Consider the following 576,716-nt stretch of genomic DNA (forward strand, 5'->3'; position numbering starts at 1 on the left):
AAACTCAGTTATAATATTTCTCTACATCCTTTGAGGTTTTCTACATAAAGAATCATAATCAGTGAATAAAAATGGTTTCATCCCTTATTGCACAAACTGAATGCTTTTAATTTCTTTTTCGTGCCTCATTGCACTGGCTAGGATATTGAACAGAAGTAATGAAAAAGGATATCTTTACCTTATTTATGATACTAGGGAGAAAGTATTCAGTCTTTCATCATGAAATATCATGTTAAATATAGGGGTTTGGCAGATGTTCTTTAGCAGATTAAGCAAGTTTCCTTCTGTTCTTAATTTGCTGAGTTTTTATAATCAATGGATGTTGAATTTTAGCAATGCTTCTTCTTTATCTATTGAGCTGAACATGTAGTTTTTCTTTAGAATGATGATATAATGAATTCTTTTGGGTGAACTTTGAATATTAAACAGTCTAATAGTCCCAGGATAAAATCCACTTGATTAGGAGACATCATTCTTTTTATATTTTGATGGATTAAATTTGCTAATATTATGTTAAGGATTTTCTTTTGCATTTATGTTCATAAAGTATCTTAAATTTCATTCTTCTTTTACTGGTTTTGTTTCATAAAATGCATTTTAAAGTGTTTCTAATTTCTTGAAGAGTTGGTATAAAATTGGTATTATTTTTTAATGGTTTGGTAGAATTCATCAGTTGAACAATCTAAGTTTTGAGATTGCTTGGAATTTAATTCCTTTGGTTGATATAGGACTATATAGACGATTTATTTCTTCTTGAATAAGCTTTAGTATAGGTTGTCTCTGTCAAGGGATTTGTATATTTCATTAAGTTGTTGAATTTATGAACAAAAATTGATGATAATACTGTCTTAATATCCTTTTAATATCTTTCAGAGTCATAAAACTCCTTTTATTCCTCATATTGGTATTTTGTGTCTTCTTTCTCTCGTGTGACTTTTTCTTGATCAGTGTGTCAAGTTTATCAATTTTATTAATCTCTACAAAGATTCAACTTCTGGTTTCCTTGATGTTTTTCCTCTTTTTTTGATTTACAATTTCATTGATTATTGTTCTTTATTTTCTTTTCTGCTTGTTTAGAGTTTAATTTGCTCTTCTGTTTTTAGATCCTTAAGGTCAAAACTTAATTTATTTGAGACATTTTTCTTTTTCAAATATAAGCACTTAACGCTATAAATTTTAAACACTGTTTTAGCTTCATCTTATCACTTTCAATGCTCTGTGTTTTCATTTTCTTTCGGTTGAAAATGTTTTCCAGTTTCACTTGACTTCCTCTTTAACCTGTGGCTTAATGGTTTGTTAATCATCTCTAGTTTAATTGCATTATAATCATAGAACACAAATTCTATGAGTTAAATTCTTTGAAAAACCTTATAGCTTCTTGTAAGGAGGAAACAATTTTCCCTATATTTATTTTCTTTTTTTTAAATTTTATTTTTGGCTGTGTTGGGTCTTTGTTGCTGTGTGCGGGCTTTCTCTAATTGCAGCAAGCGGGAGCTACTCTTCGTTTCAGTGCACAGGCTTCTCATTGCAGTGCACAGGCTTCTCATTGCAGTGGATTCTCTTATTGCCAATCATGGGCTCGAGGTGTGCTGGCTTCAGTAGTTACAGCATGGGGGCTCAGTAGTTGCGGTATGCGGGCCCTAGAGCGCACGGGATTCAGTAGTTGGGGCGTTTGGGCTCAGTAGTTATGGCTCGTGGGCTCTAGAGTGCACTCTCAGTAGTTGTGGTGCACAGGCTTAGTTTCTCCGCAGCATGTGGGATCTTCCTGGACCAGGGATCAAACCCGTGTCCCCTGCATTGGCAGGTGGATTCTTAACCACTGTGCCACCAGGGAAGGTCCTTTATTTCTTACATTCCTGCAAAGTTCAAGCCTCTGAGTAAAGGGCATTTTTGAACAAGAAACATGCCATGGAAACTAAAGATAGTGTCTCCCTAAAGACAGAGGACTCTGGAGATATCTCAGGATTAATATAGCTTTGATCTTACCCTCCCTAGAGACATGTGTACATAAAAGTAATGTGTGTTCTATTATTTGATGAATTGTTTTACAAATGGCACTTACATGAAATTGGCTGGTATTATTCTGCATGCCTTATATATCCTTAGTGACTTGCTCTCGTTTTGTCAGTTACTGAGAGGAGTATTGAAATCTCTAGCTACAGTTGTGAATTTCTCTATTTGCCTTTTCAATTCTTTAAGTTTTTGTTTCATGTATTTTTAAAAAATTTTTATTGGAGTATAGTTGTTTCATCTATTTTGAAACTCTTTTGTTAGATGTGTACATTTTTAGGATTGCTATGAATTTTTGGTGAATGAATCCTTTTGTCACTATGTAATGTACCTCTTTATCCTTGGTAATATTCCTTGTTCTAAAAGCTACATTCTTTGATATAAATATAACCAATCCAGTTGTCTTTTGATTAGTGTTCGCACAATATTTATTTTCCACCGTCTTTTACTGTATTTTTGTATACTTCGTGGGCATTTCTTACAGAAAGCATGTATATATTTGAGTCATTTAAAGATCTAATCCAGGGATCTGTCTTCTAATTGATGTATTTGAACCATTTACATTTAATGTAATTTTTTTTTTTTTTTTGTGGTACACGAGCCTTTCACTGTTGTGGCCTCTCTCATTGCGGAGCACAGGCTCCGGACACGCAGGCTCAGTGACCATGGCTCACAAGCCCAGCTGCTCCGCGGCATGTGGGATCTTCCCAGACCAGGGCTCGAACCCATGTCCCCTGCATTGGCAGGCAGATTCTCAACCACTGCGCCACCAGGGAAGCCCTACTCCACCATCTTGATGGATCTCCTCCCAATGATGTTGAATTAACATTTAGTTTGGTGGGGTTGTCATCATAAACTCAAGGGTTTTTAATATATTCAGTGTGTATTCAGTAGCATGCATTATTCATTAGATGCTCAAATTTTTCCTTGCTTAACAGAAGCCCCTGTGAGTTCATTTCTGTGTCATTTTAAAATCACTGATTAGGCTTTGTTATTTTTCTTGCTTTCCAATATTTCCTATTTCTTGTTTTACCCATTTGACTTATCTATATTTATTTACTCTTCACTATGAAAAATGAAGATATTGGGAAGATTATACTCTCCATATGTGAACAGGAAGTAATGCCTTTCATTGGGGATATTCTACTCCCCCACAATACTGATGACTTCAATCCAAACCCCAAGAATTGCTCTGCTTGTGTTTTACATATATTTGGTTTTGGGTGATGGTTAATTACAGTCGTGCCAGTTTTGGAAACTTTTATGAAGCCCACAGGGGAGGTTTCCAGCCCCAGACACTGATGGTTCTTTTTAGAATAAGTGATGCTTAGGACCTGTGTTTTCACCTGTGACCCAATTGTCAACTCTGGGGCAATAGAAATCCCATCTAACTTCCTGTCACAATGTTTGCAAAACTTCTAGGCTTGTGGGCTGAGTTTTCAGTCCCTGTACTACAGATAACATAACACCTGGTGATAAACACTTTTATGAAGGTGGATCAGTTCCAGCCACATTTCCCACACTGGCATGAGGCCCAATTTCCTTTAAGTTCACAGCAGGTATCCCAGTATTCCTATGAACAATGTTGTGTTAGTTCCAATTACCTTTCTGACTTTGAATTCCCTCTTTATTTCTGACACCTAGATATTTTCTTGGTTTCAAGCTTGGTGTGGCATTAAATTTCATTTTTAACAATAAACTGTCTGTAATCTATGTGTCTTTGTATGGCATTCCATTCAGTCGGCCATAATGACAAGAAGTTATGACACCTTAACAAGAGATGAAAATTAAACATTTAAAAGACTTCTAAGTTTTTTTCTGGTAGAGGAAGGTGAAAAAGTTGATAAAAGCTTTTTTTCCTCCACTGAATATTTCAAAAATTTGTGAATTCCATCAAGAAAAAAGAATCAGACTTATAAATTATTTTAGTAAACACATAGTGAAATACTTCCAGTTGAACATGGTAAAGTTAAGGTGTTTCTAGTTTACTCCATTTCTAACACTTATTAAAATGATGCAAAAAACAAAAGTCTGCATCTTCAATGACACTAGTAGACAGCCAACACCCAATCTACTAATTGTAAACGGTAGTAGCCTAGCAGTGTAAAATTTTGACCAAATGAAGTAACATGCTGAGAACCCTGTATATTTTGATGTATCTTGGACACAATGACGTTCAGGATTTGAAGGACCTAGTCAGGAGACCCTTACCTGGAACATGGAAATCTGGGGACATGAATAGGCCATGAAATTGTTCCATAGTAGATATTGTCATACATTGTATGTAATTTTATACCTTGATTAGAGATGGATACTTCCTTAATTTGGTAGAAATTGCATCTCTGATCAAATTCCAATATCATGCTCAAGGCTGAACTATTTGAAACTTTTCCATCAAAGTGCCTTTTACTTTTAGTATTTTGTAATATTATTGTGGACATATCAGTAAATGATATTCAAAAATTTTACAAAGTTTTAAAGGCTGTAAAGTTGAGGGAAAAATATTTTCATAGAAAATGTGATTGTATTCTTGGAAAACTCAATAATAAACTAAAAATAGTACTGGAACTAAAAAGGAAATTTGTAGTAATCAGCCTGGTTACAAAATCAATCACTTCCTTATTAATTATAGCTAGTTAGAAACTATATTAGATAAAACCTCCCATTCACAACAGCAATAGAAAAGTAAAATACTGAGAGAAATTTAGCAATATGAGTTAACAGGGCTTACTTAATTGAAAATTTTAAAACATAGAATGAGATTTGAATAAATAGAATGAGTTCATTACTCTTAGTAAATTGGTGTTCTAGAGACTGCAATGTTCTAATTCATGTAAGCTTGGTACTGTGACAATAAAAATAAGACTTTTTTTGTAACTTAAACTGATTAGAAAACTCAGAAATAAGCACTTAAGTAAAAATGAAGAAAACTTTAGGAGTATTGAAATCTAGTAGCCTTGCAAGATTTATAATATTTCATAGTTTCACTATATGACAGTTTTGTTGCACTTTATGAGAATATAGATAGATCAATGTATAGAACAGACAAACTATAAAGTAAACCAACACAGATATGGAAACAATGTATTAAACAGACTATAAAGTAAACCAACACAGATATGGAAATTTAGTATATGGTGATGGTGGGAAACATGGGTAGTTATTTGGGAAAAGAAAGCTAGAATTCTATTCAGTACAACAATTCTATTGTACTGGACACACAATACACACACACTCCATCTCCTATTAGATCACAAACTGAACAGTTAAAAAAACAAAACTGTGTCTTGGAAGATATGGGCAACTTCTTCTATAATAATAGTGTAGGGAAGGTCCAAACACAAAGTTCATACTCCATAAAGAAAAAAAAATGATACATTTGACCACATGAAAATGTAAATGTTCTCACTGATCAAAATAGTAGTCAAAGTGCCCAGCTGAGAAAAGGAATTTACAACTCCTACTGCAGAGTCTTGTATTATTACTGAGGATTTTGTTAACTGTAATCCACATCTTCCTGATGTTTCAGTATCTTTAGAGTGGCAGTGTTGGGAAGCTTCCTAAAATGGCATCACTGTAAAAAACAGATGGCTGTGAGAGGGAGGGGAGGGAGGGTATCAGACTAGTTAGCAGCATTCCTGCAGTTGGAGTCTAGAGCAGGCTAGCTTTACTTAATGGCAGTGTCAGTTTCAGAGCCCAGGCCTGGTGGCTTTTAGATCTTGTAGGGACTGCTTTTAAGAAATGCCTCAATACCAGTTCTCTTGACTGCACAGAAGGCACTCTTGTGAAGAAAACCATGGACATGGAGGACTCAGGGCTGCAAATTGATTCTGAAGAGTCAGGCATTGAATTGGAGAAATATATTTTGCTTTATTTCCTGTCTATGTTTGCTAGAGTGAAACATGACCAAAATATCTGTCTACTTAAGTGTAAAAGGATTATTTTAATATGTTTAAATTAAAAATTATAAGTGGTAAGAAAGCACTGTTTCTTAGTGTAATGAGCAGGGATTTTTTTGCCTTGTTACAAATAATGGTGTCTTAGATTTGATGAAATATGGAATATAATGGTATCGACTTAAAAAAAAAAAGCACAACGTGAGAGTTGCGAGTTGAGTTTTATTTGGGGCAAAATGAGGACTGCAGCCTGGGAGACAGCATTTCAGATAGCTCTGAGAAACTGCTCCAAAGAGGTAGGAGGGAAGGCCAGTATATATGTGATTTTGGTGAAGGGGGAGTACATTACAATCAAGCACATATTTTTTTGCAGAAGATTTCTGCTAGTCACGAGGAGTAGTCTTCACCGTGAAGGATTTTAGTGCTTTTCTAGATATGAGGAGATTGGCTCCTGAAAATATCTATCTGAAGACCTGTTCTGCCAGTTTTCCCAGAGCACAGAGTGCCTCATTTCTGCTCTCCACCCTGAAATCCTTTCAGGGGTGTTGAAAATCAGTCGCTGCAGCAGCACATGATTTGATCCTTGCAGAGGTAGCTAGCAAGTGCCAATGGCAAGTGCCAATTTGTTGTTGACAATGGGTTTCAACGAATCAGTGAAAGATAAAACTTCAAATTCACATTTAAAGAAATACAAATGGCTGTTAAAAATATAAATGGATGTTAATATTATTCATAGTTTTGAAAATAAAAATTAAAAAATGAAATGCCATTTTACTATTAGATTCACCAAAGATCAAATATAGTGTGGATGACAATGAGAATAAACAAAATATCCTTATACAGTTTTGGTAGTGGATTAAACTCGTTTCAAAGGACAAAATGATGTATTTGTAAAGAATGAAATAGTTCAGTGTTAATGGCAAGTTGAATAAATGAAGGGACATCCAATCAACATATTATCTTGTCCCTTAAAAGTGAAGCAGATGTTTATGTGCTACCAAAGAAATAGCTCAAATATAGTTTAACCAAAAAGAGACCAGGTTCAGAATACAACCTATGTATATATAAAGTATGCTTTCATTTGTGGAGAAAACAAAAAATGAAACAAAACAAATATAGACATACACATGCAATGCAAAATTTTATAAGTATAAATTTTATATATGCCAGTAAGTATATATTACTTAGAAGTATAACATGTTATACATATATCTATATATCTATACCTGTCTATGTATCTATATCTACCTATCTATATAAAAAACATTATATTTCAATCAAAACACTTGTTTAAAAAAAGAGTAGACAAAGGTCATTCCTGAGACTTTTTGCACTTTTGGGTAAGTAACCTCAGGCAGCTTTTGGTATGTGTACACACTGAGTCATACCTGTAAGATTAAGCTGACATCCATCTATTTACCTTGAAACTGTTTAACATCTTTTGTTTCCTTGTTGCTTCCATCAGGGGAAGAGCAGACCTGTCTCACCCCCCTGCCCTTGCAATTCCTTTCTCTAGTTCAGCCAAAGGTGACTGCCATGCTCAGTGCTCATGTATTTTATAGGTATCTCAGGGATCTCTCTGTTGAAAGACACAGTTCTGGTGTTGTGGTTTTGGTTTGTTTTTCTCTATGCATGAGCTGTTCTTTTTGATTATTCTTTGGGAATATGTCAGAGTTCTGCCCCTTAAGATGGATATTTCTATTCTTTGTCCTGCCTATGCTCCCAAACATGCTGCTGTTAGAGATTACAGGGAAAAACAATGTTGTCACTGTGGCTGGAATGTGTTCTTTCTTTCTGGTGATTGTTAGGACAAGCACTATTATTTTTGCTGTTGCCTGAGTTGAATGATTTATGAGTGAACTATTTAATTTTTGGAGCACTTGACATTTTTGACCTCTAATCCATCAACCCTTTGGAATTACTTTGCTTGGTAGATTGAAATACTGCTTCATTCCTCTGTGGATATTTTCAATTTTCCTTGTCATAGGAATTACTGCCCTGGGTTTACCCAGGGGAGTTATCTGAGAGGTAAGCAGATGGCTTTCAGAGACAGCACTGTCAGGACACTGCAAAGAAGGTCTGTGAAGAACAGTGCCCCTGTTTAAGTGCTTTACTGGCGTTAAATTCTTACAGAGTAACTTTTCTTTTTCTTATACATTTCACTTTTGTTATGATGATAAAACTAACCAAAAATATTAGCATTATCTTCCTTACAAAATAATCAAGTTGTATTAAAAATAAATTTCCCTGTTGTCATAAATATGTCCATTAATACAGGTAGCTTTGTGAGACACTAATAGAAATTCTTGCTTTTATTTCAGCTATTTAGCTAAAAGCATTTCAAAATCTCTCAATGGAAAAAATTTTGTTTTTTATTCTAACTCTCTAGAATAGATTACTCTTTCCTTCACAGCATTGATGGTGAAGGCAAGATGGTTAAACCTTGGCAACTTCTGAAACTTTCTAAGAGCAAAAGTGGTAAAAGAATCAGATATTGTCAATACTTAAGGATAATAAAAAATCTTGGTTATCCAGCATGTAATGAATGAGACAGTGCCTTTTGTGTCTATGTTTGTTCTATTTAACTCTAAAGTTAGGGGCTAATTAGACTGTGATTTGGCACCTGGACACGTTTATTGCTTTTCTCATAATATTGTCAGGATTGTATCTCTGGCCTTGACGCTTAACTCAGAAAGAGGATATGACACACTGGAAGAGGTCATCATTATGAGTAGATGCTGGAGTGAAAACAACTGTCCTCTTTATACTGACAGAGCAAGAGGTCTGGCTTTGTGATTGGGCCCATTCTGAGATGTTCTCCCTGGTGTCCAGAAATAGGTGCTGAATTAATCATCTTGTCCTAAGGAAAAACTCTTGGGATAACATTCAAAAAACAAAATTGACAGCTTATTATTGTTCAAGAGTTTTCTAAAATGAGGAGATGGAACTGATACCTGGCCACCAGGAAAAGATGATTATTTTCCTGTTATATAATTTATAATTGTCCCTAATATAAGACATACTCAGGAATTAACATAGTGTTCTCTTCACCTCTTTGTATCCTTCTTAATGGCAAAAATCTCTTCCATATTAGGATACTTAAGAAAACTCACATCTCTAAAGTTTGAGTCAGTAGCGCCCTAGAAGTTATTCCTGTCCCCAGTCCTACTCTTTGAAGGATATACATGAATTGCCCTAAGAATCTTGAGGACATACATTTATTCATTCACCAAATATCTGTTGTGTCCCTGCTTTGTGTCAGGCACTAAATGAGACAAAGTCACTGTTTTCAGGAAGCTTATACCATAGAATTAATTATAGTCTTTCATATGCTCAGGAACTAAGACCCTTTACCTACTTGAGGTTTCTGAAATAAATGATAGTATATCATTTAAAAATAAGTTCTCAAAGAGACTTCCTTGGTGGTGCAGTGGTTAAGAATCAGCCTGCCAATGCAGGGGACATGGGTTTGAGCCCTTGTCCGGCAAGATCCCATATGCCACGGAGCAACTAAACCTGTGCACCACAACTACTGAGCCTGCGCTCTAGAGCCTGCAAGCCACAACTACTGAGCCCATGTGCCACAGCTACTGAAGCCCACGCACCCTGAGACCATGCTCCGCAACAAGAGAAGCCACCACAATAAGTCCACACACCGCAATGAAGAGTAGCCCCCTGCTCACCATGACTAAACTAGAGAAAGCACGCATGCAGCAACGAAGACCCAAAGCAACAAAAAATAAATAAATATATTTTTTAAAAAGTTCTCAAGAGCACACTCTTACACATTCACATCATACTTTATGATCTCTTTTTTTTTTTTTTTTTTTTTTTTTACATTACGCGGGCCTCTCACCGTTGTGGCCTCTCCTGTTGCGGAGCACAGGCTCCGGACGTGCAGGCTCAGCGGCCGTGGCTCATGCTCCGCGGCATGTGGGATCTTCCCAGACCGGGGCACGAACCCGTGTCCCCTGCATCGGCAGGCGGACTCTCAACCACTGCGCCACCAGGGAAGTCCCTTTGTGATCTCTTAATACTTATTTTTTGGGGAAAAAAAATCTCCCTAAGTCTAAACAACTTTCATTTATTCTTAAGAAGTGGAGAATTTGTTGTTTCATGACCTCTATAAAAATGATTATTTAGCTGGAAAACTTATTAAAATATAGATTAGATTCAGTGCATCTGGGGTGGGGCCCGAGAGTATTCTCCATTCTCCAGGCTTCCAGGTAATGCTAATGCTCCTGGTCCGTAGACCACTCTGAGTAGCAAGGCTCTATACTAGAGCATTACGGACTAAATGTATGTATTTCATCCTACTCCTCAATTATAAAATTCTTTATACTTTATTTTATTCTTCATAATAAAAATTGGCAAACATGACTCTCCAAGTTGAGTAGTGGTTATTTATAATGTTCCCATCACAAAACAGAGACTATAAAATATTTATGGTAAAGATTATGATCAATCTATCATTCAATACTGTACATTTATGGTATAGCAAATAGGGGATTATATAACACAGTGGTTAACAGTTTGGGATTTAAGATCAGAAAATCCCTACTAACTATGTAACATCAAGCAAGTTACTTAATCTCCTAAACCTGTTTCTTCATTTGTAAAGTGGGGATGAACAGTACTACTTGCCATATAGCGATAGTATAAGATTAAATGAGAAAATGCATATAAAAACCTCACATAATTTCTGGCACATATTGTGTGGTCAATAAATGCTAGTTGTTCCATTATTATGTGCAAGGGCTGTAGAGGGTAAAAAGTAAGGAAGGTTATTACCCTGTCCTCAAAGAAGACACACTTTGGCATGGAGGTATAATGTATATGTTAATAACTAACTGGACTTGGAAAGATTGGTAAAGAAGAGCAAAAAGTGCAACTGGAGTCTGAAGAAGCAGTGATGAATTCCACTTGGGGAACATGCCAGCTGACCCTTATTGAGGACTCAACTCTGCATCACTCAGTCAGCATTCAAGTGCTCTTTATTAATTCGCTTGATCCTCACAATAACCCTGTGGTAGGTTAAAGCTTTAATCTGCATTTAGTAGAGGAGGGAATTGCACTGGAGGAAGGTTGACTTGCCCACAACTAGGAGGTATTTGATCTAGGTGCCAAACTGAATGTGACATTTGGGTCTACCTATTAACCACTGTACTATTCTCATCTAAAAAGAAACAAAGCTGAGGGTAATCTCTGAGCTCGCTTTTAGCAATCAGGCAGTCTCAATTCCCAGGGTGGGAAAAGATGATTGAGGACAGGGATTACAGGAACTGAGAAGGGCATGGACAAAGGCAGCCTGGAAAACGGAAGCAAGTAGGGAAAAATGGGAGTATTTGGAATTACTGGGGCACATATTAACAGGAGAACTGAATGAATGGGCCAAATAACTTATGTTCTCCGAGATTTTACTGACATGACATTAATCTCCAAGGAGTAGAGATTGTCTTGGGACTTGGATTCCCATGCATGGTGTGCTTTTGAAAAGACAACCTCAATGGAAAAGACCACAATAGCCTAGCTGCTGACATATAATTAGGAGAAATGTTTTCCCTATGGATATGAAAAACCAGCATCTTTTTTTGTTACATTTGGGTGAAAGGTGTGCTGTTTTCCTTTCCAGGTCTTAAGAATGGTTTATTCATCCATATATACTTTCATACCATCTAATGCTGTTTTAAGAGGAATAAATAATATTTGCCAAACTTTAGCAGCTATTTTCTTTCTTTTACCATAGGGATTACTTTGTTTCCTCATCCAGTAGCTAAAAATTTGCTTGAATAGGCTCTGTCCAATTGGTCTAGTTTATTATCTTGTAACAACAGCTGTGATTCATATATAGTCTCTGGCCTATTGCTTCCCTGCTTTCCCACTCCTAAAACTAACTCTCTCTCTCTCTCTCATTTTCCTCTGTCATTCCCTCCCTCTCACACAATGGCCACACAGACATGATTCAAGAGATTTAGATATGTTTCTACCTCCACCATTCAATATCTAAACAATATTGGATGAGTAGTTTATATTCTCTGGGGTCCATTGCAATGCAGGGATGCTGACTTTAAACCAAACCAAGATATTTGAGGGTAACATTTGAGAAGTACTTTCCATTTCTCAGGAGAACATTTTTTTCTGGTCTCAGGTGTTATTTCCAATACTCATGATCTTTTTTATTCCTTTATAGATGTTATGTCCTAGGAAAAACAGCAGATAAATACCCTAGGTTAACATTAGTTTATAGAGGAAAGTCAAGCCTCTAAGCATTTATCATTGAAACATTTTGTCTTAGAAGACTTGAATCTGGAGAAGGTTTATGTCCCACCTGTGCTGTTTTTGCAATTGTATCTAGTGATATATATAGCAATCTTAGTTAGAAGTAAATATGATGTCTTTCTTGGAACTCAAAAGCGGAAGAGTGAATTAAGTTTTATCTACCCCTCCTTTTCCCATCTTCCATTTTAGCTATTTTCTGCTTTGGAAGAAAATCACAAATGTTGAGAGATCAGCTGCTTTTTCATATGTCATTGTGGTAGGCTGAATAATGGCCCCCAAATATGTCTATATCCTAATCCTCATTCAAAGTTCTTGATACTAAGCTGCTTTCTAATAAGATATAACCCATAAATAGCATGACTGTGGATCTTCGTTTTCCCAAGTCAGGCCTGTTAACACCTGTTGTCCCACCATAATTATTAGTAGTTACCTCTTTCAGTCTCTCAAATTTGGATGAAAAATTATCTAGTCCCCTTATCCATAAGCAATCTGGACAACTTGAATAAAACTGGAACTTGGTTCTAGAATTCAGTACTTCAAAAAAATGTAATTGCTTTGTGTAGAAAATATATCTTCACTGGTGTAGAACTTTAATAAGAGAATAACTTGTCAGAGATAATCTCTTTTCTCTTGGCTAGGTTCATGAATTATTTTTCCAGATGAACTGCTTTTTTAATTTCTTAAGACTCCATACACACCACACCAACTCTCCCCTCAACCCAAGATTGGCACTCATATTTATATTACATTGTATTTTTATCTTAATTTGGAAAGAATCGGCTTCCTTATGGTCTTCTCATTTTGGAATCTTCATTTGCTTACATAGGCTTTGTTTTATGTCTTATAGTAAAGCTTTATACATTTTGTAAATGGATCTAATTTATTTCATGTTGACTTTATTCCTAGGAAGTTTACAATTTTTGCTGTACTGCGAATGGAATTCCACCCCCCCGCCACCCTGTACGTTTTCTAAGTAGTTATTGCTAGTGCAAAGAAAAGCTATTGATTTTTTTGTCATTGAGTACATAGTTTGTCACTGACCATCTTTCGGAACTCAGTTTCCCAGTGGGAGTCTTCAGATTTTCAAGCTTTATAGTCAAATGATTGGCAAATAATGATAATTTTGTTTCTTTTCTTCTAATTGTTGTTGTTGCTTTTTCTTTCTTCACTGTAGTGATTAGAACCTCCAAATAATCTTTAATGACGGTGATGAATTTTGGATATTTCTATCCTTTGCTGAATCCTTTAAATATGTCAAGAGACTCTTCAACCCAGGAAAATTCCTTTTTTTTCTTTGACTATTATTTCTCCTCTAGTCTTTCCTTTCTCTCTTTATGGAACTCTTATTCATATACTACATCTCCTAGCCTTCCATCTTCCTCTATTTTCTTTATATTTCTTTACTTCCTTCTTAAGTTTTAGGTTTGATTCCCTGGAAGTAGAGCTTGAGACAGGGACTCTTGTACAGGCACTTCCTGAGGTAGTGTTCTCAAGGGAAATCTGTGAAAGAGTGAGCAAAGCTGAATAAGACAGGGAAAGAAGCTGGGCAAAAGATAGGGGTTCAGCTGAAGCCTGGCCTTGGCCTAAGACCGTGAGTAGCTCTGACATATAAATGGTACCACAGGGTTATCCTCTCTGAAAACCAGGCCCAGCTTATGTACCTCCTTATCAGGTGGTTCCTCACTGGGAACCCTAACTGAGGCTGAGGGTGTGATTGCTCAAGTCATAGGGGAAGAATGCAGCTGTGAATTGTTAAAAGCCAACAGTTAATAATAGCAGTTGGAGAATGGGTGCATCAGCCCAACACATCTTCATGAGTCACCAAAAGCATCTACTAAATATTCTACATTTATATGCAATATAAATTTATAAAATATGTAAATATTCTATATTAAGAAATCCTCAACAACAAAAAATAAGCATAATAACAGCAACCACAACAACAAAATTTTCAGCTTCCAAGCAATGTTACAAACAAGTAGTATTTGAAAAAAGTTTCTATATTTTTTTGAAAAACATAAGCCTTCAAGCTCTTCTTTTCTGTGCAGAATTTCCTTTGGTTTCTTCGAGTGTGTAAAGAACACGAGAACAGACCTTTAGAAAGAGATTCATTTCTTTCACATTTATGTTCTCTAGTTGTGCTCCACTTTCATCATAAGAATATTTTTCTATTCTCAAAGATTTTTTCTTAATAAATTTGTTGTAGTTCTGAACCACAAAAGTAGGAGCTTTATTTTGTCATCCTGAGCATCAGTTAATGCTTCAGTCATAGTGGAAACCTGCTGATCTTAAAATGGTCTGAACCTCATAAGCCTCTGAGCAATGTCCACAAGGCTAGTCATTTTTAATCATAGAATTTCTAGGGACCAAACTGCTTAATGAGGTCCATTTAGTCTTCTTATATTAGGGGGACAGTTGTTTTAGAACTCCCCAGTGCCTATTATAAAATTACTGCTTATTAGAAAACTAATGCTCAATGAAGCTTCTTTGCTAATAGTAAAAATATGAAATGAATGTGAAAACAACAAAAATATTGTATCATTGGTATGAACATATACATATACATGTAAAATGTAATGTTTTGCTTAGGATGGTAAAACCAGCCAAAGGGTTATTTCATCCAAATATTCAAAGTTAAGTCTACCATCTCCCACTTTTGCCTGGGGTCCAGCAGTAACCTTCCAAAAAGAGAAAGGGTCTCATCTTTTCAGTGTTCAAGGAATTGGAGACATTTTAGTACTGAGCAACCTGGGTGAGAAAGGCTCTGTGTAGTAGAAGATGAAATGAGTTTCAAAGCTTTCCTCTCCTTCAGAAGAAGCTGCTTTCCTCCTCTGATGCGGTTAATAGGTGATTGTGTTGTTCAATGGAGTGGTTAAAATAAGTTTTTAAAAGTCCATCAATATATTTAGATTACAAAATGCCATTGGAATTAGATAAATATCTTCCTGTACCACATTTCTTTTGGGTGAAGATATATTTCTATGATCCATACATACTTGTCTTTGGAAAGAATTTGGTTACACTGGTGAGATCTTCAGATAATATTTGACTAGGTCATTTTCTTTATGTGAGAGTTATTTATATCTTGTGGAATGTTAAACATATGTTATTGAATATGATATGTGAATGTATACATATAATTATGTGAATAATATACATAAATGTGAATTAAAGGATTAGATTACCTTTAACAGTTAAGTTTTGAAGTTTCAAAGCCTTGTAGATAAAATACGTGAGCTCAACTTTAAATGTGTAAGGACATTGGAAACCTGAATAAGCCACAAACTTGTTTTACATACTGAGGTAACTCTATTCTAGTATTAGATGTTTGGAGAGAAGAAGGGAAAATAGTCTCATAAAAATTGGAAAATTTATAGGTCTCACAATATTGATTTGTTAAGATTTAATAAGAGCAATATTTGTTTCCTATTGCTGCTATAACAAACTACCACAAAATTTGTGACTTAAAATAACACAAATTTATTATCTTAAACTTTTTTAGGTCAGAAGTCTGTGAGTCTCACTGGGCTAAAATCAAAGTGTACACAGAGCTGTGCTTCTTTTGGAGGCTCTAGGAAAGGATCCGTTTTCTTGTTTTTCCAACTTCTAGAGACGCCTACCTTGCTTGGCTTATGGTCTCCTCCTCATCTTCAAAGCCAGCAATATTACATTTCTCTGACCCTTATTCCATCTTCATCTTCCTCTCTCAGACCATAGCCAAGAAAGGGTCTCGGATTTTAAGAACTCATGTAATTAAATTGAGCCCACAGAGATAATTCAGGATAATCTCCCTATTTCAAATTCCTTGATTTTAATCACATCTGCAAAATCCTTTTTGCCATGTAAGGTAACATATTCACAGATCCCAAGAATTAGAATGTTGACATCCTGGGTGGGGGAAGCATTGTTCTGCCTACCACACAGCAGATCATTTCTAGGTGGAGTAAGAGAGATGAGCCTTTACCACAAAAGTGTGTATTTCTCCTAATACAGTCAACCTTCATAGCATATTTCTAACAATCACATCACTGTAGTATCTCACATAAAGTTTGTAATCAACTGAAATTGCAAGATAGTTTTCTATCATTATTCAGTGCTAACTCCTGAGTAGACAATATTTATTCCAATAAGTTTTTTTAAAGAACTCTATTTTTCAATCAATGGAATGAAAATGAAAATTATGATTGATTATTCAGTGTAGCTGATATTCAATGAGGCTTCAAGGTTAGTACTCACAATCAAAGGAGGAATAACTTCTCAGTCTTGAAACAAACACTTACCTTGGGTTCTTAGAAGTGAATTTTAATGGAACATAATTTACTTTTATTTAAGAAAGTTTGCCAGGCTCTTAAAAACCAAGGCATTCTCATGGCTTACAATAAAGGTAAATAAAATCATGCTGCTTTCAGTGTTTACCAAATCCAGCTGGTTAGAGACATTTGCAAATCCACTGTCTATTTTTTCAGTTCTGCAAACAGTTCTTTGATTTCCTCATTTGCACCTCCACCCTCTGTTTTTTCTTTAGTCTGGAGCCATCAGTTCTTGCAGACTTCTAGCCATGCTTTGCTGTCAGGCTGAAGCTGTGGGGAGACAGCTCACCACTCCCGCAGCACCACACATCTTTTGCTGGGCTTCCCTCCAGGCAGAAGGAAGCGGATGTAGGTCCAAGACCCAGGCAGGCAAACTGATGTTCTTCGAAGCAGGGTTTGGTAGATTTCAGCAATGACAACCACCTCTGTTAATGGAAATGGTAAAATTTAGCCTTCATGGACCTTTTTAAGTTTAATGAAAAACAGTGACCTAGAGAAAAATCTGCAGTGAAACCAGACTGGAGAATAGGACTAGACATTAATATGCACCACTCTATGAGTAAAACCTGCAGTTAACAATGGCAGACAGGAAAACTGACTCATTCCATGACATCTTTAGGCAACTTTCTTAACTAACAAGTAAACCAGAAGAGACAGGAAAATATACAGCAAATGTGTATATATCAGTTATGGATCGTACTCCTGTAGAGAAAAGCGGGATAAATCTGCTGAAAATCCTCTCTTTTGTTCAAAGATTTTTGTGCAGTTTTTTAGCTACAGTGTTTCTTGCATGCAGCCAGATTGGGTTGAGTGAAGACCACAATCAGGTAACCCAAATCCCCTCTAGGCATTTAAATTTCATCTGCCAGACTATTTTTCTTTAATAAACTCTCCATCCCCATTTAGGCAGGGCTATAATCACATGACCCCATCTTGTAGGGTGACCAACAGTCCCACTTTTACACTGGGCTTTCAGTTTGAAAACTGAGACTGTCCTGGACATACCATTTTGATTTGAATGGGTTCCCGGGATGCAGGACTTTTCATGCTAAAACCAGGAAATTCCTGAGCCAGTTGGTACAAGTTGTTTACACTAACAAGTCTCTTGCCTTGGACTACACTTTAGGACTACTGTTGAAGCTTTGGGAAAGAGCTGCCCTTTGCTTACTACAAGGGTCAGTAAAAGTCTTGCCACCTGGGAAAGACCATGTCTGCAGAATGACATGTGAAAGACTTTTCACACTGTGAAAGACTCCACTGAAAGGGCGTATTCAAGGGAGAAGCTGAATTTAATACTGGTTGCATCCCTAAATTCTGGATATATTCCCTGGATTTTCCATTTCTGTTAGACAGTACATTCCTTTTTTTTTTTTTTTTTTCACTTAATGGTTTGATTGGGCATGATTATAGGCCATGTCCATTTTATATTTTCTCACATAGTGCCAAATTACATTTCAAAGAGGGTATTAGATCAATTATTTTTTTACCATCAGGTAGATGACTATTTTAACCGATATTTGATGTTAGGCTTTATCTTTTGCCATTAGTGTTAAATGCTGATTGATTGTTGATATAGTTTGAATTTCCTTGAATAATAGTGATGTTAAACATTATTTCAACTTCTTATTTTTTTTTTCAGAGATCCTAAATTGAGACTAGTGTTCTAAATCCTTTGACCAGTTTGGTGTTGGTTGTTTGCCTTTTCCTAAGTGATTAGTTGGGTTTGATTTTATATATTTATAGTTTGTTACCCGTCTTTTAACATTGATTATGATATCTTTAGACATATATAAGTGTTATATATTGATATAGTGAAATTTACTGATCTCTTTTTATAGATTTTTTTGGTGTGTGTTGTTTGAAAAACCTACCCTATTCCTAGTCAGAGATATTTTTTATATTTTTTCCTAAAATTTTTGTTGTTTCTCATATGTAGGTCTTAATTACATCAGAATTTTGTTTGTGAGCTTGGTATCTAAATTTATCCATTTGGAAAGTCAGTGTCATTTATTCCATCCCCAAATGGCATAAAATAACATCTCTTTTTTTAACTGAATACACAATGTATGCTTAGGTCTATTTTTGAGGCCTTTAGTCTGTTCCACAGGAAGAAGTTTAAGTTCATTGTATAAAATCTTTTTAATATTTTGGTCAGAACTGCAACTGTTTTGTGGATTTATTTAGGGAAAATTGGTACCTTTAGGATAGTGCTTCAGGTCTTCTTTTATGTCTTTATATAGTTTTATAATTTTCTCCATTAAAACCTTTTCTAACTTTTGTTATATTATTTCTAGGTGAATCCCCAAATGTCCTAACACTTCAGCTCTATTTTCTTATTTCTGGTAGATTGGAAGAATATTTCTTTATGTATTAGTTTTAGGTTCTGTGTCTAGCATCGACTCCAAGTTTTTTCATGCAGCCTATTGAAGTTTTTTGTGCTCATATCATTTGTAAGTAAAGTCAGTGATCTTTACTTTGTATGTGTATATGTGTATATATATATAACATTTTATTTATTGGCAAAGATCATCAAAATAGTATTGAATAATAGTGATTATAGTGAGCATTCTAACCTTATCCTATTCACTACTGTGTTTGATGTTAATGAAGATTTTTGATCCATGAAGATAGAATATATTTCCATTTATTTAGATCTTTTATTTCTTCCAAAAATGTTTCATAGTTTTCAGTGTAAAAGTCTTACTGTTCTTTTAATAAATTTGTTACTAAATATTTTATTTTTATGGTAATGTGATCGGCATACATCCTGAGTCAAATTTCTTGGACTTAATCCATAAATAGTACTCCCATCCCATTTACCTGTCCACATACTGCATAAGAAATTCACAAGTAACATAAATCAAATGTGTGTCTCTCTCTGAAGACAGTAGGAGGATAGGATTCCAAATTTTAGTCTTTTATCTTTTCGTATTTAGTCTTCCTTCCTGGATTCTCTTCCAGTTAATCTTTCGGGTTAAATTTTGGTGGTTTTCAGAGTTTTCTCCTTGGTCCTAGTCTAATCCAGATCTGTAAACCTTCTCTTGGTGATTGGCCTAATGTCTGGGACTTCTCTTATGACCGGAATTCTCAAATGTAACTCTGGCTCTGAATGCTCTTGTAATCCTGACCCATATTCCCTATCTCCTATTAGAAATTTTCATTTCAATATACATCAGACCCTCAACCACAACGCATTCAAAGATGAACTCCTTATCCTCTACTCAAAATGCTTGTTTCGTTGTCTTGGTTAATACTGTCACTCACTTTGCAGATTTTTTTTAATGGGCTAAACTTAGTGGTTTGCAAAAATCCTATTTGCAAAAATTTAATTCTCATCTTCATAATTCAGGAGAATTAAATACTCTAGTGACAAGAAAAAGAAAGAGTTTAAAAATCAAGGCCTATTTATTGGGAATTTTGGAAATATAATTATTTTGGGATCCATACCCCCAAATGACAATAGGATTCTGGTACCCAAACAACAAAAAGCATCAGCCATCTCTTTTTCCATAACCTCTTCAGACTTCTCCTTCCTATTCCTGGAAAATATCTTGGCTGTAGGATTAACTAGTACTTCAGAAACCCCAGGCTGTGATCAGAGCTTAGATTTTTAAAATGTTCTCTCACCAAGTTCTTGTCCTCACACACTGAACTGGCTGCTCGTTTATTGCTTCCTTTAAAGTATTTTATTAGTCTTTGGGAAGGAGTCAGGTTTGATCTCTCATTAACGAATTTCCTCCCAAGACTCAGCTAGTGAAGCAAACTACTATCAATCGCTATGTCTTCTTTAGAGAGGAAATATTAATAAATTAGAACATAATCCTGTCTGGGTCATGTTGACTAGGAAAATATTATTGTTTATTCATCTGCATTTGGGGACAGATATTTCTATTACCTAAACTTTAAGTATTATTATGGTCCTTGCTTTCATTTTCTGAAGGAGAAAAAATTAAAACTCCCTAACTCTCCTTCTCTTCTTTTTGGTTCTAATCTCAAACTTAGATAATTGCCAAATGAACTTTAAAAAATGACCACTAGATTAACCTTCATTCCTTAAAGTGGAATCTTTGTTGTCATTCTCAGCTTCCACTTTTCCTTCCTCTCTATATCCAGTTGTTTTTAAAACCTGTTGAATCAAAAAAAAAATACTCTTGCTTCTGGTTGGTGTGATATACTCCATAACTTGGCATATTAGGTCTTTCAGAAGATCCATCTCCCAATTCTTCTCCCTGTGTCCTACATTGGTGCCTCACTGTTCTCCAGAAAGGACGTTCTCATTGACTACTGATTGTATCCACTGATTACTCATCCTGAAAAGCCATCTTCACCATCTCTACCTGCCTTCAAAAACTCACTCTACAGTACTGAGCTTAAATGGGGCAGGTAAAGAGGAAAAATATACCATTGGTCACTATATGATAATTTTTCATAAAAGTTCCAAAAGAGTAGTAATCATGTCTGTGTAATCTTTGATTCTCTTTCATCTTTCATATTTAAAAGAGTAAATGGCCAGCAGTAAACAAGTGTAATTTGAAATTCAAAACACTATACCATTTACAGTAGGACCCCCCAAATTAAATAGTTAGGTATAAATCTAACACAATATGTACGTGATCTATATGAGGAAAATTATAAAACTCTGTTGAACAAAATCAAAGAAATTTAAAAAATAAATGGAGAGAGATTCCATTTTTATGGATAAGGCTCAGTATTGTTAAGATGTCAGTTCTTCCCAGCTTGATATATGGATTCAATATAATCCCAATCAAAATCCCAGCAAGTTATATTGTGGATATCAACAAAGTGGCTCTAAAGTTTATATGCAGAGGCAAAAGACCCATAAAAACCAACATAATATTGATGAAGAAGAACAAACTTGAAGGACTGACACTACCCAACTCCAAAAACATACTGTAAAGCTACAGTAATCAAGACAGTGAGGTATTGGTGAAAGAGTAGTCCATTGGGAACAGACTGAAGAGCCCAGAAATAGACCCATGTAAATATAATCAATGGATTCTTGGACAAAGTAATGGCAATACAATGGAGCACAGATAGTCTTTTCAACAAATAATGCTGCAACAACTAGACAGCCACATGCAAAGAAATGAACCCAGATACAGACCTTATACCTTTAGCAAAAATTAACTCAAAATGGATCATGGACCTAAGTGTAAATGAAACTATAAAATTCCTTGGAGATAACACAGGAGAAAACATAGATGACCTTAGGTATAGAGAAAACTTTTTAGATAAAATACCAAAGGCATGATCCATGAAAGGAAATAATTGGTAAAATGGACTTCATTGAAACTAAAGCCTTCTGCTCTGCCAAAGATAATGTGAAGAGAATGATAAGACAAGCCACAGACTGGAAGAAAATATTTGCAAAAGACACTTATAAAGGGCTGTTATCTAAATTATACAAAGAATCCTCAAAACTCAACAATGAGAAGATGAGCAACCTGATTTAAAAATGAGGCAAAGACCTTAACAGATACCTCTGTTAAGATACACAGATGGCAAATAAGCATAGGAAAAGAAGTTTGACATATATCATTAAGGAATTATAAATTTAAAAAACAAGAAGATATCCCTACATACCTATTAGAATGCCCCAAATCCAGAACACTGACAATATCAAATATTGGTGAGAGTGTGGAGCAACAGGGACTCTCATTGCTAGTGGGAATGCAAAATGGTGCAGTCCCTTTGGAAGGTAGTTTGGAAGTTTGTAAAAAATAAAAATACTCTTATCATATGATGTAATGATCTCACTCCTTGGTATTTGTCAAAAGAGGTTGAAAAATTATTTCCACCCTAAAACCTGCACACAGATGTTTATAGCAGCTTTATTCATAATTGCTGAAGCTTGGAAGCATCCAAGGTGTCTTTCAGTAGGTGAATGTATAAACAAACTGTGGTACATCCTAACAGTGGAACATTATTTAGCGCTAAAAGGAAATGAGCTATCAAGCTGTGAGAAGACATTGAGAAAACTTACATGCCTATTACTAAATGAGAGAAGCCAATCTGAAAAGGCTACAGACTATACAATTTCAGTTTCGTGACATTCTCGAAAAGGCAAAACTATAGAGACAGTGAAAAACATCAGTGTTTGCTAGGGGTTTGGGGGAGGGAGGGATGAATAGGCAAAGCACAGAGGATTTGTAGGACAGTGAAGCTATGGATACATACCATTATAAATTGTCAAAACACATAGAACGTACAATACTTAGAGTGATGCCTAATGTAAACTACAGTTTAGGGGTAATGATGATGTGTCAAAGTAGGTTCATTGGTTGTAAAAAATTGTACCACTGTCCATGTGAGGAGACAGGGAGTATATGAGAACTTTCCATACTTCCCACTCAGTTTTGCTGTGAATCTAAATCTGCCCTAAAAAATAAAGCTTATTAATTTAAAAAATTAAGCTTTAGCCCAGGGATTAGGAAAGGAAAACATAACTTAAAGTATCACTGAATTTGTGATAAATTTCTAAATTTTAATTTTAAACTTTTTATTACTTCTAACCTTTCTTGGCCTGGACTCAAACGCAGGCTGAAATCAGGAACTGTGTACTGGGTGTGGACAGAAAAAGCTCCAGGAGAATTCCTCCATTTCTGATCTGAGTAGGCTTCTACGGGTGAGAGAGAGTGAGTTAAATCTTCTGTTTCTGCTTTATTTCATTCTCTCCTATGGCAGTGATCATAGAAGTGGTCATACAGGCCACTAAACTCAGAGGAATGGAAACCCTTCTCTCTGACCAGAGGAATATGTTCTCAAGAGCATGTGAGAAAAATCTCCATTGCTTTTTTATTTCTCTATATCTTCATGTTGGTAGGTCCCAGAGGCAGATGCAGTCAGGGAAATCTGTGACAGAGAGGAAAATTAAAGCCTTGGCTCTCTAGTCAAAGATGAGGAAAGGAGTCCCTGGGATATGGAAAGTGTCAAGGAAAAAGCAGAAAGGAAGGAGTTTAAGAAAGTGATTCCATAAAGTTGTATGTGTATTTCTGAGCTACAGATGTATGGATCTGACCTAACCAGCATACCACAGGCTTTGAGAATTGAACTACTTGGGTAGATCACTGTGCATGTCCTAGAATGGCAACTGTGTGGCACACATGCAGGACAGATCTAAGTAGCACTGCAAAAGCTTTGATAAATGGACTGAAGGTGGAGCCACAGCCCAGGAGGACAAATAGGAACTTATGGTCCTAACCAAATCAAGCCAATTGCCTGTTAAAATAACAGGAACAACAGCAAATGAACATTCTGCACAAAATTTAAATTAGACCAATAGTTTCCTAATTTTCAAAATGCCCAGTATATAACCAAAATTGCTAAACATATGAAGGACCAGAAAAATAGCAACAATTCACAAGGGAAAAGAAAATCAACAGACTCCAACCAGAGATACCTTTGATGTTGTAATTATCAAATAAAGACTTTAAAACAACTATTATAACTGAGCTCTATGAAGTATGGGTGGCCATTCTAGAAATGAATTGATGTATAGAAAATCACAGCAGAGAAATAGAAGCTATAATAAAAACCCAATGGATATTTCATTATTAAAAATACGATAACTAAAATTAAAACATTCACTGGATGAGCTCAACAGTAGAATGGAGACGACAGAAGAGTCAGTACACTTGAACACAAGTCAATAGGAATAACATACTCTTATGTTACGCCTTAAAATTTAAAACAAAAAAGAGTACAGGACACATTTCTTTGCAAACAACAATGTAAAAAACAAGAAATCAGCGAAGTAGAAACCAGATGCCAATGTGCCCTATATATAAAATTTCTTTTTATAAATCATCTTTGTTTGAAAAAGAAATCAGTGCTGAAATTGAAGAATATCAAGAAAATAATGAACCATGGATAAGCTACAGATAAAACTTACATATATGGCTAAATATATTTATGGTAAAATTTACTTCTTTGATTCCTTATATCTCTAAAAGTGAAGGAAGTAATTTAAATGCAATTAGCACTCACCTTGCAATTGCATGAGGAATCACAAAATGCAGTGTAAAATTAGCAGTAAGTAAATATTTAAAGACAGAAATTAATGAAACATAACTGAAAATGCAGTTTGTAAAGGGAGAATACTTATTTGGAAAACTATAAATTAGATAACACATTATGTAGCCTAATGTTAAAAAAAGAGTCATAATTTCATAAGAAATGAAATGAAGATGAAAAGTAAAACACAGGTATACAATCAAAAGAAGCATTAGAGAATAATATGTTAAACAAAATTCAAATAAATTTAAATTTTCAAATTTGATTTGAGAAAGATGTTAAATCTATACTGGTTAGTACAGATGGAATAAAATTTAAAGATTATCCAAAATTCCACTTCAAAATCAAATCCATGTGGGAATTTGTGATTTTGCTATTATGTTATCTTAATATCTTAATAATATGTTATCTTAATTTCTTAATTTTACTATTATGTTATCTTAATATGTAGAATTAGGAGATAAATCTTTAAAGAACAGAAAAATCATAAAAACATTAGCTCTTCTCTGCTCCATAGCCCCAACTAAATAAATAAGTAAATACACAAAGAGTAGCAGGCTAAGCACATCCAACAACTTCAAAGATGCTGTATTTCAGAAACAAAAATTCCAGTGTTAGACAAGGTATTTGAGTTTATAAATGTAAAGCTCCTTTGCTTTTTATATTCATTCCAACATACATAGCAAAATTTAACCAAAAGATCACCAAAAGAAAACTATATACAGATTGCATTTATGAATTTTAATAAGAAACAATCTTAAATAACATGTAATAATAAGCATAATTTTAAAATCAATTTAAAATAATATGACATGACCAAATGGGGCTTATTTTTAGAAATACCACATGTTAAAATATAAGGAATTAATTAATATACTTCATGTTTTTTTAAAGTGAAGGGTAAAAAAATTATGCAGTCACTTCATTGACAGCTGAAGATGCATTTTATTAAATTATTTACCAATTTAACATAAAACTTATTAAAATAGAAATAGATATTATTTCCTTGATTTTTATAACTATCAAAGCCAAAAGTACACAGAGTAAGTATTGAAAAACAAGAATAATTAGACAAAAATACCCACTAATACTATCGTTATTTAAATTTACTCTGGAGATATATATTGTGGTTAGGAAAAAGGCAAAAGGGCATAAAATTGAAAAGGAACAGACATTTTCATTATTAACAGGTGATTGAATAGTTGGTAAATTTAAGAGAATAGCCTGAGCACTGTTAGGAATACAGAAACAGTAAGAAAGTTCATTAAGATGTCTTATTCAAAATTAGTATTCAAACCTTAACATTTCTTTCATACAAGAAGTTTTAAAGTAAAACAGATGAGAAGATATTAATCACAAGTTAACATAAACATATAAAATGCAAATAACCTCACATGAAGTGTGTAGAATCTATATAAAGAAAGTTATAAAGCTCTAGTAAGAGCTATAAGTATAGTCTCCAGTTACTGAAAAGACATCCCCTGTTTCCGAATAGAAAGACCCGATATTTTACAGATGTCAATTACACCAAACCTAATCTGTAAATTTAATGTGATACTAATACATATTATACCTGCAGAAATTTTTGAAAGTAGTCAAGCTGATTCTAAAGTTAAGTAAACACATAAGAATAGGCAGCAAAATTATGTAAAATAATAATGTGATGAGTGAGTACTTTTATCATGTATAAGACAGATTATAAAGCTACACTGGTTCAAAACATTTAGCCCTGGCTCATTAAGAAACAAGCAAATCATTGGAACTCAATAGAGAATAAAGATAAAGTAAATACATATGGAGGCTTAGTATAAGATTGTAGAATTTTTAAGCTTTAGTGAAAAAATAATTATATAATAAATGCTGTTGTGACAATTGACTATTTAGAAAAGAATAAAACTGGATTCCTACTTCTTGAAACAAAGTACATTACAGATTAACTAAAATATTATAGTATTTTGAGATATTAACTCCAGCAAATATTTATTTCATTCTGGCTCCCCAACTTTTCCCATCATGGAAGGGACAGCTATTATTCCACACTAAAATAAACACATTCTAAATTTGAATTTATATGTCTTCCTCATCATGCTTCAACAGAACCATTATCCATGAACATATAAAACTGTTTCTGAGCAATTAACTCAATTTACATGTATCATGTGGGCTGACGTTCATAGAATTTACTGATTTTTCTCTGTACTCTAACACCAAAATACAGCTACCACGATAATCATTTGGACATTTGAAATGACAAATTGAAGACGGTTTTGTAAACTTGGTATCAGACCTCATCTTGACAGATCGAGGCCTCTCAAGGGGATATATTAAATATATACTCTAAGCCGTTGACCAGCACATGACCACAATACATACAGAACTGCAACTGAAAATGAGAAAATGCGGTGGCACCACTCACAATTGTGTCTACTGACCCACTTTCAAAATTTGTCCTGTGACTTGGGCTCTGCTCGTTTAGAGGTCTTATTGCCTAAAGAAAAGAATGCTTCCACCAGGGGAGCCCAAGCTATGTCCCCTGGATTAGAAGCTGATATTGCCATTTGCCCATTTCAGGCTCTACGACACCAGAGGAATAGATAAAAGGGGATATCTATTGTTGACTGAGGTGAGTAACCCTGACAATTCAAGAGCAATTGTGTTCTGGTTGCAAGGGAAAGTGTAGATGAAACAAAAGAAGGGCTAACCTGAGGTCTCTGGGTCCAGTGGTAAATGTTAATGGAGACTGTGGCGACCACAGGCAGAACCGACAAGTGCTCAGATCTCTCAGGCTGCACGGTACCAGATATAGAACCCCAGTCAACCGAGGGAGCCACTGAAGTAAAATATCATATAATAAGTGGTAGAGGAGGGAAATCATAAACACACAAACAGGTCTCTATAACAGTTGAAGATACTTGCATTTTCTTCCTTGCTATATAATTATATATATATATGTATTTTTTTTCTTTTAGATTATGATGGCAGTGGTGAACTTATATCACTTGCTCTCTATATTAAAGAATACTCATATGGAAATGTGATGGCACCATAGGAGGAATGTGTGTCTCCCAAGAGATCCTGGATGTAGATCTGGAGGCAATAGCTGATGATATTTGAATTTATGCCTTTTAGAGAGTGGTTACTTGCATTTGTTGTTGTCGTTGTATGAGGACTACTTGAGCTTGACAGGATTGAGTTTGTTTTGCTTAGAAGCACAAATAAGCATACTTACTTTGGACGGCCAAAGGTGAGGGAATGTAGTGTACATCTATCGTTTTGTGGGGTACCAATCATATAAATCTCCATCCTGCATTTGGCAATCCCTCCCTTTATATGTCATAGATGACTGTACCCTGTAAAAGCTGAAAATGCCAAACACTTTCCTTGGCAGTTTCCTTTCCATTGATGGCCTGTGACTTTGATCACCAAAAAAATAGGCTTTTATTCAATTACTTGTGACATAAAGAGGCAAGTCAATGAATAGATTTTCATTATGGTCAACTACATGGTAGTAGTGTGGTAGTGATTTCTATTTTTCAACAATAGCGATGACACAGAAGGTGTAGTGGTGATGTTCAGTGGCCAGTGATGTGGCAGGTAAGCTGTGGAATCGGGACTTGGTGGAGGCAGTGGTGATATTTATGGTGCTCTAGTACCTTGGCTTGATTTTAGACACTGTTTTTGTTTGTTTTTATAAATTTCTTCCTTCCTTCCTTGTTTCCTTCCTTCCTTGACTGTGTTGGGTTTTCGTTGCTGTGCGCAGGCTTTCTCTAGTTGGAGCACCTGGGAGCTACTCTTCATTGTGGTGCACGGGCTTCTCCTTGTGGTCGTTTCTCTTGTTGTGGAGCACAGGCTCTAGGTGCACAGGCTTCAGCAGCTGTGGCGTGCAGGCTCAGTAGTTTTGGCGCATGGGCTTAGTTGCTCTGCGGCATGTGGGATCTTCTCAGACCAAGGCTCAAACCCGTGTCCCCTGAATTGGCAGGCAGATTCTTAACCACTGCTCCACCAGGGAAGCCCCAATTTTAGACACTGCTGAATTTCCCTTCTAGGTCCTCTAGCTTTCCTGAAGATTGGGAGTTACCTAATATCCTTTTAATGAATTATTTTTCTGCTTTATGTAGCTAGAGTTAATTTCTGTTGCTTTACAACTAAACATTCATCTCTGTTTTCTTCTCTTCTACTTGTGTTTCCTCCTTTCCTATTGCCCCATTTAAGTATTTAGTCAATCTTCCTGTTCATTGCATAAGGGATGGAGCTGGGTCAAGCAGAAATTCTGGCTTTGTTTGTGAAAAACTTAAGCTTTGGAATGGGATTGATAAAATGTCTGGGACAGAATCAGGGGTTAGTGGAGGTCATCACAAACTAGAGAGAAATTCTAGAGGACTGAGAGAAGGAGAGCCATGGAAAGAGACATGGGACAGATGGCTGTGCAGGCTTTCCTAACATGCCCTGAGCCAGGCAGCAGGACCCCAAGGAGGAAATGCCTGGGGAGTGCATCTAGCTACATGAGGTCATGGGTAGTTTTCTAACAAAAGATTTCTGTGTCTTAAGCAGGGCATTTTTTAAGCTGTGAGTTCTGAATTGCTGTGTTGATGGGAGGCACCTTGTTTGGCCAAATGAATCGATGATATGGGCTGTTTTCCCAAATTTGGCATTGTCACAGTCCCTAGAACCTTTCACAGTCTCAAGGAGACTAAAGAGAAACAAAAAGACTGACATGAGGCTTCCTACCAACCGAGCGGGATAGGGATTCAACTTAAAAACTGAGTCAAGAAAAAGTAAAATTATATTTTTGACGTTCCTGAATTTGCAAACTGAAATTTACATCTATTATGAAATTTTTAAAAATGCAAGAGTATTAACATTCCAGAATAAAATAAGGGCTTTTAAAAAATAGTAATCTTGGGAATTCCCTGGCAGTCCAGTGGTTAGGACTTGGCACTTTCACTGCTGTGGCCTGGGTTCAATCTCTGGTCAGGGAACTAAGATCTCACAAGCTGCACAGCAGCAGCCAAAAATAAATAAATAAAGAAATAAAAATAAAGAAATAAACATAAAGAAAATAAAGAAATAAAAATAAAAAAATAGTAATCTTAAATCAATGAAGCCATTCTAAGTATGACATCAAATCCAGAAATGTAGCAATCAAAATACTAGTACATTTAAAGATTTTAAATATTTAAATTTCTACATGGTAAATGATGTCATATAAAAGATAACTTTTTAAATGTATAGAGTGCTTTTACAAAGTATTCAGAGAAGACCACTAGGTAGTAGAAAGATGAGCTAAGGTATAAAGCAGTTGCTTGCAGCAAAAGAAATTCAAACGTTTTTAAACTTATAAACATATTCAGTATTGGTAAAATTATTAAAGTAGAAATTAAAACATTGAGAAATTATTTTTTCTTTTGTTCAAGTAATATCAATGATAGCAATATAGTAGGAGTAGTAGTAATAATAGTAAATAACAATAATAAATGTTTACTGAGCATTTACTATGTGTCAGACGCTGTTCTAAGTTCTTTACATGAATCAATTTATTTAACCTTCCACAAACCCTAAGGGGTAGTTATTTATTATTCCTCTCTAGAGTTTAACCTTCATGGACACAGGTATATTTGTCTATTTTGTTCACTGTTGGATCCTCAGTACATAGAACAGTGCCCAGCTCACAATATGTCCTCTATAAATGTTTATTCATTGAATAAACTTTTGTTTTACAAAAGAAGAAACTGAGGCACAGAGAAGTTAAGTATCTTGCCCAAAGATACATAGCTGATTAAGTGGCTGAATTCATTTTGCACCCAATCAGTCACCAGATTTTGTACTCTAAATAACTATACTAAACTACTTCATACAGAAAAACATTTGGGAATATACGACATCTGGAAGATATATGGAAAGACATTATCAAAACTGTTCTGACTTCTTTGCAGAGCAATATATACCAAAGTGAAAAATATACCCTTTAACTCAACAATTCTGCTACAGACACATTCACTCATGTACACAAAGATGTACTTAGAATTCATTTTAGTGATGCATTATCTGTGATGACAAAAGACTTTAAAGAACCTAAATGTTCATCAGTAAGGTTGGATAAATTGATACCACTCTGCTATGCAGTAGTTAAAAATAATGTCATTTTCTCTATGCTGATTTGGAAAGATTGTCATTAAGGAAAAAATGCAAGGTCCAAAACAATTAATATAATATATTCTGCTCCTCGTTGCCTAAATTAACCCAGTATAGTCTCTCTCTCTTCCTATCACTATGTCGGTATCTGCACACCTCTCTTATACACACATAACACATATATCCATGTACAGTTTCACATGTATAAGCTTACAGTTTTTCTTGGAGAGGGACTTGGAGTCTGTTTATGGAAAGAGGCCTATGTTTGTGTATGCTTTTGTAGTCTTTGAATTTTGCCATGTGTAAGCATTACTTTTCAATAAAAAAGCTAAAGCATAAACTACATATCTGTATATATCCAAATGTATTTATGTAAATCTATGAAAATTTTCTCCCTGGAAAAATGAGAACAGTAGGAGGGCAGTAGATTGGAGGCAAGGATGCAGGGAGAGGAAACTTTCTCTTTATTGATGTTGTTTCATTTTTTATAATGGAAATATGTAATTTGAATTCCATTTTAGAATAAACTTACAGCTTTTCCTTTTAATCTGGAAATGCATAGTAACATGTATAATAAGTTAAACTCTAAAAACTAAAATTTTAAAGTACTAGTTTGAGACTGGAAAAGTTGACTTGTTTTTAAGGATATAGATAAGATTTTTCAAATGTGGAAAATATTTACTCTACTAGCCATTCATTTAAATCTGGATGATATTAAGAAATTTGTGGAAACTATGATTATTGTATACTCAAATTCTAGGTAAGGTTGGTGGTGTTTACTTAAGATATTATGGTTTATTAAGTTGGGATCTAGTATTACTGTATTGTGATTAACAGTGTGAGACCTAGGATAATATTATAGAAAAGTTTAAACTTAACACAGATTTTGTTGGTGCTTTTTTTTTCCTGTAGGACTTTTTAAATTGTGACTTTTCCATAAAGTCAAAGAAAAAAAGGTAAATAAGTGTTCAGATTTTACCTATTTCTTTCACTCTGTGGACTTTATTTCTTATGCTGTAGTAAAGAAAAGAAACAAAGACAAAAAATTTTTAAAAATCCAAATGGCGTCAACTCCTTCCTGTACTTTAGAGGAAAGGATCCAAGTGAATTACTTAATTCTTTATGACAGACTGAAAGGTAAAATGCAGATATACAAGAAAATGCCTCCAATTAATATTGATCACTTATTTAATCATGCATTCATCCATTCATGCATAGAGCCATCAGGCCACCAGTATACTCAAGAAGGATTTTCAGAGGCTGACAACCTGATACAACTCATTTAAGCAGGAATAAAGAGGATAACAGAGTATGTACCCTCACTCCCGTAAGCTTAAATTCAAATTTAGGAGATAATATAAAGATAACAGATGTAAAAGTGTAAAAATGGAGTAATAAGGTAGTCTTATAATTTTTAAATTATAAGAGCAAAGAGAAAATATGAAATAGAGGGTAATTATCATGATTAGAATTGTCAGGGAAGACTCACCTGTTTGTAGAAAATTTAAGTAGTCAGAGGCAGAATTTGTAATTCAATTCAATCAAGATGTAAGGTGTTTTATAGCAAAATATATATATATATATATATATATATATATATATTCTTAAGTACTAGGGATATAAATGTGAGAATATCGTTCATTTCTCAAAATAACTTTAATCTTAGGATTAAAAATGCTATAATTGGAAGGTGTTTTAGAGATTGAAATAGTTGACTTTATAGATACAGTAAAAGAGTGTGGCCATTCATGGGGATGAAAACATTCCAAGCAAACAGAGAAGCTGGAGAAATCAAGGGTGAGATGATGAGGGGCTGGCTTCACAGATGATGAGCTGTGCTGAGTCAATGTAGAAATGAGATTGGATGGTTACAGGGCAACCTGTAAGATTTTTCACCTGGAGTGCTGGACTAGTTCTTTAAAATTTGATCCAAAAGACAGTAGTGACTCATTATTGCTCTGGAGCAGAATAGAATTATGAAAGGGACATTTTGAGGAGGATAAGTTAATGTGGCTAGAAAGACTAAGTTAAAGTCAATTAGGATTGTTTTACAATACACAAAAAACAGTATGTTAGAAGCTAGAACAGTGTGCTGGCTCTAAACTTAGAAAATTCAAAGTTCAGGTGCATTTTGGAGAAGGAATTGGGCTAATCTCCAATCACAGACACACTGTCTATTATGTAATTTGTTTACTTTTATGGTGAATCTCTTCAAACTGCCTATCTTCTTTGGTACTTATCAAAAAATGGATGAGGGAAGGGGATATAACACAAGAGATGTGAATAAAAGTATAAGAGAGAGATGGGGAGGCAAAAGAGAGGGAGAGATACACAGAGAAAAATAAGAAGACAGAAGTAAAGAAATAGGTGTAGAGAGACAGAGGCAAAAAAAGGCAAAGAAGCAGATGGAGAGGAGAAGAGGTTTTCTGACCTTTCCTTCTCCCTTCCACCGCACCCCACCTTTTCAGATCCCAAGGATCTCTGTACAACTCTTGGTTCCTTTTGTAACTCCATTTGTATCTGGTACATACAGATCATATATACCATTCTAGCAAATACTGGTACAGCATGGGATGGAAGGAAAATTTCTGAGATGGCCATCACACTCTGGATCTTCCTCATTTCCAGAGATAGTCTTTGAGATATTATTTACTCTTGGAGGATGTTCTTGTCTTACTAACATCTGGCACCAGGGGGCAAACTTCAAGGTTTTCCCTATAAACTCGGAAAATTGTGTCTTCTGATGATAGATGTAGAAATTTGAGCCACTGTATCCCTCAAGGGCTGAGGCAGGGATAAGACCAGTTTAATCTTGATATACCAGGCTCTGGTGCTGTTTACCAGGCTTTAAAGATTCCAGAGGGCTTTCAAATATATCTGTGGGGCTTCCCTGGTGGCGCAGTGGTTGAGAGTCTGCCTGCCGATGCAGGGGACACGGGTTCGTGCCCTGTCTGGGAGGATGCCACGTGCCGTGGAGCAGCTGGGCCCGTGAGCCGTGGCTGCTGGGCCTGCGCGTCTGGAGCCTGTGCTCCGCGGCAGGAGAGGCCACAGCAGTGAGAGGCCCGTGTACTGCAAAAAAAAATATATATATATATATATATTTATTTAATATATTTAATAATATATTAATAATATATTTAATTTATATATTAATATATATTTATATATATATATCTGTGGGTTCAGTTGACATAATCTTCCACATGGTAGCCAGTTAGGGGCTTTATAAATCTACCTCATCCCACTGAGGAAACCGTAGCATAAACATATTAAATACTTTGCTCCGAAAGACAGAAAAAACTACATAGACAGTAAGGTGTGGAGTTAGAACTAGAATTCTGCCAATCTGATTCGAATCAAGAGTGCCTTAAGTAGGATGTGCATGAGTATGATTATACATTGGGTAAAGAAGTAACAATGAAATGAAGCAAAATAATCATCTTGCCATAATCATATGAACTATTTAGAGGTCTTGTAAGAATTTGTTTTCAAATTAGAAGTAAAAAAAAAATTGCCTAAGTGAAAAGGTAGCATTTTCCTTGTTAAATGTCTTATCTTCATTGTTTATTGGGAGTCAATATAAACCACTTAAAAATCACTCAGTTACTTTTTTACATTGTTATTCAGTGTTCATTATGAACCAATCTGTAAACTAAATTTCTTTTAGAAATTTGTTCCCTTTTGAGAAACATTTCCTTAAGATTTGATTTCATTTTTGTATGAAGCTATCATGAGATATACAGTAAATACCATGTTCTCTTTGGTAAAAATAACTAATATCTATTAAGCACTTACAGTATGCCATGAAGGCATAGCACTGTGCTAAATGTTAAATAGGCGTGTGAATGTATTTGTGTGTGGTGTATACATTGCATATATTAGCCTCACTTAGTTATTATAATTTAATGAAGTAAGCGCTATATGCTATTTATTTTACATATGAGAAAAATGAGGCACAGAGGTGTTATGAACCCAGGTCACAAAGATAGTAAGTCATAGAGCTACGATTAAAACCTAACCAGTCTGACTCCAGAGGCAATGATCTTAGTTAATACTGATTTTCTAGATAAAATTTTGTCTTTTCTTTTTTTTTAAATGTTAGTAGAATACCTGGCATTGTGATTTCTGGAACAAAAGAAAAGTCCTGCTAAAATTCTATTTCTAAGTAACTGGATAATATCTGAAATTCCACGTATGAGAGCTTGATTTGCTTTATCTAGGATTTCTTTAAAATACCGGTGACATTGTGGAGCACTTCAATTTTTTTCACTCATTTCTTAGCTGATACAGATGAATTTTGGGAACTTTTATGACAGCTCCTTTTTATGGGAAAGAAAGAGGGAAAGCATTGTGACCATGCTGAGTGTTTACAGTATCTCATGGGCAGGAGGAGAGAGAGAATGGAAACAGTTTTCCTTATATCGGGCCCTAACCTTCTGTCTTGGGCTCTCTTAAAAACTCATTGTAATACCTTGTAATTAGGCCACCAATATGCTTAGGTTGACTCATTACTTCAGATTCTCAGTGGCCTAACATATTTGCCTTCTCCAAAGCTTTCCAAGTGTTCCATAAGATCATTATATTGCAGAATTCCAGGAGTCATCAAAAAGTGTTTAAAAGTTACTATGTGTTAAGAATAATTTGGTTTTTAACTGGGTTTTAGTGGTTAACTTAAAAAATACTTTGCTAAAACTGAAAGGTAAAATTTAGATACATAGAAATTGAATGCAGCAAAGAAAGAGTAAAACAAAACATCTTATTACAACCTGAACTCAATCTTCAAATATCAGTAAAAGTAAGAAACAAAGAAGAAATTAAAAAATATAAACACAGAAGTAAAAATAAATCAAACATATCAGTTATTAGAAAATAATTTAATGAATGAAATATCTTCATTAGTGAAAGAGACCTTTGGGTTTCATCTTTAAAAGGCCATCTATATGCTGCTTCTAAGAGAAACGTTCAAAACAAAAATGAGCATTAGTAGTTATACACATATAAAGCAAGGAATGGCGAACATTAATTAGCAAAAGTGGAAATTTTACTGCAAAAACATTCATTGAGACAAGGCAAAACTACCAAAAAGATATGTGTCAGAAATACTTTTACACCTAAAATAGCTTTGAAATTTATAAACCGACTAGAACTAGAGAAATCAACAATCATTGTTGGAATGTTAACATCCTTCTTTTAGAAAAGACCATGTAGACAATAAATAACTGAGGATTCAGAGGTTTTGAAAAACATAGTTAAGTAGTTTAATACAAAGACAAAACCAAAAATTGGAAAAAGTGCTGATCAGCAAAAGATACCATCTGTCAGATTTAGAAAATGCACTTGAAGAAAATACTTGCAGTATGAATAATAAAGGGTTAATAGCTGTGATATTTAAGATCTAGAAATAAACAACATATCAGTGAAATATAAAACAAAATTAAACAGCACTAAGATAAAACTATTATCTGATTAAAATGATTAAAACTGTTTATAAATTCTGGTATTATTAAGACTGTGGAGAACCAGATACTTATAGACATGCTAGTACAAACGTAAAATTGTAAAGTACTTGCATATCTCGTTTTATTGCACTTTGCTTTATTATGCTTTGCAGATATTGCATTTTTTTTTTTTACAAATTGAAGGGTTGTGACAAACCTGAGTTGTCAGATGATTAACATTTTTTAGCAATAAAGCATTCCTAAGGTATGTACATTGTTTTTTACATGCTATTTATTCAGCAGTGCTATCACACACTTAATAAACTGCAGTATAGTGTAAACATAATGTGTATATACACTGAGAAACCCCAAAATTTGTGACTCATTTTTTTTCTCAAGCAGACAGCATTTTGGGGGATCACAGAATTGCATTTCAGGGCACACAGACTCAGGTAGCAACCCAAATATTGTCCCACTAGGGAGTATAAGTCAGGGGCATTCATTCATTCATTCATTCATTCATTTATAATGATGATGATTAACATTTTTATTAGTGTCATTTTATTATTTTTTATTATTTATTTTATTATTTATTTATATAGAATATATAATATCCTCTAGATCCATCCACATTGTTGGAAATGGCAAATTTTTATTCTTTTTTATGACTGAGTAGTAATCCTTTGTATATATACACCATATCTTCTTTATTCATTCACCTGTTGATGGACACTTAGGTTGCTTCCATATCTTGGCTGTTGTAAATAATGCACTATGAATATTGGGGTGCATGTACTTTTTTAAACTAGTGTTTTCAGTTTTTTCAGATATATACCAGGAGTGGAAATGCTGGATCATATGATAGTTCTATCTTAAGCTTTTTAAGGAAACTCAATACTCTTTTTCTTAGGGGCTGCACCAATTTACATTCCCACCAGTCATGTATAAGGATTCTCCACATCCTTGTCAATACTTGTTATTTGTTATGTTTTTTTTTTTTTTTTTTTTTTTTTTTTGCTGTATGTGGGCCTCTCACTGTTGTGGCCTCTCCCGTTGTGGAGCACAGGCTCCGGACGCACAGGCTCAAAGGCCATGGCTCACGGGACCAGCCCCTCCACGGCATGTGGGATCTTCCCGGACCGGGGCACGAACCCGTGTCCCCTGCATCGGCAGACGGACTCTCAACCACTGCACCACCAGGGAAGCCCAAGTTATGTTTTTGATGATAGCTATTCCTACAAGCATGGGGTGATATCTCATTGTGGTTTTGATTTACATTTCTCTGATGATTAATGATGTTGAGCATCTTTTCATGTGCCTGTTAGCCATCTGTATGTCTTCTTTGGAAAAATGTCTGTTCAGGTCTTCTGCCCATTTTTTAATTGGGTTGTTTGTTTGTTCTGATAATGAGCTGTATGAGCTGTTTATATATTTTGGCTATTAACCCCTTATCAGTTGTATCATCTGCAAATATTTTCTCCCATTCAGTAGATTGTCTTTTCATTTTGGTGATGGTTTCCTTTGCTGTACAAAAGATTTTAAGTTTAATTAGGTCCCATTTGTTTATTTTCACTTTTGTTTTCTTTACCTTAGGAGACAGATCTCCCAAAATAGTGCTATGATTTATGTCAAAGAATGTTCTGCCTGTTTTTCTTCTAGGAGTTTTATGGTTTCTGGTCTTACATTTAGGTCTTTAATCCATTTTGAGTTTTTTTTTTTTTTTTTTTTTTTTGCGGTACGCGGGCCTCTCACTATTGTGGCCTCTCCCGTGGTGGAGCACAGGCTCCGGATGTGCAGGCTCAGCAGCCATGGCTCATGGGCCTAGCCACTCCGCAGCATGTGGGATCCTCCCGGACTGGGGCACAAACCCGTGTCCCCTGCATCGGCAGGCAGACTCTCAACCACTGTGCCACCTGGGAAGCCCTTGAGTTTATTTTTGTATATTGTATTAGAGAATATTCTAATGTCATTCTTTTACATGTAGCTGTCCAGGTTTCTGAGCACCACTTATTGAAGAGACTGTCTTTTCCCCATTGTATATTCTTGCCTCCTTTGTCATAGAGTAATTGACCATAGGTGTGTGGGTTTGTTTCTGAGCTCTCTATTCTGCACCCTTGATCAGTGTCTATTTTTGTGCCAGTACCATACTGTATTGATTACTGTAGCTTTGTAGTATATTCTGAAGTCTGAGTGTGTGACACCTCCAGCCCTGTCCTTCTTAAGAGTGTTTTGACTACTTGAAGTCCTTTGTGTTTCCATACAAAATTTTAAATGATTTGTTTAAGTATTGTGAAAAGTGCCCTGTATTTTGACAGGGATTGCATTGAATCTATAGATTGCTTGGGTAATGTGGTCATTTTAATACTATTTCTTCTTCCAATCCATGAACACAGTATATCTTTCTATTGGTCTGTATCATCTTCAATTCCTTTCACCATTGCCTTATAATTTTTGAACTACATGTCTTTTACCTCCTCAGCTAGGGTTATTCCTAGGTATTTTATTCTTTTTGATGTGATTGTAAATGGGATTATTGCCTACTTTCTCTTTCTGTTAGTTCATTGTTAATGTGTAGAAATGAAACAGATTTCTGTATTTAATTTTGTATCCTGCAACTTTACAGGATTCATTGATGAGCTCTAGTAGTTTTTTGGTGGCAGCGTTAGGATTTTCTGTGTATGATATCATGTCATCTGCAAACAATGACAGTTTTACTTCTTCCTTTCCAATTTGAATTCCTTTTATTTCTTTTTCTTATCTGATTGCAGTGTCTAGGACTTCTAATACTATGCTGAATAAAAGTGGCAAGAGTAGGCATCCTTGTCTTTTTCTAATATTAGAAGGAAATGTTTCAGCTTTTCACCATTGAGTATGATGTTATCTGTGGGCTTATCATATATGGCCTTTATTATGTTAAGGTATATTCCCTCTATACCCACTTTGTGGAGAGTTTTTATTATAAATGGATGTTGAATTTTTTCAAAAGCTTGCTCTGCATCTGTTGTGATAATCATATAATTTTTATTCTTCAATCTGTTAGTGTTGTGTATCACACGGATTGATTTGCAGCTATTGAACTATCCTTGCTTCTCTGGGATAAATCCAACTTGATCATGGTGTACAATTCTTTTAATGTGTTGTTGGATTTGGTTCACTAATATTTTGCTAATGATTTTTGCATCTGTTTTTGTCAGTGATATTGACCTGTAGTGTGTGAGCGTGTGTGTGTGAGTATGTGTGTGTGTGTTTGAGATATCTTTGTCTGGTTTCGGTATCAGGGTGATGCTGTCTTATAGAATGAGTTCCTTCCTCTGCAATTTTTTGTAATAGTTTGAGAAGGATAGATGTTAACTATTCTTTAAATATTTGGTAGAATTCACCTGTGAATCCGTCTGGTCCTGTACTTTGTTTGTTGAGATTTTTTTAAATTACTGATTCAATTTCACTGTTGGTAATTGGTCTGTTCAAATTTTCTATTTCTACCTGATTCAGTCTTGGGAGATTGCACACTTCTAGGAATTTGTCCACTTTTCCAGGGTGTCCATTTTATTAACATATAGTTGTTTGTAGTAATCTCTTATGATCTTCGGTATTTCTGTGGTGTCAGTTGTAACTTCTTTTTCATTTCTGATTTTATCAGTTTGAGCCCTCTCTTTTTTTCTTGATGAATCTGGCTAAAGGTTTATCAATTTGTTTATCTTTTCTAAGAACCAGCTCTTAGTTTCATTGATCTTTTCTATTTTATTTATTTATTTATTTTGTCTCTGTTCTATTTGTTTCTGCTCTGCTCTTTGAATTCTTTCCTTCTACTAACTTTGGGTTTTGTTTGTTCTTTTTCTAGTTCCTTTAGGTGTAAGGTGAGGTTATTTATTTGAGATTTTTCTTATTTCCTGTGGTACATTTGTATTGTTATAATCTTTCCTCTTAGAACTGCTTTTCCTGCTTCCTATAGATTTTTGATCATTGTGTTTTCATTTTCATTTGTTTTCAGGTATTAAATTTCTTCTTTGATTTCTTCAGTGAAGCATTGGTTGCTTAGTAGCATGTGTTTGTGTTTTTTGCAGTTTTTTTCTTGTAGTTGATTTCTAGTATCATAGGGTTGTAGTCAGAAAAGTTGCTTGATATGATTTCAGTTTTCTTAAATATACCAAACTTGTTTTGTGGCCTAGTATGTGATCTATCCTGGAGAATGTTCCATGTGCACTTGAAAAGAATGTGCATTCTGCTGCTTTCAGATGGAAAGTTCTACGTATATTTATTAAGTTCATCTGTTCTAATGTGTCACTTAAGGCCAGTGTTCTTTATTGTTTTTCTCTCTTGATGATCTGTCCATTAATGTAAGTAGGGTGTTAAAGTTCCCTAGTGTTATTGTGTTACAGTAAATTTCTCCCTTTATGTCTGTCAATACTTCCTTTACATTTAGGTCCTCCTATGTTGGGTGCACATATGTTTGCAATTATTATATCTTCTTCTTGGATTGATCCCTTGATCATTACATAGTGTTTTTGTCTTTTGTAACATTCTTTGTTTTAAAGTTTATTTTATCTGATAGAAGTATTGTTACCCCCGCTTTCTTTCTTTCTTTTTTTTTTTTTTTTTTTTTTGTGGTACACGGGCCTCTCACTGCTGTGGCCTCTCCCATTGCAGAGCACAGGCTCCGGACACGCAGGCTCAGCGGCCATGGCTCACAGGCCCAGCCGCTCCGTGGCATGTGGGATCTTCCCAGACCGGGGCACGAACCCGTGTCCCCTGCATTGGCAGGCGGACTCTCAACCACTGCGCCACCAGGGAAGCCCACCCCTGCTTTCTTTTGATTTCCATTTACATGGAATCCCTTTTCCGTAGTCTCACTTTCATTCTGCGTCTCTTTACATCTGAAGTGAATCTCTTGTAGGCAGCATATATGTGGGGTTTGTTTTTGTATCCATTTAGCCACTCCATGTCTTTTGATTATTGTATTTAGTCCATTTACGTTTAAGGTAATTACTGATAGATATCTACTTATTGCCAATTTGTTAATTGTTTTAGGGTTTTTGTACTGTTCTTATTCCTTTCCTTTCCTTTTGTTCTCTTCCCTTGTGATATTATGACTATATGTTCAGTGTTATGTTTGGATTCCTTTCTCTTTTTTCTGTGTGTATCTGTTATAGATTTTTGGTTTGTGGTTACGATGAGGTTTATGTATAGCAATTTCTCTCTGTATATATATAATTATTTTAGGGTTTCTGAGCTCTTAATTTCCTGCATTTTCCTCTCCTTCCTTCACAATTTCTGTTTTTGACATAATATTTTGCATATATTTGTTTCATTTATCCTTTAACTGCTTATTGTGGATATGGATAATTTTACTCGTTTTGTCTTTTAACCTTCCTACAAGCTTTGTATGTGGTTGATTTACTACGCTTACTGTATATTTGCCTTTACCAATAGGATTTCTCCTTTCATAGTGTTCATGTTTCTAGTTGTGGCCTTTTCTTCTTTGCTTAGAGAATTTCCTTGAACATTTCTTGTAAAGCTGGTTTGGTGGTGCTGAACTCTTTAGCTTTTGCTTGTCTGCAAACCTTTTGACTTCTCTATCAAACCTGAATGGAAGCCATACTGGGTGGAGTATTCTTGGTTGTAGGTTTTTCCCTTTTATCACTTAAAATATATCATGCCAATTCCTTTTGGTCTGCAGAGTTTCTGCTGAAAAGTCAGCTTATAGACATATGGGAGTTCGCTTGTGTGTAATCTTTGCTTTCCCTTGCTGCTTTTAATATTCTCTCTTTATCTTTAATTTTTGCAATTTTAATTACCATGTGTCTTGGTGTGGTTCTCTTTGGGTTTAGTTACTCTGTTGTAATATTTGCTTTATTGCAATGGTTTGGAACCCATTCTTCAATATTTCTGAGGTATGCTTGTATCTTAGCAAATATTTTGACAGGATTCATATTTTTAAAATTCTGTCCCATAGATACGGTCCAACATTTGTCAAATGGTTATTGTCCAAAGACATTTCTTCCAACTTTACACAAAATGTAAACATATGGAAATAAAATATATAAATTGATAGGGGAATTACTAAAAAAAATAGTACCACCATACTAAATGTGGTAAAGAATAGATCTGAACTGATATGGAAAATGCTCTATATTAATTATTAAGACAAAAGAGCAAGATTCAGAAAAAAAAGTTATAGAATTAATGTTTACCTAAAGTGTGTGTATGTCAGTGTGTACACACATAGAAAAAGACATAAACATATAGATGCACACAAGGAAAGAGACCCACAGAGATATATTCACATTTAAGACTGTTTTCCTGTTGACAGGGAAGTAGGAATATAAAGAGGACTTTTACTGATACTTACTTTGGAACTTCTATTTTATGTTAACTTTACAATTATATGTGAATTCTGTAAATAATAATCAAAAAAAGAACTCAGCTGTGTTTTGTGAACACTGAACTTTCAAAAAGCCATCCAGAAGTCCCTCTTTTCATTTTGACCTTTTAAATTTTTCTCTTATTAAAGGGAATTTTATAAATAGAGATAGTCTGTATGTACATAGTAAAAAAAAAAGAATATCTGGTTCATCTTCTTTTTGGACTAATAACTACGTCATATATCTTAACCATTTTGTTATCTACTTCCCAGAAAATTTGGACTAGTTCTTAACACACTGTATAAACAGGAGCTGTAATTTTCTAGAAGACTTCTTGGACTTTTCATATACTCATACCAAGTAGCTTCTTATAACTGATAAACAAAAGCAACAAAAACTCTTGAAGTTCCTTCTTACGTTGAGTGTCTTTTGAATTGTGTCTCTCCATACTTGCCTGTGAGGTCATGTTGTCTTGGAGTCTCTCCTTAAATTTATATATGTAAGATCACACCTATAGAGATCCATTTGTAATCTACAAGGAAAATTTGCAATTTAATCTATTTGCATGATTGACATTATCTTTTCATGTACATTTTATGTACATTGTTTTTCCTGTTCAATTGGAGAATGTATTTTGTATATAATACATACATATATGTAAGATAAATTGTTTTAATTCGGATAGTGAACAGCACAGTGCAACTGTGGAACATATAATTAAAGACTTTTTAAAAGGATTTTCAGCCATCCATCCATTCATTCAAAACAATGAGAACTTGCACTTCTTGAGATGATGGAGTAGTTTACTGGAGACCAACACACATACATCCATATGTGTATATGTAGTCTGTTTGCATTTTAAACAGTCAGAACTGCCCGGTGACTAGAACTTGAGGGGCCTGTCTCCCCCAAAGTTGCTAACCACAGAGAGCTACTTTACCGCCAGATACTTTTGTGCATTATATTTACTCAGAGCAAGAGGCTGAGAATAAAACCCTGGCTGAGAGGCAGAGGAGACAGAAAAGCTTCAGGCAGTTCCTGGTGTTGGAAAGCTGACGCACAAAGTTTGGATCTGTCAAACAAATTCCCCATGGCCAGAGGGCCAAATATCATGGAAAGAAGTGTAGAACAGAAAATTGTACACTTCAATCTTGACTGTCCCCTTAGTGGACTGGCCAAATTCTTAAACCATACGAGACAAGAAGCTTAGATATTAAACAGAAAACCTCTGAAAAGCAGAGTGGGGGTGTTCAATATTCTTATATAGTACTGAGGAGAGAAAACTGGAGTTTAGGATTAGCCAAGGGAGAGAGGTACTATTAAATACTGTGTTCTCTTAGTCTGGAACCCTGAAGAACAACATTCCTAGAAGCAAGTAAACAGAAATTTACAGTAGTAAGATCTAGCCCAAATCAGCCTGGTCTCTGATTGGATTAAGGTGATCTGCCCTCACAGGATAAAATTGCCCATAATACTTCAAACGAAAGCAGACCAAGAGGGGGAAAAAGGTAGGAGAAAACAGTCAGATGAGCCAATTTAAGATTATCTCTGTCATAGGATGAGGAGGTTCCTATCACACCAACCACCCATGCATCAGGTCTGTCCATTGGAAACACAACACCATCCATGTGCACATACACATTCTCTTTGAGTGCCACCAGTGAGTGGGGCTGTATTGTAGTTCCAATGCGTGTTTGAGCAGCACCAAAATATAGAGTTGACCCACCTTTCATTCAACTCTGTGTTTTCTCCTCCTGTGTTTAACTAGCCATTAGGGACCTCCTAATGCCAGCCCTCATGAAATCATTGGTAGAAGACAGTAGAGAGTCATTCGTAAAACAGAGGTAGATGACATGGTAAAAGGACGTCTGTGATAACTCTTCCTGTAATTTACTTGTGTCTTCAGGGCAATCTAAGGCCTAATCCCAAATGTACTATTCCTATCATGCAATGGATAGCTGCTGTGCCTGCCTAAGATGATAAACTTTGTAGATTTGACAGCTCACAGCTCACAATTGGTGCTACGTGCATAGGCATTTGGTGTCTCAGGAACAAACGCTCAGTCTCTATGGGGGCCAGGTAGCATGCCAGGAACTGTTTTCTGAAGGCATAACCTTGCTTATAAATCCTAGAGGTCTGTGTAAAAGTCCCATGGTAGCATGCCAGAGACTCCATATTGCATTTTTTTCATCTGTCCCACATATGTCCAGCATCATGGGAACTGCTAGGTTATATGGCCCTAAGAAGACTCATACTTGTACGGCATAGCCTTCCATTACTCTGTGCCCTTCTCAAAACTTATAGTAAAAATAGATAGGAGTAGTATTTTCAGAAAGTACATACTACCTACAAACCTGAACCAGACTGCCAAACTCTGTGCCTCTTTCTTAGCAATAGGCAGTGCCTTGAAGGGGACATCACAGTATAGCCAAGACCTTGAAGTCATAGTGTGCAACTATCTCTGTTTTACCCAGACTATTGTGTTGTTATGATTAACTATCTATATCAGTGGTGATTTTTTTGAGGCTTCCACTTGGAACATCCTACCATGACAGCTCTTACTCTGCAAGACAAGGAGCCAGTGTAGGGGTTTGGCCAGCTCCTAAGTACATCCATTCTGATTATGCATTCAGATGATGACCAACAGGTGGAATTTTGGATCCAATGGCCTCACTATGAGATGTATATGAGCCAGAACTTTATTACCTGACCTCCATATGTCCTTAAACAACAGAAGGCTCTAACAGTGTTTGGGGCCCTTTAGTATCAGTGATAGCTCAGATCCTGCATACACAAGTGTTGGAAAGATCTAGACATTTTTCCAGTATTCAGTTACTTGGTAAATGGCCATAGATGCCCTTTTACAACTGTGTACACTTTCTTTAGTATTACAGAGTCTGTCCTTAAGCTTTAATCCTCTCCTTCAATCAGTGGGCACTGACTCTGAGAAATCGCTCAAGAATGGAAACTGAGCAAATAAGGAATTGTAATTATTTCTATTGGGAGAATATCAGTGTATATAAAGCAAGGACCTGCTTAGTTTCCCATCGTGCTTGCCTCTGTGTTTATTAGCCATTAAGGTCCCGTGGTTAGCAATCTAGCCTTGTTGACAGCTATACCAATTTCATCAAACTTGAATCCTGTGATTAAGCACTACTACATCACCTCTCCAGTTCCAGAATCCTATTGTGTCAATTGTCAGTAGAGATCCCAGTTCTGTAACATCATCCCTACCATCAGTCCTATCCAACAAAGGGCAGCCATCATGGAGCTTCTCAATGTTGCTGTGACCTCTTCAGTAGCACATTTGTTTATGTATTAATGAAGGGCATGTTCTACTTGTCCTCCTGGTGAACACAGGCATGTGATATGTTCTTGTGTCTTATGTAATAGATCCGTTCCAGCACGTTGCATCTGTGAGCCTTTCATTCTCTTTGCCAACAACACCAAGGTAGTTCTAGCACCTTAATCTCATTAAGACTCCCCCCTTTAGGAGTTATTGCAAGTGCATTGTTTGTAAGTCAGGGGAGAATATCCCCAATCAGAAACCCCTCCATTTTTCAGCTATACTACTCTGGTTTAGTCCCCTCAGGTCCCATTACCAGACACATTCTCTCAGTTCCGACTGGAACTGATTTGCCAGGTCCTACAGATCCTTATGTGAATAATACTTTTGTTTTTTGGTAGAGTCAGTGCTTGTCCAGTTGGGCTATGCTGAAGTTTTGATCCTAGTTACTGGTATATTAGTTAGGAGGAGAGGTGGGGTGGATTTTGGAGAGGGCACGTGTTTTCTTGAAAGGCATGTGCTTGAACTGAGGCTTATGTATGCACTCTAGGTTGCGTGTGTGTGTTTGTGTGTGTGTGTGTGTGTGTATGTGTAGGAGGAGAGCTGCTCTCCTCCGGCTTGTTAATTTCATTTGTCAGTCCACATTTTCTCCTTAGTTAAAATTCTTGAAAAATAATATCTGCTTGGACCAACCTCACTCATAGAACACTCTAAGTAAGGTGTGATCAGGAAGGCACTAACCTGACACATGGGCTTATCAGGTCACCAGAGAATGTATGAAAGCTCAATTCTACAGAATTGGGTTTGGGCTTGGCTAACACCCTGAAACACGTCTATGGCAACAGTAAAGACTGAGACCATTTCCCAGTGCAGAAACATGTAGGAGCTCCTTTATTTTAACTGTCATACTAAGGTAAAAGGTACAAAGTAGGTGATGTTTGACATTTGTTCTCTTCCCGAGATATGAGCACTTGGGAACTGTGTAGGTTGTGAACTTTGTTTCGTATTCTAAATCTTGCCTGCTATTTCTATTCTGTATTAACACTAACAAAATGAAAAGCCAGTGAAAAAGGCTTTGAAGTAACTTCCAACTAGGTTTTATAATGCTTGAATGATCATAAAACAAAGGTGATTTAAAAATATATATATTTAAAATAGCAATTAGAGGTCAAATAATTTTTCTTAATTCCTAAGTCTTTTTATATTGACCCATTATTTTTAGTTGTGACCCACTTTTAGCAGCTTCTCAGTACATCTGGTACCAGGAAGTAACTTTTAAAGTGGTAAAGAATAAGAATATAAATAAGAATATAAACAAAGAATAAGAAGCTGGGTTTTATAAGTTCTTGATCTGTGCTTAGCCTCTGAGGATCTAGGATAAAATAATGGGTAGGTCTTATAGTCAAGGAGAGAAGTGCTTTCTAAGTAAATAACAGGAAACCTTTCAGTACACATAGAAGCCTATGGAATAGAAATACCAGAAATCAGCTTTACAGATGAATTTTAGTTTATTGATACACTGCTACAGCATTTTTTCCTTTCCTTTCCTTCCTTCCTTATTTTTAAGGTGGCTAGAATATAGGGAATACAAAAGAAATTTAACACTAAAAAGCTAATTTTTTTCACTATTAAACTATAATTGGACAGTCAGTACTGAGTGGTTGTTTGTTCTCAAACTTCATAACAAGTGACAGCCTCATAGTTTCTCGGTAGTTGCCTATTTTAGCTCATTCTGGATAGAAAACAAATATCTTCAAAAATTAGATTTCTTTGGTTTATGTTTTCATTTTCTTCTCTCATAAATTGGTCCTTAGGCCAACTATCATTTGTAACGTATGTTTATTATAGAGATCATGTAATATATATCCATAGAAATGCCTCAAATCTTATATAGTATACTATAAGAATGGTTAGTTTAAATATAAAGCTATGTACAATATATAGATACATAGATATCTCCGAGGGAAAGAAAATCTCAACTTTGGAGACAGCTGAGAATAAAAATCCAAATTCTAGGCTAAAGGGAAACTACACTGCTAATCTTCTCCTTAGAAAGCTTTGTGTGGTTTTGGTATCAGGGTGATGGAGGCCTCACAGAATGAGTTCAGGAGTGTTCCTTCCTCTGCAGTTTTTTGAACACCTATCTTTTTCAACCTTTTTTAGAAGGGTAGGTTTAACATTCTCTATTTGGTAGAGTTCGCCTCTGAAACCATCTGGTCCTCAACTTTCGTTTGTTGGGAAGTTTTAAATCACAGCTTCATTGTGACCGCCTGGAGGGGTGGGATGGGGAGGGTGGGAGGGAGGGAGATGCATGAGAGAAGGGATGTGGGAACAGATGTATATGTATGACTGATTCACTTTGTTATAAAGCAGAAACTAATAAAAAATAATAATATTTACGAAATAAATAAATAAATAAATAAATAAATCACAGCTTCAGTTTCAGTACTTGTAATTGATTTGTTCATATTTTCTATTTCTTCCTGGTTCAGTCTTGTGAGATTGTACCTTTCTAAGAATTTGTCCATTTCCTCTAGGTTGCCCATTTTATTGGCATAGAGCTGCTTATAGTAGTCTCTTATGGTCCTTTGTATTTCTGTGGTGTCCATTGTAACTTTTCCTTCTTCATTTCTAATTTTATTGATTTGAGCCCTCTCCCCTTTTTTCTTGATGAGTCTGGCTAAGAGTTTATCAATTTTGTTTATCTTTTCAAAAAACCAGCTTTTAGTTTCATTGATCTTTTCTACTGTTTTCTCAGTCTCTATTACATTTATTTCTGCTCTGATCTTTATGATTTCTTTCCTTCTACTAACTTTCAGTTTTGTTTGTTCTTCTTTCTCTAGTTGCTTTAGGTGTTCAAGTGGCTGTCCATTGTTTTGGTCTCAGGACCTCTTTACACTCTTAAAAATTAATAAAGACACCAAAGAGCTTTATAAAGTCTTAGAAAACACAAGGATCGATAAGCACATACTCCTTTAGCTGTGAGAAGGATGATTGCAATACATGTTACCTAGCCTCTGAAAAATTTCACTATACACTTAGAATGAAAGTACAAAAGGCAAATAACATCTCAGCTGTTATTTTAAAATAGTTTTGACCTTCTGGATCTCTAGGGGTTCCCAAACTACTCTCTGGGAACCACTGATTTGAAAAACACTTCTTAGTACCTTGTCTGGAAAATGAAGTTTGAACAAAATGAAATTGACTTTGCTGAATTTAACAATATGGTTTATTATCTTCATTGTGAAAATACTATGTTTCGTTTATGGAAAAACATGTTACATTCACATGGGAAGTTTGTGTGTGTGTAACAACACAACAAACCTCTTTTGAGAAGACGAAGAAAGCATATCTTTACTTCACAGAAGTGGGTACTCTTGAGCAGACCAGACTTTGGGTCCCCTGAGGATAGGATGCTCTGTCCTAACTGTAGTCTCCTGCTGATACACCCTGAGGTATTATTATTCTATACTCAGGAACTCAATTTGGGGGAATGGATAAAGTACAGGGCTTGAGGAAAGGACCAGGTTCCCAGGCCAGAAGTTCCTCTGAAGGTAAAAAACTAGAACCTCTTGAAGAGGGGTAGAGATTTTCACAAGGGAGAAAGCAAAATTTACTTGTGTCAGAGTGGAGGATAGACCCTCAGACAAAAAGGTAAAAGCTAGAAGAGGGGAGTTTACCATAGGAGTTCCTCTGTGAAAAGCTAACTCTCTTTTCTTGGACTCCCCGAAGAATCATACTTAGCATACACTTGTGAAGGTACCTCATCCCTCCTACATGCGTCTTTGTTATAATACTTTCTAGATATTCCCAGTCTTTCATTAGAGTGGAGGGTTTCAATATGTGGAGAATGAAGTTCAGAGGTTGTGAGAGAAATGGCGCCAGGTTCGCATCCCCTTACACTGAGGTCGGCACAGCAGAAGCAGCGTGGTGTCAAGGAGAGCCACATGGGAGTTGACCGTGAAGTCTATCATCGAAATGTGCAGTGATCATGGACCACAGAGATGGAAGCAGTGGGGGTCAGTGGAGAGCTCTAATGGGAATAACTGAAGAGTGTCTGTGAGACAAACCCTTCTTTACAAATACTGCACCAAACACGATGACCCCTGACAGCAGGAAAGGGGAGCAGCAAAGAAAATATTCTGGCTGGTGCTTAAAATTTTTTTCAGTCATTCCCCTTAAAAAATGACTTCCTTAGTTGCATCTTGGTACTTGCAAATCATTGTCATCTTTTGACCTTTAATTTATGCAGATATACAACCTACAGTCTTTTAATTAACAATATGAAAATCTAGCATGCTGGTTTTGAATGGATATCTTCTGTATCTAACTTTGAATTGATTGTCCTTTTTCACCTGTCTGTAGAAACACTCTCATCTCTCTGTTGTAGACTTATGTAAATGGAAGATTAATTGGTTTAGTATCTGTGCTGATAAGAGAAAATAGCAGGGCTACAGATCAAAGAATATTAAAAATTCTCTAATCTGTGAGCTGTTTCTCTTTATCCTTTCCTAGGAATTGTCCTCTATCTCTGGCTAGTGGCAGTGTGATAGAAATCAAATATTACAGTAAAAAATCATATATATATATCTACCTATCTCCTTTTTATATAAAGACAGATATCCTAATATTTAATTATGTTTATTTTATCTTAATATAGAGCTCTACCTTTAATTTATAAAACAGATAATAAAATGCATTATATATTGAATATATTTATATATTCTTTTTAATTAGAAGAGAGAGATAAGTAGCATTGAATGTCAGGAAATAATACATACCACATTCAGTGCAGCCATTCAGGTCTGTAGTCTCTCCAAAAATGTAATTACAAATCCAGCTGGCATTTGGAGCAGGTATTGTAGCCACATCTGTCTAATGCATTTTGTTGCATCTATTAATCTTTTATGCAGGTTGCTTAAACATTTGCTAAAAATAAAGCATTCTTTACATGTAACTAGAGTATAATTCATTTATTTTGATACTTCTGGGGGCATAAAATTTGAATTCTCCTCTATAGAGAGTTCCAGTGTTAATTAAAAAATACTTTTCCAGGTTACTCTTAGAACTATTTTCTTTTCACAGCCTCGCTTTAATGGTGCAGTCCTATATTTCTACTATAATATGGCATATGAATAAGTGGGAATAAGTCTCTTTTTTTCTTCTTTCTAGCGTTGCATATCAGGAGTTAATCATAAAACAATGGACTCAATATTGCAAAATACTTTAATGAGTCAAGACCATTCAAAACCTCAAATCCTTTTTGAATTGAAGTATAGTTAAATGAAAACTGCTCAGAATATATTAGGTGGCAGTATCATGAAACATAATGAAACCATTATTATATGATAGTATCATATTCATCACCCATTATTAAAATTCTTCATCAATTCGCAGTGCTTAGTGATGACATTCAGTACTTCCCTGTTTTCACCATATTATGTACAAAGCTTTCCCTGTGAGGTTTTAATTAAGTGATTAGGAGACTAAGCTAAAAGCTGTTTACTTTCCCCTAGAAGCGGAAATATTGTTATTAATAAAGTCTTAAATTGTCAAAGATGAAAAACTTACTCTTCACGGAATCCTCTCAAGTGGTTTAAATAAATTTTCCTCCTATAGAGACTAAAATATCACAGAATATTTAAAGTTCTTTCACTGTTCTTTGAGAGAGAAGTGGAAAGCAGAAAGGAAAAGAAAAATATTAGCAGAGCAACTAGAATTTGTATTAATACCAATGTGTTAATGCTTTATTAAGATATTATTGTAATTGGAGACAAATCCTGCATTTGTTGTTCTTCTTTTACTTTTTAAAAATATGGGTATTATTTGCCGATAAGAGAAAATGTCTTCCCATAATCTTCCACCCTATTATATTGTGTCATGTTCACCATGGAGAGGGTACAAGTAGGTGATGTTTCTCCTTTCTCATTTTGACAAGCATTGCGTGCACAGTTACTGGTTGCTAAGCACTCTGTAGGTCCTCTTTCTAGGCTCTCATATGGTAGATTGATTGCATTACTGCCCTCAATTCTTCACATTTCCCTGAAGCCACTCTTTGGCATATGCATTCCTAGCTCCTCTAAATAAAGAGGTGCAATCTAATTCCCTATCCCTTGAATCTGGGTTTTCCTTTGGCTGGCTTTGGCCAATAGTATGAGCTGGAAATGACAGTATGTCAGTTCCAAGCCTAGCTCAAGAGGCATTGCATGTTTTCCTCTGACTCACATACTCTGCCATTACCATGAGAACATGCCTGGGTTAGCTGCCTGGAGAACGAAATAGCAAAACCAAGTCAGCTCAGTTATCCCAAAGGGGGCCAACCTAGACTAGCCAACAAGACACTGATCCCTATACATGTGAGTAAGCTTATCTTTTTGTGGACTGATGTTATTCCGTTTTGTTACATAAACGCCTCCTATATGTGTCAACTTTTTAGAATTTTATGTTTACTTTGTTGTAGCTTATTACTGGGTAAATTTTTTATCAATATCCAATGTGTGTTTTAAATGAGAGTGTATTCCCTATTGCATGCAGAGCTATCTTTATATCAGATAAATCTTAAGTATATTATTTTAATTTTCTTTATACTTGCTTAATTTGGATCTATTTGATTTATAATTTCTTGATATGATTTATATAACATTTTCTCAATATAATTTCTCAGTTTCTTCCAGTAGACCCTCAGTTTTAGCTTTATGTATTTCAAATCTTTTATGTTAAGTGCATAAAGTTGTATGACTGATAATTTTCCCAATTAAATAATAGTTTTCTGATGATCATTTTCATGGTTTTCATTTTGTAGCCTTTTTATGTTATTAATATTGTTTTACTCTTTGAGTTAAGCATATGCTGGAGATTTAGCTATCTTAATCATTTCAACCAACCTTTTGTTTTATAAAAATACTGGAGGATTTACAATAAAAGATTTGAAAAACATTAATTTTGTCTCCTTTACGAAGGAAACTGTTGGTAATTTTTAGAAGATTAATACAAATAGACAGACTTTATTGAGAAAGGTTGAGGTTGAGAAAGAAATAAGATAAAATTCAAAATGAAAAGGAATAGCTACAGAGATAGCAAAAATTACAAATTATAAAAGAATAGTATAAGCAACCATACAATAATAATTAAAATCCTGGGTGAAACATTTTAAGGGAGGAAAATATGAAATGCCAGAGTGGCACAAGAAGAAAACACAAATAGAGCAAGAGTTCTTGAAAATCTTGGATTAGTAATAGAAAGACTTTCCAAGACAGAACCAGGCAGACAGATTACAGCTGAGTTTTAGCAGATGTTAAATTTACAGGTAACACTTTTAAAAGTTTTTCTGGATACAGGATATCTAATATTTCTATGATACTAGTGAATATTTGAAAACTAAACTGAATTACAAGAACTAAAATCATAATCCATTTCATAAATAACCATGGTAAAAAAATTCTACACAAATTACAGTATATTTTCAATAACTAGTATACCAAGGGTTTAATCCCGGTAATGTAAGGATATTACAAAATCATAAAATTGTATCAGTATAACTCACCATACCAACAGAGTAGTTAGCACTTTTGAGTGTTCTCTTTTTATGTATAATGTATCATTTATATGAGTTTGGAATCCGTTAAGCTTATTACAGAATCTTCTTACTATATCACTTAAAAAGAAGTTGCATTAATCAATTTTCTAATGTTGAATAATCCCTGCCTTCCTGGGAAAAAATTTGGCCATTATCATTTTTTAAATATATTGTAGGATTTAGTGTGATGTTTTATATAGAATTTTTCTATTTCTGTTCTTTAAAAAGATGTACTTATAATTTTGTACTTCCTTATTACCTTGTCCACTTTGGATATCAAAGGAAATTATATCTCTAAAAACTGTTAGACTTCAAATTTAATAGTATTTTCACCTAGATTCTATGGAAGATGAAAAAAAATATATTAGCCTCATTAATTCTGTGTTCCTTAACTTTACATTTTGTAGAAGAGCTTATATTTTAGGATTATTTATTCCTTGAATAAGTGTAGAAACTCACCTCTAAAATTATTTGGGCTCACGTTTTCTTTTGGGAGGGAGGAGAAATAGTGCACGTTTTGAACTATTTTCCTTAATATTTATGGGATACTTTTTGCTATATCGTTTTGAGCCAGTTTTAATAGATTGTATCATTCTAAGATAATTTTAGATTTCAAATTTATTTGTACTCATTTTAATGTTTATTACCTATGTTTATTATTCCATTAATTTAAAAAATATCCATGTATCTTTAGTAAAGTATTTTTATTTGTAATATTATTTGCCTTCTCTTTTTTGTTTATTTCTTACTGAATCGTGCCAAAGATTCGTCTCTTATATTAGTCTTTCCTAGGATGATATTAAAAAATATTTAAAATTCACATATCATAGACACCAATTAATTTTTTAAAAAAGGTACTTCTTTGACTGACGTGTTATTTAGAACTGTATTTTAAAATTTCCTCAAAATGGAATATTTTGAGTGTTGCTTTTATATTGATATCTAATGTAATTTTGCTGTGGGTAGAGTTTAACAATTGTTGAGACTTGCTTGAGTTATAGTACATGGGCAATATTTGCCAGTGTTCCATTTGTGCTTGGAAAAAATACACTCTCTCCAGTTATTATGTTTGGTGTTGTATTTATGGCCTTTAAGATCAAGCTTATTGACTGGTGTGTATGTCCACGTTCTAGTAATTACTGGGTATTATATTAAAATATGTGTTTGTCAGTGTTTCCCTGTATTTCTGTCGACTTTTATTTTATATTTTTGAGGCTGTGTTATTAAGTATATACAATTTTAGGAGTTTTTTAATCTTCCAAATGATTTGAATTGCTTTTACTATGTATTAACCCCCTTTATCTGCCAGAATCCTTTTGCTTTAAAGTTGGATTTTACATTAATAGTCATATCAGTCTTCATTTTGTTAATATTTGCTTATTATCTCTTTTTCTATTATTTGATATTCACCCTTCCTGTTGCCTTTATGATTTATCTTTGTCTATTGTGAGCAACATATAGCTAGATACAAAGATTATCAGATATGGGGGAAATGTTTAGTAGTTGGTCATGCTAACCCATATTGACTGAATGTCAACCTTAATATTCCAAATAACATTTCTTATATAGGGTTCAATATATAAAAGTTTTATGTCTCTTGCATTATATTTCATTTTCTGAATGAAAATACAGACTTTTCCACGATATATCACTTTTTAAATAGAAAAGAATTAATAGAATTTAATAGTAGAACTAAAGCTAGCTAAGCTTTGAGGTACTAGAAAAAATTAGCAAAAATTAATGTTAATTTCCCCTTCTCCTCTGGATATTTTACATTAGTATTCAAGCATGCTGTAAAACGTATCGCCTTATTAGAAACTCTTTGCCATCTTCCACCCCCACACTCCCCAGTATCTGCTCTATTTCTCTGCTCTGCTTTACAGTAAAACCCCTTGAAAAAGTTTGCATAATAGTTATTTCCATTTCCCTCTCTCATTTTCTCTTGAACCCTTTTCACATCCACTATCCCACCAAAATTATTCTTTCCAAGATCATCATGGTTAATTTTCCATCTTCGTCTTACTGACTTAACAGACTTTTTTTTTTTTTTTTTTTTTTTGCGGTACGCGGGCCTCTCACTGTTGTGGCGTCTCCCGTTGCGGAGCACAGGCTCCGGACGCGCAGGCTCAGCGGCCATGGCTCATGGGCGCAGCTGCTCCGCGGCATGTGGGATCTTCCTGGACCGGGGCACGAACCTGTGTCCCCTGGATCGGCAGGTGGACTCTCAACCACTGCGCTACCAGGGAAGCCCAACAGACCTTTACATAATTGATCATTTTGTTTTCCTTGAAGCACTTTTTTACTAAGCTTCTGGGATACCCCACTGATTTTCTTTCTACTGACTGCTACTTCTTAGTCTCATTTGTTGATTTTTCTTTTTCATCCTAAATTGTAAGCATCAGAATACCATAAGACCTAATTTCTAGAATTCTTTACTCTTGTATATATACTCCCTCTGTGAGCTTATCCATTTTACAAGCTTGAATTCCCAAATTTATATCTCTATTCCAAAACTCTCTTCTGATCTAGTGAACATCTCTACTTGACTGTCAAATAAACATCTTAAACTTAATATGCTCACAAGTGAACTCCTCATATCCCCCCTCCCCCACCCTCCACTTTTAACAAACAAGCTCCACCAGTAATTTTTCCCAGTAAGGTTAATGGAACATGATCCTTCTAGTTAATCTGACCAAGAAGCTTTGGAGACACTGTTTGCAGAGACAGCTAACTATCCCCCATTTTCAATTCTTTCATTTACTTGTAGACTCTTCTCTACCCAAATTTTGTTGAGCTGTATATATTCCCAGCTAGAGACTACATTTCAGATTTTTTTGTAGCTGTATGTAGCCATATGGCTAGGTTTCCACCAATGAGATATGAATGAAAGTGAAGCGTGCCATTTCTACTTCATGTTATTAAAATTATTGTTGTTTGATCTCCATATTTTTCCCTCCCTTTCTACAGGTTGAAAATTGCTTTAGTTCTTATGAGCTACCTAGTAGATTAGAGATATTTAGGATGGCAGAGCCCCCCTCCAAGCTGGTCTCTCGGTGACCCTGTTGAACAGTGCTCACCAACACACTCTGGATTATTTGTTTTATTTGTGCAACTCTATGTTTTATCTCATGGTAACAAAAGTTAACTATCCTTCAGTTAACACATCATACTTGACTCAACTCTTTCCTGTCTTTTTGGCTTTGCTTATGAAATACATCTAGAATATATATTCTAAACCAGGATCAACTTCCCACCCCTGGAAATGTTGGGAGACATTTTTGGTTGTCACAAATCAGGTGACAGTTTGTTACTGGCATCTCATTTGTAGAGATCAGAGATGCTGCTAACCACGCTACAATGCACAGGACAATCCTCACAAAATAAAATTATCTGGCCCCAAATATCACTAGTACCAAGGTTGAGAAACCTTGCTCTAGAATGGGATCACTTCTCATCACCTCTTTTACTACTTCCTGCTGCCATCTTTTCTCACCCCAATTGTTGCTGTGTTGCTACTGAGAGTCCCTATTTCCACTCTCACTCCTTATAATCTATTCATCACACAGCAGCCAGAGTGGTCTTCTAAAAATTATAATGTCACTTACATATTTATAATCTTCCAATGGTCATCCATCTTATTCAGAGTAAAAGACAGAGTCTTTTTTTCTTTTTGGCCACACCATGTGGCTTGAGGGATCTTAGTTCCCCAACCAGGGATTGAACCCAGGCTCTCGGCAGTGAAAGCGCAGAGTCCTAACCACTGGACCACCAGGGAATTCCCAAAAGACAAAGTAGCCTACAAGGCTCTGTATCACTTGAACCCCACTCTCTCACCTACTTTTTACTCCATTCCAGCCACATTGGTTTCCTTGTTCTTCCTCAAACAAGCTACACAATTCTTGGATCAGGATTTCACCTCTGCTATTCTCTCTGTCTGGACCACTCTTCCCACAGAAGTCTACATCGGCTACTTACCCCCATTAGGTCAATGAAAACTTTCTTGATCCTACCCCCTTTTCATAACACTTCTTATCAGCCTTAACTTGCTTTGTTTCTTCCATTGCACTTACCATCATCTAACACACTGTATAATTTACTTTTTGTTGTTTATTTTCTATCCCCCACCACTAAAATATAATTGCATGAGGACAATGATCTTTGTTATTTTTCATCACTGATATATCCTCAGGGTCTAGAATAGTACCAGGCACATAGTAGGCACTCATTAAGTAAATATTTGCTGAATGAATGAATGGGCAAAATTATCTTAGCTCTTAGTACCATACATGAAATAGTGTGGTATTTGTTCAAGAATGTTTACGTAATATACCCTTGTCTCTAGCTGTAGGTGATTTACATTTTGTTGCTTAGACTTTATTTCTAGCTTGCAAGGTTTTGGTTTTGTTTCAATAACAGCTTTTTAAAAGATATTCAGAAGTTAAGTGTTTTAGAATAGACTTTCCTTCTAACTTTATTATGGGCTCAAATTGGTTTTATGATGTGGCTCTTCAGCTCCCTGAGGCAGTTTGAGTTAAGGCTTTCCTTGCATATCTTGCCATCATGTCCCTTTCTCTCTAGGACCACCCAGGTCTTGCTGTTGTGTTTTTGTGCTTGCATGCCACGGCCACATGAGCATCATCAGTTTTATGCATTTATTGCTTAAGCACTTCAATAGGCGAGTGAAGTTACTTAAGAAGTTCTCCTAAACATTGAACCATTTATACTTTTTGCTTTCATTTGTCTTCTCAATTAGGACCCCCTGGTCTGCCCCAGTTTTATGTGAAAAGAAAAAAGGAGGACATGACAGGATGTATTATCTCACAGTGTTTGAACAAGGTTGCTTTGGTGTTGTACACAGCTATTTCATCTACAGATGGTCTTAAAGGCACAGCCAGAACAATTGGACACAATTGATGTTAATTTCTGTTTTTTCCCTAAACTGTCTGCACTAGCCCATGAAAATCCGTTTACCTAAATGCCCCCATGAAAATCTAATGTTGCCTGTTATAAATTGTCTTAAAAATGCTAAATGTAGGAAGATTCTGTTTGACTGCCCTGAACCCCATCCAGGAATAATTACTTTGTAATGAAGTCCTCTGTGCCCCTAGTATACCAGTGCCCTTATCTTATTTCCATTTAAGATAACGCAAATATACCTTTTGTAGATATGCCTTCAAAAGTTATCAGGAGAAGATCATAAAAATAGGAACCTTAGTTGGTTTTTCAGGCTCGGGGCATAATATCAATGAAATCCAATTAAATTTCTTCAAATTTCAGACTGTACTGAAACAAAATTTTATGTTTGATGCACGTAGTTCATGCAAGATTTGATTTAGAAAGATAAAATAGAACCTATATGTATAATTTGAGAAACATCTGGCTTAAATTACAGAGGGGCAACATAAAGTAGTAGCTTTTATTCTGGAATATAGGCATTTGGATTTTATAAAGTAATTTTATAGTTTTGATGTAACAAGAAAGTAAAGGTCTTTTTTTTAGATGACATGATTAAAAGGACTCTGTGATCTGTTATTCATCAGTGCATGACTGCTGGCTTTTTATTTGTTTTCGACATTATGAGAAACATGATACTCTTCTATTGTTTAATGAAAAGAACCATTCATCTTGAATTACTGTGCTTTGAGGTGAAATTCAAAATCCATGAGGGCTTAAATGAATATGAGATAGAAATTCATATCAAATTGTATGTCTTCATAATTATAATGAATATAAAAAAGCATCCTTTAGTCTCTCTATATCTTGTCTGTTTGAGGAGCGGGGTTAACTAGAAATAGGAAGGCTAAAAACGTAGTTTGGCAAGGGAAATGAATTATTTCCTAGAGGGATGGTACAATTTTGTTTCATGTGATCACACTGCATAAGTTCATAAGAAATGTATTTATTGAGTAACCCTGTAAGTTATTTTAGGTTTTCATATGGCCCTCATATTTAATATCTTGCCCTTTTAAAAATTTTTAGTGAATAGTCATTGCAATTTGTTCTAAATTTTCTTAATAGTTGGATGTGTTATTAACAATAAAGCAAATCTCTCAATTTTGCAATTTCACCTTTCCAAATCACATCACTGACCAAAACTAATAGCCCCTCTTGCAACCAACCACTACTTACTAAAGATTAGGACAAAATCATAGTTGCTATTTTTTTCTTATAAAATTTCTGTAGTAGATTCTCTTTGGTAGGTGGGTTGCTTTTAGTAATTAATGGAAAAGACAACCCCTGCTCTTTTACTGAAGTGCTTGATGACCTAAAGGAAGGCCCACCATTGCATTTGTAACTTTTGAAAGTAGGGTTTGATCAGTTATTATCAACTGACAAGGAAAAGAACAGTTGGAACAACTGAAAGATTTTCAGAAACACTACTTCATCCTGCAGTTACCAACCTTCAAAATCCAGTAGGGCTATGAAAGTGTCAATCTTTTTGCCATATTTTGTCAAAATACTACAGATAATATTTTGTTTTTGTTGTAATAAAGCAAAAATAAAGAGACTATGCTCAAGTTTTGATTTCCCGAATGACCTTTGAATCACATTTACATTTTAAACCATAACCTTTGAGTGATATAAGTACAGTGTTTAACAATAACTCAAAGTGTAGTATAAACAAAGGATATTTCAAAGGAATTTCTCCTTAGAGAAGAACAGTCCAAGAGAGATATTAGGAAAAATTAGATGGGCAGATGGTAAATAGCAAGAGAGAAATCCTGGAGAAGCTGAGGAAAACTCTAAGAACATTTAATTGATGCTACACTTCACTGTCTTGTCCAACACAACATGGGAGTGGAAGAGACAGGGCAGATGGCAGTGTCTAATAAATATGGGCTTGAGATACAGCCCTAATGTCCACAACCTACCAATAGTGCGCCAGGTCCAGGAATTCCCATGTGTCTATTGTGGAGACATGGCAGTGCTAAGAAAATCAGTGGAACAATTGAAGTTTGTATCCAGTATAAGAAAACCATCAGAGATAAAAATTTTGTGTGCTACAAACTTCATCATGAGTGCTGGTATGACAATCCAAAAGACCAGATGGATGAGCCACATACTGGTAGATCTCACTCATGATACCCAGGAATTGTACATGTCTTAGAGCACTGGAGATCACCAAGAAAGTGCAACACATGTACCAGGGTTCCTTCCCCAACCACACATAAGCTTCCCAACATTCAATCTTGGGTGGAAGGAGGGGGAAAGTGGGCCCTTTGAGAGCACAGAGGATCAAAAGGCAAAGTAGTGCATCTTTAATAGTAGATATTTAATTAGAAATAAAATAGGCAGTAAAATGCCATCTTTGTGGAACAGGAGCTCTCCTAATGGCCCCAAAGATTACATCTTGCTAACCTTAAATTAAAAGATAACCTATTAATTTTCTTTGTATCACTAACTGATTTACAAGTGACTGCACTCAGGTTCTTCGGTGCCAATAAACTTCCGAAGATGAGTGTTGGAAGCACGGAGTTTCCTTGTTGCAGCACAGGCTGACCTAGAAACATTTTTGGAGACCAGCCTGGCCTCCTAAGGGAGGGTGTGAGTAACAGCCACAAACACTCACACACACAGCATTTTGGGCCCTCCTACTCAAGTAGTTCCTCTGCAGTTGCTGCCTCTGAACTTAGTTGAATCAACTGTTTTCCATTACTTAGGGAGACAAAATTTAGTAATACAAGCCACCAAAGTATTTGGCCACCTGGTACTCCATAGTTCAATATTACATCTAATTTGTTTATTCGATAAAGTACATTCTTAATACAAGTGTATTTAGTATGGTTTTCAAACTCTTTTCTCAACATGAAATAATCAAAATAATATTCTTCTAAAAAACTCTCCATGTACCTAGTCACATAGTTAACATAATCACACAGGTAACTCATGAAAACATGTTTATACACATGTATGCTCATCTACAATTAGATAAAAGTCCCAGTTACTATTAACATACTAAATATGCTTCTTTACTAAATAAACATATTTTTTTAACTCATAAGTAATTATTTGAAATAGTCAAAATTTAAATCCCACAAGCCTGTATTAGTGCACACACACACAAATAACTCCAGATTTCATGGACATTACTACTGAATAATTCCAGGATTGTCAATTCTTTTTTTTTGGTCTCAAAACAGGCATAATGAGTAAAATGTTTCCTAGTTATGCTTTGTATATATGTGACTTAGTTAAATAAATGATTCTGTTTTTGTGATGAAATGCCCTGTGCCTTAAGTTAGAGTCTCTGCAGGACTGACACTCCACAAAAGCTGACCCAAGGCAGGGATGACGGTACATGAAGTTTATGTGGGAGGTGTACCCGTAGGAAATTGGAGACATAAAACAAAAGAAAAAATCTTTTAAAGATTTGTTATTAAACAGGTTAGCACTTGGGCAACTAGGGCTGAATCTTTCTAGGAATGCTGAGAGATGGTGTGCAATACTCCTTATTCCAACTGAGGGTGGAGGATGTTGGGGTGAGTTGTCCAACTCCCATCAGTCGCTGGTTGAAGGCTGTTCCTGGAATAAAGAGAGAAAGCATTCATTTCTCAGGGCGAAAAGCCCAAGACTTGTGACCTGTCTCTTGCATGGGCTTTGATGGCCAGAGAATATCTTCAGGCAAGAATTACTAGTCAAAAAATAGTAAAAAGTCTCAAGACATATGGCAGGATGTGGTATTTTAAGTCAGTCTGATAAAGATGTTGAAAAAGAGTGTGCCATGCAGAAGGAAACGTATGAAATAAGGACAATAGGGGGAAAGTGTTGGGTACTTAAGAACTGAAAGAACATCAGCTTGGTGGATTCTGGCAGGCTACTGGGAGCATATTATAAAATGAGGATGGAAAGATTATTAAGGACAGATTCTGTAAGACTTTGTTGACCATGTGGAGGATCTAGATCATAACCTAAGTGCAACAGGGGACTATAAAAGAATTTCCAGCAGGGAAGATCATTAAGTTTTGAGAAGGTCACCCTTGCTATTATGTGGAAATGGGCTGGAGGGGGGCAAGAGTACTTAGAAGAGGAAAGATGGCAAAGGAGACTATTGCACAGTCCAGGATGTAGGTGACAGAGATTTGAAGTAGAGTGGAGATTGGGAAAAGTGAATGATTTTGAAGTACATCTTGGAAGTAAATTGAACATTTTTATGATGGTGATGGTAAGGAGAGAGCACAATTTTCTAACTGTGCTAGTGGATCAATGGAGATGCCATTTAATTAGATGGAGAAGTCTAAAAAGAGAAAAGGTTTGGGGGTAAAAATCTAGAGATCAGATTTGGAAAACTTAAATCTGAAATGTCCCAGAGACATATAAGAGAGAATGTGAAATAAGTAGTGAGGTACATGAATACTCTGGGTTGAGAGTGTAATTCTAGAAATTAGGGAGTACTTTTCTGTAAATCATGAGGGGTGTCAGAAATTACTATTCTAAACTACTATTCATTCTCTGATGTAGAAAATTGAACAAAAGAAAGGGAGTCAAATATTTTGAACAGGAAACCAAAAGAAAAAAGAAAAGTTTACATTTATGTATGTTATTTATACATATTTATCTATGTCAATATAATGTGTGTGTGTGTGTGTGTGTGTGTGTTATTTAGTAGGTAGAAAGCTCACTGTGTTGAAATATGTTCCCAAAACTCGATGCCTTAACATTTGTCTTGGCTTTGTAGTGACAATAATTACCAAATTCTCTTCACAAGCTTTGATTTAACATGTATTGCTTTATAGCACATGGTATAGCAGTAAAAGATGGTGGTTTTGAATTTTTCTGTAATTGAGTAGAATCTTGTTCTTCAGGAATTATCTTGTTGTAATGTACAAAAGTAACTCCTCAACTATACACACATCCCCCTAACCCCCACCCTTCATGTAGTAGGCTGATTTAGAGAATCCCTGGGGCTATTAGAGTGGGTGGGAGAAATTATAATCTAAGACAATAATCCCTTGGATCTGACACTGAACAAATACTGGAGGGTTAATACCAAACCCACAAACCAGAAAAATAGCCTCAGGTCAGAAACCTAGAGAGTCAGGAACAAGTATGGATGTAAGGCAGGCAGTTGAGAAATAAAACACAAATAGAGCTGGCTTGTCAGAAACTGGCTTGTGCTTATTGGTCTTGTGTAAGACGGAGGAAGGCCTGATAACTCCCAGGGGCAGTAGCTGACCTGCTGGACACACCGGAGTGGAGTTTCTGGGCTTAATGCATTGTGACCTTTTGGTGATAGTATGTTTCACAATCTTCTCATCTTTTAAATACCTCATGGTAGCCCTTAACTCCATAAGGTTCAATCTTGAAGTGGTGTCACATTCAGAAGAAATGTATCCAGATCCAGGAGTTTTGAAAACACAGACCTGTATTTTGGGGTCCTTTCTGAGGGGTAGCTAGAGTAGTTTATGTTGCATGTCACATGGAAAGCTTCTTTAAGAACCTTATTTGGATACCTCTCCCTTTCCAACACAGTAGCTGCTCAAACCTTTACTCCATTTCTCCCCTTATTCTGATCTCTGCTCTCACTTTCTTGTGTGGTTAGGCCCTATACCTGCATACTTTACAACAAAGGGATTCCAGAAATAAAACCAATACACAAAACCACATATTCACTGTGGAGAGAAAAGACAGGGAAAACTCATACAATGGGGGTAATTTTTGATCCCATTAATTTTCATTAATTTTACACATTACAAATATTTACTTTAACCCACATTTCTGATGGCTCTCCCACCCAAATGTAATACATACTGTTATGAACATCAGAAATTCCGTGTTCCCATCTTATTTCTTAACATTCAGCAAGTCACTATATTTTTGAGGCTTTGTTTCCTAATTCAGCATTTTAGGAATACTTCCCCATCCTGAATAAAAACTTTTTTAAAACAGTTTTCAAAAGTGTAATATCTTACTGTTTTTTAAAAAAATAATAGTGTATGGAATTATATGAATCCATACTAGGAGAGTATATTTAGTTTACGTACAGCATTCAGTATAAAATCTGGCACAGAACTGGCCTGTACGAAATGTTTATGAATGAATAGAAATCCTAAAATAAAAAGCAAGAAGTTAATAATTTTATGCCCTTATAAAAATACCATTAACTCATTTTCAGTTAATACTAATAGAATGTTTTATTTTATTTTTAAGATAAGGCATCACACTTGAAGCTCATGATATCAAGCTGAATAATATATACATACACATACATATATATGTGTATATACATATATGTACACAGATGTGTATATACACACACATAATATATATGTGTGTGTACATATATGTACACAGATGTGTATATACACACACACACATACTATCTTTGGAGAAGCCCCAATAGGCAAATGGAGGAACAATAATACCACAAATAAGTGATTTAATTGCCTTTAAAAGTTTCATTGTCATTAGAGACTTTTAAGAAAAGTCTCTGTTTCTCCTCTTACCTCTATTTCTTAGCAGCTGACAGTCAATTACAAAGATCCTGGTCACTCTCAGAATATCTATCTTCCAGGAGCCTCTCTGTAAATTTAGACTGTAAATGAAATTATGTCTGCCTTTGTTATGTTTCTTTTTCTGTCGGTATGATTACACAGTACCCCCAAGTGGCTTGTTTAACTTAGAATTCAAACGTAAGAGTTTACTTACAATGCTTCAGTAAAGATGAAGCTGAACTCAAAAAGAAAAAGACCCTAGACCAGGAAAAACTTCAAAGCACACTCTATAAACAAGATTGCAGCACAGTAACTGTCTCAGAGATGGGGAATGACTCTTTCGGTTTAACTGGAAAGTAGAAGGCACCACCAGTCAGTATTTTTTTTTTTTTTAATCTCTTATCAATGGTCTGTGGGTTTTGGCTCCTGTGTATCTGTTAAGTGGTAATTCTAATCTTTGAAAGTCCATTTTCTTCCCTCTCTAAGAACGCTTGCTGTGATCTGAAGCCAAGAAGGGCTGGACAGAACTCAAGGTTGTTATCACATTTATTGTATAGCACATAGAGCGGCAGGACAGATTCTAGACTGATTTAAATGTTATGGGGATGGAAAGAGGTTGGAAGGGATGGGGCTGAGAGAGGAACTGAGAAAGAAAAAAGAGATACTGCAGTGAGGCTGTTTTCTGCCCAGGAAACAAAAAAGCCTTTTACCTCATATTAAATGTAATCACAGAATACCCCTGCTCAAGTAAATGAAGTAACATCCAGTTCAACCCTCTTTGGATTTATCAGTATCACACAACCAGTACTACTATCCTAATGAATTCTCAGCCAAGTCTCAGAAAACTGTTATCTGCGTCAGCCTGTGAGCAAATTTAAAGGAGGTAGTTACAGGAGACCTGGGCAGAAACAGAACTGAGGAACTAAAAACTTAGGCAGCCAGTCACTTAAAGATGCTACATATGTACTTATATACATAGTCAGCTAAGTGTACAGCTAGAATTTTGTATCAAAGGCCTTTGATGTCTTCTGATTCAACTACTGAATTATAATGCCAACTAAAATAGTGATTAGGCACTTGCTAAAACAAAACACTGATTCACATAATTCTAATCGGAGGTTTATGAAAAAGCTCATCTCTTGTGTTAATACTGGTTTGAAAGATGCAAAATCAAAGCCAAAAGGGGAATGGGTACAAGCAGCAACGCAGATGGTGACATGCCATTGGAATAATATTTTCTAATCATAAACTTGTGTGTTTGTAAATTTTTGAAGTATAGATTTAAAATAAACTGTTTTCTTCAGAGTGAGTTGTTTACTCCAGAACACTCGAATTTTTAAAGAGTTTTCAAATAAGGGTCAGGTTCACTAACACTCTAATTGCCACAGTTGCATGAAATTGCACGTGAGGCCAAAGCTTGTGTGGCTTTCTCAAGCTCCCACAGTATAGAAGATATCTAATATCATGTGTTAGTAAGAATGCTCTAAGTTTCAAATAACAGAAGTCAGATTACACAAGTAGAAACAAAGAACTTTTTAATTTTGCCTTTTGTAAATAAATACCCACAGATAGAACAGGTTGCAGATGAAGCTAATTAAGTGGTACCATCTTGCTATCTAAGACCTGGTTTATTTCCATCTCTGTGCTCCAACTTCCATGATTTAGCGATATACTTTGGCTGACTACTTCTGGGGATCCGAGATGGCTTTCAGCAGCTCTGTGTGCTATTTGACTGTGCACATTAACAAAAGAGTCAATAATAGCTTTCCCAGCATTCACAGCAGATCATTGGTATTCTTTCAATTTGGACTGTCTTAGGTCACATGCTCAACTTTCATCCAGTTACTGTGATATGAGAGTTGCTGATTGGCTTAAATTAGGTAATGAACTATGTGGAGTCAACCTTACCAGAAATTACCTGAAGAGTCTCCAAAGAGGAATTAAAGACTGTTGCAAAGGAAGAAGAGGTGAAGGAGAAAATGAATGCTGAGAAAGTAAGAAAAAAGGCCTGTCACAAGAGTCTTAACTTTGGCAACAATTATTGATATTTAGGGTTCTTATTGTCAAACAATGCTGTGATTAAATTTTAAAACAAGGAAGACTCCTTTATCAATCAGAAGATGGAGGAACTTTGTATTAGGCCTGTACAATTTGTATAAACTATTGCTTTAGGAAACCGAATGCTATAGATGATAATAAAATGATACTATGTTGAAAGTGACATTTTTAGTGATGACTTTTAATTGTGCATATTTATATAAATGTCACTAAATAAATGAATGCAAAAAAAAGTTGAAGGTTATTGATAAAGAACCATCAATTACATTTCCTGTGAGATTATCTGGATTTAGTTTGCTTGAATTGTGGTAAAGTTCAAACAGAAACCATGTTCTTATTTTTGTAGAATGAGCTAAACTAATTTTTTCTTCTGAGTTTGATGTTATTGTTAAGCTCTATCAGTTGTAATTCTGAATGCTTACTCAGAGACCATTAGCCAATGTTCATACTATCATTTGAAGAGATTTCATACTCAGCTTAATCACCAACTCCTTTATCTTCAAAACTATGTATAAATTACCTGTCTAGTTCAGGATTTTCTTTCTCATTAGGGGTAAAGAGCTTTATTTATCCAAGTTTTATATCTAAGTGATATATTATTATTTTTAAAAACTGTAGGAAAAATTACTGAATCTTACAGCCAACAGAATGTAAGAAGCACCAACTTTCATAATTCTTCCAAAATTAAAAAAAGATAACCTCCTCATAGCCATTCATAGCTACATATATTCTTACTATTTTAACTTTGGCATTTAAAGGTCTCTAGATTAGTTTCCAAAAGGACTCCAGATAATACAAACAGAAATATATGGGCTCTACTGACAATCACATACTGAGAATAATTTGGGAATGCTGAATAATAACAAGATATATTTGTAGCCACTAAGCACTGGACTCTTCATAAAGTAGTTATTAGTATAATTACCATTTTACATATAAGGAAATGAAGCCCATAAATGTAAGATAACATTTCTCAAGAAAGTAAATGGTAGAGAAGGACTCAAGCTCGGAGAGTGTGACTTTAGGGATAGAATCCTTTCTTTCTTTTTTTTTTTTTTTTTTTTTTTGCTCATTTTTTGTAAAAAATTTCATGCATAAAACTGCAAACATTGTATAATAAATGACTGTTTTCTCACCACCTGTTATATTTTACAATATTTATTTTATTTATATGTCCATATATCTATGCATTTAAAACTCTCTAAGCATTTCAAATTATGGACAACATGACATTTCATTCCTACATACTTCAGCATGCATTTCCTAAGAATGGCACTCTTTTACACGTCCAAAATAAAATTACCCACCTAAGAAAATTAATAATTCCTTATTATTATGTCCAGCCCATGCTCAAATTTCTACCCTTTTCCTCTAAGTGTATTTCACATCTGGTTTGTTGGAATCAGGATTTCATTACAGTTAATACCCTGTGTGTGGCTATGATGGGAAACTGTGCTCTACACCACTACATAAAACAGTCTTGTGGGTTTCTCACATTGTTAGTAGGAGAATTCACAGAACTGCATGTCTAGCATATCTCTACAAGTACAGAACTCTGCTGGAATAAAACAGATTTGGTTATTAATCACAATTAAACAGTTACTACTAGATTCATGACCTTGGGCTAGTTGTTTGATCTCTCAAAGCCATATATATATAATTTTTCATTTCATCTGGTAGTTGTGAGGATTAAAGAAGATATTGTAGGCTCTGTGCTTAGTATGTAATGGCTGAGTATGTGTAGATTCAGATTAGGCGGGCATAACCTTGATTAAAAATACAAGTACGTGGGAGGAAATTTTTAGTCAGCATTTGGTAACCTTAATCATCACAGATTAGCCATGAAGATGGTACTAGTAGACAATCAGTTCAAGTACAGGAAAGAATTAGGAGGAAAACAATCCTTTAAATTCACAACTGTGGCACAGATAGAGTCACGATGGGTGGAAAATTGTTTCCAGTGCTGCCAGGCTGGGCTTATGTTTTTAATATACATGAATTCTAATCACAAAAGACTTCATCATTAGAGTAAAGTTTCACCACCTGTTGAGTCAAGGAAGTAGGCAGCTCCTTGAATTAGAGTCAGCAAAGGATCTTGATTGGCATTTCATTAAGCAATAACATTTTTTCCTCTGTCCAAGTAGTAATCAAAAGACAAATTTCTTTAATCTTTAGAAAAATGTAGTAAATAGATCACAATAGCATGAGAAAGAGAAGCCTATCAGAGTAATGAATTAGCTAGTCACATAGAAAATAGGTTTAATTTTTTCTTTTGTATTGTTGAGTATTTCAACAATGTTGTTCATCTTTTTAGCCTGTGTGTGGTACCGTGTTGCACAATAGTTGTGGGCAGTAAGCATATGAGAATCACACGGATATTCTGCATCCACTTAAAACATGTATACTGATGGCTTAATATGCCAATGAAAATACAGTTTTTATTTGGCTGGCAGACAGTGAATAAATTGTTTATTAAAAACTCATGGTAGAAGCAGAATTTTAGGCTACCATAAAATAAGGTCAACTTATTCTATAACCCAATTGTACCTGATATTTCAGCATGGCCCCTCATTCAAAGTTAGTTCCTATAGAGATAAAGATGAAATATGTTAATTTCAAAGCCAGGCAAATATAATCTGCATAATTGTACTGCCTCCATTAGAAGAAATGAATCACCCTGTGATATAAGCTTCTAAAATTCTTCCACCTAAAACAATGTAAAACATAAGACACCAACTATTTAAAATGTGTAGTTTGTGCAAATAAAGCATTAAAATAAAAACTTATCTGGTTTCACTTGAACACTATTCAAGGACTGTAGTTGCTCATTTTTCGGAGACCCCCACTATATCATCAGACTGTTACATCTGGCCTCGTCATAGACACTGTCAAGCTGTTTCCCCAGACTGTTGGACACAATTCCAAAATTCTTATTCTCCTACTAGCTGTTCCTGCCAAGTCAGGGGAATATTTCACAATCAAGGCAGTGCAAAAAACCTTTTTCTACTTTGGGGGAAAAAAGTCAATATAGCTCTTATAGTGATGGAGGAGAGATGCTGCAAATTCCAGAGGGGGCTGAATGGATATGGTTATACCACTGGCTCACTTATACCTTTGTCTTGAAATGTTGTCTTTTAGAACTTTGTTATGCAGCCACTGTTGTGTTTTTATGTATTTCTTCTTGAAAAGGCTGTACAAGCACAATGAGTGGTGTAGTTGGGTTTTTTGAGTGTTTGTTTTGCTTTTTATTAATTAGGTGAATGCTGGTCAAAATGTTTAGTTAGGCTCCATTAGTTTTATCACTGTTATTTTTTCTATGTTTAACTTAAATTAGCCACTTAATTCTGGTGTAACTCTGAAAAGGAAAATCAATTATACAATTGGGAATGAATTCCTGACAAATAAAACATAGAGTAGCACAAAAATCTGAAGATGTCTTAAAATCTTTCAGGTTTTAATGAATAATTTAAAGAGAGGAGTAATAATCATAAAAACAATAAAAATTATAAACAGGGAAAATATGAAACAACAGACACATCATTAGAAATCATCAGAATGAATACATCCACATGGACACATATTTATGGTTTTTGAAAATAAAAATCAGTACATGGAAGGAACCCTATACTGGTCACAAAGATTTATGATTTTGAAGATAGTGCTGAAGAATTCACAAGAAACACAGTAGAAAGCTTCATAGGAAATACAGTAGAAGGACCTTAAGAGATGAAACACATAAAAGAACAAGTTAACAAACAGGAAAGCTAGATTGAAAGATCCCAAATGTTCATATATGAGGTAGAGTATATGCAGAAAGGCAGAGAATATATTTTTAGAGATTGAAATTATTAGAAGAAAATACAAGATCTCTGTATGACCTTGATATAGGGAAGAATTTCTAATAGGATCAAAATCTAGACACCAATAATAAGACAACCCCCCAAAATGGATTTTTAAATGTTTTTGCTGCTTATGATATTTTCATTGGCACTGTTCACTTTTAGTTAATGTAGGTCATTGAAATTTTATTAAACTTGTTTTGTTTTTCTCTTCAAGACTTACCAGCATTGTATTTTTATATGGAATTTTGATGAGCTTTAGTGGCACCTTTTTTTTTTTTTTTTTTTTCGGTATGCGGGCCTCTCACTGTTGTGGCCTCTCCCGTTGTGGAGCACAGGCTCCGGACGCGCAGGCTCAGCGGCCATGGCTCACGGGCCCAGCCGCTCCGCGACATGTGGGATCTTCCCGGACCGGGGCATGAACCGTGTCCCCTGCATTGGCAGGCGGACTCTCAACCACTGCACCACCAGGGAAGCCCTAGTGGAACTTTTGACACTGTGGTTTTTATTCATAGGTTATGGTACATTGATATATGCTTTCATTTTCTTTTAGTTAAACATATTTTATCATTTCCTTAGTGATATTTTGACCCATGGATTATTTAGAAACACATTCTTTAGTTTCCAGTCTAATCCCATTTGCGCCAGTATACATACTTTGTACGATTTAAGTCCTCTTAAAGTCATTGAAAGTTGTTTTATGGACCATCAAGTTGTTTCCTTCTAAACTTTTTGTGTGTACTTCAAATGATTATGTGTTCCATTGTCGGGTGTAGGATTTTATGTGTCAATTAGGAAAACTTGGTAGATTGTATTATTCAGATCTTCTATAGCCTTACTAATCTTCAGTCTTCTTATACTGTCTGTTACTGAGAGTTGTGTACAGGAAGCCGAGGTATAATTGTAGATTCATCACTTTTTAAATTCTGTCAGTATTTTGAATTCCTGTTAGTAAGTGCATAACCTTTCAGGATCTTTATTTCTTCTTACCCATATATCATTATGAAATGTTCCTTTCTATTCCTTCTATTACTTCTCCGTAGCTTAAGCCTATTAGCTGCAAAGGATTTATTTATTTGCCTTTTTTCAATTTTTTAATTTTTTATATCTTTATTGGAGTATAATTGCTTTACAGTGGTGTGTTAGGTTCTGCTGTACAACAAAGTGAATCAGCCATATGCATACATATGTCGCCATATCCCCTCCCTCTTGAGCCTCCCTCCCATAGGATTTATTTTTGACATCTTCTTGTTTTAAGTGTTTGGCTTGCCCTTCTGTATTATATTTTCATAGAGTCTAGAATGGAGCATATACAAATTACTCAGAGTTATTCTAATCCTACTTTTCTGATTACTTGAAATTAATGGTAAAATGATCCTTTTCTTGTAAAGAGACATTAAATCATACAACTGCTAAGAATATACTTTTCCAAATTAAGCAACTATGAGTTTGGAAAATGGACTCTTCTGATATGAAGCTATAACTTATCAGAAGAAAACTGCTGAATTAAAGTATCATAACTATACCTGGAAATTTAGTACTAACTACAACCTAATTGTAGTTTAATTTTTTTGGTTCATTTTTAAGAAGCAAAGTTCTCTCAACGTAAAACAGAGTACCTGTGTGGAACAACTATTTTTCACTAGAACTTCTCTAGATCTTAATTTTTTTTTTAAACCACACTCTCGGTCTCTTGCATGCCCATATCCCCCATGTGTATATTTTCAAAAGATTTGAAAAAGGATCCACCATGGCCTTTACATTTAATGCAATCTATCTTTCTATCTAAACTTTATTTATTCATTAAATGTGTTGTTTGTATAAAAGGCTAAGGCGGATTTTTTTCCGAGCTTTTATTTCAAAACCTATTACTACACTACAGCATTAGAATACTATACTGTTAGTTTCCTAAGTGTGCTATGGGTTAGGTTTCACCCTTTACAAATATTATATTTGTAAGACATTTTAATTCCTGTTGTATCTGCAAGTAGTGATCGGAGTCATTATGAGACTTTGCTAAAACTAGATGAATTTGTTGTTTGTTCCAAAACTAGTATTAAGATACCTGGTTTAGATGAATCCTGTTTTATGCCATGATGGCTCTGATATTACATATATATCCTTTTTTCTTTTTTGCTAGTTGTTAGAAACAGTATATATTAAATGGCTATACAGAAGTAGAAAAAAGACATAGAACGATTTTGTTAGTTGTATTATATCAACTAAAATTTATACCCACAAGAAACTTATGCTACAAAAAATAGAATAGTTCAAAGAATCATATGATAAGAGAAAGAGTCAGTAAGGGGGTCGGGGCGGGGGAGAGAGAGAAGAGGAAAAAACAGAAAACAGGGATGAATTCCAGCCTGAAATATTGCAGAAAATTTCGAGAAACATGCTCTAGTAAATCAGAAAAATAAAAGTTTTTCAAGAGGAGGAAGATAAACAGAATATTTTCAAAATACAAAAATAGGCATAGGGCTTCCCTGGTGGTGCAGTGGTTGAGAGTCCGCCTGCCGATGCAGGGGACACGGGTTCATGCCCTGGTCCGGGAAGATCCCACGTGCCGCGGAGTGGCTGGGCCAGTGAGCCTGGCCATTGAGCCTGCGCGTCCGGAGCCTGTGCTCCGCAACGAGAGAGGCCACAACAGTGAAAGGCCCGCGTACCGCAAAAAAGAAAAAAACAAAAAAAAAAAAAGGCATAAAGTTTTGATTAGCTGATTTACAATCTTAAAATGGATTCACATAAAATCTTCCAAAATTGTGTGTTGATTATGTCCCCTGGATCCTGCAGATCTATGTTGAAGTCACCCTGACCTGGGAGAGTTGCGTTATTTTTGTGTGTATATCAGCTATATTTTGACAGTATTATGCTTATTTTTTGCCACTTCTTCTTCCTCATTATCTCCTTTTCCTGTTGTTATTGCCACTCCATTTACATCCTTGCAGTTCCTTCTTCAAAATAAACACACAAATGCAAACATTTTAGTTCCAAATGTACAAAAAAGTGTATGTACATTCCACCCATTCAAGTTTTTATACTTTTACTAAAAAGGTGCATGTCCATAAACACCACTTAATATTTTTTTGGTATATTTGAATGTTTATTTGTTTTCTAAAAGAAAAAAAATCACACTTTGTATTTCCTTTGCAACAACTTTTCCACTCTCCTTTTTAGATTTATCTATGTCTACATGTACATTCATTTCATTTATTTTAACTGTACAACCATAAATATGAGTCAAATGTTGGCAAATTTATATCGTTCAGTCTAATATGTTGTCTGACCATGTCACCATGTATGTGTAAGAGTTTTCTAGGTTATATACCTAGATGGAGAACTGCCAGATCAGAGGTTACATCCATTCTCAACATTTAAATCAGCCACATTGTTCCTGAATTTGATATTGACAAGGGTTGGGAAGAAACCAAACTTACAGACATTCGGGACTCAGAATGCATATATCATAGTTCCTATTGGTCCAGTGGTTCACTTAGACCTCCAGAAACATAATGATTTTCAGTATATACATTGCAGTGTCTTCTTGCTTGAATTTTCTTTTAGCAATAGTGGTCTTGCATTTGGATTGAAAATCACACTCATAGAACACATATTCATACAGCACAGAGTTCTCTCAGCTCTAAGAAAGACTATAGAACAAAATGCAGCAACAACACAGTTGAGTCTAATGACTCCTGGGCATAGTGTCTCATGCCCTTTCATACTTGGGGTACCTGCGGTTAAACATATGAGGCTGAGTGGAGCTGGACAGTCTCTGTTGAGGAAAGCCATCAGCTCTAGGGCTGCTTCAGCTTTTGTATAATGCTAGTCACATGCCATCCTCAAGTGAACATGATTCCTGCCTGCCCAGTCTCTAATTGTAGCTGAATCTTATCAATACTGATTATTCATTACTTGAAAAACAATGTCAGTTATGAGGCACTGATGCTTAGTTTGGTACATTATCCTCAATCAGATTCTGATTTATCTGGGATTAAATATAGGTATACGCCTATTAATTCTATAAGCTAGTGTTACAAGGAAGACTCAGCCAATGGTTAAGTACTCAGGTTTCCCTGAAGCTAGAAGAAAGGCCACAGAATCACCTGTTAACCCTTACTTCCAGTTTCTTCCCAACCCTTCTCAATATTTTTGTTACATTTCCTCCATCTTTATCTTATAATTCTATTTTGTGTGTGTGGTACGTGGGCCTCTCACTGTTGTGGCCTTTCCCGTTGCAGAGCACAGGCTCCGGACGCGCAGGCTCAGTGGCCATGGCTCATGGGCCCAGCCGCTCCACGGCATGTGGGATCTTCCCAGACCAGGGCACGAACCCGTGTCCCCTGCATCGGCAGGCGGACTCTCAACCACTGCGCCACCAGGGAAACCCCTACGTTATAATTCTTAATACAGCACTTCTACAGTATTTGTTGCATAAAAATAAACATACTTACATATCAAAACATCAACAACTACTGGGACCTCTATTATCTAATGAACAGTTGGGGGAAAAAAACACATTGACTTTGATTATACAAATTTCTGGTATTTCTTTACCAACTGGACTATGCTTTTACCCCATTTAGCCATAATTATTTGTAGCTTTTTAAAGGTTTGGAAAGAGGTGTTCACCTGCATGTACAACTTTTTCAAAGCTAAGTTTCTGTCTTGATTCAGTCCCATGATTTAATACACTGGTTCCCCAAACCCCAACTTCCTCTTGGTATGTTGGGGCCAGTGTTGAGGGAAATGCCAAAAAGTGTTTGCTTCTGAGTACTTATGGCCTGGGTGCAACTCAGGTGTATTGTGGAGGACTTCTAGTTTCTGATCCAGCGTGTAAGGAGCTTATAAGCTCCAACCTAACAACAGTAAAAGGGCAAGCAAGCTGGAAAATCAACAACTCTTCTCATATATGTTAGAGAGGTGAGGTCACTGTCATGACCGTTGCAGAGACAGATGGCTAGATATGGAGAATCACAACTTCCCAGGGTAGAAATCCATAAGTAGAAACCTCTGTGGAAACCAGTACCAGAGTAGGAAAGCCTGAAATGTAATTGATGAATTGCTGGAGGCTCAATGTAGACATCTCAGACTTTCAAACTCCAAGGGAACTCCCATACTTGTGAGTTTTACCTTGTAGAGCTCTACCAGGTTCTCACAGTGAATATCAGGGAAAAATCTGTGTTTTCAGTCAGGAAAGGGCAAAAATAATCACTTTGGACTATGTCAGGATAGTCTGTTCTTAACAAGGCCTGCCCTCAGGAGAAACTGTCTTGCTTGAGCCTAACCAATTAGAGTTTTATCACAGTGTAACCAACCTGGGGGAAGGGAAATATCCAACTCTAGCTCCTGGACAGAGAAGCACTTGAGAAATTCACAGCTTAGGGGCATAGGCCCACTAAAAAACTGAGACATAATCATAGGACTATAGAACACTCCCCGAACCCCACAGCCCACCATTATATCACTGAAGGTCTACTTACCAGAGTTTCTTTCACCCAATATATTACGCCCAGCTTTCAGTGAAAAATTACAAGGCATAGTAATAGGCAATAAACACAGTCTGAAGAGGGCAAACATCAGAACAAGAATCAGATATGGCAGAGATGTTGGAATTATCAGACCATGAATTTAGAGGAAGTATGCTTAATGGCTCTAATGGAAAAGTAGAAAACATGCAAGAACAGATGGGAATGTAAGCAGATAAAGGGAAATTCTAAGAAAGTACCAAGTGTATTGTGTATCCCCCAAAATATTAAGTGCCCCATGAGATTATCAGTAAAGCTTATTCTACTTCTAGTTACTGTAAAGTTTGAGAGTGTCATAAGGCTTCCAAAATTGCCTATTACATGCACTAGGGCAAATCACCAGTGATGCGTGACTGCTATATCATGGCGATAGTCACCATTTTGCATATCTAATTCTTTAAATTCCCTTTTGGGTAGCATCCCATATACATTCACACATAGTAAAACTTTAAAAAAAATGTACAAAGCAGGTGCTAACACATGTTGCCCTTCAGATTCTAGGTAGTTACCTTAACAAGCAACATCCTGATTCACAGCAACACAGGACATCAGCTACCAGCTGCCAGGAGCAATATGCCTATTTTAGTGCAAAGGTAGGAAAACCAAACACAACACAACGCAAACACAAAACACACAATCCAAATGGTAATTCGAAACTACTATTACTCAGGTTGGTCTTCAGCTAGCATCATCAAGGGATGCTGATTGGTATCTTTCCTCTAAACCACCCAAAGAAACTTCTTTGGGTAAATCTTATAGTCATCTTCATTCAAATACCCTTCCCAGCAGAAAACAAATCCAGGGATTTCTTCCAGCAGTGGCCATGAAATGGCACTACATCTAAAAGAAACAACTAAGAAAATTATTCTTCTGACCTGAGATGTTCTCTTTCTTTAAGACATCATCACCAATTTAAATGGTGACTCTCTTCTGCCAGAATTAACTTTTGTTTTGTTTTGCCTTTTAAAATTTCATTTGTTACCTGTCTTAATCCAGGCTCAGCCACCTTGGGTAAGATCTCTGAGTCAGTTACCCACTGACCAACAGGACAGATAAAGCTTCCTTAGAGGTTCCTTTTTGTCCAGACACAGCTTAAAGGAATGGAATGGGGCAATTTTAATAACTAGACAATGGGGATGCACTTATAGTCAATCCCCATTCAACCACACAAAATGAAGACACTATCCTGCCATTGTTCCATTAAGAATTTACACAAATTCAGAGGAATTAAATTACTTTAGCACGTGCAGTCACAGGCACAGTATACCTGACACTGACAAGACAAGGAAAAGAATATGTAAGGTGAGAAAGATAGTTTGTGGTTGCATTAAGCCCCACCTCATTCCCACTTCCACACCACAGAAAGCTTGACAAAGCTGCTCCCTTTGCTACTACTACTGTCTTCGGATGTCCTGTACCTTTACCCAATCAAGTCACCCAGCCCTTCACATCCCTACTACCCCCATTTTTTTATTAATCTTATTTTTAATTACCCATTCTAGTTCTCAGTCAAACTTTTATTTTCAGTATGAGAAGGGACCTAAGTCTATGTGATGTTATGCATTTTAGTGAAATGTATACCTCGGTTGAATGAAATGTAGCCTGGGTCAAAACTGATAAATATTCTTTTTGAAAAATTTTAGGGGCATCTCAGCTACTGCTTCCTTTACAGGATAAGTGAAGCCCCCAAAAGGATTCATGTCTATTCCAGTCAGATCCATTTGAAGCCACTACATCTAAGATTCAAATAAAGGCATCAGCTTTTGCACTCCAGTCTTTTCTGAACTAGTAGTTGAATTTTTCTGTTGAGTAACTACATGGTCTCAATGTAATTCTTTCTTGGAATTCCTTTATTTATTCCTTTATTTCCATAAGTGCATTCCCCATACAGATATATTCTTAATTATACAATCACCTAGGATGTACTTGCCTGACCACACAGCAAGGCAATTGGACATTACTCACAAGTCCATACAAATAAAAATTTTTCATAGGTAAGAGCTCAATTATTTTTGAACTGCCAGACACACTGCCCTCAATTCTGCCCAATGTATAGTCTTACACTTGCCCCCATCAACTAAGGTTTTTATCAATGCAAGGAAAATATTGGCAGATTTCCAAACTGTATTCCTAAATTCATGAATGTCCATCGCACACCAGAAAGTTTGGTATACTTTCACAGGAGAAAAATCTTAGGGTTTATGAGCTGACAATTCTGGGGATTCTGTCATTAGTCCCCAAAGAAGGGCTGCAACCTGGTAATGGATACTATGATCTCCCTAACCAACCCTCCTCCCGTCCCACCCACACATGCCAGAGCCCCAGTCAGGAGCATGTTCCTATGTATACCACTTCCATTTTATCTATAAATTCTGCGGAATGGCCCCAGTCTTATGGGAATGTCTTTCCGACATTATCTATAACATAATAGTTATTTCAGTTCTCAGAATAATTTGTTGTCCCTCCGTGGTGGGGATGTATCACCACCAAAGCCCAGAAATGGGCCATCAGTTATCCTCAAAGGGACATATCTAGCTGCAGTGTCAGGTACTTTCTGGATCTTTTATTCCAGTGGTCACTGCTAGGGGACAGTTGTGAGACTTTTCTAGAGACATCAGTCTCCATGCGTTCACAAAGCTGAGACTGACTCACCTTCACAAATTACCATGATAGAAACTTAAGACTGTTAACACCAAGGATGGAAGGACCATATTGAATATAGGTAGTTGGGGAAAGCCATATTTTTAGATTATACTTGAAAAGGGTGAGAAATATTGGGGAAATTTATGGTGATGTAGTATGAAAGTAATGACATTGTAGACAGGCGAAACATTTTAATGCAGGTTAGTCATTCCTATACAGCTTTCTATATGTATCTAACGTATAAAACAACAAATTTATGCTTCCACTCAATATGAAGCAACAACCACCCCTCTTACAAAGATCTACTCAAAAAGGAGAGAGACAAAAATCTCAATAGTTCTTGTATCCATCTTCTGATAGCTGTCCTGACACCTATCCCCAGCATTAATTCCTCCTCAGTTTAGTCAAAATCTTACCTCAGTGCTCTCTAATGCAAACACCAAATTATGATGTTAATTACCACCACTTTGTTACATAAAATAGTAAGAGGAAAGGGAGAATTAATTAGTTACAGTAGTTTATATATGAGTATGTATAATATTCAGGTTGCGTGTTAGGCAGTTTTGCCCAGAGACTTTTAATTAGGGAAAATCCATAGTTTCTTTTTCCTTTCCACTTTTCTTTTTATTTCACAAAAAAGATTTCACAAGTCCTGGCCATCTTTATGCTTATGTCACATCCACCAGAAGTTTAATGACCTGCATGTTCTGTTCTTTCCTCTCCTACTAGGGAAAAGATATTGGCTTTATTTCCTATACATGATGTAGTTTATCATTTCTAAAATAGTTTTTCCATTCCTACATATTTGAGTGATAATAACTTTATCATTAAATGATAATAATGATTGTCACCAACAGCAAACCTAGATTTCTAAAGACAAGGCATAGGAAAAAATACTTGCAAGCATGTGAATTGTGTACAGTTGGCTGTCCTAAGAAAGAGAATGATGGGTTATTAAACTTTTTTAAAATTTCTCTTAATGATCTATCAAAGATTTTCTTTCAAAATGAACTCTGGGTGATGTTGTTGATAGCTGCCGCAGGCTGGGAACGAGACTATTTCAAAAATATTTGTGTTCTGACCACAGATTTTGGAGGAACTCCACAATTTCCTTTTAAAACTTTAAAAATGCCTGCATGGGAATAAAAGAGAATATGGTCATCTGGGAAAAATCAGAGCTGGCCAAACCCAGGAGAGGGATGCCTAAAAGTAGGTCACTTGACTAATAGCTTGAGGGGAAACCTGTATTATTTTCTCTTCTTTTAAAGTGAGAAGGAATGAGGAATCACAACCAAAAATGTACTTAATAAATAAAACAAATGGAATTTGTCTCTCTAGCTCTTAAATTCATCTGATCTTTATCATGTGGGAAAATACAAACACTTACTGATACTGTTGCCATCCTTTTCCCATCTTGATCTAAGTGCACAGTGTATAATTGAAGGAGATAGAAGCAGTGTTAGTTTGTTAAATCACTTGGGCTACCACAATGTCCTAGGTACTATATATAAGAAATTATTTAGGGGTTTCTTTAGGTGGATTATACAGAACCATTAACAGATCAAGAGACTAACTGGAATTTTCTAAGTTCCAAAACCCAATATGAAAACATGCAAATCTCAAGAATAATTTTTATGCTAATATTATTTAAATATTTTATTTTCCTCATACTTTTGTGTGGTAAGATCATATCATCTGTGTAGGGGCTGATTGGTTCTTTAAAAGGAAAACATTTGCTCGATTAAAACCATCATTCTACTCAGTGCGTCCTTAGGGAAATTGTTTGCCAACAAAATTCTAGAAAACGCACTAGGAAATCAGTTCAAAGTTTACATTCAAGTTAATTTACCTAAAAAAAAAAATGCATACGATTACCAGCTTGTGAGTTCTTTTCAAAGAACAGAATGAGATTTAGGACTTGTTATTTCTCAACTCCAAGAGACTGCTTCATATTTAAGATCAAAATAGTCTCTTAAGTTAGATCATTGATTTATTAAAAGCAATCTCTTCTCCCTCTTTCCTTTTTTTTTCTTAAGACTCAAACTTAGCCCACCTTGGAGAGAATAAAAGTCACATGTTAGCAAAAAAAAGAAACTCTGGCAAGATGATTCCTGGGTACTTAAACTGGTCAACTTACTTCAAAACATCCACAGCTGCTGTTTCAGTTATAATTGAGGGCTTTGATTTCTGAAATCTGGACAGAGAATCAAACATTGTCTTTGTAATTTTATTTCACTACAGCTCAGCCATGCCTTACTATAATGATTAATATTGCTTTTAATTTCATGAAAATCAAATAGTAGATAAAAAAAGACAATAATGCATGACATATTTAATACTCTTATTTATTGTTATTTCTTATACTGAACCATTAATGGATAAAAAGGCTGATTTTAAATCATTTATTGTTTTACATGGCAAATGTAAGCTCCAAGTATGAGCAAGAGCTATATTTTTTAGTAGTTTTGTAAAGAGTTGATTGTGGAGAGAACTTTAGATGTATTTAAAAATTTTTTTAATATCAGACAGGATTTCAGATTTAGTAGTAACTGATTCACAGTAATGTTTTTAATAATTAATTTTGAAACACTTCTTGAGCATGAAGTGTCTATTACATGATGTGCTGGGATTGGAGATACAAAGGTGAATAAGACATTGTCCAAACACCCAAGGAGTCAAATTCACTACTTTCTATAATAAAAATATGAAGGAAAGTACACTGTAAATAAAGGCACTCATCTTGTACCAAATGCCCCAAACCTGCCACCCGCCTTCTATTCCCTACCTATTATATATTCCACTCACATATCTTGTAATTTTTTTTCCCATCTAATCTCCTGTTACTTAATCTTTAAGACTTAGAACTTATAGATGTGTTTGCATACTGTATGTTGTTTCTGTGCATTTTTATCCATGTGTTTAAATATATGTACATAAGAGCAGGGGGTTATAGATATGCATGTAGTTTAAAATTTTAAAAATACCAACATGTTTTAGGATAATTAAAATTACAAAAATTATGATATTCATCAGTGTTATGATCAAAACTGATAGAAATTGGATAGAGTTAGATAAAGGAGAGGCAGGATGGCATCTCTGTCCTACATCTTACATGTACTCTTCATCTTACATATGTATAGCAATGCACAAAAGCACACACACAATAACCTTTTAAATGTCTTTACATATACTACAGCGTTCTTCATCAACCACTGGAATTAACTGAATGAATTAACTGAAAATTAACTGAATTTTATAATTCTATTATAAAATATCAAAATTAAAGTTTTTTTGTAAAGTTTTTACACCATTTTAGATTGTAAAGTCATTACGTAAGACAAAAAGTTATCTTAGAGTCAAAAGTATTTTCATAAATAATACTAAACTTGGTGGGATGTACATAACTTTGAGTATAAATGTGTATTGCATACTTATATAGCATAGAGTAAAGGTTATATTTGTACAATATTATAGTGTTTTTAATTACATAAAATGAAGCTTATACTTTAATTCATGTTAAGACATACATTATGACTATGCTGCACAATTTTCATAAAAACTGTGTTTATGTTGTCTCTCTTTGTTCTAAATATCAATTCTTTATCCTTCTGTTCAAAGGCTCTCTACCATTCTTATTCACAACAACTAAAATGCGTGCCTTATAAGCAAAATAGCTTATATGTGCCATTTCTATAAAGAGACCTGTATTTAAATGTTGGAAGTATAACCTTTTGAGAGGATGTGTATACATTCTGTGCTCCAAGTGGGGGTAATAGCCATTTTCAGAAACACTCACTGAAACCATAATCAGTATGTCTGTCTGTAAGGGCTGAAGCCAGAGAATGGCTATTCTTCCAGTTATAGAAGTCTCAAGTCAATGCTACCCACTTACTGAGTTTTAATGGTACATTTAAAACGTGACTTCTAGCTTAATCAAAGAAATTCCAATTTGTTACCTTATTTATAAACAAAAATAATTGTATGTTTTTTGTACCTGGATTAGAAGAATTTGATAAAGTTTCACATTTGATGAGTTGAGTTTTAAAATATGTTATTAGGTGTGTTACGTTGATACTTTTATATATTGTAATATGATTCCCATGTAGCAATATTTATCACATTACATAGTTATAATACAGTACTATTGTCTATATTCATTATATTGTGCATTCAATCTCTGTGGCTTATTTACTACTCATTCTTAACTCACTTCTCACAGAATCCTTCTCCCTCTTAGAGGTGAACCTGCTCATAGGGAATGAGGGTTCTTCATTGCCTGTTCATGTATAAGTTGTTCAGGGATCTACTCCATTAGTAGAAGCTGACCCTGGTCTAATAATAAATGTGACCAGGTGAATCCATTTGCCTGATGCTAAGGTCCAACATGAGGAAGACCACTTGACTAATAGATCTTGGACTTTGTCAGTAATAAGTATGGTATTTTACTTGCTAAACAATGTAACACTGTTTTTATAACCCAACTTGTGAAGAGGAATGTTATTTATTAGGACTCCTCAGAGATTCTCAACAGTTTATTTTGGTATGGCACAAACAGTGTGGGAGATGTTAGTAGAAAAGGCATTGGGGTGATTCTACAGATAGGTAAAAAGGAGTTCAATAGGAGATGGCAGTGAATGATATACCAGAAGAGAGCTTCTTAGAATTTTGGGAAGTTTGACAAAAGCTGAAGTGCTTATGGATCACTTAAATTTTATCAGTGGATCTTCCTGAAGAAAGATATAGGTATAGGAATGAAGAGAAGGAAAACACAAACCATGTTTGGATGACAATGAGTAAATAAATGAGTTAGAAAGAGAGTTAGTTATGAGTAGGGAATAAGGGGGAGAGTAGGATATAGATTGAAAATGAGGGAACTTGATGCCAAATGAATGTTTTGGGGTTTATTCTTTACAACATAAGAACTCATTCAAAGTTTTCAAACAAGTACAAAACATGGTCAAAGTAGATGATTTCATGCAACTGAAAATAACATTAAAATCCACGTATACTTGAGAAGTATAAACTTCCCTAGAGCAAGAAATGGTCCTTTTAAGTAATGTAATCTTGAAAACTTTCTTCTGCATGGAGACAATAATTAAGCAGCACAGTGGAGAGAGAACAGTGAAGCAGATATATAGAAGCCTAAACATTTGCTCCATTTTTGAAAGTAGCTAATGAGGTCATCTTGGATAAGTCACTCCAATCCTGGAAGCTTTTCTTCAGCTTTAATAATTCTATGATTCTGTTTTTCACCATTGAGCTTGTACTATTAATTGAGAATTTGTCATATAAGGTCTTTAATATGTTGAGGTATTTTCCTTCTCTACCCAGTTTGTTGAGAGTTGTTATCATGAGAGAATGTTGTATTTTGTCAAATGCTTTTTCTGCATCTATTGAGATGATCATGTACTTTGAATATTTCATTCTATTATTGTGGTATATCATATTTATTAATTTGCATATGTTAAACCATCTTTGCAATCTAGGGATGAATTCCACTTGGTCCTGGTGTACAATCCCTCTAATGTGTTCTTGAATTTAGTTTGCTAACATTTTGTTGAGAATTTTCTCATCTATTTTCATCAGAGATATTGGTTTATAACTCTCTTTTTTCATAGTTTCCTTATCTGGCTTTGGTATCAGGATAATGCTGGCCTCATAGAATGAGTTTGAAACTGTTGTCTACTCTGCAGTCTTCTGGAGGAGTTTGAGAGGGTTGGTATCAATTCTTCTTTAAATGTTTGGTAGAATTTGCCATTGAAGCCATCTGCTGCTATGGGTTTCTGTGTCAGGAGGTTTTTGATTATACATTAAATCTCTATTCATTATTGGTCTGTTCAGATTTTCTATTTTTTTTTGTCTGATTCAGCCTTAGTAGGTTGTGTTTCTAGGAATTTATTCATTTCTTCTAGGTTATCTAATTTATTGGCAGGTAATGTTTCATAGTAGTCTCTTATAATCTTTTGTATTTCTGTAGTATAATTTGTAATGTCTCTTTAATTTCTAACTTTATTTGATTCTTCTCTTTTTTCTTAGTCTAGCTTAAGTTTTGTCAATTTTGTCTTTTCAAAAAATCAGTTCTTAGTTTCATTGATGCTTTCTATTTTTCCCTAGTCTCTACTGCATTTATTTTTGCTCTGATCTTTATTATTTCCTTCTTTCTGCTAACTTTGGGCTTAATTTGTCCTTTGTTTTCTAGTTCATTGAGATATATGATCAGGTTGTTTGGGATCTTTCTAATTTCTTAATATTTGCATCTGTTACTATAAACTTTCCTCTCAGAACTACTTTACAGTATCCCATGGGTTTTTGGTATACTGTATTTCCATTTTCATTTATTTTGAATTTTTTAACTTCCCTTTTGATTTCTTATTTCACCCATTGGTTGTCCAAAAGTATGTTGTTCAGTTTCCACATATTTGTAGATTTTCCATCTTTCCTTTTTTTGTTGATTTCTGTTTTCATACCACTGTGGTCAGAAAAGACATTTGATGTGATTTCAATCATCTTAAATTTTCTAAGACTTGTTTTATGTCCTGTCATATGATTTATCCTGGAAAATGCTCTGTGTACACTTGAGCAGAATGTGTATTCTGCTGGTGTTATATGGGATGTTGTATATATATATCTGTTAAGTCCGTTTTGTCTAAAGTATGGTTCAATTCCAATATTTCCTTGTTGATTTTTCTGCCTCTAAGATCGGGAGCAAGACAAGGATGCTCACTCTCACCACTCTTACTCTTACACCACTCTTACTTACACCACTCTTATGTTGTTTCAATATAGTACTGGAAGTCCTAGCTAGAGGAATTAGGCAAGGCATTCAGATCAGAAAGGAAGAAGTAAAATTGTCATTATTTGCAGATGTTATTATTTTGATTTGTTTGTGCAATTAGGTAAATAAGGACCCAATTTTTTTATAGTTTTCTGGTCTGCCTATCTTTGTATATTAGTGATGATAACATTCTTGCATGATAGCATCTCAATCAGGAAGGAGAGAACTTAGATGTTCTCTTGACTTCACTCTGACCTTTTATCTTTCCCAGAAATCCTTCTCCCGGAGACTTCCCCTTATATTTCACTAACAAGGAATGGGTTTAAGTTCTGTCCTACTGCCAGTGATGCCACCAAAATTGTCTTGGACACTGGGGCTAGGCACATTGTTGTTCTGTTGTCTGGAAAGAAAAGAGAATGGCTGCAGAGAAGATAAAAAGAGTATTTGGCAATTTTGACAATCAGTAAATCTAATTTTATTCAGATCCACAATAATATATTAAATCTCCTTTGTTCCAGAGGCTTGGATATTAAAATGAGACAAACCATTGTCCCTGTTCTTAAGGAGCTCACAATATTTTACTAAACTTCTCCTCTTTGCCAACTTTATAAATATATATTGAATAAATTAGTTGAGTGGAAAATAATTATCACATAGATATGCCATCTGGAGAGCTGAGATAATTAATAAATCTTGGTTTAGAACTCATGACTCTAGACCCAGAGCCAGTATACCTTTCATTAGGTATAAATTCATATGCTTGAAAAATCACATTGTAAAATTTTGTTTAATTGCCTAACCATAAACCCATCCTCCTTTTTAAAAAGCGTGGACATTCTGCTTTACATATAAACATTTTTGACAGAATTAATCTTTTGGGTTGGGTCAGATCAAATTGGAGCTCATCTTATTGGCTTTTGGTCACATCCAGTAAATCCACCAACCAAATATAATACTACTGCTCTTAATTTCCCATTGGGATAATTAAAGGACGCTGGGCTTTTACAGGGATGGGACTTCATTCAATTCATATAAAGGAAGAAACACACATAGTCATAAAATAAAATGATCTTGAAGTTTTCTGCAGTTTATTTCAAAAATATCCTGTTGAAGGGCTACTTTAAAAGTGAAGAAAATGTTATGTTAATTGGAAAAGCTATTTTGAAATGCCAGTTACATCAACACAGTATGTTTATTCTTAGTGTATAATATTCACCAGACCTTCTAAATCCCACAGAAAAGTTCTGAAACAGGAGAAAAGGTCCAATCCTAATTAGAAGCGGGTTGATCAGAGGAATTTATTTAAGGGGGATTAACTATCCATTCTGAAACAAAGGGCCAAATTCTTATTCCTTCTTAGCTTTAAAAGGAGCTCCAAGCAAGTAACACAAGTGGTGTGAAGAGAAGGGAAATGGAACCTGGCTCCATTTCTCATCTTTCTGAAGGTGCAGAGGGATAAGTGATGGCCTCAAGCTAGATAATTAGAAGCCTGAGTTGCAAACATGAAGCAGTAACATTGGATATTACACTTTTAGCTTATCTTAAAAGTTTAAATTAAAATGTTGCTTGGGAGCAAAACCTTCAAAACAGCCAACACTTTTAATGCTTTTTTCAAGTCATTGACTTAACATATGTATTCTTTGTCCTGGTCTAGAATTCCCAGAATATATTTGATATTACAGTATAATATTATATTGCGCTGCTGTGTACTAACTTGGAAGATGGTGCCTACTAATCATTATATGCTTGACATTCTAGTGTAGGTGTTTCAAACTACTAAAAAACGTATCGCTGTTGTTAAATTAACATATTTGAAATGTGTTTTCACTTATAAAATTAAACTTTTTCTGCAGTAGGAAAGCTACTAAGCAAAAATAGTAAAAAGGTTTTAGAAGTATTGATTTCAAGTGTTAGGTTGAATTAATTTACAAGAATGTTCTTTTCACAGAAGAAATAATAACTATGGCTATTTTTGATAAAAATATAGATAATTATTTTTAAAGCTGCTGTGATTATTTGTGTCTATTACACAAATAAAAATCAATAAAGTTCTGAATAAATTAATCGTCAACTCAAAGACCAGGGGAAAACGTTCTATTAAGCTCTTTCCTGTGCTTTCAGAAGATCTCAGATCTTCCTTTGGAGAGAGAGAATACTAAATTTCAGATTTCTGACCAGTGAGAGAGAATGTATTTCAAATTAGTTTTTCACTTAAGAAGAATTATTCCGTTGAAGAAATTCTTACATGGAATGTCATAATTGTTACTGTAAACCCCTTCACTACTTTCATGCTACCGTGTAAATACAGAATAGTAAATTTACTTTCAAAATTGCATTGGCTTGAGATTAAACCCGTTAAACTTGCTGTGGCTGAAAAGAGGTAAAGAAGTGTTACTTCAAAATTACAAAAGAAAATTGAATTCTTTAAAAAATAAAATACCATTTTCCCATTTAATATGACAGATGGTTTTCATTCTTTTAAAAAATACTTAGAAGTAATAACTGTCTTTTGTGAAAAAATGTTAACAGTACAAGTACATATTACATAAATATTACAAATTCTCTTTCCCAATCTCAAACTGCTCACCTAGGAGTATGTTTTCTTCTGCATCCCTCCAGAACTGTAAATAGAACCACACTATAAATAATGTTTAGGAACTCTCTCTTTTTACCTGACATAACTTGTAAATCTTGTCATAGCTAAGACATTTATTTTAATGACTATATAAGTATAAAATGGTGTAGAGATAATATGATTTATCTAACTAATCCTGTTTCCAGGCTACTTCCTTTCCAGAGGTGCTGCAAATAACTTCTATGAATTGTTAGGCTATTTGTATGGAAAATTTGTAGAAATGAAATTCCTTGGGGGCTGAAACAACAACAATAAAAGCTCCTTCGCTTATATTGTAGAAAAAATGTTTCCCAGTTGGTCCTCTGTCTTTTTCAATTTATTTCTGGTAGATTTTTCTAAATGAGTTAGTATTAAAATTTTAATTTTTATGTAATGAAATGCACCTTGTGTATAACTTCTAAGTTTCTATCATGCTTGTGAAGGATATACTTTGCTTTTAGATTAAAACGACATTACCTCTTCTTTTATTTTTTTAAAAGAACCTATACAGTTCATTGTTTTTATAAATTAATATTAAGAAAGGCAATAGTTTAGAACCTCAGAAAATTAGCATTGAGAAATCTCAGGGTTTGCTGAGCTTGGAACACAGACATCCTTGAATTCAGCTTTCTTTAATTAGCCCAGTAATATTCTTCAGAAAGCAGTGTCATAGATTAAAATTGCTTTAAGATTTCTTTTGAGGCTCTTCTTGTTTAATTTGCCTTCAACTTTGACTTAATAATGCCCTGTAAGAGAAATCAGTAACTACATTCCTAAATATATGAAATCTATCAAAAATTTTATTCACACATATAGTTTCTGTCTTTTTGCCTTTTCATGAAATAAAGTAGTCAGTCTAATAACAAATATTTATTGAGTGCTTACGAAGGGCCAGGTACTGTGGGAAGCAATGAGAAGAGGTATACTTAGCAAAACAAGCACAAGAACTGCGTTTCTAGGGCTTGCAGCTCTTGGTTCTTATCCACAGAACTATGTCTTTCAATTCACTTAAAAATATTATCTTTTGGGGCTTCCCTGGTGGCGCAGTGGTTGAGAGTCCACCTGCCGATGCAGGGGACACGGGTTCGTGCCCCGGTTTGGGAAGATCCCACATGCCGCGGAGCGGCTAGGCCTGTGAGCCATGGCCGCTGAGCCTGCGCGTCTGGAGCCTGTGCTCCGCAATGCGAGAGGCCACAACAGTGAGAGGCCCACGTACCGCAAAAAAAAAAAAAAAAAAAAAAAAAAATTATCTTTCCCTTGACATTCCCCCTTGGAACAACTGTCTATGCTTTCAAATGGAAAACTAAATGATCACTTCAAAAGTAATATCTAAATAATAATAAAATATTAACAACCCTTTAACTATTTATTGATATGTGTAAGTGCCTGTACTTTGCATATCACTTTTGATACTGTACACAACCTTATATGGTCAGAACTGGGTTCCTATTTTAGAGATGTTACACTTAGAAAGACTAACTATTTTACCCAAAGATACAAAACTAAAGGAAGATGAGATGAAAATTAAGTCCAAGCCAGTACAATTAATTCCTGCATGTTGTCAACAACAGACAGACCACAATTCTTTATTTTTTCTTTTTTTTTTTTTCTGGAGTTGTGCAATTTTAATGCTGACTTTTTTTTTTTTTTTTTTTTTTTTTTTTTCCGGTACGCAGGCCTCTCACTGTTGTGGCCTCTCCCGTTGTGGAGCACAGGTTCCAGACGCACAGGTTCAGTGGCCATGGCTCACGGGCCTAGCCGCTCCGCGGCATGTGGGATCTTCCCGGACTGGGGCACGAACCCGTGTCCCCTGCATCGGCAGGCAGACTCTCAACCACTGCGCCACAAGGGAAGCCCTAATGCTGACTTTTAAAAATTGGTTTATTATCTATTTCCATCTCAGTTTTGTTTAGCTGGGCATCCTTGGACAAAATACTTAATCTCTTTTGGTTGACCTTCTATAAAATAAGAACAACAGTTCCACTTTCACAGGCTTGTTAGCAACATTATGCCATTTCATGACTTTAACTGACCTGACATATGATGTCAACCTGAAAACTAGACAAAAGTTTTGTATATTTTAAATCTTTATGATAGTTGAGAAAATATAAGACATCAAGGATGTTTATAAATACATGTATATTTCTGGGAATGGTTGTATATTTCACTTATTATTTCTGTAATGCATATATTTGTTATGTTGTAGTAAACTTTACATAAAAGTTTGAAAAGTGGTTTCATAACCCACTAATTTTCAATAGATTGCTGATATTGGAAATTTTTTACCAGTTTTGGTGATGTTTTCTGAGTTGGATGGCTATAATAGTGGTTTATTTTCTTTGGGGAAGATATGAGGAAAAATACTCTCCTCATTTGAAATAAACATTTTTATTCAAGTAATGTATAATTCTAATGCTTTAATATTTCTAAGTATATACTGTTAAATGCTTCACTTATTTTTTGGTCAGTTTTTTTAGTTCCCTGAAACTCAATTTCTTTTCTGTAAAAAGAGAATAGCACTTGTCACATAGCCTGCCATAAAACTGAAATAAAATATCTACTTAAATATATGCAATGCCTTATATTTACATACTCAATGAATGGAAGTGGCCATTCTCCTTCACAGGGACAAGTCATATATACTAAATGTAAAATAGAAAAATGATGGAGAAAAAATGTCATTAACTGTTTATTCTGGACAGAGAGTCAATGGACTAGGTTTCAATATTACAATTCCTTAGATTCGTAAAGTAAAATTACCAAATTTTTTTTACCAAATTTTTCCTCTGAAGTACTGTTGACAAAAGAGAAAAATTGATAAAAATTCCTGACATTTGGACGAATACATTAAAATTATCAAGTGTTGATTTTTAAATTGATGCTAATTTTATATTTAACTCCATAATAAGAAAAGGATCCAATAAAAGGTGGTGATTAAACCATAGGCTTTGGAGCAGAGCAGATAGGAATTTAAATCTAGGATATGACCCATCTAGTAAAACTGACAGAGACATATATCACATTTATCTTGGCAAGCTGCTAATGGACAATGACAGTATTTTCATAAAAATTTTAATATCTTGATGTTATGATTTTAGATTTTCTCCATATGCATTGGAAATGAGAAGATTTGATATGGAGCTGGATGATTGCACAAATGTTACCAATACATGTAAAAATATTTGTTTTTGTAGATTATTTAGTCTGCGACCTACAGAACTGATTTTACTGCTGTAACAGATTGAGTAAACAAGAACTTAAGAAGTAGACATTTCTTTCTCTCTTGTATAAAATTACAGGAGTTGGTCCAGGACTGTAGGGAGGTATCACAGTTATTAGAAACCCAGAATGTTTCCACTGTGTTGCTCTGCCATGTATAAGAATCTTCCATCTAGCAGTCAGTAAAAGTTGCCCAAGTTCTTGCTATTACGTTTCATTCTAGGTAGTGAAATGGGGCAAATAGAGGGGAGGGCTTGATCCTTTTAGGACATACTGTGAAAGTTGCACACCTACCTTTGGGTCACTTGTCCCTGGCCCCTCCTTTCTACTATGGCAGGTGGAAATTATAGTCTTTAATTTAGTAGCTATGCACATAGATAGCAAGTGAGAGTCCTATAATTAATGGAAGAAGGGGAGCATAGATAATAGAGGAACTCTCCAGTGTCAGTTACAGTCCCATTTATGTTCCTGCCAGGCAAGAAGAATCCAGAAGGAAGGGGTCAACATTAGTCTGGATTACACTCTGCTTTCATTTCTACTGCCTGTTCCCACCAGTTTCCTGGATCTCTCAGGGACAAACAAACAGATGGGCACTGCTGCCTTGACACGTGGCTCTTCTCCATACCGACATTTTCAAAACAGCATGGACCTAAGTCTTAACCTTAACAAATTGGAATATACTCTAAAGAGCTAATTGAAGAAAGAATTTCAGTAAAACCAAGCAAAACAATGAAAGCATTAAGAGGGTTGAAAATGAAGTGTATCAAGTAACAACAAGCAAAGGAAAGGTTGATTGGATAAATATTCCTTAATTGGCCTTGATGTTTAGATAAAGACATAAACCCGAGTTCAGAGTACACAGTGTTCAAGTCTACTAGAAACATCATTCCATCTGAGAAACTGTGAATTTTCTTAGTTAAATCTTGTGCAAATCCACCATATTTCTGTCCTTACGTTTCTGGGACCTCTGGCCACATCTTCACTCTTTTGCTGATTTTTTAATCTTATGAAGCCTGTCCTTGTCTCTGGGTCCCCTGAAAATATTTTTCTATACATTAGTTTAACCTGCACCTTTGTTAACCTTAATTCCTTCTTTTTTGTTTCTTGGAGATCTTCTGGTCTTTGTCTTCTGAAAACTTACCCTGAACCCTTACCTATGACACTCGGTCATATTATGGCCTCTGAAATCGCCGATTATCCAGTTTTGAGGGCTGGTTCTCTTGTCGGTGAAATGATGTTCTTTAACTCTCCTTCACAGCAGCAGGACTACTTACTTCTCCTTGACAGACGTCATCAGTTTCTAGAGCTGACCAATGTGGTCTGAATGTTTGTGGCCCCTCCAAATTCATATCTTAAAATCCTAACCCCCCGGGCCTCCCTGGTGGCGCAGTGGTTGAGAGTCCGCCTGCGGATGCAGGGGATACGGGTTCGTGCCCCGGTCTGGGAGGATCCCATGTGCCGCGGAGCGGCTGGGCCCGTGAGCCATGGCCACTGGGCCTGCGCGTCCGGAGCCTGTGCTCCGCAACGGGAGAGGCCACGACAGTGAGAGGCCCGCATACCGCAAAAAGAAAAAAAAAAAAAAAAAAAAAATCCTAACCCCCATAGATGTCAGTATCAGGAAATGGGGCCTTTGGGCAGTGCCTAGATCATGCAGGCAGAGCCCTTATGAATGGGATTAGTGACTTAGAAAGAGGTTCCAGAGGGATACTGGTCCCTCCCACCGTGGGAAGACACAGGAAGAAGGTGCCATCTGTGAACTAGAAAGAGGGGGCCTCACCAGAACACAATCATGCTGGCACCTTGATCTTTAAATTCCCAGCCTCCAGGACTATGATCAGTAAATTTCTGTTTTTTATAAAGCTACCTAGTCAGTGGTATTTTGTTATAGCAGCCAGAATGGACTAAGATGCTGACCATTCTGAATTAGGTCTACCAGGAAACCAGAGACTGACTCTCATCTCTTCCTATTTCAAAGCCTATGGTAGCTTTTTAGAATGTCAGTTATCTTTATCTCTGAGATGCTTCAAACTCTAAAATAATTTGAAAGGATTTAACTTCAGATTACCAGACTTGCTCAATCACCCATCATTTGAATATTCTCTTAAGAAAAGGAGAAAGTTTTCTAAGATTGCACAGTTGTCAATAATTCATTTATTTCCTACTACTAGATTATGAATAAACTGTTTTATTAATTTATGTAATTGATCTTCATCTTGTGCTGTCCTCTGGATCATTATTGGTCTCTGTGGCAGTTTCCTCTCTGCTACATCACTGGACACCCTAATGACACTTCCTGTTGATGTGTACTGCTGATAAACTCAAGACCAGTTCACATGCTTTGGTTGGGTTTCACTGGTCCTTCATGAACACCTTGCCCCAGCTTTGTTCTTTCTCTTAAAACAGACCACCCCTAAGGATTACCCATAATTTTCAGGGGCAACTGAAATAGAATGCCCTTATCCCTCATCCTGGCAGCCTTATGGCAGAACTGCTGGCCCAGTCCTCAGCTGTCTTTTACCTTCCTACTGAAAACACATGAAAACTTCTGAGAAATCGGTAGGCAACCCCTCTCTCAGCCACTTGTAGCTCACTATCTGGTAGCACATGTTGTATACAGACTTCATTAAAAAGATTTTTAAATTTTCCATTCTGTACTTAAGCAAGCCAAAAATAAGACTCACTGCTTGGGACTGTCTTAAGTTTATTTGTTTTTTCCCAACCATTACCCACTCTGAAACCAGATTTTCAGTCTGGAGTAATAAAAGTCCAGCTGACCATTTGCTCCTCACATTTCTCTCTCTGGACAGCTCTCTTTTATTGCCCTTGGAAATATCTCCATCTACTCCCTTCTTAGGTGGGAATTTCCTGCTTGATATAGTGAGTTTTCTTTGCCCGTGACTGGAGTTAAACACAATATTTTCAAATTATACTTATTACATCTGTATTTTCTGCTAATATAGATATTTCATAATTCACAGAAAATTTTAAAAATATTAGATATAATAGATGTAATTCTCTTTTCTTTATACAAAACATAATTCTCTCTTCCTAGATAGTTGTGATAGCCATTTAATAATTCTCCTTTCCTACTTTTTCCTCTCTTCAAGTTGTTTTACAGCCAATAGCATAAGTGATCATTTCAAAACATGAAACAGACTGTGTCATTCATCTCTCTAAGGTTAAGTTTTCTACTTGGCCCTCCAATGGTCCAAAGATGATATTTGTTTCTTTAACCAGGATTTATAGATCTATGAATCAATGTCTTGAAGATTTACCTCTGCATTAGTTGTTCAGAGTAGCTAATAAATTTCTTTCAAAAGTGTTCAAAGGCTGTTTTCATCTTGATGTCTATTCCAAAACACCAAGTCTCCAGGTTTTGGATCATGCAAGAGTTGATTAGTTGGACATTGAGGAAAAGTCACCCATATCTTTTGATAAGACTGTGTGTACTGTATGAGTTCCCTGCACTATTTGACCATGTCATCTTGCAACAAAGTAGAGCCAGAGATCATAAGTGATATCATTGGATTTATGAGTTAACCTTTTCTAACTTCTAGAGAGCCAACTAACTGCCAAATGAGTTGATGTCTTTGGAACTATAGCTATGGACATTACATTGGGCCAAGGAAGTTCAATTGTTTTGGAAAGTTTGGCTCAGTTTAACATGAGAATTCCTTCCATTTGCCTGCAGATGGAGAATGGTCAGACTTGGGATCAACAAACATTTTTTATAAAGTGTCAGATAATAAATAATTTAGGTTTGTGGACCCTTTGGTAACTAGGTTAACTACTCAACTCTGCTGCTTATCATGTAAGTGGTAATAGACAATATGAAATGAATTTATGTTCCAATAAAACTTTATTTTTAAAAACAGAAGACTGGATTTTTCCCATGAGCCATTGTTTGCCAACACGTGGCAAAGACAATGGTGTATTTGATTAAGTGGTAGTGCTTTGTAGAATTTATTAATGACAATAATTCTAAAGGTAGTTTAGGATTTCCCAAGCAAGAAACATGAAACGGAGTTGAATTTTTGGTGTTCTCAGAATTGTAGCTCTTCAAGACAGAAAGGACTCATCCCATCCTGAAAATAAGCAGACAACAATGAGAGCACATTCGTATTCCATTGCAGTGGGTACTAGTATGGAGTCCATTTTAAGGTATTTACATGGGTCCTGAAGTTTGACTTCTGTCCATGTCCCACCTTGACAATTTTGCTAGAATTGTGCTGTTGGCAGGTGAGGCATGGACAAAAGACATACTCCATGATTTTTTAAAAAATTTGCCTACGGTGTTGCTTTAGAACAGTGGCCAATTTTTTCCTGCTGTGGTGGAAAGAGCTCATGGTAAGATCTGAGCAAGGTTTCACATGACCTCCTCTGCCTCAACCAGGTTACCATCCTAAGGATGTCAGGTAGTCTTTTAATGTAGTTTATAACCCAGTCATTTACAGTATTTCTTATCTGATGTTGAGGCTGAATTGTGGCATTCTATAATGGTATGTTTGAACTCAACTGAAGACTTGGTTTGGAGATATGTCACAAGTCTCTTTGCAAGGATGGCCTGGACAGTATAACAGTGAGCCAGGGCGGTCCCTTAACGCTTAAATCAGCCAGTTTTTAATGACTCTTTTAAGTACCTTTATAATAGAAACTTCCTTTGCACCATTAGGGTGTCTATAAAAGTTCCTTGGCTTGTCCACTGTTTTAGGGTTCCTTCTGAGATTAGGAAGACTCACTATTTTCAAGACATCTCAATGTCATGGACACCCAGAGATATATCTACAGTGTGTTTATAAATCAACTTTTTTTTTTTCTCTAGCTAGTTGGAAACTTCTAGTGAAGGCAATCGGTTTTGTCATTTGAACTGATTTACCTCTCATTATGGGATTATATTCTGAGGATGAAGTAAAATCTATAACAGAATAGACAGACTAATAATTTCTCATTTCTGTATGTGATCCGTCAATAAAGAGTCAAGTCTAGATTTTCCTAAGGAGTTTCTTATAAGTGTACTTGGGGCATGGACAATTCTGAGACAGATACTAAATACTTACTTGTTTCTCTTTCTTTTGATAAAAGGAGCAGAGAGTTTGACGTTTACGTGTTACTATGATGAGTAGTAATATATAAAGGAGAATATAATAATATTCATGAAATGTAAGCCAGCTTGTGATGAAATAAGTATTTTTCAGTAAGTTTCAAAGTTTATTCAGTTAGAGGAACATTGGACTCATGAAAGATCTAAAAAATTATGTCAACAGAAGCCTTCCTGTGTTGTACAGCAGCTTCTACAGCTTGAGGAAAGATGGGATAGCCTTTGTTAATGGATCAAGAGAAAGACTGTAATTGGCTATAAACCTGACCAGATGATGTACAAATGCACAGAGAGAACCGTTTGTGGAGTTAGGCAAACCTGAAGTAAGGAGTTGTTAGAGCTAACTTCAGTTTGCAAAATGCAGTCTCTTGTTGGGAACCTAACGGGAGAAAATGATTTCAGAGAAACTGGGAACCCAGTGTCTGAAAAAGTTCGTGAGAACTAAAATTCTCCTGAGTGGTCTCTTCATTACCTGCTTAGGGGTGCTTTCAATGACTTAAGGTCAATTAGAGGTAAGAGGCTTACCTCCTGAGGCATGTTATGCCTCAGTCAGGCAGCAAATTATAGTTGTTGTTTTTTTCTTGATACTTCATGTTCTTTTTGTGGAAGATGAGTTTTGGAATTTTTTTTATCTTAAGTTTTGCCAAAGATAATCCACATTTTTGGATGAGGGTGGAATTATGGTGAATTCGAGATCTTTCAGAGCCTGTGAAGAGACAAAGCTCATTAAATCTTGGTGGCATGACAGTCCATGTGTACTAGTTGATTCTCCCAAGTAAAAGTGAACAAGTGTTGACTACCTAAATGTAAATGGATTTGAAAGAAAGCAGAACTTCAATCCATAACTGTAAAATATATTTCAGGTGGAGTTGAAGGAAAAATAATACTTACAAGGGCTACTGCAAGGATGAGTCCTTTGTCTGTTAGTCCTTCAAGAAAGGTCTTATTCCTTCTTTTTCTTCTGGTTTCAGATGGTGTTGTACAAGTTTGGGGAAATGTTTGGATGTGTCAATATGTACTTGGTGGGTTTAGCTTCAATGATCTTATCAATACAGGTAGAATTTTTGGCCCATAAGGAGTCGGGTATCTTGTAGAGATCTTAAGGCTATGTCTAAGTGCAAAGTAAGTCTGTGTCCAAATTAACTGTGACTGTACTGGAAGTAGGGAAGACCTCCTAAATTTAAAACATACTTTCTGAGGATCTCACAGTTTGGCATTTCTACTTACATAATAAATCTCTTCAGATTAAAATTGTTTGATATGGTATTATAGAGGAGAAAAACATTTTTAAGGCAAAAGACAGCAGATATTCAACCAAAAATTAATAAATGTTTCAGTATTTTAAACCAATAGATTCCAGCTGAATAGTCCTGGATATACTTTGTGTATCCCTAAAAATCATAGACTCAGAGAATTTAAAGCTATAAGAGATCTTTAAAGTACATCTATTTTAACCCTTTTTACTTACAATGAGGACCCTAAGAATGTTGAAGCAAGAATAACATTTTACTTCTCTTTATATCTCTTTCCAACTTTTTTTTTTTTAATTTTTGGCTGTGTTGTGTCTTTGTTGCTGCGCGCGGTCTTCTTCTAGTTGCGGTGAGTGGGGGCTATCCTTTGTTGCAGTGCGCGGGCTTCCCATTGCGGTGGCTTCTCTTGTTGTGGAGCACGGGCTCTAGGCACGTGGGCTTCAGTCGTTGTGGCTCCCAGGCTCCATAGTTGTGGCTCGCAGGCTCTAGAGCTCTGTCTCAGTAGTTGTGGCGCACGGGCTTAGTTGCTCCGCAGCACGTGGGATCTTCCTGGACCAGGGCTCGAACCTGTGTCCCCTGCATTGGCAGGAGGATTCTTAACTACTGTGCCACCAGGGAAGCCCATCTTTCCAACATTTTTATAGACAGTTTTTGACTCTGGTAAAGTGTCTTATATAGAGTTTAAACACTCAGCAATTATTATAAATATAATGAAACCTAGATCTTACAGGATGATCAAGTTTCTGCTGAAGTTACTCTCCTAGAATAAAGCCAATTGTGTCATTCTCTAGTTTAAAATTATCTTCTACTTTTTGCTTTGCTTCCAGAATAATTTTCAAACCACATAGTTTGTGTTACATTGTCATTTACAATATGGCACCCAACTACTTCTTTAGTCACTACACCCCAAGTGTCCTACACTACTACTATTATCACAATGAAAATCTCATCTTTCATCCAACAAGCCCTACTATGTTGAATATATATTCATAAGGTGAGTTAATGAAGGAAATTTTCCAAATTCTCTTAGCAGTTGTTCTTGTTAACAGCATCTATACTTAAGAATTTTCTACATATTTATATTTTAAATGTATCTTGTTATATTATACCTATTTTGTTCTCTTCACTGAAGATTAAAATATATGGTCCAAACCTACAATTTTATAATGTACTTGACGGTATGCAATTAGGTAGTCTTGGAACTTTTCTTCTTAAAAATAAATATTTCAATCTTCTATCATCTATCTACCTTTTTTAGCCCTTTGAGTTACTATTGTATTTTCCTCTATACTCTTTCCAAGTTCCTTTCACATAGAAAATGTGATGTATCACATAAAATTGTTTATAGTATTTGTCAAGCATTCATTATAAGACTTAGTCTAACAAAGTGATGATGCAATCTACCCTCCTGTTTATGCATGAATATGTATTATGTTTTCATTTTAACAGTGGCAGTTCATGACTGAGTCATAGCCACTGATGAGTCATTTTCTTGATTAATTATGTTAGGCCTGTTTTGAGCTGTACAACAAAACTATGGGATATGCATAACTGGATTCTATAGTTTAAGACAGGAGCAGATATTCAGAGCTTGTATTCAACCTATTAAAAGAGGGAACCAAATAATAAGTCCTCTATGATGTCTTTTTAGAGCAGTTTAGCAACAAGTATTGCCTTTTAAAAGTTGAACTTCAGCTTCACTGAAGAATGTTGCTGTTTTACCTACATTCACATTGGAAAATGAATGACAACAGCTGTCTTTTATAATCAGTTTAGTTAAATTCCAATCATGTTTTCCAACAAATGAAATTTTGACTCTAAAAAGCTCTCTTTCCAGAGACTTCCATTTTACATAATGAAAGTGTGATCCAGGTCATAATATTGTTCTGGTTACTTCCTGTTTGAGTAGTTGTTACCCCGTCTGCCAATGATACCCCATATCTATACTCCCCACATATGTATTCCAAATGATCATTGACAGTAAAAGAGTCATATGACTCAAGTAGGTGTAACCTGCCTCTTCCACAGCTCCAGGCCTGTCAGCAGAGTGGGCTCAATGATCCCTTAATTAATGAGCCTTAGCTTTTATGATGTTGTTTTGGTTCCTTAGTGCCCATGAATTCAGATACTTGACTGTCTTGAGTTTCCTTTTCTGAGAGAGAATGACCTAGATTTTTTTCTGCCTCTTGTAAGAATTGTGGAGTTGGAAGATGATCTATATTGAAGAGACATCTAGACTATGAATGTTTTTGATGGTGTTATGCAAGTTATATGATCATTCTAGGGTGAATTGTTTTCCTTATCAGTGGCAGTGATAAGAATACCTATCCATCTCACAGAATTGTTGTAATACGCTCTTTTAAAATAATATGCATGAGAAGTTTTTCTTTGTTTTTAGTTTATGTAAAGTTTTTCTTTGTTTTTAGCTTTTTAGTTTAGTTTACATTTACATCTTATGTAAATGTAAAATGGCATTGTGATTTCACTTCCTCTTCAATCAGTACCCTCTACTGGTTGTTCTTTTCTAGAAACCACATGCAGAGATCTACATCAAGGTCTAGAAGAATGGTAGGCTGAAAAGCAGATGAGCTGTTAGCAATTACATAGCCTCCCTCACGTTGAGCTGCTAGGGCTTCTTCACATATTAAGAACCTACATACTATTATCAGATTAAAATAAAATAATCCTGAGACCTCACCCTTACGTATAACAGATTAAATGTTTACATGTTTTCCATTATAATATTTATACAATTTACAGTTAGCCTCAATGCTTGGGTGGACAGAGTTTTATGTGAGTTCATGACCATCAAGAATCTATTATGGATGATGACACTGAAAGAATATTAGCACTCGCCATTTCTAACCCTTGAAAAAAGTCAAGTTTTCCCTCATATAGCCTATATGTTGACTTAATATCTACTCTCTACTTCTTGATTATTTTCAGAATCTCTCTATTATTGGGAGCACCTATGTGCCTATCCAAAAAATTATATTTTCTGGCCTCCCTTGTTTATGGGGGTGGCTACTAATATGTGAGCAGAACCTACTGAGTGAGCTTGGGGAAGATTCTTTAAGAGCTCTGGAACTAGCAGGGGATCTTTTGCTTTTCTCTTTTCCTTTATCTTCCTATCTGCAATGCAGTCATGATTATGGGTGCACAATAAACCATCTTGTGTGCATATAATGAATTTGAGGATAGAAGATACACATTAAGGATCGTGGAGCAAAAGCATATGAGGAACCTGGGCCCTGACAAGTTTATGAAGTCAGGAACTTCTTTGGTGGTCCACTGGTCAAGACTTGGCACTTCCACTGCAGGGAGTGCAGGTTCGATCACTGGTTGGGGAAATAAGATCCTGCATGCCTCACGGGGACGCAAAAAGTTTATGAAGTCAGCATCCTAGCTCACATTATGTGAGAGCAGAAGACATTCTGAAATTAAGTATAAGCCACTGTTACATTTCAAGTCTCTGCTATAGGCAACTCAGTATAATTCCTAGCGTTTATTGCCCTTCATAAAATAGGCATATTTATTTTTCTTTCTTTTCACATAATCACAAAACAAAACAAACAATGGTAACAAAAAAGACATACCACTATATGTATGTTTCTGCTAGTACACATGTAAGCAAATGGATCCATGATAGAATATGAAGAAGTTGGATAATCTATATATTAATATTTTCACTATGACTTATATTCAGGCATTCACAGGTGTTGATTACAACCGTTGCTATAAAATGTTTGTTTCAAATTTGAAATGGATTCACTTTAAATGCAAAGAAAAAAATGAATCTTTAAACAAAACTTTCTCCTCTGGAGACTGATGCTGGGAAATGTCAAAACAATGGGCAAAGTATGACTGAGGGGCCTCCAGTGACTGCCAGGTCCCAAGCTTAGCACTGTCATAAGCTTAATTATGGTGGATGGTGATTAGGCATTATCTTTGGCTGTTTTCTCTGGCTTTCTTTTTCTGACAGGTCTCTCATAATTAAACCCAAATTGGAATGAAAAAATAAGAAAATGTGCCATTTTAACCTACTTCTTAAAAAAGAAGTCAGCCAAAATCACACATCAGTTCATATTTATTCAGCTTGAACAAGGAAAGCAATGCCATTGGAAATTAATCAAGTTTCAAAAAACAGAAACAAAAAGAAACTGCGTACCTTTCAGATTTATGTTTAAGCAGAAGCCATTGTTCTCTTTCAGGGACTAAGAAAGATTTAGACATGAAGATATGCAAAACCATAAGCCTTTGGGAAGAAACAGAGGTATGGGGTAGGCGAGGGAGGCTTGTCAACATACATATATGCATATAAAATATGTAATATAAAACTATTTGGAAGAAAAGGTAGCATAATGGTCAAAATACAGAGCGGTTATTTGCTGTTATCAAAATAAGAGCGTATATCACTTTCTTATTCATATTTTCTTATACTTTCTAATATGAACATGAATCTTTTATATTAATAAAACTATTGAAGAAATATATTGACTAGAAATGGTGTTATCTGCCACTTTTTGATGTATAATTCTTACTCTGTAATAACCATATCCTCATTTTTATTCTCAGCAAAAAGTGGTATCAAGTCCTCATTCTTTATCATAGTCCTTCATATACATTGTGGTGCTTTTAAAACTCTACCCATAAATACTTTAATACTCCTTTATTCAAGAGGTAATGTTTCATTCTTCTACCTGTGAGCATGTGCTAGACTTAGCAACTTGCCTCTAAGAAAAAGAATATGCCAGAAATGTGTTGCTTCTGTGTTCAGATTAAAAAGATAGTGCCTCTTTTTTTCTCTGATCACTCCCAATGGGGAAAACCATCTGTCATGTTGTTAGCAGCCCTAGGAAGAGACCCATATGACAAGGAATTAAGGCCCTCAGTGCAACAACCCATGAGCCACTGAGGCCTGGCAACAAGCAGGGGATAAGCTTGGAAGTAGATCCTTTAACCCCATACAAGTCTTGAGATGATACTGTCCTGGCCAACATCGTGACAACAACCTGATGAGACACTCTGAACCAGAACCACTCAGCTAAGCTGTAGCCTGATCCCTGACCTCAGATATTGTGAGATTAATGTTTGCTGTCTTGAGCTTCTAAATCTTGGGATTATTTGTTACACAGCAATAGATAACTAATACACACATACATGAGGGTTATCCAAAAACATTCTTGGAATTCTTGGATAAAATGAAATTCCCCAATCTCTAGCATCTCCAAAAACTAAAAATACGTATTATCCAAAATATGGGTAAATACCAGCAAGCTAAGCCAAACAAAACAGCTATAAAATGGAGGAAGGGGTTCAACAACAATCCGTATTGGCCATCAGAAATAGATAGAATTCAGAAATCGCACACAACATTTACTCCTGGTTTTCTGTTCTTCTCAAATCAACAGGTTGGAAGTATAGGGAGAAAGTGACTGGACATGATGCTGAGAAAAATTCTCTAACACCTGCCCTTTGAATATGAACCATAGGTTTCATCCCAGACTAGGAGGAATGAGAAACAGTGAATGGCTTTCAAGAGAATTTTTTGAAGGCCTATGGCATATACTCTTATATTTGAATTTATATTGTCTATCATGTTTTCTGCTTTCTAGTTGTTTTGCCTCATCCACATTTTTCTCTCACTTCTTACATTTTTAAAAATTATTTTCTCTTCATTTTCTTCCCTCTTCTAGTTTGGAAATTGCAAAATATATTCCTATTCTTCAATTGGTTTGGTTACATTAATAATTTCTGCAAGTATGCTTTACTTGAAATCTACAGTTATGTCTACAGTTAAATCTACAATATCTCTACTCTTTTGCAGACTTCAGTGACTCTTGAATTTAAGGTCCATATGAGATACTCCAGGACCTTGTTAAAATGCAGCTTCTAACTGAGTAGGTCTAGGGTGGGCCTGAGAGCCCGCATTCTCATCAGCTCCTGGGTGAGTGAGATGCTCTTGCTTCATGAGACACACTGTAAGAAGCTAGGCCTTAGGCCCACATAGCTCCTGCATTCCTCTTTAGAATATATAGTCTCAACTTATTATTATTATATTTAAGCCTATGTGATTTTTCCTTTTTTTAAGTACTATAGATATTACTCATTATTTTATGTGAAGGCTTATTTATAGTTTTCCATTTTCTCTGGTCTTCACTCCTTGTGTCTTATACCTGTCCTTTGGAGTCATTTTTTTCCTGTTTGATATAATTACCTACTAATAACAACTTTTCAATTTAAATGTGTCAGAAAACATCTTTATTTTGCCTTTATTTTTATTTATTTATTTTATAAATTTATTTATTTTATTTTTTCATTTTTGGCTGCGTTGGGTCTTCATTGCAGCGCACGGGCTTTATCTAGTTGCTGAGAGCAGGGGCTACTCTTCATTGCGGTGCACAGGCTTCTCATTGTGGTGGCTTCTCTTGTTGCAGAGCACGGGCTCTAGGTATGCGGGCTTCAGTGATTGTGACACGCGGGCTCAGTAGTTGTGGTGCACGGGCTTAGTTGCTCTGTGACATGTGGGATCTTGCCGGACCAGGGCTCGAACCCGTGTCCCATGCATTGGCAGGCAGATTCTTAACCACTATGCCACCAGGGAAGCCCTTGCCTTTATTTTTAAACTTTGGTATGCATCTTAAAAAATAAGAGTATTTTCCTTCATAGCCAGAATATCATCTCATTGAAAGTAATACTTCCTTATTTATAAGAAATCTTAATTATAAGATAATATAGAGGCTATATTGTTATTTCTTATTCAAACTTTCCCAATTGTCCCAAAATGTCTGAAACAAGAGAAACCCAACACCATGGCTTTAATTTGCTTCTGTGTCTTTTCAGTAAGGGCCATTGTACAGTTGGATTTTTCCCCATGCAAGAAAAAAGTAATCTCTAGATTATGACTTTTCTGCCATACAGATAGATGTCCAGTTTCCCATCATCCATTCATCTTATGGTTTCAACACCAATTGATAATTGTTGCCAGATTTTTATTGCCATCAAGATCTGCAATAATCAATCATTCCTCCTAATTCTTTCACAGAATTTTCTAGCTTTCCCTTATTAAATGGGGCTATTTAGTACCCTAAACTCCATTTGCTATCTAAATGAGGAATAAATTTTTAATTATTTCTCTTTAGTAGCCAAATTTCAAAGAAAAGAGTCTATTAGTAGTTTCTTTGAATAGACACTTGAGATTTTTTTTTATTAAGTATCATCATAGGCCCAAGCATTTTCATAGATTGTGTTGCAGTCATTTACAATAATTATTCTTTATTGAAGCCCAACCCAAACCATCACAAATTTGACTAGTGGGAGGCCCTTTAACTTTGCACCTCTCCCAGCCCAAAGTGAATTTAATTCCATGTCTATCCTCAAGCAATAGATGAAGCACAAACCAAATTATACCTGGTGCTCAAAATGAATCTCTTAGAGGAAGATAACAGGTCTGAAATAAGCTGCAAGAGAATTTAAAGATACATCTAAAATGTGTAATAAAGAGAAAAGTATGAGGTTCTGAGTACTATTATTCAGGTCCTCTGACTTTTGTTGAGAGGATTTTTATTTATTTTTCATTCATTCATTTAATGAGAATTTATTAAGTTCTCGCTGTATTCCAGCAATTCTGCAACTTGTTGAGGTTAAACTGAAGTCAAAACATGTATACTCTCTGTCCTCTTCGAGATTTGCTGCAGTGGTGAAGGGTCATTAATGAAAATACTTTATTAATAAATTTTAAATGATCACTCTGATGGGTACTGTGAAGGAAAGAGTAACAGTTTGGGGAACCAACTGACTTGGTCTGAGACTGCAACAAAAGTTTCCTTGAGAATGTGATACTCCATCTGAGAATAGATAAGTAGGACTTGCATAGGTGGAGTTAAAAAGACTAACTCTAGGTAATGGAAGATGTGAATATTCAAATAAATAAAGTTCAACAATCAACCTCATTGAGAAGTTAAGTGAACTGATACTGAAACCTCGTGAAAGCTATTTGGATGCAGGGTAAATGCACTTATTTGTATACAAATTAAAATATCTGAAAGCATATCTCATAATTCTTAATGGAAGTTTACAGTAGAAAATTATGCTGGGAATTGATAAAGAGCAAAAGGGAATTGTTTGTTTTTAATTTTAAAATTTTCCCATGTTGGAATTATTTTCATGCACCAGTATTATTTTTCAAATTCAAAAAAAGGAATTTGCATACAACTCATAGGATTAAATTCTCAAATCTATTTTTGTTAGTTAAAAAAAAAACTGTAAGACAAAGTAAATGTATAGTCTAACATTTTCATAATGCCATGATGGTATCCATGTATACAGAAAAATATAGATGATCACTGTGCAGGCAAACTAAGATAACTCAAGTAAATATAAATAATTTTTTTAAATAAAGACTCCTCTATACACCTAGAATAGGTACTCTGTACTGCTGGGTCTTGGAATTTTGTTTTTGTCACTGGAACTTTCCTTCTTAAAAGGCATTTTGGCAGGTATTAGACTATTACACTTTTATTGCACCCAGTCTTTATTTTGTTGTGTTGAAGTGTCCTGTAATTCAACTGAGAAGCTCTGATTCTCTATCTGCAATTTTTTAGAAAGAGAACTAAACACTGGATTCTCAAATGAAAGTTGTAAGCATAAAGAATTTAGTCTTTTCTCCTAAATGTATTCGCTTCATTAGTTTTCGGAAGAAAGTACCCTAAATGGAGAAAGAGGAGAGAGACTTGATCATTCATTAATTTCAACCGTAATAGAAAGTAATGGAAACGTGATCTGAATGGGTACCTGAAAATTGAGTAATAACTTAAAACTCCATTGAAGTTGTTCATCAGATATAGAGTCCAGCTTGTCCCTTGTATTGTAAATGTTTAAATGTTGTGGATATTTCTGACAAAATTAAAACTTTTTTCCCAAAGGAATAGTGGTGATATAATGTGAGTATGTTAAAATCACTTCACCTTCTAATGGGTGGCATAAGTTGTTTGTTTTTTTTTTTTTTTTTTTTTCTGTACGCGGGCCTCTCACTGCTGTGGCCTCTCCCGTTGCGGAGCACAGGCTCCCGACGAACAGGCTCCGCGGCCATGGCTCGCGGGCCCAGCCGCTCCACGGCATGTGGGATCTTCCAGGATCGGGGCATGAACCCGTGTCCCCTGCATCGGCAGGCGGACTCTCAATCACTGCACCACCAGGGAAGCCCTGGCATAAGTTTTTATAAATCATTTAAAATAAGACCAAGTGTATTCACAAATATGTGTCTTTATTTAGAATATATGGAAACCTACTCCATCAGAAAGTTTATTCTTATTAAAAGTATTTTTTCAGGGAATAAAATAACATTAAAGCTGGAAGTCTCTGGCACAGATGGCAGATTTTCTTTTAGGTGTTCCCAATTGTCTACTGTCCACCCTCAATCTCAGTAAATTTTGTTTTCAGATTTTCTTAATTTTGTACATATACCATTTACTCCTAGTTTATATGCTTGTATTTATAGCATTTTATAACTACTGGAATAAGTTCTGTGCCTGTCCAACTTCTTTTTTAAAAAACAAGTCTAGAAATATGTTTTAATTGAAAAGCCTAAGTCTTTAATTGAAAAGACTAAGAATTAACTTATGATCCTAAGAAAAAGAAAGAAGTAAAATCCTATAAAATTCTCAAGGTATTTACCCTGTAAGTCTTTGAAAATTAATCTCTTGGCCTTTTTAGTGATTGGTATATTGATATTTAGTAAGGAATTATTATTCCAAAAATATATTGTGATTTTGTAAGAAAAAAACTCTCTCTCAATGGCTTTGGAAGAGCTTTGTTACTGGAAAGAAAAGAGAGAGGGAGAGAGAAGGAAATAAAAGAACTGATGTTACATAATGTCTTCGAGACAAGATGAGGTTACTGTCATGTTTTCAGATAAATAAATTATGTACAGTTTAATCCATGAAATAAGATGAAGACCAAAAAGGTCACAAAGATCCTGAGTTCTGCACTCTGAAGCAGCTGTTCCCAAACTGATTTTTAACATGGAAACAATTTAAAATCCATTGTTTTTAGCACTTTCCTGGTCTTCTTTGAGAATAATTACATGGCTATATTTTTCTAATGTGACATATTTTAAATATATATCATTAAAATTCTAATTCATCTTAAGCATGAGAATAAAGTTTAAAAGCTATAATTAATCATTTTTATCTAAAATATTTAGAAGAAAAATATATCAACATTTCAGTCAATATCATTTAAAATATATAGGTATGATATTACATATATATGCATATTTGTGTGTGAGATATAGATACATATGTGTGTATATATAAGCATGTATACTGTTCTAAATTTATAATACATGGAAGAAAAATAAGATTTATATTCATGCCTTTTTATGAGCTTACTGTAGTGAATTCTTCTTCAATTGTCTAGAATTCTGCCTTCTTCCTGAAGACCAAAGAATCATCACCTTCCTTTGTCCACATTTTTTAAAAAGTAAAGTGATAAAAATCAACTTAAATTTCTATCCCTAAACAAATATTAAATTGATGCCTTATTAGAGTTGAATCTATTAGATATAAATTAATCCTAGAGGGCTGAAAGAAGTAAATACAAGAGCAAAGATGTGTGTTTATGTTAAGAAACCTCTTCCCTAATTAATTTTTCTGTATTTTGAATTGACAAAGTGCTTAGCAGAGTATGTGCACCATATGTAAACCCACTGTAGTCACCATCAGTAGCTCCAACCCAATGCCATGACCCAGGATCAAACAAGTGTCTCAGTGTCCAATACGATCATCTTACATATCCAGGGCACTCCAGAGTGTTCTTTGAGTCAGCTCACTTTTTTTTTTTTTTTTTTTGCGGTATGCGGGCCTCTCACTGTTGTGGCCTCTCCCTCTGCGGAGTACACGCTCTGGATGCGCAGGCTCAGCGGCCATGGCTCACGGGCCCAGCCGCTCCGCGGCATATGGGATCCTCCTGGACCGGGGCACGAACCCGTATCCCCTGCATCGGCAGGCGGACTCTCAACCACTGCGCCACCAGGGAGGCCCGAGTCAGCTCACTTTTTAATCAGCATTTTAAGATTTCCCAAGCATTGTCCTGGCTCAAGATTTTACTGTAGGTCTTTTTATCTTAATTTTTTAATATATCCTCACCACCCCTATCACTCCTAAGGTCTAACATTTCCCCTCCCTTGGTGTGAAGCTGGTTGTTATCCCTCGACCACCACAAAATTAGAGTGTCTCATTTTAATTGCTGTAACTTTAATTTTTACACAAAAATACCCTATCCATGCCCAGAACTTTTATCAAGAAGGGACGGGTACAAGACGGGAAAGGGTATTTTTCTGAAACATACAGAGACCCATTATAACCCATGTTGGCACATGTAGCCCCTTGGTGAGCAGTGTACTTATCCAAGTGGCCATTACGCTTATGGTCTAAGATCATGTCAGTCCAACAAAAAATCCAGATAGGCGAATCAGAATCAAGTTTGAATTCCTTGGATCCCCCTTTGGCCAGGCTGTCATTTGGAGAATGTACCAGTCAGGCTGGCCTGAAGTTGCCATTACTAGAAAGAAAGGAACGTCATGTCCAGAAACGGTCCTGGCAGAATCCTGAATTTTCCAAATGTGTATGTAACCCTCTACTCTTTTTGGTCTGATCATTACCCAGGAAGTGGCCAGAAGGAGATGATCCCTTGCTGGGGTGACCAAACTGCTTTATGACATTTGAGGGCCAGTAGGCAATTAGGGAGGTAGAGTCAGAAATCTTTGAGGGTTGATTTTGAAAGACGCTGTTCCAACACTCAAAAATACCAGCTGCCTGTGGGTGGTAGTGAGAATGGGAAATCCATTGAATAACTTGACTGTCAGTACATTGTTGAACAGCTTTTGCAATAAACTGTGAATCATTTTCAGACTGCAAATGATCAAGAAAGCCAAAAATATGACACAGACTAGTTTCAAGTGCCACAGTGATATGTCCAGAGTTGGCTGATTAGACTAGAACAGCAACATTAACCTAAAATGGTGTCATCACTGGTTAAGACACCACGGAAAATCTCAACCCAACCAGGATTCTAAAGATTTATCTGGTTTCAGACAGTGGTGGTTGTGAATTTACTTCCTTTCTCACTCAGCATAGCCATGCATTTTTGTAACTGTTGGCTCCTGATTCTTATCCATGTCAATCACAAGAGAAGACAATATTCATTTATTTATTCTTTCTTCATGTTGTTATGACACCTTTGACATAATTTGATGTTTTAAACAAAAGGATATTTATTAGAATTTTAAGTGGGGCAGAAATTCTCCATATTTGAGCTCCTATCGTACTGTCAAATCACAAATTTGCAACCATTACTACATGAGGCTAATCACAATGGAGGATGTTGCTGTCTTTGCTGCTTTATCGGATGAGTACAAGCAATTATATCAGGGTTGGTCATAATAATAATAGATTTGCTGAACTTTTGTACAATACTTCACGTTTTATGAAACAACTTCCACATTATGATTTCATCTACTCAAACACCCTTAAGGAAGGTAAGAATCTCTTTTTAAAAATAATAAGTATGTGACTTACCCATTATCATGCAATCTTGAAGCAACAAAACTAACACAGAAACTGGGGTCTTTGATATTGAAAATCTGGTGCTTGTCCAGAGCTGTCATTAAAGCTTTCCTCTGAGAAGGAAAGTAGACTGAGGTCTTTTGTTTTGCATCTGTAGAGATCTTGCTATGTAACTTGTAAATGTTCGGAAAAGCTTGGCGATTTTTGATACTTAATTACGAGATTGGGTCAACTAATATAATGCCATGGATTCTCAAGTTCTCATTAGATACTTTTGATGTTGGAGGTTATTGTGTGCACCAGTGGATGCAGAAGGTCGATTTGGCCCAGGCTGTCATTCTCCCCGCCCCCTCCCCCCAATTACCTGCATGATGTATTGGTAGGGTGGGCAGTGCTACTGAAGAGTTCTTTCATCTGAGAGTGAAGATGAAAAAAACCAGTGAGTTCTCCCCTCATTGTTCACTAGGTCTTTGTTTTATCTTCCAAAGGTTTGATGTTTGATAATGAATAAATTAGGATAAAATATGAATGCACCCTCTGTAAGGACCCAGCGGGAAGCATTGGCTGTTGAGCCAGATCTCAATCAGTGAAAGAAAAGGGTTCATTTTGGCATCAAGACCAGGCCTGTGAAGTCTGCTTATTCAGAAGAAAACTCAAGATGAAAAAGGAAGTATGTGTGCATGGTGTCTATGTGTGTGCAAGACAGAAAATAAGTAGGCTTAGAAAAGTTTCAGTTTTATGGAAACACCACAGATTTTATAATATATATAATTTAATTTCTTTTTCATATAATTTAGTCTTTAAAATATTTATTAAGTTACTAATTATTTCCCTATTATTTAAATTGGCATAAAAATGTTTACTAATGCCTCTTGGAGGCTGAACATCTTTTGAAGCTCATGCACATTTATAAAATATCTGTGTTGCTCACACAGACTGTTGCTCACCCTCACAGAGACAGCTGGAGCCATTTGTAAAAAACAAAAAAAGTATTGTATGGAAACTGGCTTTATGTGGAATTTTGTGAACAGTGTCATAGACTTGGTGTTAATACATCTCTTCCCTTATTGTCAAATTTAGATCTGGTCTAAATTTAGATCTGGCTTTCCTGGTCTCCTACACATACAATACTTCTTTTAAAGGTTTCTACATATTGTTATTCTGGGGACAGTGCCATAGTCACGGGTCCCCAACCCCTGGGCCATGGACCAGTACTGGTCCGCAGCCTGTTACGAACCCGGCCACACAGCAGGAGGTGAGCGGCGGGCAAGCAAGCAAAGCTTCATCTGCCACTCCCCATCGCTCCCCATCACTTGCATTACCGCCTGAACCATCACTTGCTTTACCGCCTGAACCATCCCTCGACACCACCCCCTCACCCCGGCCCGTGGAAAAATTGTCTTCCATGAAACTGGTCCCTGGTGCCAAAAAGGTTGGGGACTGCTGTCATAAGTGACTCAATCATATTAATTTAAAGCCAGGATCTGGGGCTAAGAGCACACCTATCTAAGATGCCATGTGGTCCCATGCTGTTACTATTCTCCTCACATCTGCCCTACCACAAAAAGCTGTCACAGGAAATTAGCAACTCCCCACTCTTTCTGTCACTCAGCTTATAGATAGAGGTTGGCTTTTGTCTGTAGCCCTCCCTTCATCTAGGACCTGCCTGAAAGTAAGACATGGAAGCTCTGGCGTGGGCTTCAGTTCTAAATTATGCAAGAGGGATGAAGTTTGCTCAAAAATGTCAGGTGGGCAAAATGTTTTTCTGTCATCTGCTTTTGTGCATTTTCCCCCTCTGTACTGTATCCTTCTTTCAACCCAATTTCAGACTCCAGGAGGGCTATGAAATGAGACTTGAGGAGAGATTGTGGTACAAGTGGAGAAGTATTCATCCCATTTCGTACATGAACAAAATGAACCTACTTCTTCCAGACTCATTTACATTAGCCTCTCTTTTTTAACTGTATAGCTCAAAACTTAATTTTTTAATTGAAATACAGTTGACATACAATATTATCTTAGTTTCAGGTATACTATATAATGATTTGACATTTGCACACATTATGAAGTGATCACTATGGAAAGTCTAATAATTATCCTAATACAAAGTTATTACAGTATTATTGAACATATTTTTAATGCTGGATATTATATCCCTATGACTTATTTATTATATAACTGGAGATTTATACCTCTAAATTCCTTATATTTCATTCACTAATGAGCCCCCTCCCTTCTGGCAACTATGCCTTCATATCTGAGTCTCTTTGTGTTGTGGTTTGTTTGTTTGTTTTTGTGGTACACGGGCCTCTCACTGTTGCGGCCTCTCCCATTGTGGAGCACAGGCTCCAGACGCGCAGGCCCAGCGGCCATGGCTCACGGGCCCAGCTGCTCCGCGGCATGTGGGATCCTCTCAGACCAGGGCATGAACCCGTGTCCCCTGCATTGGCAGGTGGACTCTCAACCACTGCGCCACCAGGGAAGCCCTTGTTTGTTTGTTTTGCTTTTTAGATTCCACATATAAGTGAGATAATGTGTTACTTAACTTTCTCTGTCTGACTTATTTCACTTAGCATAGTACACTCTAGGTCCATACATGTTTGTCCAAATGGAAAGTTTTTTATGGCTGAGTAATATTTCATTGTGTGTATGTATCTATGTGTATGTATGTGTATATGTATGTATGTATTTGTGTGTATGTATATGTACATATATGTATATATATGTGTGTATGTGTGTATATGTAAATATATGTATGTATGTGTGTGTATATATATGTATATATATACTTATGATATTTTAAGTATTTAATATACTTTTAATACTGAAAATATTTTAAGTTTTCCTTATCCATTCTCCTATTGATGGACACTTAGATTGCTTCCATATCTTGGCTATTGTAAGTAATGCTGCAGTGAACTTTGGGATGCCTATATCTTTTTGAATTAGATTTTTGTTTTCTTCAGGTAAATACCCTGAAGTGAAATTGCTGGATCATATGGCAGTTCTATTTTAGATATTTTGATGAAACTCCATATTGTTTTCCATGGTGGCTTCACCAATTTACATTCCCACCAACAGTGCATGAGTGTTTTGTTTTCTTCACATCCTCTCCAACACTTGTTATTTGTTGTCTTCTTTTTTTTTTTTTTTTTGCAGTACGCGGGCCTCTCACCGCTGCAGCCCCTCCCATTGCGGAGCATAGGCCCCGGGCGCACAGGCTCATCAGCCATGCCTCAAGGGCCCAGCTGCTCCGCGGCAGGTGGTATCTTCACAGACCGGGGCATGAACCCATGTCCCCTGCATCGGCAGGTGGACTCCCAACCACTGCGCCACCAGGGAAGCCCCTGTTGCCTTCTTGATGATAGTCATTCTTACAGGTGTGAGGTGTCATCTCATTGTTGTTTTGGCTTGAATTTCCCTGATGATTAGTGATGCTGAGCATATTTTCACGTGTCTGTTGGCTATCTGTATGTCTTCTTTGGAAAAATGTCTTTTCAGGTCCTCTGTCCTTGGTTTAATTGGGTTGTTTGGGTTTTCGATGTCGAGTTGTATGAGTTCTTTGTATGTTTTGTGTATTACCCCTTATCAGATATATCATTTACAAATATCTTCCCTGATTCAGGAGGCTGCTTTTTTGTTTTCCTGATAGTTTCTTTCACTGTGAAAAAGCTTTTTAGTTTTATTGGGTCCCACTTGTTTATTTTTGCTTTTGTTTCCCTTGCCTGAGGAGATATATCCCCCCAAAATACTGCTAAGACCAATGTCAAAGAATGTACATTTTCCTCTAGAAGTTTTATGGTTTCAGGTCTTACATTTAACTCTTTAATCCATTTTGGATTTATTTTTGTATATGATGTGAGAAAGTAGTTCAGTTTGATTCTTTTGTAAGTAAATGTCCAGTTTTTCCAACACCATTTATTGAAGAGGCTGTCTTTTCCCCATTATATATCGTTGCCTCTTTTGTCATAGATTAAGCCCATATAAGTGTGGGTTTGATTCTGGTCCATTGATTTATATGTCTGTTTTTGTGCCAGTACCATACTGTTTTGATTACTATAGCTTTGTATTAGAGCTTGAAATCAGGAAGCATGATACCTCCAACTTTGTTCTTTTTTCAAGATTGTTTTGGCTATTCAGGGTCTTGTGTGTTTCCATACAAATTTTATCATTATTTGCTCTAGTTATATGAAAAATGCCATTGGTATTTTGATAGGGATTGCATTGAACCTTTGGATTGGCTTGGGTAGTATAGTGATTTTAACAATATTCATTCTTGCAATTCATGGACACAATATATCTTTCTATCTGTTTGGGTCATCTTCAGTTTCTTTCATCAGTGTCTTATAGTTTTCCAAGTACAAGTCTTTTACCTCCTTGGTTAGATTTATTCCTAGGTATTTTATTCTTTTTGATGCAACTGTAAATGGGATTGTTTCCTTAATTTCTCTTCCTGATAGTTCATTGTTAGTGTTCAAAATGCAACAGATTTCCAAAGATTAATTTTGTATCCTGCAACTTTACTGAATCCATTTCTTAGTTCTAATAGTTTTTTGGTAGCATCTTTAGCATTTTCTATATGTAGTATCATGTCATCTGCAAAGAGTGACAGTTTTACTTCTTCCTTTCCATTTTGGATTCCTTTTATTTCATGATTGATTGCTGTGGCTAGGACTTCCATACTATGTTGAATAAAAGTGATAAGAGTGGACATCCTTGTCTTGTTCCTAATTTTAGAGGAAAAGCTTTTAGTTTTTCACCATTAAATATGATGTTGACTGTAGTTTTCATATACAGCCTTTATTATGTTAAGATATGTTCCTGCTATTCCTACTTGGTTGGTAGTTTTCATAAATGAGTGTTTGATTTTTGTCACAAGCTTTTTCTGCATCTATTGGGATAATCATATGATTTTTATTCAATTTATTAACATGTATCACATTGATTGATTTGTTGATATTGAACCATCTCATCCCTGAGATAAATTCCACTTGATCAGTGTGAATGATCCTTTTAGTGTATTGTTGAAATTGATTTACTAATATTTTATTGAGGATTTTTTTAACTATGTTCATCAGTAATTTTGGCCTGTAATTTTCTTTTTTTGTGTGGTGTCTTTGTCTAGTTTTGATATCAAGGTGATGCTGGCCTCATAGAATGAGTTGGGAAGCATTATTTTCTCTTCAATATTTTGGAATACTTTGAGAAGGATAGGTGTTACCTCTTATTTAAACATTTGGTAGAATTCATCTATGAAGATGTTTCGTCTTGGAATCAGATTTCTTGGGAGTTTTTAAAATTATTGGTTCAATTTCATTACTGGTAATAATTTATATATACTTTCTATATCTTCCTGTTTCAAACTTGGGAGATTGTACTTTTCTAGGAAGATGTCTATTTCTTCTGCTTTTCTAAGAATTCATCTATTTTATTTTCATATATTTGTTCATAGTAATATCTTATGGTATTTTGTGTTTTTGTGGTGTCAGTTGTAACTTCTCTTTCATTTCCAGTTTTACCCATTCTTTGCCTTGATGAGTGTGGCTAAAGGTTTATCAATTTTGTTTATCTTTTCAAAGAACCTGCTCTTAGTTTAATTAATTTTTTAAAGTCTCTATGATTTACTTCTGCTCTGTCCTTTATGTTTTCTTTCCTTCTACTAACTTTGGGTTTTTTTCATTATTCATTTTTCTAGTTCTTTTAGATGTAAATTTAGGTTGTTTATTTGAGATTTTTCTTGTATTGCTATAAAATTCCCTCTTAGAACTACTTTTGCTGTATCCCACAGATTTTGAATCATTGTTTTTTCATTTTCATTTGTCTCCAGATATTTTAAAATTTCTTCTTTGATTTCTTCAGTGACCCATTGGTTGTTTAGTAGTATATTGTTTAGCTTCTATATGTTTTGTTTTTTTGCAATTTTTTTCTTGCAGTTGATTTCTAGTTTCACAGCATTATAGTTGGAAAAGATGTTGGAAATGCTTTCAATTTTTCATAAAGTCACGGAGACTTGTTTTTTGTCCTAGCACATGATCTATCATGGAGAATGTTCCATGAGCACTTTAAAAGAATGTGTATTCGACTGCTTTGGATAAAATATTAAGTCCATCTGGTCTAATGTGTCATAAGGCCAGTGTTTCCTTATTGACTTCCTGTCTGGATAATCTGTCCATTGATTTTAGTGCGGTGTTAATGTTGCCTACTATTATGGTGTTACTGTCAATTTTTCCCTTTGTGATAGTTAATATTTATGTATATAGAAGCTCCTGTGTTGGGTGCATATATTTGTATTGTTCTCTCTTCTTGCTGGATCAATCCATTTATCATTATGTACTATTTTTCTTTGTCTCTCGTTACAGTCTTTGTTTTCAAGTCAATTTTAAAAGTATTGCTACCCCAGCTTTCTTTTCATTTCTACATGAATAGAATGCCTTTTTTCATCCCCTCACTTTCAAACTGTGTCTCATTACATCTGGAGTGTCTTGTAGGCAGCATACATATGATATTTAAAATGCATTTAGCTACTCTATGTTTTTTGATTGGAGCATTTAGAGTGATTATGATAGGTATGTACTTATTGCCATGAGTATATACCTATCTATTAACTGCTTTCTGGTTATCTTTCTAGTTCTTTTTTGTGCTCTCTTTTTTTTTTTTTTTTTTTTTTTTGTTCTCTTCCTCTGTGATTTGATGGTTATCCTTGGTGTTATTTGGATTTCTCTCCCTAGAACTATAATAGTGTATTCAGAAAAGTATAGAATCTGTCCTTTTTCCCTCCAGTACCCTATAGATAACAATATTCTTTTTTCTTTTTAACATCTTTATTGGAGTATAATTGCTTTACAATGGTGTGTTACTTTCTGCTTTATAACAAAATGAATGGGCGATACATATACATATATCCCCATATCTCTTCCCTCTTGGTTCTGCCTCCCTCCCACCCTCCCTATACCACCTCTCTAGGTGGTCACAAAGCACCGAGCTGATCTCCCTATGCTTTGCAGCTACTTCCCACTAGCTATCGGTTTTATATTTGGTAATGTATGTATGTCCATGCCACTCTCTCACTTTCTCCCAGCTTACCCTTCCCCCTCCCTGTGTCCTCAAGTCCATATTCTAGTAGGTCTGTGTCTTTACTCCCGTCTTGCCCCTAGGTTCTTCATAAATTTTTTTTTTTTAGATTCCCTGTATATGTGTTAGCATACAGTATTCGTTTTCCTCTTTCTGACTTACTTCACTCTGTATGACAGACTCTAGGTCCATCCACCTCTCTGCAAATTACTCAGTTTTCTTTCTTTTTATGGCTGAGTAATTTTCCATTGTATATATGTGCCACATCTTCTTTATCCATTCATCTGTCAGTGGACACTTAGGTTGCTTCCATGTTCTGGTTATTGTAAATAGAGCTGCAATGAACATTGTGGTACATGACTCTTTTTGAATTATGGATTTATCCATGTATATGCCCAGTAGTGGAATTGCTGGGTCATATGGTAGTTTTATTTTTAGTTTTTTAAGGAACGTCCATACTGTTCTCCATAGTGACTGTATCAATTTACATTCCCACCAACAGTGCAAAAGTGTTCCTTTTCTCCACACCCTCTCCAGCATTTATTATTTGTAGATTTTTTTTTTTTTCTGTACATGGGCCTCTCACTGTTGTGGCCTCTCCCATTGTGGAGCACGGGCTCTGGACACGCAGGCTCAGCAACCATGGCTCACGGGCCTAGCCGCTCCGCGGCATGTGAGATCTTCCTGGACCAAGGCACGAACCCATGTCCCCTGCATCAGCAGGCAGACTCTCAACCACTGCACCACCAGGGAAGCCCTATTTGTAGATTTTTTGATGATTGCCATTCTGATTGGTGTGAGGTGATATTTCATTGTAGTTTTGATTTGCATTTCTCTAATGATTAATGACATTGAGCATTCTTTCATGTGTTTGTTGGCAATCTGTATATCTTCTTGGGAGAAATGTCTCTTTAGGTCTTCTGCCCATTTTTGGATAGGGTTGTTTGTTTTTTTGATATTGACCTGCATGAACTGCTTGTAAATTTTGGAGATTAATCCTTTGTCACTTGCTTCATTTGCAAATATTTTCTCCCATTCTGAGGGTTGTCTTTTTGTCTTGTTGATGGTTTCCTTTGCTGTGCAAAAGGTTTTGAGTCTCATTAGGTCCCATTTGTTTATTTTTCTTTTTATTTCCATTTCTCTAAGAGGTGGGTCAAAAAGGATGTTGTTGTGATTTATGTCATATAGTTTTCTGCCTATGTTTTCCTCTAAGAGTTTTATAGTGTCTGGCCTTATGTTTAGGTCTTTAATCAATTTTGAGTTTATTTTTGTGTATGGTGTTAGGGAGTGTTCTAATTTCATCCTTTTACATGTAGCTGTCCACTTTTCCCAGCACCACTTATTGAAGAGGCTATCTTTTCTCCACTGTATATTCTTCCCTCCTTTATCAGAAATAAGGTGACCACATGTGCATGGGTGTATCTCTGGGCTTTCTATCCTGTTCCATTGATCTATATTTCTGTTTTTGTGCCAGTACCATAATGTCTTGATTACTGTAACTTTGTAGTATAGTCTGAAGTCAAGGAGCCTGATTCCTCCAACTCCATTTTTCTTTCTCAAGATTGCATTCCCTATTTAGGGTCTTTTGTGTTTCCATACAAATTTAGAATTTTTTTTTTCTAGTTCTGTGAAAAATGTCATTGGTAGTTTGATAGGGATTATACTGAATCTGTAGATTGCTTTGGGTATTATAGTCATTTTCACTATGTTGATTCTTCCAATCCAAGAACTTGGTATATCTCTCCATCTGTTTGTATGATCTTTAATTTCTTTCATCTGTTTCTTATAGTTTTCTGCATACAGGTCTTTTGTCTCCTTTGGTAGGTTTATTCCTAGGTATTTTATTCTTTTTGTTGCAATGGTAAATCGCAGTGTTTCCTTAATTAAACTTTCAGATTTTTCATCATTAGTGTATAGGGATGCAAGAGATTTCTGTGCATTAATTTTATATCCTGCTACTTTACCAAATTCATTGATTAGCTCTAGTAGTTTTCTGATGGCGTCTTTAAGATTTTCTATGTATAGTATCATGTCATCTGCAAACAGTGACAGTTTTACTTCTTCTTTCTTTCTTTTTCTTCTCTGATTGCTGTGGCTAAAACTTCCAAAACAATTTTGAATAATAGTGGTGAGAGTGGGCAAACTTGTCTTCTTCCTGATCTTAGTGGAAATGGTTTCAATTTTTCACCATTTGGGACGATGTTGGCTGTGGGTTTGTCATATATGGCCTTTATTATGTTGTGGTAATTTCCCTCTATGCCTACTTTCTGGAGGGTTTTTATCATAAGTGGGTGTTGAATTTTGTCAAAAGCTTTTTCTGCATCTGCTGAGATGATCATATGGTTTTTATTCTTCAATTGGTCAATATGATGTATCACATTGATTGATTTGCATATATTGAAGACTCTTTGCATTCCTGGGATAAACCCCACTTGATCATGGTGTATGATCCTTTTAATTTGTAGGATTTTGTTTGGTAGTATTTTGTTGAGGATTTTTGCATCTATGTTCATCAGTGATATTGGCCTGTAGTTTTCTTTCTTTGTGACATCTTTGTTGCTTTTGGTATCAGGGTGATGGTGACCTCGTAGAATGAGTTTGGGAGTGTTCCTCCCTATGCTATATTTTGGAATAGTTAGAGAAGGATAAGTGTTAGCTCTTCTCTAAATGTTTGATAGAATTCACCTGTGAAGGCATCTGGTCCTGGGCTTTGTTTGTTGGAAGATTTTTAATCACAGTTTCAATTTCAGTGCTTGTGATTGGTCTGTTTATATTTTCTATTTCTGCCTGGTTCAGTCTCGGAGGGTTGTGCTTTTCTAGGTATGTGACCATTTCTTCCAGGTTGTCCATTTTATTGGCATAAAGTTGCTTGTAGTAATGTCACATGATCCTTTGTATTTCTGCAATGTTAGTTGTTATTTCTTTTTCATTTCTAATTCTATTGATTTGAGTTTTCTCCCTTTTTTTCTTGATGAGTCTGGCTACTGGTTTATCAATTTTGTTTATCTTCTCAAAGAACCAGGTTTTATTTTTATTGATTTTTGTTATTGGTTCCTTCATTTCTTTTTCATTTATTTCTCTTCTGAATTTTATGATTTCTTTCCTTCTGCTAACTTTGGGGGTTTTTTGTTCTTCTTTCTCTAATTGCTTTAGGTGTAAGGTTAGGTTGTTTATTTGAGATGTTTCTTTTTTCTTAAGGTAGAATTGTATTGCTAAAAACTTCCCTCTTATAACTGCTCTTGCTGCATCCGATAGCTTTTGGGTCACTGTGTTTTCATTGTCATTTGTTTCTAGGTATTTTTTGATTTCCTCTTTGATTTCTTCAGTGATTTCTTGGTTATTAAGTAGTGTATTTTCTAGCCTCCATGTGTTTGTATTTTTTACAGATTTTTTCCTGTAATTGATATTTACTCTCATAGCATTGTGGTCAGAAAAGATACTTGATACGATTTCAATTTTCTTAAATTTACCAAGGCTTGATTTGTGACCCAAGATATGATCTATCCTGGAGAATGTTCCTTGAGCACTTGAGAAGAATGTGTATTCCATTGTTTTGGGATGAAATGTCCTATAAATGTCAATTAAGTCCATCTTGTTTAATGTAGCATTTAAAGCTTATTTTTCCTTATTTATTTTCATTTTGGATGATCTGTCCATTGGTAAAAGTGGGGTGTTAAAGTCACCTACTATTATTGAGCTACTGTTGATTTCTCCTTTTATGGCTGTTAGCATTTGCCTTATGTATTGAGGTACTCCTATGTTGGGAGCATAAATATTTACAATTGTCATATCTTCTTCTTGGATTGATCTCTTGATCATCATGTAGTGTCCTCCTTTGTCTCTTGCAGTAGTCTTTATTTTAAAGTCTATTTTGTCAGAGTATTGCTACTCCAGCTTTCTTTTGATTTCCCTTTGCATGTAATAACTTTTTCCATCCCCTCACTTTCTCTCTGTATGTGTCCCTAGGTCTGAAGTGGGTCTCTTGTAGACAGTATATATATGGGTCTTGTTTATGTATCCATTCAGCCAGTCTATGTCTTTTGGTTGGAGCATTTAATCCATTTACATTTAAGGTTATTATTGATATGTATGTTCCCATTACCATTTTCTTAATTGTTTTGGGTTTGTTATTGTAGGTCTTTTCCTTCCCTTGTGTTTCCTGCCTAGAGAAGTTCCTTTAGCATTTGTTGTAAAGCTGGTTTGGTGGTGCTGGATTCTCTTAGCTTTTGCTTGTCTCTAAAGTTTTTAATTTCTCCATCAAATCTGAATGAGATCCTTACTGGGTAGAGTAATCTTGGTTGTAGGTTTTTCCCTTTCATCACTTTAAATATGTCCAGCCATTCCCTTCTGGCTTGCAGAGTTTCTGCTGAAAGTTCAGCTGTTAACCTTATGGGGATTCCCTGGTATGTTATTTGTTGTTTTTCCCTTGCTTCTTTTAATACTTTTTCTTTGTATTTAATGTTTGATAGTTTGATTAATATGTATCTTGGTGTGTTTCTCCTTGGTTTTATCCTGTATGGGACTCTCTGTGCTTCCTGGACTTGATCAACTATTTCCTTTCCCATATTAGGGAAGTTTTCAACTATAATCTCTTCAAATATTTTCTCAGTACCTTTCTTTTTCTCTTCTTCCTCCGGGACCCCTATAATTCGAATGTTAGTGTGTTTAATGTTGTCCCAGAGGTTTCTGAGTCTGTCCTCAAATCTTTTCATTCTTTTTTCTTTATTCTGCTCTGCAGTAGTTATTTCCACTATTTTATCCTCCAGGTCACTTATCCCTTCTTCTGCCTCAGTTATTCTGCTATTGATATCTTGTAGAGTGTTTTTAATTGCATTTATTGTGTTGTTCATCATTGTTTGTTTGCTCTTTAGTTCTTCTAGGTCCTCGTTAAATGTTTCTTGTATTTTCTCTATTCTATTTCTAAGATTTTGGGTCATCTTTACTATTATTTTTTTGAAATCTTTTACGGGTAGACTGCCTATTTCCTCTTTATTTGTTGGGTCTGATGGGTTTTTACCCTGTTCCTTCTTCTGCTGTGTGTTTCTCTGTCTTCTCATTTTGCTTAACTTACAGTGTTTGGGATCTCCTTTTCGCAGGCTGCATGTTCATAGTTCCTGTTGTTTTTGGTGTCTGCCCCCAGTGGGTAAGGTTGTTTCAGTGGGTTGTGTAGGCTTCCTGGTGGAAGACACTGGTGCCTGTGTTCTGGTGGATGAAGCTGGATCTTGTCTTTCTGGTGGGTAGGTCTGCCTCCAGTGGTGTGTTTGGGAGTGTCTGTGACCTTATTATGATTTTAGGCAGCCTCTGTGCTAATGGGTTGAGTTGTGTTCACGTCTTGCTAGTTATTTTGCCTAGGGTGTCAAGCACTGTAGCTTTCTGGTTGTTGAGTGGAGCTGGTTTTGGCGTTGAGATGGAGATCTCTTGGAGATTTTCGCCATTTGATTTTATGTGGAACCGGGAGGTCTCTGGTGGACCAGTGTCTGGGAATTGGCTCTCCCACCTCAGAGGCACAGGCCTGATGCCTGGCCTGAACACCAAGACCCTGTCAGCCACATGGCTCAGAAGAAAAGGGACAATAAAAGAAAGAAAAACCAATAATGAAATAAAATAACATTATTAAAATAATGAAAATTATTAAAAATTAAAAAAATTTTTAAATAATAAAAAAGAAGGAAAGAAAGAAGAGAGCAACCAAACCAAAGAACAAATCCACCAATGATAACAAGCGCTAAAAACTATACTAAAAAAAAAAGCCAAAAAACAAAAATGGACACAGAACTCTAGGACAAATGGTAAAAGCAAAGCTATACAGACAGAATCACACAGAGAAGCATACACATACACACTTACAAAAAGAGAAAAAGGAAATATATATATGTATATATCTCTGCTCCCAAAGCCCACCTCCTCAATTTGGGATGATTCATTGTCTATTCAGGTATTCCACAGTTGCAGGGTACATCAAGTTGATTGTGGAGATTTAATCCGCTGCTTCTGAGACTGTTGGGAGAGATTTCCTTTTCTCTTTTTTGTTCACACAGCTCCTGAGGTCCAGCTCTGGATTTGGACCCGCCTCTGCATGTAGGTCACCTGAGGGTGTCTGTTTTTAGCTCAGACAAGACGGGGTTAAAGGAGCAGCTGATTAGAAGGCTCTGGCTCAGTCAGGCCGGGGGGAGGGAAGGGTACTGAATGCGGGGAAAGCCTGCGGCGACAGAGGCTGGCATAACATTGCACCACCCTGAGCCGCGCCCTGTGTTCTCCCGGGGAAGTTGTCACTGGATCATGGGACCCTGGCAGTGGCAGGCTGCACAAGCTCCCGGGAGGGGAGGTGTGGATAGTGACCTGTGCTTGCACACAGGCTTCTTGGTGGCTGCAGCAGCAGACAGTGGCTCATGCCCGTCTCTGGGGTCCGCACTGATAGCCAGGCTCGTGCCCGTCTCTGGAGCTAATTTAGGTGGCACTCTTAATCCCCTCTCCACTGCACCGTGAAGCAAGGAGGCAAGAAAAAGTCCCTTGTCTCTTAGGCAGTTCCAGACTTTTTCCCGGACTCCCTCCCAGCTAGCTGTGGCACACTAGGCTCCTTCAGGCTGTGTTCAGGCAGCCAACCCCAGTCCTCTCTCTGGGATCCAACCTCCAAAGCCTGAGCCTCAGCTCCCAGCCCCCGCCCACCCCAGCAGGTTGAGCAGACAAACCTCTCAGGCTGGTGAGTGCTGGTCGGCACTGATCCTCTGTGCGGGAATCTCTCCTCTTTGCCCTCCGCACCCCTGTTGCTGTGCTCTCCTCCATGGCTCCGAAGCTTCCCCCCTCTGCCACCCGCAGTCTCTGCCTGCGAAGGGGCTTCTAGTGTGTGGAAATCTTTCCTCCTTCACAGCTCCCTCCCTGAGGTGCAGGTCCCATCCCTATTCTTTTGTCTGTTTTTTCTTTTGCCCTACCCAGGTACTTGGGGATTTTCTTGCCTTTTGGGAGGACTGAGGTCTTCTGCCAGTGTTCAGTAGCTGTTCTGTCAGAGTTGTTCCACATGTAGATGTATATCTGATGTATTTGTGGGGAGGAAGGTGATCTCCACTTCTTACTCTTCTGCCATCTTGAAGGTCTCTCTCTTTCTCTTTTTTGTGTGTGAACTTATTATAGGTTTTTGGTTTGTGGTTACCATGAGGTTCATATATAATAACCTGTATATTTAGTCATTATTTTTAAGTTGATGATCTCTTAAGTTTGAACACATTTTAGCAAAACTGCATTATGTTTTTTGACATCATATTGCTTTGCATATACCTTTACTACTTATTGTGAATATAGACGATTTTACTACTTTTGTCTTATAACCTTCCTACAAGTTTTACGAATGCTTGATATATTACCTTTACCAATGAGATTTTTCCTCTCCTAATTTTCATTTTTCTCATTGTGGTCTTTTCCTTTCTGCTTACAGAAGTCCCTTTAACAACTCTTGTAAAGCATATTTAGTAGTATTGAACTCTTAGCCTTTGCTTGTCTATAAAACTCTTTATCTCTTGCTCAAATATGAATGATTGTTAGACCAAGTGGAGTATTCTTGGTTGTAGGGTTTTTTTCCTTTCATTACCTTAAATATATCATACCATTCTCTTCTGGCCTGGAAATTCCTGCTGGAAAGTCAGCTGAGAGTCCTATGGGAATACATAGCTAATTTCTCTTCTCTTTCTACTTTTAAGATTCTCTCTTTAGGTTTATTTTTTTCTATTTTAATTACACTGTCTTAATGTGAGCCTCTTTTGGTATCTCTGTTGGTCCTGGACTTACTCATCTGTTTCCTTTCCTATGTTAGGGCAGTTTTCAGCTACTATTACTTCAAATAATTTCTCTGCCCCTGTTTTTCTCTCTTCTCCTTTTGGGACCTCTGTAATGTAAGTGTTAGTATGTATGATGTTTTTCCAGAGGTTTCTTAAACTTTCCTAATTTTGTGGAATCCTTTTTTCTTTTTTCTATTCAGCTTGGGTGATTTTCTACTACTCTGTCTTCCAGATCACTGATCCGTTCCTCTGTATCATCTACCAAATGTTGATTCCTTCTAGTGTATTTTTTATTTCATTTATTGTATTCTTTAGCTCTGTTTGGTTCTTCTTTTATTATCTAACTCTTTGTTAAAACTCTCACTGTATTCATCCATTCTTCTCCTGAGTTCATTGAGCATCTTTATGATCACTACCTTGAACTCTTTATTGGGTCGATTGCTTATCTCTACTTCATTAGTTCTACTTCTGAGGTTCTGTCTTGTTCCTTCATTTGGAACATATTCCTCTGTCTCCTCATTTTGCCTAACTTTCTATATTTATTTCTATGTACTAGGTAGGTTGGTTATGTTTCCCAATCTTGAAGAAGTGGCCTTATGTAGGAGATGTCCTATGGGGCCAAGTAGCACACTCCTCTCTAGTCACCAGAGCTATATGCTCTAGTGGTGCCCCTATGTGGACGATGTGGGTCCTTCTCTTGTGGCATGGCCAACCCCTGTGTGTGTGCTGGTAATGGGGGCTTGCCCTTGGCCGGTTTGGTTGCCAGGCCCTGCCTTGTGTGGTGGCTGGGAGGCCCAGGGCCAGTGCCAGCCCACTAGTGGGTTGGGCTGAATCCTGGGGCAGCTGGCTGTGGGGCTGATTGGGCCCAGAGCTGGCACCAGCCTGCTGATGGGTGGGGCTGAGTCCCTACATGGCTGACTGTGTAACCTGGAGGTTCCCAGGACTAGTGTCAACATCTGGTTGGCCGGTAAGCCCTAGTCCTAATAGGCTAGAGGAAGGACCCCAAAATGGCACTTGCCAGCACTTCTGTCCTCATCATAGAATGTGCTCCCCCAAATGGCTGCCATCAGTGTCTGTGTCCCTTTGGGGAGCCCCAGTTGCCTCCTGCCTGTCTGAGAGGCTGTCCAAGATGGTAGGTGGATCTGGCCAGGAAATTTTCAAGTTATTGCCTCTGCTCTGGAGCTTGCAGCAGGTGAGATTTCACACATGCCCTTAACAGTGGAGTCTCTGCATCCTATTGCCCTCTGGCTCTCTCATATGCAAGCCTGACTGATCTTCAAAGCCAGATGTTCTGGGGCCTTATCTCCCCAGTGCAGGACCGCTAGGCTGGGGAGTTTGATGTAAAGTGCAGAGCCCTCACTCCTTGGGGAGAGCCTCTGCAACTGTGATTACCCTCCCATTTGTGGGTCACCTACTCAGGGACATGGGTCTTAACTATACCTCATCTCCGCCCCTCCTACTTATCTCACTGTGGTTTCTTCTTTATGCCTTTAGCTATGGAAAATCTTATCTGCTAGTCTGCAGGTCATTCTCATGGATAGTTGCTCTGTAAATAGTTGTCATTTTGGTGTGCCTGTGGGAAGAGGTGAGGTCAGGGTCTTCCTGCTCCACCATCTGGGCCTCACTTCTCCCAAAATTTAATTTCTAAATTAAAAAATCTGGAAGTCTATAAAGCAGAAACTAATTAATAAATTAAAAAAAAAAATCTGGAAGTCTAGCTAGCATGTTGTAGAGATATTTTGGGTACTTCCCCAAATAACCTGTCACTGGTAGTTTCTAATGTTACATTTATGTGTAACATGCCATGAAGACAGTGCTCTTTTAGAAAGCACTTCAGTAATGATGCAGACAAGAGAACGGGCTTGAGGACACAGGGAGGGGGAAGGGTAAGCTGGGACGAAGTGAGAGAATGGCATGGGCATATATACACTACCAAATGTAAAATAGATAGCTAGTGGGAAGCAGCATTACAGCACAGGGAGATCAGCTCGGTGCTTTGTGACCACCTAGAGGGGTGGGTTAGGGAGGGTGGGAGGGAGACACAAGAGGGAGGGGGTATATGTATATGTATAGCTGATTCACTTTGTTATACAGCAGAAACTAACACATCATTGTAAAGCAATTATATTCCAATAAAGATGTAAAAAATGATAATAAAAAATAATCAAATTCATAGAAACGGAAAGTAGAATGGTGGTTGCCAGGGTCTGGAAGGTTGAGGAAAGGGAAGCTATTGTTCAGTGGATATAGTGTTTTGGATTTGCAAGATGAAAAATATCCAGAGCTCTGTTTCATAGCATATTAAGTTATGTTAATTTTGTTAACATAATAAAACATATTATTAAATTTTAAAAAAAAGAAAGCACTTCAAGATTCTGTGCCCTGTGGTCACTATCATAGTCAGTTCAATCACTGAACACACAACAGTAATTCTTGTCCTTACTTATTTTGTATAATATGATAATGACATGGCTCGGTGTAAAATAAACTTATTTTTAAGTAGAGTCAACATGGAATATGTGAAAAAATATGTAGCAGGTCCATTACTTTATTTCATGGACATTGCAATTACAGCATTTTTTCCCCTCTCAATCTGTAATCAGATATATTGTTTTTTTTTTAATTAAGAGATAGGAAAATATAAATAAGACAGCTAATTTCTGAAACTGTGACTGAATGACATTAAAAAAAATAAATTAAGGCTTTTCTATTCCTTGGAGAGAAATTTTAGACTTAAGAATGTTTTCATAATTAGCATTTCTTGAAGGTACAGGAAGATAACACAAGATGTATAACTATAGGTTGTTATACATGCAGTAAGATTAAAATACGTTAATTTAAAAGTGATTTCCTTTTGTATTTTATCTAACTAATTGGTGTTCAATATATTTATTTAAATATTTCTCTTGATCTTTTTTCTTCTCACTTCCTTTTTTCTTTGTATAACTATGAAAGCAGAGATTTTTATCTATTAATTAGTAGCACAAACTATGTTGGAGTTGCCTGAAGCAAACATGCATCAGTGGTTATGTACTACATTGCTACCTTATAATTAACTGCCTTTCAAAGTGTAAGAAAGAGGGGAAGGAAAGGAAGAGGGAGATGAGGGGTGACAGGGAGAGACAGGAAGAGGAAGAGAGAGAGAGAGAGAGAGAGAGAGAGAGAGAGATGAAAAAGAAAAGCATAAAGTTGTTGAGGGAAAAATGTCCACTGTAGGAAAATGTATTTTATTAATAAACAATAACTTGCAGTTCTTTGTGATATCACTAGATGGCATGTGACCGACTTGAACGAAAATGAGATTAGAGAGGAGCCAGGAAAGTTATGATTTTAAACAGCTATGTCTGGAAATTTTCTGTATTTATTGTCTTACTTATTTCCACATTTCACAATTAAGATAGCTCAAATTTATATTGGGGATCAAATGATAGTAACACGTGTAAAAGTGCTGTTGCTCCCTGGTGTACTATTAGCCCTCAATATATGTAAAGTTATTTTCATGAGATTAGTCAAAGAAGACAGTATTTTTTTTTTTTGCTGTTTATGTTGCTATAAATATATATCCTTATTAATGAGGGAGATCATGAATTTCTGTAACTAGTAATGTGTTCCCAAATTGTTCATTGAATTGTTGAAAATACAAAAATATAAATTGCCAGAAAGTAAATATATACATTTTGTTGAAATTCTTCTAATTACTTCTAAACTTTAGGTAAATTTTTTTTTGCAAAGACTTACTACCATCCGACTTCCACAAAGGATTCTTAAATGTGATGAACATGATTCCCCACCATGTTCTGAATTCAAATTCCTAAAATGTACAAACATATGTATCACTCACATGCTTTTGTGACTTGTAGTTTATTTCCCCATATTTGTTTAAAAAATGATGAATTACCAAACTCTATTCCCCCTTTCTTCTATGAAAAATACACTTCAGTACAATAATAGAGAATCTGCAAACAAAGTTGGCTTTCATATATAGTTTATATGTAGTAGATCAGAAGAGAGAACAGTGGGAAATTGTAACAGCACTTTATGGTGTTGCTGATATTGGTAAACCCTGAGAGGAGGAAACACAGCTAGTGAATAAATGTCCACATCATTTGTTTTCACTTTTCAAAGTTAAAAATAATGAGAGCATTAGCTTGACACCAGGTCCCAAAATGTCCCTGTAAATTTTCTCCTGTAATGGGTTATTTAGATAGATGACAAGTTGAATATTTGAGATGACTCCTCAAATAAAAGTTTGAGTCACTTCCTTTGATAATGAAAAATATGGACAAGTACTTAAAAAGGGAAAAAATAGCCATTTTCCCTTCTTAGATAAAGAAGAGAGAAACTTTAATTTACTGAGTATTTACTTTGTGACAAACACTGTAAGTATATCATTTAAATCCTAACAATAACCCATTAAAAGAAGTCACATGATCACATTATATATGAGGAAAATGAAATATGTATAAGTAAAATCTTGCCCAAAGTCACTCATCTTGTGAGTGGAAAAACTTGGATAAAAGTTAATGGACATTCACATCAGGTTGCTTCTGATGAACTCTTCTAATTTACAAATTTTCTGGATAGTCAATTAGAAATCGAACCAATTTTCATAAAAATGCACTCACTATTTATTGATCACAGCTTTACAAATGAAGACATTTTATGGGTTGTATGTGATAATGCCTCTCACTGACATTGAAATTTGTTTTATAATACAAATTTAAAGTGGATCAAAGTTCAGGTGTTTGAAGTAGGGAGATTACAAATGATATTTAAGTAATAGAAGAATAATTTAAAATATTATTGGAAGTGCTTCTTAGTCTAGGAGATTAGATAATTTGGACCAAATCCATCATGAGAATAACTAGAAAACCTGTGGGACAGATCACATGATAAGAAAATACTGGAGAGTGGAAAAGAGAATTAAAATTGATCCCACCAAAATTTGGGAAAGGATAGAGCCCCACTGAAGTAAGTCTAGGATTCTGGGTTTTTTTCCTCTCCAATTATTTACCACTCAGGTCAAGAGAACCAAAATACTCAGAGGTGAAGTAGCCACTTTGACACTCTGGAGTAGACAAGGAGATGGGAATTAGAGTCCAGGAACCTCCAAAAGAGGAGAAGTTGGAGGACCTCTCTCACATTACGTTGGGACTGCAAAGGGTCCCACCCTAAGGTGAGAGTGATCTCTATGTAGAAAAGCCCCTCCAGAGACTACAGTGCAGGTACAACTACCCTCAATACCTCAGACTGGACTGAGGTAATCCCAAATTTCTCGTGACCCCATGCAGCAAGCAGAGGCAAAATGAAAAGACTGTGGAACAAGGTAACAGGTTAGGTCTCAAATTATTTCTCCAATTGACTTTTCAAACAGATATCCAAACAAACATGACCAGGCAAATGAAGAGGTAAGACAGCATGACTAAAAGCCACCAGCAAAAACAAAACACAGTGCTGTTGTCTAAGTGTTCATGTCCTCCTGAAAATCATATGATGAAACATAATCCCCAATGGTGATGGTATCAGTAGGTGGGGATTTTGGGAGGTGATTAGGCCATGAGGGTGGAGCCCTCATGAATGGAATTAGTGACCTTATATAAGGGACTCCACAGAGCTCCCTTACCTCTTCCACCATGTGAAGGTACAAGGAGAAATCTGCAGCCTGGCAGATGACCCTTGCCCAACCATGCAGGCACTCTGATCTTGGACTTCCAGTCTCCAAAACTGTGAGAAATAAATTTCTGTTGTTTCTAAGCCACCCAGTCTGTGGTATTTTATTACAGCAGCCTGAACAGAACAAGATATATAGAAGCAGAACTATAGCAGCTGCAAATACCAAACAAATTTTGAAATAATTATGCTATTTTAGGGTGATATTAGCCAGAATTGAAACTTTCAGGAGAAAATTGCAAATTATATATTTTTAAAAATAGAAATTCTAGAAGTCAAAAATAAAATAGCTAATGAGAAACTCAATGGATGGTTTGAGAACAATTTAAAAGCAGCTGAGAAATAATTTTTTTAGTGGAAGAGCTAAGAGAAGATATCTTGAATAATGCACAAAGAGACAAAAATAAGGGGAAAATAAAACATAAGAAACATGGAAGGTAGCGTAAGAATGCTTAACATAATTGTAGTTGGAATCCTAAAGGACAGAAGAAAAATGAAGCAGAAACAATTTGAAGAGATAATGGATACAATCTTTGTAAAACAGACAAAGGACAGAAAACCATTTTTCAAAAAGCCTATGAACAACAAGCAAGGTAAATACAAAAGAAAATCCACACCTAATCATGTCAATAACTACTGAAGACTAAAAACAAAAGAAAAATTTTAAAGCAATTGGAAGAAGAAAACTTGAAGGATTATATTCTAATGTGTGACAGTTAAAACCTAACTTCTTCTCTACAACTCCAATGGAAAATAGGAGATAGCTGAATAATATTTTCAAAATGCCAAAGAAAATAACTGCCAACCAGAATTCCATACACAGCAAAAATGCCTTTAGAAAATAAAAGTGAAAAATTTATATTTTCAGGCAAACCAATGCTGAAATAATTATTACAAGTAGAGCTTACTATTGGGAAGAAAAACATCTCTTTAAAAGGAATATACAGGATTTCAAATGGAAGATCTGCAATGCCAGATGGCAGGAAGAGAAACAAAAGTGATTAAAATGAGAGTAAACCTAAGTAAATTTGGATAGTATAAAATGATAATAATGTATTAATGGTTTATGTTTCATATATTTACTTATGTATGATTTAATATATGATTATAATGTATTTTTATATATTTATTTACAATGGTTAAGAAAAAGAAATCACATAAATTGGAAGGTGGGTGTATTGTGTTATAAGGAACTATCTGATGGAGAGAGAGAGAGAGAGAGAGAGAGAGAGAGAAAGAAAGAGAATCTATGTACAGAAACTGTTAAAATTAGTAAGACATTTTCTCCCTTCCCCTGCCCTCCTCTTTATTTCCCATTACTGTTTTAAACAATTCAGTTTAAAGCCATCCAATGGAGATAAGCAAATCTCTGCCATGGCCCAGAGTAAGTATCAGAGTTATAAGAAAAGGCGATCATACTATAAGAAAAAGGGACTTACTAAAATATGTATTTCTGTTTGGAATTCTGTGGGGAATTATTCCAAAAGTATACAGAAGCTGATGAGCAGTAAAAATATCCAGCTCCTCACAATATAAACCCAATGTCTCCTAGTTACCAGAATTACAATTATAGAAAACTTAGAGCCCATTATGACAAAGCCTCTATGGGATTTGGTATGGATATGATTAATACACTGACTGAAATGTGCACACATTTTATTAACATGGTCTGTAAGTCTTAAGGTAACAGGAATCTTAAGTTTAGTATATTTACACATAAGGAAGAAGGCAGCATCCCTCAGGTGTGAAAATCATGCCATCTTTCATGACCCAGGATATAAATGGGCACAGTAATCAATTTTTTAAGTGCACACTCAGGAATACCTTTCTACTAGGAAGTAACTTCAAAAGAACTCTTATTTTAGAAACACATGCCACAGAATAGAATATGCTTTTTATGACAGCTTACAGGACATCTTTTGTCAAAGCAGCCAACCACATGTGGCTTAATGAGGGATGTCTATTTTGTGGCACTAGTCAGAAAACCTTCAATTCAAAGATCTTTATGACACTATGATTCATCTACATGAATGGCATGGAGATGAAGATGAATTCTCAATGTTTTCTTCTCTGATGATGGGTATATTTAATAGATATTTAAAATCAAGTTATGTTTGGTTATGCTTTTTGTTTTTAAAATATTATTCTAAATTATTAAACATGTTCTAGGAATAAAATTCATTATAGTTTTCTCAGTATGCTGACAGACACGCATTTCAAAGCAGGAAATTCAAAAGAAAAATCATATAATCACAATACTGCTCAGCAAAGGGGACAAGTTTGGGCTACAGTATAGCATGAACTCTGCTTCCAGGTTGTGTCCTGCTGTGGATTTTTTCTAATCCACACTATGTCGCTATACAGATGAGTCTTGGCTCTGAATTGTCCCCCAAGTATGTGTTTGTACTGATCTACCTTGCATTACTGTGGGTGGTCCACTGACATCTGAGCATTTGTTATTCTAATCACTCCTAGAAACTGTCCAGTCCATCTCCTTCTGATGTGCATCTCCATGGCAGGGAGACACTATGCAGGTCCACTCGTTCAAACTTTCTGCCCATTTGGGACACACAGCACTTTTTAAATGCCCTCAAATTCCACTGTAGGTATATGAGAAACTTAGGGTGTTTTCTCCAGAACTGTTTTGCCTGGGCTCACCTTGCCTCTCTAAATAATTTTCTCTCTCCATTTTAGCAGAATCCCCCAAAGGTCAAAAACAAAACAAAATTTAGCAACTATCTGCACACTTCAAAACCAAGTACCTCCTTATTTCAGGCTCATAGAAGAAGTAAACAAATTGCCACTTTTGTAATGATATCCAGAACGAACATATGAAAGAACTGAGGTTGAAGAAGCTTAGAGAGAGAGATAATGTCTTAGCAGAGGTGTGTTAGAGTGCTACAGAATTTCTACTCCTGGCTCCATCAGAGAAGGATGTACACACTTCCCTCTTACCTCAAACCCCATGATAGAGGCTTCAAGGAGACCATTCAGAGAATACTTCCCTGAAATCTGGGGATTTGGCATCTTTTCAGATCCCATGTGACTGACCATCCCTCATCACCACATGACCCCTTGTATCATCATTGAAATAAAGGTGGCCCCTAGAAGAGAGGAAAGTAGCATGATACTTGACCTTGCCAATAATAGCGTCCGTTGTGATAAATATTCTAATAAAGGCTCAAAGTTTTAAGGCAGTTAAAGAGAAAGAAATGATGAGTCCTGCCTAGAGGAATGTATCTGATGAGAAGCATGAAGGTTCGGAAGGGATGACAGAAGGTGAATTGAAATTATCCAGCAAACTGGAGAAAATCGGGCAGAAACAAGAGGGGGTGCACCTTCTGATGAAAAGGAGAGTAGGCTTGCTTGGTTAATGGCAGGAGGGTGAATGTTGCTGAGGTATGGGGAGCAAGGATGCCAAAGAACACAATCAAGGACGGGCTGGAGAAGCAGATAGGGGAGAATTTGGTGGCTCCTTAAGTTGTCCAAATATCCCAGAAAATTCTGAACTGAGACTGTGTGAGTGGAGTTGTTTTTTCTGTGTGATTCAGAGGTGAAATGGTCACTAAATCTGATGATGACAATATTTGACAATTAACGGTAAAATGTACGTTGTAATTTAAACACTCTGTGACTTAACAACAAGCTCTTGTTAGAAAAGTCAGTAGGAATACTGCTCTGCATCTGAAATAACCCCTGGGAGAACCACTAAGTTTTGTTTTTTTCTCAATACCAGAAATTTCCACTGAAGGACCAGTGGTCTGCTCTAGGTGTGAGATTGAGCCATATCTTTTATACTTTTATTGAAAGGCATTTTTACCTAATATCTCTGGGGAAACGTATTGGAGAAATACAGAAATGTTTGATTTCCTCTGGAGCTGATTGTCTGTATAGTATTAAAATGCCATAAAATGTAGAGTTTTTTCCCCTAATACTTTAATTCACTAGACGCTAGGTCAAAGCTTTCAGGTATGAGATTTTTTTAATTTGCGATACACTTAGAGATTGTACTGCTTCATACAAGAGGAAATTGAAGATGGAATATATGATGTTTCTCACTGTATTTCCTTACAATTATAAAAAAATAATCAAACTTCCCTAAAGTTACAGGAAAATGCTTTAAATTCTTTCTAGAGATCCAAATTCATGGTCACTTAACTTTGTTTAAATAATCTTTCCCTGTAATTTTAAGTGTTAGAGTTGACTTTGTTGGAATTTGCCCTTGAGGCTACTCTCTAAAATAACCACTTCCACAAACATTCTTTTCAAATTGTCACATCTAAAGACCCTTCAGCCCTTTCATTTATAGTCAGGTGCCTCCCTTCTCAGTGTGAGCTTAAGTGAGAGCATAGGGCACACCAGGAAAGCTTCTAGCTGAGCTGAATACTGATGGAGTGATAACTTCAAAGACAATGTCGTTGGTTCACCACAGCAGGTTGGCAGCTGCAAGACAGCAAACTCAAGTGGTATGTCCTCAATGATTCATATCCTTTGTGATTGTGGAATAGACTTACACGGTGATTTCTCAGTTATGCCATCTGTCTCCTGGTACCGCTACTAATCTGAGAGTTAGTAGAGATGTGTAAGGAATGGTGGCATCTTATATCAGGACGCAACTGACTTATATAACTCTGTTGACATTTTACAACTTTTGTGATGTTAAGACTTGTCACTTTGTTTTTCAGGCATCCTTTTATTCAGCTACACATAATGTCTTTCAATAATGCAGAGTCTGAGTGATGGATACGTTGTCACTTGCCTTTGGTAAAACTCCTGAGTCAGAAAAAAATGGGAGGGCTGGTTTCCCAAGATCTTTCCCACTCACCTTTCTTGGCCCTACTGTTTCTCCCAATAAATATAATTCCCAGTCTTCTCACTGTGCATCCAAGTTAGCAGGTAAATTCATGGCTCATGACACATGAGCGTATCTGTCACTCCTCTAAAACATGAATATACATCAAAACAATTAATTATAGTCATATTTTAGTAATTAAAGATTCATGTAATTCACAGTCAGTGACATAAACATATCACAGCAATGAAAGTGCATTATTTGGAACAAAATAATCTCTGACACAAAAGCAGTAACTCAAAGCATACGTTCTGCAGAAAGTACATCAGAAGATAAGCTACAAGTAGAAGAGAGATATATTTCAGTAAAACCCTAAAATCTTTCAATATATTCTTGCTGTGATTTTGTATAAGAGTTGGTAATGCATATTTAATATAAATATATATAATACATAGTTTGAATATGCATTATATTCATTCATTCATAAAATTTTAGTGACAGCCAAGGCTGCTTTCTAACACTGCTTATTAACATTACATTTTCAGAGTTCTAAGAAAGCCATCTCATTCACTTTCATGAAAGCAAATTTGGTTGAACAGTTTTTCAAAGTGATATTGGTAGTTAATGGGGATTAGTGCTTCTCTTTTCAACTCATATTCCTATAAGCTAAGTCAAAATACACAGACTAAGGGGTTATTCCTAGAAAGCCAAGTCTATTAAATCCAGCACAATGAATACTACTTAACATTTAGCTTCAACAAGAACATTATCACATGCTAAGTGTAATAAGCTGAAAAATTAGTTCACATACAAATCTATGAAAAATCTTATCTTGCTTATCTACACTTCCCTCCCCATATTATGACTCTATGAAATATTTACTTAATATTTGGTCTCCTTAATACTCAGATAAACTCAAACAAATGAAATATTTTCTCTAGAGTCCTAACCAGAAAGTTCTCTAAAAGACTCAAATGTCATACTCCCTTATTTCCTCAGCTTACTTCCCTTGGGGTAAAGGTTCAAATTTAATTAGCATGTTATTAAATGCCTATTATGTACCAGGCACTTGTTTACACACTTTCACACATGTAATCTCATTCAATTTTTAACTGACTTAAAACAAAAAAACAACATTCAGTGGCATCAATAAAAGGGGAATTTGTTGGGATTTTGAAACCACTAAAGCCCTGGTTTGGGTTACACAAAATGTAAGTAAATATACTTTCATAGACTGTGTTCTTGGAAAGATTTTGGCTTGATTATTTGAGTAGGTATAGTTGCCATGCTTCCTGAAACAAAGTGAATTTGTGTCACATGTGCTCTCTGTCCACAGTACTTTACATTATCTTGATATAATGGACATTTGTTTTGCTCACACTCTGCCTGTAGCCTTTAAGTCTGCTTAGTATTGCTTCACGTTTATTCTAGATGCTTCTGCGATTCTCCATGAACAGTAAAAAAAAAAAAAAAAAGGTATGCACATTATTAGCAGTACTGTTTCTACTTTGATCTTTATCACTACACTTCTGCTGAGCCTTAGACACGTTCACATTCTCACAACTGCAAGTTGTAGACATCGCCTCAACTATGAGCATTGAGGAAGCTTCCCTAATTCTTACATGAAGGACTTTAGGGAGAAGCTATGGAGGAATTAGCAAATTTCCGGAGTTGAAAATCCTGTCCTACTCCTATTTCTACACAGCAGAGCTTTTGGAGTATATCCTAACAACAGTTGAACTCCTTCTCCTTTAGAACTTTGCTCATTGCTGTCACCTGTCATTCATAATTCATTGCTCTCTCCTGCACCAATCACTGCTGGAGAAAAATTACCTCTATCAACACACATCTTACAAAAACAAAAGTCCCCTTCACCCACTTCCCCTTCCATTAGAGTTTCATTTTTTCCTTTCCTTTTTGTAAATAAATTGAATGGAAACTGTATGACTGTGTCCTGCCTCTATTTCCTCACTACCTGTCCAAGCCTCAGTTCTTTCCAGTGTGGCTTCTGCCTGTAGCTCAACTGCAAAATGGTTCTAATCAGTGACCTGCACTTTTCCAAATCCCATTACATTTTTTTTGAAGTATAGTAGATTTAAAATGTGTTAGTGTCTGGTGCACAGCAGAGTGATATATATATATATATATATACACACACACACACACACACACACACACACACACACACACACATATGTGTGTATATATATATATATACACACATATATATGTGCTTTTTCATATTCTTTTCCATTATAGGTTATTACAAGATATTAAATATACTTCCCTGTGCTATACAGTAGATCCTTGTTGGTTATCTATTTTATATATAGTATTGTGTATCTGTTAATCCCGAACTCCTAATTTATCTCTCCCTACCTTTCTCGTTTGGTAACCATCAGTTTGTTTTCAAAGTCTGTGAGTCTGTTTCTGTTTTGTAAATAAGTTCATTGTATCATATTTTAGATTCCACATATAAGTGATATCGTACGGTATTTGTCTTTCTCTATCTGACTTACTTCACTTACTATAGTAATCTCTAGGTCCATCCATGTTGCTGCAAATGGCAGTATTTCATTCCTTTTTAAGGATGGGTAGTATTCCATTGTTTATATACATCGCATCTTCTTTATCCATTCATCTGTTGATGTTTCTCAGCAGCATTTGATACAGTTACACTATCAGTTTTTCTCAAAATATCCTTCTCTGCTAGCTTCCATGAGCCTTTCTACCTTGGCACCTCTTCCTTTGATGCATTTCTTGCTTTTCCTTATTTATCTGCCCTGTAAAATTTGGAAGTTCCGAGGGCCAGATCCTACACTTTCTCTTACCTCTGTACATTCTCACTTTGGTTATTTTTCCTGTTCTGCTGGCTTTAAATATCATCTGTATAGTTAAGGCCACTCTCCCATCCAAAAGAGAAGTATTACTTCTTGCTTAGCAGAAAGCTAGAATTAGAAAGTATCATTCAGGAACTTTTCCCTCCATCTCATTTTGCACTGCCCAAAAATTCAATAGAGAAATTTTATTCTATTTTGTTTTACTATTAAGTGTTTGAAATTTCCTATTATTAATTCCCTCTTCTCTTCCTGTGTTGTTGTTCTCTAACTTCTCTCAGTGTTCAGTAAGTTACTCTAATACTACAGCATGCAGTATGAACACTACACACAGCACAGCTCTGTGTTTGGTGATGCATAATTACTTACCTACCAGAGATATAAGAAACACACACATAAAATACTTATATGTCAGGACAGACAAAATACTCTATATGTTTATAAATATACATGTAACAATTGATATGACATTCAGTGGGGAAAGATGAGAAATATCAGCTGGAGTAATCTAAGAAACTAGACCTAGAAGGCACTTTCCATCCCAAAATTGTTATTTTAATAATTCAAAGGAGCTTCTGAATTAACCTGTCCTAGATTAACAATAGCCTTAAATATGATCAACTCTTTGTCCCAACAATTCCAGTTAGGAGAAATTTCCTAAAGAAATAATCAAAGTTAGGCCTATAATTTAATCTATAAAAATGTTTTTCAGAATGTTGTTCATAATAAGATATTAGTTGTATACATCCACTATTGAATAATCAGGTATATTAGGTTTGCTAAACTGTTAGGATACTAAGCACATTGAAGAACAGTATATATACCAATTCTGTAAAATAAGACTATTTGTAAAAATAATAGCTGGAAATATATACTATGCGGAGTAAAATATTAAGAGCATTAATCTCTGGATAGTTGATTTTTTTTGGTAATGATTGATTGTATGTGATCTATAATAAACATTTAAAAATAATTATGTATTATATTAGTGATTAGAAAATTTAAGTACATAGTGAAAGTCTTGTCTAATCCCTCCAAGAAGATTTCCTTTGCTAAAGAAAATGGTGGTGGTGATTCCTCCCATGAAGATGCTTCTATTAACAGTACCTTCATTCACACTAGTCCTTCTTGCTTGCCTATAGAATAGAACCTTGACTTATTGGTGTAGCATATGTGCCAAATATTTGTAATTATTTATCTTATTATTTCCTAGAAAGTAGAATTTAAGCCTGATATCTTTGCATTATTTCACATCCACAGGCAAACATGTCATTAGTAATGATTTTTATTTTTTATTTTAATTTTTGTTTTGTTTTTTTCTTGAATATTTTTATGTGATATATAGTCAAGATAAAATTGAGTAAAATGAATCATTTCATTTAAAAAATAATAAATTTAAACTATATGTATTAATTGCTTACATTACAAAATATTTCTTTTGAATTCCAGTGGGTAGCTTTCCTGAGAACCCTAATGGATAACCACCAATGTTCACGCATGTTCATCTTTATTGGAATTGCCAAGAAAAAAAAAAGAAAGAAACCATGTAACTGTATCAGTTACATTCCCACTAGTGGTAGAATGAAACTTCTAGTTATTTCATACCCTTATACATTTAGTATTGGTAGATTTTAATTTAATTTTAGTTATTAAATTGCTGAATATAAAATTTTATATTATTATGGATTTAAAGTTATTTTCTCTGATATTCATCATTGAGCTTCTTTACATAGGTTTAGACTTATTTGCATTTATTCTTCTGTGATGACATTTTTCAAACACTTATCTGTTTGGTAACTGTTTTTATTGATCAATAGAGGTTGTTTATATATTCTGAATAAAAATCCTGTGTTGGTTATAGGCATTATTCTGGCAGTTTTGTGACCTATATTTTTCCTCTATGATCTAGCAAACCCACTTCTGGGTGTTTATCCAAAAGAATTAAAATGAGGATGCAAAAGAAATACCAGCACTCCCATATACATTGCAGCACTACTCCAAATAGCCAGGATGTGGAACCAACCTAAATGTCCATTGCCAGATGAATGGATAAAGAATGTGTGGTATATAAAATGGCATACTATTCAGCTTAAAAAAGAAGGAAACCTTGCCATATGTAAAAACATGGATGAACCTTGAGGACATTATGCCAAGTGACATAAGCCAGACAGAGAAAGACAGATACTGCATGATTCACTTACATGAGGTATCTAAAATTTGACTACGTTAAATAAAAATGCATAGAATTAAAGAGTAGAACTGTGGTTACCAAGGTTTGGGGGGAAAGGGCAATGGGGAGTTATTGATTAAAGGACATAAAGTGTCAGCCAAGCAAGATGAATAAGCTCTAGTGATTTGTTGTACACCATTGTACCCATAATTAACAATAATGTATTGTACATTAAAAAATTTGTTAAGAGGGTATATCCCATGTTAAGTGCTCCTGCCACAAAAAAATAAAGTAATACAAAATAAAAGTAATGATTTTTATGATGATAAGTGTACAAATATATTATTAGCATTCATGATATTTTATATTTGGCTTTTTCATGAAAGATCCATTGGTTCCTGACTTTGATGATGATGATGATGAGATGGTGATGATGATGATGATGATGATGATGATGATGATGATGATGGTGGTGGTAATATAAATATTTGAGCATGTCCTATGCATCAAGCTCAGTGCTAGGCTCCTGCAATGTACTTTCCACTAATGTGATACTGTGATATGGCTGCTAATATTATTCCAAGAAGAGATTGAGGTTTAGAATTATAAGGTAATTCTCCCAAGGGCATGAAGGTAGTAAAGTGGTTTAACTGGAATTCAAACCCAGATCTGTGTGATTCCAAAGTCCATCAATGCTATTAGTCTCAAGACTACCTTAAACAGATTGGTTCAGATTTGGAGGCTCTCCAACAGAAGGCCTCCTCCTTTCCATGGCCAGTTCTTTGCTTTCTTTTGTCAGTCTCTGAACACACCTTTTTGTTCTACAGACTCATTCAAAAAATTATGTTGATAGTGGTCACAAAATGGCGAAAGCCATCAGCATCAATGAGAATAAAAATAAATCTTTGCAAAAAATGAGAGCGAAGCTAAACTTAGAGAGCAACACTGCACTTTTAAATTTACAACAATTTGGCTTTGTAAGAAGATGAAGTGTGACTGTGATGGAAACATTGCCTCTGGAAACTCATTATTTCTCATCCTTTCCACTTAAAAGTTTGGATAGTTAGTTTGCCATTTAATATTCCTAGGTGAAAAACTGAGATGTCTCAGAGTAACAAGGGAAGATTCATTAGGACTTAGTTCCAATCTTCTTTTTTTTTAATATCTTTATTGGAGGATTATTGCTTTACAATGTTGTGTTAGTTTCTGCTGTATAAAAAAGTGAATCAGCTATACATACACATATATTCCCATATCCCCTTCCTCTTGTGTCTCCCTCCCACCCTCTCTATCCCACCCCTCTAGGTGGTCACAAAGCACTGAGCTGTTCTCCCTGCTCTATGAAGCTGCTTCCCACTAGCTATCTATTTTGTATCTGGTAGTGTATATAAGTCAATGCTACTCTCTCACTTCATCCCAGCTTACGCTGCTCCCTCCCTGTGTCCTCAAGTCCATTCTTTACATCTGCGTCTTTATTCCTCTCCTGCCCCTAGGTTCATCAGAACCTTTTTTTTTTTTTTTTTTTTTTTTAGATTCCATATACATGTGTTAGCATACGGTATTTATTTTTCTCTTTCTAACTTACTTCACTCTGTATGACAGATTCTAGGTCTATCACATCTCTACAAACAGTTTAATTTCATTTCTTTTTATAGCTGAGTAATATTTCATTGTATATATGTGCCACATCTTCTTTATCCATTCATCTGTTGATGGACACTTAGGTAGCTTCCATGTCCTGGCTGCTGCAATGAACATTGAGGTACATGTTTCTTTTTGATTTATGGTTTTCTCAGGGTATAAGCCCAGTAGTGGGATTGCTGGGTCATATGGTAGTTCTATCCTTAGTTTTTTAAGGAACCTCCATACTGTTCTCCATAGTGGCTGTTTCAATTTACATTCGCACCAACAGTGCAAGAGGGTTCCCTTTTCTCCACCCCCTCTCCAGCATTTATTGTTTGTAGATTTTTGATGATGGCCATTCTGACCAGTGTGAGGTGATACCTCATTGTAGTTTTGATTTGCATTTCTCTAATGGTTACTGATGCTGAGCATCCTTTCATGTATTTGTTGGCAATCTGTATATCTTCTTTGGAGAAATGTCTATTTAGGTCTTCTGCCCATTTTTGGATTGGGTTGTTTGTTTTCTGATATTGACCTACATGAGCTTCTTGTATGTTTTGGAGATTAATCCTTTGTCAGTTGCTTCATTTGCAAATATTTTCTCCCATTCTGAGGGTTGTCTTTTCGTCTTGTTTATGGTTTCTTTGCTGTGCAAAAGCATTTAAGTTTCATTAGGTCCCATTTGTTTATTTTTGTTTTTATTTCCATTTCTCTAGGAGGTGGGTCAAAAAGGATCTTGTTGTGATTTATGTAGTGGAGTGTTCTGCCTATGTTTTCCTCTAAAAGTTTTATAGTGTCTGGCCTTATATTTAGGTCTTTAATCCATTATGAGTTTATTTTTGTGTATGGTGTTGGGAGTGTTCTAATTTCATTCATTTAAATGTAGCTGTCCACTTTTCCCAGCACCACTTATTGAAGAGGCTGTCTTTTCTCCATTGTGTATTCTTGCCTCCTTTATCAAAAATAAGGTGACCATATGTGCGTGGGTTTATCTCTGGGCTTCCTACCCTGTTCTATTGATCTATATTTCTGTTTTTGTGCCAGTACCATACTGTCTTGATTACTGTAGCTTTGTAGTATAGTCTTAAGCCAGGGAGCCTGATTCCTTCAGCTCCATTTTTCTTTCTCAAGATTGCATTCCCTATTCAGGGTCTTTTGTGTTTCCATACAAATTGTGAAATTTTTTGTTCTAGTTCTGTGAAAAATGCCATTGGTAGTTTGATAGGAATTGCATTGAATCTGTAGATTGCTTTGGGTATTATAGTCACTTTCACAATGTTGATTCTTCCAATCCAAGAGCATGGTATGTCTCTCCATCTGTTTGTATCATCTTTAATTTCTTTCATTAGTGTCTTATAGTTTTCTAGCTTGCAGAGTTTCTGCTGAAGGATCAGCTATTAACCTTATGGGGATTCCCTTATATGTTATTTTTTGCTTTTCCTTTACTGCTTTTAATATTTTTTCTTTGCATTTAATTTTTGATAGTTTGATTAATATGTGTCTTGGCGTGTTTCTCCTTGGATTTTCTTGTATGGGAGTCTTTGCGCTTCCTGGGCTTTATTGACTATTTCCTTTCCCATGTTAGTGAGTTTTCAAATATAATCTCTTCAAATATTTTCTCAGTCCCTTTCTTTTTCTCTTCTTCTTCTGAGACCCTTATAATTTGAATGTTGGTGCATTTACTGTTGTCCCAGAAGTCTCTGAGACCGTCCTCAATTCTTCTCAATTTTTTATCTTTATTCTGCTCTGCAGTAGTTATTTCCACTATTTTGTCTTCCAGGTCACTTATCCGTTCTTCTGCCTCAGTTATTGTGCTATTGATTCCTTCTAGAGTATTTTTAATTTCATTTATTGTGTTGTTCATCATTGTTTGTTTGCTCTTTAGTTCTTCTAGGTCCTTGTTAAAAGTTTCTTATATTTTCTCCATTCTAGTTCCAAGATTTGGGATCATCTTTACTATCATTACTCTGAATTCTTTTTCAGGTAGACTGCCTATTACCTTTTCATTTGTTTGGTCTGGTGGGTTTTTACCTTGCTCCTTCATCTGCTGCATATTTCTCTGTCTTCTCATTTTGCTTAACTTACTGTGTTTGGGGTCTCTTTTTCGCAGGCTGCAGGTTCATAGCTCTGGTTGTTTTTGGTGTCTGCCCCCAGTGGGTGAGGTTGTTTCAGTGACTTGTGTAGGCTTCCTGGTGGAGGGGACTGGTGCCTGTGTTCTGGTGGGTGGGGCTGGATCTTGTCTTTCTGGTAGGCAGGGCCACGTCCAGTGGTGTGTTTTGGGGCATCTGTGAACTTACTGTGATTTTAGGCAGCCTCTCTGCTAATGAGTGGTGTTGTGTTCCTGTCTTGCTAGTTGTTTCGCATAGGGCATCCAGCACTGGAGCTTGCTGGCTGTTGGGTGAAGCTGGGTCTTAGTGTTGAGACAGAGATTGCGTACCGATTGATATTACATGGGACTGGGAGGTCTCTGGTGGTCCAATGTCCTGAACTTGGCTCTCCCACCTTGGAGGCTCAGGCCTGACACCAGGCCCGAGCACCAAGACCCTGTCAGCTACACAGCCAGGTATGTGGGGATTTTCTTGCTTTTTGGGATGTCTGAGGTCTTCTGCCAGCATTCAGTAGGTATTCTGTAGGAGTTGTTTCACATGTAGTTGTATTTTTGATGTGTTTGTGGGGAGGAAGGTGATCTCTACATCTTACTCCTCCGCCGTCTTGAAGGTCCCCCTGCAGTAGGAGACTCCACTGAAGACCCAACCTCTGCAAGAGCTAGAGGTACAGAGGCATTTTTCTCAGAGGGTTTGCAGCTTGCTTTTTTTTTTCTTTTCCTTTGTATTTTGTCTAGTTTCACTTGTTCACAGGGTGACTCATGCAGAGGCCTCATACCCGACAGTTCAGATCTGAGTGTCTAGTGAGAAATGGCTGTGCTGACACCTCAGCTCAGTGGGTCAGGCCGTGTGTGGAAGCGCTGCCCCTGACACTGCAACTCAAGATCTAGATTCCAATCTTCTAATGCTGACATTTTGACGCTCTGAGGCCTACGAAATGATTTAGCTGCATAAATTGTAGAATTGTACTGGTTTTTGTTGGTAACTTCTAACTCATTTTCAGAATGAAAGAGTGATAGAGTTTTTAAGCTGCAGATGGACCATTGGAATAATGTAGTTCTATTCCCTTGTTTCAACAATGGAAAATTATATTAATGAATTCCAAAACAGTAAAATTGCTTGTTCAAGCTTTCACTTCTAGCTAGACTAGATTAGACCAGAAGCCAGTGTAGTTCTCTTTTCAGTAAAATTGAGTTACGAATAGAAACATTGATATTGATTTGTTAGTATAATGTATAAATAGTGCTTTTGTGTAAACTTTTATTAGTCCTAGAAAATAATCCTAAAATTACTGGCTCAAAATTTCACAGCTAACTAGACTGTATCAAACATTTTATCATGAATTTCAATCTGTTTGCATTCATACATTATGTAGTACTTACACAAAAATTCGTTTGTATTGTGGGCTTGTTTTATTGTTATGGAAATTAGTAGTCCTAGGACATAATTCTAAAATAATAAAATCAGCTTATGTGTGTATATTTGAAAGAAAATATTGAAAATAAAACAGTGCTTCAATTATCTAACTAGAGAATCAGAGCTTACTTTACTTTAGAAATGCATGAAAAATAATACAAAAGTCTGGCCATCTGTGTATGTGAGGTCAGCAAGAAGACTCAGCTACTCAAACTAGGCTATGTGATGTGCCATAGAGATGTGTCAAGAGGCCAGCATATTTCCTGAAAACTTATCTTGCAAAATGTTTCCCTGTTTACAGTATTTCTCTGCATTCTAAGATATTGCTCTGGCACAGTCAATGTGAACAAAGAGTCTGTTGTTAATACATAAAGTCCCCCCTCCCCTTTTCATGATATTTGATACTTCATGGCCACAAGAGATCTAAAGACGTCTGGGTGCTGAAGGAAAGAAGTGGAATGAAGCTGTTAGGACTTTTGTACTCAGATTCTTGGGTGGGAAAGTTAGTAAGCTCTGTTTGGTTTTTTTTGCAGCTTTATATAGATAACAATCTGTGGTGTGTTCATTTTACCTTGGCCCCATTCCCACATCCTAATCCAAATCTTGCCATTAGGTATAGGTATGCTTTTCCTTCTTTCCTGATGCTTGCACTTGGGTGGGAGCTCATTTGTGGATCTTAAATACAGAGTCTTTGTTTTTGTTTTATGTCAGTGGGAGCTGTGGAGCATCATGTTAATCCTGGAGCTTCTTGGACTAAATTAAGAAAGGGATACTTAAAGATACTCACATGGCACAAAGGAAGGACACATGGAGTAATTTTCTACAAAGAGAGTCCCGGACAATTTCTCTTATCCCTGTTCACACATGCTGCTCGTTCCATCAAGCAGTGAGGTGAATGTCTCACCCTTTAAACCTAGACTAGCCTAGTGATTTGCTTTGATCAGTAGTATGAGGGTGAAGGGAGATTCTGGGATTTCTGAGCCCAGACTTTGAGAGACCTTGTAGGCTTCCCTTTTGCTATCTCAAAAACTGGCTGCCATTTAGAGAAGTCTGACTGTTCCTGGAAGATGAGAGATTCCAAAGGGAGAGAAAGACGTCCAGATGGCCCCCAGCCATTTCAGCCAGCTCCGTTGAGGCAATAGACATGTGAGTGAGGTCATCTTGGGCTTTCCAGCAGATTCCATGTAGAGCAAAAGAACTGCCCGATTGAACTCAGTCACTCCTCAGAATCATGAAAAACAGTGAATTGTGGTTGTTTTAAGCTCCTAATTGGAGGTTAATTTGTTATGCAGCAATTAATAAGTAAAACAGGATCCTTCTACAGTTGGCACAGCAGATACTCTCACTTCAGCCTATTACCCTAAATAAATCTGTTTTGATTTTCTTGTGTGTGTGTGTGTGTGACTCTCCAGTGCATTTGATTCTTCTGATCGTGCCTTTTCCAAACTTTGGTTTCTGAGTCACCACTCTCTCCTGATTCTCTTCTAATCTTAATTCTTTTTCATCTCCATTATCAAGGGCCTTCCTTATCTCACCATTAAATATGGATGGTTCCAAGGTTTGAATCTTGTCTCCCTTCCCTCTTTGTGTTTGTGGTATATATTCTCTTTCATGCCTCCCTCTATAACTCATGACTCCCTTAACCATCTATTTTCTAAGTCTCCAAAATTTCTAACTCAAACCAGATTCCTTTTCTGTCATTTAGATTCTCACCTTCAACTATGTGCTAGAAAACTCTGCCTAAATATCTAAGAATTTCAAACTTGGTCCTAAACTAAGCTCCTAAATCCTTACCCTAAAATTATGTGGATGTGGTTTTTTCAATTATTACTTAATCTACTTATTTGCTTTGGTCTCTAACTATTCTTCTGAGTCACACATCTGAGCTGATCTTCCTATTGCTCCTCTCTCATAGCTAATCAGCCACTATGTTTTTACAACTCTAACTGGAATGTGTCTCTCAGATCTATCCCTTCCTTTTTTCTGGTTTAAACTAGGCTGTCAATATTTATTACCTGAACTAAATCAATTATCTCCTAAATTGTTTCCTTGTCTTTATTCCTTTAGTTAAGTGGATTTTTCCAAAATGCAGATGTAATCATGTAACTTCCTGCCTTAAGTCATTAAAAGGCTCCCTCCGGTGTAGCAGAACTTTCTGTCTGGTGTCTGGGCACAATTATATGTGTGCACAGTAGTGAGTCTGTAAATGTTTGACAACCTGCTCTCCATGAGGAAAAAAAAGTATGCATGTGAATAATGTACACACAGACATATACCTACGTGTGTGCATGTATACATATATACATAAATTTGTTATATTTTACTGAGGCACAGCATACAGTCTACAAATAATTTTTTAAATGCAATACTGTACCTTGTAAATTCAGTATAGCTGACTGATTCTCATAGGCTGCTTCTGTTGATTTTTGCTGAACTGCTGTGTCTGGATCCATGCTATGGTGGCAGTTGATAAACAACTATAGCTCTGATGTGAATGTTAATGATATTTCCATTTACATTAATGATTAAGATGAACACAAACAGTAATGTCATGTTGGAACTTCACTCGATAGTCAATAACAGCAACTTCTTTGCTGAATCACGTAAGTTTTCTAATACTGGAAGTATACGACCTCAATTTTGGGGTGCTAGTCACAGTGAAACAGAACTATGACATACTTTAAGTATAATCTGCACTATTAACATTTTATCCATCTCCAACTTTCTTAAGCTCAATCAACAAAACAATAAATAAAAACGTGATCTGTAGCATTTGCTGATTTTTCCTGGCATCCGTTCTCCCACCATGGCCAATTTCAAGCTACCAACATGATGTCACTACATGAGGATTTGGAAGGAAATGCACAGGAGCACACAATTATTTAGTATTTCTACTTTTCAGGTGCAGGAGACATTACCTCAAAAGCACACCTAAGAGTAAGGTGTAGTAAAATAATTGGGAAGTAATAAGGTTTGAATATTATGTTTGTTTTTAGTATAATTTCTTTGATTGTAAGTTTATATAATGTGCTATTTAGTAATGGCTATGTTTATCAGTCAGCTTGCAAAATTCTTCAGATTTGAACAGTTGGCTCTCTTTAACCTGTAATGTTAGCTGTATCCAGCACACAACTTGGTGTGCCCAAGGTCTTCATCTTCTCCTAGAGGAAGCTTTTGGGGTGTAGGCCTCAGTGATGCCTGAGTTCTTGACCCTCATCCAAGAGCTCCTGCTAATTTTTCACATCCCGTATGAAGCTTTGATGAAACTACCCCTTGCCCAGGCAAATGGAGATGACTTCTTCCATAGTTATGCCCCGTGCTTACCACTTACCTTCCTCTACCTCCTGTGACATTTATCATCTATATTGTTAGTCCTTCTCATTTTCCTACTACACTAATAGTCTTAAGAATCTATAACAAAGAACTGTGATGCTATTATTGGGTACTCAATTTATTGTCTAGGAATAAATGTATGAAAGGTGAATGCGCTGTTAGGACTGACAGGGAATAGGAAATTGAAAATTGTCCCAGAATGCAGGGCTCTCTCTACCATCCTGGCCAACCGACTTTCAGTGACATCATCTAACAGATAAAAACCAGTGACTCACTTTGATCGGGGTTAGTGAGATAGCACTGAAGAATAATAGAGAGGTGTCTGTCACCACTCTCCTTACTAAAGGATCAGTAAGCTCCTTAGAAGAGCAAAAAGACTTCAAAAGATTATATTTCAGAGAATCTGGCAAGATACTACATTATAAACTTTGTCAGAAAATTTTAAGTAATAAGAGCTGTCAGAAATAACAAAATTCTTAGCCTTATAGGAGCCTTACCTTGTATGCTTTTGACTAGTATTTTCTTACCATATGCAGCATCTGAAGATCAACTAGCAATATCACCACTTCCAAAAAAGAAAGTAAAACCCCTATAGGAAACAACTGCAGAGCATTTGTGACACCCCAGTCACTACTCATAATGTGCTTTGAGTTTAAAAGTAAAGCAGTAAGGCTGAATCCTGTCTGTATTGCACTCTTCCAATCTACTGTGTGGCTTGTGTTTGAACATGTTCTGGGGCACACACTACCTCTCTCACTTCTTATGCTGTATTTGGCAAAACATGAAAACCAGTGAGGCTGATAATAGAGGTCTGAAACCAAGCCAGTCTCTTATCATCATGGCTGCATTACCTTCAAACCCACTCTGCTGGGCTTGATGAAGTTTGGCAAAAGATAATAGCACTGCCAAGGTCCTCCATGTCCACGGGGAGTCCTTGCCAACAGAACAAAAGAAACTCCATAAAGACTAATTTAAATACCTGAATGCAGGGCTCTCTGAAGCCAGATGATCACAGAATGACCAGCTTGGCATGATCACTTTTCATTCATAGAATGTGAATCTTTTAGGTTGCCACAGATTAGTAATAAGAAAAATAAAGACTTTTGTCAAATACCAACTGTATTCAATGCTGAGTATCACTAACTTTGTAACACTATTAAAGCTAACTGCCAGCAGTAAATGAAGAGATTCACCAACAGACTGTATATTTTCATATTGTGTCAGGAACTTAGAGAAAATCTTATACCTTATATCTATATTTGATATAAGGTATAAAATCCAGATATAAGGTTGATAAAATACAGACTACTGGAGGTGCATTTACTCACCCAAGATCACAAAGTTTGAAAGTGGCAAAGGCAAATTTGAACACAGGCCTGTGTAACTCCAAAGTTATATTCTTTGCACTATACAAGTAAATAAAGATACGTTTTATACATTAGACATTAAAGTTCTAGTTATCACTGTCAATAACCTTAGTCATAATGTGACAGCGCCATTTTTAAGTACAGAGGTTAGTGTTATGAATGTACTTCATTTCACTGTGGGCTAAAATATAAACATCTGAAACATTTGGATATGTATTCCTGTCTACAAATACTCAGACTTTAGCTGAAATGCAGAAATTTATGGACTTCCTCTCTTCTTGCCGTGCACACTCTTTACTGATATAATGTCATTTTTTTCATTCAGCAAACACCATTGACCAAGGATCAGGAAATGTGTTAAGCATTGCTCGTACCCAGTGAATAAGACAATCAGGATTCCTGCCACCTAAAGAACTAATAGTTTAGTTGAAGAAGGCAGATCATAAACACACAAAAAAGTAAACACATAAATATCTATGATCATTACAGACTGTGAAACTTGTTATGAAGGAAATATGCAATATGACATGGCAGAGAATAATTAGAAGGCAACTACTAAAAGTCAAATAATGTGTTACTGCTACTGAAGAAAATAGCAGTAGCTCAAAAGGGAGTATATCCGAGCCTTTCTAGGAAGGAAAAAAAAACACATTCGTAGATGTTGACATCAACCTCTCTGCACAATATGCATGGTTTGAAAAGGAATCAGTTCTTCCATTCAAAATTATGCATTGTCTGATATTTATTGCAGGTGCTATGAAAAAAGGAAGAATTTAACAAGTGATAACCTTTACTTGAAACCTTAGTATCTGTCAGTAATTTTTTGTTCTTTATAGGGAGTTAATGAATGATTTTTTGTTTCTGTTTTGGAAAAGTAAACCCTCTTTTCTGCCACGGAGACAGGATTGCAGCTACAGACAGTTTGCATCAGTGGGTTCCCAGGAATCATTAGGAAAAGTGACATGACAGAGTTGAAAGAGCCAAGCACCCTGGCCAATCTTGGATCCCCAGTCACTATGATGTGTTCTTCCACAGGTCATAACCGTTTCTTTACAATGTCTAAAATAAGAGTATTGCATCATTCACCAAATGATGACTGAGATTCATTCCAACTCTAACAATCTCTGATTTTGTGTTTGAATTCAAATAAACTATATATAAATATGTAAATTATCTATCTATTGAGACAGAGAGGAAATTTGTTAAAGTGGCGTAAAGAACTCTCTGTTTTGGGACTTCCGTGGTGGTGCAATGGTTAAGAATCCGCCTGCCAATGCAGGGGACACGGGTTCGATCCCTGGTCCACGAAGATACCACATGCAGCAGAGAAACTAAGCCCATACACACCCCCCATGCACCACAACTACTGAGCTTGCGTGCCACAACTACTGAAGCCCCAGCACCTTGCTCCGCAATGAGAAGCCACCTCCCCGCAACAAAGAGTAGCCCCCCCCCGCCCCGGCCTGTTCACTGTAACTAAAGAAAGCCTGCACACAGCAACGAAGACCCAACGCAGCCAAAAATAAATAAAATTAAATCTTTAAAAAAAAAAAAAGAACTCTCTGTTTAGATCTGTTAATATTCTGGAAATTGGTTCAGAAAAACCTTACTCTAAAGTTTTTGATATGAATAGCACATGACTAGTTAACAATTTTCTAGTCTAGTGCCCTCATTTTGAAGAGGTAACTGCAGCCCAGAGGCATGAAGGACTTAGCCACTGTGCTAGTGGCAATGGCCAAACCGACACCAGGGCTCCAGACCTAAACCAGTCCTTTGTCTCTCAGATTAACTATGGTTTATGTCCTGTCACATATTAATTTTTAAATCTGAATCTGCCATGTTCTGTTTCTGAACTTATTTCTGTTTTTTGTTGTTCATTATAAAGTTATTAATAATTTGGAGATAGAATTCAACCAATATCATGATAACCTTGTTTCTTACTCCAGGCCCTATTTCCAAGTCAGTGCCCATGAAAAAAGGGTAGGAGAATACGTAATTTAATTTACCTGCTTTGTTCTTTCTTGTTCTTTTTGAACTCTCTTATTTTCTTTTAATGATAAAAACAAATCCCTGCACTATCATTGAGACACTGATGGTTTTTCGTCTACATAGATCCTCAGATTTTATATTTGACGTCTAAGTCTAGCCACATACAAAAAGGAGTCAAATTTCACAGTGCTATTTTATGAAATTGTTATTTATACCATTTGCAACAAATAGAGAAGCAAAATAGGAGTTACAATCATGAACTCTCTCTTAAAATTCTCTGAATAATCTAGCTACCCAAAAGACATAAAAACATATATCCAAACAAAAACTTGTACACTAATATTCATAGCAGCATTATTTATAATAGAGTGGACACAACACAGATTGTCCATTAAAGGATGAATGGATAAACACATGAGGTATATCCAGACACGACATATTATTTGGCAATGCAATGGAATGAAGTATTGATATATGATGCAATATAGATGAATTTCGACAAATTACGCTAAGTGAAGAAATGAGAATATGACTGTATGATTTCTTTATAAGAGAAGTCCAGAATGTGCAAGTCTATAGAGACAAAAAGTAGATTAGCAGTTACCTGGGGCTGGGAGTGAAATGGAAGTGACTGCTATTGCATATAGAGTTTCTTTCAGAGCTGATGAAAATGTTCTAATTTTAGATAGTGGTAATATTTGCATAATTCTGTGAATATACTAAAACCCCTAAATTTTATACTTTACATGGGTGAATTTTATGGTATATAAATTATATCTCAGTAAAGTTGCTTTAAAAATCATCTGTCTACCAAGAAGTTGGGCTTACCTTTCTCATGCACCAACTTAATCTTTAGCAACTGTGAGAAACTGAAAGTATTTTCATAGATATGAATTAAAGTTTCATAGAGCTGGAAGGAATATTTGAATTCATAGTATAATAGTCAAAGTCTTATGCTCTGATGCCAGATTGCTTAGGTGTGAACCTGGCTCTGTTAGTTACAAGTTGTGTTATCTTGGACAAAAGGTATTTATTTTCTTTAATCCTCAGATTTCTAATCTATAGAAAAGGATAATAATAGTACCCAGCTCATAGGTAAATTAATTGCTATTTTGTGAAGTTTGGGCTAACATGATATAGTTCAAATAATTGAATCATTGATAGTCATATGATGCAGTTCAATTACCTCATTTTACAAATGTGGTACTACTGTTGGTATTAGGTTTTAAAGAAGTTATGTCAAGTTGCACAAAATCATGTAGTAAAATAAAACAACTATAAGCTATCAAATGCCTTTGCATTGTTTTTAAGAAATAAAATTTGGATTTTAATTTTTTTCCCCTTAAAGAACTACTTTGTTTCATTGTTGGGCTAAAATGTGTCTCACTTTGAAATAATTTAATGAATTTAGTCTTTATAGGTTTATTTGTTTCTTGTAAAAAGGGCAATTGGATGAAAGCTAAAGACTACACACTGGGTTCATATAATGATTATCTGGACTGACGGAAACTAAAAATACATTTTGTATTTAATTCAGTTGAAATTCTCTAGATCATCCTCAAAGGAATGTTCACGAACTTTGAAGACACATGATAGGTGACTTGCAGTTTTAAGGAAATTTATTAAATTAACCATTTTTATCCAGTTATCTTTAATGGGAATGATATTAAAGAATTGTAACATAGAGCTGAAATACTAGATTTCCAAGTATAATATGATTTAGAAATATACCACCATAAGTATAAAATAGTTCAGTAGTTAAATGAAATAATTTCTGCTAGGTTTTTGTTTCATGCTTTTGATTCCTAGGTAAGATTTAAATTGATTCAGGAAAGTAGTCACAAAATTGTGTTTACTTGCTGAACTGGGAGACAGAGAGCAAGAAGGTAAGAAACAAAGAATCAGGAGACAGGAAGAAAATGACAAAAACATAGCAATTACACTCATTAGCAGTTTTGAAAAGAGTAACATTATTTGATCTTGTTGTAACTCTATGCTTGTGTCATAAAGCAGATATATAAAAATGGTCTCTGGACTGGAATGCAAAGTTCTATAGCTTTAAAGCAATTAATCTAACTAGTCTTTAAAATTCTAAAGTCATTTAGAAATGTAAACTAAAAAGCTTTTTAAACAGCATTTTTCCTCTATGGAAATAAGAGGGATGAGAGCAAAATACAAACTTTGAGATTTGACTGCATTTATAATCCTGACACATTTGGTAAACATTTTGATAATGTTGAGTTCAAGTTTAAACAAATGACAAAGATATGTATAAAACTTAAGTTTCTTAACTTAAACTTTATCTGTATATCTGATTAGTTACATCCCTCACTTTTACATCACATCCCAAAAAGAAAATATTTGATGAACGCTAGTGTCAATAGTTGCAATTACCAGAGTTCTAAAATTTGTAGCTTAAATAAAGAACAAGTAAGGGAGAATTAAACTAAGTAAATAATTGAAGCACTTATTTTATTTATTCATCTTTGTCTTTTGTGTGTGCTTAATGTATTTTGAGGAGCATTCTACCAGCTCTTCTTTTTGTTTTCCTAATGAAACCTTTACTAAAGCAAACAATTCTGGAGATGGAAGGGTAAGAGGATGTGGAGCTCACCTCCCCCCACGAGTACATCACAAAAACATCTACAATGTGGAACAATTCTCACTGAAAACTAACTGGAATCTGACAGAAGGATTCCTGTACAACTAAGGGTATAAGAAAGATACACATGTAATCAGGTAAGAAGGGAAGAAGAGCAGTCAGGTTGAGACCTGTGCCCCCAGCAGGGAGAATATACAGGCAGATACCAACCCTGGGCAGTGAAAGCTGAGAGCCACAGTTTGAGAGCCACAGTCCTGAGTCCTACACATGGGAGACAAACCTCCTTGGCTGGTTGGAGGACCTCTGGCAATAACAAGAGGGCTGTGCTAAGGCTGGACTCTGCTGGTGAGGAGTACACATATGCTGGCTTCCCCCAAGGCAGGGAGGAAAGAGCAGCTGCCAGGTTTCCTGTGACCCACTTGGCACATGCTCCCACTCAAGCCTAGTGGATGTTTGGCCTTGCTCACTCCATGTCACAGCAAGGCATGTGGAACATTCTCCAGAATAGATCACATGCTAGGCCACAAAGCAAGTCTCACCAAATTTAAGAGGATAGAAATTATATCAAGCTTTTTTTTCTGACCACAAGATTATGAAACTCGAAATCAATCGTAGAAAGAAAAATGGGAAAAGAACGAACACGTGGAGACTAAGCAACATGCTACTAAAATACCAATCAGCCAATAAAGAAATCAAAGAGGGAATCAGAAAATATCTTAAGGCAAATGAAAATGAGAACACAGTTTTCCAAATTCTATGGGAGGCAGTAAGATAAGTTCTAAGAGGGGAGTTTATAGCAATACAGGCCTTCCTCAAGAAACAAGAATCTCAAACAACCTAACCTACCACCTAAAGGAATTAGAAAAAGGAGAATAAACAAAGCCCAATGTCAGCAGAAGGAAGGAAACAATAAAGATCAGATAGGAGATAAAATAGATATAAAAATAGATAAGATCAATGAAACTAAGAGATGTCTTTTTGAAAAGATAAATGAAATTTATAAACCTTTAGCCAGGCTCACTAAGAAGAAAAGAGAGAGGACCTAAATAGAGAAAATAAGGAATGAAAGAGGAGAAAAAACAGCCAATAACCACAGAGATATAAAAAATCATGAGAATATTATGAACAGTTATACACAAACAAATTGGGCAACCTAGAAGAAATGGACAAATTTCTAGAAACATACAGCCTGCCAAGACTGAGTCAAGAAGAAACAGAAAACCTTAACAGATGATCACTAGTAGTGAAATTGAATTTGTAATTTAAAAATTACAGAAATCGGGCTTCCCTGGTGGTGCAGTGGTTGAGAGTCTGCCTGCCGATGCAGGGGACACGGGTTCGTGCCCCAGTCCGGGAAGATCCCACATGCCGCGGAGCAGCTGGGCCCGTGGGCCATGGCTGCTGAGCCTGCGCATCCGGAGCCTGTGCTCCACAACAGGAGAGGCCACAACAGTGAGGGGCCTGCGTACCACAAAAAAAAAAAAAAAAAAAAAAAAATTAATTACATAAATCAAGTCTTGGACCAGATGACTTCACAAGGGAATTCTACCAAATATATAAAGAAGAGCTAATACCTATCCTTCTCAAACTATTCCAAAAAATTGAAGAGGACAGAACACTCCCAAATTCACTCTGTGAGGCCATATTTACCCTGATACTAAAACTAGATAGGCACTACAAAAAATGAAAATGACAGGCTCAGGTCTTTTATGAATATAGATGCAAATATCTTCAACAAAATGTTAGCAATTAGAATCCTACAATATATAAAAAGGATCGTGTACCATGATCAAGTGAGATTTATTGCAGTGACCCAAGGATGGTTCAGTATTGCCAAATTAATCAATGTACTGTACCACATTAACAAAAGGATGTATAAAAAAATCACATGATCTTCTCAATAGATGCAGAAAAAGCATTTGACAAAATTCAACATCCATTCATGAAAAATTCTCATCAAATTTAGTATATAGGGACCATATCTCAACATAATAAAGGCTATTTATGACAGACCCACAGCTTAACATACTCAATGGTGAAAAGTGAAAGCCTTTTCTCTAAAGTCAGGAATAGAAAGGAATGCCCACTTTCACCATTTCTATTTAACGCAGTAATAGAAATCCTAGCCACAGCAATCAGAAAAGAAATAAAAGGCATCCAGATTGGAAAGGAAGAAGTAGAACTGTCACTATTTGAAGATGACATGATACTTTATATAGAAAACTCTAAAGTCTCCACCAAAAAACATTAGAATAAATGAATTCAACAGTCACAGGATACAAGATTTATATATAGAAATCTGTATATTAATCTGTTGCTTTTCTATACACACTAATAATGAACTATCAGAAAGAGAGAGTAAAAAAAAATCACATCAAAAAGAATAAAATACCTGGAAATAAATTTAACCAAGGAGATGAAAGACCTATGCACTGAAAACTATAAAACATTGATGAAGGAAATTGAAGCTGATACAAAGAAATGGAAAGATATCCCATGCTTTTGGATTGGTAGAATCAGTATTGTTAGAATAGCCATACTACCCAAAACAATCTGCAGATTTAATGCAATCTCTATCAAAATACCTACAATATTTTTCACAGAAGTAGAACAAATAATATTAAAGTTCATATGGAATCACAAAAGACCCCAAATTGTCAAGGCATTCTGGGGAAAAAAGAGCAAAGCTGGACTTTCCCAGACTTCACACTATACTACAAAGCTACAAAGCTACAGTAATTAAAACAGCATGGTACGGGGGACAAAAAAAGATACCTAGATTGATGGAACAGGTTAGAGAGCCCAGAAATAAACCCACACATCTATGGTCAGTTAATCTACGGCAAAGAAGGCAAGAATATACAACAGAGGAAAGATGGTCTCTTCAGTAAATGGTGCTGAGAAACCTGGACAGCTACATGTAAAAGAATGAGATTAGAAAATTTCCTCACACTATATGCAAAAATAAAAGGGATTAAAAACCTAAAAGTCAGACTGGAAACCATAAAACTCCCAGAAGAGAATATAGGCACTCTTTGACAAAAATTGTAGCAATATTTTTGAGGTTTCTGTCCCCTAAGGCAAAAGAATTAAAGGAAAAATAAACAAATGAGACCTAATTAAACTTAGATGCTTTTGCACAGCAAAGGAAACCATCAACAACACTAAAAGACAACCTATGGAATGAGAAAAAATATTTTCAAATGATATGACCAATAAGGAGTTAATATCCAAAATATACAAACAATTCATACAGCTCAATATCAAAAAAACAATCTAATCAAAAAATGGGCAGAAGACCTGAATAGACATTTTTTCCAAAGAAGCCATACAGATGGCTAACGGGGACATGAAATGATTATCAAAATTGCTAATTATTAAAGAAAATGCAAATCAAAACCACGATGAGATATCACCTCACACCTGTCAGAATGGCTATCATCAATAAGTTTACAAACAACAAATGTTGGTGAGGATGTGGAGAAAAAGGGAACTTTTGTGCACAGTTGGTGGGAATGTAAATTGGTGCAGCCACTATGGAAAGCAGTATGGAGGTTACTAAAAAACTAAAAATAGAACTACCATTTGATCCAGCAATTCCACTCCTAGGTATACATAGGAAAAAACCAAAAACACTAATTTGAAAAGATGTGTGCACCCCACTGTTCATAGCAGCACTATTTACAATAGTCAAGGTATGGAAGCAACCCAAGTGTCTATCAACAGATGAATGGATAAAGAAATTTCGTGCATATATGCAATGCAATATTGCTCACCCAATAAAAAAGAATGAAATTCTGCCCTTTGCTGCAACACAGATGGACCTAGAGAATATTATGCTTAGTGAAATAAGTTAGAGAAAGACAAATACTTTATGATAGCACTTATATGTGGAATCTAAAAAATAAACAAACAAATGTAAATAGCAAAGAGAAACAGATTCACAGATACAGAAAGCAAACTAGTGGTTACCAGAGGGAGGAGCGAAGAGTGGAGGGGCAAGATAGGGGCATGGGCTTAAGAGATACAAACTATTGTGTATAGAATAAATAAGCAACAAGGATGCATTGTACAGCACAGGGAATTACAACCATTATCTTGTAATAACTTTTAATGGAGTATAATCTTTAAAAGTACTGAATCACTATGCTGTAAACCTGAAACTAATATATCATAAATCAACTATACTTCCATAAAAAATAATAAAGCAAACAATTGTAACCTGTTATTTCAGTTCCACCTGCATTATTACTTTTTTAAAATAAATTTATTTATTTAATTTATTTTTGGCTGCATTGGGTCTTCATTGCTGCATGCAGGCTTTCTCTAGTTGTGGCGACCAGGGGTTACTCTTTGTTGTGGTATGCGGGCTCCTCATTGCGGTGGCTTCTCTTGTTGTGGAGCACGGGCACTTCAGTAGTTGTGGCATGTGGGCTCTAGAGCGCAGGTTCAGTAGTTGTGGCACACGAGCTTCGTTGCTCCGCAGCATGTGGGATCTTCCCGGACCAGGGCTCGAACCCATGTCCCCTGCATTGGCAGGTGGATTCTTAACCACTGCGCCAGAGGGAAGCCCCCACCTGCATTATTAAAATGTACAGTATTAGAGCCATGGTAGATAAAAGAATTTTTAAAAATATGGTCACTACTGTGTAGTAGCCCAACTCAGGGGAATTTACACACACTTAACGAGTAATGGATTTAAGCTCTCTATGACAAATGCCAAAACAAAGTTATCTGAAGATCACTATGAAAATATCTGGGAAGGCGAAGTAGTTATTCCTAAGGGAATTGTGTCAGACTCCTTCTAAGCGTTAGCAGCTAGTCTGGCTTTTAACAGAAGTGTAGGTAGGGTTAGACAAGTAACTGTGTGGCATTAAGAAAGACTGCAACAGGAAGTAATAACTTAAGGCAGGGCATATCCTGAGAACAAAAAGTAAATTGTTATGGGACTCTTTATTCTACAATTCATTTTATCTTCCCCTTTTGGATATCATAATTCAGCAAACTGAAGCGGCCATACAACATTTTGACACAACACTTTCTGTGCTCATGGCTCACAGAGAGGTTATCTAGGGTTTGTATGCATCTGAAGCCCCTGGCATTTTGCCCATTTTTCCAGCAGGACTGTAAGGACCTGTGCTTTCATGGTCCATTGACATGTCACTCCTTGATGTGTTCAACTTTCTCTGGTACCGCAGTTTGGGTGCTGGATTCTTGGCCTCTAAAGAACAGCTTGAAGACATGGCTCATGTGTGTGACATAGCACATGTTCTCACAACTTATGTGGTCTTATAGAACCTGTTCTGCAAGCTTCCACATCTCCGTTTTATGAATAAATGCATTTGAAAAACATAAATCAATTTTATAACATTTGTTACTTTAAATCTGCCAAGAATAATGAAACTTTCTCAGTTCTAGAGGAGAAGCAGAGCAAGGAAGATATTCATCACACAATTTGAATGAAAGATGACTGGTAGGTTAATTTCCTTTCTCTGAGAAATTTGGTCTTTGTTGCTAGAATGTTCTATTTGGAACACGAATCACACAAATCACTGAACCATTGATTTGACTATTAAAGTTTTAAAATAAATTTTCATTTTTCACATTGTTGGTTCAATATTTGTTAGGAACAGTAGTAAATTATATAATTCATCACTTGCACTGTGGAGATTGTATAAAAAGAAAGACGTACACATCAAAGGTACCCATGTAATGTTTAAAAAACACTCTACAAATTCACTTCTATTCTGTGAAAAAATATCAAATTAAAGGATTCCTTTCAGTCAAATCCACCTACAAGCATAAATTTTAAGTATTAATAGATATAAGGATCATGTTAAATTTGAGATAAATGCATATATTTATCGCATGTCCACCTACATCTCTGGATCATGCTCAGTTTTTCCATAAGCAACTTTAATAAATTAACAGAATGCATTAGTGAATAGAGTAGTTCATAGCCAATAATTTTAGTTCTTCTATCCCTGAAGAAATGCTAAAGTACCAGATTCATTAACTTAATGAGGTTACATTAAACACTTGGATAAAATAGCCAGCACTAAAGGCAACAGTCCAAAGGAGGAAGTAGCACGCTGATGTCAAATAGGTTTAATTGTGAGGGCTGGCTTAGTTCTGTTGGTGGTGAGACCTAAAATACAATGCCATGAATATTTTAAAATATGAAGTTATCTGGATTTAGGGAGAAACAAAACTCTGATTAAGTAATTGTATCAACAATACGATTGGGAGAAGGGAGTGATGGTACAGTTGCCATTTGTTTGCTGATCCTTTCCAAAACTAATCCTTCGCTAAGCTCTAATTTTATCATTTAAATCAACTTCCTAAAATTACCACCATATGCTAGATGTATTGAAGAATGCAAGAAAGTATGGTGGTAGCTTTATTCATCTTGATGTATAAATTAACCTTGAAAAAAATAGAAAGTCTGTATGCTAAATGTTATTGCTTGATTCCTTTAAAAAATTTATGCAGGAATTATTTTCCATATTACAGTAATACTCTAAGCCAACCTAAAGTTGAGAGATTTCTTTGAGAAAATATTCAGCTCTTTATATGGATATCTCTTGAAAAAATTAAGTCCATTTTTATAGTGAATGCACAAAACTAGTCAACAGGAATGTTAATCACTGGGCTGTATCTCATGTGAATGTCAAAAAAGGTTCCAGGGCTTCCCTGGTGGCGCAGTGGTTGAGAGTCCGCCTGCCGATGCAGGGGACACGGGTTCGTGCCCCGGTCTGGGAAGATCCCACATGCCGCAGAGCAGCTAGGCCCGTGAGCCATGGCTGCTGAGCCTGCGCGTCCGGAGCCTGTGCTCTGCAAGGGGAGAGGCCACAACAGTGAGAGGCCCGCCTACCGCAAAAAAAAAAAAAAAAAAGGTTCCAAACAAGATATAATGAAAATGACCAGAGTCACATCGACTGAAAAAAAAACAACAACAACCAAAAAACACAACCTAAAGTTGAGAGTTATGTTTTATTCAGTGGACAAAACTGAGAACTTAAGCCTGGGACACAGCATCTGAGATAACTCTGAGAGACTGCTCCGAAGAGGCAAGGGAGGGGAGCCAGGCTATAGAGGCGTTTTGGCAACAAGGACAAGGTACGAAGTACATGGTTGGGCGGGGTGGGGGGGGGCGGCCCAGGGAGAGTGGCTACAGTGTCTGATGGTTTGATGACGGGCATTGTTTCCATTCTGAGTTCCCTCAAGGCACACCATCAGGGCAGCTGTAGTGGCTGATGGCTGCAACATCCTTTGTTTACTGATACAGCGAGAGGCATTCTTAGTTCACAGTCATAATAATCATACCTCAGAAAATTGGGGGATTGCCCAGTTTTTTAAGATTCAGAGTCACCCTACCAGCTGTCTTCTCAGACTTAGAAGCCTACCAATCTCTATTCTGCTAATATTTATTAGCTACTTTCCTGTCTCTTCACCCTGTATGTCTTCACCTTAGGTTTATGTTCCCCCTACCAAACTAAGAACTCACTCTTTCCTATGAAGGTCTTTTTGGCTTGTGATTACATATGGATTCTGTTTACTCCTGTCCACTACTACTTTTTGCTCTCTTTTTCCTCTCTTTCACTTTCTGTTCCACCAGGCAAATGACCTCTGACTATTTCCAGTTCAGATTATCAACAGAAAGGAAGCCTCTAATTGCTGAGCAGCTTTTTCCAAGCTATTGATTGACACTCTTGAGTTATAGGCCAATTGTTATAATATAATCATGTTTAACCAGAAGGATGGCACCCTTACAACACTGTCATGTCAACTTACACAAAAAGAAATTCTGGCTTTCGGTGTAAAGTACATTTATTTCTCAGAATATTGAATTCTCTTATGAAATGTGCAGACGTCTGCAGTTTATAAAACACAGATGAAAAAATGTTCACACGTTTAGAGTATAAATAAGTAACTAGTAAGCACAAACGTTGTTAGAGGTAAGCTGATTCATAGGATGTATTCGATAAAGATAAACACTTAGCATATTACTCTTAAACACAGTAAGGAGTGGACAGTATTCCATTGTATGAATATATCACATTTTCTTTATCCACTCATCTGTTGATGGACAGTTGGGTTGTTTCAGTATCTTGGCTATTGTGAGTAAAGTGGCAGTGAACAATGGCAGTGTTAATCTTTCCTGGGGATCCTGATTTTAATGCCTTTGGATAAATACCCAGAAGTGGGATTACTTCTGGGTATTTTAATTTTAATTTTTGAGGAAATTTTATACTATTTTCCACAGTGGCTACTCCATTTTACATTCCTACTAACAGTGGACAAGGGGTCCAATTTCTCCATATCCTCACAAACACTTTTTTATCCATTTGCAACAACATGGATGAACCTGAAGGAAATTATACTAAGTGAAATAAGTGAGGCTCAGAAGGACAAACACTCCATGACTCTACCATGATAAGGTATCTAAAACAGGCAAACTCATATAAGAAGAAGTCAAACTTGTAGAAGCAGAGAACAGGATGGTAGTTGCCAGGGTCTGAGGGGAGCGGGAAATGGGGAGCTGTTGTTCAGTGGGCATAAAATTTCAGTTATGCAGGATGAATAAGTTCTAGAGACCTGCTATACCACATCGTGTCTGTAGTTAAAAATACTGTATTGTACATTTAAATAGTTAAGAAGGTACATCTCATTTTGTGTTCTTATAACAGAAAAAGAAGTACAAGGAAACTTTTAGAGGTGATGGGTATGTCTGTTACCTCAATTGTGGTAATGGTTTCACAGGTGTGTGCATATGTACAAATTCATCAAATTTCAAGCCCAACCCAACATTTGACTAGATTAACACAAATCCTTTCTGTACGCTAAAGGTGCAGAAGAAGGAAAGGTATGCTCATCTCCAAGCATAAGATAAACTTGCCTCAGAATCTGCTGTGCTTTAACATGTCTAGCTTCCAAAGAAAATTACAAGACATTGGAAAAGTCAAGAATAAATGAAGTCTGAAGATACAAAGTAATTATCAGAACCAGCCTTGGAGATGACCGAGGTGCTAGAACTCACAAGGAATTTAAAATAACTATGAATAATATGTTTTAAAAAAGCTCTAATGAAAAAGTTAGACAACATGCAAGAACAGATGGGTAATTTAAGCATAGAGTTGGAAACCAGGAAAGAGTCAAATGGAAATACTAGAAATCAAAAACACAGCAACAGAGATGATGAAGTTTTCTATTTACTTCATTTTTCAGATCTCTGAAAATAAAATTTATTTGTTATTTAGCTCCTTACTTTACACTTGTACCAATACAAGAATTCAGACAGAATTGACCTGTCAAGTGTTTTAAACTTATCTTTACTTCTACTGGATTGCTTGAGTAAAAAAAAAAAAGAATAGAAACAAGCAAATCCAATAGAAAGTTATTTTACGGGCTCAACTATGTTTAAGGGTGTGTGTGTAAATGTATCTTTAAACTGATTTTATCAAATTTAATCAAAACAGCTGAATTAATTTCTGCATAAAGCCACTAATTTTAAATAGATGGGTTTGAGTGTAAAGATGGGAAAGGGGTTTGTGCCTGAAACTAAGAGCACTAATTATTCTAGAAATTTCTGCACATCAGACAAGCATGCAAACTTTCAGGCAGTAACAATTTTCTGTTTCAGGTTAGACTAAATTTCCCAGGGAATTCCATTAAATTGGATTGTTCTGTGGGAACACAACACTGTGTGATATTAAACAGCCCCCACCAATTTACTAAATTGCTTTTTCATCAAGCTGTATTTTTTTAAAGTATAAATGATCAGTTTAAGCATTTCTCCTCAGCATAATACACATAAGGCAAGATCGAGAAAATCTTGAGTGGCAATCCAATCAGTGTTCTGTTGAATAGTGCTATTTCAAAAATAATAATCATACAAATTCTACCCACAGGTACTGCTGTGAATAATGATATTTATTATTTGTTCAGTGCTGACAGTGGGCAGACACAGCCCCTGACCTGGGAGTTTATAATATTGAAGAGAACCTAGACAGCCAAGGAAATCTGAATAAACTATGCCAGTGAGTGAGAGGCTTTGCGACTTACGCACATCTATAAATTTCTCTTCCTTTTCTCTTAATTTCTCCCCCTTTATTCTTGTAACACACTGTATATCAAGTAAATACATTATGGAAATTTTTTTCAGATTTCTTACTGATAGTTTACATTAAGCAAATCACATCTTAATTTGTAATATATAAAGTTCTTTAACATAATTTAAGCAGAGATCGCTGACAGGTCTTCACAGGGAGTTTGAGATTAAATCTGTAAATATTTGTATTTTAATAAAAATATATTAAGTCCTACAATTTTTTTCCTCATTTTTGGAGAAAGGAGGTTATCTTGGTTGGATAACAAAAAGAATAAGGAAGGAAGATCCATTAATTACACACTACTTATTCATAGATACTTGGTGTATTGTTTTAGCTAACAGTTTTTCAGTACCATATTTGAGCCTTTACTAGTGGATTTTGTTCTAAAGCAAGGTTTGCTTGAGAACTTTTTAAAAAAAGCTTTCGAAGTAATATATTATATTTGAAGTAATGTACACACATAGATTTAAATAAATCTTTTATTTAAGTACATATAGTATAGAATTACACATTGAACATTTGGAAATCATGAGTTTAATGTGATATAAATTAACTGTTTAGATCAACAGAAATATATTGTTGCCTTCATAAAGAGAACACCATTTCTCACAAAGCACTTTAAAACAAAAATCAAGATCTAGCACATATATGTATGCTTCTGAGATGGAAGACCAGTTTATAATCATCTTGAATTTTTATAAGAGTTTATTTATCCTGTGATAATATTTGAAAGGCTTTCCAGAAACAGGAAGACATAAGTTTCTGGTTCTAATTTAAATAGTCATATGATATGTGACCTTAATGTAGTAAGAGGTATTCTGGCCAGGGTAGTTTCTTCTGTGGATCAAGTGTATTTTTGTTAAATTGTAAAAATTTAAAACAAATGTCTCCCAAGCTGGAAAAAAAAAACCTCAAGGGCATCATCAGTCATAGGTTTAAAACACATGCCCAAATAATTAACAGCTAAATCATAGAAGAAAAAAAAAATAAGAACTTTTCCTGAACAATTTGTGGTATTATTTAAAGTCTTCTCTTAGAAGGCAATTGTTCTAGAGTGACTGATTTTCTCTTTGCACTTTCACTCAATAAACATTAATGAGTCAATTATGTAAAAGTAGAAATAAAGCAAGACAGAGAAGCATTGAGCACTTTGAATTGTGTTTTTTTCTTTTAAACAGTCTTTAGTGGAATTTTTTTAAATTGCAGAGAATTAAATGACACAATAGAAAATATGAAAAGTTTCTCTCTCTGTAGCTCTCCCTATTACACCTAACATAAATTCTCATTCCTTTGATGTATTTCAATATTTTGTTGTATACTCTGCCATTCCTTTCTGCATATTCATGCAACTATATACACCCAATATATATCAGAGGAAATGCATTACACTATGACTTTTAAAAAACTTTATAATATAGTGTATACCTTTTTCCATATCAGTAGAAAAGGTCAATGCTTTTTGAAAGATGAGCTGTAAATTGTTCCATCATTTGCCTAATGATGAACATGGAGACTATCTCCCAGTTTAGTGCCACTGTAAACGGTGGTGCCATAAACATCCTTATCCAATATCCTTAGGTTTCTGGGCTTCTCTCTCTCTCCAACATAGATTTCCTCAAGTGGGATTGCACGACCAATGGAATATGTCATTCTAAACTTTGCTGAAGATGGCCAGTTCCATTTGCAAAGAGGGCTTAGCACCCACTCTCAGAAGCAAGGTAAGACTGTTCCCACCTCACACACTTCACCTTCACTTTTATCACTCTCTTTTTTTAGGGCATTAAAAAAAAATCAAAACAGGATCTTTTATAATAATCTGCATTACTCTCCCTAGTGGTGAAATTAAGCAACTTTTCATACAATTGTTTTCCATTTGTATTTCCTCTTTTTTCAATGATTTATTCTATCCTTTACCCATTTTTCTTTCTGACTGCTCATCTTCTTCTCAGTTAATTTATAGGAACTCTTTTTGCATTAGGGATATTGACCTTTTGTCTGTCCTGTGTGTTTTTTTATTTTTTCTAAATTATGTTTTTAATACCTTAAAAAAATGAAGTCAAATGTTTTTTTCTTTATGACTTTTTAGCCTTTCTATACTGTTTCAAAAGCCTCCCCCCAATCAAAGATTATTCAAATATTCCCCTACAATGTAATAATATTTTTCTGATGGCATATTACGGAATCAGCAGTAGTAGAGGCCAGATAAACTTTAGTGAGGGAAGTAGATGCTGTAAGTTAAGGAATAGCTTCCATACATGCCCCCAGTGCTTTTCAGTTATTCTCTCCCTGATCAATGATGGATATGCAGAAAGAGGCTGGCTGATGTCATCAGTGAGGGCTTTTTTGTATAATCCTGGACTAAGCCTCTCTTTCACAGAGCGGGGCTTTTGAGGAGCATTCACATGGGATAAAAATGTCTTCCATTCTGGGAAGTTCTTGAACTTCCACTTCAAGAAATTCATACACATAATTCTTATACAGGCTTTTTTCTCACTGATCCTTTAATCAGATTCCTTCCTAGTTTCTTGCAACCTCGGAAAACTATTAACCACCATTCATTAATCAGTATAAAAACTTACTTCATGCCATGCCTCTTTCCAGCTGGGTGGACAAAAAAGATATACTGCTTGAAATTCAGCCCACTGTCCTTCAGGACAGCTCCAGAGTTGGGGTGTAACATTGCAATTGTCCACTTGCGGTTGGTGCCAGCAAATTGCACAGAGAAACCAATGAACCAGGGCTGAATTTATTGCTCTTTAATTTTCAGCTGATCTTAGAGACCTTCCCATGGAACAATAGATAAGGTTTGTGGGAGAGACTTCAGTGAGATAAGCGTGCTCATATTTTGAGAGAACAGTATGAGAAATGTGGCCGTCAGGACCTGCCTAGACTTAATCCTGTATATGCAAGTTCTGTTTGGTGAGAGAGTGTTTCTGGACAAGTTTAGCTAGATTCCTCCCTCTGGCCCTTCCTTTCTTCCTTCCGTCCTTCCTTTTTCCTTTCCTCCATCTAACAGAAAATATTTTCTAGGCAATTATTATATACCAGGTATCATTCCAGAATCTGGGGAATAGTGGTGAGCAAGACAGGTCCATCCCTTCCTTCATTAACCTTCATGTATTAATACCCTGGTAGAACACAACAGTACTTGATTCATGATGAGTGGCTCAGTTTACTTGGTCATCTGCTATTCCACAGTCAGGTACTCTGTCTCAATCATGGTCTAGTAGAAAGCTAAAAGCTTTTTTAAAGAATGGAACAGTTATTTACAGAAGGGGACGTGGCAAGGCTTCAGCATTTTTAGGGCCTCTGTTTTGATTTTCTAATCATGTCTCACCGCTGCTCCAAACAGGGATGAGATTATACACACACATTCCTAATGCCCCTCTTAATTTCCTGGGTCTATAGGGTACATAGGCAGAGCTATTTGCACCCCAACAAGACCGATAGGAGAAAATTTTGTTGCTCTGAACCATGCTCATAGTGTGCCATTCTTTGGATCAACTAGAAAATAGGTTGAAAAGGCTAACTCAAGTAAGTATATATTTTCTCCAAAATCCAAAGAACCCATAAAATGTTTTTCTTACTGGTGGAGGTACAAGATACGGCAAAATATTTCTTTACTTTGAAAGTGAGATCCTGACTTGTCCCAAATCACTAGACTCCCAGAAACTTCACTGAAGTGGTAGGCCCTTAATCTCTCAATCTTCAATATATGTGCTTTCCATCAAGAATGGCTACATCATGCTCTCTGTCTACTATCAGCATTATTATTAATCTAATGAAGAAGCATTATGTCCCTTGGGGGAGTATAAACTTTAATGTCCCTGTGGACTAACTTACAGAAAGCATTAGAAAGTAGTCATATTCTAGGAGAAATTTGTACTTTGATCTCTTTCAGGTAAAACAAATATCTTCCATTGCTTTATATTATAGAGATAAAGGCAGTGATATTACCAAATCATTAACTGCCTGTTAACTGTTGGAGGCTATATGTAGTTGTCCAAAAAAAAAGGCCATATCTAGAAAAGCAGCTAACATTGATTAAATATACAGCAATCATTTATTATTCACCAGGGCCTGTCATCTGCACAGGTGAGTTAAATAGGAATAGGGAAAAAAATCAGCACTTTTGCATTTTCTAAGTCTTTGATAGAGGCACCAATTTCCACAGTTTCACAGTAATTCAGGGTTACTTTGATTTATAATTTTGGTTTAGAGGGGGAGTTCAAGTGGCTTCCATTTGGTGTATTTTCCCTTTAGCCCCTTACCCTATGTGTTGGGAAACCCATGTGAGAGGTCTGCCAGTTCATAGTATTTCTATTCTTAGTACATATTCAGCAAGTAGAGAAAAAGCACAGCATTGTGACAGAGATTGCTAGATTTTCCCTAAAATCTACTTCCTCTTTTCCCTCTGTAAAATGTTAGGCTAGGGCTTCCCTGGTGGCGCAGTGGTTGAGAGTCCGCCTGCCGATGCAGGGGACACGAGTTCGTGCCCCGGTCTGGGAAGATCCCACATGCCACGGAGCAGCTGGGCCTGTGAGCCATGGCTGCTGAGCCTGCGCGTCCGGAGCCTGTGCTCCGCAATGGGAGAGGCCACAACAGTGAGAGGCCTGTGTACCGCAAAAAAAAGAAAAAAGAAATGTTACGCTATATTTCCTGCCATCCCTGTATATAGGGATGATCCCATAGTCAGAGTTTGCCAAAAGACTGTGAACAGGTGAGATGTATACCATTCTAAGGTTTTTTAGAAACACGTCTGCCTCTTCATGTGCCTTCCCCTTCCATAGACTGGGTGCAGCTAACAAGGTTACGGGACATGGAAGAGCCCTGAGAAGGAGGGAACCTGGGCCCTAAGGCATAAGGAGCACCTGCCTGGACTGTCACCTAAGTGAGAAATATATTTCTATTGTGATTCAGCCATTATATATTCGGGAATATATATTTGTTACCATAGTCTTATGAATAGTGTAGATTCAGGATTTCATTGGGCCTATCATAAGCTGACTCAGATCAAAATTCATTTATGATTTTCAGAAGCGCCCACTCTTAACATGTAAATTGCAATGCATGTTGGGTCCTCAGGGATTCATGTTTTCTCAGAGCTTATGTCCAACCATAAAACTCAAAAGATCTGGGCATATTCTATTTCCCAAAGCAAAATAATCTTAGTAAAGTGTTACAGGTTCTTTTCTGGCAGGCAAGAAGGAAGATTGGCTTAAACATGATGTTATCTTCAGGACTTCTCAGGGGTGTCCAGGTTTTCCTTCATTCAAGGGACTGAAGGCACTGTACTGAGTCAGGTCCAGGAATTTGTTAAGGAGACCATGATCCTATTTTAATGGATCGTCAGGCATAGAGGATATTTTTATTTGTTTGCTTGTTCTATTTTTTTTTATAGTTTGAAACATAGGTCAAATAGGATTTAGTAAGCACCTATCCATTTCACTCCTAATAATCCTATGATATATTAGCAACCAGTAAAATCTCTGTGGGTCAGGCTATTTAGATTACATTGCCAGTAACCAGAGTGTTACCCCTGAGGTTAAGTACCACTATGTCACCCAGGGTCCTAATCCCCCATTAGAGGCAGGGAGACCATTTCAACTGTGTCCCATAACAGCATTCACAGCTTCAAAGTACAGCCACTAATGTATTTTTAAAGATGACCCTAGGCCTCTCATTAATTTATTTTTCAAGGCCTTGGAGAAAGGAACTGTTTCTAAGCCTTCTAGGAGTCATACATTTCACTTGATCAATTCCCTCCAGGATTCTATTCTCCTAACTTTGGATATCTTCTTTCCAATAAACCAAGGAAGTTCTGGAAGTAACAGAAGGTAGGTATTGTTTTAGTCCACTCATAAAAATCCCAGGAATTTCAGTACATGGCTTAAACTGAGAATTTTGGAATTTGGGGCTCTCATTGGCCTTATGTAGGACCATTAGAAGCAGGTACCCCACCCTGTATGGAAAATTCTGCTCTCAGTACTCATTTAATTTCACTAGACCAGAGAAAATATTTTAAAGAGAAATTTTGTCACTGTATGTCAGGGACTGACAGATTCCTTCTCATGAATACCAACAAAATGTTCATTGCCTTCAACGTCAAGTATGCACAACTCCCTAGGCTTTTCTGCGTTCCTTTTGACTGCAACCTGCTTCCTGACAACAGTTTGTTTAAGTCATAAGTCTTGCTTATAGCAACAGAATTGGATTCTGGTTAGTTTTAATAGAAAATAATTTAATAAAATTATGTCATTGTGTGGCTTAAAGAATTGATGGGAAAGCTGGAAAACCAAGCTCTGAAAGCAGACTGAAACCCCAGGAAGCCGGGCAGCTGTCGTTACAGCCAAGCCCCAACCACTGGAATAGCTGGTTAGGATGCTTGTGCAGCTGGCTTAGGACACTGAACAAACTACTGGCATTATTGGCATCGCAGCTACTGGCCACTACTGTCGAAAGGAATTCTAAATTGCTCTTCTTTCCTTTGTGCTACTTGTTCTAGATCTGCAAGCTATGAACATTCAGTTAGCTAAGCCTAGGTCGTGAGTCTGCACCCTGGTGGATAAGGAGAATGATAACCTGGACTTTTGGGCTATGTTGGTGGGAATCAATGCCCTTCTGCCCCAGCATGTTTCTCAACTGGGAGATTCTCATAACATACAAAGGGAGGTCAAATGATGAGCAGTTAAAACCTCAACAGAGCAAAGGTCCGTAACACCCCACTAATATGAAATTCTACTTCCATTCCATGCTAGTGGTTAATTTCCCATCAATAGTCAACGTATAAAGGGAGTATTTTTCAAACTTTTTTTTTCCAGTGCTGTACTTTTTGTTTCAAAATTATTCTGAAAACATTTTTTAGTACTTCTCTCTGTCTTTGTCTCTCTCTGTCTCACTGTCTCTCTCTCTCTCACACACACACATACACATATTTTGAGTACTTATAATAATCATAGAACTATAGACATAAAAGGCATATCTTTGTCTCATCTGAGTCCTTCTCCCACCTCTGGCAGGATCACATGTAGATGACACTATCTTATTCCATTCATTCAGTTATTCAATAAACATTTATTGAGTGTTTAGTAGGTTAGGGCATTTCTTCTAAGATGCAACACTTCAAATTGTGTTGGAATTAAGCATACTGCTAACTGGAAAAAAGATACTAAATTATATAACACAAGATGCTTAAGGCTTTGTGTTAGGTACAGTGGTTCTAGTCTTCAGATAATGATCATTACAATGATGATCATTGCTACTTAGTAGGACACTGCTCAAAGGGACACAATGGAAAATTCCAAGAAGGGAGCTGTTGGCTCTAGATCAGTATTTCTTAATCTTGGAATTGGAGTCCCAACAGGTATGTGTAAATAATCAGTAAATGTTCAGTGGCAAAGAAACTTCATATATAAGATACAAATGGTAAATAAAAAAGCCTGAATTATGGTCTTTTCTTGTTCATGAAGCTGAAGAACTTTATTATGACATACTTTACTGATTTGAGGATTGAAGACCCTCATTTTTAGATTTTAATCCTGGCTTCTTTTACTATTGAAAGACCTTAAAACACCTCTTTAGGTAGAACACAATTCCTGTACAGTAGTGATTATTATAGGTAATCCAAACAAAACTGAGACACTTCAGGCCCTGTGTTGCACTCAGAAATAAGATGCAAGTTCCATATTCCCCACCCCTTCTTTTATTGATAAAAGAATAGCAGGGCTTCCCTGGTGGCGCAGTGGTTGAGAGTCCGCCTGCCGATGCAGGGGACACGGGTTCGTGCCCCGGTCCGGGAAGATCCCACATGCCGCAGAGTGGCTTGGCCCGTGAGCCATGGCCGCTGAGCCTGCGCGTCTGGAGCCTGTGCTCCACAACGGGAGAGGCCACAGCAGTGAGAGGCCCGCATACCACAAAAAAAAAAAAAAAAAAAATAGCAATAAAATGTCTATACGCTTTCAAATGCTGAAAAGTTTATGTAACACATAACAAAACTTTGTAATAATCTTTTTTCTTTTATAAATCTTTTCAAAGTCCATTCATCACAGCATAGAAATTGCCACTACAACATTTTGTCTCACTTTTTTCAAAAGTTTGATGAAACTCAGTTTTCACAGGATCTTTTCTTTCTCATTACTTCTTCCTTCCTTCTCAGATATGCTTTTTCTTCTAACGGTTCTTTGCACGACTTGGATTTGAAAAATAATAATAAACTTCCATCTTATTAACCAATTGCTTGGCCCATGTGCTGAGCAGGGGGAATTTAGCACATCTTAGATGGCAAGAGAGAAGGAAGGCTATGTATATTTATATTTTTAAATTTTGTCTGTCATATAGTATTATGCTGACACTTGTCAATATGCTTTTGTTTTATGATAGTCTGGAAGGAACAAAACTAACAGTGATTATTCTGAGGGAACAGAATTGTGGGATAGTTGGAAGGATTTGGGCAAAGACAGATATTGAACAGACAATTACAAATAACAACTAGATCACAGAACACTCTGAGTAGAAAACCAGGTACAATTTTGGCATAGAGCAATGAGACCTAACCTGCTACTTAGTATGCCTGAGGAAGGGGAGAAGAGAGGCATGTATCAAGAATAAGTAGAAGTTACCTAAGCTAATGTGCAGAATGGGAGAGGACATGTTTCAGGCAGAGGGAACAGCATGTGTAGTCCTGAGGCTAAATAAATCACAATATGTTTTAAGAATTGAGAGAGGTCCGAAAGGGAAGAGCAGAATGTGATGGGACTGAAGACATGAAACAACTCAGATTACACAGGGCCTTTAGGTTATGTTAAGGAGATCGAATTTTGTTCTTTGAACACTAGGAAGCCACTGAAGGATTTTAATCAGAAGATATTATTTTCATTTGAAATGACCACTCTGTCTACAGAGTGAAAATTGGATTGTAGTGGAGACAAAGTGAACATAAGAGACAGGTGACTTGGCATTATAGTGTTTCCAATGAGAGACGATTGCAATAGGTTATGGCTAGAAGTGTTGGGTAGAGTAAATGAATCTAGGAGCTATTTAGAAGGGAAAAAATGCTATGTCTTAAAGTCTGATTACATGTTGGTGATAAAAAAGATGAATGAGTCAAGGATGACTTCCTGGGCTCATAGTTTGAGCACCTGGGCAGACATAGCTCTAATTTACCTGGGGAATCCTGAAGGAGGATCCCTATTCCCTGTACATATACTCATTGATGCCTAAGATGGAAGCATTGGGGATGTCACATATTTATCTTAAATCTTTCTTTAAATAGGTTTATTGATATATAATCTACATACAATAAATTTCACCAATGTTAAGTGTATAATTTGAATGAGTTTTGAAAAACACAGTCATATCAGTGGTATCATAATCATGATACGGAACATTTCCATCACTCAAGAAAGTTCTCTCATACCCCTTTGCCCTCTGTGCCTTCAGGCCAGCCCTGGCACCTGGCACTGATCTGCTTTCTATCACTTTACCTTTTCTAAGCTTTCATACACATGGAAGCTTCTCTCACCTAGAATAATGCTTTTGAGATTCATACACATTGTTGCATGTATCAGCAACATATTTGTTGCTGCAAATGTTTGTTTCATTTTATTGCTGACTGAAATTCCACCATAAGGATATAGTAAAATTTGTTTATCCATTGATCAGTTGATGGGCATATTTTTTTTTCCAGTTTGGGGTTATTATGGATATAAAGCTGGTATTAAAATTCCAGTAGTCTTTTGTATATACATGTATCCATTTCTCTTGGTAAATATCTAGGAATTGGGTTACTGGGTTGTATGATAAATGTATATTTAAGAAACATCAGAAGCTGTCAACGTTTTTTCCAAAGTGACTGTACCATCTTGCATTCACATCAGTAATGCATGAGAGTTCCAGCTGTTCCACACCCTAGCAAACATTATAGATATTAAAATTTTTTTCCATTCTAATGGGTATGTAGCATCAACTGTTTTAATTTGCATTAAATGTTTATTTCTCTAGTTGATAATGATGTTGGATATCCATATATATAAATGTGAAACTTTACCTTACCTCTTCTCATCTACTGAAATTAGATCAAAATGGATCACAGACATAAATGTAAGAGGAAAACCTTTAAAACTTTTAGAAGAAAATGTAAGAGAAAGGCATTTGATCTTGGGTTATGCAAAAATGTCTTAGGAAACCACAAGGACAAATTATAAAGGACAATTAATACATTAGACTTTATTAAAATTAAAAATATTTGCTCCTCAAAAGACATTATTTAGTAAATGAAAAGGCAAGCCACTGACAAGGAGAAAGTGTTTACAAAATACATATCTGCTAAAGGAGACTCTTTCCCCCTTTCCCGCTTTTCCTCTTTCCCTCTTCTGGTTTGCATGGGTTGTGGATAAGAAATCTTCTGTCATTCTTGTCTTTGTTTCTCTACATAATGTCTTTTTTCCTCTGACTGCTTTTGAAATTTTCTATTTCTGATTTGTCTATAGCAGTTTGATTAAGATATGTGTTGGCTCAGTTTTCATTAGGTATTCTCTGCTTGCACATATATGTTTACAGTTTTCATCAAGTTTGGACAATTTTCAGCCTTCTTTCTTCAAATAATTTCTCCTCCCACTTCTATTTCTTCTCTCCTTCTATGACTCCAATTACTCATATGTTGGATCATGTGTTATTTCAATAGCTCACCAACGTTCAAGCCATTTCTTCTTTTTTTCTTTCTGTGCTTCACTTGGGACAGTTTCTATTGCTATGTCTTCAAATTCACTAATCTTTTATTCTGAAGTGTTTAATCTCCTCTTAATCCCATCCAGTGTGTCTTTTCATTTGAAATATTGTATTTTTTATCTCTAGAATTTACAACTTGGTCTTTTTAATTTTCCTCCTCACCAGGTTTATGTTTTCCTCTGTCTTCTTGTAAAGTTATAGCATATCTATTATAGCTGTGTTAATGATTGTGTTGGCTCATTCTATTACTTCTGTCACATCTGAATCTGTTTTTACTAATTGATTTTCTTCCTTGTTATGGGAAACATTTTTCTGCTTTTTGCATGCCAGGAATTTTTTTATTGGCTGCAAGAGAATGAGAATTTTACATCCTTGCTGCTTACTACTATTATTCCTTTAAATACAATGAACTTGACTTGGAATCAGATGGATCATTTTGAGGCTGACTTTTAAGCTATGTAGGAATGGGGTCAAATCAATTTTAATTATAGAGCTAATTTAGCCCCACTACTAAGATAATATTCTGAGAGCACTATCAAATGCCCCTGGTATAATGAGGTTCTTCCACTCTAGCTGGTGGGAATACACAGAACTTGAAGTATAGTTTGGCCTGATGCTTTTTGCCTTTCCCCCTGACCCTATACAGTGGGTAGTTTCTTTACACACATGCACAAATCAGAACACAATAAATTATTTTAAAGTTCACTCAGCAAATACCCAGTGTCCTCTTCTTCTGTAGTAGTTGTAAGGGTATGTCCACAAATTCTTTGATATTCCTCCCATCAATAGGTGGGATTTAGTTCTCTTCCCTTAGAGTATGAGTTGGACTTAGTGACCCATGTTGGACAATTAGATTATAGCAGAAGTGATGGGATATCATTTCTGTGGTTAGACTATCACAATATTGTGGCTTCCTTCTTGAGTGCACTCTCTTGCTCCCTCTTGGATAACTGCTTTAAGGGAAGCCAGAACCTTCAGGCCCACTCATATCATCAGTGACTAGCCTGTAGCTCTGGCCAATAGTTTAGTTGCAATTTTATGAGAAATCTTGAGCCAGAACTACGCAGTTAAGCCCTTCCTAGATTCTTAACACTAAGAGACTGTGTGAGATGATAAATGTTTATTTCTTTAAATGCTAAGTTTTGGGGCAATGTTATGTAGCAATAGATAGCTAATACATATTTTGGTACTTTGAAGTAGGTGTTGCTGTACCAACAGCTTAAATTTTAAGAATGGCCCTGGAGCTGGGCAGTGGATATTGAGGAAAGTATCAGTGAAAGCCTAAAATACTTTGAAGAAGCTTTACTTGAGGTTTTATTTTGAAATAATTTTGTACTCAGAAAATTTGTAAATCTAATACAGATATCTTCTATGCATCCTTCTTCCATTTTCACCAATGATACTGTCTTATATAACCATAGTCTATTATCAAAACCAGGAAATTGACATAGGTACAATATTATTAAGTAAACTACAGACCTTACTTGGATCTCACCAGGTGCATTGTGTGTGTGTGTGTGTGTGTGTGTGTGTAGTTCTATGAAATACTATCATGTATAGATTTATGTAACCACAACCATGATTAAAATACAGAACTGTTCCACATCTTAATAAAACACCCTTTTGCCATTTATTTATAGATACAAACTCCTCCAAAACATAATCCTTGGCAGCCACTGATATGTTCCCCTTAACTATAATTTTGTCATTTCAAGAATAATATGTAAAAAGGATCATATAGCATGCAACATTTTGAGATTGATTTTCCATTCACCATAATACCTTTGAGATCCATTCTGTAGTTCATTTAATGTATGAGAGTTCCAGTTGATTCCACATCCTTGTCAGTGCTTGGAATTTTCAGTATTTTATATTTTAGCCATTCTAATAGGCATATAATGATATTTAATTATGGTTTTAATATCTATTTCTCTACTGATTAATGATGTTTAATATCTTTTCATGTGCTTATTGGCCCTGTATATACTTGCTTTTCAAGTCTTTTGTCCATTTTCTATTTGGATTGTTTGTTTTCTTAGTAATTATTTCAAAGATTTTTTTTTTTTTTTTTTAGTATTCTGAATATAAATCCTTTGTCAGGGCTTCCCTGGTGGTGCAGTGGTTGAGAGTCTGCCTGCCGATGCAGGGGACACGGGTTCGTGCCCCGGTCCGGGAAGATCCCACATGCCACGGAGCGGCTGGGCCCGTTAGCTATGGCTGCTGAGCCTGCGCGTCCGGAGCCTGTGCTCCACAACGGGGGAGGCCACAGCAGAGAGGCCCGCATACCACCAAAAAAAAAAAAAAATCCTTTGTCAGATACGTGGTTTTCAAATATCTTCTCCTCCCAGTCTATGGCCCATCTCTTATTAGTGTCTTTTTCAGAGAAAAAGTTTTTAATTTTGATGAATTCCAATCTGTCATTTTAAAATGAATTTATTTTAACTTTAAAAATTATTATTATTATTATTATGCTTTTGGTGTCATGTCTAAGAACTCCTTGTTTAACTCTAAGTTATGAAGACTAAAGAGTTTGTTCCATGTTTCCTTCTAGAAGTTTTGTGTTTATTAGTTTTACATTTTATATTTAGTTCTATGGTACATTTTGAGTTAATTTTTCTATAAGTTATGAAATTCAGTTAAGAATTTTAAAATTATTTTTTTGTCTTCAGTGTCCAATTGTTCCAAATCCATTTGTTTAAAAGATACCCTTTCTCCATTGAATTGCTTTTGCACCTTTTCCAAAACTTAGTTGCATACTTATGTGAGAATATTTCTGGATTCTCTATTCTGATCCATGGATCTATGGAATACAACAATCTATTGGTTACTGTACCTGTAGAGTAAACCTTAATACTAGATGGTGTTGGGCCCTCAGACTTTATTCTGTTTTGCCAACTTTTTCACTATTTTAGTTTCTTTCTGTTTCCATATATATTTAAAAATCAATTTTATATCTTCAAAATAATCCAGCTGGGATGTTGATAGGAATTTCTATCAAAAAGATATTTTGGACTGAATTGTCAACTTTAATATTACTGTTTATTCTTCCAAACTGTGAACCCAATATGCCTCTCCATTTATTTAGGTCTTTAATTTTTTAATGTTTTGTGGTCTTCAGCATACAGATCCTATACTTGTTTGATTCGACTTACACCTAAATATTTCATTATTTTGGAGCTAATGTAAATGTTACTAAATTTTAACTTTAGTTTCCAATTTTTCACTAGTATACAGAAATTTGGTTGACTTCTGGTGTTGACCTTGTATCCTGTGATCTTGATTATTACTCTAGGAATTTATTAACGTTTATTTTGAGGATTTTCTATGTAGACAAACATGTCATTGGTAAACAGGGATAGCTTTATTTTTCCAATTACTTTTATTTCTTTTTCTTGCTTTATTGTACTAGTTAGAATTTCCAATACTGTGCTGAATAGGAGTGGTGAGAGTGGACATCCATGCCTTGGTCTCAGGCATGGATAGCATTCAGTCCTTCACTCTTAGCTGCAGTTTTTAAAAATAAATAATCTGTATCCAGTTGAAGAATTTCCCTTCTACTCCTATTCCAGTTTGCTGAGGGTTTTAATCATGAATGGATATTGAATTTTGTAAAATGCCTCTTCTTCATCAATTGGTATAGTCATGTGGTTTTCTTCTGTAGCCTGTTGTTATGGTAGATTACATTGATTGATTTTGGAATATTGAACTAGCCTTGCATTTCTTAAATAAACCTCACTGGTCATGTTACATTATTCTTTTTATATACTGCTGGATTCAATTTGCTAATATTTTGTAGATTTTGCATCTATATTCATGAGATATATCGGCCTGTATTTTCCCTTTTTGTACTGTCTTTGTCTGGTTTTGGTATGAGGGTAATGTCAGCCTCACAAAATTAGTTGCAAAGTGTGGTCTTCTATTTTCTGGAATAGATTATGTAGAATTGGTGTTACTTTAAAAACAAATGTTCAGTAGAATTAACCATTGAAACCATCTGGAACTAGAGATTTCTTTTCTGAAAGTTTTTTAACTACAAATTTAATTTGTTTAATACCTTAAAAAAGCTTTTAGTTGAAGCCATATGATGTTTGGTAAGGCTATAGGTAGGGGCTTGTAGCAAAGTGAGGTAAATATTATAGGAAACTAAAGGAAAAGGAATCCTTTTCATATAGTGGCATTAAATTTAGCAACACTGTTGTCTGCAGTAGAAAAATGGGCCTAATGAACTGGTTCATCAACCTAAAAAGATTTCCAAAAAAATTTTGAAGGTGCCCCCTGGTTTATTCCTTCTTATAGAAAATGTGAAAGGAGAGAGATAAATAAACTGAAGAAAAATTGTTAATAAAAACCAGCCAGAACTTGATGGCTCTGAAAAATTTCAGCCTCTTTTTCTGGAAAATAATGCTAAATAATTAAGAGCAAATAATTATTTTAATAATTAAGCTCAAATTGCATCAGATCAAAGATGAGACGCAGGGCACTTTCAGGAAAGCATGGTCTAATGATAAAGCCAAAGGTGTGGCTGTAAAATCCTTTGTTAAGAACTCATAAAGATCATAAAGATCACATGTGGCCAGTCAGAGTGAAGGCCCTCTAAAGTGTTTAAATGTGTTTCTCCCAGATCCTTCCAGTCGAACAATAGGGCTCCTAAGAAGCCTAAGAACACTGTCTCTAACAGTTTCATCAGAAACTCAAAGTAGGGAAGGGTTTATCTTAAGAAGGTTTGAGGGTGTGGCTGTGTCTAATGAAGTGGTGAACCCCATAAAGATTCACAGGTGACTCACAAATTTTGAGAAATAGAATTACATATGCAGAGACATTTCTGGTCAGAAGGGGGCAGAGGTTATATAAAATGATATGAAGTTATTGGAGCCATAAATTCTACTGTCAGGAAGTCCACTGAGAAAACTACTCAGTTGCAAATTCATACTACCTTTCATGAAAATGGAAGGAGACTCAGAGTAGATACAAGTTCCCAGAGGGCAGAGACCAGAGCTATGAAGAATTATTCTCAGACCTTGAGACCTCATCAAGGAACTTTACATTTTCCCAATTGGATTTCAGAATTGCTGTGGACCAGTGACTCCTTTGTGCCTTCTCCTTTCCTCCCTTTTGAGCAGAAATGTCTATAGCAATTATCCTGTTTGTTCTACCACAATATGTTGGGTGTATGAGAGGCAGATAAATTGTTCCTTTAGTTTCACAGGTGTATATAGAGAGAAAGACTAAATTTGAGGAGCTCTACTTAATGAACTACACTGAGGACATTCACATTCACATGGACATGATTTAGATGGTAAGATTCTGGACTTTGAGCTAATGCTTTAATAAGATGAGCATTTTGATAGCCTTGGGAAAGAATGAGTGTATTTTACACATGAAGGAAGTGCAAATAACTTTTTTGCCAGAGGGTATAAGCACCCTGGACTTAATGATTTGCTTCTAACGAAGAGAATATGGTGGAAGTAACGGTAGGTCATCTTCAATATTAGGTTATAAAAAACCATAGCTTCCAGTTTGGGTGCAATCTCTCTCTTGCATCACTTGTTCTGAGGCAACACATGAAATGAGAGGCCCTATGGAGAGGTCGATGTGACAAAGTTTCCTGTCAACAGTTATGTGACTCTGAAAATAGAACCTCTACCTTCATTAAGTCTTTAGAAACTTTAGTCTTGGTCAAGAGTTTGACTGAAATCTTGTGAGAAACCTTGAGCAGAAATATCCAGATTCCTGATCCTTAGAAACCATGTGAGATAGGAAATGTTTGTTGTTTTAAACTGCTAAGTTGGTTACGCAGCAATAGATAACCTCTACACTCTCTATGCAGCTCCCTCCTCTCTGGTACTGTATCCTGTAAATTCCAGTCATCTTGCTCTGTCTTCTCTTCTTAACTCAGCTAGTGTTCAGGGCTCTGTTTGGATTTCTCCTCCCTGAGCTGAAGCTTGTAGACTGCCTCCAGGTAGTAAGCTGGGGAAATCGTAAAGATCACCTATTTGCTTCTCTTCTCTCATAGTCACAGTCCTAGGCTCCTGTTGTCCAATATCTGAAAACTATTGTTTTTTACATTTTTGTCTCTTTTCCTAATTGCTTAAGATGAGAGTTAAATCTGGTTCCTGTTACTCTATCATGGCCAGAACTAGCTTAAGTCTTGATTTCGATTTAGATGTGAGTGCTACTGGGAGTTGATACCCTCATGCAACTCAGTGAAAGGGTTCTTTGTATTTTCTTAAGATTTTAATGTTTTTTAGAGAGGAAAGGACTCGAGATTAGCTTTACGTTGTGAGAGGCTTAGGGCCAATGAGTGAAGAGAATGAGGAAGGACTGAAGGCCTCAAAGCAAACTTTCTACACAGAGAAGCATGGGTTATAAAATGCAACATGTGAGCACCTGGGTATAAGAACAGTTGGTTCCACTTACTCTGATGCTTTGTCACTTACCTTCACCCCATAAAAGCAGTGCTTGGTTGATGCTAGCTACCATCTGGTGACATATGTAGTGACCTGTCTTAACCAACATGTTTTTCCCAGCTGCTCTTTTCTTCCTCTAAGGTTGGTAATGCACACACATGTCACAGTCTTGCCTTTTCTCCTCTATTTCACCACTTACATTTTACTTAATTCCAAATCAGGCTAGTTCTTTTTTTTTTTTTTTTACATACATACATACTCAAACCCAATTTAACTGATGCTCTTATTTGCACTTCTAAGTCTCTTTTACATAAGCACAAAATCTTCACACAGTCATTTCTCTCTTAGGCTTATTCTCTCTGTAAGCCAGATAAATCATGCTGATAGTAACTGATCATCAACAGATCTAGACTTGTAATTCTAGGTCAAGGAATTGGAATAAAATACCATACAGAAATCAATATCTATCATCTTCTAAAGCATCTTAGATAATTTCCACATGCATTTGGTATATAAATCATTGTATTAGGGTGATGTACAAAAGGTATATAAAAGAAATTCCTACCTTTCCAAAAACTTGATAGTCTAGAAGAAATATGTACATGAGTCATTACAACCCAAATGATTTATAAAAGCCTTTGAAAATATACAAATAAATTATTACAGTATTTCAAATAGGAGAAAGAGTAGAGATAGTTGGGAATTAGGCAAACTTTTCTGCAACAATCAATAGTAACCTCTACTGTAAGGGATTGGAATGGGTTAATGGCTATATATAGCAGGGGGAAAAAGGGAAGGATGGGAACTTACGTAGGCAGCCGGTGCTTTTAAATATATTTAATTTAATCGTATGGCTCACCTAGTTTTAAGGAATCACAAATGTATTCCAATAAATACACACAATGGAATATGCATTCCTTCTACAGTTTTATATTTTTGTTGATATTCTTGTTAAAATTACATGAGAAACATTTTATTTAACACTCAAATCCTTGTGGAGGTGTTTCATTGAAACTAACCTTCTGTGTTAAAAATGTGCTTTATTTCTTAAAAATAAACTGCCTCTGATTTCTTGTCTAGTTTTAACTCTGTAGAGTCCCATAAAAAGGAGGGTGTAGGCTCCTAAGCAACCCAGATACTTCTTGAGTGTCTGGAAACCCACACCCACCCTAGTTACTCCAGCTTTAGAGATTTTACAAGACAAGGTTCGGAGACAGACACACCTAGAGTGTCTTTATGTTTGTTTTTAATCTCTGGACAACTCAAAGGAAGTATTCTAGTACCCATCTTATTCAAACAATGGCTTTCCTTTGAAATAAGATCATCTGCCTCCCTCAAAGGCATACTAGTCACCTTTGACACTAGCAACAGAAGGGAAAACAACAAAGGATGTGGGGAACCAACCTCAGTGCTGGAATTTTTAAAAACTGATTTGCATTAACTCTTATTTCTAGGTGTCTGGCCTAGTTCAGAGGATGCAAATGGCAGGTTAGATCAATCACCGTTGAGTCTGATATGAAAAATTTGATGTGGCCAAGAAAGAGGTTCAGAGAGCGGAGTAGGTACTAGGAAGGGCTGCAAGAGATAAAGCAAGAATATTTAAGGTTGGATTGTGCCCCAAAGACGAAACATAGCAAAAACATATTTAACGGGGAAAAAAAAAGGCAAAATAATCTCACTTGGCCTGAGATCTTTAGAATACAGTATTTAATGCCGGTTTCTTTAATCTCACCCTCATTAGGAATGTGTGTGCATGAGTTAGAGAGAGAGAGAGAGAAACTGAGAGCACTGATGAATGGGAAGCCGGAAAGATAAGGTGGGATAAGGGGCTCTGAAATGTCAGGGTGTCTACTGTCCTGGGAACTTTTGAAGCACACTCCATGACGAATTACATTATCTCCAGGCTTAGAAAATTCCCAGAGACAGAGATGGGAAGAAAAATCAAAGGTCTTTGGTAAATGGGGCCGCTGCTTTGTGCTCAGTCTGCACTAAGTTTGGCTTTTGAGTGATGTGTGGATGGGGGGAGAACTCCACTGAAGGAGGAACCCGAGTAAGGGGGTGAGCTGGGGAGGGGACGGCCCTTCTACCTGCACACACCTCAGCAGGGAGGAGGGGGTGCCGCGTAAGGATGCAAATCCGGCCTCCCGGAGTGGCCAATCAGGAGTCGGGTGAGGGAATTTGGTTCCCCACCCACCCCAACCGGGCTTTTGAGCACGTGTGCGGTGTTCTGGGACCTTTGTCCCGCAAAGTCTCGCTTGGCGGGCACCCCTTGGTCCCTTTTTCTTGTCGGATCCGCTTGAATCTTCTCCACACCCCACCTCACGAATCGTGTCTTCCCCTCATCCCCTTACAAATTCCCTCCCGCGCCGCTGCAGGTAGGAGCCTGGAGCCCTCCGGTCCCGAGGACGGTGCGGAGCTTGGCACGCCCGGCTGCTGGGACCGTGGCACCAGCCCCTGGCAGTTTCGCGCGGGTGCAGGCGGCGAGCCTCTGCTCGGACACCGCGGCGCTCCTGCCCGCGCGGGGCAGTCCTCCGCCTGTCCCGAAGCAGCGCTGCCTGTCTTGCGCCGGCCGGCTCTCGGCTGACTGTGGGGCTGTCCTGAGGGGCTCCGGAAACTCCTGCGACGTCCAGAACACAGAAAATAGACTCATCACCTAATTCGCCAGGGAGCCGGAGCGCTGCGGGGCCGCGGCGCTGCCTGCCCCCGGCGCTGCCTGCCCCCGCTCCTCCCCACCCCCACCCCCACCCGTGCTCCAGCAGCCTCTCGGAGTCACACAGCACCCCCCCCCCCCGCGGCAGACAAAGGGCCTGGGCAAACTCGCCGCCCGGCCTCCTTGCGCTCCGGGAGGCGGCGGCGGCGACTGCGGCGCTGGCGGCGGCGACCGCGGTGGATCGCGCGAGGAGGCGCGCGCGGGGCCGGGAGCGCGGTATGGGGAAGAGCCGCGAGATGCGCCTAACTCACGTCTGCTGCCTCCTCTACCAGCTGGGGGTCCTGTCGAATGGGATCGTTTCAGGTAAGTTCTTCCGTGACTTTGGGCTTGCTTTCCACCTTCCCCAACGGAGACCGGGCACGCACGGGTAGGCAGGCTGGCGCAGCTGTGCGCCGTGAGCAGGGCTCCACGGGTAGCAATAAAAACCGGCGTGCGGTTGCGGGTGAGAGGGTCACGCTCCTGACTGAAGCGCACTTCTCGCGGCCTCATTTCAACAACGTGAAATGCTTAGTTTTCCTCTCACGAGAGTAATAAGATTTGCAAAGGTACGTTTACAGCACCTGGAGGAAAATTGGGACGTAAAGAAATTGATAGCTCTGCCTTGCTCTGGCAGATACTTAAGGAAATCATTTAATTGTGCTGGAGTCTTTGCACCGGTTTTCTTTTCTACAGCTAAGTGCTGTCACCAAACTTTTCAGCCCCACTTTTCCCCTCCCCCTGCCCCGATAATCATACTTTTATTTTGAAAGTGCTGGGGTCTGTAATCTGATCGCTAGGCTTCAGGGGTTGCGAGAGTTTAAGGGGCTAGACGGGTGGTCTCCAGCGCGTTACCCTTGAGCCCTGTGTGCGGAGTGTGTGCCCGGGGACGCTTGTGCTACTGGAATCGCGGCACCTTAAGCCCAGCACTTCTCTGTCTGCCCCGCCCGCAGGGCTGCAGTTCGCCCCCGACCGCGAGGAGTGGGAAGTCGTGTTCCCTGCACTCTGGCGCCGGGAGCCGGTGGACGCGGCCGGCGGTAGCGGGGGCAGCGCGGACCCAGGCTGGGTGCGCGGCGCCACGGGAGGCGGAGGCGCCCGGGCTCAGGCGGCCGGCAGCTCCCGCGAGGTGCGCTCCGTGGCCCCGGCGCCGCCCCAGGAGCCCGCGGAAGGCCGGTCAGAGCCCCGGCCCCGACCCCCGCTGCCGGGGGGCGAAGAAGACGAGGAGCTCGAATCGCAGGAGGTGCCGCGGGGATCCAGCGGGGCTGCCGCCCTGTCCCCGGGCGCCCCGGCCTCGTGGCAGCCGCCGCCGCCGCCCCCATCTCCCCCCGCGGCGCAGCAAGCAGAGCCGGACGGCGACGAGGTACTGCTGCGGATCCCGGCCTTCTCCCGGGACCTATACCTGCTGCTCCGGAGAGACGGCCGCTTCCTGGCGCCGCGCTTCGCGGTGGAACAGCGGCCGAGTCCGGGCCCGGGCCCCACGCGGGCAGCAGCCGCCCCGCGCCCTCCGGCGCCACCCGACGCCTCCTGCTTCTACACTGGGGCTGTGCTGCGGCACCCCGGCTCGCTGGCCTCTTTCAGCACCTGCGGAGGTGGCCTGGTAAGCGCCTTTCCTTCCCCAGCTCTCCTCTTCCCCCTGCCACTCCTCTCTCTCCCCCTCGTAGACCAGGCTGATTTGCCTGCCCCTCATCCCCTCACGAAGTGCGCCCTGACCTTGGCCTTAGTCTGCATCCCCCAGGAGTCTCTACCGTGTACCTCCCGTACAACATCTCCAGGGCAGTCAGTGAATCTGAAGGCTAATTGGATGGATTAATAGCCTTCTGCTAGATGGTCATAAGTTTCTTCATAACACTATGTAAAACTGTCTCCTTGCAACTCTTCCCACTGGTTTTATTTCTGCTTTTCAAAATAAGCCCACCACGTGGTGTCTTTTAGGAGACTGGAAGACAACCAGTCTGCTCACTGCTGAATCTCCTCCTTGTTTGCCCCTCACCCCCAGTTTCTCATCTATTATCTCATAGTTTTTTTCATGTCCCACTTCAAAGTTGTCAGAACAGTCCTCTAGGGAGTTACATTCTGACAGCTGTCTGGAATTTAAACACATCCACGCTCACACGGGACACCTGTTCACTGTTCCTGTGAGAAACGAGGGGAGAAGGAGTTAACTCAAAGGCTGCGAGCAGTTGACTAATGGATGACATGAGAATCCAGTCAGTACTTGAAGGGTTATGGTTCTATGATTTAACATTTCTTTTCTAAGGTTTACATTTTATTTGGCAAAAGTTTCTTTTCTTTTCTCCACTCCATGGAGGAAAACAGCAGGGATGAGAGCCTGGCTAAGAGGCCTGTTGGATCTAGAAAGTAAAAGCCATTTGCCCTGTCTGAATAATACAGATCATCATTCCATTCCCCCCCACCCCCCGCCCCGTCCTTTGACCCAGGGTTTGGGATAATTGTTGCCTCCTGTAAGTTGACCTTTACTTTGTGGTAAAGTATACATAACATAAAATTTACAATTTTGACCATTTTTATATGTCCAGTCAGTGGTGTTAAGTACATTCACATTGTTGTGTAGCCATCATCACTGTGGACTTTACTGTTGGTTTAAGGCAAAACCCACAAAATATTGTAAACACGCACGTGTTTTCATTTTGATAATTCCAAGTGAGCCATTGATGAAATCCACAAAGACTTGTCTGAAAGCAACCTGCTCATTTGGAGAAAAATCCAACAGTAATGGACAGCAGAAAATATCAGCACAATCAAAGACACCCAAAGCCATGAAATGGAAAAAGATGGTTAAAAATCCAAACAAAATGAAACTGGAAATTTTTACCTATACCCTTCTGAGATCCCACAGTCAAATGATGTAAAATGCCGCACAGGGCTGTATTTTACCAGATGCTCATAATGATGAATATTCAAATATGGTCATTTTTAGCCATGAGTGGAAAAAAATGCCGTGGAAGAATTACATGAAAAGCTTTTAAAAATGTTTTTTGTGGAACTGATGTTTGAACACTTCACTGGGGGAAACATCTTGTGGGGATTTCATTGTCCACTGGTTTTTGGCCAGGGATTAAATAATTACATATAGAAAGTTCCTGGTGCGGTAGAAGCAATAGGGGATAAAGCATTTCACTGTGTTGAAATGTGGGCTTTTGGTCAGATTTTCCAAATGAGCTCTGCCTTCTCTCCATACTTAAAGGAGCAAAGTTAGAATTATGAGTACGTTTTTCATAGACTGAATAGGAGTTTGACATACCTCCCTGTTTATCAAGTTGGACTTTTACTCACTTTTCCTATTAGCCACATATGTATGTGTTCTGAACTGGGAAGTCTTTGTTGTTGAGGAAAACTGACATTGCTAGCGATACAGTGTAGCAGTCAGACTTTGAGTAAAAAGTTAGGCAAATAGCCAAGAAGGGTGGGTTTGTTACTCCAGACTCTGTCATGCCAGCCCTTTCCCTTATGAGGGTGGATTAGGAAAGGGAAAGCATGATTTGTTATCTGAGCTCTGACATTGGCCTGTTCCCTACTGATTGACAAGTCCCTTTCCTCTCTGGGATCCAGTTTTCATAAGTAAAATGAGAGAATCTGATGACTTAATTAAAATTGGATGATAGAATAAAAATTTTGTTGGATGCTAAATATATTCTAGAGCCTGCATTAGGGGCTCACACATTAGAAGCACATCATATACAAGTATATACGACACAGGTGGTCATGAAACAGTGACATAGCAGCATGTTAAATCAGATGTTATGCCCAAAGTTAAACCACGCTTGGGGAGTTGGGGAAGGCTTCCCAAGGCAGAGTTTCAGTGGATTTTGAAGCATGGGGAGCCTTTCTCCAGGCAGGAAAGGGCTGGGAATGTTACAGATAGAAGGAAGAGACTGAGTGGAGATGAGAAAATGCAGAGCCTAACAAGGCAATGAAAAAAAAAGTTTCTTCCGACGAGGCCAGAAGGTGCAATAAGGGGAAGTGATCCTAAACTGTCTGGTGAGATCAGACCTCAAAAGCCTTGTCTACCTGAGTACGGGCTTTTTCTGTTTAACTGTTGATTATCGAAGGATTGCATTCTTGTTTTTCTCTATTTAAATTCTGTGATCCAGTAATTCTAATGTGAGGCATCATGATGTCTTTATATGAAGGTGCATTCTTTATAAATGTAACTCCTTTAGTTTGCAACAGTTTTTTCTTCTCAGTTAGTAAAAGCTTTCTGACTGTCAGTTGCACAAGAAAGAGTAGATTACAAAGTACACCTTCCCTTCCCCTCTCTCAGTAGCAAGTTTTACCCACTTGTGCCTGAACTCCTCAACACCTTTTGTATTATTACATATTTGAAAGGTTCTAAATGTCTCTATCAAAGGAAATAGATAATCAGTTATCAAGTATTGCAAAGCGGTAAACATTTGTTAAGACCGGCCAATTCATTCTTCAGATATCAATCTAACTTGTGCTGTGAAGGGAAAAGTGATTGAATGGAGATTTTGGTTACAGGTTCCGGTGCTGCCTCTTCAAAGTACTTAATCTTTCTGGATCTTATTTCCCTTATTTGTAAAATGCACAAATTGTATTTGTATATCTAGCAATTAATGTATGAAGTGTTCTTACTATTTTCCCTTATTAGTCTCTAATATTGAAAAATAATTGAGATCTAATGGGCACATAAGTAATATTAAGTAATTAAGCATTTATTGAATGAGTCCTTTGAGCAAGGCATTTTGTAGGTACAGAGAACACAGAAAGGAGATGAGAAAGCCTTGGTATGTTTCAGGGAGTTCCCAACCTGGCTTTCCAGTTATAGATATAAATAGGTAAATAAAGTAGGTTGTGTTACATACAGATGTAGGAATGTCCCAAGTGCTATGATGATACCCTCTTGTTCATCTCTTCATTTCCAGAACATGGTAAGATATCTAGTTTTTAGTAGGCACCCAGTAAAAATCACTGAATAAAATATTACACATATAGTACATTATTCTGTTTTAAATAGTAATCTCTAAAAAATTAAAGTACAGAAGAGCAACAAATTAAATTCCACGAAAGAGTGAAACAATCATGTTTGCTCAAAATTAACACTTTTTTTAAAAAAAGCACACCTAAGCACTGGGCCGAGATAAACTAGATCAGTACATTCCTTGCCTGTGATTCTCTTTAGATTGATGGTTACTGGCTATCATTAATATTTAGATTACTTTTCCAGGATGATAAAGAGTAACTTCTAAGACTTACTTAAACTTAGAGTTTTATAAATTTAGAGTTTTATATAGTAGTTATGCTGATTAGCTCTTCAAAATCTGCAGCCTTGTGTAAATTCCGTTTTTGTTTTGTTTTGTTTCGTTTTGTTTTTCAATTTACTCCCTTATGTGAATCAAAGTATTTGGTACCATGGGAAGTTTTGAACACCTAAGTATTTGGGGGCATCCCTTTTGGACAAGGAACTTTATCAAGTACCAGTATGGAAATAGAAGAGGAGGGTATGAGGACAGGGAAAAGGTAGTACATACCTAGGAGAACTGGAGTAGAAGTGAAGTCAACATCCAAATGAAAAAAGCTTGCAGAATAACGTCACACATCCAGCTGCTTTGTTCAAGCCAAATCCTAGGAATGACAGAAAAGATATTCTAAATAAATCTAAAGCAGTATTCTAAAAGAATGCCATCAGTACATCAGACATTTTGAGTATCTTCTGAAAGACTGCAAACAGTTTGGATTGGATTAATGGAAAACATATAGACATTAGAGAATATGTGTGAATGGAGGCAGTTATGGCAGAGGTGCTACTGCACTTGCAAAGAAAGAGAGGGCCATGAGCACAAGGGGCCCTTGAATAAGAGCACTATTGGTTTTGTCTGCTGTCCAGTTGTGCCAGGTAGCAGAGGCCAAATGTGTGTCCCTAGGCAAGAGCGGAGAGAATAGTGGTAGAGCTTTCCCGGACATGTGGGTGACACCAGAGGATAGAGAGCCTCCACTCTCAAAAGTGGAGCCATTGGCTTCCTGTGTGCAGTAGATGGTCCCACTTGTCCCTCCAAATAACTAGAGGAGAGCTGGTCACCACAGATAGGTGAGTAGGAAACCAGCAAAGAGAGATGAGCTGACACCTAAGAATATCACACTGTTAAGAAAACAAACCGGGCTTCCCTGGTGGCGCAGTGGTTGGGAGTCCGCCTGCCGATGCCAGGGGCGCGGGTTCATGCCCCGGTCCGGGAGGATCCCACATGCCGCGGAGCGGCTGGGCCTGTGGGCCATGGCCGCTGGGGCTGCACATCTGGAGCCTGTGCTCGGCAGCGGGAGAGGCCACAACAGTGAGAGGCCCGTGTACCGCAAAAAAAAAAGAAAACAAACCATATAAAGGAGAGTCATCAAACTGGTTGATTAAAACCATGAAGCAAAAGTCTTACTAGATTAAATAGAATACTTTAACTGAAAAATAAGAGTAGATATATATTCATGGAAAAAAACCAGGACAGCTGCTGTCTGTAAAAAAATGATTAGATACAATTGAACTCACATTATATGATTATTAGAATTAAAAACTCCATAGATGAACTGGTAAGTAAATTTGTGACCTAGAAGGCAAACCCAGAAATTGTCCCAGGATAGAACATAAAGGACAAATGTATGCAAAATATGAAAGAAAATTGTGAGCCATGAATCATAAATATAGATGGTCCAAATTTCTTTAATGGGAGTTAATTTAAAAAAATAAGTTAAAGGAGAGAGTTTTAAAAATGCATGCAAATGAACCCTAAACATTTGATTCTAATATACATCACCAAAATATACATTCATTAGCCAAGCTTTGGATGTGAGGCCAGATACTACGCTTTTGAGTGTAGGTCAGATACCTGGTGCTCCAGGTGAGCCTTACTCACGATGCACCAAGACCAATTTCCAATATAGGTTTCTGTATTTGGAATAAAATTTAAAAGACAAATGCAAGGCAATTTATGTGTAGAATCCTGGACTTTTAAAACTTTGAAATCTTGTACAGTTGTTTCATCCCAAATAAAATTGCAGCACTTTTTTTTTTTAGCAACTTAATCTTTCTCAAGTTTTCCAAAGTTTTCATAGAAACAAAGACATCTTTTGCACTCATATTTCACTTGCATTAATATTTAGGTTTGATTAAATTATGTAATTACAAACTGTAAACATATGTTCAAGCAAATATAGCTGATTCTTGGTGAACATACAGGCTGACTGGTGGAAGTAATTGTGTGCAACAAGACAAGAGAGGAATCTAAGCTCAGTGAGCGTTGGGCATTCTGCATGCCTCAGTGATCATGTTTTCTGGATGGTGTGGAGAGTGTTATTTAATTCAGTAATTTGAGATGAATTGGTTGATGGAACCAGTGTTGGTTAGGTAGAGTTTAAAGAGACGTTTTTTGGTATCAGAATCAAATTTGCCCCATAAATAAAGGAAGACACATGCCTTCAGACTGAAAGACCAACCACTAAACAGAAAGTAGCATAAGGAAAGAGAGACCCAAACCTAGACTCATTATGGCAGAATATTAGAAGATCAAAGATAAAGAGAAAATCCTACATGTTTAATAAAGGAAAGATTATCTACAAGAAGATGGGTGTCAGATTGATATTAGAGATTGAATCAGTAATACCAGATGCTAGGGGGTCATGAGTTGATAGTCTCAGATTTCTGATGAAATGTGATTTTGAATCCAAGATTCAGCCAAATTACCATTCAGACCTAAAGGCAGAATGAAATCATTTTCAAAATTACAAGGACTCAGACTTTACCACACAGAACCTCCAAAAAATTGTGCAATGAAAATCTTCCTCCAGCAGCCTTTCCCCAGTTATTGCTCAGTATCCCTTCCTAGAGGTGGCCAGGGTTATTAGTTTCTAGTGTGTGAGCTAGAGGTAATTGACACATAAACAAATAAAATGCATTAAGAGCTTTTAAAAGCCACAGTATTTACACACACACACAGATGTGTGAGACTATCACATATGAGTGCATTAGGAGAATCCCCTTTCTGTTTTGGTACTTCCATTTTATCTGATTGCAAAAATGTGGCATAATTTCCTTAATCAGTTTGGTGTGGATGTACGTTTAATGCATTCCAGTATTTTCCTGTTATGAACAGTGCTAAATGAATAAGAATCTGTAGATATGTCGTTTTGCCTATGTCATGTTCTTGTCAAAGGGCAAATGTATTGGTAATTTGGGGGCAATATTGCCTGATTATACCCCATGGAGGTATGCCACTTCACACTCTCAGGTCAGCAGAGAAACAGAGTATGTCTTTCAGCTATGCTGTCACGAATATAGGTATTATTAAAAATTTTGATCTTTGTAAAATCTAATGGGCAAGAAATGCTATCTCAAAGTAGTTTTAATTTACATTTTTTTGATATTAATGGTGAGACTGACCATCTTTTCATATTTTTATTCTCATTTCCTTTCCTGTAAACTTTCTGTTCATTTCTTCTACTCATTTTTCTATTAGGTGTTTGGTCTTTTTCATTTTGAATTACAGTGCTCTTTTTCTATGAGTATATTATTTATTTATTTTAAATTTAAATAAATAAATAATTTTATTTTTTGGCTGCGTTGGGTCTTTGTAGCTGCGCGCAGGCTTTCTCTAGTTGCAGTGAGCGGGGGCTACTCTTCGTTGCAGTGCGCGGGCTTCTCATTGCGGTGGCTTCTCTTGTTGCGGAGCACGGGCTCTAGGTGCACGGGCTTCAGTAGTTGTGGCTCAAGAGCTCTAGAGTGCAGGCCCAGTAGTTGTGGTGCACAGGCTTAGTTGCTCCACGGCATGTGGGGTCTTCTCAGACCAGGGCTTGAACCCGTTGTCCCCTGCACTGGCAGACAGATTCTTAACCACTGTGCCACCAGGGAAGTCCCTTTCTATGAGTATTTTAAAAAGATAAATGTTAATAACAAAATAATACAAGCTGAGTATAGAGAGTTTAGAAAATACATAAGTCATCTGTAATCTTAACATCCATAGATAAGCATTTTCTTTGGATTAACTTTTAACTTTCTTGTGGATATGCTATAAAGGAAATATAAATATCGAATAAACATTCACAATTTTTTCAAATGTATTGGGAAACTAGGGAAAAATTTTTCTCAATCATCACTTTTGGTTCATAGATTAGCACAGATTGTGCAGATTAATAATATCTGGTAGGCACGCTTGGGGAACACTTAACCTTATACATTGTAGGGGAGTAAATTGGGTAGAGCCTCTTATGTGGTATGTATTTAAATTTTAAACATGCTTAGTTTTCAGCAGTTCTGCTTGTAGGTATCAGTATTAGAGGAATATTCACATAAGAGCAAAAGATTTATGTATAAGCCTATTCATCGCAGCATTGTTTTCAAGAGCAGAGCGCTCTAAAAATTCATCAGTAGTGGGCTAGTTACATCTATATACTGTGCCGAATACCCAGAGAACAAAACAGTAAATAGTTCTTGCCTCAAGGTCCTTACAGTTTTTAAGGAAACTTCTCTTTGCCTCAACTTGTCCTACCTGTCTTTTTCACGGTACTATTTAGTTAAGTGTTCAGTGTTTCCTTATCAACTTTAAGTGCACATCTCCTTAAACCATCCATGGTTTTCCTGTTTAAAAGTTAGAACGGCATGGATGATTATGTTCCTGCTGACAGTGGCACGTGGAAGAAGTTTCTGTACTTAGAGTGGCCAATATGCAGATACTCCAGTCTTTTTTTTTAAGGAAGTGATATAGTGAATTCTAGCAAAACGAATCATTGTGCTGATGGAAAAAGTGATATTATACATTAAAAGTTAATAACCTCTTTAATCATGTATTAATCTGTGTCTTAGTATCCTGAGAGACTTCAGGCATGGACCAATTTTATGAGAAGAAATTTTGTTTATTTAATAATATTTATTTGATAATATTTAATATTAATATATACTTATTTGAAGTTTATTAGGTGAATCATAAAAATAGTATACCTTTTTAAATTCAGGAAATTCTGTATAGCAGTCTTAAAACATTTTTTATGCAGTACTAAAACAGAGCACATTTTTATTGAGTTCATGCACAATTGAATGTTTCTGCTTAATTACAATTACATTTTTACCCAGATGGTTTTATGGCTTTGTGTTTGCAAAATAAAGAATAATCAGAGGAGTTCCAGGTTCCTGATAGATGGGAAGTGTATTGAGTTGGGGAAGTAATCGACATATTTTAAAGCACTGAGAGAACCAGTAGTCTCCCTTGGATTATGATTTGGTGGTGGGGGGTGAGGTGGGTGGGGGGTGTTCCTGAAGGGGAATTTTAAGGTTCCCACAACAAAGTGAGGACCATAATTTGATGCAGAGTGCACTTAGGGTGCAGCCATAGTGAGCACATCATCTTGTCTCCATCTCATCTTTATTCTAATGCCAAGCCCTAGACTGAGAGAAGTGAGAAAATGGGAACTCAGCCATTTCAATGCTAACCAGATATTCGTACAGAATTATTGCATGGTGGTGTTAAGAAGGCCCTTGGGGATTAGATAGTTTAGTACTTGCCTTTTCCAGCTGATTTCATTTCATAATTAACATCCATATATTTGCAATACATTATTAACTGTTTAGGCTTTAACGCAGATGATCAGGGAATGGAGCTGATGAGCCAGTTTCAGCATTATTTAAACAGCTCCTGCCTTCGTATTGCTTTCCAATTAAAATTATCAGACCTGAACATTTTTTTCTCCTTCACAAGCATATGAAGCTGTTTTGCCCCAGATTTTTCCTCTTCCCTCTGCCTGGCTTCACCTAAAATATATGACCACTTTCTGCAGTGAACCCACACCATCGGCTTTTAGATCATGCTTCTTGATGCCCTGTTTTTTAAAGTCTGGTGTGCAAGCACCTGTATCAAAATCACGGCAGTGGGGGTGAGGTAGTGGGAGCTGGGAATTCTCCATTTAAAATGAGAATCCCAGACTGAGCCTCAAAACTAAGAAGTGTATTTCAAAAGAATCCAAGGTAATTCCTGTGCAGGCTCAGATTTGAGGGCAGCCACTCTAGTGGCTCTGAAAACTCCAGAGCTCAGGATCTTTAAGGACTGGATTTGCATCCATCAAACTTCATATCCTATGTGTCTTGAATGAATTTTAATACTGTCTTTCAGCTCCAACTATATTAAACTTGGATACCTCCTGTCCTTACCTTTAACATCTTTCCAGGAACCCACTCAGATGCCATTGAGCTAGAAAGGATTTTATGAATTTCAATTATTCAACAGACTATAAATGTTAACTAGTTGGGAGATGATATAATGGGACCTTAATGCCAGTATGAATGTTTTCCTACTCTTTAGGTGAAAAAGTATACAAAAGTCGAAACTTGCTTCCCATTCTAGAATTTGGAAGTAAATAGAGATGAATTATTTCAAATTGTCATCAACAGTTTTATGGGTAATATAGCAGGAGACTTATTCCAGCTGTTTCATGATAGTTACTGTAGTAAAATAAAATTTATCAGAAATAAAGGAAGAAACATACCTTCAGTTTGTAAAGGGCCTACCATACCACCAAGTTTAGATGTGGCTAAGTGAAGACTGAGGCACATTGTAGAGGCATATTAGAAAATAAGTGAGAAAATTAGAAACTCTTTGTGAGAGATTTTCTACACTGAAATGGCAGAGCAGTGTGGTCAGGTTAAGAGGACTTTGGAGATGCATGAGAATTAAATGGTGAGCTATCTCAAATGGCAGAAATAACCTAACAAGGCGTATCTACTCATTCATATTGCAAGAATTTGGTTGTTAAGAGTCCTGTAAAACTCATTAGGGTTAACAGTCAAAAAACATTAACATGCTAAGAGGAGTGGCCAGGCAGATAATTATATCAGCTAATCTGATTAGTGCAAATTGTCTATCTCCATTATAATTTGGATTTGAATGCACGTAGTGGCAACTAAAATGCGATAGGTGCATTTCCATTATAAAAGTATTATATTACCAGCAAATATTTTAGTGTGCCCAGTTCATAGATAGGCAGTTCATTTATTGACAGAGGAACTTATGTATAGATAGCATAGGGTCTTCACAGTGTTGTCTGGTTGTGTGCTTACGGATAAATAGAACTTCAGCAGTTTATTACAACAAAATAGAAAGTCTGAGTAATTTATTGTGGAAATAACAATTATGTATACACATACTTAGCAAAGTATGAGTAATTCATTGTGGAAATATCTTTTAAAATTTAATTATTTAGTGCTCCATTTTGTTTACTAACGTGGATAATTCCTGTGTCTCTGTAGATCTCCAGTTAGAATTTTGTCACTTCAAAATAGATGGTTCTAATTAGTAATGTTTTAAAAGGCATTGAACTGGTATTTTACGATGAAAGTTCCTACGTAGAAATTTTTCTAAGTAGAACCTAATTATTTCTCATTAGTAAGATAGATTCAAGAATATGTCAAGCTGATTTTTCTAAGGTAAATCATTATTTAAAATGTGACAAATTGAAAAGGATACTGTAAATGATTTTCCCCCCTAACGTCTTTTTTTCTGGTATGATTTACATACCATAAATTCACCCCAGTGTGCAATTCAATGATTTTTAGTACATTTACAGAATGGGGCAACCATCACAATTCAGTTTTAGAACATTTCCATCACCCCAAAGGGGTCCCTCACGTCCATTTGCAATCATTCTGTTCCTACCCCCAGTCACAGGCAACCATTCATCAACTTTCTCTTTTTATAGATTTACCTTTACATTTCATGTAAATGAAATCATATAAAATTTGGTCTTTTGTGTCTGGCGTTTTAAACTTAGCATAATGTTTTTGAGGTTTGTCCATGTGGTAGCATGTATCAATAGTACATTATTTTTCCTGCTGAATAATGTCATTGTTTATTCATCAGTTGATGGGCATTTGGATTGTTTCCACTTTTTTGCTGTTATGAATAATGCTAATATAAACATCTGTGTATAAGTCATTGTGTAGATGTATATTTTTATCCCTTTTGGGTAGATACCTAGGATTGGAATTGCTAGGTGATATGGTAAATTTATATTTAATATTTTAAGAAACTGCCAAATTCTTATACAAAATACTGCACCAATTTATGTTCCCACCAGCAGTTTATTAAGATTCCAGTTTGTCTACATCCTCATCAACGCTTGTTATTGTCTCTTTTTGATTAAAACTATTTTTGTGGCTGTGCAGCAGTATTTCACTGTGGTTTGAATTTGCATTTCTTAATGACTATGTTGAGCATCTTTTCATGTCCCTTTTTATAGCCATTCATATATCATCTTTGGTGACATGTCTATTCAAATCTTTTGCCTATTTTAAATTAGGCTTTTTGTCTTTCTGCTATTTAGTTTTAAGAGTTCTTTGTATACTCTGGATGTAAATCCTTTGTCAGACATAGGATTTGCTAATGTTTTCTTCTAGTCTAGAGGTTTCTGTTCCTTTTCCTGATGGTATCTTTCAAAGACAATTTTTATAGATTTTGAAAAAAATCCAATTTATTTTTTCCTTTTATGGAATGTGCTTTTGATGTTGTAACTAAGAAGAACTCTAACTCAAAGTCACATAGACTTCCTCTTATGTTTTCTTCCATAATTTTGGTTATTACATTTAGGTCTGTGATGTATTTTGAGTTAGTTTTTTGTGTATGGTGTGAGATAAGGGTTTGAACTAATCTCTTTGCATACATATATCCAATTTTCTCTCACCCCTTTGCTGAAAAGACCATGGAACTTTTGTCAAAAGTCAACCATAAATATGAGTTTACTTTTGTACTATTAATGCTGTTTTTTAAATCTATATGTTTATCCTTATGTCAGTACCATACTGTCTTGATTTAGGAGGCTTTATAGTATATTTTTTAATTGGGGAAATTCAACTTTGATTTCCTTTTTCAAAGCTTTGTTGACTATTCTGGATCCTTTGCATTTCTGTATAAGTTTTAGGACCAGATTGTCAGTATCTGTGAAGAATCAGCTGGGACTTTGATAGGAATTGTGATTAAAGATAAATTTTGGGAGAGTTTCTATCTTATAAACAATACAGAAGATTTTTGTGTTATCTGGAAATTATTACTAAAGCATGTATTAGGGGATATTTTTGAATACCCTGTTGACTAATTGACAAAATTAGCTACTGATACCCCATATTATAGTGGACACGATTTAAAATTCATAATCTATGAGAACAAGTATTCAAAGCCACTCATTTGGAGTTATACAAATAAAGTATACAAAATAGGAAGTTACAAAGATGTAGTGTCTTTGTAGGATTAGGACATGAATCCACATATCAGACTCTAATTTTTTTAAATGTTGTATTTAAGAGCTTCTTTTATTAAAAATTTTTTTTTCTTTTCCATTATGGTTTATCACAGGATATTGAATATAGTTCCCTGTGCTATTACAGTAGGACCTTGTTGTTTATCCATTCTATATGTAATACTTTACATCTGTTAATCTCAAACTCCCAGTTTACCCCCCACCCCCGTTATTTCCCTAGACAACCACAACTCTGTTCTCTATGCCTGTGAGTCTATTTCTGTTTCATTAATAAGTCCATTTGTGTCATAGATTCCACATATAAGTTATATCATACGATATTTGTCTTTCTCTGTCTGACTTCACTTAGTGTGATAATTTCTAAGTCCATCTATGTTGCTGCAAATGGCATTATACCATTCTTTTTTATGACTGAGTAGTATTCCATTGTAAATATACACCACATCTTCTTTTTTAAAATTTAACTTAATTTATTACTTTTTTATACAGCAGATTCTTATAAGATATCTATTTTATACATATTAGTGTATACATGTCAATCCCAATCTCCCAAGTCATCCCACCACTGCCCCCCACCGCTTCCCCCCTTGGTGTCTATACATTTGTTCTCTACATCTGTGTCTCTATTTCTGCCTTGCAAAACGGTTCATCTGTACCATTTTTCTAGATTCCACATATATGCGTTAATATGCGATATTTGTTTTTCACTTTCTGAACTAACTTCACTCTGAATGACTGTCTCAAGGTCCATCCACATCTCTACAAGTGACCCAATTTCTTTCCTTTTTATGGCTGAGTAATATTCCACTGTATATATGTGCCACATCTTCTTTATGCATATATCTGTCAATGGGCATTTAGGTTGCTTCCATGACCTGGCTATTGTAAAGAGTGCTGCAGTGAACATTGAGGTGCATGTGTCTTTTTGAATTATGTTTTTCTCTGGGTATATGCCCAGTAGTGAGATTGCTGGGTCGCATGGTAATTCTATTTTTAGTTTTTTAAGGAACCTCCATACTATTCTCCATAGTGGCTGTATCAATTAACATTCCCACCAACAGTGCAAGAGGGTTATCTTTTCTCCACACTCTCCAACATTTGTTGTTTGTAGACTTTCTGATGATGCCCATTCTCACTGGTGTGAGGTGATACCTCATAATAGTTCTGATTTGCATTTCTCTAATAATTAGTGATGTTGGGCAGCTTTTCATGTGCCTCTTGGCCATCTGTATGTCTTCTTTGGAGAAATGTCTATTTAGGTCTTCTGCCCATTTTGTGATTGGGTTGTATGGTTTTTTAATATTGAGCTGCATGAGCTGTTATATATTTTGGAGATTAATCCTTTGTTGATTCGTCTGCAAATATTTTCTCCCATTTGGAGGGTTGTCTTTTCGTCTTGTTTATAGTTTCCTTTGCTGTGCAAAAGCTTTTATGTTTCATTAGGTCCCATTTGTTTATTTTTGTTTCTATTTACATTACTGTAGGAGGTGGGTCAAAAAAGATCTTGCTGGGCTTCCCTGGTGGTGCAGTGGTTGAGAGTCTGCCTGCCAATGCATGGGACACGGGTTCGTGCCCCAGTCTGGGAAGATCCCACATGCCGCGGAGCGGCTGGGCCTGTGAGCCATGGCCGCTGAGCCTGCGCGTCCGGAGCCTGTGCTCCGCAACGGGAGAGGCCACAACAGTGAGAGGCCTGTGTACTGCAAAAAAACAAACAAACAAAAAAAAAAAACAAAAAAAGATCTTGCTCTGATTTATGTCAAAGAATATTCTTCCTATGTTTTCCTGTAAGAGTTTTATGGTGTCCAGTCTTACATTTAAGTCTTTAATCCATTTTGAGGTTTTTTTGTGTATGGTGTTAGGAAGTGTTCTAATTTCATTCTTTTACATGTAGCTGTCCAGTTTTCTCAGCACCACTTATTAAAGAGGATATCTTTTCTGCATTGTATATCCTTGCCTCCTGTGTCATAGATTAGTTGATGCATGGGTTTATCTCTGGGCTTTCTGTCCTGTTCTATCTGTTCCATTGATCTATTTTTCTGTTTTTGTGGCAGTACCATATTGTCTTGATTACTGTAGCTTTGTAGTGTAGTCTGAAGTCGGAGAGTCTGGTTCCTCCAGCTCCATTTTTTTCTCTCAAGACTGCTTTGGCTGTTCGAGGTCTTTTGTGTCTCCATGCAAATTTTAAGATTTTTTGTTCTAGTTCTGTAAAAAATGCCATTGGTAGTTTGATAGGGATTGCATTGAATCTTTAGATTGTTTTGGGTAGTACAGTCATTTTCACAATATTGATTCTTCCAATCTAAGAGCATGGTATATCTCTCCATCTGTTTGTGTCATCTTTGATTTCTTTCATCAATGTCTTATAGTTTTCTGAACACAGGTCTTTTACCTCCTTAGGTAGGTTTATTCCTAGGTATTTTATTCTTTTTGTTGCAGTGGTGAATGGGATTGTTTCCTTAGTTTCTCTTTCTGATCTTTCATTGTTAGTGTATAGGAATTCAAGAGATATCTGTGCATTAATTTTGTATCCTGCAACTTTACCAAATTCATTGATTAGCTCTAGTAGTTTTCTGGTGGCATCTTTAGGATGCTCTGTGTATAGCTGGTTTCATGTGATCTGCAAACAGTGACAGTTTTACTTCTTCTTTTCCAATTTGTATTCTTTTTATTTATTTTTCTTCTCTGATAGCCATGGCTAGGACTTCCAAAACTATGTAGAATAATAGTGGTGAGAATGGGCATCCTTGTCTTGTTCCTGATCTCACAGGAAATGCTTTCAGTTTTTCACCATTGAGAATGATGTGTGCTGTGGGTTTGTCCTATATGGTCTTTATTATGTTGAGGTAGGTTCCCTCTATGCCCACTTTCTGGAAAGTTTTTATCATAAATGGGTGTTGAATTTTGTCACAATCTTTTTCTGCATCTATTGAGGTGATCATATAGTTGTTTTTCTTCAATGTATTAATATGATGTATCACATTTATTGATTTGCATATATTGAAGAATCCTTGCATCCCTGCGATAAATCCCAATTGATCATGGTGTGTGATCCTTTTAATGTGTTGTTGGATTCTGTTTGCTAGTATTTTGTTGAGGACTTTTGCATCTATATTCATCCGTGATATTGTTTAGTAATTTTCCTTTTTTTGTAGTATCTTTGATTTTGGTGTCAGGATGAAGGTGGCCTCATAGAATGAGTTTGGGAGTGTTCCTTCCTTTGCGAATTTTGGGAGGGGTTTGAGAAGTATGGGTGTTAGCTCTTCTCTAAGTGTTTGATAGAGTTTGCCTGTGAAGCCATCTGGTTCTGGACTTTATTGTTTGTTGGAAGATTTTTAATCACAGTTTCAATTTCAGTGCTTGTGATTGGTCTGTTCATATTTTCTATTTCTTCCTGGTTCAGTCTTGGAAGGTTGTACTTTTCTAAGAATTTGTCCATTTCTTCCAGGTTGTCCATATTATTGGCATAGAGTTGCTTGTAGTAGTCTCTTAAGATGCTTTGTATTTCTGTGGTGTCTGTTGTACCTTCTCCTTTTTCATTTCCAATTTTATTGTGTCCTCACCCTTTTTCTTGATGAGGCTGGCTAATGGTTTATCAATTTTGTTTATCTTCTCAAAGAACCAGCTTTGAGTTTTTTGATCTTTGCTACTGTTTTCTTCATTTCTATTTCATTTATTTCTGCTCTGAGATTTATGATTTCTTTCCTTCTGCTAACTTTCGGTTTTGTTTGTCCTTCTTTCTCTAGTTCCTTTAGGTGTAAGGTTAGATTGTTTATTTGAGATTTTTCTTGTTTCTTGAGGTATTTCTGTAAACCTTCCTCTTAGAACTGCTTTTGCTTCATCCCATAGGTTTTGGAACATCGTGTTTTGTTATTTGTCTCTAAGTATTTATTGATTTCCTCTTTGATTTCTTCAGTGATCTCCTGGTTATTTAGTATCATATTTAGCCTCCATATGTTTGTATTTTTTACATTTTTTCTCCTGTAATTTATTTCTAATCTCATCCTGTTGTGGTCAGAAAAGATGCTTGATATGATTTCAATTTTCTTAAATTTACCGAGGCTTGAGATGTGACCCAAGATGTGATCTATCCTGGAAAATGTTCTGTGTGCCTTTGAGAAGAAAGTGTAATCTGCTGTTTTCGAATGGAATGTCAAATAAATATCAATTATATCTATCTGGTCTGTTGTGTCATTTAAAGCTTGTGTTTCCTTATTAATTTTCTGTCTGGATGATCTGTCCATTGGTGTAAGTGAAGTGTTAAAGTCCCTCACTATTATTGTGTTACTGTCGATTTCTTCTTTTATAGCTGTTAGCATTTGCCTTATGTATTGAGGTGCTCCTATGTTGGGTGCATAAATATTTACAGTTGTTATATCTTCTTCTTGGATTGATCCCTTGACCATTATGTAGGATCCTTCTTTGTCTCTTATAATAGTCTTTATTTTAAAGTCTATTTTGTCTGGTATGCGAATTGCTACTCCACCTTTCTGTTGATTTCCATTTGCATGGCATACCTTTTTCCATCCCCTCACTTTCAGTTTGTATGTGTCCCTAAGTCTGAAGTGAGTCTCTTGTATATAGCATATACATGGTTCTTATTTTTGTATCCATTAAGTGAACCTTTGTCATTTGGTTGGAATATTTAATCCATTCACATTTAAGGTAATTATCAATGTGTATGTTCCTATTACCATTTTCTTAATTGTTTTGGTTTTGTTTTGTAGGTCCTTTTCTTGTGTTTCCTACTTAGAGAAGTCCCTTTAGCATTTATTGTAGAGCAGGTTTGGTGGTGCTGAATTCTCTTAGCTTTTGCTTGTTTGTAAAGCTTTTGATTTCTTCCTCGAATCTGAGTGAGATCCTTGCCAGTTAGAGTAATCTTGGTGGTAGGATTTTCCCTTTTATCACTTTGAATATATTGTGCCACTTCTGCCAGGCTTTTAGAGTTTCTGCTGAGAAATCAGCTGTTAACCTTATGGGAGTTCTCTTATATGTTATTTGTCGTTTTTCCCTTGTTGCTTTTTATAATTTTTCTTTGTCTTTAATTTTTGTCAATTTGATTACTATGTGTCTTGGGTGTTTCTCCTTGGGTTTATCCTGCCTGGGACTTTCTGCGCTTCCTGGCCTTGACTGACTATTTCCTTCCCATGTTAGGTAAGTTTCCAACTATAATCGAAATATTTTCTTGGGTCCTTTCTCTCTCTCTTCTCCTTCTGGGACCCCTATAATGCTAATGTTGGTGCATTTAACGTTGTCTCAGAGGTCTCTTAGGCTGTCTTCATTTCTTTTCATTCTTTTTTCTTTATTCTGTTCCATGGCACTGATTTCCACAGTTCTGTCTTCCAGGTCACTTATCCGTTCTTTGCCTCAGTTATTCTGCTATTGATTCCTTCTAGTGTAGTTTTCATTTCAGTTATTGTATCGTTCATCTCTCTTTGTTTGTTCTTTAATTCTTCTAGGTCTTTGTTAAACATTTCTTGTATCTTCTCGATCTTTGCCTCCATTCTTTTTCTGAGGTCCTGAATCATCTTCTCTATCATTATTCTGAATTCTTTTTCTGGAAGATGGCCTGTCTCGACTTCATTTAGTTGTTTTTCTGAGGTTTTATCTTGTTCCATCATCTGGTACATAGTCCTCTGCCTTTTCATTTTACCTGTCTTTCTGTGAGTGTGGTTTTCATTCCACAGGTTGCAGGATTGTAGTTTTTCTTGCTTCTGCTCTCTGCCTCTGGTGGATGAGGTTATCTCTACACCACATCTTCTTTATCCATTCCTCTGTTGATAGACATTTAAGTTGCTGCCATGTCTTGGCTATTGTAAATAGTGCTGCTGTGAACACTGGGATGCATGTATCTTTTCAAATTATTTTTTTGTCCAGATATATGCCCAGGAGTGGGATTGCTGGATCATATGGTAACTCTATTTTTAGTTTTTTGAGGAATGTCTATACCATTTTGCATGGTGGCTGCACCAATTTACGTTCCTGCAAACAATGTAGGAGTATTCCCTTCTCTCCACTCTCTTCAGCATTTATTTGTAGACTTTTTAATGATGGCCAATCTGACCAGTGTGAGGTGCTACCTCATTGTAGTTTTGACTTGCATCTCTCTAATAATTAGCGATGTTGAGCATCTTTTCATTGCGTTTTGGCCATGTGTACATTTTTCAGAAGAATGTCTATTTAGGTCTCCTGCCCATTTTTCCATTGGGTTGTTTGTTTTTTTGGTATTGAGTTATATGAGCTGTTTGTATGTTTTGGAAATTAAGCCCTTGTTAGTTATATTGTTTGCAAATATTTTCTTCCAGTCCATAAGTTGTCTTTTCAGTTTGTTGATGTTTTCCTTTGCTGTGCCAAAGCTTAGAAGTTTGATTAGATCCCATTTGTTTATTTTTGCTTTTATTTCTATTGCCTTGGGAGGCTAACCTAAGAAAACATTGGTACGATTTATGTCAGAGAATGTTTTGCCTGCGTTCTCTTCTAGGAGTTTTATGGTGTCATGTCTTATATTTACATCTTTAAGTCATTTTGAGTTTATTTTTGTGTATGGTGTGAGGGTGTCAGACTCTAGTATTGTTTCATATATCCCACTGCTGTGAAAAAGACCAAAGTTGTTAGGTTCAGGGTTCAAATCAAGTAAACAAATAAATACAAACAAACAAAGAAAATCCAAATCAACCTTTTTAGGAAGTAGATTTTAGTCACGGACTTTCAGAGTTATTCTCTAAATGTAAACCTGTATACAAATTATTGTGTGTGTTTATTTAAACAGAGCCAAGAATTGTCAAATTGTACCTTTTATGCTTAATATCTCTATTTTTATTTTTATATTTTTTATTGAAGTATAGTTGATTTACAGTGCATTAGTTTCAGGTGTACAGCAAAGTGATTCAGTGATTCTTTTTCAGGTTCTTTTCCATTATAGGTTATTACAAGATATCAAATATAGTTCCCTGTGCTATACAGTAGGTCTTACTGTATATAAAATAGATGAACAACAAAGGTCATCTATTTTATATATAGTGGTTGTATCTTATTTGTTCTAAAATTGTACCTTTTATTAAAAACCAAAGCAATAAGCTTTCTCTGGTATTGTGAGTTTGGAGAGATGCCTGCCAGCTGTAGGAATCATGATTGGGAAAATGTTAGGGAAATAAAGGCCCTTAGACAGTTAATCTATTAGGTATTAATTTAATGGTAATATAAAGAAGCCTAGTAAAGGATAGAAATACTGTATTTATTTAATTCCAGTAGATACTTTTCCACATTTTTGCAACTCTTACATTAAGGGTTTGTTATAACATTGACAGCATCTTAGGACTGATGAAATTTGATATGAAAGCATATGTGAAATTGGTGTCACTTTAGGAAGTGAACGTTTATGAAGGCCTAGTTGCACTGTTGTCCCAGAACAACTTGGCTCAGAAAGTAAAAGGGAATGGTGTCCAAATAGTTAAATTTAAATCTTTGGTTTTGAATAATAATGTATGGACATATATATAGGAAAGATTTATATATTTTTTAATGTGCTTAAATTTCTTCTCCTTAAATTGACTATAGGTCAGGATTAAACCAAATTTTCATCCCTGTGTTATATTAATTCTGAACTTTAGGGAATAAAATGATGGCCCAAAAATTCTATCAGGAGAGATGGTTTGGAGTGGTCAGAGGAGAATGAACAAGACATACATAAAAATACCACTTGAAGGTTATGTCCAAATCTTAGCTGGTAAAATGGTAAATTAAAGAAATACAGTATTTGATTACTAATTTAATTCCCATGATTGTTTATTTTGCATTTTCAGTTTCTATAACTCATACTCCTTGTCCGGCCTCAAGAGTTTACATATCTCTGTGAGTTGACAGGACCTTCTTGTGAGGGTGGTAGAGTCATGAAGGGGGTCAATGGGTGGAAAGGTAAAAGAGGAGAAGTAAATTCATTGATTCATATTTAGAGTGTGGTTTAAGATTAAGAATAGGGAAGTGCCTTATTTCTATTTGAAATGCTTTTGGAACAACATACTAAAGCACCCTTGGGGACAGCCTAGCACTGTACATTAATATGGTTTAAAATGTCTCCAAACCTTTGCCTACAGTTAGCTCAGTTGTAGTATTTTTGTAAGTGTTCTAATAACTTGGCTGCTCTTGCCTTTGGCTGTGGAGTCTCCACAAGTGCATAGTGTCCAATTTTGGGGTGCTTGGTCACATGGTCTTACATGTTCTGAACCTATTAATAACTTACCATAGGCTTGTAAGAGAAAGAATACATCAGACTCTAAATTGGAACTTCATAATCAACTGTCTACTTCATACTTCTGTCATTTCTTTCCATTACCTGTTCCTCTAGAAGATACACATTCAGTCCTGTGTTCAGTGCTTATATCTCCTCCTATTCCTGTAATTCTGAAATGGATTTCAATAAATAGTCTTGGAGAGTTAAAAAATAATACAATATAAATAAAACATAATATAAATGGTTGTAACTGTGATAATAACGTAGGTTTTAAAAGTACTTCAAAGCTTATAAATTACATTTACAAAATCTTTTGGTTGAAGTATTTCTAGACATTCTTAGAAAATAAGTGGCGTGCTCAAATAAATACTTATATGTAAATCTAGTTTTTGTAAACTGAATTATATTTTAAGGGCCCTGTAGGATATAGCTATGTAAGGAAAACATATTGTGATTTTTTTTGTAAATAAAATAATAACCCCTAATTTAGTATCACTTTCTTAGAGCAAGTCTGGTTTGGAAATGCCTGATATTTTACCTTTAAATAATTCTGAATACTCTTTATACATTTTGAAAGTGCTCATAAATTTTACATATGAAAAATTGGAAGAGCTTTCTATGCCATGGCAGTGGTAGATAGTAAATGACAAGAAACATACCTGCAAGAAATAGAAAAGGTACTAGAATCTTCCACTAACCATACCTACAAGGTCAGGAAACAAGTGATACCTCCACCTTTTTCTCTATCAAAGTAATAAAGAAAGATCAGTGAATAGAGATGCTTCTATTTCTGTTTGAATCAATTCAAAAAAAGATTTCAGGCCTAAAATGTAATAGCTACTATTTTTTAAGCACTATTATATGCCAGACTTGTACTGCCATAAGGTATGACTGATTTTCATAGAAACCCACTAAAATACATGCTTTCACTCAATTTTGTAGACTAGGATGCTGAAGCTCGTGGAGGTTGAATGTCACCCACACCAGGCTGCTGGTAAGGCCTGAAGGTGAAATTCAAAGTTGTGTGTGTGTGTGTGATGAAAATATTTTTGTAGCTTTAATTTTATTTATCACTGGTGTATAACATTCACATCATTTTAATTCTTTGATCCAAGGTATGGGGTAGAAATTGACATGAATGAGATAGAGGAATAGAATTTGACATAGTAGAAATGACTGATTTTTAGTGTAATCTATCTTCCTTCTCCATCTAGTTCTGTTTTGTGTTAGCATTCTTAAACTTTTAAAGCAAGAGGTTAGCATACAGTAGATGTTTTCTTTAAAATATGCCTGACAGTCCAATACCATTAACACTTCTAGGAGCAAATAATTTATTAATTTCACCTGCCATTTCAGTGTTGGAAAATTTTGTTGTTGGAAAACCCTGGCATCTTGGAATTAATCTTGGTTTTGGTCATTTGGAATACAAAGAATGCTGTATCACTTTTGTGATATACAGCAGTGACAGTGACAACAAGTACAAACAACCATGATAGTTTATGAATCAGTTAAGTTTGGGGCACTATACCTGTGGTTCTTAATAGTTACATGATTAGTTTTTACAGTAACTGTGCTAGGAAGGTGTATTACTCCCATTTTGTTGATTAGGAAGTTGAGTAGTTTTCTTAAGTCACCAAGGAAGCAAGTTGGGAATCCAATCCAGCCTTCCTGATTTCAAAGCTAATACTCTTCATATAAATGGTTTGAAGACTGAGTTCTGCAGAACTGCACAGTTCTGAAGTATTGTCTCGGGAATTGCCATGTTTCATGTTTTGGAGAGAAGTAAAGGGGAGTGTTAGGAGTAGAAGGTGAAGTCCAGTCTCATCACCCTAATTTTGGTGTGATCAGCTCTATTGTTTTCTGTTTAATATATTATCATTTTCATAAAACTTTTGGTTTGAAAAAGTGTCCAAGTGCAATAAGTTTAAAACTACTATAACTTCTACTTCCAGCCATGATGAAATAGGAACTAGAAAATGAGACAAAATATATGAATCAGTGGTTTTTCACGCATTGGAAAAAAGGTAGCACATGGCAGGAATCCCTGAGAGAAAAGAAACAAATGAATAATCTGTGTATATGTCCCAGTTTATAGTCTGAGAGAGGCTATAGGCTGCAGCACTGAAAGGGAACAAAAGTAGAGCCCACCATTCTTGATGAAGAAAAAGGGTTTGGGTTTGAAAGAGGCCAAGGAAGCTAGAATTTGCAGAAAAAATACTAAAGCAGAAGGAGCAGTGCATAGAGAGCCCTCATAAGCTACAGAGGGTTCTTCTGTAGTGTTTGGGTGAATACTGGTCTAATTGACATTTGTAGAGCATTTCACCCTACCACCCCAGGATATACTTTATTCTTCTGGTGCATGAAGGATATAGTCCAATCTAATATTTTATTCTGGGTCATAAAGGGAGTCTCAATAAATTTAAGAGGAATGAAATGATACAAAGTAGGTTTTCTTTCTTTTTTATTTTATTGAAGTATAGTTGATTTACAATGTGTTAATTTCTGCTGTACAGCAAAGTGATTCAGTTATACATAGACATATGTGCTTTTTTTTTTTTTTCCCCGGTATGCGGGCCTCTCACTATTGTGGCCTCTCCCGTTGCGGAGCACAGGCTCCGAACACACAGGCTCAGCGGCCATGGCTCACGGGCCCAGCCGCTCCATGGCATGTGGGATCTTCCCGGACTGGGGCACGAACCCGTGTCCCCTGCATCGGCAGGCGGACTCTCAACCACTGTGCCACCAGGGAAGCCCAGACATATGTGCTTTTTCATATTCTTTTCCATTATGGTTTCTCACAGGATATTGAATATAGTTCCCTGTGGTATACAGTAGGACCTTGTTGTTTATTCATCCTATTTATACTTATATATAACTATAACTTACATCTACTAATCCCAAACTCCCAATCCTTCCCTCCCCCACCCCCCTCCCCCTTCCCCTTGGCAACCACAAGTCTGTTCTTTATGTCTGTGAGTCTGTTTCTGTTTTGTAGATATGTTCATTTGTTTTATATGTTAGATTCCACATATAAGTGGTACATGGTATTTGTCTTTCTCTTTCTGACTTACTTCGCTTAGCATGATAATCTCTAGGTCCATCCATGTTGCTGCAAATGGCATTATTTCATTATTTTTTATGCTGAATAATATTCTATTGTATATATGTACCACATCTTCTTTATCCATTCATCTGTCAATGGACATTTAGGTTGTTTCCATGTCTCGGCTATTGTAAATAGTGCTGCTCTGGACATAGGGGTGCATGTTATCTTTTTGAATTATAGTTTTGTCTGGGTATATGCCCAGGAGTGAGATTGCTGGATCATATGGTAACTCTATCTTTATTTTTTTTTGAGGAACCTCTGCACTATTTTCCATAGTGGCTGCACCAATTTAAATTCCCATCAACAGTGAAAGAGGTTTCCCTTTTCTCCACACCCTCTCCAACATTTATTATTTGTAGACTTTTTTAATGATGGCCATTCTGACCAGTGTGAGGTGCTACCTCATTGTAGTTTTGATTTGCATTTCTTTAATAATTATCAATGATGAACATCTTTTCCTGTACCTATTTCCATCTGTATGTCTTCTTTGGAGAAATGTCTATTTAGGTCTTCTGCCCATTTTTCTATTGGGTTATTTGATGTTTTTGTTGTTATTGACTTAAATGAGCTGTTTGTATATTTTGGAAATTAAGCCATTGTTAGTTATATTGTTTGCAAATATATTCTCCCTGTCCGTAGGTTTGCTTTTCATTTTGTTGATGGTTTCCTTTGCTATGCAAAAACTTATCAGTTTGGTTAGGCCGCATTTGTTTATTTTTGCTTTTATTTTTGATGCCTTAGGAGACTGACCTAAGAAAAGATTGGTACTATTTATGTCAGAGAATGTTTTGCCTATGTTCTCTTCTAGGAGTTTTATGCTGTCATGTCTTATGTTTAAGTCTTTAAGCCATTTTGAGTTTACCTTTGTGTGTGTGGATATGTTCTAAACTTCATTGATTTTCATGAGTCTATCCAGCTTTTCCAACACCACTTGCTGAAGTGCTATCTTTTCCCCATTTTATAGTCTTGCTCCTTTGTCGAAGATTAATTTTCCATAAGTTTTGTGGGTTTATTTCTGGGCTTTCTATTCTGTTGCACTGATCCATATGTCTGTTTTTTTGTGCCGGTACCATGCTGTTTTCACTACTGTAGCTTTGTAGTATTGTCTGAAGTCTGTCAGTGTTATACCGCCTGCCTTGTTCTTTTTCCTAAGTATTGCTTTGGCAATTTTGGGTCTTTTATGGTGCCATGTAAATTTTAGGACTATTTGTTCTAGTTCTATGAAAATTATCATGGGTAATTTGATAGGGATCACATTAAATCTGTAGATTGCTTTGGTTAGTATGGCCATTTTAACAGCATTAATTTTTCCAATCCAGCAGCATGGGATATCTTTTCATTTCTTTGAATCATCTTCAGTTTCCTTTATTAATGTTTTGTAGTTCTCAGCATATAAATCTTTCAACTCCTTGGTCAGGTTTATTCCTAAGTATTTTTTTAATGCAATTTTAAAAGGGATGGTTTGTTTACATTCCCTTTCTTCTGTTTCATTGTTAGTGTAAAGAAATGAACCAATTTCTGTATGTTAATCTTGTATCCTGCTACATTGCCGAATTCGTTTATCTAGTTCTAGTTTTTGTGTGAAGTCTTTAGGGTTTTCTATATATAGTATCATGTCAACTGTGTATAATGACAATTTACCTCTTCCCTACCAATTTGAATATGTTTTATTTCTTTTTCTTGTCTAGTTGCTGTGACTAGGACTTTTAATACTATGTTGAAGAGAAATGGTGAGCATGGGCATCCTTGTCTTGTTCCAGATTTTAGTGGGAAGGCTTTCAGCTTTTCACTGTTGAGTATTATACTGGCTGTGGGTTTGTCATAAATAGCTTTTATTATGTTGAGATATGTTCCTCCCTACCCACTTTGGTAAGAGTTTTTATCATGAATGGATTTTGAGTTTTATCAAATGCTTTTTCTGCATCTATTGAAATGATCATGTGGTTTTTGCCTTTTCTTTTGTTTATGTGGTGTATCACATTGATTGATTTGCATATATTAACCATCCTTGTGACCCTAGGACAAATCCAACTTGATCATGATGTATGGTCTTTTTTATGTGTTGTTGGATTAGGTTTGGTAATATTTTGTTGAAAATTTTTTCATCTATATTCATCAAAGATATTGGCCTGTAATTTTCTTTTTTGGTGGTGTCTTTGTCTGGTTTTAGTATCATGGTGTTGTTGGCTTCATAGAATATCTTTGGGAGTATTCCTTCATCTTCAGTCTTTTGGAAGAGTTTGAGAAGGATTGCTATAAGTTCTTCTTTGTATGTTTGGTATAATTTGCCTGTGAAGCCATCTGGCCCTGGACTTTTGTTTGTAGGGATTTTTTTTATTACAGATTCTATTTCATTTCTAGTGATCTGTGTGTTCGAGTTATCTATTTCTTCTTGACTCACTTTCGTTGACTCACTTCTCAGTTACTGCCAACCTTTTATTCACATTTATGAAGATCACACCATCATCATATGCTGTGTACCATGGCACATTTTTCATCAATTATTTTTGTGTTGAGTTTTTCTAAATGAATGCTTATAAAAACATTATCCTTTTAGGAAAACTCCATTTTTATAATTTTTTTAGGTATATAGATGAGGTCATAGATAAATAATATTTCTACTATTTTCATGTACTTAATTTTGCTTAGATAATATAAATGGGATTACATATTACATGTCTTCTGTAACTATTTTTACTTGTTAATTGACTGGTAGGAGATATTTATTCATTTTGGGTACTAATATTTTATTAGCTATATTCATTACAAACATCTTCTCCAAGTCTGTAGCCTGGAGATGATTGTATGTCATTTGTATAAATCTACCCTTTTAAACAGCTTTATAATATTCGAGCATAATTTATTTAGACTGCTAATAAACTTCTTGGTTAAGGGCAAGCAGCTCTGCCATCTGTTATCTTTGTTACTTAGGTTATGATATTTAATCTCTCTGACACTCTGTTTCTTTCACATTTAAAACAAGGAAAATATTTCCTACTTTATGTGGTTGTAGTTGAGATCAGAGAAGTAATGCGAGTAAGTTCCTCCAGAGCAGGATTTCTCAACCTCATCACTAACGTCATTTGGGTAAGATATTTGTTTATTGTGGAAGGCTGTTTTGTGTAATGTAGTATGTTTAACAGCGTCTTTGGCCTCTACATACTAGATACCCAGTCGTGACAGCCAAAAACATATCCTTACATTGCCAAATTCTGCACCCCCACTCTCTGGAGTGGGAGGCACAGTCACACCCAATTGAGAACCGCTGCTCTAGAGAAGAGCCTGGCACATGGTATCAAGTCAGCTACATGAAGCTGGAAATGTGCACAGCAAAGTTCTCTGAGATTCTCTTTACATGGATTACATTATGAGTGGCTCTTGCTGCAGTTGTGCCTGGTGGTGGCCATTAAGAAACATTCCCATATTGCTAAGCTTTGGGTTGGTTCCATTTTTACACTAACACTAGTAACAATAATTTCACAGTATACAATCAGTTCTGTAGATCTTTGCATGCTCATGTGAGTATATCTGCCAGAGATATTCCTGGTAGTATCTTTGAGGTATGAGGAAACACAGGACTTTCAGTATTGAAATTTTAATATATTCTGCCAGATCACCTTCCAAAAATGCTACACCAGTTTTACACTCTCACCAACTGTAACTAAGAGTACCCTTTTCCTCATATCCTTATCTATAGTGAATATTAATATTCTTTTTTTATTCAAGCATATTTTATGAATTTTTGTTTCCATAATTTGCCTTTCTTTTATAAATTACACACTCATTATCTTTGCCCATTTTCCCATTAATCTTTTAGTCAGTAAAAGCTACACCTAGATCCCCGATTACAAACTATTCAAGTATATAGAGAAGCACAGAGATTAATATGGCTAACACCCACATTTCACAAATGTTGATATGTTACCATTTTTGCTAAGGATCTTTATTTTTAAATTTTGCTCATAATGTTGAAGCCCTCATGGTATTCTCCCATCAACAAATTTCTTTTCTGAGTCTCCAGATGTAACCACTATTCTCAAATTTGTATACATATTTTTCATCCATATTTTAATAATTTTATTAAGCAGATATGCATCCATAAAAACATATATAGAATTGTTTTGTATTTAAAAAATTTGCATAACTGGTATCATACTGCACAAATCCTTCCAGGACTTGCTTTTTAAAAATTCCTATTGTATGAGATTTATCCAAGTTGACCCTTGCACTTCTAGTCCACACTTCAAACTGCAGTATTTGTTTGAGTATAATACAGTTTATTCCTGTTGATTGATGTTCATTTTTCTCCCTTTTAAAAAACTTTTTGGAATTACAAGCAATATAATAATGATCATCCTTTTGTAACTCTCAGGTGTACTTGTGCAAGAGTTTCTCTTTGATAGTTACCTATCAGTAATATTCTGGCTTGTGGATATACACATCTTCATATTTATTATATATTATCAAACTGTTCTTCATGGTGATTTTAATACTTCATCCTCTTGCCAGCTGTGTATTTTCCTATATCCATGCCGACACTTTCTGGTATTGTCAGGCAATTATGTTTTCATCTAATCTTTACTTACCTCTCAGTAATTGGTAGAAAAAATAAACAGAGAAAACATTTTTGTAATGAAAGACTGAACAGTATCATCAACCTGCTAACTGACACTTCAGAAATTCTTGTATTTAATACATATAGAATAGTCATCAAGATAGGTCATATACAAAGGAAGATAGAGGGCATTTGTCAGTTTTTTTCTCCTTTTCCTGTAGCACCTTCCTCCTCATTCATTCCTGTCAGCAAATACGATTTAACTTACTACATGTGAAACTTGAATGAGATATGCTTTCTATATTATAATTATTAATAAAGCAGAGTAAAGTTTGAGGTAACCAAAACAGAATAACTTCTTTCTTAGATAACTATATACATTATCTAGTCATTTATTTTAATTCCTAAAGATTTTCAAGATTATTTTCCTCTCTTCAAAGGAATAGTCAGGCACTGTTAAGGTGCAGAGAAAATTTTGAGTCAGGGCTTAAAAAGCAAGATGATAATTTTTCAGTGTATGGTGCTATTTACTAAATAAATAGCAGTGCATTTCAACATTAAAATTCAACTCAACATTTCAAATGTCTATAAATTAATAAAGTTGTATAAAAACTTGCCCTGTTATAAATCAATAAAATAATTTCTATTTTATGGCCCTTAAGGTCTGTTTTTAAATTTAATAAAAGTATGTTTTATAATATGTAATGTATATTTATATGTTTTTAGAACATAGGGCAGATGCAGCTTACCATTTTGCAGTCTTTTCTTTTAGACTTTTTTTCTTGAAGTATAGTTGATGTACAATATTATGTAAGTTACAGGTGTACAATGTAGTGATTCAAAATTTTTAAAGGTTATACTCCATTTATAATTATAATAAAATATAATAAAATAATAAAATATAATAAAATATATTCCCCATATTGTACAATATATCCTTGTAGCTTATCTTATACATGGTAGTTTGTGTTTCTTAATCTCTTACCCCTACTTTTGCCCTCCTCCCACCTCTTTTCACTGGTAACCACTGGTTTGTTCTTTATATCTTTGAGTCTGCTTCTTTTTTATTATAGTCACTAGTTTGTTGTATTTTTAGATTCCACATATAAGTGGTATCGTATGGTATTTGTCTTTCTCTGTCTGACTTATTTCACTGAACATAATGCCCTCCAAGTCCATCCATGTCACTACAAGTTGCAAAATTTCATTCTTTTTTTTTTTTTTTTTTTTTTTACTGCTGAGTAGTATTCCATCTTCTTCATCCATTCATCTGTTGATGGACATTTAGGCTGCTTCCATATCTTGGCAATTGTAAATAATGCTGCTATGAACATTGGGTTGCATGTATCTTTTCAAATTAGTGTTTTCATTTTTCCAGATATATACCCAGAAGTGGAATTGCTGGGTCATATGGTAGTTCTATTTTTAGTTTTTTGAAAAGCCTCCATAATGTTTTGCACAGTGGCTGAACCAATTTACATTTCCACCAACAGTGTGCAAGGGTTCCCTTTTCTCCACATCCTCACCAACATTTGTTATTTTGCACGGTGTCTTGATCCACTTGTAAATGGTCATATTTCTATTCATGGATCATAATATATACATAATAGATAATATAATTATATATAATGCTAATTAATATAGTTGGATTTTAAAGTTTTATGCTTTTCTTTTTATGTAAAATAATAAATACTTTTATACTTTTGTTTTGGTAGTCTTAGTGAATTAGCATACCATTTTCTGGATGAAATTTTCTCAGTTTGAAATAATTAATCTCAGTTTGTTGAAATAATCAATTTCAGTTTGTCTGTAGGAATGGTCTGTGTCCTTGCTAATTAAGAGTCTAATTCAGTAAAACATGTGTCTTCAACTCTTTAAAGCAGTTTATCCTGGCACATTACTGAATTAGTGAAAACGATCATTGGTATGTATTCTTGTGGGTAGTGTTGAATTAAACCTGAAGGGATTCATACCAGTATATGGATTTGAAGTCTACATATTGGACAAGTTGAAATAATAATGTCACAGACAAATTGCAAGACCAAAAGGAAGCATAAGGCAATGTTGTGTGGGTGGTAGGATTTTTAGCCTTTATTTTTTGTAAGAGACCCTATTAATAGTCATAACAAAGGAAATATACTAGGCTTTTATGTTGAAATGAAAATCTTAATTATCTAGAGGTAAAGTACTTAGGACTTTGTAAGGTAGAGCACAGGAATAGTTTACTTTCTGTAGGGATTTATAGTTGTGTAAAGTGCTTTCACATATATCATTTCATTAATGGATAGGAAATGTTATTTGTAAGATAGGAAAGGGTTGCTTTAATTTCATTCTTAATGTTGCTTTTGTCCAGACGAAGCTTTATGCAGCCACTTAAATATATTTTGTCTGCCAACCATCAGCCCAGATCCTAAGGCTGAAAAGTGAACCAAATTTGGCACGAGTTTCTTTAAACTCATGAATGATGTTTAAGGAAATTAATACAAAGTATAGAATATATTTTAAAATGTTTAAAAGCCTCAGCAGTCTGTGAAGGTCAGGCTTTAATGTTACAGCTGAGCCTGTTTAACTTTATTTTGTGGTTTTGGTTTACTATCCAAGTCAGTAGATAACAATTCTGATGTCATTATCATTTAAGGCCAACACTGATTGAATGCCCATATGAAAAGTAAAGTGTGATTTATATACTTAATTAAAACAATTTGTGGCTCTTCTCATTTTGAAGCTTATTATCATATGGAAAAAGAAACATCATATGAGAGAAAACAGTGCCTGTTGAAGGAAAGAGTTGCTCTGAAATGCTGGGGGTTTTTTTGTTTTTGTTTTGTTTTTTTTGCAGTATGCGGGCCTCTCACTGTCGTGGCCTCTCCCGTTGCGGAGCACAGGCTCCGGACGCTCAGGCTTAGCGGCCATGGCTCACGGGCCCAGCCGCTCCACGGCATGTGGGATCTTCCCGGACCGGGGCATGAACCCGTGTCCCCTGCATCAGCAGACGGACTCTCAACCACCGCGCCACCAGGGAAGCCCTGAAATGCTGTTTTGTGTGCTGTTCCTTGTGTTCCTATCCCTGATTTGGAACATGTTAGTCTATAAGATCCTTTGGGTAACTAAGGTGATCTCATCTCACAGCGTGTGGTGGGATGCTCCATGAAGTCGTGGTGAAGAAGCCCATTTTGTTCAATATCCAATGGCCCGTGGCAGCTTCAGTTTTCAGACAAAACTACAGAGCACCTAACCTTTCATTTTTTAATTCAGTGATATCAGATCTTCCATTTTATCTTTTATGAGAACCTGATCAGGGCCATTGGCTCTTAGTTTTCTGGGTGGATGAATAATTCAGTTATAATTTCCTGAGATGGCTTATTTTTATATTTTGTAGGAAGCATGTTTTGAGTTAGGCAAATGCTTTGGAAGTGTCCACCTTTTGTAATTAGGGCTTTGGCACTGTTCTTTAGAATAGTACATACTGTTTGTTTTGTACATTATAGTTGATGAGAACATTTTACAGATTAAACTGTCAATTTTCAGTAGCCATGATCAACAGATCTTAGTATTCCCACACTACCAATGTGGAAAACAAGGACCACTGAGGTTATATTACTTGCTTAAGCTCACACAGGTCCCACGTGATGGAGCAGATGTTGAGTTTGGTCTTCCAGTGCCATGTCCTTTGCCTTTTCCTTTATGCTTGAGGTTTCCTGTGGATAGGTTGAATTGTATGAAATTGTTAATATGAATATTTGACCTGCAATAAAAAGCAATTTCATATGCAACAACCTAACACCCCCGCCCCCCAAAAAAACCCTCCATTTAGGAAAAGCTCATTTTACATGCAGCTAAAACTAAATAGTTTTTTCTTTTTAGGAGTTCAGTAGTCAGTTTGAGGGGAAAACAAAAAAAACGTAGTCATTAATGTTTGAAAATGAAATGCCAGAGGAAACAAGCTTACTTTTGGAGTACTCTTGGCTCCTTTAAATTAGAAGTGTGGACTCAGGAGCCAAAGTGTGTGGTTTTGAATCCATGCTCCCCTGTACTCCCTGCTAGCTGTGTTACCTTAGACAGTTTGCTTAACCTCAGAGTGCTTCGATATCTTCATCGTTTTTTATTTTTTTTCGTCTCCCTCCCTCCCACCCTCCCTATCCCACGCCTCCAGGCGGTCACAAAGCACCAAGCTGATCTCCCTGTGCTATGCGGCTGCTTCCCTATAGCTATCTACTTTACGTTTGGTAGTGTATATATGTCCATGCCTCTCTCTCGCTTTGTCACAGCTTACCCTTCCCCCTCCCCATATCCTCAAGTCCATTCTCTAGTAGGTCTGTGTCTTTATTCCTGTCTAACCCCTAGTTTCTTCATAACATTTTTTTTCTTAAATTCCATATATATGTGTTAGCATACAGTATTTGTCTTTCTCTTTCTGACTTATTTCACTCTGTATGACAGACTCTAGGTCTACCCACCTCATTACAAATAGCTCAATTTCATTTCTCTTTATGGCTGAGTAATATTCCATTGTATATATGTGCCACATCTTCTTTATCCATTCATCGGATGATGGACACTTAGGTTGTTTCCATCTCCTGGCTATTGTAACATTTTGATACATGACTCTTTTTGAATTATGGTTTTCTCAGGGTATATGCCCAGTAGTGGGATTGCTGGGTCATATGGTAGTTCTATTTGTAGTTTTTTAAGGAACCTCCATACTGTTCTCCATAGTGGCTGTACCAATTCATATTCCCACCAGCAGTGCAGGAGTGTTCCCTTTTCTCCACACCATCTCCAGCATTTATTGTTTCTAGATTTTTTGATGATGGCCCTTCTGAACAGTGTGAAATGATATCTCATTGTAGTTTTGATTTGCATTTCTTTAATGATTAATGATGTTGACCATTCTTTCATGTGTTTGTTGCAGTCTGTATAACTTCTTTGGAGAAGTGTCTATTTAGGCCTTCTGCCCATTTTTGGATTGGGTTGTTTGTTTTTTTGTTATTGAGCTGCATGAGCTGCTTATAAATTTTGGAGATTAATCCTTTGTCAGTTGCTTCATTTGCAAATACTTTCTCCCATTCTGAGGGTTGTCCTTTGGTCTTGTTTATGGTTTCCTTTGCTGTGCAAAAGCTTTGAAGTTTCATTAGGTCCCATTTGTTTATTTTTGTTTTTATTTCCATTTCTCTAGGAGGTGGGTCAAAAAGGATCTTGCTGTGATTTATGTCATAGAGTGTTCTGCCTATGTTTTCCTCTAAGAGTTTGATAGTTTCTGGCCTTACATTTAGGTCTTTAATCCATTTTGAGCTTATTTTTGTGTATGGTGTTAGGGAGTGATCTAATCCCATACTTTTACATGTCCCTGTCCAGTTTTCCCAGCACCACTTATTGAAGAGGCTGTCTTTTCTCCACTGTACATTCCTGCCTCCTTTATCAAAGATAAGGTGACCATATGTGCGTGGGTTTATCTCTGGTCTTTCTATCCTGTTCCATTGATCTATCTTTCTGTTTTTGTGCCAGTACCACACTGTCTTGATTACTGTAGCTTCGTAGTATAGTCTGAAGTCAGGGAGCCTGATTCCTCCAGCTCCGTTTCTCTTTCTCAAGATTGCTTTGACTATTTGGGGTCTTCTGTGTTTCCATACAGATTGTGAAATTTTTTGTTCTAGTTCTGTGAAAAATGCTAGTGGTAGTTTAATAGGGATTGCATTGAATCTGTAGATTGCTTTGGGTAGTAGAGTCATTTTCACAATGTTGATTCTTCCAACCCAAGAACATGGTATATCTTTCCATCTGCTTGTATCATCTTTAATTTCTTTCATCTTCATCTTTTAAGTTACTTATGATATATCTGTGTCCGTCATCATTGTAAGGACTATAAATGTGTTTGTTAAATAAAATGGAGATGGTAAATAGAGATAGAAAATGTTTTGGTCAATTCAGTAAATAATTTTCTAGATCTTTCAAAATGCTACTTATTTTGAAATTAATTAAGTGAATGCAGAATGTTAAATTAGGTTAAAATAAGTAATAGTGTACCCATGTGCAGTTTCTACATTAATTTGTTTAAATAGGTTTGAGAGAAAATGTATAAAACTAATTACCACTTGCATTCCAGGAAATGTCTGTTGGTTGATTGAGCAGTTAAATAAAATTTTCTCACCAACATTCTTTCCCCAAAATTTCTTTCAAATTTTTAGTACAAAAATACCATCCAGGAACTGATCTCCAAAAGGACTGTAGCACTTCCCCATTCAAGTACATAGATAAGTGACAAGATAAGTGACATAGTGACTTCCCATGGCCAAGTGATCAGAGTAACTATAAAATGCACACCCACAGAGATGATGATTTGCTTGTTTTCCTATAGCCTTCAATTTCCTACATGGCCTTCAAAAATTTCAGAAGACCGTGTAGAAAATAGGAGTAAGAAGAGAACATGCATGTTCACAGTCTAGGGAGTGGGCTAAGTACTTTTACAAGGGGAGAATAAATTCATAATATTTTATGAAAGGCAAATGAAGCACTCAAATTAATATGTTGACTCTACCAAATCAACCAAAACCTTAATTAACATAACTAATTTTAAGCATATGAATGATAAATGCTGGCCAAATGGAAATGAAGTCTTGGTAGGTAGTGAGATAAGAGAACCTCTAATTTTTCAAATAAATCCATGTATTCTAGTGCCAATGTGTCATTTCAGGTTAGAAATAGAGAATTTGTGGAGTAAATACTAAATAGCTATTACTTATCTTTTAAAAATGTATATTTTATAACCATCTTATTCTTTTTTTTTTTTGTGGTACGCGGGCCTCCCACTGCTGTGGCCTCCCCCACTGCGGAGCACAGGCTCTGGACGCGCAGGCTCAGCGGCCATGGCTCACGGGCCCAGCCGCTCCGCGGCATGTGGGATCTTCCCGGACCAGGGCACGAACCCGTGTCCCCTGCATCGGCAGGCGGACTCTCAACCACTGTGCCACCAGGGAAGCCCTATAACCATCTTATTCTTATAGACTGATCCATACTGAGGTCATTTAGGTTGTTTTATTTATTTTTTTAATGGTGAGAAACAATTTGCACTCCCAGTCTTGTACTTGCCCTTTCACTTATGCATGTGTGCAAGTATTTTCTTTTTTGTGAAACTGCTGAGGCATTAAGTATGCACATTTTCATTTAAGAGATAGTACAAAATTGCTCTCCAAAGGATTTATACCAATTTATACTGTCAAATAGCATTCTGTTATTGTTTTCATTTTAATTTCCTTGGTTATTGGACAGGTTGATCATCTTTTTATGTCATCGGCCACTAGGGTTTCTTCTACTAAGGATTTCCTGTCATGTAATTTGGGAATTCTTCTACTGGATTACCTTTGTATCTCAGAATTATGTGTTAGTAAAGAAAATTCCTTTGTTATATATGTTGCAAGTATTTTCTTCCAGTCTGCCAAGTTTGTTTATGTTTTTTCATACAACGTTTCTACTTTTTAATGTGGTCAAATTTGATAATATTGTCCAATATGATTGCTGCATTTTGGTGCTTCTTTAAGAAGGCCTCTTCTTCTCCAAAGATTTCTCCAAAGTCTCCAACTACAGAGCTGAATTTGAATAAAAAGCAAGGTGAATGACACATAAATTATGTTGCTATTTATGTTAAAAAGAACTCACTGTACTATGCATTTTCTGGTGTGTGTCTACATGTGTATGTATAAAGATATAAAAAGATCTAGAAGGAATTAGATCAAATTGATAATAGTGAATATTTTTGGAGGTAAGTGAAGGGGTCTGTGATTGAGGATGGTGATCAAAGAGATCTTTAAACTTATTTATAATTTTGAAAACCATTTTGTTGGAGACCTTGTGTATCGCTTGTGTAATTAAAGGTCAGTGTATGTGTGTACATATATATATATTTAATATACTTAAATACATATATATTTATTATGAGAATAGTGTAATCATAAAAATTTTTTAAAAGAGAGACATGTTCATATTTCCACTACTTCTAAACAGTTGTAATTTTAGTATACTGTTTTTATTACCAGTTTGTTTCCCTATAATTTTTTGAGTTGTTTTAAAAGTTCAAATTAAAGTGTACATACATCTTTAAAGAAACAACATATTACATGCATTTTACAGTATTGCCACATAGACTTCAGTGAAGTCAAATTTAAAGAGGCTATAACATTTGTTTTCCCTGAATATACCGTAATTTTGCTTATTATTTCCTTAATGGTGGACTCCAAATGGCTTCCATTTATTTTACAAATTTGAATCGTGAATATTATCCTATGTGGTTGCTACTTTGTGATACTTCTTTCAGAAGATTTTACCTACTCCAAAGTTATAATCATATCTCTTCCATATATTTTTCTTTAATACTTTTATGTGGTTGATTTTAATAAAACCAAGCAAGAAGTTCTTATTTTGAGTATATCCAAAGAATAAATTACCAGAACTGCAATTGCTGAGTCCAAAGCTGTAAGTAACATGGTTCTACAAGGACCTTCCAGAGGGAACTAAGCTATGAGGCCACTAGCAAATTCTGAGCGCACCAGGCTGACTATTTTAGCCAATATGAAGTATAATTTTATATGCTTATTTGTAAAACTACTATTTGAAACAGTGAAATTGTCCCTGATTGTGGCAATTTACTTTCCTTTAATTACTAGCCAGGAATGACCACTGTTCTATGCCTGTTTCTCTATTTGTTTTCTTTTTTTAATAAAATTATTTATTTGTTTATTTTTATTTTTGGCTGTGTTGGGTCTTCGTTGCTGTGCACAGGCTTTCTCTAGTTGCAGCAAGCAGGGTCTACTCTTCATTGCGGTGTGCGGGCTTCTCATTGTGGTGGTTTCTCTTGTTGTGGAGCACAGGCTCTAGGTGCGTGGGCTTCAGTAGTTGTGGCACACGAGCTCAGTAGTTGTGGTGCATGGGCTTAGTTGCTCCGTGTCATGTGGGATCTTCCCAGACCAGGGTTCGAACCTGTGTCCCCTGCATTGGCACGCGGATTCTTAACCACTGCACCAACAGGGAAGCCCTGTCTTCTTCCTTTGTGAATTGTACAGATCATTTGCTCATTTGGCTGTTAGGGTCTTAGCCATTGTCATTTACAGAATTGACGTGATCATATTTATTATATTTATTATAAATGTTTTCTCAATTCATTTTGCATTTTTAGTTTAAGTTCAGCTAAAGATCTCCTTTCAGAGTTTTGAATAACTTTTCTTTTTCTTTTAAGTAAGATGATTTGTAGTTATCTTTTAAAAGTAACTCTTTAATCATTTGGGATGAGAGTATTTAGGTAGATTTCTAACTATTTAAATGAAGTTATCTTAAGAGTACTAATATCAACGGGGGAAGAGGTTTCTAGGAAGCATCATGCTTCTGTATTTGACTCTGCCTATACAATAATTTTAATCAGTCTCTTAGATAACAGCATTAATATGCTTCTCATTCAATTTGGAAATGCTAAGAATCTATAAGCATTTGCTAATTTGTTGGCTCATGGAGTTAAAATCCCAGAGTATTTTTAATAGCTTGGCTGCATATGACAATATAAAACTTACAAGAATAAACAAGTTCTACCATTAGTTTAAGTAAAAGTTTAGATGAAATAAAATGGCATAACTCTTGCACTTTATTAGAACCAAGATAGATGACAGAAGTGAAGATTACCATATATTATCTATTTCACAAGAATTACACCCTAGTTACTTCTCTGTCTGTTCATAGTGGAGTGCTCTCAAATATTTTATTTTTCCTCATTTCAGTTTCCTTTCATGCCACAGAGATTCCATTCATCAGTGTTAAAGTTGCAAAATCCATAAGTATGTGTGATGAATTTTGAGATTGCACAGTTTTCCCATTAATGCTAAATTTATATTGCATTTAGCATTAATGAAATAAGGAATTGAATGGTAGTTGTATCTAAATTTTTATTCAAATTATAAACAAGTAAGTGTCTATATTTCAGAATAGTTAACTGCAAAGGACAAAGGATACGGAGCTGATAGAAATATTTACTTAGGGCTACTGATTTTCAGTCTTCATCTTCTCTATCAGCAGCATTGGAGAGCGCTAACCGTGCCCTTCCTCCTTCTTAATATGTATTTTTATCACTTGCCATCCAGAATTCACATGCTCCCTCTCAGGCTGCTTCATTGAGTATTCCTATTCTCTGCACCTTCTTTACACTGGTGTGCCCTAGGGCTCAGTCATGGGCCTTTTTTTTTTGTCTTCTCTCTCTATACTTATTTGTCGATCTTATCCATTCTCAGGGTTTAAATGCCAACTATATGTCAGTGACTCCAAAATAAGTAACTCTAGTTCAGACCTCTCTGCTGAGCTCCCAGTTTGTATGTCTAGCTACCTATTTGACATTTCAACATGAGGTCTAATAGATAATATTAAACTCGGCATGTTCCAAACTGTTGATTCTCCCCCGGCCCAACCCCCCAACCTGCTCTCCCCACATTATTCTTTGTCTTATTGATGGTCAACTATGTATTTCCATTTGGCAAAGGTCAAAATAATATTGTGGTCTTGAATTCCTCTCTTTCTTTCAAAATGCACATTCAAACATAGTATTATCTCTTTGCTCTATCTTCAAAATTTATCCTGAATCTGATGAACTCCTTTGTCATTAATACTACCCTAGCTCAAGCCACCAATCACTTCTTTGTTTTTAATATGGTTTTTTAAATTAAAGTATAGTTGATTTACAATGTTAATTTAGTTTCTGGTGTACAGCTCAGTGATTCAGATTCAGTTTTTGTAATTAAAAAAATTTTTTATTGGAGTATAGTTGATTTACAATGTTGTGTTAGTTTCAGGTATACAGCAAAGTTAATCAGTTATACATATATCCACTCTTTTTTTTTTAAAGGAATTTTGTTTTAGTTTTAAAATTTATTTTATTTATTTTTTTTGGCTGCACTGGGTCTTCGTTGCTGAGCACAGGCTTTCTCTAGTTGCGTCGAGCAGGGGCTACTCTTCGTTGCAGTGCGCAGGTTTCTCATTGCAACGGCTTCCCTTGTTGCGGAGCACAGGCTCTAGGCACGCGGGCTTCAGTAGTTGTGGCACGTGGGATCAGTAGTTCTGGCTCGTGGGCTCTAGAGCACAGGTTCAGTAATTGTGGTGCACAGGCTCAGTAATTGTGGTGCACAGGCTCAGTAGTTGTGGTGCACGGGCTTAGTTGCTCTGCGGCATGTGGGATCTTCCCGGACCAGGTCTCGAACCTGTGTCCCCTGCACTGGCAGGTGGATTCTTAACCACTGCACCACCAGGGAAGCCCCTCCACTCTTTTTTTTTTTTTTTTTGATTCTTTTCCCATATAGGCCATTACAGAGTATTGAGTAAAGTTCTCCGTACTATACAGCAGGTTCTAATTAGTTATCTATTTTATATATAGTAGTGTGTAAATGTCAGTCCCAATCTCCCAATTTATCCCCTGCTCACCCCCTTATCCCCTGGTAACCATGAGTTTGTCTTCTATATCCATGACTCCACTTCTGTTTTGTAAATGAGTTCATTTGTCCCCTTTATTTTTTTTAGGTTTCACGTATAAGTGATATCATATGATATTTATCTTTCTGTCTGACTTACTTCACTCAGTATGACAGTCTCCCCCTCTGTAGTCTATCCTCAATTCAGCCACTGGAGTGAACCCTTTTAAATAGGTACAAGTATGTTCACTGCTATATTTGTAATAGTGAGTCAATATGTAGTGAAAGTTTAAAACATGAGTGCAAAAGATAGGCACGTCTTCAGTGTAGTAGTTACCTCTGAGCAGTAAGAGAAAGGGATTTGTTTCGGGAAGGTGTGCAGGTCTACTTCAACTGAATCAATGAATTGTTAGGTTTTTAAAAAATAATCTACAGCAAGTAAATGTTAACATCTCTTAAATAATAGAAGTGTGTTACTGGGCACTCTATATATCCCATATATGTCCGCAAATTTGAAATATTTCCTAATAAAGAATGATAAAAAGTAATAAATTGAAACACTTTCCAGTTATTATCCTGTACCAGTCTGTACCAAGCTTTTAATGTTAGTTTTCTTGCAGTCTGTTTTTTCAACTCATCCTCTGTTCTAAGGACATTTTTCATTTAATATTCACTTCCGTATTTTAAAATCAAACCTAAGAGTGACATGTATAAACTAGAGAATATCCAAGTAAAATGAAAAGGATGAAGAAGGGTAGGGAACCTATTTCATATCAGGAATGGTTAGAGAAACTGCACACATACAGAGAGGCCATGAGAGTATTTGTTATATGAATGTGAAAAGGGACTTAGGATGCAGAATCAGGACTCCTGGTTTAAAGTAGTTTTGAAGAAAGCCTTTTGGACCTTTTATAATAATCTTTCTGAGAGTTAACCTCTGTCCAGTAGAGGCCTACATTGCTTCAGAGTGGTGATTGTTCTATTCATGATTGAAATGCATAAACAGAATATTAAATATATATATATATATATATATTTTTTTTTTTTTTTTGCGGTATGCGGGCCTCTCACTGTTGTGGTCTCTCCCGTTGTGGAGCACAGGCTCCGGACGTGCAGGCTCCACGGCCATGGCTCACGGGCCCAGCCGCTCCACGGCATGTGGGATCTTCCCGGACCAGGGCACGAACCCGTGTCCCCTGCATTGGCAGGCGGACTCTCAACCACCGTGCCACCAGGGAAGCCCAGAATATTAAATATTTATCAGGGATGTTGACAAATCAATTTCTTCTCTGGGTGGAATTTGGAACAAACTGACCCCTAATTTCTGGTTTGGATATGCTTTTACTTATAATGTGATGCTCAGACATAATATTCCTGATGTAGTCAGGTATGTACAGAACGCAATGGCTTCCTGGTTGATACCAGATTATTTTGGCTCTTCAGGTGTATGACCTCCGAAAGTAATCTCTAATAAATCAGCCTGATAGTATATGAGCTTCTTGAGCCTCTGTACTCACTGATGGGACATGTATGAAAGAGACAGTAAAGAAAAAAAGCAAAAGTGTGTTCTTTCTGCTCTCACTAGTCAGACGTTTGCATTTGAGGATCTTGTAGTTAAGAAACAGGCCATGTGAGAAAGAACTTTGTTGGTCCAAGATTTATTGCTCCCTTTAAGGGAAAAAACCACCAAGGTAATTTCTTGGATATTACTTAATGCCATCAAAATAGGGCTAGGGGAAACTATTTGAATTATCCAAGGGTTCTAGGTGGGGGAAAACCCCCCATGTTTTGCTGATGGGGTTGCAAATGGGAAAGAGGACTGAACATCCACAGTAAGTAAACTCCTTAATTATTAAAAAAGATACTTAAGCTTGTCTGTTTTAAAATGACCATTTTGTGCCCTGCTGTGTTTCCAGCATCTAGCATAAGAGCTGACACACAGTGTGTAAATATTGTTGAACTTATGAATTATTGTATTTATTTAACCTTTCTTGAATCTGGAAAATAAGTTGCAGCACATTTTCCATGTCTTTGAGTACCAGTGCTATGGCCCTTGAGTAGTTTGCTCTGCTAATCTTGTTTCCATGGTTAAATGAATTCGTATCTACTCTCTAGGGGTATGTAGGAGGTTGGCAACGTCTCTGTTAATTGTGAGGTCACCAGTAAGACCTGGCAGTGATGAGTACTTCCCCAAATCACAGCTGTGCAGCTTTCTCAGTGGTCTCATTCAGTTCCACTTAAAGCACATAACTGGGCTGGAATTGCATGAGATAAGTGCTGTGAGTGCGCATCACCATGGTGAGGGGCTCTGAACAGTCGCCTGGAGACTAACCCTTTAAGAGCTAGGTGCACAGCCAAATGTGCACCAACTCATTAAGTGCTAGGGTGGGTGGCAAGTTGGAAGCCACCTTTTCCAAAAAATTACAGGTCAGGCAAAGTTAGTTAATACATTTAAATTCTCTGAATGACTCAACAAAATGGAACACATAGAATTCTCTCATTTGCAGCAAAAGAAACTCACGCTGTTATGACTTTTGAGAACCCTGATTGATACAGGCAAGAGAATGTTCTTTGGCTCAGTTTCTGTTGCTGAATTTAACAGCAGCATGAACACATGTGTTTGATTATCATGTGTAGGACTACTCATTTTTAACTTGGGCACTATGGGTTAGACAGGGTAAGAGCTTCTTCAGAGTGAACCGAATAAGAACTTATTCCTCTCTTTTCTTTAAAGCCATTTCGAGAAAGAGTTAATTCTGATTTTGAAAAGTCAGCTGTACAAGCTCCTACTTTTCCTTTAACCTCGCTAGCCCTTCCTCCTCAGTCTCCTTTACTAATTGCTACTCTCCTCAGTGTTAGGGTCATCAGGTTTGGTCTTAAGCTCTCTTCTGTTCTCTCTCTATATTCTCTTTCTGGATAACATCACTCATCACTGTGTATTGAAAAATTATCTTTATGTTGGCAGCTCCCAGATACATGTCTCTAGGTTAAGACTCTCCACAAAGCTCCACACCCCAACTGTCTACTTGATTTCTCTAATTAGAGGTTTCACAGATATATCAAACCTAAGACAGCCTCATCAGATACTTTGATTATCTGCCCCGAAAATCTAAATTTCATCCTAAGTATTTGACATTTTTATCTCAATTACAAACATTTATCTCCCTTTTTTGAGAACCTAAGCCAGAAACTCTGGAGTCATCCATCATTCTCTGTGTTATTGTCCCTCTGTGTACAAACATCTAAAACATTAACAAACTTGGGTGGTTGCTCTCTGGTTTGTATGAGAAGCCAAAATTAATCTCAAATGTGTTTACTTTTGTCCACATCCTTAGTTCAGCCACCATGTGTTGCTTTCTTGGTCTACCCATCATGATCTTGCACTTGAACTATTACTGACTTCAAACTGGTCTCCCTGATTCTACTCTTGTCACCCTATAGTCTGCTTTCCAAAAAAGAACAAGAATGACTTTCTTAAAAATTTATCAGATTACGCCGTACACTGTCAGTTGCTTCCAGTTATACTTCAAATACAATCTAAATGTCTTATCATGGTCTTCAGAGCTCTACAAGAGTCATGCCCTGCCAACCCCTCTGTTCTGTTTTTGCTGCAATAATTATTTCTCTGTGACTCCTGCCACCACTTCCATCTCCACATCACTTCTTTAACTGTATTCTGATTTATCTATAGGTATTTCTCACTGATAGACTTTAAACTGATGCCACCATTATTTATTGCTTTGATCACTGCAGTAGCCTCCCAACAAGTCTTGTGTCCCTCTATTTCAACCTCTCTATTAAATTAAAATGTAATCTAAGGCATTCATATATATTGTTAGAAAAGTCAATACTTACTGCAAAAATTATGGTGTAAAAAATGAACTCTCTTGCCCCCTCCTTTCCATCTTTGATTTCTGTCCTTTAGGAACAGTTGCATTTCTTTTAGTACTTACTTTGCCTCTGTATTGCTAAGTAATATGGTTCTATTGTTTAGTCTTTGTTTCTCCTTTAAAAAATAAGTTTTACTGTGACATAAACATATGAAACACAAACATATATTGTTATAAGTAATAATTTTAAATTTTGCACTTTTATAAACTCAAAGTTGACACATTGAGTTCCTCCCATCTATCTTCCAGGGTCATAGCCTTGGTATATGGCCTCCTGCACCTAAAATACCACTCTTCTCTCACTTATATTCTGTTTCCTATGGCTGGCTCCTTCTTTAGGTCTTGCCTCTAATGTTATCTCCTTAGATAGGTCTTATTGGGCTACCCTCTCTGGTATCCTAACCTGTGCTCTGTTTCTCTCAGATCCTTGTTTGTTTCTTTAATGATACTTTTCACACTTTATATCATCCTAAGTATATTTGTCTGAATACTTTATTTTTTTCCTGCCTTTCTCCCTAATATATAAGGTCCATGAAAATGCAAGTTAAATCTGTCTTCATCTTTGAATCCTCAGTGCCTTGCCTACTGCCATGTTGTGGGTATTTAGTAGGTACATTTGTAATGAACATTAATAAGCACCAGGAAGATACAGTGGAACATAATAGCTTTTGGCTAGACTGATTGATAAACTTAGAAGTAGATTTAAAACTGAATTTACTACTTCTCAGCTTGTTTTTTTGCTTATTTAAAGAATGCATAGACATCAGTGGATTAATAAAAAAGTCATTATAACCACTAATAGATTATATTAAAGTGAATGGATATAAGAAAGTATATGAAAATCAATAGCTTTTCTTGATTTGAGTAGAAATTGTACTATAAAATGAGAAAATAGATAACCATTATATGAACCAAAAAATCAATTATTTTGGATAACTAAATGTTAGGATGGAGCATTCATTTTCCACTTTACCAGTTTTTACCCTTCCTTTTCACTTCTTTAACATACAACAGCTTCTATTTATTATCATACTTGTGATGTTTATAATGGAGTTAAAAAGGAACATTTTGAAATTTTTTAAAATCCATATCTCTGTCAAATGTTGGGGAAAAGTTAGAAGAAGGCAATGGTTCTCAAGAAAACAGGAGAGAAAGCATATTTTTCTCAATTGTAGAAGTGAAATCTATCCCTGTGTAATTATTATGTAGATAAAATAAGACTCTGTTGAAAGAACATAACACAGAAGGCCATCATGAGGCATCCCATGGTAAGATCTGTAACCAGTGTCTAAGAAAAGGTAGATGGGCTAAAAACCAAAGTAGGATTTCATCAGGGTTTATTTCTAAATAACTAATCCCATAAGTTGACACTGCTATGGGTTAAGGCCCTGGGTTCCTTTCTAATTATCATTTCCCATATATCACGCTGCTCCAGCTGCCCTAGCTTTTCTTTTCCTTAAATGTCCTAAGCTTGTTCTCATCTCAGGGGTCTTGGTTTCTCTCTTTACCTAAAATGTCCTCCCCCCTACACCTTGGCCTGGCCGTCTCCCATACTGTACGTCCCTGCTCAGATGTCACCTCACCCAAAAGGCCATCCCCACATCACTCTCTCACCCTTTCATAGTATTTGGCAGCTGAGTTCATATTATATGTTTATAACTTTTCATTGAGTAAATAGGACTCAAGGATTATCATAATAAAACAAGTAGTTTACATTTTGTTTGTTCATATTTGTTCCTCTGATCTTCCTTCTGGTGTTGTTTACTCTCAGGTTTTGAGAAGTCCCCTGGTGAATTTAGTCACAAAAGTCTCTGTTTGGTAATCAGAATATTTATCCTATGATCATCAAAACATCCAAATTCACGTAAATTTAACATTTCTCTCTGACGCATGCTCTCCACATTCAGGCTTTCTGAGAACTCATCACCTGCAGTGAGGAATGGGGACACGGATTCAGGTCCTCATTATTCCCTAACTAGAGCTGTCACCCTCCTGCTCAGCACCCTGGGGTTCCTCTGCATCCCCTAGGGTTGAAGCTCTAAGGGAAGTAAGAAGGAGAAGGGTGCTTAGGTGACCTGTGGGGTCACGAGTGGTGTGGCTGAGCTTTATGACAGGTGCCTACAGTAGACTCTCTCACTCTCATGGGCCACATTTATGGGTTCTTAGGAGGCTTTCGTCTTCATATCTGCTCCTGAGCCCCTGAGATCTTTCACTTACTTGTTCTTGGAGGAGAATTAGTTCATCTTCTCTGAATGTTCACTTTCAGCTCCTGCCTTTTTCCTTAGGTAGCTGGTGAGATACTTCCAAGCTATATTGTAACCTTGGTTTTTATTGTGACATAGAACACAGACATAAATAAGTGTGCAAACCATCAATGTAAAGCTTATTAACAAATGTTGATGGAGAAATTTTATGTGTAACTTTGACCCAGTTGAACAAATAGCACATTGTCTTCCCTCCTGAGGTGAAAGTTGGTAACAGGGCTTTTCAGCCTTGTTCACTGCTACACCCTGAGCTCTAGATGTACAAAGTTCATACTCATAAGCATTTTGTTGAGTAGAGGGTTGCATGAATGAATAGCTAATAAGATTATGATATATTTAGAAGATAAGTTATTATTCAGCAATTAAAAACCAACTTATAAAGATTATTTGATACTATTAAGAAACAAAATCGTTATTAAGCTTTTCTTGTGGGAAAATAAAGTAGAATATGAAACTTTAACATGTGTATACATGTGTATAGGTACACACATGCACACATACAGATACATAGACACTTATGTGTATATGTTAGTAGACTAGAAAGAAATATGTATATACATACATGTATAATTCTATATGATGGGATTTGGGATGACTATTTTCTTTTTTTTAACTATATTTTTAAAATATTCTGCTATTTACAAGTTCTGATTTTATGATCAGAAAGCAATTTTAAGGAAAAAAAACAGAAGAGAGAATTGAAAGAAAGAAAGAAGGAAAGAAAAATGAAACCTTGAACTGTTTTCCCAAATCTGCCATGGGGGAGTGATTGGGTTTCCACCATTGAAGGAGGCCTGGAGATGAAACCCTCGGCACACTCAGAAGGCCAGTGTGCCTTTGGCAGCTCACAGGCTGATCACATAAAACAGTCAGCTCAAGATAAAGTTCAGAGCCTAATGCGGTACTTTTGTCTTCTGCTTTGTGAGGGATGGGGCCTGGCCTTGCTCTTGATACCAAATTTTGGACATCTACCATCTGTGAGGTGTTGTGGTTGACGTCAGATCCTCAGTGCAGAAGTTTTTGAAGATGAGAGTTATTTGGAGCAGCAGCCTTGTGGCAGGCCTAGCCTTTTCAGATAGCCTCACAGAGGCAGCATGTGCTCCAAGCCAGGCGGCCTTTGGTTTGAATCCTGTCCTCACCACACACTGATTTGTGACCTTAGGACATGATAACTCTTTTTGAAACTTGGTTTTTTTGCAACTATAAAACGTGTGACATTAACATAGTTATCCCAAGCTGGCTGTTTGATTAAATGAAATAAGGTATATACAGTGTCTGGCGTAGAGGCATGTTATTTTCTTCTATTCTTGTTTTCTTATAAATATTTTAAAATAAGTTTGAAAAGTGAAGAGGAAAGGACTATGTAGCTTTTTAGCCTGGGTAACCAGAAAAGGGTCATGCATAGAGATACAGACTTAGAGAGGAGGTACTAGTGTGGGGGGATGTCCATGCAATGGAAGCAGTGGCCTGGGTATGGGGGGTTTGGGAATCATTTCCATTGGGGGTTATAAATCCCTTGGGAGGGATAAATGCAGAGAAACGATTGCTGACTGGAGACCTGCTTTGGAGTGAGGAACAGGATCTGTTTAAGGAAATAGAAACAGTTGCTAGAGAACAAGAGACGTAGAGTCATGGAATATTCGTGGAGGAGAAAAGTTGTCAAGGGTCAAATGCCCGAGGGAGGAGAATAAAGGAAAGGGCATGATGGGTGGCCTCAGAACAATTCTCCAGTTCAGTGGGGGAAACTAGAATGTGGGTGGAAATGTAAGGAGAAGGTAGGTAGCGAGCAGATTTATTAGAGTGATGTATTAAAACCAGATATCAATTTGGAAATTGGGAGGCTTAGCTTCTAGCCCTGACATTCCCATGAACTCTCTGTGATTTTAGGCAAGTCATGCAAGATTTCTAAGCCTTGGTTTTCTTGATTTCAAAACTCCAGATGGCCGGATGATTCTAAGTTTCCTTCTACCATTGTCATTTCATGATTCTTTTTGAAGCCCCTTTGGCAGGGAAAGTAAATGGAATGATGTTAACAGTGTGGTCACATGAAAACTTTTCCTAAAGATAAAAAAACTTGGACACACCAGGAAAGCAACACTGGAAATGCCAGAGGAAGAAATCAAATTGTAATTTTCCCCCAGATGGAGTCACAGGTAGAATGTTGTTCAGAGCAGCAAATGGATACATTTTCTTTTAGCTCAAAAGGGAAGAATACATTGAGTTAAAACAGCATTGCCTGAGCACCTGCTATGTCCAGTCCTTGCTCATTGAGGCCTGATGATGAGCACTACACCCCAAGCATTCCCTGAAATAGCTCATGATCTAATCAGAGGGTCCTGCAAGCAACATTTACAGGGGGCCTAATAGTGAAAGAACAGAAAAGGCACAGAAGTGCATAGAGCAGGCGGTGGTTACTTTGGAGAGAGGATAGGGTTGGCTTCATTTTGAAGAAATAACTCTCCATACCAACAGTGACTTTCTGGAAAGAGAAAACAGCATGTGCAGTGTACCAAGTGTGATCGTGCAACTAAAAGTTATTCTGAAATTGTTAAAATATAAAGTTTGTTCACACAATAAAATTTGTCTGTGGTGGTTATATGTGAAGTTTAAGTGGAGAAGTAGGCAAAAGTTTATCATGATCTTATAACTTATATATCTTCATTTGGAGTTGATCCTCATGGTGTAAAGCAGAAACCTTGAAAAGATCGAGTCAGGAGAGTATTTTAGTATGATATGGTAATAGGATAAATACAGCATCAGAAGTGTGTTTTCCTGCAGATTTATGTGTATGTATAGAATATGCAAAGGCATGAAAAACCACTCCCATTTACAGGAATATTGAAAATGATGTTTTATTTGAATAAAGCATAAAATAAATTTATACTATTATAATTTATGTCAATCCCTATATTATGCTTACGTTTTAAACTATATACTTTACTTAATGAGATGTATACTATAGCATTACCATACAAGAGAATTTTTTCAAAAATAGTCAAACTTAACATGTGTGAAGTACACATCATGTAGAGTATGAGACATTTGTATAAAATATTTTTACAAGCAGTATACTGATGCCAGATCCTTTCAGCAACTTCTGTTACTGCTTTTTAGAAGTCAAACACTTATGCTTCTATCTCAGAGATTCTCTAATATACTTTATAGTCAGACAATAGGCTAAAAATCTTCAGACCCTCAGGACATTGATTTTCCTTTTCCTGTCAAGAACTTTGTCATTTAATGTTTTCAATTATATTGGTTCATCTTACTTTTTGGCTACATTTTCCTATTTCTCTACTCAAGCCAGGCATCTTCTTAAACTATTTCCTAGATTCCACATCCTCTTTGCCCTCTACCCTCTCATAAGGAGCAACTTTCCCCTAGTTTTATCCAAATTCTGTTATCCCTCCAGTCTTCTTACAGCCTGAAATTATAATGATCTACCACACACTAATGGTATTTACTTCTTGTGATATGCTGTATATTTTTTAAAATAGGATATTATTAAAGACCCTCACCATATGCAGTTTGAGCCTCAGATATATACCTTCAGCTAGTCCACACAAAGTTTAGCTAGAAAACTGAGGTTCTGGAAAATAAAGAAAATTTCCAGAAAGGAACATAGAAGAATGAAAAGAAAACAAGGTAGTAGTTATAGTAGTGCTTCAGTTCCTTAAGTGAATAGGAAGTGAGGCAGGGGAACTGAAGTCGTTAACCTGGTAGGAATGGAAGCAAGACTGGAGAGTGCCAGGTTGCTTTCTAATTTTTTTAGTCATTTTTAATTTATGCTTGTGACATATGCATTAGGACTTTAGACTCTGTCCATCTCTTTAGTAGACATAGTTAATTTGAATTTGAACAAATGAAACGTTTGTATTTGGTGAATTGAAGCAGCAGTATATAAAAATCTATGCACATTGGCCAAATCAAATTTCATATTGCAATTAGAAGTTGGTGGCAGTGTCAGTACACCTTCATGGAGATCAGTGTTAATGGTTGTTTTAAAAAGCACAGGGGCATCTAAATAGAGAAAGTAAAATATCAGAACCAGTAAGACAAGAAATGGCTGGTAACGTATTTTCACATAAGCAGTGGTAGATTTGCAAAATACTGAAATGTTTGCTAAATTGTCAAATCAGAGAATAAGATTCAGTGACAATAGAACAGATGCCATTGTATGAGAAAATGTACATGATGACTGGAACAAGACAGGGAACAACTTTTAATTTCATTTCCAAATGTTTGCATGAAATATCTCAAAATTGTTCAAATCATTTTGAAAAATCTAAAAAGGGCAATCTGGGAGAAAATTATTATATAGCTTGCATTTATTTTAGAGACTGTATTGTGCCATGTCAACGCACAATTAATTTTCTTCCCTTCTAAAATTGAAAGGACAATATTTGCACTAAAGTGCATGCTGCCTAATTGTGGATTGTCAAACACAGGAGGACTTTTAAAGAGAGGTTGATGTGAATTTGTGTTTTTCCATGGCTTGTAAGTTCATAGCACAGATAAAACAATCCATTTTGTTAGTGGAATAGGTGAGCCCTTTGTGAGGACACAGAAAACTTGATAATTTCCTGCAATTCTGCTTGAAAGATACCAACCCAAGCTAGAGCACTTCCTCTGCTGTTAGATAGTATTCTGGTCTCAGATAGAAAACCCTTCCCTGTAGAGAACCTGAACACTTGATGCTAAATATGCCCTAGAGTGAAATGAGTCTGGCACGCTGTGATCAGACAGTAAATATGCGTTGAATGAATGAGTCATCATTTATAATGATTCAAACATTTTTTTCTTTTTAAAAGTGACCTTGTTTTTAAAAATGTGTGTAGTTAAAATCCTAACACAACAGAGAATGCTGTGTTATGAAGAGGTTTCCAAATGGTAACTAAAAAAATAAGACCACATTTATTTGAGACAGTATTTAATATGCTAGTGTGGGGATACAAAGACAAATAAATTTTAATTCTTTGGACTCTCTGAGTTCTTCAGTCCAATCTCAAATGTTTGGCTGCTTATATTTATTATGATTATCCTTATTAATAAAATAAAAATTATAATGAACATTTATTGAGCGGGTTACTCAGTATCAGATTCTATGACAGGAGCATTACATGTGCTTAAAAAATGCTTCTAAAAAATAATCCAAACAATGCTATGAAGCTGTTGTATAAAGATGCTGTAACTTTCTCATAGTTACATGCTAGTAGTAGGTTATGAACCAAAATAATCTTAAATCCAGAATCTGTTCTTGAGGTCATTAAATTTTATATGATAGTATGCAATTAAATTTTATAGGGTTTATGGTTATAAATCTTACCATGCTTATAACCTGTTGAAAGAATATATCAGATTGCAAATTTATGATTTAGGGAAACTGAGCATCATAACAATTATTATCTTAGTCATCAGTCACACTGTCAGTTTTATTAGTGGCCTTGAATACTGACTGAACCTCAGAATCACATTTACATATAAGACAAGAGAAACACAATTCTGTATTTTCACAATCTGGATCAATGATCATATGACACTACTTATCAATCCATGTGTAGATGTACTACATCTTTAATAATTATTACTTAAATTTAAAAATATTTGATACTCTCTTTTATTCCCATCAAATTAGGCTCTAGGGAAAAATTGTGGGTTTCATGTAATTACTTTAAAATTCAAGCTGATTTCATATTTGAGAGAATGAAAACATATATGGAAAATAAAAGAACTCATTGAAAGTCATATTAAAATTACACAAAAATTGCCCAAATATATACTTGCCTGATATTTTGAAAGAATCATTAGAGTAACTCTTTTTTTTGCATTATCCCCACCCACAAATGATGTATGTGTGCGTGCATGTGTGCACATATGTGTGTGAACAAGAGAGGGAGAGGGAGAAACTGGGAAAGAGACAGGAAAAGGCAGGAAGAGAGAGAGGGGAAGGGGACAAGTCTAGGTGGTGGAGCTGCCATCCTAGTACTTGAGAATTTTATTAGTGATATAAAAACTTCAATAAAATGAAGTTGATGAGGATTTTTAGATTTATTCTTTAGTTATCTTATAATGAAGATAGAAGATACCTGAAGAATAGGTATCTTGTATCTTTATTCTGATATAAAGAGTAAAATGTACAGAATAAAATAAGCATATTGGCAATCACCTGGTCTTTCCATATAGAAGATGCAATACACTTTAGTAATTAAAACAAAACAAAAAGACCTCTTCTTCTAAGGAAAAGGTTTTTTTACCTAGATTTTAAATATATATTCAGTTTGGAACAATTACTGTATCTGAAGACATAATTATATTACTATGCTTATTATATGTGAATCAAATTAAAATGAACTGTATATGATTTTTATAAAGTTAATGCAAAACAATATTTGATAACTTTCATATTAGCATACTGGGTATGAATAATGCAGGTTCTAGGGAATTATTTCTTAAAAAATGTTTGCTAAAGAGTTAATATAAATCAAATATACATTATATATATATATTGCAGTAGAGTAAAACAATGAAAATTGGAAAGATCAAGTTATATATTAAGTTATATATTCTTCCATGTAAAACATTTTCCTAGTTATAATTCAAATTTATATTCTAAAAAAGGAAGGGAAGAAATGACTAGGCTTAACTTCAATATAGTGAAAGAATACCTACTTGTTATAAGTTCTTTTTGCTGATCATAATCATATTCTACAGTTTTTAGCCCTCTCCACAACTGGCTAACTTTAAAATATGGCATTGTATGAAATGAAACTTGTTTATGTAAGTGATGCTTCATTTTTTCTGTAATTTATTGTTCAAGCGTTTTCAGAAATGTTTAGTAGAAGCCTTAAGAGTATTTTATATAATAACTTTAATGTTATGTGTCCTACATTTACTGTGGTATGTTACATGAACTATTTTATTAAATAATGATTGTCAAAATGTTGTACTGTCCTGTGTATGCAATTAAAAACTATATTGCTCTTCTGTACATGCTGTACATGTAAGTGACCCCATGGGTCTCCCAAAGTGAGCCTTTAACATTCCAGAATTTTTACTATGCATCTGTTGCTGGCATCTAGCCTCCCACCCACATAGGCTAAGGCTAACTAAATGAAGTTTATGCTAGTGCAATAAAGTACCTAAAGATGAAGTAGTAAAATGGGAAGACAGTTACCTTATTAGTGGGGTGGCTAACATAGCTTCCCTAGAAAAACGTATGCACATACGTGGAAGAAAACAGAGTGAGTGTGAGTGGGAGAACCCAGAAAGTAACTTATTCGAATGATATTTCATACGTATCTTTCTATGTTATATATTCCAGATGGGATTCATACAGCTCAATGAGGACTTCATATTTATTGAACCACTCAATGATACAATGGCCATAACGGGTCACCCACACCGTGTATATAGGCAGAAAAGGTCCATGGAGGAAAAAGCCACAGAGAAGTCAGCTCCTCACGGTCATTACTGTGGTGTCATTCCAGGTAATGCCTTCTCCTAAAAGGGTTTAACTAAATATGCAATGTGAGATGAATCCTTTAATAAATCCCCCCCTCCCTCCCTCCCTCTCTTCCTTCCTTCCTTTCCCACCCCTCCCTCCCTCCCTTTCTGTCTTTCTGTCTATCCATCCATCCACCAGCTTTATCTTTTTTAATGTGGAATCTCTCTTGGTTAATGACAATTACATATCTTTTTTAGACTTTTAGTTTTTCTATGAAATAGTACATTTTAATATCAAAAAATAGAAACTAAAAAGGACTTCAGATATTAATATATTACATGCTCTATATCCCTCAAGAGGGATACTCATGGGATACTGTTCCCCTCAGTGGAATAGAAATGACACCGAGAGAATTCCAGATTCCCTGAAACTGAATACTGTGAGCTCATGGTCTTATTTCAGTCCACCTCCCTGAGAACATCATAGGTATCTCTTTACTTTGACCAGAAGCAGCTTCTACTTTTTTCTTCTTTTTCTATTTGACTCAAGTAAAAATCATCTTGAAGGTTAAAATTAGCAGAGGAATAGGAAGAAGAGTCAAGATTTACTTCTTTGAATTTTATTCTCAGTATCAGAATACTTTAAATCTGGAAGTTTCAGTGGCTCGTAAACATTTCCAACCATCAAATCATGGTCTCTGTTTGTCTGCCAATTTTTCACAGAAGTAAAATGGGGTGACTGTTTTGTATACTTCCTTATTACTTCTTTTGGCAGAGATCTGTGGCATTAGCAAGAAGGATAAGGAAAATGAATGATTTCTATTACATAAGTAGGACCTGAAAGTCATAGTCAGCATTCAGTGGTTTCCCTAGGAAAAATATTTGGACATCTAATCCAGACATCTCAGTGAATATTCACTGATATGAGAAATATTTCCCTATAGTATCTGAGGAAATGTGAATTTATTGAACAATTTTTGGTGTAAAGACTTTAAAATTTGACTTGGAGATTCAAAATTAGATGTTCGTGTAGTTAGTGCCAAGATAGCATTCTAACATTGGTTATGGTATCTGAGGCTGATTTAGGTATATAAATTGTGATAATAAGTAACATTTGCAGAGGCCATAGCATGTTCATATCATCAATTGTCTAGTATGTTCAAATTCAGAAAGAATTTCAATATGTTTCTCTTTAGATATATTATCTCAAATTAATTTATGATCTCTATTTTCTTTCACAAAAGCTCATGATATCAGTCTGTATTGGAATTATCTTCACAAGTGGTTAAGTGAATCTACCTCTGTGTCACATTATTCAATGTACATGATCAAGTCAATTTAAATAAGACACATCCCTCTTCCTTATTCTAAGAACTGTAGACACAATGGAGATAAAAAACAGCTGAACAAAAGTCATAGTATGAACAAGCAAAAGAAAGGTTTTTATATCGTGAAATGATAACAGCAACAACTTGGATTTAGTCCATTTAAGGAGATTGCCTTGTGTGAGTTATACTGAAAATCTGCACTATGCAACTTTCGAATCATAGTAAGTTCCAGCTATTCTAATTACTCATGTATACAGATGACATAAAGCAGGCTTTGTGTGCCATTATGCACAGAGGAAACATTTCTAGAAAATTCTTATTTTTGATAGGTTTATAAAGCATAAATACACAGTTCATATTTGACAGACATTGTTCATAAACTTCCTAATTTTTTTTAAGGCATGACTGTTATATCTTAATTGACCTGTTTGGATCAAGCACTTGCATAGAAGGAGTGCCAAGCTATCGTCAGTTGGATGCTTTACTGAACTTAACTATTTTCGATGCTTTTTAAGGGTCTAGAAATTTAAAAATCATTTTAAAATTAGCAATCCATGAAATAAAATATTCATTTACTTATCAGCATAAGTCTAATTGCAGTTCTTCCCTTCTTACTTCAAGCTGATATATTAACATATTAAAAACATGATTCAGATTTGGATAATGTTGCAGTAATTGCCTTTTCACAATGGAATCATAAAGCATATTTGTATTCAACTTGGCCTTTGCCCTATTCCCCTTCATCATGTCAATGTCTTAAGTGTATTGTGTTTGCATGTATTGATTACATAAATATTTTTTCTAAACAGGCACTTCATAGTTTAGGATGACTTTGTTGTGTTCTTTTATTAACAGATAACATAGAGGAAATAAAGGCACATGAGGTTGAGAGTCAGAGGCCCTGGATTCAAGGCCTAGCTTCAGTCTCACTCCAGCTAGGTACTCTTCTTCACTTCCCTTGAACTTTTGAACCTTAAATTCTTTATTTGCAACATAAGCAAGACCAGTCACCTCACAGGGATACAGAGCTAAATGACACAGCTCTTATTCTCAAGAAGTGACCAATGTATTATTTTAGACAAACTGGTAAATGTGTAATTATACTATCTATAATAAGAACTATGACAGACTCAGTACCCAAGATTCTAAGCTTCTGTTATTTGGTGGGGGGCGGGGGTTGAGCCTCAAAGATTAAGTAAAACTTATCCAGACTATAGGGAGGAAAGGGAACAGAGTGTGCAGGTTAAGAAAATGAACTTTGGGGTCAGACTGCATGTGTTCAAATCCTTATGCTGCTGCTCCCTACCTATGTGACTTTGGAAAACTTCCTTGATCTCTCCAAAGCTCCATTTACAATATACAAAATGGGTGTAGTGGTACCCAAACTTCAGGGCAGTTGTCCAAATTAAATGAGATTACGTGTGAAAATGGAAAACATATGTGAAAATTTAGTGGGCATTGTTAGACAGGAAAAGAGCATTTCAGGCAGAAGGAACAATAAATACAAAAGTATAAAGGCAGGGGAAAGCATCCAGTGTCTACAGTGTGGACATGAGACACAAGCCTGGAAAAGTAGTCATGAATGAGATAATGAGGGAACTTGGGGGCTGTGGTAATAAGGAGTTTATCTGGAAGGGAAAATGTGGTCTTTGAAAACTGTAAGCAGGCAAGTGACATTATCAATCAATATATATTCCTTAACATTTAGTATAAGCTTGTGAGTATGTCTGCTACTCTGTGTGAACAAGAACGAGATTTATAGAATTGAAGAAAACCGATCTATTTGAGCAGGATATAGAGATCATCTCTATTCTAAGAGCTAACTTAACCCAACCACTACTGAAATAGTTTCCGTATGCCAACCATAACGGTTGTGGAGATGATTGTCAGTATGTGGAGGGTATTATGGGGAGCACATCGTGAGCACTGGTGAATACACATTTAAAGATCTTTTAACTGAAAGCGTGTGGTATCGAATCTATTGTTTTTATACATGCAACTGGGTAGAAAATGGTCTCAGGATTGAGATGAAGAACGAGCTCAACGTGGTTGATGTAGACAATGAAGACATCAAAGGAAGCAACTTAATAAAAAGATAACTTCAATATGCATGATTTTCACATACAATGGCTACCTTATATAATGGAGTCATAGAATCATGGTATTGGGATTCTTAAGAAACCTAGAATGTTCCAAATAGCCTGTTTAAATATAACGTGCAAATAAGGATGTAGCACACTGACAGTTTGGAGCCATCACAGCTATCATTAGCTGGGGCAATAAAGGTAACAAACTTTTCTCTCTCTCCCTTACATGGTATCTTTTTTTTTTTTTTTTTTTTTTTTGTGGTATGTGGGCCTCTCACTGTTGTGGCCTCTCCCGTTGCGGAGCACAGTCTCCGGACACACAGGCCCAGCGGCCATGGCTCACGGGCCCAGCCGCTCCGCGGCATGTGGGATACTCCCAGACCGGGGCACGAACCCATTTCCCCTGCATCGGCAGGCGGACTCTCAACCACTGCGCCACCAGGGAAGCCCCCTTACATGGTCTCTTTATCACTCTTGATCTGGTCGAAAAGCCCAGCATTTTATAATTATCCCCCCAGTTTCATATTATCTCTCCTTTTATTTTTCTTATGTTTCTGTCTCCTCCATGGGCATGTCTTCTTCCATATGTGCACCCCCTAAGTGTAGGCATTTCCCAAGACTTCCTCCTTTTCCTCCTACTTCTCATGCCACATGCTTCCCTGGGGTGATAGAATCCAAATCCATGGGTTCAACTTCACTTACACATTGTTTAGTTCCAAACTCTATCTCCATTTTAACCTCTCTCCTGACTGTCAGGTGTTTAGTAACTTCTACTGAGATGTCTCTCAGGCATCTCAGACTTAAAAATCTACGGCTGAACCCATCATCTTTCCTTCCAAACTGCTCTGCTGATATTTCCCACTATCTACCTTGTCACTCGAAAATAAACACTAAACACCCCACACACACGTAAACAACAGCAACAAGAAAGAGTAATTCTAACCACCTCCCTTTTCCTCTTTTTAGTCTGATTAATTTTGCTGAGGGTGATGTCTGCTTTCTAATATGTTGCCTATCATCTCATCCTTTCTATTCCTACCACTGTGTGATTTTTACACAGAAGATCAGTGATGTAGCCATCTAGGAGAGCTGCCAAATCTGTGTGTCTGTGTCTCTGTATCTATCTATCTTCCCCCATAATCAGTTTATTAGGTGTTGACCCTGCCAAGATGAGCCTTTTCGTATACCTGTAGGAATGTCTCCTACTAAATATTATAAGTTTATATGACAGTATACAAATATATAACCATAAGTAGGATTGTGATTACAATTAGAAAAACTACAAAATTTATTCCTAACTGTTGTAGATCTTAAGATACTAATAAAACCAATTTCTTATTCTGTCCTTCATGAAGGTCTTTGGTATTAACTGCTGGTACTAAATATGGATTCATAAAATTTACTTTTAACTATAGTGATTCTGTTGCAGATGGCTACTGTTGCTTTGGTCCTTTTGCATTTTCTTGTTTCATAATATCAATATAATGCTTATTGTTGTTAAATAAGGAGTCTTTGCATTTATTTTCGTAACACTTGTTAACTTAGTTAACTGACTCTACTTGACATTTGGATAAAACTTTGTTTGTTAAATAGATTTTTAGTCTGTGTCCCTGTGACAAAAAAATGAGAAACCATAATTTATGGAGATATCTGAGAACAGTGAAGTTTCCAGAAATCGTGGCAGGATCTACTTCATGTTAGAGCTCAGAGCTAACTCAGTTGGACCTAGAAATTAGTAATAGAAGGGACCCAGTAGTTCAAGAATAGAAGAGATAAACTAATCCTGGCATCATGAAACAGTGTTAGAAGGCAAGTAAGGTGGAATAGGTAGTAGGATAGGATAGGATAGAATAGAATAGAATAGAATTGACATCAAAGTTAAAGTACCTGGAACAAGACTCAAAAAAGGAAATTTATCAGAAACCAAGATGATGGACTGGAACTATGAGCATACATACAAATTCAAAACAAAGACATGTTCATGGAAACGTGACTAACTGGACACACATTTTTATATCCATGGGATTCCACTAAACACACATGTTTACTTCTGGGGACTCCACTAAAATTAGAATACAAAAATATAAAAGATGTCGGCCAACAAGTACAAGTTTGGGAAAGAAGATGACAGCTATTTAGTGACATCAACAGAATTTTGGTAAATGGCAAGGAGAGGAACAGGTGATAGCTAATATAACAATGGATTGTGGAGATCATTGCACAATTCTAAAAACTTGTCAAGGATAATTGAATTGTACTTTAAATGGCTACATGTTATGGCATGTAAATTACCCCTCAATAAAGCTGTTAAAATCATAAATTCGTTATTAAGGTACCACATGCATACAGGAAGTTGCACAAATGATGTGTCCAACTGCTGAATTTTCCCAAAATGAATATAACCATGTAGGTATGACTCAGATCAGAATATAGAAAATATCAGCACTGTAGATGTTCCCCTTCTGCCCACTCCTAGGCACTAATCATCTCTAGCTTAGCCATTCTGGGGATTTTAATTTATTTAATTTACTGCGGTTAATTTGCGTATCTCTGAAGACTAATGCGATTGAGCACCTTTTCATATGCTAATTAGCCATTTGGATCTCCTGAAATGGCTCTTCAGATTTGTGGCCAATTTTTCAATTGGGTATCTGTCATTGATTTAGAGTAGCTTTTTATTACTTTATTATGGAAAAGTACTGTAAATATCTTCTCCCACTTGGTTGCATGCTTTTCATTCTGATAGTGGCATATTTTCATAAACAGAAATGCTACATTCTTATGTAGTTAAATTTATAAATATGTTTATTTGTGGTTACTGCTTTTATTTGGCCCTGTTTGAGGAATCTGGTACCCTGAGGTCATAACTTCTATGATCCTGATGGAAGGCAGAACCAATTCCTGTGTAACCCATGTATAGTTTGAGTAAATAGGGGCACCTGCCTGACATTAGGATGTATGGGTCAGTCACTTCAGGCACTTCTGGCAAGTAGACCTTTATTTTGTCACTGATTTAAAAATGAAAATCATGGTGTCTTTTATATATGGAATTATTTTATTTATATGAATCTCTGTGCTAAAAATTTTACAAATGTGATCTTATTATAAGCCACCCACAACTCTAGAAAGCAGGTGATATTGTTATTCATTTTATAGATGAGGAAACTAAGGCTGACTGAGTGATGTTAGTTTCCCAAGTGGCAGAGTTAATAAATGGTAGAAGTCCAGTCTGTCTGATTCCACAGTCATGTTCCAAAGCCAAATGCTCATTTAGATTCCCTATATGCAGGGAACTTATTTGCTCTTGCTCACCATTATATCATCAGCACATGTTGGTATTCGACAAGCTTGCTTTTTAATTATTGAAGAAATGGAAGTTTTTTATTCACTTTGCTAAAATAGAGGCACATTTGAAAAATTTCTGTGTTGCAGATAAAGGAAGAACTAGATCTAAAAAAATAACAGAAAGTGGAAGAGGGAAACGATATTCATACAAATTACCTCAAGAATACAACATAGAGACTGTAGTGGTTGCAGACCCAGCAATGGTTTCCTATCATGGAGCAGATGCAGCCAGGAGATTCATTCTAACCATCTTAAATATGGTAGGCAAACTTTAAAGTGCGCTTGGAATTTTTTCAAGAAAACTCTAAGGAAGAAATGTGTGAGTATAATGAAGTTCTTTAAAAATTAACTCATTACTATTCCTTTCTTTTATTGACATCAGTAAAAAAATACTTTAGGTGTACCAAATTGATCCATCTCAAAAGAGATATCAAAATAATAATTCACGTCCTCTAGTAAAAAATCCTTATTGTTAATTTGATGTGGCAAAACTTTTTTTCTATTGTTCTTTTATCTCTTTTTGTGCCTTTCTTTTTTATAAAAGGCCATTTGTTTAAATAGCAGAAATGTTATATTTGTTTATATGCATGGCCCCACCCAAAGTACTATAGATTATGAGGTGGAACAAAAATGGAGGTTGGTAATCCACTGATCGCTTATATAGGTATGTAAAATTGCATGTCAGATATAAAACTAGTTGATGAGTAAGACCTAATAGCTAATAGTTATTAGCTGAATCACATGTAGCTAACTTTGGTTGATAGCTTCTGGACTGTAGAAATCTAACTTGTACCTAGGATCTTATGGATGCTTACTACCACATGAATCCTTTGACTTAATTGCATACCCTGTTGGGTGAACTTCCTTCAAGACAGAATTAGAAGGTTGTCGTGAAGAGTGGTTCTTAGGGAAGAATAAACATAAATGAAAGCCAAAGGCAAATGTCCATTTATAACTTCAGTTGCCATATTAAGCAAGGTGAGAACCACTAATTCAAGGATAAATATGTTATATAAAATTACTATTTTTACTATTTTTTGCTATAGTCTGGCATGTTTTTTTTTTCAGTGAACTTATTTTCCCACACTTCAGTCATTTCTGTCTGTGTTCAGCTAACTGCTGACCACTCAACCAGCATTCTGTAAAGGGTAGACAGGCATAGCCTACCAACCTCAGTCTCTTTTAAATAGTACTATCTCTGAAAGCGTGGGTTTGGTGTGCCAATTTTAATTTTCTATTATAAATTAAATACTCAATTTTACCAAAAAAATCAAGGTACCACATAAAAAATTTGCCTTCCTTTCCAGCATTGTTACACATACCATGTTTTGGGAAAATCAGTTATAATTATGACCTGAAACTGTTAAGCAACAATGGCCTTGTCTTCATGGACAGCCTTGAAGGGAAGAGCTTTGGAAAAACCCTGTTCCTATTTGGCAGTTAACCTTGGGGAGAAAAAAACTCTAAGGAATAAATTGGGAGGCGGCATAAAGCAGGCTGAATTTCAGGACGTTTTCTCAGAAGAAAGGACACTGGCATTTTGTTGTCTTAAGAAAATTTCTAGGGTTTAGTTACTAAAATTTTTCTCTTCAGTATCATGAAAAGCCCAACGTTCCCTCTGCACCCCATTGAAATGCCTAGATTATCAAGGCAGCAGTGAGTATAGCAGAATGCTAGGTCTAAATTTCTTGGTATCTAAAATGATTTAATTATTGCTTATTAAGCTAATTTTAAAATAATTAAAAATTTTTAATATATAAAATTGCTCAACTGAATTGAGACTTCTCCCATGTCTGGGCTTTAAGAAAAATTAAGATGTTTTTCAGTTTTATTTTAGGATTTTTATTTTTATTTGTTTTTAGGTTTTTAACCTTTTCCAACACAAGAGCCTTGGTGTGCAGGTCAATCTTCGTGTGATAAAGCTTATTCTGCTCCATGAAACTCCAGTAAGAAAGTCTTGAGTTTTTCATTCAATTAAGTGGGTGAGAAGTTGTGTTCAGGTACTTTTAAGTAAAGGGAATGTTAGGGATTTACTTTTTATTGACTTGAAATCCAGAAGTATCCACTGAGTCACTTAAAGTATACATAAAACTGGCCGTTAGTCTTAGTTAATACCTCAGTTATATTCCAAAATTGGAATGTTCTTAGTTTCCAAGAATCCTGACAACAAACCTTAACTTTGCAAAATGCAATTTTAAAAAATCATTTTTAATGACAGTTTTATTTTCTTATTTAAGCATGGGCTTTATCTGTAATTCAATTTAAACAGAGACTATTCTGTGGCATCTTTTTAGCATGCTGCTTATCTGGTACTTTGAAAACGTTTGTTCTTAAAATGTAAAAATAATGAGTGATTTAAGTCTAAAAGTTCCACATTCTTAATATTCCATTGCACCTCTCTTCTTCTTCAGAATAACATTAAACAGATTTTATAATTACTGTACCTTCACAAAGTTTTAAGAGTTTTAGCTCAGGAAAAATTAATCCTGAATGTCTTCCAGGTTCTAATTAATGTTATGGTCAGCAGTCTGCTTTAGTAATTCAGGAAGTCCCCTCAGTTTTTAGTTTTTTTTATATCTGAGAATAATTTGCCTTGAAGTGAAATCTCTTCTTTTGCAGGCAGATCTATATATTGGGCATCATGGAGAGAAAATGCTAGAGAGCTTTTGTAAGTGGCAACATGAAGAATTTGGCAAAAAGAATGATATACATTTAGAGATGTCAACAAGCTGGGGAGAGGACATGACTTCAGTGGATGCAGCTATACTTATAACAAGGTAAATTTTCCAAAGCCAATTAAATGACATTCTTAATTTGATGGCCATGCTGTTAATCCTATTAATCCCTTCATAGAATGCTTTTATTCCAGATTTTCTGTTCCAGAAAACTTTTGGCATAATGCTATTAGTCATTTCCCTCAATTCATAATAACTGATTTCTGAACAGCCACATATTGGCTGGTATATTGACTAAACATTAGTTAATTAATTTCAAAAAAAATTAACCTCAATTTTTGATGTGAAGACGTAGCCAATGATGATGATAAGTGAAAACGCTGGTGAATTTTGGTGGAACTTTGAACTTATGAACCTACGTGGTATGTTTTTCAGTCATCACCATATAAAGTATCCAGTATGTTAAATGGAGCAATTGATAGACTTTCTGGTTCCATTTGAGAAAAAAGTTTCAATTAAGTCTCTAGCTAATTAATTTTGAGCCGTATTGTGAGTTTCCGTACTACTCAAACATTTGTATTGCAGCACTGAGTATAAATATAAGAAGGTGAAATGATGAGCAACAATTAACTCTCTATGAGCACTCTGTATGAGTAATTATTTACAAGTTTGTCTTGCTTAGAGCTAGTAAAAATGAATGGTAGTTCACTGTTAACTAGCAATTTAATTTTAGTATCAATAATGTTGACATTTCACATCTCAGAATACACAGTGACATTTAAACATGATTTTCTGTAATGAGTCTATTGAATTTGTGATAGCTTCTTGTTGCTGAATTGTATAAAAACTATTCTACTTATAAATAATTAATAAAGATGAAATAATCTCTATGCAAGAACACAACTGGACTTCCATTTCCAGCTTTGTAAGTGTACCTGATACTGGACCTCTGCAATAAACAACCATAAAACTGGAAAACATTTATGAAGCAACTACTTGCAGTTACTGGAGAATGAGCAGTGCAATCTCTGAAAGAAGGAAAATTTCCTAAGTAAGCCCCACAGCCAAGCCAACTTTTTGCCTGGGGACAATTTTTTGACTGGTACAGCAAGCTGGAATCTAGGTAGAGCACAGTGGTCCTGCTGAAAGCACCAGAGAAGAGGATCCTTTGTGGGCAGAGGTGCCAAGAAGTCCTTGTGCAGATCGACTGTGAGGACTTTGCAAGGCTGGTCTAAATAGACAGAGATAGAAACTACCCAAAATTTATCAGGGTGCTGTTGCTATGGAGTTTGGATGTTAAAAAGGTACTAGAAATTGAGCAGATTTGGACCACAAGAGTGGAGCAGCCTTGTTTAATACCTTGTCATCACTCCTGGCATTTATCTGAGAAAACAGAAAGGCTGTGCCTACACAGTAGGCACCCATGATCCAGAAAAATACCCTCTCTTGAACTGTCCTAACAAAGCCTAAAACCAAGTCCCAGTAAGGTATTCAGAGGAGATGGAGTTTGGAGGTTGAGTCCCACCAGTTTACAAAGGTTTGGGAATCATCTTGAGCTTTTGGTAGATCCTCCCTACCCAGGAATAAACTCAAACCTACCTACATTCAGAGTGAGGAGCAAGTAAAACAAGAGACAGCACTCTTCAGAGGAAGATAAGAGAATCTTGAATCTCTATAATATATCATATACAACGTCTGGAACATAATGAAAATTAGCCAAGCAAAAAAACATGAAAATGTCAAAATGTCAAAGAAAAATAGTCAGTAGAAACTGACCCCAAGATAGCTTAGAAGTTGGATTTACCAAGTAATGTAAATACTGGACCTCTATCATTGGAATCTCAAAAGAGAGTGAGAATGTGTAAGAAAAGTATTTGAAGATGTAATGGCAAAATGTTTTCACAAATTTCATGAAAAGCAACAACTTAGAAACCTAGGCATATCATAGAAAAATTGGTCAAAACCAAAGATATAGAAAAAAAAAGTGAATTGGCTAGAGTGAAGGGATACATTACAAAGAAAACAATCTTAAGGTGGATAACTGACTTCCTGTTGGAAAAAAAAACCCAGAAGACAGTGAAGTGATATCTCTAATGTACTGGGGGGAAAAACCCTATCAACAAAAATTCTTAATGAATTCTTAAGGGTATTTTCTTAATGTATGAAAGTGCATCTACATACACATACACACACAAAAAATCTATAGCTAACATCACAATTAATGGTGAAAATCAAAATTTTTTAAGACTGGGAGCAAGGCAAGGATGGCCACACTTCCCACTTCTGTTCTGTATTGTGCTGACAATCATAACCATAATCAGTATATTAAGCTGGCATGGGGGGGTATAAATACTGGGAAGAAAAAATAAAAAGTGTCTCTTCACAGATGACATGACTTGGTACAAAGAAAATTTTAAGCAATCTAGGAGAAAAAAGTGCTAGAATTTATAACTGAATTTTACAAGGCCACAGAATATAAAGTCAATTTAGAAGAAAATGTGTATTTATATATGGTAGAAAGAAACACTTGGGAAAATTTTACACTAACTTCCAAAACCATGAAATATTAAGAATAATTTAACAAAATAAAATGATATCTGCACAGCTATACTTAGATAAGTTAAAGATCTAAAAAAGGTTTATTCAGTGGAAGACTAAATACAGTAAGTCCCCTACATACAAACGAGTTCCGTTCCAGGAGTGCATTTGTAAGTTCAATTTGTTCGTTGAGTCTGACAGAGTTAGCCTAGGTACTCAACTAACACAATCAGCCATATAGAACTGTACTGTAATAGGTTTATTATACTTTTCACATAAAACTTAAAAAACAAACACAGAAAAAAAGAAAACATTTTTAATCTTGCAGTGTAGTACCTTGAAAAGTACAGTGGTACAGTACAACAGCTGGCATACAGGGGCTGGCATCAAGTGAACAGGCAAGAAGAGTTCCTGACTGGAGGAGGGAGAGCAGGTGGGAGATGGTAGAGCTGAAGGATCATCAGCAATAGGAGACGGAGGGCAAGCTGCAATTTCACTCACGCCTGACACTGATGGCAAAGGTTCTGGTTCCTCGCTGGATTCAATTCTATCTACGCTCTAGAAAAAACAATCCAGTGATGTCTGGGTAGTAGCTCTTTTTTTCTCATCATAGATGATACGGTAGCACTGGATTGCATTGTGAACGGCTGCTGCAACCTTCGCGCACTGTTCTACGTTCAGGTCCTGTGCCTCAAAAACTAAGAGTGCCTCCTCAAACAAAGAAAACCCCCTTGCCATTTCCTGCATCGTGAATCTCTTTGGTTCTTTAGTTACTTCTTCTTCCTCTTGTCTCTCTTTGTTCTTTCTCTGGGCCTCCAATTCCACCAGGTCTTCTTTAGTAAGCTCCTCTTGCTGCACAGCACGGAGTTCAATGAGGTCATCCTCTTGCAGATCTAGCTCCATCTTCTCCCTGAGGGTCACTAAGTTGCTGAAGACCTCTTTGGACTCCTCATCCACCTTCTCAAATCCACAAAAATCATGAACAAACTTCAGGCAAAGGTTCTTCCAAACCCCATTCATGGTGATGCTGTAACCTCACGCCAAGCAAAGTCAATGTTTTTTATGGCCTTGTAGATGTTATGCAGTAGTCCTTCCAAAATTGTTGCAAGGTTGTTCCTGATTCGTCAGTCGCCTTTACTGCCTGATGAAAAGTGTGACATAAATAATATTTCTTGAAAGTTGCTATAACTCCCTGGTCCATAGGTTGGATAAGCGACATAGTATTCAGTGGCAGATACACTACTTTGACGTTGGGATAAAAGTTGTCCACGAGTGGGGGTGGCCTGGAGCATTCTCGAGCAGCAAGAGAATGTTGAATGGGACATCCTTCTCCAAGCAGTTGTTCTCTACCTCCGGGATAAAGTGGTGGAAAAACCAGTCCTGGAAAATGACCTGTGTAACCCAGCTTTGGAGTTACTCTTCCACACAACAGGAAGAGAGCACTTGGCAATGTTTTTAAGGGCTCTTGGGTTCTCTGAATGATAAACTAAGAGAGGCTTCAACTTCATATAGCCAGAAGCATTGCCACCAAACAACAGTTAGCCTATCCTTTGCTGCTTTATAGCCTGGCATCAACTTTTCCTCCTTAACTGATGTAACTTTGGTCTGGCATCCTTTTCCAGTACAGTCCTGTCTCACCCACATTAAAAACCTGCTCAGGGCTTCCCTGGTGGCACAGTGGTTGAGAGTCCTCCTGCCGATGCAGGCGACACGGGTTCGTGCCCCAGTCTGGGAAGATCCCACATGCCGCGGAGCGGCTGGGCCCGTGAGCCATGGCCGCTGAGCCTGCGCGTCCGGAGCCTGTGATCCGCAACGGGAGAGGCCACAACAGTGAGAGGCCCGCGTACCGCAAAAAAAAAAAAAAAAAAAAAAAAAAACCTGCTCAATTAAATATGTGTCTTTATCAATAATTTCTCAAAATTTCAGGAAATTCCTGAGTATCTTGCACTCACTTCCTCACCACTTACTTTTACATTGTGAAGGTTGGCTCTAGCCTTGAACCGATGAAAACCAGCTGTGGCTGGCATTAAAAGATGCGCCCTCTGATTCTTCGCCGTGTTTCTTCTTCAAGTCTTCATAAAGGCTTTTAGCTTTCTCTTGAATCAGCATTAAGCTGAGCGGGACTCCATGCTGATGCTGGTCCAGCCTCCACACACTGAGAAGTTTCTCTATCTCCTCCATCACTTTTCCACACTTCTTCGATATTATTGTTGACATCATCGGCACAGCAGACTTCACATGTTCCATGATCTTGTCCTTGTTCTTTAGAATTGTGCCAGTGGTTGAACGATTCCTGTTATAAGAGTTTGCGAAGTCTACCATTTTTTTCCTTTGCTCCACTCTCTCAATTATTTTCACTTTTATTTCCATCGGTATTGCTTGGTGCTTCTTAATAGTACCAGCTACATCACCGCTGCTTTTACGCTTGCTTCTGGACATCCTGGTCTTGAAATAAAGATACTGTACTACTGTACTGTATACAGTACTGTAGAGTAAAGTATACAAAAGCACAGCCAGTTGTAGAGGATGCATGCACATGACAGCATATGCCAGACATGTGAAGTAACTTATGTGATTGGACATGCGAACGCACGTTCACATCTTTGAAAGTTCTCAATTAGAAGGTTTGTATGTAGGGGACTTACTGTGTTGTCAAGATGTCCATTTTCCCCAAATTGACTTATAGAGTCACTATAATCCCAATGAAAATCTCTGCAGGCTTTTTTTTTTTGTAGAAATTACAGTCTGATTCCAATATTTATTTGGGATACGAAAGGACCTAGAAGAATCAAAACAATTTTGTAAAAGAAGAACAAATTGGGTGGACTTACACTATCTGATTTCAAAACTTACTATAAAGATTTGGTAATCAAAACAGGATGGCTTTGACAGAAAGTTAGCTATAGAAATCAGTAAAACAGAATAGAGTCTGTAAATATACTCACATATATATGGTCAGTTGACTTTCAGTAATACCACCAGCATAATTCAAGATGAAAAGATAGTCTATTCATCAAATGATTCTAGAACACCTGGATAACCATTTGAAAACAATGAATCTTGGGGAATTCCCTGGCAGTCCAGTGGTTACAACTGCACTTTCACTGCCATCCCTGGTCAAGCAACTAAGATCCCACAAGCCAAGGGTTGTGGCAAAAAACAAACAAAAAAAACACCCAACCCTGCTTGAGTGATGTTAATTCATAATGGATCATAGAACACTACAACTATAAAACTTTTATTAAAAACAAAATCTTCATGACTGTGGGAAGGGCAATGATTTCTTAGATTGGATACAAAAAATCATTAAACAAAAATTATTAAAAATAATCGTTTGGGCTTCTTGAAAATTAAAACCACATGATGTCCAAAAACATTGTTATGTAAATGAAAAGACAAGCCCCAGAATTGGAAAAAATAGATGCAATACATATATCTATTGAAGAATTTGTATGCATAATGTGTATGCATATTTACATATATATATATATATATATACACACAATAGATGAATATTTAAAACTTTAAAACTCAATAATAAGGGTGATCAACTATATATGACCCGTTTTTATCCAAAGAGTAGCTGGTAATCTTGAGTTGACTATTTGACCTCTTTGAGTCACATTATTATGAGGATACTAGTACAGAGTGAAGAATATAAGAACTTGTATAACATCTAACATATACTGAACATTCAATAATTTTTTCCAAACATAAATAATTGTATAAGATCCTGTTCAAGCTTTTATTAATGTGGACAACATACTAGCAAAAATATCTTTTGTTGTATTATTATATAATAAGTGTTTTTAATTGATAGTTGGTCAGCCCATGGTTATTATTACATTTCATATTATCTTAGACACAGTTAAGAATCATCTGCTATGGCTGAAAATATTCTCTAGTGATTGAGAACATTTGATGGGGTTAGTTTAATATATTAAATATTACTAGTATTTTATGAACAAATTAAGGTTTAACTTTAAATGAGAAAATAATATGTAAAATTCCTGACATCTAGGAATTGTGAAACAAGTATGAGTTCCTTTTTCTTCTTTTAGCTCTTTATATTCAGTGAAAATTTATTTTATAATTTACACTTTCCATTTCTGTAGAATGAGCCTGCCTTGCCTTGGGATTTTTACTGTAAGTTCACTGAAGAGTTCAATAAAATACTGACACTTTCAATGTTTTATATATTTTAAAGAATGTAAGTCTACCTTGTATACCAACACTATTGGATTTTTACTAAATTATATATTTTAAATTTAATTTTTTATATTGGAGTATAGTTGATTTACAATGTTGTGTTAGTTTCAGGTGTGCAGCAAAGTGATTCAGTTATACATAGACATATATCTATTCTTTTTCAGATTCTTTTCCCATATAGGTTATTACTGAGTAGAGTTCCCTGTGCTATACAGTAGGTCCTTGTTGATTATCAATTTTGTATATAGTAGTGTATATATGTTAATCCCAACCTCCTAATTTATCCCCCACCCCACATTTCCTCTTTGGTAACCATAAGTTTGTTTTCTAAGTCTGTGAGTCTGTTTCTGTTTTGTAAATAAGTTCATTTGTATCATTTTTTTAGATTCCACATATAAGTGATATCATATGGTATTTGTCTTTCTCTGTCTGACTTATTTCACTTACAATTATGATAATCTCTAGGTCCATCCATGTTGCTACAAATGGCATTAGTTCATTCCTTTTATGGCTGAGTAATATTCCATTGTATATATGCACCACTTCTTCTTTATCAATTCCTCTGTCAATGGATATTTAGGTAGCTTCCATGTCTTAGTTATTGTAAATAGTGCTGCTGTGAACAATGGGGTGCATGTATCTTTTCGAGTTACGGTTTTCTCCAGATATATGCCCAGGAGTGGGATTGCTGGATTATATGGTAGCTCTATTTTTGTTTTTTTAAGCAACCTCCATACTGTTTTCCATAGTGACTATACCAATTTACATTTCTACCAACAGCATAGGAGGATTCCCTTTTCTCCACACCCTCTTCAGCATTTATTTTTGGGGACTTTTTTTTTTTTTTTTTTTTTTTGCGGTACACCTCTCACTGTTGTGCCCTCTCCCGTTGCGGAGCACAGGCTCCAGACGTGCAGGCTCAGCGGCCATGGCTCACGGGCCTAGCCACTCCATGGCATGTGGGATCTTCCCGCACCGGGGCACAAACCAGTGTCCCCTGCATCGGCAGGTGGTCTCTCAACCACTGCGCCACCAGGGAAGCCCCTGTTTGTAAACTTTTTGATGCTTGCCATTCCGACCACTGTGAGGTGATATCTCATTGTAGTTTTGATTTGCATTTCTCTAATAATTAGTGATGTTGAGCATTTTTTCATGTGCCTTTTGGCCATCTGTATATCTTCTTTTGAGAAATGGCTATTTAGGTCTTCTGCCAATTTATTGACTAGGTTTTTATTTTTTTGCTATTGAGCTGCATGAGCTGTTTGTATATTTTGGAGATTAATCCCTTGTTGGCCCATCGTTTGCAAATATTTTCAATACTTTCTCCCACTCTGTGGGTTTTCTTTTCATTTTGTTGATGATTTCCTTTGCTGTGCAAAAGCTTTTAAGTTTAATTAGGTCCCATTTGTTTATTTTTTTTCATTACTCTAGTAGGCAGATCCAAAAAGATATTGCTGCGATTTGTGTCAGAGTGTTCTGCCTATTTTTTTTTCTAAGACTTTTATAATATCCAGTCTTACATTTAGGACTTTCATCCATTTTGAGTTTATTTTTGTATGTAGCATTAGAGAGTGTTCTAATTTCATTCTTTTACATGTAGCTGTCCAGTTTTCCCAGCACCACTTATTGAAGAGACTGTCTTTTCTCCATTATATCAATATATTCTTCCCTCCTTTGTCATACATTAATTGAACATAGGTGCATGAGATAATTTCTGGACTTTCTGTCCTTTTCCACTGATCTATAAGTCTGTCTTTGTGCCAGTACCATACTGTTTTGATTACTGTAGCTTTGTAGTATAGCCTGAAGTCAGGGAGCCTGATTCCTCCAGCTCTGGTAGATTTTTTTCCTCAAGATTGCTTTAGCTATTTGGGGTCTTTTGTGTTTTCATACAAATTTTAAGATTTTTTTGTTCTAGATCTGCAAAAAATACCATTGGTTATTTGATAAGGATTGCATTGAATCTGTAGATTGCCTTGGGTGGTATAGTCATTTTGACAATATTGATTCTTCCACTACAAGAACATGGTATATCTTTCCATCTGTTTGTGTCATGTTCGATTTCTTTCATCAGTGTCATATAGTTTTCAGAGTACAGACCTTTTGTCTCCTTGGGTAGGTTTATTCCTAGGTATTTTATTCTTTTTGATGTAATGGTAAATGGGATTTTAAAAAAATTCTCTTTCTGATATTTTTGTTGTTAGTGTAAAGAAATGCAACAGATTTCTGTGTATTAATTTTGTATCCTGCAACTTTACCAAATTCATTGATGAACTCTACTAGTTTTCTGGTAGCAGCTTTAGGACTTTCCATGTATAGTATCATGTCATCTACAAACAGTGACAGTTTTACTTCTTCTTTTCCAATTTGTATTCCCTTTATTTCTTTTTCTTCTCTGATTGCCATGGCTAGGACTTCCAAAACTATGTTAAATAAAAATGACAAGAGTGGACATCTTTGTCTTGTTCCTGATCTTAGAGGAGATGCTTTCAGCTTTTCACCATTGAGTATGATGTTAGCTGTGGGTTTATCATAGATGGGCTTTATTATGTTGAGGTGGGTTCCTTCTATGCCCACTTTCTGGAGAGTTTTTTACCATAAATGGGTGTTGAATTTTGTCAGAAGCTTTTTCTGCATCTATAGAGATGATCATATGGTTTTTATTCTTCAATTTGTTAATGTGGTGTATCATACCGGTTGATTTGCAGAGACTGAAAAATCCTTGCATCCCTAGGGTAAATCCCATTTGATCTTGGTGTATGATCCTTTTTATGTATTGTTGGATTTGGTTTGCTAGTATTTTCTTGAGGATTTTTGCATCTGTGTTCATCAGTGATATTGGTCTGTAATTTTCTTTTTTTGTGGTATCTTTGTCTGGTTTTGGTATCAGGGTGATGGTGACCTCATAGAATGAGTTTGGGAGTGTTTTCCTCTGCAATATTTTGGAATAGTTTCAGAATGATAGGTGTTAACACTTCTCTAAATGTTTGACAGAATTCACATGTGAAGCCAGCAAAAGTCCTAGACTTTTGTTTGTTGTGGGTTTTTCATCATGGTTTCAATTTCATTACTTGTGATTGGTATGTTCATATTTTCTATTTCTTCCTGGTTCAGTCTTGGAAGATTGTACATTTCTAAGAATTTGTCCTTTTTTTCTAGGTTGTCCAGTTTATTGGCATATAGTTTCTTATAGTAGTCTCTTATGATCCTTTGTATTTCTGCAGTGTCCATTGTAATTTCTCCTTTTTCATTTCTAATTTTATTGATTTGAACCCTTTTCCTTTTTATTTGATGAGTCTGACTGAAATTTTATCAATTTTGTTTATCTTTTCAATGAGTCAGCTTTTAGTTTCATTGATCTTTTCTATTGTTTTGTTCATCTCTATTTCATTTATTTCTGTTCTGATCTCTATGATTTCTTGCCTTCTACTAACTTTGGGTTTATTTGTTCTTCTTTCTCTAGTTGCTTTAGCTATAAGTTTAGGCTGTTTGAGATTTTTCTTGTTTCCTGAGGTAAGCTTGTATCACTTATAAACTTCCCTCTTAGAACTGCTTTTGCTGCATCCCATAGGTTTTGTTTCATTGTGTTTTCTTTTTCATTTGTCTCTAGGTATTTTTTGATTTACTCAGTGAGCCATTGGTTGTTTAGTAACATATTGTTTAGCCTCCACGTGTTTGTGCTTTTTACAGTTTTTTTTTCTTGTAGTTGATTTCCAATCTTATAGCATTGTGGTTGGAAAAGATGCTTGATGTGATTTTAATTTTCTTAAATTTATCAAGGCTTGCTTTATGGCCCAGAGTGTGATCTGTCCTGGAGAATGCTCCATGTGCACTTGAAAAGAATGTGTGTTCTGCTGCTTTCAGATAGAATGCTCTATCAATATCAGTCTAGTCCATCTGGTCTAATGTGTCATTAAAGGACTGTATTTCCTTGTTGATTTTCTGTCTGGATGATCTGTCCACTGATGAAAGTGGGATATTAAAAGTCCCCGACTATTATTGTGTTACTATTGATTTCTCCTTTTATGGCTGTTAGCATTTGCCTTATGTATTGAGGTGCTCCTATGTTGGGTGCGTATATATTTACAATTGTTATATCTTCTTGGATTGATCCCTTGATTATTATGTAGTGTCCTTCTTTGTCTCTTGTAACAGTCTTTATTTTAATGTCCCTTATGTCTGACATGAGTATTGCTACTCCCGCTTTGATTTCCATTTGCGTGGAATACCTTTTTCCATCTCCTCACTTACAGTGTTTTCTTGTTGCTAGATCTGAAGCGGGTTTCTCGTAGACAGCATGAATATGGGTCTTATTTTTGTATCCATTCAGCCAGTCTATGTATTTCAGTTGGAGCACTTAATCTATTTACATTTAATGTAATTACCGATATTTATGTTCTTATTGCCATTTTGTTAATTGTTTTGGATTTTTGTAGGTCTTTTTTCTTCCCTTCCTCTTTAGTTGTCGTCTCTTGTGATTTGATGACTATCTTTAGTGTTGTGTTTGGATTCCTTTTTCTTTTTTTGTGTGTATGTCTATTGTAGAGTTTTGGTTTGTGGTTACCATGAGCTTTTGATATAGTAGTCTGTATATGTACAAGGTTGTTTTATGTTGCTCATCTCTTAATGTTCAATGCATTTCCAATATTCTGCATTTGTAGTCTCCTCACTATTGCTGGTTTTGATATCATATTTGTGTGCAGATGGTTTCCTACCTTTACTGTATGTTTACCTTTACTGGTCAGCTTTCCCATTCATAATTTTCTTGTTTCTAGTTGTGGCCTCTTGTTCTCTGCCTAGAGAAGTTCTTTTAGCTTTTGTTTTAAAGCTGGTTTGGTGGTGCTGAATTCTCTTAGCTTTTGCTTCTCTGTAAAGCTTTTGATTTCTCTGTTGAATCTGAGGAAGAGCTTTGCTGGGTAGAGTATCCGTGGTTGTAGGTTTTTCCTTTCCAGCACTTTCTGTTATTTTTTGTTCTTTATATCTCTAGCTCTTCATTACACATTTCTTGTATCTTCTCAGTCTGTATCTCCATTCTTTTCCCAAGATCTTGGGTCACCTTTACTATCATTACTCTGAATTCTTTTTTGGTTAGATTGCCTATCTTCACTTAACTTAGTTGTTCTTCTGGGGTTTTATCTTGTTCCTTCATGTGGAACATATTCCTCAGCCATCTCATTTTATCTAACTTTCTGTGTTTGCAATTTCCATTCTGCAGGCTTCATAATTGTAGTTCCTCTTGCTTCTGGTGTCTGCCCCCTGGTGGGTGAGGCTGGTCTGAGAGGCTTGTGCAGGCTTCCTGGTGGGAGTGACTGGTGCCTTTGCACTGGTGGGTGGAGCTGGGTTTTGTCCCTCTGGTGGGTAGGGCCATGTTAAGGGATGTGTTTAGAGGCAGTTTGGGCTCAGGAAGACTTAAAAAGCTTATCTACTGAGAGTAGGGCTGTGTTTCCACCCTGTTGGTTGTTTGGCCTGAGGTGTCTCAGCATTGGAGCCTACAGGTTGTTGCGTGGAGAGCCAGGTCTTCGTGGCAAAATGGCAGCTTCCAGGAGACCTCATGCTAATAAGTACTCCCTGGTACCTCTGCCGCCAGTGTCTGTGTCCCCAAAGTGAGTCGCAGCACGCTCTGTTTCCCCAGGAGACCCTCCAAGACCAGCAGGTAGGTCTGACCCAGGCTTCTATGAAGTCTCTGCTTTTTCCCCTGAGTCCCAGTGTACACAAGACCTTGTGTGTGCCCTCCAAAATGGAGTTTCTGTTTTTCCCAGTCCTGTGGAGTTCCTGTGTTCAAGTCCAGCTAGCCGTCAAAGCCAAATGCTCTGGGGGCTCCTCCCAATGCCAAACCCTCAGACTGGGGAGCTGGACGTGGGTCTAGGAACTCTCATTTGTGTGGGACAACCTCTGCTGTATAACTATTTTCCACTTTGTGGGTCACCCACCCGCAGGGTATGGGAATTGATTGTATCATGAAAGCACCTTTCTTACCATCTTGTTGTGGCTTCTTCTTTATCTTTGGGTGTAGAATATCTCTTTTGCTAGGTTCCAGTCCTTTTGTTGATGGTTGTTTAGCAGTTAGTTGTGATTCTGGTTTTTTCCTGAGAGGAGGTGAGTTCAAGGCCTTCTCCTCCACCATCTTATCTCTAACCCCACTCAAAACACTTTGCATTTGTTGTCAGGCCACTAGCATTCAGCTTTGGAGCCCACTCCTCGTCAATAGAAACTCTTTCTGGGCTTCTATTTCAGCGTGACAGTGGAACTCCAGAGGGCTTTGGTCACCTCTTCTGAAAGTTAGCCAAAGAGAAGCTTGAGGGTGCCTGGCATCTCTTGAAGATGCAAAACCAGTGTGGAGGCTGTTCCCTCCACTGGGACATACCCCAAGATGAGTGGGGTAAAGCTCTGGACGCTATGGAAGTCATGGTGGCCCTGGAGAACAACCTGAACCAGGCCTTTTGGGGTCTCTAAATAATTTATATTGGACTAACTTGCATCCCAAACTCTGTTATTGTATAAGGTCTGATATTTGTTACATAATGAAAATGGAATGGTATTTAACTTTTTCAAATGGTCAAATATATGAATGTTTAAAAAAGAAATATAAGCCAGAAGATAATTACCTTTTATTTCAGGTTAATATAGATATCATCTCATTTCATTTTTTCAGAGTTAAGCAGGTTGATGGGTAGAAAAATGGTGAGAAAATTAAGTGGGTCATAGTTATTAAGACCTAGAAAAAGGAACAGCAAAATTAAATGCAGAAAACTGTTATAAAGTATTTCAAATAAAAAGGAAGTTTGAAGCATGAATGGAAATTAACAAAGCATATAAGGATCAAACATTCTGATATAATAAAAAGTATGTTGGACAGTGGGGACAAACATACATTTAATCCCAGCTAGCCTAGTTATGAACTGTGTGACTTAGCAAATTGTTTAGCTTCACTGATCATTAATTTTTCATCTGTAAAATGGGTATGATAATACCATTTCACAGGATATCTGATTCAATAGAGATGATATACCTAAATAACCTAATACAATGCCTGACCCATAGTAAATACTCAATTAAAATAGTTACTATTTTGCCACTTTTTATTCTAATATTAAAGAATAGGGAATGGAATGTACAAAGGAAGGGGGCATAAGCAAATATGTTTCTGTTCTTCTGAACTACACGTGAAGACTTTCTGACTCTAGCTTGTATTTCTGCAACTAATTTCTTTTAGTCTTATGCCCATTTATGTAAAGAACAACATTGTGAACTTATTAGACTCACTGTTGGCGTTCACAGCCAATTCCAGTGAATGGTGACCCCCAAGAATTTTTCTAAGAATGTAATGATCTGATACTTTGATTAGTTAGAGGAATCCTCCATATTATCAGTTTCTCTACAGAGAGTTTATATACAGTATGTTTATGACAAGAGAAAAGAGCCACAGGAAATAACTTTAAGTATAAAGAATAAGAGTGGCATTTGCTCCTGTATAGCTTTCAGCACATTTTCTGTACTGCATAACTGTCTTTTTTCCTGTGAAATTTTGAGCTTTCTTTATGTACAGAACACTAAAAATTGTTCAATGACTTAAACTATACCTAAGTTTAGACTGACAAAAATCTGGCACCATCATTTTCATGTTTAATTATGTATAAGATAATCCTTGACTAAATAATTTTAGAAGGAAAAAACAAATTAATAGCACTTAAATATATATAAAGATGTTAGTCTTTTCTAAAGGGTTATAAGCAAAATACAGGTCTAATTATATTTAAAGTTAGTTAACAAATAATTAAAATTTAATCCTTTTAGTGCATATTTTTTCAGCTCTCTGCTAAATTATGTTGTTAAAATTGTTACAATATATTCTAAAAACACGCATCTTTTTATGGTAGAGTTTCTCTTAATGGCCTTTCAGAATGATAGGGTAGCTTTGGAAAGAGACTACTTAAAATCATTTTATTGTGGGGGGGTCCTCTAAGAAATCAGCTTATACTAAATTTTATCTTGTTTATGGCTTTAAGTGTGTTTTATTTGAATAAGTTTAACAAATATTAAAGTTTACTTAACTCTACCAAAAATTTTTTTATGAATTGCTTTTGAAAAAATAATAGAGCAGCAAATAATGCTTTAATGAGTGATTAGGATTTTCAGTGAACATGTAGACCTCATTTTTAATTTTTAACCTGAATGTCATATCATATTTTATAATAATTTTATATGACAGTCTTCTTAAATATACTTTATTTTATTATACTAAATATTTCTGAAAAAAGAATTTTTAGTGCTGTATACAATCTCTAGTATTATTTGTGATCACATAAGCTATTGTATAGGCTTATTTCAAACTTCTAACTTGTATTGCCCACCACTCCGATATAGAGAAGTTAGATTCTCAGAATGCATTAACCACAAAGGGTTTTTATATATTTCTTAGCTGATAAAATCTTCCTTCCTTATCCTTACAGTAGTTGGTTTTAGAAATACTGCTTCTGAGACTAAAGTGGATGATAATCATAATTTGATTACTGATTCGTATTTTTCTCTTATTAAAAATGCAACACATTATAGAAATTTTAGAAGTCCAAGAATAAAGATAAAACATGAGCCTATAATCCCACTACCTAGGAATAATTATAGCTAACACGTTTAAGTATGTTTCTCCAGTTTTATTTCTACATATTTCTTTAGCCAAAACCATATATTTATAATATTTGAAGCATATTCTACATGCAAGTTTTGTCTCACCCTACCAATACCATGACATTAATTTCATTCCTTACTTCCAATGCCATTTTTTCTCTTCAGAACCCTGAAAATAAAGAATCCCCTGCATCCATTATACATTTTTTTATGTTTCAAAGCTTTAAAAGCCTAACTGCTCTTCATCATTACCTTCCTTGTTGCTAGGCTGACCTAGCAGTGTAACACAAGTATTTTCTTTTTTAAAAAAAGTTGTATGATGTATTTCATATATTAAAAAATAATAATAATACAATTAACACCTTCATGTTCACCCCTCCATGTACAGAACAGAACACTAACATGGAGTTGAAGTCCTCATTTTATATACTATTTTATAATACATATTTTCCCTTAAAATTCTATTCCAAACATTCCCTTGTCCTTAAGTACTTCTTTAGAAAATATTGTAGAATAATTCTCTCCCCCACCACCAAAATAATGCATGAACATCTGTAATAGAAGTTGTCTAAAGGTAACCAATGTTTAGTTGGTGTGTGTATAGCATGAACTTTGTTTCATGCTATACACAGTTTTCTCTATATTTTTTAATTAATTTATTTATTTATTTTTGGCTGCATTGGGTCTTTGTTGCTTCACATGCACTTTCCCTGGTTGCAGCGAGTGGTAGCTACTCTTTGTTGTGGTGCGCGGGCTTCTCATTGCGGTGGCTTCTCTTGTTGCGGAGCACGGGCTCTAGGCACGCGGACTTCAGTAGTTGTGGCACATGAGCTCAGTAATTGTGGTGCATGGGCTTAGTTCCTCCGGGGCATGTGGGATCTTACTGGACCAGGGCTCGAACCCTTGTCCCCTGCATTGTCAGGCAGATTCTTAACCACTGCGCCACCAGGGAAGTCCCAGTTTTCTCTGTTTGGTTGTTTGTTTTCTTTAACTTTACATTATGTCTTGCAAATCTTCATGTCATTTGTTGTGGAAGGGAGACTAATATACCCCAAAGAGGTCCTCTCTTAATCCCCAGAACCTGTGAGTATGTTCTCTTACATGGTAAAAGGGGCTTTGCAGATGCGATAAAAGGATGTTGAGATGAGATTATCCTGAATCATCTGCATGGGCCCATGCAATCATAAGAAAATGCAAGCAAACAGATTTTACCTTAGAGCCTCTAGAAGGAATGCAGCCTTGATGACACCTTGATTTTAGCCCAGTAAGACCTATACGTGGCTTCAGACCTCTAGAACTTATAAGGTAATATATGTCTGTTGTTTTAAGCCACTAAATTTGACATAATTTGTTACAGCAGCAATAGGAAGCCAACAAACTCATATTTGGTCTATATCATTTGGAGGGAGGAACAGACATACTGTTTTACTGCATACAAGTATCCTAATTTATGTGACTACTATGTATTTATGTAACTTTCTGAATTTTCACGTTTAGAGAAAAATGTATAAACATCTTTATCTGTATATGGTTGTAAACAGGTATTAGTATTTATTTAGGATAATTACAGGGTACTTGCTCTTGTGTTTAGAAAGATAATCTTCTTCATTATTGTCAAATGCTCATAAAATGCAGTTGAACTACATGTTTGCCCGTAGGCTAGGGTAACATATTAAAAGAATGAACTGAAGGTAGTCATATCTAGGATTCGTGAGAATATTCTAGATAATATTCTCCAGCAAAACATATAATAACCTGTGTTTTGTAATTTCAGTTTGGTGGATTAAGTCAGTTTATAAAATAATTATTCGTCCTCAGATTTTCAAAACTTGAACTACTACCAAAGGACTAAATATGTCCTCTGTATGCATAAATATGTACTCTGTATGGTTTTCAAAGATAAGACAAACTAAAACATTGTTATTTCTAATGTATCACTTATTTATGGATAGAAAACTAAAGCTTCACTGTCTAAAAAGGATTTCTGCTCAAAACCTAATGAAAAAACCTTTTGGGAGGCAAAATTTGCTATAGTTTTGTGAAGCCACTTCATGTTTCATGGAAAAAAAGATTTTTGTACACTTCCTAAACCCTTTGGCAGAAATGTTGACTTCAGTTTTTTGCCCCCTGATAGTTAGGACTTAAAATAGGGCTTAATAGCTTGCTTCTGGTTTTTGTTTTTTGTTTTTTTGGAAAGCAGTAGGAATAAAAATCTGTGGTTGAAAATAGACACACACAAAAAAAACCTGTCAAAGGAGTTACACATATATAACATATTGATAGATACTGACATAAATCTATCTTTACTCACCTGTGGGGTTAAGGTTTATGTGGAGGATCACTTTTCTCCATATCACTGCTTCCAGTGCCCTAATAGTGAAAATTAGCCCAATAAAGGGAATGTTTTATCTCTAAGTGACCTACCACCATTGATCAGGAAAGTCTAAATGAATCGTTTGAGTAGTTGAGGAAAAATCTCTTTTATTTAGTGTAGACATAGATTATCAGATCTTTAGCTTTGCAAGAAAGTTATCAAAAATAAGATAAAAATTTTAATCTCCATGGATTCCATGGTCTTATCCATATTTGACAAACTGAACTCATAAACAGCCTAGTTTCTAGCAAATGCTCATCTTAGGTCCTTATTAAATATCATATGTTATGTGAGCACATCAGTAAGAAGAGATTTTAGCTCAGCTATTAATTTTGATTTCAACTAAAATGAATAATGTTCTTATAAATCCAAACCTATCTGCAGTAATATATTTGTTAAATTGTTCTGTGTGATGCAATGAAGTAAATAGTTTAAAGCTGACCTAGTGCTGTGGGCTAATAGTAACAAAAACACAAAACACTTTATCCCAACAGTCAATTCCATGATTTCTTAGTGTAATTTTCACATTTCTATGTGAAATTATAGAGAAGGTACGAGTCTGTGTCATGTAAATACTCTTTAATTTAGAATTTAATTTTATTAATGATAGTTTTGCCTTTCAGTATGTACTGAAATGCTTTCAGTACAATACTTCTGAAAGTTAGTTTCAAAATAATGCCATTGGCAAGTAAGATAGAAAATTTAAAAAAATATAGGCATGGCAGAAATACATTAATTTAATACAAATAATAGAATAATTGTTGAATGAATCATTTATAGGTATATCCCAAGGCACTATAAAGTTCTATAATGAGACTTATTCTCAGATGAATCTTCATTCTTGGAAATTAAAGGCTAGATTTCATTTTTTTCAGTATAAATCAGAAGTTAAGCAGAATTTATTGGCCTTCCCAGTTGCCAAAGTCTAACAGTATCATTTCCATAAACTCACATAATGAAACTCTGTGATGCAGGCTTCAGGCACACTGAGCCAAAAATGAGCCAAAAATGAGAGAATTTGAATCAACATGATCACAGGTCTAGGCAGCAAGCAATCTCTATCACCCTTACCCCTCAAAATCTTTGAATGTTTAAAATTAAGATTACATTATTTTGGTCCTCTGGAAAGAAATGTACAGTTGAAGAACTGAAGATTAAGAATTACAGTCTGATCTGAAGTTTTTAAATGCTTGTGACAATTTGTTCTTCAGTTGTACTGAAAGGTATTTCCAGTGCTTTTGGGTAAAAGACCTTGAATTTTTGAAAAAATGTGCTTTATTCATTTGTTTGCTAAATGAACAGAAATTGGCTGTGTGATGGACTCTAAGTGCCCTTGACAATAAGCAGTGCATTTCTCATAGTTTTATCATGTTGTTTAGTTACAGATGAAGTCCCTTGTTTCACATTACGTAAATCAAAGTCATCTTGCAGCCTCATGCATTGATATGATGTATCGTACATTTATAAAAAGCACAAAAAAATCCCTTTCCCTCTACATCTGAATATACTTTACACTAAGTGATTCTTGGCCCTAAGGTGAAGATTTGATTTTATGTGGTTCTTTAATTTTCTGCATTACCATATTATTCAATACCATCTGTTTTGGGTGTTTCTCTCTCCATTTGTTTGCTGGCAGAGGCAATTGCAAAATAGAACTATCCATTATTTAATACAATTCCCCAGGCTTCTTCCTCACTGATCCTGGGCCCCTTACATATTACAGAGGTGATTTTGTGTCATTCTCTTCTTTGCCTTCAGAGTACAAGCCTTTTAAATTTATCTTTATATTCCTCTTATCCAGTGCTTGGCATGCAAGAAGCCCATAATGAATCCTATTGTATAGTTTGCACACTACACAACAGTAGAGGGAGACATTTACATTGTTGTGTATGTAAATGTACCATTAGAATTAAGCAGTATACAACCTATACAACTAGGCTTGGTGTCCTTGTAATAAATTTGATTTCTAGATCATCTGATGCAGAGAAAGACTAAATATAGCTGGTCTTTTACTTGTTTCAAAAGTGTCAGCAGACCTTTTCCATTCCTCTTCATCTATAATTATATTCAGACTCTGAATATGTTGCACGACTAGGAGGTATATTTTCCATTATCATTTGGTATTGGTTTTGAGCCACAGAGACCGACACTGAGCACAAGAAGAGGTTCTTTCTGGATTTTTTTGATAAGTGGAAAAGATTCTGTGTAGTATTCAGAATCAAAGGAAGAACTAAAGAACCAAGCATCAAGAAAAACAGTGAAGGAGAAAACAATAGAAATCTCTACCCCTGCGTTTATATGATCCAGGGCCATTCACATTCTCTTACTATACTGTCTACTTTAGATCCTCTGAAAATGTGTGTTTGCATTGAAGGGAGTGTATATGTGCAATTTCTGTGATTAGAAGTCAGTGACCAGAAAATATGATATATTGTCAGTGGCCAGAAAATATGATATATTTGAAGGAGGTTTCCCAGTGGAAAGATGCTGGGGGTTGGCAATAGTTAGGGTAACCTACTGCATGGCTGTCAAAGAATCACTCAGCTTTTTAAAAAAAAAACCTTTGATTATAATCCTGGGAACAAGATTAATTAAGAGCAGTCTGTTTTACCCAGATTCTTAAGGTTTTCAGTTTTGTATCTTGAATATTGAAGGCAATGCCATCCACTAGTTTCACTTAGAAGTTTAGGACAGGGTAGCTTGAGTGGTTACATTCATGGGATAAAATTTGAGTGCATATTCCCTAATTTTTCTCGAGTTGTTCTTCTAATTTTTGTATGTATTTTCAGAAAGATACTTTTTACCAAAAAGGCATAAATTTTAAGACCCTTCAGTGCTGATGGGCAATCTGGTTATTTGTTTCTATTAAACGTTTTTTCTTTGCTATTTACTTTCATTCAGTTGGGACAGTAGATTTTTTAAGGCATATGCAAGCGACATCGATAGGATTATATACCTTCTGTATATAAAAGAAAATATTTTTATAGAGTGAAGATTAATGTATCAAGTGATAATAGCCCCAATTTTCAATTATCCAAGATGGATTAACTAGTTTATAGATTTACCAGAATAAAAAATAACAGCATATTTGAGAAAAACATTAAAAGTTTTACAGATTACTGGAAACATATACTGTTTATCTTGTTTAGAAATACACAGTAATCTGTAGACAGCAGAATGTAACACTACATTGTATATATTGCATTTTGGGTGATGACTCTCTTCCTTGCACTCAGATGAGAGGTCTCTGCAGTAGGCTTTCTCTAGAACAAAGATATCTCTGACATGTATTATAAAGGGAGAGGCAGGAGAAAGCATGGCCACTACAACAGGCCAAATCCAAATATTTATAGGTGGAGTTAAGTGAGGAAAGGAGGGGAGAAGGGATAATGTACAAAGGAGCCTGAGTCTCTGTCTTTCTTGAGTCCTAGTGAAATACTGGAGAAGCGTTCTTAGCTAAGAGACCTAAAGGAATAATAAATCTTCAAGTAATTATTTATGAAGCAATTCATGTGATAAACTCTCATACTTGTATTGTTTTGTTATTTTTAACTGCAGAATGGTAAATGTATTCCTAACTGTTGGGTGTGATTTAAATGAATTAAGTTTATAATAAATCCATTTCATCCCTTGTGTTAAAAACATATTATTTAAGGTTATTTTTATCATCTTTATCTGGACTTTACCATTCTTCCCTTTACTCTAGTAATCAAGAGTTGATTTCTATATCTGTTTCTTAGAAATCATCTTTGTCAGAAATTTGCCTGAAGAAATAGTAAAAAATTATAGTAATTAATTATTGATGTTAAATTACTTCACTCCCTAGTTCATTCATACTCTTGGCTAACCACACATTTTTTTCCATCTCCAACCTTATGGAAGAAATATGACAATATTGTACCAATCACTGATTTTTACAATAATTTATAACTAATGTAATCCCTATTTGTAGAAAGATATCTTTGAAAAAGTACTTTATCAATTGAGGTAAATGTGAACATCTTACTGAGAGAGTTCAGTCTTTTAAAGAGTTTGGTAAAAGTAGCTGCATCATATAAAATGTAATAATAGAATAAGGCCTATGTATATTAAGATCTAATATTAACAATAAATATGTTTCAGTATGCTTAATTACTATATGGTAGGTCACAGATTGTGTTCTCTTCTTTTAATTATGTGATAATCTAGCTGACTAGATAATCAGAAAATGTTCCCATCATTGACATCTAGGAATTGTAGAAAAAATATAATAAAAGTCCTTTTACATGCATAGATGAGCCAAAAACAAGAGGGCTCTGGTAAAAAAAAAAATGCAGTAAGCTTCTGAGGTAATGTGTTAGTTGTCCTGGTAGGAGTTTGTTGGACTTAAAAATCTGGGTTCTTGGGTTTATCTCCCACATAAAGAAAAAACATTGTGGCTTTGCAAAGTGGGAACTGAAATGATTGTAAACAGCCAGAACCCTTGGGTGCCTACACCCTTAATAAAAGTTGGATCTGGTATAAAAGCTTTGCAAACAAGCACAGGTTGTCAACAGGAAGCATTCTTTCTATCTCATCCATGAACCCATGTTAGGAGAAAATGGCTCTTTTCGGTATTCATTACCATGAATATGATCCAACATTGAAGCACTTAGTGAAAACATATGCAAAACTGCTGTGAAAGGGCCCTCTTTCAACTCTGACCTCACAAGGCAACCACAAATAAAGTACAACTAAATGAGTTCACAGTAAGATTCCAAAACACAGAGTGACAACATATCCCACTGTAAGAGCCAAGAAGCATGAAAAAGAATATTTTAAAAGACTGACAGAGATTATAAAAAAAAAACATGTTCACATGATTAAAAACACACACATTTCAAAATGTGAGAGAAAGGTGTTTTGGAAAAAAGAGATGATTTGAAAATTGAGGAAAATAAAACATATAAAAAATGTACTTAAATATCTCAATTTCAGAGTTGAAGAGCAGAGTAGATGCAGCTGAAGAGAGCACTAATGGATTGGATGATAGATCTGAAGGATTCTCCCAGAAGCTGCCTAAAGTGGTTAAGAGATGGAAATACAAAAGAGTGCTTGAGAGTTATTGACATCAGAATGAGAAGAGCAAACATGTACCTAAAGGAGTTCTAGGAGAAGAGAGTAGAGAGAATGTGAGAGGAATTAGATAAATAGGTAATGGTTAGAATGTTTGTATGTTTGTGGATCTTCAAATTGAAAGACATACCAAGTACCAAAGAAGATAAATAAAAAACTCAGGACCTAGACACATCTTAGTGAGACTGCAGAACTACAAAGACAAAAATAAATCTTAACATTAATCAGAAACAATGTTACATGTCAATTATATACAATAAAAAACTAATCAGAAACCAAATCAATGAAAGAAGAGCAAGGTGATTGCAGACTTCTATTTTTATAAATGCTAGAATAAAATAATATCTTCAATGTGCTGAGGGCTGATAAAGTCAACCTACAATTCTACGGTCAGCTACTGTTCCATTATGAATGAATGCAAACTAATGAGAATTAAGGAAACAGTGTCTGGGACAGTTTAGTATTCATAGGTTCTCACTGAAGGAGATACTGAAGGATGTACTTAAAGAATATCAATCTCTCTAGAAAGTAATGATACAGAGATTACTGAGAAAAGAAATTGCCAAATATATAGGCAAATCTAAATGAGCACTAATGGTTTAGAAAAAACTGTCTAACTTGAGATTTTAAAAACTGAGATGGAATTACAGGAATGCCTTGGAGATATTGTAGGTTTGGTTCCAGACCACTGCAAAAAGCGAGTCACATGAATTTTTTGGCTTCCCAGTGCACATAAAAGTTATGTTTACAATATACTATAGTCTATTAAATGTGCAAGAGCATTATGTCTAAAAAATTTTACATACCTTAATTTAAAAATACTTTATTGCTAAAAATGCTAACCATCCTCTGGGCCTTCACTGAGTCATAGTAGTAACATCAAAGATCATTTATCACAGATGACCATAACAAATATAATGATAATAAAAAAGCTTGAAGTATTGTGAGAATTACCAGAATGTGACACAGAGACATGAATTGAGTAAGTGCTATTGGAAGAAATGGCGCCAACAGACTTGCACAATGCAGAGTTGCCACAAACCTTCAATTTGCAAGAAATGCAGTATCTACTAAGCACAATAAAACAAAGCACAGTAAAATGAGGTATGCCTCTATAGTGTCAGATAAAAATAACATGAAAGATTGAAGGAAGAGATTGGTTTAAAAGTGTTTGATATCCTTACCTTTTTCAAGAAGAGACCAGAGATACTTTTTAACTTGAAGCATCTCAAGTGAATATGGTACACAGAATAATGTCCATGCTCTAATCTACAAAACCTGTGACTGTTTTCTTATACAGCAAAAGGGACCTTGCAGGTGTGATTTTGTTAAGGATTATTGAGATTGGGAGATTATCTGGAATTATCTAGGGGATCCTAATGTAATCACAGGGTGTGGGAAAAGAAGGAGGCAAGAGAGTCAGAGAAAGAGATGTGGTGATGAAAGTAAAGGTCAAAGTGATGCAGTTGTCAGCTTTGAAGATGGAAGGGGACTATGAGTCAAGAAATCCAGGCAGCCTCTAGAAGCTGGAAAAGGCAAGGAAACAGATTCTGACCTAGAACTTCCAGAAGGAACAGAATCATGCTTACACCTTGGTTTTAGCCCAGCAAATTCCATTTCAGACTTCTGATTTGGAGACTGTAAGATGTGTTAAACTGCTAAATTTGTCGAAGTTGTTATAACAGCAATAGAAAACTAGTACAGTGTACTTTAAAATGTAGAAGTAAATGTAGATCAAACACAATCTAATGTTATTTTTCAAAACAGTAGCAGAAAAATGTGGAAAATAAAACTGCATATGAACAAAGACAAAAACAGAAGAAAAGGACAAAGGTATAACTTGGTAAATAACAATCACAAAAAATAGAGAAATCCAAATATGTTAATTAGAAATATTAAATTCACTTATAGAGATAGTGTATAATGAGGTTTTATAATTTTAGTCATGTGCTATTTATAAGAGAATTAGGGGAAATGAAGGTGAAAGTAAAACAAAGGAAAATATATGCCAAGCAAATATTAATGTTTTACTAATATATTAATATATGTTAATGTCAGATAAAATAGACTTTAACACAGAAAACATTAAAAGGGATGAGTAGGGTTTTACACAGTAATAAAAACAATAATTCAAAATAAATAATAAAAATTTAGAGAGAGCTTCAACATAAACAGCAAAAATTAGTAGAATCACAGGGAAACATCATCAAATTTATAACAATGGAATTTTAAGAGCTCTTCCTTAGTAGCAGATGCAAAAATAAATTCAAAATTTCTCATTCTATTGAGCAACCATGCATCAGAGCTTGTTATAGCTAGATCTAATGAACATGTATAGCTTTGCTCCAAACTATTAGAGAGTATACATTTTAAACATGAACAGAATATTTATAAAACTATACATAGAGTCGTGGATTCTGCTGGATGAGCCAAGCAAGATATGAATTGAAAACTAACCATTGTAATTACCAATGTAGATGTCACTGGGGACATTGAAAGGAGTGTTACACTTATTTTTTTTTTTTTTTTGCGGTATGCGGGCCTCTCACTGTTGTGGCCTCTCCCGTTGCGGAGCACAGGCTCCAGACACGCAGGCTCAGCGGCCATGGCTCACGGGCCCAGCCGCTCCGCAGCATGTGGGATCCTCCCGGACCGGGGCACGAACCCGTGTCCCCTGCATCGGCAGCAGACTCTCAACCACTGCGCCACCAGGGAGGCCCTACACTTAATTTTTAAAGTTATTTTTTGGGACTTCCCTGGTGGCACAGTGGTTAAGAATCCGCCTGCCAATGCAGGGGACACAGGTTTGAGCCCTGATCTGGGGAGATCCCACATGCCGTGGAGCAGCTAAGCCCATGTGCCACAGTTACTGAGCCTGCGCTCTAGAGCCCACGAGCCACAACTACTGAGCCTGAGAGCCACAACTACTAAAGCCCGCGTGCCTAGAGCCCGTGCTTCACAACAAGAGAAGCCACCGCAATGAGAAGACCACACGCCGCAACTAGAGAAACCCCATGCGCAGCAAAGAAGACCCAATGTAGACATAAATAAATAAAATTTTAAAAATTAAAGTTATTTTTCATTTTGGAATGGCATTCAGATGGCTGTAATAGAGGAATAAAAATAGTTTTTTCCTTTCTCCTTCACACACAAATTGTCGTATTGTTTGTAATAGTAAAAATTCTATAGAACCTAAATGCTCATTACTAGGAAATTGCTTAAATTATGGCACAGGAATAGAAGCAACAGCAACAACAAAAAGCAGCAGAAACATCAACAACTGACTTGAGAGCTTTCTATGTGCCTGGCATTTTTTTAAATGCTTTGTATGTGTTAACTCATTCAAACCACACAGAAAACCTATGTTTTAAGTGTTTTATACATGTTAAATCATCTAAGCTCTACAATAAATCTGTGTGGTAAATAGATATCATTATTACCTCTATTTTTTAGGTGAAGTGACTGAGACACAAGAAGGTTAAGTAAATTCCCTAAGGTCACAAAGCTAGTAAAAGGTAGATTAAAAGTTCTGCTTTCATATAGTTTCCCTTTAAAGCTCATAACTAGTTAGGGAATGCTCTCCAAGATATGGTAGTTAAATAAAGAGAAAATTATAGAATTTTATTCATGGTGATATCCCACCTATGTAAAAATACTAATTTCCTCATGCCTTTATTAAAATTATCAGTCTGTTGCTAGTCTTAAGATATAAAATGTTATGTTGTTTTAAATTGTATTTCTTACATTTAAATCTTCAATTTGGAAATTATTTTTATGTCATGTGAAGTAGGGATCTTAACAATATTTTTCAAACAGAAAACCATGTCCCTACACCGATATTTTTCTTGTAATAAAACAATGAAATACTATAAAATTCAAAACAAGATGGAAGTTTTATGAAATATTGTATAGGAAATAGGACATAATGTTTTAGGATTGTATCAGGTAAAAATTATCATAACAATTTAATTCTCACATTTTCTTAGAATTAAAATTAGTTAATCTTATTTTCAGTTTTATTAAATTCTTAGAGATAAAGAGTATGGTTCAATTATTCATTATAACTATTAAAAATGAGTCAGTCACATACTCTGTGGAAGAAACAATATTTTCTATTTTTCTTTCTAGGAAAGATTTCTGTGTACACAAAGATGAACCATGTGATACTGTTGGTAAGTGTACATAAAAATTTTTACAGTTTGGAGGATACCTGGGGAATTGAACACATCATTTGTTTAAATATAGAAAATTATTTGAAAGTGCTAGTTTGAATGAAACACTTTTAGAATGTCAGTGATATATATTTTCAACCTATATGTTTGTCACCACTTCAGTTATTAATGAAAGAGCCTGAAGACATGTATGTACTATATATTGGAGAAAAGTTTAAATGATGCTTTAAGAATATCACGATGTCTTTTTTGTGTTTTTTCCCCAGAAATATACCCATGGATTCAATAAAATTACATTATTATTCATAAACTGAGGCACAATATGTTAACCTCAGTAGGATTGGCCTTTTTCAGGCTAATGGATTTGTTTTTGAGTTATACATTTGAAGTTCTTTGCAGACTGTGAAAGAAAGTCCATCTAATTTGCCTGACAAATGAGGATTTTCTGTACATAAAGTAGCAAATTTTCTATATTTTGTCCTGGATATCTAAAATCCCTAAAATGTAACCATATAGCCAGTAGGATCCATGAACCACGGTTCTTAATTTTGAGAAAATGCCACATTAATGCTAAAATAAATGCATGTATATAAATTTACCTATCTAAACAGATAGATAGCTAAAACTGTAAATAGATAAAATTATATAACTATTTATATATATGTTTAGTCTTAAGACACTATATATATGTATAGTGTCTTATGTTTTTTTATTTTTGGGCCGCGCTGCACGGAATGTGGGATATTAGTTCCCCTACCAGGGATCGAACCCGCACCCCCTGCATGGAGAGGGGCATGGAGTCTTAACCTCTGGACCACCAGGGAAGTCCCTGTATAGTTTTAATAAGGTATTAGTATTGGGTTATTGGTAAGGTACATTTAAGAGTCATTAATATAGTGAGTATTTTAACTTAACCATCGTTGAGGTGTCATTTATTCCTTGTGAGGCGAACAATTAAAAAGTGGCAAAAACAGAATAAATTAAGTAACACTGGTGCTTAAAAATGTAATTCTAACTAGTTCTGTTAACTTAAGTTCTCACCAGCCTCCTCAGATGATTAAATCTGAGATAATAAGTGGAAAATAGTTATAGTAGTATGAAGCAGGTGATGATGGAATCAAAGGAATGTTTCATTTAGAAGGGACTGTAAGAATAAAATGAGCTGGACACCTAAGGAAAAGCTGAATTGATTTAGGGATGATCTTCCTAATGTTACCTAACTTGCTTCCTGCAGTTTTGTTGTCTTCTTGCCTGAATCTTCAGAAATTAAATCTTGATATATAGCTTTAATCAACCTAACCATGGAAGCATTTGATTACCAATAAAGCTTGTCTCAAAATAATTACCTTTTCCTCTACTTACACAACTATGTTGCCCCTAAAGCCTTCTCTTAATATAGACAGATCAACTTCTTGCCTTAGTAGAGCATCTGAGAGAAATCAGCAACTCGGGCAATATCTTCCATAATTATGGACTTTCACCACCTCTTTACAGCATGGATGCGTGGACTAAGAAAACAGTTACTAATGTGAGGCGAACCAATTTCTTTTTGACTATGACTATGTTTTATATCTTGCTAAATCTTCTAATTGAAAATAACATGCATATTCATGCTGTAAAACATTTTCTGGGTTGAAGCACATTTGAATAATGAGGTAGCTTGGTATATTTGGAATTATTAGTATAATTAGAATATACATGGTTCGGTAGCAAAGTGGTGTAATCAGTTCCCAGCTCTGTTCATCTTGTCCATTAAGAGCGTGATAAAAACTAGCTTTAAATATTATAGCATAGGATGTGGAAAGTCCAGTGCCCTTTCTGAGATCTCTCTGTGTTTCTGAGTGCTTAGATTCTCAAGGTCTTCTCTGGCATCACTAAATCCTAGTTTTCCCCTCCGTATCTTGTGGCATTTCTTTTTCTCATCCCAAACATGAGACAAGCGTCTTTTTTCATATTTAGTCTTGAGCAGAGTAAACATCTGAGATATTTCTTTAGGGGACATTAAATGAAAACCTCTAACAACCAAATCAGAAGAGTAGTCTCTTTATCCCAATCCGTGTCCCCACACAAAAAATCTTCTTTTCACACGAGCCATGCTTATGCCTAGAGACATAATACATTGGTAAGATTTATAAAGACATTTGTGTGAAGTAGACATGGCAGTTGCCACCCTATCACTCATGCATCCACCACTGTGCAGCCGTGATGCCAGGTAGAAAAGGATACTCCTCTACAGTTGGGTCATGATTCGTCCAGACCTATCAAAGGGATCGTTTCAGAACCTCAGGCCTAAACCAGTCTGCATATGGCATTGCTATGGTTGGGACATGCGACCTGTAACCTATGTCTGCTTCATGAAGCTGAAGAAAGAAACATTTTTCATGGTTGAAGCTTGGTCATGTCTGTCCCCACTGCGTGTAAACAAGAAAGGATGCAACCATGATTACTATAATCACAAAGGAAACTAGCCTTCAGATGAATCTGAATTCATACACTTCAGAATGGAGAGATGCAGGGTGCCTTTATCCTCAATGACATTGTTGAATTACGGCATCCTCCACACCTTGGACCCAGTCTAACCTTTAGGCTTCTGTGTGTAAGCCAATAAATATCCTTATTATTTAAGCCAATTTAAAGTTTTCATTTCTGTAGCTTGCAGCCTAAGGCATAGATCTTCCCTGATACTCATATACTCTTTTATAAGAGAAGAAGAATATGGGGCAATATTAATAATATCCACTCTTATTAAGAGAGTGCTGATAAACTGCTCTGTGATTTGTCCTCCAAATTAAATAAGCATGTGTAGCCTACTGGTCATCTTAACAGTTCTCAATCTCTAGCATAACAAAACAGAAGAGATTTAGAGCTTAAATCAATTGAATATCTATTGACACACATTTTTAAATCTCCTCATGTAATATTATGGGTTGTTTTTTTGTCAGATGCTTAAGTTCATATATCACTTCTTTCTTCTTTTATCTATTTCTGATGTGAAGTCAGTCCATTTCACGTTGGATACTATAGTGAAAATACTGAAATAGAGGAAGGAGAAAGGAAAGAATTGGATTTAGTATTTATTCGTTTGGATAATATGGGCCTGAATGGTTACTTTACCATGAAAATTTCCCCTACTCTCCTACGTGTAGTGAGAGGGGAAGGACAACAGTTAAAAGCTTTGAATTTAGGTTGTTAATTTGAATTGTAAATGGAGAGAAATGCCTATATTTTAAAGGCAATGTAATACTTATACTGCACATTGTAACTTGAGCAACACTTTCATGGGCATTTTCTCATTTATTTTCTGAAACTCTCTAGTTTTGTTATCATTACTGCATTACAGATGAAGGAAACTCTGAAACAGAACAGAGCATCAATTTTGAAGTCAGACACCTAGATTTAAATCAGTGCTCTGCTATTTATTACCTACATGAATGTGGGCACTTTATTTAACACCTTGAAAGTTTGAATTGCTCACCTTTAAACTAGAGCCTATGTTATTAACCTCACAAAGGCGAGAGTTTTTAATTGGCACTCAGTAGGCACTAGTTTCTATCACATCCTTTTACTCCCTGCAGAGAAGTTGCACATTTGTCCAGCATCACTGTTAGTAGATGCCACATGGTGCTAACCTCTGTCTCAGATCTTACTATAATGAGAGGCAGCTTTCCTTTATAACATGATGCATTTGTTAATCGAGGACAATACAACTAGAAATCTGAAGGTGAGAAAAATATCTTTGAATGAAGTTTTAGAATATAATTATGTATATTAAAGTATATAAAGAAATAGCAACTATAAGCTTGGAAGTAACTTTTACTTACCAGCATTTAAAATTTGAAACAATAGGATATTTTGCTTGTTTACTGATGCAAAAGATATGTGCATTTTAAATGAGCCAGGCTGTATCAGTGCTATGGAATATTATAAATAAATGTTTCAGTTGATAAGTTATACTTATTTATTAAGCTTATGTTTGAAAAGCTGTTTAGAGGGTAAAAAGTAAAAGTTGTTTTACCACCTCCTCAAGCAGATTCTTTCCTGTTGTTTTAGTTAGGCAGATTAGTAGGTAAGTATATAGATACTGGGAGGAAAAAAATGCTATTAAATGTTTTAATCAGCAAAATATCAATTCTCAAACATATGTGTGTTCACCTTTTAACATACCTGAAATTGAGATTATTTTTTTAATCAGTGGCCTATTAGAATTGTGTCATAGTTTCAGTCAAAGTTTTTTAATCTTAGGTTTGGACGAACTATGGTGCTATCCTTAAATTGAAAGAGAAATAAAGTATAATTCCAGATGCAAATCCCAACTATTACTACTGGTATTGCTAGTGAAGTTACCTTACTTTCTGTGGCTGGCAGAATAATGGTCCCTGAAGATGTTCATGTCCTAATGGACCTGGAACCTGGGAATATGTTAGGTTACATAGCAAAGAGAAATGAAGTTTGCAAGTGGAACTAAGGCTCCTAGTCAACTGACTTTAAAATAGGGAGATTATCCTAGGAAGTCTGGTATTCCCAATGTAATCACAAGCGTCCTCAAAAGGGGGAGAGGGAGGCAGAAAAGCTCATAGTTGGAGAGAGATATGATTACTGAAGAAAAGCACAGAGAGATGTGATGTGAGAAGGATTCAACTTGTCATTACTGGTTTTGAGGATGGAGTCAGGGAGCCCCAGATGAAGAAATATCTAGAACATGGAAAAAGCAAGGAAACAGATTCTCCACTAGAGCCTTCAGAGGAAGCACAGACAGCCTCATGATACATTGATTTCAGCCAGTGGGATCTGGGTCAAACTTCTAGTGTAGAGAATTGTAAGTTAACAAGTTTGGGTGTTTTAAGCCACTAAATTTGTGATATTTTTGATAAAAGCAACCATAGAAGAGCAATATACTTTCCAATAATTAATTACTCCCTCCCATAACTTACGGAGAAGGAGTAAGGAAACATGGTATTCTTAAATCTTTAGACTGTGGGTTCAAAAATTCTGTCTCAATAGTTTTAAGAACTGGTGAAGTCTTTGGGATTAGATAAAACACTAAAATTTGGATCATGTTATATAAATATATATAAGGAGCAATGAACTGGGGCTATGCTAACAAACATGATTAATTATAGTTGGCCATTTCTAGCTGAGAGACTAGACAAAAAAATAGCCTATATCATCCACTAACAATTTACGAAATCTAATCAGTCCATTAAAATCTTTCCAAGAAAATGCAAAACCCTGATGATTTCACAGATGATTTCTACTAAAATTCCAGAAAACCGATCATTCCAATATTATACAAGCTATTTTAGAGAATAGAAAAAGGTGAATTCAAACCATATAAATATCTTACCATATTCTAAAGCAGACAGTGTAAGAAGGAAAAATAATAAGCCATTCTCACTCAGGAAATAAAAGAAAGAATTCTAAATCAAATATTAGCAGATATTATCTCACAATGTATTTTTTAAATAACCAAGTAGGGTTATTTTATTTGAGATTTATTCTGGAAATACAGGGGTATTTTAACATTAGAAAATCTTAAAATGTAACTCTGTAATCCAATTAAAGATAAAAACCATATGATCATCACAATGGATAAAGAAAATATCTTTCAAGCAATTCAAAACTCTTGGCAAAATAGGACAAAGTAGGAACTTTATTAACCAGGTTAAAGATATTTACAAAAAATATATGAATATATTTTTTTAAATAGTGGAGCATTAAAAGCATCCCTTTTGAAATCAGAAACAAGGACAGGACTCTATTTTCACTATTTCTGTTCAACGGTGCATTGGAACTTTTAGGCCTTAAAATGATGTGGACGTTATGATTGTCTACATTTTAAAAAGTAGAGAATATAGAGTTAATTGTTAAAATTAATGGAAGAGTTAGGTGGTTAGATAGCAAATCAATATTGAATAACCAATTGCATTTTATATGCCAGCAATTGGTAGTGACACATTTTATTTAAAAATTCTATGAAATATATTTAAAAATATACAAAAAATAAAATTATTTGGAATATATAATATAATAACAAATATCTAAGACATATGGAGAAAATTATTGAACTATTTTGAAATTCAGTGAAGGAGACCTGACTCAATGAAAAGATAAAGTGTATTTATGGTCTGAAAGACTAAAGATGATACAAATATCCATTTCCCTCAAATTGATCTGTTGATACAAAATATTTCTTTAAAAATTCTAACAAATTATGGAGGAAAATTGAAAGGCTGATTCTAAATGTTATATGGAGGAGCATAGGCCTAAGAATTGCCAAGAGACTAGTGAAGAAAGAATATGGAGAGGAAATCTTCCCTATTAGGTATCAAGATATGGTCTATAATAAATAGGACAATGCAGTTGCACATGTTTGGGAAATGAGCACTGGAAAAGGAGGAACATGATATTAAGATAGTCATTCAGATGGAAAAAAGTTGAAACGAATTCCATATGGTTTAAATTTTTTAAATTTAGAACAGAAAATATAAAAATATAATTTTATATTTTTGAGATAGAGACAAATTTCTGAAAAAGGACACAAAAATGCTAATCATGAAGGAAATGCTTAATGAATTCAACTGTATTTATATTGAAAAGTTCTATCATAAGACATCATATTGACAGTAGAAGAAGAAACCAAGCTTCTCTCTGGGAGAAGACACCATATCTCATGGATTTTTTAAGGTGACTTCATTGTCATTAATTTCAAGATATGCCATTATTTTATGTTTCTTTTTTCTAAAGAAAAAATATGATGAATTCTAATTGTAAGACATTATTTTAAGATGTATCACAATGTGAAATAATGTGAATCTTGGAATTAGTGTTCTATAATAATTGCAACACATGTAACCAACAAAGTATTGGAACCCAGAGTATAAAAACAACTTCTCTGGGACTTCCCTGGTGGCGCAGTTGTTAATAATCTACCTGCCAACGCAGGGGACACAGATTCAAGCCCTGGTCCGGGAAGATCCCACATACTGTGGAGCAACTAAGCCCGTGCACCACAACTACTGAACCCGCGCTCTAGAGCCCGTGAACTACAACTACTGAGCCCGCGAGCCACAACTACTGAGCCCGTGCGCCACAACTACTGAAGCCCACACACTATAGAGCCCGTGCTCCACAACAAGAGAAGCCACCACAGTGAGAAGCCCAGGCACCACAACAAAGAGTAGCCCCCGCTCACTGCAACTACAGAAAGCCCGTACGCAGCTACAAAGACCCAACACAGCCAAAAGTAAATTAAAAAAAAAAAAACCCAACTTCCCTAAATCAGTAAGAAATAAACAAGCAGATAGACATGCTAAATACAGTGTCCCCCTTATCCGAGGTTTCACTTTCTGCGGTTTCAGTTACTTCAGTCATCCAAGGTCCAAAATAATGAATGGAAAATATCAGAAATAAACAATTTGGAAGTTTCAAACTGCACATCATTCTGAGTAGCGTGATGAAATCTCCCACCACCTTGTTCTGTCCCACCTGGGACCTCAGTCATTCCTTCCTCCAGTGTTAGCCACTTATTAGCCAGCTTGGTTATCAGGTCGACTGCTGAAGTATTGCGGTGCCTGTGTTCAAGTAACCCTCATTTCACTTAATAACTGACCCCAAAGCACAAGAGTTGTGATGCTGCCAATATGGATATGCCAAAGAGAAGCCATTAAGTGCTTCCTTTAAGTGAAAAGGTGAAAGTTCTGGACTTGATAAGAACAGAAAGAAATCATGTGCTGAGGTTGCTAAGATCTCCAGTAAGAACTAGTCTTGTATCCATGAAATTGTGAAGAAGGAAAAAGAGATTCATACTTGTTTTGCTGTCGCACCTCAAACTGCTAAAGTTATGGCCACAGAGCATAATAAAAGCTTAGTTAAGATGGAAAAGGCATTAAACTTGTGCAATAAAATGTTTGAGAGAGAGAGATCACATGTTCATAAGTTTTATTACAGGGTATTGTTATAGTTGTTCTTATTATTGTTAATGTCTTACAGTGCCTAATTTATAAATTAAACCTTATCATAGGTACATATGTATAGGGGAAAAACATAGTATATATATAGGGTTTGGTACTATTTGTGATTTCAGGCATCCACTGGGTGTCTAGAACATATCCCTGATGGATAAGGGGGGTACTAATGTAGGGCAAGAACGATAACCGCCTAGGATAAAAAAGTTAACCACCATTTTTAGAAGAGAATACATCAAGGGTGAATTTTTTAAAAAAGAAAAGATATCAACCTCATTAGTAATAAGGGAAATACACATTCATATTAAAAGATTTCTACCAATGAGATTGATAAAATTAAAAGTCTGACATTATCAAGTGGCAGAAAGAATGTGAATCTGTGGAACAATTTTACGCTTCTGGAAGGAACATAAATTGGTATAACCACTCTAGAAAACTTTTGGCAGTATCTACTAAAACTGGCATATATATAACCTGTGACCATTAATTCCATTCTTAGGCATATACCTGAGATAATCCTATGTGCACTAAAGACATGTAACAGAACTTTAGTAGTCATCAATCAAGAGTACATTAATTGATCAGTGTTTGATGAATGAAGAAACCACAGTGTGTATGTGTCGTGTTTAACTGGAAAATATCACCTGGTGAGAGAGCATAGAGGTGATAAGGTGTAAAGCGTCAAACTTTGAAGAATTTTGACATTTTCATTTTCAGTTAGAGGATGAGAATTCAGCAGGTGAGCCTGAGAAGATACATTTACCCTAGAAATGTAAACATGCAAACATAAGTTATCAAAGTCTAAAGTTAAGCTTGCTTCTCTCTCAGGAATACATGGTGCTTAGAACACTTCACACACCCTGCCTTGATTGTAGGGTATTATCATTTTTAAGAATTTCATTTAATTTTTAAAACTCACAAGATGTTGTTATGGTTTTCTGTAGACAGTGCTTAGTTAGACTTGCTCACATATTTATAATTTTATTAGTTCTTCATTCTTTCTTACAACTCAGATCTTTCTTCTGACCATATCCTGTTGCTGACTGAAACAGTATTAGAACTAGAATTTCCTTTAGGAAAGATGTGCTGGTCACAAGCCTTTAAAGTTTTGTTAGTCTTAAAATGTTTTAATTTCATTCTCATTCTTGTGAGGTATTTTAACTGACCATAGAATCCTAATATTCTGGGTATATTGTTTTGTTTTGTTTTGTTTCAGCACATCGTAGATCTAGTTCACCTGCCTTCTGGTATCCATTGTTGCTGTTGAGAAATCAACTGTCAGTCTGAACTCCTTTTAATGTGATCTACCTGGACTCTCTATTCTGTTTCATTGATCTATGTATCTGTTTTTATGCCAGTACCATACTGTTTTAATTACTGTATCTTTGTAATATAGTTTGAAATCAGGATGTGTGATATGTCCAGCTTTGTTCTTCTTTCTTAAGATTGCTGTGGCTATTCAGGGTCTTTTGTGGTTTCACATAAATTTTCAGACTGTTTGTTCTAGTTCTGTGAAAAATGCTATGGGCATTTTGATAGGGATTCCATTAACTCTGTAGATTGCTTTGGGTAGTGTGGACATTTTAATAATGTTCTTCCAATCCATGAGCACAGTATATCTTTCCATTTGTTTGTGTCATCTTCAATATCATTCCTCAGTGTCTTGTAGTTTTCAGAGTACAGATCTTTCACCTCTTTGGTTAAATTTACTTCTAGTTATTTTCTTCTTTCTGATGAGATTGTAAATAAGATTGTTTTCTTCATTTCTCTTTCTGATAGTTTGCTATTAGTATATATAAATACAACAGATTTCTTTATGTTAATTTTGTATCCTGCAACTTTACTGAATTCATTTACTAGTTCTAATAGTTTTTTGATGAAGTCTTTAGGATTTTCTATATCTAATAACATGTCATCTGCAAATAAGGAGAGTTTTACATCCTCCTTTCCAATTTGGATGACAGGTGCTGTCTTTGTCTCAGTGTGGTGGCTAAAGCGGAATACTTTTGGATTTTAGTTTGGCAAATGCCCACAGGCAGCCAAGCGCATTAGTGCCAGTTCCAAACTCTGCATTTCTCCTTTCTTTTTCTTTAGGCCCTCACTGGTATACAGAGCCTTGCATTTAAGAAGATTTTTTGCTATTTTTATTCCAGCATTTGTATGCTAGAAGTGGAAGTCCAAGAAAAAACTTTTAAAGCATTATTGTATATATTTTTATACATGCTACAGTCACACTTGGTCACATAAATCCACTTCTCACACATGGCACTAATTTGGAGAATTGGTGTTAAAACAAAAAACAGCGAGAAGTCATGAATTTGTTTTATATTTTTGAAAATCTCTTTATATCTAGAAGACAGGGATCTTATATCTGCTTCTGCATGTAAGGTGTTGGTATTTGTTATTTTGCTTTAAGTGTATGAGGAAAATCTGACCTCATAAAGATGTGTAGTTGGAAAATGGATGAGTATTTTCAGATTATTGTGAATATTCTTATTGTAAGTATACTAAAACTCAGTGGTATTGTCTTAGTGGTTAGTGGATTGTAGCAATGTAGAATCTGAATGCATATCAGTAATCATTTATACTCCGTTACATTAATATCTGTTGGTGTATCTCACACTTTAAGTGGATGTTTTAACTATGGATAGCATTTTAGAGAATCATTGATTGGTCAGTTGGAAAATATGGGTTCACTGTATTAGGCAGATCGTCTATATGTTGACACATTTCACTATACAATAAATATATATATGTAAATCATATTCATCAGTATCACCATCTGTCTCATCAGAAAAATTCCTGAAGTTTTGGGAAGCTTCCAAGTGTACAGTAGCAGATAAAAGTTTCCCAATATTCTAATTTTACTTGAAAGCTTGAATTTTATTATTGGCAAAAAAAAAAAAAAAAAAAAAAAAAAACTACCATCAGTTGGTTTCCTTGGAGTGACAGATTCACTTTGTTCATTTTTGGGTGTCAACCACATTCACAAATCTGAATAACCTTTGTTTGTCTGTCAGACATTCTTTCAAGTAAAAGTGGTATTCAACGAAAAGCACAAGGAGTTCAGCTCAGAACTCAAACAATCTCACAGCACTTTTCTCAGAGACAACATGTTATTTTAGTCTGTGGCAGAAATGCTTTATCCATGCTTCCTTTCTGTTACATAAAATATTAAAAAATACATATACTCAGGAGTTGAAATTTAATAAAATTAATACACATTACTGCTTCATCTAGGACATATGAAAGTGAAATTGCCTTTTTCCCCTGGGAGTGAATATCAGTGAAAAATAAAATGACTGACAGTGAAGGCAGTTTTACCTCCCATTGCTTTTGCACCATCCGTGCAAATGTTGACAGTTTTGACTCTGTGGGTCTCTTGAAAAGATCTTAGGAGACCCACTGAAGAGGTGTTATGGAAGCCCAGGATTCTGCAGAACACTCTGTGAAATTCTGCCGTAACCTGGCAGTGATTGATAATCAGTGGTGATAGTCGTTGTTCACGTGTGTGTGTGTTTCATGAAACCTTTTAAGGACTTTATAGTATAGAAAATTGGTAGATACTTAGAGCTGGCAAAGGTACGTGTTGGATCAGTATGAGTTTCCAGCTATGCATATTTTTTAATACATGTTGATAGGAGAAGCTGTGCATTCTTTACCACCAGATTTCCAATTCAGGGATGCTTTAACTCTCCCTACGTTCTATTGCTTCATTATTATTAATAAGCCTTCTGTCTTTCATCAGGTTGGGATGATGGTTTATTCTTCTGTGCATTTCTGAATAATTCTGATTTTCTGTACATGCAAATTGTCAAACAGACATACAGGCCACCTATGAAGCAACTGCCAAATAAGAAATATGTTCAGAGACTAAAACATACTTAAATAACCCTTTTATGTTAACACTGTACATGTGAGAATCTCCAGACACTTCTCTTTCCAAACACCAGTATGTTCTCCAAACCACATTTTAGCAGAAGTAACCATTTTTATTGGATAGGGAGAAGAGGTCAAGCCAATTTCTGTCAAGTAGCTTAATTTTCATTAAACAGCAGTCATGGCATTTTCTCTTGCATTGTGGTACCTAAAGAACAGAGAATTTCAGAGACTGAAAATACTTAAAGAAATTACTGAGATCATCTCTCTACTTTAATACCCTTTTGGTTAGAGCTATATTTTTTCTACCAAAAAAATCATATTAGTTTAATATTCAATATTTTGAAATTTGTAATTCTTTGGGCTAGGCAAACAATGAAGTTAACCTTTATTATACAAGTCTTTCTAAATGAATTGGTGCTGTAATTAAGTCTTCAAGGGGAGTTCAGATACATTTATTAGGGATGATATTGGGGGTTCTTGCCCATTCGGTCTAGTGGGACATATAATTTAGAGATTATCAAATATCTTAAAGAATGCATCAGCATTAAATGTAAATAATTTTATATAAACGAGTGCCAGGTTTGGGTACCCACAAGTCATCATATTTGTGTGAGATAGGTTTTTATGAAGTGCTGCTCAGTTTTTAATGTAGATGTTCTCAGAAATGCAAATGGAATATATTCAGTGTGGTACACAGAATACTAAAGAGGACACTCGTAAGATTCCTGTACCCTGGTTATTCACTCAATCACTAATCTAGGTACTGCTCTGCTGGAAGGGATTTTGCAGATGTAATTACAGTCCCTCAGTTAAACTTGAGATATGGAGATCTAACCTTAACAGTCTCCCTTCAAAAAACAGAGGCAAGGAACTGAATTGTGCCAGCAACCTCAATGCATTTGGAAGCCAGTACTTCCCCAGAGCCTTTAGGTAAGAGTCCGGCCTAGATGACATCTTGATTTTGGCCTTGTGAGACCCTCAGTAGAGTTAAGCCGTCCCAGACTTCTGACCTGTAGAACTGTGCAGTAATAAATGGGGGTTACTTTCAGTCACTGCATTACTTAAGTAATTTGTTATGCAGCAATAGGAAACTAATGCATTCAGACTAAAGGATGCATATTATTATACATCAATTGGGGATTTATAAACTGAAAGAAAATGAGGCATCTTAGATGAAAGTATACTTTATGGCCCTCTGGGAAAGCAGAATAAGAAACAAGAAAATGTTTGTTAAAGGATAGAAGTTAAGGGAGAGATTCAAAGAGATTTTCACTTATCATACCCAATGGGATAGTAGAAAAGTGATAGGATTTCAAGAGGATTTTGTAAGGATTTACTACATTCCTATAATCTTTGCAAGTTCTCCACATGTAATATTTCTTTTCCCTTGTCTCATTAGTGATGAACAAAAGCACACTAATATGATATGGATCTGAACACTTGCCCTGTGGAGCAGGAAAAAAGGGGTGGGGAAAACTGGCGTCAAAGGAGGTAAATTGGGTGGTACCAGCTTGGAATATAAGAAAATGCACCAATCTTCGGGCCTCCAACAAAGAAAATAAAAAAACCCAAGGCAGTCAGACTGGGCCGGGGCATGACTCTAGCTTTGCAATATAAAGGCCTGTAATTTCATCTATTGGTAATAATTCACACTAAGACACTTTGAAAAGTTAAAGGGGGCATCGTTAGTAATTATGCTTGGACAAAAGCATAAAACAGATGCCCCAGGCAAAATAGCTGTATCGTCACTCTATTATTAATGAACATGTTTGAGACATAGTTTTACATGTTAGTTGGAATTACAAATTATACATTAAAAAATACATATTTCAGAAATCTTAAGCTATAACTATTATTTTGGTAACTTAGTCATTTAATTATTTAATCCCCCAGTAATAATAATTAAACTTACTAGAAATCAACATATGAGAATTTGCTGCATATATTGGAAGCTGGTTTCACACCATATTTCTCAACCTTGCTTTTCTTCAATCCAGATAGCCACAAAGCATTGGTTATTGGTACATTATAATGGTCTGAGTCTCAGATATATCAGATATAAAAAGGATGATAATTCTCATCATGTTCTAAATGCTGATATCTGAAAGGTCTGGAAACATACTTAGAAGATTATATGATCTGTGCTTCTTTATTTGGCCTTTTTACTCAATTTTTATTGGTTCATTTCAGATGATCTTCCTTCCACTTCTCTGTCTCCCTCTTTATTTTTTTCATTTATTCAATTTTCTCTAATATTTTGGAGCACCAACTCTGTGCCCCAAAGTGTATTATGTTCTAGATGCTAAGGATAGAATGGTGACTAAATGAAACTGTTTACACATTCTTTTAAATCTTTTCCTTCTTGCTATTCTTTTGTTATTCTTGCCTAGGTAACTTTTAAAAAAAATCCCATTTGTCTTCCTTTTATTCTGAGCCAGCTTTCTCTCCACAGTTAGATTATCATGACTTTCAAGCATTAATGTATTGGTACATGTCTGTTATTGTGAGAAGTCTTAGTACTTTTTAAAAATCTGCATATCATCTATCATCAAATTTTAATAATCTTTTTATGATCAGAAGATCCTGTCTTGATCGCAGTAAAAATTTTTCTGTATCATTTATTTTCTTCAATAAGAGTATTGAAGAAAATTGATACCTTATACATCATTTTTTCTTTTTGTTTAGTTATTAGTATGTAGTAATATTAAGGTAACCTGTGTTATTTTAATGCAAATGGTTAGTGGGTCACTTCTGTTATGGTATATAGAGTATTATCAATTATTACATGGCAAAAATGCAGAAACTGTATAAACTTATACAGAAGAAAGTGCTTTTCCAGATATTACAAAGGTTTACATCTTTAATACTTAAATAATATAGTGATGCAGCAAAGTTGTCACTTTGCATTTGCCATAGTCTTCCCAGTTCTGGTCTTTAAGTGGTTGGAATGGTAATGACCCTAGAAAATATTACAATTATTGAGGTGCTTCATTTGCATTGTAAAAATAATAAAATTCCATTGGTAATTATCTTTAAATTACAAGATGCTGGTTTTTACTGTTTTTTTTTTTTTTTTTTGTCTTTTGCAGAGAAGAAACTATCTGTTTAAGGTACTATCTAGCACTTTAAGGTACTATCTAGTTTAAGGTACACTGGAGTAAACACACTCCACCCTTCTCTTTCATTTAATGCAGCTATTAAACATGGGAGAATGGAACAGCTATTTGAGGATTTTAAAAAGTAAATAGTAGCATGCAGATTGGGAAGAAGACAAGAATTTGAAGTACCACCAAACCAGCAGTGAGTTTATTATTTTTCTCTCTCTCTCCTGGACTCAGCATAGCCCAAACTTGAAAGTGGTTATTAGGGCATGTATAGAGAAGCTCTAGGGAATACCTCTAGTTTAAATCAAGGAAGAGAAAGGTCCCTTAATGCTTAGAGAAAGCAGGGGAAATCCCCCCTTTAAGAAAAGTTTCTACATTCTCTCCTGGCCTGTCTGCCAAGCAATCCTGTGATAGTGGCAGTGGGGACAACAGTGGCAGCAGTAGGAGTCATAAAAATCTGAGGTGAACCTTCCTCTCTGATCTGCAGAGCTTTTATTCCAAAAGGGCAAGGTAAACCCCATTGCTTTTTGTCTCTGTCCTCCTATTACTCAGACCTAGAAGCAGATACAGTCATAAAAAGTACACGGCTTAGTGAGATAACTAGAGCCCAAACTTTCTGGAAGCAGGACTGAAATGAGAAACACAGGGACATGGAAGGTACCAGAGAGATAATGGAGAGGGAGGAGCTAGGGAAAGTAACCCTATAAAATTGTTTATCAACTCCTTTGCTCAACTCCAAGTTGTGTATGTGTGAATATGACCCTAATATTTCTGAGAAATGAGCTACTAAGCCATTGAGCTACCTCAGTCCCAGACTGCTCCCTTGGTGACAAGCACATAGAATCGATCTGAATATCAATTTGAAAATTGACAGTGAAAATTTGACAACGAAACTGAAAGCTCATAGAAGCTTTGAAAGTTTGGAATGTACATCCTGAACCCAACTAGGTTGATTTTATGCTAAAAAAAAAAGAATCAGCATTCTTTGTAGGATTTAAGTAAGACTGAGAGTGTTCTAATATATTCTTCAAAATGTCTAGGATACAACCCAAAATTACACCCTCTGTAAAGACATAAGAACATCTCAATTTGCATGGGAAAATACACTCAACAGATTCCCACTCTGAAATGGCAAAGATTTTGGAATTATCTGACAATGACCAAAATATCAATTATAAAGATATTCCAACTAGTAAATGCAGGCATTCCTGAAATGAATGGAAGGATAGAAAGTTTCAGCAAATAAATAGAATATATAAAGAAAACCCAAATGTAAATATTAGAATTAAGGAAAGAATAACCAAAATAAAAATTTCTCTGGATATACTGAATAGAATAGAGATGACAGAGGAAAAAGTCAGTTAACGATAGATCAGAAGAAAGTATTTAATATGAACACCACAGAGAAAAGAAGATTGGGAAAAATATGAACAGAGTCTCAGGGATCTGTGGGAAAAATCAAAGCAGTTGTCATGGGTTCCAGAAGTCAACAAAAGGAGAGAAAAAATATGACTGAAGACTTCTCAAATTTGGCAAAAGATTTAAATCATCAGATTCAAGAAGGCAAGTAAACTCCACCCAAGAAATACTTGAAGCCAGAGATATCATAATCAAAACCGACAGCTAAAGACAAAGAAAAAAATGACATGGAAAAACAACCTGTTATTTTTAGGGGAACAGTGATTCTAACAACAGCAGATTTCTCATGGCAAACCATAAAAGCCAGAAGGATAGCACACCTTTTTGAAATACTGAAAGAAAGGATTGTCAGTGAAGATGGAGGTGAAATAAGGGCATTCTCAGATGAAGAAAAACTAATTTATAACCAAAAGAGCTTCTTTAAAGGCTGGTAATTTTTGCAGATCTTAGTGTGTTCAAATGTATTGTTTTAGAATTTCCAAATAGAAGGCTATTTCTTTGTTGTTCTTCCTCCCTGTATCACTGTTCAGACTCTACCCATTCATCAGAACCCTGATTAATTTACACTTTTGACTTCCTGGATCATCTCTCATTCTACCATGCATGAACCTGGCGGACTTCAGTATACTTTTCTTATAACTTGCATTCCATTCACTCCCTCCCCTTCTAATCTCTTTGTGGTCAAAGATCTTCCTCAATACTTGTCTGTGTCCTCAGCATCTAGTATAGTGATTGAGCATCCCAGGTGCTCAGTCTATGTACTTCTGAATAGAAATGAATTCTTGACAGGAAAATCATACATTTCCTTGGTTTATAATAAAAGCAAGGCTGAGCTTATCTTGTTTTGGCTCTTGGCTACTAATGTATATCTTATTAGACACTGGCCAGAACAAAAATCAGACACTTAATATTTCTATTTTGGCAAGACATGCTGTAGGGAAGACTGGGATACATAATTCTTAAGGAATTATTATGAAAAGTGTAATTCTTAAGATATTTTTCTTAAGATCCTTTACTGTTAAAGCTTTAATTTAATTAGAATATTGTTTATATTAGAAAATATTTTAATAGTGCTATTAAACACTGTATGAATGTTAAAATATGCTGAGTGTAGCTTTGGGAAACAAAAACCATCTTAATTTAGAAAACTCCCTGACGTCCTCCTTGTAGTTTTTAAGAGTTGTTCTCACTATAAGCATCTGGAAGTACAGCTTGTGCTCACTATACACTTATACAGCATTGTCAGTGAACGCTTAATACTTGTTAAGCATCTATTCTGTGCCATAGATTTTTTTATTATGTCACCTCCTTTAACCTTTCAAGAGTTCTCTATCATAAGGGATTGTTACCTCATTTTACAAACAGGAAAGCTAAGTTTAATGGTTAATGGTTAACATGTTTCAGATAGGCCATCCTATGCTTAAAATATGTTATCTAAATTAATTAGCATTCCTAAGAAAAATGACTGATTTCTCAATTTTACTGTTGGGAAAACTGAGGCTTAGAAAACAGAACTAACTTTCCCATGATCACAAAGCTAAAATTCGAGGCTTGGACTCAAACCCTAGAGTATTTGACATAGAGCCTCAATTCTTAAGATTTTATCCTTTGCATTTTGCTTTTTTATGTATACTTAATACAGAAAACAGGTCATGAAAAATTTATTATTGAATTTCAATCAAGATTTTAGAAAACACAAAATCGTTTTTGAGAGAAATTTTCACCATCTTATTTACTGTCAACTGCCTCAGTGTATAGACCTAAAAAAAAGTGATCTTAAAAATGGCATCTTGGGCTGCCCTGGTGGCGCAGTGGTTGAGAGCCCACCTGCTGATGCAGGGGACACGGGTTCGTGCCCCGGTCCGGGAAGATCCCACATGCCGCGGAGCGGCTAGGCCCGTGAGCCATGGCCGCTGAGCCTGAGCGTCCGGAGCCTGTGCTCCGCAACGGGAGAGGCCACAACAGTGAGAGGCCTGCGGACCGCAAAAAAAAAAAAAAAAATGGCATTTAGAGTTGGACCACTTGTCCCTAAGTATGCATATGTTTTATTTGACGGATTATGTCAAAGCACTATATTAAACTTAATATTTTAAATATTGGTAGTTGAGATTTAAGAATATCAGGTACTTGTAATTGTGTTATAATTATATTCTTTAGATTTCTCCAGGTTATAGAATTATTTATTTCCTTCACTTGAATGAAAAACACTGATCATACTGAGTAGAAAGCAAGTTATGAACAGTAACAAAATGATTAAAATTTGGCAAGGTGAAAAAAATGTGTCAAACTCTTTCAAAGTTTGAGTTGGTTTGTAGTCATACATAAAGGCATGCTGTCAATGATTTTACTAGTATACTAAAAAAGCAATTTATACAGCTTTTTAGTAGCATGATATTTTTAGTTTTAATTGTCCCTGATTAATGCCTTCAGGATATGATTACGTTATAACATAAAAATGCGTTAGCCAAAATTCATGATTTATATGCAATCAGAACACTTTAAATTTTTCCAGCTGTATCCTTAAACTTACTTCACAAAAATCTTTAACTGTGTTTCATCTTACCTATTTTTTAAAGTCATGACAGTTTGTTAATCTCCAAGGCAGATGAAATCATTAAACCTAGTTTTTTTTTGCTCATGAGCAAAGTTATATATAAAGCCTAAGAACTCTGATTTATCGTTTTAAAATTAACATAACAATGAGAAGACCAGTTTTCAGCCTTGTTTGTGGTCGACTGCACAGTAAAGTTCTCATTACTGATTTACAAGGGTTAGATGTGTAATCTACCACATATGGCTTTTTGAATGCACCACTAGATTTATATTTTCAGAGTTTCACTGAAATCTAAATTAAGAATTTTGGATGGTATATATTATTAATGATATATTAATGATATATCAAAACCACAATAATGTACATTGGAGTCTGGCTTCATTTAAACTCTCTGATGATTTAAGAGTTTAACTTCTAAAGCCATCCAATAACCCACCCTTAAATTTTCTGAAGAGAGATGAAAAGTGGATGTGAAGTAGAATAAATATAGAATACAATAGCAGGAGCACAAAACTAGCCTGTAGGCATAAATTTTCTCAATTGTTCTGCCTTCCATACAAAAGTAGTCCTCTCATTACCCTAATGTGAGGATAAGGTGGTTCAGCTTAGTGGTGTAGTTTATTATAAACCTTAAGGAAGGGTAAAAACAACAAAAGCACCAACAAAATCTATTTTGGATGTGTCCTTAACCATGAAGTCCTCTTTATCTCTCAGAAGGGCAGAAGTTAGGAATTGGCCACCGCTGCTCACCCTACATGCCACTCTCCCTCTGGACTCCCTTTCTTTCACTATTTTTCCTAAACATTTACCTGAACCATCTTTCATCTTCTTCCTGCACTGTATTAATTTTTCATATAAAAGCTTGCCAAAGATTTCAAGTGGTGTATATACACTATCTGGTGCACTTAGTGCACTGCTCTTAGATACCTCCATTGCACCTTTGGGTAATAAAATGAGTGATTAGTTACTGTTTTATTTTCCTTCAGAAACCCATTAAAAATATAATACAAATTTTTTAACATGTATATTCCCATCTGTAGTTAATTTGGTCTCAATACACACAACAAGGTCAAAAGTTATACTAAATTAAGCAAAGAAAATGTTGCATCTAGCTTCTTACAACGTATTAAATCTTTCACATGAAGTTCCTACTGCATTTGATTCCAAAACAGTGAAAATGTAAACTTGTCAATTAATATTTTTTTCTATTTAAATTACTCTATTCATCTACCTTGTTTTTGTTTTTGTTGTTTTCACATAATTCCCCAACCTCTCATTTGATTCTCTCCAAGTAGCCTGGGTGTTGGGCTATGGATCAGAAACCACTTCTCTGCCCTCTGAGACCTTAGGTCTTTGTGTCTTTGCAGTGAATTCCTTAGTCTACATGGCAGCAGAGCACACTGATGGACTTTGCTCCCAGGAATGTAGCTGGTGGGATCAACAAAAGAATATTCATCTCAGGGCTCTGTACCCTTTCTATCCAGCTCTCTTCACCCACTCTATCTTCCCACCCACCCCAGCCCTACCCTTCCATCTCGTACTTCTGCTGAAGATATTGCTGAACTTCTGCTATGTCCTCTATAGATCCCCTACATTAAACCATCCACCCCTCCGGCATCCTTGGTAGCGAGAGTCAAAGTAGGCTCAGGAATGATAGCTCAGTCCTTATCTCCACCTAGTTACACAGTATTTTCCTTTATTCTCTATTTGAGCCACCCTATATTGGCCTGTTGTTTCCCAATCCACATCCAACAGAGTTCCAAAAGAATACCACTAATCCTTATCCCTTCCCACCTGCCATCAGAGCAAAGCCTTTAGATGACTAGGAAGACATCACTTATGTGGAAATACAAAAGAGAAATGCATGTTAGTACACCTCAAAATTTATTAGCACTGTACTATACAAAACATGGTCTACACATTGGGAGTGAACAAGTACTTGATTTCTCAGTACTTTCTTGCCCTTGTGCTTACATTCTAAAGCAGAGATGGTCAATAGCCATAGTAAATAATTAGATTAATTGATATATTAAAAAAGTAAAAATGAAATGAGGCATTAAAAAATAAAATGAAAATGAAACAGAAAAAAATAGTAGATCTAAGTAAGAGATAACCTGGGAATGCCAGGGTGGGGATAAGGATCTTTATAATTATAATTTGGTGATCAAGAAATGCCTTACTGAAAAAAGTGATATTGTTATGGAACCAAGTTTGGGTCCATTTGCCTGTGTGCAGTAAAGCCAATCTACTGACGCCAGGTTGTGGTGAAGAAAGTGCAGCGTTAATTGTATTTAGCTGCCAGACAAGATGTTCAGAGCAGCTAATGCTCAAAAAACTCAAACTCTCTGATGAGTTGCAGGGAAGCATTTTTAAAAGCAAGATGAGGGAGAGGAGTTGCGGGGGATGTGATCAGCTTGTGTACAATTCTCTGATTGGTTGATGGTGAGGTAATAGAGTGATGTCACAGGGGTTAACATTATGAATCCTCAGGCTCCAGCTGGACTGGGGGCTACGTGCTCATGGTTATCATGTAGTTAACTTCTTCCATTTGGTGGGGGCTTTAGTATCTGTAAAACAACTCAGGAATGTGTATCAGATACTGTCATCTATATACTTCAGGGAGGAACTAAAAATTCTGTGACTGCTGTATGGCTAACTTACTATTTAAATTGTTACAGCTCTCCTGATCCAACTGCTACTTTGCTTACTACATGTTCACATCCTTTCAATCATTAATTCTTTTTTTTTTTTGGTATAAGTTAATCCCAAACTCCTAATTTATCCATTATTAATTCTTAAACCAGGCTTTTGTAACTCAGGGGAGGTCTGGGAGACTATAGGTTTTCTACAGACAAGAGGCAGGCAAAGGACATGGGGGGAGGGGTCTCTCCCAGAAAGGCTCTGTAGGGTCCTCCTTGGTTACAATATTTTTAAAAATTTGAGGAAGTTCTGAAGAGAGATCTAGGTAGAGAATGTTCCAGACAAGTGAAAGGCCAGTGAAGAGGTCTTGAGGTGGAAACATGCTTGACTCATTTGATGACCTCCCTCCACTGCAAAAAAAGCCAGTGTAGCTGGAGTGCAGTCAATAAAGGAGATTATTATAGGAAATTTTAGATTTTGTGTTTCTTCTTGTGATAACTTTGATAAATTGTAAAATTTATTAGCATACTATTTTATATATTACCTTGATGTCTTTAGGAATTGTAGAGACATTTCCTTATTCACTTTTGGTGCTGGTGGTTTGTACTTGTCTCTCTTTTATTCTTAATCAGTTTATTAGGTATGTATCAATTTTTGCCAATTTTCTCTTACATTTGTTTTATTGTTCATTGATTTTCCTCTTTATAATTTCCTTCTATTATTTTAAGCTTTAATGCCCTCTTCTTTTCCCATCTTCTGGGAAGAATTTTAACCATTGATTTTCAGTCTCTTTTTTCTGATATACACTATGAATTTTCCTAAGCACTGTCATTTCAGCTCACACATTTGAGTTTAAAGTATTTTAAACTCAGTTTAAAGTATTTTCTAATTTCCATTATAATGGAAATTGTATTTTCTAATTTCCATTATAATTTCTTTCTCTTGTGGACTACTTAGAAGTGTATCGTTTCATGTCTAGACAGTTTGGGCTTTTCTGGTTATCTTTTTAGTCCTTTATTTCTATTATTTACATTGTAGCCAGTGAACATACTTTGGAATATTTCCACTTTTGAAATTCGTTGAGTTTTTCTTCTCCAATACTCAGTAAATGGTCAATTTTTATAAAAGTACTGTATACACTTAAAAAGAATGTTAAGGGGCTTCCCTGGTGGCGCAGTGGTTGAGAGTCTGCCTGCCGATGCAGGGGACACGGGTTCGTGCCCCGGTCCGGGAAGATCCCACATGCCGTGGAGCGGCTGGGCCCGTGAGCCATGGCTGCTGCGCCTGCGCGTCCGGAGCCTGTGCTCCGCAACGGGAGAGGCCACAACAGTGAGAGGCCCACATACCACAAAAAACAAAACAAAAAAAAAAGAATGTTAATTTTGTTGTCAGGTGCAATGTTCTATTAGGTCAGTTAAGACAGACTTGCTAATTTATTGTTCTGATCTGCTATCTCCTTAGTGAATTTTTTTATGGTTGTTCTATCAGCGATTAAGAGACATGTTAAAGTCTCCCAGTTTAATTATGGATTTGTCCATTTCTTCTCTTAATACTGTTCATTTTTGCTTTCTGTATTTTAAGCCTACAGATAAAAGTTGTGAAATCTCCTTATTGTAGTAGCCCTTTTATCATTAAAAAAATCCCTTTATCTCTCCAGATGCTTGTGGCTTAAACAATTTGCTATAATTTTATACATTTGTAGTATTTATATTATTACCCCTGATCTGTTTTGGTTAATGTTTACATATTATATCATTTTCTATTCTTTTACTTTTAACTTATCTATGTCCTTATATTTAAAGTGTATGTATCTCTTGTAAGCAGAGTAGAGTTGGGGGTTATTTTTATTATGCAGTTCTATAATCTTAGTTTGAATTTAGCATAGTCTATTTTATTTAATGAAATTTCTGGTATAAAATGTGAGCTTTCTATTTGTTTCACTTTTAATTTTATTTCTTGTTTCTTTTTCCCTCTGTTCTTGCTTTTTGATATAGGTCAATCTAATATTTGTATGCCATTTTCTACATTTACAACTGTTGATTATATATTATTTTACTATTCTTTTGAAATTACCCTATGTGTTACGACATGTATCCTTTTACTACTCTCCTAATATTGCTAGAACTTTTGAACACTTGAACTTCATTTATCCCCCCACTATATGTTGTTGCATGTATTTTAAAATTGGAAGACATTAAAATTAGTGTTTTGTGTATTTGATATTTATTTACAGTTGCTCATATAGTTACTCTTTCTGGTATTCTTTATTTCCTCTGTATTTCCATGTTTGATTCTGGGATTTTTCCTTCTGTTTGAAGAAAATTCTTTAACATTTCTTTACACCAAGAATTTTTTCTGATTAATTTTTTAATGTATTGAAGTAACATTGGTTTATAACATTATATGTTTCATGTGTGCATTATATTTTGACTTCTGTGTATGCTGTTGCATGCTCACAGTCAAAAGTTTAGTTTTCATCTGCCACCATGCATTTGAACCCCTTTATCTATTTTGCCCTCCCCCCTGCCCCTTCCCCTTTGGTAACCACTACTCTGTTCTCTGTATCTTTGTGTTTTTATTTGGTTTGGTTTGTTCATTTATTTTGTTTTTGTTCATTTATATTACACATGAGTGAGATCATATGGTGTTTGTCTTTCTTCATCTACATATTTCACTTAGCATAGTTCCTTCAAGGTCCAACCACATTGTTGCAAATAGCAAGATTACATCCTTTTTTAATGGCTGAGAAGTATTATACTGTATGTATGTACCACATCTTCTTTATTTATTCATCCATTGATGGGCACTTAGGTTATTTCCATATCTTGATTCTTGTAAATAATTTGTAGCCACTATGGAAAACAGTATGGACAGTGGTTAAAAAATTAAGACTAGATATAGCTATTCCTTTTCTGGATATTTATCTGAAGAATGAAAACACTAATTCAAAAAGATATAAGCACTCCTATCTTTATCACAGCATTACTACACCAATATTTTAATATAAAGTATCATTAAGAAGGGGTTTCTTTCTCTAATTTACAAAAAGATGCATTTGGTTTGTGGTGGCCCAGTGAAAGTGGATTTCAAGCTCCCTATCTTTACGTTAAAAATACCTTTACTTTATCATCATTTATTCTCTAGTTTTTATGTAGAGATGACTTCCCTCTCACAGTGAACCTTTTCTTTACTTGGTTTGTAATTTTTATTTGTGAGCTCATCTTAAGTCACCTTCCTTGTGGGAATTTTATGTTTACTGAGATGATATCATAGTGATATTTCATTTATTTTTACTTAACTGACAAGGAAATCCCTAATCTTTGTATGATCTCCAAATTGTAGGATCAGTTTGTACATTACATTCATAGTTTAGTACTGTTGTGGCTTCACACCTATGCGTGATGATGGCTTGGAGTTTTGATTTGTTTATCGAGTCTTTTCTAGGATACCCAGAATTTATTTTGAGCCAGAGTTCCTTGCTGCTTTCCTGCATATGGATTTTTAAAGTTATTTTCAAGCATGTTTGAAAGTCATTAACAGCAGCTATTCCAGGCTTTCTGATTTGCATATGGATCTCAGTTCCTTACTCACTAATACCTGTCACTGCAGATATTTTGAAACCACACCCACTATTTAATAAGACTTGTATCTTATGTGATACCCAGGCTCTGACAGCATTAACTCATGATCTTATCACTCCAGACTTGAATTTTTTTAAGCTTTATTCCTGTACCTGAGAATTGTTTTTACTTCAACCTTAGCTATACATTCAGAAATTTGTATATTACATATTATTTGGCATCTCTATGTGTTTTTCAGAAAAGGAGTCTCATTCTACGTGACATGAGAACATAAAAACAATATTTTAATGTCTAAACAATATTCTGCCTTATTTGACCACAGAGTTTCACTGTACTTTTCATTAAACTAATACCATTTTTGTTGTCATTAGAAGTCACTTTTTTTCTTAGTATTCATAGAAACTGTACTGTTAAGAATGTTATAAGTTACTTAAACATTTAAGAGGATCTGGAAGTCTATTTTTAATTACTATTATAACTATACTGATATTAAATGTATAACTTATATAAATGTGCTTTTATAGTCCTAAATCATCATCTTATCTTTTAATGGAACAGAGGCAGATAATTAGCAAACTAGTAAGGCAAGTTATTGTTTTAAAATATTTTCAAGGCCCAATTTGAATGTAATTGTGTAAGTGGGTTTTACATTATCTGGGCATCATTATTAAAATATTGTAAATTTTTTTTCAAATTCGTGGATGAAATACATTTGATTCTTCTAAATTATATTTTTTATTTAAGGCCCTGCATTGAATCACATTTTATATTAGTCTTTCTATGCATTTCCTTTAAAGTACCCCTTACTGAGAATGTGCCAAATACAGTGTTGATGCAGAGATGTACTACAGGGCCTGCGCATTTAAGGAACATAAGCATCCCTCTGTCAGTAACATCAGCTCATAAGCATTTTTTTACGCTTTTCCCTGATCAGTCCTTTGTTCAGGAATTCTACCCCCCAACTTCCACTTCCTTTCCCTGGCTCACCTCTGCCCACTCAACGATACCGCCAAACTATTTCCCTCTCTAAAAGCCTTTCCTGCTTTGATTTCCCCTATTCAGTGTCTTTTGTAAGTTATTCTCCCATAATATCCTATGTACATCTTTATGTCTCAGAACATTTTTTAAATGTGTGTTTGTGTGGCTCAGGCTCCTGAAAGCAGTGCTCAGCATGGATTCATTTTTGTACCTTGGGGACCTGTCACACACTACATTACATTAGGCCTCAAGAAATAGTAGGACTCATAGGTAAAAAGTTACCTCATAGGGTGCAATCATAAGATAAATAACTTACCTAGGATTATGCAGTATTTTATGCCAGGAAAGCCAGGATTTTGAACTGAGGTGGTCTAGCTAGTGTTTAAAGGCAGCAGTTTGGGAGCTGGATGACTTCCTTTTGGTAGGATACACCCATTTGATCACATTAAAAACTGTGATGTCCTGATTAGACCATAATTGTAACATGTATTCTGTAGGGTTTTAGAGATTTCTGATCATCTTGATGAGGTGTGTCATATCAGGTCCAGGATAGTGTGTTTTATTTTCAGAGGAGAGATTCTCTTGACTCCTGGTGCATGATTTGATTCATTTTTAGATGACAAATTAGAAGTTGTTTTGGTTTCCTTTGTGTTTTCAGAATTTCTACATTAAAAGAGGGCTTTAAAAAGCGTCTGTATTATAGCTATCTTTAAATAACAGCTGTGTTAAATCCTTTCCCCTCCTAACCTCTACCCCTTGTTATAATAGGAAACATGTGGGTTCTTGAAAGGACCTGAAAAGCATGGGCTTTTAAACAGAATAATGCAAGTCATTTAAATTAGTCATGGTTACAATTATTCTCCATAACTTTTAAGTCAAAGAAAATCTCCTCGGTGTGCCAAATGTACGAACAATGAAATTCAAACTTATCAGAAACTTAGTTGAAGATTTTGACTCTACATTTCGGTAAAAGAAGAATAGCAGTAGAGGGTCATTTTTGGTTGTTAAATTACACCCTGATCTAGAAGACATTGTATTAACTACTATTCAAATTTCATAAACATGATTGTCATATTTATGTCTTTAATTTTCTTACTATAAAACTATTATAAACACTTACATGAATTTGGAAAATGGGAAAAAAGGAAGAAAAGTTACCCACAGTCTCTTCACATAATACAGTTGCTGTTAACAATTTAGCATATTTATGTGGTCTTTTTGTTTTCCTATGAAAATGTGGTGATTTGGATTTTGTGTGTGTGTGTGTGGTACGCGGGCCTCTCACTGTTGTGGCCTCTCCCGTTGTGGAGAACAGGCTCCGGACGCGTGGGCTCAGCGGCCATGGCTCACGGGCCCAGCCGCTTCGCGGCATGTGGGATCTTCCCGGACTGCGGCACGAACCCATGTCCCCTGCATTGGCAGGCGGACTCTCAACCACTGCGCCACCAGGGAAGCCCATGATTTGGATTTTTTAACACTTAGTTGTGATCATTCCTCTATGTCAATATGTACTCATCATTTTTGAATTTTATTTTATATAAATTTATATTTTACAGTATAAAATATGTCTTGTATATTATAAATTATCATTTTTACCACCATATGTTTTTATATGACCACACAGTAGTCATTGATTTCCCGTAACTTGGTGAAGAATTTAGGGCCCCCAGAGAGGTCACTGTTCATTCTTTCTCTTCCCCTGTACCACAGGGCTGATGCTGGGAAGATACCGAAGTTGTACACCTTCTGCATTCCTCTTGCTTCCCACTGTTGCTTCTAAATCAAAATCTCTCTTGCCCTCATATAAAAACTCAGCATTTGAAGCTGAAGCTTGAGCTTTACCATCATGTCCCTCACTGTCACTGTGACTGATCCATCTCCTTGATTCTCGCTCACATTTCCTATGGATGTTGGCCACCTTTCCCACCTAAGTTCTTTGTAATTATGTGCAGTTTCATGTTCATGGTATCAGTCCCCCCAACACTACTTAATTATCCTTTGATCTCAGCCTCTACCTCTGCCCTTCTTTACTCTCATGGCAATACCTAATCATGTCATGGAATTTCAGCTCTGAAATCTAAAAATCCCTAAGTCTATCTCTTATCACAGTCTCCAATACTTTTTTTGGAAAGTGTCTGTTCTTTTACCTCATTGATGACTCCATTCTCCTGACCACTGTATTCATTTCTGCCAAGTATCAGGCTCTGACCTTACTTTACTTATCAAGCATAGAGCCTTTACAAGGTCTATCTCTTCTCTCACTCTCAGTTTTACTGCCACTTCTTACACCCTAGGATTCTTCCTTTATACCCGATCTACAAAATCTCAGCTCTCTTTCCTATTTCTCTCGGTTGCTATTTCCAATAGCCATCCACCTTTGACCCATGAATCATATAACATTGCCTCCTTTTTCACTTAGACACACAAGAATATTAGAAACTAAGTTCCTTAACTTAACAAGCTATATCTTTCAAAGTCCTTACAGCAGTCATCTCCATTGTGAAACTGTAAACATTCCTATTAAAGTCAGCAGGGAAAACACAGAGCTCAATACCACATATTTCAACAGTATGTTGAAAATCCTAGCCAATGTGGTAACATTACAGAAAAATATGGAAAAAATATGTAAGTATACAACAAAAAGAATAATATAGAAAATATAAGAATTTAAAACAAGTGACAATGCTATTTTTATTCGGGAACAGTATATTTGAATGGGTATGGGAGAAGAAATGTAAAACTTATTAAAGTGGATAAATTTGATATGTACTGGTTCATGTAGCAAAGGGATATATGACATGATGACAACCCACATTGGCTGAATTTTAATCTGCATATGGTGATGGAATTATTTTAGTTGTGGTGAAAAACGTGGTGAAATATATGGGCATTCTAAAGGAAATTTTGTACCAAACAGTGGTCATCATCATGCTAATTATAGTTGAGCTTGATTTAGAATTTTTGCAGAATGTTTAATCTCAAATTATATATTTTAAAAAATCTTAAAATGCTCAAGAGAATTTTAATATCCTTTTAAGAGGAGCTACTTTTCTTTCACCCTCCATCTGTTCCTTCCTTCTTTCTTCCTTCCTTCTTCCGTTCAATTATGGCACAAGTTCAGTTACTCCTAAATCTTAGTTTTCCATTTTTTGTTGTTTTAATAAGTACCTGATTTAGCACTCCTAAAATTCACACTACGTTTAAGAATTTTTAAGTGTTTATTTCACTTATCATTTAATGGAACTAGATAAGAACATGTTTTTCTCCTCTTTCTCTTCTTCTCCCTTCTGTTTGTTACTACCTTCATCTTTCCTTCCCACTTTATCTTGATTTAACCCTGGAATAATTTCAGTCGCCTTAATAAGCCAAATGAAGTAGGGCATATCATCTCTCTATTCATCCATTCATCCATCCATCTACCCATACATTAATAAAGAAGTTATTCATCTATTTGTGAATTTGAAATGTCTATAAGATCTATTTTAATTTCTAAATACTTAGAGAAAGTAACATATGTATATTTAATCTCTTGGCTATTTCTTCCTATAGTTATATGTTTTAAATAACCTGTTTATACTACATTTTGCTTAACAAATATATCTTCATTTGTCTGATAGGCCAGTGGATACCAGGCCTTGACATTCAACATGAAGGTTTGAAAGAGTAGTTAAGGATAAACTTTGAACTAATCTCCATTTTCAACCCTCCAGCAGTGCCTCTCCTCAAAAACCTTGTGTGCCTCAGTCTTGAGCCTCTCTGGGGTTCTACCAGGCTCATAAAATCCTTCTCTCCTGTCATGTGGCTGTGGCTCCACTAAATCAGTTCGTGTTCCTTCATGAATCTTCTCTTTCCAAAACCCGGGCAAGGTGGTTTATTGTTTTATTTAAATTTAATTATTCCGTGCCATTATTCTTTAAGTTTCTGGAGAAAAAAAGCTACAAGCATTCAGCTAACCACCTTTAATTAGGGGCAACTCTGCTCTAAATTGTAATCAGAAGCAAAATAAAATTAGCTGGTAAATGGATTTATCTTTGGTAGTCATGTGATCTTTGCAAATCATTTTACCTGTCCTGGCTTTAATCTTTTCATAAAATGAGCTTACATGTATTTTATAAGGATATGAGAATTAGAGAACATACAACTAATTCAAAAAATAACAATTTTATTTTATAACAAATAACTTTTGTTACTTGAAGATACATTAAAACATACTCTTGGAAGATTATAGTTCCTTGTATTAAATGACATTTATTCAGGAGTATATCTGAATTAGTAAAATAGTACATAAACCTTTGACTAAAGAGTATTAGTGATTTCAGATATTATCCTCTTTACTAATAATTTAAACCAAAAGATCAAATGTCTTGCTGAAATTTTTGTCTGAAATAATATTTCAATATCATGTACTCCATGGTCAGATCATCTTATTAACTAAGAAATTTTCAAAGGAAACATTTTCAGTTTTCCAAGTACCATAGATAGTTTTTATGTTACATTAGTTAAAATGGTATTTCATAAAATAAAATTTCAAAATTTTATTAACTAAAAATATAAATGTGAGTTCAAGAATCTTATAAATGTAGTTTATTTTAGGGTATTTCTTTGAAACTAGGTTTCAAGAATTGAAAAATATTTAAATAATCATTGCTTTTTCATTTACATTTTCTAAGTTGTAACTTTATCTTACATGACAATAAAAAGTGGTATTTATAAAATGTATGTTTATGGTATGCCTTTTGAGAACTGTATAATTGATAAAATAATTTCATCTAAAATATAAAATTGAAAACAATATTAACAGTTTATTGAGTGACATATACATATGCATTTTCTCCTGAAATTGTTTTTAGGGGCTGGATATCACAGTTTAATATTGACATATTTGAGGGGGAAAACTATCATTTTTCTTTTCTTCTATTAATACAAAGCATAAATATTTGCATTTTAATTCTGACATTTGATAATTAACATTTGTGTTTTCTAGGTATAGCTTACTTGAGTGGAATGTGTAGTGAAAAGAGAAAATGTATTATTGCTGAAGACAATGGCCTGAACCTTGCATTTACAATTGCTCATGAAATGGGCCACAAGTAAGTAAAAATCCTGGCTATGCTAATATATTAGCACGTACCTTTGTAATTTGAGTTATTGAATTACATGCATATCTTTTCATTTTTTGCTTTGAGCCTAAGTTTTTAAATTAGGTAAAAGAGGAGGCAGAAAAGATATTTAAATTTGAAGAGTATCTTCTGGATGTTGTAACCATTCCTGATACTCTGAATGAAATCTTACTACATTATTAAAATCCTCATCAGGACAATCATTACATGGCACCTGATTCATTTCACTCACATTTCCAAATGATAGAAACCTTGCAATAATCATGACACTACACAACTGTGCATTATTCAAGCATCCAAGGAAAACACTATGTACAAGTAAAAATAGTTCCAGCTTCTAATAGTACCTGTTTGTTATTATCCACTACAGAGCAAAGGAATTAATCTGTACAGTTTAGGAGTAATGGATCTGGAAGAGAATTAAACTGGTCTCACAATTCATGTGTAATGAACATTAAGTACGTCTCAGGCATAATTCTAAGTAAGCACTTTACATAAATTATTTCACTTAAAACTCACAAAAAGCAGGGATTTCATTTTACAGATAATAAAAATAGCAATAATAATTAGTGGTAGCAACACTTATATAGCACTTACTATGTGCCAGGCACATTTCTACATGCTTTATATATCCCCACAGTGTTCTTGTCAGGTAGACTGTAAGAGTACCCATCTTACAGGGGAGAAAACTGAAGTACAGAGAGGTTAATTTACCCTCCCACAGTTATAAAAATACTATGATGGAGGAAGGATTTAAACTCAAGTAATCTAACTCAGGTCATACTGTTCTGAATTTCTTCATTAAGTTGTCTACTATCTTTGGACCTTGGATTCCTCATCAATAAAATGCAGATAATATCTGTGTTATGAGGTTGGTTTGAGATTCAAATGACAAAAGAAATAGACACATATTTACAAGAAATACATTATAGTAGAATGGTGTGGGTTAGGGAATCAGACTTAATTTTGACTGTAGGCTTCTCTTCATGCTAGCAGTGTCAGCAGTGCAGATGAAAAGTATTTTAATTGAACTCAGATTTACTGAAGTCCTACTCAGGGAGGTGATCTTTATGGAGACCTCTTTGGTCAAAGACATATTTAGTTTGGCCAGCAGTGTTTCAAAAATTGAATCAGTTGCCAATATTAAAAAGTATAAATTTGACATAAAAATTCAAATTTCCAGACCTGGCGACATTAGACTCACAGTCCCATATGGCAGCCATTCCTTGGAGTTGAGTAGCGTCTGTACCCTTTAGGCTGGGCCCATTTTTCCCAGCTCATCACAGGCGACAGCACTCTGCTATCGTGCACCCAGCTGACTTCATTTTCATTATATACCTGGACTCTGTAGACAATTGCATAAACTTGTGTTGGCAGTGGAATTTGACTGGAAAAGGAAAACTTAGACAAAAACTTATAAATGACATAATGGTGTTTGTTTAAAAAAACCCTTTTTATTAGAGTAAACTGAAGTATAGGAAAATGATCAAGTCATAATTATACAGCCCTATGAATTATCAAAAATTGAATGTACCCATGTACCCATAGCCTAGTCCGAGAAATAGGATATTATCAGCAGGGATTGATTTTTGATGTCACTGTTTTCAAATGTGTAGGTACACTTTCATTTTCTCCCATGCAGTATTTCAGTAGTCATTCAAGTGTTCTAGAATATATAAGGAGTTTGTTATTTGAAAAAGAAACAAGAAAAGATAAATACACTTTAAAATCCTTATCCTTTAGGGAAAGTATGCAGTGCAATGACCTCAGTCAGTATCTCACACCAGGAATCATAGGATTTAGATTCTTAATTCCAATACAGTTTTCATAATTTAAAGATGTTTCAGTTTAATCATAATGGGAAAAACCACATGTATCATTTGAATGAAAAATGCTGACAATAATGTTTAGAGGCAAGAAAAAGTTATTGTTAAAAATATTTTAAGACAGTGCATATTACTCATAAATACAATTTTTATAAATTAAATGTAAGTTTCTGAATAATTAAAATGTTTACTTCAGCCATGCATTAACAGTTTGGTAGAGAAGCTGAGTATCTTTTAATGAAACAGACATTAAATAATTTTGTCAAGTACCTTGAATACTAGAGGGTTCACTTTAAAAAGAAATTTTAGAGTTTAAAAGCAACTTCTTTTAAATTAATTTCTTCAGTCTGTGTTATATTCTAAAACATAGGAAAAACAGTAATTAAAGGAACCAACCACAGTACAGGTTGCTTCATTAATATGCAAAGGCTCGGTCAAGAACCTACAACTACTTAAACAAAAAAATAAATGATATAATTTAAGGAAAGGCCACTTCAGCTTTAAGTAGTAGAAACATTGGTTTATGACCAGGAACTCAGGTTGGAATGGCTAAAATGGTAGTAAAATATTATTTTATTTGACTTTTATAGAGCTGTACCCAAAATCAATAGAGATGTGCCAAAGGTATGTGTAATGCTTGATGGATTAATACCAGGACATGTGATATATGTTAAACTACTTAGCTGCTAAGAATTCTCCTTACCAGTAAGCAATATTTGTCTCAAAAGTAGAGGCTAAAATTTTTCTTGCTGCTAGATAGTGGGAGACAATAGCAGTGAGAGTAATGGTGTCTTCATAAAGAACAAACGAACAGCAGGAAGTTCATCCATATAAATTACATCATCATCATCCAGTGTAAGATAAAAAGCACAATGAAACAAAAATGTAGGAAGAGGAAATAAAAGACAGTGTTCATATATACATAGCTTCTCACATAGGGAAAGTTTTCATAGATGTTAAATAAGTATATTTATGGATTCTATGTGCATGTGCACACGCGCACACACACACAGACAACAGAGCTCTTTTACTTAGAGGTATAATTAAGATTCAGCTACTTAAGTGAAGCTACTTAATTCTTATTTTTTTTTTCTTTTTGGATTTCTTTTTTTGGTTATAATTTCTTCCAATATATTCAATATTTTTCCTGTAGGCAGAAATGGATCATTTAATTTTTCAACCCACAGTTTAAGAAAGGCAGAATGATTTCATCTGAACTTGTCAATAAAGAATACATTTATAATTACACATGAAATGATTCTAAATTGATTTGAATGTATTTATGATTGTTGCCTTGAATTTGATCTCTAGAAATTCCCAGAGCAACTCCATGTATAGCTGGGAAAGTCAATATGGGCCACCAAATAATAAATCTGACTCTTGTGGGGGGTTAGAATTTAAGTAATTGAAGTGAACAAAAATATCCTTCTTTTACTATTGCAAAAGAATCTTAAGTAATGTCTGCAAAAATATATTAAAATTTTCCTTAGAGAAATTACCAATTAAAAATCTTATATGTAATTATATACAAAAGTATAAGTTAGAATCCATAGCAAGAAAGAGGAAAAAATGATTTATACCAATATTTTATGATTCCTTTCGAAAATTATTTTTCTTTCTAAATGATAGGTCAGGGGAGTGATTATTTTTCTTATAACCAAAAATTTCAACAATAGAATGTTTTTATTGGTATTTAATGTTTTTATGCTCATGAAATACAGATAGGACTTTCATTAATTTATTGTGATGAAGGCTAAAACTTTATTTTTATAAATAAAATACCTTATGAAATTGTTCATAACTTTGACAGGGTTTGTGAATACATATGTATACATATAGTCACTATATTTTATATGTCTTATATCATCTTTATGAACAAAATTTCTTAAAGTGAGAGATTATACTTTGATTTCAAGCTGTAATTTATTATTAATATATTAATTGTGGTTACATTACTGTGTGTGGAGAGAGAGTCCCCAAGACCTCCCTCAGGTTCAATGATTTGCTAGAAGGACTCATAAAATTCAGCCAAGCTGTTTTACTCCTAATGATAGTTTATTACAGTAAAAGGATATAGGTTAAAATCAGCAAAGGAAAAAGGCACACAGGGCAGGGTCCAGGGGACACCTGGCGCAAGCTGCCACTTGTCCTCTTCTAGTGGAGTTGTACAGACTATGCTTAATTCTCTCAATAATAATGTCTGAGAACACGCACATTATACTGCCAACTAGAGAAGCTAACCCGAGCTTTGGTACTCAGGGTTTTTAGTGGAATTTAGTCACGTAAGCATGGCTGACCACCTATTCCCTACAGAGGTCAAGCTGTTCTAAGTCCCCCACCACAAATCACATTGTTAGTATTAACTATTGGACATGTCCCAGGGCCCCCAAGTAAACAAATACTTTTTTATTAGGCAGGATATTTCAAGGGCTTAGAGTTAGCTCTGAAGAGCAAGGCAAGTCCCAGACCTTTGTTTAGAATGTGCAGGTTTGGGACCACACAAGCTTGTGGAGTTAACTCTCAACTGCACAATTACACAGTATTTTTTAAGTTTTAGAATATCATATTTATATTATGTTGCTAAAGACTATCAAATAATTTAAAATACTTATTATCAGACATTGTACTAAACAGTTTATTCATATCTAATCCAATCTCACAGAAGTCTTGAAGTAAGTATTATCATCTTTTTACACATGAGAAAACTGAAACTAAGAGAGATTAATTTTTTAGGGGTTCTTCTGATGTTAAGGACATTCTTTTTTGATCAAATATATTGTTAAGATCTTCCTAGTTCTCTTAGTTTAATCTTGTCTTTTAAAGTTTTTGACCTGCAGACTGTTTTTTAGTAGTCAAATCTCATATTATTTTTTCTACAGTTTTTTGCAATTGTAAGTGCTTCCTCATTCTACAATTAGGAAAATATTTTTGTCTAGTTGTTTTCTATTTTCTTCTCCTCCCGCTCTCTATCTCTCGTCTCTCTTTATTGCCATATAACACTTGAAGGTCATCTAGAATCTACTTTAGTGTGTAGTACAATTCTCTCCATTAAATTTGATTTTCTCATTAGCTGCTCAATAACTGATCTTATATTGGAAATGTGGTCTCTGATGAGGTAAGGAGCTATGCCAGAATATAGCACATTGCTCGCTTTGTTGAAAAAGTCTTGAAATTAAAAAAAAATGTCAGTTGAACTAAACTGTGTGCTTAATGATGTAGCTGATTTACATTCTATGCCAGCCGCTTATCTAATTACAGATCTGTAAAAAAAAGAGTTCACCTTCTGGCAGCCATTGCCCAGACCACACTTTGAGTAGCCCTGTTACATAACAGTTATTCACTCTAAGTCAGTATTACAGAGGAGTCACTTTTGGTTGCCAGAGAGGAATGTTTTTATTTTTAGCCTGAAAGGCGGTTTTTATTTGAATTGTTTATCTCTGTCCTCATATATTCTGTACAGTCCTTTTAGACATAAATTCTGTGATACAATCCATTGCAAATAATAAAAGTTGTTCTTTTGTACACATTTTAGTGGTATTTTAGATTTGTTTGTTATATAAATGTGTGTGTGTATATATATACACGAAATATGAATATATACATATATGTACCATATATACATATCACGTACTTTTTCCTTTAGGGCCACAAGTAATTCAGCCCTCTCTGTGAATTCCAACTGAAAATAAAATAAACCCTTTAATATTGGGTGAGCTTTTACTAAAAATTAGCCCCAGGTCTTAGATATTATAAAATATATAAATTATTATGGAAATAATAATTTGAAAGTTAATTGTTAGTAACGTAATCCTGTGAGTATTTTTCTGACCTTGCTATATCTGGAGATTTATTGGGCAACAAAACTTTACACTGACTTAGCACATTGAGACCAAAGACTTCTGCTCCCACCTGAGGAAGGAAGGCAATAATATTAGCTTTACTTTAGGGATGATGGTTGCCAAAGCTCACACAGCTAATGACTGAGTGGATGTTCAAAGTCAAGTCTGTCCAAATCCAAAGCCCATGTTGTTAATTACTATGCTATGTCAGAAATGCAGAAGGGTACTTCTAACTCACTTAACTTACTTCTGGGCTGGCTCTTTATTATCTATCCCCAACCTAATGTCTTCAGCCGTACTTCACACTACGCTCCCTCTCATTCTCAGCACTGCAGCCACATTAGAGTTCTTACAGTGTTTCTAATGTACCGTGGTTCTTCACACTGCAGGACATTGGCACATGCTACACCCTCTACCTTACAAGGATAGGAACATCTTTGAGTAATTATGTCCTACTGATCATAATTCACACATATTATCAATAACCATTTCCTATAGGATGTGTTCTGTGTAGGTCAGTCTATTAAACACTTAATGCCACCATCTCTTTATAAATGTGTATTCATTTATCTATTCATAGGCTTTCAGCTCCAAGGGGTAATGAACCATGCCTATTTTTTATTATCATGAAATTCCTAATCCATTTGATAGTGCTCGGTACATACTAGGCAAACAATAAATGTGTTAAATAAGTGAATGTTTTAATATAGTAATTATCTTAGTAAAATATTCTTATGTGTAGAATGTCAATGAAATTTTATTATAGAAAAGGTGCTGTATGCACACTCAAATTGTTTAGAGCATTTTTAGCTATTGTATGAAACTTTTAATAAGTTATCAGGTAAAGTTTTATTAAAATAATATGGGGTTTTTTTAATTTATTTATTTATTTATTTATTTTTGGCTGTTTTGGATCTTCGTTGCTGTGCACGGACTTTCTCTAGTTGTAGCAAGTGGGGGCTCTAGGGTGTGTGGGCTTCAGTAGTTGTGGCACACAGACTCAGTAGTTATGGTACACAGGCTCAGTAGTTATGGCTCGCAGGCTCTAGAGCGCAGGCTCAATAGTCGTGGCGCACAGGCTTAGTTGTTCCACAGCATGTGGCATCTTCCTGGACCAGGGCTTGAACCCATGTCCCCTGCATTGGCAGGCAGATTATTAACCACTGTGCCACCAGGGAAGTCCCCATGTGTTTTTAAATATACCCAAGGCTACATGGAGTGAGACTTTATTCCAGCATGCACATGCAGAAATGATTCCCTACACCCTAGAAGTGCTCTTCCCTGAGGTCTTCCTATCACAAAAAGTGGAAGCTCCATCCTTCCAGTTACTCAGCCAAACACCATGAAACTGTCCTTGAGCCCTCTCTGTTTCTCGCTCTCAACATTCTATTCATCAGCTGTTGACTCCACCTTCATAATACATCCAGAATCTGATTACTTCTCACTAATTCTCCTGCTACCACTCTGGGCCAAGCCAATATCACTTCTCATCTGGATTATTACAGTGGCCTCGTAAATGATCTTTACTTTTCATCCCTTGCCTCCTACAGCCTGTTTTCAATTCAGAGCCAGGGACAGTCTTCTAAAACAAAGCAAATTGCCTGACTTCTTTGCTCAAAATCTTCCAGTAGCTTCCTATCGTACTGGTAAAACTCCCAGCCCTTAAAATGCCCCACAAGACCTTACATAGTCTAGCCTCCTTCACTTCCAGCCTACCATTTCCCTCCTTACTAAGAGGGCTCTAGATGCATCAGCCTCTTTTCTGTAACTCAAACACATGAAGCAAACATCTACCTCAAACCCTGTACCTTTTGCTTTTCCTTCTGCCTGCAGTATTCTTCTCCAGAACAGCCACGTGGCTGTCTCTGTTTTTCTTCTTTAGTTCTCTGCTCAAGTGTCACCTTAGTGAGGCCTTTCTGATAAAATGTCTTACAAATGTAAATATAATCACAACCCCAGTTTATCCTCCTCTGCCGACTTTAATTTTCTTCAGAGAAAGTTTCCAATTCAGCTGTGTATCTATCTGTCTATCTGTCCACCTACATATCTATCAATCTATCTGTATGTGTATGATAAATTCTTGACTCCTTAGTTCACTGTTGTATTCCCAACCTCTAGAACTGTAGTACTTGCATACTTGGCACGTAGTATGTACTTTTATTCAATAAACTGATTACTAAAAATGTAGAATATATAACCTCCTAAACCGTGTAGAACAGCTGAATATATGAAAGTACTAATTGTCTAGTAGAAATGAATAAAATATTCTGCTTGAGGAAATCAGTTGTTTTATCTAAGTAATAAGTTTGCATTTACTGTCACATTAAAAATTTACATTGGAATTAACATTATGATTTGGATTCATAGACATTGTAAAGACATTGAAATCTCCCCTCCCCATTTTAAATACCTAAAAATACCAAAGAGAGATTTTTTAAATCAATAGTCAAGCTAAAGAGCCAGAAAGAAAATTTTTCACATATTAGATATAGAAGTAACTTATTGATATAAAAGAGATGGAATTTCTCACTCACAGGAGGCTAAGTCTCAATACTGGATGGAGGAGCTGAGGGTTTATTGTAGCCTGGTGAAAGGGAGCCAGAGCTTCACAGCCCCTTACATGGCAATGTGTATCTCCAGCCAGCTGGCAACAAATGTTTTGTTTGCTTCAGGACATGGAGTGAAAAAGAATCCATCAGCGTCTGGGATGAACCCTATTCGAATGGCATAGATTCACAGCATAAAGGCAAGCATTAACAAAACAGAGATACAACTACAGTCATAGTGGGAGTTTTTAACACAGCTCTCTGAAACTGGTAGATCAAGTGAACAAAAAGATCTATATGGAAGAGAAGAGATTTGAACAACTAAAAATATTGATCTATTGGGCAGATATAAAACCTACAGCCAATTATAAAAGAACACCTGCTCTTTTAAAACATACTGGATAGTTACAAAGAATGACCATATATTGTTTTATTCTACAAGTCTAAACAAATTTCAAAAAATGAATATACAGAGGAATTTTTCTGATCATAATACAATTAAGTTAAACATCCAGTAACAAAAAAACTAAGAAATTTAGAAATTTACAAGCATACTTTTGAAAAACCCATAGATCAAAGGAGAAATCATTAGGGAAACCAGAATATTCTCAGGTTTAAACAATAACAAATACTATTTAGAAAGTGTAGCTTGCAGATAAAATAGCACATAGAGGAAAATGAATAGCTTTAAATATACATAAAAATTTTATGATGAAATTAATGCCCTAAGTTTTCAAATTAAGATGTTAGAAAGATAACAACAAAGTAAAAACAAAATAGAAGAAATAATGAAGAGTAGAAGTTGATGAAAAAGAAAAATGTGATAAATGTGAATAACAAAGCCAAAATTAAATATATGAAAATGCAAGTAAAATTGACAAAGATGAGGGCTTCCCTGGTGGCGCAGTGGTTGGGAGTCCGCCTGCCAATGCAGGGGACGCAGGTTCATGCCCCGGTCCGGGAGGATCCCATGTGCCGCAGAGCAGCTGGGCCCGTGAGCCATGGCCGGTGAGCCTGCGTGTCCAGAGCCTGTGCTCTGCAAGGGGACAGGCCACAGAGGTGAGGGGCCCACGTACCGCAAAAAATAATAATAATAAAATTGACAAAGATGAGATTGATCGAGAAAAACAGGCATAATTCAACAGTATTAGAAATGAGAAAAGGAGATGTAACACAGATACCAAAGACATTAAAAAGATACTAAGAAAATACACTAAATACTTTCATGGCAAAACGCTAAATGGATGAAATGGGAAAATTCTAAGGAAATGTAATGGAAGGACATAAAGCTCTATAACTATTTAAAGAAATTGAATCAGTACTTTAGAATCTTTTCAAAGAAAACACAAGTTCACATAGCAATAGCTTCAAGGAAATTTAGAAAATCTAAATTTTCTAGAATGAAGGAACATCCTCAAATTCATTATTTGAAGCTAGCATTAATATAATATGAAAATCAATAAAGGACTATTATGAAGAAGCAAGTATCAATTATTTCTTATCTGAGAATGATGCAAAAATGGCAAAGAAACATTTTCAAAATAAAGCAGCACTGTATAAATAAACAAAGTTAATACAAGAGAATAAAGTTGATTTTATGTCTGTATAGCAGAGGTCATTTATCATTTAAAAATCTTAATCCTCACATTAACAGATTAATTAACAGATTCTGATTTTTTTAAAAAAATTTATTGGAGTATAGTTGCTTTACAATATTGTGTTAGTTTCTTCTGTACAGCAAAGTTAATCAGCTATACGTATACATATATCCCCTCTTTTTTGGATTTCCTTCCCATTTAGGTCACTACAGAGCATTGAGTAGAGTTCCATGTTCTATACCGTAGGTTCTCATTTATTATCTATTTTATACATAGTATCAATAATGTATATATGTCAATCCCAATCTCCCAATTCATCCCACCCTCCACCCTCCCCCTTGGTATCCATATGTTTGTTCTCTACGTCTGTGTCTATTTCTGCTTTGTGAATAAGATCATCTATACCATTTTTTTCAGATTCCACGTATATGTGTTAATATACAATATTTGTTTGTAATTAACAAAAATTATACTATCTCAGTAGATGCAGAAAAAATCCAATAAAATAAAATTTACTCATGTAAATTTATCAAGATCAATGGGAAACATGATTCTTAATTGTTAAATATTAGAAACATACTCTATAAATTTAATAAAATCACAAAGATCTCACTATATCTACTTCTATATATGTACTGGAGGTACAAACCAGTACAGCATGAGAGTAAAATAAATGAAAGATGTAGGGATGAGAATGGAAGAAACAAAGCTATTTTACTTTGCAAATGATATGATTGCCTACATAAAAACACAATATAATGCAAAGGTAAAGTATGGAATTAGTTGATGAGTATAGTAAGTCTATTGGATATAAGATAAATATAAAAAACTGTCAACACAAAAATACAAAATATCATTAAAAATGAGGATGCTGTTTACTGTAGCAATAGAAAACACAAAATACTTAAGAATAAATCCAACAAAAGACAGAAAAGCAAATACCCCTATTAAAATTCATTAAATCAAACCTGTATCAGTGGAAATATACCATGTTTGTGGATAAATGAAATATCTTACAGATGTCAATTCTGCTGTACATATTTTAGAGGTTCATGGAAATTCCAATGATAAACTTTTATATAAGTTGGTAAATATTTCTAACATTTACATATAAGTACAAATAGCCAAAAATAGTCAAAACATTCTTGGAGAAGCTGTGGAGCTGGAGGCAAAGGTAGAAGAGGATGAGGAGGAGAATAACATGGGAATCTTTCTCTAACGGAAATGAAGACCTATCATGAGACTATAGTAACTAAGATCTTGACATTTACGCATATATTGACAGGCAGTACAGTGAAATACAGAGTCATAAACAGGCCCATGCCTACTTGAAAACCTGACATTTGACCACACTCTCATTGCAGACCAGTAAATAAAGTTGGCTGTTTATAAAAATGTGGTGGTACAGTTGGTTTTCCACATGTATAAAAATAAAATTGAACACTTTCCTCAGCTCATTTCTAGAAATCAATTCCAGATAAAATAAAGACTGATACATCACAGATGAGACTTCTAAGAGAAAGTATACAAGACTGTCTTTAGGACTTCAGGACTAAAATGATTTCTACAACAGCACACACTTTGCGTGCCTTCTTCTCGAAGGCAGAAATATAAGATCTGATAGAGAAGTTGGTCATGGATCTTAGAATTTGTCTTGTTCAAATTTCCTATTTGTGTGATGGTTTCCCTTAATACTTTTTTGTTGTTGAAGTATAGTTGATTTACAATGTTATGCTAATTACAGCTGTACAGCAAAGTGATTCAGTTACACATATATATATTCTTTTTTTTAATATATTCCTTTCCATTATGGTTTATCATAGGATATTTTTTTTATTGGAGCATAATTGCTTTACAATGTTGTGTTAGTTTCTGCTGTACAATGAAGTTAATCAGCTAATTGTATACCTATATCCCCTCCCTCCTGGACCTCCCTCCTACTTGACCCCCCATCCCACAGAGCACCGAGCTGAGCTTCCTGTGCTTTACAGCATGTTCCCACTAGCTATCTATTTTACACATGGTAGTGTACATGTGTCAGTCCTGATCTCCCAATTCGTCCCACCCTTCCCTTCCCCCCGCTGTGTCCACATGTCCGTTCTCTACATCCAGGTCTCTATTCCTGCCCTGCAAATAGGTTCATCTGTACCATTTTTCTAGATTCCACATATATGCATTAATATACAATATTTTTTTTCTCTTTCTGGCTTACTTCACTCTGTATGACAGACTCTAGGTCCATCCACATCTCTGCAAATGATCCAGTTTCATTCCTTTTTATGGCTGAGTAATATTCCATTCTGTATATGTACCACATCTTCTTTACCCATTCATCAGTCGTTGGACATTTAGGTTGTTTCCATGTCCTGGCTATTGTAAATAGTGTTGCAGTGAACATTGGGGTACATGTGTCTTTTTGAATTATGGTTTTCTCAGGGTATATGCACAGTAGTGGGATTGCTGGGTCATATGGTAGTTCTATTTTTAGTTTTCTAAGGAACCTCCATACTTTTCTCCATAGTGGCTGTATCAATTTACATTCCCACCAACAGTGCAAAAGGGTTCCCTTTTCTCCACACCCTCTCCAGCATTTATTGTTTCTAGATTTTTTAATGATGGCCATTCTGACCAGTGTGAGGTAATACCTCATTGTAGTCTTGATTTGCATTTCTCTAATAATTAGTGATGTTGAGCATCTTTTCATGTGCCTGTTGGCCATCTGTATGTCTTCTTTGGTGACCTATTTAAGTCTTTCACCCATTTTTTAATTGGGTGGTTTGTTTCTTTTAATCATAGGACATTGAATATAGTTCTCTGTGCTATACAGTAGGACCTTGCTGTTTATCTCCTTAATACTTAAGTTATTTATATTACATAACACATTCACACACACACACATACAATGTAGTATGTGTACACATATATATTACATATATTTGTTTTCATGAAAATATTTAATAAATTTAAAATTAGAAAGGAGGGGCAAAATGAGTATCATTTGTATAAATGGAAAACTTCCGACAATCTACTAAAAATCCTATTAGAACAGTGAAAGAATTTTATTGGCCTGTTACAAAACTGTGTAAAAAAATTTTTTCTTTCCAATACAAGAACAAGAGCCACTTGCAAACTATAAAGAAAGAAAAAAGTTTCACTTATATTGAAGATAGCAAAAAATAAAATTAAAATTAAAAAGATAAAACACCTAGGAATATACTTACAAAGGAATGTAAAAGACTTATAAAAAGAAGAATTATTAACCACACAGAGTCATAAAAGTGGTTTAAATAAATGGAAATAGATTTCCTGGTTTGGGGTAGGAACAGTCAATATTATAAAAAGACAATTGTCTATATATAAATTAATATAATCTGCCCAAAATATCAATAGAATTTTTTTACTAGACAGCCTGATTTTAGAGTCCATGTGGAAAACTCAACATGAGAAATTTCTTCTTTAAAACAAACAAACAAACAAAAAAAAACTGTGGGGAGGAGGAGGGTGAGCACTATCAGATTGTAATACATTTCAGAATAGATAAAGCAGTTTGTGCTGGTGCTGGAAAAATCAGACAAGTCAATGGAAGAGAGAGTAAGAAAAAAAATTCCACTTATATGTAGGAAAAGATGTGGAAACGTAGCATATAATAAAAGCTGCACCTACAATCAATGGAAGGAAATGAATCATTCAATAACAAAAGTAACAGAAATCTGATTCTCTACCTTAGACGCTACATCGGAACACACCAAAATGATTCTGTATGTGAGATTTTTTGTTTTGTTGGCTTTTTTCTTTTTTAGTCTTTTAATAGAGAATGTCTGTGATTCTAGGTGTGAAATCTAGAAATATTTAAGGAAAATCCACATAAAATTAGTGATTTGAAATTAAATATCAAGGCAAGGAAAAAAATACAAAAGTCAGAAGATAAATCACAGTCAGTGCAAGCATTTGCATCATGTGTAATATTGACACATGACAAAGTAATATTTTCCTTAATATAAAAAGAGCTCTTAAAAATAAATTTGCAGGGCTTCCCTGGTGGCACAGTGGTTGAGAGTCCGCCTGCCGATGCAGGGGACATGGGTTCATGCCCCGGTCTGAGAAGATCCCACATGCCGCGGAGCGGATGGGCCCGTGAGCCATGGCCACTGAGCCTGCGCATCTGGAGCCTGTGCTCCTCAACGGGAGAGGCCACAACAGTGAGAGGCCCGCATAAAAAAAAAAAAAAAAAATTTGCAAAATGACCAAAGTCCCATTAGAAAAATGGCAAAGGATATAACCACATAGCTCATCGAGATATTCTTATGGCTTATATGAGAATAGCCTAGTGTTGTTAATAGTATGCCAGTCAAACCACAAAGCAATTCTCCTTTCGACTATCAGATTACATAAATCTACACAGATGAATCCATATTTACTCCCACTGTAAGGACCACGTGCTTCCTTTGGCAAGAAAACTCTCCCTGTCCTCTTCCCTCATTTTCTCATACTCTTCTTTCACATCATTTCTTCACAGAAGTATTCCATGGGTAGGTTAAATCCCTTCATATCTGCTCTTATTAATTCTATGTAGTTTTCATTCCTAATTTTTTTACAGTTGTAGGTTTGCATTTGCATGATTATTTAATGTCTATCTAATTAGATTGTGTTTCTTTTATTTATTTATTTATTTATTTATTTATTTTTGGCTGCATTGGGTCTTTATTGCTGCATATGGGCTTTCTCTAGTTGCGGCAAGCGGGGGCTACTCTTCGTTGCGATGCTCGGGCTTCTCATTGTGGTGGCTTCTCTTGTTGTGGAACATGGGCTCTAGGTGTGCGGGCTTCAGTAGTTGTGTTACGTGGGCTCAGTAGTTGTGGCTCGTGGTCTCTAGAGCACAGGCTCAGTAGTTGTGGCACATGGGCTTAGTTACTCTGCGGCATGTGGGGTCTTCCCAGACCAGGGCTCGAACCTGTGTCCCCTGTATTGGCAGGCGGATTCTTAACCACTGTGCCACCAGGGAAGCCCTAGATTGTGTTTCTTGAGGACAGGGACTGTGTCTTGTTTTGTTTAATGTTTGTTTCTGCTGTCATTGCTGTTTAACATTGTATCTCTCACACCTTTCATTTGTGCTCAATAAATAGCTGTTAAATGATGTTTTGATTAACAGTGTAAGTGAATGAAAAGCATTCGTCTGTGAGGAAATAGATATTCTTATACATTTTGAGAGGCGTGTAAGTGGGGCACTATTTTTGGAGGCCATGTGGCAATATTTATCCAAATTTAAATAGAAGACTGCTGGTAAATACAGTTTCAGTTTATTTTCCCAGCTTTGAGTTTAGCACATGTTAAATTATAATTTAATTTGTTTTTGTGTTTCTTTGCTTACTAGAATGGTTGAGCATCTCATCTTTTTCTCACTTGTTAAATTTATCCCATTACTTTAAAAATAAGTAGCCAATAAAAGTAATCATAAGGACTTGAAAATGATCACTGTCTTATATTAATGAAATAGTATTTTTTTTGACCATTTAGTATCTGATGCCTCAGCACTTTGTTTTCCTGATTATAAAAACTGTCCTTTTAAGATAGGTTTATATTATTGAAATAATAGTGTGGATATAAGGTTGTAGACAAAGTTGTTTGTCTTGAAAACAGTTTATGATACAATTTTGTAATTTGACTTTAGCACATTTATGATAATTTATACTTGTAATACATGGTGTCAAGAAAATAAAAAAGCTCTAGCAGAGTTCTGCATTTTAAAAGTTAAAAGAAACTGCATTAAACATATACAATTTATTTACTGATTAAGAATCTCATCTGGTAATTAGATTGCCTACTTCATAGAGATGATGAGTGGATAAAATTACATAAGTTAGGGAAAATTACTTATAAATTATGTGATTATAAAAACACAGAACATGTTTTCACATGGCCAAAATACTTGTATGTTTCTGGTTTTTGTTTTGCTTTTTTGAACCAAGGGGAAAAGACTAATATATATTTATTAAACTTTGGCCTAGAGACATGGCTTTTCCACTAAGTTGACAATTCAGTAGTTTCTTTGGAACTGAGAGGCTAATGAGGCAATAAATATGCAAAGTTAGCTCCTTGAAGGCAACAAATATTTGGGGCACCTGCTAAAGTTTTAAGTATTGCCAAAGTACCAACAATGCAGATGCCTTGTAATTAATAAGGCTTTGAAATCAATGACATTTGCTTACATGCTTTGATGGAAATTGTGCCTGGGTAAAACCAAGGTAGGGCCAGGTTATAACCCACTTCTTCAGACATCTACATTTCTGTTATTGGCATCAATATTGTTACCAGTTCTTAAGTTGAGACACCTAAAACATCTTTAACTCTTTCTAGTCTTAGCTCCTCCCATAATCAGTTGTCAAATTCTGTTCATTGGTCATCTGAAATAGTTATCCCATCTGTCCATTCCCTCTTCTGTTATTATCCAGGCTTGGACTATTGCAATACCCACCTCAGTGGTCTCCTTGCCTTAGCACCTAATCTTTCTAATCTGTCTTACTTTCGTCAGATTCAACTTCCTGAATTATGGTTCTGATCTTCAGTTCAGAAATCTTTATTGCTCCTTACCACCTAATGAATGAACTCCAAATTCCGTAGCCTTAGATTCATGACTTTTATAGATTGGTCCCAATCTATCTTTCTAACTTTATAAGCTACTTCTCTATTTCATGAATGTAAACAATCCATAATTTTCAAGCTTAATGTCTTTATTAATGCTTTTTTCTTATTCCAACTCCCAGCCCTACTGATTTATACCTTTTTCAGTTTTATTTATCCATTAAGTAAAGACAAATGTAATCCCTTTAATGGTCAAACCAAATGTAATCCTTTTTGTGAAATTAGACCTGAAAGTCCAGCTGGAAATGTATCTCCTTTTTTAACTCCCTTACACTGTTAGTTGTAAATATCTAATATATACTGATTTATACTGATATTTACACACACACACACACACATACACTCCCTACTAGACAGGAATCTCTATAAAAATAGGATTAGTGTCTAATACATTTTTTCTCATATAGTACCAGGTTGAGTGCATTGTATATTACAGGAACTCAAATATTTATTGTATGAATGAATAAGCATTTGTTTTAGGAATACTCACCTTTTGGACAATCATTTTGAGATTCAGAGTAGAAAGCAGTTGAGTTCCAGAAGCAGGGAAAGAGGAATTAGTTTGGGTCAAAGAATGCAATTTCATTGACTGGAAAATATGGTTTTATGACTATAAAAATACAAATATGGCAACATATTTTTCCTTTCTGGCATATGCTATTTTGATTCTTATATAAAATTAACTATATAGAAATACAGTAGTTAAATTATACATCAGTTATGATAAGTCTTCTTTGAAGTTTGGTTACAGGCCTGTCCAGCTGTTTCATGCACATCCTGAAGTCATGGACTTGGAAGGGACAATTCCAGAAGTTTCAGCAATAGTACTATTTAATCTAAAATTCTGCTAATTAAATAAGAAGGTAGCATACGCTCCAGGAGGTATCCTTTAAGCATAAATTTGGCTAATCTCTCTCAGAATGCCAGAGGAGTCCCTTTTAGAAGGAAATTAAATTTTTGGCTTTCATTCTACATTGATGCCCATCAGTATATCTACTATATCTTATAGTAAGTATATCTTGTAGTATGATATAGTGATTAGATCAGTATACAGTATCAGTATATTGATTACATCAGCATATCTTACTATAAGAAAGAGAGGATATATTCTAAAGGGAGAGTAGACAAACTGTAAGAAGTAAATAAGAAATGAAGATAAAGACAGTACATTATCTAGGACTCTTAGGATGGGAAACATAAGATAACAGATTACTGTAATAGACAAAAGCAAATATACTCTTATTTCTAGAAATCTGTTGCTTCTTAAAATATTCAAAATTAATTTTTCTGTAATTAATGTTCCTTGACCCACTAAAATTGGTAATAGCAACATGTAAGTTCACTGTTTCCATATTGTACAGTTTAGAATTCCATACAGCAAAAGTCACAAGTATCTTCCTCTAGTACACACGCCTTGGTTAAGGATAGAAATTACTCAGTGGGCAGATGAGAGAGAGCGTATTAAAGCAACACAGACTTGGGCTTGAATTCTTGTCATGCCAGCTACTCTCTGAATGAACTTTGGGCAAGTCAATCTGTCTTTACTAATTTTCTTCATTCCTAAATGTGGATAAGTTTTCCTTTCAAGGTTCATTGTTAGGTTGGTGATGCTCTAATTGCATGGCACATTGGTTGACTCATAACACAGAATGAATAATACAGAGTGAATGAATAATAATAATAATTCATTATTAGTAGTATTATAACTATTTTTATGAATGCTTCAATGTAACAGGGATATTTTCAGCCTCCAATGGCCATACATCTCTCTGTTCACTCAAGGAGTGCTTTTATACCCTTCAGAAATTTTACTGGATTGGCAGGAAGTGTACTTATTATGGTGGTTTTTGTTTTGTTTTGTTTTGTTTTTTGGATGCACTGGGTCTTTGTTGCTGCGTGCGGGCTTTAGTTGCGGTGAACGGGGACTGCTCTTCGTTGCAGTGTGAGGGCTTGTCATTGCAGAGGCTTCTCTTGTTGTGGAGCACGGGCTCTAGGCACGTGGGCTCGGTAGTTGTGGCTCATGGAGCTCTAGAGCGCAGGCTCAGTACTTGTGGCACAGGGGCTTAGTTGCTCCGCGGCATGTGGGATCTTCCTGGACCAGGGCTCGAACCCGTGTCCCCTGCATTGGCAGGCAGATTCTTAACCACTATGCCACCAGAGAAGTCGAGATTCTTGTAAGACCACTTACACAGTTTTTGTATTTGCTACTTTATTTAGACAGTGATACCAGTTAGAGTAATAAGTAGTTTGTCCAAGTTAATAGTCAGAATGGGACATAAGCCAGCAGAGATGTGGCAGCACTCCCATACCAGATTCACTTCAAGTGTAGGTTTGGGTGTCATAGTGAAAAATCACCCAACTAGTGAACAGCCATACAAGAATTGGCTTTCTGTTTCCATTTCTCTAATGCATTTCTCTTGGCAAATGTATGGTCTAGAGTAAGGCAAGCAACCTTCCTTGAGCAGATCATCCATAGACTTTTCAGGCTTATGGTTTCTCCAAGTCAGTAAGATACCACATTAGTTTCAACTTTCCATCAAATGTACAGAATATTTAGTTGCTCCTATGATTCTATATTAGTTGATAAAATCTATGTGTATTTATTTATTACAATTTAAGGAATTAAAAAGAAAATATGATAATTCTTATTCTCTGAACACTTAAATTCTAGGTAGTAATACTTTGTATATATTACTTAAAATTCACCAGAAATAGAAGATAGTTCTGATAGTTTTTGTGCCATATATTTGAAGCATACAAAAGTTAAGAATCATGAGAAATATGTGCTAGAATTTATTGAATAGTCCTTTATATGGAAGAAGGTCTTAAAATTTAAGTTGCATTTGTAAATACAAATAAGCTGTGGAAAGCATTCTGAAAGGAAGGGACTGTACAAAACAGTAGGCTGGAATTAACTGTTCCAGTGGAAATTATATTGAAATCAGTTTACAGATTATTTGAAAACAGGATAAAAAGTTTGGATTTTATCTTGTAGCTCATTGATTCTCAGAATTTTAAGTAAGAATCATTGAGAAAATGTTTTAAAATACAGTTTCTTAGGTTTTAGCCCTCTTTTAATCGGTTGGGGTAGAGCTCAGGAATCTGCATTTTAACCAGCCCTTTGGTTCATTATTCAATTTTTCAGTATCATCGCTTGCCAAGGAAAATTGAAAGATTTTACCTAGGGAACTAGTTTTTGTTAATGTTTTCATAAGGAATTAAAATAATTAAATAATTGTTTAATAAGGCAAAGAGTTAAGGCCAGGTGTGAAGGGGTTATCCAGAAGTGAAGAACAACAGTCCAGAAGCGAAGAAAGTCACCTCTTGTCTTGGTTGATGGAAGTAGTGTTGGAAAAGGAGGAATGGGTGGGAGAGCTTTATGGAACGTAGAAGGACAGGATCCAGGCATCTTTTAGCTGCATGAGGGCAAGGCATGGAGTGTTCCAGCCCCAGTATATGATAAACTCCTTGAGGGTAAAAACTGGATCTTACTCATTTTTACGACCCCAACTCAGTACAGTGCCTAGCACTTAGTGTGTTCTTAACAAGTATTTGTTGAATTGCTAGATAAAACTGTCATGTAACACACAGCGAAGTCAAAAGGAATCTCCTTTTGTACCCCTACTTTATTTTTTGACTTCTGATTTTTTATCTTGATGCTGACTTACTTTCCATTGCCTCTTGACTTACCAGCGGAAGTACATATTTGTTTTGTGCAAAGTGAAATGATTTAAAATATAAAAAGTAATGAAAATGTCTCATATTTCTTAATGTTGAGCTTTTTTCCATGATTACACAGGAGTGAAGTTACATCAAATCAGATATAACCACTGAATGGTATGAAATTAAGTGTCATTTGTGATAGTTTCTTTTTTTTAATTAATTTTTTTCTATATAATATATGGCTTTTAGTGGAAAATAAGATATCATGACAAAATGTTTAATGTATTCAGCACAAAAAAGTTTACTCTCTTAAAATATGACTGTTTACAAATTGGATCCTTTCCAAATTATCCAAAAAATGTGAGTGAATTCATAAATGTTCTCTTTTCTGACTCTTTAAACATCAAAAGGGACCATCTTCAAAATCCAAATGCTTCTCCAGCTTTCCGCAGGATATCACAAAACTTCCTGGCAGAGACTTTTAAACAAGTTGAGAAGTTTTATAAGATAAAAATATTTTCTCAGTTGACTTGACAACCATGTACAATGTTAGTGGAGAGTTTATTTGCCTAAGGCTCTTTGTCAAAGTGAATTTAAACTGAGATTATTAAAATGTAGCTCAGTTGCACAGTGTGAGGAGAGGTGTTGCTAATGTCTTACTTCGAGAATGTTTTCCACGCAGTGCATGCGACTTGGTTATGGGACTGTATATGTGAAGGTGCATTTCTGCTAACAGACAGGAGACATTTAAAATTATTCAGAAAATAAACCTTATATGTAAATGGATTCTTTTGATCTATAGTTTGGTGATTTAACGTTCACTTCTTTTGACCATCAGACTGCCTGGGTCTGAGTCACAGCTCTGCTATTAACCTCAGCACCTTCCTCATCTGTAAAATAGAAGTCATGATAACAGAAACATTCTGGGGGTATTGTGAGGATTAAATGATATCATTGTAAATGATTAATATAGTGACTGGCACAAATAAAGGTTCACAGTTGTTTTATTTCAAATCTGTAGAATCAGAACTAAGCAGTGTCTCCTGATAGTTCCAGATGTGTGGTTATAAAAAAAACCCTGTCCCAATTTAATGATAACTTCTGTTACAAGTTAAATAGCTTTAGGAAAATTTAACTAATGGTAAACAATGCTTGAATCACCAGATCTCTCCATGGCTGTAGCTAATTTCTTACATGAGAACCAGGATCCCAAAAGGAAAATGATCATCTGGATGAGAAGTTGTAATCTTCCCAATTTGGAAAATAACATTACACTGCTTTGGGAAAATGTCCAAATTGCTAAATCTTGGAAGGAGTCCCTCTCCTTCTTTCAAATGGACACATTATTTAAGAAGTTTTATTATTTCTGAAAAAGACCAGTTGCCTTTCAAAAATAATAACATTTGTGTATGGTTTGAAAGACTGCACCACCACAGATGGAAGAGTTGAGTATGTTCCACATGGCAAGTGGCTGTTGTTATAACAGGGTCACCCGGCAATGTGTGCTGCAGCCAGAATCCCTGGGGGAGGTGAGACAGTGATGCAGGCAGGGGCGGCATTGGAACCGTACAGTCATTGCATTAGGCATCTTTATCAATCTGGGAGATTGTGGCGTATTTACAATTTCTTATTTTAATTTAACATCCAGACAAAGTAACTTCTTGCCATTATTATTTACTTGGCTTTTCTTAAATCTCCACTTTCATGAAAGTCAGCCAATACAGCAGATTGCCTTTAATGATGGTTATCTCTGTTTTTTTGACAAATTAGAGAGATAGGATAAAACTTCTCTGATTTACTGCCCCAGTTTAAAAAAAAAAAAAAAAAGGCTTATGGGTTCCTGCTGTATTGCAGGCACTGTGCCAGGCATTTTATATCATCCTCATGTAACCTTTACAACCAGTCAGGAAAGTATATTTAACAGATGAGAAAACTGAGGCACGTTTATTCTTTTATTATTATTTAAATTGCCTCTGGCCACATGAATAAGGGGGAGATACATGATTCAAATCTAACTCCTACGTCTTTCACTCTAGCCCTCAGTAAGTGAATTGGCCCCTGCCTACTCCATATCATGTCTTACTTTTTCTCTTTATCTTCAAAGTATGAAAACATTTTTCTTCCTGTTCTCTCTGTCAGTCATTCTATTAATATGTATTGATACAAACCCTATTTAAGGACATTAGTTAGACGAGGAAAGAGAAATATAGTGTATCATATAGCTGAATTTTTCTAACACTAAAAGTGAAGGATGATAGTCAACAGTATATTTTAAATTTTATTTAGATAATTTCCATAATCTTCAAGTTAGCAAACATAATGAACTTTTAATTCATTACTCTTCTTCATAAATTAATTAATTCCATCTATATCATTTTCTTCTTTCAAAAACATTAAATCTAACCATTTTGATTTAAATCTTTAGTTTATTTAACAAAAAATGTAGTTCAATAGTCTTGAAATTTTTCATTTTCATATGAGAAAATATAGGTAGTATAGTTGCAATTTCCTTTAGCAACTTCTATAACAATATTCTTTTATTAGTATTTTAAAATATCATATATATATTCCTGTTCACAAATTTTTTATGAAAGACTATTTTATTTATTATCTAGATCATTACACAATGAGAAAAGGGAGAATTTTACTATCTTACCATCATCTCAAACTTAGCATGTGCAAAACCAAGCTTTCCTCTTTCTACTTCTTCAGTATTAACTCTCTCACAAACAGTTATTTTAATGCCCTCATTATGAGAATTCATAGGAGATTATATGCAACTTTTACTGAAATAGAAGTGATTCTGTTGGGTTGCCCAAAAAGTTCATTCGTATTTTCCCATAACCTCTTGCAGAAAACCCGAACGAACTTTTTGGCCAACCCAAATGCATGCTGACTTGGTTCAACATTTAAATACCATTTATAGAGTATGGTTCCCATTTGCCAGGATTTTAGAGCAATGAGTAAGTTCCTATCCTCAAGAAACTGGAGAGATAACCAAAAGTAAAAACATACAGTACAATGTAGAAAACACTGTAGTAATGTTGTTCACAGAATCCTGTGTTGGGAAAACAGAGACAGTACACGTAGGCGAGGTGGGAGTTTAGTAAAAGAAAACCTCCTGAAAGTAGTCTACGTGAATCTTGAAGATCAAGTAGAATTTATCCAGGGAAAGGCATTGAAGGCAAGGCACTTTGGATAGGGTCAGGGAGGGAGTGGACTTCAGTGGTTAGTCACATGATTCTAGAGCCAGACTCCTCAATTCAAACATCACTACTTTCCACTTTCTTGTTGTATGACCTTGGGAAAGTTACTTCTCATCAGCAGAAAGGGTATTATAATAGTTCCTACCTCATAGAATTGTTTAATTCAAGCTTATAAACCCCTTTTTTATGGTGTATGACACAGAGAAAATGCAAGAGAATAAGGAACAACATAATGTTTGGGAAACTACAGATCATTTACTCTTGCTGAAAAGAAATGCAATAAATGGCTTGAAAGAAGATTAAGAAACTGCGTACCATGTTAAGGAGCTGGAAATTGCTATATCGGTAATGGAAAAGCAGACGAAAGGCAGCCCAATTGTGTTTTTAAATAGATCTTACTGGAGCAGGGCAGGAGGAAAAGGGAGAATGTTGCCAAAGATTAGAAACACAGAACCCACTCAGAATGCCATAGTAATTTTCAAGATTAAATATTTTTATAATCCTTTTTAATAGTAACAGAAGGAATTGAAAGGAAATAACAGTTGAAAGAAATATTTAGAAAGTAGATTAGCAGGGCTTGCCCCTAACAATTAGTAAATAATTGGGTGATAATTTGGGAGAGGAAGGAATAAATGATGACCTGTAGATTCTTGGGCTAGCAAAGGCACACAAAAGAGAACAAACGAGAAAGAGAATACAGGAGTACATGGAGGTTTGAAAGAGAAAATATTAAGGGCAGCTTTTAGACATACTGAATTTAACAGTCTTCTAATACGTCCATCAGAAGATAAGTCAGAGTTTTAGAATAGAGTTACAACTTGGAGCAACAGATTCAGGATTCAGTAGAAAAGATGAAGATGGCCAAGAGTGTGCAGGTTTCCCAGGGACAGTTTGTGTTTTATGATAAGTGGAGGAAGACTATCTCGTGAAGCACTTGAGGAAAAATAATACTTTAATGTGTTTTCGGATTTGATAAAAGGAATGAATAAAGGATCTTTAGTCAAGAGCAAGAATCTAGTGTGATTGAATAGAAACTTACCATTTCTATGTGCTTCCTACCTACTACTATGTCAAAAATATATCTATAGATCATTTTGATACAGGTGAACTAAGCATGTTATTTACTAGATTGATTGGAAGAATGTTTTTTACTAAGTAAAAACATTGACCTTTAATATAGACCATAAAATTTTAAAAATAAATCAGTCTGAAATCTAATTTTATGTTGACCTTTAAAACTAATTTCTCGGGACTTCCCTGGCAGTCCAGTGGTTAAGACTTCACCTTCCAGTGCAGGGAGTGCGGGTTCGATCCCTGGTCAGGGAGCTAACATCCCACATGCCTCGTGGCCAAAATCCAAAACATAAAAGAGAAGCAATATTATAACAAATTCAATAAAGACTTTAAAAATGGTCCACATCAAAAAAACTTAAAAAGAAAACAAACTAATTTCTCTCCGCATAGACCAGTGGTTGCCAAGGGGAGGGGAAGGTGTGGGAGGGGTGGAGTGGGAGTTTGGGGTTAGCAGATGCAAACTGGTATATATAGAATGGATAAACAACAAGGCCCTACTGTATAGCAGACGGAACTGTATTCCATATCCTGTGATAAACTATAATGGAAAAGAATATGAAAATGAATGTATATATATATATATATATAACTGAGTCACTTTGCTGTACAGCAGTAATTAACACAACATTGCAATTCAACTCTACTTCAATAAAAAATAAAATTAAAAATTAAAAAACGAATTTCTCTCTCATTATTTTAATTATTTAGCTGTTATTTAATTGCAATTATAATAACAGGTTAAAAATATCTATCTAATGTAATTTTTAAATTTTATATTCCAAATCAGCATGGGGATTAATCATGACAATGACCACCCATCATGTGCTGATGGTCTTCATATCATGTCTGGTGAATGGATTAAAGGACAAAATCTAGGTGATGTCTCGTGGTCCCGATGTAGCAAGGAAGATTTGGAAAGATTTCTAAGGTACTGAGGTCACTAGCTGTTGCTGTGTCATGAGTGTGTATGTGTGCCTGCTTCCTCTACCAACCTGGGAGGGTGCTGTGGCAGAGGGGAACAGCCACCAGATTAGGAATCAAGGTACTTGGTTCCACTCCTGGTTCTCCACTGACTCATGGTGCGAACTGGGACATATTATTTAACACACTTGTTTCTTAGTTTCCACACTTTCAAACAAGAGGATGGGCAAGGTGATTTGTAAGGTTGAAAGTTATTATAATGATAAAAATCTTTCATAATATTTAATTGCCTCTTCAAAATTTCTCAGTGGAAACATTTTCATTGTTCATCCCTCTACATCTGTTGTTATAAAGAACCTCTTTAACAAAAGCTCCACCTTTCCACTGTGGTAGTTCTGCACTCTGAATCTTTTTTCATTAATGTCAATGCATAGTTTTCATCATTATAATAGTCCTTGATTCTCCTCTTTTCAACCTTCAACTTTGGTAATACGTAGCTTCTGCCTGGTTGGAAAAGGAAATGAAAAAAAGTATTACTGTTCTAATTTTCATTTTAAAGCCCTGTTCTTTACTTTTTCCTTCAGTAATAGAAGGGGAAGCTGAAACAGTACCAGTAGATGTTATGTTAAGTCCCAATTAGTGAGTGAGAGATGCTTAAAGTATCCAAAAGTCTAAGTAAGAAATATAGGAACATCTAACTAGCTAAATTCACTATGCAAATTTATTTTTCCATACTATTTAAATTGTCAAGCTAATTTTTTGTCAAATGAATATTAAAATCTATTAAAATATATTTATTACATTACTATAACTCTTTCCAGAAATATATGCAGTAGAGTCTAGGCATTCTCTTTGTCACTGCAACAGTAGCCCCTCAGTAGGCCCTAATGAATGCAGGATTTTATGTAGTTGTCTTCTCATGAATCAGAACTATGATAAAATTAAATTTTACCCCATAAATAGAAGTTGTAGTACAATGTCAAGTAGAAAAATTTTCACACTATTAATAGTCACTTGAGAATGCTTTCCATAGATTCCTTAAATCCCAGAATATAGTTGATTTCTTACCTTCATACCTTACTTTTGGACAAGTTACTCTCTGAGCTTCTTCATCTTATAAATATGTAAAATAATAACCACCTCACAGTGTTATGTAGATTAGCTGAGTTAATCCATATGAAAGATCTTTAAAAACAAAAAGTCCTGTTAATTTGAACTTTTTTTATTATTAGGTTTATCGTAATAATTATAAACAAATGATTCTCATACATGGGATAATTTCTATGAGCATTCAATAGAAGAGCTTATAAATAAAAGTAAGAACATATTTTAGTAGTATCGAAATGTTTCCTGTTGCTGTGTTAACTAATTATAACACCTTTTTGCAGTTAATTCAAAATGTTACACATATCTGCATATCGCCAGGTCAAAGGCCAGTAACTGCTTGCTACAGACAAATCCCCAGAGTGTCAATTCCGTGATGGTTCCCTCCAAGTTGCCAGAGATGACATACACTGCTGACGAGCAATGTCAGATTCTCTTTGGGCCATTGGCTTCCTTTTGTCAAGAGATGCAGGTAAGAGTTGTATCCAGGTAGGATTTTTTTTAAGTGTATGTTCACATCCATTATTTAGAAGTATTGGTTGGAGGAGGGGAAGATGACTTTATTTTAGAGTTTGTGGCTTCAAAGCATCCCAGTATTGGAAAGGATTTTCTAAGAAAAGGTTTCTGCATTTTCCCCCTAACATTTTGAAAGTGATAGAAATAGGTGTTGGTATTTAATTAAAGCCAGGAAGGAATGACCCAAGAATTTCTACTTCAAAAATGACATTGAAGTCAGAAAAGTCTTTGTATTATGCCAGTTCATTGCTTTAGTTTTAAATCTCTTACTTGCTTACATGGTAGGTAACTGGGTGAAAATGTAATAAAAACAATATATGAACATGTAATTTTGGAGGAAGGATTATGTCTTTTAACTCTGAAAATAAATTGTTAAAAATATGTTCTATAGGAATAAAAATTAGAGAGTACATTTCTAAATAGTTAAACTAGAGGAAAACGGTAAGTGTCTGATGGTGAACTAAACAATGTCTTTATATTAGTATTCAGTCACTAGTTACTCTGAAAGGCCAATTGTCCCATACTAGAAAAATCTAAAATCTGAAAGATTGAGCAAAATGACCTTCATAATTGATGTAAGAATTTAGCTCTATTTACCCTTCCTTTTTTCTTTTCTTCTGTCTTCCTGAAGTTCATCCCCTAGCTGCCCATTTCTTCCTACCTCTTTCCAATACACATACTCACGCACACTTTGTATTTCAGGCTTCAACTGATAATCATGCTTAGAGTGAATTGATAGCTGTATTTCACTGTACCTAAGTTTCTGTGATTACCTCAAAGGAGTTTGGCTTTGTTGAAGATAATGCTGTCTTGGATTACTGGCAGAATAATTAAAATTCATTATAAGGAAAAGGTTATACAGCATTATGACATATGCTCTCTCTGCTTCATTGTTCTTATCAAAGGAGTTATTCACTTGTTTGTTACTTTCCTCTTATTAATTTCCCACCCTAGTGTGTAAGCTCCAGGGGGGCAGAGTGTCTCTCCAGCACCTAGTCCAATGGCTAGCACATGGTAGGCACTCAGTGAATATTTGACTTAAGATTAAAATAAGTGAATGTGTGAAGAACTTGGAGCTCCATTAAATGTGACATGTGAAAGAATGTATAGACTGTAATACTCATCTGGCAATATTAGACCTCAAGAGGAACTGATATAGGTGTGTGATTGTGACTGGACACCCAAGGGTTCACATGTGGCAGACCAATGGATCCTTGGAGCTTAGCATTGGGTGTGATAATTACAGCAGTAGCCAGGTTGACTTTGTATTATCTGTCCTAATACCTCTCTGATCTCATCTACCAATCTTGTTCAATCTACTCTCATCTCCAAGGACTTTAGACAATCAAAAATTGGGTCACAATCTTCTTTCTTAAATCGTCATGGTAAAATGAATGTTTTGAGGTCCACAAGTTTGGTTTTGTAGGCAAACACATCTACATGCTGAAATTATCATGTTTTGGAAAACAGAGTAGGCTGCCTATGATTACTATCATACTATTGCATAGGAGATGGTTTCAGTTCATGTAGTACAGAAAATTGATAGACTTGATCAATGAAAATTGTTCATGTTTTATAAAGTACCCCAAGTGTTAGAAAAACTCAGCAAATGATCAACTACAAATGTGATTTTGGTAAATTTTAGATCATTTTTCATAAATACTATTTTTTAAAGTTTTAAAAATTATTTTTAATTATATATTGCAGTTAGTTAAATTTTACTAGTACCATTCCATAATATTTTGAACTCTAAAATGGATGCCACAGTGTGTAAATCATTTAGATTTATGACCTATTTTGATTCTTATAACAATTATATGCCATAGTTGATATTTAATCCTGTTTTACAGATCAACAGTTTGAGGCCTGTAGAAGTTAAATAACACAATTAAGTTATTACATCTATGCAGAGGGAGTGTTAGATGCAAATCCAAAGAATAGAGTATATGTAACCACTATGCTCTACTGCTTCTTATGGAATTCAAACTTCTTTACTTTGTGTCTTTGTATGGGAAAAACCTTAGATCAGATCCTGTATTTAGACTGAATTTGCTTTATCCCTTACAGCACCTACACCATCAGGGTCAAGAAATATTTTAATTGATTTTTTTTTAACTTTTCTAGGCTATTTCCTCTATTTATATGGTTGTTTCTCACTAACCTACCTGCGTGGATTTTTTCTCCACCTATGAAAGTATAACTATTTGTTAGGGGATATTAAATCCGTTTCTTAATATCCTAGGATGTTGCCTTGTTTTAAACTAGTCATTTTGCAAACAGAGTTAAGTTTTAGGTCTTAAGTATCCAGAAATGTTTTCCTTTTTTCCCCTGAAATTATCTGTATGTGACATTTTTATTCATAAAACCAGATTTTTCTCTAGTTCTATCTGTGTGTAATTCATTAAGGACAATTTTAAAATAATGCCAGAAAGGATTGGGCTGCTGTGGGCAGCCAGGGAGAAGCAATGCCTCCTAATAGGGGTTTGGTTGGAGAGCACTGGCTGGAAAGGCATGAAGCCTGGGCTCTAACAGTGGTTCTGCCTCTTATTAGTTATGTAACCTTAGTCAAAACTCTTTTTTTTCTAAGCCACACTCTATAGAACAAGAAATGGAGCTATATTATCTTCCGAAGTCTCTTAGCACTAAGAGGCTGGACTTCTTTCATTCCAAAATCCAAAACAGCATTCTGATACCACCTTTGAAAAATCATCATTTCCATCCCAAATCAGTGCAGCTTGCAAAGCATAGAAATTAGGTAGGTAGGTAGGTAGGTAGGTAAATAGGTAGATAGAGCCACAGAAGAGATTATTTAAAAATTCAGTCATTGATTTGATAAATATTTATTGAGTTCCAGCTACTTTCCAGGTGCTGTTCTGTGTACTAATAACACAGTAGGAAATAACCCCCAGCTTCCTGGAGCTTAATTTTAGCTGGGGAAACAGACAATAAGTACATACGTATATAATATGTCAGTTAGTAATAAGTGTTTTGGAGAAGTATAAGTTCAGGTAACAAAGACAGGGAATACAACCAGGGATGGGAGGGTGGGAATGGTGCTATTTTATACAGGATGATCTGGGAAGGCTTCCTAAAGCAAGTGACATTTGCTTAGAAATCTGAAGGAAGTTAGGTAGCCAGCCATGCATTTATCTTGGGAAAAATGTAGCAAGAAGAAACAGAAAGCAAATGCACTGGCATGGAGTTAGGTTCATATTTTAAGTTTAAGATGTCCATTGGACATCCAAGTAGAGATGTTTGTAGGTCCAGAATAGATATCTATCTGGAAGTCCTCAACAAGTAGGAGATACTGAAGACATGATATTAAATGATGACACTAGGAAATTAGTTAGAAGAGGAATAATTCGAAGACTGAGAACTTAATCACTACAGTATTTAGAGGTTAGGAAAATAAGGAGAAAGCAACAATTAAAACTCTGAAGAAGTCTATTGATAGGAATCGAACCAAGAGAAAGTAAGATCTTGAAGGCTAAGTGAAGACATTTTTCACAGTGGAAATGATTAGAAATTCCAAAAGCTGAAGACAAGGGGAGTAAAATGAAGTCTGAGAATATGCAATTGCTATGTTTTTCCCACTGAGTTTGGGACACTGTTACTTGATGCTTTCTTGACATCCCTGAACACCTGAGGGTAAGGAGGTAGAAGTTAAAAATATAAGAGGAAGTAGTTACAAGTGCAGAGGATAGAATAGTTCAGCGCGTTATGCCACTCATGTACACTTTCAAGGGGATACACGTGAAGTCGCCATATCTACCAGTCTGTCATCTAGACTTTATACAAAATGAATCTCCTAGAAGGCAAGCTCCATAACATCAAAAGAGTTGTCAGTCCTTTTTATCACTGTACCTCTGGCACCTAAAAGAGTGCTCAGTAAGTGTTTGTTAAATTAATAAGTGAATCAACTGAATGATGGAATAATAACTCTAAAATTTTACTCATAGAAATAGTTGATTCTTAGATATATAATATGTCCAGAGAATATAAAGATAACCATATAAAATATTAATTCAATGGCTCCATAAATAACAACCTATAAGGGTATGTAGCTTATGTTTCACAGCTTACACATGAGTTAATCAGGCATCCTTATGTCCATCTTATATCTCCATTCAGTTATAAATAAGTGTTGAGCTGCATGGAGTAATGATTTGCAGCAACATTTCAACATGTGTGTTTCTGGTACAATATGAGACAATGGTAGTTGGCCCATAGTATTTGAATTAGATATTGCTCTTCCATTCTTACTGACAAATAGTTATATACAAGCACTAGGGACTCCAACATTATGTACATGCTGATCTAATTAATGATATAAATTTACCCTTAGGATAGCAACTTACATCTGCAAAATGTTTAAAGGCATAGCTGTAGAGATGCTTGTGAAACATCTCGACCGTCAGCAATAATTGCTCACTCTTCTGCATGAATATGCTAACTTCTCGGATGACCTTATTCCTGAGTCCTAAGCATTTGGTGCCTCTAGACCATCTGGCATCTAGAGGCTGAGCCAGCTACAACTGCATCAAGTTATCTTAATAGCTGCCTAAAATTACTTAGCCTGGCTAGGAATACAGGAGTATGGATGTTTCCTTAGAACCAATAAGAAGTGGCTGCTTGAGAGTTACATTATTTGAGTAAGAAGGAAGTTTGCTAAAAAAAAAAAAATGAAGACCTCCAGGAAACTTAAGGTTCTGCCTTTGGTTTTGGACTAGGCACAATGTGAGTTGCATACATATTATATTGTATCAAAAACTTTCTAGTGTAATTGAATCATATGATGACTTAAAGTGAAAGTACCATGTAAAGTTCTAGTTTTACATTTCTCTTATATCGACTTAATATATCAAAGTATGTAGGACTTCTAAAATCTCTCATTTGATCTAATGAACACGCTGGCATTGAAATGAGTACCTTATGAAGAATTCTAGAAGATTGAATCTCTGTGATTTGGCATTGTGAAATTCCAGAGGCAATAGGAATTAGGGCTAAAAAAGCATGAAATATCCCTTGATGGAAAATAGTTGTTTGGGCAACTAATACAGTATCATTGATAAATCATGTTAAGATTGGTGAAGTTGAAGATTTTTATTGTCCTTTCTTCCTATAAGATCAATAAAGTTATGGTTGGTTAAAGCTACCAGGAATTGAATCTGCCTGTTTTGCCATCTAATCAAAGCTTCATCCTATTCTTTGAGCTTTAGTCCTACACGGTATGTGAGTACATGAGTTTGATGGCACATTATTTGTCTAGATAATCTAGCTCTTTAATTTTTTTCCTTAGGACTATTTTTTTTTCATGCCTCCTTATTGACATGGGCTTTTATTTTTTGGATCTCTATCTCTGCAAATTGCCTATTTACATTTTGCCCATTTTGTAAACTTTCTGTTTTTCTTGCTGATTTGCAGGAATTCTTTCTATATTCTAGGTGACACTTCCTTAAAGTATGTCATTGTGTGTTAATTTTTTATACAATGTCATTTTAAAATTTTGAAGTGGTTGAATCCATCAAGTTCTCCAATTAAGTTGTGCTGTTTTTGTTTTGGTTTTTTTTGTGTGTGTATGTGTATATATATATTCTTTTTCAGATTCCTTTCCATTATAGGTTATTACAAGATACTGTATATAGTTCCCTGTGCTATACAGTAGGTCCTTGTTGTTTCTCTATTTCATATAGAGTAGTGTGTATCCATTAAACCCAAACACCCGGTTTATCCCTTCCCCTCTTTCCCCTTTGGTAAACATAAGTTTGTTTTCTATATCTGTGAGTCTCTTTCTGTTTTGTAAATAAGTTCATTTGTATCATTTTTTTTAGATTCCACATATAGGTGAAATCATATGATATTTATCTTTCTCTGTCTGACTTACTTCACTTAATATGATAATCTGTAGGTCCATCCATGTTGCCACAAATGACATTATTTCATTCTTTTTATGGCTGAATAATATTCCATCATATATATGTATATATGTATGTATATATACACACACACGCACGTGCACACATATACACACCACACCTTCTACATCCAGTCATCTGTCAGTTGATATTCAGGTTGCTTCCATGTCCTGGCTATTGTAAAGAGTACTGCTATGAATATTGGGGTGCATGTAACTTTTCAAATTAGAGTTTTCTCTGGATATATGCCCAGGAATGGGATTTCTGGATCATATGGTAACTCTATTTTTAGTTTTTTAAGGAACCTCCATACTGTTTTCCATAGTGGCTACACCAAGTTACATTCTCACCAACAGTGTAAGAGGGTTCCTTTTTCTCTACCCTCTCCACCATTTATTATTTGTAGACTTTTGGATGATGACCACTCTTACTGGTGTGAGGTGATGCCTCATTGTAGTTTTGATTTGCATTTCTCTACTAATTAGCTATTAAGCATCTTTTCATGTGCCTGTTGCCCATCTGTATATCTTCTTTGGAGAAATGTCTGTTTAGGTCTTCTGCTGAAGAATGTGTGGTTTTTGAAGTTCATTATCTGTCACTAGATCTTAGATGAAGTATATTATTATTATTCAAAATATCTGTTTGCTTATTTGGTTTTATTGATCCATTAGTAACTGACAGACGTGTTAAAATATCCAACTCAAACTACTGATTTATTTATTTTTCCCTGTATTTCTGTCAGTTATTACCTTATATAATGTTGAATTATATTATAGGTGCATACATATTTATGGTTTTTAATCTGTTAATCTGTTTTTCTTTTCTGCATTTTTTATGACTTGTGTCTTAAAATCTATTTTGTCTGGCATTAAAACCATTATCCTGGCTAATATTTGTCACATCTTTATCTTCAACCTTGCCAAATAAAACATAAATACAAATATGGGTATGGATAGATGGGTATGTTTACTAGAGAAAAGCAATTGCTAGATTTTATATTTTTCTGTTTAAACCAATGTAACCATTTTTTGGTATTTTCATCAGCTAGCTTAACATTTTTTACATTGATTTAAATTAATGTTTTTTTAGGATTTTTATTGTCAGCTTATTTTGTGTTTGTGTTTCTTATTTATGCTCTACTTTTTACTCTTGTTCTCCTCTCCTACTTTACATTGGAGAAACCAAATTTTCCTCTGCATTCAAAAGTCAGACATTCTTTGTATCTTTTTATGTGTATGAGTAATTAGTTCTTTTTTCTTGATGCATAGTATTCCACTGGTATATAACTGTTTTGTTTATCAGTTCACCTCTTAGTAGACATCTGGGATGTTAGCTATTATGAGTAAGGCTACTCAGAAGATTTGTGAATGATTATTTGTGTACACATATGTTTTTATTCTACAATATTAATACATTAACATATTATATATTAATATATTAATTTTTTGCAAACTATGGGGTAGGGACTGGCTGCCTATTTTTGTAAATAAAGTTTTACTAGAACACAGTCACCCCCATTTGTTCACACGTTCTATTTGGCTGCCTTCAAACTACAATGACAGTGATGAATAGTTGCAACAGAGATCGTGTGGCCCACAAGCCTAAACTGTATACTATTTGGCACTTTACAGAAAAAGTTAGCTGACCCCTATTGCAGCAGATACTCTGGATTCTGTTATATTCCTCCAAATAGTGTTTTGGTTTTTGTTTTCACAGGGAATTAACTTTGTTAGACTCAAACTGGAAACTATCTTGCCTACTGTGGATAGCACCTCATATGTTGGATCAGCTCACTCTTTCCTTATCTGGGCTATTTGGGGTGTGTCCCTCGCATGTATGGTACAGGTGCCACCTAAAGACCTAAACTTCTCTGACTCTCTTCCTTTTGGGATTGTCCCTTCAGGTTTTGGCAGCTTTGACTACCTCAGTTTCTGTCTTCATGAGTCTAAAAAGATGGCATATGTTGCTTTAGCCATTGTGTCATGTCATGACCACAAATCACTATCAGATCAAAGCCACAAAGATGGTGAACTCAACTTATGCCAGTCGGCTCCCCTAAACAATTTACCTGCCTTTGTTCACGTTCCAGAACCACCAGGAAGTAGTTTTTTGCACTTGTTCCACGGTTTATGGTTGTTAGCTGCTGGAGGGTTGGTCTTCTGGGAACTTATCCACCATTCCAGAAGAGGAATATTTTTATCTTACATTTCTCTTTCACACAAGGAAATTCTGGATCATTTTTCTTTCAAATATTTCAAATAGTTCCTTCCCACTTTTTTTTTCTTTTCTTTGGGGCTTCATTAACTAGGTATTGACAGTTCTCCTTTCTCTAAATTTCTTCTTACTCCTTGATTTTCTTTAACACTCTAAGATGTGTTCTATTGAGGGGTCCTTTGCAGCATGCTGCTTCATTTGTTGGCTATGCATAGACTACATTTTTCTTCCAATGTCTGTTACTCAACACCTACCTCTAGCAGCCATAAAGTATATGGAGTGAAGGAGGTAAAAGAGAAGACATCAAATTTAAATATTTAACTGTTAGTGGTCAAATCATTTCTGCTAAGGGATAAAGTTTTTGAGATGTAAATGTGCTAGATTTTTAGTATTTCTTCCCATTAAAAAGGTTAATAATAATGGCTAAAGTCCAATTATTATTGCTTTATGTAATCAATGTTTATTTAGATTTATCCTCATTTTTGTCAGGTTCTTTGATCACAAGTGCTTTTCAGCCCTTTCCTATGAGGTCATATTCTTCTTGAAATACACCATTTAGAAGTTCCTTTTGGGAAGATCTGTTGGTGGTAAACACTCAGTTTCTGTTTCCTTGAAAGAGTCTTTATTTAACCTTCAGTCTTGAGTTTTAGCTGAGTTTTAGCTGAGTTCAGGACTCTAGATTGACAGTTATTTTTTTCCTCTTACCACTTTAAATACACCATGTATTCACTTTTTTTATGTTTGTGCCAAGATGCCATCTTTGCTATTTTCCTAATCTTAAAAGGAAACTTTCAACATTTCACGGTTTTTTAACGATGTTTGCTGTAGATTTTTATAGATGTCCAGAGGTCCATTAATTTTGAAGATGTGTTCTTCAGTGGTTAGTTTGCTGACTTTTTTTTAAATGAATGGATGTTGAATTGTGTCACAAGCTTTGTATCTAGAGATACAAAAATCATAGAGTTTGAAGTTTTTGATGTGCTTGATTATGTTAATCAAATCTCTAGTATTATAGTAGCCTTGCATTCCAAGAAAAACCCAACATGATCATGATCATCCTTTTTTCATGGATTGTTGGATTCCATCTGGTAAAAATTGTGTAGAATATTTAAATCTAAGTTTGTAAATGAGGTAGATCACTATTTTCATTTTCTTTTAAAACTCCTGTCTGGTTTGAGTATCATAAAGTGTGTTTAGGAATATTGCTTCTTTTTCTGTTCTCTAGACAGTTTATGTAAATTGACAATTTAAGTTTTTGGATCAGATGTATTCTTTGTGGGAAGATTTTTAATGGTCACTTTTAATTATTCTATGGTTAGGCAATAGTTTCAGCTTTTCTAGTTCCTCTTAAGTCCATTTTAGCAAGTTTTTTGTAAATTTTTAAAAAATATTTTTCCATTTCATATTCATTCTAAAGTTTTTTGGCATAAAGTTGTTCATAATGTCTCCCTACTTCTGTTTAAACTTTATGTCATCTGTACTTATGCCTTCATTTTTTATTCCTAATAGTGTTTCTTTTTGCCTTCTCTTTTTTTCTTGATTAATTTTCAATTTTATTAGTATTCATAAAAAACTAGATTTCAGTTTTTTAAATTTCTTTTGAGTCTTTGTACTCTATTTTTTAAATACCTCTCTTTCTCTCTCCCTTACTTTTTTCCTCTCTTCCATCCTTAATAATACCAAGCTGTTCTGTGATAGAAAAGATTGTTTTTGAAAATATTATTCCATACTGAATTACACTTGCAATCAAATGTTACATTATTGAGATTGTAGTTTGAAAGATAATTTATGGATGAACAAGGAGTTACATGTCTGAGATTTAATTGCTACTTCCATGCATATGCACTTAAGATTTTTTTATTTTAACATAAAATTCATAACATCTTAATGGAACTATTTGCTATAAAGAAAGACATGGACTTCCGGGTAAGATGGCGGAAGAGTAAGACGCGGAGATCACCTTCCTCCCCACGGATACACCAGAAATACAGCTACACGTGGAACAACTCCTACAGAACACCTACTGAATGCTGGCAGAAGACCCCAGACCTCCCAAAAGGCAAGAAACTCCCCACATACCTGGGTAGGGCAAAGCGGAGAGATTCCCGCACAGAAGATCGGTGCCGAGCGGCACTCACCCGCCCGAGAGGCTTGTCTGCTCGCCCGCCAGGGCGGGCGGCGCTGGAAGCTGAGGCTCGGGCTTCGGTCAGAGCGCAGGGAAAGGACTGGGGCTGGCGGCGAGAACTCAGCCTGAAGGGGGCTAATGTGCCACAGCTAGCCGGCAGGGAGTTCGGGGAAACTCTGGAGCTGCCGAAGAGGCAAGAGACTTTTTCTTCCCTCTTGGTTTCCTGGTGCGCGAGGAGAGGGGTTTAAGAGCACTGCTTAAAGGGGCTCCACAGACGGGCGCGAGTCACGACTGAAAGCGCGGAGCTCAGTGACGGGCGTGGGACGCTGGGGCTGCTGCTGCCGCCGCCAAGAAGCCTGTGTGCGAGCGCAGGTCACTGTCCACACCGCCCTTCCGGGAGCCTGTGCAGCCCGCCACTGCCGGGGTCCCGGGATCCAGGGGCAGCTTCCCTGGGAGAACGCACGGCGCGCCTCGGGCTGGTGCAACGTCACGCCGAACTCTGCCGCTGCAGGCTCGCCCCGCACTCCGTGCCCCTCCCTCCCGCCCGGCCTGAGTGAGCCAGAGTCCCCGAAGAGGCTGCTCCTTTAACCCTGTCCTGTCTGAGCGAAGAACAGACGCCCTCCGGCGACCTACACGCAGAGGCGGGGCCAAATCCAAAGCTGAGACCCAGGAGCTGTGATAAAAAAGAAGAGAAAGGGAAACCTCTCCCAGCAGCCTCAGAAGCAGCGGATTAAAGCTCCACAGTCAACTTGATGTACCCTGCTTCTGTGGAATACATGAATAGACAACAAATCATCCCAAATTGAGGAGCCAGGAGTCAGTGCTGTGCCTCTGAGGTGGGAGAGCCAACTTCAGGACACTGGTCCACAAGAGACCTCCCAGCTCCACATAATATCAAACGGCGAAAATCTTCCAGAGATCTCCATCTCAACACCAGCACCCAGCTTCACTCAACGACCAGCAAGCTACAGTGCTGGACACCCTATGCCAAACAACTAGCAAGACAGGAACACAACGCCACCCATTAGCAGAGAGGTGGCCTAAAATCATAAAAAGTCCGCAGACACCCCAAAACACACCACCAGACGTGGACCTGCCCACCAGAAAGACAAGATCCAGCCTCATTCACCAGAACACAGGCACTAGTACCTTCCACCAGGAAGCCTACACAACCCACTAAACCAACCTTAGCCACTGGGGACAGACACCAAAAACAACGGGAACTACGAACCTGCAGCCTGCAAAAAGGAGACCCCAAACACAGTAACATAAGCAAAATGAGAAGACAGAAAAACACACAGCAGGAGAAGGAACAAGATAAAAACCCACCAGACCTAACAAATGAAGACGTAATAGGCAGTCTACCTGAAAAAGAATTCAGAATAATGATGGTAAAGGTGATCCAAGATTCTATTTCCCAGATCCAAAATCTTGGAAATAGAATAGACAAAATGCAAGAAACAGTTAACAAGGACCTAGAAGAACTAAAGATGAATCAAGCATCGATTAAAAACACAATACATGAAATAAAAAATACTCTAGATGGGATCAATAGCAGAATAACTGAGGCAGAAGAACGGATAAGTGAGGTGGAAGATAAAATAGTGGAAATAACTGCTGCAGAGCAAAATAAAGAAAAAAGAATGAAAAGAACAGAGGACAGTCTCAGAGACCTCTGGGACAACATTAAACGCACCAACATTCGAATTATAGGGGTTCCAGAAGAAGAAGAGAAAAAGAAAGGGACTGAGAAAATATTTGAAGAGATTATAGTTGAAAACTTCCCTAATATGGGAAAGGAAATAGTTAATCAAGTCCAGGAAGCACAGAGAGTCCCATACAGAATAAATCCAAGGAGAAATACGCCAAGACACATATTAATCAAACTGTCAAAAATTAAACACAAAGAAATCATATAAACAGCAGCAAGGCAAAAACAACAAATAACACACAAGGGAATCCCCATCAGGATAACAGCTGATCTATCAGCAGAAACTCTACAAGCCAGAAGGGAGTGGCAGGACATAATTAAAGTGATGAAGGAGAAAAACCTGCAACCAAGATTACTCTACCCAGCAAGGATCTCATTCAGATTTGATGGAGAAATTAAAACATTTACAGACAAGCAAAAGCTGAGAGAGTTCAGCACCACCAAACCAGCTTTACAACAAATGCTAAAGGAACTTCTCTAGGCAAGAAACACAACAGAAGTAAAAGACCTACAATAACGAACCCAAAACAATTAAGAAAATGGGAATAGGAACATACATATCGATAATTACCTTAAATGTAAATGGATTAATGCTCCCACCAAAAGACACAGAGTGGCTGAATGGATACAAAAACAAGATCCATATATATGCTGTCTACAAGAGACCCACTTCAGACTTAGAGACACATACAGACTGAAAGTAAGGGGATGGAAAAAGATATTCCATGCAAATGGAAACCAAAAGAAAGCTGGAGTAGCAATTCTCATATCAGACAAAATAGACTTTAAAATAAAGACTACTAGAAGAGACAAAGAAGGACACTACATAATGATCAAGGGATCAATCCAAGAAGAAGATATAACAATTGTAAATATTTATGCACCCAACATAGGAGCACCTCAATACATAAGGCAAATACTAACAGCCATAAAAGGAGAAATCGACTGTAACACAATCATAGTAGGGGACTTTAACACCCCACTTTCACCAATGGACAGATCTTCCAAAATGAAAATAAATAAGGAAACACAAGCTTTAAATGATACATTAAACAAGATGGACTTAATTGATATTTATAGGACATTCCATCCAAAAACAACAGAATACACGTTTTTCTCAAGTGCTCATGGAACATTCTCCAGGATAGATCATATCTTGGGTCACAAATCAAGCCTTGGTAAATTTAAGAAAATTGAAATTGTATCAAGTGTCTTTTCTGACCACAATGCTATGAGACTAGATATCAATTACAGGAAAAGAGCTGTAAAAAATACAAACACATGGAGGCTAAACAATACATTACTTAATAATGAAGTGATCACTGAAGAAATCAAAGAGGAAATTAAAAAATACCTAGAAACAAATGACAATGGAGACACGACGACCCAAAACCTATGGGATGCAGCAAAAGCAGTTCTAAGAGGGAAGTTTATAGCAATACAATCCCACCTTAAGAAACAGGAAACATCTCGAATAAACAACCTAACCTTGCACCTAAAGCAATTAGAGAAAGAAGAACAAAAACATCCCAAAGTTAGCAGAAGGAAAGAAATCATAAAAATCAGATCAGAAATAAATGAAAAAGAAATGAAGGAAACGATAGCAAAGATCAATAAAACTAAAAGCTGGTTCTTTGAGAAGATAAGCAAAATTGATAAACCATTAGCCAGACTCATCAAGAAAAGAAGGGAGAAGACTCAAATCAATAGAATTAGAAATGAAAAAGGAGAAGTAACAACTGACACTGCAGAAATACAAAAGATCATGAGAGATTACTACAAGCAACTCTATGCCCATAAAATGGACAACCTGGAAGAGATGGACAAATTCTTAGAAATGCACAACCTGCCAAGACTGACTCAGGAAGAAATAGAAAATATGAATAGACCAATCACAAGCACTGAAATTGAAACTGTGATTAAAAATCTTCCATCAAACAAAAGCCCAGGACCAGATGGCTTCACAGGCGAATTCTACCAAACATTTAGAGAAGAGCTAACACCCATCCTTCTCAAACTCTTCCAAACAATATCAGAGGAAGGAACACTCCCAAACTCATTCTACGAGGCCATCATCACCTTGATACCAAAACCAGGCAAGGATGTCACAAAGAAAGAAAACTACAGGCCAATATCACTGATGAACATAGATGCAAAAATCCTCAACAAAATACTAGCAAACAGAATCCAACAGCACATTAAAAGGATCATACACCATGATCAAGTGGGGTTTATTCCAGGAATGCAAGGATTCTTCAATATACGCAAATCAATCAATGTGATACACCATATTAACAAGTTGAAGGAGAAAAACCATATGATCATCTCAATAGATGCAGAGAAAGCTTTCGACAAAATTCAACACCCATTTATGATAAAAACCCTGCAGAAAGTAGGCATAGAGGGAACTTTCCTCAACATCATAAAGGCCATATATGACAAACCCACAGCCAACATTGTCCTCAATGGTGAAAAACTGAAACCATTTCCACTAAGATCAGGAACAAGACAAGGCTGCCCACTCTCACCACTCTTATTCAACATAGTTTTGGAAGTTTTAGCCACAGCAATCAGAGAAGAAAAGGAAATAAAAGGAATCCAAATTGGAAAAGAAGAAGTAAAGCTGTCACTGTTTGCAGATGACATGATACTATACATAGAGAATCCTAAAGATGCTACCGAAAAACTACTAGAACTAATCAATGAATTTGGTAAAGTAGCAGGATACAAAATTAATGTACAGAAATCTCTGGCATTCCTGTACACTAATGATGAAAAATCTGAAAATGAAATCAAGAAAACACTCCCATTTACCATTGCAACAAAAAGAATAAAATATCTAGGAAAAAACCTACCTAAGGAGACAAAAGACCTGTATGCAGAAAATTATAAGACACTGACGAAAGAAATTAAAGATGATACAAATAGATGGAGAGATATACCATGCTCCTGGATTGGAAGAATCAATATTGTGAAAATGACTCTACTACCCAAAGCAATCTACAGATTCAATGCAATCCCTATCAAACTACCACTGGCATTTTTCACAGAACTAGAACAAAAAATTTCAAAATTTGTTTGGAAAAACAAAAGACCCCGAATAGCCAAAGCAATCTTGAGAACGAAAAACGGAGCTGGAGGAATCAGGCTCCCTGACTTCAGACTATACTACAAAGCTACAGTGATTAAGACAGTCTGGTACTGGCATAAAAACAGAAAGATAGATCAGTGGATCAGGATAGAAAGCCCAGAGATAAACCCACGCACATATGGCCAACTTATCTTTGATAAAGGAGGCAGGAATGTACAGTGGAGAAAGGACAGCCTCTTCAATAAGTGGTGCTGGGAAAACTGGACAGGGACATGTAAAAGTTTGAGATTAGATCATTCCCTAACACCATACACAAAAATAAGCTCAAAATGGATTAAAGACTTAAATGTAAGGCCAGAAACTATCAAACTCTTAGAGGAAAACATAGGTAGAACACTCTATGACATAAATCACAGCAAGATCCTTTTGGACCCACCTCCTAGAGAAATGGAAATAAAAACAAAGATAAACAAATGGGACCTAATGAAACTTCAAAGCTTTTGCACAGCAAAGGAAACCATAAACAAGACCAAAAGACAACCCTCAGAATGGGAGAAAATATTTGCAAATGAAGCAACTGACAAAGGATTAATCTCCAAAATTTATAAACAGCTCATGCAGCTCAATAGCAAAAAAACAGACAACCCAATCCAAAAATGGGCAGAAGACTTAAATAGGCATTTCTCCAAAGAAGATATACAGACTGCCAACAAACACATGAAAGAATGCTCAACATCATTAATCATTAGAGAAATGCAAATCAAAACTACAATGAGATATCATCTCACACCAGTCAGAATGGCCATCATCAAGAAATCTAGAAACAATAAATGCTGGAGAGGGTGTGGAAAAAAGGGAACACTCTTACACTGCTGGTGGGAATGTGAATTGGTACAGCCACTATGGAGAACAGTATGGAGGTTCCTTAAAAAACTAAAAATAGAACTACCATATGACCCAGCAATCCCACTACTAGGCATATACCCTGAGAAAACCATAATTCCAAAAGAGACATGTACCAAAATGTTCATTGCAGCTCTATTCACAATAGCCCGGAGCTGGAAACAACCTAAGTGTCCATCATCGGACGAATGGATAAAGAAGATGTGGCACATATATACAATGGAATATTACTCAGCCATAAAAAGAAACGAAACTGAGCTATTTGTAATGAGGTGGATAGACCTAGAGTCTGTCATACAGAGTGAAGTAAGTCAGAAAGAGAAAGACAAATACCGTATGCTAACACATATATACGGAATTTAAAAAAAAAAAAGTCATGAAGGACCTAGGGGCAAAACGGGAATAAAGACACAGACCTACTTGAGAATGGACTTGAGGATATGGGGAAGGGGAAGGGTAAGCTGTGACAAAGTGAAAGAGAGGCATGGACATATATACACTACCAAACGTAAGGTAGATAGATAGTGGGAAGCAGCCACAGAGCACAGGGAGATCAGCTCGGTGCTTTGTGACCGCCTGGAGGGGTGGGATGGGGAGGGTGGGAGGGAGGGAGATGCATGAGGGAAGGGATGTGGGAACAGATGTATATGTATGACTGATTCACTGTGTTATAAAGCAGAAACTAATTAAAAAAATTAAAAAAAAAATACAGTACACCACATCACTGGTCATTAGGGAAAAGCAAAAAAAAAAAAAAAAAAAAAAAGAAAGACATGGACACAGGTTGTATTTGAAGATAAATTTTATGAGATCTATACATGGACAGTTAATCCATGTCCATTTAAATTATTCCATTGAAATTTTTTTTTTCATGTAAACTTTTTAAAAGGCTTCTTGAGATAAACATCCAAATTTATGTATGCTTTTAAGGGTCATTTCTTATTATAGAGGAATAAAAAAGGAATGTTGTATTATTTTTATTAGTTTGCAAGGAATGCTGAGTTGTACATTTCTGTCCTGGATTCCTGTACACAGCATTTTAAGTTTTGAAGTTCTTTTCTTAATTGACATAGTAAGTGATTTCAGTAATTATGTTGAAAAGAAGATTTGACTCTGGCCTGTGTAACATACAGAGTGTTTGGTTCTAACAAAATACCCAGTCCTGCTCCTCTTAAGAAAGGGCTTGGTATTACATAGTTCTAACATCACGCATCTGAGATGTTGCACTTCTCGAGGATAAAACAGTCCATTCCATTTCTTCACTATTTTATTGCTTTACTTTTTACAGTTTGGTTTGAATCCTGAATCTGAGTTATCTTTCAGAATGAGGCTATAATATACTTACCAAAAGATCCCCAGAACTATAGAACATAAAGGGTAAAGAGATCTCCTCTATGAGAGATATATTCTGTATGACTGTGCTTATCTTGAAAAGCTGCCAGGTTTACTTTTATGCTCTCAGTGCCTCAAGTGGGAATCAGAGTACCTGCTGTTTTGAATAGAAGCTAATGGTGGAAGGTCAGAATTTAGGCCACCTCAGTGTTCAACAAGCAAGTATGATTTTAAAACTACAGCATAGACAAGATTTGCCTTTTAGTTCAATATGCATTGGTTAACTAATGAACTTGACTAAAATAATTCATGTTATAGCACAACTAAGCCTTATTGAATATTAATAAAGAAAAATTCTTCTTTGGTGGAAAATTCAGCATTTGACCTCATAATTATAAAATATCATTAACAAGAATGTCTTGGAGAAAAAAATAAAAACTTTTAGGAACTAAAATTCTCAGGTTAGATATCTGTTAATTCAAATATAAATGTGTCCACAAAAGTACACGATAAACAACCTCTCTGCTTATTTTCAAGAGTCTAAAATATTGCAGAGAAGCTATTTCATTTAGGCATTCTTTAAAATTAGTTCCTGGATGAATTTTTGGTAAATGATATGTGACATAAAAGCAAAGACATTAAGCTAAATCATATCCTAAATATAATAAGATATATTTGTATGAAATATTTTGAAGCAGAAAAACTATCTGTCACAGCACATAAAATAGCATAAATAGAATATACCACACTCCTGCCATAGACTATTGAATTTTCAAGAACTTACAAACATTTCAGAAATCTACATTTTTAAATAAAGAAAGAATAGGAAAATAATATTTGGAGAGTTGTAACAAATTCAGAGAGTTGTAATAGACCTGCTTGAAATCTTAGTTTAAATTTATGATTCCCAAAGTATTTAGTAGATTTGAGTCATAAGTTAATTTTAACTTTACAGTGATTTTCAGTTTGTTTTGAACACCACTCCCAGAGTAAACCCCCTAAAATAGCCTTTTTATCTTATCAACCTGCTGGTCAACTGCTGAATGATTTCTTTTTCCCTCCAAAAATGGAGTCCTGGCATTCAGGATCTGGTTTTTCTGTCTTTAAAATCTTGTTCCCTACTCCCTACCCTTATATGACTCCTCCCATCTGACTGTTCTTCTCACCCTTTCAAGACTGTCTTTCACATCAACACTTACTTGTTCTGTCCTTATCAACCTGCTTTCTTCCAGCCTTTACTTCAAATATCTGGATAGGTAGTCACACAATCATCTTCAAGATAGATTACTCCAGTCGCTTTAAGTATGCCGCATGGATTTGATATTTCTGTGTAATTTGTTAATAACAGGCTTGTATCTAAAAAACTTCAGCCATCCTATAGAAATAGAAAGTCCTTAAGTATGTGGTAGTTTTGCCTCTTTATCTGTCTCTGGGTGGCCACAAGTATAGAGTTCTATTCTTTCAGTGTTGTGTTTATGCTGTTTTATCTCACTATTTTTTGTTTGTTCCCTCAACTTTTCCCTAGAAAAAGTTAAATGTATTCTGGGTACCTAGAACTCATTCATACTGAGGTAAAAATGACTGATAACAGGGGAAATATGCCCACTGAGAGTCTCTGTATTGCATCAGGGGCCAAAGCTATGTGATGAAATAATGAAGTACTAACATGGCTTGTCGGCATACAGCAAAGCATAAGTGAGGACAGGCTTTAAGATAGGAGGTACTAAATCATACCATAAGCTCATTACTTTAATTTTTCCAGCCTGGTTCATATAATGGTATAAATAATGATTTTTAGCTTACAGTTTTCTGCTGTAGCTACTTAAGCTTGTGTAATCACATGTGTTTTATTTAAAGAAATTTTAAAATATTTAAATTTATGAAACAGATTTTCTATTTGTATCAGTCTTCACATCACTATAAATAAGCCATACACTATTTCAATTATAAGTTTAATATTAAAAGTACCTAAAGTATATTTTTCTTCAAATCATTTCTGATGTTCTGTTAAAAGAGCTCTCTCAAACCTTATTGACTTAACCTCAAAAATGTGATGCCTTCCCCTTATTAGTTATTATACCCTTGTTTTCAGCATGTTATTTGCACAGGGTTGTGGTGCAAGGTAGAAGGGGAAAAAGAATGCAGAACCAAACTAGATCCACCAATGGACGGAACTGATTGTGACACTGGTAAGGTAAGTCATTGGTGCTGCCTGAAATTAATAAGAATATTAAGTGAAACTTAAGAAACTTGCATTTTCTCCTTACTAGTTATGAGTGTAACTGGTAAGACATTTTCTTCTGCCAGTTACATATGTATCTTTCTTAACACCAGTGTAATACTTTCAGTATATATAAAGTTTCAGCATTTCCTCTATTTTCAATTTTAACACTTATATTTTTGCAAATCCATGGGTTTTTAAAATATCAATGCAGTAATTTTTTATTGTTGATTATGACAATGTGGAGAGTTGGATGTATGTATTACTTTAACAAAAATGAAATATTTTACTATTAAATTACACATAAGTAAAAGATTCACAAATAAATCATAAATAGTAAAACTCAGCTAATGAATCCTTTAAAGTATAAAATATTGTCTTAGGAGAGCCACCAAGTATAGTTTTTCCTTGTCATTTCAAGCAACATAAATAAAATATTCTGGGGGATTAGTAAACATTTGGCTGTCTAAGTTGTTTAATCTAATGTGTTTCATAAGACTATGGAAATGTATTAGTACACATCTCCAGATCATTTCAATTGCTATTGAAAATTAATTTTCTTTTGAAGAATATTAAGGCGTTAGATCCCATATAAACTTATAATTACAGTTAATTTAATCAAAAGATAACCATTCAATAGTTTACATAATTTTCTAATTTTTATTCTATGAAGGGAAAGTAGAACAGTTATTACTTTACTCATTAGATGTAAGATCAGAAAACTTGCCTCTGAAGAACATGAATTTTTACTACATTTGAAAAGAATCAACAACATAAAGATTACTTGGGGTGAATTACTTAGTGAAAAAAATTAAGTCGTGTAGAGGGCTAGTTTAAAAGCACATCAATTTGAAAAATGGACAGAAATGGAAATCTAGCAATTCCAGTTCTAGAATTTTGTCCTAAGTAAATACTTATACCTGTACAAAAAGATAGGCACGTGTGCATGTACACACACAAACACACGTACATACATGCTTATGTCAGGATGCAACTTGCTGTGGTGAGAAATGAGGTACAACAAAAATATTCATCAGGAGAGGAATGGTTCCAGTGTAGCTGTTAACAGAATGAGGTAAATATATATGTATTAAATTGAAAGCATCTATAAAACATGATAGTTTGTATAGAGACATGTCAGAAAAAACTGATACTTTATATGATACCATTTGAGAGTTAGGGAATAAAACAATTTGCATACAGATGTGAGTATACACACAGAGTATATATTTTTAAACTCATAGAAAATGGTTTGAAAATATAAACGCCAAACTATAATTAGCAGTTGACTCTTGGGAGGGATGTGGAATTGATGGATGGAATAAAGCAATGGGAAGTGAGGGTGAATATAACTTTTCTCCTGACATTTCTGGATTGTTTGACATAAGCATATTGTCATATTACTTCTGTGATTTCTTTAATGAGAAAACGAAAAATGTACAAATTAAGTCCCAAATAATAAAAAAGGACTAGAAATATTTTATCACTAGATATAATCAGTAAGAAAATGATTTCTTGAAAGAGAACTTCTGTGAATATCAGTCAGTTGTTTACAGACTGCCAAATGTGTTTTCTGTGAGCTTATATGGAGCGTCAGAATTTGGATTTATTTTTTAATTATGCACAAAAGTACAGTAATGTATGTATATTGGGCAAGCCTCATGGTATTATGCTGAGCAATTTATTGCTTGAGTCATAAAACTCTGCACCAGCAATAATTTCCATCATCCCTGAAACAGAAAAGCAGTAATAAATAGAGATAACCAAATATTCAGCCACATGTCTTCAAACATCACACAACCCATTTGTCTTACTTAGTTCTTCATTAGCAATATAAAATCTGTTCATTTTTATAATCTGGTGTCCTAAATATTTTTCTACTATTTTTTTCTTCTGATATTTATGAAAATAAATTGCATTCTTTAGTTCTCTAAAATAAACTTATTCTTTCAGCAATCAAAATTGTAATTACTCTTTAAACGTAAATGTTTTATTTCCCTATAATTGTGCTAATGATATTCTCTTAGTGGTTCTGTAATGCTTTGTGTATTGAAATAACTAATGAACTTCTCAGTTCCTCAGGCCATGTGGGCTTCTTCAACTATCCATCTGTTCCAGCTGTTGTAGGAGCCATCCTGACAATAGCTTCCAACACTCTGCAGTTGAGGGCTGTAGGGATAAAATATTTGGATGCTTACAACCTCGCGCTAAACACTGCTAGCTCAGTACATGGCAAACCAAGAAACAAAGCTGAGAATTTTGTAATGTTTTACACTCTAGTGATGTTAATTTAGCTGTATAACTAGTTCATCTAAGAGTATATAATTAAGTCTGAGAAGGTGCTGACCAGAATTCTATGATTCAAAATGATTTTTTAAGAGATTTATTTTATTTTATTTTATTTTATTTTATTTATTTATTTTTGGCCGTGTCGGGTCTTTAGTTGCGGCGTATGGGCTCTTCACTGCGGCTCATGGGCTTCTGTCTAGTTATGGCGTGCGGGTTTTCTCTATCTAGTTGTGGCACGTAGGCTCCAAGGCGCATGGGCTCTGTAGTTTGTGGCAACGCGCGTGAGCTCAGTAGTTGTGGCCCGTGGGCTTAGTTGCCTCATGGCATGTGGGATCTTAGTTCCCTGACCAGGGATCGAACCTGTGTCTCCTGCATTGTAAGGTGGATTCTTTACCACTGAACCACCAGGGAAGTCCCAATTCAAAATGATTTTGAAGATAGGGATTTATCTACTATTTATGGACAGCATTTTCCAAATTAAAAGCAGCCTGTTTTCTTTCTTCTCCTTTTCTCTACTATCATCTGTATTTATGTTTATATTAACAGAGATCCAAGAGTTGATAAATGATTTGGTTTAAACCAAGAAATGTATGTTTTTTACTTAAAATATTTTCTAGGAATTGGAGGATGGGGAAGGAAAGCTAAATACCAACTGACTAGAATTTTAGACTGTTTTGAAGGATGCTACGTAACATATTTCAATTATTTACTTTCCTAAGTTCCTAAAGGATGAAATTACCACCATCGTTCTTGATTGAAAAAATGAAGGATGTAATATCCTTACAATCACAAATTTGCAAATGGAGACAGTTTATTGCCTTTTTTCTTCCTCTTCTTTCATCTAACAATGTGTGTACAAGAAGATTTGTTGAGAGAATAATGTTTCCTTTGTCATCTTCATGAACCTCTTCCAATTGAGTGTTTTCATCAACTTCCTAGGCATATTCCCATAGAAATTTGAGAGAATAGAAATATAGTCAAACTTTTTTAGGTCATGTACTGTCCCAGAAATAAACTATATTGTATATTTCCTTAGCATTTTCATAAATCAGACTGAATTATTCGATATGAGAAATTTTGAGTTTTTTAAATCATGCATAATTTTTTGAAGCTAAAAAGTACAAATGAAACAAAACATCCTGCTAGAGAATTCATGAAAAGCATTAGGATCATTTTATGTAAAACCCAATAGAATATTTCGTATAATAGTTTAAACAAAACATTTAACACTTTGCCCAGTGTTGAAACACAGCACCACCTAGAAGACAGAAAAGCAGGTTCTCCATAGTTTTGTCCAGAGATCTGGTTATCTGCAAGGGGATGAACTTTAACTATTATACTATGCTTTCTTTAAATTTCACTTATTTGTATATGCAAATTTGGCTTGCATATCTCTTTCCATTTATCTTCATCTGCCAGACGTGTCTAGTTTAAATGACGTGCAAGTCTAGATCTGGGTCTTTCCCAGAATATTTTTAGTCAGCTGTGAGCTCTAGCCCAGCCTTTCAATGCCAGCTTACTGCTAAATGGGCGAGGAGCTGTGATATGCACTCGGGGGGAAAAATAAACACCCTTCACCTAGGCCAAAACAACTTGACCAATTGAAATTTGACAGCTTTCACACTGGATTTTTTTTTTCCATGAATGGCATAACATCATTAAATCCTTAAAACCAGTAAGTTGTTTAAAAGTTTTCACAAAGTCTGTTTTCCTCCTTTTGCAGTTTTCAGACTGAATCTTCATATAAAATCTCAGTTCATTTAATGACAATCTTAGCATGTCAATACACTCTGAGTTGTTGAGGTTTTGTTTTTTTTTTTTCCCAAGCCTGGATTTAAAACTCCTTGAATCCAAAAAAGGTTGAATTTAAAATCTGACATTATTAGAGAAAATCTGCAGGAACTGATTATTTTATTGCATAGAAAAGCATTAACTGGGCTCACACAAAACTACGTAGCATAGTTTTCTAAGTTCTCTCTTCTAAAAACAGCATTCAAAAACATTATCAAAATAAGTTTTAAAGAAACAGATCAGTTAAGATCAGAATGAATAGAATTTTGGTGAGATTTCTGGAAACTTATTAATAAAATTAATATAATGATATATAATTTGTTATTAGTATTTTTATTATAGTTAATCTTTATTAAATCTTTGCTAAGGACTATGCATTGTGCTTAGTTTCACTCAACTTCTGAAAATTCTATTAGGTAAATATCAATATGATTATCATTCACATTTTGAAATGGGAAAACTAAGAATCAGAGAGCTGCTATAATTTCTTCAAAATCCCTTATAAATCATGTTGCCATTAGTGCAAAATATCGTTTAGGGCTGGAAGGATCAGCTTGCTCAACCCTTGTGACTATACAATCATTTATCTAAATTTGTTTAATCTTTACTTATTATTTCCAACATGGTTTTGTTTAATTAATTTTTACCTTTAATATGTTTGCTATGATCATGATAGATCTGATTTTCCAGGAATAAAGAGAAATTATAAATATCTGTCCACAAAGTCCTGGCAACCATTCCTTGGTGGCCACAGAAACAGCCTCTTTGGCTGTTTTTGTTTAAAGTTAATGATAAAATAAATATAAAAAATAGAATGAGCACACTCCTTTCTCTTCTTTCTTTGCTGTCTTTCTCAGTTAATAGATACCAAATAACATATAGAATAATTGGAATGAAATGATAGAATTTCAGAAAGTCTAATTGTTCAAGTCTTTCAAATAAACAGCTTTTGAAAGAAAATTTGCTATAATGTTAATGCTTGAATTTGACAGAAACTTTCAGAAAAAAAAAAAACAATATAAAGGAAAGTGCTAAAATTGAGCCATACTCTTTTTTTTTTAATTTACAAGGAAAGAGAGTACTCTGAATCACTGAAAGTTTAAATCAAAATTGCTAAATTTGCTAAAATGTCTGCTTCATTCTAGTTAAAGACATTTATATCTTATGTACCATTCTTATATTGATACTTGACCCTATGCTTTTTTGGTCCTCTCTTTTAAATTGTTATGTTTCTTAAAATGTGTTAGTTTTTCTTCCTGGCTGTACAACCCCAGATTCCTTCTTTGCCCTATCTCCGTCACAAGTACTAAATTCTCAGGGCTATAGTACAAATATCTGTGTGCTGTTCTTATGACAAGACTGTATGATCTGACATGAGAACTGGACCAGTGTATTGCTATGACAGTAAGCACGTGTCAACTTATTTTTGGTCTTTTGCAATTCCACATGTTTGGGGTTCTTAGCAGACCTGATTTAATCTCAATTCCAGTGACTCTATAGGCCAGTGAATGATTTTCCGTTGTGCCCTGATTTGTTCACCTAAGACATAACTTTTGGAATAGTGGTGTAAGGCTGGAGAGTGTACCAGCAGGACCTCAGCACCTGGACTCGTGGCTGGAGAGTGGAGCATGTGGAGTCCCTGTAGCCGAACCTGCAGTTCTGGGATCAGCAGTCGAGAGCGCAAATGTCCTGGGTAAACGCAAAGTTCCTGGATTGGGGGAGGGCATTGTTTTCTTCAAGTTTGAAATTAAAAGATTTTACTGATAAACCATGTTGGGGGCCAAAGAAACTTCTCAAACCTCACTCCACTTTGGAAAACAGAAAAATCCCTTAAATTATTTTATGTAAAATCTCCCTTCAAAGAAGAAAATAAGACCAAACTTTCTAAGAATAAATAATTAAACACTACACAGAGTGGTGTTTTGAGTACAAATCAAATAAAAAATTGTGTTGAAATAAGCAGGGAGAGATGTGTTAGAAAAAGTAAGTCACCATTAAAAGGAACTGTGAGAGGAGCCGGAAGCTGATAGGACTTCAGAAAGAGAGGGAATGAGGACAACATAAATGTCAGTAGAAGCTAAGAACGATGAGAAATGAAATCCTGCTGAGCACATGTATGGATAGGGAGCGTCCAAGATCAGCTTGCTTGTCTCCATCATTCCTAGAGTGATCCTAGGAAAATGTGTGAGAAAGTCATTTCAGCTTTATGCTTTAACTTTGGTGTGGATTCAATGGCCCAGTTCCTCAACAAGAGATTTTAAAGAATGTATGTGAAAACCTTAGAAGCAACTCCTTAATAATTCTTAGCCCCACTCTTTCATGGGAAGTGCAGGCTTTCTATTTTGCCCCCAACCTCTGCCCTTTACCCTTCTGTATCATTTTCATGGCAAATGGGCTCTTGTTTCTCATGTATTTTGGAAATTAAATGGCTCAAAGATAGGAAAAAATATATATTTTTAAATAAACATATGGATTTCCTACCATTACCAATCATTTAATCTGTCCACCTTTTCAAAAGTAGATTTAATATAAAGGATTATACCTTATTAATATATTGCCTTTTGATTTTTTTAAATGAGGAGTTAACATAAAAAAAGATAAAATTGATTATTTGTACTGTCTTTTCTAGGCTAGGTTCTGAAGCAAGGGATTGTAATGGTCCCAGAAAACAATACAGAATATGTGAGAATCCACCTTGTCCTGCAGGTTTGCCTGGATTCAGAGACTGGCAATGTCAGGCCTATAGTGTTAGAACTTCGTACCCAAAGCATGTACTTCAGTGGCACGCTGTCATGGATGAAGGTATGACCAACCAGATCGCCACCATCTTAGTTATGTAGACTTCTAGGTTTGCAAGGTGCTTTACAATAGTGGTAAATATTGTTTTACAGTTTATATTCTAGGTATTTCAGAGCTCTGTTTTTTCTACCTTTACTGGTATATAACAACCACAAGCACTGACTAAAAATATATTTTAAAAATATAGAGATATTATACACCAATGACATAAACTAAAATTTAAAAAGGGTGACAATACAAAATGCTGGTGAGGATGAAGAGAAACTAGATCTCTCATGCGTTGCTGGTAGGAAGGTAAAATGGAGCAGCCACTCTGAAAATTAGCTTGGCAGTTTCTTTAAATAACTAAGCATACACTTTAGAAAGCACAGTCTTGGTTATTTATCTCAGAGAAATGAAAATTTGCAACCACAAAAAAATGCTGAACACAAATGGGCACAGCAGCTTTATTTTCTATAGCCAAACACTGGAAACAGTCAAAAAGGTTCTAAGTAGCTGCAGGGTTAGGAAACTGAGGTATATCTGTGCCATGGGATATTATGCAACAGTACACAGAACACTCTGTTAACATATGCAGTGACCTGGTGGATGTCACAGCATTATGCTAAGTAGGAAAACCCAATCTCAAAATGTCTCACACTGTATGATTCCTTTTATATAACATTCTTGAAGCCACAAAAGTATCGAGATGGAAAACAGATAGATGAGTGGTTACCAGGAGTTAGGGGTGGTGGTGGGAGAGGGATGGGTGTCCCTGTAAAGGGGTAGCACGAGGTAGAACTAGAGATCTTTATATAAAGTGCAAATTGGCTCATTCTGATCTCCCAGTTAAAGCATTTCAGAGACTTGCCATAACTCTTCAGGTAAGAGGCCAAATTTCACCACATGACATGCTCAGCAAGACCTTCTTTAGCCTGATTCCTTCTCGTCTCCTGCCTCATATAAAACCTCACTCTCTCTTCTTCTGCGCTCCAGATATTGCCCTTGTTTCACTGCTTCATACATGTCGTACTTTCTTCCCCCACACATGGCCTCCAAACATACTGTTTCTTTATAGAAAGAAGAATAGAATAGTCTTCTATTCACACCATCCTTTTAATAAAGGTTAATTCTATATTTCCAGATGCTTCAACCAACAAACTTTGGAGTCTTCATTTTCCATTTAGTTCTCTTTTACTGTACATTCAAAATTTCAGTAAAGTCACATGAGCCCTATCTTTAAAATACATCCAGATTCTGATTATTGCCCAATATTTCCAGAGGTGCCACCCTGGTATAAACAACAGTGTCTTACCTGGATGATTGTAGTAGCTGTGTAACTATTCTTTTTTTTTAATTTTTGCATTTTCTTTTCTTTCTTTTTTTATACAGCAGGTTCTTATTAGTCATCCATTTTATACGCATCAGTGTATACATGTCAATCCCAATTTCCCAATTCATCACACCACCACCACCACCCACCGCCGCTATCCCCCCTTGGTGTCAATATGTTTGTTCTCTACATCTGTGTCTCAATTTCTGTCCTGCAAATCGGTTCATCTGTACCATTTTTCTACGTTCCACATATATGCGTTAATATACGATATTTGTTTTTCTCTTTCTAACTTACTTCACTCTGTATGACAGTCTCTAGATCCATCCACGTCTCTACAAATGAACCAATTTCGTTCCTTTTTGTGGCTGAGTAATATTCCATTGTATATACGTACAACTTCTTCTTTATCTATTTGTCTGTCGATGGGCATTAGGTTGTTTCCATGACCTGGCTGTTGTAAATAGTGCTGCAATGAACATTGGGGTGCATGTGTCTTTTTGAATTATGGCTTTCTCTGGGTATATGCCCACTGGTGGGATTGCTGGGTCATATAGTAGTTACATTTTTAGCCTTTTAAGGCTGTACTGTTCTCCATAGAGGCTGTATCAATTTACATTCCCACCAGCAGCGCAAGACGGTTCCCTTTTCTTCACACCCTCTCCAACATTTGTTCTGTGTAGATTTTCTGATGCTGCCCATTCTAACTGGTGTGAGGTGATACCTCATTGTAGTTTTGATTTGCATTTCTCTAATAATTAGTAATGTTGAGCCGCTTTTCATGTGCTTCCTGGCCATCTGTATATCTTCTTTGGAGAAATGTCTGTTTAGGTCTTCTGCCCATTTTTGGATTGGGTTGTTTCTTTTTTTAATATTGAGCTGCATGAGCTGTTTATATATTTTGGAGATTAATCCTTTGTCCATTGATTCGTTTGCAAATATTTTCTCCCATTTGAGGGTTGCCTTTTCATCTTGTTTATGGTTTCCTTTGCTGTGCAAAATCTTTTAAGTTTCATTAGGTCCCATTTCTTTATTTTTGTCTATTTCCATTACTCTAGGAGGTGGATCAAAAAAGATCTTGCTGTGATTTATGTCAAAGAGTGTTCTTCCTAAGTTTTCCTCTAAGAGTTTTATACTGTCCAGTCTTACATTTAGGTCTCGAATCCATTTTGAGTTTATTTTTGTGTATGGTGTTAGGGAGTGTTCTAATTTCATTCTTTTACATGTAGCTGTCCAGTTTTCCCAGCACCACTTATTGAAGACACTGTCTTTTCTCCATTGTATATCCTTGCCTCCTTTGTCATACATTAGTTGACCATAGGTGCATGGTTTTATCTCTGGGCTTTCTCTCTTGTTCCATTGATCTATATTTCTGTTTTTGTGCCAGTACCATATTGTCTTGATTACTGTAGCTTTGTAGTATAGTCTGAGGTCAGGGTGTCTGATTCCTCCAGCTCCGTTTTTTTCCCTCAAGACTGCTTTGGCTATTCGGCGTCTTTTGTGTCTCCATACAAATTTTAAGATTGTTTGTTCTTGTTCTGTAAAAACTGCCATTGGTAATTTGATAGGGATTGCATTGAATCTGTAGATTGCTTTGGGTAGTATAGTCATTTTCACAATATTGATTCTTCCAGTCCAAGAACATGGTATATCTCTCCATCTGTTGGTATCATCTTTAATTTCTTTCACCAGTGTCTTATAGTTTTCTGCATACAGGTCTTTTGTCTCCTTAGGTAGGTTTATTCCTAGGTATTTTATTCTTTTTGTTGCAATGGTAATGGGAGTGTTTCCCTAATTTCTCTTTCAGATTTTTCATCATTAGTGTTTAGGAATGCAAGACATTTCTGTGCATTAATTTTGTATCCTGCAGCTTTACCAAACTCATTGATTAGCTCTAGTAGTTTTCTGGTGGCATCTTTAGGATTCTCTATGTATAGTATCATGTCACCCGCAAACAGTGACAGTTTTATTTCTTCTTTTCCAGTTTTTATTCCTTTTTTTTCCTTTTCTTCTCTGGTTGCCATGGCTAGGACTTTCAAAACTATGTTGAATAATAGTGGTGAGAGTGGACATCCTTGTATTGTTCCTGATCTTAGCGGCAATGCTTTCAGTTTTTCACCATTGAGAATGATGTTTGCTGTGGGTTTGTCGTATATGGTCTTTATTATGTTGAGGTAGGTCCCCTCTATGCCCACTTTCCGGAGAGTTTTTTTTTAATCATAAATTGGTGTTGAATTTTGTCAAAAGCTTTTTCTGCATCTATGGAGATGATCATATGGATTTCCTTCTTCAATTGGTTAATATGGTGTATCACATTGATTGATTTGAGTATACTGAAGAATCCTTTCATCCCTGGGATAAATCCCACTTGATCATGGTGTATGATCCTTTTAATGTGTTGTTGGATTCTGTTTGCTAGTGTTTTGTTGAGGATTTCTGCATATATATTCATCAGTGATATCGGTCTGTAATTTTCTTTCTTTGTGGTATCTTTGTCTGGTTTTGATATCAGGGTGATGGTGGCCTCGTAGAATGAGTTTGGGAGTGTTCCTTCCTCTGCAATTCTTTGGAAGAGTTTGAGAAGGATGGGTGTTAGCTCTTCTCTAAATGTTTGATAGAAATCACATGTGAAGCCATCTGCTCCTGGACTTCTGTTTGTTGGAAGATTTTTAATCACATTTTAAATTTCATTACTTGTGATTGGTCTGTTCATATTTTCTATTTCTTCCTGTTTCAGTCTTGGAACATTATACCTTTCTAAGAATTTGTCCATTTCTTCCAGGTCATCCATTTTATTGGCATAGAGTTGTTTGTAGTAGTCTCTTAAGATGCTTTATCTTTCTGCAGTGTCTGTTGTAACTTCTCCTTTTTCATTTCTAATTTTATTGATTTGAGTCCTCTCCCTTTCTCTTGATGAGTCTGGCTAATGGTTTATCAATTTTGTTTATCTTCTCAAAGAACCAGATTTTATTTTTATTGATCTTTGCTATTGATTTCTTTGTTTCTATTTCATTTATTTCTGATCTGATCTTTATGATTTCTTTCCTTCTGCTAACATTGGGTTTTGTTTGTTCTTCTTTCTTTAGTTCCTTTAGGTGTAAGGTAAGATTGTTTATTTGAGATTTTTCTTGTTTCTTGAGGTAGGCTTGTATAGCTATAAACTTCCCTCTTAGAACTGCTTTTGCCACATCCTATAGGTTTGGATTGTCGTGTTTTCATTGTCATTTGTCTCTAGGTATTTTTTGATTTCCTCTTTGATTTCTTCAGTGATCTTTTGGTTATTTAGTAATGTATTGTTTAGCCTCCATGTGTTTGTGTTTTTTACGATTTTTTCCCTGTCATTAATTTCTAATCTCATAACGTTGTGGTCAGAAAAGATGCTTGATATGATTTCAGTTTTCTTAAATTTATTAAGGCTTGATTTGTGACCCAAGATGTGATCTATCCTGGAGAATGTTCCATGCGCACTTGAGAAGAAAGTGTAATCTGCTGTTTTTGGATGGAATGTCCTATAAATATCAATTAAATCTCTCTGGTCTATTGTGTCATTTAAAGTTTGTGTTTTCTTATTAATTTTCTGTTTGGATGATCTATCCATTGGTGTAAGTGAGGTGTTAAAGTCCCCCACTATTATTGTGTTACTGTCGATTTCCTCTTTTATAGCTGTTAGCATTTGCCTTATGTATTGAGGTGCTCCTATGTTGGGTACATATATATTTATAATTGTTATATCTTCTTCTTGGATTTGTCCCTTGATCATTATATAGTGGCCTTCCTTGTCCTTGTAACATTCTTTATTTTAAAGTTTATTTTATCTGATATGAGTATTGCTACTCCAGCTTTCATTTGATTTCCATTTGCATGGGATATCTTTTTCCATCCCCTCACTTTCAGTCTGCATGTGTCTCTAGGTCTGAAGTGGGTCTCTTGTAGACAGCATATGTATGGGTCTTGTTTTTGTATCCATTCAGGAAACCTGTGTCTTTTGTTGGAGCATTTAATCCATTCACATTTAAGGTAATTATCGATATGTATGTTACTATTATCATTTTCTTAATTGTTTTGGGTTTGTTTTTGTAGGTCCTTTTCTTCTCTTGTGTTTCCCACTTAGAGAAGTTCCTTTGTCATTTGATGTAGAGCTGGTTTGGTGGTGCTGAATTCTCTTTGCTTTTGCTTGTCTGTAAACCTTTTGATTTCTCCATCGAATCAGAATGAGATCCTTGCTGGGTAGAGCAATCTTGGTTATAAGTTCTTCCCTTTCATCACTTTAAGTATATCATGTCACTGCCTTCTGGCTTATAGAGTTTCTGCTGAGAAATCAGCTGTTAACCTTATGGGAGTTCCCTTTTTTGTTATTTGTTATTTTTCCCTTTCTGCTTCAATAATTTTTCTTTGTTTTTAATTTTTGCCAATTTGATTACTATGTGTCTCAGTGTGTTTCTCCTTAGGTTTATCCTGTATGGGGCTCTCTGCGCTTCCTGGACGTGAGTGGCTATTTCCTTTCCCATGTTAGGGAAGTTTTCGACCATAATCTCTTCAAATATTTTCTCGGGTCCTTTCTTTCTCTTCTCCTTCTGGGACCCCTATAATGCAAATGTTGTTGCATTTAATGTTGTTCCAGAGGTCTCTTAGGCTGTCTTAATTTCTTTTCATTCTTTTTTCTTTATTTTGTCCCGCAGCAGTGAATTCCACCATTCTGTCTTCCAGGTCACTTATCCATTCTTCTGCCTCAGTTATGCTGCTATTGATTCCTTCTAGTGTATTTTTCATTTCAGTTATTGTATTGTTCATCTCTGTTTGTTCTTTTTTTTTTTTTTTTTTTTTTGTGGTACACGGGCCTCTTACCGCCGCGGCCCCTCCCACTGCAGAGCGCAGGCTCCGGACACGCAGGCTCAGCGGCCATGGCTCACGGGCCCAGCCACTCCACGGCACACGGGAGCCTCCCGGACCGGGGCAAGTACCCGCTTCCCCTGCATCAGCAGGCGGACTCCCAACCACTGCAGCACCAGGAAAGCCCTGTTTGTTTGTTCTTTAATTTTTCTAGATCTTTGTTGAACATTTCTTGCATCGTCTCAATCTTTGCCTCCATTCTTTTTCTGAGGTCCTGGATCATCTTCACTATCATTATTCTGAATTCTTTTTCTGGAAGGTTGCCTATCTCCACTTCATTTAGTTGTTTTTCTGGGGTTTTATCTTGTTCCTTCATCTGTTACATAACCCTCTGCCTTTTCATCTTGTCTATCTTTCTGTGAGTGTGGTTTTTGTTCCACAGCCTCAAGGATTGTAGTTCTTCTTCTGCTATCTCTAACTGTTCTTTATTCCCATGTCCTCATACCTCCTTCAGTCTCAACATAGCCAGATTGATGCATTTAAAATGTCAGTCATGTCATGTTATTCTTCCATTCAGAAGCCTTCAGTGTCTTACCAGCTCACTAAAAGTCCAAAATTCTTCTAATGGTCTCTAAGGTCCTCAGCTCCCTGGCTTCCTTTTACCCTCTAACTTCAGCTGTACTGTACCCGCATCACACCCTGCCACCCACACTGGCTTCCTTCTGTCTTAGTGCCTTGGAAGTTGTTGTTTTCTCTGGTGAATTACTTTTCCCAGATAGCAGTATGATTCATTCTCTCACCTCCTTCTGATCTTTTCATAAATATTGACTCAGTCCTTTTCCTTCCCCTGCTTTATTCTTTTTTCACAGACCTTATCATCATCGATCATAATATTTTTATTTTACTTGTTTATGCCCCCCCCCGAATAATAATTGTTAGAGCAAGGGTTGTATTTTATTCATTTCTATGTGTTTAGCACCATAAGCAGTATCTGAACAGAGTAGATACTTAATAAATATTTAGTGAAAGAATGATATGTCTTATGGGAATTTTCTGTAGTGACCTATCGTGGCCCCTCCTCTCACTAACGTCCTTCTTGGCATAATCTTACTTATTCACTAGGTTTTATTTATCATCCGAATGCTAAAGGAACACAAACATTTATCTCCAGTCTAGATCTCTCTGTCCTGAGCTCCTTACCTGCTTACCCCTATGTTGCATGAACTTGTCCACTCAGCAACCCATTCATCTCTAACTCAACATGGGTCACGTTCAACATACCCCTTCCCCTTTTCCTTTCTCTCACTCCCACCATCTCTCCTCTTACTGTGCTCTCTCATGGAGAATAGCATCATGATCAGCCTCATTACGAAGCTAAGCCAGAATCCTTCTGCCTCAATCTCCATCCCCCTGTAATCAATCAGCACACCCTATTTGTCCAAACCTTTCTTTGTTTGCCAGCATCTTTGTTCATGATTGCACCATCTCTGCCCTGGATTCTTCAAATGGCTTCCTCACTGTCTCTGTGACCCTCCTTCAGCCCCTACTCCTCATTTCAGACAGGCTGGCCTTTTTGAAAGCCAAAACCATCAGTCACTGTTCCAAGGAATACTCTTCCACAAGTCCCGTTGCTGTCAGGACCAATCTCAAACTTCATTACCTGGTTTATAAGGCCATTATTGTGACCTATCCCCTTTAACGTCTCTGGCCTCATCTCCATCATTCCCTTCTGTAATCTCCAGCACCGCCAGGCCTAATTTCATTTCATCCTTCAGGTACATCATGTTTTCTTACTTCTGGGCCTATAAATATGCACGTTTCTTGGCACAATATCCTTTCTTTCTCAAGCTTTAATCTCTTTCCCCGTGTATTTACCTTGAAAACTTCTACTGATTTTCTGGACTCAGTTTATGACAAGTTCTCTAGGAAAAAAGAATCCCCCTGATCTTCCATATAGGATACGTACCCCTGCCAAGTACTCCACAAGACCCTGCTGAAGCAGATTTTAATACGTCTCTATTCCCTCTATTGTCTGTGCCTAGTGTACTGTCTGGCAGTTATTAAGCTTCTGATGGATATTTGTTGCATTAATTTAAGTATATAAGTAATATTTTTTCATGGTAAAAATAAAGTCAATATGACAGTTCAAATCCTGAAAATCATCATCTGATCCTGGGTTAATTCTACATCTGCCTCCAACTGGCTGTCTGATTTGATAATATTTACTTCATTTGAGACCTGTTTACTCACATGTGAAATAAGAGATAGGAAACAGGTTCCCTCCAGATTTTAAAAGAAAATCAGAGTTGTGTGGGGGTCAATTTAAAATATTAAAACTGTTGGAAATCACAATTAAGGGAGCTCCTGACTCATAAAGTGTTGTTTATCATCAGAATGATCCATAATAGATATTTATATAATTAGCAGGGTACCATTTTTGATAATTCTGTGACATGTATCAATCAAACATGTCAGTCTGTATGATGAATAAAAGACACAACAATAGTTTTTATGTATTAGAGCCATATGGAAGAAATTGAAATATACAAGTCTTTTAAAAACCCCAAGTTTTTACCGCAAAAAAAAAAAACAACCCAAGTTTTCGATACTTTAAAATGCAAGTGGCTATTTCTGTTTTTTTATGTAACACATGGATCTCTGGCTAAGAGAATTAAATATAAGGTATCAATGCAGTAGTGAACATTTATTTTTAGAGAAAAAAAGGTGCATGGCTTTAACATTCAGGTATTTTGTATACTCTGTGCTGAAATTTAGCTGAAATCCATGTTTAATGCATACCTTGGAAAGGGGTGGTCTCTTAAATCAAGACAGAGCCTGCCTGCCAAGTACTGGCATGTTACATGGATCACTATAATGTCACAATCTCAAGGGTGTATTCCAGGAAGGAAGATTGGTATCAAATGTTGATGTCATCTATAAGGCTAAAGTAAGTACAGTAAATTGACAATATGTAAAAGGAGAAATACGACGTTTTTATCTGAGTTCTTGCTTAGAATGTAAACGGAATATTCTAGACTAACTCCTTTCAACATTATTCATATATGTGGTTTGCTCCTCTTTTCAGTGAAAACTCCGGAAAGAGAATAGTGAGGTGTGTGTGTGTGCATGTGTGTGTGTGTGTATATGTCACTATTAAAGTGTTGCAATGACAGCAGCTGTTTTTAAGTCCAAAGATATGACATAGTAAGTAGTCATTGAATAAACATAACCTACTTTGAGGTGTGAGAGCACACTGAACTGCTTTATTGCAGCTTATAATGGCATCTTAAAGGAAAATTTCAAAACCATTCACATTAAAGGCCATGGTCCAACTCCCCAAAATTGTTCAGAGCAGTATCCAGAAGCCACATGTGAAAACTGTTTGAAATGTTCAATTCTGAAGCCTCATTTAACTGTGTGTCTTCTCTTTGCCAAGTGATACCCTGTTCCATGCCTCTGGCTGTTATTTGGTATTTATAGAATCCCATCAGCGTACGTGGAACTTTACTGAAGACATAAGCGAAGATCAGTGTCAGAGACTGTAAACTATTTTCCATTCTATTTGTATGAGCTTAATAAACAGTGAAGGGCCTGACTGGTGTCAAGCCAATAGAGTAGTAATGTAGCCTGGAAATTGCTCTGAAGTTTCTGATTTGGATAATCCTACTACTGGTGTTACCAAATACTACAGCTCCTCTGCAGGATGCTTAGAAATAGAAACAGCACTTTAAAAATGTTTTGCCACTTTTTGACTGAGCCTAATAGGCAAGTGTTTTAACTCTAACCCTCCTACCTTATTGTTTAAGGAACCACTAAATGTGACTGCCAGCCATTCAAGAATTCTTTACCTAGAACAGTAGTTCTCACCCTAAACATCAAACATCCCGACATGCTTTCTGAGTAAGCAATGAAGAGTGTGAGTCCCAGCTAGCACTTCAGCAACTGTGCATTCCAGTGGATGTTCTCATGGGATTGTATTGCATTGCTAAACATCCTCGCAATGGAAAATCTTACAAGAATTGTTCATCTTAGAAGTTCTTCTTTCTCCCTCTAGTAATTTTTCAATTAGAAAATGCCAAATGCATAGGATTTAAAATTAGTGTATTGGAATTTAGAAGTGAGACATCAAGAAAGCCTTCATGAATAAAGTAAATCTTAAATAGGCAGAAATCTGATATGTTCTTAAAATTAAAATGGGTTCATGCCAAAAAGATATGAGCAAAAAATGGGAGTATGCAAAATATTTTTCACGAAGAATGCTTGGTTTGTGTGTGATAGAGGTTTAGTGCCAGAAAATAATAAATGGTACATTTTAAAAATAATTTGAAGACATAATTCTTAAGAAGGAGGTTAATATTCATTGGATACCTATTTTGCTCAGGCATCATCTCATTTACTACTCATAATAACCCTCTAGTATTATATATTCTAGTAGTGCATTACTCAGTTAACATCAGATTATATTTTTTACTCGTAACTGTTCTGAAAAATAAAGCTTGAGGTAAAAATATTTATGGAACAAATTTTGTTCATTTATTTTTATCCACTCTGTATGTAGAAAAACCATGTGCCTTGTTTTGCTCTCCTGTTGGAAAAGAACAGCCTATTCTTCTATCAGAAAAAGTGTTGGATGGAACTTCTTGTGGATATCAAGGATTAGATATCTGTGCAAATGGCAGGTGTCAGGTAAGACATTCCAAAAGGGAGAGTGTATATGCTGAGGGAGGATTGGGGGACCTTCGAGCAGCTGCACAGTACAGTGGAAAGCTCTGCCTCAACTGTGATCTTCAGCAAGTCTGATCTGCTTTGAAAGTCCATTTCTTCATCTGTATAATGAAGGGTTCAGACTAGAAAATATATAATACTCATTACTAGCTGAAAGAATCTGAAAATTTTATTCTGTAACATACATATTACAGGTGTAAAATTGTGACACTTTGGGCATTCCAGACCAGAAACTCAAGCACTCCAGTTCTCCATGTCTTGTGTCCAAGACTGAGTCATGTGGCAAAATCCTATAAAATCAGTCTTATTACTCAAAGTATCATCAACATTCTTGAATCAGCTGATTTCTAAATGTACAGTCAATTTTTTATTATACTTAAGCATTTCATTTGCCTTTCTATTTCTTTTTAAAAATAATCTCCATCTACTATATGCATTTATGTGCTCTTCTTTATTTATCATTAGAAAGGAGACATTCTGTTAAAATGAACATGAATAGTGTAGTGGAAAGATCAAAGGCTAAAGCTTTGAAGTTGCTAGTTACAGGTCTGCCACTGTCTCAGGTTGGCTTCCCCTGGAAGATTAATATGCAGGAAGTTTAATGCCAGGTGATTTCCTGATCAACATGTATGCAGAGGGGGGAAGGAGGCAGGACTGAGCACAGGGGGCATTTGGGCTTGGTACAGTCACAAGACGTCAGCTGACCATGTGAGGAGCATTGTGGCTGGGATGGCTCTTCAAAGTTTCCCCATTTGGGGTGAGAAAACCAGACCTTTTTAACCCCCATTATCTACTAGTGCTTGGATACAAGCTGTCCCAGGGGATGAGGGGGATTTTATCTTGGGAAACGCAGTTTTCTTTAGGCTAGCCATTTTCTGAACAGGGCTGAAGGCTAAGAGCCATCAGCTGATAAATTTCCCAGGTATGGAAGGAAAATATGTACATCCTTTAGTAATAAAAGAGGTGTCTGAGTGGAGGAGGACTGAATCCACGACAGCCACTAGGAAACTGTGTTCTTGGGAAAATCACTTAAAATATGTATGTGTCCATTAATCTATAAAATGAAATAGGCAGGCCAGTGGTCATTGACTTTTTTGTGCAATACACTCCTTTGAGAATTTGATAAAAGTTTTGGTTTCTTCCTATAAAAAACGCATACCTGACCACACATGCACACACACGCATGTGCACACATGCTCCAAAATTTGAAAACAATTACAAGCTATGGATGGATCAATCTGTGGTCCAATAGAAGTCTATAGACTTCTGGATAAAAACTTGGAAACATCGTGAAACTTAAATGCTTTAGCAGCTCTCAGATTCTTTATTTTGCCATCATGCTGTAACATTTAAAGCGTAGAATCATGCAATATAATTGGTATAAGAGACAGTCTTATAATTACATATTAATTTCCTTTATTCTTTAACAGAATATGGCAGTAGCCTGAAATATAATTTTTCATTTGTCTATTTAAAAATCATTGCAATTATTTATCTTTACATATTTTGTTTTCAAAACTGTATGTTATGCAATTAAAACTTTTATCTTTTTTTTTTTTTTCTTTTTTTTTTTTTTCTTTTTTGCGGTACGCGGGCCTCTCACTGTTGTGGCCTCTCCCGTTGCGGAGCACAGGCTCCGGACGCGCAGGCTCAGCGGCCATGGCTCATGGGCCCAGCCGCTCCGTGGTATGTGGGATCTTCCCGGACTGGGGCACGAACCCGCGTCCCCTGCATCGGCAGGCGGACTCTCAACCACTGCGCCACCAGGGAAGCCCAAAACTTTTATCTTTATTTCATCATTTTATGTAATTGTCAGATTAGTATATGACTTAAACGAATTTATTTTCAAAAGAAATTATTTTCCTAACTCTATATGCCAAATATAATAGCTTACATTGCTGTGCTTTTCACTTAACAGTATTGTGTAAGCCAGGTCTTTTATAGAGTCCCTAGGTAAACATAAAAGTAACAGCAACAACAACAAAAAATTCTGCATAAGTGTTATGTGAACCTGATGATTATAATTAAACTTCTGTGAAATGAATTGTAACTTCTGACAGCATTGGAATACTTCAGGATTCTGGCTTTTTAACTAACATGCTTCATTCAGTCTTTCAGTATAATTAAAAACATGCTTCCTTTTTTCTTTCTGACAACCCTCTGTATACTGGGTTTGGCGAGAGTGTTTTATTTTATCATAAAACATACAGCATTGAAGTTGAATGTAGAATTCTAAACTTGGTGAGTGGACTAAGGAGGGCAATTGAAAATAGACAGCTTTCTCCTGGTGACCCAATTTGGCCCCATGGCATTTCTATCCTGGAAAAGGATAGAGAAAACTCTCCTCTGTATTATCATGGTACCTGCCAGTCTCCAGCCTGCCAGTGGTACTTCAGGTACCTGCCACCAGTTAAACAGTACTGTCTTTTCCAAGTCATTCATCCTCAACTTTTAGAGTTATGTGAGCATATTTTGATAAGTGTGGATACTTGAGACTACCAGTTACAAAATACTAACTCTTTGATTCTTATTTTAAGCTTACGTGATTATTGAGCCATGGCATTACGTCTATCCCTGCCTTTTATTTTAGATTTTACAAACTTACACTATCCCAGTTACAAGGGTTACAAAAAACTAAGAGACAACTAGGTACTAATTTATTCAATCATTTAACTACTATTTATCAAGTTTATTATATTTGCTGAGAAACAAGTCGGATGCTAGGGATAGAGCAATAAAGGCACTTTTTATCATTTCAGAATCACTCTAAACTCTACTCTAAATTTTCTCCTCATTTGTACATGAAGGAGAGACTTTTTCTTTAACCCCAGGACTCTCAGGTCTTTTCATGGCTCCTGATCAGTGAACTCCGGCCATATCTTTGTTGTATTTTGAGAATTTCCTGTGGTGGCCACCTCTTTCATCCAGAAACATTCTCTTCATTTCTCCCTGAATAAGCTTTGATTCACTGGTCAGAGTTCTCCACTATTGCATTGTTTTGTCTACTTCTTGACACTGATACACACCCTCTTGACTAAGGGAAAGGATGCTGTATTATGCAGGTTTAATGTGATTTTTGCTTTCTTGGGATATTCATCCTGCAGCTGCATTTTATAACCTGCTCCCTCCCAAACCCAACACCACCAACACCAACCACAGAAAAAGACCCTGTTTTTTTTTTTCTGTTTTATGTGATATTTTAAATTTTTATTTAAATAATTGTAACTTGTTATAAATGGATATAACATCAGTCAGTCCTGCAGCTTCTTCTTGATTAGCGGTGATGGTATAATTCTACCATTTATTTCTGACAGTACAGACATATTAACTTATGCACTTTGAGTATGCACAACTTTGCAAAATATCATATTTTCTGAACATCAAAGGGAGACCAACATTATTCACTAGAAAAGAGTCAGTGATTTAATCTAAGAAGATTCATATTAACATCATTCTTCTGGGAACATATAAAAATTAATTATCCCATTGTTACTGTTTTCTTATAGCAACCATAGGTTGTGAGCAGTTCTTACTCACTCATGTGTTAGATGCCAAAGAAGATGGGGATAGAAGTTTATTGGTGAACTGTAATGAATGTAAACATTTATATTTGGTTTCTACAAAGTTAATATTTAATACTCAGCATCTGCTCTTCAACCACTTTAGGAGTGAAGCCATCCATCCATACAGTGAAGCCTATCTGTTCTATGTTGAGTAGAATGAATTAGATTAATCATGTTATATTTAATAGAAATGTGATTTCCTTTGGGATTTATGTAAATTGCATTTGTCTCAATATTAGATTTCCAAATTGCTTTAGGATACCATTTAATTCTTAATATAAGAAAAATACTTTTATCACTACCCTACTTTGGACAATTTACTGACGGTATTATTTGACATGAGCTTACTGTATTAGTTTGCACCAGAGAATATGGCATTTTATTAGTTTGTCAAATAAATATGTCTAGTTTGTAGAGACTAGGTTTGTCCTAAAGTAGTGGTTAAAAAAAGAAGAAAAAGCTCACTTTATGATGTACTGTCATTCTCTGTTGCAGAAAGTTGGCTGTGATGGTTTATTAGGGTCTCTTGCAAGGGAAGATCATTGTGGTGTATGCAATGGCAATGGAAAATCATGCAAAATCATTAAAGGAGATTTTAATCACACCAGAGGAGCAGGTGATTATTTTTTTTTATTTTTTCAATGTTAACAATCCAAATAATCTCTGGGGACAGATTACATTGAACTTAACTTAGAAATGACAGTTCTGATTCTGTTGAAGACTTTTGTAATGGATATTGAATGATTTTTTGCAATGACATACAGTACATGTGATATGAGCCAGAATTCTAACAAGTCCATTTCCCAGTACTGAAAACATGAAGTCATTTGTTGTGCATTTAATAAATTGGATCAGCAAGGGAATAATCTAATTTGCATTGGCTAATGTTATCAGGTTTCTACAGACCTTATCCTCCAATGCAAATTATTGATGTCTAACAGAGAATAATGATTTGTAACAGCCTGAAGCAAATATTGAGAGTATTAGTCTTCAGGTTTTCAGCTTTCCATTTTCTTTATTTTTTTCCCCAATGTTTTTACTAAATTCAAAAGGAATTAATTTTTTAAAAGAGAGAGTCTATAGCAATGTAGCATGTTGGAAACTATAACAGGGAGTCAGAAGATGTGGGCTGATGTTCCAGATATATTAAGAGAGGGAACATGTCCTCTCGTTGTCTTTCTTCATCTATAAATACTAATACTCAGGGGATATGAGGATGAACTGATGATGATTGATCTGTGTAGTGTGAATTTTAAGGTGATCCACAACAAAAAGTGATATTATCTGTACAGAAATATAATAACCCGCAAATAAGCTTTATATACAGAAAATGCTTTATACTGAAGCCCTCAAGCTTACGGAGAGGAAGCAAACATTTCTATGTTTAAGTTAGTGTCTTACCTAGACACCTATCTATTGAACTATCTTAGTATTTATGATTATATTTTCATTATCATTCATATTCTTACATTACATACATCAACTTTTTCTGTTTTACATTTCTTGTTCAAATACCAAGACCTGACTTAAAAATATGTATTTGTTTTGATACAAAGAATAAGCCATTTATATTTGAATAATCAAGAAGACTGAGTTCATTCTAGATTTTTAAAAGTCCTTCAGAAAAGAAAATTAGACACAGCCCTCGAAAGCTGAATATAACCTTTTTCTAGGCCCCAGCAGAGTGAAAGATAAGTGAGCTTGAAGAACTTGAAGCCTAAAAATAACTAAGGCCCAGGGTAAATTGCAGATCAAAATCTCAACCTCCAAAGCTGTGAAAAAAGGTGACAGGTCCTACAAGTCAAAATCTGTCAGAACTCATTTAGAATAGTCAGACGGAGCTGTAACAGGCTCTTATGCTTTCGCCTAAGTGCAATTATAATAAGCTTTTCAGCCTGATTGTGATGGGAGACGTTTTTATAGTGCAGAAGTTCAAATCAAGTCTGAAAGACTGAAGAGATTTAAAGACACTAGAATTTTTGAAGACTATTCCTGCATAGTTATTTAATTTGCATGGAAACAGTTCACTGAAGAATACCGATGCACATTCAGCACTGGTACCTTTTTCTTAGTTGTAATTTTTTAAACTAAGCATTGACAACAGAAATAACAGTTAAAAATCAGTAATGAGGTTCATTCTGACTGCAGTTAGGTGGATACATTTTCCCCCCAGATTCCTAATTCAAATCTCCTTTGTTTTTATTGCACTTCAATTTCTACTTTTGTTTATTAGTTTGTTTGTAAGTTATATTAATGGCATATGTTATTTGGAAAATGTCTAAAATGCCTACAATATTGGGAATATCAGAGACTAATAATGTTACTTCCTTACAACAATCTGTCTTCCTTGAAACTCTCTGCTAGTTTAACATTGCTTACAGGGAAGAGACTAGAATTCTTAACTTGGACCATAGGGCCCTGTATGTTGTTGTTCCTACTTGTCTCTCTGGTATCATCTCACACCAAGGTCACTTTCCTTCTCTAAGCTGCAGCCACCAGATCTGTTACAGATGCTCAAACTGACCATGCTCCCTCTAACACCTTGCATTTAAAAATATTGTTCTGTTAGCTTCCCCTTAGCTTTGCCTGGTGAATTCCTAGATGTCATTTAGATCTCAGTTCAAATGTCACTTCTTCAATGAAGTGTTCCCTGAACAACCTCTATCTCCTATCACCAACTAGTTTAGTGATTCTTACCATATTTCTATCTGTACAGTTCAGTTGTATGGTAATTTTCTAATTTTACACCCTTTGATCTTTCCTGCTAGACTTTAAAGATCAGTGAGGAAAAGTATCATGGCTACTGTCGTTCAATACCCTATTCCCAATGACCAGTATAGTGTGTGATCCATTAACATTTGTTAATTTAATTAATAATGAAACATTACATTGTTACGACTTTAAAAAATACAAATCTGTATGAGTCCTTAATTATATCGTGGGCTTCATTTTCTTGTGACTTTAGGAATGTGGTATTCATTTCTCTTGAGACAATTTTATCCTTGTAGTTTATGGACTTCCTAAAATTTCTTGAAGGAATTGTAGCCTTATTTGGTCCAGTTGGCCATGCACACTGTATATATTGTATGAGTAACATGTGCAGACACATGTGGATGTTTTCAATCCCTGTGCTCTATTTAGAGTTTGCTAAATCATTTTTGTTGGAGCTAGAAAATCAACTTAAGAAGAGAATTCTTTTTCCTTAGTACATTTATCATGTCTTTCGTTGTAACTTGCCTGGCCAGGGGATAATTTTTTAAGGGATTTTTTAAGGTAAGTTGTGTATTTGGCCACTTGTGCAACTATATAGTTATCAATCTACATTTAGAAGAAGGTGGGCATAAAATCTGTTATTCCTAGTACAAGAGATGATGATACTAATCCTGTACAAGGAACACATGCTTTTAGGATTTTTATTTGTATGTTTGCCACAGCAATAAGAGAGTCATAGTGTCATGTATTCTACCCTGTGAAATAGTAGCAGCAGGCCATAGCTGGAATCAGACAGATCTGAGTTCAAACCTTGCATCAGCTAATTACTAACAAGGAAGTCTTGGAAAAGGCAGGATTTTTTTTCTCTACCTTTATTTTCCAATCTATTAAATATCTACCTTGGATGGTATCATTATGGCTAAATGAAATAATTTACATAAATTATCTATAATTGTGACTAGCACATAGCAGTTGTTCAAAATGTGGCATTTATCATTAATACTACCGAGAAGATAATGATTACTTTGGGCGTTTTAAGATGGCTGATTAAGAATGGGATCTCTGGTTATAAAATAGGATCTTCCTATGTACAAAGCAAACTGTCCAATGTGAGGATCAGATTTATGACCTTGACATCACAGGCTTTATTTCAACTTCTGAGCTCAGCAGTAGCCACTCGTATATTCACTTCTTTTAAAAATGTGCATTCTCAATTGTGCTAAATGGCTTATTTACAGAAAAATATCTAGAGCCTCAGTCTTTGGCTATCCCTCTTCAAATGTCTTTGCTTAATATTTTTCTTCCTCTCTTTCTTCTTTAAACTTAGTCTAACTCACCTGTCCTCCAAGCCTTTTCAATTGAATAATAGAGAATTGCTCTATATTATATATTGCTCTATATTGCTCTGTACTATCTATAGTATATAGATATAACTATAAACTTATACGTAACTGTTGTCAGATACCTCTGGGTTTACTGCTAAACTCAAACAGGAATTTACAGTTACTACCTCTCCTCTACTTTCCTCTATCTACTCTTCTTTTTCAACATCCTGAAACTTATCATCTTCTCCAAACACATTACTAAATTTATTTGCTCAGAGATGAACAGTTACCTCTTGATTGTGACATCCAATGGACTCTCCTTGGTCACCTTTCTCTTTGATGTCTGTACAGCTTTTTGCACCAACAATTCTTTTTAAAATATTCTAATTCATAAGATCCTACTACATCAAAATAGCCAGATCTCTACCTCTCATGATCATTCCTTCTCTGTATTCTTTCCTAATTTTTTTTTCAGTTTCTCTGTTAAAAACCATAGGGCTTCCCTGGTGGCACAATGGTTAAGAATCTGCCTGCCAATGCAGGAAACATGGGTTTGAGCCCTGGTCCAGGAAGATCCCACATGCTGCAGAGCAGCTAAGCCCATGCACCACAACTACTGAGCCTGCACTCTAGGGCCCGCGAGCCACAACTACTGAGCCTGCGTGCCTAGAGTCCATGCTCTGCAACAAGAGAAGCCACCACAGTGAGAAGCCCACACACCACAACAAAGAGTGGCCCCCACTCGCTACAACTAGAGAAAGCCCGCACACCGCAATGAAGACCCAATGCAGCCAAAAATAAATTAATTAATTTAAAAAAAAAAAAAATATAACTGTCACCGAGGTTGAATCCTTGACTTCTCCTGTCTCTCAGTTTTCTCCGTTAACTCCCATGGCTTAAATTACTGCCTCACAAAGGTACTTCAACAGGCTGACCTTTCCCTGGAGTTCCAGAAGTTCCAGAGTTCTTACTGGATATTTTTACTAGTGTATTATACTGTTTTGTTAAAAACAAATTGCAAGCCAAACATCAGATTATTGCCCAAACTTGACTTCCATGTTCCTATAAATGATGGCTGCATTTGCACATAAGTAATAATGAAGAATTGTGTTCAATGTTTATTTTCCCACTTTCTATTGGTTCTCAAATTCAGAATTTGTTTTCTTTACTATGCCTTCTGGTTTTTCTACCTTAGCCTCTAGCACTCCTGGATTTTTACATTAGCCTCCTGACACTGTTATCTACAGCTATATCGCTGGGCATCTTGCATGCTGCTGTCAGATAAAGCCTCTCCAAACCAGTATCTAACTACCACATTCCTTGCCGTAGAATGTTCAGTAGCTTCAAATGGATAAATTCAGTGTCCTGGGCATGCATTTAAACTCTCCTAATATAGCCAAATTCTTACACCTTCTCATTCTGTCAGAATTATTATATTTATGTGGTCCTAAAAATACCACTTACTATGTTACTTTTCTTTACATTCAGTGAACTCATTCTTTTTCTGTATGTAGTTGACTCTTAAATAACAAAGGTTTGAACTGCATGGGTCCACTTATATGTGGATTTTTTTAAATAGTAAATACTATATTACTACACGACCTGCAGTTGTTCAAATCTACGGACGTGGAACCACGGATACAGAGGGTTCACTATTTATTATACTCAGATTTTTTACTGCCCTTAACCTCTGCATTGTTCAAGAGTCACTTGTATATCCAAATTCTATCCATTCTTCAAAGAGTTAATCTGTTTGCTTCTTTATGAAGCTTTCCTTGACTATATGAAATGTTCTCTCCTCTGAATCATTGTGACTCCTGCTGATGCCAGTGTTTCTCAAACATAAGTAATGTATATAACCACTTAAAAGAAAAAAAGGAAAAAAATCCCACTTCTGTGAGTTAAAATAGCAGCAAAACTTTTGAGTATTGATGTGATCAGAGAAGGGGGACAGTTGAAACAACATTGATTTACATTCTTCAGCAGGGAATTAAACATTATTTTGAATATGACCTTTTTAACATAAATTTGGAAGTTTTATTTAACTCATTTTTATGTAAGATATTTGTGCCTTGACTTTCTAATTCAATTATAAGCTCATTGAGTACACAGACCTTCTTACCTTACTTCAATATACCAATAGACAGTAAACATTTGTTTCCATTTTCATTGCTGCATATTGTGTTCATGTAACAAAGTGGAAGTGTTTGTATGATTTGGTATTACTAAAAATGGTTAAATTGAGTAAGTAGTATTTGCTAATGGGAATGTTGATTTGAAAAGCACAGACCTCTAATCCCAGGCACTGCCACCAGGTGGGGTGTCTGTTACCTTTTGGTAAACACCAAATAATTGTCAACAGTTTCGGGAATTTGAATTATTGATCAACAGGAGACAACTCTGGGATTAGCTGTTATACCTTTTTAACGTAGCTTTGAAATTAGACTTTTATCAGGGCTGTATGTAGCTACCCAGAAGTACTAAGAAGACTATTAAATGTTATTTTACTATAATTTTAAAGCATAACTATTCAGCCAAAAGTTGGCATCTGCTGTCTTTTCTGCACCAAATGAAGTCTTGATTTTGACTTTTTATGCACACTTTCTCTTCTATCCAGCTTTATCTTACCGTCTTATTTCACTTCAAGCATTACATTCCTAACCACTGCTGAAGAATATTTCCTAAGAAACACCTAATTGAATCTTGCTCCTAGCCGTCTGACACCTTCCAGGGTGACACCCGATTGCTTGGTGTGGCCCTACACTTCTCTCCAGCCCCAGATTCAAAACCCTTGGTTAATCTTCCAGAGAGGGCTTGGTCTCTCTTGTCTTATACTCAACTACTTCAGGGACCAGACATCCGCCATCTGTATGCTCTCCAGCTGTGTTTGCTCCTTCCCCCCATTTTCTAACTTAAAGGAGTTCCATGAGCAGAACTTAAGGTTATTTGCTCTGTTCCAAGATTCACTGTGTTTCTAACCAGGCTGTCCCATTGTGCTTTTTTTCTCACCTCATAATTCATAAGCTGTCAGGGAGCTTTACAGTCACCTACTTGCTCTTGATAGCATTGTATTCTCAACGTTTTTCCAAGAAACTTCTCCACTTGAACTTATGACAGCTTTTATACATAATTTTTTTCTTTACATAGGTATTGAAGTATCACAGCAAAAGCCAAAACCAAAAGAGAAATAGGGCAAGTCAATGAAGAAAAGAGGAATTACAAAAAACTCAAGATGTATTTCACGTTTTATTGATTCTTACAGGTTATGTAGAAGTGTTGGTGATACCTGCTGGAGCAAGAAGAATCAAAATTGTGGAGGAAAAGCCGGCACACAGCTACTTAGGTAACCTGTGTTACAGACACAGAGCCCATGCAAGTCCGAGCTTAGCTGCCCTGCCCTGAGAGTGCTCTTATGACCAAGACGTCAGTGTGTTTCTAGTTACATGTTTGAAATTCCCAGGAAGCACCTCTTGTCATATCAAGTAGGAATTTTTTCCTTCCCTCCCAGGGGCTTCCCAGGAGCAAAAGCAATCTGGTTGTCTCTGTGTTTGGTGGGGGTGGGTGTTATAAATTCCTTCCGCATATTAGTCCATGTTAGGAAACAAACACTCATTGGGGGATTTGGGTATGTTTTATTTCATATATATATATATATATATATATATATATATATATATATATATATATATATGTATATATATATATATATATTTAATACATTTATTTCATATATGCATGAACATAAATGTATACATATTCATGTTTACTGCATGTGCAAATGCATACATCAATGTGTGTGTATATATATAATGATTGCTCTATAACTTGGAAATCTTGTGGATTCTTAAAAAAATTTCTATGTACTAAAAGGACTTCCCCTTTTAATGGAAGACAGTGCTGTCTTTTGCATCACTTCAGGTGTACTCATCTATGAAGAAAGTATTTTTTTTTAAATTTTTAATAGAAAAAGTTGACTTGCAATATTATGTAGTTTCAGGTATACTGCATAGTGCTTTGACATGTGCATACATTATGAAATGGTCACCACCATAAGTCTAGTAACCATCTGTTCCCAAACGAAGTTATTACAATGTTATTGACCATATTCCTTTTGCTGTATATGACAGGACCTTGACTTGCTAATTTCATTACTGGAGGTTTTTACCTCTTCCTACCCTTCACCTATTTCATGTACCCCCCGCCCTCTCCCTCTGGCAGTCACCCCTTTGTATCTAAGAGTTTCTTTTTATTTTGTTTGTTTTTCTTGTCTGACTGCTATGGCTAGGACTTGCAATACTATGTGGAATGAAAGTGGTGAGAGTGGGCATCTTTATCTTGTTCCTGATCCTAGAGGAAATGCTTTCACCTATTCACCATTGAGTATGATGTTGGCTGTGGTTTTGTCATATCTGGCCTTTATTACGTTGAGGTATATTCCCTCTATACCCACTTCATTGAAAGTTTTTTTTATCATGAATGTTGAATTTCATAAAAAGCTTTTTCTGCACCTATTGAGATGATTATATGATTTTTATTCCTCAGTTTGTTTACATGATGTATCACATTGATTTGTGGATATTGAACCATCCTTGCAACTCTGGGATAAACCTCACTTAATCATGGTGTAATATCCTTTTAATGTATTGTTGAATTTGATTTTCTAATATTTCGTTGAGGAGTTTTGGATCTATATTCATCAGGGATATTGGCCTGTAATTTTCTTTTTTTCTGGTATCTCTGTCTAGTTTTGGTATCAAGGCAATTCTGGCCTCACAGAATGAATTTTAAACTGTTCCTTTCTCTTCAATTTTGGGGAATAGTTTGAGAAGAATAGACATTAACTCTTCTTTAAATGTTTGGTAGATTCACCTGTGGAGCTGTCTGGTCCTTGACTTTTGTTTATTGGGAGTATTTTGATTACCGAATCAATTTCATTACTGGTAATTGGTATTTCATACTTTCTATTTCTTCCTGATTCAGTCTCGGGATGTTGCACATTTCCAGGAATTTATTCATTGCTTATAGGTTGTCCAATTTATTGATGTATAATTATTCATAGTAATCTCTTATGATCCTCTGTATTTCTCTGGTGTTAATTGTAACTTTCTTTTCATTTATGATTTTATTTAATTGGGCCCTTGAGAAAGTATTTTTAAATTTTTAAGTAGTGATTCTGGAAAAAAATTCTATCAGCTATTTTAATTAGGCCAGTTAATGATTTTTAAATATATGAAAGAAAATATTATGTTGTCAAAATACATATTGCTTATAAATTAATATTTCAAACTAATTAAGTCATATAAAATGATCTTTCATAGTCATGGCATCCACAGATAGAAGTATGTAATGTGATATGCTGGAAAAAGAGTAAATATTATCCCAGAATTTAAACATTGTATTTATATTATTTTTTTTAATTTTTATATCTTTATTTTATATTGGAGTATATTTGATTTACAATATTGTATTAGATTTAGGTGTACAGCAAAGTGATTCAGTTATACATAAACATATATCTATTCTTTTTCAGATTCTTTTCCTATTTAGGTTATTACAGAATATCGAGTAGAGTTCCCTATACTATACAGTAGGTCCTTGTTGATTCCTATTTTATATATAGTAGTGTGTATATGTTAATCCCAACCTCCTAATTTACACCCTCCCCCTTTTTTCCCTTTGGTAACCATAAGTTTGTTTTCTAAGTCTGTGAGTCTGTTTCTGTTTTGTAAGTAAATTCATTTGTATCATTTGTTTAGATTCCTCATGTAAGTGATATGGTATTTGTCTTTCTCTGACTTCACTTAGTATGATAATCTCTAGGTCCATCTATGTTGCTGCACATAGAATTATTTTATTCATTTTTATGGCTGAGTAATATTCCATTATATATATGTACCAGCATCTTCTTTATCCATTCATCTGTTCATGGACATGTACACTGCTCCCATAGCTTCACTATTGTAAACAGTACTGCAATAAATATTTAGGGTGCATGTATCTTTTCGAATTAAGGTTTTCTCCAGATATATGCCTAGGAGTGGGATTGCTGGATTATATGGTAGCTCTATTTTTAGTTTTTTGAGGAACCTCCATAGTGTTCTCCATAGTGGCTGTATGAATTTACATTCCCACCAACAGTGTAGAAAAAGGTTCCCTTTTCTTCACACCCTCTCCAGCATTTATTGTTTGTAAGCTTTTTGATGATGGACCATTCTGACTGGTGTGAGGTGATACCTCATTGTAGTTTTGACTTGCATTTCTTTAATAATTAGTGACGTTAAGCATCTTTTCATGTGCTTTTGACCATCTGTATGTCTTCTTTGGAGAAATGTCTATTTAAATCTTTGGCCCATTTTTGGATTGGGTTGTTTATTTTTTACATATTGAGTTGCATGAACTGTTTGTATATTTTGGAGATTAATCCCTTGTCAGTTGCATCATTTGCAAACATTTTCTCCCATTCTGTGGGTTGTCTTTTCCTCTTGTTTATGGTTTCCTTTGTTGTGCAAAAGCTTTTAAGTTTAATTAGGTCCTGTTTGCTTATTTTTGTTTTTATTTTCATTACTCTAGGAGGTGGATCCAAAAAGATATTGCTGCAATTTATGACAAAGTGTATTCTGCCTATGTTTTCCTCTAAGAATTTTATAATATGCAGTCTTACATATAAGTCTTTAATCCATTTTGACTTTATTTTTGTATTATGGTGTTAGAGAATGTTCTAATTTCATTCTTTTACATGTAGCTGTACAGTTTTCCCAGCACCACTTATTGAAGAGACTGTCTTTTCTCCATTATATATTCTTGCCCCCTTTGTCATAAATTAATTGACCATAGGTGTGTGGGTTTATTTCTGGGTTTTCTATCCTGTTCCATTTGTCTATATTTCTGTGTTTGTGCCATACAAAACTGTTACTGTAGCTTTGTAGTATAGTCAGAAGTCAGGTAGCCTGAGTCCTCTAGCTCCATTTTCCTTTCTCAAGATTGCTTTGGCTATTTGGGGAATCTTGTGTTTCCACACAAATTTTTAAATTTTTTGTTCTACTTCTGTGAAAAATGTAACTGGGAATTTGATAGGGATTACATTGAATCTGTAGATTGCCTTGGGTAATATAGTCATTTTGACAATATTGATTCTTCCAATCAAGGAACAGGGTATATCTTTCCATCTGTTTGCCTCATCTTCAGTTTCATTCATCAAAGTCTTTTAGTTTTCAGAGTACAGGTCTTTCGCCTCCTTAGGTAGGTTTATTCCTATGTATTTTTTTCTTTTTGATGTGATGGTAAATGGCACTGTTTCCTTAATTTCTCTTCCCGATCTTTCATTATTATTGTATAGAAATGCAACAGAAATCTGTGTATTAATTTGGCATCCTGCAACTTTACCAAATTCATTGATGAGCTCTAGAAGGTTTCTGGTAGCATCTTTAGAATTTTCTATCTATGGTACCATATCATCTGCAGACAGTGACAATTTTACTTCTTTTCCAATTTGGATTTCTTTTACTCTTTTTTCCCTCTGATTGCCATGGGTAGGACTTCCAAAACTATGTTGAATAAAAGTGACAGGAGCACACATCCTTGTCTTGTTCCTGATCTTAGAGGAAATACTTTCAGCTTTTCACCATAGAGTATGATGTTAGCTGTGGGTTTGTCATATATGGCTTTTATTATGTTGAGGAATGTTCCCTCTATGCCCACCTGCTGGAGAGTTTTTATCATAAATGGGTGTTGAACTTTGTCAAAAGATTTTTCTGCACCTATTGAGATGCTCATATGGTTTTTATTCTTCAATTTGTTAATGTCGTGTATCCTACTGATTGATTTGTGGAGACTGAAAACTCCTTGCATACCTGGGATAATCCCACTTAATCATGGTGTATGATCCTTTTAAGGTATTGTTGGATTCGTTTTGCTAGTATTTTTCTGTCTATGTTCATCAATCATATTGATCTTTAATTTTCTTTTTTTGTGGTATTTTTGTCTGGTTTTGGTATCAGGGTGATGGTGGCCTCATAGAGTGAGTTTGTGAGTATTCCTTTCTCTGCAACTTTTTGGAATAGTTTTAGAACAATGATTGTTAACTCTTCTCTAAATCTTTGATAGAATTTACCTGTAGAGCCAGCAAAAGTCCTGGACTTTTGTTTGTTGGGAATTTTTTTTTATTAGTTTCTGCTTTATAACAAAGTGAATCAGTCATACATATACATCTGTTCCCACATCTCTTCCCTCTTGCGTCTCCCTCCCTCCTATCCTCCCCATCCCACCCCTCCAGGTGGTCAAAAAGCACCGAGCTGATCTCCCTGTGCTATGCAGCTGCTTCCCACTATCTATCTACCTTACGTTTGGTACTGTATATATGTCCAAGCCTCTCTTTTGCTTTGTCACAGCTTACCCTTCCCCCTCCCCATATCCTCAAGTCCACTCTCAAGTAGGTCTGTGTCTTTATTCCTGTTTTACCCCAAGGTTCTTAATGACATTTTTTTTTCTTAAATTCCATATATATGTGTTAGCATACGGTATTTGTCTTTCTCTTTCTGACTTACTTCACTCTGTATGACAGACTCTAGGTCTATCCACCTCATTACAAATAGCTCAGTTTCGTTTCTTTTTATGGCTGAGTAATACTCCATTGTATATATGTGCCACATCTTCTCTATCCATTCATCCGATGACGGACACTTAGGTTGTTTCCATCTCTGGGCTATTGTGAATAGAGCTGCAATGAACATTTTGGTACATGTCTCTTTTTGAATTATGGTTTTCTCAGGGTATATGCCCAGTAGTGGGATTGCTGGGTCATATGGTAGTTCTATTTTTAGTGTTTTAAGGAAACTCCATACCGTTCTCCATAGTGGCTGTACCAATTCACATTCCCACCAGCAGTGCAAGAATGTTCCCTTTTCTCCACACCCTCTCCAGCATTTATTGTTTCTAGATTTCTTGATGATGGCCATTCTGACTGGAGTGAGATGATATCTCATTGTAGTTTTGATTTGCATTTCTCTAATAATTAATCATGTTGAGCATCCTTTCATGTGTTTGTTGGCAGTCTGTATATCTTCTTTGGAGAAATGCCTATTTAAGTCTTCTGCCCATTTTTGGATTGGGTTGTTTGTTTTTTTGTTATTGAGCTGCATGAGCTGCTTATAAATTTTGGAGATTAATCCTTTGTCCGTTGCTTCATTTGCAAATATTTTCTCCCATTCTGAGGGTTGTCTTTTGGTCTTGTTTATGGTTTCCTTTGCTGTGCAAAAGCTTTGAAGTTTCATTAGGTCCCATTTGTTTATCTTTGTCTTTATTTCCATTTCTGTAGGAGGTGGGTCCAAAAGGATCTTGCTGTGATTTATGTCATAGAGTGTTCTGCCTATGTTTTCCTCTAAGAGTTTGATAGTTTCTGGCCTTACATTTAGGTCTTTAATCCATTTTGAGCTTATTTTTGTGTATGGTGTTAGGGAATGATCTAATCTCATACTTTTACATGTAGCTGTCCAGTTTTCCCAGCACCACTTATTGAAGAGGCTGTCCTTTCTCCACTGTACATTCCTGCCTCCTTTATCAAAGATAAGGTGACCCTATGTGCATGGGTTTATCTCTGGGCTTTCTATCCTGTTCCATTGATCTTTCTGTTTTTGTGCCAGTACCACACTGTCTTGATTACTGTAGCTTCGTAGTATAGTCTGAAGTCAGGGAGCCTGATACTTCCAGCTCCGTTTTTCGTTCTCAAGATTGCTTTGGCTATTCGGGGTCTTTTGTTTTTCCAAACAAATTTTGAAATTTTTTGTTCTAGTTCTGTGAAAAATGCCAGTGGTAGTTTGATAGGGATTGCATTGAATCTGTAGATTGCTTTGGGTAGTAGAGTCATTTTCACAATACTGATTCTTCCAAACCAAGAACATGGTATATCTCTCCATCTATTTGTATCATCTTTAATTTCTTTCATCAGTGTCTTATAATTTTCTGCATACAGGTCTTTTGTCTCCTTAGGTAGGTTTATTCCTAGATATTTTATTCTTTTTGTTGCAGTGGTAAATGGGAATGTTTTCTTGATTTCACTTTCAGATTTTTCATCATTAGTGTACAGGAATGCCAGAGATTTCTGTGCATTCATTTTGTATCCTGCTACTTTACCAAATTCATTGATTAGCTCTAGTAGTTTTCTGGTAGCATCATTAGGATTCTCTATGTATAGTACCATGTCATCTGCAAACAGCTTTACTTCTCCTTTTCCAATTTGGATTCCTTTTATTTCCTTTTCTTCTCTGATTGCTGTGGCTAAAACTTCCAAAACTAAGTTGAATAAGAGTGTTGAGAGTGGGCAGCCTTGTCTTGTTCCTGATCTTAGTGGAAATGGTTTCAGTTTTTCACCATTGAGGATGATGTTGGCTGTGGGTTTGTCATATATGGCCTTTATTATGTTGAGGAAAATTCCCTCTATGCCTACTTTCTGCAGGGTTTTTAATCATAAATGGGTGTTGAAATTTGTCGAAAGCTTTCTCTGCATCTATTGAGGTGATCATATGGTTTTTCTCCTTCAATTTGTTAATATGTTGTATCACGTTGATTGATTTGCATATATTGAAGAAGCCTTGCATTTCTGGAATAAACCCTACTTGATCATGGTGTATCATCCTTTTAATGTGCTGTTGGATTCTGTTTGCTAGTATTTTGTTGAGGATTTTTGCATCTATGTTCATCAGTGATATTGGCCTGTAGTTTTCTTTCTTTGTGACATCCTTGCCTGGTTTTGGTATCAAGGTGATGGTGGCCTCATAGAATGAGTTTCAGAGTGCTCCTCCCTCTGCTATATTTTGGAAGAGTTTGAGAAGGATAGGTGTTAGCTCTTCTCTAAATGTTTGATAGAATTGGCCTGTGAAACCATCTGGTCCTGGGCTTTTGTTTGTTGGAAGATTTTTAATCACAGTTTCAATTTCAGTGCTTGTGATTGGTCTATTCATATTTTCTATTTGTTCCTGATTCAGTCTTGGCATATTGTGCATTTCTAAGAATTTGTCCATACCATCCAGGTTGTCCATTTTATTGGCATAGAGTTTCTTGTAGTAATCTCTCATAACCTTTTGTATTTCTGCAGTGTCAGTTGTTACTTCTCCTTTTTCATTTCTAATTCTATTGATTTGAGTCTTCTCCCTTTTTTTCTTGATGAGTCTGTCTAATGGTTTATCAATTTTGTTTATCTTCTCAAAGAACCAGCTTTTAGTTTTATTGATCTTTGCTATTGTTTCCTTCATTTCTTTTTCATTTATTTCTGATCTAATCTTTATGATTTCTTTCCTTCTGCTAACTTTGGGGTTTTTTTGTTCTTCTTTCTCTAATTGCTTTAGGTGCAGGATCAGGTTTTTTATTCAAGATGTTTCCTGTTTCTTAAGGTGGGATTGTATTGCTATAAACTTCCCCCTTAGAACTGCTTTTGCTGTGTCCCATAGGTTTTGGGTTGTTGTGTCTCCATTGTCATTTGTTTCTAGGTATTTTTTGATTTCCTCTTTGATTTCTTCAGTGATCACTTCGTTAAGTAGTGTATTGTTTAGCCTCCATGTGTTTGTATTTTTTACAGATCTTTTCCTGTAATTGATGTCTAGTCTCATAGTATCATGGTTGGAAAAGATACTTGATACAATTTCAATTTTCTTAAATTTACCAAGGCTTGATTTGTGACCCAAGATATGATCTATCCTGGAGAATGTTCCATGAGCACTTGGGAAAAATGTGTATTCTGTTGTTTTTGGATGGAATGTCCTATAAATATCAATTAAGTCCATCTTGTTTAATGTATCATTTAAAGCTTGTGTGTCCTTATTTATTTTCATTTTGGATGATCTGTCCATTGGTGAAAGTGGGGTGTTAAAGTCCCCTACTATGAGTGTATTACTGTCGATTTCCCCTTTTATGGCTGTTAGTATTTGCCTTATGTATTGAGGTGCTCCTGTGTTGGGTGCATAAATATTTACAATTGTTATATCTTCTTCTTGGATCGATCCCTTGATCATTATGTAGTGTCCTTCTTTGTCTCTTCTAATAGTCTTTATTTTAAAGTCTATTTTGTCTGATACAAGAATTGCTTCTCCAGGTTTCTTTTTATTTCCATTTGCATGGAATATCTTTTTCCATCCCCTTACTTTCAATCTGTATGTGTCTCTAGGTCTGAAGTGGGTCTCTTGTAGACAGCATATATATGGGTCTTGTTTTTGTATCCATTCAGCCACTCTGTGTCTTTTGGTGGGAGCATTTAGTCCATTTACATTTAAGGTAATTATTGATATGTATGTTCCTATTCCCATTTCCTTAATTGCTTTGGGTTCGTTATTGTAGGTCTTTTCCTTCTGTTGTGTTTCTTGCCTAGAGAAGTTCCTTTAGCATTTGTTGTAAAGCTGGTTTGGTGGTGCTGAGCTCTCTCAGCTTTTGCTTGTCTGTAAACGTTTTAATTTCTCCATCAAATCTGAATGAGTTCCTTGCTGGGTAGAGTAATCTTGGTTGCAGGTTTTTCACCTTCATCACTTTAATTATGTCCTGCCACTCCCTTCTGGCTTGTAGAGTTTCTGCTGAAAGATCAGCTGTTAACCTGATGGGGATTCCCTTGTGTGTTATTTGTTGTTTTTCCCTTGCTGCTTTTAATATGATTTCTTTGTGTTTAATTTTTGATAGTTTGATTAATATGTGTCTTGGTGTATTTCTCCTTGGATTTATTCTGTATGGGACTCTCTGTGCCTCCTGGACTTGATTAACTATTTCCTTTCCTATATTAGGGAAGTTTTCAACTATAATCTCTTCAAATATTTTCTCAGTCCCTTTCTTTTTCTCTTCTTCTTCTGGAACCCCTATAATTCGAATGTTGGTGCGTTTAATGTTGTCCCAGAGGTCTCTGAGACTGTCCTCTGTTCTTTTCATTCTTTTTTCTTTATTTTGCTCTGCAGCAGTTATTTCCACTATTTTATCTTCCACCTCACTTATCCTTTCTTCTGCCTCCGTTATTCTGCTATTGATTCCATCTAGAGTATTTTTCATTTCATTTATTGTGTTTTTAATCGATGCTTGATTCATCTTTAGTTCTTCTAGGTCCTTGTTAACTGTTTCTTGCATTTTGTCTCTTCTATTTCCAAGATTTTGGATCTTGGAAATAGAATCTTGGATCATATTTACTGTCATTATTCTGAATTCTTTTTCAGGTAGACTGCCTATTACCTCTTCATTTGTTAGGTCTGGTGGGTTTTTATCTTGCTCCTTCACCTGCTGTGTGTTTTTCTGTCTTCTCCTTTTGCTTATGTTACTGTGTTTGGGGTCTCCTTTTTGCAGGCTGCAGATTCATAGTTCCTGTTGTTTTTGGTGTCTGTCCCCAGTGGCTAAGGTTGTTTCAGTAGGTTGTGTAGGCTTCCTGGTGGGGGGGACTAGTGCCTGTGTTCTGGTGGTTGAGGCTCGATCTTGTCTTTCTGGTGGACAGGTCCACGTCTGGTGTTGTGTTTTGGGGTGCCTGTGGCCTTATTATGTTTTTAGGCAGCCTCTCTGCTAATGGGTGACGTTGTGTTCCTGTCTTGCTAGTTCCTTGGCACAGGGTGACCAGCACTGTAGCTTGCTGGTCGTTAACTGAAGCTGGGTGCTGGTGTTGAGATGGAGATCTCTGGGAGATTTTCGCCGCTTGATATTATGTGGAGCTGGGAGGTCTCTTGTGGACCCGTGTCCTGAAGTTGGCTCTCCCACTTCAGAGGCACAGCACTGACTCCTGGCTGCAGCACCAAGAGCCTTTCATCTACCCGGCTCAGAATAAAAGGGAGAAAAAGTAGAAAGAAAGAATTAGAAGAAGAAAGAAAGAGAGAGAGAAAGAAAGGAAGGAAGAAAGAAAGAAAGGAGGGAGGGAGGAAGGACGGAAAGAAAGAAAGAGAGAAAGAAAGGAAGGAGGGAGGGAGGAAGGAAAGAAAAAGAGTGAAAGGAAGAAGGGAAGCAGGGAGGAAGGAAAGAAAGAAAGAAAGACAGGAGGGAGGGAGGGAGGAAGGAATGAAAGAAAGGAAGAAAGAAAAAAGAAAGAAAGGAAGAAGGAAAGAAAGACAGGAGGGAGGGAGGGAGGAAAGAAAGAGAGAAAGAAAGAAAGGAGGGGTGGAGGGAGGAAGGGAAGGTAGGAAAAAAGGAAAGAGAGAAGATAAAGTAAAATAGAATAAAGTATAAAATATAGTAGCGTTATTAAAATAAAAAGTAATTATTGAAAAAAAACGGACAGATAGAACCCTGGGACATATGGTGGAAGCACAGCTATACAGAGAAAATCTCACACAGAAGCATACCCATACACATTCACAAAAAGAGAACAGGGGGGAAAAAATCGAAAATCTTGCTCTCAAAGTCCACCTCCTCAATTTGGGATAATTCGTTGTAAAAAGAGGAAAAGGGGAAAAAGTCTGAAATCTTGCTCTCAAAGTCCACCTCCTTAATTTGGGATAATTCGTTGAAAAAAGAGGAAAAGGGGAAAAAATCTTAAATCTTGTCCTCAAAGTCCACCTCCTCAATTTGGGATGGTTCGCTGTCCATTCATGCACTCCACAGACGCAGGGCACATGGAGCGGACCGTAGAGCTTTAATCCGCTGCCTCCGAGGCTGCACAGAGAGATTTCCCTGTCTCTTCTCTGCTCCAGCTCCCAGGTCTCAGCCTTGTACCTGGCCCCGCCTCTGCGCGTAGGTCTCCGGAGGGCGTCCATTCTTCGCTCAGACAGGACGGGTTTAAAGGAGCCGCTGATTCGGGGGCTCTGGCTCACTCAGGCCGAGGGGAGGGAGGGGCACGCAGTGCGGGGCGGGCCTGCGGCGGCAGAGGCCGGCGTGACGTTGCACCAGCCCGAGGCGCTCCGTGCGCTTTCCCGGTGAAGCCGTCCCTGGGTCCCGGGACCCCGGCAGTGGCGGGCTGCACAGGCTCTCCGGAAGGGGGGTTGGACAGTGACCTGCGCTCGCACACAGGCCTTGTGGCGGCGGCAGCAGCAGCCCCAGCGTCCCACGCCCGTCTCCGGGATCCGCGCCTTTAGCTGCGGCTCCCGCCCTTCTCTGGAGCTTCTTTAAGCAGCGCTCTTAATGCCCTCTCCTCGCACACCAGGAAACAAAAGGGAAGAAAAAGTCTCTTGCCTCTTCGGTAGCTCCAGACTTTTCCCCCGGACTCCCTCCAGGCTAGCCGTGGTGCACTAACCCCTTCAGGCTCTCTTCCTGCCTCCAGCCCCAGTCCTCTCCCTGCGCTCCGACTGAAACCCGATACCCGAGCCTCAGCTCCTAGCCCCCCCCACCCCGGCGGCCGAGCAGACAAGCCCCTCAGGCTTGTGTGTGCCTGAGGGCACCGATCCTCTGTGCCGGAATCTCTCCGCTTTGCCCTCCACACCCCTGTTGCTGCGCTCTCCTCCGCTACTCCGAAGCTTTCCCCCTCCGCCACCCGCAGTCTCCGCCCGCGAAGGGGCTTCTAGTGTGTGGAAACCTTTCCTCCTTCACGGCTCCCTCCCACTGGTGCAGGTCCCGTCCCTATCCTTTTGTCTCTGTTTATTCTTTTCTCTTTTGCCCTACCCAGGTATGTGGGGAGTTTCTTGCCTTTTCGGGGGTCTGAGGTCTTCTGTCAGCGTTCAGTAGGTGTTCTATAGGAGTTGTTCCACATGTAGATGAATTTCTGATGTATCTGTGGGGAGGCAGGTGATCTCCGCGTCTTACTCTTCCGCCATCTTCCTCCATCCCTTTGTTGGGAATTTTTAAATCACAGTTTCAATTTCAGTACTTGTGATTGGTCTGTTCATATTTTCTATTTCTTCCTGGTTCAATCTTGGGAGATTGTACCTTTCTAAGAATTTGTCCATTTCTTCTAGGTTGTCCATTTTATTGGCAATTACTTGCTTATAGTAGTCTCTTATGATCCTTTTTATTTCTGTGGTTTCGTAACTTTTCCTTTTTCATTTCTAGTTTTATTGATTTGGGCTTTCCTCCTTTTGTCTTGATGAGTCTGCCTAAAGGTTTATCAATTTTGTTTATCTTTTCAATGAACCAACTTTTAGTTTCATTGATCTTTTCTACTGTTTTCTTCATCTCTATTCCATTTACTTCCACTCTGATCTTTATGATTTCTTTCCTTCTACTAACTTTGGGTTTTGTTTGTTCTTCCTTCTCCAGTTGCTTTAGGTGTAAGGTTAGGTTGTTTGTCATTTTTCTTGTTACCTGAGGTAAGATTGTATTGTTATAAACTTCCCTCTTAGAACTGCTTTTGCCACATCCCATAGGTTTTGTTTCGTCATGTTTTCATTTTCATTTGTCTCTAGGTATTTCTTGATTTCCTCTTTGATTTCTTCAGTGATCGATTAATTATTTAGTAACATATTGTTTAGCCTCCATGTGTTTGTGTTTTTTTGCAGAATTTTTCTTGCAGTTGATTTCTAATCTCATAGTGTTGTTTTTAGAAAAGATGCTTAATATGATATCAGTTTTTTTAAATTTATTGAGACTTGCTTTATGGCCCAGCATATGATCTATCCTGGGGAATGTTCCATGTGCATGTGAAAAGAATGTGTATTCTGCTGCTTTTGGATAAAATGTTCTATCAATATTAATTAAGTCCATCAGGTCTAATGTGTTCTTTAAGGCCCGTGTGTCCTTATTCATTTTCTGTCTGGAAGATCTGTGCCCTGATGTAAGTGGGGTCTTATAGTCCCCCACTATGATTGTCTTACTGTTGATTTCTCCTTTTATGGCTATTAACATTTGCCTTATATATTGAGTTGCTTCTGTGTTGGGTGCATATATATTTACAATTGTTATATCTTTTTCTTGGATTGATCCCTTGATCATTATGTAGTGTCCTTCTTTGTCTCATCTAACAGCCTTTATTTTAAAGTCTCTTTTGTCTGACATGAGTATTACCACTCCAGCTTTCTTTTGATTTTCGTTTGCATGGAATACCTTTTTCCATCTCACTTTCAATCTGTATGTGTCCCTAGATCTGAGGTGGGTCTCTTGTAGACAGCATATATATGAATCTTCTTTTCATATCCATTCATCCACTCTATGTCTTTTGGTTGGAGCATTTAATCCATTTACATTTAAGGTAATTATCAATATGTATGTTCTTGCCATTTTGTTAATTGCTTTGGATTTGTTTTTGTAGGTCTTTTTTCTTCCATTCCTCTTTTTTTAATTTCTCTTGTTATTTGATGACTATCTTTAGTGTTGTGTTTGGATTCCTTTTTCTTTTTTTATGTGTATAGCTATTGTAGATATTTGGTTTATGCTTACCATGAGCTTTTGATATAACAGTCTGTATATAGACAAGATTGTCTTATGTTGCTGGTCTCACTTGCAAATGCATTACTAATATCCTGCATTGATACTTTCCTCACAGTTGCTGGTTTTGATATCATATTTGTGTGTGGATGATTTTCTACCTTTACTCTATGTTTGCCTTTACCTGTGAGCTTTCCCATTTGTGTTTTCCTTCTTTCTAGTTGTGGCCTTTTCTTTTCTGCCTAGAGGAATTCCTTTAGTATTTGCTGTAAAGCTGGTTTGGTTGTGCTAAATTCTCTTAGCTTTTACTTGTTTGGAAATCTTTTGATTTCTCCATTGAATCTGAATGAGAGCCTTGCTGGGTAGAGTATTCTTGGTTGCAGATTTTTCCTTTTCATCACTTTAAATATATCATGCTACTCCCTTCTGTCCTGAAGAATTTTTGCTGAAAAATCAGCTGATAACTTTATGGGGATTCCCTTGTATTTTATTTGTTGCTCTTCAAGTGTTGCTTTTAATATTTTCTCTTTGTCTTTAATTTTTATCAATTTAATATGTGTCTCAGTGTGTTCCTCCTTGGGTTTATCCTGTATGGAACTCTGCACTTCTTGGACTTGGGTGACTGTTCCCTTTCCCATGTTAAGGAAGTTTCAGCTATTGTCTCTTCAAATATTTTCTCAGGTCCTTTCTCTCTCTTGTCTCCTTCTGGGACCCACATAATGTAAATGTTGGTGTATTTCATGTTGTCCCAGAGGTCTCTTAGGCTGTCTTCACTTCTTTTCATTCTTTTTTCTTTATTCTGTTCCATGGCAGTGATTTCCACCATTCTGTCTTCCAGCTCACTTATCCGTTCTTCTGCCTCATTTATTCTGCTATCGATTCCTTCTAGTGTGTTTTTCATGTCAGTTATTATATTGTTCATTTCTGTTTGTTTATTCTTTATGTCTTCTAGCTCTTTGTTAAACATTTCTTGTATCTTCTCAGTCTGTGCCTCCATTCCTTTTCCGAGATCTTGGATCATCTTTACTATCATTACTCTGTATTATTTTTTGGGTAGATTGCCTATCTCCAGTTCACTTCATTGTTCTTCTGGGGTTTTATCTTGTTCTTTTGTCTGGAACATATTCCTTTGTTGTCTCCTTTTGTCTAACTTTCTGTGATTGCCATTTCTGTTCCGTAGGCTGAAGAGTTGTAGTTCCTCTTGCTTCTCGTGTCTGCCCCCATCTCGCTGGGATTTCTTCTTTGTCTTTAGACGTAGAATATCTTTTTTGGTAGATTCCCATCATTCTTGTCAATGGTTATTCAACAGTTTATTGTGACTTTGGTGTTTTCTTGAGAGGACTTGCATTCTAGTTCTTCTACTCAACCATCTTGTCTCCAACATAAAAATCTGTTTATTGAAAAATTAGCCTCATTAACAGGTCTTCCACAAGGTCACTCTTAATGATGTCCTTTATTCATTTAACTGCCTTAATCAGCACTCACTGCTTCAGCAAAATTCAGCTATACACATAGGCTATAATTCCCAGGCTCCTATGAAAGAAATTCAGCTTCAGTTTCTGTCCACTGCAGGTGTGTAGCTGTTTAAGCCAGTGTTAAATTTACACTGTTCTGTCTCCTCCCCAGGTGATAAGGAAGGGGGATGTGAAGGCCAGCATCCTTAAAATTCTGTGGCTGCCTCTCTGCATTCAACAGATCAAAAGCCATAAACACTGTATTTATATTATCTTTAAAGAAAGCCTTTATGTCTTTTTTATCCTTCTTAACAAAATTATTTCCTCCTTATTCTTTCTCAAATCAGAAATAATGTCCCAGTAGGGAAACACTTTGTACATGAAAAAATAACCCAGTATTGTTACATGATTGTTTCTGCTCTGTAAAATTAAAAATGGTCTATACTTCGATCAAATCATTTTTCACATTAGGGTTTTCTTTCTAGGAGTAGGAAAATTTGAGGAAAGGGACAATACAAGAAATTTATTTATTTATTTATTTGTTTGTTTTTTGGCTATGTTGGGTTTTCGTTGCTGTGCACAGGCTTTCACTAGTTGCGGCTAGTGGGGGCTACTCTTCGTTGCATTGCACAAGGTTCTCATTGTTGTGGCTTTTCTTGTTGCAGAGCACGGGCTTTAGGTGCACGGGTTTCACTAGTTGTGGCACGTGGGTTCAGTAGTTGTGTCTCGTGGGCTCTAGAGCGCAGGCTTAGTAGTTATGGTGCACGGGCTTAGTTGCTCCATGGCATGTGGGATCTTCCTGGGCCAGGGACTGAACCCATGTCCCCTGCATTGGCAGGTGGATTCTTAACCACTGCACCACCAGGGAAACCCAAGAAATTTTTTATCATGTGACACACTCATTAGTCGGTCATTATTAATATATAAATTTTATCTTTTTACCTGCTGTGGTTTTTAAATGCAAGTAAATCATCCCATATATCCAAATTCAGATTAATACCCATTTTTGGAGATGCTTTGTAAAATTGAGACAGTTTTAATACATTCATTTAATAGTAGACAACTGGCAATTACATTTGGGAATATGTTTTCTTTTTTCCAAGATGGAAAGGAATATAGGTGTCTCAAATGGAGTTTTCTCAAATTCTACAAAACTCCACATTGTGCTCTGATTTTTAATACCCTAGCAAATGTGGCTAAATACACCTACCATTTTTACAAATTTGACAGCTCCATGCTCCCTCTAATTCCTTACTAACCAGGGTCTTCAACCAATCCTGTCTCGTTTTTGTCTCTCCTTGACAATAACTACGTTTGTCAAGGACAACAAATGCCCTCTTTTGTTGGACTCTCAATCTCTACATGGTTTCACAGTGTTCCCATACAGTGGAGCTCAAGCCTGGACCCTGCTCTCTGCTCTGCTCTGCTCTCTCCCTAGGGAATCACATTTGGCTCCTTTGCTTTACATTTTTGTTTGATGTAAATTATCAGATTCTCATATGTGCCTCAGAAATAATGACTAAATCAAAAACTTTATTTTTATCTGTGCTGAAACCTCTTCTTAGTTTTCCCCACTATAGTAAATGTCACTGTATTAGTGTCCTATGACTGTAGTGACGATTACCACAAAGCTGGTGGTATAAAACAACAGGAATGTATTATCCCACAGTTCTGGAGGCCATAATCAGTTTTACTGGACCAGAAATTAAGGTGTCTGCAAAGCTGTGCTCTCTCTGGAGTCCCTAGGGTGTCATCCATTCCTGGCCTCTTCCAGATTCTGGTGGCTACCAACATTCTTTTGCTTGTGACCACAACACTTCAACATCTGCCTCCCTAGTATCATTGCCTTCTCTTCTTTTTCTGTGTTCAGACCACTCTCTTCCTACCTCTTATAGGCTACATATGATTTCACTTTAGGCCCACTTGGGTAATCCAGGATAATCCCCCCATCTCAAGATCCTTAATTTAATTATATTTGCAAAGGTATTTATTTGCCATATAAGATAGCATTCATATGTTCCAGGGATTCAGATGTGGGTGTCTTTATTCCCCTTCAAAACTTTTTTGTACACTGTGGTAGAATACACGTAACATGATATTTACCATCTTAACTATATTAAGTGTACAGTTTGATAGCATTGAGTACGTTCACTTTGGTGCTCAACCACCACCATCCTTCTTCAGAACTCTTTTCATCTTGTAAAACTGAAACTCTGCACCCATTAATAGCAACTCGCCATTCCCCCCTCCTCCCATCCTCTGGTAATCTCCATTAGTCTTCTATATCCATGAATTTGACCACTCTGCATACCTCATGTATATGGAATCATACAGTAACTTTCCTTTTATGATTGACATATCTCTTATAATAATGTCCTCAAGATGTATCCATACTGTAGCATATGTCAGCATTCCCTTCCTTTTAAAGGCTGAATAGTATTCCAGTGTATGTGTATAACACCTTTTGCTTATCTGTTCATTCATCCATGGATCCTTAAGTTGCTTCCACATTGTAGCTATTGTGAATAATGCTGCTATGAATATGGGTGTACAAATATCTCTTCAACACCTGGATTTTCATTCTCTTGAGTATATACCTAGAAGTAGAATTACTGGATGATAGACTAATTTTATTTTTTTTATTTTTATTTTTTTTTTTTCGGTACGCGGGCCCCTCACTGTTGTGGCCTCTCCCGTTGCGGAGGACTAATTTTATTTTTAATTTTTTGAGGAACTGTGTAACATTTTCCACAGTTGCTGTACCATTTTCCATTCCTACCAACAGGGTGCAAGGATTCCAGTTTCTCTATATCCTCACCGACACTTGTTTTCTGTTTATTTTGAATGTAGCCATCCTAATGGCTATGAGGTGATATCTCATTATGGATTTGATGTGCATTTCTCTAGTGATTAGTGATATTGAGCATCTTTTCATGTGCTTGTTGGTTTTGTATAACTTCTTTGGAGAAATATCTCTTCAGGTCCTTTGCCCATTTTTAAATTAGGTCCTTTGCCCATTTTTTAATTAGGTTGTTTGGTTTTTTTGTTCATGAGTTTTTAGGAGTTCTTTATATATTCTGGATTCTAATCCCTCATCAGATTGACTTTCAAATATTTTGTCCCATTCTGTAGGTTTTTACTCTGTTAGTAATGTCTTTTAATCTACAAAAGTTTTAAGTTTTCATGAAATTTGTCTATTTTTCTTTTATAATCTGTGCCTTTGGTGCAGTGTCCAAGAACTCATTGTCAAATTCAATGTTGTGGAGCTTTTGCATATTATTTTCTTCTAAGAGTTTTATAGTTTTAGGTCTGACATTTAGATCTTTGATCCATTTGGAGTTAAATTTTATATGTGGTATTAGTTAAGGGTCCAACTTCAGTTTTCTACATGTGGATACTCAGTTTTCCCAGGACTACTGGTTGAAAGACTGTCCTTTCTCCATTGAATGATCTTGGCACCCATGTCGAAAATCATTTGGCCATATTTGTGAAGGTTTATTTCTGGGATCTCTGTCCTATTCCCTTGGTTTATATGTCTGTTTTCATGCCAGTAGCACAGGGTTTTGATTACTGTAGCTTTCTAGTAAGTTTTGAAACCAGGGAGTGTGAGTCTCCAGCTTTGTTCCTGTTTTTCAAGATTGTTTTGGCTATTCATCGTCTCCTGAGATTCCCTATAAATTTTAAGATAGGTTTTTTTTTTCATTTCTGCACAAAAGGCCATTGGAATTTTGATAGGGATTCCATTCAATTTGTAGGGCACTTTGGATAATATTGACATCTTAACAATATTAACTCTTCCAATTCATGAACCTGGAATGTATCTCCATTTATTTACATCTTCTTTAATTTCTTTCAGAAATGTTATGTGGTTTTCATTGTATAAGTCTTTCACCTCCTTTGTTAATTCCTAAGTATTTAACTCTTTTTGATGCTGTGCTATTGTAAATAGAAATGTTTTCTTAATTTCCTTTGCAGATAGTTCATTATTAGTGTATAGAAGTTGAATTGCTTTTTGAGTGTTGACTTTATGTCCTGCTACTTTGCTGAATTTATTTATTAGTTCTACTGGGCTTTTTGTAAAACCTTTATTGTTTTCTACATATAAGACCATATCATCTGCAAACAAAAATAATTTTATTTCTTCCTTTCTGATTTAGATGTCTTTTGTGCTCCTGAATTTGGTTTGCTAGTATTTTGTTGAGGATTTTGCATCATTGTTCATAAGGGAAATTGATCTGTAGTTTTCTTTTTTTGTAATGTCTTAGTCTAGGTTTGATATCTGGAAAATGCTGGCCTCATAGAATGAGTTAGGAAGTATTCCCTCCACTTTAATTATTTTTAAAATTTAAGGATTTGTGTTAGATCTTTAAATGTTTGGTAGAGTTTACCAGTGAAGCCGTAAGGTCCAGTGCTTTTCTTTGGGGGGATATTTTTTATTACTGATTCAGTCTCCTTAGTAGTTATAGGTATACTTATAGGATTTCTGTTGCTTTGTGATTCAGACTTGGTAGGCTTTGTGTTTCTAAAAATTTATTCATTTCATTTAGATTTTCCAGTGTGTTAGCATACAATTGTTCATAGTACTTTCTTATGATCCTTTTTATTTCTTTAGCATCAGTTGTAATGTCCCCACTTTCATTTCTGTCTTTTTTTTTAGGTGTCTTTTTTTCATTCTTTTTTATCCAGATAGCTAAAGGTTTGTCCACTTTGTTGATCTTTTCAAAGAACTAACTTCTAGCTTTGTTGATTTTCTCTATTTTATATTTCATTTATGTCTGCTTTAATCTTTATTATTATTCTTCTTGTAGCTTTGGGTTTAGTTTGTTCTTTTTCCAGTTTCTGAGGTTGTAAAGTTAGGTTGTTAATTTGGGATGTTTCTTCTTTTTCAATGTAAGTGTTTATAGCTATAAATCCCAACCTACCCCCCACCCATAGCACTGCTTTCACTGTGTCCTGTAAGTTTTGGTACATTGTGTTTTCATTTCATTTGTCTCAAGACATTTTCTAATTTACCTTGTGATTTCTTCTTTGATCCATTGGTTGTTTGAGTGTGTAGTTTCATTTCCACAGATTTGTGAATTTTCCAATTTGCCTTCTGTTACTGTTTGCGAACTTCATCTCACTGTGGTCAGAGAAGATACTTTGTATGATATCTATCTTTTAGGGCATGGATATCTTGGTGGGGGGCGGTCCATTATTCATCCTACCACAGTCACTAATTTCTATGCAGTAGTTTACACCAAAACTAGGAGTTCTTTTTGATAACTCTCTTTACCATTCTAATACAGTACATCAGCAAGTCCTCTCAGTTATTCAAATGTATCACCTTTCCTCCATGTCAACTGTGACCCCTACCCAGGCCACTCCCTATTACATGGTCCTGCTTTATTACCTTTATAGAGCTTATCGCTGTTTGAATTGTCTTATCTGTTTACATGCATGCTTTATATTTTCTATCTCCATTGTTAATTCAGGGATCATTTTGCTTAGAGCCATATCTGCAGTAACTAAAACAGAGTCTGTCACACAGGAATTAATAAAGGATTTTTCAGTGAAATTTAATTAAGAAAAGATGATTCACACTTGTATAGTGATTAGCATGGGTCAGTGCATTAAATATATTTGTTAAATAAGTCCTCACATCAACTTTATGAAGTAGGAACTTCTAATTTCCCAGTTTTTAAAATCAGAGAATAGAGGAACAGAGAATAAATTTGTTTCCCATGGCCACAAATCTTAAAAAGTTATGATCCTGGATTTAAACCCAAGAAGTGTGGCCACAGTAGCTGATTCATACTGTCTTTTCTTTTATTTTTTTCTTTTTTATCATTGGCTTCTATGCAACACTTGTGATTTTAAAGTACATGTCACATATGAAGAAATTTTCTTTGAACTTCTCCCAAATTCCCCCTTTTTCCCCATTTCTTAACTAATGTGATCAATTGTTGTACAGAATTAATGGAAGGGAATACAAATCTTAAATGACTATTTTTTTTCTTCAGTTAGTACCTCCAAGTTTGCCAGACCCCATTTTCTTTCCCTGGTGCAAATCTTTAAACATAGATCTTCAATCACTTTTTCTTGTTAAAAGAGCATTCAATTTAAAAAGGAAATTATATATCTGTGTTAAGTGCCTGGCCTTATTATTGTCACTTTTCCTTGTGCTTAACATCAGGCCTCAGTTACTAGGGTCTTTTACTTGTGTAAGGAAATGGCATTAGTGCTTCTAAACATCCTGAATACTACTTGAGATTAAATCATTATTGAAAATATTAATATGTTACCATGTTTATTCAAGAACATACTAAGTTTCCTTACTTGCTTAACTGAGGAAAAAACAATTCTCCTGATGGAAAGGTTCAAGAATGAAGACAAGGAGATCAGTTGCATGATTTTATCAAGAGAACAGGAATAAGAAAAACCCAAGTGCTTCTACAGACATTGAAGAAGTTAGCTGATGAAACTTGTTAGAAAATCGCTGTGAGTACTGATAGAAGAGAAAAATTCAAGGATTCTGGCTTAACTTGACAAATAATAATGGAATTTACTGAGATAAGGCACGTGGATAAGGGTCAAGTTTGAAAAAAAATTTTTTTAAAGAAATGATAGAGTATTAAGATCCTAGATTTCAAATCTAAAATCCTAGATTTCAAGCTTGTGATATGTGTTCTCTGCCTAAAGAATAGCAGAGAATAAATATCATAAATCACATTTCCTAAAAGCTCTTTCAGGCATTGGAAGGAAGTCAAAGTCATTGAAAATCTTCATCTGAAATAGCTTTAGCAAAAAGAATGAAAAATAAATCATTTCTTGGCAAACTGGTCATTCTTTAATGAAGTAACTTATCTACATCAAACTAGATGTTATCTCACAGAAGACATTTAATACCCTCCCAGTACAGTTATTCTTTTTCATTACTCTCTCTATGAGTTGTATTCCCATTTGCAATTATTATATGCTTTTCTGAAGATCATGGCTTTATTAATTTGTTAATAATTTATCCAAAAGTATAAAATGGAGAGTAGTTCAGGTAGGTCATCTATTTACAAAACCATTATAGCTTATGATTTTTAAAAATCTAAATGAGGTTGTATGGGTCAACTTAACCTTGCCTGCAGCTTTGCATGTAACCCACTGTGGGAAGAATTCCCAATGAAAACATTTTAAAATGTTGAACAAAATACAAAAGGAGAAAAAAAGAACACTTTTTATATTTACTCTGAACAGGAAAGAAGTTAAGGATTCCTCACATGTCAAAAACAAAGTGAGAACATGAAGCCAGAATATTAGGCTAACCGAAGCCCCACTTGATGACCAGTTTAGACCTTGAGAGCCAAGGGGAACTGGGCAGAAAATAAAGCCTAAGACCTTTACGAAGTGGAGACTCAAGACCCCTATGTAAAGCGGGACCCCAAAGAACCTACGAGCTCAGTGTGAGAAGGCATAGTCGTACATGTGTTGCATTTGCACCATAAAAGGCGAAAGACAGAAAATGTGTCTGTATTAACTTTGGCACTAGGTGGGGGTAGAAAATCCACTTCCCTGAGAATCTTCAACCAAGTGCAAATGCTTCTATGGATTTGCAGCACCGGTCTACTCTATAAAGTCCAGAACCCTCAAGATATTTGTTTTAATAAGGCTACCAAAGTGGCTGGTGTATGCAAATGCAAGTCCTTCTTGAACGTAAGTCAACTTTAAACAAGGCCTCAAAAGAATTCTATAAAGTTCAACAAATATAATTTTATAGTAAAAAAAAAAAGTTCAGAAAACACAGGTGGAGATAGACACTATAAGCAAAACAGTAAAACTAAGGGAGAGCAGAACCAGGCATATATATTTGTATCATATGCAGAAAATATAAAAATATTATGTTAATATGTTTAAGTGTATAAAAGAGGGATTTAAAAATAAACAAAAATTGACTGAAAGCATAGAGAACCAAATATAATTTTTAAAATGAAATTTAAAAAACTCAGTCAGTAGAAAACAAGAGAAAAACAACAAAAACATACAACAAGCAGGAAATCAAAAGATACCAACAATCTTAATAAACATTTAAAAACTAAAGTCTGTAGTTAAAAGATGAAAATTATCAGATGGGATTTTATGAATAATTCATGTATATTGTATTCATAAGAAATATATGTAAAACATGAGTTACAAAAATTAAAAATCAAAGAATGGAAACTGTACCAGAAAAATACGAATCAGAAGAATACTGATATAGCCATAGTAATATAAGTCAAAACTCATTTTAAAGAAAAATGTATTACTTGAGATAAAAAAGTTCACAAAATAATTATGAAAGAATCCAGTTTATCACAAACATATTATAATTTTAAATTATATGAACCCAGGAATATAGCTTCAAAGCTTTAAAGCAAAAATTGACCAAGAAAAATTGACAAATTCATCATCATCATGAAATTAAAAACACAAATATGGAGTAAACTGACTTCCAACCAAAATGTTGAGGTAATGCACAGAGAAAAAGTACTCTTTAGACAAATAATGCTGGAATAACTTGATATTTATATGAGGAAGAAAATTGAACCTTGGCCCCAACCTTACAACATAGACAAAAATTAACTCAAAATGGATTAGAAATCTAAACAAAGAAGCTAAAACTCTAAAACTTATAACAAAAAACATAATAGAAACATATTCATGACATTGTGGTAAGCAAGGCTTTCTTTACAATGGATTTGCAAAAATACCACCTCTTCCACCAAAAAGGCATATATTGGATTTCATCAAAAATAAAACTACGAGAGGACTGGGGTTAGCTGCGTGAACACAGCCTGAAGGGGTTAGTGTGCCACGGGTAGCCAGGAGGGAGTCCGGGAAAAGGTCTGGAACTGCCGAAGAGGCAAGAGACTTTTTCTTGCCTCTTTGTTTCCCTGTGCATGGGAGAAGGGATTAAGAGTGCTGCTTAAAGGAGCTCCAGAGATGGGCACGAGCCACGGCTATCAGCGTGGACCCCAGAGACAGGTATGAGACGCTAAGGCTGCTGCTACAGCCACCAACAAGCCTGTGTGCAAGCACAGGTCACTATACACACCCCAACTCCTGGGAACCTGTGCAGCTCACCACTGCCAGGGTCCCGTGATCCAGGGACAACTTCCCCAGGAGAACACATGGTATGCCTCAGGCTGTTGCAACGTCACACCAGCCTCTGCCACTGCAGGCTCACCCTGCACTCCGTACCCCTCCCTTCCCCTGGCCTGAGAGAGCCAGATCCCCCTACAGCTGCTCCTTTAACCCCGTCCTATCTGAGTGAAGAACAGACGCCCTTAGGCGACCTACACACAGAGGCAGGGCCAAATCCAAAGCTGAACCCCAGGAGCTATGCGAACAAAGAGAGAAAGGGAAATTTCTCCCAGCAGCCTCACGAGCAGCAGATTAAATCTCCACAATCAGCTTGATGTACCCTGCATCTGTGGAATACCCGAATAGATAACTAATCATCCCAAACTGAGGAGGTGGACTTTGGGAGCAACGACATATTTTTTTTTTCCGCCTTTTTCTCTTTTTGTGAGTGTGTATGTGTATGCTTCTGTGTGTGATTTTGACCGTATAGCTTTGCTTTTACCATTTGTCCTAGGGTTCTGTCTGTCCGTTTTTGTTGTTGTTGTTTTTAGTATAGTTTTCAGCGCTTGTTATCATTGGTGGATTTGTTTCTTGGTTTGGTTGTTTTTTCTTTCTTTTTAATTACTTAAAAAAATTTTACTAATTATTTTTTGTTTTTTATTTTAATAACTTTTATTTTATCTTTTCTTCCTTCCTTCCTTCCTTCCTTTCTTTCTCCCTTTTATTCTGAGCCGTGTGGATGACAGGCTCCTGGTGCTCCAGCCAGGTGTCAGGGCTGTGCCTCTGAGGTGGGAGAGCCAAGTTCAGGACATTGGTCCACCAGAGACCTCCCAGCTCCATGTAATATCATATGGTGAAAATCTCCAAGAGATCTCCATCTCAACGCCAAGACCCAGCTCCACTCAATGACCAGCAAGCTACATTGCTGGACACCCTATGCCAAACAACTAGCAAGACGGGAACACAACCCCACGCATTAGCAGAGAGGCTGCCTAAAATCATACTAAGGCCACAGACACCCCAAAACATACCACCAGACATGGACCTGACCACCAGAAAGACAAGATCCAGCCTCATCCACCAGAACAAAGGCACTACTCTCCACCAGAAAAGCTACACAACCCACTGAACCAACCTTAGCCACGGGGGGCAGACACCAAAAACAACAGGAACTCCTAACCTGCAGCCTGCAAAAAAGAGACCTCAAACACAGTAAGTTAAGCAAAATGAGAAGACAGAGAAACACACAGCAGATGAAGGAGCAAGGTAAAAACCCACCAGACCAAACAAATGAAGAGGAAGTAGGCAGCTACCTGAAAAAGAATTCAGAGTAATGATAGTAAAGATGATCCAAAATCTTGGAAATAGAATGGAGATAATACAAGAAACTTTTAACAAGGAACTAGAAGAACTACAGAGCAAACAAGCAATGATGAACAACTCAAAAAATGAAGTTAAAATTCTCTAGAAGGAATCAATAGCAGAATGACTGAGGCAGAAGAAAGGATAAGTGAACTGGAAGATAAATTAGTGGAAATTAACTACTGCAGAGCAGAATAAAGAAAAAAGAATGAAAAGAATTGAGGACAGCCTTAGAGACCTCTGGGACAACATTAAATGCACCAACATTAGAATTACAAGGGTCCCAGAAGAAGAAGAGAAAAAGAAAGGGACTGAGAAAATATTTGAAGAGATTATAGTTGAAAACTTCCCTAATATGGGAAAGGAAATAGTCAATCAAGTCCAGCAAGCACACAGAGTCCCATACAGGATAAATCCAAGGAGAAACACGCCAAGACACATATTAATCAAGCTATCAAAATTACATACAAAGAAAATATATTAAAAGCAGCAAGGGAAAAACAACAAATAACACACAAGGGAATCCCCATAAGGTTAACAGCTGATCTCTCAGCAGAAATTCTGCAAGCCAGAAGGGAGTGGCAGGACATATTTAAAGTGATGAAAGGGAAAAACCTACAAACAAGATTACTCTACCCCACAAGGATCTCATTCAGATTCAACGGAGAATTTAAAAACTTTACAGACAAGCAAAAGCTAAGACAATTCAGTACAAACAAACCAGCTTTACAACAAATGCTAAAGGAACTTCTCTAGGCAGGAAACACAAGAGAAGGAAACGACCTACAATAACAAACCCAAAACAATTAAGAAAATAGTCATAAGAACATACATATCGATAATTACCTTAAATGTAAATGGATTACATGCTCCACCAAAAGACATAGACTGGCTGAATGGATAGAAAAACGAGACCCATATATATGCTGTCCACAAGAGACCCACTTCAGACCTAGAGACACATACAGACAGAAAGTGACGGGATGGAAAGAGATATTCCATGCAATGGAAATCAAAGAAAGCTGGAGTAGCAATTCTCATATCAGACAAAGTAGACTTTAGAACAAAGACTATTACAAGAGACAAAGAAGGACACTACATAATGATCAAGGGATCAATCCAAGAAGAATATATGACAATTGTACATTTTCATTAATATAGCCCCGGACCGGGGCACGAACCCGTGTCCCCTGCATCGGCAGGCGGACTCTCAACTACTGTGCCACCAGGGAAGCCCTGATTCCATGCTTTTTATCTTTTATATTTTTAACTTTTTATTTTATACTGGAGTATAGTTGATTAACAATGTTGTGTTAGTTTCACGTGTACAGCAAAGTGATTCAGTTATACATATACATGTATTTATTCTTTTTCGAATTCCTTTCCCATTTAGGTTGTAGATAATATTGAGTAGCTTTCCCTGTGCTATACAGTCAGTCCTTATTTGTTATCTATTTTAAATATGGCCACTATTAAGATTGTTCTATCATTGTTTGCCAGCAGTTTGATTGTATTGTGCTTTGGTATGGCTTTCTTTATGCTTATCCTGTTTGTGTTCCAATGTACTTCTCAGATCTATAGGTTTATGGTTTATATCAGATTTGGAAAAATTTTGAACACTATGTCTTCAAATAATTTTTGTGCCTACACCTCCCTTTTTAGGGAGCCTTTATTCTAGGACTAGACCAGCTTTATTTCTAATATGCAGCCTTTCTATGTTCTCTTCTGAAGAGTCTGTATGTTCAGTAAGATATCTTCACTCTGATAGCATAGAATGCATATGTCTTCTAACCCTATGCAAGCTCCAGTAGTTATGCAGTTTACAGGTCCTAGGTAGTTACTCTTTTGCCAGCCTTGCGGAATTTCACCCCACTTATTTGCAACTTAGTAAAATATTTAGTTTCAGGCTCAAAGGAATACCTTTGCAGATTTTTTTCTTTTGCTTTTATCATATTTGTATTTTGGTTGGTTTTCCTAATTACCGTATCATAGAAAAAAATGCATTCTGTTTGTCAATGGTTCACTTCGTTTCCTTGATAAATACCAGAACTTTTAGGAAAAAAGACTTCTTTTGTTTCTTAAGAATTTAGTAATAATCAGTTAACTATAGGATTTATAGAAACTTAAGACTTTAAAAGAATAGTGCAAGTAAACTGAGATCATTCTCCTTTAAACTACCATGATAGTTTCTGCCACAAAAATTTTTGACAGATGAAGGATGAAACAAATGAAACAGTTATTTTTGAGTGGCTCTAAGAAATTCTGTTGTAGAAGTTTTAAGTTGCCAATATTTGGTGTAATACCATGCTGCTTGATGTTAATGGATAGTGTTGTAGGAATTAGAAGGTAGTTAACTTCTGTAATAGAAAACAAAGAGATAATTGTGAAATAGCACTTGACACTACCCCCCCCCACCGCCACCCATTTTCCCTGTGTCCTCTCAAAACACTATTGTGTCCTACCTGCCAGGTACCTGGTTATTCCCATTTCTTTCCCTTGGGTCATTACATAAACTAGTAAGGTTTAAGGTAGCCTCCAAAAGAGACATAAAAGTGGAAACGAAAGACTTTAAGGGCTCAAAGACAGACAGTAAGATGAACTGATAAATGATAGGGCTGATAGTTAAGTGTAAACAGTGAGAATATATAAGGAGGCTGTTGCAACTTAAATAGGATAGAGGTCTCTACACAGCAAGCACAAATAAGTGAAATCCTCTAGGTTATGTCCCTCACACTATGTCAACTTATGAAATATTTTGAAGTTCATTGCTGTGTGGCTCCCTCTTCTCCAGTACTCAATAAAACAGATTCCAGCTGCCTTAGCCAGTTTGAACTCCATTCTCTGTGTCCTCATCTCACTGAAGCCCTCGTTATCTGTGCTCTGCTTGAGTTCCCCCTCTCTGTGGTGGGGCCTGCTAAATATCTTCAGGCAGAAAGTCGAGTAATTTTAGAGAGCATTGGGTCTCGTCCTCTTAGGGATCACAGTTCTTTGTTGTCCATTGTCCACTCTCTGGGAACAGTTGTTTCATATACTGTCTAGTTTTCTAGTTGTTTACAGGGGGAGAGATAGTGCAGTTCCAGTTATTCAGCTATGGCCAGAAAAAGATTTTCTAAAAACATTTTTAAAGCTAATGAATTAAAAAACAAAACCAGGAAACACCACACACCCAGAGTATTGAGTCTGCATATAAGGTTGCTCTTAAGCTTATAAATTGTGTGGGTTTTCAGATACATGCATGTGGCATTTGGGCAGGGAATGCTGAATTCCAGAATACCAGTTGAGTCTCAACATTATACTATAGTCACCACAAAAGGTTTTTAAGGCATTTTTCTTAGAGATTTTCAGGAAATATTCCTTTATAATAGTGCCATGAATATATGTTGAGATACAGGAAAAAAGGATGGAATTATACTGGCCGCAGTACAAATCTAGGCCAAAAATAGGCCAAAAATCTAGGCCAAAAACTCTCAGAATATTTAATAGACCTTAGAGAAATACAAGGACATACTTTACCTTTTAGGCAAAATCATTATTTTTTTAATCAATCTAGCATTATCAGAAGTATATCCATTTGTAGATGGTAAGAGTTATTTGCAAAGTGTTGAGAGTTTTCTGGCAACGTATTTCCCTTTCAAGTTTAAAATTCAAGGTAAACATTAGTACTTGTATATTTTTCATACATCTGAAAATATTTATGCTTAATATTTTATCTAAAACATTATACTTTATATGCAGTATGTGATAAAGATATTACTTGGTAGAAATTAAGAGGTAGAATTTCAATACTTTTATTAACATGTTGCTTATAATAATGAGAATATAAACTCCAGAAAAATCTCTTAGTGGGCCAAAAAACCTTCATAGATAATTTATAGTTTGCTTAATTAATTTAAATTTAAAAGGAAAATAACTAATAAGCAAATGAAAAATATCTTTAACCTCAATAGCAAAAAGAGACTTTTCTAAAAAACTGGATTGTTCAAAATTCAAATCCTGATATTTCTCCTCAATTGTTTTTTTTTGTTAGCCTTTCCAATCTCACTGTTTGCTTTTATAACCCACTGTTTCTCATACTAGAAACGTGGCATCATCCCTGACACTTCCTTTCACACAGGACAACCAAGTCATCATTATATTTTATCAATTTCACTCCTAAATTCCTCTTTGCACTTTTCTCTACTACCTTAAGTCAAGCCACCATTACTTAGCATTGGGCTACTCTTCTGTCTTCTCTATACAAATTTGTCCTATGCAAGTCCATTTTCTGTACAATATTGTTCAAAATCTTGTATAGTTTTATATTTTTTCTTAGGAAAAAGCCTCTAAAAGTTAACAAGGCCTATAAGGTCTGGCTATTCCTTACTATCCAGCCTCATGAGTTCATGATCCACTTCAGTACATGTGGCATCTTCACATTTGCTACCTGATTCTCACCAAGCTGCAATGGTGACCTTGGCATCTGTAGTTCCCTCAGTCTTGAACACTCTTGCTTCTCTTTTTCCCTGGCTAGCATCCTCCATAAATGACATCCTTCAGGCAAGCCTTTCCTGATTCCTCCCTCACAAGTTTCAGCGTAATTATAATTAGTTGGTTACTTACGACTTGATTAATATCTGGTTTGCTAGTTAGATGATAAGTTCTATGAATCCAGAGACCATATTTCTATTGTTCATTTGGGAAGTCCCAGAACTTTGAGTATTTCCTGATTTATAGAGGATGCTTGATAAGCAATGATTTAGGCATGATTAAATCTTATACAAGAGAAAGGTGCTTTCAAGGAGTTGTTCAGAAATGGACACTCTCAGTCACTGTTACAAAAGCATAAATTCTTGCAAACTTTATGAAAATCAATTTGAAATTGTTTTTCCAAATCTTTAAATGTTTGATTTCTTTGACTCTGTAATTCCAAATCTGGGAATCTACCCAAGGGAAGTATTCAGGTATACAAATATTTAGTGTACAGTGCATTTATCTGAGCGTTATTTACAATATTAAAAAGTTGGAAATCCTCAGACATTCAATAAATAGAGATTAGCTTAAATAATATTTTGGAAGATTTATTGGCTTATTATCAACACATGTTCATAGCATTATGACATAAAAACCTTCAATGAATCTTCATGTAAATGTTTTTTGAAAGAGAAGTTCAATTATATGGGAGAGTTTAAAGTTTAAATAAAAAATAAAATCATTTGGAAAAAACAGAAGGAATCCTTAATTTTAAATGATAATCATGGCATGTCACTTCCATGTTATGAATCTCATTTAAATAGTAGCACAGATCAGGTCAAAAAAGAAAAAGAGAAAAAAAAGTATAGGTAAACAAAGTTACTCCACAAAATTTCATACAAATGATGGCTGTTTGTGGGTGAGAATTAGCATTTATCCTCCATTCTTGTACACAATAAATCACGAACTAGGGATGTTTAAAGGTTCTGAGTTCTGTTTTTTAGAACTAACACATTATCTTTGAATTGTTTTGTATTGAACATAACCCTGTCATTCTGATCTGTTAACATTCCATGTCATGATCTTTCTGTCATCACACTCTTTCCTGGGTGGCATAGGAGATACAGAGTATGCATAAGATGTAGTACCAGCCTTCACATTGTTCGTAGAATCATTGCATAGACAACACAGACACACATAGCCTTTAAAATAATAATATGTTGTTAAAGAATAAATGATTAAGGGACACAAAATAAGGTTATAGACATCAAGTGTTCAAAGGAGGTTGGAGGAGGCAAGGATGAACGTGACTGTATGGTTTGTGGACAGCTTCAGGAGAGAAGGAGAACTTCCTGTGGAATTTGCTGTGATTGCAGACTTTCCCAAAGAGGAGATGCCTCATGTTTTACATCAGGGAGTGTTGACCATTTAGTTTAGAAATGAATGAAATGCTTGTAACAAAATCATGCAAAGTGGATAGTGATTAATGATGCTGACTTGTTAATCTCATAATATTTTATAACCTTTTTATAGCCCTCCGAGACACTGGAAAACAGTCTATTAATAGTGACTGGAAGATTGAACACTCTGGAGCATTCAACTTAGCGGGAACTACTGTCCATTATGTAAGACGAGGTCTCTGGGAGAAGATCTCCGCCAAAGGTCCTACTACATCACCATTACACCTCCTGGTATGAGGGAACGAATCGATAACATTGCATAATCAGCTTCCTATGACAAAGGACATTCCCACCGTGCCTTCTCTTATCTTTTTTCCAAATTTGAATTGTCAAGTAAACATTTAAAATTATTTAAGAGGTGGGTTTTTAGGGTTTTTTAATGTGTTTGAAATCAAGATGTCTAAAAATGGAAATTATTACGAAAGGAACACCATATTTTAGGGAATTCACAGACTCACAGTAGAAGTGAATTAGCAGGCAATAAGGTTCCTCTTTCCCTAAAAGCATATGTTTACTAACCAGAGTGGATGTCTATAAAGAGAGTGCTATAATATGGCAAACCGTAGCATTTCATACATCTGTGAAATGGGCATTGCCTGAATCTGTATAAAATACCTTTGATAAAATTGTATTGGTCCTAGGGGAAAACGTTTGGTAAATATCTAACAAGGCTTCCAATTACCCCATTGTGTTCTTACTAGGTTAAGTGATTCCTGTAAAGAATTATGATAATTTGAATGTTTGGGATAATAAGTTTCTTTACCATGTAGCAGAAGACGAGGTCTGAGTTTGGAGTGAAAGATCAGGACATTGGGGCTCTGCGCCCTCGCTCATGGCAGGTCCACATGCCTCTTTTGACCTTCATCATTGCAGTCAATGCTAATGGCTCAGGAGTTTTTTCTTCTGGTGGCAAAGTCTGAGATTCACACACTTCAACACCTCTTTGAGTCCACACATAAAAACAACTCTAACATACAGCCAACTGACTATTTATTTGGAGTGTAGTGTGCCACATTATTTAATATCTCCACAAAATTAAAGTTGAATTATTCCTCAACTGGAGACATCTGTGTTGCTAGTATAGCAGCCAGAGGTTCAAATCTCATACTGGCCCATTTGCTTTTCCTACTTTAACATGCCTGCAAATCACCTGGGGTTCTTGTTAAAATGCATATTCTGGGGAGGAACCTGAGACCTGCATTTCTAACCACCTCTCAGGTGATGCCACTACTGCTGGTCCACTGACCACATTTCAAGTAAGAATGTTTTAGAGAACTGCAGTCAATAGACTTTACCAACAGGAATATGCATAAAGGGAGCAGGGTGAGTTGCATGGGGGCCTTCTGTTCCGAATCTTAATACTAGTAATAATATACACCATCAAGCACTGAGAGTCAGACCCTATGCAAAAGTGCTTTATGTTCATTATAGCATTTAATCCTCAAAATAACCCTGTGTAGTATGTGTTATTATTACTCCATTTTACAGATTAGAAAACACTAGTATGTAAAAGGTTAAATACTGTGCTCAGTGCCTCCCAGTAAGTTACTTAGCTTTGAATAAACCAGGTGTTAATCCACCTTCTATGCTGCCTCTCCTGATGCAAAGCTTAAATCTAAGTTCTTTACACTAGACAGCCTTGGATCATGAGTATGCATATACTTTAAATAATCATTTTGTTCATTTCCCCACAGTTCCTCTGGATCCTTTAATTTATATTGGAAAATCGACTCTGTGCCCTCTGCCATCTGGAGAGAGGGGAAAAAAATGACTAAACAAACATTGTATGACCAATATCTGGCTCTTTCCATGACTGGGTCACTTAGAATAACAACATTATCAACAACAAACATTTGTTTAATGATTGGGTTGCAGAAAATGCCATCAGGTTGCCTCCCTTACATGAATGTAAACTACGTTTTTTTTTTTAATGGAAGAAGACTGAGGCTCTTTAGTGAGCCTCTAATTCAGAATCTTAAAACAATATATGTGAGACCTCAGTGTTGGGCAGAGGGAGTTTCCTTGCTGCAGAATCCTTAATCTGACTGGTAATTACCAAGGTTTTTCCTGGAAGCATGAAACATAATTAAAATCAGTGAACTATGTCTAAAAGAAGGCATCTATGTGACCTGGATTTATTCAGTAATCCAAGGGAAACTGCACTTCTAAGATATTTTTCTTTAATGACTATTACAGATTGAAAGCTGGTACTGAATTTTGAAAGGCAATACCTTCTGCTGCCATGCTTCAGTATGTGCCCCTCAACTGTAACGCGGTCACACTTTCCTTCTTGCAAAGAATACTGCCAAGTCCAAACGGTTTAAGAAAGAGCTAATGATTTTGTAGCCAATGTCTTTATTTTAAATGGCATTAGGTGTTCAAGGACAATCTAAAGTTCTATCGATGAAAAGGTAGTTTTTTAAGAAAAAAAGACATGATTTCACTTAATTAAATAAGTTGGCAAATGATTTATTTATATGTTCATTTCATCAATTTAAAAATCATGTAATAGTCTGGTTATTTCCATAAACAAGGTGAGTCCATCTCTCTGTTTTTTAACTCATTTAGCTGAAAAGTCACTGGCAACATGAAATGAGATATTTAAAGCCAAAATAAGCACTGTGATATATTTAGAAATAGTACCCAGTATGTTAGTATATATGAAGTTTTAAAGTATTATTTTTATTGTTGATATAGTTGATTTATAATGTCATCATACTAGTTCCCCAATCCACATATTAAAATGTATCTTAGTATTTCTGATAATATATTGAGGCAGAATCTTAAGAAAAAGAAGTAAAGAAAATTAACCCTGAGCTCATTTAAATCTTTTCCTATTAAGTGTTAACTCTGTAACTTGTCATTACAACCACCTTGATACAGATTAAATATTTAAGTTTTCTAATACTTTAACATAATTTAAAATTTAGATATATATGTTTTTATACATCACAGCGTGTCATAAAGACTGCTTCCATAAATCCTCAGATCCATAGAAGTGATATATTCCATGGGCTTTTTTGACATATTTGGTGAAAATGTATTTATAAAGAAACATATATTCTCATTCATTCTTTTATTTAAAATGAGTATATTTCAGGTATTTTTCTTTCATTTAAAATATGTATGCTTGCCCATGATGATGCAGTTCTTAGCTTAATACTGGGTACCATGGGAGAACAAAGCAGACATGGTCCCTGCTTATGGTTTAGTCCAGTGTAGCCCAAAGTTCAGTCATTCTCATACATCCTTTATGGTTTCTTACACTGTTTACATATGTGTACATAACTGTACCATTATTAAGTTAATTTGCAGTTAGAAGTTCTTTTTAACATAAATTTCTTTTCAAAGGAAATGATCTTTATTATAAATGGAAAATTAGTAACCTTGCCAAAGGTAAACTGTAAGCGTACATGGAATAAAATTCTTGTCCTCTAATTGGCTTAGAAGTTCTCTACCCTTATGGAGTGAAATGATTCCCAAAATCTTCTCTTCCTCTGTTGACACAGCGACTTATTATTCATCTTTCTTTTTTATATGAGTGGAACGGCTTCATTTGATATTATATCATGGGTTATATCTTGATGTTATGTAGGACACATATCCCTGTCCCCTCTACTAAAGTCATCTCATACATGTACCATGCTTTGAGAGACTGTCTAGTCCATCAACTTGGGAGAACGTGATGTGGTATCTCTGACCTTATTCAGGAGGGCTATTTTTTCATGCTGTCTTTAGCTCAAAGGTAAGTGTGTAACTCCAGTGATTTCAGAAGTAGGACAATTTCAACATTTAAGCATAATATCTCAAGTCTACTATGTATTAAAGGAGCATGCACACCATGCAAAAAGCATTTTAAGGTATTCGTATCCTTAGTTTTATGCTTTACATTGAATATGCTCTACTTTGATCCATCTGCCTTGATCACTTTTATATATTATAGGTGCTGCTGTTTCAAGACCAGAATTATGGTCTTCATTATGAATACACTATCCCATCAGACCCTGTACCAGAGAATCAGAGCTCCAAAGCACCTGAACCCCTTTTCATGTGGACACACACAGGCTGGGAAGATTGCGATGCCACGTGTGGAGGAGGTGAAGTATTTTTCAGTATTTATCTTTCCAAAACAGCTTCTTTTCTGATTAACCATTGATAATTAAGACAGGTCCATAACCCCTTATCTAAAATTTCAAACTCCATGAAGGATTGGAAACTGAAAGTTTTTTGCGACACGTTTAGTGCCTAAATGCCTGAACTATTTTGCAGCAAAATCTGGCATGAATTGAAGAAAGGCTAGGTACAGTTGTTACATATGTCACTCAATATGATCACTCATTGTATTGCCTTGCATAAATATTAACACCTATGTGGGCTGCCCTAGATACCATACAGGTTGTTATGTCATATACTTACACTTTTATATTTACTTGGGACACTATACCATTTAGAGTTCAGAGAGATAGGAAGAAACCAACAAAGCATATTAAAATAAGTAGCCAACAACATTGGAGAAAAAACATGCAAATGAGAATGCTTTTCTGTAAGTCAAGTGAGAAAGTATTTATTACAAGAAAGAATTATCGACTGTATCAAAAGCTGCTAATAAGTCAAAAATAATGTGCATTGAAATTGACTATTACATTCAAATATATTTATTGTATTTCAAAAGATATTATATTTTTATATTTGAAACATAGAGGTCAATGATGACTCTGTCAAAATTACTTTTAATGATTTGGCTCAAAAGACCAAGTGGAGTGAATTCAAGAGAAAATAACATGTGATGAATTGAAGAAAGGACTCGAGGTTACAGGAAATTTTGCTGAAACAAGAAAGCAGAGAAATGTGGCATTAGCTGGAAGGGAATATGAATCAAAGAGTTTGTTGTTGTTTTTAATATGAGAAATTATACATGATGATTTCCCAATGTGAGTTTTCTAGAATAGAACAGAAAACTAGTGGTGCAAAGGAGAGAGCAAAAAATTTCTGGAGTGATATCCTTAAGTTGGCAGGATGGATGGAATGGAATAGTTGGCTTTGGATAGAAATATGGAGAGCCCATCACTAGTAACAGGAGAAAATACAGTATTTTGAACAGAAGCAGATGTTGGAAACTTGTGGTGGTACTCATTTGGTTGCATCTATTTTATCAGTAAAGGCCATTTTGCTGCGATTAAAGGTGAGAAAGGAGATATGAGAATTTTGAAAGAGAGGAGATGTGAAGTGGTCACTTAAGAGAATGAGAGAATGAATGAAATGGTACATGTATTTTGACTTTATGGTAGCATTGATGGTCCACTTGAAGTTGACAGTCATGAATTTAGCTTGACACACATATCATAATGATACTTACCCTACAGCTATGTACAGCATACAGATGCACTTGTGGTACAAGTTTTGGAATTGCCAGGTGAGTATAATAAAACAAAAGGAGAATCCGTTTGACCTGAGGTTGTATGTAAGGAGTTGAAAATGATTGGCCATGGAATTTAGTTGTATAAGGAGGAAACTAAAAATACAAAGGACTTTGAAAGACAGTGAAAGGGTGGCAGCACTAATGGATTTTAAGGCCTGGTGGAGTTAAAGAACTTTTAGACTCAGGGTACTTAAAGGAGAGGGCTGGAAATACAGGAGATGGTGACAGAAAATAGAGCTAAGAGTATGGAGGGGATATAGTTATTAGTAATAACAAGACCAGGAGAGTTAGCGGCTTCAGTGAAGTGCAAGTACAGATCTTTGGGAAGAGAAGTGTGCCCGGAACTGAGAGGCCTCAGTGTTGGAAGAATCATTCAAATGGCTATAATAATTACAAAAAAAAGTGTTAGGAGCAGTATTAGAAAATAGAACAATAATCCAGGAGGTAAAATCTTAGAGTAAAAATAGAGATTGAATCAGGGGTTTGGTGTTCAGTTACAGCAAGAAGGGGACTGCACTGCATAGTCTGCTCCAAAGCTGTAGGTTTAGGAAGAAGGAAGGGAGAATGGTCTGGTGGTGACAACGAGGGGCATGGACACCCATGCTGCCTCTAGATGCAAAGGTATGGGGTGTAAGCAAGAAAATGGCCACCCCACTGCCGGCGGTAAAGGAAGCAAGTAACAGTGTCCTCAGGAGAGAGAAGAAGGGTACCGGGAACATCCAGAGGTTTGGAGGCTGGGGAGGAGCAGCTTTTGCTGCAGCACTTGGAGCTCTGGGGTCACCAGAGCAAAGGCAACATGGTGGGCAGGGGAAGGGAGACATTATAAAGAGCATACTTTGCTCCCAGGGGTACAGGGAAATTATAACAAAAGGATTTCTAGTCACTCACAATTTAAAAGCTTGTAGCAATCATCCTTGGCACAATGAAATTTTCATTGGCCATGTTTCCCTGGGGTCCCATCATCACCATGTGACTTGGGATCCTGTGTCCTCAGTCCTCTCCTGCTGATGACCCCATGTACACCCAAATTCCTATTCCTCTGCTTCTCCCATTTCTTACTGATGTCAGAGCCCATTTCATTTAAGGGGTTCTGCTTCACATCCCCTATCCATAAAAAACAAAAACACAAATAGAAACAAACACATTTAAAGTGAAGATCCACAGAGTTAGAACTTTCTTCTTTAATGTAACTCAGCCGCCATTCCATGATGGGTTATCACGAAATGGAGCAATGAAAAGGTTGCTGTTCCTGTTATTGCACTGAAAGGCAGTCATTAAAATCTGTTTACATCTCAAACTCTAGACAGGAAAATGTTTGCCCAGTGAATTTTATTATACTCATTTTTTTTTCAGTCTGCCATAATTGTGGTCTAGTAAAAGCTTCGGAAGTAAACATACAGAACTTGTCAGTCTTCAGTTTGAACAAGCGAATTTTTAGGGTTAAAAATTTTTTCCAAAATCACATTAATTGCAACCTAGAATATGTTTTGTCATTTGTCAGGCCTTAAGAAATAGAGGTTCAATGTAAATTATTTTAGCTTCAAGGTCAGAAGGGCTTTTAGATCTTCTTAAGCATAACTTCATAATTATTAACATGAGAAAAGTGAAGTGCATTAGAAATTGAGACTTCCCAAGGTCACAGGCCCAGCGTGGGAGGAGCCAAGATTAGAATCCAGGACTCCAGAGTTCAAGTCTTCTTTCCTCTGTGTCATATACTTCCTTCAAGAGCAGTTCAGGGGTTTAGTGTCATTTCTTTCCACAAAGTATTTATAGCATGTCCCTTAGAGATTACATAGGTTTTCTTTGTTTTTTTTTTAATTAATTTTTATTGGAGTATAGTTGCTTTACAATGTTGTTAGTTTCTACTGTACAGCAAAATGACTGAGCTGTACGTATACCTATATCCCCTCTTTTTGGGATTTCCTTCCCATTTAGGTCCCCACCGTACATTAAGTAGGGTTCCCTGTGCTATACAGTATGTTCTCGTTAGTTATCTATTTTATACATAGTATCAATAGTGTATATGTGTCAGTTCCAATCTCGCAGTTCTTCCCACCCCCCCTTCCCTCTCTGTATCCATACGTTCTCTACGTCTGTGTCTCATTTATACTTTGCAAATAAGATCATCTATACCATTTTTCTGGATTCCACACATATGTGTTAATATACGATATTTGTTTTTCTGACTTACTTCACTCTGTATGACAGTCCCTAGGTCCATCCACGTCTCTACAAATGACCCAATTTTGTTTCTTTTTATGGCTAATATCCCACTGCATATATGTACCACATCTTCTTTATCCATTCCTCTGTTGATGGACATTTAAGTTGCTTCCATGTCCTGGCTATTATAAATAGAGCTGCAATGAACATTGGGGTGCATGTGTCTTTTTGAATTATGGTTTTCCCTGGGTATGTGCCCAGTAGAGGGATTGCTGTGTCATATGGTAGTTCTATTTTTAGTTTTTTAAGGAACTTCCATACTGTTTTCTATAGGGGCTGTCTCCGTTTACACTCCCATCTACAAACAATAAATGCTGGAGAGGCTGTGGAGAAAAGGGAACCCTATATAGGTTTTCTTTGGTTTCAAAGAGATGTTTTATTTAGTATGTTAAATAAGAATTTGGATATGTCCCTACTTTTATTTCAAATGACTTATTTTATAAAATAGTCCTAATTATAAGCAACCTCTATATGATTTGCACTTGAATAAACCTTCTCTCTCAAATCTGTTCCATTGTGTTTAGTCAACAGTTTTCAATTATCTCTGACTGTGTTAATAGGACGTATATTCATTTCAATGCCAGAATATTTCTGGACATTTGGATATTATTTTCCTTTGCAGTTCATAAATAAAGTGGATGGACAAGGTTTCAAGAATTGCATTATTTCTGACTCCGTTTCATCGATTTTATAGCCAGAAAGAGCTTTGTAATCTTTCAGCATATTCGTGAATTAGATGAGAGTAAGTTCAAAGCACAGAACATTGGAAACAGACTCATGCAAAATTTATCTTCAGCAGCAAAGAGGAATAATAGAAAAATTCTACTTCACAGAAATATTAAGCAAGAAAGAGCAAATAAAATATCACAGGGCAGTATAAAATTTCAGTGTTTGACATGTTATTTTTTTAATACAATTTTAAGGCATCACATTCTGGAAATAAGTGGGAAAAAGAAATTTAAAAAAAATACCTAATGTCCAGTAGCTAAATTTTTATCATGATCTTTTACATCAGTATCTCAAACTAAGTTTTAAAATTACCCAAATAAGAGTTAACTTATTATGCATTTCTATTAATTTATTAATACCAGTTGTTACAAGATAAGAAAAGCCTAAGATATAAAAACTTATTCTTTTAGAAGAAATATTACTTTAAAATATCTAGTAATGCTGGTGATCTCAAGTAAATTTTTCCAGCAGTTTAACCTGTACACTTTTCATCACGATCTTGTCATTCAAATCATAGTTCCAGAAAAATTTGAATGGATATATCATTTTGTACTTCAGCATTGGCCATTGATATTAGTCCTTTTATTTTCAAACATCTTAAAACATATTTGTGAAATAAATGTTTACTTTGCATTGGTGTTCTAAAATATCTAAAAATCTTTGAAGGGATGTTTTAAATTTATTTTGGCACCTCAGAAGTAGGGGTCAGTGGATAAAGGATTTTTTTTGACATAAAAGACTGTTTGAAATGATCTTGGTCTTCAGAGGCATCAGGGATCTATCATTCCATAATATCTGAGGGTTTTTTGTGGAGTCAGCATTCCACATACTATATACAGTAACTGCATTACTCTAGGACTTTTATCTAGTAGATGAATTAATGAAATAAAACCTTGAATGAAGGCCCCCAAATTTAATAACGTGTTTTGAAATAAATGAAGAGTTAAACATGCTTTTAAGAAATCTGAAAAGATACAATTTGAAGGGGAAAAAAATAAGTCAGCATTCCACATTCTTCACATTAGTCCAAATCCTGCTAGCTTATGACTCTCATGCTGTAAACCTTGTATTGTGATATCTTCTAGACGTGGCTTTCCTTGTCCATGACCAGGTTCTCAGGAGGCATCCAAGTTTTGGGGTCCAAATTGAGGAAGTATTTCAGTATACCAATACCTGTATCTTATTAAGGGTGCTGTTTTTTTTCCTGTTTTTCCCTTTCACAGGCACTTTGCATGTACCAAAGTAAATGTTATTAGCCAAAGAAAACGCACCAAAATATATTTTTGCTCTTCTCTGTATTATTTTTTTTAGTAATATTTAGTGCCATTTTGTATCCTATTGATGCTTTCTTTACTTAAATTAATAGGAATGTTTATATTAATGTAAACTCTTTATAAACTTGAATTTAACACCTAAATAATAATCCATGTATTAGATTTGCTATATATAATTATTCCCCATAATTATTCATTTAGTTTGCACATGATTTTTTACCATCTTAGGAAACACAGTGTTGAGATGAACCTCTTAGTGCAGGAAGTACTTTGGGCTTGAATTATATGTTTATATTTCATTTGTTGATTCCTTTACCAATACTGACTGTGCTCACACTTTTGCTGGATGATCCAAAGATGAGTACTTTCTGTTTTTAGAAAATTTACTATCTACCTAGTAGGGGTTATATAATAAAAAAACACCATACAGAGTGATATGGGGAGTTGTAAAAAGCCTTCCTGGGATATGCATAGTTGCAAAGGCCCTGGGGTTAGTGAGAATGTTTATTACTAGGGTGAAAAATATGAGGATCAAGCTGTGGGAAATTATTTGACCAAAAAAGTAGAAAGAAGGTAATTCGTGAAGGTACTTAAGTGTTATGCTAGCACTCAAGTTAAATTTAACTTGAAGGTTAGGGGATTCCATTAAAATATTTGTGTGTATGGAAATGACAAGATCACATTGGATTGTTTATTGAGTGTTATGAGCAATACAAAATACAATTTTTTATTAAAATAAAAAATGAAATTGTCATTTTACTATTAAGCCCAAACCTTGAGGGAAAAAATGTTTTATAGAAATGTAGAAAGAATGGCTAAAAATTAAAGGACATGACATGATTTTTGAAGTTGTTCAGGTTAAAAAATGTATGCTTAAAAAATAACCACCATTTTATGTAACTCTAAGAAATGCTCAGAAAAAAGACCTTCTTCCTCATTAAAGTATTTTTACTTTTGGTTCAATTGCTTGCTAGTCATTGTTAGTTCAATAGAAAATAATTAAGTAAAAATTTTTAAAGAATGTAAAGACAGATGAATATATATAGTCTCTTTCTTATAGACTTCCCCAGTTTTAGTAAAACGTTTGGATGAATTGTACAAATTGTGGTCCATCCACAGCAGGAGTTACTAGTTGGCAGCAAAAAGAAACAAATGATTGATACAACAATGAAGATGTACCTCCAGGGTGATCATGCAGAGTAAAAAAGTCAGTCCCCAATAGTTATACACTGTATATACACTGTATATAACAGTTTTCAAAACATTCTTGAAAATATTATAGGAATGGAGAACAGGCTAGTAGCTGCCAGGACTTATTGAATGGTGGATGGTAGGGGAAGTGGGTGTGTCTCTAAAAGGGTAACTGGAGGGATTCTTGTGGTGATGGAAATATTGTACATCTTGACAATATCTATGTGAGTGTGCTGGTTGTGATACTGTACTCTAGTTTTGCAAGTCATTACCACTGTGGGGAACTGGAAAAGGGTATTCAGATTCTCTTTATTATTTTTCACATGTAGTTGTGAGTATACAATTATTTCAAAATTAAAAAGTAAAAATTTTTTTAAAAGTTTGAAATGTCCCATAACATACAGAGAATTTCAGTTATGCATATTAAAACACTGAACCCACTCCCCAGATTGTTTCTACATGTATGATGTAGGTTTTAGAAATGTGATCTACCTGAGTAGACTATAGTTTTATTAAAAATTTCCATTTCATGAGTTAAATACAGAGCATAGAAAAAAATCAATTTATCACTGAGATTGGAAAAGAAGGAACACAACATAATATGTGCTCTGTTCAGTGTCTTCAGAGAACAAAGAAAGAATCAGTAAATAAAAATTACCCCTCCTTTTCAGATTTTGCCCAAATTTGGTAATAAGATGAATATATAATGATTATTGTATTTTATTTGTAATTATGTTCAAAACAGATTTCCCCAATACTGATTTAGTGGGAATGACTCAGAGATGAAATTAATTGCCATAAAGCATATAATACACTGTCAACAGCTTGCAGCTACTCAAGGTGCAGGCAGAAGGCCAGTTACTTCATCACTTTCTGTTCATCCCTCAGTTCCACAGTACTGGATGCATTGTAAATACTGCTATTAGATGCTATAATGGAAATTTCCTGTGTTGGCTGGGACATAAAAATATATAAAAGAAAAAATCAAACAATAACATTTCTGTATGGCTTTAAGATCCTAGTTGTATTTTCATAGGCATAATGTGCCTGTAGCTGAGCATTAGATTTCTTTTCTTGATTCTTTTGTCTTTGTTCAATGAAATTTTTAAAAAGTAGGGCTAAGCCCTCTTCTAGCTGCCAAAAAACTTATGATGTGAGGGTCTTTGCTACAATGTAGATGGAAGTGTTCCAATTCATACTCACATGCCTTCATACTTTTTTTAGAGCACCAGTAAGTTGCTCCCTGTAATGGCGCCAGTACCTGTATCTCTTTTGATATATCAATACTTAAAAGATTTTTTTCAAAAGCTCAATATGTTACCTCTGGGCCAACATAACTAAGGTTAGATATTTTCTGAGTAAAGGAAAAAATGCAGTATAATTAGCTCTGAGTTACTCATTCCGTGGCTACACTGAAGTTCAGCAAAGGCTCTTTGGATATTGTCTGTATGTCATCTTTTTGTGCTGTAGTTGGCAAAAAGCATTAAATTGAAATTAGTTTAGACAACTACATCTATTCTATAAAAGAGTGTCTTAAACTATGAGATTTTAAATTAGATTTTAAAACTAATATTTATATTTCATAAAAGCAACATTTATTTTAATCCTACTTTTAGGTAGGCATCATTATCATGTAGAAATAATGCTTACATGTGCTAGCATTATACAAAATTTGTGTTACACCTATTTCATAAAGGTCATATAGGAGCACCTGAGGCATAGGAAACTAGGTGGAAGTTGACAAAAAACTTCCCAAATTTTCACATTTAGGTAACTCCTACCTAGTAAAGCCAGTTTCTTCTGTGAAGAAAAATTAACATCATAAGTCATTTCTGCTTATCTAGCAGCTTATTTGAAAATTATTTGAAGTTGGTGGGTATTGAACACTATTATGATTAAGTCTAATGCCTCACCCCACTCTTCTTGACCTACCAAGGAATAGCCTGAACGGCCCTTAAACATTTGCCTGGGGCTTGTAAGGTTGCCTTTCCTCTACACATTAGCATAAGCTTACCTGACTGCATGAGCTGCACAGGTCAGGCTAGTGGACCTCTGAGACATGGCTGTTGCATTAGTTAGGCAGCTGGCACTCCACATAAAGTCCTTGCCCCAGGGACCACAATCCAGCCCATGCTCCATTTGCCAAGTCATGCAGCCTTGTTCCAAGGCAACTTCTCGGTGGAGAAAGGAGCACCTGGGGGGCACCTTTTACTTATCTATGGTTGGATGTCCATCTCAAGGCCCTCCCCATTTTTGGCCCACTGGTGCACCCTTCACTGAGTGCCACAGAGTCCTGGTTGAAGGCATGCCTTTTCCCTCTTGAAGGAAAAGAACTTTTACCTGCTTGGCACTCTTTTCTGTCTTGAGCTCCCACAGAAAAAATTGCATTGCTCCAGAACTCTGGGATTCTCCAGATAGAAAATAATTTAGCCAACATTGTGCTGCCTATGCTAGAAGATGGAACTAGAGATCTAAATGTTTTCAATAACATGACATGCAGTGACCACAGATATAAATATTAGTTAATCCACATATGTATGTAGATATAGTCATGTTTTTATACTACAAGTTGTCATGGGACTGTGCTCAGTGTTGTTGAGAGGGTAATCAAGGAAAGATCCTGAACCTGTTTCTATTCTTTTGCCTTCCACTTGGTTACCCCTGTCTCTCCCAATCCCCCTCAAGTCAAAGTAAAAGATACTCAAAAGTTATTCAAATTAACTCTCTCTCTCTCTCTACATCCTTTCTTGATGCCAGCCTCCTTCTCTGTTAATTAAAGAACAGAGTGACCTCTCTGCCACAAGTCCAGGCTGTCCTATTTGGCATGACCAGTATGAATGCTCTGAGCTTCCTAATTATCATTGCGTGATAGTCATAGGATCCTAACTAATGGGCCCTTCAATAGTGACCCAAAAGACTTGTGATTTTTTTTTCTTAATCCTTCATGACCTGTCTGGCTTTAAAATTGTTGGCTGATTTAATTATTTTATAATGTCAAACAAGTTAAATTATTAAATCCTATATAGATATTTAAACTTTTTTAGAGAAACAGAATCAGCACGTATGTAGTAGGCTTTTTCAGTGTAAGATGAAATAATAAAAGTGTTGTCAAGCAAGTGTGCTTATAGGGCTCTAAGCAAAATGTATACAACATACAAATAGTCATTTTTACCTTTTATAATCAGACTTTATCTTACCAGAGAAAGGGAAAAAGCCAGTTTTCTGAAAGCTGGTGAAAATGGGAAAACTCCCATGGCTTTTCTTAGAGAACAGGATAATCATTAGGGGAATGAGGATTTCTTGAATTCTTGGGCTCTTTACCAGAAGTGACAAGAATAAAGGTCTGAGTTATATTCAAGATAAGCTTCCTTCCCGTAACTTACCCCCTGATGGTGTACAGCCAGATGATAAAATGTGCACATGTTTATATGCACGTTTATGTGCTTTCATGACAGCACAAAGGTTTCATACAAATACTGCTTTCCACCACTGAATGCTAAAAGATGGCACAGTCCTTTATAAAAATCTTTAAATAACATTTTATCAACTTATGCACCATAATCCCTTTGTATTATAAAACTTGCCATTTAATTGCTAACAAGTAAAAATTTACCATTATCTTCCTTAAGCCTAGAGATACATTTTGTTATGTAAATTATAAATAATATCATCCTCATTCATCTAACCTAAAATTTGTTTAAAATATGAAAATTACAAGTCTAGGAATACCTCGAATAAACATGCATATAAGACTCTGCAATAAGTCCATTGCATAGAGGCCTAAAATAACATTTCTTTTTATGTTTCTTTGCTCTTTTCAGGAGAAAGGAAGACAACAGTGTCTTGCACGAAAATCATGAACAAAAATATCAGCATTGTAGACAATAAGAAATGCAAATACTTAACCAAGCCAGAGCCACAGATTCGCAAGTGCAATGAGCAACCGTGCCAAACAAGGTAACCCTGTCCCACCACTCATTAACAAAATCCCATTTTCTTAAAAACAATGCAGTGGATATGTACCAAAATGTAAGGCTTTAAATAAGCAAGGTCTAAGAAAGAAAGATAATCAACTTGATGGAATGAGTGTTAGAAAAGCAAGGTTAGGATTGACCTCAACTTTAGCTGCTGTCCACAGTGTGAAGACAACTCCTAACTGGATGGCAGAGGAGTATTTAAAAGTATTTGGTAACCTGTTGGCCACCTCTTCAAAAATCTGGTTATTTGGTTGAATTCAGCTACTCATTCCTAAATTCTCCAAAATGGTTTTTTAAGCACTTGCCAATGATGGTATAAACTAAAGTGAGACTGGCCAGGACCCAGTCCCCTACACAACAGTGGAGGCATTTGGTCCTTCTGGTCCCCAAGGCTAGATCCTCACTTCCTCACCCCAGAGTCCCCAAGGCAAACTGTTTGGTTGTTGATCTCTGAATCCCAGATTCCCGACCTGGGTCCTAGTTATTCGAAAGTTGGTTGCTTCGATCCCATGTGACTTCCCCAGTGAGTAATAAGCAACAAAGCAGGCAAGAAATACATGAGTAGGGAATAGAACAGCAATGCTGAGCACCTTAAAGTGATGTAAAAGAAAGGCTATGCCACAGTAACCAGCAGAGATGGGTGAATGGAACCTTAGTATGATTTTGGGGTGGGCTAGCAGCAAGGCTGTGCAGAATAGTTTCAGGCACAGGGCTCCCGAAAATCTCTGTGCTTTCGTATAAAAATTAATGTTGGGCTTGAGTGGAACTCAGCCCCAGTGTCAAAAGTCCTCAAAACTTTGTGGGACAGATAGACAAAAAAAAAAAAAAAGAGTCTGAAGCTGGATTGATTCCTCTAGAATATGGAGGCACAGACTTTTATTCTATCCTGACACTCAGAGATTTGTTGAAGCTCAGTGAGTTAGGGTGTATTTGTGAGTTCTTAGGGAGTCAAACAATTGATCTCCTCTCCCAATAGTTTCTGCAGTGGAGTCACAGCGAATGTGTATATACTGCAACTGGGATATGCAGAGAATTTGTAGCTTTGGAGCGCTCTCTAACTAATATAATCTTCCTCGTGACCTTCCACCACAATGTATGGGGAAGTGAAAGGAGAGGGAGAAACAGAATTGCCGACATTTAGGCTTTTCTGTCTTCAGTAATCTCTAATGCTCAGTTCTTCTGGTTTCCCTCTTCCCCCACCTTCCCCTTCACATGTAGCACTGCATCCCAAGTTCCTTCTATTTCTGGCTTATTGTAAAACTCAATTGTTAAGCCCTCCAGATCTGGCTCATGCTATGCTAACCGAGCTTAAAAGAATTTGGAAAATCTTGTCTTCCTCTACAAAGCTGAAATTTCAAGACTTGCTTTTCTGTAGACTCAGTATATTTAAGTTATCAAAAGCTGATTATCTACTTTTTCCTTTCTTTGCATTCGTGCTCTAACAATTCTTCCCTCCCCCTCAAAGGGGAAAATATGCTTCCAGAGAATAGAAGAATGGTATGTAAAAGAATATGCAAAAGAAAAACGTACATTACTTTGAATAATGTTCAATAATGCCCTTTGCACGAGCCGGACTATATGCTTTTCATCTTAACTCTGTAATTACGTGTTTTTGTTTTGTTTTGTTTTGTTTTGTTAACATCTTTATTGGAGTATAATTGCTTTACAATGGTGTGTTAGTTTCTGCTTTATAACAAAGTGAATCAGTTATACATACACATATGTCCCCATATCTCTTCCCTCTTGTGTCTCCCTCCCTCCCACCCTCCCTATCCCACCTCTCTAGGTGGTCACAAAGCACTGAGCTGATCTCCCTTTGCTATGCGGCTGCTTTAATTACGTGTTTTTATAAGGCAGGGTAGTAATCAACAGAAAGGGTGACCTAGGGAAATATTATTGCCTACGATCAGGTCCTTAGGTCTTTTCCATTCATTGCTAGGCAGATAACAGATGCTGAGTTTTTAGCTTTTGCCTGTCAGCTAAAGAACCTGGATTTTTTTGTTGTTGTTATTACTATTCCTAAGAATTATCTTTCTCTCTCACTCTCTTTTCTTTCTTTTTTTTTTTTTTTTTTTTTTTTTTTTTTTTTTTTTTTTTTGCGGTACGCGGGCCTCTCACTGCTGTGGCCTCTCCCGTTGCGGAGCACAGGCTCCGGACACGCAGGCTCAGCGGCCATGGCTCACAGGCCTAGCCGCTCCGCGGCATGTGGGATCTTCCCGGACCGAAGCACGAACCCGTGTCCCCTGCATCGGCAGGCGGACTGTAAACCACTGAGCCACCAGAGAAGCCCTCTTTCTCTTTTTTAAATCTCTTTTAATAGACATTAAAATGCTAATTTATCTTATGTTAAATAATTTATTAAAATGTTTCAAAACACTGTTTCTTTTATATATCATATAGCTTTCCCATTTGGGTAAAAGAGCAGGAGCTTTTTCTGATATATCAGGAATCTTGAATGACCTGGATTTGAGGACTAGAGCATATTTGTCACTTCCTAACCTGGTCTGTGAAGAATCAGAATGTACAGTACACACCATTTATTGTTCACTCACTGACCTCAGCTATCTTGGGGGAAAATGCCTTGATAATGACTTGGTAAAATGAATAGTTTTAAAAGGTTGATACATTTCTGAGTGAGAAATTTTTGCAGCTGGAGACTTGAAGTCTTTTTGTTAGCAATTATTATCTTCTTTCCCTTGGAAAAGGAGGCAGTGTATTTTGAACCACCAAGAAGCAATGTCAGGGCTTCCCTGGTGGCGCAGTGGTTGAGAGTCCACCTGCCAATGCAGGGGACACGGGTTCGTGCCCCAGTTGGGGAAGATCCCACATGCCGCAGAGCGGCTGGGCCCGTGAGCCATGGCCGCTGAGCCTGCGTGTCCGGAGCCTGTTCTCCGCAACGGGACAGGCCACAACAGTGAGAGGCCCGCGTACGGCAACAAAAAAAAAAGAAAGAAAAGAAGCAATGTCAGTGAGGTTAACCAAAATACTGGAAAGTAAGAAATGGACATGGGCAATCCTGAGGGGTCATCACAGGAAATCTTTCCAAGATTTACTGGCATAGCACAACTTTTGTTCCTCTTGCTTCTTCTTTTTTCCCCACCATGGTAAAAAACATTCTAATTACCATTTACATTTTTGGAAAAAGTCACCAAATGGCCTGATGTAACCCTGTGTACCAAATATAAAATATATTAATGCACTAGTAAATAGCATTGTAAGAAGGAGGCTTGAAGATGAGGAAATGAGATAATTCCCAATTAGATGAATTCTAAAATATAAAATGTTTTCTCTCACTACAATATGTTTCATATTTTTGTTCTTATTTTTCAGCAGCTTTCCAAGGAATGAAAAAATGAACATTTTATCATTATACTAAGGATTTCTAAAATTTATTTTATTTAAAAAATTAGGATTTCATGAAATTGCAAATACTTCTCTTTTCAGTAGTGTCTTCCATAGTTCCATGGTTGGTTCCCTAGTTGAGGGGAAAGGCATATAGATGGGTTTAAATTGTGCTTATAGCCTAGGTATCCTTGTGCAGAAAGATAAAGCAGAAACTGAAATAAATTTGGAAAATAAATATTCACTTTAGGAAAAATCTACTAGGGGTCCCCAAAGCAAAATGGTAGGTCTGCATCATACTAGATAGATGAGCAGACAGGAACTTCATTAGAGGCAGTACTGCAGTGCAAATGTTATCGTGTTAACAGCAATCTGGTTGCAGGTGATGGGCATAACACATTAGTGATTACTTCCTCCAGATAAGTAGGGAGTTCTCCGTGGCAGGCTCCTTTTTTTTTTTTTTTTTTTTTAACGTCCTTATTGGAGTATAATTGCTTTACAATCGTGTGTTAGTTTCTGCTTTATAACAAAGCGAATCAGTTATACATATACATATGTTCCCATATCTCTTCCCTCTTGCATCTCCCTCCCTCCCACCCTCCCTATCCCACCCCTCTAGGTGGTCACAAAACACCAAGCTGATCTCCCTGTGCTATGCAGCTGCTTCCCTTTAGCTATCTATTTTACATTTGGTAGTGTATATATGTCCCTGCCACACTCTCACTTTGTCACAGCTTACCCTTCCCCCTCCCCATATCCTCAAGTCCATTCTCTAGCAGGTCTGTGTCTTTATTCCCGTCTTACCGCTAAGTTCTTCATGACATTTTTTTTTTCTTAGATTCCATATATATGTGTTAGCATACGGTATTTGTCTTTCTCTTTCTGACTTACTTCACTCTGTATGACAGACTCTAGGTCCATCCACCTCACTACAAATAACTCAATTTCGCTTCTTTTTATGGCTGAGTAATATTCCATTGTATATATATGCCACATCTTCTTTATCCATTCATCCGATGATGGACACTTAGGTTGTTTCCATCTCCTGGCTATTGTAAATAGAGCTGCAATTAACATTTTGGTACATGACTCTTTCTGAATTATGGTTTTCTCAGGGTATATGCCCAGTAGTGGGATTGCTGGGTCATATGGTAGTTCTATTTGTAGTTTTTTAAGGAACCTCCGTACTCTTCTCCATAGTGGCTGTACCAATTCACATTCCCACCAACAGTGCAAGAGGGTTCCCTTTTCTCCACACCCTCTCCAACATTTATTGTTTCTAGATTTTTTGATGATGGCCATTCTGATTGTTGTGAGATGATATCTTATTGTACTTTGATTGACATTTCTCTAATGATTAATGATGTTGAGCATTCTTTCATGTGTTTGTTGGCAATCTGTATATCTTCTTTGGAGAAATATCTATTTAGGTCTGCCCATTTTTGGATTGGGTTGTTTGTTTTTTTGTTATTGAGCTGCATGAGCTGCTTGTAAATTTTGGAGATGAATCCTTTGTCACTTGCTTCATTTGCAAATATTTTCTCCCATTCTGAGGGTTGTCTTTTGGTCTTGTTTGTGATTTCCTTTGCTGTGTAAAAGCTTTGAAGTTTAATTAGGTCCCATTTGTTTATTTTTGTTTTTATTTCTATTTCTTTAAGAGGTGGGTCCAAAAGGATCTTGCTGTGATTTATGTCATAGAGTGTTCTGCCTGTTTTCCTCTAAGAGTTTGATAGTTTCTGGCCTTACATTTAAGTCTTTAATCCATTTTGAGCTTATTTTTGTATATGGTGTTAGGGAGTGTTTTAATCTCATACTTTTACATGTACCTGTCCAGTTTTCCCAGAACCACTTATTGAAGAGTCTGTCCTTTCTCCACTGTACATTCCTGCCTCGTTTATCAAAGATAAGGTGACCATATGTGTGTGGGTTTATCTCTGGGCTTTCTATCCAGTTCCATTGATCTATATTTCTATTTTTATACCAGTACCATACTGTCTACCATACTGTAGCTACCATACTGTAGTTTTGTAGTATAGTCTGAAGTCAGGGAGCCTGATTCCTCCAGCTCCATTTATCGTTCTCAAGATTGCTTTGGCTATTCGGGTCTTTTGTGTTTCCATACAAATCGTGAAATTTTTTGTTCTAGTTCTGTGAAAAATGCCAGTGGTACTTTGATAGGGATTGTGTTGAATCTGTAGATTGCTTTGGGTAGTTGAGTCATTTTCACAATGTTGATTCTTCCAATCCAAGACCATGGTCTGTCTCTCCATCTATTTGTATCATCTTTAATTTCTTTCATCTGTGTCTTATAGTTTTCTGCATACAGGTCTTTTGTTTCCTTAGGTAGGTTTATTCCTAGATATTTTATTCTTTTTGTTGCAATGTAAATAGGAGTGTTTTCTTGATTTCACTTTCAGATTTTTCATCATTAGTGTATAGGAATGCCAGAGATTTCTGTGCATTCATTTTGTATCCTGCTACTTTACCAAATTCATTGATTAGCTCTAGTAGTTTTCTGGTAGCATCATTAGGATTCTCTATGTATAGTACCATGTCATCTGCAAACAGCTTTACTTCTCCTTTTCCAATTTGGATTCCTTTTATTTCCTTTTCTTCTCTGATTGCTGTGGCTAAAACTTCCAAAACTAAGTTGAATAAGAGTGTTGAGAGTGGGCAGCCTTGTCTTGTTCCTGATCTTAGTGGAAATGGTTTCAGTTTTTCACCATTGAGGATGATGTTGGCTGTGGGTTTGTCATATATGGCCTTTATTATGTTGAGGAAAATTCCCTCTATGCCTACTTTCTGCAGGGTTTTTAATCATAAATGGGTGTTGAAATTTGTCGAAAGCTTTCTCTGCATCTATTGAGGTGATCATATGGTTTTTCTCCTTCAATTTGTTAATATGTTGTATCACGTTGATTGATTTGCATATATTGAAGAAGCCTTGCATTTCTGGAATAAACCCTACTTGATCATGGTGTATCATCCTTTTAATGTGCTGTTGGATTCTGTTTGCTAGTATTTTGTTGAGGATTTTTGCATCTATGTTCATCAGTGATATTGGCCTGTAGTTTTCTTTCTTTGTGACATCCTTGCCTGGTTTTGGTATCAAGGTGATGGTGGCCTCATAGAATGAGTTTCAGAGTGCTCCTCCCTCTGCTATATTTTGGAAGAGTTTGAGAAGGATAGGTGTTAGCTCTTCTCTAAATGTTTGATTGAATTTGCCTGTGAAGCCATCTGGTCCTGGGCTTTTGTTTGTTGGAAGATTTTTAATCACAGTTTCAATTTCAGTGCTTGTGATCGGTCTATTCATATTTTCTATTTCTTCCTGATTCAGTCTTGGCAGGTTGTGCATTTCTACTAATTTGTCCATTTCTTCCAGGTTGTCCATTTTATTGGCATAGAGTTGCTTGTAGTAATCTCATGATCTTTTGTATTTCTGCAGTGTCAGTTGTTACTTCTCCTTTTTCATTTCTAATTCTATTGTTTTGAGTCTTCTCCCTTTTTTTCTTGATGAGTCTGGCTAATGGTTTATCAATTTTGTTTATCTTCTCAAAGAACCAGCTTTTAGTTTTATTGATCTTTGCTATCGTTACCTTTATTTCTTTTTCATTTATTTCTGATCTGATCTTTATGATTTCTTTCCTTCTGCTATCTTTGGGTTTTTTTTGTTCTTCTTTCTCTAATTGCTTTAGGTGCAAGGTTAGGTTGCAAATACCTGCACGTGTCTCTTTGTGAGGTAGTCTGCAGCCTGATTTCAATTTCTGACTCCACAACCTGTGGCCTTTGGTAAGTTACTACACCTCTCCTTCCCTTGGTTTCCCTTTCTGTAAAAGGCCACGATAGTTGTAGTATCTAATATGTAGGGTTATTGTGAAGATTCAAAATGCAAAGAATAGGACCAACTCATGTGTATTAGCAATTTTATACTTGTTAGGTACCTCAGCATGGCAATATGACGTGACGGGCAGCAGCATGCAAAGCGTGCAGCATGACAGCGACGGAGTCTAATACATCCTTTGAGATTCTAATAAGAGCAAGGCCCTGAGATGAGAAGTGTGGAGAAGCAATAGGAAGCCTGGGTGTCTTAGGGAAAACTCAAATATTAGTTAAAAGAAAAAAAAAAAGGTATAAATCTATTGTGTAAACATTCTGCTAATTCTAGCCGCGTCAAAATATGTAGTAAGGAGATATCTTTTAACGTTTCTCAGTGACTCTTGCTTTACTTTTAGATGGATGATGACAGAATGGACCCCATGTTCACGAACTTGTGGTAAAGGGATGCAGAGCAGACAAGTGGCCTGTACCCAGCAGCTGAGCAATGGAACCCTGATGAGAGCCCAGGAGAGGGACTGCGCTGGGCCCAAGCCGGCCTCCACCCAGCGCTGCGAGGGCCAGGACTGCATGACCGTGTGGGAGGCGGGCGTGTGGTCCGAGGTGCAGTACCCACCCTGATGCTTCTCCGTTTCCCTCTGATTTTCTTACTCTTAGCCTATATAAGGTCATGTTTTATCATGTTCAGAGTCTCTCTGCATGGCAGTTTTAGCACCATTTATTAGTTTTTCTGGTAATAAAAGGAAAACATTCATTATAAATAATTTTGAAAGTAGGAAAAAACAGATTTATTCTTTGTTCTGTGACTATTGTAACGTAATCAAGAGCATATATTATATACAGTTTAGAATCCAGCTTTTTTATTTCTTTACCGTGAGTATACTCTTTAGTGGACACATATGAAAATACACATTTAGAGAGAGTGGCATGGACTTCTATACACTACCAAATGTAAAATAGATAGCTAGTGGGAAGCAGCCACACAGCACAGGGAGTTCAGCTTGGTGCTTTGTGACCACCTAGACGGGTGGGATAGGGAGGGTGGGAGGGAGATGCAAGAGGGAGGAGATATGGGGATATATGTATATGTATAGGTGATTCACTTTGTTATACAGCAGAAACTAACACACCATTGTATAGCAATTATACTCCAATAAAGATGTTAAAAAAAAAAGAAAATATACATTTGACTCATATTCCTGAGCATTAGAAGAGAAAGGAGAAGAAAGGACATTAACATTTAACAGTCATTTCCTGTGAGCAGGGATTCTGTTCTTACTTCATGTTTAGTATCTTGTTGATATTTAATCAGCAATGCAAAAAAGTTAAGTTTCACCCTTGTGAAATACTACAGCTCAGAGAAATTAAATAGTTTACCCAAAGTCCTGCTTAGTGTTGGAGCTAGGATTGAACCCAATGCTGCCAGGCTCACTGCACCTTACACCCACTAGCTTGTAGTATGTAGCATGCAGCTTTGTTCCATGCCAAACTATATGCTTATTTTCTGTTATCATGATACATATCTTCTTATGATAACACCAGTCATTACTTATATTTACTAGCTGCTCTGGAGCATTTTAGGTGAGCATGTGCGTGCATGCACACACACACACACATGAACACCCTCACAGTTGTATACGCATATGTATACACAAAGACACATGTGCACACACACACAGAGCAAAATATGCTTAATTTCAGAATATTAGCTAAGATGTAAAAATGACAAATAGAAAATGCTAGGCTGCGATAAGTAGCCATTCTTTTGAAAATTGAGGATAAAGTAGCTTAGATAATAAGGTTTGGGAATATTCTTCAATTAACCCAATCCCCCCCAAAAAAGCACACTAGCAAAAAGTGTGACTTTCTCTTGTCTTACTTTTCTAAGCTATATCTCACTGTGGCATAGATTCTTCCTCATTTGTAATGAGTACTTTTGAGAATGAATGGATTGTCCAATTTTACATGAAAATGGATAAGTACAATCTGGAGAAAAGACTCATGTGAACATCAGAGAAACAGAAATACCCTTCCTTCAGCCTAACTAGCATTTCTGCAAACTCTTCAGGAGGAAATAGGTCAGAAATATCCTACCATACAGATTTTTGGCACCAGGTAGGAGAAGTAATAGGTCAATGCAATGTACCAATTTTTAAAATGTCTCTTTTGTCTTGATTTAATATAAAAATTGAGTTTATGGATCAAGGTTAGTTTTGATTGCAAAAAATAAAAATGTAAATCTTAAAATGCCAAATCACACATGTAGTCCACCTTAAAGCTCAGGATATTCAAATGCAAACCATAAATTATGAGACAATGACGCATTTGTGCAAATTTTATTGTATTTAAAACTTCAGGAGTTCTATGCTTAAGTTTTCAGGAAGACAACTACTGGAATCTGCATGTTTATTCCTCTACTACATTCTTGCTAAGTGCATACCTTCAGCTCTTTCTTTGGAACTTTTTTAGACACAGATATAAATTAGGTTGTCAAGTTTTGCTATATCTCTCATCCCCCCTCCCTCTCCCGTCTCCCACCCAATACCATTTTGGTTCCTGTGTCCATATAATCAGTGATGCATAACTTTGTAAAACTGGGAAGCTTTTATACCTATTCCATAATGGGGAGCATAAATGTAAACGATATGGTCAGTTACATCTTACATGCTTCATACCTGTTATGTCACACTGTCAGTCAAGCATCAATTATTCATGAAATGAACTAAACTTATTTTGAACTGAATTATATTTTCAATCCATATAGCCATTGAGAATGATTATTTCTAGGGGTGTATAATTATGTAAAGAAACTTTTGATTTTGCTATGTTTTCTTTGTTTTAGCTTTAAGAAAAGTTTTGAGAAATGATATTCTCTTAGAAATTGTCATTTTTCACAAACACTTAAGGCTAAAACAAATTAAATCTTAGCAAAAATAAAATGAATTTCCTTATATAATTATATGCAAAAAATTGATGTCAGTCAGGTTTAGCGTTTTACATTTTGATCGTTGTTTATTATTTGTCTTTCATAAACAATCCCTGTGTTACAGGACTGTCTGTAGTAATGGTCCTGTGTTCATGAAACCCATTCACCCCTAGCACTGTGCCGAAACTCCACCTGGCCTCTGATGCTGGGCTGTAGCCTGGTGTTCTCTTTCTCCTTCATTCTGTCCTTTATGTGGGAGATAGGCTTGTGAGAGATGATGAGAACCAATTCCTAATGTAATTTGATCATCAATCTGTATCTCTTAATCACCAGCTTTATCCACACTTCTCTGCTGTTATCTTCCAGTGTTCAGTGAAGTGTGGCAAAGGTGTACGTCATCGGACCGTGAGGTGTACTAACCCCAGAAAGAAATGCGTCCTCTCCACCAGACCCAGGGAGGCTGAGGACTGTGAGGATTACTCCAAATGCTATGTGTGGCGAATGGGTGACTGGTCTAAGGTGAGAATCATTCTGTACATTCTCAGTATTGAGTTTCACTAATGTCAGCATTGTCCTGGGTACAATAGCCACACAGTTTGAAGTTTAGGAGGCATAGAGAATAGAGATCATGGAGGTAGAGTATTAAATACCCAGGTTCAAAGCCTGCCTGTCTGTCTTTGGTCATAATCTCAATGAAACTGTTTTAAGGAATAAGTAAGATAAAATGTGTAAAATACTGGAAGAAAAATGGTGGCTGCCAGAGAATGGATGGGAGAGTGGTAGCTATTCATAAATAACCCTAAAGGACATTCTGGAAGAAATGTTTTCATTGTACAGTACACTGTGGTTAGCCAGACTCCTCGTTATTGCCCAACGAGAAATTCATGACATTTAAAATCTATTTTCTTATGATTATTCATGCCTTTCCTCTCCAACAAAGTTTGCGTATTAACATCGTATCTGAGTTCTCAGTGCACTATACTCTTTCCACAACTTCGAACATTTAAAGTTTATGTTGGAATTCTAAAGGATGCATTTGTCAACAATGTAAATCAATCCCTGATTACAGAATTAGGAAATACTCAGCCCAATCCATGCAGCTTTTAGGTGGTGAACCATATAGGGAAATCTCACACTTCAGAGTAAACAACTTTTAGACAGAAGAGAATTCCAAACTAACCATAAATAATTTCTTTCATGTTCAGGGTTTATGTTTCCCAATTCTACAAGAGGAAAATAGAGTACTGTAGTGTGATAGAGAAGGGCATGGCTTGGAAGTTAAGAAACATGGGGGATGGTTAGGACTCCCTCATTAGATACCTCTGTGTCTTTGTTTCCATAAGAGTGAAATAAGGAGAACAGACAACACCATTGTTTTCAAGCTATTTTTATATTGACACTTCATTTAGCACTGAAGGTTTAAACTAGGTTGAGGAAATGAAAGTACTCCTTGGAAGGGTGTGAGGAGGATCATCTGTTGCTCCCTATCAGTTGTAGAAACTCTGCATTTGTTCATCTTGGCTAATGAAATTCTAGATGTTTTCCTTAAATGAAATAATTCTGCTCTAAGAAAAGTTAAAACTACTAGAATAGATATGCAATATTTTTCCAACTTTATTAATTATTAGAAATATTCTAAGTGATAAATGTTGTTAACTCCTAGTTAATGATAAGAAACAAAATTTGTCATTGTAAAAAACAGAAGATCCAGGTTTTATTGTAATTTATGACCCAGAACTCTAAGCTGTCCAACATTGCTGCATATGGAAATAAGGCTAGCAAATCCTATTTGCATGACAAATACTATTATAATTGATTAATAAATGTGCCTATTTTGTGTCCTCTTGTCAAATGTTAAGGAAAATCAAAATTAACTGGGGAGATCATAGAAAACATTGATTTTGGTTTTCTGTGCTAAGCCTAAAAATTTTTTTCAATTTTACCACAAATTACATGTATGTAATTTTTAAATAGGTTGTATTGAATTACTTTGAATTGGTTTTGTTATGTTACTATCAATACATTGCTACCTAGCTAGAACAGCCTTTGTGAGTAAGGAAAGTAATGGATAGCTCTAATAAATATTCTTTTTTACTTCATAACTTTTTATTAAAATTTTTTTTAATTTATTTTTTTATACAGCAGGTTCTTATTAGTTATCTGTTTTATACACATTAGTGTATATATGTCAATCCCAATCTCCCAATTCATCCCAACACCACCAACCCTCCCAACCCACTTTCCCCCCTTGGTGCCATATGTTTGTTCTCTACATCTGTGTCTCTATTTCTGCCTTGCAAACTGGTTCATCTGTACCATTTTTCTAGATTCCACATACATGCGTTAATATATGATATTTGTTTTTCTCTTTCTGACTTATTTCAGTCTGTATGACAGTCTCTAGGTCCATCCATGTCTCTACAAAAGATCCAATATCGTTCCTTTTTATGGCTGAGTAATATTGCATTGTATATATGTACTACATCTTTATCCATTCAACTGTCGATGGGCATTAGGTTGCTTCCATGACCTGACTATTATAAATAGTGCTGCAGTGAACATTGGGGTGCATGTGTCTTTTTGAATTATGGTTTTCTCTGGGTATATGCCCAGTAGTGGGATTGCTGGGTCATATAGTAATTACATTTTTAGTCTTTTAAGGAACCACCATACTGTTCTACATAGTGGCTGTATCAGTGTACATTACCACCAACAGTGTAAGAGGGTTCCCTTTTCTCCACACTCTCTCCAGCATTTGTTGCTTGTAGATTTTCTGATGCTGCCCATTCTAACTGGTGTAAGGTGATACCTCACTGTAGTTTTTATTTGCATATTTCTAATAATTAGTGAAGTTGAGCAGGTTTTCGTATGCCTCTTGGCCATCTGTATGTCTTCTTTGGAGAAATGTCTATTTAGGTCTTCTGCCCATTTTGTGATTGGGTTGTATGGTTTGGTTTTTTTTTTTTTTTTTGGTTTGTTTCTTTTTATTTTATTTTAATTATTATTTTTTTTACATCTTTATTGCAGTATACTTGCTTTACAATGGTGTGTTAGTTTCTCCTTATAACAAAGTGAATCAGTTATACATACACATAATGTTCCCATATCTCTTCCCTCTTGCATCTCCCTCCCTCCAACCCTCCCTATCCCACCCCTCTAGGTGGTCACAAAGAACCGAGTTGATCTCCCTGTGCTATGCAGCTGCTTCCCACTAGCTATCTGTTTTAGGTTTGGTAGTGAATATATGTCCATGCCACTCTCTCACTTTGTCACAGCTTACCCTTCCCCCTCCCCATATCCTCAAGTCCATTCTCTAGTAGGTCTGTGACTTTATTCCTGTCTTACCCCTAGGTTCTTCATGACATTTTTTTTTCTTAGATTCCATATATATGTGTTAGCATACGGTATTTGTCTTTCTCTTTCTGACTTACTTCACTCTGTATGACAGAATCTAGGTCCATCCACCTCACTACAAATAACTCAATTTCATTTCTTTTTATGGCTGAGTAATATTCCATTGTATATATGTGCCACATTTCTTTATCCATTCATCCGATGATGGACACTTAGATTGTTTCCATCTCTTGGCTATTGTAAATAGAGCTGCGATGAACATTTTGGTACATGACTCTTTCTGAATTATGGTTTTCTCAGGGTATATGCCCAGTAGTGGGATTGCTGGGTCATATGGTAGTTCTATTTGTAGTTTTTTTAAGGAACCTCCATATTGTTCTCCATAGTGGCTGTACCAATTCACATTCCCACCAACAGTGCAAGAGTGTTCCCTTTTCTCCACACCCTCTCCAGCATTTATTGTTTCTAGATTTTTAGATGACGGACATTCTGACCGGTATGAGACGATATCTCATTGTAGTTTTGATTTGCATTTCTCTAATGATTAATGATGTTGAGCATTCTTTCATGTTATTGTTGGCACTCTGTATATCTTCTTTGGAGAAATGTCTGCTTAGGTCTTCTGCCCATTTTTGGATTAGGTTGTTTGTTTTTTTGTTATTGAGCTGCATGAGCTGCTTGTAAATTTTGGAGATTAATCCTTTGTCACTTGCTTCATTTGCAAATATTTTCTCCCATTCTGAGGGTTGTCTTTGGTCTTGTTTATGATTTCCTTTGCTGTGCAAAAGCTTTGAAGTTTCATTAGGTCCCATTTGTTTATTTTTGTTTTTATTTCCATTTCTCTAGGAGGTGAGTGAAAAAGGATCTTGCTGTGATTTATGTCATAGAGTGTTCTGCCTATGTTTTCCTCTAAGAGTTTGCTAATTTCTGGCCTTACACTTACGTCTTTAATCCATTTTGAGCTTATTTTTGTGTATGGTGTTAGGGAGTGTTCTAATCTCATACTTTTACATGTAGCTGTCCAGTTTTTCCAGAACCACTTATTGAAGAGGCTGTCCTTTCTCTGCTGTATATTCTTACCTCCTTTATCAAAATAAGGTAACCATATGTGTTAGGGTTTATCTCTGGGCTTTCTATCCTGTTCCATTAATCTATACATCTATTTTTGTGCCAGTACCATACTGTCTTGATTACGGTAGCTTTGTAGTACAGTCTGAACTCAAGGAGCCTGATTCTTCCAGCTCTGTTTTTCGTTCTCAAGATTGCTTTGCTATTTGGAGTCTTTTGTGTTCCCATACAAATTGTGAAATTTTTTGTTCTAGTTCTGTGAAAAATGCCAGTGGTAGTTTGATAGAGATTGCATTGAATCTGTAGATTACTTTGGGTAGTAGAGTCATTTTCACAATATTGATTCTTCCAATCCAAGAACATGGTATATCTCTCCATCTATTTGTATCATCTTTAATTTCTTTCATCAGTGTCTTATAGTTTTCTGCATACAGGTCTTTTGTCTCCTTAGGTAGGTTGATTCCTAGATATTTTATTCTTTTTGTTGCAGTGGTAAATAGGAGTGTTTTCTTGATTTCACTTTCAGATTTTTCATCATTAGTGTATAGGAATGCCAGAGATTTCTGTGCATTAATTTTGTATCCTGCTACTTTACCAAATTCATTGATTAGATCTAGTAGTTTTCTGGTAGCATCTTTAGGATTCTCTATGTATAGTACCATGTCATCTGCAAACAGTGACAGCTTACTTCTCCTTTTCCAATTTGGATTACTTTTATTTGTTTTTCTTCTCTGATGGCTGTGGCTAAAACTTCCAAAACTATGTTGAATAAGAGTGGTGAGAGTGGGAAACCTTGTCTTGTTCCTGATCTTAGTGGAAATGCTTTCACTTTTTCACCTTTGAGGACGATATTGGCTGTGGGTTTGTCATATATGGCCTTTATTATGTTGAGGAAAGTTCCCTCTATGCCTACTTTCTGCAGGGTTTTTATCATAAATGGGTGTTGAATTTTGTCGAAAGCTTTCTCTGCATCTATTGAGATGACCATATGGTTTTTCTCCTTCAGTTTTTTAATATGGTGTATCACATTGATCGATTTGCATATATTTAAGAATCCTTGCATTCCTGGGATAAACCCTACTTGATCATGGTGTATGATCCTTTTAATGTGCTGTTGGATTCTGTTTGCTAGTATTTTTTTGAGGATTTTTGCATCTAAGTTCATCAGTGATATTGGCCTGTAGTTTTCTTTCTTTGTGACATCTTTGTCTGGTTTAGCTATCAGGGTGATTTTGGCCTGGTAGAATGAGTTTGGGAGTGTTCCTCCCTCTGCTATATTTTGGAAGAGTTTCAGAAGGATAGGTGTTAGCTCTTCTCTAAATGTTTGGTAGAATTCGCCTGTGAAGCCATCTGGTCCTGGGCTTTTGTTTGTTGGAAGATTTTTTATCACAGTTTCAATTTCAGTGCTTGTGATCGGTCTATTCATATTTTCTATTTCTTCCTGATTCAGTCTTGTGCATTTCTAAGAATTTGTCCATTTCTTCCAGGTTGTCCATTTTATTGGCATAGAGTTGCTTGTAGTAATCTCTCATGATCTTTTGTATTTCTGCAGTGTCAGTTGTTACTTCTCCTTTTTCATTTCTAATTCTATTGTTTTGAGTCTTCTCCCTTTTTTTCCTGATGAGTCTGGCTAATGATTTATCAATTTTGTTTATCTTCACAAAGAACCAGCTTTTAGTTTTATTGATCTTTGCTATCGTTACCTTTATTTCTTTTTCATTTATTTCTGATCTGATCTTTATGATTTCTTTCTTTCTGCTATCTTTGGGTTTTTTTTGTTCTTCTTTATCTAATTGCTTTAGGTGCAAGGGTAGGTTGTTTATTCGAGATGTTTCCTGTTTCTTATGATAGGATTGTGTTGCTATAAACTTTCCTCTTAGAACTGCTTTTGCTGCATCCCATAGGTTTTGGGTTGTCATGTCTCCATTGTCATTTGTTTCTAGGTATTTTTTGATTTCCTCTTTGATTTCTTCAGTGATCACTTCTTTATTTATAGTGTATTGTTTAGCCTCCATGTGTTTGTTTTTGTTACAGATCTTTTCCTGTAATTGATATCTAGCCTCATGACATTGTGGTCGAAAAAGATACTTGATACAATTTCAATTTTCTTAAATTTACCAAGGCTTGATTTGTGACCCAAGATATGATCTATCCTGCAGGATGCTCCATGATCACTTGAGAAAAAGGTATATACTATTGTTTTTGGATGAAATGTCCTATAAATATCAATTAAGTCCATCTTGTTTAATGTATCATTTAAATCTTGTGTTTCCTTATTTATTTTCATTTTGGATGATCTGTCCATTGGTGAAAGAGGGGTGTTAAAGTCCCCTACTATGAATGTGTTACTGTCAATTTCCCCTTTTATGGCTGTTAGTATTTGCCTTATGTATTGAGGTGCTCCTATGTTGGGTGCATAAATATTTACAATTATTATATCTTCTTCTTGGATAGATACCTTTATCATTATGTAGTATCCTTCTTTGTCTCTTCTAATAGTCTTTATTTTAAAGTCTATTTTGTCTGATATGAGAATTGCTACTCCAGCTTTCTTTTGGTTTCTATATGCATGGAATATCTTTTTCCATCCCCTCACTTTCAGTCTGTATGTGTCTCTAGGTCTGAAGTGTGTCTCTTGTAGACAGCATACATATGGGTCTTGTTTTTGTATCCATTCAGCCAGTCTGTGTATTTTGGTGGGAGCATTTAATCCATTTACATTTAAGGTAATTATTGAGATGTATGTTCCTATTCCCATTTTCTTAATCGTTTTGGGTTTGTTATTGTAGGTCTTTTCCTTCTGTTGTGTTTCTTGCCTAGAGAAGTTCCTTTAGCATTTGTTGTAAAGCTGGTTTGGTGGTGCTGAACTCTCTCAGCTTTTGCTTGTCTGTAAAGTTTTTAATTTCTCCATCAAATCTGAATGAGATCCTTGCTGGGTAGAGTAATCTTGGTTACAGGTTTTTTTCCTTCATCACCTTAATTATGTCCTGCCAGTCCCTTCTGGCTTGCAGAGTTTCTGCTGAAAGATCAGCTGTTAACCTTATGGGGATTCCCTTGTGTGTTATTTGTTGTTTTTCCCTTGCTGCTTTTAATATGTTCTCTTTGTATTTAACTTTTGACAGTTTGATTCATATGTGTCTTGGCATGTTTCTCCTTGGATTTATCCTGTATGGGACTCTCTGTGCTTCCTGGACTTGATTAACTATTTCCTTTCCCTTATTAGGGAAGTTTTCAACTGTAATCTCTTCAAATATTTTCTCAGTCCCTTTCTTTTTCTCTTCTTCTTCTGGAACCCCTATAATTCGCATGTTGGTGTATTTAATGTTGTCCCAGAAGTCTCTGAGACTGTCCACAGTTCTTTTCATTCTTTTTTCTCTATTCTGCTCTGCAATAGTTATTTCCACTATTTTATCTTCCAGGTCACTTATCCTTTCTTCTGCCTCAGTTATTCTGCTATTGATCCCATCTAGAGTATTTATAATTTCATTTATTGTGTTATTCATCATTGCTTGTTTAATCTTTAGTTCTTCTAGGTCCTTGTTAAATGTTTCTTGCATTTTCTCTATTCTATTTCCAATATTTTGGATCATCTTTACTATCATTATTCTGAATTCTTTTTCAGGTAGACTGCCTATTTCCTCCTCATTTCTTAGGTCTGGTGGGTTTTTATCTTGCTCTTTCATCTGCTGTGTGTTTTTCTGTCTTCTCATTTTGCTTATCTTACTGTGCTTGTGGTCTCCTTTTTGCAGGCTGCAGGTTCGTAATTCTCGTTGTTTTTGGTGTCTGTTCCAGTGGCTGAGGTTGGTTTAGTGGATTATGTAGGCTTCCTGGTGGAGGGGACTAGTGCCTGTTTTCTGGTGGATGAGGCTGGATCTTGTCTTTCTGGTGGGCAGGTCCACATCTGGTGGTGTGTTTTGGGGTTTCTGTGGGCTTATTATGATTTTAGGCAGCCTCTCTCCTAATGGGTGGGGTTGTGTTCCTGTCCTGCTAGTTGTTTGGCATAGGGTGTCCAGCACTGTAGCTTGCTGGTCGTTGAGTGAAGATGGGTATTGGTGTTGAGATGGAGATCTCTGGGAGATTTTCGCCATTTGATATTATGTGGAGCTGGGAGGTTTCTTGTGGACCAGTGTCCTGAAGTTGGCTCTCCCACCCCAGAGGCACAGCACTGACTCCTGGCTGCAGCACCAAGAGCCTTTCATCCACACGGCTCGGAATAAAAGGGAGAAATACTAGAAAGAAAGAAAGAGGATAAAAGAAAATAAAATAAAGATAAAATAATATAAAGTTATTAAAATAAAAAATAATTATTAAGAAAAAAAATTTTTTAATTAAAAAAAATTTTAAACGGATGGGTAGAACCCTAGGACAAATGGTGAAAGCAAAGCTATACAGACAAAATCTCACACAGAAGCATACACATATACACTCACAAAAAGAGGAAAAGGGGAAAAAATAATAAATCTTGCTCTCAAAGTCCACCTCCTCAATTTGGGATGATTTGTTGTCTATTTAGGTATTCCACAGATGCAGGGTACATCATGTTGATTGCGGAGATTTAATCCGCTGCTCCTGAGGCTGCTGGGAGAGATTTCCCTTTCTCTTCTTTTTTGCACAGCTCCTGGGGCTCAGCTTTGGATTTGGCCCCGCCTCTGCATGTAGGTCACCAGAGGGTGTCTGTTCTTTGCTCAGACAGGACGGGGTTAAAGAAGCCGCTGATTCAGGGGCTCTGGCTCACTCAGGCCAGGGGGAGGGAGGGGCACGTTGCGGGGCGAGCCTGCGGCAGCAGAGGCCAGCATGACATTGCACCAGCCTGAGGGGCACCATGCGTTCTCCCGGGGAAGTTGTCCCTGGATCCTGGGACCCTGGGAGTGGCGGGCTGTACAGGCTCCCCAGAAGGGAGGTGTGGAGAGTGACCTGTGCTCGCACACAGGCTTCTTGGTGGCGGCAGTAGCAGCCTTAGCGTCTCATGCCCGTCTCTGGGGTCCACGCTGTTAGCTGCGGCTCACACCCTTCTCTGGAGCTCCTTTAGGCAGTGCTCTTAATCCCCTCTCCTCGAGCACCAGGAAACAAAGAGGGCAAAAAAAGTCTTTTGCCTCTTCGACAGGTCCAGACTTTTCCCCGGACTCCCTCCCGGCTAGGCGTGGTGCAGTAACCCCTTCAGGCTGTGTTCACGCTGCCAGCCCTCTCCCTGCACTCCATTGGTGTAAGTGAAGTGTTAAAGTCCCCCACACTATTATAGTGTTACTGCCGTTTTCCTCTTTTATAGCTGTTAGCATTTGCCTTATGTATTGTGGTGCTCCTATGTTGGGTACATATATATTTATAATTATTATATCTTCTTCTTGAATTGATCCCTTGATCATTATGTACTGTCCTTCCTTGTCTCTTGTAACATTCTTTATTTTAAAGTCTATTTTATCTGATATGAGGATTGCTACTCCAGCTTTCTTTTGATCTCTATTTGCACGGAATATCTTTTTCCATCCCCTCACTTTAAGTCTGTATGTGTCCCTAGGTCTGAAGTGGTTCTCTTGTATGCAGCATATATACGGGTCTTGTTTTTGTATCCATTCAGTGAGCCTGTGTCTTTTGGTTGGAGCGTTTAATGTAATTATCGATATATGTATTCCTAGTACAATTTTCTTAATTGTTTTGGGTTTGTTTTTGTAGGTCCTTTTCTTCTCTTGTGTTTTCCACTTAGAGAAGTTCCTTTAACATTTTTTGTAGAGCTGGTTTGGTGCTGCTGTAATCTCTTAGCTTTTGCTTGTCTGTAAAGCTTTTGATTTCTCCATCAAATCTGAATGAGATCCTTGCCGGGTAGAGTAATCTTGGTTGTACATTCTTCATTTTCATCACTTTAAATATATCATGCCACTCCCTTCTGGCTTGTAGAGTTTCTGCTGAGAAATCAGCTGTTAACCTTATGGAAGTTCCCTTGTATGTTATTTGTCATTTTTCCCTTGTTGCTTTTAATAATTTGTCTTTAATTTTTGTCAGTTTGATTACTATGTGTCTTGGTGTATTTCTCCTTGGTTTTATCCTGTATGGGACTCTCTGCACTTCCTGAGCTTGGGTGGCTATTTCCTTTCCCATGTTAGGGAAGCTTTCAGTGATAATCTCTTCAAATATTTTCTCGGGTCCTTTCTCTCTTTCTTCTCCTTCTGGGACCCCTATAATGCGAATGTTGGTATGTTTAATGTTGTCCCAGAGGTCTCTTAGGCTGTCTTCATTTCTTTTCATTCTTTTTTCTTTATTCTGTTCTGTGGCAGTGAATTCCACCATTCTGTCTTCCAGGTCACTTATCCATTCTTCTGCCTCAGTTATTCTGCTATTGATTGCTTCTGGTGTATTTTTCATTTCAGTTATTGTGTCGTTCATCTCTGTTCATTTGTTAATTCTTCTAAATGTTTTTTCTTTTATTCTTCTAGGTCTTTGTTAAACATTTCTTGCATCTTTTTGATCTTTGCCTCCGTTCTTTTTCCGAGGTCCTGGATCATCTTCAGTATCATTATTCTGAATTCTTTTTCTCGAAGGTTGCCTATCTCCACTTCATTTCATTGTTTTTCTGGGGTTTTATCTTCTTCCTTCATCTGGTACAGAGCCTTTTCATTTTGTCTGTCTTTCTGTGAATGTGGTTTTTGTTCCACAGGCTGCAAGATTGTAGTTATTCTTGCTTCTGCTGTCTGTCGTCTGGTGGATGAGGGCATCTAAGAGGTTTGTGCAAGCTTCCTGATGGGATGGACTGGTGGTGGGTAGAGCTAGGTGTTGCTCTGGTGGGCAGAGCTCAGTAAAACTTTAATCCACTTGTCTGCTGATGGGTGGGGCTGGGTTCCCTCCTTGTTGGTTGTTTGGCCTGAGGTGACCCAGCACTGGAGGCTATAGGCTCTTTGGTGGGGCTAATGGCAGACTCTGGGAGGGCTCATGCCAAGGAGTACTTCCCAGAACTTCTGCTGCCAGTGTCCTTGTCCCCACAGTGAGCCACAGCCAACCCCTGCCTCTGCAGGAGACCCTCCAACACTAGCAGGTATATAGATCTGGTTCAGTCCCCTATGGGTCACTGCTCCTTCTCCCTGGGTACTGATATGAACACTACTTTGTGTGTGCCCTCCAAGAGTGTAGTCTCTGTTTTCCCCAGTCCTGTCAAAGTCCTGCAGTCAAATTCCGCTAGCTTTCAAAGTCTGATTCTCTGGGAATTCCTTCTCCCGTTGCCAGACACCCAGGTTTGAAAGCCTGATGGGGGGCTCAGAACCTTCACTCCAGTGGTGGACTTCTGTGGTATAATTGTTCTCCAGTTTGTGAGTCACCCACCCAACGGTTATGAGATTTGATTTTATAGTGATTGTGCCCCTCCTACCATCTCATTGGGCTTATCCTGTGTCTTTGGATGTGGGGTATCTTTTTGGTGAGTTCCAGTGTCTTCCTGTTGATGATTGTTCAGCAGTTAATTGTGATTCCAGTTCTCTTGCAAGAGGGATTGAGCGCATGTCCTTCTACTCTGCCTTCTTGAACCAGTCTTACTCCATGACTTTTAACTTTTGTTTGTTGGTGTGTTTGTTTGTTTGCTTATGTAGAAGATCCAGTTATGTTGCATTTTCTATTCTCTTTATATGAATATGTCTGTTCTTTTCCTTAAAGCTGTTTTCTCCTTCTTCATTTATGACTGAGTTCTCAGCATAACAGATTCTAATGGCATGCACAAATTAAAGCCAGTGGCTCCATGTGAACTTTATTGATTTCTCCCCTCCTGTCTTACTCCTAAGATATCACTTTCATGTTAAAATGAAGACCAGTCCAAAATAATTACAGAGAAAAGGAATAGTGCTGTGATTATTAATAAGTTTCAGTGATTAAAGTATTCATGGACAGAGGAAACACATCAATCTCTTACTCTTATCAGCTGTGTTCCTGGAATAAGAATAGCAACAAGATGGGTGCAATTGTGGGTTGATTTCTATGCTCCTCTGAAGTCAACTAATCTGTCAGTTTCATTCAAATTCTACTGATATTTTTAAACACTTGGTAAACCTAAAGGACTTAAAATTAAGCCCTGAGTTGACTTTAATCAGAATTATTCAGTGGGCTATCCATAAGGTCTAGCTCTGAAATTCTGCTCCTCCCTCAATAATATGGATGAATCACTAGAGAATCAGTTAAAATATGTATATTCTCAGATTTTCACACTGTCTAAAAGCCATTGACCACTTGAGCCAAGGTAATACTAGCTAAATGGAGGCTTACTAAGAATATGGCTTAATCCTCAAACTGTTTACTGCATTTGTATCAGCCTATGTGATTTCTAGCATTTATGTTTTGGTGGTTTTGTGTAAACAGTGGGAAAATTGCTCTCAGCTTGACAGGGAAAATTATAGATATACTCAAAGAGAAAAATCTCCCGTCGTATAATTGTTAACTCTGTTTTCTAAGTAGATATAATACAGCCTTTATTAAACAATGCTAGTGTTTATTTCATTGAGACTAGAAAGTTGGCAAAAACAGGACAAAAACAATGTGGTTGCTTTGCTCTGGCTTGAGTTAACCATTGAAATAATCATATGCCACATTCTGATATAGATATGGCCTTAGGGTCTTTCCTGGGAGAGCAAAACATGACCCATCTGTTTCCTGGCATTATAAGTCTGTATTTACTCATTTAAGCTGTCCTAAGCAGAGAACACTGATTTGAAAAATAACATAGCCTCTTATGTTTAATGATATGCAATATATTTTCTGGCTGAACTTGACCTTTCTGCCTTTATGTGAACTTCTACAACTTCTTGTTTTCGTTATTGGATGCCAATAGAGGAGCAAATAAAGGAGTGTTGTTTTATCTTTACACAGAATTTGGTCCTTCATGAAGCTTTTATAGAGTTAACTTTTCTGTGCTGTATTAACAAGTGGTTTATACTTATTCAAGTGAATTTTAAAGACAAACAAAACACCTTGGAACCACACAAAATCCTTGGTTAATTCTTAGATTCCATTCATACACTATAATTTGAACTTAATTTAGTCCTTTAAAATTCTAGGAAATGAATAGCTTTGGCCACGTGTCAAATTATGACAAGATTAATAGATTTTTGGGTAAGAGATTATGAGTTTTGTAATTATATAATTCAAAATAATGCTGGAAGCAGAAATCATTCTGGATGATTTAATTCTACATGTAGTATGGTATAACTTTGTTTAGAAGCAGTAAATATAAAACTTACAGTATTGTGAGTCATTTTTAACTTATCCTGCAAACGGAAACTACAGCATATTCATTTGAATAGAAGAGGAATCTAAAAACTAAGGTATTTTTTTCTAATGAATAGGGGAATTGTATCAAACTAATATATGTTTTCTAACTATAAAACTTACATTTAAGTTAATAGGAATTCTACTTATTTTGAGGGCTTCCCTGGTGGCTCAGTGGTTGGGAGTCCGCCTGCCGATGCAGGGGACGCGGGTTCGTGCCCCGGTCCGGGAGGGTCCCGCATGCCGCGGAGCAGTTGGGCCCGTGGGCCATGGCCACTGGGCCTGCGTGTCCGGAGCCTGTGCTCCGCAACGGGAGAGGCCACAACAGTGAGAGGCCCGCGTACTGGAAAAAAAAAAAAAAATAGGAATTCTACTTATTTTGAGATCATTCTTGTAGTGAAGATTTTCTAGTTCCAGGTAGTTACAGATCTCAAAATGGCATTTTACAATAATTTTTTGCATTTTCTCTGAAAATAATGTTTTGGCTAAAACTCAAAATAAACCATATTGCTTGCTTAATAATTTACTTTTGTAACTATGAGAGACCTGCATGTATCTGGATTGTTTCTAGTAAAAATAATTTTCTTAATACACATACTTCAGATGGTATTGAAATCTACCTGATGTATTATATTGTCCTGGACTCTGTAATAACTATGGGAAAATAAGTATGCCTTTTCCTGAGTAGTTAGCACTCTCATATTTTAACAGAAGCTCCAAAAGAATTTTAAATTATCATGTAAATTTTACCAGTTCTGTAAGTGTGCTTTGTGTAACCAAGATTTATAACCTTAAAGTGGTCTCATATTGCATAATTCTTAAGTTAAAACAATTCGTAACAGGCAAGTGCATGATCAGAGAAACAACAATGTCATGAAAGGTTCTTTACTGACATACTGAAGTGTAGAAAGACAAATAGAAGCTTTATTCCCGTGTCATTTCGAGCTTTACTTTTATCCAGATTGGTCAGCAGTCAATACAAGTGGTTTGGTTTGTACCATTTCACATGACCCTGAAAAAAACATTCTTTTATTTCTTACTCTTTGTTACGGTAGATTCTTAGAGAGACAGATCATGTGAATTTAAAATTCTGGGTAAGTTAGTAGGCTGTTCCCAAATCTCATAGGGTCCTTGGTCTGATGATCTGCCTTCAGTTTTCTACACAGAAGTTTGTCCCTCCAATTAACATGGACAGTGGTAATTGTGACTTATTACCATTGGTAGGAAATTATGAATAATCACAGAAGATGTTTCTTTTCACTGAAGGAAAACTCAGGAATCATTGAAGGAAATTTAAAGAAACAAAACTTGACCGAAGCAATCAGGAATATCCTAAAACAAATGACTATATAATACCACATTTTTAATCATGTGTCTCTGCAGCCTAGTGTTTCTGCATTAAATGAAAAGGGACAAAAAAACCCAGATCCAAAAATTGCAAAGGAGGGATTTCTTGTTACCTGATGGCTAGGCTAGGACCTTAGGACTATGGATTCCTTCATATGTGGACTGACCCAGTGCTGCATATACCCCAACCCAATTAAAATAAACTTGCAGGATGTTCCAGAATCCAAATGAGGATATGTAAAGATCACTGGTTTTAATACAACTAAACTGAGTGGGTTGTTACAGGTTAGTAGAGGGAAGCTCAATCACTTGTTAGAAGGATTTCCAGTCAAATTTGAAGAAATAATTAGCAGTAATAGTAAATAACCAACTTAAATATCCTACTAGAATGTAAAAATAGAAAATGTTGTTCTGTACACTGCAAATCTCAAAGAGCGGCTATGGTATTTCACTTTTCTTTTTTCCTTTTACCAAGGATCACTTTTACAGAACATGTAGCTAGTTTGTTGTTTAGTGTAACACACTTTAGGAAAGCTTACATTAGATTATTTAAATTTCAAAGACTAGCTTTGTAAATATTTTTTTCTAACTAGAGAAAATTTGTAGATGGAAACCAAACAGAAGTAATCTGTAATTCAGAAAACTGTTCTTGGGATGGATTAGCATTTCTATTCAGATTTATTTTCTAATTACATCTACAAGTCTGTTGATATTTGGAAAAGATAACTGCTCATCATTTTTATAGTTATAGATAATCTCATAAGACAGGAAAACTTGAGCAGCTACCCCATAATCAAATATGAATCTATCATACTGAGTTCTATCATTGTTGGCTCAGTCAGTAAATCAAAGAAATCAAAGATTGTGGCCTTGGTTTTAAACATACAGACATTGAGGAAACCTATCCGAAGATATCCTAAAGAAGAGATATTTTGCATTATAGGAAAATCTACTTTAAAAATTCACTTATCTCTGAGTAAGCTGTTCATACTAAAGAAATTACTCAATGATAAGTAAGATGGTTTTTCTCAAGAAAAACTTTCTATTATGTCGTTTAGATACATCCACCAAACATTTACCCAACTTGCTGCTCACCATTCTGTCTAAAAAATATAGCTGTCTTCTAAACTATGCATAATAATCCCTAAACTGTTGGCTATCAAATTGTTTTGTCTCTGTCTCTTTGCACTGCCAGAGAATGGGACATTTTTTGCATTGCTATCATTTTTATTTTTAAGATCTCTCGAGAGTTGTATCTGTTGCCCCAGATATATAAAAATATTGAATTTCCAAAGTGTTCGGATTACTCAAAGTAGTCAAACTCAGTTGGCTGATACGATTGAACATAGCAGAAATATATTAGCTTAAAAAGGATGAGGCACACATACTTTGTGTATATGTCTTCTATCTAAAGAAAATGTATAATTTAGAGAGATTAAAGTTGTGTCTATGTATACGTATGTAAGTGGGTGTGTGTATGTATATATATATATAATGTATATATATGTGCATGTATATGTATAATTAAATTATAAATGCATATATAAGAACATGTATTTAACATCCTTTGGATTGGAAAATATGAGAGAAGTAATTTTTTTTAATGCACAGGGGTTAAAAATACTGTCTTCTTAATAGATCCTTGAAAAATCACTAGACTCTTAAAATAATGCTATCAATGCTTTCATGCTGCATACCAGGGCATCTATAATTTCACCTTCTAAACCATACCTAGAAGTAATTCAGTAAATAAATGTCATTGAGTTAAAAATTACTCTTGATGTCCTTTATAGGGGATGGAGCATGGAGCGTGCCAAAACTCATTTTGGGGATATTGAACTTCAGTAGGTGGGAACAAGGGGAGGGTTTCACATAAAAATATAATGAAATTTGATGACTGTTATAAAACTAAAATCAGTAGTCTTAGCATTGAGTGTTTTTTACTTAGATGTAGTAAAGTATATGTTCATCAAATACCAGAGGATATCCAGAGATAGACATAACCAGATCACCAGGACACCCAGAGAAAGATGTGTATACAATGCAAGAACAAATATGCAAATGATCAGCTAGTTAGAAAGGCATCATATGGATGCAAAACGTAAATGAAAGGGAAAATCTTTTCACAAACAGGTCCCTGGTTTTGCTGCAGGTTGACGGGGTGGCACCCCAGCATCTGCACAGCCAGAGTGCAGGACCTGCATCAGTCTTGAATGCAGAAGAGCAGTTCCTTAGGCCCCCCAACCTCAATCCCCACATCTGTAAAATGTGCCAAAGCAACTGTAAGTCTCTCTAAATTTCAAAATACTTTAACTGTGCAGGTAAAAGTAATCCAGTTTCAGTGATGTGTATAGACCAAGGAAAAATATTTTGAGCTACTTAAAAAGGAAAGATCTACCTGAGGAGACAAAACACAAACAGCAGAATAGATTAGAAAAAAAAAAAAATATATATATATATATACATATATATATATATGTATATATATATATATAAAACCTTATTTTCAATACACAAAACATGTACGAGTCCATATAGGGTAAGAATTAAAACTAACAAACAAACAAAAACAAACTAACAAACTTGCTTAGAAATAAATACACACACAGTCACGCAAATTCAGGGCTCAGAGAGGCAACATGAGAGAAGTGGGTTGAGGGATACTCAGGGGCTGCCATACGGAGGAAGTTTATTTTACTCAGTTCTGCCCTGTTGCTTCCACATATGTTTTCCCATACTACTTCTAAGATTGGATGTTATCAAACTTTTTAAAAAACATTTTGATAAGTGAAAAAAATCTCATTTTGAAATGCACACATTCTTGGACTCAACAGCTCTGTTGCCATAGCTTTTGCTTACAGACATTCTCAAATAATTTGCTAACTGCATTTATGAAGATGCTCATTGCAGCCTTGTTTGGAACAACAAAAATTTAGAAACAATCCATATATCCATTAACTAGTTACATAAAGCAAAATACTATATTTAAACAGTGGAATACTGTACTTTATAAAAATATATTTGTATATACATACTGATAAGAAAATTTCTTCAAGAACTACTATTAAGTATGTAAATATTATGCAGAAGAGTTATATAGTGTGAACTATATTTACATATATTCTTTTTATACATATTAAAATTTTTCTGCACAGATATACAAAGAACAGTTTATCTGAATTACATTGAAGGAAAGGAACTTCTATGCTTATAATTCTACCATATCCATATATAACTTTTAATTTTATAACCTGGTTAATAGTTTTTGTCTGAAATTAAAAGAAATCTCTTACTTTCTTCATACTTACATTTTTCAGGCTGCAGTATCAACAGTGATTGATGTCATGGATATAGATAGATGCTACGAGAATATTATAGAATTTCTAGGAAGGGGAGAGGACTTGATAAGTTAGGTAATGGGTGAGATAACCAGTGTATGGAGTCAGACAGCCCTGAGTTTGAATTCTGAATTTTCTGTTCAGATAAGTTACTGATTCCAAATGAAATAATTTATGAAAAATTATTAGCAAAGGGTCAGATACATAGTAACTAAATAAATGCTGACTATTCATATTGTAGTATCAGTAGAGATGGGGAAAATGGTTGGCTTTGAGAAATTTGTTATGAGGTTAAAATGAACAGGAGTGGGGTTGATTTTCTGTGGAGAGGTGAGAAGGAGGGAGGTGTTCGTGTGTTTAGGAGGAATCCCACGTTAGCTTTCTGGTCTGAAGAACTTGTATGGATCATGGTTCTGTGATATGAGATAGGAAAGCCTAGAGATGAATCAAGTTGGAGGGGAAGGTTTATGAATTCTATTTTGGACTGTTTCACGTGCCCATAAAAGAATTAAATACTGGTGTCTAGTAGATAGGTCAGAGGAGAGGAATGGGATGGAAATATACATTTTGTAATCATCAACATTTAGGCAGTGTTTAAATTTTAAAGTATAAGCGTGCCTGAGAAGGGAGTATAGATGGAGAAAAAAAGATGCAGCCCTGAGAAACTCCCAGCTTTAAAGGCTTGTGAGAAAAGAAGCAACTGCTAGCAAAAAAACTGCTAGCAATAAAAGGGGTATTCAGAGAAACAGGAGGAAAAGTCGTGAGAAACAAGAGAAGAAAGTATGCTTAAGAATGTTCAATGAAATGGAAACTCAGAAGGAGTTGAGGGAAGCCTATTTCTTTATTCTCAAATGTCAGCTGCTATAGGACTGTGCCAGTGGCATTCCTGATTTTATTTCCTCAAACCATATCCCACTCCCAATTTCCTTTTTCTTGAAAAATGTTAATACCATCTTCCCAGATACCCAAGTAGAAGCTATCCTTGGCACTTTTTCTTCTATACACAGGTACTGTTTTGCCTGGGTTGCTCTTCACTCCCAATATAATAATACTGCAGTCCTTCTTATATTTTCACCAGGACTAGAGTAACAATTTCTAATGTGCTTCCTTACCCCCATATAGGTTGATGACTTCACCACTCTATCCTATAGTTCAAACAATTTCAGAGAATTGTCATTGGCTATACTGTCAACTACCAGATACTCACTCTGGCGTTCAAAGCTTTCTATATTCTGGTCTTAACCTACCTTTTGAGAATTGTCTCATTATTCTCATTAATTCAGTATCTCCACTAAGCTCAGGCCTGAGCAGTCTGTACTTCTACAATCTCAATGTCTTTGTTTATACACTTCTCTTTGCCTAGAATGTGTTTTTTACAACCATCCAAGTCCTTTAAGGGCCAGCTCAAGTACCTAATTTCCCCAATAAATGACAGAATCTGTCTGTACTTATTGACTACATTAGTTTCTCTCAATTACTTATTGCCTTATATTTTTGCTGTTTCATTAAGATTGTCTTAATCCTTGTACCCTTCTCACTCCTCTGTCTGAGTGACCAGACCATTGCATGACATGCGGTGATATTTATTGAATAAATGACTGCTTAAACTTCTTCAACAAGTAAGCAAAAATGTATGATACATGTAAGCATTGTACTTCTTTTCTTGTGGCCCATTTTATTTTTCTGACTCTGGTTCTATAACAACTACAATGTTTCATATAATTTACCACAAAAAATTAGTAACTACCTTATCTTTTTCCAGGAAAATTAAGGTAATTGATATAATTTTATGTAAACATATGACTCCCTTGACCTTTTCCTGTATGGTATATCAAACTACTTAAAAATGTGATTTTCTTTTAAAAAAGTAAATCCACCCTTATTTGAGTAACATGCTATTTAAGCCTAAAGGATGCTTAAGATTGAGGTTCAAGGAAGCTGGCAGACTTCTTTTGCATTTTCTGGAATTTGTTTGGCTGGAATACCTGACAGGTTAGAGAGCAGTTATCTAACCTAGAAGAAAAGCAGCAGATGGAAGCAAAACACACTTAAGAATTTTCTCTGTGAACTGGCAAATGCTTGGTTTATTTCAGGTTGGAATAAGTTAAAAGTAGCTATATAATGCTCTCTGTGCTGTTTTAAATCAAGAGTTTATTTATTAAAAGCAAAACAAAAACACACACTTCTCTAACATGGCCACAGAAGGATCTGATCCATTTCTGACATAGAATTGTTGGACTAGACCTGGAAAGTATCTTATTTGAAAAGGAAATTCAATCACTGTCTTTCCAAACAGCGTCCCTGGTGGGAAGATGTTTCACTGGGATGATAGTGATAAAATAGAAATGTCTTGATAGTCTTTTTTCACCTCTGTAACATCCTATGATTCATAGGCTCAGCACTGACAGAATTGCAAATGTGCCCAAAACTTTGTGTTTAATTGCTTCTTAATGCAAAGCATCTTTTTTTTATTCCATCTTTGTGGTGATCAGTGTGTACTTTGATATAAAAAATGATTGGGGGGATTATTATGACCTTTCATAACGTATTCAGTTCTCTGCTAATCATTCATAAGTACTCTGCTTGATTTTTGCCACACACATTTCCTTGATTTACAGTAACTATATGCAAACATTTTCATTAAAGAGACAAAAATAGTTTGAACTGTAGAACCAAACAAATATTTAACTAAAGACATATGCAAAAAATCCTCAATGTCTGACCTCTAGGAATAGATTCAATTCCAAATACCCATGTGTTAAATTAAGCAGATGAACTACTTTAAAAAGATGCTGCAATCCTGACCAAAACAAACAGCAAATCTTACAAAACAAAGCTAACTTTTGTTCCTTAGTATGCTTGTTTCACACTCACTTTATTAAAAAGTTTAAAGATGGAACTGCCAAACATATACATAAATGAATAGGAATGCTGTGCTAATAATTTCCAGTAGAAATCATCATTTAGTTTCCTTATGAGGTTCACTCTCCACTGTGAATGCTACTTCACTCTTGTTAAACCACTTTGGAATAATCCATTTATTCCCAAAGACAAATTATCCAAGTCAATGCTGTTAACCTTGTTATAGATTGGCACTTATCATTACGAATTATATCAGGTTCTCGAAGACTGTCTATTATATTGGTTAAAAAAAAATTGAACTCTGTCTGCCAGTGACAATTTTCTCTTAATTTAGGAATTCCTATTTCTTACAGAGGCCAGCTGGAAATGAGTAAAGCATTACAGAGCCTTCCTTAGCTGTTGGCCTGGAGAATACACATTCTCTCCAAAGTATATATCTTTGGCACAGTCTAGAAGGAAGGAATCTCGGGTAATCTCTGTCCTGGCCAAGTGTGAGAATTATTATTTTTAACCCCTAAATGCACTGAAATTTGGGGGTTTTTTTTCAAGGAATTTAAAAGCAAACTAGTTTAGTTATGTTTGTTATCCAATAAAACTCCAAATAAATACTGTACAGTAGTATTTTTACTTTCGGGCTTTCTGCCTCTTTGGTATGATGTTTAAGAAGACATTTTACAGGATTTAAGCTTGAAGAGTTTTACAATTTAACTTTAGAGTTTAACATGCACAGATTGATAATTTCGTAAACTCACTGCCAAACTAGTTGATTATTTAACCTAAGTGTACACATTTACTTATACCATAGTGTCCCAATTGGTTCCCAAACCATCTAAATATTCCGAGTAACTAACTAACACCAAACAGTGTCTATCTGACTATTCTGAAGTCCTGAAAGGAAAGGTAGAAACTAATATTTAACCAGTGATTTTAAGATTTAGCATTTTACTATAGGATCCCAATACCTAAGACTAGATGTGGAAGTCTTTTGTAGCTCCATGCTGAAAATCACATATGCAGAATAGTTCTACTTGATCTCAGAACCCATGGAGCACAGAAGCAGTGCAAGAATCGGAGATCAGTGGAAATAATTAGTGTCTCTTCTCTAAATAGGAGAGTAGTTAAGAGATATTTATGGATATCCCATTTTTAAAGGGTTCTTAAGTGAAATTAAGTTGTCCAGAAGTACATAGGTTACTTCTTGGACAAAAAGACAACAGTGTTCTTTGGTGAATTTGACAGAGACATGATACCATGTAGATTATATCATGAGCCCTTGTGGATATTCCTACGTGATTCATGAATTTTCAGTGACAGGAAAATAATTTTGCACTTTACAAAAGTGGATTCAAGTGGTACTATGGATGAGCTTTGAGAACCTCCTAAAATCGTGTTCACTATTTTTGTCCCTCATTTTGGCACTTTATAAACTTGTAGATAGCTATTTATTGGTGCCTGTGCAGCCTTTTTTCTTTGAATTAAACATGTTTTACCCATGTCAATGTATTACCGAGCATGTTTCCTATTATTCACTAGTATTTAGTGGATTTATGCCTCTAAGCATTGTGGTATTCATAGAAACTTTGGGGAACAATACACGTAGATTATTTTTAAAAGATACATATTCTTGATAAACATATTCAAATCTACTGTGAAATAAATATTTCTATACAATATAATGAAAATTTAGTAACAGAATACACTCATCCCTTATATGTTTATATGATCCATCAAAAATGTATTTATACCATTGTTCTATTTAAGACCTAATTATCCTAAATGCCTCAGATTAGACTTGAAAACTTAAAGAGTTTCATCAGGTCACAGTTATTTTATAGCACACACTCACTGCCTTTGAACATAATGGAATTATAACATCAATAAAATGTCTCAAGATAAATGGCCTTTCCTTGAACACCTAGTATAAGGTGTTTACATATTTTTCCAAGTATTAAACCAAGATCTTAGCAACACTGTCTATTAATGCCATAAATAATACTGTCAGGTGTGAAATTTCCATGGTCAGTTTCTTACTGCAGTTTGCTTTTTGGGCAGTGCCTCACCACTCATCCATACTTTGTGGTGGAAGAAAGGATTCCACATCTTGGCTTGTCCATGAGATGGACTTCACAGCCATTCAGAGTTCATTTCATTCCTTTGTTTCTATGACAATGCCTCAGTTGCGAATTTGTTAAGAATTTTTTGAGTGCAGTTTTTTTCCTACATTTTTTTCTATGTCCCTCATTTGTTCACATTTAGGCCAGTCCACAAATTTGCCAAATCATTCTAGCATCTTAACCTGCCTTTACCAGTACTGGCAAACCCTGCCCATTCAGAGCTATCACTACCTTAGTAAATATAACTTTCCAAGAGTTCACATCTATATATATCACCAGATCCTCCTTGGCCATTTTTAGAATATTATAAACATCTGAGTTAGGTAAACATCTACTGTACCCTTCCACCAGCTTGGACATTGCTTATTTTTCCCCAGGGATTTCCCTTTCAGTTAGTTTATTTAGGTGAAATTTTCTTAGGTAAAATAAAGCAAGTCAGGCCTTATTGTGTGGTGTAAGAATGACAAAAAGGAAGTTTTAGATAATGGAAATAGTTATAAGGTTATATAATATATATATGTATCTCATTTTAAAAGAGGATAAAGCCTTCTTCTTGCTAATTTGCTACCATTTGTATTCATGGTTCTCATTTACTAAACTATTTCTCTAATCATTTTAATAGTCCAAACTGTTTGAATTATTGAGGAAGTTTCCTTTATCATGTTTAGTGTTTGACCTGCAAACTGTAAGGTTGACATAATTTAATACAATCTTAGAAATTGTCACTAATGTCCCAGGTCAAGAAAGGGTTTATTCCATTATAAGATAAATATATCACGATATTATCTAAAGATATTATAATACTCATGTATTTAAGTGCAAGGGAGGTCATAATTTTCTCAGGTAGATTGAAATGATGAATGTCACTATGTCAAACAGATTTTATTTTCAGAGCCTTTGGGGCTCATTTTTTGGTGGGAAAGAGGGATTACCAACATCAGTTTTTCTTGTGCCTTGCTGCTTAAGTTTGTTCTAAAGATTACTATTTCCCTTTTTACTGTAGTAAACCTGGTACATCAAGATTGAGTTTCCTGTTCAGAATTAAAGGCTTCTAGTTCATGGAATTAGTTTGTGAGGTGCTTAGTTTCAAAGGTCCTTCAGGGCAATATTAAAACTGTTTGGGGAACAGACTATTCGTCAGACAGTACAGGTCTCTTTTATTAAAATACTTTAGTCAGGAAATTTTCCTTGTAAAAGATCAATGGCAAGTTATCTGGTGCACCCTATGTTTTTTTTTTACCCGTTGCTGGCAAATTGATGTTGACATTTTAGCATTTGGTCCTTTAGTGTAGGTCTATAGTGCTGCCATGTTTCAAATATTTTTTAACTTAGTACATATGTGAAGAACAAGGTTTAAAATGTATTAGAAAAAAGACAGAAGGGAAGAAGGAAGGGAGGACTGGAGGAAGGAAGGAAGAGAGGGAGGGAGGAAAGGGAGAGAAAGCTATTGAACTTGATCCAAGATCTCTAGAGACACAGTGGAAAGAACATTGTATTGGAATCCAAAGATGTGCATTTGTTTCTCCTTCATATGGAGCAAGTCTTTGTCACCTTCTCCATGAGTCCTTCCCTGATCATCCCATATGAATTGCTAAACCCCATACCCAAAATTTTCCCAGTCCTCCTTCCCAGCTTTAATTTTTTCCATAGCACTTGTTAATATCTAATATACAATATTTCTAATTCTTGACCTTCTTGCTCTCCAGTATTACAGTGTAAACTCCTTGAAGGCACATATTTTTGTCTATTTTGTTTACTATCACTTCCCTGTATCCAGAACAGTATTTGGTACATTGTAGAGTTTCGGTAAATATTTGTTGAATGAATGAATGAAATAATCTCTGTGAGCCTTACTCTTGCCATCTGTAAAATTATTAGGGTTATGAGGAAGATTAACCAAGACATTATGTGTAAAAGCATATTAGATAGTGCCTGGAATATAATAAGTATTTCGTGTGTCCATTCATTTGTGTTTATCATGTAATCTGTAGATCTATCAGTAAGTTGTCTAGATAGTGCGACAGCGTGTCCCAGATTAGCCAGGACAGTCCCCTTTTATGCCTGTAGTCTAGGAATAATTATCAGCAACTTCTTTCACAAGTGCCCTGATTTGGACGATAAATTCTATGATCACTCTATCTAAAGATAAAGCATGCTTGTGAATTGTCCTTAGGGCGAAAGAGTTTATCTCATACCACATAGCCTGAGTTATAGTAAAACAAAACCAAAAATGCCTTCTAATTCGTTAGTTTTAGGTTAAGAATGAGATATGGGGATAAGAGGTTATTTGGCAGGATAGGGGAAAAGAGATTTTTAACTGTTAACATAAAGAGAAATATTAGCAATCTTCTAGTATCAAGTAATGTGTAAGTGTCCAGTCTTTGAATTTAGTACATGTGGGTTCAAACTCCAATACCACCACTTCTTAGCTATAAAACTGTGGGCACTTTGTTTCACTTATTTGATCCTCTATTTTCTCATCTGTGTAAAAGGAATAATAATAGTACTCATTGGCTTCATATGAGATATTAAAATAAATGTAACCTCTAACACAGTACCTGGCATATAATAAATACTAAGTAAGTGCTAACTACTATTAGTATTGTATGGAGTGAAAGCTTTCAGAAGTAATATTATTGGTTCCGTTTGATCCTAAAGCAACAAACTGGTTCCATAGTACAACTGATTATTTAAAATATTAAACACTTGGCTAAGAATGGGTGAAACTGCCCAGCTTCCACAATGTTTCATAATCTAACTCCATCTATTTTAGATCATTGCATTTTGTTGTAAAGTTTATTGAATAAAGTACCAGCCCCATAGTATTAATAATTTCTGCTGCTTTTAGCTTCTGCACAGGATCCTGAACATGATGGGTGATCAGTAAATACTTGAAAAGACAATAAATGATTGAATATTCTGAAACATTCAAAAACTATAATTTTGAGACTTCATTTAATAGACGCCTATCATACCATTGTTGGGTAGCATAGTGAATAATTAGATAATGAAATAAGCATCTTTACTTTTATGCAGTGTCACCACTTAAAAATTGCCTGACTACAGTAACTTTTAATAATAAGTTATTTGGGATTTTTCCTTTTGTAGTAATTTAGACCTGAAAGTGTAGCTATGATCTACTACAATGCGTTGCTTTACAAAAAGGAAAAGTAAGTCCCAGGTATGTTAGGTTCTAGAGATAGTATTAGAGCCCAGGTCTCCTCATTTCAAGCCAGAATTATTTTGACTTTTTCTTTTAATGTCTGTCTGTCTTTAATCATAGTGATGTGATTTGAGAAATATCCAATTATTTAGAGGTATCTTCCATAATAAAGTAAGGAATAGTTTAGAAGATACTTTGGGATTTCAATTGTTCCATTTCAAATATCTGTTTATTTTTCACACATTTGTAATAAAATTTTTACCACTGTGTATTTTATAAAGAACATAATTACTAGTAAAAGCTTGATATTTTTATTATTAAAGTATTCTAATGAAAGATTCTAAGGCTATTAGACTAATTTCATAATAAAGCTTATTCCATTAGTTTCAAAGGCAGGAATGATACCATTTTAATTAAATGATTTTTTTTCTCTTAATTAAAAAAAATTTTTATGGAAGGCACTCTTCAGCCATTATCTGCTAAAATTGTGTATTCTGAGTTATCGTGTAGCTATAGTTACTTTGTAATCCTGAAAAATGATGTTACTTTGGTTAACACATGTCCTTTGGAGTTGATATAAGATTAGCTGAAAGTATTGAGAATAGTCTGGGATTGATTACTAGGCTTCTTTGACATATGATTGAGAACCTTCTCTATTGCATCAGAATGAGTTCATCTATTATAAAACTCCCATTGTTCTTTTTGTTTCTCAAATATTGTGATTACTTCCAAGGTCTCCCAAAATTTTAGGAGTAGATACTAGAATATTTTTCCACATAAACTTAACCCCTTAAAAGTTTTTAGTTTAACTGTTTTGAATTTTCCTGAAAATATTTCTAAGAAGCATGGTATCTATATTTAAATACTTATATCCATTCTATTGAGTGATACTAAGATACATACTTCCAAGGGGGAAAGACCATGTCAAACAGTTACTCCTCTTACAATAGTTTTTAAGTTATAATAAAGCTTAAACTGAACTGGAAACATTTAGATCCTATAGAAGTTAACAAGAAAAAAAAATCAGATTTAAAGGCATGTAATATCCCCATTGTTTTTCTTTAATCTGCTGTTTGCATAAAGCTAAGAATTCATCAGATACAAGGAGGGTTATATGCAGAAGTATTTACAGAATAAAATTTAGGAAGATCAGTCATCTATAAAGTAGATGCATGTTAATAGCATGCACATAAAATTGTATTATTCTTAATAAGCTATTTTCATACCTGATATGTAGGTGTTATTACTGAAAGTTATATGACAGTGAGCCTAATTTCAAGAGATTTACCAAGAGACAAACTAGATACATGAAAAGATACTAATCAAAGATAAAAAGTAATACACACTGGCCTACATTAAATGCAGAACACATGCTATTGACCAGTAGTTTCCAAACTCAGGCTGTGCAGCAGAATCACCTAGAGACTTTTTTTTTTTAATGTATATTCCCAGACTCAATCTTTTTCCTGACTTAGAAATTCTAGGCCTTAAAATCTATAGTGAAAAATTTTTTTTCTCCAAGTGATTCTAAGGGATCAGATGGATGGATATATTGTTTTGAAGCATAAATAAGCATAAGTAGTTGGGATAATTGTGGACCACTTCGTGGAAGCAGTGGATTTGAGATTGTGATTTGAAAAAAGGCTAGGCACAGTTGTAGTTGTGAGAGTAGAAAGTGCATGGGCATGATTAGTGTTTTATAGAGCAAATGATCCCTAAAGCAGAGAGGTGGAAAATTGTTTGAGGAGCTAGATAAATGCCAGCCTGGAGATTTGGGGATACTGGGCTTTATCTCTTAGACAATGGGGAACTTAATAACTGAAGTTTTTTCCAAGGAGATTCTATATATATATATAAAGCAATTTTAAAAGAATACATATTCTGGGCTTCCCTGGTGGCGCAGTGGTTGAGAGTCCGCCTGCCGATGCAGGGGACATGGGTTCGTGCCCCAGTCCGGGAAGATCCCACATGCTGCAGAGCGGCTGGGCCCGTGAGCCATGGCCGCTGAGCCTGCGTGTCCAGAGCCTGTGCTCCGCAACGGGAGAGGCCACAACAGTGAGAGGCCCGCGTACCACAAAAAAAAAAAAAATACATATTCTGTGTTAATATTTGGGATTGACTGGAAGGCTGGGAACTAAAGACAAAGTGAACAGGAGCAGACAGATTTGAGGTGTCAAGGGTTTGTGTAGAATGCTTCTTGTGCTAATGAAAATAAGAAGAGCAGGGGACCCAAGATGATAGTAAAGGAAGAACTGAAAATTCTTACAAAGAAAATGCAATCCTAACAATGACTTGGTCAGATACAAAGGGGAACAAACATCACAAACCTTGTGCCTGCATATCTGAAAGGTGACAATCAGAAAGTATTTACCAATTTTCAAATAGAATACACTGAGATCATCTCTACAAAGAGTTCCAAGTTTTTTAGAACTGTTTAGCCAGATATGGCTAAATCTTTACCACATAGAAAATAGTATAACTAGTAAATAAATTACTATTTTCAGAAACACAAGAACATTCCCTCTCCCACATGTAATTTTTTTACCATAAAATAATTGTATTTTCTCATTCAACTCAACATCAGTTTATTTGTGTAACAAATTAAATCTAGTGATATATATGGACCCAAGAGACTTCTTTAATAAACAAACATTGTAAGTTAAATATGTTCTCTGAAATATCTTACAAATGAAGACAAACTACATTTATCTGAAATACAAGGAATCCATTAAAAGGGTATCTTATTAGAAAAATACATATTATCAAATATTATTTGCACAATTTTGGATGTCATGTAATCTGCAAAGTCATAGAAGTTATTTCAATAATACATCAGGTTGATAAGCCATGTTGATATTCTTTTTTTTAATAAATTTATTTCTTTTATTTATTTATTTTTGGCTGAGTTGGGTCTTTGTTGCTGTGCACAGGCTTTCTCTAGTTGCAGCGAGCGGGGGCTACTGTTCATTGCCATGTGCAGGCTTCTCATTGTGGTGGCTTCTCTTGTTGCAGAGCACGGGCTCTAGGCACATGGGCCTCAGCAGTTGTGGCACATGGGCTCTAGAGCGCAGGCTCAGTAGTTGTGGCACACGGGCTTAGTTGCTGCACGGCCCACAGCATGTGGGATCTTCCCAGACCAGGGCTTGAACCCGTGTCCCCTGAATTGGCAGGCAGATTCTTAACCACTGTGCCACCAGGGAAACCCCCAGCCATGTTGATATTCTTTTTTTTTTCATGTTGATATTCTTAATAAACATTTTAAGGCCAGAGCAAATGGAGTGGATGAGTACATTGAAAGGCTATAACGAGGATCTGGCTCCACAGTTGGGCATATCTAACTCTTGAGCATCAGTGACTAAATTAAAGAGCAGTGGATCAATTATTTGTTGCAAACTGGATATTAAAACTTTAAAAACTGTCCGCCCAAGTTCATTACTTACTGGTATCACCCACTCTCTTTCCAAAGTCATACTCTCCAACTTTTTTTTTTATTTTATTGAAGTATAGTTGATTTACAGTGTTGTGTTAATTTCTGCTGTAAATTTTTTTAATCACCATGTCCTTCATTGTCCAAAGCTCTGCCTTAGGTCAGCTAGATATTCTGAACAGCACTGTGCCCAAGTTATGAGCAATAACATTTCTGACCCATGTTTTACCTTAACTCTGGATGTTGTGGCTCATGTTCAGTTTTAGCAAATATAAGGAGAAGGTGGCTCACAGCCTAGAAAAAGGAAACAACAAAAAGAACATTTTACAAAACCTTGTATCTCTCCTAGTGCTCAATTACCTGTGGCAAAGGAATGCAGTCCCGTGTTATTCAGTGCATGCATAAGATCACAGGAAGACATGGAAATGAATGTTTTTCTTCAGAAAAACCTGCAGCATACAGGCCATGCCACCTTCAGCCCTGCAATGAGAAGATTAATGTAAATACTATAACATCACCCAGGCTGGGTAAGCAGACCAAAAAGGGAATAATTTTGAGAAACATGTAAGTGATCATGGCTTCTTCTATTTTGCATATCACTTTAAAGCTTAGTTATCAATCTATACTAATTAGTTTGGTTCTGACTAAATTGGATCTATTCAACTATAGTTTAGTCCACATGATCATGTGGGTAAAAAATCCTAAAGACTAAACTATTTTCATTCCTGAGCTGTCTACTCAGGTCCAGGCCCTGGAAATATGAATGCCATACCACCCAAGGTCATCCTATAAAGGGTTGAAGGATGTAACCATATTTTTGGTTCTGACCGGTCCTGTGGCAGAACCCTCAATTAAGGTAATGTCTATGGAAAGGTGAGGTTGTAGTGTACACCTTGGATCTCTTCATTGTTAATAGCCTTCCTTGTGATCCTGGGTACAAATTATCCTTTGGAGAGACAAAGAGTAAAAAAATCACTTTCAAGGAGAACAGATGCATGTGTCTACACCACTGAACAAGAAGTACCATTTTTTTCATCTTTAAGGACATAATGTTAAATAAAAATAAATAGTAGTAACATTGATTTACATAGTTTTTATGTTATAAAATGCTTTCACATATATTCTCAATTCCTGCTATTTAATCTAATACATCATCAAGAAGTAGAGTATGTATTTTAAGTATATATATCCTGCATTTGAATAACAAATATTCATGAATGAATTAGCCTTTATTTTTGTAGCAGTTAGTGGCTTTTAATAGCACTGCTGCCTGGATGTCACTGGGTTAATATATGTTTAACACCTTCAGTTGTTTTTTTTTAATTAATTTTTATTAGAGTATAGTTGATTTACAATGTTGTGTTAGTTTCTGCTGTACAGCAAAGTGAATCAGTTATATATATACATAATCCACTCTTATTTAGATTCTTTTCCCAGATCGGTCATTACAGAGTATTGAGCAGAGGTCCCTGTGCTATACAGTAGGTCCTTATTAGTTATCTATTTTACATATAGTAGTGTGCATATGTCAATCCCAGTATTCCAGTTTATCCCTCCCCCCTTTTCCTCCTTGGCATACTGAGTGAAGTAAGTCAGACAGAGAAAGACAAATATCATATGATATCACTTATATGTGGAATCTAAAAAAGTGGTACAGATGAACTTATTTACAAAACAGAAATAGAGTCACAGATCTAGAAAACAAACTTATGGTTACCAGGGGGGAAAACCTTCAGTTTCAATTTGTATGTATAATCTCCAGGGGATCAGTTTAATCATACAGAATAATATTGCCAAAATGCAAGGAGCTAAATTGTCATAGATACTTTTCCAGGCATACGATTCAATCAAATGGAAAAGTTTGTGTTCTTCATGGAAATATAAAAATTCTCTTTTTTAAGCCAAATAATTAACATTTCTAAGAAATAATCAGTTCAAGTAGAATTAAAACTAGTTAAGACAAAAAGTTAAGCAATCCTAGAGCAGATGCTCTAAATCCTTGTATTCAAAAACAGCATAATCCCTTTCTCCAACAATTATTTGGAGTCCTTCTTGAAGTATCATGTGTCAGAAAATAATGAATTAAAAGGAGAATTTAATTAAAACTCCATTTTCTCTCTTCATTTTTTCTTGAAGGCACATCCCCAAACACAGAAGCACAGTGGTTGGAAAATCTTAAGGTTTTTAAACATAAATTACTGAATCATATTAGAATAGTGGCAAAAGGAACAATCGTAGCAGAACTGTCTTTTATTATACATGCCATAACACTCTATTTCTTCAGAAAAACTGGGGCCAGATCTACATGACTGAATTTTTTATACCAAGAGCTCATTTCAAGCACTTTATTGCTGTAAATTTTAGTCACTTTTGATAATCAGCTTTGATTTTAAGGATGCCTGAAATTGCAATTCTTAAATATCCCAGCTAGACATGTCTGCTATCTAGGAAACGAGGAATGTGAAGTAAGTGTGAGCAGATTTTTGTTTTGCTATGTTTTTGCAATGTCATCCATAACAATACTTATTAATTTGTATTCTCATAATGGTGGACATATTGAACACATTCCTTTTTCTTTTTAATCTCTCAACTAAAAATCCAAAAGAAGCTTAAATGAAAGCCATGAAATGGAAACTTAAAAGCCATTTGCAGTACACTTATTGGATTTGGGAAATCTATCTTTAATAAGTCTATAAAAGCTCATGAGTAAGACCATTATTCATTCACTTTACTCCTTTATTATAGGGTGTGTGTGTGTGTGTTTATCTTTTATGCTCCATGAGGCAATATACATGAGTCAACGTGTGTGTACAAAATCCTCCAACTTAAGTGATTGCTCTTTGTTTCTACTCATGACACCTAGTTTATCTCATGACACCTAGTTCCCTGTGTTCTGCTTCACAGCTGCTCTGACTTTCAAGTGCCTGGGAAATCAATGGCCTGTGTACTGCCGGGTGATACGTGAGAAGAACCTCTGTCAGGACATGCGGTGGTATCAGCGCTGCTGTGAGACGTGCAGGGACTTCTATGCCCAAAAGCTGCAGCAGAAGAGTTGACCTCTAGCAGGCTGTCTGGCTAACAGCTCTTTACAATTACATTATTTATAAACCCACACACTAGCATGTTTTTCAGACCAAATATTATCAGATTACATATAATTTAATCAAATTAATTTATTTTTTTGCCTGCCACACACCCAATATGGTGTTTGTTTTGGTTCTACAAACATTTTGATTTATACTTTATGGCTTCATAAATAATTTTATATAAATAAGTTGGATCCAGTTTCTGGAATAAAAATAAAAAGGGAAAAAGAAAAAACCAAGGTCTTTAGGCTTTAAAAAAACAAAAACACCCACATTTTTTAAAATTAGGGCTGTCTCTAAGATGCTACTCTCTCCCCAACAATACCATTGAGTTATCCAGAATGTATACTAATTTAGCATAATAGTTTAGTTATATATGGAGAGAAATCATTTTTGTTTTTTGGTATCCTGATGCAGAGCTAGCCCATTTTCTGTAATCTGCAGTAGATGTGTCAACATAACAAACCTCATAGTGTTGAACAGGTTTTTAGAGAATGTATTATGCATTGCATTCAGATTTAGAGATATCCATAGGAAAAATTCTACTGTAATTATAGCCTTATTTTAATAATGAAAAAGAAAAGTCAAAATAGAGACTTTGATCATGTTCATGAACATGTACTTGAACACAAGTATTGTAACAATGAAACACTGTAATGATTTACACTGAATCACCATTGCACTGTTGATATAGTGTAGAGAAACCGTTATAGAAATGGTAACATCCTACAAAAATGTGTATTATTTTAACATGTTGTCATTAGATTTTAGCTTTTTAAAATATTTTGAACAAAGAAAGCGTTGATCCCCTCATTTCCTTGTATCTTTTTAGCAGATCTATAAAAGAGTATAGTACTTAGCCTCACAAATCATAATGAGAAAATTTACTAGTTTTCAGTCTTTTCCCTAGAAACAAGGAAAAACAAAAAGCTTATAACACTGTGGTAGTTTCATTGTGTTTTTTCCTTCTAAAAATTAGAAAAGTTTTACAATTCTGTGAAACGTTTAAAAACCAGCTTAAAGGTTTTCTTGTGAGAAAATATTGTACATGATTCACATGATTTCTTAGATTTTTCAATAAAATATGTGAAACTTCCTGCTGGGAGGCAATTCTTCATGAGTCTCTCACATTTCCACATGTCTTGGCACTGTCTGCTTTTGTTCTGGAGTGTCTTCTAAAGGATGTTTGTGTAATGAATAGCCTTGGAAGGTAAAGATAGCGTCTTTTTTGGAGCAAAGGGCAGACATTCTTATTTCTCATTATGAAAGTTTCAGGTTCCTTAAAATTGGGGTCCCTCTCCTGTAATACAGTTCACTGCATGTGCAGGTACCGCCTGGCTCTCTTCGTGTCACCCTGTGGGAATTGGGGCTCAGGGAACCAGTGCAGGAAAATGCTGATTCTCTGGCTACTGCTGTTGCCGCAAGTAATAAAGTTCTTTGTCTCTAACCCAGGAATTTTATGTCTTCTGCCCTGAAAGTGTGGCAGGCCAACTTGCTAGATTGCAAGTAGAGTAAAGCCTCAAATTCTTCACAGTTCTTGACACCTTCCCTCATTAGTATTTTCACCTTCATGTTCATACGGGGCACAGTTTGTTTCTAGACTGTCCCTTACTTTGGATATCCTTTAATTTAATTGTTGAAATATAAAGTCAACCAGTATCAACACATCTTAGGTAAGATAGTAGGGGAATGAGAAAGGGAAAAATTACATAGGAAGAGGAGACATTCTTAATCCATCCCTTGATTCCTGAATCCATGAATTGGTGTAGAACTACCACCATTTATTGGTCGATGAATTAGGCCCTATACAACATCTTAGAGGACCTCCAAAATGTTTTCACCCAGCTGACGCCAGAATTTATTATTTGGGGGAAAAAAGATGTTGCATCATTCTGTCAGGCCATCTGTTCAGAGTGATGGGGAACATGGTAATACCAGCGATTCAGGTGAGCATGAGCCCACTGCCACATTTTTTAAAACTGTAATATGAATTCTCTGAGCAGAAACAATATCGTATGGAATACCCTATTGGTGAACGAAGCATTTGGTAAGTTCATGGATGCTATTTTGGCAGAAACTTTGCAGGCTGGGGAGGCAAATCCATACTCAGGGTACGTGGCTATTTCTGTGAGAACAATCCATTGCCTGTTTGGTGATTAAAGTGATCTAATGAACAGATGGCCTGACAAAATGATGCAACATCTTTTTTCCCCCCAAATAATCAATTCTGGCATCAGCTGGGTGAAAACATTTTGGAGGTCCTCTAAGATGTTGTATAGAGACTAATTCATCAACCAATAAATGGTGGTAGTTCTACACCAATTCATGGATTCAGGAATCAAGGGATGGATTAAGAATGTTTCCTCTTCCTATGTAATTTTTCACTCTCCCATCTGATTAAATTTGTGATAATACAGTGTAATTCTCCAAAATCCATCTGTCTTCTGTCTGTACAAGACTATAGGCCAAAAAAAAACAACAAAAGAGGATTTAACTTTCCTTAATCCTTCAAATCCTTCATGATAGCAATAATTCTCAAATCTCTCCATGAATGAAGTATTGATTTAATTTCCAATTTTGGTATGTAGAGGCAGTTCTAGGAGCTTCTGTTGCCATTACTACTGTTACAGCCCTCATTCTACAGATCGTGGAACCAACAAGGGGAGCAGGAGTTCTGCCAGTTTCTGAGTATTTTTACTCCAAATAAGCCTTTCAGAATTAGGAAAGTAACTATGGGGTAGATTCAGGGACTCTTTGGTCCACTATGAGACAGATTTAAGCAAAAACTTGATTAAAATGTTTGACTTCCATAAGCTCTTCCTCTGACTATGGGAGTCCAGTGGCAATTCAGGTCATCAGGAACTAGTATCAGTTCAGAGCCAGTAATCCAGTAGTCATCAAAAAGTCTGAATATTTCCCTCTTCCCATTACACAGTTCCCATCAGGGAAGACTAGATGGTAGATTTACAGTATGAATTTTGGACGGCATAGCAGAATCCTTCCTCTAAAAGATCCAGCCTTCCCTTTATTCAGAGAGTTCTGGGTTTGTGAACCTGCTCTCATATGGAAATGGATCAAGGGAAAGTAATTCCCCGATGTGGTGATTCAAATCAGGCTTATTTTCACTAACTCTAGAGGTTAAATGCTTATATAAATCAAGTAAGACTTTAGTAGAATGCTCATCTGTTTCAGTACTCTGGACTCCATGATCAATTAGGCAATACCAAAAATCTTTGCAGGTCAAACCATTGCCTTTACCCGTTTGACTTTGCTGCCCCTTATGGTAACCATTCCCATCTGGTCCCTGGGATTTAAATACCCTTGTAGAATTCCATCATCCTCATTAAATTCAAGAAGCTCAGTTCTATGGCAGCATTTCTCAATGTCATTTCTGATTTTCAGGGAGTAGCTACTACGAAGTTCTTTAAAGATTCTAATACTGCCTTCACCAATGTATTTTTCAAGTCCTGGTGAAGGGAATACCCTTTGGACCCTTTTCAGGGACGTGTTTAGTACGTTAGTGAGCACACCTATCATATTTTTAAAAACTGTCTTTCTAAACACGTGTATACTTTCCTCCTTATTACATTATAGCAAGGAAGTTTTGACATCTCAGTTTCATTCAGTGCAGACCACCATTGGGTCCAGTTTTCAGTCTTATTGTTAGAGCTACTCCCAGACATGTGAACTAACACTTTGAATCAAGAATCTCTGCTTAGTGAACCCATATCAAAAACATTTAGGTTAATAGAATATTGTATTTCTTTTGTCCTAATATAACACCATTAAGAAACATCCTCATACATAATATCTTGGGTTTCAGTTAATGTGAATTGGTGAAATCCTGCAATTCCTTTGGCATGTATGGTAACACCTTAAAGTCATACTTTTTACCTGGTTCTGGATCTTCTAGGACTTGAATCTGGATGTGGATTTAGAAGACATCACAGATGGTAAGTCATCAGCCATACAGTTTTAAAGGTTTTATTTCAAGGCAGTCATAAAAGCTTTCTGGTTCCCAACTTAGACCTTGAGCTGTGAATGTAAAACCCCAGGCTTATCATTCTCTTTCTGTAAGTTCTCCATCTGATTTAGAAGCAATGAATCAACCCCATGGTCCTTATTCTCTTTGTTTCTATGGAAAATTTATATTGCAGCAGGTACTTTGTAACCTAGGACCTTGCTTTCTCTAGGCACTTCAGGTAACTATAGGTGAGAGTTTTTATAACCATTCTGCCCCTGTATGTCATGGATGACCAGGGTCCCACTTACTACTGGTCTTTAATGCCTTTAAGTCTAGTCATATCAGAGAACTAATTCCAGATTCCATTTTTAAAATTCTGTTCCTTGGAAGCACTTCTGACACCAGTAGTTGCCAGGTCCAATCAGCAAAGCAGTGTTAGAGGATAATAGGTTTGAACTCCAACAACAACAGGAGGACCCTGGAAGTGAAGGTCCGTAAGAGGAGTTGGAGGATCAGAGCAGTCACCAATCTGAGCAGCCAGGCACAGCCAGGTAAGTTTAACTATAAAGGGGTAATTTGTGAAGATGTCTATGAGATACTGTTGCCTCTATATAGCTTCCTCCTTTACAGGACCAGGGCCAAACACTGGGTAGTGGATCTAAGTTTCCTGGCGGTCAACAGGACCAACAGTTGGAAATAAGAAATGGGCATAGAGCTCAGGAGAGCAAGGCAATCTAGAACCTGCCAAGAGCCTATGCCTCTGTCACGATATCTGATTGCAAAAAGAATTGCAGATTAATGGATGCTGCTTCCATTGTGCCTTCCAAATTTCATGCCAGTTTCTCTTTCAGCTTCTTCTAACCCAGACTCACACAAAGAAGGGTATTCTGGGAAATGGAGTCTGCTTTTTAACTGTGGATAATAAAACTTTACATTTTTTTCTCCAGTTTGCTTTATATTGGAGATGGCTGAAATGAAAACCCATTTCTTATGCACTCTTAAAATAATAGTGAATGTTTTTTAAGCACTTAATATATGCTAAGCATTCTTTTAACCACTATACCTATTAAACCTCACAGCACCCTCGTAAGGGACCATTAATATCTTCACATTGTAGCTGAGGAAACTGAGGACCAGAGAGATTCAGCAACTTGTTCAAGAGCACAGTTTAGTTGGATGTATCACTCTGACCTCAAATTCTGTGCACTCAGTTAACGTGGTTGCCTCCCTCGTTCATCAGTTTTGATAATCTTTTGTAATAGATGCCCAATGATTTATAACCTAATCACAGGCTTTCTTTGTAATCAAACTATCCAAAACTGTCCAAATTTTCAAAGTCAGATAATTTGATGAACCCCAACTGCTCATGTGGACATCATCCAGGCTTTTCAGATGGAAATACTTTCAGATATTTCAGTTGATTATTTGCATAAGAAAAAGAAAGAAAGGAAAGAAGGAAGGAGGGAGGGAGGAAGGGAGAGAGGATGAGGAGAAGAAAAGAAAATATGGTTAATTAATATGTAGACAGTTTTGCCTAGTGAACTGTATTTCTATTTTTATAATTCTCATGGTTCAAAAGATAATAATTCTGGATCCAAATCCAAGGGATAATGATGCTTTTATTAAAATTTGCTATAAAGAGAGAGAACAAATGATTACATACATGGTAAGAGTTGAGAAGCCCCAGATATCCAGATTTCCACCAGATTGTTCCTGTAATATAACTCTTTATTTATATTTATTTATACTCTTTGTCACTCTAGAATGAAGGTGTTAGTGACAGCAAAGAAATAGAACTCCTAAGACAGTATTTGTCCAATCACTGTCAGGTAAATTTTTTGTAGAGTTAAAAGGACAACAATGAAATGGGTGTTATGTGATCAAATAAATTTAGCAAATTCTAACGTTAATGAAGCAGAACTTCTCAGAGTCTTCCATGTGAGTTTGTGCGTTATAAACTACCAGAAGAGAATACAGAGTATGTCATAAATATTTTTGGCGATGGAATTCTTTTTTCACTGGGTATGGTTGATTGAAAAACAGAGCACTAAGCCATTTTTGTAATCAAATTTAATTGGATTATCAATTTCCAACCAGAGGGCTCTGGAAGAGACAACAGCCACCACTATTGATTGAGCGAAGGGCTTTATGAGGTTCTTAGGACAGGACTCATGTGAGGAAGGAAGCATCCAATAGGGCAGCTCGTTTGTAATGTATCCAGTATAGGGGCTCATAAAAGAAAAGGGAAAAATATATTATCAAATGAAAGATAGTAAGAGTATAAACAAATCACTCTGAAATTTCAAAAGAGGGAAAAATCATTTCCCCTGCTAGAGAAAATATGTAAAGTTTTTGTGAAAGGCTAGGTATCAGCAATGGCCCATGAAGTATGAATAGGAGGTGGTCAAAATCCAGGGTTGGGAAGAAATGTTTCCAGGCAGAAGGACTGGCGTCAGCAGAGGTGTGATTTGGGGGTGAGGAGGGGTTGGGGTTTGGCCAGTAGCAGGAGAGGGAGTAGTAAGCTTGATTTCCTGATTATCAGTCATGTAGGCTACCCATAGGGACAGTAGTGAGAAGTAAGGACTGATGGTTTTTGGGGTGACAGTAGACAAAGGATGGTGGGAGAATGTGGAGAGTCAGAAACTGAACTTGTAAACAGAAGGAGATAGTAGACAAACCTCTGGGCATCTAAAGCACGGTGGAGGAATCTAAAAGGAAGGACGCCTAAGGAAAACTGAAGGCTCATTTCACCTACCTCATACTTTGGCTAAGGAAATCTTCTAATCAAATATATTTGGATCTGGGTTTTGTGTCTCCACTTGGCCAATATAGAGAGCCAAAGAGAAGTAAGGTTCTTCTTGAAGATGTGTGTTATTCCCCAAAGAATCTTTTAGGAAAAGCAAACAGCCTGAGAAATATTTGTTCATTAGATGTGTTCTGGCAGCAGCCAGAAAAATCCAGAAAGTACTAAGTACATGCACATACACATAACACACTTGATTCTTCAAACACTTGTGATTTAACTCTTTTGTTATCAACTGTCATTATGAAGTACCTCTTTCTCCAGTAAGTGTGTTGATAAAAACCACTCAAACTTATTTCAAATATTGTAAGACAGTGATAGAGTTTGGGTCCAAAAATTCTTACAGAAAACATTGGTTGTTTAATCAGTTTGCAACTATCAGTAGAACAGATGATTTTTTAACATCCTCATGCTTTTTGTTATAAAGAAGGTAAGTACACTCTAGTGTCTTGCTTGATTCAAGAACATCCTAGCTGCTGAGTCTAATAAGCTATAGGGTACTCTTCTGAAATCTGGTGCTGATACATTCCACATGTGACCTCATTACCTCTGTAAGAAAATCCTTCCTGCTGAATCAGATGGGTTTACAGAGGCACAAACATAACAACCTATGTCTTTTAAAAACTGCTGATGTGTCTGTCCTATGCCTTCTCAAGAGTGGAAATGTTCTCTTTCTCTAGATGAAAATCCACACTTTCCCGGTGAGAAGTGTGGTTTGCCCAAGGCAGAGTGGCTTGTAATGAGAGAGCTTATCTCCCTTAAAGTCATCATCACTTCCTGGCATAAGACGCCATCCACAACCTCACTCCCACCTCGGCTCTCTGACTAGCAGGTGGGTTCACTTAGGACAGCACGTCATCCAAACCCAGCAGCCATGTTCTCCTTTGGTTCCAAATGTACTTTGTAAACACCAAGACCCATCACAGGAGTTTATACAGCTAGGACCAGAGTCAAAGAGACCTCAGATAGAGAATGGGTCAAAGCAGTAGTTTGGGGCACTAAATTACTGTAGCAAACTATCAGATTCTTGCCATTTCCCTACTCGAGCTGAAGCTGACCACCTAAACACGGTTAGATTTCACATGAGCCTGAGACTCTGGGAGTCAAAACATGAGAAGAAACAAGATCCCACATATCACATGTGAGGCTGTGCAGGCAGAGCCAAGTCAGCTGGGTCAGCTCGGCAATGTTCAGAGAGAAATATTAAGTAATGTCTCCCTACAGGTGATTGTTTCATGTGCTCCAAACTGTGGACTGTAACCCTGAAATTCTGGCAGCCTTATCCAAAGAGTAGTTCCTCTTAAACTGTTATTCCTAACTCTGTATGGAGAGACGTTACGTGCTACACATACCTAATTTTGGTATCCTATCCAATTTAACGCGTGTGGGCCCAACTGTTCCATTCAAGCACTCTAAATGCACGCGCACACGTGTGCGTGCCTGCGTGTGTGTGTGTGTGTGGTGAAAGGTAAGGCAGCGTGCTACATTGTTCCTGTGTGTGGATGTGTCATTTTGAGAGTAGTTTCTGAACACAGCCCAGAGACCTGGTTTCAGATGCCTGTCAGGCATTCTCAGGCTCATTAATAATGGACAGTTCTGACAGCAGCAGCCTTGCTTGCCTTTGTTTTCCACCGTAGATGAAGGGAGACATGGATCTCTCCGTTTTGCCAAATAACAACCATCCTGACAAATTCCTGCAGCTTGACGTGAGGTCTTTAGTGAGGAACTCAGCCCTTCTTCAGGCCCGTCTGGTGAGGTTTCCGGGAGGGAACTACCCTGCTGCACAGCACTGGCAAAACCTCATCTACTCACAGGTAAGATCTGGGAGCACATAAGTATGCGGGCAGGGGCTTGCTTCTTTCTCATTATTGGCCATTTCATCATTTGTGCAAAAAGAAAGCTATAGGAAACGGAGTACAAAGTAGCTGCTCACACTTGCCATAGAAAAGGTCTTTCTCTCTTCCTTAACATAAGGAGACTTTCTCTGATCACTTTATAAATTCTGTGAATTTTCCCAACCATTCGTTTTCCTCCAAGCACTAGCTTCTCAGCCTGTCATTTTAGATTTTGCCTAGCCCTCATTTTATACCTTCCCTTCAAATTTTTTCAAATCAATTACTACATTTGCAAATAAGGCTCTGGGGGGAACCCTACCTCTATCTTTTGGTTAGTCTAAGCATAAAACATCAGAAGCTTACATTGTGTGGGCTCATGCATGGCCTCTGAGAGAACTGAATCTTGCTTCTGCCTCATTTAGACTGACTCCCTTTCATCTCATGCAAAGGAGACTCAAACAGTGGAACAATGGCAACCTATGATGGAAAGAAAGAAAACAGAGAGAACTCTCCACCTGGGAAAGGTGCTGGCTATTATTTTAGAGGTTCTTTTTTTTCCACAGGTGTCCATGTGGGCAAGACTTAACAATCAGCCTTCAAACCCAGACTTCATTTCTTGCTTGCTTCTTTTGCATCTTCCTTCTTTTTGCTAACCAAAGGAGAAGAATAAAACTGTGATGAGTTCCATGTGCTGAAATAAACATAAATAAACTTGACTGTTGCACAGCTCATGAAACAGGAATAATCTTTGTTTAAGATGTGAGGGCTAATGGGGTTAAGGGTTAGTCAATTTAGAAACAGGAAGAAGCATGTCATTTCAGAACAGATGTGACTGACCTGCAAACCCCTGCAAATCATTAAATCCTTTGGAGTGGCTCAAATTCCCTAAACAGAAATTTGTTTTCTTTTAAGAAACAGTTGCTACTCATGAGTCCTGGTGTAAAGTGACTCCTTTGTGGTGTGTTTGTGGGCTCCTCGGGACCTTTATCATGAGATCATTCAAAATCAAGTACACTTGGATGATTATGTAAGTGTTTCCTCCATCTATGAGGATTTTAATTTATTTCCATTGTAAGGCAGCCTATTATGAAAACTAACTTTTCAAAAATTTTACATTCTTCCCTTTTATAATCCTCAAAACCCATCCATACACACCTTTTTGGTGGTTGCTTTTTTTGTGTTTTGTTTAAGTTAAATGTGATGAAATTTCTCCTTTGTCTTATTGTTTATATCATGGAATAAAAAGATTCAAAACTCAATTCAGAGAACCTTGGCCCTCCTGTGCTATGAAGTTTAGTCTAAGAAAACATATCCAATAAATTCCTTTGAGGTTGGAACACATCGATTTAACATCTTTTGTTTAGTACTGGAGCTGACCTATTTCCTTCTTGTGGAACTTCACAGTTTAAAGCTCTGTTGAATGTTGTTCCTAAACCTGAATGAAATGCAAATTTTTAAAGGGCATCTCTTTCAACAGGCCCTGATGTGTTGATATAGTTATTCAGGGCAAACCAAGAAGGTAAAAATCTGCTTCATATGTCTTTGAATATGTTATTGGTAATTATAAACTATAGATAAACTTTATTAAGTTATACTTTTACCCTAAAATAAAATGTTAAATGACTGAATAAATATTTCAGTTCAATATACTACTGAAATAATGCTTGGAGAGAAGGAGTAAATCAATTACAAATTTAGTTAGTTGAGTAGGTGTGGCACAGATTATGAGTAAAAACAATTATATTCGCTACTTCAGATTGCAATATGTCAATAAGTAATTCTTCTGTCCTTGGCTGGATCTTAATATCCAGGAGTGATATATTCATTGGCAAAAAAAATAAATCTAAAAGAAATGAACGTATAAAAGTTTTAAGGGGGCTTCCCTTGTGGCGCAGTGGTTGAGAATCTGCCTGCCAATGCAGGGGACACGGGTTCAAGCCCTGGTCCAGGAAGATCCCACATGCCGCGGAGCAACTGAGCTCATGAGCCACAACTACTGAGCCTGCGCATCTGGAGCCTGTGCTCCGCAACAAGAGAGGCCACGATAGTGAGAGGCCCATGCACCACGATGAAGAGTGGCCCCCGTTCTCTGCAACTAGAGAAAGCCCTCACACAGAAACAAAGACCCAACACAGCCAAAAAATAATAATAATAGATTAATTAATTAATTTAAAAAAATGTTTTAAGTAGCTGTGGTGATACCTGGAATAAGGCACTGAATATATCAGGTGAATTTAGGTTTTAGGGATGCAGAAGGTGGTAGGCAGCTGTTAAATAGTTCATAATTTAAAACCCTCGCTCTGTTGGCTTAATGTCTCATTCTGCTGGGGAGACATTATGCCAAGTGGGAGAACGTTGAATAAAGAGATTTGAAACTTGGTTTCTTGTCTCAAATCCACAATAAACCAATTTGAGAGACATAAATTATGGCCCTTATTCAGTCCATGCCTTAGTATTTCCATGTGCAAAATTAGGATACTGTTCATTTTACATATTTCCTTAAAACTGAGAGCAAATAAAATAAGGTAAAAACAATTGACAGGGTTTCCTATAAGAGTATAAGAAATGTGTATCATCATCATCATCATCATCATTTGCCAGTATTCCAAAATGTGTTAAAATTACCCTATCATTAGAATTTGAAAAATAGCCAATAATACCACTTGCATTTTTCTGGATGCAGGGGGGTATATGAGCATGTAGGTGTTAGAGGATGTAGTCAGTACATCTGTCAAGCTATGTGGCTAACTCAAGCAGTTAGATTTTATACTCCCATGAAATCCACACAAACTTCAGATTTGTGTCAGCTTACCCTTTGGTCTCATACCCTCCATGTGCATGGTGTTTAGAATTCAGACTATCTCATGGAATGTCAAAGGACTTAGCCTACAAACATTGCCTTCAACGTTGGTAGTAATGCAACAGTTAAAACAAAGATCTCCTAGGGACTTGCCTGGCAGTCCTGTAGTTAAGACTCCGCACTTCACAGCAGGCACCACAGGTTTGATCCCTGGTCAGGGAACTAAGATCCTGCATGCCGTGTTGCATGGCCAAAAAAACCAAAAAACAAAACAGAGTACTGTATTTATATCCATGATTTATCTTTTAAGCTTTTTTAAAATTCACATTCCACCTTCAGAGGCAATTCTCTAAGCCATTCTACACAAACGGAAGCAATACCATACATATAGAAAAGTAAGCACAGATGTCCTCAGGCACGCCAGTATCTCCAGACACTGTTCACTCCCTCTTTGTGGATACACAGGTCACCTGTATTTGCAGGGAGAGAGTACAAGCAAATATTTCTTGATTCCACTAGATTTATACTTCTTAAATTCTTTCAACTAGAGAAATAAAGAAGCTTCCTAATAAATTTCTTTTCAGTGCAATGAACAAACTTTTGCCAAAACCTAATGTTTCTGGTTGTTAAAATAATTTGGGGCATGTATCTGATGAAGGCATTTGGAATTATATCCCAAATATTTCTGCCAATCCCTTTATAAAACGAGGTAATAAAAGGAAAAAGATGATTCTTTTTTTTGGTATAAATGATAAAACATGTTTTTTCAAATATTGTGGTGGGATTTTTTTTTTCTGATTAGCAGTTAGACTTCAGAATCTTTTCAGGTTAATCTATTTCTTATATCTTTTTCTGGCTTCCATCACATCTGTTTGAGAACCCAGGGGATTTCTGTACTAAACCTGTGAACTGGAACAAAAGACCAAGGGTAAGGAGGTTGCTCTTCGCTTGGTTTCTAGACAATGTCATTTACTGGGTGTATTTCCTAATCACCGTTCCTCACTTTTTTTTCAGTCTTATAACTCTTTTCCCCTTAAATTCTAATGTCTCTTCTTTCTATCTCAATTTTTTTTTGATATATCATAACTGTATTTCACAATCTGTCTCTGAACACGTGTCATGCCTTCTCCTGGACTGTCTCTATTCCCAATACTCCATTTCCTATTTCAAAAAGAACAGCCTCCTATGTGCAATAGGCTCCCATTTTTAAGCTTATATTTGGGCAAATGTTATAGGACTTTTGAGGTACTTAATTTATTGTCTAGGAAGTAGATTGAGGAGCATCACTAAGCTGCTCAGGCAATTATCAGGACATGATTTATCAAGTTATGCTAAATTTACACAGTTCACAAAATCTCCATTGGGGTCAGAAATTCACCCTTGGATGGTATGCTGCCAGAAGCATTACCCACTTTGTCCCATCACACTGCTCCCAGATGAGACCCAAATGCCCCTAGCACTGAAACTGTATTAAAAGCACTGTGTGTGTCACAGGAACACATGTGGGACTCCAGAGCCCTGGTTACATGGAGAGGAAGGCAGGAGAGGGGGTTAAAGAGAGGTCTGGGTCAGACCAGGAAGGCTTCAGAGGGTGTTGTCTAGATTTTTCAATTTTATCCTGAAAATTTGGAGGGGTTGATGAAAAATTTTAAGCAAGAGGATCACATGATCAAATTTGTGTTTCATAAAGGTAACCATTCTAGCAATTTGGAAAACAGAATTATTGTGGTCAGTGGGGAGCTGCTTTCCAAGAAAAGTTGTCTGTGAGCTCATATGTGCAATATAAACGAAATGCCTTGTTTGCATTATGATTATGATAGGAATTACATTGTATGTGTAGACCAAACTGGGGAAATGGAAGTCTTTATGATCTTGATTCTCCCAGTTCATGAACATGGTATATATTTCCATTTATCATGCTCTTCGTATAGCCTTCAATTATGTCTTATAATTCTCCACATAGAAGTTTTGCATATAGTTGTAAGGTTTATATCTAAATACTGATAGTAATTACTGCTCTTAAGAATAGGACCTTTTAAATCATGTTTTATAAGGAAGTATTACATATGCTATTGATTTTGAATCCAGAAATTGTATTAAAATCTATTTTACTTTGATGGTAAATATCCCTGTAGATAATCATGTCATCTACTGTTTTGTTTCATTATTTACAACCCTTATTCCTTTGATTTATTTATTTAATTTTTAGTGTATTGCTCAGAACTTTTCAATAACGTATGAATGTTTGTGATTACTGGCATCCTTGTATTAATTCTGAAACCAAGATAAATGCTTCTAATATTTGAACCATTAAGTAAACAGTGCCCTGGAAGTTTTGGGCAGACTCTCTTAGTTTAAGAAAGTTCCCTACGATTTCCATCTTGCTAGGAAATTTGCTCTAAATATGTTTAAATATTTTCCAAAATTTTTCAGAATGTACTGCAAACTTCTGTGTTGTTTCTTTCCTGATAATTGGTGAGTCACATTAATCTTCGAATATTAAACCACCCTCCTGGTAAAACATCCTTTTCTGGTATAAATCTTTCCTATCCTAGTATATAAAATATACATATTGTAGGATTCTGTTTAGCAATATTTTATTAATGATTTTTTTATTTATGTTTATAAGAGAAATTGGCCTATAAAAAATTACCTTTTCTTGGACTTCCCTGGTGGCGCAGTGGTTGAGAGTCTGCCAGCCGATGCAGGGGACACGGGTTCGTGCCCTGGTCCAGGAGGATCCCACATGCTGCGGAGCGGCTGGGCCCGTGGGCCACGGCTGCTGGGCCTGCACGTCCGGAGCCTGTGCTCCGCGACGGGAGAGGCCGCAGCGGTGAGAGGCCCGCATACCGCAAAAACAAAACAACAACAACAAAAAATTACCTTTTCTTTTATCTACTGCCCTTGTCTGGCGTTTATACCAACTTCATAAAATGAGTTGGGGAGTATTCCTTGTTTTTCTATATTCCGGAAGAGTTCAACAAGATAGAAATGAGATAGAAGTTAGATAGAAATGATCTGTTTCAAGAATGTCTGAGCGCTGTTTACAACACTCATTCAGCCTGGTGTTCCTAAACCTGTGTATGGTTGGGGTCGATTTTAAACTATTGATTCGGTTAGTCAAATGATCACTGGTTTATTAACATTTCCTATTTTTTCCTTAATTAAATTTTGTAAGTTATATTATGTGGGAAATCGCCCAATTGCATGTAAATTCTTAAAGTTACTCAGAGTATACTCCTATTACACTTCTTAATCTTTGCTATGTAACTTCTCATGCTCCTTTTACATTTCTAACATTGTGAGTTTGTATCTTTTTTTTGTTTTCCTGAGAAGTATTACCAGATATATTTTTAATCAGTTTAGCCTTTTCAAAGAAATAGCTTTCAATATGGTTGATTCTCTTCGTTGTATATTTGGGTTATTTTTCTTCATCATATTTATTGATTTCTCCTTCTATCCTTATTATTTCATGTTGACTATTTTCTTAGATTTACTCTGCGGTTTCCTTTTAAGGCTTTGAATTAGATGTTTATTACTTCATTAATTTTCTCATTCTGCTTTTATAATGTGAGCATATATGCTTATAATACTCCCTCAAAAGCTATTTCAGCTCCAGTTTTCATTTTCATTCTGCCTAAGTTTTTTAATTCCCATCATTTATTTGAAATGTGTGTTTTAATTTCTACAAAATGTGGTAATTTACATTATCTTTTTGATATTAATGTCTAAATTTCTAATAAGTTGTCTGTGATCAAAGAGCATGATCTATATAATATTGAATGTTTGGAATTTCTTTTAGAGTCCAGGACATTACCAATTTTTGTAAATATTCAATGTATTTTTTAAATGAGTATTTTTAGTCATTGAATAATGACATCAATGTCTTTGATCAAATGTGTTGGTTTCATTGTTCAAACCCTCTTTATATTTAATAATGTTTTATCTGCTTGGTAAAAAATTATATGTATAAATTTCTCCTAGTTATCTCAAGTTTTGCTTTATATATTTGAGATTATTTTACTAGAGGCATACAAGTTTAGAAATATTATATTTTACTGATTATGCCATTTATTCATTTTCCACCAACACTTTCTTCACCTAACAAAGTCTTTTACCTGAAAGTTTATTTTGTCTGATATATATACTTTCTTAGTAGTTAGTCAGGCTAAATTATGTTGTGGAAACAAATATGCCCAAATTCTTAGTGACTTGACTCAATAAAATGTATCTGTCATTCACACAAGATCTGTTGTGGGTGGGAAAATTATCCTAGTGGTTTGCTTCCAAGTGGAACCCAGACTGTTCCTTTTTGAGTCTCTATTATATCAGAATTTTTATGATGCTTGTAGCTAGAAAAGAGAGAGAGACTAAGCCAAGGATCAGGGATTTTAGGGGTCAAGCCTATGTCCCAATCTAGCTGTTGTATGCCCATGAAGAAGAAATGGGTTTGCTGAGCACCTAGCCAGACTCTGCCACAGTCTATCATTCTGTTAAACATATATATACTTATATATTTCATCTTCCTACACACAGCATTCATCCTTCCCCAGAGGTACTAACACCAAAGTGAGCCAGTCACTACATTTAGCAGATGTCCCAACCATATCATCCTATAATCTTTGTTGGAATAAGAATGGGATCGCTACAGTAATTCTTCCTTTCTGAAGGGAAAAATGACAGACGACAGACACTACCCAAAGTAATTCTGAGATTCCACTGAAAATAATGTGTGTGGGTCTCCTTCCTTGAAGGTGGGGAAGGTGGATTAGGCCATGATTCTGCTTTTTAGAAGACTTCCTGCTGCATTGTTCTCTAGGGTCCCCAGTCCTACCCACTAGGAAGCTGCCCTTTGTTCATCATTCTCTTTTGCCATATCAGAGTGGGCCCTCCCTTGAGGCTGTAGAAGCTTCAAAATTTACTCCTATTTATGGATATTTGGAGGCATAGGGTTATTGTTTTGTTTTATAATTTTGAACAATCAAAAGCTTTTAGGTCCAGGCTTGTGGTTTCTTTGGTGATACATATCTTCTAAAACTTAGTGTGAGCTATTTATTAATGTAATCATATCTATTTTGTTGCGGTCAGTTCTATAGGTCAATACACACATCTGAAGTTCTCTTAAGGCATAGCTCTCAGATAGGCTTTTTTTCTTTTATTTGGCTATGTTGCGAGGGCTTCCTTCTGCTGTGTCGGGTCTTCGTTGTAGCTCTCGGGCCTCTCTCCTGTCACAGGCTTCTCTCTACCTGTGGGGCATGGGCTCCAGGGCACGTGGGCTCTGTAGTTTGTGGCACACAGGCTCTCTAGTTGAGATGCGTGAACTCAGTAGTTGTGGTGCACGGGCTTAGTTGCCTCGCAGAATGTGGGATCTTAGTTCCCAGACCAGGGATCGAACCTGCATCCCCTGCATTGGAAGGCGGGTTCTTTACCGCTGGACCACCAGGGGAATCCGTCAAGTAGGCTTTAATGGTTTGCTTTTCTACCTCCATTTCTCCATCCTTTAACTCAATGACAAACACCTGGAAGCAGTCAGGAATAATAGTTTTGAAACCACACCCTAACAGGACCTTTACCCTGAGTCACTTCGTTCAGCTAAGGAGTTTGTTTTTATTTTTTAATGTTTCATTTGATTTTTCTATTTATTTATTTATTTATTCATTCATTCATTCATTCATTTATGCCTGCATTGGGTCTCTGTTGCTGTGAGCGGGGGCTACTCTTTGTTGCGGTGTGCGGGCTTCTCATTGCAGTGGCTTCTCTTGTTGTGGAGCACAGGCTCTAGGGAGTGCAGGCTTCAGTAGTTGTGGCTCACAGGCTCTAGAGTGCAGACTCAGTAGTTGTGGCATGCAGGCCTAGCTGCTCCGCGACATGTGGGATCTTCCTGTACCAGGGATCGAACCCGTGTCCCCTGCATTGGTGGGCGGATTCTTAACCACTGCGCCACCAGGGAAGTCCCAGCTAAGAAGTTTTAATCCGCTTTTTTTTTTTTTACCTCAATCCATTCTTTTAAATGATTCTATATCTTAGTGTTTGAGGTCTATAAACAGTCAGATTTTTAACAATAGAAGGCATCAAATTTCCAGAGTTTCTCTACTCTCTTCTTGCAAACTATTCAGTTCTTTCTCTAATGTCATCTTTTTCTTGTATTACACCAGCACTGTGATCCTTGTACATAAATGCTCTGATTATTTATAATACCACTCATACAGCTACAGGGGATTAGATTCCAAATGACCACAGATGACACTTATACCAAACATTTTTCACTGTATTATGTGAATAACCATCAATCCGGCTTCCAATATCCCTTTCATCCCTTTCCACTTCTTGACTGCTAAGCCAATGCCCACATTTGTAGAATTTCAAGATATCACTTTCTGTATTAAGGAACGTAGGCTAGGCTACACTGTAGTGACAAAATATCTCTAACCAAAAAGAAGAAAAGCATTCTTGTGCATGTCTGAGGAAGGGCAGATGGGTTTGGGGATCAACTCTTTTCCATAGCAGTATGAAGTTCTTTCATCTTAAAGTTCTGCCATCTCACAATCCTTGCTTACAGTGACACAGAAATGGAAAGTGAGGAAGAGTGAGCCAAAAATCTTGTTGGAGAATTCAGGGGCTTAGCTTGGAAGTGGTCTCTGTTACTTTTGTCCACACATCATCAGAAGAGCTGTCCCCAGTTTAAATTCAAACAGCCTGATAAAGACAGTCATCCCTTGTACTCAGGAAGGCAAAACAAAATTGCTGAGTATTTAACCAGTCAAATACCAGCTCTTACTTCTTTATATTTGCCTGCTATATCTTTTTTTATACTTTCACTCTCATTTTTTCTGAGTCCTTATATTTTAGGTATTTCTCTTGTAAATATTATATAATTAAATTTAATTTTAAAAATCTGATATGACAGTCTGTCATTTAAATAGAGGGTTTAGTCTATTTACATTTAACATGATTATTTCAATTTTTTTCTATTTTCCTAAGACTTTCTCCTCTATATTCTTTGTTTCAGGTTTCTTACCTTTTAGATTAATTTTCCTTTATCCTTTGTCTTCTGCCCTAACAATTTAGAAGCTATACATTCTTTCTCTATTTTTTAGTAATACTCTCACTGAAATGATTTCTTAAAATTTCCTAATTAAATATATCTGTTAAACTTTTAACTGTACAGTTTCAGTTTTCTCTTATCTTAAAACTCACAAATTAGTGGTTATTATTATTTCTATTTTACCATAAAATCAGTGCTTCCTTAGATTTCTGTATATATTTGTCAGTTTTTTCTTTTTTTTTTTTCCTTTGTTTTGCCTAGCATTCCTTCTTGCCACTTAATCTTTCATTCTATTATCAGGTTTCTTCTTTTTTTTTCCCTTGTGGTACATGGGCCTCTCACCGCTGTGGCCTCTCCCGTCGCGGAGCACAGGCTCCAGACGCGCAGGCTCAGCAGCCATGGCTCACGGGCCCAGCCGCTCCGCGGCATATGGGATCCTCCCAGACTGGGGCACGAACCTGTATCCCCTGCATCGGCAGGCGGACCCTCAACCACTGCGCCACCAGGGAGGCCCAGGTTTCTTCTTACTCAAGTACATTTTTTAGAGATTCCTTCTGTTTTGGCCTATTAATTGTATATTCTCAGTGTTTGTCTGTCTGAAGGTCTTCTATATCACTCTTTCTATTAAATGATAGCTTACTTATACATAAATGACATAAATAATGATTAAAGTGTATAAAGGGTAAATGGACAAAGTAATGGTTAATACAGAAGAGCCTAGGTAAGCTTTGAAGTGTTACTTTCCTTTAAGTATTTTTAAGAAGAAGTTATTTAAGAGCTTATATGAGTAAAATAATGGAATTACTGTTGAGTTTCCTTTTGTTAAATGTAGTCCATCTAGAATGTGGAGTGAAAAGTTAAACTCAAATACATGCTCTGTTTCCTTTCTTAAAAGATTGTGAAAAAATTTATCAAAATACAAAAGAACCTCAACAATGATTAGTATTTTCTATTTCTTCCATAAAATTCTTAATAAAGTTATTCTATTAATTTTCCCTTCACATGTCCTTCAGACATGAAATTGTCATGCAATTCAAAAATAAATGGCACCAAGTTCTAGGATGAACATCAAACATTCAAGAATATAGTTTAGAATTAAGGGCTTGAATGTTCTTTTAAAAATAGCTCTGATTATTTTTCTGTCTTATGTATATTAGCTTTTCAAGGTCTTTATACATTGTAATAGAAAGTATTATTTTTTCTTAACCCCCGAAACTGTATTTTTCTGATTTATAGAGCTTTCTTATTTAAGAAGCTCAAGGAATAGGCCAGCAGGCAAGAAAACTGACAAAGTCAATTTTTCAATGTCAGAAGAATTATTTCTTTTCAAAGATAATCAAAGATATCTAGCCTTGAAGAAAAAAACTTGAGTCAGAATTATGCTAAACTGAAACTATCTAAATTTTGTATCAAATTGTTTTTTCTCAATTCAGAAACATTTTTCATGAGGTCATCCATCTTAAGGATAAACACTAAGTCAAGATGATTTATTATTTCATTACAAACTTCAATATTATGGAATATAAATTGATTTTGAGCAGACCAACGACCTAATAAGTCAGAGATGATCTCCAAGTTGAAAGTCAGAGATGATCTCCAAGTTGATCACTAAGTATGTAAAAAATGTCTGGATTAAGAAAATTAGATAAACCTAAGGCCAAAGAGAATGTGAATGGTTTTATCTAGATGTTTTCTTGTCAGCCATTTCAGAAGGAAACTATATATAATATTAGTTCACAACTTAGCTTATATAAACACATATTTAATGTGACCTATATACCCCAATAGATGCTGAGGGAATCAGTGTATTAATGATTATAAATATAACTCAGAAAAATATTAATTGCTATTGAAACTTCTCTGTTTAAGAAGACTGAAATATGTGAAACACATTTATTGAAAAAATTCCTGTAAATTAATGAAATATGTCACCAGTTTTTAAGGGTTAAACCTAAGTGTTCCAAAAATTAACTTATGTGAAGTTCCTCTCCCGTGATGCCCCATCATAAATGAGACGTTACTATAAACTTTTTTTTCTTCTCAATTTTATTTGGCCAATGAACAAATTTTAATCTTAAATTTGTCTACCTTTGTGATAGTTTTGTAGTCATAAGAAAAAAAAGCAAAGTAAAAATATGAAGGTCATACCAGACACAGAAAAACCACTTTGTATGATTCCATTTATATAAATGAAACTGACATATGCTGTTATCCTACTGGTTATCCTTAGGGAGGGAGAGGATAGTAACTGGAAGGCAGCATGAGGTGTGCTGGTAATGGTTTGTTTCTTGATAGTATCTTGGGTTTATTTGGTATGTGAAAATTTATAATATACGCACTTTTATAATATATGCACTTTTCTACATATATATCATGCTTTAATAAAAAAAAAGTTTTTAAACATCTAAAAGTCAGAATTAGAGCCTTCCAATAGCCAGCTGGTCTGTAGCTACGTATAGGATTGCAATGCTAAGTTAGTCCAGTTCTCCAAGCTGCCTGAAATAAGAGTCCTAAGGGAGTTCCCATGAAAGCCAAGGCATATCTATAAAATGCCTTTTAATCTTGATTTTGCTGGATTAATACAGCAATGTTAATTTTTTTCAATCAGTCATGGAATGCACAAGTAGAAAGAAATAAAATGTCAAATCTCAGTGCAAATAAGCTGGGGGAAAATGGCATTGTTTAGAATTCTACTATTTGAATTAAAGAACATTGTCCTTTCTCTGTTGTTATAAAATAACATTTTAGTGAATGATTACTGAAGCTCAACAAGATCACATGCAAAGAAATAACTCAATTAATGGTAGGATCCTAGGTTGAACTGGATCCTAGAATTCTTCCTTCATTCATTGTCCTAATCTGTTGGGCTTCCAGGCAGAATCAGCAAGCTTTCAGGTACAATTATTTCACGTTGCCTTCCTTGTCATCAGTGACCTATTGGTAAGACAAACTTTGTCACTGTGCCTCCTGACAGAGAGAGAAGAAGAATATTACTGCTCAACGAATGAGGAGATCCAGTGCGGAGGGTGCTGTGACCACAGAGAGCCCCCCTCCATCCCTGTCATCAGTTCTGAAGAATAACCCACTATATGGTGATGTGAGTTTGGAGGAAGCTATGGAAGAAAGAAAAAAGAATCCTTCATGGACCGTTGAGGAATATGACAAGCATTCCCTGCACACAAACCTCTCTGGGCATCTGAAGGTACCCAAGGCAAAGAATCAACTCCTTTAATTGACAAGGGAGATCAGTTAAATAATCCTAAAAGAAATGGGTACTGAGGTGAAAGGCACTCTCCACTAGGCACAAAATTTCCAGATTTCAGGTCATTTTGGCCTCTGGCTTCACTTTCTCTCTCCTAGTCAGTAGTTTTGTTTATTTATGTGTTTTGTGTTTTACAATTTCAGCAATTACCAGCATCTCTACAGTGTAGAGAGAAAGAAATGGTGTGACACAGAAGAAGGGTTTACCTGGAAGGTATCAGGTTTTGAAAGTTAATTTGCCAGATTAAGTATGTTTTCCTCTAGTTTTGTGATCATCTGTGTTCATGAATACTTAAGAGTTCCTTATTCTACATTTACTCAAAAATATTGACTAAATGCTCTGTCTTAGGCACTGTGCAAGGCAGTTCTCATCAAAGATCATTTTATTTCAAGCCTACTCAGTGATTTAAGATTGCAGATTTACATTTTGGACATTTTCCTGTGTCTCAGTAACAAAACAAAACAAAAACATTTCAACACAGGAAAAGTATGCAATGAACTCATTCACCCAGCTTAAACCCAATTCAAGTTTTTCTTTTTTTTCCCCCTGGTGTCACCCATCAAATAGAGGGTCTAGGAATACCTGCAAAGCAGGGAGAGAGGCCCTCTGTTTTCTGAGTGGACTGGATTCCTACCCAGCCTTGGCTTGCCTCTGCCCACCCTAGGGCCAGAAAGGTCTGACATTTTCCAAGTACACTTCCTTTAACAATGTATGTCTATTCTAAACCCCATACTTTAATCACCTACAGATTTTTCCTGCTGAAGGGGACAGCATTATGTCCCTCTAAAGTCCTACACTTTTAAAAATCTCAAGTGTGCACTCCTTGAAATAATGTCCAAAGTCTTTGGAGTTTCTTAGTCTCCTAGTGGATTTAGTGTATCTCCTCCTTAATGTAGCCTCTTTTCCAGAGATGTTTCCATAACAGATGCTCCCCCCTAGCAACAACAATCTTGTGTTTTTTATCAGGAATCTAAAGATCAATACCTCTAGGAAATAACCTTCTGCAACTAGGAAAAAGTGTATTGATTTATTTAACAAACATTTCTTGACTGTATGCTAGAGCCTCTATTCTTTTCTTTGTTGTTTACATGAATGACAAAGGGACTATGAAGATGAATATGACTCTCCTGGCCCTCAAAATTTCATCTAACTGAGCAAAGTAACAATAACTCTAGACAGGACAGAGGAAATGACAAGACAGAGGAAGAGGATAGTGGATAGAGGATAGGAAGAATAGTGGAAAGTGCTCTGCAGATTCAGAAGAGGACAAAGTCACACTGGATTAAAAGAAGCCCTTACGAAAAAGTTAATTTATGCTGGACTTGAAAAATGTGTACAATTCCAGAAGACATAGGTTGTTTGTATGAGTGGAGAGGCCCTCTTCTGTCAAAAGTGGCAAGCGAAAAGGCACATATGGAAGAGTATGAGAGAGTTTGTCAGAACAATAGGTAGTCCAGTTTTGCTGGAGCTAGTTTAAGTAATAGAACAATGGGCCGGGGGGGGGAAGCTAACAAACAGACTCAAAAAAACCCAAAAATTCAAATGTAAGGCTAAAGAAACTGAACATTATTGGCACTGAGGGGTAATATTTTGTTGGACAATACCATGACTTATGCTTAGGAAGACTGAACGTGAATTGCTGGATGCATTGCTTTATGAAAACCAGGGCCAGCCCCCTCCCCACCCGTCCTCTACCTGTACACTCACCTCAGAGCAGAGGCCCGTCAGGTCAGAGGCTTGTATGCAGACCTCTTGATGCTATTTTGAGAGATGCTTCTGGAAGTCATGGCTTTTGTTTTTATTAGGATCTCTCCTTGACCTCATCATTTCAACTTCTTTCATCACCATCCCTACCCATATCTCCTAATTAGCAGACAGAGCCCCCAACCTAATTTCTGAAACCTTTTCAACTACTTTACAGGCCATGAAAGTCCCATGTGCTTTTGGGCACTCCCATTTTTCTAAATTAATAACTTTATGAATAAGAAAGGAGAAAAGAAGCCCATATTTAGTTACAAAGGCAAGCTATAGGCAGAATGTAAGAAAGGATAGTCTCCATTATGGAAGTTCTTACTGAAGAATGAGGCCTTAAACTTGCAGGCAAAGTGCAGGCCTCTGATTAGGACACAGACACAAATGAAGGATAAGAGTGAAGTAGGCAAGGGTTTTTAAATCACCTATCCTTTTGCACAGGTCATCCAAATTTTATTTTAATGTTTTCGCTTTTCTAAGACTGGGAAGTTGAACCTAGTAGCGATGTGATGGAAGAGTTATATTGCCATCACCAGAATCCACCCAGCTTCCCTTCCTCTTTTAGCAGTCTGAAGCTAGTTCATTACCCTTGTGTCCAGCCATGGAAACTGTCTGACTTTAAGTCCACTGAGCCTAGAGAGGCAGAGAGAGGGTGGGCAGCCCAGCTACAAGCCATTGCAATACTCCAAGTGAGAAATAATAAGGCCTGAAGTGGGTTTATGAAAATAGAGATTCAGCATTCACCATAAATTTGTTGTATGTCTACTAGATGCCAGGTATAGACACTGAATCATTAGCACTGAAAAACAGCAGGAGAAAATAGGAGGGAAAAAATATCTATATGTGTGTGTATATATATGTTTTAGATGTATAGACAGTAGAGTTTGCAGATGATTCATTGGACATAGGAGATGAAATTGAGTTGAAGACAATTTCTCAGGGTTGAATGGGAGACAAGGCCAGTGAAAGAATCAGAGACATGGGGACTAGGAGGTGATGTGGGAAAGGATATACTGGGTCCTTTCTCCAGAAGGTCAAACAGTGCCAGAGTTTCTGCATGCCAACATGCTGTATTCCGCTACAAGGAAGACCAGAAGATTGAGAAGCATGGAAAAGACTCTTTACTCTTGGTCTTACTCCTCCTTCCATGGAAGTCAGCTTCTGGATTTACTGAAAAACTCAGCAAACATCTTTATCCCTATTATGCTAACAAAATCAAACCCCCAAGGCTCCGCTAAGGCAAGGAATTTTCATTTTATTTCAACTCACTAAACTGATTGACACACAGTATCTATGAGTTGTAAGGGACACAAAATTAGCGAAAAGATGACAGAAACACTCTTGTGTTTCTGACCCTGCAATGTGAGCAATTTATTCAGTAAGCCATGCAGACTACCTAATGAATTCTCATGCAGACCTACAGGTTGAAGCTGAGGATTCCTGGTCAGCCAGGAGGCTGTAACTACATGTTCCTGCTATTCAGGGAAGCCTAGCCTCTCTTATTTGAGCAGTGACACTTAAACCTCACTTAGGAGAGTGTGAATATGGACGTAAAGTACCTATACGGTCTTGTTCTGCAATCTCATTGAGTCTGTAACACTGACTGATCCTATTCTTCGTGTAATTTTCTTTTAGGAAAATCCTAATGACCTACGGTTTTGGTTGGGAGACATGTACACACCCGGTTTTGATACCTTACTGAAAAAGGAAGAAGAGCAAGAGAAGCATTCAAAATATTGTCGTATAGGTCTGATTTTGCTCCTCATTGCCTGCGTCTTGGTTTCCATAGTAATTGTTAGCACTTTTTTCACCTAAAGAAACTGCCACAGACATAGTAACATTTCTTTAAAATCTTTCTAAATAAACATTTGCAGAAAAACTTGTTTATGGAGTGTGAATGTATTGTTGATGGTTCAGTCAGATGTAATTGTCTCGTAGGATGCAAACGTTGTTTGAGATATGCTAACTTTCTCTATTTTGTCCTATGAAACCTTGGTAAGAATCCCAGCCTGAGCTTTGTCCTTTGAGAAGCAAGAATTCTGGGGATCATAACCACTGAAAAGTTAATACAGACAACCAAACTTAAACACTTTGATAGCGAACAAAACAGCACCAACAACTGTCAGCAGCTTTGTCCTAATGCTTACACTATATTCACCTCGTTTTTATTTCTTTTTTTTTTTTTTTTTTTTGAGTTATGCGGGCCTCTCACTGCTGTGGCCTCTCCCGTTGCGGAGCACAGGCTCCGGACACGCAGGCTCAGCGGCCATGGCTCACGAGCCCAGCCGCTCCACGGCACGTGGGATCTTCCCGGACCGGGGCACGAACCCGTGTCCCCTGAATCGGCAGGCGGATTCTCAACCACTGCGCCACCAGGGAAGCCCTTTATTTCTTTTTTGATTATCATTTTTTATTGGAGTATAATTGCTTTACAATGTTGTGTTAGTTTCTGCTGTACAATGAAGTGAATCAGCTATATGGATACCTAGTCCCCTCCCTCTTAGACCTCCCTCCCCCACCCCAATCCCACCCATCTAGGTCATCACAGAGCACCGAGCTGAGCTCCCTGTGCTATACAGCAGGTTTTTAAACACTGATATCACCCTCCTGTCATCACTAGGAAAGTTGAGCAGATCATTTTTTGGCCAACTGCCAGGTATACAGGATACAAGCTTCTGGTCATGCTGCCTGTTGGGTTGGATTCATGCTGTTTTATCTTCCTTTATTTCTGTTTAAGCCAGAAAAAAAAGGGGTAGAGATATTCAAACATATTTTTATTTTCCCAGTAATCCTTTATAATGCCTCAGTTTCATGTTGCAATTTTCATAGACCTAAACTTGGACAGGCCATAGTTATATAATTAATCACATTTAGATCCAGTTGTGCTTACTGATTGATCCAAATTGGCTAGTGTGACCCCTGGTGGCAGTCAGGGTATATCAACAGCCCTGGCCCTAAAAAATCAGAGGGAATTCTAAGAGAAGAGAACTTGAATACTAACTGTGCCTTTTGCTAGAACTCTTGGACCCTGAGCAAGTCATTCTCTCTGAGAAAGGATAATATCACCTCCCCAGTAGGGCTTGCCTAAGGACTAAATAAGAGGTATAGATAAGAGTAATGCCTGGCTCCTAGTAAGTAGTTGCCTAGTTAACTGCGGTCTTTTCCACTAACATGGTTTATCAGCACCTGAAGTCACCTTACTTTGCATGCAGATACCTGGGAACGTGGTTCTGGGCACAGAAGGAGAAGTAAGTCACCACCCTTCCCTTTCTCCTTGGACACCCTTCCCTAAGTCCCTCATCCCCACTCCTTTCTCCTCATTCAAGACTCCTCCCCGCCCCCAGACTATCTCAGGCAGAAAAAAAAAAAAGGGGGGGGGGACATTCTCTTCTTCCCATTAGTCAGATTTTGCCCTTTTGGGGTTGCCATATCATTTTGTTGTTATTTCTCTTAAAAGTACTTGAAATAAAGTGCATTAAAATACAGCGTGACTGTACACACGTTGTGCACAAAAATTCTGTTAAGCAAACTTCTTATTCGTCCTCTTCTTTATGATAGGTTCTAGTCCCAGTTAGAACTGAATTAAGAAGCAGTGAAGGTCCTGGGGGCTTCCTGAGGGCAGGCACCCCCTCACTGCATATGCCTCGTAGACAACAACTTGCTATTACTCTGTTTTCAAAGCTTGAGTGTCCAGTGTTTGCCTCTAAGGGATTCAAACATGTTCAGATCTCTGCTCCACATGGAAATCATTTGTGCTGCACCAGGTTACATTGGGCTGTCCAGGGCCACGTACAGGTAAGACTCTCTAAAAGCACGAAGCAGAGGTAAGCATAGAAGTATGAAGCTGCCCACTTCATCTCATTACCCTTCTTTTCTGCCCAGTCAAGCATTCCTCTGCTCCCTCTGGCCCTCCTCTACTCTCATCTACCATACTATCCAGTCATTTGTCTTTCAGCTTGAATGAGTTTATTACTTTGCTACTGCTCCCAAACCAGTCTTCATTTTCAGCCTTCAGTATAACTGAAATATGTTATTGTCCCTCATCAGGTTAATGTTGTGCATCTACATGCGAGGGGAAGTCATAAGTAGAGAGAGTACATCCATGTGTGCACTAAAAATCATACCATGAGGGCAGTTCCAATTTCTCCTTCAGTATGGGTTTTGAAAATGGCTCAAGCAGAAAAGGCATAAGATCATGGAAAATACAGAGATGATGGCCCTAAATAGGCTTAAGTTCAAATATGGGCTTTCTGAAAAAGCTCCAATTCAGATTCAATGAACTAATGCTTTAAAAGCATTTAAATACAACCCCTGGCACATAGTAGGTGGTCATTAAATAATAACTATAATTATCTTCAAAGAAGTGACAATTTTAATCACTTCTTTTAAATTTTTTTAAATTAAGACTGGGAGCCATCAACTCTTAAATAATAATGGTTTCAAATAGTAATCTTTCCCAGGTTCTTTAGAACGTGCACTGCACCCAAAAAAAATCTGGGGGGCTTTTTGTTTTGTTTTGCTTTTGTGTATTAGGTTAGTGTGTGGGAGGTCTAAAAGCAACTAGAATCGTAATTTTCTAGAGAAAAAAAATTCCAGCTGTGGATACTTTTTAAAGTGCTGCTCTCAGGTTTAAAAGAATAAATTTTTTTAAAAATATATATAACCCATTAATGGCTATTCCAATTATATTCATGTTGCTGTCACCTAGTGGAGAGTTTGTGGTTGGAAGACAGAAGGGTGTGTGGCTGCTCTATTTATCCGGAGAGCACTCCTGCCATCTGGTGGTTATGTTTACTGGGCCAGCCCTGAACCCATGAAAAAGCCTTTTACCAAAGGGACATTTTACAGGTGGAGGCCTAATTCTGTCTCTGTGGTTAGAATCAGTGTGATCAGATGGCCAAAAGCTCCTGTCTTCCCTCTTGCAACCACCAATTTTGATACCATCTCATCTTGCAAGAAAAGAGATATGACTGACCTGGAGTCATCCTGACATTTGAAGGCAGAAGGGTGATCTCAGAGATCACCCCGTTCCCAACCTCGTCAAATTGCTTAAGATGTTGGGAATATTAAATAATTTACGGCTTATTTCAGATATAGTATGGCCTGAATTTCTGAATTTTTAGCTCTCCATATTGAGAATGTCTTTATTTTTTAATTCCTCTTTTTCCTATACCTATTGTTTATTACCAGTTTTTAAATTCTCCTCTCATATAATTGAAAAGGTAATTTTATCACCTATGAGAAATAATTTTTAAAACTGTAATTAGATAGGGCTGTTAAATCTCAACCCCTCTGGATTTCTACTTACATAGTCACAGAGTCTGATGGACTGTGCTTTTTAGAGGAAAGATAACTTTTTTGGTTCCTTCCAAATAATCACTTAGTCCAGGCTCTTGCCCAAATTGAGATGAGAATATTCAACCAAAGTGAGCAACTTCAGAGACTGAACACAGCTTTCTGCCACAGCAGTTGTTCTGCTCTCATTTTATGGACCCAGTGACTCATGTACCTGATCAAATTTCCCTCTGTGCAGACTGCTGGAAAAATTCAGGACCAAATTGGGGCCCTCTCTTCTTAAGAAGTATGAGGACTTCCTCGTGTGTTTTTCCTGTCCTGTCCTCATTCATGGCTCCATTTCATCGTTCATCCTTTGCCTCATCTTTCTCACTGCCTCAAATATATGGTATGTCACAGTGCTCTATTTTGTAAATGCCTTAAACCTATTGAAAAGATGCAAAGCATATAGAGATAAGTACATAGAGAATTGTGTGTGTGTATTCTATATGTGTCCTATGTAAATCAAGACTAAATACAAAAGACTGTATCTCAAAAGAAGATTTTGAAATTAAAAATATCATCTTTTAAAGAAGGAAACTAGTTTTTTTAGTATAAAGTGTTCCCTGACTAGGTTTTTTTGGCCAGAAGAAATGAGATTCAAGACTCACAGTTTTACTTGTTCTGTACTACCGTTTTCAAGTGCCTGACAAAAAGAACAAAGTAAGAATTCTTCTTATGCCCATTCAACCTGTTAGTTTTTCCCAATTAAGAAATGTGTTAAAATCTCTCACATTTGAATTAGCTTCAAGGTTGGTGAAACACTGTGCAGATAATTACCTGAATAATAAAACAATGGCTAGGCTACATTCAAAACTTTATCAGTCAGTATAAATGAAATAGCAGTTAACTAAGCTTCCTTCTAAAATTATATTATTTTAAAGGCCAGGAGGAGACCTTCAAGATGGCAGAGGAGTAAGATGTGGAGATCACCTTCCTCCCCCAAAATACGTCAGAAATACATCTACATGGGGAACAACCCCTACAGAACACCTACTGAACGCTGGCAGAAGAACTCACACATCCCAAAAGGCAAGAAACTCCCCACGTACCTGGGTAGGGCAAAAGAAAAAACAGAGACAAAAGAATAGAGACAGGACCTGCACCTCTGGGAGGGAGCCGTGAAGGAGGAAAAGTTTCCACACACTAGGAAGTCCCTTCGCTGGCAGAGATGGGGGAGAGTGGGCGGGGGGTAAGCTTTAGAGCCACAGAGGAGAGCACAGCAACAGGAGTGCAGAGGGCAAAACGGAGAGATTCCCGCACAGAGGATCGGTGCCAACCAGCACTCACCAGCCCGAGAGGCTTGTCTGCTCACCCGCTGGGGTGGGCGGGGGCTGGGAACTGAGGCTTGGGCTTCGGAGGTCAGATCCCAGGGAGAGGACTGGGGTTGGCGGCGTGAACACAGCCTGAAGGGGGCTAGTGCGCCACAGCTAGCTGAGAGGGAGTCCGGGAAAAAGTCTGGACCTGCCTAAGAGGCAAGAGACCATTGTTTCAGGGTGCGCGAGGAGGGGATTCAGAGCACCGCCTAAACAAGCTCCAGAGACGGGCGCGAGCCGCGGCTATCAGCACGGACACCGGAGACAGGTAGGAGACGCTAAGGCTGCTGCAGCCGCCAAGAAGCCTGTGTGCAAACACAGGTCACTATCCACACCTCCCCTCCCAGGAGCCTGTGCAGCCCGCCACTGCCAAGGTCCTGAGATCCAGGGACAATTTCCCGGGGAGAACACACGGCGCCTCACATTGTTGCAACGTCACGCTGGCCTCTGCCGCCACAGGCTCACCCCGCATTCCGTACCCCTCCCTCCCCTCCAGCCTGAGTGAGCCAGAGCCCCCACATCAGCTGCTCCTTTAACCCCGTACTGTCTAAGTGAAGAACAGACGCCCACAGGCGACCTACATGCAGAGGCAGGTCCAAATCCAAAGCTGAACCCTGGGACCTGTGCAAACAAAGAAGAGAAAGGGAAATCTCTCCTAGCAGCCTCAGGAGCAGAGGATGAAATCTCTACGATCAACCTGATGTACCCTGCATCTGTGGAATACCTGAATAGACAATGAATCATCCCAAAATTGAGGCTGTGGACTTTGGGAGCAACTGTAGACTTGGGGTTTGCTTTCTGCATCTAATTTGTTCCTGGTTTTATGTTTATCATAGTTTAGTATTTAGAGTTTATTATCATTGGTAGATTTGTTTATTGATTTGGTTGCTCTCTTCCTTTTTTATATATATAAATATATTTTTTTCCCTTTTTCTCTTTTTGAGAGTGCATATGGGTATGCTTCTTGGTGCGATTTTGTCTGTATAGCTTTCATTTTACCATTTGTCCTAGGGTTCTGTCTGACCGATTTCCTTTCTTTTCTTTTTTTTTTTTTTACTATAGTTTTTACCACTTGTTATCATTGGTGGATTTGTTTTTTGGTTTGGTTGCTCTGTTCTTTCTTCCTATTTTTTTCTTTTTTATTATATTTAAATTTTTTTAATTTTTAATAATTTTTTTATTTTAATAACTTTATTGTATTATTTTATTTTTTTCTTTCTTTCTCTCTTTTTTTCTCCCTTTTCTTCTGAGTCATGTAGTTGACAGGGTCTTGCTGCTCCAGCTGGGTGTTAGGCTTGTACCTCAGGTGGCAGAGCCGAGTTCAGGACATTGGTCCACCAGAGACCTCCCAGCTCCATGTAACATCAAACAGTGAAAGCGCTCCCAGGGATCTCAGTCTCAACACTAAGACCCAGCTCCACTCAATGACCAGCAAGCTACAATGCTTGACTCCCTATGCCAAACAGCTAGCAAAACAGGAACACAACCCCACCCATTAGCAGATAGGCTACCTAAAATCATAATAAGGTCACAGAAACCCCAAAACACACCACCAGATGCAGTTCTGCCCACAAGAAAGACAGGATCCAGCCTCATCCACCAGAACACAGGCACCAGTCCCCTCCACCAGGAAGCCTACACAACCCACTGAACCAAACTTAGCCACTGGGGGCAGACACCAAAAACAATGGGAACTACAAACCTGCAGCCTGCGAAAAGGAGACCCCAAACACAGTAAGATAAGCAAAATGAGAAGACAGAGAAACACACAGCAGATGAAGGAGCAAGATAAAAAACCACCAGACCAAACAAATGAAGCGGAAATAAGCAGTCTACCTAAAAAAGAATTCAGAGTAATGATAGTACAGATGATCCAAAATCATGGAGAGAATGGAGAAAATATAAGAGACATTTAACAAAGACCTAGAAGAACTAAAGAGCAAACACACAATAATGAACAACACAATAAATGAAATTTAAAATTCTCTAGAAGGAATCAATAGCAGAATAACTGAGGCAGAAAAATGAATAAATGACCTGGAATATAAAATAGTGGAAATAACTACCACAGAGCAGAATAAAGAAAAAAGAATGAAAAGAATTGAGGACAAGCTCAAAGACTCCTGGGACAACGTTATACATACCAACATTCAAATTATAGGGGTCCCAGAAGAAGAAGAGAGAAAGAAAGGGACTGAGAAAATATTTGAAGAGATTATAGTTGAAAACTTCCCTAATATGGAAAAGGAAATAGTCAATCAAGTCGAGGAAGAGCAGAGAGTCCGATACAGGATAAATCCAAGGAGAAACATGCCAAGACACATATTAATCAAACAATCAAAAATTACATACAAAGAAAAAATATTAAAAGCAGCAAAAAAAAAAAACAACAAATAACACACAAGGGAATCCCCATAAGGTTAACAGCTGCTCTTTCAGCAGAAATTCTGCAAGCCAAGAGGGAGTGGCAGGACATATTTAAAATGATGAAAGGGAAAAAACTACAACCAAGATTACTCTACCCTGCAAGGATCTCATTCAGATTCGACGGAGAAATTAAAACCTTTACAGACAAGCAAAAGCTAAGGGAATTCAACACCACCAAACCAGTTTTACACAAATGCTAAAGGAACTTCTCTAGGCAGGAAACACAAGAGAAGGAATAGACCTACAATAACAAACCCAAAACAATTAAGAAAATGGTAATAGGAACATACATATCCATAATTACTTTAAATGTAAATGCATTAAATGCTCCACCAAAAGACATAGCCTGGCTGAATGGATATAAACACAAGGCCCATATATATGCTGTCTACAAGATACCCACTTCAGACCTAGGGACACATACAGAGAGAAAGTGAGGGGATGGAAAAAGTTATTCCATGCAAAGGGAAATCAAAAGAAAGCTGGAGTAGCAATACTCTGACAAAATAGACTTTAAAATAAAGACTATTGCAAGAGACAAAGGAGGATACCACATAATGATCAAGAGATCAATCCAAGATGACATGACAATTGTAAATATTTATGCTTCCAACATAGGAGCACCTCAATACATAAGGCAAATGCTAACAGCCATAAAAGGAGAAATCAACAGTAACACAATAATAGTAGGGAACTTTAACCCCCCACTTTTACCAATGGACAGATCATCCAAAATGAAAATAAATAAGGAAACACAAGCTTTAAATGATACATTAAACAAGATGGGCTTAATTGATATTTATAGGACATTCCATCCAGAAACAACAGAATACACTTTCTTCTCAAGTGCTCATGGAACATTCTTCAGGATAGATCATATCTTGGGTCACAAATCAAGCCTTAGTAAATTTAAGAAAATTGAAATCGTATCAAGTATCTTTTCCAACCACAACACTATGAGACTACATATCAATTACAGGAAAAAATCTGTAAAAATACAAACACATGGAAGCTAAACAATATATTACTTAATAACCAAGAGATCACTGAAGAAACCAAAGAGAAAATCAAAAAATACCTAGAAACAAATGACAATGAAAACACAGTGACCCAAAATCTATGGGATGCAGCAAAAGCAGTTCTAAGAAGGACGCTTACAGCAATACCTCAAGAAACAAGAAAAATCTCAAATAAACAATCTAACCTTACACCTAAAGGAACTAGAGAAAGAAGAACAAACAAAATCCGAAGTTACTAGAAGGAAAGAAATCATAAAGCTTAGATCAGAAATAAATGAAATAGAAACAAAGAAAACAATAACAAAGATCAATAAAACTAAAAGCTGGTTCTTTGAGAAGATAAAGAAAATTGATAAACCATTAGCCAGACTCATCAAGAAAAAAAGGGAGACGACTCAAATCAATAGAAGTAGAAATGGAAATGGAGAGTTAACAACTGACACTGCAGAAATACAAAAGATCATGAGGGATTACTCCAAGCAACTATATGCCAATAAAGTGGACAACCACGAAGAAATGGACAAATTCTTAGAAAAGCACAACCTTCACAGACTGAACCAGGAAGAAATAGAAAATATAAACAGACCAATCACAAGCACAGAAATTGATACTGTGATTAAAAATCTTCCAACAAACAAAAGCCCAGCACCAGATGGCTTCACAGGCAAATTCTATCAAACATTTAGAGAAGAGCTAACACCTATCCTTCTCAAACTCTTCCAAAATATAGCAGAGGGAGGAACACTCCCAAACTCATTCTACGAGGCCACCATCACCCTGATACCAAAGCAGACAAAGATGTCACAAAGAAAGAAAGCTACAGGTCAATATCCCTGATGAACATAATGCAAAAATCCTCAACAAAATACTAGCAAACAAAATCCAATAGCACATTAAAAGGAGCATACACCATGATCAAATGGAGTTTATCCCAGGAATGCAAGGATTCTTCAATATATGCAAATCAATCAATTTGATAAACCTTATTAACAAATTGAAGGAGAAACACCATATAATTATCTCAATAGATGCAGAAAAAGCTTTCAACAAAATTCAACACCCATTTATGATAAAATCCCTCCAGAAAGTAAGCATAGAGGGGACTTACCTTAACATAATAAAGGCCATATAAGACAAACCAACATCGTTCTCAATGGTAAAAAACTGAAAACATTTCCACTAAGATCAGGTACAAGACAAGGTTGCCCACTCTTACCACTGTTATTCAACATAGTTTTGGAAGTTTTAGCCACAGCAATCAGAGAAGAAAAAGAAATAAAAGGAATCTAAGTCAGAAACGAAGAGCTAAAGCTGTCACTGTTTTGCTGATGACATGATACTATACATAGAGAATCCTAAAAATGCTACCTGAAAACTACTAGAGCCAATCAATGAATTTGGTAAAGTAGCAGTATACAAAATAAATACACAGAAATCTCTTCCATTCCTATACACTAATGATGAAAAATCTGAAAGAGAAATTAAGGAAACACTCCCATTTACCATTGCAACAAAAAGAATCAAATACCTAGGAATAAACCTAACTAAGGAGACAAAGGACCTGTATGCAGAAAACTATAAGACACAGGTGAAAGAAATTAATGATGATACAAACAGATGGAGAGCTATACCATGTTCTTGGATTGGAAGAAACACTGTGAAAATGACTATACAACCCAAAGCAATCTACAGATTCAATGCAATCCCTATCAAACTACCAATGGCTTTTTCACAGAACTAGAACAAAAAATTTCACAGGTTGTATGGAAACACAAAAGACCCCGAATAGCCAAAGCAATCTTCAGAAAGAAAAATTGAGCTGGAGGAATCAGGCTCCCAGATCAGACTGTACTACAAAGCTACAATAATGAAGACAGTAAGGTACAGGCACAAAAACAGAAATATAGATCAATGGAACAGGATAGAAAGCCCAGGGATAAACCCACGCACATATAGTCACCTTATCTTTGATAAAAGAGGCAAGAATATACAGTGGAGAAAAGACAGCCTTTTCAATAAGTGGTGCTGGGAAAACTGGACAGCTACATGTAGAAAATGAAATCAGAACACTCCCTAACACCATACACAAAAATAAGCTCAAAATGGATTCAAGACCTAAATGTAAAGCCAGACACTATAAATCTCTTAGAGGAAAACATAGGCAGAACACTCCATGACATAATTCACAGCAAATCCTTTTTGACCCACCTCCTAGAGAAACGGAAATAAAAACAAAAATAAACAAATGGGACCTAATGAAACTTAAAAGCTTTTGCACAGCAAAGGAAACCATAAACAAGATGAAAAGACAACCCTCAAAATGGGAGAAAGTATTTGCAACAAACAAAGCAACTGACAAAGGATTGATCTCCAAAATATTCAAGCAGCTCAATTTCAAAAAAAAAAAACAACCCAATCCAAAAATAGGCAGAAGATCTAAAAAGACATTTCTCCAAAGAAGATATACAGATTGCCAGCAAACACATGAAAGGATGCTCAACATCACTAATCATTAGAGAAATGCAAATCAAAACCACAACGAGGTATCACCTCACACCAGTCAGAATGGCCATCATCAAAAAATCTACAAACAAATGCTGGAGAGGGTGTGGAGAAAAGGGAACCCTCTTGAACTCTTGGTGGGAATGTAAATTGATACATCCACTATGGAGAACAGTATGGAGGTTCCTTAAAAAACTAAAAATAGAACTACCATATGACCCAGCGATCCCATACTGGGCATATATCTGAGAAAGTCATAATTCAAAAAGCGTCATGTACCAAAATGTTCATTGCAGCTCTATTTACAATAGCCAGGACATGGAAGCCACCTAAGTGTCCACTGACAGATAAATGGATAAAGAAGATGTGGCACATATATACAATGGAATATTACTCAGCCATAAAAAGAAACAAAATTGAGTTATTGTAGTGAGGTGGATGGACCTAGAGACTGTCATACAGAGTGAAGTAAGTCAGAAAGAGAAAAACAAATACTGTATGCTAACACATATGTATGGAATCCAAAGGAAAAAAAAATGGTTCTGAAGAACCTAGGGGCAGGACAGGAGTAAAGACGCAGATGTAGAGAATGGACTTGAGGACATGGAGAGGAGTAAGGGTAAGCTGTGACGAAGTTAGAGAGTGTTATGGACATATATTCACTACCAAATGTAAAATAGATAGCTAGTGGGAAGCAGCCGCAAAGCAAAGGGAGATCAGGTCAGTGCTTTGTGACCACCTAGAGGGGTGGGATAGGGAGGGTGGGAGTGAGACGCAAGAGGGAAGAGATATGGGGATATATGTATATGTATAGCTGATTCACTTTGTTATAAAGCATAAACTAACACACCATTGTGAAGCAATTATACTTCAATAAAGATGTTAAGAAAAAAAAAGGCCAAAACATTTAGAATCAACACTTTAGAGTTAAAAGAATAATTTTACTGTTCTTGCTGCCATTGTTTTGCCATTTTTAAATAAAATAGTCACAAATGTTTTTCATGAATTCTGAACATAGTAAAAACTTTTTTATTTTACTTATTGTCATCAACACACAGATGCAGAACTTTTAGAGCCATATTTTTTAGTTATTCAGAAAGATTCTCAGTGGATGTCCATGGACAGCAGTCTCTCCTACCCTGAACCTTTCCTCCTAGCCTTCATTTGCGCTTATATAAATCAACAGATATAATCATACATTCTATATTTCATAATTTCAAAACCCTTCTGCTTCTACAATCTCATTTATCTCAATGATAATCTTGTAAGATTAGTATAAAACCTGCATTTTATAAGAGTAGAGGTTGAGACTCAGGGCCATCAAGAGACTTGTCAGAATAAAAAGTGAAGTGAGAGCTCAGATCTTTTAAACCTAGTTTGTTTGTTCTTTCTGCTCTAGTTTTTATTTTTTCTAGTTTTTATAGTTTTGATTTTTCACTATAATGGGAGCTTGGTGTATTCCAGCTGTTGTCAAAAACAGAAGTGTACTCTTCTCTTCTCCACCCCACAGCCATATATATAGTCACGTTCTTTTCCAGCCCCCATCTCCAAAAGTGAATAGAGAAAATGTATGATTTAAGTAAGTGCAAAGATAGTTATGCCCAGAAGCCCTGTAAACCTGAATGCCATAAGGTTGCATGATTTTGTCAACTTAGATTCACAAGGCTTCTTTGTAAGAGAAAAAGTAAACCCTGCATCTCATGATTAAGAATTCTCATGGATTAATGACTCTTTACTAGCAAATAATGCTGATAGAATGTCTTTTCCCTATCACAGTGTTCCAGAGAACAGCATCTAAATTCTCCAGCCTTGCCTTGGATCATCCCTAAATTAGATGCCAGCCTCAGGATGCCCCAACTCCTCTAGAGGAGCTGACATCAAACCCACTCTGAGGAGAACATAACCCCCTGCAACCCTTCGGTCCACATCAGCATCAGAGACATTACTGAGATGAATCCCTCAAACACCCGCTCTCCAGGTAAGGCTCCTGCCGGGTAAGACAACAAGGCACAATTTGGCAATAACATTTGCTCATGCACTTTCCCCATCTTTATGCCTTTTTAAGCTCACCTTTTACATTTTATGCTGACCAAACACTCTCTGAGTTGTTAACCATGGAGAAATAGCAGAAGGGATCACTTGAACTTCCCTGTATCTTGGCATTAACCTCTCACCACCAGATGGCAGGTGAGCACCGGGATGTGAAACTACTGCTGGCACAATTTGAGGACAATGGTTCTTTGGTGTCAAAACACAGAAATCCAGACAAATGAGTAGAGAACTTCCAAAGAATAGGAGTGCTTAACTGTGCTGATTCAGCCCTCGAGTGGAGAGTGCGAGGCTTGCCAAGTCCGCTGAGTGTACATCAGCTCAGGGAAGTGACAGTAATTGGTGTCCCATACTGAGAAGTCTTCAGACCCAGAGGTTCAAGCAGCGCACACGGAATTCATTAACCAAGTCCTCCGTGGTGTCTTTACTCAAACTTGTTCATGCTTGTTAAGAAATGCAGAATCCCAGGACAGCTATACCAGAATCTTTGTGTTTAACAAGCTCTCTGGGTGATTGTTTTCCATCTTAAGTTTGAGGAAAGAACTTGAAGGGTGCAGGCTCCTCAGCAAATGCTTTCAAAGCTAGGGCTCGGGGTGGGGAGGCCCATGAGGATCCTGAGTTGTACTGGGAATTGCAGAACACCCACTCCAGACTCCCACGAAGGTATGCTCTACTTGATAGCATTTCCCTCTGGAACAAGAAGGCAGACGTAGAGCTATAAGTCATCTCTTTGTCCTGGCACCTTCCCCCTCCTTTTCACTTTCCTCAGGAACACAAACTTCATGAGCTATTTAACCCTTAAGATATTTTAAAACTGATCATGATTCAATAGGTACTTTATGATTAAAACATTGAGCTGAAATTAGTACTGCATTTTAAATGGGATCTTAGGAACATGTTCTGTGATTGAAGATATCCTGAGAAAGCCTCGGCCATCAGGGATAATGCAGTACCGTTGTCCTGTGCATCAGCAGGATTTTTGTGTGAGTCAGAGGTTAGCACTCCAGCCACATACTGGCTCTGAAGTTGGTTTCTGGGCTACAAAGTCAATCTGTCTGACCCCAGATATGTGTAAAAGGTTTAAATTCTACAGTCACCAACTTGAGTGAGAAAAAAAGTAATTCCTGATCTGCCTCCAGAAAAATAGTATTGGGGTAAATTCACTTTAAAATTAGTCATTTATCAGGATTACTAATTCAATCAAGTCCAAATTTTAACTCTAATTCTAATTTTATTTTATTATCTAAATTATCTAATTTAAATCTAATTGTAATTATGGAAAGGGGTGCAAGTCTAAGAAGGACAAGTCCATTCAGATAATCGAGCACATACCCATGGCAGGGAGGGAGAGATACCTTCCCCTTTTGTTGTTCTGTAGCACCTGTGCTATGGCATGCTGGCTCCTGCAGGTAACACTGTAGCCACCTGTACAGTGGACGGGAGTCAGCTCCCTCCTAAAGGTCCACATACCTCCCTCTAATGTGTATCTCCTCAATCTATGACTTTTGCTTGGCCAGATGGCCTCTGGAGAGGGTCAGCAACTCACCCTCCAAGCTTAGTCCTCCTAGAGCTTGAATTTTTAGTATTATTCCAAGGCAGGAAGACAATCAGTTTGATCTCTTATACCCATTTTGAGTCTGTCCTGTTTTGTGATAAGAGCAGCATCTTAAAATGATATACTTTAGACTATGGCTCCTTGATCTCTGTGGAAGTCTTCCTCACATCTGTTAATGCAGTTTGAGATAAATATGAAGGCAGGAGATGGCAAGGGATAACCTAGGGAAGGAGATAAGAATGAGTATTAATATTTGATTATTCCTTCCCATTTCATCTTGCCACATATGCTTGTGCCCACAGAGGGTGAATCATGAGATCACCTTAAGTTCCTTTATTTCAACACAGTTCCTCTCAGAACCTGTCCACAAGGAAGTGGTTAATGTTACCACCTTCACCCAGACAGTAAGTAAGAGATTTCTGGAATTCCCATGTAATGGTAGAAACCTTGTGGGAAACACTGAGTAAAATGTATTTGACAAGCAGCGAAAGCATAGCCATAGAGCAAAGATTAGCTGTAGCCAAGAGTTGGGGGGATTTGAATGCATGACTAAAAAGGGGCAGGCTGAAGGAGTTTTTCAGGGTGATGGAATATTAATTCTGGTGATGAATACACAGCTCTATAAATGTGCTGAAACTTATAAAACCATGCACCAAAAATTTACCTCTTGCAATTTACCCTGACCCCTCTCTTTCTTGCACTGGCAAAGGCTCTCTTTCTACTGGATGATACCTATCAACAGATAAAAATGTTAAAGTATCCCCCATCTTTTAAAACTAGTCAAAAACAACAACAAAAAGTAACTTAATCACCCTATATTTCCTTTCAGCTATTGCCTCATTTTTCTCTACAATAAATTTGGAAAGAACTTCAAAAGAATTACAATACATTTGAAAGAATTGTCAAAATCATGGTTTCAACCTTCTCTCCTTTTATTCTCTCTTGAACCCACTCTGTTCATACTTTCATTTCCATGAATCTGCTAAAAATTAAAAATTGTCCTTGCCAAGGTGTTGCCAAACCCAAAGGCCTGTTTCAATCCTCAGCTACTCAATTTGTTAAGAGCATTTGCCTGGCGGATCCTCCTAGAAATATTTCCAAAATTTGGCTTCCAGATTATTTACTCTCATGATGCTGACTTCTCCTTTTCGTTTGCCTTTGCTGGGTCCTCTTCAGTTTCTTATCCTCTAAATGTAGAGTGGCCCCTGGGCTCTGTCCTCACATCTTCTCATCTCCCCTCATTTCTATGGTAATCTCACTCAACACCATGATTGTAAATCCCATCACTTACAATTCCAAATATTCCAATGTCTGAGCTACCCTCTCAACTCCAAACTTGTGTATACAACTATCTACTCAATCTCACCAGTCAGATGTCTAATTGCCAATTCAACTTTACCATAAACTCTTGGATTCTTAACAATAACCTCTGAAATGTTCTCTCTGCTTTCCTGCTTGCCCGATCACAGCCTCATTTCAACATAATATGTAGAGAGGACTTTTTAAAACATAACTCAATCATGTCACTCTTCTGCTTAAAACCTTTCAATGGTTTTCTGTTGTTATGAACTCAATGTTTGTGTCCCCCCGAAAAATCCATATGTTGAAATCCTAACCCCCAATGTAATGGTATTAGGAGGTGAGGCCTCTGGGAGGTGATTAGGTGATAAGGGAGGAAGCCTCATGAATGGAATTAGTGCTCTTAAAAAAGAGACCCCAGAGAGCTCTCTTACCCTCTCTGCCATATGAGAATACAATGAAAATGGCATCTGCCGCCTAAAAGGGGGCTGTCATCAGAACCCAACAATGCTGGCACCCTGATCTCAAATTTCCAGGCTCCAGAACTCTAAAAACTAAATCTTTGTAGTTTATAAGCCATCCAGTCTATGATATTCTGTCAGAGCAGCCTGAACTGCCTAAGCCACTTGTTCAGAGTAAAAGCTAAAGTCCATGCTATGACCTAAAAGTTCCACGGGCTCTGGCTCCCACAATCTCTCTGACCTCATCTCCCTTTTTCTCATTAGACTCAGGTCACACTGTCTTCATAGGTATTCCTCGAAAACACCAAGTATGTTCCCAACCCAGGGCCACCGCATTTACTTTCTTTCACCAGAAAAGCTCTTCTCTTAGATGACCTCATGGCTGGCCCATTCATTTATTTCAATTCTCTGCTCCAGGTCCTTTTCTTCAGAGTCCTTCTCTAACCATTTATCTAATGTAGCCTACCTTCCCCCATCCTACTCCATGTGTCCCTCTCCCCTTCCCCAAATGAATTTTCTCCATAGAACCTGTCACTCCCAAACATATTATTTGTTTGTTTATTGGCTGTCATTCTACCCATTTCTCCCTCATTCCCACATGCCACCACCACTAGAATGAATGAACCATAGGAGCAAAGAATTTTATTCACTGCAGTAGCCCCAGTGCTCAATTAACTAATTACATAACACTGACACTAAAGTAGAAGGTTCACAAAGATTGAAAACTGGTGGCCGTATATGTGTTTTTAATATTTTTAAAATACACAGCTATAATTAAAATTTTGACAAAGTTATCAACATATAAACATTAGGATTTCACATCAATATTTGGTTTTATAGCATCTATTGAAAAATTAGAAATTGCCAATTTTAGTTGATACTTGGTACATTCTAGGCATTGTTGTTATTGCTTTACAGCTGTTCCAAAGAATGACTGCATTTAATCATAAAACATCTCGCTGATGAGTTACTGTAGCTGAAACACAGAAGGATAAGAACTTTTCTAGTCTTCTATCTAGTTACCTGGGAGCTAGGATTCAAACTATTCCAACTCAGATAAGCGCACCTTCACAGATCCTGTCTTTATCCTCTCTGAAGGCAGCATTCCTGAAAGGCTACACACAGTTGGAGCAAGCATTCCATTACTTTGCTGTCTCCAACCAATTCTCTCCTTTACATCACCTGCTTTAGCCCTGTATCCATTCACCAGAGTTTATAATCCTTATCAGATTGAAATAATCAAATTTGAATCAACAATCATTTGAATGTCCATTTACATACAGTCACTAAGCCAGGTCCTAAATGTGATAAAATGTGAGTAAAATACAATTCTTGTTTTTACAGGGCTTATAATTTTTTTTTTACTGAGCACACATACATAGAATATAACTTATATATGGTAAAAAGCACTCATGAAAAAAGCAATAAAATGATATACTGCAATAAAGTTCAAAGTTCAATGTAATGAAAATTTTATTATCACCAACTAGTCATGAGGCAGGAATTTCATTTTTCACTGCTATATTCAAAGCATCTACATGATACCTGGTACATTATAGGTGCTCGATACATACTTTTGAAATATGTGAATATTATATAAGAAGTCGTATCTCCTTCCTAATTCAGTTTAACTTCCAATTTCTCTTTTTAGCATTAACTACCCCCCATTTCATATGTTTAATGGGAAAGCACTATTAAAGATAAACTGAGGGAAATTTTAAAATTTAAGGGTATATTTGAGGAAAAATCTATTTTTTAAATTTATTTTTTGAATTATAGTTGATTTATAATGTGCTAATTTCTACTGTACAGCAAAGTGATCCACTTATACATATATATGCATTCTTTTTCATGTTCTTTTCCACTGTGGCTTATCACAGGATATTGAATATAGTTCCCTGTGCTATACAGTAGGAACTTGTTGTTTATCCATTCTATATATAAATAGTATACAAGCAAAAATTTATTTGAATCGGGTAGGGCCAAAGCAGAAGTGATTCGCAGCTCTCTGTCATTGGAAGCCACGGGAAAGACTTTCAGAGAAAGTCTAGAAGCAAATAAAGGAAATGATTACATTGAACACAGTTTAAAGACTTGTTGGCCGTCTGTGATTTGTTGTCCTTAGCATTCTGATTTTGTAGCCTTGAGGCATTTGCAGGCTGAGATTTTGGTTTGCTGTCATAGGGCCGCCATGACATAGAACCACCTCCATCTAATGGCCTCCTTGTTTAATTAATTCGCTGGCACAGAGACTTAAGTATGAGAAACAATACGTGAACACAAGTAAACTACAGTTTACTTTACAGTAGCAGTTCAAAAGAAAAAGGGTTCATACCTGCTTGTGGGAGATCTGAGATTTCATGGAAGAAATGATCTTTGAAATAGGTCCAAAAGAACTGGTAAAATGTTAGCAGGCAGAGATAAATAGAAGGAACTTCCAGGCCCATAAAAGTGAGTCAGGCCAAGCTATTTGTACTATATGCCGTGGAGTTTGGCAGCAGCTCAGGGAGTTGAGCGGGTGGATGTTGATTATCTTTTGACATTTACTTGGCTTAAGAAAACAACTGAAAATAGATCTGTGCTATAAAAATTTAATAACTAAAGCAAAAGTAAACTTCTGGCTTTAATTTATTTACAGGGTGATCTTTGGCAGTTTCCCGAGCTCTCAGTCTCATGTGACCAGATAGTTTGATCAAATTTATCTCTTTCCACCTAAAATCAATCCGCAAAGATACTGGGTTAAGGATCAGGAGCCTAAGCATTCACCCTCAGTCAGTTACCACTGGTGTGACCTTGGGCAAGTCACTCACTTAGCCTGAACTTCTTCATCCATTAAAAAATCACGAGTCATTTTATGACTTCCTCACAACAGCGGAATGATCAAATGAGTGAACATACAACAAGAATTCCTTGTAAGCAATCAAGTGCTCTGCCAAAGAAAGACGGCTCTATTCCATCTTTCTCTGTTGTCCCCAGCCTGCCTCAGCAGCATAATAGTGGCATGTATGAAAACATATAAGGATATGATGGTATAGAATTGTATTTTATTACTCAACATTTTCCATTGTTAACACGTTCAATGATTGCTGGTCAGGGCATATATATGTTCCTGGTCTAGCTGGAGTCCAAGTGACATTGTGCCTTTGTATTCATCTGCTATTGCAAGGGGGTATCATTTTCTATTTGCTGAGAAAGCCTTTAACTAGAGTAAAATGATCAAAGCCAAATATAACATTGACATTTATGGAACCACTCTATGCCCAAGAGTAAATGTAGCTTAAGTGTTATGACATAAGCAAGGCTTCGAATATTTAACAACTATGATAGAAAAAGACATTTTGTGCCCCCAAGGAAAAGAGAATTATTATGAAAGGAATATGATAACAGCAACAAAATTACAGCAGGTTCCATCCACAGAAGAAAAAACTGAACGACAAATGCAGTGTAGCCCATAGTTGGTCTAAGCAGTGGGATAACACATGATAGTGAGCAATCTGAAGATGATCTGGAAATTTAACATGTCAAAATTCCAAGTTACACAAGAACTGTCTGAGCACTGAGTTAACTCATGGCATCGTAAACCTCTGTTCTCTTTCTGACGGCCTCTCTGAGTTTCCACACCCTAATTAGACCAGATGAAATGAGATTAACTGAGGGTTGTACCTAGTTCTGGCCCTTAGAAAAACCCATAAAATAAGGTAAAGCTTTTTTTTTCCCCCATTTTTTTGGATAATTACTTCCCTCACTCAAAACCCATTGTGAAATACCTTTCCTTGCCCTTGCTGCTTTTTAGACATTTACTTCCTTTCTTTTCTCTTACCTCCCCTCCCCACTTCTCCATCCATCTTATATCATGTGTGGTCACTTACACACAAGGTAACCCCTCTGCCATACCACATATTCCACTGCCATCTCAAATCCACTCTAGATATCAAAGTTTACCTACAGAGGGCTCTAATTCCTCTGGAATTTTCTTTCTACTCATGCAATAACATCCTAAATTTATTGATGTGCCATTCATCCCAAGAAATATATTTATATTTTAGCTGAGCCTTCTGAAAACATAAATTTTATACAGTGGCACTCCAAGTAGTGAGAATTGAATTATAGAAAACAAACAAAAAGAGAATTTTGCAACAAGCCTTACAAAAGTGTTCCTGAGAGCCACAGTTACTTAAGGCTAAACTGAATATCTGATGAAACCCATTTTAAGTATTATATAAAGATATGGATAGGTTAAAAGCAAAAGAATGGAAAAAGCTGCACCATGCAAACACTAATCACAAGATAGCTGGTGTAGGAATATAATACAAAGCAAAATAGACTTCAGAAAAAGGAATAGGGGGATAAAGAGGGACATTATATAATGATGGAGGGTTCGCTTAAAAAAATAACATTCTGAAATATGTATGCACCTATTAACAAGTCTTCAAAGCACATGAAGCAAAAATAATAGAACTTAAAAAGAAACCAGTTTATCCACAACTGTCGTGGAAGACTTCCACACTCCTCTCTCAGGAATTGACAGAACAATAAGATAATAAATCAGTAAAGATTTGGTGGTGCTTCGAAGTGTGTCAGTTTGGCTAGACTGAAATACATTTCCTATAATTTCCTTTTTCTGTATATTTCTAGTCTGGGTAACTCAAAAGAAATGCTCTTATGCAGGATTAGAAAGGTGGAAATAAAAACTCATCCATTTTGCAGCTCACATATTATGGCTTATCTGCTGGCTTATCTTATTGGAAAGGACAGTAATCAAGATCCACCTTTCCCTGATCCCCCTTCAATTTCTCTAATTCCTGAGCATGTCACATTCTATGATGAAGGCCCATAGCAATAGCTTCTTTTGCAAGACATCCATGGCATCATGGTAGAGATAGCAAGAACTGACCTGTGTTTCTTGTTTGTGGGTCATAGCTTGTCATTGCTCTTCCCTACATTATATCCATCTTTCTCTCCTGACTGCCTGACCTTCGGACTTCAGCTCCAGCATCAGAGGCAAAGACAGTAGTCTTACAGACACTGACTAACAAGATCCCATAATTGCATAGGTCAAATTCTTGTAGCAAATCCTTTAATCTATCTATATCTGTATCCACAGATCTCTATTTCTACATATCTGCATCTACATCTATATTTATATCTACATCTCCTACTGGTTCTTCTTCTCTGATTGAAGGCTTACTGGTACAGAATTTGTTACCAAGAGTGGCTCCAGAGGAGCAGAATCTTCAGGATTAGCTCTCTGAAATGATTTTGAGTTTCCTGGACTGGATCCTCTGATCTGATTAGACTTATAAGCATTAATGACCTCATTTCTAGGGGTAAAAAGGACATGTCATCCATGACATGTAGTTGTACAACAGTTATTCAAATTATCACCTATAAATAACTGTAATCAAGTGCCTATAGAATCCAAGGCTCTGGGTGACCTAGTAATTGCTGCCATAGAATGTTTTAGTGAAAATAAGGAGTATAGTGGAGTTGGTTGGTGGTTGTGCTGCAGAAATTGGGGAAAGCAAATAATGAGTTCAGGGCTTTAAATTTCAAGCTAAAGGTCTGCATAAGGGAACTAAAAGCTTTAATAACAGTCCTGGAGGAAATTCTTATCTCTTACAGCCACAGGGAAGATATTTCTGAAAATCAAACCCAATTTCTGATCTGTGAGTGGTCGAATTGCAAAGGCAAATCGAATTCCCAATTCTATAGAATCTCTATTGTTAAAATTAGAGCATTCATATAGCTGCAGTAGAACCTGAAAAACTGGACCGGGGTCATATAGGCAGATTCTAATGAAGCTCAAGACTCTAAACCCCCCAATTCTGCCAAGCCTCTTTTGCTTGTAGGAGCAGCCTGTTAACCTCTGCCTCAGCAGGTTAGTCTCCCCTTGTGTGAAGAACCTGCTTTCCCTGAGGTAGCTATCTTGCAAGGTACTACTGATGCTGCCCAGGACCTGCTCCCACCACTGCTCTTGCTTCTAGACCTGTAACTAAACTTGAGATCCAGTAGGGTCCAGAGGGTAAAATACCAGGTATGACCTGTGAGGACATTTGATATGCACAGAATAATGACTTCCCAGAAAGCTGGTAAATACGTGTAGGAATGGAGTTTATAAGTGTAGGGCCAAGGTGGAAGCAATATAAAATTGGATCAGCATGAATTTATTGAAAGAGCTTACTAATCAGATTTTCTGTAGTCAAAACTGAAGGGCTGAAAATGGTTCTAACAGTTTTTTTGGTTAGTTGTCCAAAATGTGAACCCACAGGTGGCCTATACTAACTTAAGTGGAAATGCCAGATTTTTGGTGTACTATAGAGTAAGTTATCCAAAGGTTTAGGGACATGGAACTATTTCAAGTGAATTTAGTGATTGTTTAACATACACATTCCTTGCTTGTTATATGCCAAGTTTTATTTATAGCTATTAGTTTGATCTTATTAATTGTATTACTCAACTTTGATATTGATGATAATAATTTGTCTCTTTCACCTGTTTCTGAGAAGCATATGCTAGAATTCTCTGACCACAATCGTGAATTAGTCTCTTTCTTCTGATTCTGTCAGTTTGCTTTTTTAAGAGAATAATTCTCTAATGATAAAAAAAAATTATACACTTCTTTCTTTAAATTTGTAACTTGGCCTTTTCCTTTAAGCTCTCCCCAAATAAAATTCTCTTCACAAAGGAACATTAATAAGTAATGGTGAGTTTATTAAAGTTAACACAGGTCACATGGAAAGGGATTGTATTTCACAGTGTATAGCATTCATTTCAAAATTTTCCACTGTATTTGCCCCCTTCCAAGTTCCCTTTCTTGGTCTCACATCCATCAAGTGTTTTCCTTCCCCTTTCCTCCCTCTGGCTCTATAATGCTTGCCTCAATCCTGTGTTACCCCAGTCAACTCCACTCACCACCACTAAAACCACAACCAATCTCTCTCTTGGTTTATTATGGACAGTAGTTTAACCTTATCCCATATTCCTGCTCCAAACCATATGATTTAACCCACTACTTTATATAAATTCAATATATCCAAGGCCATTTTGATGAGGAGAGACATGTTGATTATGCTCAGAAAATGAAAGATTTTCCAGCACCTAGGCCCCATCTTCCTTAGGAGGCAATTGAGCCTACACATTTAATAGTGTAATATATTTCAATTCAAAATAAGTAGAGACACAAAGAGGAGAGAGACAAAATTGCACTTTCTGATTAGCTAAAGAGTCATGAGTAACAACCTGAAATAACAGACTTGATCTATGCCTTTATTCCAGGTTTTAATCATTTTCAATGTTTCAGCATCTCTTTTGGGTAGCCACTCTGACAACTGCCAGCCTGATCCATCATTTAATCCAATTCTGATCCAAAATCATGACAAGAGAAAATGCTAAACTTTCTTGGAGAATCAATGAATTTTAATGTTTCTTTTTAATGCTTCATCTCCACACAGAAAACTATCCCATTTTAATGTAAATTACATAATTTTTTTAGATGGTAAGACATCAGCCTGAGGTCAAGATTAGTGGTTACAATTGCCTAAGACCATAAAACTCATGAGGGCACAAATATGTAACTTTAATATATCATTCCTCTTTACTTATATTTCAAGTATATACATCTCTTCTGATATCATAAAATAGAAACTTAGTCAATCCTAGGTCACTTCAGGCTTAAAGTCAGTTCTGTAATTTCTCCCAATTTTTCTCTCTCTCTGGTAATCATCTAAATTCTGGAGAGCTCATAGCAGGTGAATTACCTGGTCTGTGATAATTGGCTCTGTCCACTGTGGTATCTGCTGAGATTCCCTCACCGAGGCTGGTCTGCATGACTGGTATCTTCCTTCTGTTGGTTTTCCTATATAAGATGTCAGTTCAGTCATTGGTACTTGCACTCCCCAGCCTCTACATCATGGTTGAGTGATGTCTTCAGGTCTGCCATCCCTCTCTCACATAATCCTGTACCCTCTTGTGACAAAAGAAAGTTAGAGTTATTCTAAGTCATTCTGGATCTTTAAAAAACTTCTGTAGCCATCTGAGGCCTATTCTGACTCTAAAAATCCATGCAGCCAATTCTATTCTACTTCTCCAATATCTGGGAGATAAGAGAACCGTCCCATGGCTGCAATTGCTTTTCAAATGGGAAGCAAGACACTGTGCCCTCTACACTTGAATCTCTAAACTTAGCTGTTTACATAAACACACGCACCCCTACCCCTTGAAGAACTGGTCCTGAGTGAGTCAGGTGCAAGCCCACAAGAGCATCTAAATCTCTAGAAAGCCCTTTCTCTTAACCTATTGTTTGTTAGAGTATTTTAAAAGTCTAGTTTGCAGCAATTACTGATCGTACTCTCTTGTTCTGTTGTGCTTCCCACCACAATCCCCCACAGTTTAGCTCCTGTCTAAAATTAAAGGACAGGGACTAAAAAATATGTTCAGAACCAAAAAGCACATCAATTTATATCACTGCAAATAAAAACTCTGTTTGTAGTCATGGCTTTTCTACTAATCCACCGTAGGGCACTATGTGAATTATTTAACCTGAGTATTAGTTTCCTCCTTTGTAGATTAAAGGGGTTGAACTAGGTGATTTTTAGGGTCCTTCCCAGCACTAACATTGAATGAGCACATGTTTACAGACTACAAACACAATTCGAAGTCCAGAGTTGACAAGTTGCATCTGCAGTCAGTCCCACACAACTTGAAAAGGATGACATGATATAATCCATATTAAAGTGTTTTGAAAAGTTAAATGTACCATATAAGTAGACCTTGGTGTACAGCAATTTAATGTCCAGCAATTTTCTTTTACAGCCTTCAGCCAGTTAAATCTGTGTTATCAATATACCACACTCATTGCCAGCAGAGAGCACAAAGTGAACTTTAATCTGCGATTCTCCTTCTTAATGTACTCCAGAGACTAGATCCAGCATCATCTAACCTCTCACTGTCCTATACCCCTCTGCCATGACTTCTCCACAGAGCCAGGCAAGTGAAGCAGAGAAAACAAAAGAGGCTTTGGACCAATGATGATTATCCCTAAGTGTAAGGATAATGGTTTTTATTCATTTTATTATTGTTGTGATTTTCATGGTTTGCACACTCTTTTAAGCCATTTCAAATGAGATGATACTAAAAGATATTTAGGGTAATTGCAGCAGTGCCTTCCAAACATCTGCTTTGAAGAATTCTACTCTGTCATTGCTCATGATTATGACTTAGTAAGAGAGAGCTTGGACTTTGGAGTTGAACAAACTAGAACTAAATCTATGCTTGACTCATGGCTTTTGTAGCCTTGGCTGTGTTTCTTAGCATCTTTGAGCCTAAATCGTTTCTTCTTTTAAACTGTTAACAAGTTTTTTAAAAAATTACCCAATAGAGAAGTTGTGAAAATTAGTGTTAAAAAATGTACCAAATGTAGAGAGCTTGGCACATTTTGGATTCTTGGTACTTGATCAGCGATAACTTGGTGCTGGGGCTGCCACTGAATGTGGGAGTCCCTGTGCAAATATTGTGTATGAGGCCTTTGTCTATATAAACATTTGATTTAAAACAATTATTACAAAATTTATTGAAACATGCAACGTTTATTGTTTTATTGGTGAATATTTAGAGTAATGAGAAGGGAAAAGGAAGTTACATATATGTCTGTTGTCCAGTCAGTGCACTTGAAGATTCTTCGTGGTGCCTAGACACCAAATCTTCCTGTTCAGGTCCAAGAACCACTTCTTCTGACCTTTATAGTTACATGCACCATCCTGTCTAATTTCATATCTCCCACTGAGAGAAAAGAGATAGCAACACTGATAAGAAACTAGGAATCTGGAAAGCTCTAGCTTTCTCATTAGCTCTCTGAAATTATCTTTTGCATCAATTGTTCCTGAGCGCTTTTAAATGATCTTATTACGCTATTTCTTCTCTCTCTCTCTCTCTTTCACTGGGTATGTATTGGTAGAAATTGTTGGCTTTTCAAAACAATTGTCTAAGCATTTCCAAATCTTTAGTGTCCAAGAAAGGTGTTTTTTTAATTAAAAAAAAACAATCTTTCCTAATGAATATGTTAAAAATAATTTAACATTGAGCTCTGTGATCCTTCAGTGTGGTTTTAGAAATTATCTTATGAGATCATTCTCCTGAGATGGAAAATTAACACTGCTTGATAATAAACCATTGACCATGACCATTTTTATTCCCAGCCTCCAAAATCAGTCATCTACTAGGAAGAAGGTAAGAATATGAGAAAAATCTGTTAGGAATAGAAGAAAGAAAGTTCTTTATATGACTAAACAGACTAAATTAAAAATGTAGAATCTCGGTCTATTTTGAAATACTGTATACTCCTCATGCACACTCAGGTGTATGAAACAGAATTAATACTTCAGTTTACCTAGGTCAAAATTTCTATCATCAATACCCTGTTAACAATAAGAAATCCCATGTTAAGAAAAAAAAAGAAACATACTAAGCATTTTATCTTAAGTCTTTGGCACAAACTTACTGCCTGGCTGACACCTTCTCTGTCCTTTGTCTTTACCTGAGTAGGATGTTAACGTCTAGTAACTGCCCATCCCCATGTTACCATGGAAAAGCAGTGTACAGCACAAGTCTCTCTCACTGCTCGAAACCTTAGCAATAGATATAATTGGCCCAGAATTTACCTTATAGGGAATTTGATGGCAGGTTTTACTTTTTAAAATTAAATTATACAGGATGAACATGACAGGATGGATAACTAAAATATTTTCTTTTAGATGGATGAAATAAATTTTTTCATTAGCCTCAAGTATGCTGGGCAGTTTGCTTGGTGCTCAGGTGAGCCCAGAACAGAACACTAGCCTCTGTCCTCTTAGAACTTATAGCCTAAATTAAAAAATGAAAGTAAAACACACACACAGACACACACACACACACACTACATAAAAATTCATGACTCCAGTAGTGTCCTAAGTATTGTGGGAGTTCAGAGAGATGAAGGGAAGAGAAAACTACCTCATTTTACATTCAGGACAAGACAACAGCAAAAGACATGAGTTTTCTTTTTCATTTTTTAGATTATCAGCCAAAGAGTAAACATGCTTCTTTTTCCATCACTTCAGTATACTTCATGTAATTTCCCACTTTTTTGCAAAGAATTAAGGTTCACAGAATACCTGAAATCTGCATTTTCAAAAAGTTTAATAACTTAAATATTCTGATAAGAATAAAATATAAAACAGTGAAATATATTTTCCATTAATCTTCTTTTGTTATTGATAAATAAAACTTTTTAAATTATTGAGATAAATATGCCTTTAAGGCAGAAACACATCCTTTTCTGATGTATTTCTTTTTATTAGTTAATATATGTTATGTCCAGTCTAGGGCTTCCAAAATATATTTGGTAATATAAATGTGTAATGAACCAAATAATACTTTATTAGGCACAATACACAAGACTGTAATAAAGAAAACATTTTGCTCTAATTGTCTTTATCATCTCTGGCCAGGAGGACAATATTTTTGAGCTCTTCATATTGCTAAATTTTCTTTTTAAATGTGATGCTATTGGTACATGAAAAAAGATAGAACTTAAAGAAGAACAAATCCCAGAGAGGGAATGGAAATTAATGAATTAGAGAATAGAAAAACCAGAATGTCTAATTAAGAACTCAAAATGCTGTTTTTTGGAAAACATTAGTAAAATAGCTCAAAATAACAAACAAAATATATAACTTGATCAAGGAAAAAAGGAAAAAGCACAAATATACAAATTAAAAAGTGACAATAAGGAAATAGCCTTTGAAAAAAGAAATTTAAAAAAATCTTAAGATACTATTTTGCAGATGTCTATGCAAATATATTTGAAAATCTAGACCAAATGGATTATTTCCCAAGGAAATACAGGTTGTAAAAATTAATCTTATTAGAGTTAAGAAGCTTATATAGACCATTTTCCATAGAAGAATTGGAGAAAGTTATTAAGGAGCTACCCCACATAAAGCACCAGGTTTCACAGGTGAATTCTACAAAATCTTCACCATCACAGAGAAGGAAGGCTCATTGTACAGGTCCCTCCTGTCCTTTATTAGTGCTATTAATATAAACTGACATGTATTTGGGACATGTATTTCTTAGAGAAACTCAGGAAATATCACACATTCAATTTGCTACAACATGGGAAATGAATTTTTCTGAAATGCTACATTTTATTTGTTTAAAATTCACTATTTGGTAATGTTATTCTTTCTTTTTCCTAAGAAAGAGAGAGAGAGAAAAATTATTAATTTTATAAGTGTGAAGTGATTTGGGGTCTAGATAGGAGAATCTGACTAAGGATTTCAGCCTCAGAAATAACACCAAGACATCCAGGGTTCATATTACTTCTTATTCTTCAAAGCCTGTAGGCATAATGTTATCAAAGTGTAAACTTCACACTGCAAAGGTCTGTGATATAATGTCATCATGAATTTCAGTCCAAACTAGATTGTAGTATTTGTCAGAAGAGGAAATGAATCAGTGTCTGGATGGTGAGGGTGTACTGCAATACTGCTAGGTTAAAGCAAAATACTCATGCTATTCATAAAAATTTTAAAAAAACATATTCAGCCGACATAATTCCTTACCATGTGCTAGGCATTGCATTAATTTGCCTCAGTAAGAAAACCACAACTGAAATACAAACATCAATTCAAGTCATCACCTGATTAAGTTTATAATAACCCTTTGTCATTCTCCAAGACTTTCAGTGTTTTTAACTCCCCATCTGTGGAATTTAATGATATTGTGATCAGAATATAGATACTAATCTTGCAGTTCCTGCAGTGAAATGATTTTACTTTGAATTTGCTAATTTGGAAGGAAAGAAGAGACTGAAGGATTTACTTCATGGGTATGGGATCCTTTCCATTGTTCAAGATATGTATTCAGCTATATAATAAGAGACTTGGAAAATAACCATAAATAATATGGAAGATCCCTTTGAGGCTACCAGGAAGCAAACCTAGCACAGACATACTTTTACACCAATTAATACCCATTATAACCATTGGGCTGAACTGGAATCCTGGACCTCCAGAAATTAATGTCAGTTCTCAGCCAGTATCTTACAGCCCTTCCTTATTCAAGAGTTCCTTTAGGAAACAGTTGAATGAAGGTAGACACATGTGTATTATCACAGTGTCTCTCTGTCAAGAGTTTAGCTAATACTCCATGGTATTGCTGTTTCAGCCTCCATTTTGTTTGGCCAAATGGCCTGCAGTGACCTTAAACTGACACTAGCCCCTTCAAGCAGGCACAAGCCCTAGGTAGTAGCCCACAGTGTCACAGGCTAGTGTAAGTTCCTGATATGATTCCTCCTACAGCCCTTGTGGTCAATATTCTCTCTTGCTTCTCAGTGCCTTCCTCTTGTGTGCCCCTTAGATAAGACCCCACAATGGAGCTTACCAAAGCCCTCCTCTTACAGATTGAATTGACAAATCTGCCCTGAGCTGGAGAACACCAAACCACTCCACCCACAGACCCTAATAAAGACATGTGCCCCAGGTCCTGCCTCTCTCTGTCTGCACTCTGCCTTGACCTCCCCATTTGCCCCCCAGGTGTCTCATGTACTTCCTTCAGGACCTGTGACTAATAAACTTCTCTACTTCAATGTCCCTTGTGGTCCATTGTTGAAGTGCAGCAGCTCACCATTTGTCACCCTGTGCTCCACTTAAGTATAAATTTGACAAATTCATAACACTCTCCCTAATGGTACCTGACCCCTTCTTTACCCAAAGTGCTCTCTGAGTCTTGATCTGACTCAGGCATGAGACCTAGTTAGAGGTTGGGACTTTCTACTGTTGTGACTCAGATCAGGCATCTGTTCATCAGATTTGGAATTTGGAGTTTTTACAATTTAAGTAAGACCTAGTTGACTTTCTAATCAATTTTGGTAGACCTCTATAATTATTTAACCATCCTAGAGAATTCTGAGTGTCCAATCATCCCCTGAGATGTTAACTCTTCCTTCACTTCTGCTCCATTTTCTGCTATGTAGGCTCTGCCCACCAGGTTCCTCCCATTTTTACTAAAATCATAGAGTCCAGTTTTGTCCCATTCAATGGCCATTTTGCACTAGAATTCCTGGCCTAGAATGAACAGCCAGTAAAGTTGTCTTAAAGATTCTAGTGCTCTCCCATCAATCTACTCTTCATCACAAGTGTGAAGGAAAAGTTTGGGAGCCTTAGAATGAGGTAGGTTTTTTTTTTTTTTTTGCAGTACGTGGGCCTCTCACTTTTGCGGCCTCTCCCTTTGAGGAACACAGGCTCTGGACGCGCAGGCTCAGTGGCCATGGCTCACGGGCCCAGCTGCTCCGCGGCATATGGGATCTTCCCAGACCGGGGCACGAACCCGTGTCCCCTGCATTGGCAGGTGGACTCTCAACCACTGCGCCATCAGGGAAGCCCAAGGTAGGGTTTTTTGAAAACATGGGATATACAATCTAGCATTTTTGTCTCCCAAATTCTTTCAAGTCTATCTTCCAAATTACACCAAGATTTTTCTACTCTTATTATGCCATTTAAGGTCTTTGTTCAGTCTAAGTTGTACTAAAGAACCTAGAAAATGTTTAGATCTAAATAGAGCTATCATGTTGGGTACAGAAAAAATTTAGCCCAATTGAAAATTGTGTTTAACCTTCCTGGGTTAAGCACTCAAAATGTCCATTTCCCCAGACACTTAAAATTCACAAATTCTTGCAAACATTTTTACTCTGATTTTTCATTGTATCACCTAAGCAATATTGAGATTGTTAAAATCCTGCTTACTGAGAACCAATAAGGCACTAGTGGAAGTTTCAGCTTTCTCTTTCAAAGGAGACACATCATACTCAGCCAAGAGAGGAGCAATGAAAATTACTTCAGATGGATTCATTAGTTCAGAGTTCTCAAAGCTTTCAAAATCCTCTCAGATTTTATTGATTTCAGTTATAAAAATCTCACTCTTATTTGATCAAGGCTCTAACTTTCACTTAAAAGACTTGGCAAGGTTATTCACCCAAAGGCTGCTGTAACTCAGCAACTCAAAAAAATCAACCTCCCAGTTTAATTTTCAGTGATCTCTGACCAACTGCTACAATCAATAAGGTATGTTTTTTAGCACTATCACAGAAAGGCTAATAGTTTTATCTTATATCTTGAGTGATCATTTCACAATGTGAGCTAGTGTTTCTGGCTTTAACTTACCCAATACCATCAGGGTCAAATATTCCACCCCACTGTCTGGCATCCCTTAGCCCCATTAAATTAGCCTTTTGCACTAACTTCCAATGCCAGAGAGTTTCATCATCAGTGGGCACATGACTCCCAGTGAGTAGACTTGATTAGTACTCTTGTAAAGATAGACCATGAGCAGTTAACTTCTTATCCAGGAGTCTTCCTATATTACTCTATCTCCTCAAAAAATTAAATCCAGGTAACTCACATTTTCTTGAGGGTCTATTGCCTAGAACACAATTTTTGTATCTAATTTTGTCAGATTTCTTTGGTTGCAATCAACAGAAACTAATTATGCTTAACTTACGTGGGGAAAAAAGAATATATCAGAAGAAAACTGTGTAGCTCACAAAATCAAAGGAAAAGTTGAAAACCTAAATCATAGACAAGACCAAAATCAGAAGTTTCAGGTGTTTATTTTATTTTATTTATTTTATTTTTTTAAGTGTTTTTTTTACAGTGTGATTTTGTTTGATTGATTGATTGACTGATTTATTAACATCTTGATTGGAGTATAATTGCTTTACAATATGTGTTAGTTTCTGCTGTATAACAAAGTGAATCAGCTATATGTATACATATATCACCATATCCCCTCCCTCTTGCGTCTCCCTCCCACATTCCGTATACCACCCCTCTAGTAGGTCACAAAGCACGGAGTTGATCTCCTTGTGCTATGCGGCTGCTTTCAAGAGCTATCTATTTCACCTTTGGTAGTATATATATGTAAACTCCACTCTCTCACTTCATCCCAGCTTACCCTTCCTGTTCCCCGTGTCCTCAAGTCCATTCTCTATGTCTGCATCTTTATTCCTGTCCTGCCCCTAGGTTCATCAGAACGATTTTTTTTTTTTAGATTCCATATACATGTGTTAGCATATGGCATTTCTTTTTCTCTTTCTGACTTACTTCACTCTGTATGACAGACACTAGATCCATCCACCTCACTACAATAACTCAATTTCATTTCCTTTTATGGCTGAGTAATATTCCACAGTATATATGTGCCACATCTTCTTTATCCATTCATCTGTCAATGGACACTTAGGTTGCTTCCATGTCCTGGTTATTGTAAATAGTGCTTCAGAGAATATTGTGGTACATGACTCTTTTTGAATTACGGTTTTCTCAGGGTATATGCCCAATAATGGGATTACTGGGTCTCATGGTTGTTCTATTTTTAGTTTTTTAATGAACCTCCATACAGTTCTCCATAGTGGCTGTATCATTTTACATTCCCACCAACAGAGCAAGAAGGTTCCCTTTTCACCACACACTCTCCAGCACTTATTGTTTGCAGATTTTTTGATGATGGCCTTTCTGACCAGTGTGAGGTGGACCTCACTATAGTTTTGATTTGCATTTCTCTAGTGATTAGTGATATTGAACATCCTTTCATGTGTTTGTTGGTGATCCGTATATCTTCTTTGGGGAAACGTCTATTTAGGTCTTCTGCCCATTTCCAGATTAGGTTGTTTGTTTTCTTGATATTGAGCTGCGTGAGCTGCTTGTATATTTTAGAGATTAATCCTTGGTCAGTTGCTTCGTTTGCAAATATTTTCTCCCATTCTAAGGGTTGTCTTTTCATCTTGCTTATAGTTTCCTTTACTGTGCAAAAGCTTTTACGTTTCATTAGGTCCCATTTGTTTATTTTTGTTTTTATTTCCATTTCTCTAGGAGGGGGGTCAAAAAGTATCTTGCTGTAATTTATGTCATACAGTGTTCTGCCTATGTTTTCCTCTAAGAGTTTTATAGTGTCTGGCCTTACACTTAGGTCTTTGATCCATTTTGAGTTTATTTTTGTGTATAGTGTTAAGGAGTGTTCTAATTTCATTCTTTTATGTGTAGCTGTCCAGTTTTCCCACGACCACTTATTGAAGAGGCTGTCTTTCCTCCATTGTATATTCTTACCTCCTTTATCAAAGATACGGTGACCATATGTGTGTGGGTTTATCTCTGGGCTTTCTGTCCTGTTCCATTGATCTATATTTCTGGTTTTATGCCAGTGCCATACTGTCTTAATTACTGTAGCATTGCAGTATAGTCTGAAGTCAGGGAGCCTGATTCCTGTAACTCCGTTTTTCGTTCTCATGATTGGTTTGGCTATTTGAGGTCTTTGTCTTTCCAAACAAATTGTGAAATTTTTTGTACCAGTTCCATGAAAAAATGCCATTGGTAGTTTGATAGGGATTGCATTGGATCTGTAGATTGCTTTGGGTAGTAGAGTCATTTTCACAATGTTGATTCTTCCAATCCAAGAACATGGTATATCTCTCCATCTCTTTGTATCATCTTTGATTTCTTTCATCAGCATCTTATATTTTTCTGCATACAGGTCTTCTGTCTCCTTAGGTAGATTTATTCCTAGGTATTTTATTATTTTTGTTGCAGTGGTAAATGAGAGTGTTTCCTTAATTTTTTTTCAGATTTTTCATCATTAGTGTATAAGAATGCAAGAGATTTCTGTGCATTAATTTTGTATCCTGCTACTTTACCAAATTCATTGGTTAGCTCTAGTAGATTTCTGGTAGCATCTTTAGGATTCTCTATGTATAATACCATGTCATCTGCAAACAGTGACAGCTTTACTTCTTCTTTTCTGATTTGGATTAGTTTTATTTCTTTTCTTCTGTGATTGCTGTGGGTAAAACTTCCAAAATTATGTTGAATAAGAGTGGTGAGACTGGGCAACCTTGTCTTGTTCCTGATCTTAGAGGAAATGGTTTCAGTTTTTCACCACTGAGAATGATGTTGGCTGTGGGTTTGTCATACATGGCCTTTATTATGTTGAGGCAAGTTCCCTCTATGCCTACTTTCTGGAGGGTTTTTTATCATAAATGGGTGTTGAATTTTGTCCAAAGCTTTTTCTGCTTCTATTGAGATGATCATATGCTTTTTCCCCTTCAATTTGTTAATATGGTTTATCACATTGATTGATTTGTGTATACTGAAGAATCCTTGCTTTCCTGGGATAAACCCCATTTGATCATACTGTATGATCCTTTTATAGTGCTGCTGGATTCTGTTTGCTAGTATTTTGTTGAGGATTTTTGCATTATGTTCATCAGTGATATAGGCCTGTAGTTTTCTTCCTTTGTGACATCTTTGTCTGGTTTTGGTATCAAGGTGATGGTGGCCTCATAGAATGAGTTTGATAGTGTTCCTCCCTCTGCTATATTTCGGAAGAGTTTGAGAAGGATAGGTGTTAGCTCTTCTCTAAATGTTTGATAGAATTCACCTGTGAAGCCATCTGGTCCTGGGCTTTTGTTTCTTGGAAGATTTTTAATCACAGTATCAATTTCAGTGCTTGTGATTGGTCTGTTTATATTTTCTATTTCTTCCTGGTTCAGTCTGTGAAGGTTGTGCTTTTCTAAGAATTTGTCCATTTCTTCCAGGTTGTCCATTTTATTGGCATATAGTTGCTTGCAGTAATCTCTCCTGATCCTTTCTATTTCTGCAGTGTCAGTTGTTACCTCTCCTTTTTCATTTCTAATTCTATTGATTTGAGTCTTCTCCCTTTTTTCCTTGATGAGTCTGGCTAATGGTTTATCAATTTTGTTTATCTTCTCAAAGAACCAGCTTTTAGTTTTATTGAGCTTTGCTATTTTTTCCTCCATTTCCTTTTCATTTATTTCTGATCTGATTTTTATGATTTCTTTCCTTCTGCTAACTTTGGGGGTTTTTTGTTCTTCTTTCTCTAGTTCCTTTAGGTGTAAGGTTAGATAGTTTATTTGAGATGTTTCTTGTTTCTTGAGGTAGGATTTTATTGCTCTAAACTTTCTTGTTAGAACTGCTTTTCCTGCACCCCATAGGTGTTGGGTCATCTGGTTTTCATTGTCTTTTGTTTCTAGGTATTTTTTGATTTCCTCTTTGTTTTCTTCAGTGATCTCTTGGTAATTTAGTAGTGTACTGTTTAGCCTCCATGTGTTTGTATTTTTTACAGATTTTTTTTCCTGTAATTCATATCGAGTCTCATAGCGTTGTGGTCAGAAAAGATACTTGATATGATTTCAAATTTCTTAAACTTACCAAGGCTTGATTTGTGACCCAAGATATGACCTATCCTGGAGAATGTTCTATGAGCACTTGAGAAGACAGTGTATTCTGTTGTTTTTGGATGGAATGTCCTATAAATATCAATGAAGTCCATCTTGTTTATTATGTCATTTAAAGCTTGTGTTTCCTTATTTATTTTCATTTTGGATAATCTGTCCATTGGTAAAAGTGGGGGGTTAAAGTCCCCTACTATGATTGTGTTACTGTCGATTTCCCCTTTTATGGCTGTTAGCATTTGACTTATGTATTGAGGTGCTCCTATTTTAGGTGCATAACTATTTAGAATTGTTATATCTTCTTCTTGAATTGATCCCTTGATCATTATGTAGTGTCCTCCTTTGTCTCTTGTAATAGTCTTTATTTTGAAGTCTATTTTGTCTGATATGAGAATTGCTACTCCAGCTTTCTTTTGATTTCCATTTGCATGGAATATCTTTTTCCATCCCCACACTTTCAGTCTGTATGTCCCTAGGTCTGAAGTGGGTCTCTTGTAGACAACATATATATGGGTCTTGCTTTTGTATCAATTCAGCCAGTCTATGTCTTCTGGTGTTAGTATTTAATCCATTTACATTTAAAGTAAGTATCGATATGTATGTTCCTATTACCATTTTCTTAATTGTTTTGGGTTTGTTATTGTAGGTCTTTTCCTTCCCTTGTGTTTCCTGCCTAGAGAAGTTCCTTTAGCATTTGTTGTAAAGCTGGTTTGGTGGTGCTGAATTCTCTTAACATTTGCTTTTCTGTTAAGGTTTTAATTTCTCTGTCTAATCTGAATGAGATCCTTGCTGGGTAAAGTAAGCTTGGTTGTAGGTTTTTCCCTTTCATCACTTTAAATATGTCCTGCCACTCTCTTCCAACTTGCAGAGTTTCTGCGGAAAGATCATCTGTTAACCTTATGGGGATTCCCTTGTGTGTTATTTGTTGTTTTTTCCTTGCTGCTTTTAATATTTTTCTTTGTATGTAATTTTTGAATGTTTGATTAATATGTGTCTTGACATGTTTCTCCTTGGATTTATCCTGTATGGGACTCTCTGCTCTTCCTCGACTTGATTGACTATTTCCTTTTCCATATTAGGGAAGTTTTCAACTATAATCTCTTCAAATATTTTCTCAGTCACTTTCCTTTTCTCTTCTTCTTCTGGGACCCCTATAATTCAAATGTTGGTGCATTTAATGTTGTCCCAGAGGTCTGTGAGACTGTCCTCAATTCTTTTCATTCTTTTTTGTTTAATCTCCTCTGTGGTAGTTATTTCCACTATTTTATCTTCCAGGTCACTTATCCTTTCTTCTTCCTCAGTTATTCTGCTATTGATTCCTTCTAGAGAATTTTTAATTTCATTTACTGTGTTGTTCATCATTGTTTGTTTGCTCTTTATTTCTTCTAAGTCCTTGTTAAACGTGTCTTTTATTTTCTCCATTCTATTTCCAAGATTTTGGATCATCTTTACTATCATTACTCTGAAATCTTTTTCAGGTAGACTGCCTATTTCCTCTTCATTTGTTTGGTCTGGTGGTTTTACTTTGCTTCTTCATCTGCTACATATTTCTCTCTCTTCTCCTTTGATTAACTTACTGTGTTTGGGGTCTCCTTTTTTCAGGCTGCGAATTCATAGTTCCCATTGTTTTTGGTATCTGCCCCTAGTGGGTAAGGTTGGTTCAGTGGGTTTTGTCACCTTCCTGGTAGAGGGGACTAGTGCCTGTGTTCTGGTGTATAAGGCTGGATCTTGTCTTTCTGGTGGGCAGGACCGTGTCCCGTGGTGTGTTTTGGGCTGTCTGTGAACTTATTATGATTTTAGGCAGCCTCTCTGCTAATGGATGGGGTTGTACTCCTATCTTGCTAGTTGTTTGGCATGGGGTGTCCAGCACTGTAGCTTGCTGGTCATTGAGTGGAACTGTGTCTTAGTGTTGAGACAGAGATCTCTGGGAGAGCTCTCGCTGATTGATATCACATGGGGTCAGGATGTCTCTGGTGGTCCAATGTCCTGATCTCACCTCTCCCACCTCCAAGGCTCAGGCCTGACACCTGGTCAGAGCACCACGACACTGTCAACCAAATGGATAAAGAAAAGGATAAAAAAAGAAAGAAAAAAATAAAATAAAATAACGTTATTAGAATCAAAAAGAAATTATTAAAATAAAAAAATAAAGTAATAAAAAAAAGAAGAGAGCAAGCAAACCAATAAACAAATCCACCAATGATATTAAGCACTAAAAACTATACTGAGATAAACATAAAAATCAGAAACTAGTCAGTCGCATACAGCAAATCCCAGGTCTACAGTTGCTCCCAAAGTCCACCACCTCAATTTTGGGATGATTCGTTGCCTATTCAGGTTTTCCACAGATTCACGGTACATCAAGTTGATTTTGGAGATTTAATCTACTGCTCCCGAGGCTGCACGGAGAATTTTTCCTTTCTCTTCTTTGTTTGCACAGCTCCTGGGCTTCAGCTTTGGATGTGGCCCCACCTCTGCATGTACGTTGCCCTCTGGCATCTGTTCTTTGCCCAGACAGGAGGGAGTTAAAGGAGCAGCTTGTTAGGGGACTCTGGCTCACTCAGGCGGAACACGGGGCAAGCCTGTGGTGGCAGAGGCCAGTGTGACATTGCAACAGCCTGAGGCGCACTGTGTGTTTTCCTGGAGAAGTTGTTCCTGGGTCACGGGACCCTGGCAGTGGTGGGCTGCACAGGCTCCGGGAGGGTAAGTGTGGATAGTGACCTGTGCTTGCACACAGATTTCTTGGTGGCTGCAGCAGCAGCCTTAGCATCTCATGCCCGTCTCTGGTGTCCACTCTGATAGATGCGGCTCACGCCCATCTCTGGAGCTCGTTTAGGCGGTACTCTGAATCCCCTCTTCTCACGCACCCCAGAACAATGGTCTCTTGACTCTTAGGCAGTTCCAGACTTTTTCCCGGACTCCCTCCTTCCTAGCTGTAGTGTACTAGCCCCCTTCTGGCTGTGTTCACGAAGCCAACCCCTGTCCTCTCCCTGGGATCTGACCTCTGAAGCCCGTGCCTCAGCTCCCAGCCCCCACCTGCCCCAGCAGGTGAGCAGACAAGCCTCTCAGGGTGGTGAGTGCTGGTCGGCACTGATCCTCTGTGCAGGAATCTCTCCACTTTGCCCTCTGCACCCCTGTTGCTGCGCTCTCCTCTGTAGCTCTGAAGCTTCCCCCCTCTGCCACCCCCCATCTCCACCAGTAAAGGGGCTTCCTGGTGTGTGGAAACTTTTCCTTCTTCACAGCTCCCTCCCAGAGGTGCAGGTCCCATCCCTATTCTTTTGCCTCTGTTTTTTCTTTTTTCTTTTGCCCTACCCAGGTACATGGGGAGTTTCTTGCCTCTGCGGAAGTCTGAGTTCTTCTGCCAGTGTTCAGTAGGTGTTCTGTAGGAATTGTTCCACATGTATGTATTTTTGATGTATTTGTGGGGAGGAAGGTGATCTCCACATCTTACTCCTCTGCCACCTTGAAGGTCCTCTCCCAGTTTCAGGTATGTTAACAGCAGGGATTTTCAGATTTATTATAGGGCATTGTAATCAGACAACCGCCATCCAATTTCCTTCCACATCTGAGTGTTTCTATGTAACACCTGAATTCCAAGGATAGAGAGTCTGATTGGCTAGCATGGATGGATCCACCTCTGTGTTGGTGGGGAGTGGACTGGGTCTCATAATTTCTCCAAAATTAAACAGATTAGGAAAAGAGTAATCTTCAGTCCACTTCCCAAAGAAGGGATGGACTACAAACATAAATACATACATAAATAAAGACATAAAAGACTGTCCACTACACATGAAAAATGATCAAGAATTCTTATTGATTTGCATGATAATTCTGGGGAAAAAATTAGATTACTCAAATGATGGTAAGCACTCCTTGTTCATCTTCATACCTCAGCTGCCACAGTAACAGCTTTGTGTAAATTATTTTCAATGCATAGATTCTACACACTCTTGTGTCTGAAACTGGCCTCTCACTTACCCTAGCTGAGCTCAAGGGATTTGCAGATAGAAACATTAGGCAAATGACGGAGGAGGCTGGTCATCAAGATTTCATAGTTGTCTTACCACTTACCACATCACTTCAAACTCCACTAAAGGTGTCAGTCCTTCTGAATTTCTAATTAGATGATCTCTTAACTGTGCATATCCACGTATAAATTACAAATTACGAGACAACAATTAGATTCTGGCTAATGGTTTACTTCTATCACCAACTCCTCATGCTTTTTTTTAAACACAATAATTTGATTTTTTTGCCATGGTAACTTTGTTTGGTGGCTTTTTTCCTACAGGGAAAAAAGATGGCATTGACCACTGAAACTCCATCATGGTGTTCAACTTTGAAAACATTTCTCTCATGTAGGACCACAGCTTGCCCATGTGACACATTGTTGCAAATTAGAAAGATGACGCCCTTCAGCGATGGAATTAGAAAAGCCACTCTGAGCAACAACAACCACTCCAGTATATAACTTGGCAAACAGAGCAAGAACAGAGCTTCAGCTGCCCCTTCCCTCATGGCCTGGATCTTTGTACAATGCATAATTGGATTTGCCGTTTGTGGTGGCTCTGCTCTCGGGATAATTTAGACAAATTGGAACAAATGCAAACCTTTCCTTTGGAGTCATCTTGTTGGAAGCGTCAAGAAAAAGGACCACAGAAAATCCTGAATTGGAGTTGTCCAGTGTTTCTACATTCGTGAGATTACTGAAGAAAACTGCACCGTCTTACTGGTTGAACGATTTTTGCCATCGTGGTACCCAACTCTTGAGATGCTTCTATTTCCTTAGTATTTAATGTGATACATCATGTGTAAGATGCTGGGTCCTTGTTGAATGCAGTGAAAATTGATGCTTACCCCTTTTTCAGAAAGGTAGCTTCCTGGACGGCCCCCATTCTTCCTGTACTTTATCCTCATGCCTTGTTCTTGACTTCTCTTGCTACTGTCCACAATGTGTCTTGACCCCTTACCTCAAATTAGTGCAGGCTCTTGTGTCTTGATAGCTATCCTGGTTGTGACATTGTCCCTCCATCTCAGCAATGCCCTCATGGACATCATTAAGTAATGATCCTTCCATCTCAGCATGGTCCTCAAGACCCTCTCATATGTATATGTTACCCCCAATCTGGCTTGGCCAGACTGACAGTTTTCTCTTTGGCTTATTTTCCTTCCTTACCCAATTTGGGCCCAGGCTCACTCATTTCACTGTACTTTTATCAGCACTAGGTATTCATTTTGATATTCTGTCACAGCTACCGAGTTGAAATGATTAATGTGGGTCAACCCAGCTATTTAGAACTTTTTACCAGTGGTTCTGAAATGTGATCTGAGGGCCCCAAAACCATTTCAGGGGTTCAGCAAGGTAAAAAACCCCATATATCAGGATCTCCTAGCGAGTTGGGTGAAAGTAGGACTAGTATTAATGAGGCTAGGATTAGTAGTAGAGTGTCTAGGATGTCTTTGATTGTGTAATAGGGGTGGAATCGGATTTTGTCTGTGTCAGATGGGATTCCTGTGGGGTTGTTGGATCCTGCTTCATGAAGGAATAGTAGGTAGACGGCTACTAGTGCTGTAATGATGAAGGGAAGAATGAAATGAAAAGTGAAGAATCATGTGAGTGTTGCTTTGTCTACAGAAAAGCTGCCTCAGATCCATTTGACAAGAGTGGTGCCGATGTATGGGATTGCTGAGAGTAGGTTTGTAATAATTGTTGTTCCTCAAAATGATATTTATCCTCATGGTAGTGCATAGCCTATGAATGCAGTGGTTATGACTCTAAGCAGTAGAATAATTCCAACATTTCATGTTTTTTGAAAGGCATAGGATCTATAATATAGGCCACCTCCTACGTGACTGTAATACTTGGGTTCAATATTGAAGTACTAGGAAATTCAGAGAGCCCATGGTGTTTTGGATCTACACTAATGCCACTAGCAGTGGGAGTGATCCAACTAGTGTGTAGAATGAAAAATAGAGTCCTGCATTGAGGCGTCTGTTTGGTTGCCTCATTGAGTTATGATAATAGGTGTAGGAACTAGTGTGGCCTTGAATGTAATGTAAAACAGAATTAGTTCTGTGGCGGTAAAATTTATGATTAAAAATGTTTGTAGTATGATTAGTATAGTGATGTATAGTTTTTTTCAGGTCAGTGATTCTTTGAGTAGGTGAGATTGACTGGCTAATAATATCAGAGGTAGGAGTCATACTGTCAGTAGTGGTGCAGATAGGGAGTTGGAAAAGAATGTTAATGAGAAATTAAGGCTATTATCATAGAACTGATTAAGAAGAAGCAGGCTTGTGAGACTAATTAGCAAGCTATGGGTTGTGGTGTTAATTCAAATTATGTTGTTTTCTGATAATCAAGTCAGGGTTATTAGTATAATCGTGGGGATAATAAATTTTAGCATTGGAGGAGGTTAAGGTTTTGTACATAGTCAGTTCCATATGTATTATTTATATGTCATTTGCCTTTTTAATTCTCACTTACTCTTAGTTATACAAAGAAGTTTCCAGCTCGAATACAGAAGCAGATATGAGACTTCACCTGTCTTGTGTTTGGTCATACATTATAGACAGTTGCAAAAATTTAAAACAACACTACTCTTCTCACTAAGCCTTTTGCTTTCCACAGATAGTTATTTTTCATTAAAATGTTATATAGGTTAATGTGTAATGAGTTTATTATGTTTTGATAAGTGAATAATTTTTAAAGTTTTCAAAGGCTATGTGACAAAAATGTATAGTGATAAGGCACAGTAATGAAATCTCTGTGGAGGCTTAATAGTTGTTAATACTAAGACCAAAAGTTTGGAAATCATTGTTCTAAAACATGAGATCACTTATGAACATTGTGGGAGGGTGATGTGCCAGGGTGCTTCTAAATCCAGATATCATGCCCACAGCAGCTGGAGAGTGAGTGTGGCTCTCAGGACATAGATATGAAGATATATCGGCGCTTTGAGAATCTTTGGTGTGTAAATGATCATTTAAGCAGTAGGTATGGCTGAAATGTCCCAGAATATGTACAGAGTGAGAGGAGAATGAGGACGAACTCCCAAGAAGTGGCAACCTGGAAAGACAGACATAAAAAGAAGAGTTTGCAAAGAAGGACCAAATGAAATGTCTAAAGATAAAGAAAGGAAGTGAGGAGACTGGTGTCACAGAAATCAAGTGGCAAGCATTTCAGCAAGAATAGAGTGGTCAGCTGTTAAATTCTGCTCAGGGGTGGAGAAAGAGAGGGCCCTGGTGACCCTGGTGAGAGATGTTTCAGTGACCAAGAGGGTAAGAGGTTGACAGAATTCACATGGAAACAGTTTTAGATAAAGTAGAAGATGAAAAATTTGAGACAGCAGCTCTCACAAGAATTCGATTAAAAGGGAAAAAGAGGTGATGTAACTGGAGTTGGGCAGCGGGGACACAGTATGGGTGAGGCTTTTGTAACAGGGAATGTTAATATCTAGCTCACAAAGTAGCTTTGTAATAGGGGCGGGGCGGGTGCACAGCCGCTAACGGGAGACCCTTAGCGCGGAGGTTAGAGACCCCACTCCGCCCACAGCCGGGCAGTGGTCCCCGGGGCAGAGAGCACTGTGAGAGGTAGATCTCCGCCTTCTGTCTGGGGTCCTCCAGGCCCTTCCGCCTTGGGCTGGTGCGTGAGCTTGGGGGCCAGGCGCAGGCTGCGGGCTGTGTCCCGCAGGGCTTCAGAGCCCTCGCCGCGGCTGCCCACTGACCCGGCGCAGGCCTTAAAGCGGCAGTGAGCCTCTCCTTCATCCCCGCCTCCGAGACCTAATGGCCGCGGCAGTCTCCATGGGTCGCAGTCCTCGGGACCAGGCCCCGTTTGGGCGGCCTGAGGAGCCTGAGGGCCGGCTGGGTCCCGGGCACCTGGCTCCCTCAGTGATGACGGCTGGGTGGTGTCTGGGGACCTGGTCCTGGGGGTGGGAGGACCCAGGCTGGGTGCTGGACGAACACTCCTGGGCAGGGTAACGGTCCAGCCCAGGGACCCCCTCCTCTTAGCCAGAGTCTGGACCTGGAGCCTTGGGACCTTGCCCTTTCATGTCAGAACAGAGAATAACATTTGTTTGGTGGAGATTTACAGGAACATTGTGACCTGAACTCAAGAAAAACAAAATGGATCTGACACCCAGAAGTTTGCAACAACTAACCACACCCCTTCCTCACCTTTCCTGTAAAAGGGCTTTGCTGAAAGCTTTGGGGGAGTTTGGGTTTTTAAGGCATGAGCCACCTTGCATGGCCCTGTCATAAACCTTTCTCTGCTCCAAACTCTGACGTTTTGGTGTTGTTTGGCCTCACTGTGCCTTGGGCACACGGACTTGCGTTAGGTAACAGCTTAATATTCCATTTATGTAATTATCTTCATGTGTCTGTCTTTGTTGTCTAATTACAGGTACCTTGAGTTAAGTGGTCTCTTTAACACCCCCCTCTATATTCTCAGTATCAGTATCTGCTACTTATCTGACAAAGATCTTCACAGGAAGATCTATATATATTTGTTTAAATTAATTACTTACCTTTCTTACTCTTTCTTAGTATAAAGCAGGCTTACAGTTCTTAATAAACAATGGAAATAAAGAACTATCATCGCATTTGAAGGAAGCCTTAAAATGCTTATGGTAATAAGGCCATACAGCTAATTTATATCATCTAGGCAAGAGATTAACATATAAAAATCCTAAAAAATACAGAAAAATACAAATCTTTTTTTTTTTTTTCAGTACGCGGGCCTCTCACTGCTGTGGCCTCTCCCGCTGCGGAGCACAGGCTCCGGACGCGCAGGCTCAGCGGCTATGGCTCACAGGCCCAGCTGCTCTGCGGCATGTAGGATCTTCCCGGACCGGGGCACGAACCCGGGTCCCCTGCATCGGCAGGTGGACTCTCAACCACTGCGCCACCAGGGAAGCCCTACAAGTCATTTTTAACTCTCAGAAAAATGTGCATTCCTTGTTCCTCCCTGAAGAGAGGATGTGTATTAACTATATCTATTTCAAGCCAGTGGCAGCAGGGAAGGCAGAGGAGAGTCATCAACTGTGGAAGCTCTGAGAAAGGAATTGAGTTTTGACTGATGGAAAGATATACTCAATTCATCTCTGTACATCTAGTAAGTGGAACTTTGAAATCCTAAATACACACTAAGGTTATTAACAGTGACCTTTTAAAGATCTATGAAGTATCAGTGAAGTGAAATCATTACAGAAAATCACATGTTCAGAAGAAAATGAGCCTAATTAAAAGGGATGGTGATTAAAATTTATAAGTGCAATTCATAATTCTTCAATTATTTTTGCGAGATTACTCTAACATCTGTGTTTTAAAAATTCCATTACAAACACAAAACACACAGGAGCCTCTATAGGCTCAAAAATAAAATTACGGGGGACATATGTATGCATATGGCTGATTCACTTTGTTGTGCAACAGAAACTAACACAGTATTGTGAAGCAATTATACTCCAATAAAGATCTATTAAAAAATAAAATAAAATAATGCACAGCCGAGAAATCAGCAGCATGCTAATGACCATTTGTTTTATTCATTAGTGATATACATAATTGGTGAAGTGAATATTCTTTCCCGTAATCTTTCATTAAAGAAAGATTTTTCTTCTGAACTAGCAGTTTGTTTTAGAGCAGAGCCAATGACAGCCTCTCAAAATATATGAGGCGATGGTATCTAGCTCTAACTAATGATGGAAAACACTCAGGACTAGTAAATCCTTAACTCTTTCAGTATGTGGGTAGAAAATAGAGTAGGAGCTAAACTTCAACCCTGTTTGTGATGGATATCTATTACATTTTTCATCCCCCATCAGTTTTGTATGCCCTTCCTCATCAGGGGGAAATGTCTGCAGTATGACCATCACCTCTCCAGTGTGGAAATCAGAAGTAAATTGTCAGCCTCCGTTGCAGATAGGATGAAGGTACATGATCAGAGCACCACAGTCAGACACACCTGCTGGGCCTTCCAGTCAGACATGAGTAACGGGAGCAACTAGATGCAGGAGGTGGGAGCAGGAAGAGCATTAGCTTCCCAGTTGTTGCAAGACTGGGTTCCTGCCACAGAAGTGCAGTCAGCACTGGCCACAGTGCCAGTCACGTTGAACTTGTGATATTTGGCACCCAACAGAGGCAGTGAGTACAGTTTCCTCAATAGTCTGGTTCTATGTCACAATTTGGAGTATTACTGCTAGAAGCTCACTTTTGAGTCGATTCTTTTTTTTTTCTCAAAGTATCCCAGTGAATCTATTAACCACCTCATATTCTCAAATACATCACTTTTCTGATTAAACTAGCCAGAACAGATTCCACTGTTTACAACCAAGTGTTCTGACAGATACACCACGTAGCTCATAAATTGAAGGGGTGAGGGCAAATCAAGCTCTAAATGCTTCTTTGAGCTCTTTATATCTTTACTGGAGAATTTATGTGAAGTCAATATATTGGATGTTTCTACTCTAAAAGGTAATGAAACTGAACAGCCAAGTACAAGGAGGGGCACATGGTCACCAGGGCTTTGGGTTTCCATCTTGATACCACCATCACCAGCTCTGGATAAGTAACCTAACCACGTTGATTCTCAATTGTACCACTTAAGATAGATGACAGTAACACCTAACGATTGTTAGGATTAAATGGGATAATCTTTATAAAGTATTAGGGCAATGCTGCATACCAACTGACAAAGAGCTTTTATTAGCTATTGCTAATGCCTTATAATATTGGTGAATTTTCAGTTACAGAGAATCTAATCCACTCAAGCTACTTTAAGCAGAAAAGGATTCATTTTAGAGGATTAAATCACTTCCAGAATGTTTGGGAAGGCTGAAGAAATGGAGACTAAGGTAAGCTTCTAGAAAAGCCCCCAAAACTACCAACAGAATAGGCTAACAAGGAAGCTGCTATCCCAGTCCTGACCTGTCAAGTGTAGGAGCAGGAAGCCTTCTCATAACTAGGCAGCTTTTGCTAACACTGCTAGCTCCACCACCTGTGCTATGCTTGAGACTCTACCTGCTGAATCAGGAAATCACTATTCAATTTCCATCAAACTAAAAATAGGATTCTTTTGGCACATTTTTTAACCTTATATAAACAAAACTGTGAATTATATACTCATCTGTGTCAGCTATTCACCATCATGTATGTGAGATCCATGCATGCCGTTCTGTGTAGCAACAGTACAAAATTTCATTGCTGTGTAGCAGGAGGAGGTAGGCAGAATAATGGCCCCCAAAGATGTCAACAATCCTAATGCCTAGAACCTGTGAATGTTAACAATACTCGGCAAAGGAGAATTGATTTGCATATGGAATTGAGGTTGCTAATCAGCTGACCTTAATATAGAGAGAGTATTCTGGACTATCCAGGTGAACTCAAGGTAGTCGAGAGGGTCCTTGAAAGTAGAAGAGGCAGAGAGAGCGATCTGAGAAGGACTGGGCTGGCTTTTCTCCTTTTAAGATGAAGGAGGTGGTCCAGGATAAAGTATGAAATGTAACAATTAAAAGTGGATGTCGTCTAGCAGCTGGAAAAGGTAAGTAAACAGATTTTCCCTTAGAGCTTCCAGAAAGGAATACAGCCCTGCCAACACCTCGATTTCAGCTCATGGGTCCTATGCCGGACTTCTGATCTGCAAAACTGTATGATAATAACTTTGTGTTGTTTTCAACCAATAAGTTTGTGGTAGTTTGTAACAGTTCGTAGTAATCTGTAGTTTTATAGAAAACTAATACACAGGGTTCCTCAACCTCAGCACTACAAACATTTTGGACTAGATAAATCTTTGCAGTGAGAGCTTCCCTGTATAAAGCAGGATGTTTAGCAGTGTTCTGGATTCTACCCACTAAATGCCATTAGCACCCCTGCCAGATGTGACAACTAAAATGTCTTCCAGATAGTGCCAAGTGTCTCTGGGGACCAAAATCACTGCCAGTTGAGAACTTACACTGTATAGTGTTTTATTTCAGAAATACACCACAATTTATTTAGACAATCTATTATTTGAAGATGTTTGGATTGTTTCCAAAATTATTATTGCTAATAATGCTTCTATGACTATCCGTGCATGTGTTTTGGTTAATATATGTGCAGCTTACTGTTAGATATGTACAGAAAAGTAGAATCACTTGGTCAAACAGTATGACTTCTGTAACTAATTTGCAATTCTATAGGCAAAGGAAAACTTATAGGAAAGTTTCTGTAGCATCCCATTCTTGATAATATTTAGTATAGCCTGCCCTTTTCATTTTCTAGCCATTTGAGTGAGTGTGTACAGCATCTTCTTGTAATTTAAATTTGCATTTCCATGATAGCTAATAAATAACACATTTTTACAATATGGGTATTCCCACTCTGATAGTCTTGTCTATGAATGTCTGATCAAGTCTCCAATCCTACTGTTTTTGAATTGTCTCGCTCTTTTTTTCTTAGTTTGCAGGGGTTATTTTTAAATTCAGATACATGTTCTTTGTTGGGTATGTACATATGTGGACTGGGTGATTGATCCTAATTATCTCAGTGCAGTACAGCTGTTATTTACTGGGGTTGCAATTAAGTCTGGAATCCAGGTGAAACTCTGTAGTGCCTCTTAGGTGGGCATTTACCCTAATTTTTTGTATCCTCCACACTGTGAGAGTCCTTAGAAGTCTATTCTCCTTTGCAGTGGCTTTCCAGTGTGGTTTCTTAGTCTCTATCTCTGTGCAAATGGCTTGAGGAGACACCCCTTCAAGGGCAGGGCTCTCATCTCCCTGCCTCTCTTTTCTTCAGGATCTTTGTTGTCCCAAATCTTGTTTTTTGTCTCTCTGGAACTATGCAGTTGCCAAGAGCCCTGCTGGTGTCTCTACTTCTTTTTTTTTTAATTTTTTAAAATTTTTTTTTATACAGCAGGTTCTTATTAGCTATCCACTTTATACATATTAGTGTATATATGTCAATCCCAATCTCCCAATTCATCACACCACCACCACCTCCCCGCCCCTCTGCCACTTTCCCCCCTTGGTGTCCATACGTTTGTTCTCTACATCTGTGTCTCAAATTCTGCCCTGCAAACTGGTTCATCTGTACCATTTTTCTAGGTTCCACATATATTCATTAGTATATGATATTTGTTTTTTTCTTTCTGACTGACTTCACTCTGTATGACAGTCTCTAGATCCATCCATGTCTCTACAAGTGACTCAATTTCATTCCTTTTTATGGCTGAGTAATATTCCATTGTATGTATGTACCACATCTTCTTTATTCATTCATCTGTCGATGGGCATTTAGGTTGCTTCCATATCCTGGCTATTGTAAATAGTGCTGCAGTGAACACTGGGGTGCATGTGTCTTTTGGAATTATGGTTTTCTCTGGGTATATGCCCAGTAGTGGGATTGCTGGGTCATATGGTAGTTCTATTTTTAGATTTTTAAGGAACCTCCATACTGTTCTCCATAGTGGCTGTATCAATTTACATTCCCACCAACAGTGCAAGAAGGTTTCCTTTTCTCCACACCCTCTCCAGCATTTGTTGTTTGTAGATTTTCTGATGATGCCCATTCTAACTGGTGTGAGGTGATACCTCATTGTAGTTTTGATTTGCATTTCTCTAATAATTAGTGATGTTGAGTAGCTTTTCATGTGCTTCTTGGCCATCTGTATGTCTTCTTTTGAGAAATATCTATTTAGGTCTTCTGCCCATCTTTGGATTGGGTTGTTTGTTTTTTTAGTATTGAGCTGCATGAGCTGTTTATATATTTTGGAGATTAATCCTTTGTCCATTGGTTCCTTTGCAAATATTTTTTCCCATTGTGAGGGTTGTCTTTTTGTCTTGTTTGTAGTTTCCTCTGCTTTGCAAAAGTTTTTAAGTTTCATTAGGTCCCATTTGTTTATTTTTGTTTTTATTTCCATTACTCTAGGAGGTGGATCAAAAAAGATCTTGTTATGATTTATGTCAAAGAGTGTTCTTCCTATGTTTTCCTCTAAGAGTTTTATAGTGTCTAGTCTTACATTTAGGTCTCCAATCCATTTTGAGTTTATTTTTGTGTATGGTGTTAGGGAGTGTTCTAATTTCATTCTTTTACATGTAGCTATCCAGTTTTCCTAGCACCATTTATTGAAGAGACTGTCTTTTCTCCATTGTATATCCTTGCCTCCTTTGTCATAGATTAGTTGACCACAGGTGTGTGGGTTTATCTCTGGCGTTTCTATCCTGTTCCATTGATCTGTATTTCTGTTTTTGTGCCAGTACCATATTGTGTTGATTACTGTAGCTTTGTAGTATAGTCTGAAGTCAGGAAGTCTGATTCCTCCAGCTCCATTTTGTTCCCTCAAGACTGCTTTGGCTATTCGGGGTCTTTTGCATCTCCATACAAATTTTAAGATTTTTTGTTCTAGTTCCATAAAAAATGCCATTGGTAATTTGACAGGGATTGCATTGAATCTGTAGCTTGCTTTGGGTAGTATAGTCATTTTCACAATATTGATTCTTCTAGTCCAGGAACATAGTATATCTCTCCATCTGTTAGTATCATCTTTAATTTCTTTCATCAGTGTCTTATAATTTTCTGCATACAGGTCTTTTGTCTCCCTAGGTAGGTTTATTCCTAGGTATTTTCTTCTTTTTGTTGCAGTGGTAATTGGGAGTGTTTCCTTAATTTCTCTTTCAGATTTTTCATCATTAGTGTATAGGAATGCAAGAGATTTCTGTGCCTTAATTTTGTATCCTGCAACTTTACCAAATTCATTGATTAGCTCTAGTAGTTTTCTGGTGGCATCTTTAGGATTCTCTATGTATAGTATCATGTCATCTGCAAACAGTGACAGTTTTACTTCTTCTTTTCCAATTTGTATTCCTTTTATTTCTGTTTCTTCTCTGATTGCTGTGGCTAGGACTTCCAAAACTTTGTTTAATAATAGTGGTGAGAGGGCTTCCCTGGTGGCAGCGTAGTGGTTGAGAGTCCGCCTGCCAATGCAGGGGACACGGGTTTGTGCCCCGGTCCGGGAAGATCCCACATGCCGTGGAACGACTGGGCCCATGAGCCATGGCCGCTGAGCCTGCGCGTCTGGAGCCTGTGCTTCACAACGGGAGAGGCCACAACAGTGAGAGGCCCGCATACCACAAAAAATAAAAATAAAAAAAATAATAGTGGTGAGAGTGGACATCCTTGCCCTTCTGGCTTGTAGAGTTTCTGCTGAGACATCAGCTGTTAACCTTATGGGAGTTCCCTTGTATGTTATTTGTTGTTTTCCCTTGCTGCTTTCAGTAATTTTTCTTTTTCTTTAATTTTTGCCAATTTGATTACTATGTGTCTTGGTGTGTTTCTCCTTGGGTTTATCCTGTATGGGACTCTGCGCTTCCTGGACTTGGGTGGCTATTTCCTATCCCATGTTAGGGAAGTTTTCAACTATAATCTCTTCATATATTTTCTCAGGTCGTTTCTCTCTCTCTCTTCCTTCTGGGACCCCTATAATGTGAATGTTGTTGCATTTAATATTGTCCCAGAGGTCTCTCAGGCTGTCTTCATTTCTTTTCATTCTTTTTTCTTTATTCTTTTCCACAGCAATGAATTCCACCATTCTGTCTTCCAGGTCACGTATCCATTCTTCTGTCTCAGTTATTCTGCTATTGATTCCTTCTAGTGTATTTTTCAGTTCAGTTATTGTATTGTTCATCTCTGTTTGTTTGTTCTTTAATTCTTCTAGTTCTTTTTTAAACATTTCTTGCATCTTCTCGATCTTTGCCTCCATTCTTTTTCTGAGGTCCTGGATCATCTTCACTGTCATTATTCTGAATTATTTTTCTGGAAGGTTCCCTATCTCCACTTCATTTAGTTGTTTTTCTGGGGTTTTGTCATGATCCTTCATCTGGTACGTAGCCCTCTGCCTTTTCATCTTGTCTGCCTTTCTGTGAATGTGGTTTTTGTTCCACAGGCTGCAGGATTGTAGTTCTTCTTGCTTCTGCTGTCTGCCCTCTGGTGGATGAGGCTATCTAAGAGGCTTGTGCAAGTTTCCTGATGGGCGGGACTGGTGGTGGGTAGAGCTTGCTGTTGCTATGGTGTGTAGAGCTCAGTAAAACTTTAATCCGCTTGTCTGCTGATGGGTGGGGCTGGTTTCCCTCCCTGTTGGTTGTTTGGCCTGAGGCCACCCAACACTGGAGCTTACCCAGGCTCTTTGGCTGGGCTAATAGTGGACTCTGGGAAGGTTCACACCAAGGAGTACTTCCCAGAACTTCTGCTGCCAGTGTCCTTGTCCTCACGGTGAGACACAGCCACCCCCCACCTCTGCAGGAGACCCTCCAACACTAGCAGATAGTTCTGGTTCAGCCTCCTGTGGGGTCACTGCTCCTTCCCCTGGGTCCTGGTGCACACTCTACTTTGTGTGTGCCCTCCAAGAGTGGAGTCTCTGTTTCCCCCCAGTCCTGCCGAAGTCCTGCAATCTAATCTCACTAGCCTTCAAAGTCTGATTCTCTAGGAATTCCTCCTCCTGTTGCCAGACCCCCAGGTTGGGAAGCCTGACATGGGGCTCAGAACCTTCACTCCAGTGGGTGGACTTCTGAGGTATAAGTGTTCTCCAGTTTGTGAGTCACCCACCCAGCAGTTATGGGATTTGATTTTATTGTGATTGCACCCCGCCTACCATCTCATTGTGGCTTCTTCTTTGTCTTTGGATGTGAGGTATCTTTTTTGGCATGTTCCAGTGTCTTCCTGTCGATGATTGTTCAGCAGTTAGTTGTGATTCCGGTGCTCTTGCAAGAGGGAGTGAAAGCATGTCCTTCTACTCCGCCATCTTGAACCAGTCCTCAGTGTCTCTACTTCTTATCTGTAGGTCTCCACCTAGTTTCCCTCCCTTCCCCACCCCCAATACATCACAGCAAAGAATTGTCAAATACCTTGAGGGGAAAGTGGAGTTCAACCCACCTATCCACACTTCCCTTCACTTTATGATCTTGTTTCCCATGGTCTGGTTGCCTGGGAACACTCCTATACCTTCAAACAGTTGATTTTGTATTTTAGAGAAATTTAGTAATTGGCTTTATAAGTATTCTCCACAGGATAAATGGTCTGTTAAATTCCATCATAGCTAGAAGCAGAAGTGCCCCAGTGAAGTTGTAAGGCCTTAGATCTCGCATTCATTTATATCCATCCTCAATTCCCTCCCCCTCATTCAATAGCATTGTTCTATGCTGTAATTTAACATCCCACAGTATTCAACTCTGTTGCTGATTTTCGGCTGCACCAGCCCTTGTAGCCAGCAATAAGAGATTGTTTCAGGAAAATCGTAGAAGCTCTCTCACTATGCCTTGTGCTGAGAATTTATAATTATAATGCTGTTATTTTTGTTCTTCTCCAGTACAGTTAGAAGCAGGGAGCCTTCCACCATACCCAGGGTTTGTATTTTTCATTCTCACTCAAATGGTTCAGTGCAATAGTTACTAGGTCTAACAAAGATTCAGCTTCATTTCTCATCAAATGACCACAGATAAAAATTGTTTTGCCATGGTCAATCATGGACAACTTTCTTCCCATTTCGTGTTCATACAAATTCTTTCCAGGTAAGATAACCCAGATTTCCCATTTCCCATGACCTATAGACATCCCTGTTACTGAGAAGTACATTCTTTCAGAAACACATTATTTGGTTTAATCTAAAAGAGAAATTTTTACTACTCTTCTAGAATGGTTAGAAGAACTGAAGAAATAGACTGTAAGCTAAACTTCTAGGGAAAAAATAGCAAAACGATCTATAACTTGGGCCATTAAAAGTCCTGCCACAACTGTTGTAATCCACAAGCTGTAGATTCAGGAGTTGCTTCTGGTCTCCAGAACCATGCCACTTCTACCATGTCCTGCAACATCAAAACGAGCTCAATCCTCACATTTCCCTCTCCAACTTGGTTTTGAATCCAACTTTCATATGAGTATGTTTGATGAGCAAAATCAAGCTCATTTCTGATACCCTCTGATTTCCTGCAAGAGGTGAGGAAAATGCAGCATGGAGTTTCCAGCCTCTGCAGTACAGGAAAGCATTTGAGAGGGAAACTGGAACTCCTGACAAGCCAATCTGCAGTGTCCATAACTGTCTACCACTCCCCTCATGACCTATTTCCCAATGTATCCATTATTCTTATTTTTTGATATTATCTGACCAGAATGTCTTGCTTATAGCCCCCTTACACTATATGATAAACACTGAAGTATTTTATTCTGCAAACCTGCTTCTCTCCCTGTTCTCTCTCTCAGTGAAGAACAATGGAATTCCAAACTAGAGGCCTGTGAGGTGGCCTAGAAGCTTTCCAGTTTCTTTCCATAGCACCATTCCAGTCCTAGCTACACAAGCACCCAATACTGGGGATTCTGTCTCTTTCATAATATGCATTTTATCTTCTCCATTCTCTCTGCTACTTAGTTCATTTAAACTTTTTCATTTCTTTCTTAGATTATGGTAATAGGCTTTTAATTGTTCTTATTTCATGTACTCTTTCTTTCCATGTACTAATCTCCAAACTGAACATCTCCTTCCCACTACTGATGAAGGTCTTTTTCACTTTGCCCAACCTATATGCACTCTTCCCCCAGCCATGCACAGCTACTAGTAAATGACCAAGCTCATTTTGTATTTTTACACTTCTTTCACTCTCATTCATATCATTCCCTTTGCCTGTTTGAATGCCTTTCCTAAGTCTTACCCATCCTTTAAAACTCTGTTCAAGTGTCACTTATTCCAGGAAGTTCCCCAAACTTCCTTCTGCTTTAGAGGAGCGTAACACTAGTATAACATCAGACGTACTCTTCCATTATCAAGGCTTCACCTCTGTTTTTCCCCTAGGCTATCAGATCCTTGAGGGCAGGTGTCAGATTTATTAAACCTGGACTGCCTAAAGTATAAAGTTAGAGCTGAAGTTGAGTAGTCAGTCATATTTGTGAGAAAAAAAAATAGTGATTAGAGTAGAAATCTTAGCAGTATTTTGCAAAGCTTATAGATTTGATTATAATTTTTAGTTCATTGCAAGCTGGAACTTGGCAGTTTGTTTTCCATACTTGCTATGTTTTCAATAAATGACAGTGATGAACAAACTTTACTAACTTTGGCCAGGAAGACTTGTCCTAAAAAATTCTCTGTTTGAGTTAGGGTCCATAAATTTAACAAGCTATACAGGCATATCTCTTTTATTGTGCTTCAATTTATTGAGTTTTGCAAATGTGCTTTTTACTAATTGAAGGTTTGTGGCAACCATGAGTCAAACAAGGCCATTAGCGTCATTTTTCCAACAATATTGGCTCACTTTGGGTGTCTGTGTCACATTGTGTTAATCCTTGTGCTACTTCAAGCTTTTTCATTATTAGTATATTTGTTATGGTGATCTGCGATCAGAGATCTTTGTTACAAGTTTCAGATGATGCTTAGCATTTATTAACAATTGTCTTTTTAAATTAAGGTATATACAGGGCTTCCCTGGTGGCACAGTGGTTGAGAGTCCACCTGCTGATGCAGGGGACACGGGTTCGTGTGGGAAGATCCCACATGCTGCGGAGCGGCTGGGCCCGTGAGCCATGGCTGCTGAGCCTGTGTGTCCGGAGCCTGTGCTCCACAGCGGGAGAGGCCACAGCAGTGAGAGGCCCGCGTACCGCAAAAAATAATAATAATAATAATAATAAATTAAGGTATATACATCATTTTTTAGACATAATGCTATTTCACACTTAACAGATTACAATATAGTATAAACATAGCTTTTATATGCATTGGGAAATCAAAAACTTTGTATGACTTGCTTTATTGTGATACTTTATTGCAGTGGTCTGGAACCTAACCCAAAATATCTCTGAGGTATACCTGTATTAAGGTCTCATGTAGACCAGTTTTTCTAAAGTATTGAGTATTGTTTTGAATAGTTCTTTTTTTATTGAAGTATAATTGATTTATAATATTATATTAGTTTCAGGCATACAACAAAATTATTCAATATTTTTATAGATTATACTACACTTAAAGTTATTATAAAATATTGGCTATATTCCCTGTGCTGTACAATATATCCTTGCATCTCATTTATTTTTTACATAGTAGTTTGTACCTCTTAATCCCCTACCCCATCTTGCCACTCTCCCGTTCCTCTTCCCACTGGTAACCACTAGTTTGTTCTCTGTATCTGTGAGTCTGTTTTGTTTTTTAAATATTTATTTATTCATTTATTTATTTTATTTTTTAGATTCCACATATAAGTGATAACATATAGTATTTGTCTTTCTCTGACTTATTCCACATAGCATCATAACCTCCAGGTCTATCCATGTTTTTGCAAATGGCAGAATTTCATTCTTTTTTTGCGACTAAGTAGTATCCCATTGTATAAATATACCACAACTTCTTTATACGTTCATCTGTTGATGGATGCTTAGCTTGCTTTCATATCTTGGCTATCGTGAATAATGCTGCTATGAACATTGGGGTGCATATATCTTATTGATTTAGTGTTTTCATTTTCTTCAGATATATACCCAGGAGTGGAATTGCTGGATCACATGGTAGTTCTACTTTTAGTTTTTTGAAAAACTTCCATACTGTTTTCCATAATGGCAATGCCAGTTTACATTCCCACCGACAATGTACTAGGGTTCCCTTTTCTCCACCTCCTCGCCAACATTCGTTATTTGTGGTCATTTTGACAATAGCCATTCTGACATGTGTAAGATGGTATCTCATTGTGGATTTGATTTGCATTTCCCTGATTATTAGCGATTTTGAGCATTTTTCAATATGCTTGTGAAGTATTAAGCATTTTTCAAATCAATTCTCACATTGTAGGGTGAACTCTAAAACTTTACCTTGATTGAATATATTCTTTAATGCAGCCACATTCCTTTAAAGTGTTTCCAGAAATAACACACCTCTCTGATATGGCACACATGCTTTGAAAGTAATACTGTCCTTTGTATATAAAGACCACACTACAGATAAGGGATTGGTAGACCATGTATTTTAGCTCATAAACACCCAATTTTGAATACATGTTTTACCAAATATAGTCCTGAAGTTTGCAAAAGCAGCATGCATTTTGTTTGTCCAAACAAAATGTCAAAAATGTCCAACCAAAACTAGAGGTTTTTATCTGACTTAGAAATAGAGCAAAGCTAGACTCTAACCAGGTTCTTAATCAAACTATATTCAAAGAACAGTAATAAGATTTTAATCGAACTCCTTGAAAAATGGTGAGATGGCAAATAAACTTGGGAAATGATGAGTTAAACAAATTTGAACAGGTTTGTTTTTGTCTTGTGTTATGTTTGGTTCTTACAGTAGGACTGTCAAATCTTAATATGGTAATAAGAATTTTGTTGATTCTCTAAGAAAATGTTAGACTAGGCAGTGTCCCCAAATTTACCTGACCACAGAATTTCCCCCCACTCCAAATAGGCATATTTTTAGCTGCTTTTCAGATTACTTGTTTACATTTTTCAGAGAAAATGATTCTGAGAGCTCGGTTTGGGAAATGCTATCCTAACAAAAAGAACTGAGTTGCTAGGAAATCTTGACAACAACTTTATAAAAAAATATTCAAAACAATAAATTAAACCTTGGAAATCAGAAAAAGTTGTATAGATATTTATATATATATATTTTAAAAATCAGTAATAAGAATAATCTATTTTTAAATTTTTATTGGAGTATAGTTGATTTACAATGTTGTGTTAGTTTCAGGTATACAGCAAAGTGAATCAGTTATACATATATATATATATCCACTCTTTTTATAGATTCTTTTCCCATATAGGCCATTACAGAGTACTGAGTAAAGTTCCCTGTGCTGTACAGTAGGTCCTTATTAGTTATCTATTTTATATATAGTAGTGTGTATATGTCAATCCCAATCTTCCAATTTATCCTTCCCCCTCCTTACCCCCTGGTAACCATAAGTTTGTTTCCTACATCTATAAATCTATTTCTATTTTGTAGATAAGTTCATTTGTACCTTTTTTAGATTCCCCATATAAGTGATATCATATGATATTTGTCTTTCTCTGACTTACTTCACTCAGTATGACAATCTCTAGGTCCATCCATGTTGCTGCAAATGGCATTATTTCATTCTTTTTTATGGCTAAGTAATATTCCATTGTATATATGTGCCACATCTTCTTTATCCATTCCTCTGTTGATGGTCATTTAGGTTGCTTACATGTCCTGGCTATTGTAAATAGTGCTGCAATGAACATTGGGGTGCATGTACCTTTTCGAATTATGGTTTTCTCTGGATAAATGTCCAGGAATGGGATTTCTGGATCGTATGGTAGCTCTATTTTTAGTTTTTTGAGGAACCTCCATACTGTTCTCCATAGTGACTATACCAGTTTACATTCTCACCAACAGTGTAGGAAGGTTCCCTTTTGTCTACACCCTCTCCAGCATTTATTGTTTATAGATTTTTTTTTTTTTTTTTTGTGGTACACGGGCCTCTCACTGTTGTGGCCTCTCCCGTTGCAGAGCACAGGCTCCGGACACGCAGGCTCAGTGGCCATGGCTCACGGTCCCAGCTGCTCCGTGGCATGTGGGATCTTCCCGGACCGGAGCACGAACCTGTGTCCCCTGCATTGGCAGGCGGATTCTCAACCACTGCGCCACCAGGGAAGCCCATTTGTAGATTTTTTTGCTGATGGTCATTCTGACTGGTGTGACACGATACCTCATTGCAGTTTTGATTTGCATTTCTCTAATAATTAGTGATGTTCAGCAGCTTTTCATGTGCTTTTTGGCCATCTGTATGTCTTCTTTGGAGAACTGTCTATTTAGATATCCCGCCCATTTTTTGATTGGGTATCTCCTTCTATTGAGTTCATTCTCAACAAGGGAAACAATGGCTGGTTTGCCGAAGTGTTGTTTGTTTGTTTGTTTGTTTGTTTGTTTGTTTTTTTTTTTTTTTTTTTTTGCTGTACGTGGGCCTCTCACTGTTGTGGCCTCTCCCGTTGCGGAGCACAGGCTCCGGACGCGCAGGCTCAACGGCCATGGCTCACGGGCCCAACCGCTCCGCGGCATGTGGGATCTTCCCAGACCGGGGCACGAACCCGTGTCCCCTGACATCGGCAGGCGGACTCTCAACCACTGCGCCACCAGGGAAGCCCAATGTTGTTTGTTTTTTGGTTGGCAGTATTATACCTAAATTCCTGATTAATATTGTCAGAAATGAAGTCCTTTCTTTAGAACTCATTTCTACATTCAATAGGTGGCTGTGACAGGAATATCTCTATTGAAACTAGTCAGAAGCTGTGCTTCTGGATTTCAATCTCTGAGAGATGGGCTAAGTTCACTTTCAAGTCTCAAATTGTATTGTTGAATCTATAAATGGATCAATATACAATTAGATGCCAATTAGGTACCAATCTATGCTTATTATAACTGTAGTTCATTTCTTATTGAGATATAATTCATATAAAAGGCATTTTATGTTATACATTGAAAAATGTATAATTCAGTAGATTTGATATATTTATAACATTGTACAATCATCCCCACTATCTAATTCAGAACATTTTCATCATTACCCCCCAAAATATCTTGTACCTCTTAGCAGTCACTCCTAATTTTCCCCATCTTCTCACCACCCCTAATCTACTTTCTTTGTGTATTTGCCTATTTTGATTATTTCATATGAATGAAAGTATATAATATGTGACCTGTTATGTCTGGCTTCTTTCACTTAGCATAATGTTTTCATGGTTCATCCATGTAGTAACGTGAATCAGTACTTTATTCTTTTTTATCATTGAGTAATATTCCATTGTATAAACATAGCAAATTTGTTTATCCATTAATCCATTAAGAGATGTTGAGTTGTTTTCACTTTTTTGGCTATTGTGAATAATGTTGCTATGAATGTTAGTGTACAAGTTTTTGTGTGAATTTGTTTTTGATCTTCTTGGATATGTACCTAAGAGTAGAATTGCTGGGTTATATAACTTTATGCTTAACTTTTTGAGAAACTGTCAAAATATTTTCCACGGAGGCAGTACCATTTTTCATTCCCATCAGCAACATATGAAGATTCCAATTTCTCCATATTCTCATGAACATATTTTCCCCCCAAATATGAACAAATTTATAACTCAACAATAAAAAGGCAACCCCCCCAAAACATGGGCAAATTATTTAAATAAACAATAAGATATACAAATAGCTAATGAGCACTTGAGAAGATGCTCAACATCATTAGTCATTAGGGAAATGCAAATCAAGACAAGATACCACATCTAGTTCTTTTTAAATTGAGTAGAACAACAGCCTGTCATTTTTTTCTTTATTTTTCTTGAGGAGATCCATAGTTAGCTCCAGGGCAGGGCAACTAAATTCATCAAGTATTAAAACCCTGGTGATCTTTGTCCTTCTGTAAGACTTTGACTAAGGGTTATTTTTAGCAGGCATTGAAACTCAGCTTGCCCATTTCATTATTAACCCTGTTCCTTTCTCTCTTTATTCAAGTTTCTACTTCATACACATTATCAGAGTTAGAGTCTATATTTTTCCCTATATGTTCCCTAAATCTGTGATAACCTTTGGCCACCCAGAAGGGATTAATTTCCAATTTTCAAGTAAAGATTTTACCTCTCAAACAGTATTTGACTATATGTTCCTTGTGGACTATTGCCAGCCCCTCCTTACTACCATTTTCTGGTCTCCTATCTTTGTATAGTTTAACCTTTGATCCAAAAAGCCTTCATTCTTTTTTTTTTTTTTTTTCCTGTACACGGGCCCCTCACTGTTGTGGCCTCTCCCACTGCGGAGCACAGGCTCCGGATGCGCAGGCTCAGCGGCCATGGCTCACGGGCACAGCCGCTCCGCAGCATGTGGGACCCTCCCGGACCAGGGCACAAACCCGTGTCCCCTGCATCGGCAGGCGGGCTCTCAACCACTGCGCCACCAGGGAAGCCCAAAGGCTTCATTTTTAAATGGATCATACTTCTTTTTAAAGACTATTCAAGAGCTCAAATTTAAAACACAGTTAAATATAACTTCATACAGCATTGAATAGAAATATCAAGGTGAAATTTCAGAGTGTATCAGACAAGATATTAACATTTTTATAGCTAAAATTTATGAAAATTATAAGATCATCTTCTCTGCAGTTAGATATGTTTTTGAGAAATGCTTCTAGTATATGTACAACACTCAGACAGACATACACGTGTTTCTAACAAAATACTGGAAGAAAAACCTTTAGAATAGAAGGTAGTGACCTACTCAGTTTTTTCTGTATGTTCAATCTTTGAGACTACAAAATTTCACAGGTAAAATTTTGGTTTAAAAGATAATGGAAAGTAAAAAGAAACGAAATTGAGTTGTTTGTAGTGAGGTGGATGAACCTAGAGCCTGTCATACAGAGTGAAGTAAGTCAGAAAGGAAAACAAATACCATATGCTAACACATACATATGGAATCTAAAAAAAAAAAAAGTGGTTCTGAAGAACCTAGGGGCAGGACAGGAATAAAGACGCAGATGTAGAGAATGGACTTGAGGACATGGGGAGGGGGAAAGGTAAGCTGGGACGAAGTGAGAGAGTGGCATGGACATATATACACTACCAAATGTAAAATAGATAGCTAGTGGGAAGCAGCCACATAGCACAGGGAGATCAGCTCGGTGCTTTGTGACCACCTAGAGGGGTAGGATAGGGAGAGTGGGAGGGAGACGCAAGAGGGAGGGGATATGGGGATATATGTATACGTATAGCTGATTCACTTTGTTATACAGCAGCATCTAACACAACAATGTAAAGCAATTATACTCCAATAAAGATGATTTAAAAAAAAGATAATGGGAAGTACTTATAAGAATCATTCCATATGCATGTTAAACCCTTTCCTTCATGACAAGCCATAATAAGATCATTTTTAAATATAAGCCTTGCTCATTTCTGCATGCCAGTAAGAAAAATACTGTATCGTATAATTGCTTTAAAAGAGGTCATTAAAAGTGAGAAATATATCTTTGCATGACATTTGCAGCTTTATAAAACTGCTTTATTTCCCAGTTTAGAAGAATATGCAGAAGCATACACGTCAATGCTTGAGTAAATTATGAGAGACCATATTGGCAATACTTATTTTAGAAGCATTTGTCTCTCAGTGGAATTTTGATGAATGTCTTCAATGTATATTTATGCATATTAACAACATTTGAACACCTCCTTGACTATAGTACTGCCTTTCAAATATTGAGCTCTAAAGCAGGCCTAAAAGGTTTCATTAAAGGTGATGTTTTTCATTTTATCTCTGAGCATATGCTTGCTTATTCCTCATCCAAGGTGCAGTCATCTGCATTACATAACCTATTTTGTTTCAGGATCAGGAGTCTTTTCATTTTCCCCAGAGAATCATTTCAGGTTATAAACCTAAGCTTAAGCCTTAGAAACCAATGTGTCCCATGTGAGGTAGCCTTTGGTTTGTAATCCATTCTCAACCCACTGGACAGTCAATACTAGTGAGAAATGTTCAAGAACAAGATCCATGACTTGAACATTCAAAGGACTTTTAAAGCAAAATTGACTTATTTTATTAGTAAGAGGCTACAGTTTCCCTTTATATATTCTTTTTCCACATGTGGTCCTCTGTTAGGTATGCTGCCTTTTGATGATTTACATTTAAAGGGGCATGCTAAGTATTTTTATAGGTATTTTCATCTCCCTTCATTGCTAACAGATTTGAAAAATGAAATATGTTTCCTCTATTACTGATTTTTATCACTTTCCCTATGGCAAATGTGGGTTCTTATCTGTCGACTCTTAATGAAACAGGAACATGCTGACATGTGCATTTGCTCTGTCATTCAGCCAAGAGCTGATTGTAAAATGTGCAGTGGGATCTTAGGACTGTCTATAAAGTGCCAATTCCTTCTGAGCATAATTCACAAATATGATATCACTTCTCCATGTTAACATCAAGCCGGACCATTTCCCAAATCTCTAGAGCTGCAACACAGTTCTCATCCTTTGATCTTTCTGAATGGCCTCTGCAATTCAGGAAAAGAAGAAATTATAATGGCCATGGACCATTATGGGAGCTGTCTTAAAAACTGTTCTCCCAGTCTCCTCCACCATTTCATTCAATCTCTTTAATTGGATTCTCCCAAGTTTCTGAAAGTAGGAGCTGCATCACTAACTCTTTAACACTGGATCAATGGACACATCTGCTGGATCCAGATATCATGACTTCTCGGAACTAGTGCTTTTTCCATACCTCTTCAACTCAGATTTTAACAGCAGGCATTTTTTCAAGGGAATTTTAAAGGAATTTAGGTTAAAAAAAATTTTTTTTATTTTTTGAAATCAACATCAGAAAAAGTCAAAAGCATCAAAGTGAACAGATGAAAAAACACAGATTTTATGTCTTGAGTCAAATATAATTGATATTTATTGAACTCATTATGTGTAAAGCAATGTCTTAGGTACTCAACCTGAATAACCTCATTCAGTCCTTATAACAAGCTGAGGTGGATAGTATTATCATTCCCATTTCACAGATTAGAAAAAAACTGATATTGAGTAACATGCCCAGAATCATATACTAAAAACAGGGGTCCTGTGATTAAGATTAAAACCTCTCTAAATTGGCACAGCTTCAAAACAGAAGACACTGGGCTCCTTAGCTTAGCCCTAAGAAACTAGACTCTGGGCCACTGTTTTCATTTGTTGAATAATTAGTCTTCTCTGAAGGGAATAATCTAAACTACGAACTTTAGTTCATACATCATTACTCAATTTTTGGATAATATCTACCCTCTTTATCATAAAACCTTTGTCATAACAACTGAATAAAATAATGTAAAATATAAACATAAAATTGTAAGTATTCTTAAACTGATGGACATGTATATATATACATATATGAGGATAGTATGTATATATGAGCATGAAATATATATATTTGTATTTCATCTTCATAAGAACCCTTTTTGGTAGATATAAAATTTGGTAGATATAAAATATAGGCACGTTTGGATTGCCATAAACATAGGCACGTGAATGGACAGTAAATGAAAGAGAGAGAAAGACATTTCTTCCCACTAGAAATGGGCAATATTTGTGGAGAAAATCAATCTCTGTAAAAACACAACCAATAAAGATCTTGTATATACAATCCTGGATAAATTTCAGATGTAGAAGTTGAGGATTATCTGAAAATCATAACACAAGTCATAGCCATTCTTGGACAGAACATCATGGGACAAGAACAGGTGGTAGAAATCTAAGAGGCCCAGGCCAACCAGAGTGATTAAAGAAGAGGAACCCCTCCCAGAAATGAACAAAGAGCATTCTTGAGATCCTAGCTAAGTGTTTTCGCTAAATTCTGGGAAGAAGAACAAAAAGTTTATACTAGAAATCTGGTGTATATTATTAATATGATTTAGGCATTTGTTCTAAGTTAATTGTATTAAAAAATTGGGTGTAATTATCTTCCCTGAAGTCACAAGTTTAAGGACCCATCCAGGTATTCTGTTCTAAATAAGTATTTGAATTTTATCACAATGGCAATGAAAGTAAGTGAGATAACCCCCCTGAGGCTAGTTCTAGACTTTTTGAGTCTGTATGGCTTGAAAATGACACCACTGAGGTGGTTTGTGCCAGAAGCATTCCCTTTCTGATGGGTAGAAATGGGCAGGAAAGACTGTGTTTCTGTGAGAGGCATTTCTATGCCCTGCAAGATGATGCCTTCATGATGCTGGGGCTTGGAGTGGGCTGCGGAGAGCATCTGGCCCACTTGCAATAGCTGCAGATGAACTGGAACACTTGTTTGCTTAACTCCTTTTCCATTTTGCAGCAGAAAACATTCTGAGAGCAGCTTGTTCTGAAATGTATCCTGTGTGTCAGGTTAACACAGAAGAAACAGGCAAACAGGTTGTGTTTAATGTCCTTTGATACACAGAAGACGAAACAATTAGAAAAGGACAAAGACAATATGGTTTGCTGTACTGGAAGTGAGGATCAGGAAGTCTGAGTCCCAGTGGCAGATGGATCACTAATTATATGACCTCGTACCACACTGCTTTGAGGCTCTTCCAATTCTGGATGCATTCTGTGCCAGGCCTGTCACCTCAAGGAAAAACTTCATCTGCACTATTGCCATCACCAAGAAGAAGAATTGCAACGGATTGTTCAAAATCAAGGATGCCAGCAGAAAGCCTGGTAGGAAAAGGGAATGAGAAAGCCATCTATGGCTCCTAATCATGTTTACCCAAGGAAGAAAAAAACATGTCAAGACATTTCAGGTTTGATAAAATCACAGAGCAGTTGAAAAATACTGAAAATGCCAGAAGTCCCCAAAATCTCTGCACGAGCTCAAATTGGAAGTGACAAATACCAGAACCCATAGACGAAATCCAGAGGGCCAGCAATTGATAGTGACTGATGGACAACAATCCATCAGCTCCCCTTCTGATGCTTTCCTCCAAGTTGGAGTACCCGGTGCCAAAATATCCTGTAGGTCCAGTGTTGAGTTAAACTTTAGGCCAAGGAGAGAGAAGTTATTAACAATGTTAAAATGTTAAGAGAAAATAAATGTGAAGAGGGTGTAATAGAGATTAATAGACTGATTACTTTCTTCCATTTTTATAGTTTTTAACACAATATCAGAGGCTAATTTTTTTAATGATGTATGTGTGCTACCAAAAACCAAAAATTAAATTAATAAATATTAAAAAATAGGAGATAGGGCCTCCCTGGTGGCGCAGTGGTTGAGAGTCCGCCTGCCGATGCAGGGGATACGGGTTCGTGCCCCGGTCTGGGAGGATCCCATATGCCGCGGAGCGGCTGGGCCCGTGAGCCATGGCCGCTGGGCCTGCGCGTCCGGAGCCTGTGCTCCGCAACGGGAGAGGCCACAGCAGTGAGAGGCCCGCATACCGCAAAAAGAAAAAAAAAAAAAAAATAGGAGATAACAGAAACAGGTAAGCTGTCTCTTACAGAATACTGCCGTAAGACTCATTCTTACCTGGGTATGCTAAACCAGGGAATGGTACAAAATTCTTTCTTTGCTAAATAAAGAAAGCAGGCTACAGTCAGGGTCACTGCTAGCCCATAAGCATCTTTGGTGCTAACAAGAAAAAAATGTCCCCTCTGGGCAGATAAAGCCTTGTGGATACTCGGCTTGGAGAGTGGATGATGTCTTTGAGCAAATTAGAAAACTGCAGCCCTTCCTCTATGCAGATGCAGTTCCATGATGGGTCCCAATTGACTAGGGGGCTGCAAACTGGATTTTAGCCCCCAGTTACCTACTTGGTGAGGCACTACTGTGCAGTACACTTTCTGCGCAACAGAATGTAACATCAGTGCTTGTACTTTAATCTCATTTTTATACACAAAAAGTTAATGTATGATATTTGGAAAGATATACTAACCTGTCAACAGTCTCTTGGTATCTCTGAATTGTGAAATTGTGATATTTTTATGAGTTTTATGATCTGTAATTTATATATAAAATTATACTCAACCAATCGGTATCATTACTGAAGTAAAAAAATAAATAGTAAAAACTATTATTTAAATCCCCTTTTCACTGAGGTTTTCTCTCATATCAACAATTTTGCCACTTGTTTTCAGTTTTTATTACTATCTACTGTTCCAGTTGTTATGTATTAAATGAATTCTGGTCATTGGCATTTGTCTGGCATTGTCTGATCACTGGCATTAGATATTCCTTCAGATACTGGGGTGTGGAAGAAAGCTAACTCTGAATCTTGCATCTAACACTTTCTACTTTGGTAATCTTGGTCACTTATTCCAAAACTGTTTCCTCCATCTGTAAGATGTAATATTTAGATTGCAAAATTACTAAAAAGGATACAATTACTGTATATAATGTGGCTACGCATCAGGGGTTTTAAATAATGGTAATTATTTTTTTCCAATTTCTTCAAAACTTACTTTTATTATACCCTGCACAAAAATATTAAAATCTCCTATGACTCCCGGTGGCATTAACTGGTCGCTTATCTCAGGCAAAACTACACTTTAAGTAATTCCTAAAATATGTTTGCTCAAAGAAATTTTATTTCATTTCTCCTAAGTATATGTGTCTGAATTTGTGAAGGGTTGGAATGAGAATTAGTTGAACTATTCAGAACAGGAAAGAAGTGTTTACCTAAAATATTCATAGGCACAAGTTGGCATTAAGAGTAGGAATAATTTTCATGATGGGTGATGTCACATAGAGGTGGCAGAGGCAGGAAGTGGAGAAAGGAGGTGGATGGGAGGTAGAGGGGAGATGGTGAGGCAGCCTGCACTGCCTGTCCACAGTGTCCCTGAAAATAAGCCATCAACCACTAATTTCTGGATTGCTAGCTGACTTAGAAAACAGCATAGAAAATAGCTTGGAGATAATCTTGTAGGAAGAGCCAAAGTTTTGATTTCTAGAGCCAATTCCACAATTTCTGACTTCACAATCTTTAGCAAACTCAAATTTTCAGACTGACAGTGTTGTTATCTCTAAAATTTGGGGAAAAATATTATTTTAATTTTCTGAGGATCAAAAGAGATAAATATACAAAATTGTATTTTATATACAATTTTTTATTGTAGTTGATTTACAATGTTGTGTTTTAGGTGTACAGCAAAGTGATTCAGTTATACATATATATATATATATATATATTCAGTTATACATAGATATATTCAGTTATACATAGATACATATATATCTTTTTTTCAGATTCTTTTCCCTAATAGGTTATTACAAAATATTGAATATAGTTCCCTATGCTATACAGTAGGTCCTTGTTGCTTATCTATTTATATATAGTAGTGTGTATATGTTAATCCCAAGCTCCTAACTTATCCCTCCCCCATACCTTTCCCCTTTGGTAACCATAAGTTTGTTTTCTATATCTGTGAGTCTGTTTCTGTTTTGTGGATGAGTTCACTTGTGTCATATTTTAGATCCCACATATAAGTGATATAATATGGTATCTGTCTTTCTCTTTCTGACTTCTCTTAGTATGAGAATCTCTAGGTCCATCCGTGTTGCTGCAAATGGCATTATTTCACTCTTTTTTATGGCTGAGTAATATTCCATTGTATATATGTACCACATCTTCTTTATCCATTCATCTGTCAATAGATATTTAGGTTGCTTCCATGTCCTGGCTATTGTAAATAGTGCTGCAGTGAACATTGGGGTGCATGTATCTGTTCGAATTACAGTTTTCTCTGGATATATGCCCAGGAGTGAGATTGCAGGATCATATGGTAGTTCTATTTTTAGTTTTTCAAGGAACCTCCATACTGTTCTCCACAGTGGCTGCACCAATTTACATTCCCACCAACAGTGTAGGAGGGTTCCTTTTTCTCCACACCCTCTCCAACATCTATTATTTGTAGACTTCTGTGAGTTATTATTACTTAGAGTTAGGTTGACAGTCTTCCTCTCCTGTTGACTGAAGCTTCCCAGGTGCTGAGCTAGAAGAAGACCAAGAGGAGTACAACCAAGACTGACGTTGCAGTATAGGTGCCAGGGATGTTTACTCGTTCATTCGTTAAATACTTATTAAGTACCTTCTGTATGCCAGAAATTCTCCTAAGCACCTGGGATTCAGTGTAAATAAAGCAAAGATAATACTATACCTCATGGATACAAACTATACTATGGAAAGCTCTAAAAAGGAAATTGTAGGCTGCTGCAAGATGGGACACAAGATCTGGTCAGGTAATTCTTGAAAGGACATTTAACACAAGAGCTAAATAACAAAGAGGGGTTAACCACACAAAGAGAGAGACAAAGAGTCTTCTAACAGGGAAGAATGTACAAATGCTCCTAAAATCAAAGGGAACTTTTATATTGGAGGAACTGAAAGAAGCTCAGTGAGGCCAAAACAAGGAGGCAAACAGAATGAGCCAAGACTGAGATGTAGTCAAGGTCCCATCCACGCAGCCGTTGCAGCTACACTAAGGATTTTGGTCTTGTGGCAGAATGCAGTAACCACACAGTCAGTTTGACAGGAGCAGTGGCAGTGGAGTACAAGAGAAGTGGACATATAGAAAAGATATTTATGAGGTCAAGTCAATAGGATTTCCTAAGAGTTAGGTGTAGATAGGTGACAGAGGGAGGGGGTATAATAGGTGTTTGCTAAGTTTCTGGCTTGTGAATTTTGCTGAGTAATGGTCCCTTTCGTTGGATGCCAGATTTAGGGGAAAGGTCATGAGTTCCATTTGGGCATATGACGAATTCAAAATGATTCAAGATATCTAAGCGGATGTGCCAAGCACCTAATGAAAATTTAATTCTGGCATTCAGAAGAAGAGGTCTGGGCTGAAGTATAATTTGGTCCTCATCAATGTGAAGCCAGAGGGCATGAGGATGGTATTACATAGGATAAAGAGTACAATTAGAACGGAATAACATTGCACGAAGCCTAAGATAAAACTGCTATGGTGAGTTATATGGACCTTCCTTAATCTGCTACAAAGTTAAAACTATCTCTAAAGAACAAACATCCCTAGATTGCATAGTTGCATGCCCAACCAGTCCCCAACTCAATTTGAAGAAGCAAATTGGGTCAATCGTACTTTTTTATATGTTGGAGAAACTCATGCTATAATCATCACATAGTTTTTGTTCCTTCTATTTTGTTGTTATTTGCTACCACTTTAGATTCTTAAAAAGAAATACAGCCTATTTTAGAGAGCAAATCGCTTACTAAAATCGTGCCTTGGTGCCAGAAGTGTCATTTAGCAAAATAAATGAGAAAGAATGCAAGATTCTTTTACATAAAAACGTATAAAATAGTATACCAATTAGGTAACCCTCTGAAATGCTTTTCCAAGGTTAAAAATGGAATCTCAGAATAGATGACAAATTTTCTAACCATTTAACACTGGAAACCTTTCCAATAAGTTGGTTCTAAAGATGACTAACTCTCTATTCAAGTCTTCCTCTATTCATCTCACTGCTGTCCTTTCAACTGCATAAAACAAAATCATTAATGGGGTGACCATGAAGCCTGATAGAGAAATGACAATCTCTACCTGCTCTGGTCTGTGAACACCCTTTCATTGGCCCAGCCAGGGCTGTTAAGGTGGCAAGAAATAAATGTCTATTGAATGGATCCATTTTGAGTTTGGACTAACTTGTTACTGAAACCTAATCCCACTTTAATTAATCATCAGTGAGCATTCATTTGCTTCCTTTTTAGAGTATGAACCAGGTTACTTGGAGACCATCATTAAAAGAATAAAAGAATACTTCAGTGGTAGAGCAACAGATAAGTTATTTGTGAATGATATCAGTCAAAAAAAAGGATAGTTAGATCTTTTAAACATTTTATTTTGACAACAATATAATAAGTACTTTTAAAACTGAACTAATAGTGAAAACGGGAAAAGGCATGCTAATAGAAGCTTAGAATCATAGTTGGGGAAAAAGGGAAAAAAGGAAACTCACTATTTATATTAGCCAAAAAATTTTCTAACTTATACATCCTTTAAAATTCCACTTTTAAGAAAGAATGATTTTAAATGGATGTTGATTTTCTTTTTGATAAGCAAACCAAACAAACAAGCAAGCACGGAGCCAAAAAAAATCTTTAGTCATCAACATATATTCTTTCACCAGATATTTGTTTAAAGGTATCTTTGGATTTTGAAAAGTAAATATAGGTTACAAAATTAATTTAGACATTGCCTTAATGGGAAACACAGAATTGAATGTTCCAAAGTCAGGAATTATTATAATAGGAGCTAACACTTATAAAGGTATTTGTGTCATATACTGTGCTAAGGAATTTACTACATGTTTTAGCAGATATTATAATTAACCCAATTTTTGAAATTGGGTTAAAAATCTGAACTCAGACATTTCAACCCAATAACCCAAGTTTGCTCAGAAATGGAGACTGCTTTCAAACTGAGAAGTCCAGTGCCAGAGACATATGCTTCCCCTCTGGGCTGAATTTTGTGATCCTGGGAAGAGAGACCAAAGACAGATTAGAGCCCTCAGGTTACAACACTGAAGTGCTTATACCAGAAAGGTGTGGTTTCCATTTATATATATATATATATATATATATTTTGAGTTTGAAATTCCTATAGCAAGATATTGCAATGCTAATACAGTAGTGTCCATATACTGGACACATAGGTTTTACCAAATATGTAAGTTAGCTGTGGTTTGCCTCTAAAACATATGGAGCCGCCATAAAAATAAGGGAGAAAGGCTCATAGCTAAGCTTCCCTTGGACAGGCCTGACTCACCTGGCACCCAGCAGGAATCCAGTCTCACATATCATTATATCTAACATTAATAAAAAATAACAGCAACATGACAAAAATAACAAACCTAAGATAGACTTTTATTGAAATTTGTTTAAGGAGACAGAGGAGGGAGCTAGCATCTCATAGTTCAGAGTGAAGTTCTCAAAAATCACTTAACCATCTCTACTATTTCTTTTTCTCTCTAAGCCTACTGCCAGTGTTCTTACCAGCTTCCAATGTCCCTCTTCTTTGTTTCCTCTTTCAGGCCCTCTCACCTCTATTTCCTCTTCTCTGCACTCTGAATCATCCCCTCAGTGTTTCCCTTTCTTATGTAGCACAGGGCACCCCTCTCTGGGATCTGGGATTTTGAATGTTTCTCTGGCATCTTGCTCAACAAAAAGAATCTAAGGATTTACTCATTTAAGAAGGTTCGGAGTCGTGGGGAGGAAATGTCCCTACTAATAATTTAGCAAGCTTTCCCTGGTCACCCTTGTAACAGCATTAAGATAAGCAGAGAAGAAATTTACATCCAGAGCCTTAATCTCTAACCTGCCCTGGAGTCTTTACTAATAAGTTCGCATGGTGGACTTAGATCTCCACTTTTCCCCACATATTTGGAAACATTACAATACAGAGGCACCACCATTTATACACGGAGAAACAGAATGCTTCCAGGTTCAGATGCTAACATTTTCTCTGGATCAATTCTTATTGATCCAAGCTGAGAAGGAGCAAGAGTTCTTAAATACAGAGAACGGAACATGGAGGATATGTTGGCCACATTCATCTGGGTTCCCAGGAGAGACTTTTCGTCATTATTTTCTATATCCTGTGAGAGTCACCAAAATTGAGGACTAACCTCCAGGAGGGTAGAGGATATTGTCATTTTTACTGTTGTAGTTTAATTTCTTGAAACATCTCCAGAGTTCGACTATTTTATCACATATATTCACACATGCCTCATAAGTGAGAGCATTTGTACCTTTAAATGTCTCCTGTTCACCACTGTCAATAGGAATTAAGGGGCCTTGAGTGTAGGTTTCAGTCACCCCTCAGAGTAGGCAGAGTGCTTTTGAAGTCAGAGAAAGGATTTGGATTTTACAAATCTCTGTAGGATTTTACATATCCAACATCAGGAGTCTACTGAGGTCTCTAAACCTGCCTGTGTTTACTGAGAGCCCCAAACATCGCTCCCACACTCACAGTCCCTTTCCATGATCTGCCTTAAGACCACTGGGCCTTATCTCATCACTTTCTCTTTTTGTGGGTATAAATCCCCACATTCTAAGTCATCCTCATCTCCCACACTCTGATCTCCAGGTGGCTCTGTATACTGCCATTTCTGACCCCATCTTTTATGCCTTCACAATTTGGGGAAGCCCTTTTGCGTGTTTTCTACAACTCAAAAATCTCCTGTGTCCTCATCCATTTCTCTGAGAATTTCCTTTACAGGAAATTCTAAAAATCTTTTGCTCTAAAAATATCTAGACCTTGGTTGAGAACACTGCTGCCTACATGTAATGGCTGTTTGCTTTCCCACTCCTCTCATTCCACTGGCCTGTGGGAGGGAACCCGTGTCCTCCTTAGTCCTCATTACTGGGTCAGATCATTCTTCCTCTATCCCTAAAAATGTCCAGTTTTGCATCTCATATTATCAGGATATGGTACTCCTGGACCCTTTTTACTGCCATCATCTATCGCTGCTAGGATATTGCCTCTTATTCACTAATGATTTTATTTCCTTGCCAGTGTAAATCTCTTCTACATCTTGGTAATGTCCATATCCATGTAAATGACCCATCCAATACTCTAGCCCCTTAATCCTTGATAAATTCCCTACTATCTTATCTCAACAACTTATATCCTTAGTCATACCCTTGACTTTGTCACTATAAATAACTGCAATCGCTCAATAATTTTGGTTCCAAAGATGGTACTCTCTAACCTCATCTCTCTCCTGCTCACTCTTAGTAACCCTACTTCATCAACCCGCAGTATCACCAGGACTTTCAGATCATTGATCCTATCACCTACTCATCTCTCCTTTCTCAGCTTAAATTCCATTGTCAATCATACCCCCTTCCAGGAAAATATCCTCGACTTTCTCCTCTGTCTTCCTTCAACTCTCTCACTTGGTTTTACCACCAGTCAGGTTAATTTCAACTCTCTGCAGTCAAAAGTTGCTAAAGAAAAATATACAACCATGATAACTTGTCTCACGTTAAAAACATGATCACTAACCTCAAATAAGCTCTTATTGTTGCCTAGCAATCACACTATGTTCCTTATCTCCATTTACTTAACCACTCTACCAAGATATTAATTCATACTCTCTCCTCAATCAGAAGAAAACTTCAACAAGTTCCCACTTTATCTGCCTATTGACCTCCATCTTTACCCAGATGCTCCACTTATTCTTCTATTACTGTAAATGGAAAATCCTTGTTTTTCCTTCTCTTTGGCATCATTCACAACTGTTCTGCCAGCTTAATAACAAATATTTCTTTTTGTTATTATTTCTTCTGTCTTAATAACAAATCCAATTAGTAGTATGCTTTTCTCTTTCTCTTTATAGCAAAACTTCTTTGAAGTGTTATCTTACACACTGTTTCCAATTTTATTCCTCTTTACCCAAACCTATTCTAAACAGACTTTGGCTTGCACTGCTCCATTAGAAATATTCTTAGAAAAGTCACCAAAAAACTCCACATTGCTAAATTCAAGTTCAGTCATCTTATTTGATCTGTCCACAGGTGTTGGGTTAGAGTTACAAGTATTGGTATGAATTCATAATTTTTCAACTGTATATAAACAGAGATACATGAATAGCTATATATATGTGTGTGTGTGTGTGTGTGTGTGCGCATGTGTTTGTGTACATATATACATTCTAACCTTATCTGTTGAAAGAGTCCAGAAGCCATAACACTTGTAGCAATTAGTATACTAAGAATCCAGATTTTGGTTTCTAAATACCATCCATCATTGAAAGAAACAAAGCCTCCTTAGAGAAATGGCCAAGTCTAGGACTAAGACAGGGAAACTATAAGATGAGACTAGAGCACCTTTTTGGGCCAGAAAGAAAAGAAAAGCTTAAAAAATGATAGTGACATGTGAAAGGGCAAAAGAGACAACTTGAAGAGATCCTCCATGGCCAAATTGGTGACAATTAGAGCATCAAAATAAATAAAAATTCCAGCTTACAAAACATTGAATAAAATAGGAACTCATTTTGTAGAGAAACATAAATATACATATGGTGTATATGTGATAATTTTACTGATATAAATATATGAATAAATAACTGAAGGTGAGGGCAACCCTTTATCTTAAATTGATATAAAACATCAATTTATATATATAGAATGACTGATGATGAAAATAGCCACTATTTGGCAACCAACTAACATAGTGGCTATTAATTCCAGAAGGAATTGTCAGTGGATACTAAGGCTAATTGGTAGAGGTTCGATGAATAATATGATGTTTGCACAATATGTGAATATCTCCCTGTGAATTTAAATACAAAGGGGAATAAGAGGTACAAACTACTAGGTATAAAATAAGCTACACGGGTATATTGTACAACACAGGGAATATAGCCAATATTTTAAAATAACTATAAATGGAATATAACCTTTAAAAATTGTGAGTCACTATATTGTATACCTGTAGCTTACATAATACTGTGCAGAAACTATACTTCAGTAAAAAAATTTAAATACAAATAATCACAAAAAACAAAACAAACAAACAAACAAAAAATTTAAATACAAATAATCAAATAAAAATGAGAAAATGTTGACTCTATTTTGGGTGAAGATGGTAAAGAAATCTGACAGAAACTGGACTGACACGTGAGCAAGGTTAAAATCCCCAGTAGCAGGAACAGGTTGGCCTGTGTGTCCCAGAAGATAAGGCTCTATGGAGTGCGCAGCATTACTGCTGTGGCCTTCCTGCCAAAAATGCACAGCCTGAGATGTGCGTGAGGAAACGTCCAGGTTGAGAGTATCCTACAGAAGGAAAGGTCTGTACTCTTTTAAACTGTCAAGGAATGAAAGACAAGGAAGGGCTGAGGAAGTCTTCAAGATGGAAGGAAACTGACAGGACATAACAACTAAATGCAACCTGGGTTCCTGGGTAGGATCCCTGTTGGAGTAGTTGACAAAATTGAATTGGGTCTGTGAATGAAACAGTAGTGTTTTATCACTATTCACTCCCAAATTCAAGGGGTTCTCTGGCGATTCTTTAGGACAGCGTTCTTGTTTTTGAGACATATGGGCTAGGTCTTTGGATTATTTAGGGGGGATAGGACAGCAAGTCAAGAAATGTTTGTATATATATTTTTTATATAATATATGTAAAAGCACACAGAGAGGGAGAGAGAAAGAGAAGGTGATGGAGCAAATGTGGAAAACATTCGCATGGAAGGGATGTAGGTGCTTTTATACTGTCTTGTAACTTTTCCATAGGACTGACACCATTAAAAAACAGTCCTTACTTCCTTACTATGATTTATGAGGCTCTTATGATCTAGTTCCTCATCACCTCTCTGACCTCATGTGCTATATATTCTTTACTCTTTTAATCCACTCTCCACACTTGTGCCCTGACCTGGGCCCTAGGGTGCTGATCCGTGACCACATCAACAGGTCCTCTTCCTCAGCTTCTAGTTTGCTTTGGAGAATGGGGAGCACTATCGAAACAGAAGGGTAAGATAAAAGAGGTGGGGTAGTTTATTTCCCTAGCCCTCTCCTTGCCAGGTCCCATATTGGCAGGAGTTGTGTTTCTGTGCCCAGGCCCTCAGCCCCTACTGGGGACCCTCTCCTCCATCCTCTCCTCCATCTCCAGTGGCAATTCCCTCTGTGTTTGGTAGTCCCTCCCTCCCATTCCATTTTAAGTCTAGACCTCCTTAGGGCTTTCACCATCTCCTGTTTGCCAACTCTGCTCAACTTTATAAATACCCCCTCATCAAATTCTCAGTTATCTTGTGGGATTGTCCACATCTCCTTGCAGGATCAGAATGATACACCTTTCCTCTTGTTACTCTGCCCCCATGCATACTGTTCCATCTACATCCTCCTCGCTGCTGGTACTTGGATCTGCGAGGTACAGCTTCTGTTTCTTCTCCTTGCAATATTCTTTCCCCAGATATACACGTCTTGCTTCCTATTTTTCTTCCTGTCTTTAATCAACAGTGATCTTCGCAGTGAGACTTAGAATTTCAACCCCTGACATTTCCTCCTGGCTTTCTCCACAGCACTTATTACTCTCTAACATAGTGTATATTTACTTATTTGCCTATTTTATGTCCATTTCCTCTTTAGAATACAAAGCACAGAAAGGTAGGAACTTAGGTCTTTTTTCATACTAGTATATACTCAGAGCTAAGAACAGGGCCTGGCACACAGTCAGAGCTCATTAAATATCTCTTCTTGAATAAATTGTATCTATGTGCCCAACATGTTGGTAATGAATGAATTTTTTCAACTAATGACTAATTGATTTACTGACTGAACATATGAGTAAACTTTAACACGTGGAATCAGAGAATCGAAGGGATGAGTGGAACTTGAGAATCATTGGCTTCAACCTTCTAATTTTGCAGAGAAGCAGAATGAGGCCCAGGTTTTATGACTTATAGTGAAACCCAGCAACTGTCACACCACAAGTGAGAAGCAAGGTTGAGATGATTATCCAGCCCTCTGACCCCTGAGTCCAGTGCCCTGCCACACCCATAGACTCATTTTAGAAAAAGAAATAATAAAATATATTTCATATCATTCTAACTTTTATTTTATATACAGATATTGATCAGAATATTCAAGTAAACCACCCTGAATCTTAGATTAGTGTCACAGTCATTTTCAGGGCTTAAGCTTAGGTAGCTTCTGGCATTAGGCTGGTTTATTGTCAAAGCCCCTGTAACTTGTTTCTCGGCTGTTCTATATTACTTCTCAGCGTATGAGCCAAGGGTGATCTTTTTAATTCCACTAAGCTGCTGAAGCTAATAAAAGTAAAGGTCTTTTTGCCTCTCTAACATTCCTCTTGCTGCAGAAATGTTTTTCTATGTTCTCTTGCACTAAATCCTCTTGTTTCCTAATTTCCAGAGGATGGAAAGCCAAAAGAAAAAGAGCATTTGTGCCCAGCCCCTACTGGAACAGGGGAAAATAGTTTCCAAACTATTTCTATTTTTAAAATAGATTTAGAAAGTAGAAAATCTCTTTAACTTCAATCTTCCTACATTATTTGCCATTTTAAAATGACTCAGAAACAATCTTCACTTTTGGAATAGGCAAAAGAGGAATTCTGGGCTTTTGTTGTTGATTCTGGTGGTGGTGATGGACCATCTGTTGGTTTATAATCATTGTGTACCTTATAGAAGAATGGACTATCTTTTTTTTTTGAACTATCTTTTAAAAACCAAACATTACTAATGGTTTTGGCCTGAGAGAAAAATAGTGATAATTCAGTAATTTGGTCTTATTTTCCATTTAGAAGTAAAGAAACTAGAAAAAAAATAGCTTGTTTAGGGTCACATAGCTAGAAAGTGATAGAATTTGGGTTTTAATTCAGGTCAGTCTGATTCTAATATTTAAGCACTTTTGACTATGTTAATGGCCATATAGGAGAATTATCATTCCCCTGAAGAGCAATACCAATTGTTTCTAAACTAGTATTCTTAAAGAACTTTTATATTTTTTTAAACATTTAAATTGGATTCCAGAAGCACAGATTCTCAAGACTGAAAGCCTCTGAGGTCATCTAATTGAACCTTTTTCTGGTAGCTTCAGTCTCTTACACACTATCCGGGCAACTGAGCATCTGGTCTCTTATTGAACAACTCAAGTGATGGGGAACTTAATCATTATATCCAAAGTAGGTTTCAGTGTAACTCTAATTATTAGAATAATCATTTGTTTTGATATAAATTCTGTAGCTCTAAAACTTTTGAGTCATGGTCTTTAGACCCACGACAAGCTCATAAAATGTATGTTCTAATTCTCTGATTATCAACCTGGTAGACAGTAGAATCAGAACAGAACACAATACCATAAAACCTCACTCTCATATATATGGGGAGGGGGTGGTCCAAAAATTCAAATGCAGGTTGGTGATATTACCAATTTAATGAAATATCCATGATGAGCCTGGAGTCCAAAGTTCTCTCTTGTGATGCCTATCCACCTAGGTCCCTGCTGTGCTTTGGTGCCACCTAGTGGTGGATACTATGTGACAGATATTGTGATGTGTGCCCTGAGTATTCAGTTGGTTAGTCTAGTAAAAAGATAGACTTAAACAATGACACAAATAAGTATGTTTTAACAAATTACAATAATTCCACAGAAAAATAGGAACAGTGATACAGAGAATAAAACAAAATATTTAATTGAGGGTAGAAGTTAGGGAAAGCCTCTGAGGAAGTAACATTTAAAACATGATTATAGGAGTCAGTCTTAGATGTCGTTAAAGGAAAGGGAAAGAGCAGGTGCAAAGTTTCTCAGGAATATAGAAACAGGATATTTTTTAAAATTGCAAGAATCTCAGTGAGGTTGACAATTTGTTAATAGGAGGAAGATGAGACTGGAGAGGTAACCTGAACTTGAAGCATTCTGAAGAGATTTGGGGTTCTCAGACTGCAATGGGAAGCCATGAAGGTCAAGACTCATATTAGATCGAGAGCCGGGATAAAAGCAAGAACACCAGTTAGGAGATTATTGCAGTGGTTCAGGTAAGTGGTGCTCGTGGCTTGAACTAGAGTGGTGGCAATGGAGAGAGAGAGAGACATGATGGCTAAGTCGAGGAGAATTTGCTTTCTGTTGATTTTATTGTAGGTATTTTCCCTTTTTATATTTATGTCATTTATGAACATGCCCTGCATTTTTAATGAATAAAATGAGGTATTTAGAAGTATTATTGGTTGAACAAAACCAAAGTTTTTTTGGTTTTTTGCTGTGTTTTGTTGGTTTCGTTCCCTAGACAGTTTGTCAGAGATAGCTCTCTAAGTTGCAGTTATATCTATTAAAATTCTAGCATTATTTGTGTCATCTTAAAAAATACGAGGAAACACTGCAAGGTTTCTGACATCAAACTTACCATCAGACCTTCAGGCAGATGCTATAGAACAGAATGGAAATGTGGGCTAGAAAAGAAACACTTCTTCCTTCCCT

General features: G+C 36.4%; 2 protein-coding genes across 2 annotated transcripts; both read left to right on the forward strand.

Moving 5' to 3' along the window:
* Window positions 1–185,546: 185,546 nt before the first annotated feature.
* ADAMTS19 (ADAM metallopeptidase with thrombospondin type 1 motif 19) lies at window positions 185,547–473,088 on the forward strand (the record flags this gene model as incomplete). Its single annotated transcript, XM_081232610.1, has 23 exons — window positions 185,547–185,588; window positions 185,852–186,616; window positions 240,071–240,236; window positions 247,040–247,212; window positions 248,815–248,898; window positions 249,572–249,729; window positions 276,596–276,639; window positions 307,746–307,851; window positions 333,060–333,200; window positions 334,619–334,769; window positions 354,197–354,298; window positions 359,968–360,098; window positions 361,035–361,207; window positions 371,905–372,032; window positions 376,130–376,250; window positions 382,934–383,014; window positions 414,795–414,952; window positions 418,665–418,818; window positions 429,379–429,514; window positions 437,109–437,313; window positions 440,003–440,155; window positions 469,896–470,073; window positions 472,451–473,088. The coding sequence occupies 23 exons, from the start codon at window positions 185,547–185,549 to the stop codon at window positions 472,600–472,602; spliced, it is 3,702 nt and encodes a 1,233-aa protein (XP_081088736.1). The 3' UTR covers window positions 472,603–473,088.
* Window positions 473,089–480,094: 7,006 nt separating this feature from the next.
* Window positions 480,095–497,908, forward strand: MINAR2 (membrane integral NOTCH2 associated receptor 2; the record flags this gene model as incomplete). Its single annotated transcript, XM_081232007.1, has 5 exons — window positions 480,095–480,231; window positions 481,037–481,213; window positions 484,912–484,962; window positions 494,054–494,281; window positions 497,729–497,908. The coding sequence occupies exons 2-5, from the start codon at window positions 481,037–481,039 to the stop codon at window positions 497,906–497,908; spliced, it is 636 nt and encodes a 211-aa protein (XP_081088133.1). The 5' UTR covers window positions 480,095–480,231.
* Window positions 497,909–576,716: the final 78,808 nt, after the last annotated feature.

Source organism: Mesoplodon bidens (assembly GCF_964165515.1).
Source record: "Mesoplodon bidens genome assembly, chromosome: 4".
Classification (NCBI taxonomy): Eukaryota; Metazoa; Chordata; class Mammalia; order Artiodactyla; family Ziphiidae; genus Mesoplodon; species Mesoplodon bidens.